A 412033-nucleotide genomic window follows, 5' to 3' on the forward strand; every position below is an offset into this window, starting at 1 on the left:
TCACGCGTGTGCCAAAAATTAAAACAGAAACAACAACCGATCTCCCTTTTTTACTGACCATAAATTCCGTCGCGTGAATTATTTTACCGTTATAAATACGTACAGTAATGTACAGTAATGTTCATTAATGTCTCGGGCTTCCGGCTAACTCGTTTTCTGTTCGAAAGAAAATGCGAGTTCGATTCTATTCGAATTATGTGACAATTACTCCAAATCTCTCACGTCGGCTGCATCGCCAGTATTTCTCACATAATTCGTGTAGAATTGAGCTCGCATTTTATTTCGGGCCGGAAAACAAGTAAGCCGGAAGCCTAAGGCATTGATGAACAATCTGTTCGTCGCGATTGTCGTAATATATAGTTATTATTATTTGCACCGGATAAACGGGACGAAAGCAATCGAAATTCTAGTGTTGAATTTTACCCACAAGATTAATGGCTGTCATGCATGTATTTATTATATGGATATGACTCGAACTCGAACGTGAGTCGTGACTCAATCATGACTGCGATTGTGGAGCCATCAGCTCTATTATATTCACCTCGTTGATTCACAATCCGCCTTCTCCCATTACGAATTGAACCCATAGTTATACACACAGCTTGGCAGACAATGCATTCCGGTTACTAAACTTGACATAGAGTTACCGTCAGTCAGTGGGATGGTGAAAGCATTTCTCTCCTCTATGATAATTATTTTTTTACTTCGTGGTATTCATACCATTTTCTGTAGCTATATCTGGTCCTGGCCCACATCTCTAACCTGGACTAGAAATCAAATGGAATAAGAAGCTGATACGATTCGCATGTCATGAGATAGAAAGACCATGTAATATAGGCAGTTTGCAGTATAGTCTTTCAGATTGTTTCATTTTTTGAAAAGAATTTATTTATACATGCTAAAACTTTGTAACATTTTTCACATTGTCGGGCAGATATTTCCTTCAAAACTTTAATGAAGTTGTAGCATTAAGATTTCGCAAGCTATCCTAAATCATTTCGGTGCTTAGACTGCCGCTCGTCAAGATCGCGAATTAAGACGCTCCTTCCTCACCGGTGTTCAAAATTAGTTTGACCTCGAAGGCACAATGAGATTATATCAGGCGACTCCTCGTTGTGTGTCGATCGAATATTCCTGCCAAATTATCGAACGATATTGATGTCTCACTACTCGCGAATTTCATAAGAATTTCGCATGTTTGTAATTAAATTTCCCCGAAATAATTGTAGATTCGTTCGTCCACAGTATCAAAGTTCCAAATTTGTGAATTGAAATGAAATGCTAAAAATGTGAAAGCACCGAATGTGGTTGTTTCAAGATCTCACGGAGCTTTGTAGAAAATCAGAAGTTGAAATCGCGAGAGGGCGTGTGCGACAAATGTACCTGGAAGGCATTCTGCAGGCTTATTATGCAAAATCATTGTGTCACCGCACCGTCGTAGCTGCGGTATTTTCACTGAATTTATTTGCAAGTCTGAAAAACGTACAATGGTCGTATGAAGATTAATATAACGAAATTAAAAGGCGCACGCGTGGGAATGTGTGGTACTTTCAAATAAGGACGCTCCCAATGCAACGTTGGAATAAATACTGAAATAATCTTTTTATTGTCCATTAAGAGTAATATATGAATGTCAATAATATGCAATTTAACATACCGAGAGACTGAAATGTTTACCATTCTCAAAAACGTTGAAGAATTTTGATAACGAATTTCGAAAGCACAGATAATCGTCATGTTTCATATTTCGAATGTTGAAGATTTTAAAGAAAACTTATCGTCTAGCAACTACAAAAAGCAGAAAAAATTTCTAATTAATCGTTCGAAGGGCAAAAGAAATGAGGCTTCACCACCTTTAGAAAATTTTTAGAATACCCCATAGATGAATATGTATTCGTTACTTTCATCTTTTCTTCCCCGAGGACACAGCGCAGCGCTTTCCCACTTCGACTCAGTCTTGGTTTGGTTGTTTTTATCCCGCCGTAATTGTCCGAGAGATGATCCACCGGAAGTTCAGTAATGACGAAAATCTACGAGGCACGTTACGATGCATAGGTCGTTATTTGGTCAGGATAGTAAAAGTTATATGCATTTGACACGCGTCTACTTGCAACAATATGTAAAACTTTAATAAATAAAACCCTAATAAGTACTATTTGTTATTAAAGTGAAGGAATACTCTGCAAACTGATGTTTATTATGTAGGTGCGGTTGAGAGTGGCAAACACGAGAAAGAACTGCCGATGTTTGTTACCTTATAGTTAGACCAAAAAATCTGACTTCTGATCACATTTTTATGACCAACTTTATCAAACTATGTGCGATGTACCAATTTCAAAACTTTATCACACACGGAGGGAAAGGATTATTTGAGTCAAGTGATATTCGTTTGATTCAACTAAGTGCTATTGTCGAATTCGGTGATAACAATACTTGCTTAAATCAACAAAATAGTTTCGTCGAATTTTTTTTTTGCTCGTCCGTCTGAAAACGGTCAATTTAATCCCGCGTAATTCCCTCCGTAGAGAATTAGATTAAATATTTTTGGACAGAGTCATGTATTTTTCTTTGCGTGGTCGCGATCAACTGGCCTAAGAGCCACGATCCCTGTTCTACAGCAGTAAAAAGAATCTTCAGGCACCGTATGTTTATGAATAATTATATGATCTGAATTTAAGCGTGTACTTACAAAGTAACATGAGCGAGTATGACTAAAAACAGAAGTCGACATAATTTATTAAGAAATATCGCGAGTATTTCTAGTATAAACTGTGTCGTTGAGTAATCCAATATATTGTTCCCTCTGATAATAAGTAATTCATAAGCTTTCAACAAAGTTACTCGCGTGATCTTTCTGATTACGTGTAAACAAGATTTTCACACGATTGTTGCCAAATGATGTATACATAACATATAAATATATAATGTAGGTACATAGGTGGTATGGTGTGAACCAACCTCACTGATCCCCTCGACTAAAATGATCTTGTTAATTCATAACCGCATCCTATCGCAACATTGCGTAAAAAATGTTGTTGTGCGAATATAATATGATAACCGTTTGATACAATCTACGTATGTGTGAAATAGCACGAGTTATACAGTATTTTCGATTTATACGTCGCGCGATTGGGTTGTCGAATGAATAGGACTAACTTTTTTTACTTATACGCACGGTTGAAGGTGCGATGTCTTTAATCTAGTAAGTCATTGTAATTAATTACATGATAATAAATTAATTACATCAGTTTTTTGTATATTAAAACCAATATCATAATTGGGTTGACGACTCTATATGTTTATATAGAGTCTATATATGTATATACATATATAGACGACGAATACGACTAACTGAAATATCTAATATCAATTAGACGAACACGCGATATGATTCGCGGATTGATTAATAGCGTATATCGACAAGTAATGAATAAATCAGTCATGTTTCACTCTGGATAAAGCAATGTACGATTTTTGATCGGTAAGGTTGTGCCAGCCTACGGGACCGATTTCACAGTCCGCGCAAATTAGATATTTGAGGTTTTCGACGGTATTTGAAAAGCCGATGTTTTCAAAGGTGAACATATCGTCTACCATCCAATAGTCCGATATTTCTTCTTCTTCTTCAACTTCTTCTTCGTCCTTTCGTTGCATACGATGCAATTTCACCGCTACCTGTCGCAAAACATATATTTGTTTTTCAGTTTCCGAATTGTAATCCATAGCTTTTCGAGGTAATATGCCCGTTTCAAATAATCTTAATATTATTTAAAATAAATTGTTTCCGTCATTACTTAAGTATCAAACGGTATGTAGAGTTAATCATTTTTCGAAAATCAGAATTAGGTAGGCGTTTCGGAGTTGGAGAGGGACATAAGAGGATACAATCAACGCCATTGGTTCGTTCTGTTAGATCTGGCCAATGGGATCGCGTCAAGGTATCTGTATAATGGAAATGATATTTTCTATGTTAATCTATTCCAGGAGCCACCGAGGGCCCATCAAAAAAATAAGCACAACTCTATTCGATGAGCAATAGACAAACGTCAGAAGTTGACGAGTTGAGAAATATTTATCCTTGTAAATTCCGTAGGTAGAAATCACTTTCACTCGCTGGCTAACATGCGACTCCTCGTATGTTTTTTACATTTACTTTGACAGCATTAGGTGATTAATTCATGCGTGTATTTGTTATGAATAATGAACCGAATGCTCAACTCGCATCGCGCATAACTTGTTTTGCATGCATGTATACACATACATGGAATTGTTGAGTTGATTAGTAGACGATTTAGAGCAGTAGTCGGGAGATTTAATCTCAGCCGACGGATGTCAAAGTGATGTACAATTACTTGCGTATTCTACGTGGTATGGCTGATTGTCTTACCTCGATATTCACGTAGGTTGAGCTTCCAGGATTTAATATTTTCGATGAGCAAAATGTGCATAATACCGTATATATATTTTTTCCGTTCTCATCCTTCAACGATTCAATCTCTACCGAAGACGACATACTTGAGTTAGCGGAAGTAACTTATCTGGCGATGATTATACACTTGTATTTGTATATTATTTACATACGAATGTCCAACTAGGATTGTTGTCATTGAGGTTATGGTGTTTCTTGATTCGCGCCGGCCACCGGGATCGGGTGGGCCTTCGGAAGTTCGTCTTTGTCCGAGATTTTCGGTTTCAGCTATCTTCACGCGACTCGATTATCGCGATATTTCATAGGCGGGTAAATTGAAATCATCTAGGTGAAAATTGGTTGCGAAAACCGCCTGTCATTCAATAGATTATCGTAAAATCTGCCTCTAACGGAAACAATACCAATACAGACTAATAAAAATATCGCGAATTATGAGTATTCTTGCATAGACGTTTTCAAACTACAGAAAAGATTCAAACCCAGGTAGGGAAAGTTCAGAGCTTGGGAGGCAATTTGCTTAATTTATTGTTTATTTTTTTCGCCTGTGCTGCTATGTGGATTTGAAGTTTATTACGAATTGTAAGAACAAATTTTTTTTTAAAATGTGTAACTTGTAATATAATTCAAACATATTCCCAAGTATCTCGTGTGGTACAATTCAAAGTATGTTAGAAACTTTGAAGAAAACTATTCAATATGTGTATAATATAATGTATATTTTTTGGTGTCTTCTGCCATCGAGATATTTTATCAACTGAAAAAATACTTCAATTATGAATTGAGAAACAAAATTATGATACATTACAGATACTTCTAGTTAATTAAGCCTAGCTTACACTCCGATCGAAAGGTACGCTATTTCGTTTCATGTTATACACTGCAGTGTAATGTGCTAAGTACATTACTTATAGCAAAAACTTTTGGCAAAGCAAACGTGTATCACAAATTTGCATTGATAATATTTGTTAATAATTGAATTCCTCCTTTGTTCATTAACAATTCGAAAACAGACTATAGATCTGGTGTGGAATGAAGTATTTTTTTTGTACCTATAAAATATGCACGTTTCATAAAATTGATTGATTCTTAATATCATACATTATACTTCTCAATGGTGTCAAGATTCGTGATTTATTCTGATATCAATGGATCTTTAATAAAATTTTAGCTCAATTCAAGCACTTCAATTTCTCAACTATTTCATACATAAAATCGTAAAAAATGATATGGCTAACAATTTGGAACATATAATTACGGTTCTAACGATTGCATTCATTTTAATTAATCTCATAAGTAATCATTGAAAATGAAACTCTGTCCATGTCAAGTTTAATTAGCACACAGAACGCCTGAGCACTTGATAATCAGGTAGGAATCTGTGGCTATTCTTGAGTCCTGATCACATTCTGTGCGTCTTTATCAGGGAACGAATGTTATTTTTACAAGCTCGATATCGTAAAGTCTTTAACTTTTTTCTTCAGTTTTAACGGGCTCTATTTTTCGGCCTAAAAGATCGTACTTAGTATGTTCAATTTCTTCATCTGTATCCGAACTGGCCTCACTGTCGCTAGAATGTTGGTAAGAACCAAGACCTGGCAAAATTCCAATGCACTTCATTCCTCCAGGCATCTTAGTCGCCTTTTCAAGTACTTCCTCAACATCTGTAAGAGTCTTTGTAGCAAATTTAGTTTCATTAACTTTCTCGCCTGAAGTTTCTGCAGTCTGTACAGCATGCATGGAGCATTCTTTCAATTTTGGCACTGTAACATCACCGTTTTCTTCTATTTCAGATAGTTTTCTTTTACTTCCTTTTGTCGTATCATCACTGCCTACAGTAACAAAACAAATGAGGAATTTATATTGCGTGGTGTTCTTCGATAATAGGTTAGAGGAAAGTTATAGTGACTTTCAGGAAAAAGAGCACGACAAAAAACCTGATTTCAGATTGATTGTATGCGATATTTATTTTCCAGCTTATTGAGTCATTGAATTAAATTTTATGAGTTAAAAATTGGAGAAAACTGGAGATATTGTTTCAATTGATGGCAAAATACTGTAAATCGGTCTAGTACAGTACTAAAAAGTCATGAAGAACAGAGCATTATCATATAATACAGCATGATCCCGACTATTGTCAATTTTTATTACAGTATTTTTATCACTGCTGATTTACTGGCATCACAAAAAATATGAGATTCCTCTTCGTTTACTTGAAATTCTGTTACAAAATCACAATATCAGCACTTGCAGAAAAACGATTATGAACATTTTCCTTGTGTGTTGACTGATTCTTATCACTCGATTTAGTGGCTATACAGAAAGGGTATATGTACCAAATTTATATTTCTTAAAGTCTACAAGACTTGATTTTTTTTTCAAATATTCCTTTCTCAATGTGACCCATCCTGTGGTTCAAAGTATTCACCATACGTAAGTTCAGAAATATACAGTTGAAAGATATTCACGCCAAAAAAAAAAACATCATTATGCAAGCAACATACCACTAGGTTGTTTTTCAGTTCTTTTGACAACAGCTCCAGCCAACAACCTTAGCTGGGAATTCCTTCCACTGAAATGTTATTCTTGATCAACATAATTCTTAGATTACAAATGGTAAATGTAGATATTTTTAATCAGCCTAGAGGCAAGAGTGAAACTATGAGAAGGAAGAATAATAATGCAAGTAGTACTTCACCTTCCACTAGACATATTTTTATTAGTTGTTTGTGGTTTCTTTAGTTCCTGCTTAAGCCTTTCATCTAAAGATTTTTCATGCAACGAAGCAACAGCTGCTTTAAAATCCCTCATTTCTTTTTCTTCTTCTAAATTTTTTTTACGTTCTTCTTCAAGTTTGGTACGGTCAACTAAGTCTAGAAATTCTACTTCATCATCATCAAGGCCTTTTATCATGTTTTCTATGAAACAGTAACGCATAGTTAACATAATTGAATCTTGAGACTCCGGGATCTTCTTTTCATCATTGAACCGCATTAACCTTAAATTTTTTGTCTCAAAAAAAGATGTATTAAGAAATCGTCACTTACTGAGCTTGTGCGCTTCTTCATATTCCATATCACGTTTGCCTTTTTGCTCCTGTAATCGTTCATACAACGATCTTGGATCGTAAGGCTCTTCTGGTGCCTCTGTTGAAAAATAGGTAAAGCATTAACAGGGCCAAAATCGTAAAGATTGGTGTGATTCGTAGAATAAACTTGTGTTACTAAATCTTCTACAAGTGTTTAGGGTTAACAATAATGTGAAGAATCCGATTCTGAATTATTCCAGGTTGAATTGTAGGTTACTGTCATTTTCACAACATGGTATGAAGAACAATATAACGACGAGGCATTATCTAGAGACTCTTTAGAAACTATCGAATTCTTCTACATATGCATGGATCTTTCGACGAGCTATTTCTACAATAATACTTTAATAAAAGCAGAAGTGAAAATGAATTAAAAAAATAGTAGTCCGATCAATGGTCATTTAACTAACCTAACGGTTGATCCGCTGATCTTACACGATCCCATTCCTCTTGTCGTGCTTTCCGTAATTCAGTTATTTCAGCTTCTGATATGAATCCAGAACTCATTGTAACAGTCGTTAATAAACCGGAATAAATTTTGGCAATTCCGTATTATTAAATGTATTTCCCAGATATTCTCTTCGAATAAAGTTACATATGTGAAGTTGTTCACAGAACACGGTTTGTGTCTGACGGCACGAAGCTCTACGAATAGAAAGGTATCTCGTATATGAATTTGTGTACTACTTTATGCAGCAAAACAACTGCTACCAAGGCCATGTTCGAAAATGGACTGACAGTACTGTCAGCAATCTTTTATCTCTTTTGCGTTTCCAAGTTTGTGAATAGCTCTGACTCTGTCCTAGTGAATTTTCAGTACTGTCAGTCAATTTACGAACACGGCCCAAGAGTAGGTTTATTTCTACTTCGAACGTCAATTTTCATGTATGTACAGCAAAATGGTAAAGAAAACACTAGAATCTTTGACCTATCAGAGCATTTTTGCTGCTACTGCATCAGCTTTGAAGTTGTGACTGAAGATACATAAAGACTGCTAGCTTTATGGGACTATGCGTAATCGAAAATAGCCGACATAAATTCATCGTCGAGCAGCGACCTCTGCGTCCTCCCCTGCACGCGCAACTCAATCCGGTAAGCAGTCGGTAAGTACAGGCGAGAAGAACTCATGTTACGTGTACCCAAATAATACAGAGTCGAATATTATTATGCATATGAAATGACGAACGGGAACAGACTGAAATTTTCATATAACCCCGTATGGACGCCGTATACTTTTCAACTACGCAAATTCATTTGGGTCAAATTCGGTAATGTGAATCTAATTCCATCGGATCGACAAAAATCATGTTATCTAAATAGATGCACTATAAATATGCACTTGGTTTACTGTTAACCGAGTTAGAAACCTTTTCTTGATACAAAGGATGGGAGACATAGTCGAAGAAGTTAATCAAAGGATGAAAATATATGGTTATTCCTATATGTACGTTATGTAATTTCTGTAAATATATTAATATGTTAAAACTCGTACTGTTAACTGTAGATAATAATATGTACCTTCAGTCGACGCCCATATCTTCATTCCGAAAGAAGATGCGGCTGATATATAAAAATAATTTCTTAACTGACGTTAGATTTCTGTGATTTTTAAAAAATGCAGTTTATTTGCAGAGAAAAATCGAGACTTTTGTACACAAAATTCTACTTGCATTTTTCGGAAATTGTATCCAGAGGATACAATTGTGTAATAATACTATATACGTATAGGATATCAGAAACTAACGATTGAAATCACCTAAAGATAAATTTTCCGGATTCTCTGTAATCAAATTCTCAGAAAGTATCTACGATATCTCTGTCAAAAAATACAGATGACAGGTTGTAAAACCTCTCGAAGCTTCGAGAGTGTTCTGTTTCCAATCATTCATTGGTCTTTTCTGAGACAAGATTCTGATCTATCGAAGTATTTCTATGGATTTCTGCGAACAGAATTTACAAATTTTACAGACTTAAGTAGAACAAGAATTTCACGAAGTGAAGAGGAGACGTTGTTAGAAAGTTAACGAGTTATAATATATATGTTGAAATTACAAGGAAATTGTTAGAAATTCATGTAATTGCTTCGTAATCATTCAAGAAATCTGCATCGTTGATGAGTTATTGGAACAGCGGATGGGAGTTTCTTACTGTAATCCTTCTTCTACAATGGGTCTTTTAGACAGTTCACCCGTATCTCGAACATCGTTCTTTTTGTCATTTTTAGTATTCAGTTTTGAATGAGCTTAATTTTTTCTGTTCTTCATCGTTTGACACGGAAAAAGAGTTGGAATAAATTCACTTATGCTCGTTTCCACACCACCGCAAGTGGTAGAGCACCCGGCGTGTTTTTTTTTTTTACGTGGTATCCCCAGTAGGCCTACTCCACGGAGAATAGTAGCATGATCGATCTTACGTTCTTCGAAAAATTGCAGATGACTGTTTTTAACATGTTAATTGAAGTAAATTGTTTTTCCCAATCAATTTTTACTCGCGTACATTGGCAGTTTGATTAAAAATGTTCAGTTTATATAACCCGCTGACTAGTTATTATCGATGAAAGATGACTGTTTCAATTATGGATGAACGATGGTTGTTTCAATTATGGATGAAGGGTGATTGTTTTTATCTTATAGGCAAACAGTGATTGGCTTTGGATGTTCGCGCACGGTTTTTTTATGAGGTATGAGATCATCACTCAAATAGAGAATCCGGAGAATACGCAAAACTGGAAATACGAATCGCTGTAAGACGTTGGCATTTGCCTACCGGAAGACGATGCAGAAGTCTTTGAAGAAACAGAAACAAATCGGAGTAGAATGAGCACAACCACCAAAATATGACAGACCTGTATAATTCTACAGTGAAATACAAACCGAACATGACCTATGAGCGACACGAGAGGAAAAACTGACACTAAAACGATCGCAATACAAGACTGTAAAACCATTAAAAGAAATTATAGCTGAATGAATTTTACCACACTTTGTCAACATCATGATTCTAAACTACATCGCTAAATCTATGTGTCGGTAAAAACAAGATGACTGACCTTGCACCAAACCTAAGCCTCAAAAATAAAGCGTCAATTTTACAGTATAATCAATATAACTCACTTAGCTGGAACGGATTAAATATAATTAACGAAAAAGAAACAAATTAATTACTTGAAATAGACAAAAGGTTTGATTAGCTGAAACAAAGAAAAAGATTGATTAGCTGAAACAGACAAAAATTTTGATGGGCTGAAACAGACAAAAGGTTTTATTAGCTGAAATAGACGAAGGTATAGTTAGCACAATCACATAAGTTCATACACTGACAAAAAATGGGTCGCATCCAACATGATATTCGTTGCTTCGATTATTAATTGTATCGATGAATAAAAAACATTCTAAATGTTTTGAATCGACATCTCTTTCTGCTTTGAGTCATTACAGTGAATATCTTTTTCGACCAAACATTCTATAGTTCTCAGTGCATTTGTTAAAAAATTGGATTTGTTGCCCTGAATCGGAAAATATTACGATCAGTTAAGGGCGTATTTCAGTACATTTCAGATGTATTTCATATATACTTATGTCAAGATTCTCCGCTATCAGTATACACTACCGCGATTTTTGTTCATGCGCGTTGAGCGCCGACTTCCAAATGCCGCGCTTTCTCTTATAACTGAAAAGTATCAAGTCCACGCGCAAAGGTGCTGTGGAACGTGAAAACTTTGTTATTCGTCAAAAATTGAACGAAGAGCTGAAAAATCAGCTCATCAAGAGTGCGTGACTCTTTTATATATAAACTGTATGCAAAATCAACGCGCAGAAAAACGTGTCAGATTCCCGTTATTAATTTACGCGCATAAAGCTGCGTTCAATTCTCGTGATTAATCTATGCACGATAAGGCGCCACAGATTAAACTGGCAAAAAATTTGTTGATTCCGGGACTTGTCCCAAAAATTCTGTAGAAACCCAATCCGCATCTGCATCTTTCTGAATTAGATACATTGCTATGCGGGTTGTTGTTCTCAGATTACAAATCGAGTCGAAATCGGGAAGGAGGTTGGAGGGCATGCATTATTGTGTGGCGTGACGGTCGGCGGTCCTCTTCGACGCGAAGTCTTCGAGCTCAGCATTTCTCCCCATCTAGCATACCACGGAACGCGATAGATGGTCCAGAGATGCATTTTGCCCATTCAGACGATCACAGAGATCAATCGAATGGAATAACGATCGGTGATGACTAAATAATCGAATTGCATAACGATTGAAAAATCGTTGCAAAGTGACAAGAAATGGGAAATTGAATCTCGTTAATACTCAAATGTTTACAAATGGTCGAGAGACTCGAACGTGGAGTTTTTTGGGAAAAAATGTCTGTGATCGTTTGACGCTGTGGATTAGAAAAGTTAGTAACATCACGGTACATCGCGACCTTCCTACCCTCGCCTGTTTCCCAACGAAGCCACCCAACGGAAAAGAGAGATTCACACACTCATGCATAAACCCCGCGACGGATCCCAAAACGTCCAACTACCTACCCGGTTACCTATATTCGACCTAAACGATTCTCCATTCTCTCCAACACACATCATTCTTCATCATTTGCGCCGTGGTCACTGACTTACATTTTCGTTGGTTACCTGTTGGGAGCAAAATGTTTTTGTATCGTAGTCTGCCTACTCAGAATACAGTATCGCGGTGGTATCCCGCCAACCCTAATATTGCATTTGTTATTTTAGTAAATGTTGGCAGACTATCGGTACATTAACCTTTTGTTAAAGTGATTAAAAACATCCTGTATGCCAATTAGCATTTTTCTAAGCGAGCTAAGCCTGCAGTTGATCAATACTTGTTGGATGTTAAAAGATTGAAAATGATATGTAATATAAGATACAAGTTGATTACGTTACGTTATACCAGACTTTGGAATTTCATAAATTTAACAATAACGTGAATAATTGAATATGTTCAAACCTCAGGTGAACCCACCACTTAAACGGCATCATCGGTAAATTCAAACGTAGATTATTACATCAGTTACGAAACACAATTCGATCTCGCGAGTGCCGAGTAAGCGATGGTTACCTGTCGCGATGCTCATTTCACTTTTAGCAACGTGTAAAACGTCTAACATTAAGTAAGCTACGGTAAATTGCATTGCGAAAAAAAAATTATTCGACTGAAAGTCAAGCACGTTGCGTTCGTGAATGAGCCTAACCATGCAGCTAAGAAATCGAAGATTTGTGTAACAATTGTTACCGCCACGCCACGTGACAGAGGAATCCCAGGGAAATACCCATAACCTAACACATGCAAACTCACCAACGTTGCCGAGAAATGGAGAAGTTACTCGGAAGTCTCTGCTTGAATCTGTAAAAAACATAACAAGACACTTGAATTAATTTAGCAAATTGGCTTTTCAGTTTTCAAATGAATTATTACTGTTGGCTAGTTTCGTATTTGTGCATTGCATATTATGCAAGAACAAAAGTTCGGCTTTAAATGACCACCGTGAATTATCAATCAATAATTAAAGTATTGTTACCTCGACTCTGGGTTGCTCCACACTTTTGCACGTAGTAGTTCTTGTAGCATCTCAGGTCTATAGGTCAAGCGACGCACTGTTCACACAATTCAGATCTTCACTAATTTCTTATAATCCATAAATCCGCACTGCAATAACATTCGATTTGACACTCACTTTTTGTGCTGTAGCTGTCTGAACCGACTGAATAAAGCTGCTAATAAAAAACAATAAAATTAACTATCGACGCACAGACACAAAAATAGACATCACTGAAATCTGAAGTTACACAAAGCACTGAAAACTCGGGACACGAAATTCACCTTCAACGTTCGCAGGAATTTTTTTATTTCAGTAACTCGGTATTTTTTCAGGCTACACGCGGCTTCTCGTGTATTATTTACAGATGAGTGAAAATGCACTAATCGAAAATGCACTGATCGAACGTCGTGACACAAACTGAAGAACGCGACTGGGCCTGAACGTTGAACCGGTACCGAGAACACGAGAACGCGTCACTTCACTCCAATTGCTCGGCAACGACTGAAGCCGCGCGGCGCTCACAAGGGAGTAAAATCAGTTGTCTGAAGGACGGAAGATAATAACCCCCCCTGACGTTTTTCTCAGGAGTGGGGGTAGCTGCACGCGACGAGAGGGCGGGAGAATTATTATCTTCCGTCCTTTAGAGAACCGATTCGAATCCGTTCACGGGACGCTTACGCCGTTGCTAGAGCATTACCGTAACATGCGACGTCAGGCGAAGTATGAATTCCACGACCAATTACGGATATTTTTTGAATGGGATTTTCGCAACTTTTCAATTTAACTATAACGACGTTATGTTACCAATATTTTGCACGCGATAGTTGTTGGTTGTGAAGAACTTCTTTTAGTGGCGTGGTCAGTGATATTACTAATACCAGAGAGAAACCTCTAAACCCTCAAACTCGACCAAACCCGTCAAACTGTTACGCGAAATAACCCAGATTTATTAATCTCTATATATCCTCAGTCAACGCTTGACTAACACCCGTATTCATAGTCCTTCTATGACTATGAATACGGGTATAACACTGAACCATCACTGACCAGTGACTTCCGATGTGATCGCTAGGGGCCGTGTTGGTATTAGGTTGGCAAACCTCGCCAGGGTTCCGGCAGTACGGCAATTTGTGTAACTGAGACATAGGACTGCAGACAGTACTTGCAGGGCAACAATTTAGATACTGAGTGGTATGACGATTGGAATAACAAAGTGTTGTTATGTATGTACGTAGCCGGTATACTTTGCAATTGGAAGTAAAAAATTCATCATCGATGATGATTTTCACGTGTAATGTCAGTACATAAATCGTAAACTCCAAGAAAAGTTGTGTGTTTTATAAATTTCCAGTCAGTCTTAACCTTAAAAAATGAGTACTAACAAAAAAGTGTCATACTTCTACAATCCCGACGTGGGTAACTTTCACTACGGACCTGGACATCCGATGAAACCACATAGACTCTCAGTTATTCACAGTTTAGTGCTCAATTACGGGCTGCATAAAAAAATGCAAATATATAGACCGTATCGTGCCAGTACCCATGACATGTGTCGGTTCCACTCGGATGAGTACGTTGAATTCTTGCAACGAGTTACCCCCCAAAATCTTCAAGGATTCACAAAATATTTGAGCCATTTCAACGTAGGCGACGACTGTCCCGTCTTCGAGGGATTATTCGACTTCTGTTCCATGTACACTGGCGCGTCACTGGAGGGAGCTATAAAGTTGAACAACAATTGTTGCGATATAGCAATCAATTGGTCAGGGGGTCTACATCATGCTAAGAAATTTGAGGCATCGGGGTTCTGTTACATCAATGACATCGTCATAGCAATTTTGGAGCTGCTCAAATATCACGCGCGGGTTTTATACATTGATATAGACGTGCACCACGGAGATGGAGTCCAAGAAGCATTTTATCTGACGGACAGAGTGATGACGGTATCATTTCACAAATATGGCAATTACTTTTTTCCTGGCACGGGAGATATGTATGAAATTGGAGCAGAGAGTGGCAGGTATTACTCAGTAAATGTGCCCTTAAAGGAAGGTATCGACGACACAAGTTATGTACAAGTCTTTAAACCGGTCATCTCCAATGTCATGGAGTTCTTTCAACCGACTGCGATAGTACTACAATGTGGAGCGGATTCTTTGGCTAATGACCGGCTTGGATGCTTCAGTTTGAGCACCAAGGGCCATGGAGAATGTGTCAAGTTTGTTAGGGATTTGAACGTGCCTCTTTTAACGGTCGGTGGAGGCGGATATACTCTGAGAAACGTTGCACGATGCTGGACTTATGAAACGTCTTTGTTGGTTGACGAGCAGATAAGCAACGAGCTGCCGTATACAGAATATTTGGAATACTTTGCACCTGACTTCACACTGCATCCAGAAGTTGTTACCAGACAAGATAACGCTAATAGCAAACAGTATTTGGAGGCAATAACAAGACATGTTTATGATAATCTTAAAATGGTACAGCATTCGCCTAGTGTTCAGATGCAAGATGTTCCTTGCGATGCTCTCCCTCCGGAGGAAGAGAGACAACCCGAACCTGATCCAGATTCAAGGCAAAATCAGCAAGATACAGATAAACAAGTTGAACCGGCAAATGAATATTACAGCGGTGATAAGGACCAGGACAAATCTGACACAACGGAAATATGATTAAAGCTTATTCATAGAAATTGTAAATAGTAGGAGATTGTAAGACTAAAATAAGTATACATAAGTATTGAGTATAAGTTAATAGTTCATGTATATGTATAATTGAATGACATTATGGGATAATGAAACAAGTTGACATGCCCTGCTTTTGATTTTGTTGTTTCAAACGAATGTTGCAAATTGCATTACTAGAAAAAAGTTCATCTTCTACATTATAAGGGTAAAAATGGAATACTTATTTCAAAAAACTTCTTTCTCTCAGTTTGAGGAAAATGGTACAATTTAAAATCCACAATGTGTTTCTTGAAAATGTATATTGTTCGAGTTACCTCATTATTGCGTGCTGCCATTCAACTGATTACCTACGTATGTATTTAATTTAAATTTTTACTATTAACTGTTTTTTTTTCTCACCATCTTGGTTTTTGGCATTTTTCGTACATCTTTCGCGTGTGTTAAAATTTATGACGCCGAGTAAAAATGCTACAAATAATATAGAGCTAACAAAATTCCACATTTTCTTGTTTCTATGCTTTTAATTACCTATTAATCAACTAGACAGTCGAACCTGAAGCACTTATTTGACAACTTTGATTTTATAATAAGTATTTCATTTATCATGCATTTTTGTACTGCCAAAATATTCACATAGGGATCAAAATATGTGTACCCCTACTATTGCTTAGGAATATCTAGTAGTAGTGTTTTGAGACTCATATAACATTTCTACTCGCATTTTTTAATTCATAATAATTAATTGCAGAGCTATAAGCATTTATAAAGTTCTACAAGTGTATTGATATAGGATGATTGCTTCTTTGCATCAAACAATTTCAATAGCCAGAATCATAATGTACAAAAATTTATAGAAAATGAATCATTCAGCCTGCACACAGAATAAAAAGTGCAATAGTTTCTGACTTTGGTGTTTTTCAGTCCTCTGGTATCTTTTCTCAAACAGTCACTGTGTATTATACAATGGTTTCACATTTTATAACTATAAAATTGTAACTAAGCAAATGAATTTTTGATGGCAAATTTGAAGCAAAACGATTATAATTTAGATGAAAGAACAATGTTTTTCAGGCTAATAATTTACATTTTCTGAAATAAAAGCCCAGTGTCTTCCTGTCATCAAATACGAGAAATAAACATTTGTATTCTTTTACTTACTGTACTTAAATTATACCCTACCATTCACTTGTGCTTTATATTACGCACAGCAGTGCACAATGAATCAAGAGACAATATGTGAGAGTGAACGATAATTCGGTGAACCAAATTAATGAAAACTTATGAAGTTTCAAGTAGCTTATTTCAAAATCGTGAAAGCTCAAATATACGGGCACATACCAAATCCTTTTCCTGCTAATCATGAAGTTGCAAGAGATCATACATTTTAATCTGAAAATATCTTTACCGAGCCTGTAGATTACTATTCCGATTACTATTTTTTTCAGCATTTTTTTCAGCATAATCATTTTGCAGCACGTGGGATAATTATTTCTGCACATTCAATGCATTCACGTACGGAAGTCAGAGACAATTATCTGTAAAATATTTACCTGTTTATATTTGCTATTTCAATTACTATCAATAAATAAAAACAGTTCTGATCCTCGTCAAGTAATTTTATTATCTATGTTTATTATCGTATTGTCAATATAATTCTCTCTGTTCAGGGGCTATGTTGCTATATCACAGAGAACTTAAAAATTACTAATCGAGTTATTTCTGTAGTTCTATGAAATAGAAGTGAGCTTGCTATTTAGACACGCACAACTTGACATGGTCAAACTTTGTGAATTACAATAAATTAGATATATTAACTTAGAATAATTGATTCATGTACAATGAACTTTACACAAAGTGACAGGTGAGGCTTACGTGGTAAATATCGTCTGAAAATAATTAATGATATATTATACTTATCGCTCTAAATTAACAATAGAAGATACAAAAATACTCAACGTGACAAGGAACACAAGATATACATACGCAAACTTGCACATAAGCACTTGAGGTTATTTGTTTAAATTATACTTCTCAACTTCACTTTTTTTTTTACAGTATTTTTATATGTTTGAGATAGTTCTTAAAATCTGCATTCAATTTTATATTATAATAATTATATAAAACTGGATAAAAAGCGACATTGAGTGGATGTATGTGTATTGTATATATATATATATTTTTTTTTCTTTACACGTAACAATCATAGTAATCGTCAGTATGAGGATCTATTATAATATAGTTATGTTATTTAGTTTATTTATATCGTTATGTTCTCAGTCTCATGTAAAAGCAATCCCTTTGGTGGGAAAGGGCTCCCTTAAATTATGTTTGCTTTTCTTCAATAATCGTCCTCCTAGTGCAATACATTACTTTGACAGTATCATTCAGATCAGCTTAAAGCAAAATCTAAAACATATATAAACTGTTCGATAGGATAGGATAACGCAAGTATTCCGGCGACAGATTATAGACAACTTAGTTTTAGTGTTTTACTTGTATGAAGAAAATATGATTATTCTAATTAATCACTGCTCGTTTCAATTTGTAAACGGGTTAGATAGTTGTTCAATTCCTTTATGGATAGATAATGTTTTTATTCCTTCAATATATTCGTAATGCATCTATCACGATCAAGATGATAAAATCTTTAATCTAGTCGGTCGTAATCGAAAAAGAATGTGAGATTGTACAATGACAAAAGTAGCTAATTTACATCCGGAAATATAAATATGTAAGAAGAAGCATACTTAACTCGTAAATTATATGTATCTATATACTGTATAAAGGTCGTGGAATTAAAAACGTGACCACGCTATATCGTAACATGTGCATGATTATATTTCTCTTACCTTTGAAATTAAAGGTTGACAGATTATACAACTGAACCCTATATACTTAGAGAAAGTATCACACAGGTGAAACCTAGTTTATGTCTATGTACACATAATGAATAATTATAAAAATTAAAGGCATTTTTACCAGAACGGCAGGAAGTTTTACCTAGGAGCGTAAGAAAAGAGCGCCAGCCTTGAATGCCAGCCTCTAGGTTGCATAGTTGAGTAAAAATAAAAAAATTCAAGTAAATAATCTTAAAAAAGCCATCGAGAATTCTGCACTTTGGAACAAGCTCTTCATTAGAAAAATCACAATGCTAAAATGTGAAACATACATTAACATAAATGTCGAATACTTTCAGTTAAAATTCATCAAATTTAGAATTTGATAAATATCATGAAATGAACAAAGGAACTATCTGAAGACGATTTAATTCCACAGCACTCTTTTCTGTGATTCACACTCTCAGGTTTTGTTGACTAGATGCTTGCATATAGCCTGCCGGTAGTCACTGCCTTGTGTTACTATTGGTCATATTATTTTTTCCCAAACCTTTGCGTTCCATGTGTTGACTGAACAAAGGTTGTATATGCTGCACATGCAGCTAAATAGGCATTGGCTGAGATAAACTGGGTATTTGCTTTTACTTCTTCAATTTTCTGATGCACTTTTCACGTTTCAAAGTGTTTGTAGATACTAGTCACGTACGACATCACCTGTTGCCAATCCGGTCGCTCCAGTTGACACATGTCTCCGATGTTCTAATGGAAAAAGTAATTTCTTCATATATACAAACTCAACGCACAGTAATTAAATAGTATTTGTGTTCGAATCATCCTGTCAAGGGTGCGCTATGTTCAACAAATTCCCAATTACATGAAAAGATTCTGAAAATCACTTACTAACGTGTATTCGAAATATCGAGAAACTGGATCATTCAGTGAAAATATAAATATAATAAATACTGTGATCATAAGTGATATTACTAGACACTACAGTACATGTGTAGATATGAAGAAATGTAAAGGACGTTCAGCTCACCAGAGTTGTGGGTATTCCAACGCTTTCAGCTGCAGAAAACGCAATAGAAAAATTTCGCCTCTTCTCATTTGGAGAAAGTGAATCATAAGGAACTCTGTCTGGTAGGTACGAATGCAGGACAGCACAAAGGGCTAGTCCATCATTCCACGAGCTGCTAAAGTTTGTAATATCGATGTTGCGGTAACCAACTGTTTTATTCTGGCACCACTTCAAAAGTGCATTTCTCTTGGAGCCACCATTTTTTACAAGCCCACACAACGGGTCTTTACGCTCGCTTAGATCTGTGACACTGTTGCGTCTAACAAAGTCAATCGCTTTAGCATTTAGAGCAGCTGAATCTAGTAGTTCTCCAGGACTCAGCACAACAGGTACGGATTTCGTTTCTGTATATGCAAAAGAGAATGACAATTATCTAAATTCTAAATCATCTATGCATATGACTTACAGCTAACAAACTTAATGTAAATATATTTAGAAAAAAGCGATTGATTGCACAAAGGTGTCTACATGAATTATTGTATAATTTTTGAAAAATTATAGAAAGGTTTCTACATGTGGTCAACTTTGTACGTTGATCACAACCGGTGTTTATCTCTAAATGTAAAACAGTACGAAAAATACTTTGTTATTATAGTGAATAATAACTAATCAACTTTTTTTTACTTGCACAAATCTCTTTCCAACTGAAATATGTCGAAATAATTTGTTACTACTTCAAGTAGAAACATTTTGCCAATCAAATCCTGAGCTACTGCATATGACAGGAATGATAAAAGTATATTAATCCTTACATTAGAGATGCAATTTTACCAATGATCAATTTTCAACTATTCACATATTGTGTCAGTAGTAAACATGCAGTGATTGTCAAATAAGTTTAGTAATACATACGAATATGAAACTTCTTGCAAAAAAGAGGAAGAAAGAATGTTCTCTAAACTGATAACCTTACCTTACAGGAATATATATATGTATATATATGTGAAAGGTTTAAAAAATAAGTAAATAAAAATTTGTATGAATATATACAAGAAAAACCATTTTATTGTTGTGCAGTGAGAAGGGCATGCAACTACACGAAGTGCTCATGAGCTGAAATGAGAAATTAATGATAAAGTAATATCAGAAAAGTATGGAATTACGTTAGTGCAATGGGATAGAAAAAAGCGTACAAAAGCTACTACCTGAAGCTTTTTAATGCGTCTCATTTAATGTCCAGATCAAGAGTTTGAATAAAGTACTGGAAATGTGAGAGTTGAAATAAGCAATGTGGATGATTTTAATATTTCTTCAACTGTCAATAAAATCTAGCATTTGTATATTATTTGTTCATTAGGAAAATAGCTGCAAAGGATTAGTTGTAAGAATAATAAACTGTAAACTGTAAACATTGAATTATTGACAGAAATCATGCCTATGCGCATACAATTGTGTAGGGTACACTACCAATCTGAAACGTGAAATAATGTTATAATGCGTGCAGTACCAAAAATATATGCAAACTGCAAACTTTGCGAGAATTTCTATAGCCGAATTTTGGGAATGCTTTATGAACATTTCAGTTTGGTCGTGTACAGACTACACAATTAAAAGCAGTCTATTAAAGGAGAGCAAATTTGTGATAATTGCGTATTGATGAATTACCTGAAAGGGCTTTTCTAGTATTTGTTGGTTGAGCCTTGTTGTTGTTATTTGTCTGATTTACAGGACAGATTAGATTGTTTGTTTGTTGTTGATCACGGAGTGGCGTTTTCATTGATATCACATCGTTTGTTCCTATTGAATTTAGAGATGATGTGGAGCTACTGCGACTTCCAGGACCTAAATCCATACCAGTGGAATTACATTGATTTAAAACAAAAATATCACAATGTTTCAATTTTTCAGGTACTGCATTGAAACGTTTCCAAGAAACATTGTATTTATTTGCTCACAAAAAAATAATACTCACCGCTATTGTCCGCAAGTCCAGCTATAGAAACATTTATGGATTTTGTTATTTTTAACAATTCAAATCACTTTAAAGGTAATAATCACTTTCTTAGCAGTAGTAAATTACGAGATAATTCATAGGTGGTGCAGCAATATTCAAAGAAGCATTTTAGTCCAATATATTTCTACTACTTGTTAGGTGTATCATCTTGAAATTGGCATAGATTGTGTTATACTTCCTTGACATACTAGCAATTGATTTTCAAAGTGTTTTTATGGAAAATGAAAGTGAGAAATATGTATAATAGACTTGAAGTAATAATCCGAGTATTATTCTAGTTTAAAATTATGAACACACAGAGAGAGCAAAATTATGAGCTTATTTTCAAAACAACTCACCAGCTTTAGCCTGTTTGGTAGCATTCTCAATACTCTCAATCAGACATTTTACACTGAGTCTTGAATCCTGTCGTGAAATATTAGCTTTACGACGGGCAGCCATTTCTTGTGTAACACTGGTTAGTACACTTTGCTGTGTCTCTGTAGGAGTTGTAGCTGGTCTGGGTGGTGGTGGCATCGCTTTTTGATTGGCTAGAAAAAAATCATAGCTTATTTCACTGGCAGTTGTCAATTATTCCTGTACAAGCCTGAAGCACATTAAATAAGTTCACTCAACACAGCACTTTATATCTACCAGGATATGCGGATAATGGTAATAAGAGTTCACCACTCATGATGAACCTATACAATCAAATTTAGTTTAGTTCTTTCGTCACAGCAGGCTAAATTTTTCCCAAATTTATTGTGATACGATTTCGTGAACAGTAGGGTTGGTTTATGAAACAAATCACAAGAAAATTTGTTAAATTGTTTCCGACGGTTTTTTCTGATACTTTCAACACTTATGATAAATTATACGAATGTACAGCTTGAACCAAATCGATTGAAAGAAATTAAATCTTTCTTAAACACTTCCATGATTAGATAATTAGACAAGCATATTGGATGAATAATAGCTTCAACTAATGAAAATGAAAACATAAGCGAGGTAAAATCAATGTAATGGCAAATCAAATCTTAGTAATATATTTTTAACCCTGCAACGGTACCTACATGTCTAAGAGACATAGTTCCTACTTGCATTTGTATGATTGATTATTTTAGGATTATCATAGGGTTAAAGCACCTGATGCAGTTTTGTCCCACACAAAGAAGCAAGTTCTTTAAAACATAAAGTAATTATTCTAAATGAAAAGTGGACAAAACAAATGAAATTAGATCATGGTAGCAAGAATTTACAGACACTAATATTCTGAAAGTATTCTGTTACGCCAACACAAAAAGAATATATCTAACTATAAGAGTGCCTCGGAAAGTGCAAATAATTGACTAAAAATAACCAATAGCTTCTATATTGGTTTCCTTGGATCCTAATAGAATTGAGAGTATCAATGGGAAACGGGTGTGAACTTGTCTTGGAATGTATGAGACAGTGAGAATGATCGATTTTGTGAGCTGGTGTTGTAACGTACGATTACATTAGTTACAATCATACCAAAATATATATTCCAATTGACAGAATCTTTGAATGAAAAATTCAAACGAGGAAGTAGTTTGACAAAGTGTTTGCTACGTAATTTCTTTAAGATTATTGCATGTATTTGAAAATTATTTTGCAATATTTTTCGCATTCAAGCCCATCGCACGTGATACTCTCAAATAAAGCTTAAACTAATTGGTAACTTGGGGATAGTAATAAACATAAAAAGAGAACGAGTCACTAAAAAAAAGCAAATGATAGTTTTAAAAATCCCAAAATGTAATTGAACTTGACACAGGGTACGGCATAAAACATCACGCAAGATCTCCTTCTAGCAGACATGTAAAGGTGCGAAGAAATATGTGAATATACGTGATGGTCCCACTACACAAGCCACAGTTATAAGCTTGGTCCTGGGACTTACTGTTAGATGTAATGGTCGACGTCCATGGACGAATATGCACCACTGGTGGGCTACGTTTAGTTCTAATTTCTACTTCTGGCTCCTTCACAACAGCTTCATATTTATCTTTCATTGTTGTTGTTGCGGATCCTTCTAACTTTGCACCTGATTCAATATTTTCTAGAGACGTTGAAGCAGGAATGTTACAGGCATAGCTATCCTGGGAGAGAAAGTTTTCCGCAGTATCCATTAGTTTTGATGGGGGAGGTGTTTCTGGCAGTTTTGGCACAATTTCTAAATTTTTTACACCCATTATTGAGTCTTTGTCAGTTTCCTTCGCATTGTAACCTTGGTTATTTCCCAAGGTAATTGTTTCCGAGTTGTGATGGTCGCTTTCTACGTCAACATTTTTAGTTGTATCGTCGATACTTTTTAGCTCTGTTTGAAGTACAGGTGATGGAGACCTAGTGTTAAGATCAATAATTTTGGCTTTAACAAGAGTAATTTGACTTTGTTTTGTCAAGTCTTCAAATTTCTTCTGAACTTCAGGAACAGACTTTGGCCGTGTAAATGCTCTTCCATAAACTCCTCTTGGAAGATCATAGAGCCTTGCGTTTACCAATGCATCTTTGGTATTTACAGCTTTAGCACTGGTTTCAAAAGATTTATTTGTAATTGGTGAACCAGAGTTTGATCCTTTGTTTGGATACTTATTGGATCTTTTGATAGAAGAAAGAGGCGATTCTGTTATTACAACTTTTAATGGTTTGTCAATGACATTTGTCAATTTTTGCACATCATTTAGTGATTGAATACGTCGTTGACGTGAGCGCAGAACAATGCCATCTTGATAAGAAGTTTCGTTTCTACTTAGAATGACATTTGTTAAGACATTACTTTTTGATGATGATTCTATGCTCTCATCAGCTTCCGGAACGGGATGCAGACCTAAACTGCTGTGCCTTGGTGAGTTGTATTTATCATTACGCACGGTAGGCAAACCGATTAAAGATCGTGGTCGATTTTGTTTATCAGTTTCCAACTTTCTACGACAAGTTACAGTATCTGTCGTTTTTGAAATATTCTTACGTGGCGATGGCAGCGGGTCTTTCCGTGGTATCTTACAATCATTCTTTGGTGTATAAATCCTTGGTGCAAATATTAGATCTGGGTTTGGATTTTCTATTGAGATGTTTTTGACAGCTGTCTTTTTTATAACTTCTATATTATCGTATACAGGACTCTCTAAATCTTCCGAACCACCAGATATACTAGGAACAACCTTTGCTGCATTTGTTACAACGAAATTCAGTTTGCATTCCTGTGAACTTTCTGCTGCTGCAACAGAACCATTTTTATGTTGAACACCAAGTTCAGAGGTGTTCTTAATCCCACTATAAAATTCGCTCAAATGTTGATAATCATCTTTACTGGATTCAACTCTTCTGAGTTCTTCTGTAGATGCAGAGTATTTTTTCCCATTCAATCCACGCTTGAAATTTCTCGGAATAGATCTATATGTGAGGTCGTCAATCAAAGAATCGATCATTTCACTCACTGGTTCAATATTTTTTGTTCCAGTAAGCAAATCTTTTTTTTTTCGATTATGTGCATTTTGATTTTTATCTGACGGAGTGCGGTAAATATCTCGTGATAAATCCAGCTTTGTTTGAATTTGTGGTTTATAATCGTCCATTTTTAAATTCTTCAATGGTCTTGAAAGATCCTGATCAACTCTGGGAAACGTTTCCGCGTTTGACAAATTAGTTTTTATTTGGAGCTCAGAACTGCTATTGGCTACGAGTTTCTCTTGTTTTGCCTTATTATTAGCTTCGTTTTCTATTGAAGTTTGAAGAATTAGTTTCTCAACTCTACTCGTGCTTTGATTATTGATAGCTCCTGAAAGGATTGTTATTCTTTTATTTGGATCTTGCAGTTCGATTGCTGTATCATCATGTTTTTCCAGGTTCCTTTTCTTGAAAAAATCAGTTTCGAAGGATTCACCGTCGTTCACATCTATCAGAGAAATACCTGGCTTGGTTGTGTCTTTTGTACTGTCAGGCTCATCAGCTATATGAGTGTTGGTTGATTCGTTCTTACTTTTTTTCAAGACATTTGTCATTTCTGGATCTACTTCAAATCTTAAATCGTCCATAGCATATTCTGCATCAGAAAAAACATAATCTTTTGGCACATAAAACTGACTATTGGAAATATTAATTTCATAGGAGTCTCCTTTGGTGTTTTGAATTGCCGTTATATCTTTGAGGATGGGATTTTCACTTAGTTTTGTGCTTTTCCACGATGGTGTTACTGGTTTATATAACTTTGGGTAATCAGCATCAAATGAAGGTATAGCTGCAAAATGAGAAGTGTCCAAGTCACTGCCAGACTTTGATATACTATTTATATAAATTGGCTCTTTCAACAGTTCTTGCTTCAACTCATTTAATTCGTCATCCTCTGTCTTATACGATTTGCCCAAAGTATCTGCTTTCTCTGACGGTGTGTACAAGAATTCCCAATCAAAAAAGTGTTCTCCCCCATCAACCTTTGATGCAGATAAATCTGGATAGGTTTTTCTATTGGGGCTGTACGATTTAGGTCCTGCATCAAGCATCGAAAGATTACTGATGTTCGATTCGGAAGTTGCTTTCCTTGGTTCTGGACGATTTTTTGGTAACGTACGACCACGTTTCAATAAAGTATTAACAGTACTTCTTTCAACGACAGAAACTGGGGTGCTCAATGTCTTGCTGTCTAATTGATCAGGTGATGGTTTCGTACTACGATCGGTGGCCCCTAATTCATAGTAGAACCATTGTAATATAAAACAAATTTTTTTTCCTCCAAATGCATTTAGTTAGACAAACCATTTTTCAAGTTTCAAAGCAATAATATTCATTTTTATTTTAATATTATACTGGTATGTGCGGAGATTAAATATTAAATCATAGAATACGTATGATTCAAAAAATATTCAAATCAAGGTACAAATATTGTAAATTTATATTTGAAATGAAGCTTGTTCATAAATTAATATTAGCAGATGTATCATAATCTATAATTCAAGAATATTAGTAGAACAAAAATCATGAGTTTATGGAAAAGTTACATCAACTCGTTGAACATGGTTAGATAAATAAGTAAAATTTGTGAGTGCACTTGCGACAAAAATTCTTATAATAGGTTTACGCAAACGTATTCAACAAAGATTTATCACATATAGTCAACTTTTAGTGATTATTACAATCAATTAGTACATAGTTAGAGAGGCTACTGTAATATCGATATGCATAAGCTTTAGTTTTGCATATTAATAAGCTAAAAAGTAATGAAATTTATAGAATGTATCGTCGAGTCTAGTGTTGTTAGATTGAACAGCCAACCCTATCATAATTGAATCAATTTTTCTGATTCCGACAATCTTACTGACAAAGGATGATCTGCATATAGGGGTGGGAAAAAATTTTATAATGCTATATTAAATAAATAGATGCAAAGATTTTTTTCTTAATCGAATACACGATGAAATAACCAATTATTCACAGGGTGAATCTAAAAATTTTTTTTGTAACTCCAAAGGGATCGTGCAATACAGGTGAATGTATCCTGGGAAACTTTAACTATCACTGACTTTCACATTGTATTCCTATGTCACCTTTCATAATATTCTAACTTGTACCAGTCAACATACTTTGAAGATAGTAGGAAAATACATGCTGACTTACCCTTATTTAGTTTGTCAAGCTGAGCTTCAAGGGCCCTCAGCTTATCTCTTTGGGTTTTGTTCTCCATAACAACCCTCTCAAGTTCACTTTGAGCCTCAGTTTTGAAATCATTTGCCACACGGACAGTCATTAAAAGATCAGTCTGGAATTGTTCCCACTCGGTGCTCTCCTCTTGCCTAAGTCGTTTCTCATCTTCTAACGCAGATTCTAAATCAGCTTTCTTTGACTCAGCGTCATTTGCTCGCCTCTGAGCTTCGCTCAATGCTGCTTTCAGTTCACGCTTGTCTTCCAAGTGCCGCTGGCACTGAGCTTGCAATTCAGCCAATGTATCCCTGACCAATTGCAATTCTGTGCTCAATGAATTTTTTTCTTCTTTCAACTGGGAAAGCTGATATTCTAAGTCACTAATTGCTGATTTGGCATTGTTACGAGTGACCTTACACTCTTCTTGTAGTTGAGAGTATTGGTCTTTCAATCTGTCGTGGTCACAGTGTGACCTGGCCAACTGTTCTTGTAAAGCTGCAGCCTGTGTTTCAAGCGTGTCTTTTTCTCTCCGTGCAGCATCTAGTAATTCATCTGCTTCACTCTTACTTTCAAACTGTCTTGTTTGTTCCAGTTCTTCAATTTTGGCTCTAGCATTTTCCAGTAAAGTAGCTAATCTGCTTATTTCAATTGTACGACTGGAACCTTCTTGGCGTGCTTCAACAAGTTCTGCATCTAGTTGTTTGCGTTCTGCATTAGTTGCATCAACAGTAGACTCTAAAAGGTGAACACGTTTTGTAAGCCGTTCTGCTTCTGTTGCAGATGCTTCAGCTGTGGATCGAAGACTTTTCAATTCCGAGGTCAGTTCCTCTTGCTTCTGAAGAAGAGATTCTCGCTCTTCTTGGGCACTCTGCAAACACAAAAATATTTTCGTCGTGGCAAAAGTGTCAAATTGTTCTTCATAAAGCTTCAAGTATTATCTCGAAAATTTGTTAAATATTTGCGAGATGTGTCAAACATGGTTTTCGTTGCTTCCAACACTTTATTCATATTAATTGACTGATTTACCTTTAGAAGATCAACAAGCTTCTGTTCTCGCTCTGTATTGTACCCATGAGGTGTCTCTTCCGGCTGTTCTTCTCGCAATAAAAGTCCTTGCAACGTATCTACTTTTGATCGGGAATCTTCTAATTTCTCTGTTTGTCTGCAAAGCGATTCCAGCAAGACACCTTTTTCTTCAGTTAGCCTTTCATTGTCAGTTTGAAGTTCCGACAACTGAGCCTACAAACATAAATAAATCATTGCTTAGTATTATTGGCTATGAGGCCTCTTTCCAGAATAGATAGAGAATTTTGTGTTATCCTTTTCTTATTGGTACATTTTTCTCGGTAGTATTACAGAATTCCACATGCTGGTTCCTGAGTAACGAAATTCCCGAACTATTCCTGGTTTTTCTGATTTATCACCGTCCTATACGCATAGAATTCGATGCGAAGGAACTTGTTTAAGAATATGCAAGCGGTACTTCACAGAAGACTTACTCGAACTATGGAAAATGTGCACAATATCAATGTGCATAACATTATTCAAGTAGCTGAACAGGATTTGTAAACAATCTTGAACCGAGAACGACATTTTATTAGTTGGCGATGGACTTCGTCACATCGCATTCCTTTCAAAAAAATACACTACAATATTGATTTACCAATCCGAGAATATTCTTGCAAAATTATATGTTGGGTAAAAAAACTACAAAAAAAATTTGACAATACATCTAACTCAATGATTTAAGTGTTAAGCTGTTACGATCACATGATATTTCTATCAATGATAATTGAAACCTTAATATGGATTCCTTGCATGAGATTCATGCTCGTAATAGAACTGATTGCAACAAGAAATATTATGAATGCGATCTATAATAACTTGTTTTATTATGCCAGATGCAAGATTGTGGCAAACTAGAGGGACTGTCTTTGTTTTCGTGCAAAGATGCTTCAAAGCCTCTGGTACATAAAATTTATAATTCAAAGTAAATTACAACTACACAGGATAGCCAATTCCTAATATCATTTTATAAGAAATACACTTGCTGCAGCATAATCACTTACAGAGCAAATTTTGCATTCTAACTCTACAGGAAACTTTTCCTCACATATGTACAGCATCTGTATAGGTGACGTTATAGCAAATGAGTTGAGACTGAATGAAAATACAATTATCAGGATGTAAATAAGTAGAATGCAAGTAGCTATATCCTACCATACCTGTAAATCGCTAAGTTCTTGGATAGTAGCCTGTAATTCCTCATTTGTACTATAATGGGTCTCTTCCATCTGCAATAGTTTGTCCTGCAGGCAAGCGACTGATACTTCAGACATTGAACTGGAACTGTGTTTGTCCCAATCAGGTGTCGAGCATGTGTTTTCAGTGTTACCAGCTGGAGAGCCATCATCATGAGTGATCGCAATTGACGCTGGTGCCGAATTATGAAGCCTGGAAGCGTCCAACAGAATTTGCTGCTTCTCAGTATCAGACAACGGAGAATGCGCCACGTCTCTAAGACGTGATCGAAGTGTGGTATTCTCTTCTGTTAGTCTTTCTAATTCTGCGCTGTGTTGTTCCTGCAAATATGTGAAAAAAAAAACTGCTTCATATTATTTCTTTAAATACATCGAACGTAAGTTGTAGAATCTTCCATTCGCATAATCTATGAATCAACAACCTGTTGGGAATTCCGCAATTTGAGTAATAAGTGCCGTTTTACATGGACAAGATAATTATAGGTGGTTGTATAATGAAAAGCATGAGAAATTAGCAATGGAAATGAATCTTGAATCAAAAAGTATCTTCAAAGGAATCTGAACGTAAAAAGTAGTCTTGGTCGAATTTTAGGTTCTCATTTATCATGACTTTTTTTTTCTTTCTTATTGCGTAATATACATATACTATAATTGTGACAAGAGTAGAATGAAAAAAAAAAAAAAAAATGGTACATTCTTGAATCGTAAAGGCTTTCGAAATGAATATACCGGGAAAAAAAAGGCAAAATTTGAGACAGCAGACGAAGGTTGCAGACAGCGACATCGTCGCGTGGGTATCAATAAGCAGGTAAACCGCAAAATCAAGACTGTGCAGTACGAGTCAAGGTATTGGCACCACAAGAAAATGACACACTTTTAATTAACGCTGATTAGATACGGCGTATTCTCTGAGCCTGTGGCCACGCCGAGAGCGAGTAAACTATATACCTGTCAAGCGTTTGAGGTTATAAGTATCTTTAGGTCGACGGCATCGGCATACGGTTACAAAAAAATATACGTTATGCTCGAATTTTTGGGGATGTTTTACAATTCAGTAGCATCTCGTAAATCCGAATAGATAGAATAGTCAGATATTAGATTCTGTAAGTAACATATGATACGACGGCGGGTAAACAGGCATCGGTGCGGCAAATCTTGGAAGGCTTCTCATGATTGTAACTTATTTACTACGATAGTTCGACTTTTATTTTTCCTTCAATTTTTATTTTAACCCGCGAATCCCTAGTCTTGAACAGAAGAGGTTCGACAATAATTATAGTTGATGTTTACCGTCAACAGCGGGAAATAACGTTTCTTCATCTCGTTTCCTTCACTTTTCCATTGGTGGTGATCTCTGTTTAGTAAACATTGCAGCGCCACCTGGTCCATACTTTTTTTTCACATCGCTTGTACTAAGGCAGGGGGCGGGAGGGGGGGGGGGGCGACGACGCCGACTCGACACGACGCGTGCGTCGACGCATCACGCAGGAGCGACCTGAAGGTGGCTGCGCGCGGTTCACATCCGACATTATTAAGTTTGAAATAATTCGGTTTCGTATTCGAAATCACGTTCAAGGGAGTGCCCTGGTCGATTTCAATGTTGACGTATACATATGTATATCCCCGAATATTACAGCCCACGAAACTCAAACGCAAAAAAACTTGACAGTCCCATTTTATACGCAATCTAAACAAAAAAAAAACACTCCAATCAATTTTCATTTAACGCAGAAATAAGGAAATGGCATGAGTCTTACGAAATCATAATGGTAAATTCGTAGAATTTCGACCCTGAATTACAAAGCAAAATAGCATGGACGGTGTCCGATTGAAACAGATTTTACGATACGGAAGCTACGTTTTCATTTCAACATTTCGAAATTTATTTTTTTCCTCTGGTCGCTATGTAAATGTACTAAGGTGATGTTTTTTGATCGCTATACTTCGTAAACGACCGAAATCAAGATTTAGCTGGTAACTGTAACGATCAGAATATTGATTACATGATAAGATGACATTTGTAGTTCTAACGAGTGAGATATTTTCGAAACAAATCAGAACTTATTATTATTAGAAGGTCACGTAGCCAGTTAATAATTTCGTCCAGGTCATAGAATTGTGGGCGGTCTCCTAATGGGAGGCAATTAATTCTAAAATAGAATTTAAAAATTTTTATAAACAAGTGTCGAGGTTGATATAATTCTTTTCAAAATGATGGAACGTGTATATCGTGTTACGTTTTCACACCGAATGTAAGACATTTTTGATAGTTTCAATTTTGCATGGCAAAAAATAAATCAAGGTGGTAATGTTCGCGGAAACTGGCTACTCGCGAATAAAATACAGCATAGGGGATGCATTGAATGCTGCGATGCTTACATGATAATAGCCCTAGTAGCCCTATGCCCTGTAAGGCGATATAAAACCAGGTTCAGGCAGCTTATTCAAGTCTCAAAGTAACGAATTTGTTACAGGGTCAACTGTAACATCATTTTGATATGTCACATCTATTTAGTGTTATATGAAAATAGCACATGAAGACGTACAACATAACGTAGCAAAACTGTAATGGCAGCTAAATTTATGAATGAAATAATGCAGTAATTAGCCCTTCTTATTGCCCCTAAAAATCTTGACGTAATAGTTCACATCGTTTCCACGCTATGATTTTATTCAATAATTTGTAATCAACTTTGCAAAATATATGGTACTAAAATATAACTTTTAACTCGTAAATTAATTGTTTGATACTTTACGGAGTGTTTACGTGCCAATTCTTGATGCATATCGTTAGAGTTTCTATTAAAGGTATGCATACGCGAGTCTCCACATGCCAGATTGCAAAATTGGAAACTACATCGCCGACAATCTGTGGTTATAACGGTTTCTTAAATTCCGAGACATCACTTGAAGTTCGATCTGTAGGTGTACAATATGTAGTTACAAGTCAGCAACAGTGGATTGAGACAAAGATTTTTACGAATCGCGCAAGATAGTATCGCTGAAACTTGTTTGAATCTTGCAGTGTGACCTGCAGAATTTAAACGAAAATGAACTTTACGTACAGTGAGTATAATTATTTCACTGACGTTATCGCAGCAATTTGTAAATATATTCCATATGATCCTAATTTGTAAAAAGAAAGTTAAGAATTTGACGAATTATCAAGGAAATCTTTTGACTGCATAATTTCGTGTTTTCTCCAAAAATAAACATTAATCCTAGTTAAACGTTATATGCAGGAGATTGCATGGACCCACTGTGCTCTTACAAGAGGGGAATCGAATTATTTCAGTTTGTATTTCAAAGTGTGGATCAACCGTGAGCATTGCTCGCACACACGCGTGTATGTATGTGTACATTATATATATGCTTGGCATACACGGCATAACCGCAGTTAATTTCGAATGCAATACCATACGCACAGTAATATGATCGCGTCATACGAATATAATTACTCGCTATTTTTTAAACACCCTCGTCAGCCAAATTCGCAAAAGTTTATATTTGCTCCACTGATTTGCATCGCTATACTCTTTCTGCTTCGCCAGTCGCGGCTACCGTAAGCCTACACTTAGGTACAGCAAGAAAATATTTAGCATTATGTTTTTGCCTTACGTATAAGCGCCTATTCTACTATAGATCGTAAGCAATCTACATGACCATCGAAGTAACGAATTTGGATTTGAAGATTTAGAAATTATACAAAACAACAAATTCTATTAAAAATCAATATTAATAAAATCTAATCGCGTATTGTCTAACTAAAATGCGTCACAGTTGTTCGTATGAAGTGTACTCGTATATCTCGACTCATTATATCGAGCACATTTTATTCATAGGCCAATATAATAAGTAGTGCACGAAATATGTAATATGTACATAGCATGTACACAGATACCGCATTTATACTTCTATTCAGGTTAATGAAGTTTGGTCATTGTTTAAGATATTCACAGGAATGGGCACTGAATATAATCCAACGTCTATCGAGCTGCATTTCCCCACATGGTGAAAGGTTACAATTTAGACGGTAGTGTTTGAGGAGGCATTCGTTCTAGAATTGTTGAAGCAAAATTATTTTCTCAGTATTCAATGCCACCGGTAATGACTGAGGAGAAAAGCGACCTAGGCTAAATAATTATACAATTTTAGCAGTAATTTATAATGAAAAAGAAATAATTAGAGCGACATTCGAAATTATGATCTGCACGAATTCTCAGTATGATTTGACAGTAATTGAATCAAATTGGATTCGAGTATTTACGATTACAGATGATTAATAGCCAGATCACGTGTTTCTTGAGCGAAATGATTTTCACTGATCGTGAGTCTAAATTCGGCCGATAATTTGAGTGAAACCCTGTTCCAAATGACCACATTTTTGAATAACTAAGTTCACTTTGTGTAGTGAACTTTTAAATATTCACGGTTAATTTCTCTCTCATTATTTACATCAATGCTGCACGTAATAATACAAAGATTTGGAAACAGTTTGACATCTTACGATTCTCAAGTTGAAAATCCCTTGAAATCGCTGCGAAGAAACAATTACGATATAAATTTGTAGGTAAAAATGTAATCGGCAACATGTTGCAGTCATAACAATTGCCGCCATATAACTTTGATACTCAAGTGTATTTTGGTAGGCAGTAAATTTCAGGCAATGTTAAATTATTTCTTATCCGTCAGAGAAACCAAAATTATAGATTTTTTCAGACAATTTGTTTACTATCGCGTATACTATAAGCGTCACATGCGTAGCTTATTCTATAGGCTGACGTTACCCCATATGTCGTTTAGATAATGTCACAGTATCTGATCAATCGTGCTTGCTCAGAATTTTATCAAAGTTGAAGCGTTTCTTATTGTATTTTATCTTCCAATATAATATTTTTGACTTTTATAAGCAGTTAAATTTAAGGAAAAAAAACAGCAGGGCGGCTTTTTATTGCAAATTTTTCTTTTGGAAATAACGTCTGTGCACAAAATTCTTACACGTATTATATTTCGATTGAAATTCTTCGCAGCTCCGAGTACCGAAATTGGCATCTACTTTCTGATACGTACTGTAGACAATACCGTGTAATATCCAGATTTTAAGCATATTCTGAAGTGAATTCGGAACTCGGGACGAAGCCACAAAATACGACTGGTTCCAATGACCCATATTTTGAGGAGAATCCCTAACCCAGACAATGGAGTGTTTTTGAGAAGAATCCGTAATTACAAGAAAACCTGTTTCACGTCGCCGAAGTAGTATTCACATCACGCTCTTCGCTCGCCGTGTAATGATGTACGAAAAGAAAAAACCACACTGCAAGCACATGTGGTTCAAGTTTAAAAATTCCAAGACGCTCTCAATTTTTAAATAGTAAAAAGTACACGATGTATACAAGAATGATAATAAGAAATCCTGCCTCGTCAATCTTCTCCGTCGCCGTAAAAACCACGCAATACGCAAGCGTTGGTGTATTGGGTAGCATTTTTTATTACCGTTAAGGCTAGACGAGATGTATTTACAGTAGCTTCTCAAAAGTATGCGTGCACTGCACGTATTGGACTGCTATATTTAAGAAAGTGCAGTAAAGTTTTTACGGAAATTCGGAAGCTCGATATCGACGATTATACATAGGACTATAATACCTAACGATGGTTGGCTGAACATTTGCGACGGTCTAGCACATAATCATTAAAGGACAGACATGCACACCTACATGACACGTCGCTGTTCCCTAGGCGACTACGAGTTGCCTCCTACAAGGTCGTAATTAACGTTCTGTGACGGGCTAAAAATTATCTGCACGTTGCTTGTACGCGGCTCGAAGAGGCATTGCTATACTTGTACGGGTAGAGGCATAATGTTCAATCACACGAAGCACGCAGGCTTCGAGAGGCGGCAGGCAGACACCTAATATTTCTCCGAGGAAGATACGTGCGTTAATAAAAGCGTTTTCAGAGTACAATTTTGATTTTCTGGTAGACGAACAAATGGCTTTGGCTGGTACAGAGAAACAAAAAAAAATACAAAAACAACAACAGAATAAAGTAAAAGGTAAAAAAAATTCTCCGCTTCATCAAGGCACGGCTGTCCGTGCATGAAAGCAAGAACGGCAGATCGAGAATAATCTATCCTGCTGCAGGCATCCGTCGAGAAGAACTTTCAAGCTGAATTATAAGTTCGGAGCATGCAGAGTGGAATTCCTGACGCGTTGACAGGTCTTATCGTTCAAGAGAGTAAGACAGGGAGGAGGAGAAAAAATTATCTGTACAAGTCGTGACCGTTAGATGTGTGCATGCGTTACATCGTGACGATAGACGAAGGCGGAGATGCGGAGAGGAAAGAAAGAAAATATTACGCCGATCGAGACGCAGAAGCTGAAAGATGCCGTTCCTGAAAAATCCACCAGACTTACATGCAGCTTTGGAGGTTCTTACAATCGTTCATTGTATATGCTTGCTTTATGGCTTCTCGTTACGACCAGTCTTATCGATCAAACAAAGAGTGCTTCTGACGATTCAACCACATCACGGTGACTGGCGTTACTTTTTCCCCACCCTGTATACAATGGGAGAAAATCTAAATTGGTGGAGCAGCTACAGACACTGAGACACCAAGTCGAATAGGAAACCTCGATGGAACCACCTGTTTCCGTTTTGTATCTCGTGTTTCAGCTGTTCCTTGTACCCACTTAATGGTCTTGGACTCGCCATTAAAGTAACTCAAAACTCAAACACGTTGCAGGGTATCGTCTGGAGACTCCGCAGGAGTGAATTATACGTAACACAGGCTTCGTGATAAATGAACAGCCAACCGAGCCGGCTACCTAGGATTTTGTTAATTGATAACGCATACTCGCAATCTGTGTCGTTCACTCACATCGTTCCTCTGCTCGATGTTTCTCAATATTTTCGATACAGTAACTGACAAACGTACCGACTGCATAACGACGATCGAACCATCGCAAATCTATCCAATTTATTCGTGAAACAAGATCCATGAAAATTGTTTTTCATTAGTTACTCTTAGTACGATAGTTTGAAAAGGTGATTTATTGTTCGTTAAGCGGGCCAATGTCAATTTCAATGTTTTTCCTCGTCTATTTTGTATTATTCTAGAAAATTTGATCGATGTAATAATGCTGTAACGTACTTCTGCGAAGCGATAAAAATTAAAGCACTTTTCCGACACTGCTGCGCCAAGCAGACGAAACAATGTTCAAGGTGATATTTTTTTCAGGGTGAGTAATCGTTTGCTTAATCTTGATTTTCACGTGTCTATGTGGTGGATGTAATTATCTCGAAACGTAGGCGCAGCGCGTCTCCTCGAAGTAAGCCCTACACGTCACGCACATAGGCGTTTACTTTTTCCAAGATATGTCTGAAACGCATTCGTGTGAAGCGTTTTGAAGGAATCTCAACAGAATGTAAAAGACCTCTGAAATTTTACATTTTAATACATATAATCTCGCATCATACCCTCTTTTCCAAACCGTGGGATAAATAGTTCCAAGGAAAATGTAGTTATGAGTACGATTGAAGTGCAAATAGGCGAAAAAATAACCGCATTCAAACCGCAACTATTCCTTACATCTTCCTTTATTTGAAACGAGAGTAATAATAAAGAAGAATCACAAGTCGAGCGGCGGTTCTAAGGTGACGTCATGAAACTTTCCCGCCGGTGATATTCTTCGGCAACTTTACGCTATATACCTACGCTGGATTTCTTTCGGGTGTGCCATGGGAAAACACAACAAGTTGCGATATTGGACCGCGTACGATTCTCGGAAAGATTATCAGCGTCGAGACTCGGAGATACGTGCAGAGGTATAGCTATAGGTGGGGCCGTTTTATGACCGGATAATATGTGATACGGCCTAATAATTGTAAACAACCGCGGATTCGAAGGCGCATGTTACACCTAAAAATTACAGTGCCGTACATCTCATCGCACGATGTACGAGAAATCGTATCAGAAAAGCCAGAGAGAGCTCCATGCTTGAAAAATCGTAGAGTGCAGAGACGATTATGAAAGGAGGTTAAAAAACGTTCGACTGTTCATCGCGTAATTACTGTATTGATATTCGGAACACGTAACACGCGTAACGCGTGACGTGACATTTCCGCGAGAATGTGTAACCTGCACTGTTACACCGAGATCAGAAGATTTCTACATAAAGTTACAACAACGAGCATCGAATGGATGAATTATCGCCGTAGAAAAATGTATTCCTGAATATAACTGCGTAATTATTCGAAAATACAATAATTCGAAAGAAAATTCTCACCGATACGAGTCTAAGATGAGCGTGGTATTGTTGTACAAAAACACACGCACCTCAGAAGTAGATGTACGTGCTCTTGTCCGAACTTTGCATTCACAGTCCGTATTGTTGGTATTACAAGTACGACACTTGTAGTCACATGCCGTCACACACTGTCGCATACCTAGATGTGACGCGTTACGTAAGTTGACTAGGTATTTTTTTAGCTCCCTGCACCGCGTTCGCGTGCGTCGTGCTTCTGGCTCGTGTCTTTCCTTCTGGAAGAGGTGCTGCTCCAAATTTAGGGTGGATAAAAACTGTAGGTAAGTATCCGTCTTGTATAAATATTTACCATTACCATATATATAAGGTGCAGGAGGCTCATATTCTGGATAATCTCAAGTTTAAGAAAAATTTTACATCGAACAGATTAACCCTCTGACAGTTTAACAATTTTCGAAAAATTTTTAGTCGACCATTGATTCGTACATTCGCCGATTCTCAATCGATTATCACCCCGTTTTACTACAAGTCTTATGATTTTTCATTCTGAATACTATCGTCTGCTGCCGTTTCTCAATTCGCACAAAGAACGAAACTTTGAATAGCGTGTCGCAGCGACTTGGCTGAATTAAACTGCCGTGCAAAAACTCGCTGATCGTGTAGGTATAAGGTATGCAATTCTCGCCTCTCGTAAAACAGAGACCAGAGTCTTATGTTTCGAAGGACTTTAGTCTGGATACCTGTACAGACGTGAATACCGGAGCTCGTAGATACGTGTGTATAAGGACTGTATACCCTTACATGCGCGAACCGGAAACCACTGATCAGTGTCGTGTAATGACAGCTTATCTGATTTCAAGCTGAGCAAAAGAAATGTTTTGAAAACGTGTGTCAGACATTCGTATTGCAGGAATTTCAATTATTATATCACGTCATTTACAAATTCAACCAAAATCGCTTACCTTAGTGAATCAGCTAATGGTTAATTGATTAGCATAAACTGCACAGTGAATTCACGACTTGATCATGGACTTTCTTTGATTCAACCATAAATTTGATACATTTTGATCACATAAATTTGATGGTCACTGGTGAATTTATCTATAAGTTTAGAAAAAATTAGTAACGACTTTGGGATTCAACCAGAACCTGATATAAACTTATACATATCTCTTTAACATAACGAAAAGTTCGTATGAACTCGGTTACTAAGGATTATATCGAAAGGAGATAATGCACGGTACATTAAAGTTTCAGGTGCGCAAAGTCTGACCGAAATCTCCTATCTGTCTCATAGGTATATGCATTTCTTAGCCACAGCAAAAAAGAGAGAAGATGGAAGAAAAGCTACGACTCAAAATTAATACGAGATACTTGTACGAGTATCTTGACATGAATTACAGTTTTTGTATCGGCCGATTATCGGTCGCTGTAATCAATCCGCATTTCAAATTAATCTACGTGTCATTTGACTTGATAAAGTTTAGTTTGATAGTTTGATTTTTGGTACTTTGTATAATCATGATACGATACATGCGTGTGTGATAAGTGAGTGATGATCCGTCTCGGTCACTAACAAGGTGAAACAAAGTGAAACAAGAAATGGAACAAGAGGAAGAAGCGACGACGTATATTATATTATTATACATGTATTTACTCCTACTCTTCGTGTCGATACGTGAAAAAGCGGTCGCGTCACTTGATTCATGCTAATTTTAAGCAAAGTTGCATAGTTATTCAATTCGCGCTGTACTAGTTTGCTGTGATCTGAGGTGATGCAATCCTTGTCTTACCTCTGCACCTACCTAGTATCATCAGGTATGCTTACACAGACTGTACCTATAAGCAAACCAATCTTTCCTTTATGCGCAGAATGAAATTTATCAAGTTTCAAAGTGTCGTAGGAAATATCTCGACAGTCATTCCAGTCTTATACAAATTCAACAAAATTCCAAAAGAAGACACACGGAAAACCATTAAAAAGATGGATCACTTTTTCCGAATATGTGCGAGACTTTTCTCAGCTATTTCAAAACGATGTCGCAGTACCTGAGAACTTGGGGGAAGCATGCGGGAACTTACACGGTTCGATTTCAAGAAATTCTAGACTTTTTCTTTCTTTTATTAAGAATTTACGTGACGATCTAGCTTTATACGAGTTTACTTATTGGGATTCATGGATATCCTCGGATGGATTTACAATTGAAACAGTTCTCAGACAAAATCTTGTCGAAAAAGATCATTTGAAATTATTCTCCAATTATATTGTAGAAAGTTTTTACCTCGCAACACGCTGGACGGCACGAGATAAAACAATGAGAGATATGACCAATGATAATTCACGTCAAACGTTATAATTGTGAAAGGAATTTGGAAAAAGACACTGCAGTGTCGGATGAACGTTTTTTGTCCATTTCTGAAAATTAATTGTCATAATTATACCCGTGAAACTTTAATGTTTCGTCATATTAACTGTTCGAAAGTAATTTGAAACAGCCAGCTTGTCAACCTGTTCGATTATTTGACAAAACCATTCAAAAAGACACCTCAGATCTTGAAACGAACGAATTTCCTGCACAACTTCTCGCTCCAGCTGCTGGTATGATGCAACCTGAATAAATACTGATAGACCGGTCGTTACAACATATCGTATCATCTGCGCGGAACGATTATAGAGAAAACCGATCGCGGTATCCTGCCGACGTAATTCAACTCTCCTGGAATAAATCCGCACATATAATACCTGCAGCATGCAATTCCGTGTTTATGTAAGAAAAATAAAAAATGCAATATTTATCTGAATATATATCAGAGAAAATCAAAATAAAACTGGGTCGAATTTTTCATTTTCGTCAAGAAAAGGTAATGGCGAATATTACGAGTAATTAAATTTAAGGAATTTATGATAAATTATGCACAAATGTATTTTAGCATGTATGAATATATATCGTTGCAATTTTTATGATCTGCTAGATTTGGTCCAATTTTTGTGATCAGGTGGACAAAAATGATACTTTTTATTAATTTTACTACGAAGTAGTCACAAACATTTTTATACATGTCTGATTATTACGTGCGCTTAAGCTACGAAGATCTCTGTGGAAATATAGCGAATGACAATACAGAAGTTTCAAACAAGAGTTTGGATCATTTGGATTCGTTTCAAATGCCTTAAAAATTTAAATATCCACTAGATGCTTACGATTTTACTCTACAGAAGCTCATCTCATTGAGAAGACCATGTTCTACAGTCACTCGAGTATAAAAATTTTTTTTTTTGTTCAACGTAATCATGTTAATATTGGCATTAGTTTTTCATAGTTAATATCGATGCATTGTTCGAAAATTGAATATTTAAAACTGCCCACACGTTTAATAACGGTGTTCAAGTGACTCTGACAAAAATAGTCTTTCAAATGAAACGATCCATCATCGTGAAATCAGACGAATCTAACAGATGTGAAACAATTTCGAATCGATTTGAAACGCAACATTGATAGGTATCTATAAATTTTTCCTTCATAATCCTAGTATTACCCATTTTTGCACTTTAAACTAGATGCTTCGTGGCTTACGAATAAAATAACTTGATAAATACCTGACGTACGATTATTTCGTAATAAAATGAATAAAATATAAAATATCGGTCTGTAATCGCAGTCGACTTCCTTACTCCATGGTTAGGAAAAAAAGGCAAAGTACGGAAGTTGTATACATAGATATGTAGAATTTCGTGACCTCTATTAATCTAAATGACGGGACAATTTATTGAGATGAGTCATTTTTGAGGAAAAATTTATTAGAACGACGTTTCGGCAGGGCTGCACCCTATCATCTTCAGGTTAAAATATTGGTGCTATTGATATCGCCATCATCCTATCGCATTGTATTATTTATATTTTATCCTGAATTTCTCCCCAAAAACGAACCATCTCGACGAATTGTCCAATCAGTTGTATACATAGGCAAACAAAAACTCGTTGATGCAAGGGCCGAATCGTCCTCGGAATAATATTGTATAGTATGAAGTTAGTAACGTTAGGTACGGCAACGATGCATGTTGGGGAAAAATCGTTACTCCGCACTTCGAGCAATATCCGAAATTTATAGTAAACCGCGATAAAGAAAATATACTCTTACCTCCAAAGTCATTCTAAATCTGATCTCCGTTACCTTAACGTTACTAATTTCAGTCGCACGAAACAACGGGAACTTATTTTAACAGGAGTTATTGTTAACTCGACGGACTCACCTTGACGGACGTCAGCTCCGATCGTAGCTGATGGAGCTGGTGCGCGGCGTTCGCTGCCTCCTGGAGGCTGGCCTCCAGAGTAGCCCGGTCCCTCTGGAGGGCCTCGACCTCTCTCTCGAGCTCCTGCATCTTCGCGGCCTTGTTTCCTCCCCCCGGGCCGCCCTTTGAGGCCCTCGAGACGGCAGCCGGCTTTCCCTCCAAGGAGGAGGCGCTCGAGGCCTGTCTCAGAGGGCCCTGGCCCTGGCCCCCGGGCCCGGCTCCAGGATGATTCGCCTGGTGTGTCTGCTGGCCTCTGCGGAACAGCGATTTGAACTTCATCATGGTCACTTTTACGATAGCCAAGAGTCAGTCAGTCAGCAGCAGCAGCAGCAGGGTTAATCGAGAGACTGCGGTCTTCGCTGGTCTTAATTCGCTCTCATTTTACATTCGCGTTCACGTTTCGTTACGACGTGTCTTAGGTCGAGCCGACGGACTTTCAAGGGTCGAAACTCTTTTCAGCTGCCATTGCCGTCTTATCCACTTCTCGATACGGATTTATGACCGAAGTTCGACCGAGGGTGTATTAATTCTTCGTTGCACCGACCACCGACCACCAAAGAAAGCGCAACATTCTTTTTAAACGAACGTCGAACAGTTATTACCGCGCCACCTTTGCTTTAAACTTCTCCTCGACCGGAGCTTCGATTATTCATTATCATTGTTTATTTTTATTTCACACTCTGTCAGCATTTTTGCACACCTGTGTCAACGATTCAATTTTACACTAAGGAATGGCCGATGGATCTACTTCCATGCATAAGAGAACAAGGAGGTTCCTGAACCGTCGGTAAAGTGAAAATTATGAATATTCATGACTGGATCAATCCATTTCCTCTATTCGTGGCTATTCTTCCCAAAAGTGACTTGAATATTGCTCAACTTTTGTCCCTACCAAACGCCTGTGTGATAAATCTTTTCCAATTACTGGGCATACGGAAATGATAAATTCGAATTATGGCAAAGCTTGTTTTTTTTTTTTTTACATCCATATCACGCGATCGAGGATTTTCAACACCTAGCCGTACATTCCAATGGTAATAATAATTACTATAACCAAGAGACATTGACGGATTTCATTGATGATATTATTCGAGTGATTAAATCAAATACTTTCGAGAGAGGTATAACAATAAGAGAAATCAGAGGGACGGGATATTATTTCATGGCAAAGAAAATCGTATATTCGTAGAGGAACAACTGTACAGTGTGCGTTAGCGAACAAGAAATTCGCTTGCATAACTTAATCTTGTACCGGCGGAAGTGCTTAGTTCCCACGCATCTGTACTTAACCGGCCGGCGTGATATTTACGTGTGTATACTACGTGTAAGAATGTATCTACTGTATCTAGGTATATCTACGACTAGATAATCGGTCAAACGTTAGATCGTACCTTTGTCGGGGTGCGTGGGCGAAACGAGAAACGCAAAACGTTATACATCACACGGTTGTTATAAAAATGAGAACGATTCCTCAATGGCGAATATAAAACTTGTCGGAAACCTCGGGCGACGCTGCGGTTCTTTGTACTTCCGAATAACTATCAAACGTGTACGATAACGCTATATAAGCATGAACTGTGATGGTAAAAAGTCACGCGTAGGTCTGCAGAATACGTGAAAAAAATTTCTTTCGGCGATAGCGCGATTAAGGACATTGACAGCCGTTACCTTAGTCAAATGAAGTGTAAAATTAAAATTCAGTCACGTGATGTTTTTGTTCGATGAAAAATTTGATTTTCCAGATCAACGGAATAAATCAGTAATTGAAATCGAAGCTCAGCTGACATTGTAAATTTAGTGCAGTTTATAGAGATCGTGAAATTCTCAGTTACGTATCAGCAAAATGAATTCGCTTCGTTACGGTTTCAATAGTCAAGCGTGTTGGTCTTGACCTGCATTTTTGGGAACCGATTAACAATTTAGATGGATTACGACAGCCAAAATGTTTTCCTGACCATGGTAGTCTTTCAACTCTTAATAAAGTAAAATGAGTCTCACTATCAGATAATCTTGAACCTTAATTCATGTCTCTGATTTTTGACAGTTCGTTTATTATATTTCGATTTGGCATTTCTTATACTTTTCAAAATTCCCTATAACTACTTGTGTTGAAAACAAACGACGAACCGACTTATTGTTGATTAGTTATTATTGACCAATTAAGGCATAGAAATTCCAAAAATCACCTAAAGTAGAGACAGAAAGAGAAAGAGAGCGAAGAAAAAGAGTGGAACGTGTAAGCACGCGAGGAAAATTAGATAAAATTTATCCATTAGCTATCATATTCGTTAAAAATAATAAGCAAAACTTCTGCATACGTGTCTGTCGAAACTGTATATTTCTGACAGTCGCGAACTACAGATTTGATTTGTAAAAGAACAATTATTTATTTTTCCATAGATAATTTTGAGACATAAAACACGGTTCGAAATGATATAAAGACGGTTTTTTCACGTCACTCGTTACGTGTATACATATATATATATATACATATACATGTATAATTACACGGGTATATTATCGTGTTCCATATCATATATACCGTGCCTAAATTAACTTATTTAAACCAAGAAGGCACTGTAACAACGTCGATAATATCAGCCGTCAGTATTATGTCGAAATTTATACTATCCCGCCCTCAATCTCTTCACGTACAGCCTGTGGGAAATTCCATAAAATAGTAGCCATTATTTTTGGCGGTCAGGAGTTTAAAAGCCCTTCGGTACGTAGAGACGAAAAAACGATGGAATTACGAAGTGAGCAACTATTAAAATAGAATGACTATTGCACCTATCGAGAAGCTGTGTTGCGTTCAACGTCTTGCAAACAATTAGCGATAACTTTCACAAATAATTTCATAACGGTAGATTTAACTCCTGTGCTCCAAAACGTCAAATGATCAAAAGCAGTTGTAGGATGTGAGAAAATTGTCAAATTCCCGCTGAAAATTTCGCTGCACACTGTTCGCTGATTAGAAAAATTACACCCTAAATTGATCGTAATAGAGACGATCGTTTAATCCATGCGTAATACTCGAGGAAATTAAAACCACTGCGGTGATTCAAAGAGTCGAGAAATGGAAGATATTCGAATGCACCTAACAGCGTTTAACAAAGAAGGACACGGACTACGCCTTGAAAACTGCACTATCACCGCTTGGTATATTATATCGAATCCTGGACCCAATTCGCAGAACAAGTAGTCTGACCATAAGGATAAAGATTAACTATAATAAAAGTCGGCAGAGGTAAAGCGCTGTTCGCAAGGATCGTATTAGTCGTATAAAAACGAGAAAATGGGCACCCCTCGAGCCGAGCTACCAACCACCACCTGTTGCTCAGGAATTTACGCCAAGGAATTATATTATGAACTTGGTATATTTACTGTATATACATATATATGTATACATGCATCCATAAGCCTGAATAACTTTTATTTCTGCACCGCACTCTCAAGATTTTACAACAACTAAGAACAAAGGTAAAAAAAAAAAAAAAAAAAAAACCACACTGTATGAAATTCTTCGCGTTATCGTTTAAAGTTATACAGAGTATTATAAAATTGGTATTAATCGAGTCAAGAATAATCGTAACAACAATTAAATCGCAGACGCACAAACGGTCACACACATCCGCGCGCTCATTTTTTACTTATTTTTTTTTTATTTTTTGTTCTTTTTTGAAAAAAACCGTAGAGTCGCGACAGAGACGTCGTACGTACATACGCCTCAGTATTGCATTCAAGACTGGAGTGCGCCGCCTGAACGGTTCAGAACCCTGCTGGCTCGATGGAGAAGTTTTACCGAAGGAGCGGGGAAGCGGGAAGAAAAAGAGGGGGAAGGCTAAGGGGGGGGGGGAGGGAGAGGGAGGAGGACGCGGGTCCAAACAGCTCGAGGAGGCTGCGGAATTTGCAGACACCGCCGACAAGTTTTTCTCTCCTATACTTATACGACGAGCATATGGTTTCTTGTCCAGTGTGCGTGCGTTGGACGTTGTATGACATACTGTAATGGGTAGGCCTGTAACAGTTGGAGGTGGTATACGTTATACAGGCTTACGTATGTACCTACACTGTCACGTGTGGATATTATAAACGATACACGTAAGCGGCGTAAGACGTAGGTGACATTTATTTTTTCAAGTTTTGATACGCCACGTTGAAAGGTTTGATCCTGAAATTTATATGCTCGTTTGACGAAAGCGCTGCGATATTTTTTTAAGCTTTAACGGATGAAAAATGCATCGCGAGTGTTGATTTTTATTTTATGTTTTTTTTTTTACTCTCAACTAATTGACAAAAATTCTGAGACGTGTCGTGAAGTTTTCTTCGACGGATCGTACGTGAGAGAGGATAATGGTTATTGAAAATGATGCAGGAACAACCGTGCTTATTTCGGATCATTGGCACAAATGAGTCATTTGTTGTAAAAGTGTAATTGGTATGATTTCATTTTCGATAGAATTTGCCAAAATACTGGAAAATTGTTTCGGACAATGAATAAATGACGTATTGAAAGTAGAAGCTGGAAAAGTACCTGGTAATATGTAAATCCCGAAAAGTCAACATGAATATGTAAGAAACAGTTGGCATGTACACGAATCGTTTTCGGCTACTTCGACTTTTCGTTCTTAAGAATTTCATGTTGTTCGTTAACCCGGTCATTCGTTTACGATGAATTGCGATTAAATACGATTGTGACATTTCGACTCTCGAAATTCTCCCTCGTCATTGAAGGTATGTGCTTCGGGAGAGAAAGGGAATATAAAAGATCAAAGAAAAAAAAAAAAAAAAAATAGCAAAAACGTAGTAAAAGTATAACACAATCAAGACTTCCGATTGTAACTCTGACTCCGATACCGAGTATACGTAGGTATTATAGAAGGACGTACATGCGGAGTTGGGTACGTCAAGTCGTATATTCCTTGGTATCTAACGTTGGTTGATTGTGAGATATGGTTGAAGGGAGGCGCATGAAGAATTATCCTGCAACTCAACGGGACTCTTCTAGCAACTCGGTTGTACTCCTCGACGTTTGTATTGAATGCCTACATTATAGGTGTGCAGCAACGTATTATTCTTTTCTTCTCGAGCAGGTATCTTTTTCTGTACTCAAGTTTTCTTTACGTAGCCCGTAATATCGACGTTCACTGTATCTTATACAGATATCCGGACGTGTGCTCAGGCTACGCGTACTTGACAGTCATCCCGAGCCTGAATGAATACCTGAAACTGGTTTACGTTCGATTTCTACTTCTGACCGAAAACTGTAACGAGCCCGACAAACGAGGAGGAAGACGGGAAAAATTGGGATGAAGTTGAGAATTTTAAACGTAAGACATCAAGAACTGCAACAAAATTGATTACTTCCTGTACAATTCGACCCGGTCGAATAGATTCTAATGAAAATACACAGAAGGATGTTTCCAACCGGAAATCAATCAGAGCAGAGACCGGACGTAACTTTTTCTCGTAGATCGCAATACCCAAGCAATTCTCAAGCCACTGAAATCGATGAGAAAGTGAATCTCAGTCAACTGGATTTATGCGAGTATTTGAGAACGACAGAAAATTTAAGATTAATATTAATCGTGATTGTGGTAGGTTGACGTACTAGGCACACAGCTGAGTCAAAAACCTGCAACAAGGATAAGTAACGCTGCTGTTCGAGATACTGCGAGAAGCATGAACTCTGAACACCGTGTGAAACTTCGAAAGGCAACGGTTCTCCGATAATCTTCGTTAATTATCTCGACGTCGATTGATGGGTGGACGCCGGATCGTTTGCTCCGTTTTGCGCTTACAGAGTATACCGTTTTACAATGATTTTCACAACGTTGAATACAGAGGAGTTCTCTGAGGCGCACGGTAAAAAACCTAGGTCGCAGTTCCAGACTCGCTTACATCGCAATGTCTCTACACCAATTCCCAGAATTTCTTTCCTTATTTTATATCAACTTTCGATTATATCTTTCCTTTCTAAAGTCGCACCTCATCGTTTGTGCAGTATGTATTATAAGCCGTGGTATGATGCGAGGCGTTTTGCAATACCCCAAGTAGTCCACAGGAGGCAAAAGTCAGCTGTTTTACAAACACTGTCAATTTGGAAGTAGGGCGTATGAAAAATTTCTTCCGAGTTCGTTTGCAAACGATCCGATCTTCTACGGGAGTTTTGAGAGAGCAGAGATGGAAAATTATAGAGTTAATATTGTAATTAACGTGAAATAATGAGATGGCGAAAAGATTTTCTGAAGAGATCAAGATTGAGACCCCCTAAAATTCCCTCGCGTAAAACGTCCGGTTACACATAATGTATGTAACACATGTTATCTTTTGCAACAATAGAAGAGTTGTTCTTGTTCCGTGTTCTCGTTCCTCGGGTTCTTCGAGCACGAAGAGAACTGGTTACGTGTCAAGATAATCCGATTGCTTTTCTCCTCGCTGTGTATTTATACACTCCAGAAACGATGAAAGGTTCATTTTTTAATGTCTGCTCGAGCTTGCAGAAACGTCGAGATGGAAATGTGCAGATACCGCGGAAGCTGCAGTTTTATATTAGTATCTACAGGGTGTATTGATTCTGTATCAATCCTTTAAATTGTCTCCGAAAACAAAAAGGATACAGAAAAGTGGTACCGATACTGATCGGAACAGACCCGTCGAACCATAAACCTTATGACGAATAGAATAACTCAACTTTGGCTCATGGTGAAAATGATTTTCGTTCAAGTTATATGTTTAACGTACTTTCAAGTTTTCAGATGCATATCGGTATGGATACCTGAGAGAAGGGTACGCCCTCAAGGTCGTGACCACTAACGCCAACGAATGATTCACGATTTACAGTGAACAAAACTCGCGACTGGAGAAAATTTAGAAATCGGCACATGCCGTTCAAAATTTTCAAAAGTTTTACGCGAGTCTCTAAACTTATGTGATAAATTCGCGTGGATCCTGGATTTTTGCTACACCCTGTAGGTATCGGTAAGTTTTCAAAGTCGATGCTTGTCGCAAAGTTCGCCTGTAACGTGTCACGTCATTTAATCAAGAAAGGTTTTTGCTATGCAGTAGGGGTTCATGGTTCTCGCTTGAGAGAACTGGAAGAATGACACCGGAGTTGCGGTAGCTCCCAGGGGCTCACAATCAGAATGGAAGAAGTAAGAATGCCCGGTGAAGTTCTCCTTCTTCTGCGCTCGTAAAGTCTTCACTCGTCGGGTTCTCCCTCTCTCTCTTTTTTTCTCTTTCTCTCTCCACCAAGTAGCGACGGATACGATTTACACGACGTTTATTGAATACACGGATGCCTAGGCTGCACGTGATACGCGAGTGTAAGAACGAATAAATTATTGGGATGAACGTAAGCCGTGATCGAATTATAGAACTCCTGATCACTCGAGAAACTCATCGCAAGCGATTTCCTTCACGTTTCGGCGGATGTCGTATCGCTACTTCAAAATTGTCCATCGTACCAATTTTTTAAAAAATATTTTTGTTCGCGTTCAAACGGCGTTCAATTACTTCGCTGCTGATAGACGAAGGGATTGGAAAGAGCCGAGAAATTATTACCTGCCGGAGACCATTGTCCCATAGACCCCACTGCCAACACATGCATCATTCCTTCCACCATTCCACAGTTCCATTACGGCATATTTCTTACGACTTTTCATATCCAGGTGAGGTGCACATGTGACTGGTGTATTGAAATCGAAGCGTTATCCGACTGTGCAGTGCTTTCGAGTATGTGGTCAAGGGGAGGCTTTCAATATATTTTACCCAGCAAGTGCTCGTTAAGGTTAATTTCTCGTCAGCCGGATGGAAATTAGTTTCAAGTCGATCCTACTGGTTTGAATCTTCAATTTTCCGAGATTCCGATGGCAAATTTTTTCGGATATTCGTTTCAGTCTTACGGGCGGATCACTTGACGATGTGGGCAATGTTTTTGCAACACTTGCACAATGTTTTTCACACGGTAGAAGACAGCGTCTACTTATATCAAACACCGAACGCAACTTCAAGTCGTATCATTACGTGTACCAACGATATTTTCTAGCATCGAGGTGTCAATTATACTCGGGAGAATATTACTGCAAATGCCATATGGTATACCACGCAATCATTGGTCTGCGAGAGAGTTTGCAGATGTTTGCAAGGTGCTGCGGCATCAGTATCAGCAGCAACGGTGCACATCTAGCGTGCAAATGCACGTCGAGTAGTTTTGCATTCGCATTCTCGTCTTTGATACGATTCGCGGAAAAGTGATACGCTCGCCTCGTAATCCCATCTATTTCACAAATCTTTGCGCAACCTTTCTAATTCAAGGCATATGACGAGTTATTGCACTAGAGTTTACCGCAATCCATTTTCATCGACAGTTTCTACTTCGTTATATATACGTATGTGTACGATATTAAAAACCAAGCGGTCAAGACATTTTGTAATTCAGGTCGTACGTAAGAGAACGCGTTTTATTATACCCAGGCGCATGCGGTATAAACTTCGAAGTAAAAACTAAACGGGCTTGCGCAATGTGCGCCATCGACTATAAATGCACAGTAATACTGGCGGTAGTATTCTGTAAAATTTTATTGGCACCAGGGGGTAATAAGTCTAAACGGTAATAACTGACGGATGTAAGGACTGCGTGAACATCTGGGATGAGACTAAGAGACGCGCAGGCAAACCCTGGCATTACGCATCTTGCGTGTATAATCTTGTACCTATAATTACACACACACGCTAGTAATGAACCAATTATTCGTTTTCACTCAAGTTGACTTTTTCACACGTTCACGTGCGGATTTCGCAATCAAATACAGCGGCATTCGACATCAATGTCTTACATCCTAGTGAAAAGCTGAGACTTTTCTGTCTGTTTCTAATACAGGGTTACAACAACAAATATAACGCGGTGTTGAAGAATAATATTTTTCCTAAACTGCCGTACGCTGTGCACAATCCAAGTTACTATGTCAGAGAAGAGCGTTGAAGAATTTGGGTTCGACTTCCTTTCGACTTGGGATGATTTTGACCTGAACATTGTAACTTGAAGATATCCACGCATGGGTCAACGTGAAGTCTGTTTTAAATCATCTTTTGTAATTACCTTCGGTTCGTCGAAGACGGTCAAAGACGTAGGGCATAAATTGTTCCACGAAAAAATAGTCCGAAGGAGAGAAAAAAGAACCAAAGTTTTCGTGCGGAATATCCATCGATGTATCTCGTCAAACAAGGATGAGAAAATAAGAAATTTCCTTTACTTTCTCAGGATAAAATATTATACATGCGGGCACTTACGAAAAATGTCAGGGGTAAATGTACAAAGAGGGCTTTGTGTATCTTTGAAACAAACTGCGGTTAGATAAAGGGCATACCTAAAGGACCGTGTGAATATACTCAAGAAAATAGATGTGACATGGTAAAAACACACAAAGACAGATATGGTGGAAAATGGGCAGGTATCCAGCTTTCATCAAAACCTACAACGTTTTATGACAATGTAAACTTCTAACTGTAAGCGCAGCATTTGGAAACGATTGTTAATTTGTATAATGTACATTACGTGAAGATTCCTTTACCTCGCGCACCTTATTCCTATTTCATTTCAGATCGTCGATCGTCGCAATTAGCTCTATTGCAAAATGAGACCTACCAATCAGTCTGTGTGAAAAAATGTTGAACGATACAAGAGAAAATCCTACTCATGTTTCACTATGGTTGTTGCGTTTCTTACACGTCTTATCGTTAGGTCCGTTCTAGAATAACCGCTGCTTTTGAAATAGAGTGTGCTGTTGTATAGTCCCCGGGTGAACACGAATGTATGCGTTACGTACACCGATTACGGGAACATAATACGCTTCCGGTATCTGATACTCGAGTGGCCCGCAGGGCGCAGCGCAAATCCTACTTACTTATGGCGCATATTTTAACCGCGATTCACTTCCGACGACGGAACTATGAAGTAGAGCCACGGAAGTGGTTCAGTTTCAAAACGTTAGTCTTACAGGCTAGCTATGCGAAACTATAAGATGACGACCTTTTCCGCTGTACGAACAGTGATGATCTAGGTAGGTGTAACATTAATTTTTATTACGAGAATTAATTGCCCATCCGACAAGTTCAGGGAATCGCCACCGCGAATAAAACAACGTTTGAAAACCTCAAGAAATGGGAATAAAAACAACAATATACGTGTACAGGATGTGGCAACAACAACCGTGGGTACCTGTAACCGTGATTTTTTTAACTACCAAAGTATGATCGTGGATCTCCTGTCGCCTGGGATGAGACAAGATTACGTCAAAATTGAAATTGAAAGCGGAAGCGTGGCCGGTTTCTCGAACCTAATAATTTATCGAACATACCTATAACGTGTTAGGTTCGACGCATGGATGTCGATGACATATATAATCCAAATGTAGGAGTCTTGCGTTATGGTTTCGTTACTCGAGCCCTTGAAGCCTGGAGGATTAGCCTATGACGAAGGGCGCGGTGTGATACAGGGTACAGCGGCCAAGATTTACTTCGATAAATATTACAGGGATGTTCGAAAGAATGTACTTACATGTTACATGTAAAAAGTGATACATACGTAACTAAACGTTGTGTAGAAATATTTATGAGATAATATCATGGGAGACGCGTCAGTTGTGAGAGTTACACATTACATATTATGTATACGCAATAAATTGTGAAGCTTGAAGTGGTATAGCCTATAAAACGGTGATTCAACTCGAGAAATCCGATTCATTCGTCAAATGTTACGTTACGTATGATAATTATATTAGTTATCCTATACTAGTTAAAAGTTTTTGTAACGTTGCTGCCACTAAATACCTTAAATAACCAAGTAAAAGACACTGATAGTCTTCTTGTCTTCGAAACATTTTACCGTTTACTTGATTTGTTCAATGGCATAAAACCTTTTGATGCCACTGTAGAAGACTGGATAGCCAGTTGAAAATTTTAGAAGTATAACGATGCTTGTCGTTCGTGACTATTGAACACTGCGAAGTTGTGCGTTCCATGTTACGTTCAATTCCCGGTTACCTTATTATTGTTATTTTACTCGTGAGATGTTACGAAACGAAAGTAATTTCAGGGTTTAATACCGAGTGCCGATGCATTTGGGTCCGAGTGATTTTGCGCGAGTTATAATCGATTCGTACGTCGTCCACGATTCGAGAATTTATTGCTGGAATTTTTCAAACATCTTTTTTTCGCAGTTAAAAATCCAGGATAGTCAGATTTTAATTGGATTTCAGAGCGATGCCTTACGGATTTTATTTGTACGATGTTGAAGGTTTTATTTCAAGTCGATAGCGTCAAATGACGTTGGGAACAGAATAGAACGTAATAGTGAATTTTTTGGAATTCCAAAAAGGAGTTTACCTTTCATCCCCCCCCCCCCACCCCTGTCGCATTACCGGGCGATAACCAAAATTTACGTGGGTGCAATCGAAGATATCTGTTCTACCTCGTCCGAAAGATTATGCCCACGTCATCCACGGTTTATGCATGAGGCATAATATGAATAAAATTAAGATAAGACGAGACGTCTAAGGTTAGCATCGGCTAAGGAAACCTGAAACCGAGTAGTTCTCAATACATTTCCACCGAAAAACTATTCGCGCGAAACTCGGAAGCAACAGTCTAATTTTTTCATACCAAACTTCTGCACCGCTGCGAAATGCGTGCACGTGAATGTTTGAACGGTCAGCGATTTAGCGAACTCGGTCCTTCGCGACGGATGACGGTTTGACTTTGATATTTCTTAATTAGCCTTAGCCCAAGAACTCCACGTAAGCGATACCGCGAATTATAAGCACGTTTGAAACGTACGCCTGTTTACAGATACGTATTTCGGGTGCGATCAGGTCTCAGCGTGCCAACCACATCACTGTAAATATGTATAACTTCGCGGAATACTATAACGACGCTTTTATCTTGCACGAGCAATTTCATTCTTATCGTAATTCAGCGCTCAAAAACAAGACACACCAAAAAAAAAACAAAAAAAACTTGCGTCATCGCATGTGGAGGAGAAAATTTTCTACAAAGCAGCTCACCGCTCCGGCAAGTCAACCGTCTCACCCTGATTGCCAGCAAATGCCCGAGAGATAACCTGCATAACTCAAAGGGACTAATACCATGGCGTACCGAATCTAATCGGTCCAAAGTCTTTTAGTTTTCGACTCTCTCAGTGTATTATTATCAACGCATCGTATACATTACCGGTACATGCATGTCAGCATGATAATTTTTCGCTCCAAGGAACCGGCAATATGCCAAGTGCAGAACGAAAAAGTAAAATGCAAAATCCATTTCCGTCGCGATATTATAAGTCCTGAGGTATTCTGTCACGCGTTATTTTCGGAATGGTAGAAGTGCGCCGCGACACAGTAGTCAGAATTATCTTTAATCGCAGCTTCGCGTAATCATCCTGGGACCGACTCGAATACCGTACGTAGATAAGTTGATCCTCCAATTTGACCGAAGAAGTTATTTTTTGAAAGAAGAGAAAAAAAAATAATTAAAAATAATACATCTGATAGACTAGAAAGTTTCAAACGATTCTGAATACTCGGGGCAAGCTTCTTTTTCTGTATAAATCTTTTATAGTGAGCAGCCGAAAATCTGTTACATACCTAACTTTGACGCTTATACTGTACGTACACACGTGGATCGACGGAGTGATGGAGATGGACAGATTATAGCTCGGTAGAATTTTTAAAGAATTCAAACATCTTCTACCTCAACACGGGTATACGGTGTAGACTGCTTTGATACTTGCAGTGTTCCCGAACGAAAGCGATCGGAATAATGCATTTAAGTATGCATACATTTACACACGTGTTTCTACTGACATTTTAACAAGGTTTGTGGACTATCATGTTCGACCGTTTCCAAAACGAAATCTCACAGGCCATTGTAAATGTGGTGGGTGAGGTCGATGTTTAGCTGACGAAATCTCTTGGAATTTTCATAATTTTTGTTGCTATTCGTTTCTTACTGTGATATTTTAACACAGCAGGTAGACGTTCCGGAGGATGTTTTACCGCACAAACTTGATACCGGAATCAGAATAAATGCGAAACTTCCAGAAGCCTGTTTTTGATTGAACCAAAAAAATCTGATTCGGAGCCTTGTGGGTATTAAGGCCGTACGAAATGATACACGGCCTTAGATTGTTCGCCTAGCGTTAATGTCCGTTCAATTATCTGTGACTCCGCAACAATTCAAGGATGCTAACGATAAGCTAACGTTAGCTGAAGTAATGACTTAACAGGGCCCAGCCGACGACGTGCCGGTTGAACCAAAATTAACGACAAGTACAAAAGAAAAGAGGCCCATTCGTCCGAACGACTTGGTTCAGTCGGTGCGAGTAGTTTTGTCAATTGACTCTTTGTGTCAACCAGGACTTAAGACGTTCGTAGGACTGGGGGCGGGAAGGGATAGGGTACACATGTATACAGTATGTAGAGTGAGACACGCGACGTATGACGTTGTCAGAAAAACCAAGAGACGGATAATACGCCAGGCGTTACGTATGCGGTGCACATTTCGAGGAGGATGCGACGCGGTTTAAAAGATGCATTTAGTCGACACGTTGATCAGGCCTGCATAAGAATCCTAGACAATTAGACGAAGTCGCGAATATTAATTAGATAATAACGAGGAACAGCATTATTATTCAGCGTTAGGTACACTCTTTCATCATTATACGAATAACTCTGATTAGATACAAATATTTTCAATAATGTTCAGATTGGTGACTTGTTCTAAGAACGGGGTTGTCATGGTACGAAACATCTCGAGACATCGTCGTAATGATATTCGGATATCAGGCAAACCGTTTCACATTTCGGTTTCTGAATTCCGAGGAATATTTATTCTTGTTTTATTACCGACTGAACATCGTACTTTTGACCACTTTGTCGTTGATCGTTTGCTCCTGACAAAGCGCGAGGAGTCAGATTCGTTCTTCACGATCGGTAAAATACAAGGAAGTGTTTCTGAGAGCAAGGTGCTTAGGAGACATCAGAACCGGTTACATTCTTTCCAGCATAGGGAGGTATAAAACGATTACCGCAATGGGAACGGTGCAGGTGGCTATATCAAACCTTATACCCACTACTACCCGGTAAATAATAATCCGAGCCTGGAGTAGAATTTACGCCAGTCTCGGCGGGCACTCGGCTAGTGAAACCTGCAGCTTTTCATCACATTTGCAGCATACCTGCCTCCTATATTAATGACAACGGGGTATTTTCCACAACGCTCGGAGCATCGTTAACGATTCGAAACAAAATTGGAACGAAAAAATGCATTGGATAAACTAGATTTGTACCTCATTTTGCGTAAAAAATGAATACAAATGGGTGGATAAAAATCAAAGCTTTACGAGTGGTCCGGGTATCGATTAATAATAATAAGGAAAAAAAAACAACCATAATTGCACATGCCTGACTTTATGTATGTGATCGAAATTACAACTAATAACGTATAACCACGACATTACGTTTTCAGGTTCAACGTCAGCAAAAAGTTCCATAATTTTCACCGTGACTAGACTCTACGGAATGATTGGTAATTACAGTAGGACGACACGCGAGCTTTTTGGCCTGACGTAACCCACGCGTATAATTCCGGGTAGCAAAAAGCCGTCCCTCGTTAGAATTAGAACTGCTGTGACGAGTTGGCGCAACTTTTGTTATATACTTGAGGTCAAGTTTTATGCTTCGTGTGTTTGTCGGGCCGCTGACCGAACCTCGCCTGCATACACGCACGCACCGATGCATACCCATCGTTGTCGCCTACATATATGAACGTGTCGTGCAGGAATATAAGTGTGGCAGAACGTGTGTTCACACTCTGTGAGCATCGAGCATACGCCTGGACTGTGAGAAAAATTAACAGTACGAGGTATCAGCTACCGTGTAGACTTTGGATTTTACTCGAGTTATGATTGGCGATTTAGGATTCAAGTTCTACATCGTGCGAAATTTTAACGGTCGATAAACAGATATGTAGTAGCTAATGCCGAATCGTCAGCACTCCACGTGCTATAATACACGACCAGATAATATGGACCATCATTCGATTCTTCGGTGTGCGTGAACGCACGATGATGAAATGTCAAATTCATAAGCATACCGAATTCGTTGTTCAAAATTTTCAACACGCATTGGATGAAAACAATTATATCGTGACATTGATCTCAAGAACATTTTATTCCAACCACGTTCTAACACCCGCAAGAATGTAATGTTTTCACGAAATTTATCATCACCCCAGTTTCGTCAACCTTAACTGTGAGACGCGATTATTCTTTCACTTCCTTTGACAAATTTGCAGATACGATCATCCTTTTTGGTCGTCGTCCAATAATGTCTGCGGCAACACTTTTACTGCAGGCGTAGCAGCGCGCGTCACGTTTTTGACGTGGCTGGGTTAATGTCGGGATTTTATAACTGAACAGCTCGATTCCGTGTGAAGTACGACGAAAATCCAACATGTTTACCAATTCCGCGTTTCACAAGATAGAGAATATAACAATAACGCTTCCAAGACGGTACTGCATTACTTTAAAAGATAAAAAAAACAACCGGCGTCAACAGTTGCCATACTGTGCTCACTATAATCATAGTCATCATCATCATTATCACTCTGATGACTACAGTTCAGAGTTGAGCCATTGAAGAAGACGGTTCCGCTCCTTAAATGCGTTACACATGGGTACCCGTTTTTATACAGCACATGGCGTGTAGTATGCTCGGTTCCCTGTGGCACAGTTACAATGGGCGCTCTGTTCTTGCACGAGAATGAAAAATCTAAGAAAAAGAAATTGACAGAAATGGATTCTGCGGTGAAACACGTTACAATATCACATTGGTCAGGCGTTCGTAACCGTTACAGTATTTTGGAGTCTGCAGATTAGCAAAAAATGAGAATGAGGAGGAAAAAAAAAAAAAATCGAAGACGCAAAGACGCAAACGCGATGAAACTGTCACGTTGACTTTGACGTAAGAATTGGTATCTAATCTTAACGGATCCAGTTAGACTTGTCGAGATGCGTTCGAAGACTGGTACGTGACCCAAGGAACAATGGCTTTGGTAAATAAGATTTGAACCGCGGATTTGCGATTACGCTGAAAGGCGAGACGGTGCAGCAGTCCGAGAGCATAGAGCAGCAAAGTACAATGACTGTGACCGGAACACGAGCGGTGGCGATATTGGTGGACGGTGAGTTTTATAGGGGAAAAAACGGGTGGCGAAACGGGGTCAAGAGATCGTGTAACTATACTACCGCTTCGTAAGAAGACTCTCCGTAAGCGGTTCTCTTTTATACGGTACATGCGTGTTTGCTTCCCAATTACGACTAACTGCACTTATACTGTAATAAATGCCAGCAAATGCCAGCAGAACGGTATGGTTTGCATAGAATATTTATAAAAGCACGTGTACGCGAGTGCATTTGTCAAACAAACATCGTGCCTAGTTCTTTTCTGAAATATTTACCGTTCACCTTGTCTTACTTATCCTACTTACTACCCTGGTCTGTTTTATTTCCGTCATCCGTTGCTCTAGCTCTCGTTATACGACGACCGGTGAATGACCTAGGTTGAGAGATTCAGGCTACAGGGTATCGGGATACCACGATATCGAAATTCGTGCGCGAAAAATATCGAAAAGTTCCATTGATCTCAAGGTTTTTAATCGTCGGATGCAAGAGTACGTATTTGCGCAAAGGTAAAACGTGAGACAATCATCGTTTGCAAACGAATACGGCTATTGATTCATAGGTTCGACTGACATTTACCCCTGCCGGGATCCGCTCGAGATATTTATTAGACACATAGCTGCAGAAGCACATCTGATCATTATTCACGAACCAAGATAAGCGAATCGAATGAAGCTGCAAGTGTCCGTGTAGTTGGAAGCTAGAATCAGCTGTAGAAGAAAATATCCACATCCTCTACATTCCGTATACCTCTACATTACTGAGATTATCACGGATCAGAAATCCATCGGGTGACGCGGCGATGAATAATTTCTATCGCATAATTTTACCCTCTCGGCTATTACAGATCGCTGTATTAGTAATTGATCGGCATATACAACTTGCGAATTGGAAAACGCTCGTGGATATACAATCACGCGATAATAATTCATATTAATGAATGATCGAAACATCACTCTCGGTCAGAACCGGAATGATTCTCTGACGTCTTGCTTCTGCTCGTGACGAGACGAAGCGAGGTTTTGTTTACTCGATGAAATTCTCAGCGGTATTATGAGAATCAGGTAGGTAGACGTATCGGGTAAAAGCTGTCGGTGAGGTCTTTGCGTTTTATGCATCTCTGAACACGAGACACTGTCGGTAGTGATTATTGATGCTCAATTAATAAGGAAGAGCCTAAGAAAGATGAGACGAAGCTGACTCGACGTTCGGTGGTGACCCAGACCAGAAGGAAATGACTTTCTAGTTTCTTCGACACTACGAATTTGTAACGGTATGTATCTATGACGATAACGCGCTAGCTGGGAACACCTGGTGCCCTTAAGGACCGCTTACTTCATCCACTCCGTGTGAGTATACTAGGTTGTTTTGTCCAGGATCACGAATATCATTGTCAGAATAGAAATTCGTTCTCTCCGAATAAACGATCTTCATCTTTCAAGACCGTAAACGTCGGTTTAACTTCACAATCAGGATGTTAGTTCTCTCACTACAATTTACAGGAACGTGAGGTATCAGTACCAGAACAGCTGGGCTCAAAATTCGTCGTCGCCTAATAAGGAACAAATACAATCGGTTTCAAGTTCAATTTCTCTAGTTGTTTTTCAGAAAAGTACCCACTTTTCATTAGTCATCAATCATTCGTTGTACGGAAAATCTTGATGCAATCGTACCAATAAGTGACATCCAAGAATGCTTTTCATTCGAAATGGAAAAAATATGTTTGAAGTTTCATTCGCGTCAATAATTTGAATTACAAGTAATAAAAAGAAAAAAAATCATTCAACTGATTGGATTCAGCACTACCGTGTGGCTTTCGAAGTGTAGAACACAACTGAAAGAAAGTTGAAAACAACCGTATGCGAGAGAGTATCAGGGCCAAAATACACGCGAGGCACAGAAAGGTCGACTGCAGCATCTCTTTATCGTCGGTTAACATGAGAGTTTGCTAATTAACAAACAATGTCTAGATTTTCGCAATTTTCTCCGCATCCTACGTAACCGAGATTATCCTTCGCACATTTGCATCGTGAAGAAGACTTTACATATTACATAAACTTCCCACGTAACTCGGCATCACGCAGTGCTTAATTTTATTGTGACACCGAGATTGAGCTGAAAATACTGCAGTAAGTAAATACAGCGTAGTGAACGAACTTTGTTTAACTTCGTTCGTCGTTCGAATTTCAGGGTCTTCGTTCCTTCGTTTTAAAGACGGTATTGCCAAGGCCTCTTTTGCCCATTGTCTGCTATAAACAGCGAAGTAGAATGCTGGGTTAATGCACGATGTATCATTCACTAGAACGCTACCTACGCGTTCGGCATCAAAGAATATTATCATATGGAAGAGATATTTATACGGTTCAGGATTGCAGCAGACCTTCAAAATTTGTTTCCACATATTCTACAGTTTGTTTGTTCAAATTTTTAGGATAATAAAAAGTTTCTCATTGTATCTAAGATGACCTTGTTTTCATACGGAATAAAAGGTAGAGTATGATATAATTAGTCAAAGAGTTTTGTCGATACTTACTTCGATATTTTTCACCAACAATTAAAAGAACAAAATTTAATAACGGATTTAAAGCAACTATAACGCGAACTGAGTCCATTGCCACGGTCCAAGAGAAACATCCGTCTCATCGTTTAGGAAATTCTTTCGTTCCTGCTCGAAATATTTCAGCAGTATTGAGATTGTTAGACCAAAGAGTAATACTTCTGAATAAACTATGAGCGCACCTCGGTGTTTCGCCCATCATTTTCACGAGCAGTACGTCAATGATCGTTCCGTTAATGTAAATGAAACGAATTTCAATACAATTACTTCTCCATTACGCGCACGATCCACAATTTACATCGCACACACACAGGTCTGCGAGTCGATTTGGCGATATATTCAAAGTTGCCTCTTATACTCGAGGCCTGCGACGACGTACAACGAAGAACAATTTGAATATACGATCTATCGGTGCGATCTGATAGCGGAGTCGAGCACACCGTACCATCATGCATACCCACTTATCACTAGATGATGGCGCAGAACCTGGCTCACGATTGATTCGATCGCATAGCCAAGACGATATCTGATTCAGGAAATTATTCTTCGAGATGACGCAGCAGAAAAGTGGTTAAGATACGTTTTATCTGTAAAGTTGACCGACGTATTAAGAGTGAAAATACTTCTCCGCGAAGCTATAATGCTAATTGGTTTCGTGATGTCAATTCCACAGATTGCGAGGCACCGTGCACGACGAACCTGAAACCTTACTTCTTCTGAAGCATTATGGACCGGCCAAGTGTCTGCGAAGTGACATTTAAATCCGGGATCAGGACGACTGTCTAAATGGAAAACAAAGACTACCAATTTGGCCCAACACGCTCTGGTAGTCACGTGATTGTCCAACGGGTATAATATAAGTGCAATGAACCAGACACTGATTAAACCTCACCGTGGCACTGCGAAGACAATGAGACAAAGGTAGGGTATCTTACGTAGGCAATGTAGGTAGCATTTGCATGTGTGAACGTGCATATTTAGACGTATGTCGGTACGCGAGTGAAAATAATGTGGGTCATACATGCTGTTTGGAATTTTAGTAGGTCGTCTGCTTGAAGCGTCCGGTTCAGAAATAGCGATTATAAAAATGTTTCCTGTTTTCTTTCATTTCCGGCGAGAGAATGTATTTATTCATTGAGCTGAGCGGAAGGAACTTACCGTCGGAAATGCCAAGGAGACCAGTATATAATGGAGTTTTTGTATTATACTATCCGTTCTTTTTCGAATGATTTGTTTCAATTTTACCACACGAAGAGAGTTTGATAAAAAAAAAAGTGTACAATGTGGATAATTTCTATCAATTTCCGATGATCCGTAACTCGGTCGTAACTTAATTTTCAGAATGCTATGAAGTTCCGTTAGATGGGAAAAGCATTTATAACGTAACTAAATCGTCGGAGTATTTTACAATTTTGCCAAATTCCACTCACACCGCAGAACACTATAAACGGCAATGGATAAATTATTGCTGTTACGTGAATAACTTATTTGTTGCACGTTATCGCAGTATCGACAAGACAGTCGACGTAAACCTATTCAATTTGCAGCCATGTCGAACGCGTGCTGGGTATCATGCATGCGGTTTATTGCAAACCTTGTGAAAGGAACCAGTTGCTTCTTGACGACACGTTTTAATAAGAAACGCCAACAATAAGTTGGCTGTAAGGCTCGTGTTGAATTATTTTGTGGGTAGAATACTGGGAAATTATCTGTAAACAGATTCCCGATGAGAAAAGAAAAACTCAACTTTGTCCCACACGCGAAATTAAGCATTTATTCCTCAATGTGTTTGTCATCGTTGAAATTGAGTGTCCATTTCAAGAAGTTTATATACCTTATTTTGGGTATACAGTGTCCATATGTTATATTGAAACTGGTTGAAACCATTTTATTCCTTCTCAAATCAATGCTTCAAGATTCGAAACTTTACTTACGGCAAGATGAAGAATTTTCTCTACGTATCCATGCACCAAAAAATTCAGATGAAAACATTTGTATATTTAAATCGTAAATGCCTCCAGCGTATATTTTCAATAAGTGTTACACCTATAATTTTACCTTCCTGGACCGTTTTGTATGCACTTTGTGTGACCGGGCACGGATCGATTAACGATTAATGAAATCAACGAACTTCACTTACACTTACATCATACCGCGAATCACCATCCATGCTCACGCGAATATGTACATTACCATAAATATAAGCTGAGAAATTATTTCGTTATTGACAAAAGTTACGCGACTTTAAGGAGCAGGTGAAATGAGCGGTAGCATATAACGCAAACATAATTAAGCTCGAACACATCGTTACGGTGAATGTTTGCTCGAACGTACTTTGAGAAGAATTTAAATTCTTACTTCAAGCAGTTGGGCGCCTTGTTCACAATTTTGTTGATTCGTTTAATTTTTCTAAATTTGGCAAACGATTTATAACCCACGTTATCTACCACCGTAGCTTCGTTCACAATTGATAAGTTGTACCGACGAGTTGTGTAAACATATACGTACGTAATCTAGACACATGCATATAACACGTATGCTTCGGCGGATATTCCAATAAATAAACGATCTACGATAAGACTTGAAACCGCGTGCACGCGGAATACGAATACGACACACCTTGACTCGCCTTACCTATAAATACGTGTTTTTGCGCAGGTGGAGAGTTGCTACGGCTGGTTTAACACCTTTATGGTTTAATTCGACGAGCTTGCGGACAAGGCAATCAACCTCGGCCAATATAACGAAACAATACGGCAATGGATACGTAGGTATCTACCGTGATAAAACAATCCTTGTACGAAGACGGATTTTTTCATACTTGTAAGATTTGGGAGAGAGTATATATTCGAGTAATAGAAATAAAACCGTCGCAAACTTCTGATAAGTTTATATGAATTAAGATCATGTTTCCTTGCCAGGGGAAATATTTAAATACAATTTAAAAGTCAGAAATTGAATCAGTGTAAATAAGAATTCGAATTCGATCGTGACTTTCTACTACAAGTTTCCCATAACATGAAAAGTAATTTTAGCGACGTGGGGTAGTTTTCGAAGATTCAACGCTACACGTACCATAAGAATTCTATACCCGTGTACTTATTTGTTCTGAGTAAACCGTGATAGACCTGACTGGAGTGAACGAAGTGATCCTTAATCAGTCTGAGTAGTTTGCCAAAGGTGTGACTTGAAAAAACAACCCCAGGTTCTTTGTTCTTCGTGTCTCATCTTCTCAACATCTTCGAATATCGACAAAGACACTAAGATATTTTCTCAATAAATCAGTCGTACATCTGTAGTGGAATTCTCGTCGATTTTCCACGTGGATCGAAGATAATATACAGAAGATAAATCAATGGTGAAAAATCACTTGAACCGTAGTGAAAAAAAAGTAACCAAGTTCAAAGTTCACAGTTCAAGCTATTAGAAAGCGTCGGCTAAAACGCAATCATCTTCTTCGTATCAAAGGTAGCGTCGAACGAGCGACGCCCAAGTTCGTCGCTTTAGGCTACGGTAGCGTGCTTCCCAGCACCCCGTGCAACAAATAACGTTACATCGAGGTCACCGTCCGTCGCGTATTCTCCTCATCTCGTCGCCCTCGTACCTGAGACGATGAGGAGGAACGTGCGTGAGCTTGTGCACCGTGTGACTCCTCTCCTCGAGTCCCTCGCAAATTCCCATTAGGATTGTCCCTGCTGCACTGTAGGCCCCTCTCGGATTCTCCCTAAGCGCCCCTTACTGTTAGACTCGGTGTACCTGAGCAGAGCAGCCTCGAGTCGCACTTTGCGTAGTACGTCGTGTATTGTCGCGAATAAAAAATTGCGAGGAACCTTCGTCGCGTCGATCCAGAGCTGATTACGTGGATCAAAGTCTGTGGAGAATACACGTTATGGGTGTCGTCGCTTCGTTTTATTTACCAACGGTTCCGATGCTTCGTCAGGTACTGATCGAAGCGCACAAATCTTCGGCCACGATTTTCGACTCGCGATTAGATCGAGTCTTGTCTATTCCGTACCGCGGGTCATTCGTATAGTCGCAAGCGTTGCGTGACAATAGCCGTAGGATGGTGTCTCACGGATTTTAGGACGTTTGTAAAGAAAATTCTTGGCTTCGAATCTATCTCCAGATTAAGACATTGTTGCGTAAATTAAGCGCAACCTTGAGGTAAGATGCGCGTGCCTTATCGACAATTAAACGATTGTGGTATCAAGTTACTGCAGTTATGTCCAATGCGTTGTATCGAATCTTAATTTCTAACAATAAGCTGAAGAGCCGTTCAAAGTCCTGAAAGAGAACGAAATAAAGCCGTAGAATGTGCGGCATTTTTTCCCATCGGCAGAGTCAATATTTAAAGGTTCTCGAAACGTGAACCGCATGTGACCAGGTATACATACGACTTGAAACGCGATGAAAAGACGCGTGCGCAACCTTCGCTGAAGAGCCATCGTTATCATTAGTAAACGCAAGGGAAGCCTTGTTTACGTATAGTTTTAAAAATGTCCTGTATAAAATACAAGACGTGTTTCAATTTTCTTCCGCACGTGTATAATATGTATATGTATATTGAAAAAGATTAGCTAACTATGCCGTACAGAACAAGGTAAAAAGAAGAAAAAAAACAAGAACTAGATGTGAAACTGTGCCGGGTCATTTGTGGATCGTTTATATGGAGAACATTTGTAGTCTTGAATGTTTTTGAGGTGTCGATTAGTGATTGGAAGAAGGTTGCGTCCCCGTGTAAAATGGACCCGGTTTTCTGTAGGATGAGAATATTAGCGGTGCCCATGGTGTTCAGTTGCAGACGGAGTCAAACCAGTTTCTTTTTTGCACAAACTGGATTTCTTTCCATGCAGCAGGCGACTGGATCGGATCGCCGAGAAGCAGACCGCCACAGCTCACAGCATACGGGGAGTAAAGAGGGCGAGGGAGAAGCGAGTCGAATGAAAGAGAAGAAAAGATGCGAAAAGAGAAGTAACGTAACCTAAGGATTGCACAAGAACCATTTCATATCACTCCGGACTGAAACAAGCCTGTCATTTTTCCTTATCTTTATGCGGTGTCTTTACCAGCTGACCTCTTTTCTCGTATTCCCCTGATCGTCGATAGCTGTAATAACAGCGTTTCCTTTGACGATGGAGGCGACGCGTATGCAGAAGCTTAGAATGACATAAGTCAGTCGATTATACACATACCTTCCACAAAAAAAGTTCAGTAACATGTAGCTCGTTACAGATTTTATGATTTCCAGCCCAAACTGATTCGCGGCGTTGCTTTTTCCCCTCTATCTTGTCGTTACGAAATCGGAGCTACGTGTTTCGTTTAAGTTTTAACCAAAATATGCAAAGGATTTACAGTTCGCCAACAATTAAGTATTAAGGTATTAAGGCTTGAGGTTTTCATAAGGCTTAAAGCATGTGATCCAGCAGGAAATATCGTATTCTCTCTTCTCTGCTGGAACCAGATTCGAGAGTACGAAAAGGACTCGTGGTTTTTTTTCCTCGAGCCCAGCCAAATCGGATTTATAAATGCCTGCGGAACTGGAAGAACCAGAAAGTCTGCACGACCTGGCTAGAAACGCGACCCTCCTACTTTTGGTCGACATCGCATTGTATGTAAAGTGATAGACATTACGATGAATGGTACATGTAATGAGGTGTAAGAACTGTTTAGCTTCTCTCTCACTGCCAAACCTTTCGGCAAGCAATGCTCTCGAACTGCTTGTTGCTTGTACGCTACGTGAAAAAATTTAGCTACGTCAGACCGATCAAACAATAATAATACGATATGCTTGAGCTTTATCAGCCTAGTATTCATTTTTTTCTGTGCAATATTATAATTAGAAATTAGATCAAAGAGATACAGGTATGAAAATGAAACACGCGGATATTAAAAGAATCCCTCAATAAACTGCAGCTGTCCTTGAAAGTATCCCTGCTCGAAGTGTATACGTATAACCCCTGAGGCCGTGATCTCGTTGCTTTAGCTTTCTCGGCCGTACGTCACTTCGAAATTAGGTTAGCACCGCATTTTCTTGCCAAGATTCAACGAAGGTTGGATCAAATTGGACGTGGACTGAAATGAGTTCGTCTGGTCAGGTTGCATTCTTTAAAAACTCTGCTGCGCTTACCAAGATTATGTATTATGTACTTGTAAGAGTTGCAAGTTAAGCTGGCGAATTGATATTTTCCACGGTTGTTAACCAACGGAACTTGCGACCATTCATGAAATACATTTCAAAACATATTTTATCACGTGCAATCACGCGATTGCGCAATCTTGCGATGATTAATAAAGAAAAAACAAATACATATATTACGGTACTTGCAAAAAGAGAAGTTAAAAACGGTTCATCTCTTTTTTCAAACACTGCAGCGAAAGACAAACATTTTTCGAATGCCCATAACGGCTGTGAATACAAACTTGTCGATAAAATGTTTTCATCTTTTTTGAGGCACATATTCTCCGAAGAAAACTACAACTCACGGGTTCCGTGTTACTTGATGAGCCTTCGTTTCTCAAGCATCGATGTCCGTACGGGTCTGGCGAACGTGTCCAGAATTAATAGACATCCCGGTAACGCGAAACGCTTGGATAGTCGAGACGTTAGAACCAAGAGGTCGAATGGTGTGTAGAGAAATAAAATTTTTATCTGCCTACAGGGAATATGAAATTTTACCAAGAGATGCACTTCATGCTGCGAAGCGTAGAACCGCAAACGTTCGGTTAATAGGATATTACCAATAGTCATTTCATTTTATAATTGAAAAACATTCATGATTCAACAAAAAGAAAATAACCCTTCTTCAGTAAACGGTATAAGCGTTTCGTTCAATTTTTAGTCCTAACATCGACGTCGTCTTATTACGCTGAAAAACATTGGTTCAAAAAAAAAAAAAAAAATCAGACATCACTCGAAAAGCGTCGTTATTCAGACGTCAAAAAGAAACGATTAGTAAGTTTGCGATATTTCGTTCTTCAAAGTATAATTGAACCTACCGTTTTGTCATTTTCAATTCCGATGCCAAATTCAGAATTTAGAATTTTACTTTTATTTTACGGAATTTGTTCGTTTGTACATCCTGTAAATTGGATCAGTAGCTCTGTAATTTCTTTCTTCATACCCCAGATTGAAAAACAGAGATCCGTAAAACTTCTAAATTCTCGTTTCACCCGACGTATCGAATCTCATAACTTGGGTATCAAAATCGAAATCAGCAGTCCCCGTTTTTTCGCGTAGAAACATCCCGATCTCGAGCCTTTTTTCGTGATTCGGTTTTGGATACGGAACATCCGACCAGAAACAATGGATTACATACGTCCGACAACGAGCAGAGAATTACCCAGAGTACCCCCAGTATCCACTGCAGCGAAGCAAACCGTACAGGGTGTACTATTTGTGCGTTGTAAACGTAATACGCGATGACGGTACAGAGTTTCTCTCCTGACTGGGGTCAAGTACTGCGCAACGCCCCGATGCAGCTGTCGCCAAACAAGCTGTCAATGGGTTGAACACTCATCGTCAGCTTCCCCGGGGTTCGAACAAGTTTGCTCACGGTCGATATCGCATTTACATACAGTATATATCTTACTTACACTTTGGCGCAACTTTACACAGCGGAGCTTCGAGCACGTGGGTACGTCGGTACACGATTTGCGCCAATTTTACGGGGTGTTCTTAATCACCAACGACCACCGTAAAAGGAAGTCGCGTGGGCGTGATTACGCCGCGACCGAGTCGCCCACGTATCTGAGGTCGTCTACAAGGTAGTCGCGGCCTGCAAACACCAGGCAGGAATATAGAGACCCAGCCTTCAAGAAGAGCTTTCAAACGCGCCAGATATTATACGCTGCACCCGTGGTTGCGGTAAGGGTTATCATACCCATGGTGCGTCATCGAGTCCGTGCAGTCAGGTGTGAAATTCCCTCGGTACGCTGGTCGCATTTTGCATCTTCTTATTTCGGGATTATGATTCGTTCCGAGTTAGGTACTCGGCTGAATCGTGTACCCGAGGTAGAGGTACCCATAAAGCGCACGCATGTTCGTGAACAATTTTATTCGTAAATTGTACATTATGGCGAAAGGAAGAAACGTATGGTAACTTCTGCGTAAGGAACATTTTAATTACGCGTACTGGCTGATTACAAACGCAGTTTACACACTGCAAATTGGTAGGATGTATTTTTTGAAACGTATAGTTAAAGATGATTTGGACATTGAGATAATTGTATTTATAGAGTTACGATTGAATTCCGTGATCTGTATTTAAGCACGTGAACAGTGGCGGAATGTGGCACAACGTAATTAACTTTACGTCGAGGTTATCTCAATTGCTCGAAGCATCCTTGCCTTATACGATGATTTCAAATACCGGGAAAACAGCCTCTAATCGTAGCCAATTGTGGTCACAGGAACCTGCCAATTGTTGGTAACCACCGTTAATGTTGCAGTTACGCAAATTCAAACAGCTCTGCTAATCGTCGGAAAATAATAAATGTGACAACGGCAAGTCGGCTTCGCAAATAGTTGCAGTCATTGGCACATCTAGGTTAAACGTTTGAACTTTGAACCGTTTTCCATGCATTATTTCAACAAGTTACGTAAAGTGAGAAGTGCTTTAGCGTGAGAGCACAAGTTTACCAGTTTCCTTTCCGGACGTTGCTTACCAAAACAAAAAGTGTCGATACAATTCATACGCCATGCAGAGTAAAGGAGGTAACTTTGACGCGAGTGTCAGTAATGGACCGTTGTAGTAGCAAAATGAAGATAGATTCGCGAGAAATGCGGTATGTCATGCAGGTATCGTTAGATCGACCACCCAAAGAGTGTGCATTGACGTTTGTATCCGCTCCATTCGGATACCCACGGTATTCGGATACAGACTTTCACTTGTACGTAAATGCGTTAGTAAGCAATGGTTACGGTTGCGTACTTGACATTTTTATACGGTTCAGCGAGTTTAGTGAACTTGGTGCGACTGACGATAAGTCGCAATCGAATGAAGGACCGACGATGCCTGGCCTTGCTCGCTTACACAATTAAACGGTTGCCCCGTGAATGGAATCTTCGTTACACTCTTGTGCCACTCTTTGATTGTTCACCGAGCAATTACAACCGCAGGAGTGAAGCGGATGCAGCGAGCAACGCGGCTGAAGTGTGTCGATAATCCAATGGGCGAGAAGAGGAGAAAAAAGTTTCTCCATGTCGCAGGGATTTTAACGAATCGGGTGTTGTCACTGCCACATGGCTGCCCTCGGACTTCTAATGAATTATTTACGCAAGGCAAAAGCTAACTGCGCGACTGTAATTAAGAGAGGGTCTTGATCCGCCGTTATTTGGCGAGACACGTGTCGACTCCAAGCGTTAGGAGATGATGAGAAAATACGTCGTTTCTTGACGAGAGAAGATCTCTCTTCGTCAATTCGTGACTCGCGTATATACGAGTACATGTATGTTTTTACGTATATGGTCAGCGACCCTAGGCTGCCCCCTTTCTTTTCTGCTGTGCATATTGCGACCTTGAACGAGAGGTTTCGTAGCAAAATGAAGAAGAGAACCTTCGGCATATATTCATCTTGTACAGCAGCCACAGCAGCAACCGAAGATCGGAGGAATGACAGTTATTCAAGAATGAAACCATCGGAAGACGATTTCTACCGTTTACGAATCTATTGAGCGAAATGACAACGAATGATCATCAATCATTCCCGAGTACGAAACATCAAAGTAAACGTTCCATGTCTTGAACACTGACGCGCTGTCCGCTGCACGGTAGTTTCCCAAATTGTCACGGATAGATTAGAACTATTCATCATTTGCTAAACAGGTTGCGAAAAAGCCAATAAGACTAACCATTGGTTCGTTCACCTCGCACATTATTCGCACGCTTCGCCATCTGCAGTGATGCAACTATATATACGGAGCATTCCGTGACATCTCGATCAAGATTCCACGTCGATGTCTCATCGTCGGATTGGCTTTATAATTTTTTTTTTATAAAAGTACATGACAAAAAACGCCATCTCAATTTTGATACCGAAATTTACGACCCAGCATATCTGAAACATGATTTAAAAACCTGAAACAAAAACCCTTACTTTCTAAAATTTGAAAACATTCTCAATAATCTTACGAAATACAACAAAATTTTTGACATCTGTTAGAAGATGGATATTTCATGATTTCAAAAGATAAATAAGAAAAATGAAAAAAAAAAATAATGATTAAGAACGAACATTTTTGTATACATTTCGATGCCAGAAATGCATTCGAATAATAACGATTGTTCATTTTTCTTATTTATCTTCCGAAGATATGAAATCTTCATCTTTTAATAGCTGTCAAAAATTTTGCTACATTCCATAAGATTTTTCTCAATATTTTCAGATGTTAGAGAGTGGGGGTTTTTCTTTCGAGTTTTTAAATCATACTTCAGATTCGTTGGGTCGAAAAATTCTGAAAAAAGTCGCAATTATGTTTTTCGTTCTGTAGAACCTTACTCGAGATACAGTGGAATGCCCCATATACCTGAGCATTTCTATTCATGAAAATATGTATTATGTATGACGTATCACCGGATTTTTTGACCGTCATTGATCAGATAATGTTCACCGTCGATTCCACGTACTCGCATCTTGCGCAACGAACGTTAGGTGTATAGTGATTGTAACAAAATAAAACAATGCGGATTTCAAAACTACCACCGGCAGCAAGATCATCCATCATTCAACCATCAGTATTACTGGGTCAGTTGGGAATTCGGATTGCTTTTCTAATGATCAAGTGACTGACGACTTTCTAACGACTTCTATCCGTGCGACTACAGCGTACAGGGTGGACCAGAAGACACGTACAACACTTTGAATAACAATCGAGGGGTGGTATTTTTTCCTGTTTCATATAGCAAGCAACAAAAACGCAGAAGAACAGCTGCAGTTACCACTGGAAATAGCGAACTGCAAGAATTAATGCGGGGTTTCTGCATTGTGGAAAGGAGTTGAAGTCGTGAGAGTTTACTTTTAAAGAGAGACTTACAACCTCATTCTCGACTTTGTTGAAGAGTAAAATTTTAAATGACGTAAGATAAACTTCAGTGATATCATTCAATTTACTCGAGAGCTCAACGTCTCATGATACGCGATGCTGTAACCGAGGTAAATACGCAGAATGCGTTCACCGCATGATTCTCTTTCCGATAGTAAGTCGTTTTCTGGGCTCACCAAGTAGGTAGGTACGTACATACGTACATAATGCCAAGTTGAACGCGTTAGGTACAGTTATCACCTCCGGAGCTTCAGACAATTCACATTGACTGATGGCTGTAATTTACGTTACGCAACATCCATGATATTATTCATTACTCTGTTTGTTTTTTTTTTTTTTTAATTTGCAAACTTATACGTCGTACGCGTCGCTGAGAATTTTTACAGCATATTGATGAGAAAGTGTTGGAGAAAAGGCCAGTGCGTTGACACTAGTCACCAGGGCTAACTATTTGTTATACACGCTTATTCTTCACCCTCTTCCTCTGTTATCTCATTTTTTCAGTACCGTATTCCATTCTTTGGCACACGTGCCCAACGACTAATATAATATTCTGCATATCTCAAAGTATTATATTCGGAACACAATAAATAATATTCTACAAAAGTTCGATATGAAAAAAAAGGAACACGTAAATCAGTAATCCATTCTACAACAGAAACAAAGTTCAATCCTCTACACGATATTAATTTCATAGAAAATGCGTGAGAGATCTAAAATTTCTCAAATATATCGCGTGTTTAATATCAGAGACTTAATTGCGTGTCATTGAAATACCGCGAAAAAGGTGCAGCCACAGCTTATTGGAAGGATTGTGAAGAAATTATCGTGTAAGCAATTATGTAAATTGATTGCCTAGATTACATTTGCGTGAATTTACATGACTGAAATTCTTTATAACAAACACACGGTGCGTTTAATTATACATGTATAACATACGTTTGTCGCCGAGGCATTTGCAACAAACGTTTCTCTACGAGATGAAATTGAGGCAGAAATGCTCGATGACATCAGACGAGGCGCCTAGCTTATCGTCAATGTGAGTTCCCGACCACGACCACGACCACGACCACGACCAAGACCAAGACCACACGATCGGTCGGATCATGAGGTCAATACTCCTCCAATCAAGTTCAGTGACGGGTATAAGCAAACGTTTACAAAAGAAAACAATAAATAAATAAAAATAATTGAAAATAACACCGACAATGAAATTTCCCTCGATAATTTCTCATGGCGCTAACGATAGCAACTCATTGTCAACTAATTATCTAATCGTAAGTGAAGTTGCCGATCGGTAGTTTCGTTAACAGGCAAAAGTTCATTAGTATTATCGTTTTACATTCCTATGTGCTACATGCATGTCCCTGTCAGCTGAAGCGAATAACATTTACTGATGTATTACATTTTCGCTCAATTATTTATGAAGTGAGAAATACATTGGAGTTGTTTTATTTCTATTGTTAGTTGTGCTCGGTGTTTATTCATTCTCTTTTTTATTCGCTCGAGAAAGACGTCAGTTGCTTTATTATAATCGTCCTCTTCGTTGTTACAGATAAGACAGAATTAATTCCAACAAATGTATATTAATATCGATCGACGGTCATAAATCTCTGTTATATACATACACCAACATGATGATGTTGTCTGGCTCCCTGTCTCGTCGAACTTTATGAAAGGTTCAATTCATTCTCTCGCCAAGTCATCCCGCAGAATCTTTTATAAAACGATTCGCAAACAGAATCGTAGAAATCGTGTATTTCGTCAGATAATTAGTATTCCGTTTGTTGATTTCTCTTTCAATTTCCAATACTTGTAACGTAATGTTTTAACAATCCGTGAAGTATCTGTGTAATTGCCGCGATGATTTTTTCGGATCTTTAAACAATTAAAACTTTAATTTAATCGGTGACTCGGTGTTGTAAGATCTGCCACGTGACCGAAAACACGGCTCTGTTTACGGGGGTTCAGTGCTTGTTGAATTATTGCTGCAGTCTCTCAATTACGCATCCGCTGCTGATGAATGAAACTTCGTGCCATTCCATTAATCGAACATTATAATTACTGCAGACACGAAGCTTATGCACAACGACTGAGTAGTAAAGATAGAGAAATTCGTAAGTCCAATAGATCTAGACCAATCACTAATTATCGGTAATCTGCAGTAATCAGTCTTCAACTGTTCAAAGCTTTCAAGCTCTTATATGACCCACGGATCGAAATCGATTTACATTTCAATGAGGCAGTCTCCGTATGGTGAATGAAAAAAAAAGAATTTGTCACGGACGTCGAAAGATTAAACATATCTCGAAATCGATCCAAGAGTACTGAAACGAATCAAATCGTATAGAAGGAACTTACCTATCTTTGCTTCTTGAACGTGTAACGTTATTGTTCTTGTTGTTGTTATTGTTGTTGTTATTGTTGTGGCCGATAACGTTTTTGTTAAGAGGTTTTCTGGGGGCAAAAAGTGGAAAGAGTGGCTCTTTTCGAGTACCAGACGGTAGTCCTGCTGCCGCAGTTCTTGGCGGAGGTCTCGTGCTCGGTTTTAATCTGTAAACAAGGGAAAACATGTTGAATGAAGATCATCCCTCACGAAAGAAACCCTCAACTTGGGTGTTAATTCGTACACCAAACTCATAGATAATCCTAAATTCCCATAAAAAAACAAGTTAAGGATACGAATTGACACCCAAGTTGAGGTTTGTTTCGGTGATTGTTACATAGCAAAGATGAAAAACGAAACGAATTCGTTGTTGATAGTCAAATGTTCAGATGTCTGTCTGATAGTCAACGGTGAACATTTTGAGGCCTGCGTTTGGCGCTACCTCGGTATATTTCTGATTTACGCGAAGATTCATGTCAGCATTACTAAAAGTTACCGTTTAGTTTACAATTTTTATCACCGATATTAGAGTCGTTGACCTCGATTGTAATGCGATCCCTCTATTTGCGACTACGGAAAACCGAATGACGAATCGATTCGGTTATATTGACGTCTACCTTATCTTTGGTATACATAAGTATTTCCGTATATACGATTTTACGTGCGACAGTCTGACGACGAGTGGAAAGAAACCTGAAATGATGATTTTTTGTAGATGCTTTGTTCTTCACAGATGAAGCGACAATAAGAAGCATTTTATTTTTCTTGCATCATTTGCATGTTTTACCATTTTATCACCGTTTTACAATCGCGTATACGTGTAAAGTACCAGGATAACATTGTGCCCGGCTGCGTGTGTTGCACTTTGGTCCTGCAACGGACCCAATTATTGTTTGTCACGTCTTTATGTTATACACCATGCTGGGAGGTTCAATAAAGACGTATTACCATTATTATTGCTGTTAATACGTACATACATGTCATAACTGTCGCCCGACTGATTGTAGAGAGCATGAGGTAATCCATTCTACTAACGCGATGAAGAGAAATTGAACTGTAATTCAATTTTCATTTGCAAATCATAGACTAGTCAATTTACAGCAAGAGTTGAATTCGTGTTGGAATTTGTTTTGGACAATCGTGGATGTTCGCTTGTTTGTGTTCTGAATTCAAGAACCTTATAATACAACGGTATAACAATTTTGATCACATGAATTGAACAAACCCAGACAGGACATGGCAGGATCGAGAGCAGAAAAAGTACGAAAAGATTTCATTGATTTTTGGCTTTACTTGCAATCGCTTTCTCTGGAAAAATTACATCGATATAACGTACGGAAGAAAAATAGATTCTAGCGTTTTTGAAGTTCGGTCAAGATTTCGGTAATAATGAACGAAAATGAAAAATAATCTCACTACGCGTTGTAAAAAGCAATTAAATAACAATTCCGACAAAAAAGCATAAGTTGAAGAGAAAAAAAAAACATTGAAAAGGTTTAATCTCTTGCTTGACTAGAATACAACTACAATATGAAGTGATGAATTTTTCTGAAAAATCAGTATTTTTATTTTCTGAAAAATTTCTGTAGTTATTCGAAATGCAACGTCAAAAAAACAAATGTCTAAGAACTTGAAAAAAAATATCGTATGAGGGGACACCCGGGTTTGAACCGGGGACCTCTCGATCTGCAGTCGAATGCTCTACCACTGAGCTATATCCCCAAGTGATAGATGATGTACATATTATGAGTCAGGTACTATTCATGCAACGAAATTAAGAATGAAAGAATCACACAAATATTAGAAATGGTTGTATTGGAGGATAAAGAATAACAATAGATATTTTGAATATTTTTTTGAGTAATTTCGTATTCTTTATAACATCGTACGTGGAAGCTTAAGGCGACGAGCTGCTCGTGAGTGCTGCGCTCTGGTGGCAGCGGTTAGTACCGACACGATTTAACCTCGCTGCCTGGAAAATTGTCTGGCAGTCAGCAAGGTAAATGTTTAGCACAACCGCCGTCGGTACAGCAGACTTCTACGTTGACGGTGTCCAAGTTCCGTCGATTACAGAGGCACTTGGTTCGTTCAAATTGGTTCAGAACGTATTCGTGCCGGCAAATGATCACACTGAATTTTACATTGTCTTTAATTAGAAGCGGTAAATAATCCGCCACTGAATTGCCACGTGGGTGGAATATACCTGTTCTTGAAAAGGTATAACAAGAACATTAGGAAATAAAGGTGACTGCAGTTAATCCGGTTAATTTAACTATTTTAACACATCTAAAATTGAAGCTCGATTTGAAAAAAAAAGATATTAATTTTCCGTAAATCAGCGATAAGACGAATTATGACGCCGTTCTCACATTTTCTAAACAATCGTAATCGGTTCATTACGTATATCCTCTAAGGATTTTATACAGGATTTGGTTCTCTATCCTGATTGAAGTGCTAAAGAAACAAACTTTCGTCGGTTATTTGTAGATTATTGATTTACGGTGTGAGTGAGATGCGATTTATCAAAATTGCCAGACAACGATCGTGCTATTATCATCAAAATAGTAAGAATAAAAGTAATGATAGCTAAACAATAAAAAAACAAATTAACATAATGGTAATACAATTTTGAGATCTTTCGTAAGCTGTTAACAACCAACTATTTTTCAGCACAGATTTGTTATCCGAAAACTTATCCATAACGTCAAGAAAATATGATTTTAACTATGAAATTTAGATTCAAGTTCAATCGCGTACTTTGAACTGTTGTGTCACAATTTTTTTGTTTCGAGACTTTTTGACGAGATTGATAATCTAAAATCGAATTGCTGCATAGCGGACTTAGAATATTTACGCATCGATTTTTTTAATCATCCTGACAAAGAAGTTTCCTACAAGTTATAAGTAATATACAATAAACGTGAAATCCCTGATGTAGTGAGAAAAGGAGAAAACTTTTCGTAAATGAATGGCAACGTGAAACGGGCCGATCGTGAGTTGAGTTCGACCGGCGAGGTAAGAAACGTGTAATAAAAAGAACTCAAAACGACGCCTCGGAATAGCGAGAGAGAATATAATTGTACGTTGTTGCCTCTTTTTTTTTCCACCGCTATTCCAGGCAACGTTTCCTGCTCCAAACGAGATCCAACGATCTCTCAACAGTTTTAAAAGTGAGCCGTCAATCTTGGGGAGAAATTATCCCTTCAGTTCACAAAAAACCTTCAATTACCATTTCAACCACGGTAGCAATTTATTGCCAGACTTTACAAGCCATAATAACATAGGGTACCAAATATAAAGAATCAGAGATTTTTCATTTGTTATGCGTTGTTTTTTCTTCAATTGTGCCAGAAATACGAATTTCCGTTGTTTTTTTTTTTTTTTGCTTTTCGTTCATTTATTCGACTCACAAGAATGTTGCAAATAATCAAAGACGTCAATTCGCTTCCGTGATTCGCCCGTTCGTTTTTATCACCCTGACTCACGGCCAGCAGAACCGTGAGTCTTGCTACTGTTCAGCCTTGTTATCTAACGAGTTTCCAACCACGCCATAAGCGTATCGTAATCGCTCGTTTAGTGCAACATCTGCAGCGCAGCAGCAGCAGCAGCAGCAGCACGAGGAGTACTTATGTTTATTGCAATCAGCAACGTCAGCTCAGACAAAGCAGCTCAACTGCAAGAGTCTCGACGGCTTATTGGAGCTTTCGCAAAGAAAACAGCAAAACTTGAGCATCGGATTACAGCGCGAAAGAAAGCTATAAATAATTATAACCCGATGCACGTACACTCGTAAGCGGGGATATTTCTAACGGTGCGAATCAACAAAACGTCCGCCGGCCACAACAATCACTCGTATTGACACCTCGGCCTTCTTGTGGTGCGTGTGGCTGGCCTCGACAGCCTGAACTGCACGTTGCTACGCGTTATCTAATACCCGCTTTTACCACGTACAGTTTGCTATACCTGTCCCAGCTTCTGGTCCTAGGTGTACACTTGGCCGCAGTGATTGTGAAACGGCTGATTTTTCGACGAGTCGGTTACGTTGGCAATGCAGTCCGCAGCGCCACCGACGGCCGGCCGCAAAGCAGGCACACAATCTTTTTAAGCGTGACATTGAATTTTGAATTTTTGAACTTCGTTTACAAGGGTTGAGTCTGTTTCTCGGCCGGCTGCCGCTGGCGCTTCGGACTGCATTGCCAACGTAAGAGACTCAACGAAAAATTAGCCATCTCAGAATCACTGTGGCCAAATGTACACGCATAGGTATGTAGGTATATTTTATACCATATGCGAATAAGCGGCTTGACACTGTAGAGCCTAGAGCATGACCGCCGGCTGGCCAATTGAGCATTGAACGTTTTCCGTATACAGGATTCGCACAGAAGTATGTACGAGTCGACACAACACTGTAGAATATAAGGTGCTTTTGGTCGGGGTAAAATAATTTCATCGTGAAAAATTGCAAAATATGTCAAGTGTCGCGTTTTTTTTATATAACATAATGCGCTTTAGAATCGCGTAATTGATCAAGTTTGCGTTCAGTTGAACATTTTTTACCCATATAGGTAAAAAATGGGTAAAAAAAAAAAAATCCAGACCAATTCTTGAAAGATTGATTATTCTAACGAGAATAATAAAAGGTGTAGTGTATCGGTACCGTAAATATACGATTTTTCATGGTAGAATTGGAAAAAAAAATTTTTCATCGGATTGTGTATAAGATTCGAAGTTGATATATAAATTATTGTACATTTTTTATAATAGATTAAGTTAGTGAAAAACGAGCCGTACAAAAATGAACCAGGTTTCTGGGATAAGGGTAGCGAAGAAACTTTTCAGGGTTGAAGGTTAATATTAATTTCTTTTATCTCACCAGCTACTTTTTCAAAACCAGTTTTTCAACAGCATGTATCTCGGCAAGGAACAAAGATTTTCCGCATCTTTGAAATGCGAAACGAGAGGTTTATTCTTCTAATTCGAATGGAAAAAAGTAATTGAAAATCGGTTAACGCGATCAGAGTTTATTCACCTTTTAAATTGGCCCAATTTTTCTTGGCCCACCCTGTATATGTGGGAGGAAGCGAGGGCAATTTTTCAGACATCTATCTTTCACAAAATTCCTTTGTGTTTTCTTGGAATAAAAGACCCAAGTAGATATCTAGCGTACCTTAACGTTCCCGCCTAAGGCGAGATTTGCCCACTTGTATACATGTATATTGCCTCGGACAATGAACCATTCTGCAGCCGACACCGAACACTGTTTTACGAAACTTATATCTATTTGCGTGAAGGCGAAGCAAGCACATATTATACGAACAGACATCAAACAATCGCGATTAGCCCGTTATAATCGGTACAACATAGTTGGCTTCGAGCAACAAAGGTCTGACGCAAATTCGTGGTTACTGGTGCACAAGATACCTATCTAAATAGTGTATAAACATATCACGTGTATTCCCGTATACCCGTAATACGCACGTGCGTGAAACAGGACGGGGAACAACAAGAAACGATAGACCCACTTTCGTTGAAGGCGAGTCTTATTATTAGAAAGCTCATTATAACATCTGAGATCGAGCAAAAAGAAAAAGGAAAAAAAAAAACCATTCTTGGGAGCGTCGATTGTTCATGTGTTGAAAAGAATCGCTTTGTAGATACCAACTATAATGCGATATGTCCTCGCTAGTTTGCTTGTCCGCTGCCTACGACGTATCAAACTTTTGTGCACCAACCCATTATGCAAGAATAATGCCGTCCTGTTCCTGTAAATGTTACGGGTGAGAATGATTCCGTCTTGTACGCAAAGCATTTTGTACCGTTTGGACACACTTTTGATATTAAGAACTTTACGTTGCGTTGTAGAATACAATTGTTGGGAAATTTGCACTCGAGTTTGAGACACATGTGTGAAAAAATAATTTTGTAGAATTGTTACGAAGAACGAAAAAAATACCCAGCGAACGTACACTTTGTACAAACTTCACTTTTTCGGGTTGTTAATGGAAAACGCGTTTTTCAAACAGTCCTCGGGTATTTCCATTACGTTAAAATTTTGATTCAGGTATACGTTAAAAGTAATATTTCCATATCACCGTAAATCAAATGATGCATCAATTTGATTCCGAAGCAAAAGTCTCATCGAATTACTTACGTCCTATTTTCAATCTTGTTCCATTACAGATGAATCTTTGCCTTTAAAATCAATTATTAGAGAGCGTTGATAGGCTAATAAATTAGCATGTGGCAATAAAATTCCATTCACGCTATAAATACTTAAAACAATGAATCAGAATTTCACCGTGACCTGTGACTCCCAATGTCCAAGAACCAGAGCATGATCCAGTGGACTCGTACACCGCAAGCCACTGTAGCTACTTGACGGCATATTTATTCACGTATATAACCAGGAGCAATATGAATTAACTGATTCGACCGAGGGTAGTAGCCTTGACATTGGTTTCAATCAAATTTAAAAGAGATTACCCGTAATCAACGAACCGACTTGACGTTCCTTCCTCCACACTCAACCGTGACTTCTTATCGCAGTATCTCACGATCGAGGACGAACCCTATACTTACATTCCTTCTACCAGCGCACCGCGTGTCTTCTACCAAAGTTTTAGTGCATGGGGGGATCGGTAGAAGTCAACTTTAACGAGTGGGGATAAATTACGAATGGAGTCTGCACGGCGTAATTCGACTCGAAGGAGCAGATCAGATACGTTCCTCTACACAGAAATGAAATCGGATTGGATCCTGATAAAGACAAAATTTTACAATAACTTGTGATTAATTTAACCAACTACAACGCGTAATTAGGGACTAATGAAATCTTAGTTCAAATTGTGAAATATATTATACTAGTTATGGCTATACCAAGCGCTTATAAATAATTTATAATCCTTTCATTTGTTACACACGTTTTATAAACCGTAACGATTTATGACCTACTCTTGTTTCATATTTCTCTCGTCTAGACCGTATTCTTTGCTTGCATGGTTTTTACGTTTCAAACGACATATCACGCGTTACAATACCGAGTCGATCACCCATTACTACCCAATAATTTTGTAAACAATAAAATTCATCGCATGTTCAACCATAAGTATCTAGTCCGAACTTGTCTTCCACGGATTGTATGCTAACTTACCGAAGTACAAGGAATAGAGTCTGTAAAACATATGTCGAACACGGGTAGCATTGAACAAAATTCAATCGTGATTACGATCATAAATATTAAGTCGGCAGACTTTGGTCACGGATGATATCAAATACTCCGTCATTAGGGGTTAACTGACCTACGGTCAATTCGGATACCTGTAAGAATGCGAAGAAAGAGCCAAACCTCAGAGAACAAGCGCGATGAAACATGAAACCGACTAAGAGACGTTATGGTATCTTCGATTTGAAATTTATCACCTCTTACTTACCACTTAATACTCACCATTTGTCACTTGGTCTCCACCACACGATCGACCTACTCACGTGCCTCTCAGCCTCTCAGACTCTGGCCTCTTTTTCGCTTCAGGCTACGAGGCTATATACCCCGATTAACTTTACACAATTTGGCTTTGTCGGCTCGAAGGCGCATTCGGTGAGTGATGGTGAGTGAGCGAATGTTTCGCGTACATACGTGCGCACACACTCCGCTCACACTCTCCTCTCTCACATATTTTATAACGTAACTCGTCCCCGCCTACGGCGCACGCACTCCGCCGTCGTGTTTGTGACTTATACATACCACTTTGCCATTTGTTCGTTTGTGTTGATTTTTTCCCCCAATTTTTCGTATTGCTTTTATCCGATGAAACCGACATCGCCACACTCGAGTAGACGTGGACAAAGGGTGTAAAGAAAGGTAAGAAAAGGTAGAAAAGATACGAAAGTTACATATAGTCTCCTCACTCGAACTCGGTGCAGTGATTTCATCAAATAATCAACCGTATCTGTTGTGCCGTCAAGTCGCTACTTCGATCAACTTCCCGAACCACCGTAATTACGAATTTCCTGCCAAATTCTGGACAACACATGATCGGCGAACTGTTCAATGTTTCACATTGATTGTTACATAATTTGATGTGTCATTCATATTTTTTCTGTACAATATTAAACGATTCTTGTGACGGTGATGAATACTGCAATTATTTATAAAATGAGGGTCTTAATGGAAAGAAAGATACGTACAATGTACACGGGTACAGTCGACTAAACCGTGTCGCATCTTTTTTTCGTTAACAAAAGTATCTTTTACAAAAGCAGGACCGATTCGTAAGTGTGTTTTCTCACAGACATTACATGCACGTTAAAATGGGATTTAAATCCACAGGTCCGTACTTACAACACAATTTCACGTCAACGCGGAACGCGTGGGAACTGCATCCAGCCTTTCAATGTATCTATCTGACCAATTATAGAAGTGGATTAAGTTCCCACGCGTGGAAGTTTAGATAAAATTGAATTCCGAATACCGACCAATATGTCTGTACTCTTTAACTGTCTAGTCGATAACAGTATACCTGATGCGGAAGATCATTCTACCTCAAATCATCGTTTGTTATCAGCTCTGGTAAAATATTCGAGTTCATACGAACTTCTTATTCATTCGGCACAACTATCGTTATTAATCCTGCTGACGATCCGTAAACTGATCTGAGTTGCACAGAAAGTCTGGATCTTCGTTCGAAGCACAGATTTAAAAATCATACCGCGAAACGAAACCTGTACTTTTCCCAATCATTAAAGATGTTGATTTTCTTTCAGCTTTTTACCGCAATCGCAATTTATTCAATTAGCTTGTTTAAGAGGATGGAAAACTTACGGAGGTCGAGAATTAGCTGAGGTTGTAGTTCCTTTCGTAACAGAGGACGATTTGACCCCCCGTTTAGGAAGCCCCTGAGCCCCTGGGACCCCCGACATGTCGTTTCGTGGCTGAAACAAAAAATTGACAGGTTAAAAAGACCGTGTATAAACCGAGGATCGGAGAGAACAGGGTTACATAATTATAGCTGCGAGGTGAAGCAGCCAAACGTCGGATTAATTTATGAGGTGCCAGTTTTACGGTTTGCAATATACTGCGCAATAGCTCGCCCAGCACAATTGCGAGCGTATTACATACCTATCCCGAGTGATGTATGACTATCAATATCGCAGCCGAAAACCTGTTGTTACATACAATGTTTTACTTCTCAACGTTGCAGGCTTATTCGATTTAAACAGTTTCGCATCGCGTGCGTTCCTCTCGTCTTTCAATAATTATCATTTCTGCCTTCAACTCAGAGCCGGACAAAGAAAACACGGAATAAACACTTCTATGCAAGTGAGTGTGTTAAATGAGAATTTACAACGCGAATATACTTTTCTTCGATTTACTATTGATAAAAGTTTCGACCTATAAGTTGAGATTAAAATCGTGCGACCTTTGACATTTGGCATGCATCTGGAATGGGATTTTACCTACTCTGCATAACACGCGGTATGAACAAATAAAAGATTTCTCGTTACACGTATTGCGATATTCTGAAACAATGGGCGAAAGTACTAGATACCTTACGTATGGTTGCACAGATAAAGCAATAGTTTATTATCGAAGGGATAATAATTGCGTTGCACAAATGCCGCAGTCTGCTGCAGCGGTAACACGAAGCTCAGCTTCACAATCAGACTGATTACTAATGCAATTGCACCAATTAGAACCGTCGAAGTTTGCTCGCAGCCTCAACCGTCCGCGTGTAATAACCTTTGACTTGCCGTTGAAGCATGCCATTATCCGTATCTCATTAGGTCATATAATTTCCTTCGGTAATATATTTATTGCAAACGTACGACGATGCGGTTCTACCGTTGATGATCTGTAGGTATAACAGCAGTACTGGCTACCTACAAATTTCGTTTCCATTTTCAAAGAAGGAAAATAAGAATTACGTGTATTTTCACAATTTTCGTTAATCACGGGTTCTGAATATTTGGAGAAAAGGTAACCCTCGACAGTCTACGGGTTACTACCACTTGTTACATTAAAGTTAGTAAGTGTATTCCGCGTATAATAATCATACATTTCACGGTTACAGACAATGTATGTATTACACACGGTACACATAATAATATTCAAGCCCGAGTAGCTGTACAAAAAGCCGGATTAAGTCATCGTTTGATAACTTGACCCACATCCAACGATCCAATCATCGGAAGCTGTTATAAAGCGAAATGAAATAAAATTCATGACAACTGTACGTGAAAGGTTAATGCGACAAATGATTACCGATTTTCTTCTTGAAAGTGCCTCCCACATCTGTTGCAGCATTATAATATCTGCGTTCGCCGAATCAGCGCGCAGTGGCCGATCTCTACACTCGCATGCCCAATCAGTTTTACTCGGTACGGTAAAAACCAATGGAAATGTTCCGAACAGCTGCAAGATTTATATTCACATTGTTAATCTAGACTCAACATTTTTCTGGTCGGTACATTCAAAAGTGACCCAACATCGTTAAGTCACTTACAATTGGTGCACGTTACTAGGCGTGCTGGCCAGTTTCTTTATACGCGGAAAGTGCCTGAATAACCGTTAGTAACCTTGAGACAATCGTTCGTATAACTCTTCAAAATTAAAGTTTATAATTAATGTGAGCCCCACCCATTTGAAGGTTGAAGAGTTGAACGATGTTACCAAAACAACGATTATCTTGGTTCGAAGGCCAATTTTTAATAACTGTAAAAATTTATCTGATAACGAGGTTACCGCGTGTTAGTTGAATGTGTCATCATGCCGATAGACAATTCACTATTAACGATTCTCCCACCCATTATAAAATGGAGTAACTCTCTTTACTCAAACATCCATCCATCCCTCCATCCATCTTTCCTCTATCGGTACAGTTACTAACATGTCATTGTCAAACTGAACCGATATGATGTTATAATATTGAACCATGCAAGTTAATAAGCTTTGAGGTACAAACGTTGGTTTATTATTAATTATGCGAGGTTGTTTGGCAGATGAATTTGGAAAACGAAATATTGATTAAGGTTCGGTGACGTTTCAAATTCTACTTTCCTGCGTGAACCCGATATTTTTAATACATAACCGGTGTGTTCCTATACAGGATAAAGATGATATCCCCGCGAAAGATGGATCGAAGGAATGGTTACTGCACGCTGCATTTAATATATAGACAGAATAATCCAGGCAAAAATCAAGAATAGCGAACGAGAATATCAAATGTTGGATTCGCGTTGAAAGGCTCTGCAATTACATTAGTCGAACACTCACACCTACACTTGTTATTTCGACTCTATTTTCGGAAAGGAACAAATTTATTTCCACACCGCCGAGCAGCCTGAATACCGAACTGACGGAATCGCGACCGAAGACTCCACCAGAGATAAGAGGAAAACTCGGATAAAGTTTGTTATCTATAAGCGATAACTGTGTCGGAGAAGCTGATACGAAGCTTGTTACGCCGTTTTTCTTACGGAGTAAACGATGCAGGGCCTGACACGTTTATTCCTTTCTTTACACTCCGCATAATCCATTATAGGTACGCGCGTTGCTTCGAAAGCTATAACAGTGTTTTCCTAACGACTGTTTCGAATAATTCCCTTTCCCAAAAGTTTGGTAGAACTTGCGTCTAAACATTCAGCGGAAATCTCTCACCTACTTACAACAAATCTGCGTACAAGAAATTCACCAAAGTGTGATATTTACCGATAAATTTGCCTATAAGAAAAAAAAAACAAATTAAGGTAGATACGAACGGTGGTGATTTTCATACGTTGAACGGTTGCTTGCATCGAGACACGGTGATCCGATTCGAAAATATCGAAATACCGAAAGCTCTGCGCGACCTTTTTTCCCACACAGATCGTGTTCAAATGCAGATAATACAAGTCTAGAGTACGTATACTCATTGTCGGTGGATATCGGGTAAGAAAACCCTATGCGATCCGCGCGTATACGAGTAGATATCGATGTAAGTTTGTTCCGAAACGAGGTCCAAGCAAAGTCACTCTCAGTCGAAGCCCACGTACACAGAGAAAAGTATCCGAGGTGAATGCAGGCGAAAATATCCATGCAGGGAAGTCGGTCGGTCGGTGGTTAGATATACCTGCATTACAGGAAGAGGATACGCACGGTGGTGCGTTAGTGCGTTCACGTGCGAGTCTTTATTTAGCAAGAGCGAAGGACCTGCAGCGATCCTCGAAAAAGTGCGGTACCACCCAATGCACACAGGGACGGCACATACGGTGCAAAGGCATAAGCATTACACGCGTACGTACAACAGGTAGGTACACATATGCGAACGAAACCTTTCGTCGAGTTCGACGAACTCGGGGCTATTACCTCTACGTTACAGAGGCGAATGCGCACAGGGAGAAGAGACGATGACGTGGAGCGGGACGGGGATTCGTACGTGCACCTTTCCTATATCGGTAAGCCCTCGCTACCCGAACCCTCGATCTTTCTCTCACGCGCATCGACTCCGGGGACGTGCGGACGCGGAATTGCGTACTCGTGTTAAATGCCCACGCACACAGGAGCAGCCGCGCCTTCGAGATCTGATATTACGACAGAGCTGGCGATGCTGGTGCTGGTGCACTTTCGATCGAGCTACTACCGATCACATATCGGGGAATGGTGGGCAAAATTGAAAATCACCCGAGTCGAGTCGAGTCGGAGGTCAGGGGGAGTTTCTCTCTCATGGGTTGTTCATCACCGGTTGTTACAGCGTGTCATGTGTTACGGCCATTATGGTTGGGACGCCTGCAGGTGTGACGAGTGAATTCCTATCCATTCAAAATCTGCGCATGGCTCTTATAACGGGAAATACTTCACCGACTATTCTGTTAGGAAGGCCGCTTCACTACTGTAATACAGTCTGTCCGCTACGATCCGAGTGTTAACTAGGATTACAATATCCCCGATGCAATTTGGCGTCTGTTTTTGTTCTTTTTTTACATCTCGAACGGCGAATGAATATCGACGGGAGCATCCGTACTATCATTCCCGAAATAACTACTTTTGAGTTGAACAACGAACGGAAATCATAAAACTTCCTTACATCTGCAAGATGTTTTAGGATATTTAAATCTGATTCGTCCTATTTTCAAGTATAAAATACGAGTTCGTATCGTTCATTTGTGGGTTAAGTGTAGAACACGTACTAGTATACTTGTATCTATTTACGGTATTGACAACCGAGAATCTGAGAGATTCTATACATGATGATAAATCGGGTCAGAATTGGATTATGAATCTACGCGCAACCGATGCTGCAAATTCCACTGCGAAGCGAGAACACATCTTATTGCAAGCGTTTCAATGAGACGCGTACAAGATCTAGATTTATTTAATTTAACTCTCTTTATCTGAACCGCCATCGGATCTTTTTTTATACGTCTAAAAAGCATATTATGACCTACTTACGGCATGGTTGACGGATTACTTGACTGCGGTATGACGTTGTTCGGTCAGATACACGTAATTTCAAACCTGCGGTGTAACGAGGTTGAATGCTTGTCAATAATTCAAGAAAATTTCAGGATTTTGCATTTGAAAAAGATAAAAATTGATAAATCATAAACACACGCGGCTTCTTTTTTGGCTATTTCTTAACGTTGACTCGATTTATGTACGCAACACAAAGTATCCTCAACTCAGTTTTTGAATGAATCTCAAGATAATATCCAAATACGTTCCCGCGCTCGAGCGAAACGTTGAATTATTCAATCTTCTTCTTTCTAATTCCAGCACATCGATAACTTGACATAAAATATTAAATCCTTCGACCGAAATCCAAACTTTTCGGAGATGGACGAGAGAAAAGAGAACTTTCTTCGCTACTCCAGGTTTCCTAGTTACTCCAAAAGTTATGCAAAAACAAACTGCCACGATCGCACACTACTTTCGCGTTGGAAAGAAATTACGTTCGAAAAAGGTAAAAACTTGTGGCTTAACTGGACTCGATGCTAGTCACGTCCCAACATAAGAACCAAAAATAGCGTGACACAAGCGTCACCCAAGTTGAGATTTAAAATTCCGACAAAGCGCCCGTTTTACCGTACCAAGTACCACGAGGGTTTTCTCGTGGCAATATTCTGACCAGCCAAAGATACACGCACTTTACACGCGTGTGTACAGCAGCTAGTTACCACAAACTTGTAACAGCTGCACTGTGTACACGTACGTGAATTTTATCCTTAACGAACTTTCCGAGGAAGAAAGACCGTGTACGGCCAAGAATTTCAGGCATTTTAAAATCGTTCCAATTCCCATTGTTCTAAAGATCGCATTCCGCCGCGCGCGAATAAATGATCGTGGCAAGGTGTGTGCGGATGCAGACTTGCGATGATCGCGGTTCGATTCTGCCCTCGAGGCAAAGCCTGGCTACGATACGATATATTTGTGCAGCATACATAGTTGAGCAAAATAACAACGTATTTCGTCAATATCTTTGCCAGAAGTAGAACAAACTCGGTGAATTTTTTTTTCTTTCCTTCTTTCGCTTCCCTTGTTGGACAATAATTGTGTGACACGCGGTGTAATACAAGTTACGAAACGGTCGAACAAGTATGTATACAGCGTGATATGTATCTGCCGGTGACGTCAGCAAGGCTCGATACAACCCAGACCTTATTAGAAAGTGACTTATTAATATACAACAACTCTTGGATGTAACGTATTACGTACTTCGGACACGTGTGAAGGAAGACGATGAACAACGGTAAATCAATTCAGCACGTGACGACAGCGCGAAACGATGGAACAAATTGTTCGTGCAGATTGCGCGGCTGCAAGATTTGTGAGTATCGATCTCTTTGGCGCAAATCGCGTCAGCTTTTACACGCGCGTGTGTCTGAAGTGGCTGGATTTGCCGCACTTGGGACAGTTTGTTTTTTTTTTTTTTTTTGCTAAAAAGTTACTGGATTATCAACTGTCGGCAATTATTCACGCGACGGGCACTTGATTGAAAAACATGATAATACGTCAGGACTCTGTGGTGCACAAGCGTACAGCTATGAAAAAAGTGTTCTGCGAATGATTATTTAGCTCGAGTATGATGAAACATGATCGTGATTTCTTCTGTGCACAGAAACAACGTTGTCGCATGGATAAAAAATCGAATTTAAAATTCCAATGGTGCCAACTATAGACGTAAGAAGCGTGCAAAGTCGCGGGGTGCAGCACTCGAGAACTGACGTCTGGAAGATAATGTTTAATGAAGATTAATTTCGTTGAACCTCAATAATACTCGACCGGTCGAATACAAATATCTCTACACAGTCTCGATCTCTATCACAAATCCAATCCCTGCGCCTCAAACTGTGGACTAGCAAATCAACCGGCACGACTAAAGTGAGACTGAAATATTTACCGATGGCAAACAATTAATTTACTGTTCCCACGCGGGAGCTTCCAGTCTTACAATCGTAGTTCACGACAGTTCAGAAATTCATTCCCACTTTCGACATACCGATCGTTATCTCGTGCCACGGATCGAGTTCTAATGAAAATTGATGGGATTTTCCCGAATACCGATGACTCAAAGAAGCGTCTGCGTCACCGCCATGAAGTAGAAAACCATTCGCAATCTCCGTTGAAACGTAACTCTGAAAAGCTTTGCACGAGAAGCTTATTCCTGTCAGCGATTCGCGATGAGCTTGCGGGTGTTTCGATAACTTCGAGGTTATTCACGATCCCACGAACGTCAAAACTACCACCGAGACATAGCATTTGTCGAGGTGCGGCAGTCGTCGTCCTGGATCTCGACGTCTCGTCGCGTTATCATCGTTATCACTGTTGTTACCGTGGTTATTATCGTCGTCGTCGTTGCACCGGGTCAGTTTGCACGCCATGGCGAACCTGGTCCCTCCTCCACCCAACCATAAACCATCGCACGCATGGTGCACGCGGACTTCGCGCCTTATACTCGATCGTGTCGTAGCTCGGTGATCGTGATCAGCTCGGCAGGTGCGCCGCCGGTCTGACGACAGAGTATTGCGTCTAGGTTGTCGACTAGTACGTTGATCACGAGGTCAACTCAAGTCGGGCGTTGCCGTCTTAGGAACGTGTCTTGCAGGTACCTGCTTCAAGCAGGAAGAAGGAACGGAGACAATGAGAGACGGGGGCTGGTCTCTTTCTTGGTGCTGTTACTCATCCTCCGAACCGGGGTGAGTTACTTGAAATTGACGAATATTTGAGTTACGAAAAAGACACCTCGGTTAACGATTCAAACATTTTTCTCAACGAAAATATTACACCGCATTAGTTATGATCCTCTTTTGCTTGCACGAAAACTGATTTAATAATTATTGTTCGCGCAGAAACGACGTTTTTTCTTTTTTTTTTTTTTTACCGTAACTGAAGATTGGAACACGAAAACAGGGTTCCATCGAATTTTTACAGTAGACACATGATGTTTGATAAGTATAACCGTTTGCTTGGACTGCAATCCATTCTTCGTACTTATTTGACAAATAACGTTGCTGTTATTTCTGTGACTAAAGACGTGTTGCGTTATATGGTGCTAAGTTTTTCTCGCGCGAGTAACGTGTTAACCCTTTTAAAACTACATTCAATTTGTTTAATATATTTTTCAAATGGATTGCGGATCATAAAATGTAAAATTTTTACCGCCGAGGTTTATTGCAGTGTATTCTCGAACTCGAGTATCTTTCTTACTATCGGAATTGACCGTAATAGCCAAGTTCAATCGTAGAAAACTCCGAGGAAACTCAGGATCAACCGCTCACGTATCCTATGCACGTACCCTACCATACCCTAACTTCTATTCGATTCATCCGATTCTGTAGTTTGACCCAAAAACCTACAGTAATCGATTTCATCAAGTACCATTTTTCGCTGAACACATACCTACGTATCTAAGTTACAAGTTAAACTAATTTATGCTGTATGTCGATGTCAGTACGCTTTTATTTTCTTCAACATTTGATTCATTTATTTTCATTGTTCAAAATCGCAACATCCAACGTCACTGACCATCTTCTCATTACCCAGACTCTCCCCCTGCATTATACAGATATTGTACGTGTGTGTTTCTTAATAAACGTCGTTTACAGTTGGCAACCCTCGGGCTGTCCATCGACAAATGGATCGTATAGAACTAAAGACCAATGTGGAGATCTATCCAACCGATATACCTATACGCATTAGCACCAGAGAGCCTGAGGCAACGACGTGGAAATACCTTTGCGTGGAATTGGACGATCACAAGATACGAATTGCGTTGCAAAGAATCTAGTGAAAATAATTTTCGTGTGCCTAGGACGTGGCTCATGTTTTAAAAGAAACCGATACTCTTGAAAACAATTGGATCATAATTTCACGAGTGTTCTGCAGTATCATAAAATGTGTCTGCAACGTTATTTTACTCCACGGTTCATTTTTGGTATAAAGAATCTTCGAAGCATGTGCAAATGAGATTATCAAGAGTTCAACGAGGAAAAATAACATTTTTTTTTTATATTCTTCGCTGCAGCGACACTTTGAGATCATACATAATTTATTTAACATAAATGAGAATGAATTTCAATAAGGTAAGATTTCCAATCCAGTTACGAGCGAATGTAAAACGTAGATATTGTTCGCGTAAAAAGCCACGTTCTCGATATTTTACAACAACATTCATCTACTCTAACCATAATTTTTTATATAACCGTTAACCAGACACGCCGTCCCTCTTCATACGTTATCGGTATCTTTTTATACCCATCAGAGAAGATTCCTAACGCGCTAAAAAACATACGTAACTGTACAACGCTCAGCGGTCCAGAATGCAGGAGAACGAGACACAGAGAAGATAAAAAAAAAAAAAAAAAGGAGGAGAAAGATAGCAAGAATATTTTGATACTCGGATTGCAAAGTGCCTTTAAGTATATTGTAATATACGAGCGAGTGAGTAGGTAGCGGCTAATTCAGTGTATTACACACATGTATACCTGTATAGTATAATATAATATTGTTGCAAGGTGTTCGCTGGCTTGCCTACTTAGCGAACGTTACATATACGTATCGGATTGCAGATTTTTCTGAATGAAAGTGGGCAGCAAAGACGCGGCGACATACATACGACCTATGTATACACACGTTACATCTATACGAATTTTATTCCCGCCTGTGACGTCACACGCGTGTCTATGCGACGTGTGGGTTGATCTGAATTAATTTCCCTGATGCATATTCACGCCCTCGATTCGTACACGTAAAGTGGGTATGTACAACTGCAAAGTTGGACCCTCTTACGACAAAAGGCCAGGAAGTCATTATCCCTCGTTACGCGAACGCGATACCTTTGTTAACTTTCAAAGTCAATCGTTTTTGTTGTTTTTTCTCACCTGTAATCTAATTTTTTGCAAATCAGAAGAGAGAAATTCGATGCCAATAATATACGCGTGAATAAGGAAAATCACGTTTTACGATCGGGTTTCCCTCAGAAAAGAAGAATGTCGTACCCTCTTTATCGCAGGTACATCACTGATCGTTATTGTCAAGAATTTTGGAAACCATTTTTCGACGCGGGGACGATGATCCAAATGTGGCGTGTTACTAAAAGTTTTACTGTAAAACGCTTACCGCATTAAGCTACGGGACCGAACGGTAGATGATCGTTTAGACAGATGCGAATGAAAATAGTCCAACCATCATGGATGTTTCCTGCAGGCCAAAGGGCAAGACGCGGACACGGCACCATTGCACCCGTCCGTGAGGCGTTTCTCTAAATATATTTCGGACCTCGAATACTAGCGGAGTATTTCTGTACCCCGAGAATCGTCATATTCCTTTTTCTTAAAACCTCGTCGCCGTCGGTTGCGGTTGCCCGTGGAATATGGTATACCTATAACGTAAAAACCTATCCGAGGCTTCGTGGCTATGATTCTCTTATACGATCCACAGACACGTACGCGAAGTATGAGTAAGAGGTAACCCAAGCACGTGTGTGTGTGGGGGGGTGTAACGAAAAGGACGAGAGGCAGAATTTTAAACAGCTGCCGGAAGTGAGCATTAATTTTAGTCCCATGAACATTGTTTTAGTCTTCATTCGTCTCCCCTCTAGATTGACGCTACACTGCACCCTGCAGTTGGACTGACAGATTTGTATACACGATTTTATACTTGAAGATCCCCAGCGGTAAATCGTACCTTAAGATTAATTAGTCGCTTCAGCAGCTGTTCTATGATTAGACGAACGGCCTTGATCATGGACTCACAAGGCGTAAGTTCGCTGATGAAAACGAACGTCTACAATCTTTTCAGCCGTAAAATTCAAAGAACATCAGCAACCAGCTTTGTTCGCAAACACAAATGCAAGAATTGCGTTCAATTAATTTTACCCGTCGTAGTCTCAAACGATGCAATTTGAATATCGTAGGAAATTCACTACGACCGAATGCAGAAACTGTGCTCTTCCTAAGGATAAGCACGATTTCAGTCTGTCACCATCAATTGGAATCGTCACCCTAGCCACTTGAATCAGGAAAGTATGTGGTTAACAAGAGGCATTTGCGATTGGATAGCTGCGAGCCTTGATAGCTCCTAATGCCTGTGTAAATAGGGGGAAAAAATAATACCGTACGTATTTACGTAAATAACGGTAAGGGTTTTACGCGGATGTCGTATACTTGGCGTACATGTCACGTGCTCGTTCGTAGGAATAATAAAACGATTACACGCACTTTGATACTGTGAGAACAGGCCCAACATGGGTATTCTCGAGTCGACAATTTCGAAGTCACAGTTTGTGCAACCTACCGCGGTCAGTGGAAGAAAGAGTGAGAAACACGGTCGCTCTGAAATTCAACGATACGGCGCTCACGAGTGTATGTTCATTTATCATGTCGTTTTTGAATCAAAATGAATTTGGATACGATTGAAAATATTCCGCCATAGTTTATTGCCATTAAGAATTTGTATACAGTATTGATTTGCGCGTTGAAATAAATGATTATACATCAATATTAATGTTATCAACTTCCAAACACACCGTAACCTTTCGGGTTCGTCCCCATAAGCGAATAGCTTGTGCGAGGTGAGAGAGGGATGGTACAGTATTCATTATTTTGGGTCTGCGGTATTCGGTAAATACAAATTGTTCACAATTCGAACCACAATTCCCAGAGAATTTTGGTCCATGTTACGAGTATCGCTTTTTACTTGATTTATTGCGTACAAATTTTACTCCTTAACCTCTCCAATCAAAGTGTCAACTTACTGAAATAGATGGGAAAAAATTAACCGATGAAGATGTTCACCAATTTAGATTCTGACATTCAGCTATTGATACCATGACAGATACTCACCGTACAGAATTAATGTTGCAGCTTCGTTCAGTACCATTCATATATACAACTTATATACTACGAGAGTTTTAAAAGATTTGAACATGCTCGGAAACCGATAATTAATATACTACAAGAACGTATAAATATGAACAGCAGCGATCCAGAATGAAAAAGACGGTTTATGGCGCTGCGCAGGAGTTAATCAGCAGAGCGTGTCAAATGATTTGGTTAAGCTGATTTAATTAATCCATTTCCGAGTACCGGTTCTAATTACTATTTACCGTATGGCGGTCCATCGTTTGCAGGCTCAAGGCTCAAACCACTGCAACAGCTGCTTTCAACAAAAATTTTACCCCGCGAGCAAATACTGCAGTGATTTAGACTGCATTATAACCGTTAAGTACGAAAGGAATTTACCCATTTAATAGTAGTAATAATAATTTAAAACATGATAATTAATTGCTTTACTTTTACCTGTGCAACTTCCACTGTCAGCTATATCCAAACACTAAACAGGGAAGCACGGTTGTAGCGAGAAATTGTTTAAAAACCGTCATGAAAGTTACTAAAAGTGAGCTTGGCCAAAAGAACTAGCTACTTTACTCCATTCAAGTTTCAAGGAATGATCTTCCTGTTAGAATCGGTTTCACACACAATTTCCTCGAACTGCCAAGCATTCGACAGCGACTAAACCTCACGAGTACGAAACGGGCCTGTCCCAATTGCCTGGGATTTTCCTGGCGTCAGCTTACATTGGATATTGCGAGAGTTTGGTCGTTCGGGATTTCAACAGCGGATAAAACGATCGGAGATAGAAATCGACGAGTCAATCGAGATTAAAATTGAAAAGAATACGATGGCAGTTGAAGAGAAAGTTGATAGTGAAAAAGAAAAACTGTTGCAAAAACTTACAGAATGATTGCAGACTTGAATCATTGCGCAGACGTTAAGGGCCATGTGATCGTTACGAAGCGACGGGCTGCACTACGCCAACAATAAGCAGATGCGCGATGCAGAGCCGGAGGTTTTTCCGGTTTCTTTCAGCAGCTCTGCGTCTTCCTCTTCGCGATAAAAGAAAATCGTATCAGAAGGTTTGTAACGCAGGACTCACGCCGGAGACAGCGAGAGATAATGTCCGTCGGCGAAGAGCCGCATCGCTATCTTTTATCTATTTCACCAAGGTCCGCTTAAGCACTCTCGACGTATGCTATATTATGTGACACTCTCTCGGTTTGTATCTCACTTCAGTTATGTCTCCGAAAGGACTTGCCTGAATAAGCAAGAGTCATACGATTTTGGCTGAAAGGATGCAGGAAAGTTTCCCTCGGTTCCACTATTGTTCACAGTCGTCTGCTTCGTTTAAAAATAACGTCCAAACAATTCTGAACTAAATTTAAATTTTTGGCTTTTCAATCGACTGTATAATCATTACAGAATGTAAGATTTAAATCTTCAAGCTGCGCTACGAAAAGATATTTCCGTTTCTCAGTGATAATAAGCATTTTATTGACTGTCCGAAAAGAATTTCTTATCGATATGTTTTCGATCACGTTATGCACGGATCAAAAGCAAATGTTTTCTTCTTCAAATCATCCGTTTACGATGTAGCAGTAAAGGAAAGAAAAGAAAAATCCGTGAACTTTGGAAACGGTAAAATCTATCAAATTTCAAAAGGGAACAATTTTATCTATGAAAGATAGAATAATTATGTTCGGAAAAAAAAAATCCGACAGTTTGACGATTTCACATTCATTTTTGAAATTATGACCCTCGTCGAATCTCAAACGGATGTAAAAGATTTCGTAAATCAAGTATCCGTCATTGATTCGTCACTCATCCGCACGATAAAGTACCGGTAGATTGAGTATCAAACATAATGTTGTATTTACATTTCGTTTTTTAATATCGTGCATCGTCAAAATATGGTATGTTTAGGAATTCACGTAACCCTCAAATTTGAAAACAGAATGATATTTAAATTATTTGATGAATTTGTAAACCCGCGTGACAAACACGTTCCTATACATTTTACACGATCAATGGGACAATTAAGTATGTAAAAAACAAACAACATCACTCGCTCCGAAGTACTAAAATTAATACATCATAATGAGGATACTAATAATGATAGCTGATAATCACACAAGTATCCAACTTACGATACCTCATTTTTTCAAACAATATTTACAACGATGGTACTCTGTACCGTTTTATCGCCCGTGATTCAATCTTGGCATTACTGATCTCAAATGCACACTCGATGCAAGAATAATTACAAGCGTCACAGCGCAGTACCTAGTTATGAAACAATATTTATCCGGCACTCCATTCGGCCTCTACGGTCTGGTATATGTGTATTATAAATATCGCATTGTCTCTCTATATTTTTCTTGACTCAAAGAGCGTCTCAATACCGATAGAAATCGAAGAAAAACACTTCAGCTACGATTAAAAAAAGCAATCAGCCTTAATTCCGCATTTAAAACCACCCCGAAGAACAGCTGACAATGAGAGGGTTGAAAACGTTTCGAAAAAGACTTCGTAATCCTCGATATTCGACACAGCGGCAGACAACCGATTCACTCGCTTTATCCGTATCCTCTGATCGAACGTTAACTTTACGATGCACTGAACAAAATATTTCCTCCGAAAGAGGTGAACACTTTCCCGAGAAAAACTGATGACTGCGGATAGGCGTCGGGGTAACGTCGGGGATGAAACTGACGGACGCGAGATGAATTACGAAGGGTGTCTCTTTGTGTGCGAGACGGAACGAAGGATAGACGGAGGAAGAGGAGAGAAAGAGACGAAGAGAGAGAGAGAGAGAGAGAGAGGAGAGGAGAGACGCACATCGGGTGGGTTTTACTCTGTGGATAGTTGCGCGCCGACTGACTAGAGTTGACTTGACTTCATCCTTTCGTTTCGTTCCGTTCCATTCCATACTCCAACTCCAACTCCGACTCCGGCTACATACTCTAACCGGAGTCGGTAGACTCGGAGCCAAACGTAACGCTCTCTGTGACCTCTCGGGGACCGTTTCTTCGCCGTCTCTTTCCATCCACGTATCTCTTTTCATCTCATTCTCTCCGGCTTCTCTTCTTACCCGGATTGCGCTCCTCCGAACGTTCTATATTGCCTGCACGCGAACGAAAGAAGAGTAATAATAGGCAGTGTTCATTCGGGGCTATTACGGGCCTCGGGAGTAAACCCGGCTAGCGCAACGCTCGAGGCGACGAAGAGGATCGTTCCTTGGGATGCGAGGGGGAGAAGCTTTGAAAAGGGCCCAGGAAGGAAGCTCCCTATAATTGTCTTGCTCGTTCTCTCTCTCTCTCTCTCTCTCTCTCTCTCTCTCTCTCTCTCTTTTTCCCGCTTTTTTTGAACCTAGGTATACCGGTTGCCATGTTGCGATTTGAGAGTATCGACCGAGGCCAAGGGCTATTCGCTAAATTGCACGGTTATGAATATCGAGGAGTCGACACCGATTATTACAGGTATGCGAACAACTTACGAGTAACAATAAATGAGATTTGTTTTTTTTGTAACTTACGACAATTTATCGTTACCCTGCACGCGTCGACGCCCGACGATAGAACCTTACAATTACGGACAGCTAATCGCGAAACTCATTTCAGCGAAAGTTTTTCCCAGACGATTCTACGAAGACGATATTAAAATACAAGTCTTCCGAGATTAAACGATCGTTTCGCGAAACGCCGCAAGCCGTTTAAAGATGCTAGACCGGTTATCACGCCACCGATTCAATAATCGGCCGCTACAAAAGTACAATCAATGTTTCACACCTTTGAAAAACTATCATTATGTTATTCGCTTCCGAGACGAACACCGCCGTGACGGTGTATGCGTACGAACCTTTTTTTATTTAACCAATCTGCAATTTTTATCACCACGTTGTGGCAAGTGTAGCCGTTATCTCGTACACGTGGTTCGAATCGTCATGCAGCGGATCGTCACCACATTAATAAACCTTATAACGCTGAGAACTCTATTACAATATTCCTTACATAAATTAAATTCTGGCAACATTTTTTTCCCAACAAGCTTCGACCAGTTTATCTACTTTCTTTATAGCCTTGCTCTACGGGATAATTTGAATGCGGTTTGATGTAACGGCCCGGATGATCGCGAAACCGTCTCCCAGATAAATGGCAATGGCACCGTGCTTACGTTGCGAATCGCTAAATGCCAAGCTTCATTAGTCACAGTTGAACGGCATTACTCTAGATACATCAGCATGCACCGTCCAATTACTGGTTCTAATAAACGGGTCAGCGTGGAATTGAGCCCGCAATTTTTTCGTCATTGCATGGCGTCTGTAATTTTTCACATTGTTATTCGTGCGCTTCTTCCTAGTCCTTATCATTGCCCGTTATGATACTGTTGTTATTATCTGACCCACTTTGCCTCTATCGTTTAACTCCGCCAATAACCTCTGAATGCCAACGACTCGAAGATCGTCGTGCATGCAACGCCCTCTTCGAAACTGATTGGCGGGTAAGAAATGGATCAAGATTTGATACGACCCGAAGGATAGGTATTAGGAAAAAAAATTCCAAAGATGCTTAACGAAACTTCATCACAGTTTCGAAAAATACAGCGTAAATTCTGCATCTGGTGTAGGTATTAATTTGAAGAACGCATTTATTCTGTTGAAAGAAACCGTTCTTTTTTATTTTACCGATAGCATCTTGTGTCGCATTCCAATGTTTGACTACTTAAAATCTTCAATTGCTCTTCAATTCCGTGTCACCGGGTTAAATTTTTTTTTTTTTCTTGCTTAAAAAAATAAAACCGTCATTCGAAAAGTAGAAAGCATTTTGAAACGTTTTCGGCAAAGTCCAGCTCTCGAAAAAAATACCCGAATACACATGATGGATAACTCTTGGGAATAAATTATGAAAACAGACGTTAGACGTTAATGGTTGTACACGGTTCGTGGAGACAAGGTCTAGGTACAGTACTGTTATCCGGAGTGGGTACCTGGATGCAAGGTGCAGCCATACGTACCTGAGGGCTAGATTTCTAGCTCGTGCACGCGACATTAGAAAGCTTCTTCGAACGAGGAGCGAGGAGCGAGGACAAGCTCGAGTAGTATTGAATGACAAAAAGCTGACGTTGACTTTTGACCGACTGGGTAATACCTCTTATTATACAATACATTCGCGGTATGATTTAACCGGGTCCAGCGACTAGTCGGATTAAAGTGTTTTTTCGTAACAGCGCGATACACTCGGCGAGGTCACCGTGGTCGGAATACCTGGTTATATGTACGTAGTAATGCCGACTGGGTCAGACGTGTCCGAGATGAATGAGCGTGAATGACGTTTTGGACACCTTTAATTGCGTTAATTATTAACCACGCACGAGATTATTAAATGGCCTCTGGCCAAACGCCTCGTTCCACACACACACACACGCGCGTCACGTGTCTGGCTGTCAGCTGTCCCATACGCTTGTTGTTAGATTGTGACAAAAGTACTTTGCCTATTTGGTTCTTTCTGTCTATCGTCAGTCGCGTTTACGGCGCTCTGCGACGCCCACAAACATTGTGATAATACACAGTATTTGAATCTCGAACGAACCGCGGGCTGATTGACAGAAATCAATCGAGGCTGACCGAATGTTTTTTTTTCTTTCCTTTTCTTTCAATTTTCATTCGACACAGATTTTAATGTGAGAAAATCAAAAACATGCATCTTCGCGAACGGGTAATCAGTCTCTAATGCTTATTAAAAAGAAACTTTATAAAGTGTAATTAAAAATTGGAACCACAGTTTGTTTGTTCAATTAAAATACCAGCTGACGATAAAGAAGAAAGCGAAGGAAACTGTTTTCCGCGTAATTCGCCGCTCGATGCTTCCATTTTTAACCCGTTAGCTGCAGCAGCAGTGCAGTTCACGAGTCTGACAAATCTTTATTTCTTGTTTTGTAATTTGCATGAATTTTCTTAATCTTACGTCGAATGATTTGACGTTGGATAGCAAAATTTTGGTAAACTGACGGACTACCCCATCTGCTTACTTGATAAAAAAACAAGTACAAAAGTACTCTGATTTCCCTCTAAAGCATCGGCATACATCCTCAAATATTCGTAAAGAAATTATTGAGGATTCCTCCTACATGGCAAAATAACTTGCTCAAACAGTTTTTGACCTCCAAAGTAGCTTTTTCATCGAATTACAGTAAGGTGAGTAACCAATCAATGTAACGAAATATGGAAACTGAAATCATTGTTCCGAAAGTTTGGAACCTCTGTAAAGGAGTTTAATTCCCGAAAAATGAATACACTGTGCTTGTTGAAAATTTATTACTCAATTCGAGACGATTCTATATTAGCGAAATAATGAATTTTCCAAAAAATAAATCGTTAAATTACCGCGTTACGAACTTCATTCTCTTTTGTATTTGCATTCTCCGAATATTTGACAGGCACGAACGACAAATTGTAAGACTTCCCTGGTAAAATTATAACAGGAGCGAAACGCGACGCGCTACTCTTGCAACGTTAAGTCTGCGAAGCGGCGGCGTCTAAAACGGCTTTTGAAGGGCTTCGAAGCAGAAACCGTCGCGGTTTGTCTGTTCGTCTCCGGGGAGGCTTTACGTAGTTTACGTAATGTCGCCTTGGTAATCCATACTCTCATGACTCATCGGGAGCCACCATCCGCCACGAATGAAGCTTCGCGTGCGATTCTGTACACACGAGCTTCGCGTATTCTCTCCGTGTCTTCTCGTATACTCTTGCAGTCGTACACATTCGTCGCTTATACCGCAAAACATGCAACGCTTCGCGAGCCGCGACACGCTATCTATCCATAGCTCATAACCCAACCCGACCTACCCCAACCTCATCTCCCCTATTTTTTTTACACCTCACCTCTCGACTCGTTGGTGTTGGTTTACAACGACGATTACTTGTCGTTGCGTTGCTTCGTAAGAAATTGCGACAAGTCGGGGCATTGCGTTTTTGCGTCAATATTTTTAGGAGAGTGCTACAGCCTCTCGGAGTGGGGTTCAAAGTTGTAAATCAACTGAAAATCAACAAGGCAGGTTGACGGCTTGTGGTTAACACTTGACGTTCATAGAGTGGCTCGACTAATTTACGATCGTTTAATTGTTAGTTACGAGTTAAGAAGGTTCTCAGCGCCTACGGGGACGTTTCAACGCACGACCAGTGAGCAGTACCTACGCAAACCAGAAACCGATTATCGATACCGCCGCCTGTGACGGTGTCTGAATTACATTTAGGTATTCCAATCAAGTCGAACCGAGCTTAAAATAATTGATAAACACCTGGCGTCTACGTTTCAGTAAATATAAATAAAAAAGAAACACTATCATTTGTCGGTATCTTATTTAGAGGTTCGGAATTTCTGATCGATCGGATCGAATGTCCAGTAGTACGATTGAAAACGATACCAGTTGTGTTACACTATACAAATACTCGGCTTACCGTTAAAATAATCAAATTTTAAGCATAAATGTTGACCGTTTTAAATTTGACAATGTCAGGTGATATTCCGTCGGCTGCGTGTAGAACTGCAGTTATAAAGTACCTTGTTCGTTTTGGACACTCGTGGGCTTTGCCGTTTTTTGCTGCTTATCTTCTTGAAAGATAGCATGTTACGTTCTGCTTCTGAATATCTACGGTGAAGGAATATCAAAAACTGTTAGTGCCCGTGCTTTGCAATTGATCGGAAAAGTGCTTTAAGTAGTGAAAACAATAAAAACACGATCGTTTAGTATTGACTCAAAACTTATTGTCAAATATTTCCAAATTTCTTAATTTATGTTCGTGTCTTAATTTCAGATTAATACATTATTTTCATTTTTTTTTAAATTCAATTGACGGTTTTTTCTCCAATTTTTTGAAATAGTTGTTCATGAATAAAATGACCCCTTGATACAGTCATAAATAAAATTTTATCGTATTTTAATTTTCAAAATCTCAAAGATTTTTAGCGTAGGAGGTTTATACATATATATACATACACACACGTCTTGCCGTTGAATGAAAGAATAGAATTCAATCGCATAAATTCCCAGACAATTTTTTTGACACATAAAAATTACCGAAGCTATAACACGTAATTATATCCCCATCGATATTTAAAGACAATCGCCTTTGATCGTAACCGATTTTTGCAAGAGATGTGGGAGAGCAGCGGTTACATGCAAATGCTTGGGCGTTGTGTATATCCTACATTTTATATTCCTACCCCACATTACACATAACTATAATATCTAATGTATGTACGTTGTACGTAATAATAAAAGACGGGATGCATTGGCGAGAGGCGAGCGTTTGGAATGCATGGATTATCTCGTGAATATATCATTGGCAAAGAAGCCTACGCGCACCTGTCACTCGGATCAGAATCCGAGAACGACGCCCATATTATACCTTATAGACTTATTTAAAATTATACACGCAGACATACTAAACGATCCGAAGCAGCTCCACCAACGCTTGATTTCAATCTCACGACACGACGGACCGATTTTAATCTCAGTTTCCAACGTCTCTAGGGTACCGATCGTTGCTTTATTTTGACTGCCTCTTCTACTCGACCCATATAGCTCCTTTCGAACGTCAAGGTATCGCACGAAATGATAGTGCAATTACCGCGGCTATACTCGTAAAGTTTGTGTGCAACAATATCGTTAAGTTTAAGAAATTTGCGCATATCGCCGGAACAAAACAATTTAATCTTCGCAAAATAGCTTCAAGGTAATCAAGTATGCGTAACTGTTACTGAAATTTCAACTTTCGATACAAATTTTTTTTTTTCCACGGAATAGCAAAGCTTTCATTCTACGAAACGGTTAATCGATCAATGCAAATGATGGACGGTTTCCAATCAGTTATTGACAATTGAACAAAGTTCGTACGAAGATGTGGAATCCGAGTGCCACGAATTAGATTGACAAAGGAAGGCCCTTGATTGACACAATTATCGTGGGAGAGGCGAAGGCATCGTATTTGTCCTGGAGTGACTCTCAACGAGACGATTAAAATTCGTCGCCAGGCTAATTTTCTTGCAAATATTATTCATTCGACCGTGAGGAGAACGAATCAAACATTCACGAGTATAGATTTTGATTACGCACGTCTGTCACTTTCGACCGCGTATGTAATTTCGTAAAAATTAACGAAACGTAGGCGATCGCCGGCCGCAATAAACTGAACAAACATTGAAGGTGCATGCAGGCGTCGTCATTGCCTGCCACCAGTAAGATCATTCGCTGTTGATTACTCGCAAGTGAGTAGTCGGACAGTCGAAGATCTACAAGCGGATAACTCCTTATACGCTCAAACGTCAAGATGAGAACACCAGATCTTGTGACTAATGGTCCGCTATTGTCATCGGGTGTATACCGATTTTTTCCTGCTACAACATTATTCGCGATACGGATATATACAGGGTGTTCCTAATTTCGTTTGTTTCATCGGCGAGATTTGTTCGATTTACTATTTGGCGCGTTTTCAATATCGAGAAAACGACAACACTTGGCAAAACTGATCGCTGTTGCGACGGGAACGAAATTACGTTGAAATCGTATCAATTTTCTGTTTGAAAACTTTCTTCACCGATGGTCAACAAGTTGTAGAGTTCTTCCTTGCCAACGGGCGTTTCGGCAAGTAATATCTTAGGATTAAAATTGACTTTTTTTCGTGTTTTGATCCAGACCATTACTTCACCACGGTTACACAGCAGAGCAACAGACGTTGTTGCGCCGGTGTCACATGCGGCGGCGACAATTACGAACAAGGAAATTTAATTGTCAGTAATTACGGTTAACAGCGAGTTACTCGCGACGAAAGTTGCGTGACGTTCCGTCCGCTGCAACGTTGCGGAAACTGAATCACCTAAGCAGCGGTTACAAATTGCATGGCAGGAAAATTGGCGAAGGGGTTCCATGCAGCCCTGACAATACCTCGCAGGTTTACGAACAGCAGACGGTTTCTCTGCAATATCACGTATCGAACGTTACGCGTTATTCTTTTCAACATTCAACCTTATGTTCTCCTTCTCAACTTGGCGTAATAATATTTCCGGTTCGTGAACGCCGTGTGAAATAACGTCGCCGTCTCTGCACGAGTTACAAAATGAATCATTCATTTTTCTAACGAGTGTTTACATAGGACCATTCTTATTTGGATCACGTCGCGCTCACCCCCAAAAAGTGATCATCTTATATGGATAAAAATCAGGCTAGATTTAAAAAATTCTCGAAAAGAAATTCCAAAGTAACCCAAACAAGAACCACCCTAGCGTTTATCCATTCTAGATGAAACTGATCAATTGATCGTTGCGATTCAATGCCACTTCACGGCCCTCGTGAATTCGCCAATTTGCTATCTCTTGCGCGCTCTATCCCGTTGCGACGATTCGGCGCAAGGCTAAAAGGGGGTCCGGATTCAAGTATCGACCGTCAAGAGCTTCGTCCCCGTTTTACTGCACCCTCCACTCGAATCGCCTCGAGGCGCTGGTAACACTCTGCCGTAATTCAGACTTACCAACCCCCTTGTGCATAGTCTAGTTTTTCGTCTAAGCTTACAATCAGCTGCGTCTTCGTTGCTATACTCCACACTCATTCCGATCCACCCTTTCATACTCCCCACGGAGCAATCGTTCGGAAATAGTCTCGCCCCGTTTGGATTTTTGCGATATTTTTCTGTCGGGTGTTTAAAAGTAGAACCTTCGAAGACCGACTGAATGTTTTATTATATACGTTCGTGGTTTATCTGTAATTCGTCTGAGGATGTTTTTTGTGATGATATAAGTGTTAGAATTGTTGAAGATTATTACATGAAACAGACGGATTTATAGAAATGTGAAATAATTTCATGGATACCACTGTACATAAATCACGGCGTAACTAATGAGCGAATGAATTTTGAATAGAAGCCCGAGGAAAACAATTTCACGGGACTCGGGTCGTTACTGTTGCAAGTAACAATGGAATCAAAGTAGGCGCCAGGGTAAAATCCCACGTGTGCAGCATGGAAGAAAGGAGCAAACTGACACCGAGTTAGCGAAGCGAGTGCTGGTTCAAAGGTAATCGAACCCTGATGCAAATCTCCGACCGAGTACACCGAGACGTTTTAGAATTCACTCCCGAAGATCCTTGCATCATCGATACCACTCGCGATTCGATTCACGCCGTCGTCGTCGCGGATCGCGCTTGATTTAATCCAGCTCGTAGTGTGAGAATCGAGGAGAGTTTCGTCGTCGACACACATTCGACGATCGGAATCGTGCGGATATTTCACGTCGAGTCTTCCTTCGTCAGAAATTCATCGATCCTAATTTTCAACGGCAATTTTCGTCAGTACACATTCAGAAGCGTGATTTCCTGAATTTCGAAGTATGTATGCGAAAAACGTGCCATTAAAATTCGTTGAACAAACGAAGAAGCCAAAAATTCCATACCGGTGAAGAACTTTCATCCCATGTATATCACTGTAGACCTGCATGCTTGTTTCGATAAAATAAAAAAACGATGGATAATATCAACCCTAAAATGGTACACATATTTAAAAAAAAATTTTTTTTGCCACCTAACTATATACTAAGGTATAAACGTATCCCGTACGTTCGATCACGATTATCATTGTTTATAAATGGGGGAATTTTATTTTTTTTATTGACATCGTTTTTTAATGTCAATGAGAAAATCGATGGTACCGTTTAAAATTTTTAGAAAAACTGAAAAGTGTATCGATTACGGTTCGGTTCCCGGCTCAATTCCGAACGATCCCTGCTTTGGCGGTAGATTTAAAACAAACGTACTCCGATGTACCATTCTAGTGCTAATTGTAGCGGAAGAATTTCCCAAAACTAAACAAGGATAATTCTGTCGCAACGGTCTCTCTCGTTTGCTAATAATTCGTTTGTGATTCGATCTTCGATAATTCTGGTGTTCGAAAGACCTCGATTGATCCTGGGACTGCATGAAATATACGAGCTGGTGTATAATTCGAGGGGCATAAAAGAGACGAAGAATTAAGATTGACCCGCGTAGCGTGCCGGGACGGCCAAGTCTATAACAGATGGATGAGCATAACGTGTCGTTGGGTATCGGGTTCGCGAGTGCGTTGACACTCTGGGACGAGTTGAACGAGTCGCTGTACGCCACGGGACTTGTACGTACGTATAGGTACGTGTTTGCGAACGTGCGTACGCAAGAAGTATGGTGCGAGAGCGTAAGCACGTAACACACGTAACCATCCGTCAATTTAAAAATACTTCCGCTCAAGTAACGCCGCGCCTCAAACGAGTATTGAAGTACACCTCGATGCTTCCTGCATGTGGGCATTCACTGGGCGCAAGGTACACGCGGCACTTCTACATTACGATTGTAATTAGATATTGAGTAGGAGTACAGGTGTTGGATGTAATTGGTATTGATGATTAGCGTGTTAAACGTCGTTGCTTGCTCGGCTATTTTTCGGTTTTACCCTAAAATTTACACGTGATTTGAAATTTATTCACAAGGTTTCGTACTTTTGTATTTGATTTTTTTCAATGCGCTAAATCGTACGAGATTTCACGTAGAAAATGGAAATTCACTAATTTCGTCACTGGCAAATATTCTTAAACAACGAAATTCCGAATATTTTCAATACTCGGAAACATCATACGCTGTATGAAAGAAATGAAAATGAAAATTATAATTTCTTTCCTCGCGTGAACTGAATTGAAGATCGTGATGCGTCGTTGTCAAAGTCCTTACAGAGTCCATTCGCAACAGGTCTTCGAAAGAACGATATTCTTGTCAAACCTCGTATACTATATTTGTAAATTGGTAATGCAATTAAAACGATGAAAGCGGCTTCGATTCCTATAAGTGTTTTTTTTTTTTTTTTGTTACCGATGCGATCGAAGCCTGCAGCAACAGAAGAGAAACGGTGTGTTGAAATAATTATTGAAACTCCATCGTGACGACGGTTAATCGTGATCACCGATCCTGAGTGAGGGTAATTGAGTGAACTGATTTATTAAAGATTTTTAATGACTGCGCGCATAAAATCCATTGAGGTATAAGGTAGTCGTTTGCGAGGACAACGAAGTGTACAGTGGTTATAAACAATACTTATACCATGATTTTTTGAAGTCACTACGTAAGCTATACCTCAGAAGCTGATACGGATTATTGTAGGAGAGAAAGATAGGTGGACAAGGAAGAAGACGAATAAGGATAAGGATAAGAAGAAGAACGAAGATGAGGAGAGGAATAATAGAAGGTGCGTTAAGACGTTAAGGATCGACTGTGTCCTCCGATCGTTTCGTCTTATCCTCCGTCCTTTTGCATGATATGCATTCGTCTTCGTACGGTGCACAGCGTAGCGATGGTAATGTATCGGTAACGCATGCATGCGGCATGCAGCATTATACGTGTACACCTTGGAACATCAGCGTTCCGGGTCGATACATTCACCGCAGATACAAGAACTTAAATGCGGGTGTAAGAAGAAACACGGCGCAAGGCAATTTTCTTCGCTTCTTCATATTTTCCCCAAGGAAAAAAGTCCAATTAGTTTCGCGTAGGTGATTACGGCCATGGTGCACTGTTGCTTCTCTCATGTACTCTGTCACCTTCCGATCTTACCCGTCTACATATCGGCATATACATATACTTGTACGTATAATCGGCGATGTTCAACATTCACGGTGAAATACGGCCGCCGTACGAGAGGTGTTCCGAACAAGAAGACCGTTCAAACCATGTGCAAAAAAACTCGAACATCATTATTCCGCGAGAGAGTTTTCAACTTGATTTCGATGGATCACGTCACGTGCCAAATAATGTAATTCCATCCCGTTTTGATTATCATCCTTGTTGAAGTCCTCTTTGAATTAGAATTCCATCGATCGATCGGTTGGTTGGTTACAACATGCATTTTCTACGAGAACGTAACCACCCGGAAACGACGTATGGAAAACTGTGCCAATGCTTATCTTTTGGCGTTAAATTCTTCGGTGCCAAAAAATGACACTCCATCTCCGTGAATAATCGAATGACCCGTGCGTAACACGTATTCGATTACAAGGTGTACGATTGGAAAAAGAATCGTCTATACATAGATACCTGAGGTCGCGCACTGAATCATAGGCGTTTGTCAGTACCTATATCTACACGGGACCTTCCGTTTGTTCCATTGTCCGAGGAAACCAGTTTCGAATCGCTTCGCTACGTGTATCGATAATTAAAATACACCCACACGACGTGTGGCGCAGAGGATCGCGCTTGTCTCTAGTGTATTTTTACAGGAATACCTTTAACTGACGTATGAAGTCGACTGCGATGTAAAATAGGAATACACCAACCACGTGTGTATTACAACGTTGTAGATGATTGTAATGCAGAAAGAAATTCAACGTAGCCGATTGTACAGCCTTGTATGCAAGCTTTGCCATCTCTGCTCCTTTGGGGCTTTAGCGAATATTTTCAATGCGGATCCCCGAATTAAGAACGATGCCGAAAACGGTATCAAGTTCGACGTCAGAAAATTTCACAAATTAATTCCCCGTCGTAAAACCTCGCGTATCGCATTATTCAACAATTAAAAGACCGCATTAGACCCTTAAAGCCGAGGCGTGCAGGTCGGAGTAACGATCGCTCAGCGAGCGTAATTGAAAGTACCTGTATTGGAATTGGAATTGAAATTGAAATTGAAATTGAAATTGAAATATAAATTATAGACCCGTACGTGGGACTATTCTCCAGAGCTCGAGTCTCACTTCACTCCTCCTTTTCTCGGCACAATGCCTGCACCGACCTATCGACAATGATGATGTATCGTTGATGCTGCTCGCCCTATCTGTACTTAATTGCACGACAAATTGCAGCACCATCTATACTGGGTACACAAACTGGCCACAGCCAGCCATTGTGTGCAGAGCACTGGACTCCGTCTCGTCGTTTCCACGCAAATACCTAGACCTCTGCGCATATTCCAATACACAGAGACACACGACACACAGCACCGTAGATTGTACAGAAAATCCCTTAGCGTGGTTAGATAAACTCACAAGGTTTTCCACTTTGCTCTTAGTGTTTTGTAATAGCTTCGACATAAGTAACTTCCAGAAAATGCGGAAGCAAGATTGTTTTTTGAGTTACATTATACGAAGGGCGTTCTTCTTCGCCAAGTAAATTAGTAATCTGGTCAGCGATGGATGCATTTTCGTACACGATATAATCTATTTTTTGGAAGACCAATGTTTCAGCGTTTCGATTCATCCCGTTCCGGACTGTCGATTTCTAAACCAACGACAAGAGAACTAAGACGATAGTAATTCGGCAGTTCGAGACCCCTCGAATAATGCACGATGATCAATAATTCATTACATAAATCATACCCAACGAGGACTCTAATGGTCTAAGAGTATCACCACGATTGCGTTCGTCATTCGATCGCTACTCTGCGATCACTGATCGGTATATGTTAATTCATAACATGATCGTTCGACTCATTCTTCAACTCTCGTTGTTTCTTATGATTTAATTCAAAACAATGTTTTATACAATATATCGAAACAAAGCCTCGACTGAACTATAGATGTAAATTCTTTTCTTTTCATGACGAATTCGTATTATATAATACTTAAATTAGTTTCTTCAACGCCGTAATTGAAATGTTCATACAGACATTGCGATTTCGAACTCAGGATGGAAAAAACACGAAACAAAACCCATCGTGCTAGAGATTTTTGTCGTGTGAGATCCGTATAATTTTTGTTCTGAAAATCTACAAGTCGGCAGCTCTATAGTTTCACTTGGATAGGTAATTTTTGTTTGTTTACTTGTGAAATCGAGACTTAAAAGCCATATCCATAGCGCATACAACAATATTCTGCGCTAAATCGCCTCACTCTCCTTAATTTCTTCTCTTATTTTTCTCCGCTAGTTTTTATCGTACGGGTGTGTGCCATTCGCCTTTTCGAAAGTAAAATGAATTGGCGCACGTAGTCAGGTTAATTCCGCCTACGCCAATACAAACGCAAAGAACTCTCTTATTTTCGGATAGCGAATGCTCGTGATGTATTCGTAATGGCGTGTTCGATAAAAATTCTTTGTTATCTCTTCATTCATAATGGCATTTTTATATCCTTTTTTCTTTTTTCTTTATCAATCCGGTTTTTTGTTTGTTTTTTCGTTTGTTACCCGTCAGGTTTATGTACACCTTTCACTACGCCATGCAATCGCGCGTAGGCTGCGACAAACATGTAACAAATACAGTAAATAATCCGTGTTTATACACACACGCATTTTACAAAATATATAATCAATTCCGTAGGAGGAATGATTGATAGATTGATATGCTCAATTATCAATCATGTCATATAAAGCCAATGGTGTAAAAAAGAAGAAAGGAATTCGCAAATACTCCTTCGACAATGGGATTATGTTGTCGTGTTTTGTACTTCCGTGTCTTTATACCGCAGGTATTGTATGCGATTCGCAAGCTGTATATGGATTTGTCTGCACCCATATATACATACATGCGGTGTTGAAATTGCGTGCGAATTTTTTGTTAACATCAAAAAATCGTTTCCAATATATGTTAAAGGATATCCCGTAAAGGAATTCTTTTCTTTAAACATGAATCAGTGGCAAATTGTTAGGATATAAGTAAATTTTCAACGATTCAAATATTTTTCCACCTGCATCCTAGCTCGGGACGAATCGACTATACGAATGAAGGTATAGAGAAACGATCAATGCAGTCAGAATGTGGCGGCTCTATAAGCATCAATAGCTCTGTGGCGACGTGTTCAAACACACGTCGAATGTATTTAATTATAGTCATATTGTCAACTAGTATATATTTATAAATCTATCGCGCAGTGAGTTTCCTGCATCGCAATTGCATGTTAACGTACGTATATTCAAAGAGGAAACTTGTATCTGCGGTATACGTTCATTTATAGGATTGCGGGAAACGGTTGCATATTTCGAAAGAAGATACTTGGGTAAGATTTTAGATAATCGAAAGATCTTTTCCTCGGTCATCGGCACTGCTCTCTTATGAAACTGAAAAAACTTTTACTTGTTCGCGATTGTAATTGTTTTATTATCACAAGACGAAAGAGATTTGAGGCAAAGAAGCGAGAAGCAGGAAAATCATTCTAATAATTATTTTTACGATCAAGTTCTACAACGCAGGATCAATGTTAACAAATCACGCGGATTGTAATTAATGACGTTAGATGGAATTAAATGAGAATAAATAGGAATTGGCGTAACAAGATTAGTTTTTTTTCTATAAACCACCGGCTCTGCAATGCCCGGCGTTGTTTACCGCGGAAGGCACAGCTCGACGTACGTGATGCATGTATTTCATCAATTTCATGTATCGTGCACAAAGTCAAGGACTGCGAAGGAGTCTGCGAAGAAAATACCCGTGACGATTGACTGACGACAAGCTGTTATACAAGTATAATGAGCAGCTGAGTAGGCATTAAAATCGTTATGCATTCGTTATTGTGATTTTTTATTTCCAGCATTCGCCGCGGTTTAAATTGCTTCTGAAATTGCGCTTCACAATGGTAATAGGTAATTCGTTTTTCAAAAATAATTTTACAGATACGTATAATCAGCTATGCATTAAAGAATGGTAAACAGCTGACGCTATTTTTTTAACTTCGGTGCGTAAGATGGTGTGAAAAAATGTGCTTTGCAAAATTGGAAACAAAAAATATTTCGGAGTGGCAATTTTTACAGACGAATCTAGTAAGAACAATGCAAGTTTCTGTAAAAATAAACGGACCTTAAATACGGAAGCTTGTTCACAAGTTAACTCGCAATTCTTTCTTCTGTGAAATTACACATTAAACCCTTGCAATAAATAAATAGAAATTCTTTTACCGGACATGCAGAATTTTTCTCAACCGATCGCTTTGCGATCGATGTGAAAATTCCCCAGCATACATCACCAACAAATAATCATCTTTAAAGCGACTGTTGGAATTTTCGTCACATCGCCTCGCGGAAGCTTAGCATCCATTTATATCTGACCTGTCGTTACAGAAGAATTCCGTAACTAATTTTCAAGATAATTCCGTTGCTCGTGAACTGTAAAATCTTCAGGCCGATCGGATAGCTCCGTTGAATGGAAATCCTTTGTTTCTTACGATTGTCAAGACCACTTTTGACAGCCCAATCGTAATTGCAAAATATTTATACAATTCTTCTTCAACGCTATCGGGTTAATTTTTATGAAAAATGCGGCTAGTTTGTAGCGACAACTTGGCGCACGGATCAAGCAACTGCAGCCCACAACCGCGTGAGGAAATCAATAAAGTTCGTCAAGCATGACAATAATTGTGCCTACAATATCCTCTACAAGTCTTAGAACACGCCTTGTTTACGTGGGATTTTCTTTCCGTCGCATGACGTATGTTTGTATAATACAATATCAATATCTACCGCGCACTGCATATCTCGACAAGATTAAATAGAATATTCAATACAAATGACCGGGCAAAGCAACTGAAATACGGAAAACTTGTACATAAACCGGACGAAACGGCGATACAGACGCTGTAAATTGTAATTTGCACGATTCATACGTCAAGGGGCGGGGGGGGGGGGGGGGGGGGGGGTAAACTAAGAAAACGTGCTTTTTCACACGAGTAGGTAATCCGAGGCGGAAATAAGAATTGGAGAATCATACGTATTTATTACGCATCCGATGAATAAAGTGTTACTGTGCTAACGGGGAAACAGAGACAAGCGCACTTATCTCACTTATTGTTAGATCACAGTCGCGTTGTATTGTGAATCGGAGAATTCAATTGAGACGAGCCGAGGCAGGAAGTAAAGGTGAAAAAACGGCAAGAAATTGCAATCCGCGAAGCGTATAATCAGCGCGTGGTCGATGCAGGCTTTCTAACGGCTTTTATCATCCGCAAGTTGGTGTATTGTACCTAATAATAATGATAATGATAATGATAATACAACACCGCGTAGGCGACAGACATAAAGATGAACGATTCGTAGCACTTCTTTCTTTATCTCTATCTCATTATCCTAGTTTTCGTTGGAGATGGCCAGGTGAAATACAACGTTGAATTACACAAGTTAATAAAAAAAACAAAAGCGTTACGTTATGCTTACCGAACATCGTTGCGGGCAGCCGAATCGGTAGTCCTGCAGGTAAACTAATAATTTCCAAAGAATCCATGGGAAGAGCGATCGGTGTAATTAACTGCACTTTGGGTTATAGCCGCAAATCGATAATTTTCACATCCGACTGTCTTTACAGTTTTCGAATTTTTTCACAACGATGAATCGGCAAGAGCTGCACGAGCTTCCGGTCTCCTCTACAAACGTAAACGAAAATACGTGATCGCGAGGCGAGAAATTCGAGCGACAAGACGTTACGTGGGGACATAACGCGAGTATAAAGTGCACGACGCACACTCAGGATGCAACTGCATGCAGGCAAAAGGTGGCAGACGAGACGGACGGACGGCGTCCGGGATTCTCGGCTCCTCATCGAGCGCTATTGATTCGGGAAGCGCGAGTTTGAAATTCTGCCCTACAACGCCGCGTATCGCCGCTCGATCCACGCATGCATGGCATTAACCGAGCAATTTAACCTCCGACCGTCGCAGGCACAACGCGCTCAGATATTATTTTCGATAAACTTTCGTCAATCTTTCGACGGCTCGATCGTCGAAAATTTCGCGATTTAACGAATTATTGCAGTAAGGTCGTCTCGCCGAATCGAGAGGCTGAAGAACGGAACAAAATTCAAAAATAACAACAAATATGCGTCTACAACTAGTTGCAAGTACAATATTAATTAACTACCTTGTTATACAAGTACGAAACTGTATATACGCATTATATACACATGCGCGTATATGGCATAGTTACAACTGCCCTGATAATAATTTAATAACAATTACTGTCTTGTAAGATTGCGGAGTATGTATATTCTCTTCACATCGATACCGCAGTACTAATATCACACGAGGAATAACAACATCGAGAAGATTTAAAATTTTTTATCATATCTACTTTTTTTCTTCGTCAAATCGTATCGAACGACAACCGTGATCACAACGATAAACCGAGGTACGAGCAAAGGTGCAGGGTGCAGAGGTATGCAATGTTTCGACAAGGACGCAGGGCGGGTTAGGTAAACTGTACGTAAATGGTAGGAAAAAACGTGTAGGTCTCGTAGGTATCAAGAAATCAGCGAGAGGAGGCTGCGTGCTGCGCGACGCGGCAATCCGTTCGGGAACCCGGTGCGGACTGAAGTGCCGAAGCCCCGAACGGATGGCGAATCAGAGAGCGGCCGGCGAGTTGGGAAGGTGTGTGGTATACACGTAGTGCGACAACGACGTAACACAACGCGACGCGACGCGACGCAACAACGGAGCGAAGGCGTCCTGGCGACCAGGCTCTGACATGCCGCACAGGACCTCGACGAATAAACGGATGAACCGAGCAGGGTCCTCCTATCGAGGAAGGGTGAAGGGTGAGCCGGTCGCGCAAAGGGTGGGGGGGTGAAAAGGGAATTGGCGCCCTGACGAAACGCGTTCACCCCTTGACGGAGGAATTTGTTTATACCTGTTTACTCGGAGCGTTGCGCAACGCGTACGTTTTATGCGCGAATTACATTATAGGTCGAATATTAGGGTGTTGCGAGGAAATATAATTTGCCGATTTCCATCGTGGTAGCTTCGGAAAAGTTTGTTGGGGTTGAGAGGAGGATTCTGGTCAAAGATGAGCGTTGTGTGTTAGGTTTGAGATGGCGCTTATTTTTTGAGAGAATCTTTCTTCCAACTCAAACACACTTCTGACAACCCGGTTGAATGATTGGAAATCACGAGACGAGTGACTTTTTGCGTCATTTTTATTCGTGTAGGAAAAGTTTGTACCAAGCGTCGAATATTGCGAGATGAACTATCGGATTTATCGATCATTCTATATTTATGTACAACGTTAGGTTGTTTGGGGAAAAAATAATTTGCGAATTTCTGCCGTGACACGAGCGTTGTACGTTACGTTTAAGATGACGCTTATTCGATTTGAGACTTTTTTCACAAAATTGAATAAATGCCATTTTAGACGTAACATAGAGCGCGAAGTAGAACATCCCCACTCTCGCCAATTTTATGGCGTCATGTTACTTAACGTTATTCTGACTTTGAATTGGATTATAAACTGAGATTAATACATCGATAGAAAACGTATGATTCGTATTGCAATGTTTAACCCCTTTTTGCGTACAGCAAACGATTCGAAACAGTTGTGAAGTAATTGTTTTTTACACGTAAGTTAAAAATTTGAAACTCATTCTTCGGAGTACGAAACAAGCAAAATAAACGGCTAAGATTGAGTCCGTTACGGTTTTTCATACTTTATGGGTACTCGAAATGAAACTGCGCGCGTTCTTTCATGCAGCGACGAAGACTGTTCTGTGAAAATAAGGTAAGGTCATTGCTTCGAGCCACTTAAAGCGAGGAATAAATACATAAAAATTCATAGCTACTTTTCCTGGCACGAATATCTCATAAAACGGTATTACGCAACATGACTTCACTCCGCGATGCACTTGGAATGGCGGCAATTTCCTTTTGCGCGAATATACTACTGCAGGTACAGGAGAAACAAGTGTAAGAAGTCAAGACGAGAAATGATATAGGAATATGCAATGGTAAACTGTCGTGAATCGTATGTTGTGATGACTTGCGATTCATCTCTAAAAAATTTTATTTTGCCAACCTTATTCAAGTGATATAAAATTCAAGGTGTTCAGAGCGAGGGGGTTATTAACTTGTGGATTGGCTGACGATCGATTGCAATGATTTCAATGATTTCAATTGATTTGAAGCAATTTCAAAAGATTTCATGCGATATCATGTGTTTGAATTCAAAGTGATTGAAAGTGATTTCAAGTCATTTCACACGGTTTTAAAGTGAGTGCTTTCCAAAGTGGTTTGCAATTTCGACAAGTGAATACCCCTTCGGTCCAGGGTATGTACAGTTGTACGCACATTGTACGCATTCAAACTGCGAGGGGTGGCTTTGAATACAATTTGCAAACATGAGATTTTGGCTCCCATCATGCGGCATGTTTATGTACTATACCATACATAAATGTTCGTACATCTATTTTTTGAAATTTTTCCACTATTTTGTAAAGTGCGATAACCCGAAATATCCTTTGCGAAAAATGGATATTTTCAAAACCAATCACTTTTTTTTTTTTGTAAAATCAGGGACTCGAAACCACATATTTTCGTTATGATTCGAAAACGGGATAAGAATGCTGACTATTTTTAATTTTTGTTTTCAAAGGAAAATTTTCTTTTGGGAATTTATTTTTAAGGATGGTTTCTTGCGGTAAAAGGACATTTCGGGTCACCACTCTTTTACGAAATAGCGGAAGAATTTTTAAAAATTACAGGTCTTATTTTTGACCCAAACGAACCAAAAAATTCATTGGTCATCAAAATCCGAGAGGGTCAGGCCGATGAAACGTTGGTTTGACGTGGAATGCCCCATATATATACCTCTATAATAAATATGAATTCAATTTTTTTTTCTCAAAAATTCGGAGCAGGCCTGCTTTTCGTTGCATTTAATAATACACCCGGCATATCGATGTCGTGCTTATCATGTTAGGGCGCTGCTTGTAACAGCTAATGCAAAACTTTCATCCCTTGACGCGTGAAAATATATATTGTTACAGACAACTGTTGCCCGATATAAAGGGTGTATTAAATGTTTCTCTACGACATTCAGAATTAATTTGAATTATACACCCACTCTTCGGGATGTGTGAGTGTTGCCATAATAACAAGAACAACAACGATAATAATAACAATAGTATTTGCCGGTCGATATATATGTATAATACGTTCTGCACGTAAAAGAAATACGCGATGTGGATATTCGTGGCCAATCCTCAGAGCGACGATTCGAATTTTGATGAGACGATCGTAGCAACGATATCATATTATACAGTAAATGTAATATATTCAGGAGGTTATACATCGGTACGTAAGCAAAGAAACGCTAGACTCACAGCTGCGAGTTGCGTGAATTTTCACAAGACTTCATTACATAAGTTATGTACAAGAGTTTCATTTCGAGTAATTAATAAGCTGAAACCCGAAAAATTTGAATTTTTCTAAAATAATGTTATAGAATGGCTTATATTATATGTAAATGTCCGAAAGATTGATCGTACCTTAAAACCTTTCGAATTTACTTGAATCGAGCAATATGCAAAATGTTTTCAATATTTTTGAATCACTCGAAGCTTTGATATGAATTTATGTGAGGTCATTTGCAGTTACATGGTTGTTTCAAGTACAAGACTCGTACAGTCGCCTCAAGACTTTTGAAGAGTCTTAAAGCTTTTCAAAGTCATTAAAGTTAGGGCGCCTTAATTTCAAATAATTAATAAGTTGATGATCATTGTCATGTTACTGACTAAATAATTTTCATTCATCCTGCAAACATTAATTTTAGTGCTTCATTCAAGTAAATCCCTTTGTTTTTTCAAGTCATATTTAGGCATACAAGGGTTAATTGACCAACTTTCGGTCAGGTTTTTTTCTAGTTTTCGATCTACCTGCAACTCGAACATGTTTTCATTTCAAAAAATTGGAATATTCAAATATTCAAGCCTTACGCCGTTCACAAGAAATACGTTAATCACTTTTATCGCGTTATCGAATCTCACTTTCGTCTTCAAATTTCCTACACTCCCTGTAATCGGTACAATTTTTTTACCCGCCATGTCGGTTGTTAAAAAAAAAAAAAAGCCTTGCCGAATTTTTTCAGCTTCCTTGGCTGCTTGCTTACGATTGTAATAGTTTTTACACATTTCCGCATTTGTTTTACCCATCTTGAAAACTGGAATAGAAATTGAATAAATAATTTATAAATAATAATACATACGGATAGTTAACCTCAATTATATTGGAGCACTTGAAAAAGTATATAAGCACAATTTTTTTCACTAATATTTACGAATAGTAAATAATATTAATCAAAATATTCAATTTAAATCACTACCGAATATAATTTATCAGCACATATACATAATTCGCAATTGTATGAAACTAAAACCCGTGTTGTAAATGTAGAAACTAGAAACATGTGGATAAATATTATAAATACGAAAACAGTGGTCAGAGGCGACAAGCGTGCCAACATGCGCGACTAACAGAAGTTCTATTTCTATTTTGTTGGTAGCTATGAGCGGTTTAGCGGGCAGCTTCAACCTGTTACTTTTGTGTTAGAGTGGTGCGCGCGCATCTTAAAATTTCACTCTTAACGCGCCTAAAGAAGTATAACTTCAAAAATCCGATCTTCGTAGAGACAGATGTAGAATGAATCGCGAGACGGATCCTGAATAAATGCGTAAAAAACGTGTTTTTCGAAGGAGCCTAACGCACACGTGTTGAAAATCTAACCGAGACCAGCTAGCCCAGTAATCACCGTGAACGCGGGCACAGACGCAGGCAAACTGATTCACATGTGTCTTTACACACGTATAGACATATATCGGACAACACCGATGCGTTTTGATTACACCTGCGATCAACGAACGGCCGTTACCCCCTCCGTCAATTTGCGTGTTTGCGACGAAGACGAAGAGGAGGACGAGAAGGACGAAGAACATCGTTCGACAAGAGGTAGCTGCCGTTCACCGTCGGGATGAACGGACGTAGGGACGATGCAATATGTAGTTAGCGTAATAGTAGAGGGAAGAGGAGGATATGCCGGGGTTCAGGGACTCTCGGGATTCTTATTATTCGAGATGTGGTCCTCGTTCCAGGGCGCGAGCTGCCCGGCTACCATGCCAGCCACTGGAGGCTGATCAAATTATACGCTTATCGGTAAACCGTCTGGTCGTATCTTCACCTATAATAATTCGTCATTTCTTACCGATGTATGTACGTTGTACGTACCTACTCGTGATCGCTTCACCTTCGCCGATCAGCTCAACCTGAACGATACGCAAGCTCGTCGAAGCCCTTCCAAAAACACCTTGTATCATGTATCGTTTCATATGTGAGTTCATACTCGTTCCTCTCGTTCAAAATTCGTAACTTTTTTACCCTGTCGCTTTTTTGTACAGTACAGTGTACGATCTCGTTTTCGGTGTTTACGATTTTCTCGAGATATACCGCATGTTGTACAATTGTCAAGTACAGGAAATCGGGGCGAAATTTTCTGATAAATCGATCGCCGTTATTTATTTTGTAAAATTACTCTCACGTTGCGAGAGAAACGCAAATATTGAGAAAAGAAATGATCTCTGAAACAGGTTCGAAACAGGTTGAAAATCGTCCAAAAAGTATTTCTTTAACTCAAATAAAGGTACTTTCAGTAAATATTTTCATTTTAAAGTGAACGGGTTAAGAAAGTATCGATAATTCCCTGTACCTGACTTTGTTACCTGTGCAATATCGTCGATTATACTTATTTGACTCGCGCCAAGTTGGTATCGATGCGTTAAAATTTACAATTAAGTTATACTGACGCAAGAACAAAAACGAAAATATGATTTCTAAAGTTGGACTCAATAAAGTTATCAAGTTGACGAGAACAAATCGATATTTCCTTGGCGTAGACAAAAAACTAATTAAAAACTGCGAATGTGCAATAAAACAATTTATGGTACTCGTAAAATTGATGACTTTACAGAGAGATCACTTTACCTTCTCACTTTAATATCTTGCAGTTTTTTTTTTTCACTTATGAATTACCCACAGGTCACTAGAGATTAATTTTTGATAACATTGATATACATTTTTCAATAATGCGTCATAAGTTTATTAGTTTTTATTATTATATTATAAAGAGTTATAACTTATAATGTTTTTGTATTCAATAATATTCTTGCTTTCCTGTATTAGTTTAGAAACTAAGGCGATAAATTTATATCAAATGATTCGCAGAGAATTACTTTGCGATAAATTCAGCAATAATTTACTCATCAAAATTTCATGAAAGACTACTACAATTTATGTATTAAAAAAATTTTATAACGTATTGTTACTTTGAAATTGTCAATATCAATCAATAATCTAGACTTTCTCGCAACAAATTTCAGGTTTAAAACTTGCTACCCTGTGATTAACTAAACCTTTCTTCAATTAAAATTCAAGTTTATTCACTTTAGTTAAAACTTTTCAAACTTCGGTTTGGATAATTTTATTTTTGTCCAACACCTTTCGTCACCCTCTTGCGAATTATATCATTTGTAAGCACAGAAATACAACCGACAAAGTTTTCATTTCATGTCGATATATTTAATCGAATATAACGCGATGTAAAAACTTTACACGTTCGATGAGAAACCTAAACCCATTTTATTCGAACTCTTTTGTAAGCGTAACGACTCTAGAGTATTTCTGTTCAAGTTCAAAATATCCGCGCATTCAAACGACCTTCTTTGTCATAACTTTTATACTGCGATTATTTCGAACGTCTTTCAACATTTCTCGCGGTTAGCTCAAATCTGTAAATAGTCAGCTAGCGAGCAAGGAGAAATCCTATCCGGGAACACGCTCTGATTGAAATGGAAAGCACCTAACTTTGATATAATACTTTCAGGCGTAAGTTGCAGTAATCGACTATAAATCCGTTGATGGTTTCAGCATTAATCGCCGATTATACAATCCAATTAAATCTTAATTAACGTTTGAATTTGTGAATCATGATAATAACCGTTGTTCGTTTCAATTATTTGTTCGCATTACATTCTTGATTGTCGATCTTATACGGCTTCATTAATTATGACTTTCGCGCTCGTAAATTGTCCATCGTTGACGACCGGATTGGAGATAAAAATTTAAAATAGAACAGGTACTGGATAAAGAAAATGTTGCTTGATCCAAAAATGCCTGTTTTTTTTCCAATTACGTTTAGGAAAGAAAAACAAAGTACGTGGATGTCTTCTGAAGTATAGAAAAGAAAATCGAGAGCTTTCCAGCCGATTACGCAAATAACAACGTTCACGCACAAATGTTCATCGTTTGTTCTTCAACTGCGAATTGCATTTTTTTGCCTTCATTTTAACTGATAGAGAAGCTCCTCTTGATTCAAGCGATTGCGTAATTCGTGTATTATTTTGAATTTGAATCGTATCCAAGAGTAACTGCAGCGAACTAGTCACTTCTTCAAAATTAGGACACTCTATGCACACTCATTGTCAGTAGAGGTACAGCATCACGCTCTAGTATATCTACACGATACACGTATAAATAAAACACAGTTTTTTCTGTTTTCTTCGCAATAAAAAAAACAAGAAACGAAGCCATCCGGCTATCGTTACAAGGTTCGTAAAAACGGTGGATTATAAAATAGTCTTTTTGCGAATATTAAGAAACATTTTTTTAAACAGAAAAAAATTAATTTGCAATACTAACGACACTCGTGGATAACGTTTGAGGTATGTACGAGAAATATACGAAAGTCGTACATAATCACGCTGCGACGGGTTGGGTATCGAGAAACCAGCGGTAATTCATTGGAATAACCTTACAGCACCGCATGCAGGCATTCCTCGGTTCTTCTTGTAGAGCACGTGCGGTAACTGCCCTAACAGTCTCGCTCTACACGTATACATATACGAAGAACAGGAAGTCTTTCCAGTCTGAATCACGTAAATTGCGAAAAAGATTGAAAACCACCGCTAGAATTGATATGGCGCGTTGTTTCAGAGCCTGTGCGAGGAATTTAAGTGGCTGAAATTGCGAGAGTTCCCTACGATTTATTTATTTCCGCTGGAAAAAGAAAAATTCATGCAGCAATTCTCTAGCGGAACTCATAGGCAATGACTCTATTATAGGAGGATACATATCAGGGTTTGGCAACAGGTAAAAGCAAATAATTCTACTGAAAATGCGACATTTTTTTTCTCACAATTACGTTATAGGAAAAAAGTGTTGTACTCCTACCTGTGCGTACGTATGTTTTATTTTTTCTTCGCAGAACCAGCAAGTTCACCCTTTCTTTGTGATCTTTTTATCCCTGCATGTTCTGGGATTTCATTTGTACCGATTCCACAATTTAGAAATAGTAAAATAAATAAATAAATAATACACTAATACTTTTTGAAGATAATAGTACTTATACCTCACACCCGACGAGTTTAAAAGAAAATTGATCGCTGCTTGTCTAAGAGTTCACGTGTGGATTATTTAGAATATCAAAAGAACCGCTAAATCATGCTCATGCGAATGTAATGAAAATTGTAAATCTTTTATAATCATCGATAGAAAACAAAAAAAAAAAAAACCATTGTAGAATATCACGAAGCATGTAGTACGTCATACCGGGAATCGTGCCAATGGAAAAAAGCTGAGATTTTCCACCGCAGCGCGCGACTGTAAATCAAAATATGAAAGCCAAAGAAACAGCAATCTCGAGACTAAGAATAAATAAATTAAACACAAATCTGATCTTCATATCGGCGATTAAACTCCCGGTGCTTAAATTGCTTCATAATGTTTAAATTATCAATCATGAAACTCTATTTTCTCAAGCTCGCAAAGAAATAAGTAAGAATTGTGGTTTAAAAACAAATCATACAGAGAAAAAAAGAATGTTTAAATTATTTGTAGTCAATTTACCGGAATTAAGCAGGCTGCTGAACGTTGGATCGGAATTACTGGTATCCGCTTCTTACAGGGTTTTTCGACAGTTCCGCCAACCTGGAAAAACAAATTTCGATTGAACTCAGATCATTCGCTGTGCACAAGTCAGGACTAGCCAATTACAGAGTGATTTTATAGTCGCTGAAACTGTACTGAAATAATACCAAAATTCGTAAAGATGTCTAACCGTTTTTCGAAAAACATAAATTGTAGAGAAAAAAAAAAACATTTCAAACAAATTTTAACGATCATTTGAAAGATAATATATTATTATTATAGATGTGGGAAACCGAATGATGTAACACAAAAATGGGCGTATATAAGACCGAATCCAAAGGCGATGCTCGCTGCGGTCTAACCTCGGTGTTATACCTATGCTGAAGAGAGATATTTTTAAATTGCCTAGAAATTCCAAACGGTCCAGTTTGGAAGTGAAGTTAACGCTGACTGGAGTAGCGCGTGAGTAGAGCTGGATAATCTGTGAAAGATAAATTTTCATGCGTTTTCGTCCCTACTAATCGTGATCGCAACGAGTTTGCACAGTTGCTACGAACCTCGGCTTAATGGTACGAACACCTTTTACACTTTACGCAAGTGCACCGTGTCTGACCTATTTTCGAGGGTGACTGTACGCAGTTAATTAATAGATAGGCACTCGAGGCGAGGTGTGATTGTAATTAGTGAGTCGAATGATCCGAATTTATTACCAGGTAGAGACACATAACGGTGAAGACGGAAATGAAACGAAATCGAAAATCTGCAGCACTGAAAAAAACTTGGAAGATTCGTTGATACGTTGGCCTACGTATGTTGAGTTTACGACGTAATTCTCGTTACCAGACAAGCTGTTACACCGAATTTGGAGCGTGAAAAACGATAAGCCGGAAATTAAAAGTCAAATCCTGAAATAACGACCTAACAAAGGGGTGTTATACGCAGGTATAATACAGCCGGTATCGATTGGTTTATAGGTCAGATATTTATAATCAAACGCCGTGTAGATGAGAGTTCAACATGAGACAAGGGAGTGGCAAAAGGGTGTGGCGGTGCGTCATTTCTTTCAGGGATTTAAATCAAGGACAATGTGCAAGTTTTGTTAGATAAATGAGGGTGGGTAAAATTGTGTAACAGCGAGTACATGTTGTAACTTTTCTGAGGGTTTGAACGATTTTCTCCAACGATAATCACAATTCTGTGATTAGGAGAAGTCCGATGGGATTCCCTTTGATTAACAGAGTGAAAAATTGTTCTCTGGTTAAATCCAGTTCTATTTTCAGCCACGGTATTCGTTATAATTATAGCGTGGCATTGGACGGTACATGTATATGCTATATCCGAAGACGTCAAGAGAAAATATCGTCTATTCTCGTCAAATGAAAAATCGTGACTGACCTCTATCGATTATAAAAATTATTGGATTTTCTCATCCAAATACCCTAATATTATTTGATGATATTTGTGAATCTCATCGTTTTTAACTTCTCTGATGCATTATGGGTTTCAAGAAAAATTCAATTCCAACTTCCAAGTCATTCGATCGATGTGATCAACGATCTAACCGTTTAAGGGCCTTCAGAACCGAATTAGGTCATGCCATACACGGATTTTCCATCTCAATTTTTTAGTTAATTTTTTTGTTACGATTCCGACGGATTATTTTAATAAAATAAATTATATTTTCTATAATTTGTGCAGATCATTACAATTTTCGCGTATTTTAATTCAATTTTTGTAACTTATACAGAGTGAAACTATCGGCAGATGTTGGAAGAATTTGTTGTTGTCCTACTTTTCCGGCGATTTCAGTATTGCCAAGAATTTTTCTTTCCCCATATTACCTATATGGAAAAACATGATGTCACGTGACGCACGTACGTTAATCGTTCTGTGATTCCTAGATGCGATATTTACGTCACGTTTGTACAGAGGCGTTTTAAACTTCAGATTAGATTTTCCCGTTTGAATGAAACGGAACTGCTGCATTGTATAACGAAGAGCCAAGATAACCAACCAATAGCATAGCAACTGGGAAGAGTTCCCAAATATCTGATATTCGTATAAGAAATCAGACCGACAATTAAATGATTACAGTCAACTTATTTCAATATTATGACGTACAGATATAAACGGTATGTAAAATAAATGTTAAAATATCGTGTTAATTCTAACGAATTTCACATTTGCACAAATTACTTCCAACGGTGCAGCAGGCATAAAGAAATTTGAATAACAAACTTTGTAGGATTTGAATTTATTTTATTGCGAGGGTTATACACGTATACGTATACAATCGGCAAAATCATTACAATCTTTATTTACCCACGCGAACATTATATATTGATGTTTAAACGATATATTCAATTTTTTTCCTAACTGTTTTGCCATATCGAACAGAGAAAAGTCAATTTCTCCTGCAAGCACCCGCTCTACGAGCCCGTGGATTACGTCATATCTAAATGCGGTTCATTGATCCACAACAAATGGACCATAAACCCATTTCGGTCTGGCTTCAAGTACGCCAGTAAACGTTTGGAGTCAAGTAATCGTCGGGACTGAGACGATGATCTCGAGTTATAATCGTGTGGAGCGGTGTGGAGACCCATTTAGGTAATACGCGGCTTATCTAGCCCACGCGACGGCAAATTAAGTTAAAGAGATAAACAGAAAAAAAAAAAGAAAAGAAAAATAAACCTGGAGAAGCGAAAAACCGACTATACGCGTAAAGGCCAACGCAGTTGAACATGCTAAGGTCACCTTCGCAAGGTGATCAGGATCATTTCGGTGCCGAGAACAGTCCCCTTTTCAACACCGGGAATACGAGCGGTGAGGAAATCGTTTTTATATATCGCGAACATGTTTTACACGTTTTCCCACGCGTGATTTCGGCACAAAAAATACACGTTTCTATGACGGTATTGCGAGTCTGCGAAAGCGCATGCTCGGAGTGTAGAAAATACCACTTTCAAGTCCCAGGATAAGAATGTGATCTTTTCTGTACTCCGCGCATGCGCCGTCGCCGGAGAATCTGACATTACGCGACTCTAACCGTAATTTCGTGCTTGGTGAAAAAACGCGTAACATATTCTTCTTGTTATACAAAAAATCGTGTCCAACAAGGAGGCAACGTTCTTTTCGCCTCGCGTATTTACAATATTCGGCTTCGGCTCACCCGCGACTCATGTTGCAAACTTACGCTCGGTCCGAAAAGACCAAGTTTGCCTCCTTTTTCCACAAAACATACTGTTCGGGAATCGATACACCGAAGCTATCACGGTTGGGTTACAGTATTATTCGGCGTATAGCGGCGTCCCACTAGCGATGCCACGCTACGACGATGAGTGGAGTGAGCTAGCGAGTGAGTCTCTCGCAAGTTTTCCCACGTCGCCGACGCCGCAGTCTCGTCGTTGACAGTCGCGAGTACGGATGAACCATCTCGGTTCCTCGTCAGCACGTGAATCACAACGTCGTAAGCGCTAATTTCTTCTTATTCCTCCTCCCCCTCCCCCCCACCGTATCTTCGTCGTTCACGTGAATCTCAATTTATTTTTTGGCCGAAGAGAGGATCAGGGTGGAGTGGGGTGGTGATGCGGGGGTGGGGCGCCAAAGTTTATCAGAGCCGACGCAACGAGCGATTCTATAAATAGTTGGCCTGGCATCGCGCAGTATAAGTCGACCTTGTCCTTTCGCTTATATAAAACCTTCGGCCGCGAATTGCAGCTTCATTTGATCCCGGTCTGTCAGTAGGCGCGTATAGACTCCCTCGCACTAATCCGAACGACAAATAAGAGACGAGGAATTAGGTGAGCAGTTACAAAAACGGATTCACCACGCGCTTTTTCATCCGTCAACAGTGAGTTTAACACGGTTCGGATTATCCCTGCGGTATTGAAAAAGGAAAAAAGTACGCGGACCGTTTTTAATTTTCAACTCACGACAAATTCGTTATACACAGTTTTTAAAATACAATGACTGAGGTTTCGCACTCGTAATCACTCTTGTTGCTGTTGTTATTGTTACTGTTATTATGTGACAGGTGAGCACTACTTCGGAACTGTGGACCTTGGCCAAAATACATTTGTTATACAAGATGGCCTGTTATTCATCAACGACAAAAAAAAACACCTTCCCTTGGATTTAATCGGCGAGTTTAACGAAACTCTCTCGGATCTGCAGGGCGGGGTGTTGGATGTGCGCCGTTCCTTATTCTTAACGAATTTTCCGACATCGATCACCTGTGGGCGGCACGCCATTGAACGTACGTGATTGTCACGTCGCTTCCTGTATAATTATGCGTACTTTTTGTTGCTTTTCAACCCAGCAAACAAAAGACATTAACAATGCAGCTGAATTATTACACGCACGAAATAAGAACCGACTCTGCCGATACACGGTGTAGTGTCTGCTTCTCTTTTCGTCTCTTTCTCCCACGCTTTCGCTCTTTCTATACCATTAAAAATGCTGATGCCGTAACGCTGAACAAGAATTTTTTTTTCTAGAAACTTCCCGTCGACTCACGTTTCGCCAGGCGACTAATTTTTTCACCAATTGTGTGAACCGATTGAAAAGAAAGGCTAGCTTTATTAATCGCATCGGTAATTTTTACTTAATCGTGGTCTAATATATCCCATTCGTACATAGATTTTTAGACGTTAAACTCAAATTAATTTGGAGAATCAGCCTAGGACAACTAGAAGTCCATGTTTACGGTGATCTGGAAACTGTAGAATTGAGCGTGATTTACTCTCTTGCACTTTAGAGTTAATGAAAAACGTAATGTGACAGAAGATTTATGCAAGCAAGTTCATATTGAAAATAAAAAAAAAACTGATAATAAATAATCATTGCATTTTTTAAAGTAAACAATGTGTCTAACAGAGTTGTAAATCAACTAAAAACCGATAAATCATAAACAAGTTTTTATCATTATCAATGTATTTTCTTCCCTGCTTGTGAGCACACTGCAAAGTAAGCATGATTTCTATGACTGGATTGTTCTCAGTAATAAAATGATGATCGTTAGGAAGGTTAAAAATCGTTCGCTGCCTAACTTGGTATCGGTGTGACGGCACCATAAAAGGTAGAGCTCTGGTGTTCTTAACGTTAATTGCATTGGCACGTATATGTACATGGAGAACTGCTAAACCGACCTCTTGCACAATTAGTCATAGCCTCTTGATTTAATTTAGAATTCATATTGAATTCGTGCTCAATTGAAGCTCCCTTTCGTCTACTTCAACTGCATGATTTCGAAATCCACCCCACGTTAAATTAGCTGCGATTAACTATACAAGACGGTAAATTGTTTCCCAATTGCTTTATAATCCCCATTGTAACAAAAAAATAATAACATGTACAAAAAAAATGTAATGTTTAATTTTAATGGGAGAACGAATTTTTAAGACAAATCATTTTTCAAAGATTGCAAAAACATAGTACAGCAGAATTTCATGCCGCGAAACTAACGGCATAATTGTGTAAGGAAAACCGTAACACTGATTAACGCTGGTCGCGTAAACAAGGTCAAATCTATGCAGTCACAGACGGACTCAAAAATAGCATGTGCAGTGATGACTGACTGTTTCTGATCTGTTTACATACGACCGTTATTAACACTTGTAATTAATGCGTCCTCGCAATCACGAACTTTAGCTTTTATACTTACCAGACTGAAATTTTTCTCATTGCAGACGATCAAGGTCCACGCATCCAGAAAGATTGAGCTTCCGCGTGAAGAATAATGAGAAGAACATGAATTCCTTGCAATGCATCGCAGTGTGGGACCAGCGGGAAATCGATTAGCATAAGTGACGATTTAAAGGCGTGTATACGATAACCCAGCGACGTTTTAAACTACCCAGCGTGACGCGTGGGTGGATCGATTGAATTGTAAAACGTACCCGTGGGTGATATAACCTTGACGAATTTATGGAGACGATGAAAAAGTGGTGTAGCTGAAAAAGCCGTCCAACAGTTTCAAGGAATAACAAGTCGAAGCACAAGTGTTGGCAGATAAGCAAACAACGTATGCTTGATTGACTTTCCGCGTATATCTCGTCTCTTCGCGTAAGGAAATCCCACTATCGCATGGATCTGGACTACCACATTGTTGGGGAATTCTAAAGCTGTTGACGTGATTGAATCTGACCGTTTGAGATGACGTCGAAGATGACGAAGAGTCACATTTTCACCTCATTTGTCCTCGCGTTCTTGGCGACGGTCTCCTCAGCCAACGCTGACGGCGGTAAATGCGAAATGCTACTGCCCCAGGATGGCAGATCTATCGTGTATTCGTGCGTCGAGGCGACCCTTGATCACCTCCAGAGTATTCCGAGTGAAGCCGAGTGGATACAATTCTCAGTTTCGAAATTACCAAACATTCCGAAAGGGGCGTTTTCCAGGTTCAACCTGCGCAGATTATCCTTCTACAACTGCGACGTGAGGCACATCGATCCAGAGGCCTTCGAAGGCCTCGTCAACCTCAGATGGCTGACCTTCTATGGATTGACCGTAAATGTTATCAGAGCGTCCTGGTTCAAAGGCTTGACGAGCCTCACCCACCTTTCGATGGAGAACAACCAAATCATGTACATCGAGCCAACCGTATTCCTGCGCATCCCCAATCTCGAATATTTGAACATTGAGAACAACGAGTTGAGCTGTTTACCGTACCACGCCCTGACGCCGTTGAGGAAACTCAGAAACATGCGAACCCGTAAGAACCCATGGCTTTGTCATTGCTACATGGAGCTCGTAGTTTGGATGGCGAATCGTCAGATAAACATGGGAGCAAAAGATGCGCTGTCGAAATTCAAATATGAGTGCATGGAAGATTTTGGCCCCAGATCAAGCATCTCGGAATTACACACGTACAAATGGACCGCATTGAGCAGCGAGGAGTACCAAAAAATGTACAAAAATGCATCGTCATCGCAAACGGAGTATGTTTCATTGAGCTCAACGGAGTTATCCAGGATCCCAGATAACACGGAATCGATAAATTTTGAAAGAACTAAGATAAGAATGATAGAAGACTTCGCCTTCTTCCGATTTGGGAACAGCTTGAGAAGCCTTAACTTCAGCAGCTGCAGTATAAATCAAATTGAGCCGGAAGCTTTTGTCGGGTTGTCAAAACTGGAGCAACTCGTTCTCTTCAATAACAGCATTAATGAGGTCAAGTCTGAATGGTTCAAAGATCTTTACGGATTGAAGGAACTCGTGTTGGATGGTAATTTGATAACACATATACCGCAAAGTCTGTTTCAATCACTTGGAAATATAGAAACTTTGAGTCTCAATGGCAACAAAATACAGTGCCTTTCCACCGATTCATTTTCGTTTCTAAAGAAACTCAAAAGAGTGAACATTGAGGACAATCCGTGGGTCTGTGACTGCCAGAAAGAGTTTAGAGCTTGGTTGGATAAGAAACAAATCGGGTACAAAATGTCTACTGGAAAATGTACGAATGAAAAGATCGAAAAAAATCTGCATCGATCTGAAACGGAATATGAGAGCGGTGTAAATAAGTCTGGAAGCGTGGTAACAGAAATTAAAAATCAAGAGGCCGAAACGACCCACGGCTCTGTGATTCAGTCCAACGAAGGCTTTCCTACACACTTTGGAAACTATCACGAAGAACAGAACGAAGAGATCGCAAAAAACGAAGCTCAACACGAACAAAATAAAAAAATCACCAGTTATGAACACTACCTCAATATAACAGAACGGCAACAGCAACAATCAGAATATAAAATGCAACAGCAGCATTCACAGAAAACCATGCAACAGCAACAATCAGAATATAAAATGCAACAGCAGCATTCACAGCAAACCATGCAACAGCAGCAGCAGCAGCAGCAGCAGCAGCGGCAGCAGGAGCTAATACAACCGCAATCACAACAAACGATACAAATGCAAGAACATCGCGAACAAAATTGGAAAACACACAATTGGGAATATAAACCACGTCCTCAGACTGGCTGCACTGCATTAGGGACAAATCTGGATAGTTTTACAGAGATATCGCGAAAAGACTTTGGACCTCCGGGAGATTGTCGAATAGTAAAATCGCGATGGTCTTTTGTTAGAAGATCGTACTTGTGTTCAGATGCAACACTATCGAATTTGAGTAGGATTCCTGAGCAGGCTGAATCAATAACAGTTCAGAACTCTGTGATACCCCACTTGCTCGATAATACATTTGCCCGCTTCGGAGGTAACCTCCGAGTTCTCGAGCTAATAAATTGCAGCATCCAGCACATAACACCTCGAGCTTTTGCGGGGCTGGTGAACTTGCAAGAACTTAATCTCAACCTGAATTACATCACGGAGGTACGAACTTCCTGGTTTGAGGCCATGCCTTCTTTAAGACGGCTCAGTTTGTCGTGCAATCATATCCAACGAGTCGAAAACGGTGTGTTTTTCTTATTGAAAAAACTCGAATATCTTGAGATAAGAAATAACCGACTGAATTCAATCGGAACCGAATCAGTCTCGTCCATGTCGAGCATGCGCGTAATGGCCATCGATAATAATCCGTGGTCCTGCCTCAACCTACATAAGCTGGTCGAATGGATGGATAGTCGTGACATATATTACGACAAGAATCGTTTGAAGCTAGGTTCACACTGGGATTGTATAGGAAGCAGTACTGTATACTCACGTGACGGGAGCAACGTTACAACAGGTGGAATCCCAGGAAGTACTTCCACGACTTCTCCAACACTTCCATCACTTCCACCACCACCGCCCCATCCGCTACGATCCTATCGATGCACCTTCGACCTAAATAGTCAGTACGGTATCAACAGCCGTGAATGCGTTGGTGGTGATCTGCATATTCTGGAGGAAATCCCGAGTAACGCTGAGAGAATCAAGATCACAAATGCCATGATTCCACAATTACCAGCTGACGCCTTTGCTCGATTCACAAACTTAAGGGAGTTGCTGTTCTACAACTGTAGCATTGAAGATATCGATCAGTTCGCGTTCCGTGGATTGCGTAAATTGCAGCTGCTAACTTTAGTTGATAACAGAATACCGATTGTCAGATCGGCATGGTTCTCTGAACTCAACGCACTGACTAAACTTCAACTGGCGAGAAACTCCGTGACGGAAATTGAGGCCGACACTTTCAGCCATCTGCAGAATCTGCAGGAACTTTCCCTGAAGGACAACAAAATCGATTGCATCTACACAGAATCGTTGAGTCCTTTGAAAAATCTTAAGGTAGCGTCGTTTGAAGAGAATCCGTGGAAATGGGGATGTCTGAAGGGATTGGAAGACTTCGTTCAAAGACGTAACGTCAGTGCTACAAAGTTCGATACTTATCACGGTAGAGTTATAAATTGCGGCATATGTTACACAAAAGAAGGCACGGCATCGCCTATCACGAATTCGAAAGGAACTACGAACACTTCGATCTCGGCGGTCAATGTGATATGCGTCTCCATAGCTATGCTTATTTTCACCAAGTTCTAACGTCAGTCGACCAAAATAAACCACCTTTTGCCGTGAGACTAATATTACACTTGCAAGCTATGCGTCAAGGATCGAAATTTACAAATTTAATGCTCTTCATCGTATAGTTTTGCACGCATACGTGATATATTTGATCTGATATGCGTAAAAATATCAACGTACGTGTTGTGAACGTAAGATACCTACGTCTGAAATTCCAGATGAAATAGCCTGGTAATGAAAGTGTTAGTTTTAGCTGCTTTGATACCGCAAAAATTTATAAGTGCTTCCTAGTTTTATACTGATTGAGGTTGTATACATTTTTTGAATCTATACTTCACATGGTATACCTACATATGTTTCGAGTAAGCAGCACTTGTCATTTTTAATATTGACAAATATGTCAATTGCGATGAACATGTTGTGACCAACGAATCTATCAGATGAATCGATAGCACGAGCAAATCAAGCGCGATGTCGATATCGGATCAAATTTTTTTTCAAATGCACTTGACGGATAGACAAGAATTATTAATTTTGTACTCCCATACAGTTTATTGGCAAACGGCCCATGTTATTTTTAGAAATTTCAACTCGATGAGTAAAACAGTGCCATAATAATTCGTTCATATTCCAATACTTGATAACGTTATATTAACCAATATTTAAATTTTATGTATTTAATTAGATGTATTTCATCCGATGCAACCGTAAATAATGATGCAACGTAATTTTATTAAGCTATTTACACACGATGCGTACAAATAAAAGACGTGACCACCTTGAACGATAAGTGCCTTAAAATAGCTGAACAGATTTTTCAATTTTTCATGACGTAAATCAAACATAAATCTACGTTATATACATACCTGTGTATATAACACGTGTATGAAAAACGAGTATGTATAATATACTTAAACGCTGGCTGTGTTCACACATTGACTTAATGATCCCGTACAAATAACTTTTTTCGTCAAAGTACGAAGCCAAAACATGAATCAAAATACTTATTTATTGCCGATAATGATTAATTGTAGAATTAAAATAAGTATAGTAACACGTTAGAAGGAATAGCTCCTGTTTTACAATTAGTAATACGTGTAACAAAGATGTATCTAATCCCAATGAAAAATTTTACTTGTCATCTATGTACGAAGCAATTTGGGGGTAAGACTATTAAAATTCGATTTTGCCCTTCTTAAGGACAGGTCTAATATATATATTGCTTCGAAAATGTTGTCTAAGAATATATTCATGTATAATATATATTTTTTCTAATTTATATAATTTTGCAAGTTATGTATTTTTAATAATAATTTTTCCCCGATTGTTAATATATTTTTGCTGCGCAGTGGAAGCACATAATATATCACTTCGACAAATATTTGCTCTTTAGAGCTTGAACTCGAAATATAATGATTGATGAATACTTATGCGTACAATTATTTCTTTAGTAATATAACATCTCGTAGAATGGAAAAATAAATACTTTTATCACTTTTTACTTTCAATACTATAATCACTTTTATAAAATTAGGTATCTGCATTCTCATCAAACTGTGTTCAGGACCGCCTCGATTCGAAACTACAGTATTACTGGAATACTTTTTTCCAGGTACATAGAGAACTCTGCTCGGGTTTCGACCTCACAGTTCATAAAATAGTGATGTCGACAATACCGAGATCTCCGTAAAGTTCAAGTTTTCAATTTCACGCCGCATATTTCAGTTCATCTTCCTGGCCTTGAACTTGTCGTATAAAAGCATCTCAACTCAACTATACGCGATGCAAATCCCTCCGTAATTTCCACATCGAATGACCCCGTTCCATTTCTCGCTTTGCTTTATTTTGTGTCGTCATCATAGGGGATCCGATTCATCATGCTCTAAATCTTTTTTAGAACTTATATATAACATTACGTTGCAGCGCGATGTGTGAGTATGTTTTCCAAACCATTAAAACCATACTATACTATGAGTTAGCCTGATAGGCATCTCTATCCGACCAACGTTGAGGAACGTTTGGACTCTACAGTGAGAAAATCGATATTTCACCTTGTGGTGAAGTTGTGGAATTTTTTGTCTGCTCTTCACTCGACTTTACACTTTATATGTTACGACTTCACGAATAAACCTAGTGCGAAGCTTCACGTGAGCCTTTTTCAATCTTTATGCAGGAAAAAAAATAATTTGAATCCGAACCAAGTTTTATTAACCATCAAAAATAAGAATCCATTCAATCCAGCATTGGTTCCAGTTCAAGTTTCTTTCACTTACGTGAATGGAATAATTATGAGAAATATCGAAAATTACATTGAGAGTAGGTATGAAAATATGCAACAGGTACACAGAGGAAATGAGATTCGTGTACATCAATTTTCCAATAAACAACGTGATTCTTTTCACCACATTGTCCGGATGTTATTGTAAATTACTTTGCACTCGGTTCATTTTGAAATATTCCGTAAAATTATTCGCTAATTCTCATATTAATACTGCTTCAAATCGCTGCAACGTTAAATATACAGTTTCAAAGATATGATACGATACGAAAAGAATCGAGTTAAAAGCTAATAAACAGACAACGGAAATGTGGTAAATAAAAAAAAAGCTCACTAGACTAAGAGTTCGTCTTTGTAGCAACTTCACAAGGTTTATTTGCGGCACAAAAACACATTAATTGAAAAATTGGCAATAACCTTCTCTCCGTTTAAATTAGCACGTCGTTGTCGAGTGTCTCTCTCTTTCTCTCTCTGTCTTTCCTCAAATTACTCACCTCCTCTTCGCAATACTGACTCGGCTAAGGGTGTCACGAATAGACCGATTATCTGTAGCGTTCGATAAAAATCCGCGCAGGATTACACCTGGGGCCCAACAAGCATAGGCAAGTTTTACCCTCATTGTCAAAGCTAGGATCATCGCGGATGCCAAACCATTGTAATACTGGTTCGTGATCGTCGGGTTATCCGGCTTGGGGATCGCGTGAAAAAACTAGGTTACAGTATATTAATTACTACCGAACACAATAATATATACGAGGTCATTTACTCATTGCTAAACACCAACGCTCTATCAATGTAGGAATGGATAGAGATTCGCGGTAGTTTAGCTTGCAAACGCGTCCCAGGATTGGCCGGCGCAGTTATCACATATGATATTGTTAATCAAATCACCAATGTATATTGAGACAAAAAAATAAAAAAGTTATCAAAGGTCTGGAAACAAACAGTTTTTTCCCACGTCTCCAACATTTAGTTCGTACAACAGTGGGACGTTCCATACAGCTGTTCTACATATGGAAAGAACATTAAGTATAATCCGCCTATGTGTAGGCAACATCTATGGCCGACATTTGTCCTGAAAGAACCGACAAATTAATGTCAATTGCAGAAAGTAGCGTCAGTTGCCTGCACACAGGCGCCCCGACGTCGCACACTGTCCGCGATAAGATTCAACAGACGTGCGACACTCCGATTTGAACCCAAGTTGTTCGTGCGTTGACGTTATTGTCGCAGCTTTCAAACGCGGGTAAATTTTAATGAAGCTTCTGTCTTATTACGTATAATTAGATTTCACTGATACACCTTTGCCGCGACTTCTTCATCGTACCTTGACTCGTGATCCTTGTGTATGCAAGAATCCAATCGTGACCTTAAAGTGTTATTCGTGCAACGGGAAGCGCGCAATTCGAAAATTGATAATTATCTTCTTCCCGTTTAACGTCACTTCACTCACTTGGTTATAGTCTCTATCAATCTGACCGAGCTCTTCAGTTTCACCGTTGACAGTGCATGATACGCAACAGCTTGCAATTTCTAACTGTTTAGATCGAGCATCGCTAACATCCCGGTGGAAAAGTTACATGATTCCTCGGTGGAATCGTTTACTGCGTTCATAATCAACGCAGCAAGTGATTTCAGTGGCAGCGTACCAGCAAATGCGCTTGATGCACGCAATTTGAAGTCGGCACTTGCAGTGGGATTTTTTCCAATAATCTGCTCAAAACCCTGACGTTTATGTGTCGAAAGAAACAATAAATATATCTCCTTTGTCATCAGTAAGTTTAAACTGAAAACTTCAATCTACGAGCAACTAAATTCTTTGGTTCTGAATCGAAGGTAAATACCTATTCTTACGAATGATCGATTAGTGAATAATTTTGTTCAGCAAGAATGGATAGCGTAAAGAGTTACCTGGGTTTCTTATCCATTCTTCTTGTGGCATTCTGAGTTTCAAACTTATGCGCCACCTTATTACGAAACAGTTTGAACAAATCAGTTAATTCCTATCAACGATAAATGAACCTACGGAATATTTTGGTAATGGTTATTTTCTCCTTAAATTTAAAAAGCGGTTGATTATTAGATGTTCGATGTATTAGCGGTCCAGCGCAAGCATACAGTATTTTCAAAAACAGACTACTGATACGAAATAACTTACTCATTTGTGAAAAGATAATTATTTTTTGAACCCTGGTGTTTTCAGAATTCAATATCACGTAATATAAATCTACGATTCTGATTTCATTGAAGTTATGTGCATAATTACAGGTAACTCTTTGCTCTATTTATTCGATTCTTTCACGTCGTTGCTTGTTTTACTCGACTTTTAAGCTTGCGACAAAGATTCGCCAGTTGACTGTATTTAGAACGATTGAAAACGATAATATCTTGGTCAATTTGTGAAATACCAATGTAACTATACCTACTAATGAAATTTCTTATGGTTTTAGAACTCAAATACATCAGCATCGTACTATGACTGGATTTGATTCGTGCTGAACGCAGTTACCGAAATTAATCGGATCCAGTAGGCATCGACCATGAAGACAATCGTTTCTACAATAACTTGGCTGCTTTTGGTCATCGCTTTTTGTACCGCGGTCAACAATAGGTGCAAAATCGTAACGACTGACGACAACAGAAACAGCGTATACTCTTGCGTCCAGGCTACTTTCGACGATGTACTTGACATTCCTGACGATGTAGAATGGATACAATTTTCCATTTCAAAGTTTCCTCAACTTCCGGATAAAGCGTTCTCCAGGTTAGCCCTTCGCGGGTTATCTTTCTACAACTGCGACATCGGACATATTCACCCCAATGCGTTCGAGGGTCTTCGAAGCCTGGAACAATTGACCTTTTACAGGTCGAATATTCGCATTCTCAAAGCTTCGTGGTTTGAAACATTGCACAACCTGACCCACCTTTTCTTGAACCGAAATGACATAGTGTACATTGAGCCAAATGTATTCACGTTAACCCCCAAACTCCGGTATTTGAACATCGAGGATAACAACGTGAACTGCATATCGAAGGAAGTTCTCGATTCTTTAGGAAGCCTGGAACATGTCCGACTGGGCAAAAATCCTTGGCTATGCAGTTGTTACGCGGAGCTCTTGGAGTGGGTGAACGACAGAGGCATCAATTACGGATTGAGAAACTCAATGGGAGAGAGATTGGCGTGTATGGTCGAAGATGTAGATTCAATTAGAGATTACTCACTACCGTTCTACAAGACATTTAGAAACATTTCCGTTTCACAGAATGGATACATCGAAATGAACATAGCGAAGTCTGTTCGTTGCGTTGGAAAGAACCTTGCAGCTCTACACGAGATGCCAGATAACGCGATAGCAATCAGCTTTACAGACTCGCAAATCTACAAATTACCACGATACGCCTTCTTCAGATTCGGAAACTCTTTGAGGAGTTTGTTTCTCAGGAATTGCAGCATTAGCGAAGTGGACCCAGAAGCATTCGTCGGTTTATCGAGATTGAAGGTGCTGTACATATTCAACAATAGTATCACCACGGTGAAGAGCGAGTGGTTCAAGGATCTTCATAACCTTGAGTACCTTATTTTGGCTAGAAATGCAATCAAGCATATCGAGCCGAACGCGTTTGTGCTCCTCAGTAAACTGAAATATCTGACCCTAATCAACAACAAGATACAGTGCATGTCCCCGTACGCTTTCGACCCACTGAAGCACCTCACGGAGGTCGTTTTATTGTACAATCCTTGGATGTGTAGCTGTCAGGAAGGACTTCGGAAGAGGTTACACGAGAAACGAGTTAGTTATACCGTATCGCGTGGGCCATGCATAGGCGGATACGTACAGGACAGCGATGACCTGTATGATCAGACGTTCGAAAGACGAGAGGTAAAAGTCAAAGGCCAGAAAACTGGACTGGCCAAAAGTTCGGAAGTAACTCTGAAAGTTGACGGTAGAAATTGGATAAACAAACAAAGACCAGAAGTTATGGAGGTAGAGGAGGTTGTTCACAATCGAAACATCGAAATTTCCAACTATGAATACTACCGTCTCCGAGCAGAAGAACAGCTAGACAATGCATTGGCGTTCGAACGAACAGAACTCAAATGGACAACGTCCCCGATTGAAATGACTACAGAGGTCGATGAAGGAGAAAATTGGCATGTAACAGTAATTCCATCAGAAAATTCGTACAGTTTTCGCTGGGGCACAATATGGGCTGTCTCATTAATTCCTGCGGATGCAGAGGTCATTAAATTTTATGCAAGTGATGTACAAACCGTATTCACTGGCATTTTTGCTCGTTTCGGTGAGAACTTGAGAGTACTTAAATTTGAAAGATGTCCTGTACAGGATATTGAGCCACAAGCCTTTGTCGGGCTCGTAAACCTGGAAACACTTGTCTTGACCTACAGTAAAATCCATGTGGTTAAATCTGCTTGGTTTGAAAATATTCCGAATTTGCGAAAATTAAATTTATCACACAGCCCGATTACTAAAATCAATGGAGGTATCTTTGAGATACTGAGAAATCTGGAAGAGCTTGACATTTCACACAACAAATTGAACTGCGTTAACATGAACGGACTCTCTCACCTTACAAAGTTAAATAAAATTCATATTCACGGTAATCCTTGGTCGTGTCTGTGTCTGAGAACGCTGAAGGAGTGGCTAGACGAGCAGCAGATCCAGTACGATACCGATTTCTCTGTCGAAGGAATACTTTGGAATTGCACCAAAGAATACTCAAGCTTAAAAACGGCCAGCGATCATGATACCAACTCCATCGACAGCATGAGTCCTTACGCCGAGGAAGAAATGGAGGAGACAAAGAGAGTCAACAATGTTCGAAGTTTTGAGAAGACCCGGGAAGAAACTTCGAGCTTGATGGGAAATTTTAAAATTATGCAAATTGATGATAACAGCGTAGACCTGACCGTAACAGGCCAAAGAATTGACGAAAATGTTTCAACACCTAGTACCGTAGAATCAGACACCGAAGTCCCTGAGGACCGATGCTCGCTCATTCAAATGTGGCGGCTCCCCTTAGAGGTTTGGGTGTGCAAGGGTGGCGATATTCAGATTTTGGAACAAATACCAAGCGGCGCAGAGAGAATTCAGATCACCACCTCCGATATATCCGTTATTCCAGCCAACGCCTTTGTGCGCTTTTCAAATTTAGTAGACTTGATTTTTTACAACATCAACGTTAGCGACGTGCACCCGTTGGCTTTTGCTGGCCTGAATAAACTGGAGAGGTTGATTTTCCGGGAAACAAACATAACGACGGTAAGATCGTCCTGGTTGCACAACCTCCCCAATCTTACACGGCTTGGACTAGCATGGAATTTGATCTCGGAAATCGAACCTGACGTATTTGATTACCTGCCCAACCTCGAGACACTCGCCATCCAGGGGAACAACCTTAGGTGCATTTACACCAGCTCTCTTTCGTCTTTAAAAGATCTGAGAGTTGTTACAATGCAAGCTAATCCCTGGAAATGGAGATGTCGTGAAGAATTAACGAATTTTCTTTACGCCCGTAACATCACCTACGAAATTTCTGGAACTACCGACGGACAACGCGTTATTCCTAACTAATTTCTTAGCGTCCAATAACTTTGCGTCGGAATAGTACCATCCTCACCATGTTCGGACGTGAAGAAGGGCATGTCAATCGTCTTAGTGCCTCGCCTGACAGTCTTTAGGAGAAGAATGGAATCAATATTCAAAAGTTGCATTGCTCGCAATTAGCCAGATTGTCACCTCAATGAAATCCTTAACTCCGCCGAAATATTGTATGTATTAGTAATGTGGCTGGGGTATTTATAAATATAAGAGTTTTGTGTTATCATCACTCATTGACTATAGTTTCAATTTGCAATATCCAGCTAGTGCCGTCCGTCAATTTCGCCGTCTCTCGACTTGAGCGATACTGATGTTATACCTGCTTATAACCGCGAGAAAAGTTTACATATTTACGTCTATTTTCTCTAATGCTTATAATTTAGGTCAAAAGCTGTGTATTAGGGCGGTGGAAAAAGTACGATTTTTAAAACGTCGATCCGACGTCTGTGCGGCGAGAAAACTCAGAAACCTCATAATAAAATAATAATATTTTACAGTAATCCAATTTTATAATATAAATTCTACAAATTTTCTTGCAAATATAAAATTATTATGAATGATATTTAAGTTGGATAAGGATGCTCAGATTGAATCAAGAATATCGCAAGGAAGACTTCGTTTCAACTTGAAATTTGAAGGATGATCTGCGCATTGAATGGAAGCTTGCCATTTATCGGTACTGAATAGCTTACGAGAGAATCTGATAACGTGACATAAATATCGATTATTATTCAATCGGTAATGTTACATTGATAAAAATAATAGGTTCGTCGTAAGCTGCAATCATTGAACGGGCGGGATATAAGGTATGACCCAAAAGCAATGCGTTATAAATGCTCGAAGAGCATTAAGCACTTGGCCGCAGGTATTTGAATTTTAAATCTCCACTGCACCAACAAACGTGCTACAATTATTGCACATCGTAAAGTACATCAAGTATGGAGGAGCACACGTACAATTAAACGTGAAATATAAGGATAATTTTTAGAATAATTCGCTCAATTAAACCGTCATTGAGCCGACATTTCTTACGTTTGCTCATGAGAAACGTATCGGTACACGATATACTGTAGCTTATTTTGCGCAGGTAATCTGAATCGCAAGTGATGCCTGCTCCGCTAATCGGAATAAACTGCATGACATCCTTAGGCTCAGGCATTTGCGCTCTCACATAATAGTACAGATATATCGCAGAATTTTCATTACGTTTTTAGCAATCCGTTAATATTCGCTCAGCGAGTTGAAAGAATTATAATTGGGATGTATGTACATATGACGGGGTTGCAGATACAATCGTAAACCATTCGTCTATCAATCCCATTGACACGGTATTAATTATGTATATTCCACTGGATAAATCAGTAATGTTCTGAGTGACCGGAATATAGGTATATTAACATATATGGTGGAATATTTCGCTGTGCTTATCTCATCAGATTATCCAAGTCTCGCGCAATATGCATATCGCAGGGTCTAGAATCTAGATATACCTGTGCATACATGCAAAGGATGAGTCAAAATTATATCATATTGTCTGAATAAGTATTAACGAACTAAACAATTCCCAGGATTCGAGAACACCGATTACAGGTAATCAGCGAAATCAGCACGCTTACTCGTGACATCGGACATTTACGGGTATTCCAACTTGCCAATTTAGCATTGAAGAAAAAAAATAACCTGGCCCATGAGGGGATCGAACCCGCGACCTTCGCGTTATTAGCACGACGCTCTAACCAACTGAGCTAATGGGCCGTGGTGACGTTGGAAACCGTGTCTAGTCATGAACCTTTCATTTATTCTTGATAAGATTATATTTCACGTAAAGGCAGGATATTAACTAAACGTACTAACATTTGTATGAAGTAGAACATGAGTATTCAACATCCATATTTCGCTCCGGTAACGAGCTTTGAATATTTTTATTCTGACTATTAATATCCTCTATCACACGTCGAGCAAAGTTCGTATTACGACCAGCTATAATAACCTGTAATTTCTTGGCAGGCTCAGACAAAACAAGGTATACAAGTGGATATAGGATAGCAGTTATTAAATATCACGATTGATGATCATCGCCGCAGAAAAGAAGAAAACGAAATAAAAACTTATGAGCACAGGTTTCTCGTCAAGCTGAACCAGTCTCAACGTGTTCTCATCGCATTGAACTTTTCTCTGTCACCAGTGAAAAGGAACAGTACCTTTAATAAGATAGTTGATTATAACAGATCAACAAGCTCATTAATCGAGTATAAGAAAAAGGTTTTCAGGAATTGCGGTGTGCTACAGACGGCGATATTCGGAAATCGAGTCGTCAACGGTGACATTAGGGGATTCAAGCTCATTTTCAGCGAGCAGCACGAGGTTTGATTGTCTCGTCGTTTTCATCGCTCATCGGGTTATAGATACGCGGACGGACGGAACATCGAGTCTCTCCTTGCTTAATTGCGTTGACTTTTTTCTACAGACATTAGATGCTAGCGTGGATAATATCCAGTCATAAAATTAGGAAAGAGAACAAAAGGGATCTAGAAGCATGGGGTACAGTCCCAGCGTACCATTTTCAGCCCTGCCGCTCACATCTTATCAACCACGCCATGCGCTTTGAGATATTTTCAATCACTTTCAGACTTAAATCCCTTCAGCAATTGACTATCCACTGTCACCATAAGTCCATTCACATCAAAGTAGGAACGCGTTCGAATCACTGGGGGAAATATACGAGAACACCGGTGAACGGACATGAGGATGCTATGATAAGCGTGTTGACATGGCCACATCAATTGCATTCAGATATGCTTCTCATGAACGGGTAATTAATATCAATTCAGATGAACGATTCCAAAGGCGGATTGTGCACTTATGTCATAGCAAAGTATTGACCAAAGTCGCTAGAGTACATTTTCCTTTGATTGAGAAACGATTGTCGGAAACGACGCTTTTTTGCGTGAGACATTTCGTAGAATCTATACACAGGTATACCTCTGGTCCAGATTCGGTTTGGTGCATTCTCATTTCGTGGGGTTCAGAATGTACATCGTAGCATCATTCAGACACAAAAAAAAAAGTTCATTATATGGTGCTCCACTCCACGAGCAGACGGATCCCATTCATAGCAATGCACAAGGAAGAAGAGTTCTTTGGTTACCTGCAATCGCTCTTTATACGTGTATAACTGAACAGCAATCGAAAGAACTTACGAGAATGTATCTATTCCTAATCTACACTTATCCCTATTCCCTAGCTGTTTAACCGGGAAATATTTTTGAGGTAAAAAATGATAACAGCTTCGTCATGTGTCTAAAAAGATGTATCAAAATCGTACTCATCGAAGCCTGCTATACTTTTTTGGAACAGATATTAGCTACCGGAAAACGCAGAGAGTCAGATTAAAATAATGGTAAAATTATTAGAAAAATCGAATGACAATTTGTCCAAATTGAGAAATAAATACCACCCGAATACTTTTAAAGAGAAATATGAACTCTTAATTTCGGCTTTTCCAATCTTTGATGCGCCAAATGAACTTTCGTACAAGCCAAATTCGAAAAATCTCCAAGTATCAATCAACCATTTCAGAATGATTGGGAAACTCTATTATAGACAGTGAAATTTTTACCATTCTTTATCCTTCATGTTTGTTATTTTCAAGTTGCAGCCCGGATGCAAGCAGGCACATGTTTGCTCAGAATTTATTACTATGAATTATTATCATGGACTCCGCAGGAATCACGGTATATCCAACGGGTAACGGCAATGAGCATACGCCCCAATGAGCGCACAACCTCAGGCTATTCACCTAACAACTAACAGTTAGCTCTCGTATTTTTGAATAGAAATATCAATAACGAAGTGCAGGCCGAAGCGTCCGTAAATACAGTAGCACTCGCGAAGCTAGTAGAGCGTAAACTGGATCAACGCCCTCATAGTATTTCCATGGTATACCTACATCTATACTTACGGAGAATCAGATACTTCCAACAGTTGTGCAGAAATGAAAAATTACAGTCAGATTTATTGAGCAAAAAATTATTCTACGTTGACTCGAAATTATTAAATTTACAGCGAGATTCATGAATTTGAAGTTTTCAAAGTAATAAGGAGATCACGGAACATAAATATTGTAATTAAAAACTGACAAAATTTCTGAAGACGTTGAAATTTAATTAAAACTTGAGGTGCAAGTTTGAATATGCAAAAAATTGAAACAAAAATTAACCGCCCAACGTGGGGCTCGAACCCACGACCCTGAGATTAAGAGTCTCATGCTCTACCGACTGAGCTAGCCGGGCTATGTGAACTCGGTGAAACTTATGGGTTATAGACAGTAAAAATGGCTGACTAGGTCTAAAAATTCTCTCACGTTCCAAGTTCTCTGATCTAATTTTAAATGTACCGTATGCTATTTGTTCGAGTTTGTAGGGAAAACATTTAATCGGGGTTATCGTAATTCCACGAATAGTTTATGAAAACGTAACACTTTTGCGTGCCAAAAATTGTTACTGGACGAATTTGTTTGATAGATAAGCTGGTAGATTTTTCAATTTAAATCAGGCATGTAAAGAATCACAATTGGTCAAGAAATCTCTACCGGAAGATGGTTAACTAAGCAGTATTTATACATACTGATATTAGTAAAAAAAGAGATTATCGATAGATACAATTGATACACACAAAACCACCGACCATGACAAAATAAATGAAAAAGATGTCAAAAATACTATCTTGACTAGCAGAGCGTGGTTTCGATCCACGGACCTCTGGGTTATGGGCCCAGCACGCTTCCACTGCGCCACTCTGCTCTTGTGGCAATCGTTACTTTAAAGTTGTACATAAGCATAATTTGCCAATCAGATGTCCATTGATTCAAATTATTCGTATTGAGCAACTGAACAACTGACTAAATGAAAATTACATCCTCTTAGTATACTTAACTGCTTGAATGAATATTACAAATATTTTAGATCGGCAATAATGGAATTGTTAGTAGAAAAAATCAGTGCTTTTCGACGGAAGACATCACAAAGGGTTGGAAAGTGTTTAAGAGTTTTAGACTCAATTAGGTGAGACATTGTGGGTATTTTGCACAAAAAAATCAAGGGAAAAGGGCATTTTATGGTAGTTTCAGAGTAGTTGATAACATTGAGATCTGAAGGTTGAGGACATGAACTTTATACAATTTAGAACACACCTATCCATGGAAACACGTTATCCTGCGTCCAAATCAACAGATTCTGTACCTACTGCGTCCCTTACAGGGTGTATGGGTGAGCTCGAAGGGTAAAAAGATAGCATTGTTACCGATATTCGGTGTGGCAAAGGTATGTACTTGATCATAATTTCTCTCGAGAGTGAAAAAAGTACATTTGATTGCTGCAGAAGTCTGACGCGATTGAAAAAGAAACCTCATGATTTTATAAAAAATTTCAATCCAACTGAAATTTGGCCTCACCAATTTCTTTAATCATTACGTATTTGCAGAAGTCCGCAGTGAACTAGATTTGTGTGCAACATATTTTCATACTCAGCAAAATTTGAAAAAAAAAAAATTAATTACCTATCGGAGCAACGATCTATGGAAACTCGTTGGAGTATTATAGTAAACTGATGTTCGGATACTAGAATTTTTTCACAAAACCAAATGATGCCAAGATATATTCAAGAAACACATCAGAGGTTCTCACAACATCAGGCCCAACATTTGATACATGAGATTTATTTTTAAATTTACTGTAACAATAACAGCGATGAGGTTTTTTTTTTATAGAAGTACACAGCAACCAATTTTATAGAATTTTAAGAGAAGTTTGAAAAATCTATTGATGTGGGGATGCACATAATCACCGACAAGTATACAGAATTATTCAAAGTATTGCATGGAACCTCAGAAAAAAAATGTTGGATTTATTTTCCAAGGAAATTTGAGATCTGTTTTCAAATATAATTATCGAAAGGATCGATATTTTGAAAAAAAAAGTGGCCCATGAGGGGATCGAACCCGCGACCTTCGCGTTATTAGCACGACGCTCTAACCAACTGAGCTAATGGGCCGTCGAGAATGAAACCACAATAAACAATTATCAATTCATAATCTAAAATAAATTCGAACAAACTCGGGTGTTGAGAAAAAGAAGAAAACTATCGGACTGATGACCAAAATTTGCAAAATAATTAGAAAGAACGACCGTTTTCCATTTCAACAATGACCCGGAAATCCACTGTCAACTTGTGAAACATTTTCCTGTTCTGCAACACGTTGTTACACATCTCACAATCAGTGTAAGATGAAGCGATGGACTGTGCTGCGGGTATCCGGACTCCGGACAAAGCGTGCAGGTCGACAAGCTGCAAGTCAGCTGGCCGAAGGCACGAACGAACTTGTCTGTGCCTGTTCAGCACGCGTCTCATCCTGATCGACCGCATCATCGTCGTGCCGCGATACGACTCGTTGAATTCACATTACCAGATAGTAGAGGAATTTTACTGATTAGCATAACAGCTTTCGATGGCCGGTATATGAGTTATCGCGTAATTTGACAATAAGCTGCTTATTGTGCATATCGAGCAGAAGATCCTCATTAGGGCCCTGATTCGGAAATTAGATGATCGTGAAGTTTAATCTTTCGTCTAAACCGAGTCAGGTCGTTATGCGAGAAATTAGATCCTGAACAACCCCTACGCTCAATTCTGAAATCATTACGCTGAGATATCTCAAAATTGATGTCAAATTACATGAATTATACTATCCGCGAAATGCCAACTTGAATATGTTAAAATCACTTGAATCAACCGTACCTAAAATTTTCTAAATGTTAGCAGCTCTGACTATAAGACGACTGATTTATAAGATAATGACTTCAATGAAATTTCACCGATGGACTACATGGCAACGAAATTCTCGAGTGAATCCAGCGTGTCAAGAAAAAATCCTAGCCGATTCTGTGCCTACCTAATATATGTATATTTAAGTAAATTTGCATTCAATCTGACCGTTCATCCTGGGGCTAAGGAGCCCTGGATACGTATGCATCCGAAATAATAGCATTCACTTACGCAACCCGAGATTAGATCTATCGTAAACTGCCGTTAGATCGGCACAATTTTTTAAGTTATATCGCCCACGCTAGTACAACCCATAGTCATCCGGACAATGGAGAAAATGTGGGCAGTGAAACGATATCAAATTAACAATCTTGTGTACCATCGACCCAGGTCACGTGAATCACACTTGCAAATCTTTTGAAGCATCGAATATTGATGAATTTGTAATGGCTTTAAAAACGGTTGCATATTTTAAACTCACCCAACAGAAGGGACGAAATGAATCAATCACTTATAAACATGAACGTATCTACGAATGTATAATACATGCCGAGAAATTGAGCAGATAGTGTGAGAAGAAAAAAGTTTATACAAAACGACACTAGGCTGCCTGCAAAAGTAATTGAATATTATAATTTTATTACCGGAAAAATTTCTCAATTACGGAGAAAGTGAATATTTTTCACTTCGTTTTCATGAGTATGTAATAAATCAACTCGTTTCGCTTGGAATTAGTGGCAAAGCGCCTGTTGGTTGATCACCTGTAGTAACGATACGCTTGCTACTCTTTCCCTTCTTCAGGCGCATGCAATGGGACATTTGTTATGTTTTTAAGAAAATTCCATGAAATAGATCGTTTATGCAAGGGATAAACTCATTACGACAGGAACTGTTTATTCGCTTCACTTGCATGAAAATTTAAAAAATGAGGCAGATGTTTGAAAATACAAGAAATGAAATGCGACAATGTTGTGTAACTCGAAAGGTTGTCTCAATTTTGTAGTGTGTTTCTTTCTGGCGATTTTTCAAAGTACTTTGACGATTATAATTATGATTTGAAATACTATTTATAATAAAAACGAACACACGAATGTCATCGACTTGACATTGACACGACGAAGTCTTATTCTGATTTTGAGTAAAGCCCTTCAGTAATTCGATCTAGTAGAAAGTGAGCGCGGAAAGTTTTAATTTTTATCATAAAAATTTGCATTCAGTAGAAAAATGTTGCAACTTTTCAACATAAGAGTTTGAACTTACCACGTTTCTATCGGCCCATTAGCTCAGTTGGTTAGAGCGTCGTGCTAATAACGCGAAGGTCGCGGGTTCGATCCCCTCATGGGCCAGATTAAATTTTTTTATCCCATTTGATCCTATATCTCCCTTGATGTGTAAATTCCTTCTAGATTTATAGATATGGACAAATAATGTGCCAAATGGACGTCATTAACCTGCGTATGTGTAAAAAAAAAAAATATTTCATGAAACTGAATAATTTAAATAGATTCACTGATAGTTATAGCTAATGGAGATAGTATTTTGCATTAAATGATTCTATGTGACCGAAATTATTTCAAAGTGATTATTCAACGAGGCACAAATATTGCTGGTAGCGCGTATTGATTCTATGTTTAACATATGAACAAATACATCGCATGTTATAGGCATAAAATATGTATAAAAGAGCCTTTGGTGATATGGTGATATTTGAATTAGCACGAGCAGAACGATATGTAGTTGAAAAAAATACTGATGTTCTAAAAAAATAATCATATTACTTTTCTGTACAGGATTGTCAGCAATCCGTTAAATTAAACTGAACTACTTGTTTGTTAAATGCAACAATAATGTGTCTAGCAATGATATGCCAAAATATATGATCGGATAATTATTTTTTATTTAACATTGACTGGAACAGACTCTCATGAATTCAAAGTAATCTCAAGTTTTCCAATTTTAAAGCTGACCGTACTAATTCTTCACCGTCTTCAGTTTACTTGGAAGATTTTAAATAAGCCGCCATGGATGATTAAACTTCTAGAAGTCTATGGTATGTATTTACACAATTAAATCAGAATTACTGAAAATGTAGAAACAGAAGAGTGCTAGCTTTACTGAGCGCGATACTGCGGCTAATTCTGTAACCATTTATCCAAGGCGCTAGAGTTAAAATTGAACAGAAAGGCGAACGAGAAGCTATAACGAGTCGGTTTCTATAAGCCTGCGCCTGCATTTTTTGAAAAAAATTTTGTCTAATTATTTGACAGTAAAGGCTCACGGTTCTCGAATGCAATATTTTCCGACCATAATCCATGTTTTATTCTGTGGGTTCCGCGTGACGTAGCGCTGCACGCATTAGGCACTGAAATAAATAAAACAATATAATTATTAAAACGCATAAGTGCCAATTTACTCATTATTCATTACTGGATTAGCCACAATCCGTCATGTATACATATAAAAGTACAGATAAGTCGGTTATCTGAGTTCTGTGTGTTTATAACATTACTGTAAGTGGACCTACAACGAGAATCATAAGTAGAAAGTAGGACCTCTTCATACGACTATTATTCATCAAAAGTTACATTTTCGATTACAGTCTGAGGAAACTTGAATTTGCGTCGCCATGTGTAAGGAAAGGTAGCTTCAAGATGTGCGAATAAATTCCACTATATGGTAACTACTTTGACTGGATCGGTAATGTTCAGTCGTGCTTATCGAAAATTTTCCACTACCACGCGGCACTGGCGCCATCTTATGTATGAGGTGATGCACGTATTTGCGTGTATATGGAAGCTAGGCAGAATAATTGTTGATATTTGAAGAACGACGAGACAGTTTGTTATAACTGTCTATTTAGCATTGAAATACGACATTAATTTCATTCAGGATTAATTATTATTTCGACAAATATCAGTGTGATACATTTCAATTGTGAAAGCTGCTCAGGCTGGTGTTATTTTAAATAGAAAACAGTGTTGCCAGATTTGGGGCGATGGAACACGAATTATGTAAAATCTAAATTCGAAAAATACACCATAATCGACGTTTTGTAACCCTACAAAGAACATTTCGCAATGTAAGATTGCCCACGAAGAGAAATAAAAAATTCTATGCCGCCAAACAAATTTTTTCACCGATCTGCCTGTCCCCCGAACTAGACAGGCTCTTTCTCGCTTAGGCCGTACAGTTTAATTTTCTTTTCTTGCAGCTGTCTTACCGCCCGCCAACTATCCATGTGCACAAAATAAGTATACATATTTGTCCATCCGCTAGCGCGCACTTATGGACAATAATCAATTTGTCCAATTTATACATGTAATATTTGGGTGATGAAAATTGCGTTGCTAGCATTGTTCTCTATGCTGATCTAAAAACACTTTCCACACTCTATGACATTGCGACGATCATATTTCGTACACACAGACATGCGAGTAAACACGTTTTTTTTATCAACGTGGCGATGCCCGTCGGTAGAAACGAATACCGTTCGATGATCGTTCCCTTCGTCAAAAATTGTAAAAATTAAAGTACATCGAAGTTTGATTTCTATGAAGGAGATAAACATATCGAATGATGTACCAGTTTTCTGATTATTTTATGTCATGAAACTGTTTGAACTAGCCCAAGTTTTTCTCTAAAGCCAAAATTGATGAGCAATATTGTTCAACTTCTCACGCTAATATAATGTTTCATGAATATGAACTTGCCAATTTCACCTCAAAGAGCGTAAACATAATCCTCTCGAAAGTTAAAGCAAATGTTTGATCAAGTCCATCAAATATAATCAAATTATTGGTATTGATCGTGCTGCATAGGTTGTAAAACTTTGTATCGGCTATACGATCATGATCATAGATGGATGACGATTTAATGTAAGGAAATAGAGTGATTAAAATAATTTGCGAATCCAACAGGCTTGAGAGAAGAAAGTTATGACATACTGAATGCGAATTATTTGGTATAGGTATATTTTACCTGTAATATCGTGAAGAATAACTGAGCCGAGGTGAAGAACGGTATACAAATTGAATTCCGCATTGAACACGATAAACAAACGACGGTCTACCGATCAACGTTAAACATAAAATGATGAGAGAGCGGTTACTCAAATTTCCCTATAAAGCGGGGAGTTACGTTGATACCGATGTAATTATTAATAACGGAAAAGAATTTGATGCAAGAAAGAGTAATGTAAAAGAAAATAGGACGAGTAAAAACCTGTCACGCCGTTTTGTTGACAGCCCACGGCGCGAAAGCGGGTTATACACACGCATACAAGCAGGCAGGCAGCATAACTTGAACACCAGTGTGATTCACGGCGCGCGGACAGGCTCGTGCGAGTTTGGCAACGCCGCCGGCAGGCAAGTCCCATCATGCACCGCGTTCGCGGAACGGTAGGTCGGCCGTCGAGTGAGTATCGGATCAGAGGGGCAGAGGGCGCCCCCACCCCACCGCATTTCGAGGCCCCCCCACTCCGATCAGCGGAGGTAAAGCAGTCTATGAAAAGAAGGCGAAGGCGTAGGGAGTGTGTGCATTCGTACTCTTCTTGCCCGATCATCGATGTGTTGTTTGTGGTCCGTAACCGTGCTAAATTACAATACCGTGTGTGAACTAACGGTAAATCAGTGAAAATGCCGCTGAGTATAGGAGTGAATCTCCGAGTAACAGGCCACTGCAATCAGGGAGGCCGAAAATACATGGAGGATATGTTTAGCGTAGCATACCAGCAAACCGCCGACGACAAAGACCTCGAGTACGCTTTTTTCGGTATATTTGACGGGCATGGCGGCGGTGAGGCGGCCACGTACGCCAAGGAACATCTCATGGACACTATCGTCAAACAGAAGAACTTCTGGTCTGATAAAGATGAGGATGTTTTAAGAGCCATACAGGATGGATACAACAACACCCATCAGGCTATGTGGCGACAGCTCGGTAAGTCGTCGTCAGGTTACCCTCCCGCGCTATTCCCAATGCCTATCCTCGCTCCTCTCCTCCCCCCACCGATCACGAGCCTTTGCCCGTCTCCCCCTCTCCGCCGCTCCCGTCCTGCCCTCCCGCTCTGTCTGCCTCCGCGCCTATACTTCCGAATGAGATTTAGGTTATGTAACCCCCAGGTAACCTCAATTTAATTCTCGGTTTCACTAAATTTGATACTGTCCAGCAAAGGGGACGTAATTACGCCGTAATTGTTACTACGACGCCTCCCTGCCCGCACGAAATTACCGAAACACATTTTCTGAGAATTAACACTGATCACAGTAAGATAGAGCCTCGCAAGAGGCTAGGTGTTCAGGGATTCCAAGGGTTCTAGATGTAACGCGAGATTTCTTTCCCTTCACAATAGTACAGACTTTTTATTGAATCACTTTCTCATTTTCGACATTTGACAGACTTTCTCATTGATCAATTTTGGAATTGACTAGATCTCCGTTGCTTACAGGATATTCGTTTCTTATTTGCTCTGTATAGATGTTTTCAGCATCGGTGTATCAACTTCACATCATATTCATTGTCAAAGTGTTTCTTTCGGTTGCAAACGTGTCGAATACAAATGGAAACAAATATGCATAGTCTGTTTTTATCGACTACTAGAAAACCAGCTATGTCAGTCATTTTAAATTCAAGTCGGTAAAAAAAAGTTCTTGATTCTATACTTGAAATGAATAACCAAATTTATTTTTCAACAGACAAATGGCCGAGAACAGCTTCGGGTCTTCCTAGTACAGCTGGTACAACGGCAAGTGTTGCTTTCATTCGAAAAGGAAAAATTTACATAGGTCATGTCGGAGACTCAGGAATTATTCTTGGGTACCAGGACGAAGGAGAACTTTATTGGAAAGCTAAAGCTCTCACCAAAGACCACAAACCAGAAAGTAAGCGTGAGATGACCAGAATCCAAGCTTGTGGCGGAAAAGTAGTCAGTAAATCCGGTGTGCCCAGGGTAGTTTGGAACAGACCAAGGATCGGACACAAGGGACCTGTTCGTAGATCGACTCATATTGATGAGATTCCGTTTCTTGCAGTTGCTAGGTCATTAGGTAAATAAACAAAGTTCGAAAATCACCAATAGACTAATGGAATTGATAATTCTGTGTCTGTAGCAACTGTTCTCACTTTGAGTCACTTTTTTAATTCAACTGTATGATATACTCTCAGTTTTACTCGTTATAATCGTTTTATAATTGGGATTGCAATTATTCCATGCTTTACACTGTATGAGTGCAATTGAATAATTTGCTAAAAGAAAATCACAAAACTTATTTCGTTGCATATTTACTCATGTTTTATGAAACAACATGCGAATAATGTAATCAGATATCAAGCATAATGTACAGAGACCTTCTTCACCTTGCTGCAAAAAGTTGTATTTCACCAGCTCTGTATCACTCAGTACAGTATATTAAACAGATGCTTGCGACATATGTTTAATGTTCGACGCAGGTGATCTTTGGAGCTACAACTCTGAACTTGATAAGTTCGTGGTATCACCTGAGCCTGATGTAGCTGTTGTAGCAGTGGATGTGAAGTCCCATCGTTGTCTTATCTTTGGAACAGATGGCTTGTGGAACATGCTATCCCCACAGTTAGCTGTATCAATTGTCCAAAATGCCGAAAGACACAATGAAAAACATCTTATTGCTTCTCAGCAAACTGGTAATGGGGTATGTTCACACAAATGTTATTAAGGTTGCGTTTATTGATAAATGGCTGTGTCATGAAAATTTTCCAGTCTTGCGACATTATAGGAACTAAAAATTAGGGTCTATTACACTACAGATATCAATGTAATAAAATATTAGATTGACTGAAGATATCACAAGTATGGAATATTTTCAAAATAATATGTAGAACATTAGACATTTCCTCGAAATTTTTCATTCATTGTCAGATTATGAAGCTTCATTGATTACAATTACCATTGCAGCATACAGATATACAAATGTGGATAAATCCATCCAAAAGTCTGGTAGATAGAGCCTTGGAAAGGTGGTCATCAACAAGACTTAGAGCAGACAACACCAGTGTTGTTACTCTAATGCTGGATCCACCTGGACCGTCACGAACTGAGGTTAGCTGAATTCTGTGACAAAATGACGAGTTTCTTGTGTTGCATTTTCAACTGTATTGCAAAGGAACAAATATAGCAAAAACTTATGCTGAATTGTAAGCTCTAGTCCACACTGATGCTAATTAATATTACATATCCTTTTCAGGTTTTGCTTGGTCAGAAGAGTTGCAAAGAAAAAGAACGCCCGATATCACCAAAAGGAATTCCTCAACGGGTAATACTTTCCCCAGTTCCCAGTACTTCTGAACAAGTTGAGTACGAGCCAAATTACTCCACAAAACCTGAAACCAATCCTGATTTGTACGCCGCCCAACCGCAACCACCAGTAACAAATTTCACGAAGACTGATGAAAGTGAAAATGAGTCTAAACAACCAGATTCATCGGATAATATTGTGGATGCTATGGGAAAAATTACAGAAGTAGCTAATATTTTACATAGAGAAAGGCTATCTGCAGTGTCAAAACCTTTAGTAGAGCAGCATAATCCGAATTTGAAAAATCAACCACTCAATGTTACAAAGCCTTTGACTAAATGTTCGCAACAATGTCATGAAAGTCCTCAAAGAGAACTACGTAGTAGAGAGAGTATACAAGTTGCGGAAGTATCATCAAGCGTTTGTTCCGACAATGTACAACGAACAGAAGGTTCAACAAAATCGGAAGACGTGTCTACAACAAAATTAGAGAAAAGCGATCAGCCTGTCCATTCCAAAAGGATACCTGATCACAAATCCATGGGAAGTCAAAATAATCATAACTTACAAAGTCTGAATAGACAAGTGCCAAAACCTAGCAGAATGTCTGATCATAAAACCAAAGAAGAATCAAATAATTTGCATCATATGGTTAGACAAAATGCATTTAACGGTTCTTGCGATGAATTGAAACCTGGCACAGCTGTTGGTACGAAACGAAGACACAGTACACTAGCACAGGCTGATGAGAGTTGTAGTTCGGAACCTAATCTGAAGAGGCGAACACGTTCCGAGGATCAGAGAATTCTGCCGATAGACGAAAATGACCCAGCAAATCAAGGTAAAGACAGTCACACTCGACTATCATGGCCGGATAAATGGGAGGTTACTGGAGAAGGACCTGAAAATACAAGGACCAACCAGAGAAGAAGTTTAGAGAAGAAGGCTACACCCGTGAAAACCATTAGGAGGCCTTCAATAAATGGTGGAAATCGAATACAGCTGAGAGGAAGTTTCACCGTTCAAAGAGAACGAGTAAATATAACAAGTACGCCTGACTTACCACCGCAGAGATGGTTACGATCTGATACAATCGCAGCAACCCCTATTAAAACTTTACGCTCAAGGAATGTTGATATCATGGGTCATACAGTACCGCCTCAAATGGCCAGTCAATATGATATCGTGAAAGCGAACAGGCTTTCATTACCCAGTAAATTGAAGCAAACGTCATCTTCATCTGGGCCACAAGCGAGTCCAAGCGGTTCAGGTATAGCGAAACGGGTAAAATCACCGTACAATCCCAGCGCCCGGTCACTATCGACCCGGTCTAGAATAAAACGCCTCAGTAAATAAAGGTAACATAATTAATAACAAAAGTTATGAGAAAATTTGAATTAAGGCCAGTGTATCTGCCTTAAATGCGATTGAAACGCAATTTATTATACTTGCATTCCTTGTTTAATTCAATTCAATCATTTCTCACTCTTAGGCACATTCGATAAGAAAATCGAAATCGCGTTTTATTGTGTAAAGTAGAAATGGCGCAAAATCGATTTCTTTATGCTTAGTTATGTATACTCCAATTTAACAGTGAAAGCTATTTTCAAAGTAATCCTGATGAATTTTCATTATCGAAAACGATGGGTAGTTAACCTTGCCCTAATATTATTTATACTAACTAACAAATTATCCAATCATTATGTTTGCCCTACCTGCGTTTCATCTATAATAATGCTTTTAGTTCAGAACTTCTAATTTTCTTCCACAGTTGTATCTTCATATTTCAAGAAGTATACTTCGCAAATATGCTCTGAACATTTGAGTACTTGAAGATGTCTATACCTTTGAGATATTTTTCTGAGGATATTCGATCATTTTTTCTCCCGAAATAACTATCATTTTATCGTATAACATTAGTCCATCACTTCACAATGATGAAATTATTAAATTTTCATAATCATACCAACAGTAATGCTTCGAATATTCGAATATTCCTAAATAATGCTTAAAGTAAATAACATAACAATAAATGTGTCATTTTTCTCGATTTCTTGTCTATTTCCTTCCTCTTCTTTTTGATAACTGCATTTTAAATATCTATTTCGCAAATCCAACAAAAGGAAGAAAAAAAAATTCACTTGCAAATATCTTTTAGTTTTACTACATTTTTGGCAATTTAGTGTTTGATGCATCATAATTTTAGAAACAGCTTGATAGGTAACATAAATATGGTGCAGGTGGTCAGGAGGCTACAGATCGATTTTGTTCAAACTACTTTTGTATTTGAAAAAAGAAATGTCCGGTTACAAACAACGATGATTTTGTACCAATTGATGGAATAAATAGAGTAGAACTGTATATGACGCATGTGTGCTTTAGTTACTGTTCTACTTTTCGTACTTCATTTATTTTTCATGTTGTATGGACATTTCAAAGTGTTGATGCATTATTTTTGTAAACAAAGCATTAGTATTTTGAACGGAACGGCCAAAATTTAGTGCACAGAGCTTAGTAGTGTTACTGCGTCAGGTTGAACGGACATTTTTTCTCTTCATTTATCAACGAACTTGAATTACCTTTTTCTTCATTCAAAAAAAAGAAAACTGATTTCATTGACAGTAACGCCTGTTTTATTTCTATTTCGAATATTTCTCAGTGAGTGCTTTATAGTCTATGCGAGCCAACGGTGATTTTAAGAGTGGAAAAACTTGTAGCGAGGATAAACTGTATGAAGTACAACACTATTCGTAATTCGAAATCTTTTCTTATTAGCAAATTAAAAGAAGAAATTACAGGGATTACAGTATCAGAGGATGCTGTGTACAATACTTTTATGAATCCATTTCTGGTGTCCACCAACCAATATTAATTTGGTTACAACTTTATTTAGCACAAAGGATGAAGATTTTTTTTCCCATTGTAATGAACAAAATTTATTTTCACTTGGTCTAACTTAATTATTTTTGTTGGTTGGTTGCTAACACTAAAATACAGTACATGCTACTAAATTTTCTACATTCACTGATTTGCCTTTGCTAGTAGTAGTAAAAATTCAGTAGGAGCTTTGTGACCAATATTAGTGAGTAAATATGTACAATTACAATAATTATATAGAGTTGTTGAAAGATCTATATTTATGAGAGAATGAAATGATTGTCTTCTGTGGAATAGCAAACCGACATCTGTTGTGCTTATTTACTGTAGGATTTTAATTTCAAACCGAATAATTTCCGTTCCGCATAACTGATGTATAATAAATGTTTAAATACATGTGCATTCAAATATGCCTGTATATTTGACTGCATTCCAATATTTTTCTATTCTCATATAAGTCATATATTTCCTAAATGATGCATTACACTTTGACGTAAAACTTAAGCAATATCTGTTATAAGTTTATCGATGTTTTTGTCAAGATATGTCGATGAATTTGATACCATGCACTGAATTTTGCTAATATACATAATTTTTTTTTTTAATTTTTTATAGATTCTGGAGAAGTAGAAAAACGATTACCTGTGTGAAGTATTTGAAGTTCTGAGTTCCGTCGGTTCTATTTATGTTGATCTGTGCATTAATCACATTAATGAGCTACTTAAAAATTTATGTTAGGTACATCACTTTCTTACAGGTCACCAATGCAAACGAAATGTTTTATAGGAATTACATGGAGAGTACAAAAAATTCTTGATACTATGCTTCATTTGAATTTTTACCATTTCAATTGAACATTGAATCTCTGAATTCTAGTACGATGGTATTTGAATTGAAACATGGATTACAATGCAATCATTTTGTCAATATCATTTCAACAACAGAAATGTACTTTGTATAAGTTGGATAAATGGTATGGACAAAATTCAAAAAAATTAATTTAATGCGGCAAAAACATGTGAAGACATGATTTCTAGATTTATTTTACATCACTTCAGTCTTGAGACACTTATTGCGTATGCACGGAAACATTACTTTGTGAACTTTATTTGTATTTAAACTACCCAAAATAGAATGTTTATTAACTCAAAATTAGTATTATCCACTCAAAATTTTATAAACTTGATACAGCACGATGGATGTCTGTGATTGCTATATAAGTCATTGTTGATAGGTAATAATTAAACTAAGAAAAACAATTTTAAACTTGCTATATACAAGAAAAGTATATACTTTGTGTATAAACAAATTTCAATCACAATGAAAATGAAAACGTGCCTATATGATAGTTACCAGCTGGATACAGAGATCTAAGTTTACAGCTTTTAAATTGTGAATCATACTGATTAATGGTATACTTATGTATGAAATATACCTATTCATAAATAGGTGACAATATGAAATATATAAGTATTTTGTAAGAATGTAATTTTACTGTAGCTGAACAATAGTATAAAAAGAGATAGCCTTATCGTTTATAAAAAAAAATTTGAACAAAAGTGTGATTACATTACGTTTTTAAACTGTATATTTCAATAAATAAAGTCGATTCTTCAGAAATATCTGTATTTCTATTTGTATGTACTTCACTATCACGTTCTAGAGACGTATTTTACGAAAAACATATAATTTGGTATATAACAGTGAATATCGTCTTATACCATGTTTGCACAATATCCGTTCATTCGACTAGTAACCACAACTAATTTTCAGAAAACTTTATTATACATGCAGTATCATCAATCTGAAGTGGTCAGGGATTTCAGCCGAAATCCGTTAACCATTGAAAGTCATAGGAGAAGATTCACGTGAAACTCAACGAGTTTACTCTTGAGGAACGTCAAAAATATTCGAACATACGTGGGTGGGATGGTAAGTGGTAAGTTTAGTAGTAATCCCACAAAAGTTTCTTGTTGTAACATATTTCCTCTAGGCACTACTAATGAGCTAACAGCATACAATTATTTATGATATTTTCTTTATTATTTTTGAGAATCTATAATATCGAACAAGTTTTGTGGCAGTTCCACAGAGTATATACATATAACAAGATTATTATATTGTTCAAGTGTTTGCATATCAAATGGTGTGAACGCTTGCATATTATTATTCAAAACCAAGCTACGTTAAAATAAATATTGTTAGATATAATGCTTTGTTTTATTCAAATATTGCACTTTTTTAAAATTAGATTGGTTCTAACATAATTTGGCACATGCAGAGATTCTGTTCGTTTTGTGCTTTTCTATCAATAGTCACACATAAATTTTGCACAGGCAACAGCAATTATACAGTGAAACGAATGACTTAATACAGAAATTGTTACCATTAAACTGTGCTGGCTATAAAGAAAAAAAAAACCGTTGAGCATTATCAGTGAAACTTTTGTTTACGTATCACGTTGATGAATAATCAAATTTCTCACCAAATGGAATAACAAAAATTGTTGGACATCCCAAATGCATCAAACCTATTCAATATCAATATTGAATATTGAATAAGTTAAACTTTCCACACTCAACACTGTCATTTGAGTATGATCATACATTACTAAGAATGCTCGTAAATAGAAAACAATCAATGATACATTAATTGATTAAAAATATATATACAAATAAATTTAATTACACCAACGTTAGATCAAGGTGCAGATTAGCTGTGTCAAATTCTTACATAACACACGTTCGCAAACACTTCAAGTGAATGAAAAAACTTTTAACCATACAATTTTCGCTAATTATGGTTTGCTTAATGAATACAAACTTATGTATACGATTTCAGTGATGCTTAAAAAAACCTGTCAACGCCATCATTTATACAGAGACAATGCTTTCTCGCTCAATATGTCTTGATGAATGTAACAATACATTAGAATTTCTGAATAGTAAAGATAAAACATTAAAGGACTACATCTGTTATTCAAAATTATTTTCTAAATATAGGTAATTAAGTACCTAATTAATAACTACGATATCATGTAACTTGAGAGAGGATAACCGTGAAATTTAGAAATTAGGATAACCTGAAACGGTAGTTACTTTTGACAGTGATAGGACCCGAATCTTCTTAAATTCACAATTAATAAACAAAATATTCTATTATTACGGTTGTGGAATGTTGAATTCTTGCGCAGATGTTTCAATAACTCGTACTAATTCGCGTGCTTAATATCTTAAGATTTCGTAAAACTAATTTCTGTTTTTACTAGCATTTACCAGCAAATCGTATTACAGCTCTTTATTATACAAAAGCTTGTAACATAGTACGATACTTGCTTCATATTTTTTTTATCCTAGAAATGACCATAAGTATTGTACGATTTGTGTCATTTCATCATTAATTCTAATTCTTCCACCGGGTTAAGTGTGACTAGATTTATTTGGAAAAAGTAAAAAACTATTCGAAATCACTACTAACTGCAATAAATAATAACGTACTTTACTGTGGTAATTTATTTTTTAATTTTCGTAAATGAACTCATCCTGCGAACGCTGCAAACTGACCAATATCACACTTATGCTTATCATCTTATTTGAGCAGATTATTGATTTGTTGAAGCCAATACAAGAACTTTGAGACATGCTTTTACTGGTCATTGTCAAGGGCAACAAGTATATTACTAACAATTAGCTGTCTGCTATTACTATACTATAAATTGAATATGACTAAATTGGTGACGAGATTTCAAAGACTTATCACGTAATAATCCATTCATGTGAAAAAAATTCAATAGTTGAAGCTGCTGGTGTCATCTTTTTTCTTGAGACACGCTAGCAGTCGTAATAAAAGTCATGCCAACTGTCAGTGAATTTTAAATCGATGATGTCGCTTCTTCTTATGGTTACATCGCCTGTAGCCTTGTCTATATTGCGGACACATCTTTAAATCAAAGTAGTAGTTCCCAATGAACAGTATCATGCGTGTTATCAAGATGAAATTCACTCGAAATAACTCCTAAAAATTAAAACATTTTTCACCATTTGTTTTCCATTTTATTTATATATAATATTTACCCATTTAACTTAATAACTCATTTATTCTCTTGTAAATACAAACCTGAAAACTGGAGGGCATGGGAGCTCTCCATACCTGACTGGAAGTCTGTCAGCAGTCACTGGAAAGACTAGCACTGGACATGTCCTGACACATTCGAGCCTCACTCTTTTCATCCGCCAATGCCTCTATAATATCCAGTAAAAGTTCTCGACTCAACTGCTTCAATTTTGGCAATCGTGCCACCTACAAATTAGGTACACCATTTATGTGATGCTAAAATATCGCTTCCACAGTTAATGGAAACCAAAAATGGTAAATATTTTGTGGTAAAAAATTGGATTAGAACTGATGGATTATTTTTCTAAATTTTAACGAGTACTTGGAAAACGATCCCAATCAACATTTTTCCTCAACTCAATTGTTCAACAGTATTCCACCTACATAAAAAAAAAAGCAATTCATTTATAATAAGGTCTCATTGATTTAGGTGAAGCACGAGTGCACGTATGTATAAATTTTTTTCCACAGAGTGTAAAAAAGTTAAGTATCACAACAAAGTTTGACATTCAGGAATCAAGGTGACTCAATTTACATAAGTATGCTCCACATATTATGCATTAAACTTTTCTTTTAAGAAATGTTGTTCTATACCTTGCTAAAATGATGGACGATCAGATTGAGAGCATATTTTTTCATGTCAATAGCCTGCATTCTATCCGCAGCTTCAAGAATTTGTATAACGTTTTCAAACGTAACATTCATTTCAAGATTTTGCTTGCAAAAGGCTTGCAGGCGATTATTTGTAAAGCCGTAAAATACTGGTGCAGTGAATAGGTATAGGGAGTCCTCAGGAGGCATTAAGACGTCTGCGTAATAAATATACCTGAGCAGGGAATCGAATGATTCTTTTGAAGGAATCATCTCTCCGATTTGGATCTGAAAATGGTATTTGTCACAAGTAAAGTACTACAATCAATAATAAGAGTGCCTAGTAATATACTTACGTTCACTATGTTGTCTTCAGGCATAAAAGATCGGAACATGCCTTCGAAATAACTGCATCTAGCGGCAAGGATAGCCTTGTGTGCTGGTATGGGTGTCCCATGCAACATCAGCATAATATCACAAAATTCGGTGCTCGCACTCTTTAAAAAGACCTCCATATCCTGCTCTAGAGTTGTTCCCAACACATGAATGTGTGCAAATTCTATTCAAGAAAAATAAAACTATCACCATACAAAATGTAAAAGTATCAAACAATAAGTAATGAATCTATCCTCTAAATAAGACACACTTTGTTATTGTTATTGTCTTTACTCCAAAGTATTCATTAAACGAGCCCTTCTAACACCAAAATTTGGCAATATTAAATAAAGTACCTGTCGATTCGTATGACTTTAGAAAGTTTTTAGCTTGCGGCATTTGCCTTCTTCTTATGATTTCTACCATTAAGGGTTGATCCAATGTTTCAAATTCCTGGCTCATCACTATTTGATTGTAGTTACTGTCCTTGACAACAAAACTCAAGCAGAATTCTTTAATAAAATACAACTTTAAAAGTGCTGCATTATGAAGTGCTTCAAGAACGTTTGCATGACTGATAGTAGCTTCAAGATATTGAACACAAAGTTGTTCTAATCTTTTCATGTGAAATTGAACAGCTAGTCGATAAACGTCCATCATTAGAAGTACGATTCTGTTGCTCAACGGATCTTCTATTTTTTTCGTAGGATCTATTCGATCAGTGTATATGTAGTTCAACACCATTTCAAAGGCTTCCGGCACAGCATCCTTCAATTTGACTTCTAGCAACGGTAAATCTTTGAGCGGTAGATCGGTAATGCCTAAAATTTTTTCAAGATGCTTTTCTCTCTGATCTTGGGCTTGTTTAATTCTAGCTCTTAACCACTGAGATCGTGCGGCTACCATAGCAATATGTGCTGGTATTTTCTCTTCGCTTTCTCCAACAATAAACTGGACGTCGCAGAACTGTTGACTGCTGAGCAATCTTCCAAAATCATCGTGCAGAGTACATTTAGGATAAGAAGAAAATTGAAACCTGTACATCTCACCAGATCTCACATTGTTGTCTACAGTGCCTCCAAATATAAACATAGCTTCCCCAATTACTGCTGCAGCATGAAATAATCGTCCAGATGGTACTTGGCTGTCTGCCGATGATAAAATTACACTCCATGTCTGTGTATCCAGGTCGTAACAATGCAAATCATTGGGTAGGGTTGAATCTGCCGTTCCACCAAAGACATAAAGATGCCTGTCAAAACTGACCATTGTGTGACCATAACGGCGAGCTGGAGGAGGTGGAGCACCTCTCAATATATGCTCTGTGGATATTCGAGTCCACCTATTGAACATAATTTATATCACGCATTATGTCAAAAAATCCGAGTGCTTCTTAATTAAAAAAGTCTTGTAATGAAAGTCTGCATTTTTGCATAATGAATCTGGATATTTGTTTGACTAAAAAACTTTATTGATGTTGGTATGCCAATTTCACCGACCTTTTGTCTTTGAAGTGGAACTGAAACAAGCTGTTTGTAATTTTGGCTCCACTCTGACCACTGAAAACGAACATAGATTCACGAGCAACAGCTACAGGGAAATTGCAACACGTTGGTGGACAATCTCCAGATTGCGCAACTTCTTCCCAAACTCTCATATCTCCTGGCTATAAACCACAATGCTTTTATTTAATGAACTCTTACTTTTACATAAAAAAATTTACTATCTATTAATTGTAATTTAGTGTGAATGTAATTGACTTACAAGCAGCGATATGGTCCACATATCATTTAATCTAGCATTCCCATCGTACCCAGCGAATATCCAAAGCTTATTATCATACACTGCAGCACCATGGGCTGATCTGGGTACAGGTGTTCTACAGATTTGAAAGAGATACTATGAAAATAAGTATTATACATAGTTCGTAGTTTAGCAATAATATCCCAATGCCAGGTGCAGACATATATATATTCACATATATATATTTATTAGATATGAACAGTCTTGCTCTGGCCAATTACTTCATATCACAACTAGATGCTTGGACATAAACTTTCTGCTCTTCGAATACTCTGCAATTTGTTTATGATTTCAATAGATTCAAATAATGAGAGGAGCAGGTACCATAATTATTATGGAAAGCTCCATATTTTTATCATCGTTGTAGGAATGTTGATAAAGGTCACAATCAACTTACTTTCCAATAAACCGCCACTCAATCCATTGACCAGTCTTGAATTTATACTCAAATAAATCATTCTTGTTGGTTAAATTAGAATTTGAATGAATGTCTCCAGTGTATCCACCAAAAACGAACATAGAAACGTCATAAACTACGGCTGAGTGGTGATATCTTGGTGCTGGCGGAATCCCAGTGGAGAACGCCCTACCCCAAGATTTTTCTTTAACGTCAAACCGTAGCAAATCATTCAACATTTTCTTTCCGTTATCTCCTCCAAATACGTAAATAGCATCTTTATATGCTACTACCGTGTGCTTGCTTCGTCTGTGTAGAAAAAATAATAGAGATGGATGTTGACTTATTTACCATTATAAGGGGATATTTTATTATGTTATCTGATGAAGATATCCAAATTTTGTAAATGACTTTCATAAAGTAACGAAACACCTGTTTCTGGCAAACTTTTAGCACAATACTTGGACAGTTGACATCAATATAAGAAGCTGCACAAATGATTGACTGATACTCTTCTACAGAGGATCTCATTTAACTTTATTCAGAATCTTAATATATTGAAACAAATTTTTTGTAGGTGTATCTGCTCCATCAAATGTCATGAAGTATAGCATGTGTGAATTGAAACATTATCTCTAATGCATCAGTAAGTGGTTCAATTGCTGGATTAAAATAGGAAAGCAAACGGTGAAGAGCGATGTTATAACTTGACATAAATTGACATAACCTATAATGGATGAAATGGATTGACGAAAATTTATCGCACCTGGCTCCAACAAATTCATCACATTCTGGCATTTGTTGCCAACGGTGAACCGTTTCGAAAGGCCCAAAATCCAGGGTGAGACACTCGGCTGTCGCTGTGTTGTCCATTTCGGTTATGTCGGTAAAATTTCACCCGATTCTAAAGGAGCTTTACAACCTCAAATTATTTACATTTCCAATTACGTTAATTGTCCGATCAATAGTTGCATAACAAAATAAGTACTCACTTATCTTGGTATCCGATGAAAGCAGCGTTATATTGTGATTTTGCGAAACGTTACTCTACATCATTATTATGCGTTTGTCACATTTGTATGTCGAGTGTCAAAATCAGGTGGATGACCCTCTGTAGCCAATCAGAAATTCGTATTTTTTCAACCGCGAAATTCTGGCCATTCGGGGTTCTTGTTTATCAAATCGATATTTCATTCGTTTCGAGCTTGCGTGTGATAGACAGAAGTGCGTGGGTTTCATTCATAATATTTCTATCCTCTCCCATTGGCAGGCGTTATTTTCTGCTATCACGATTTCTTTCAGTGCACACTGTCAGTAAGATAATATCCTATATATCATCTTAACTGTCAGTGATGAGATTATTGTAGTTATATTTGACAAATCAAAATCGAAATAGCCTCAGACCTATCTAAGTTTAGTCAATTCGGTATCCCTTAATTTTTTATCATTACTCTTGTGAATATTGGAAGAATTTGAATTGAAAATTATTTGGCAATGTTTCATTGAAATTCAACGTTTCAAGTACTTTTATATCATGATTAGAAAATCGCGCAATTAGACCAGCTCTAATTGTTACACACCTAGAATCTTTCAATAAAAACATCATCTCAATATTATGTTCATGTGCACAATTATATTTTTATTCATGACATCTTTGTAATAACATAAAGCGTATAATAAAAAATATGTATACCTATATATGCATTCACTAAAAAGTTATCTATGATATTTTGTTTCAATTCAGTCGTAGAGGTAATTAAATGATCAGAGATTTTAGTTGTAGACATGTTGAATTGATGAATTAAGAGAAAAAAGCTGGCAGGGAAAGTTCAAACTGCGTAACAAAATCCAACTGTCATAAGTAATTACTTCTTTTTATCAGAGTCATTGAAACTCTTAAAATATTACGAGATACCAACAAAATTATAACATTCTCTTAATAGGCTCGGTAACACCAAAAATAGTAAATTTCTTTGTGAAATTATACTGATCATTGGCACAACTAAATACGTATAACAATTCAATTTTGTATCAAAACTATATCAAATGTACAAGTTGTCTGTTGGGTAGAAAAAAGTATATTTTACATTGTTATGAAGCCAAATTTAAATCAATCAAGGACCATTTGCTAGTTTCATCACCTCAGAAAAAGTAGAAACATGCTTAAAAAGAATTAAAATAAAATTTTTCAGGGATGATTATTGACAATGTCATTAATATTCACATTGATAGTATTACACTATTTACCAGAAATATTCCGGAAGTAAGTGACTACATTATAAATGAATATACACAGGTATATAGTCAACTGAATACTATACAGGCTAATTATTAACATAAATTATCTACTAACGTTAACTTTATGTGAATACTAGACAATATATGTTACTAAAATATTAATAAGGCAGGCAGAGCCGACGTATTTGTATAACATCTAAGTCATTACTATATTTTAGTCCACCCATTTCAGAGTGAGATATTTTACTTGATCAAAGATAAATAAGGATAAACGAAGCACGGCTATTCATTAGTTTGTACAATTTAAATACAACAGGCAGTTATGTAGCTATTGAGTTAGAATTTAAATAACAAACGTTTGATTTTTAATCTTCAACGGGATCGCTTAAATAATAGTTAGTTATTCATCAAATCTGTGATAAGATAGTTGTAACTATTTATCCAAATTCTTCAAACTTTTTTAAACACTATGATGATTTACATTAACGTTTACTATCTTTTACCTCCCATCCGAACTTCTAGGCTTGTGCAGTTCTCGCCATAACTTTATAACTGTATATATTTCAATTTGTAATAAGAATTTTAACATAGCCCAAGTCTGTAATAGTCCAAGCCACTTAGGATAATCGTAACTGAATAATAAATATGTTTAAATAACTTTAGTTCATCACACTACGATCGGAATTGGATTTTATTCCCGCACTGTGCTCATTTTTTAATTAATCAAAACCAGTTGTCGTTGGACGCTAAGCGCCTTGAAATTTTTTATCAAAGGACAGTTTTGTTTGCTCCTGTATGGTGATACGATGTTAAACTAGCATTCTTATTTCTACACAATTGGCATAGTATTTTGAAAGAAACATTATTTATTCAACTTTTTCAACTGCTTCCACAGGATTTTCGTATAATGCATATAATAGTTCAATCGGCTATAATTATAGTGGTGTTTCAGATTTTTGCAATTTTATATAAATAGTATGTCATTTTTTTACTATTCATTGAACAGGGGTATTTATTATGCTATACCCATTGATAATTTCTATTCGAATTACTATTTGTTTTCTCTTTCATTTACTACTTATTTGCAATCCAGTGCAGTTCATCAGCTCTATTTTGTACTTTGCAAAAATATGTAGTAAGGACCATTGTTTTACATAGAATTTCGATTGCGAGAGATTTAAAAAATGTAGAAGTTTCTCGAGATGATGAAAAGAAATGTGAATATCACTAAGTATCATTTAAAAATCCTTATTGTAGATATATAGAAGAGCTAAATTTATTCATTAATATTTATTAAGAATGTGAGAATCATTGCATTGAAAAGGTTAATTAAATACTACAATCATAAATCACTGAATGATACTAATTGTCTGTTTCGAAAAATAACCTTTACAAAAATAATATCTTTAACGGTACCAAACCAATAAATATACATTAAAACTGATTAAATGAGTGTAAAATAGGTAATAATATTAAGAGTCAATCTGATCAGTTTCTCTTTGCAATACATTTATACGCGGATAAACGATGTTCGAGGGAAATATTCTTGGAAACGAACAGGTTTAAATTAAAAAGAAGAGTTAATTCTTCGGTAAAAATGTTTGACGTGAAATGGCATCTGAGGATTTCAGATTCACGTTACTGAGAAAAGTTTGTTTTTTATGATATTGAGGAGGAGATTTGAACGTAGGCATAAAGTTAAAATCACCGTTGTTATATGCACTTGTAATTTTTTTATTTCAGAGTTCGTTGGATATAAAATTTTATTTTTCATCAAACTTTTTTACCGAAGGAGTAATTTTTTTAATCACATATTTGACAGATACAATTTCATATTCAAGAATTTCGCGTTCGAACATCACTCAAAAGCGCGTAATGTATATTGTTAAACGCAACGGGTATCGTTGGCTCTTCAAGGAAGTTTTTCCACCATATGCAGGAGGTCCCTAATATTGCAGTACACAGCGATAATCTGTGCCTGCCATTCTCATGTGATGTTTACCATCACATTAAATTTGTAAATTTCTAGCAATTTTACAGAGTTGAATAAATTTTTCATTTATTGATTACATGGGCAATTACCAAGATATTAGTTAGTACAAAACCAGTGTTAGATTTATCGTAATCTCAGTCTCTGTAAACATTTTTACATAATTTAGGGGCACTTGCATTATTGTAACTAGCAACTCGAGGGACTGCAAATATGTGCACTGGTTAAAAATTATTTTATCTAATTATGACTAATTACCGGAGATGTAAGAATGATCCTACTTCTCGTTACAACGCTAACCATGGATGATTACGGATAGATTCTCGACTACGGTCTCCATAGTCATAAGTCACTTCAACACCACGTGGTACGTCATCTTTAGCCGTAAGGACTAAATGTGGTATAGATCCAACTTCTATCACACGTGCAATCAGATTACCATTACGAGAATGATTTACTAATCTGCCTAACTTATCTGATTCTGGTGTTGCATCCACACTGTAAACAGAAAATAATATGTTCGTTAGTTTCATACTTGTAAAAAAAAACGTCACCGTTTGATGATAGATCATAGTAGCATAGCACATAGCATGTGAAACTGTATAATGGGAGGACTCGAGTTCAAATCTCTAGTTTGTCAAGCAAGACCTGAGCTGTAACTCGCAAAAAATGTAAGTTGGGTGACTCCGTTCAGACGCCGAATAGGCAAGTTGGGGTTTGAACTCGGTCCGGCTACACTCGCACAAGGTTTTCGGCAGTTTTCCTTATCCCTTGTGCGAATGCGGGTATTTCTATCGAACATCTTAAGTTGGCTGCAGCCGCACAATAATGGTTATCGATCCATCCCCTGCCTTGCCCTACACAAGTCACAATGTGGCTTCTGGGGACATACTCTATTGGGTACGGCGAGTGTAGGGAGGAATTATTATTATTGTTATTAGTATGAAAATAGAAACTTTTTTAGTATAGAGAAGAAAATCTCAAAAATTATATGTAAATGGTCTTTTGGGTCTTTTCTACAACCAACTCACTTTGTTAATAATCAGAATGACGATATTATATACTTACCAATACTGTTGGTTACGGTGCTTGAAGTAGTACATGTAACATCCTGTACTGTGATCTCGAGCATATTCAGCTTCTCGTTTTTTAGCCATATTTTGATCAATCAGGTCACCGATATATTCTACCACAAAGTCACCTTTCCGAAATTCTCTCGTTGTAACAATTCCTCTGCCCTTACCAATGAACTCTTGTATTTTCAGTCCATCCTGCACCTGACATAGAACCTTATTTTCCATGTCCCTCTGTTGTTCTTCTAACACAGTTCTTTTACATTTACGAACACTTCTACGAACTGGGAAATAGTCTGTTAATTTGTGATTGGTTCTATTCGCAGTCATTTTTAGTAATCCTTGTCCATCGGTGTTGTTTGGATTGAGTTTTCTACGACCCTTTTTCAATGACTTTTTGGCAGGATTTTGTACATTGTCCAGCACAGTACTGGGAGACTCTCGATAGAATATCTTGCTCGTATTTGTATTATCACCAGCATTTGGTTTTTCAGAATCTTCAGAATCTGTTCTTGTCATATTGATCCGATGCGGAGTTGGAGGTCCATTGACTGGTACAGCAACTGGAGTTTCTATGGTAATATAAATTCAATAAGTCTTCCATTTATCAAACTTCAACACAGTTTTACTGTCAGATTAACAGTAGCACAAATCATGTATTACAAAGAAAAATTGACGACACACCATCTGTCTTGAACAGCTGCTGATCAAACCCATTTTGTCGCCTTGGTGAACTCCTAGTGCATGAAAATTGATCTTCTAAATTATTTAAAAACTGTTTCTGATTATCGGTGGTGTCAAGTTTTTTTTGCCTGTGTCCTGATCGAAGATGAATATCCATTTTGTACATATGTATTCGTTTTATAGCTTCACAAGAATGACCTTGAGACAACTGAAAATATAAGAATAATTGGAATGAAAGACTATATTTACAATATTTTTTAGTAGAGATACATTCTTTGTTATCACAAGGAAGCTAGCTAGAATAGCAGGTTGTATTTTCTTTTGTGAAAGCCCAGTAAACAAATCTCTGTTTTATATTATAAGTACTGCTTTTATTCCTACATAGTGACAATCTCATGGACATAATTTTTCTCTCAAGAGTTATAACTCAGCGGATATATGCATGAGTTAACTATATGTTGTTAAACCAGAACGTTTTCATAAAAACAATGCTAGATCTAACTAAAGGTAACTGCTTTAGGAATCATCGCCCATTTTAAAGACGCTCTGACGATGATTTGGAAACTTTAAAATATTGATGTATTAAATTGCAAGGATTTAGCCTCCGAACATAATCGTATGTTTTTTTATTCAACGAGTGATGAAACAATGGTAATAGAAATAATTGCCATTGGGGGATTGTGATTTTACATTGACCTAAGAACTCAGAGACTTAATACTAGATTCTGTGCAGTGAAGAACAAAATGACAAGTGTTTGATGAATCAACTATGTGTACATATTGTATATATATAGGTCCAATGTCTCTTTCCTCAGTATTATTAGTCTGTGTTATGTATGTATACGTAATACATTTTTGTGCACGAATTCTAGTTGCAGAGGTACAACTAAATCAGACAGACATTTTTTACAAAGAGAATAAGACATGAAAAAAAAAACAGTGCAATCACATGTAATAAAAACTGAATTTTCATTACATACAACAATGCAGTACAATGGGTTTATTATTAGCCATTTGTTTTCAGTGACTGACATAGTGTGAGAAGTTGAATGCACGTGCACTTGAAGCATAATTACGGTGCAAACATTGTCTTTAGACTAGCGTCCCATCAAAAATAAAAGAATAGTACAGTCAATTGTGAGAGGAGGAAGAACAGAGATATGGATAGTAAAAATATGTCCTATGCTTGACAGTTGATGGTTACATAAAAATCAAGGTCGATACACACTAATAAGTATTATTTATGATGTACCCAACTGATGCTGTCAGAATGAGATGGCTGTACACAAATTACCAAACAAATGTCATGCTTATATACAATGCAGGCTGCATATATGCTCGTAAAACGTACGCTTTGAATTCAAGTTACGGGTACAATCCACTTAGTAGGGTTCGAAAATTTCGCGGTAAGTGAGTAATTCTGTAAAACGGTTACAGTTTCCATTCTGTTAGCCGAACGTAAAAAAATTGAGATTACGTGAGACTCATCGAGTGGGAAAAAAAATGATGCTCGAATATGGTTCGAAAACATAACCAACAACGGTTTGCTTAGCAAACGTATAAATGCATAAGTGAAAAACATCATTTGGACGGAAGATAAACTCACCTTTGACAATGTCGACAATTGGTCTCGGTACTGATTAAAATATTGTTATAAATTTATAATTTATAAGCCACTAGAATACAAAATGTTTGTAACAATTGGTAGCGTTCACAACTGCTCGATCACCTGGCATGCTTTTTAAATTATTGCCAAGTTATCTAATCGCGGGCTATTATATTATATTATTATATCTTTCTTAGGAAAAATTCACCACTTAGCCTCCGTTGCACGGAGATGTTTAATTACAAGTTAACAATTAATCAAACCTAAAAACGTCAACGTAAATAACACAACACTAATGAAGCGAGGAAGTCACTGCAGACTGCTCGGTTTGCCATCTCGCCGTTTACTGTGGATCCAGAGAGATTGTTAGCCTGGTGAGACCTTTGGTTATGGAATGTGGGCGTTATAAATTCATTGTCAAGCAGCGCCCTCTGCATCCTGACATGCGCGAAAACCCAATCCGGTAAATGGTCGGTACGTAAAGTGGCAAAGACGACAAAAACTGACCTTACCATCGTTCACAGCGTGTATCCAGATTTTGCAGAGTCAAATGACGTATCCATCTATCTATCCATCTATCTACACTTTTCAACTATGCAAGTTCATTTGAGCCAAATTCAGTAATGTTAATGAAACTTCATCAGATCGACAAAAATAATGTTATCTAAATAGATGCACAATAAACGTACACCTGGTTTCCTGTTTACAGAGTTAGAAATCTTTTCTTGATGCAAACGATAGGAGAAATAGTCGAAGAAGTTAACCAAAGGATGAAGATATATAGTTGTTCTTTATGTAATTTGTTTACTGTGACGCTGATTTTTACTGCAACTCGGTCACCCGGAGAAGTGACCGAGAACTTGCAGCGCGCGTGCAAGACTCGACTAATTTCTCAACTTACGTTCGATTAACGTGGTTTTTTAAAAACACAGTTTATTTGCATCGGAAAACCCAGACCATTCTACACAAAAATAATACTTGTAAATATTTTTTGGAAATAAGGAACATGCAACCCAAATGAACATAAACAGAAAGTCACATCGACAAATAGTCTCCGAATAAGGGTTTGCCGATCTAAAGTAAATTAATAACAATTGAATGTAATTTAATGCACGTTAATCCCACGTTCCACTCACAAGACTTTTTTGAAGAACGATGTTAATTAATTACAGTTATAAATTGGATATAAGAAACTATAACGACTGACCTAAAGATGGATTTTCCGGATTAGTAATAATCAAATCCTTATCAATTATATACGGATGGTTTCATGCTGAACTGTTTTCTCGCTCGAATGAATGCGTCAAAGGTCTTGGCAAGAAGTTTGGACACGTGCAGGCTTTGAAGTACGATGAGAGGTATTACGTACAGCCGATAGGATAAAAATTGCCTTTACGGATAATGTTGCGTTGGTAACAGGATTTAATGATTTAAAAGCCATCGGATTATTCCCCTTGAAAATCAGTTATTGAAAAGTAAGCCATTGTTTTTTCAATAATGTTAATAATGTAATTCTGTACATTTCAAAATTCGCCCGGTGAGAAAGAGATTTTTCCCATGTTTTCTAGCGCTTCCAAAAATTACGAATTGACAATAATCAATATCTGCCATTTTAACAACTGAGAAAAAAAATATGGTTTGATAAATACGTCAATATTGTACAGAAGGTAAAATAATTTTTTGTACCTATTTCGTCACATTTTCAAAAAGTCGTATTACTGAAAGTCAATTTTAACAGCTTATCACAATTTGAAATAAATCCACAAGTCTTCTATTCTTCATTCCAGTTAATTTGCAACGAACCTCGTAATAGATTCATTTTTATATTTATTCAAGTACTTGCGTAATTTTTCTTAAGTAAGACCCAGTTACCGATTCCAGATTTTGGGAAAAACTCATAAAATAGGTTCATCGTTCTACATATTTTCAACGTGCTTCTTGCAAAGAGAAAAGTGTTTAAGAATTTTTCTTTCATTTTCAAAACTTGAGATATCGAATGTTTTCAATTCATAATTTTAAAAGTCCTCAACAAAGCAAGCGAAAATTCTTCATAGGAAAGTTCTTGAAATGCTTGGAACTAAAAGTAAAGTATTTCGAAATCATTCCAAAATAATTGCAGCTCAAAGTTGACTACGTAAAAACCTTTGAAAAAATAAATTGAGCGTTTTAGAGATGCTAGTGTCGCTTATAAAAGATTTGATATATTCGTTTGAATATAAACGATTTTCTCAAGTTTTCAATTTCATGATGACGACGGTATGTTCCAACGTTTTGCATGCGATAATTGTTGGTTATGGAGAACTTTTTTTACTGGCGTGATCAGATGCTTGGTTGATAATACGTGAAACTGCTAATACCCCCAAGCCCGGTCAGACTCGGCAAACTGTTACGAAAAGTAACCTAGGGTTATCAGTCTTTGTATATCCTCAGTCGACGGTATATACGTACATCTTCCATACATACACAATCATTGCCTTACTAGAGATGCGAAATTCGATACTCGGCCATATTGGATATTTCTCAGCATCAGTTAGTACATTAGACAAGAGATGGCGCTGTCAGCTAGGTGTAGTTTGGATCGATTAAACCCGGCTAAGGCTATTTTTCATATGAATTTCTTATTGTATTAGGGATATTTGAATGCCTGGAAGATTATTTAGTACGTAGTAAACGTTGAAATTTATCTTTCTACATACTTCATGATAATACATGAAAAATCTCTATACAACCTATCTGTGTAGGCCAGCGCACCGTGCGGTTCTTTTTCTTTTTAAGGCGGACATTTTAAATTACTGAAATCTACAGCAGCAGCAACCCCGTGCAACGAGGATACTAGATACTCGATGCCAGTGTTTTTGTATCTGAACCAGTGCATTGTGGGTATGGCAACCCAAGATGGCGGGAGCTGTGCGGGGTAAAAGAGTGTAGAATTTAACTATCTTCCTGATAAAATGCCCAGGCCGAAACGAACCGTAAGTACTACATAAGAATTAACCTGTGTTGACACATGATAAGGAGTGTGACAAGTTATTAAATCATTTATCTTGATCAGACGTGTGGATCGTGTTAAATACCGAGAGGTGCATAGCGAAATTTTTATATTTTGATAGACCGCGGTCAAAGAAGCCGCGCGAGGCTACTCGGATGCGTTTTTATCTCTATGTGGATGATTCAAGTATAAATATCCCGCATGTAATAAACATCCGCCGTTATAATGGTAGGATATCGAATAAGACGTTGTGATTATCATTGCATGTTCTTTGCTGAAGAGAATCCTTTGTTTCGTCATTTGTACGGACGGAGAAAAAAATAGATTTAAAAAAATAACCTTAGGTTGGCAGTCGTGTGACATAACCAATTCGACATGCTTTTTTTTGCAATATCATTCGATTTTTACTATGATTTGCTTGATAGTAATCAACAATAGTTTATTTACCCTAGCATAATTATCATCAGTATTCTCATTCCACATTCTGATTATTCTTTACAGTCGACAAAGAGGTATAAAGCTGAAGAAGTCAGCGAAGACAGCAGTGCAGGTAGTGGCAGTGATTTTGATGACGATGAGGATCCAGATAAAATAGAAGTACCAGGTGAGCTTGACAGCAAATGCAATTTTTTATCTTTCTAAGTGGACTAAGTTTTCTCGATTGGCTTACCCATGATCATGTGGTATTCAAATCAAGACAACTGTTTGAGAAAGTCGTCATAATGTTTTCGCCACATGGTTCTGTTTTATAGAAAAATGTTTGTCATACTTCTGCTCGATGCAATTGAAGCAATTGTTTGTACGTGCCCATACATATAATTTAAATTCGATAATGCTCATGGCCATGGAAATTCTTAATAGATTGCCATCATATGAGAAGAAATTGTCTATTCAAATAAAATTAAAATTCAAATGGTTAGAAAAAATAACAATGTAATACCTACTTTAAGAGTTGAGTAAAAATAAAAAGTTTCAAGTAAAATATTGCGGCAAATTCTGTGTATAGATAACAAGAATACCTGTAGTTAATGACTGTGATAGCTTGCGTTAGTTGAAGAGAAATAAGAATGAAGTATAATTTTAATAAAAAAAATGCAATTAACTAGGAAGTCAATATAGATCAATGATGGCAAATAAAAAACAAACAGATTATATTACATAGGAATACCGAATTACATATCATGTTGCAAGACAGAATGATTTGAAGTAGCATAGGACTATGTATACACAAACACATGGTCACAGTAATATTAATATTATCTGTAATACTAAATTATAAATTTAAAATACCAATTAAAAATAATGAATTGAAAGAAAGAGAAAGTTGGCAATGTACTCTGTTAATGAATGCCGGAAGCAAGGAGATGGTTAAATTGTTCCAGGGAAATCCCAAGTTAATAATACAAGGAAAGATCATGAGTTGGATTTTAGGAAAGTCCTTGAATAAATATAGTTCAAAAATACATGTAGTTTAAAATAGTGTTTTCACATTTTAAAATAATGGTTCGATCAAATTGTTGCATTTCCAAAAAATTGAAAAAGTAGGAGAATGTGATTGACAACCTGGAATTTCGAATGTATGGTATGTACATTTTTATTAAGTAATGGTTTTAACTATTATGATGATCAAGTTTTCTGACGATTATTGTGTACAGCGTTTTATTCGTCTCTTATATCGCAGATGATTTTGTAATGAACCAAAAATTGAAGCAGCATTGAGAACTGATTATCAATCTTAAGGGTGTATTACCTATGCTGCCCGCTCCAAAACGTATTGAAAGAAGAACATTACCAAAGAAAGATTTAATAAATAGTACTAAAGCTAATCGTTGAATCTCTTTTCAACAAACTTTCCCTTATACAGAAGAAATTTGGAAAACATGAATTGAATATGTAAAAAAAACCCTACCTTTTTCAATATTAAAAAATCACGTTTTTACACGATTCTTAATGTTCAAATTGTGCAGAATTCATAGTATTTACAAGCATAATGCGTTATTATTATGTACCTGAAGAATTGATTAATTAGACTGGATCAAACACTCAAGTTGTCACTAAACCCGAGTGTCGAGGATAAATTCCAAAGTAGTGAATGAAGTCTAATTAATTAGTTAAGAGTAGGATGGTGACATGGTGGTTAAATATGATACTAAACTATTTGTTTATATTGAAATGCTTTTCAATCAGGCCTTAACATTCCAAACTTCAGGCACACCTATTAGTCGTAAAAATTTCATCAACAAATACCTTTAGCATATTTAAAAAGTCATAGAACCATTTAATCTTGTTGATAACCAGGCTATTTTTCATTGAAATTTATAGTTTTGATTTTTTTTTGTTTATCAAATGGACATTGTGTAACCTGATCTCATCTCAGTTATACAGATGCACCTTTTATCTCTTTGTTTTATCATGATTTTGCTTCATTTAACAGTCTTTGAATTGGACTGTATATGTAATATATCCTCAATCACTTAGGATTGTTGATTCTAGTTGGGGCAGCATGTTTCATCGTACAGTACACAGAAATGTATATAATATATTTTAACAAACCTAAATTATTTATTGATTCGGAAAACCTGATTAAGTCTCTTTACACTTTAACATTGGCATATAGTAGCAATTGATCCATCATAACTTGCATACAATAGGTGGTGGAAAAGATCTGGCGACAGCTGCAGGCATTGGCGGAATTAAAGAGGAGAAACCATTGGTTCCAGCTCCCTTGCTCAAGGGACATGGTGGAGTTAGCAGTACGTAACGAGAATAAAACTATATATTTTCATCAAATATTATCCACAAATATCTTTCATCATTACTGTGGTATTGAAACGTTGGTTACAAAACCCGATTGAAATGTGATAATCTATCAACAGTCGAATGGGTCTCAACTTCACCAATAATAATGAAACAAAAATTTTTTTTTTAATTGATGTGTGCAGTGATTACTTGCTGAATTTTTTGTAGTTTTGCTTGACTTCTATTTTATATTGAACTTTTACTTTCGAGCGCTTGAGGTTTTTAGGTGATTGTAGTTCTCAGTATGTATGTAATGTAAATGATTTACTTTTACCGTCACTGTAAAGCAACATAAAACTTTACTGCTCTGTTACACTTAGCATTCGTGGAACCCTCGCCATGTGAGTATTAATTACTTCAGTACTTGTACCTGCTACCGTGATTTCCTCCTCCTTATAATATATCAATATTTTTTTTCCACCTGCATTATGAAAGAACTCATATTGCCTGATTACTGTACTCTGACTGTAATTTTCACAGCATAATCAAAATTCTTTTATTTTTGCTGTGCAAAACTATAAATACCATACACATGGAATCAGTTTTAAGGTCACATACTCATCACATCCAATTTCGGTGCATTCAAATTTACAAGTAAATTTGGTTGCTCCTTCAACAAATCTTCCTGGCAATGCTCATTCATGATGTAGTCAAATTTAACTCGAATGTAAGTTCTGTTTGTGGCTGATTGTCTATACATCATAAACTGAACAGCAAACTGATTCAAGCTACAAATTCCTGTTTACATACAATAGAAATATTGAATACAACGAGATGAAATGCATTCGGGCTAAACCCTTCCGACCAATTTGTCTTCAGAGTAAAAAATTCCGTGTTTCATTCCGGTTTCAAGCTGACCTTAGCAACTGTAACTTTTTTCAAAGTCAAACTATATGTTGCAAAAATTACTATCCATAATTATGCATTCTACATTTAAAGATATCTAACACGTACAGGTTGGAATATAGGCCCCTTTATCAAGTCTTACACTTCACAATGAGAATTACTTGTTATTTACACATGACGAATTCTTTTGCATTTTAGTACTCAACCAAAAATTTGCAAATAAACTACCGGGTGGTCTAGTTACAAAAAGCAACGCCGCTCCGGGCTACGAGATGCTTCGTGTCGGTGGGTCTCAGGGGACACCGGCCTTCATGGGTGTAGGTGGAATGGGGCCGGTTGGACAAATGGCTGCTAATAATCCCTATGCATTTCCACCGAGTCTTGCTAGTTTAGCAGGTTACAATCCCGCTGCCCTTTTTCAACATAGTAAGTCACCTTCTGGTATGTGATAATTTTTATTTAATCACTCATTTTTGAAATTGGAATTATTCGCACGGTGGAGGTAAATTGTGTCTGGACTTCTGCATTTTTTTTTTTATGCATGAAAAACTTATTTTATCATTGCATTTCTTGATGTAAAAACATGAAGAGACAAAATATCTTCTTCGCTTGTTCTATTCAAAGTCCTAGAAAGCTCTACCGATTTGTTATATTCAATGACATGAAAAATCATGTTGTAATGTTACTTCGAAACAGTATAATTGGGATTACCTACAGTGAGGCCTTCTTATAACACGGCTGTTCGGGAGTATGAGCTATAATGAGAGTATCACCAATCCTCCGAGACTTGTTATGGAGCGGAAGTGTCCGATCAATTTTACTATATGGTACACGAAGCAAAACACTTCCCCTATGGGTTGCGCGTAGTCTCAGGTCATAGAAGGTGAAGGAAGTTGACTCCTGAGGCTGAAAATCGCGTGAAAACGGGACGTCTTATGACAAGGCCCCACTGTAATAGAAATACTATTAAAGTTGCCAAAAACTGTTGTTATTAGTTTTATTCAATTTTTCGTATGAGTTTCTCTAGAATTCAGCTGTATATTCAAATATTTATAGAAATCAGCAATCATGATTTTTCTTAAAGTTATTAGATATTTTCAACAAAACTTTCACTATCGGATTGTACATTTACTAATCACCAACTTACCCATAAATTAGTTTGTGTCGAAATCCGAATCATACCATTTTCTCGTTTATCTAGCAATGGAAATGAGCAATATGATGGGAATGGGTAGTCTAATGGGCCTTGGATCTATGGCTGGTCTAAACCCATTTATGCTGCAACAATTCCTAACCCAAAACGGAATGCATCCAAATTGGTCTGGAGGATTGTCAGGTGATTATTTAAAAGAACTTCAAATAAGTTGCTATACGTTCAATCTCAAAACAACAACCTACCTATAACGTGTTTACTTATCATCTAATTAGGTAAAGCCGTATCTCAATTGTGGATGAATTCCGGTGATCCGGGAAAAATGAACATGCAGCCGACACTGCCAGAAGAAGAAGAAGTGGATGATGAAGATATGGGTGTTGCAGAAACCTACGCAGATTACATGCCAACAAAATGTAAGATATTGACAAAGATAGATACACTTAGATTTTTGTACAGTGTATTTTTACAAGTTTTTCGGTGTTCGATAATAATAGAAAATTATACAAATAAATCAAAAAGTGGTATTATCAATGACGAAAGATGTTGTGTTTAGCAAGAATCGTTTCAATATAAAATCAAATTTCGTTTTAGTAAAACTAGGCCGAAAGCATCCTGATCCTGTTGTGGAAACCGCTTCATTATCTAGCGTGGAGCCGACAGATGTGTGGTATAAAGTTGTCATCCCTGAAGAGATTATTCGGTCCGGCGCCTTGTCCGCGTTGCAATTAGAATCGATAACATATGCATCGCAGCAGCACGAGCACTTATTACCAGATGGTACAAGAGCTGGTTTTCTCATAGGAGATGGAGCTGGAGTAGGAAAAGGTCGAACAATAGCTGGAATAATATTTGAAAATTATTTAAGAGGTAGAAAACGGGCGATCTGGGTATCTGTTTCTAATGATTTGAAATATGATGCTGAACGAGACTTGAAAGACATAGGTGCAGGAAAAATTGAAGTGCATCCATTGAATAAATTTAAATATGCGAAGATATCGTCGGCCGTGAATTCAAACGTTAAGAAAGGTGTTATATTCAGTACTTACTCAGCCCTCATCGGCGAATCTTCTCAAAGTGGGGGTAAATACAAAAGCCGACTGAAGCAGCTATTACAGTGGTGTGGCGAAGACTTTGATGGGTTAATTGTGTTTGATGAGTGTCACAGAGCGAAAAATCTCTGTCCTACTGGTAGTTCAAAACCAACAAAAACTGGCCTTACGGTATTAGAACTTCAAAACAAATTGCCTAAGGCACGTGTTGTATACGCTTCCGCGACGGGTGCGTCGGAACCAAGGAATATGGCTTACATGGTGAGATGTGGTATGTGGGGGGAAGGGACACCTTTTCCGGAATTCACTGACTTCATCGCTGCTGTAGAAAAAAGAGGTGTTGGCGCTATGGAAATTGTAGCTATGGACATGAAGCTGAGAGGAATGTATATAGCCAGACAGCTCAGCTTTCACGGTGTGGCATTCAAAATTGAAGAAGTTCCTTTATCCAAAGAATTTACAAAAGTGTACGACACTTCTGTGAAACTGGTGAGTGTAAACTTTTTACCAATATTTTTTTCTCCAAAGCTGCGACACTTTTAGAAAACCAATAAACGTGAGGGCATCTGATTAGGTATGAAAAATTCCAGAAATTTCGGATACATGTACAGTTTTCATTAAATTCCCAGTCGTAAGTGTTTTTCAATCTCTGGTCACCCTTTTGTAGCAGCAAACTCATTCCTATTGTTAATAATACGGTTACATGATGTTTCAGTGGGTTGAAGCTATGCAGAAATTTCAAGAGGCTGCTGAACTTATTGATGCCGAAAACAGAATGAAAAAAACAATGTGGGGACAATTCTGGTCTTCGCATCAAAGATTTTTCAAGTATCTTTGTATAGCTGCTAAAGTTAAACATGCGGTAGCAGTTGCTCGTGAAGCAGTGAAATGTGGCAAATGTGTCGTGATAGGTCTACAATCTACTGGAGAAGCCCGTACCTTAGAACAACTAGAGAGAGATGATGGAGAACTCAGTGACTTTGTCTCAACAGCCAAGTAAGAATGAACGTATTCTTTGTATTGTTATTTTTTGTTCGTTTTGTTTGTAGATTATAATATTTCTATAATGATTTGAACGAAAACATTTTTGAAGGGTTAATCTATAATCAATGGCTTTATTATTTGAAGGGGAGTTCTTCAAACTCTGGTGGAAAAACACTTCCCAGCACCTGATCGAAATCGAATACATCGATTACTTGGTCTTGAGCCACCGAAATCCGGCAAATCTCATAATGGGGACTTTGAGGAAGCAGGAGGTTCAACAGGAAAACGCAAACCAGTGCGTCAAGCTGCACAGAGAGCATCGAAAAAGGTCAAGACATGGTCTACCGATGATGATGTGTCTGAGGATGACAGAAATGGCGGTGGTCGGAGTTCTGGATCGGAGTTTAAACTCTCTGGAACTGAAAGTGAAGATGATAATCGTAGCGACGATGAAAGTAACGCTAGTTCTGACTTTAATCCCTTCTACAGTGACAGTGATTCTGATGCAGGTAATCCTAGATACGTTTTATAAGTTTGGTGATTTTCCATGAGATACACAATATGTCGTGTACACGTATTAGTTTAATATACGTATAGTGTGTTGAAAAGCGATGGTGTTGTTTAAGGTTCTTTGTACATTTCCACACAGATCCGTGGGACCGGAGGAAAAAAAAGGGGAAGAAGCACAAAAAATCACCGAAAAAACGTCTAAGTACGCAAGATAAAATTCAGTCGATGCTTGCAAGTAAAACATCACATAACAAAAATAAACGGAACGGTGAGAGTGGTATGGGAATGCCTGGAATGGGCCTGTCAATGTCGCAAGCTCCACCACGTGATGCTATAGAGCGTGCTTGTTGCATTAAGGAAGAATTACTGGCTCAGATCGAATCTCTTGGTGACAAATTACCTCCAAATACACTAGATCAACTTATCGATGAATTAGGCGGACCTGAAAACGTTGCAGAAATGACAGGCAGAAAAGGTCGAGTTGTGCAGACTGAGGATGGTGCGATTCAGTATGAATCTCGGTCGGAAGTAGATGTTCCATTAGAAACTTTAAATTTAACAGAAAAACAAAGGTTTATGGATGGCGAAAAAACGGTAGCGATCATCTCCGAGGCCGCGAGCAGTGGTATTTCTTTGCAAAGCGATAGGCGGGCTAGAAATCAAATGCGAAGAGTACATATAACTCTAGAACTGCCATGGAGTGCCGACAGAGCTATCCAACAATTTGGAAGAACTCATAGATCCAATCAAGTCAATGCTCCAGAATACATTTTTCTAATATCCGACTTAGCTGGAGAACGAAGGTTCGCTTCAATCGTAGCAAAACGTTTAGAAAGCTTGGGGGCTTTAACACACGGTGATCGAAGAGCTACAGAAACAAGAGATTTGTCACAGTTCAATATTGATAACAAATATGGTAGGGCTGCATTAGAAGCCACTATGAAAACAATAATGGGTTATGAAAGCCCACTGGTTCCACCACCGCAAGATTACAAAGGAGACTTCTTTAAAGACGTTGCAGATGCCTTGGTTGGGGTTGGACTAATTTGTAACAGCGAGAGCATGCCAGGCGTCTTGACCTTAGACAAAGATTACAATAATATGTCCAAATTTCTGAACAGAATTTTAGGAATGCCCGTCGATTTACAAAATAGACTTTTTAAGTACTTCACCGACACGTTGAATGCGATAGTGACTCAGGCGAAGAAAACCGGTCGTTTTGATATGGGGATTCTCGATTTGGGTACATCTGGTGAAAATGTTAAGAGAGTAAAATTGTACCGATTTTTACGGAAACACGCAACCGGCATTGCGCCAACGGAGCTACACATCGTTCACGTTGAGAGAGGGATGAGCTGGGCAGAAGCTATGGATCGGTGGGAATCACTAACAGGATCCAAAGAAGGCTTTTACCTGAGTCATCAGGTCAGAAACGGAAAGCAGACAGCTATATTGGCTGTGGCAGTCGAAAGTGGCAAGAAAAAAGGTGAAAATAGAAAGGACCATCTTTACACAGTCTACAGGTGAGCATGAGTGGGAAAATTGTCAAGCAGTCAATTCGATTTTTATCCGTTTAATTAGACAAACGTAAAAACGCATTTCCTATATTGCTTGCTAAATTTATCTATGGCACTTTGTCTGTTGTGCTCAATGACTGTATGTATTGATTAAATTGCAATAAGAGTGAAATTTTGCTAGGCCTAATACGGGTCTGCAGTTGCGACAAGAGACGTTGGGTGAATTAGAGAAAAAGTACAAAAAGGTGGAAACTGAAGAAGCCGAACCACATTGGACTCAGCAGTATGACGCATCAGTAGACACATGTTCTCATGCGTACTGGCGGGGAAATTGCAAAAATACCACATTGGGACTGGATTGTGAAGTTGGATTGCGTAGGCGATCCTACAATGTACTTGCAGGATCGGTGCTGAGCGTGTGGAGTCGAGTAGAAAATGTACTAGCTACAAGATCTGGCCACAATTCAAAGATGCAGGTTGTGCGTTTGAGAACTGGTAAGAAGTTAGTCTGAGTTCAATTTTAAATCTAAATCTTGATTAATTTGACAAAAATACATCTAAATACCGTATTGTTCCGAATATAAGCCGAGGTTTTTTGTTGTTGACAGCATCCGCCAAAAACGTCTTCGTCTTATGTGTGGGTAATTAACAAAAATACCCCAAAATACTGTCTTAGAATTGGGGGTCGGTTTATACTTGGAACAATACGATGGTAATAGGCCGTCTGTTAAATTTGAATAGAAATAAAACCGTTTCTACACAATACTTTATAATTTTTAAATTATGTAAATGTTCTCTATTTTCTGTGCAGATGAGAGCTTAAAAATAGTGGGCACGTTAATCCCAAAATCTTGTATGGAAGCATTGCGCGAAGCTCTCTCATCAGATGCTGAAAAAACTGAGGAGCAAACATTCTGAGCAGACTGCCATGTGCTTGGTATGCTTACAATAATTGGTATACTTTGTGAATTCTAAACTTTCTTACACTTACATATACTTCTAATACAATTTACCGTCAATTTATGTGTAATATCAAGTTTTCTTTGGGTAAGAAGAAATGATTATCGTTGATCAATAAATACAGTTGAGCTTCTTAAGAATCGATGATCACTACGAAGAATGTCAAATAAGCCAGAAAAGTTTGACACAGTAATCTGGTTATATGAATCTAGTTAATGTAATTTATTGTAATTAAAGAACGATCGCAATGTATCTCCATGAAGTATCAATTTTTTTTTTTTTTTTTTTATAACTGAATATTCACGACACTTATTCGGAAAGTTCATTGAAAAATTTTCATTTCCAGGTATGGAAGGACCAAAAATATGTACGCATGTCATGAGTGTTGCTGTCCATGCACTGGATGCTGAGCTGATGTCAGAACAAATAAATACGTCATATTTGCTATTCCGTCAAGGTTATGGAAAAAAAAAACATGTATAGATCACAGAATCTAGCGGAATGCGAATTACAGAATGGTAATTTGCTACGTAGTTGTTTCCACCACGAATAGGAAGAAGTAACTCTTTAGATTCGAAAATAAATCTAATATCGCTGTGTGTGGATACGTTTAGTGTAATAGATGATGTGGACGATGGATATTTGTGACACTTTTTTGTTTCTTTTTCTTCTAGTTTCACATCTTCAGGATTAGTCAGAATCGAATAATCGGAAGGTAATCCTTATTTATTACTAAGTTTTTACCATGATAAAATAAATTAATTATCAGAATTATTACTATTAATATTATTATTACTGTCATTCAAAGATGCAAACGACTAAATTTTAAGAAATATTATAGGGTTAAAAGTGAAATCGAGAAAATGTAAACTTTTGCTAAACTTGAAAGGAAAGTTAGCTACCAAAATTGTTTTCCTATATATCCAACATTATTCGTCTTTTATATGTGTCGTTGGAGAAAACAATTTTGAAATCTTTTTTTCCGCTCTACAAGCCACAAGAAATTGGTCATTTGCAACAATCTCCAAAAAATGGATTTATAAGAATTTAGATAAGAAAGCAACTTATCCACCAACACCTGATAGCTTTTCTTTTTCTTGCGCCTTGCTGTAGGCGATAATTTTGTGAACGTAAGTCTATGGCGTTCTATTTTACCTTGGTCCAGTATGAAGTACAGATGAAACTCGGAATTTTATTCTTGCCGTTTTTATTCTCTAGCAAAAGTGTACAATGCGACGCATCTTCTCTAACAGTGTGACTGAAAGTGTGTTAGGTATTGAAACGTAAGAGAACGTGACTTTCAGTTTACTACATTCTTGTAGGTGCTGTAATTAGGACAAAAAAAACCGAGAATTCGTCACGTATTTCGATGTAAGGGTATTAAACATTCTCCAACTTGATTCGGAAATTCATTTCAACACAAAGTTTTTGACTGAGAAGTAACTTTCGGTGAAGCAATCCGCATCACCATTATCAAATATCTTGTTTGAACTATTCAATTATCAATATACATTATTTGTTTAGAGTTATCTATATCACAACCCCATATATCTTTCATATTCACATGTGTGATCCAAATCATTGGAGATTTTTTATAATCGACATTTTCAATAGAAGAAATTTCAATAAGTTCTTATGTTTTTCAAACATTGAGTGAACTTTAAAACAACTCTTGATTGACGAGGAACCCTAGGTAAGTCGACCTCTCTGATTTTGATCTTGCTCACATATCTTTTAGTGCATCGAAAACTAATAGACACATATTTCTTTTATCTGCTAATAAACGGTTTAAAGGGGTGAAAATAACATCCAAAGATGGACACCCAATGGGGTAGTTTCTCAGTTTCGTACTGAAGCACTTGATGTACTTGAATGAAACATTCAAATACATTAATTAAACTTGAACGAAACCAATGCTGAAATGTTCCATTCACCAGTAGACAGTTTCTGCTTTAGGTTGATTTAAATACATTAAGCGCTTCTGTTTGGAACTGAGAAACCTATCTTGCCGGGTGCTCATCTGTGGGGGCCATTATCACCCCTTTAAACCATTTACTAGTAGATAAAAAAAATATACGTCTGTCAGTTTTCATTACCCTACAACATATATGAACTAGATCAAAATTGAATGGGTCGACCAACCTGGGGTTTCTTGTGAGTGTCACTGACATGGTATTGTTTACTTCAAATATAATACAGATAAGTAGTTTTTTAACAGAGGTCTTAAATTAAGGAGTTGTAAAATTGTTTCTTTAATAGCTGATAGATTTAATCAGTGCGATAAAAAAAATTGGTAAAAAAGTTGGGAATGGAAACACCATTTTATACATTTTTCGCTTTGTTTAATTTTTTTCAGTTCAATCTGATTCTGGTCGATAGCCAGTACTTTTTCACTGTGTTCTTAGATTTCGTATATACATTGTATAGGACTCAAGGACGATTTGGCTGTGCATTTCGCCAGGTCTTGCCCCGTGGCTGGCATAAGTTAATGTTAACTTTTAATCTATCCAACTTTTATAAAAATTTGACCAAATTTCAGCTAACTTAACTTTGCTATGTGGAAACATGCCAAATCAACCAATACTGAAAATAATTATATTATTGAGTATAGAAAATTCGTTGACAAAATCAAACCTGTCTGATTGGCACTAAAGAAAAAAATCTCATAAACTTTCCTGGTGAATATAGATTCGTGCACTTGGGTATTTTCTGGTGTAGAACTAAAAGAACTCTAAAACAACGCAAACATGCCCCTAGCCATACAAAACAGCATAGTGCATGAGGGTCAAGCAACTACGATTATTTGTTTTATGCTGGTAATCTAAGTGACGTTATTAATTGGCTTAAGTTGTTACGAAATGGATTCATTGACAGTTTTGGTTGCTTTAATGTGTTGGTTTTTTTTTTTATTTTGAGAGTCATCTACAGAATTGAATTGCACCTGAATATACTTTCATGAACTCATATTCAAAAAAAATATTACAATACCAATTCTTTCAATATTATTATTAATTTATCTTTATTTAACAAACAAATGTTCACTCACGAAATGTTTCCAACATCTCTCGTAAAAAATCATGTTTTGTTACCTAATGTAATGTTTAACCAGTAAGTGTTTCAACGTAAAAAAACAAAAAACTTAAATTTTTAAAACTAACTAAACTTCACACTCTATAAAAAGGTTGAACGATAGTGGTATTATTTTGTCTTTTAAAATGTTATGTATTATTTTGTATCCTATGAAGTAATTATTTCATCAGTATTAGTTTTTGATTGGCGATTAAATTTTTCCACATATTTTACTTTACTATGGACTAAATGAAATTTATCATGCTTTTATTCTCAAATCATCTGAATAGCCTGAAAACTTGGCGCATATAATCGATAACTAAATGCGTTCACCCGAATGTCCGTTATTGTGAATATATTGTCAAAAGTTAATCGGTGGCTTATAATTGTTATTCCCTCACTGATGGTTTTAGATTAAAGGCTGGGCATAGTGTCGTGCATATTTTCATTGTTCTTACATTCAATATAGCACTTTAGCGCATTGAATGCTGTATGAAATACGAGCAATGCGAAATTTAAGGTACAGAATGCAAAGCGTATTGTATATGAACCACGCTAAAAGTTTAGCTGGGATAATGCTTGAGTTCAAGGTACCATATGTAGGTAATAGTAGGCAACAGTATGGTTTAGTATACTACTAAATAATATAAATATAATAATTCAATTAATGATTACTATTAATGTTAGACACGCTGAACATGATATATTTATATTCACAATAATACCCGTGGTGTATATTAGGTGTTTGTATGGATCGCAATGCAAGATGAGTGTCTACCAGATAACTCAATAAAAAAAAAAAATCTTACTTTTTTTTCAAACCTCAACAAACGTCTTCAAAGATGACACAATATGATTTACGTTTCTACATTCCTCTGTGTTTTCTGTAATTCACATCGAAATATTTAATTTTGTACCAAAGTATGCATCATTTTCTACCATCCCAATTTCGTGTGAAGATTGCTTAAAAAAAGACTAAGTCTCCTTACTCAACTCACACCTACACTTAGTTGTGAGATAAAATGAAGTACCACAGATAAGTGAGCAGTTTAGCACTTCTGCAGGCATATAACCGTATAAATCGACAATTGACTTACAGTTAAATAGCGTTATTCTTGTTTTTTCTGCCAGATATCGCATACAGTATTGAGAGCCGTAATTCAATCTATCTGAGTTACAATTACACAACAAATACATAATTTCAATATAGTTTTGATGGCGAAACAAGTTATGTGTACGATGCACAGTTTCCCTGTTTCAACTTTGCTTGAATACAATCGTTTTTAGAATTATTGTGGTTGTGTACTTCCCATCATTTTTGCACAAATATTCCCCTTTGAAGTAAAAACTGGGAAAGAGTTGTTATCACCATCCATAAGGCAAAAGGTGTTATGTTGTTACCATTCACGTTTCAATAACAGTGATCTGTAATTTTTACTGAAGGTGACATGTAGCATTCTTCCTTCAATTTCTTAGTTCTGAGATTCATTAGTAATAGCGCCCATGTGAACATGCATTTGAATTGAGAGATTGTGACGAGGAGGAATGTGACAATACACCACACACATTCACTATCCATGCTTTACCTTCCTATGGGCCAATTTTTATTTACTTTACGACACATCTGAGTATGATATAAAAGTTGTAGGGAATGTGGATTATATTATCGATTGTGGGAGGACGTAAAATTTGTGGAATTCTAATTTCTCAGCTATAACGGATGTACAAAGTGCAATTATTGCCGTAATGAGACCAGTGTTTCACATCCAAATAAATAAAAATCACATCCAAAAAAGTAACAGTATTTCGTTCTTGGTATTTTCAATTAGGAGTTAAAACTATTTCATCCATAATAATTTTTTACCAATTGTACGCTATATCCGTTAGCTTGGTATTAAAATTTCTCATTTAGGTTGTAAGAATTGTGGAGAACATTTTATCTTGTACCCGTACTTGTTGCAATCCATTGCATATCTCAATCTTGATATCAGATTTTCCAATTCGGTTTTTCGTAATTGTAAAGCACAGTTATTTACAATTTCCGTAAAAATGCAGAGGAATGTTGATCGATACTTGGTACATACGATGTTATTTTACGTTGTAACAATAAAGTTTCTGCACATGATTGGGCGTGCAATATAAGGTATTGTTATATGTTTATGCTTCTTTAATTGTAATTTCACCCTCATCTTTCAATATACCCATGTCATTGAATATAGGAATACACTTCATTTAGCTTATTGGCGACTCTAATTATCTGATATGGTAACTAATAGAAATACCCCTCGTTATTATAAGTATTGATTAATAATTATTATATGTTCTATATAACTATAGAAAATCAACAAGCGTTCATAAATTCACGAGAGAGAATTGGTAAAAGATCTGTACAGATATATTAGAAAAACCGTTCCTTAATAAAAGTATTTTAATTATTGCTCTCTGGTCATTCGTCTTGGCAGATTCATCATCGATTATTTTTCATTACTTGGCTTCGTGGTATTTGAAAAAAACAACTATCTGGAAAATGATGCGTATGTACGTCGTACTCTTTATTTCAGTCTGACATATTTACATATGATACATAATCACCAGCACATTAATGTACTAACCAAGCCATTTCAATAAAGTATTAACTTACAGAAATCTAGTAAAGGCTCATTACTGATATAATTATTGTAGTATAATGAGATTGTAATAAAAAAATAAGGAGACATTGGTAAACTTTAATATTACGGGGAAAACAAAAAAGTTAGAGTTAATGGTGAAATTTTCTAATGTGTATTTTACAGCAGTCATTGAACAAACTTCTAGGTAGAAAAATGCTGAATGCAGGTACGTGTAACTAGTGAGTGAGTACATATATGAACGACAGTTTTTTACACAGTCAGTCAGTAAAGTAAATTTGGTTAAGGATGATGGTCGATTGGACAGTAGGTATATATATTAAACCTGAATACTTTTTCCGCATGAAAGGTTTGAAATTCTGTAAGTTTACAATTATTAACTTTTGGCACTTATAATCAGGTAATCGCAGTTGTAATTCATTTTAGTGCTTCAGAAAGTCAAGATATAGTGTAAACTTGTTCTAGAGAGAAAAGATTTACCGATTACTTATAACTGAAACTACTTCGAATTTGTTAGTGTCTCGGCTGGCACGTTAATCTCGCCTTTTGCTTTATGTACTGTATTTATGTAATTTTTCGATAATGGTCGTAGGGTCAGAACGTCAATTCAAATCATTTGAACGTCTTAAGATGTTGAAAAATCATGCACGTAATAATATCGATGCTCAAAATATTCGTAATAAAAATTTCAATCATTACTCAACTTGAGTTATATTTTAATTTTACATGTCTATACGTTTGAATCTATTTACACCGAATATTTGGTACCAAGTCCTAGATTTTGTTTTTTTTTTAATGTCAACTCAATCCAACTTAATGAAATGCATAAAGTAGCATCAGAAATGTACAAAATCCGATAATCAGTCCTAAAATAATAGAGTCACGGCGTTTTCGAATATTTATTCTTTGCAGTAAACTGTTCACAGCTGGAAATCGATTAGAGATGTCGTTGAAACGGGTTTGAATCCGTTTGAACGTGTGGCGTTGAGATACCAAGTGCTCTCGTGTTTCAACTGCTATACTTATTTGGTCATTGACCAATCGATCAGAGCTGAAATAGAATCAATGTCATTTCATCATTTTAAGATTAACTAAGGAATACACGGACTTACTGTTAGCATGTAAGGTTTTGTTCATGATATTTCTTTACTTCCGAAGCTTCAGTGAATCCTCACTATTCTATAAACTCATCAGATTAAATGTTAGCTGCTTGCAAATAATACTCACTTGTGTATGTGCTGACTTTCTTTCAAGTATTGGTCTCTCCTATTGAGACCACTGCCACTTTTATAGTTACTGAAATTTAACAACATCTGGTTAGATTAATAAAAAATCATTTCTGCAGCAAATGCCATTACTCATGGCTACTTGAATACAACTGCAACTCCAGATTGTATATTAACATGCTTGAAAGAGGAAGTAGTTTAATTTTATTAACCTGACTTGACTTAAATCTGTTATTTACACTCCAATTTTGAATCACACAAAATTTGAATGGGGTAACAATTTATAATCCATATTTCGATCTCTATTTTTCCTAAGAATTAGTCATGATAATTTTTCATTGGTATCACACAACTTTGCAATGAAAATTTTGCCTTCTTGTTCTATTTAAACTTTTGCAAATCCTGCCAATATCTGCCAGAATCCAGATTTTGAGGTATATTCAAATAGTAAATAACACATTTTATGAGTACTGTGAAAAAAAAATATAAGTCAGATATTTTTGGAACGTCTATCGCAGATATAATACTGTAAGAGGTGCATACTCGATTTCTTTCCGCACACTGCTAAGGAGATCTTCTCTATCACGTCTGGCGATGAAGTTATTTTGAGTTTTATTGAATTCCAACTTATAATCCTTTAAAATTTCTCTGTGACGTTGTATCCTATGCAACATATGCCCTCCATCAGGTTTTATTTCACTCATTTTGTCATTTACTGCAGATAACTGGAATCAATAATAAAAGCAATCCCACAAGCACTATTTCGTTATTTGACTTGTTTTTTTAATTGAAATTAGCAAAGTTAAAAGCCTAGGGGGAAGTCCCCCAGTGCCAGACGCGTAAGGATATTCGTAAACGAAATCGTAACCTACGTGAAAACATAATGGTTTTTATTGTTATGTTCGTCTTTGGAGTATTTTCAATGATATAGTAACTTTGTGAATTATTATATAACGTTAAACTAAGTAAAAAATATTATTGTATTTAGTAGTAAATACCAGTAAGTTAGAAAAGCGGCACCTAGTACCGGACGCTGATAGTACGAATGGAAAGAAATCATTAATAAATCTTGCAATGATCACAAATATATTGCTCAGAGAACTCAGGAATATCTGCGTACACCTCGTGCACCAGTTCTTTAAAATTTGAGCCCTGCATGATACTTTTTTGTAGTTTATATTTCAGCGCAGCTTCTCTACCGGTCATATTTCCACCCAAGATCATTTGAACTGCCTTTTTCATGTTTTCTTCGGACCATCTTCCTTTTTTGAGTATTTTCGATTGGTTAGTTATGGTAAAATATTATTAAAATAAGTAGGTGCAAGTTTTGTATAAATAACAAAAATATGAGAAAAAAATGGATGTCCGGTACTGGCGGACAAATCGAGTGTCCGGTATTAGGGACCCGTAATGCACGCGTGAATGACAAAATATGTGCTCGTTCGCAACATATCAACTTCCATTGGACATTGTTTGAAAGAATACATACCAACAAATATACCAGCGGAAAAACAAAACAACAGAACCACTAATTTTTGAAAATATAAGCATGTGAAAATTAGGTGCGACGAAAATTTATGCAGACTCAAACGTGAACTGACTCTCAGCAACGCACGAATGCACGCTGCTGCATGCGGTATATACCCGCATCATTACATCCATTGCACATGTCGAATCACGCAAGAAAACTGTAGATACTGCTTTGACTGTGGGATATACTATGTGTGTCTGGTACTAGTTTCTGTCCGGCGTTACAGGACTTCCCTCTACATGAAGATTAGAGTAAACTAATTGGCTGCTTGCTAATGAAGCTAGAGCCATATTTAAAAAATGTCATGTTTTAGGCTAAGTGAAATTAATTTATTTACCTTGGCGAATAGCGATTCTATCTCTGTAGCCATATTTTCAAATACATGCTCCTCATCGAGCAGAGGAACAGTATCGCTACTAGAATGAGCAGATCCTGCTTTGACACCCAATTTATTGAAGGCATCAAGTTTCGCATCAATTTCATTTTCAAGATGCTGAGCTTGTTTTCTTAGTTCTGAAAGTAATTTAAAAGTGCAATAACTTATCACTGATTTATATTAAAATATTTTTTTCATTCACACAGCAAAGTATGAACTTTCTGTAGAGCATGACCGTTATTAAGATGAATCTATTGTTTTGTTATGCTGTTCATGATATGTTTATATTTTATTGTGTGACTGTACAAGGTTGACTATTCAATGTTTATGTGTAGCTCAGGAAAGGGAGCGATAATAACAAATAAAAGCATGATCTTCATGCAGGGTATGCCACTTAGAGCATTGTTAAATTCATGTAAATTGGAATGTATTTACTTCTGGTTATTTGACACGATACGCTATGTGAGATCTGTCAAAAGTCAAACTGAACGATAGCATCGAACGGGAGTGAAGAATTATAAGGTTTCCTTTCGGAATATCATACAAAGAAAGAATGTTAATTTCATTTTATAATTTAACGTTATTGCGTTACGATATTTTATTGAACACGTAATTTATATTCCCAATAAATACCTTCCCATCCGATAGCACCTGCAACAGTTGCCATTTTCTACGATTTAACTACTCCACGTATAGAGGCAAGTGTGATGATCACAGTGCTCGTTACACCGTAGAGCTGACAGTACGTATAGAGTGGGCCTTTACCTACCGTTGACTTACCACTGGCCAACACAAAAAGTTTCATAAAAAATTTTAAATACACATGTGCCGCAAGTCCGTGTATTGTATTAGATGAAATGACTGTATAGATTAAATAATTCTCCTGTTGGAAGAACGTCATTTCATATAGAAGATTTCTTTTATATCCGTGATCCCGTCGTCAGCATAAAATATCTTTAACCAACGCATTGAAGCAGATTAAAGTAATTTTTCCCGGTTTGAATTTGAGTCACATACCATAGAACAGCCAGAGTGGATTGCATCTTATTCCTTAATCAGAAATGTATGGACAAGTGTCGTCACCTGCATTAAATTCTATAAAATCGTAGGTCAGTAGGCGCTTGTAGTACCGGTATATCTACCGTTTACGTTAGCAACAAATGCTTTGCTGTATTATACAACGTGAAAGCCGTAGATAATGCAGTGCATATTCACCATAGCAAGGTGTTACAGTCGTGGTCGAAACCGAACAAATCACAAACATTAAGAAATGATACCATTGCGACATATACCAATAAATAATGAACTTTGTAAACTCAAAATTTACTCCAAAATTTTTACTGTTATTTATTAGTATGTACAATCTCCATTGAAGGGTTGAAATTGGGTTTTCGCAGAGGATTAATCAATCGTTACAGGTGACAGTGTTACACGAGATGAACCAATGCTAAATATCTATCTAGAAATCTACATCATCGGTAACATTATCTTTTTAGTTTCAATCCTGTGTTCGTATTTTGGAAAAAAAACAGGGTTTGCGATTCTTCTCTGTTTCATCCATTTTTACGTATCGCCTGACTGTGCATTCGTCGCACGCAGCTAGATCATCATCTTCAGTTTGCCGGTCCAGACTTGCTTTTGCACAGCCGAATCGCTCGTCGTCATCGGGCATTCGCTATTCGTCAATTTGCCGCTATTTCCTTTCAAGTAACCGAAGCAGAGCCACGTGTGTCAACTATACCTGTAGGTTCGTAGCGGCATCAGTTCAAAATATAGATCGCCGTGTTCAGTTTGTGTAACATGATTTGGTAAACAAGCTTAAATTTGATAATTGATGGAATCCCGGCGCCCTCGCGAGATATAGCCATACAGAGCAAGAAGAAGAAGAAAAGGATAATTAATATAATAATCGTAAACGCGTGGCTCGACGTAAAAATTGCTTATTGAAGTAACAGCAGCCGGTGAATATCGAAGGTGAGTTTCATGTCTCGAGTGTTCATTCAATTTTCTCGTTTGTCAGCGTTGTGTTGTTGTTTTAATGTTTGTTCGCTGTTTTTTGGATAGTGCGTAGTTACGTCGTCCGCAAGTTTATTCAGTCGGTTCAGGCAGCCAGTTACAGTACAAAAAGTACGAGTGAGCTTGGATTTGAGTGTTATTACTGTATGCAGATTCGTTGCTGAATTTATTTGGCTTTCTAAAGTTTGCTAAATACATTATCGATAGATTGAGAGTCAAATTACTCTCGAACGGATTTTCGACTCAAAGTCACACGCGTTTTACGACGTGAATATGCCGAGATCGTCTTTTGTCACGGTTTCCTGTCTTACTTACTGATAAAACGGACTTTGCGAAACGTGACTTTCGTTCGAGTTCACGTCTCGAAATTCGGATCGCGGATCGATGTCGAATGTGGATGCAACCCTTTAGTATTATTCCTTGTGTATAAAAAATCAACCTTATTGGAACATTAGCCGAAAAGAAGACTCGACCGTTGCAAGTTCAAGAGTGCTTTGTTTTTATGTGTAGCTGCGTTCATAGGATGCGTAAAACGTAACGTTCGAAAGCATGTTTTGGTTCGAGTTTATCACTGGTGAGTATTTCTTCGAATTTCGAGTCATTGACTTCATCTCTTCCGAATATCTTACCGGGGACCGATACTATAACCCTTATTTCGTAGCGTACTGTAACAGAAATTCATACATTACAACGTTACGTATTTGAAAATTTCAAGTGGTTTGACCTCCGTAAATTTTCCGTACATCTTACGGATGACGAAGTGATCGTAAATAAAGAACACAAACGGATGTAAATCGTTCATTTGTTTTTATTCCTTATATGACATTTTTTAATAATTGTATTAAGTTCTGAATGCTACTTGTGTGGATTTGCAAGTCACATTGTTAACAACATATTGTCTTGTCTTACCTGATTACAGAAACCAACTTCAACAACGTTGATAGACGTGGTTTACTGGATTGAAAGACCCGGTCACTAAATCTAAAAAAACATTATGTGGTAGGTGTCCAGATTAATTTATTGCAGAAATGTGACAAGTCCCAAGCAATCCAGATCATTTTTCACTCGATTATGTCATTTACAACATATTTAGATAATACACTAAAATTGCATGTATTTGGTCTCAAGTACAATATGGATTTTGAACATGAAATAGTAAAAAAATGTGCTGTTTCACCTGATTACAGGAACAGACTACGGCTAGATTGATTGACATTACAAGTGAATATCTATATTAAGTCGTTCTAGCGATCAATGCTGGAAAACAAAATGCAGATGCTGAGCACGTCAGAATCTTGAAGAAGAACGAAAAATAGATACTTTTGAAATCATTCCTGATTATACTATGATCCTACTTTCACTTTGAGGTATTTATCTTTTATTGTTAGTTGAAATTTATTGCTATACACGCCTTGATTATATTATGGAAGAATATTGTAAACTTTCTATGGGGGATGGATTCATATGGAAAATAAGAAACTTATAAAATATTGTTATTTCTTACTCGATTACAGGGACAGACTACATCGCAGCACTATTGACCGCTTCGAGCAATGATCTGAACTAAGTAACCCGATCAATCGATGTTCGAGAACAAAGTGAAGAGTAAACCAACTGTTACAGTGAAGACAATTGAAAGGTATGTAACAACGATTTTTAATTACATTGTCGCTTTTGATCGGAAATGATAGCATACATTTTGAATGCTGCCCACTGACTTTATACATTCCTTCAATAATTGTGCTTATTTTATTAGCCATTTATTATTTATTGGCCCAGTTCATTTATTAATACGTCACAAAAGACTGAAATAGGGAAAAAAAATAAAAAATATTCTTACACGGTTAGTCTGTAGTGAGGTGAAATCTGATCCAAGTATATTGTGTGAGTAATATTCTGTTATATTATTATTGCACTGTGAAAAGTGTGTAATTTTACTATTCCTATTCAATCGGAGATGGTACGAGTACTATATTAGCAGAATGTGGTTCGATTCTACAGAAATCAGTTCTACAGAGTACATTTTTTATAGAACTACAAACTCCTTTCTACAGAATATTTTTCTACAGAATGTTTATCCAAACAATATTTTCCTACAGAATAGTTTACACTTACGACACACATTAGAGTCATCGGAAAACTACCGAATTTTACTGAAAAAGATTAAATCGGTAGTGTTCTCATGATGATAACTATGCTTTGTTATAAATGTTTGAAAAGTTTGAAGAACCAGCTTCAAGGATCTATGCATCAATTTGAACAATATTGAACAGTTTATGAGTATTTTAACATTTAACGAATTTTCCCATGTCAAATGAATGGGAAATTAAAATTAAAATAGAGACCTGTTAGACTTGAGCTAAAGAGCTCTTTTCTTCTATTAAACACCAACATTTGAGGGGGTAAGAACGAAAAAAAAACTTTTTGAACCACCCAAATGTGTATGTAGCATTTTATATGACTATACTAACAATACAACTAATAGTTGGCAGATCCGCTTCTGACGCAAAATATTACACATTTTTCTCATTGCTGGATGGACAATTGACGAACATTGCTGTAAAAATTTATTGAATTTGTCTAAAGGAAGGGCTGATAATGAGTTAATAAGCGAGGTACTAGAAATTGAATTCTCAAATTAAGGAAGATGGGTTATTTTAGATTAATATTTATTAAAAATTAGAAAACAATTAATTTTTTTGATCCAATAAAACTAATAATTTGCACTTTTCTAAATTACAATTTTATTGTTCCGTAAATGAAACTAATTGCAAAATTGTTGCCTCAATATTGTGTAGTGCGTATGGAATCGTGATAAACTCGGATTTTCCTAGTCTACTCAGAGCGAATTCCTGTAAATGGCTGTTTCCTTCGAAACTTTATCTAGTACATGAAAAACAAGTTGTTATCCGCTCAGCGTCTTCAGAATTATGTGTCAACGAGCAATGCTTGCCATAAATTTAAAGCCCATAACGTTTGTTAATTACTTATTTATGCTGCGATAACATTATTCGTTCAGGTTTGTGATTTGTTCAGTTTCGACCACTACAGTGGCACTTCGCTATAGTGAACATCTCTCTGTATTACCGACTAGTTTTGTGACGCACACGGTACGGTGTAGATTGGTAACCGATCCGGACTTACCGTCCAGGACATCTTGAAAGTTAGTTTCAAAAACCTATTTCGTATGAGAGGGCGCCAACAAATTAGGCACACTGCTCTCTGAAGCTCCTCTCTTGCAGACGTCAGTGTTGACCCTCTACGTCGAGATTGGGAATAGCGAAAGATACATTATAGGCATTTTTAAGAGTTGGCAATGGCTCCGGCAGCTTGTGCCCATCGATTGATCTTTCGTAGACTGATTTTTGGCAACAATGAAGTCAGGAGAAGCCTCAGTTTTCGGAAAGTTAGGCAAGTTTATCAAACGTTATTAGGCAGAGATACGGTGCAGCCTCCATATCACCATATCTGTCAAGCTGGCGACCCTGTCTTGAGGGCGTGCGCGTCGCCGGTCGACCCAGAAATCACCACGGAAAAAGTATTTCAAAAGGTACAAATAAGTTGTAGAAATTTCTCAGAGTTTACAATTAGTCAATAAAGATATTACATGGTAGATTATTACCATATTTCTCCAGATTTACCAGGCTAAAATTAAGAGTTTCAATTGGTTCTTATGAGAATTTCCGTCTTTCGCATGTTAGGCAGTTTTGTAAAACTTACATTTCAGTAAAAGTTCTGAAAACTACAATTCTCGAGTGCCGGTTTGTTTATAAAGAACATGGTCACATGATGCAATAGTATTTTCAGATCTGTCGAAAGTACTTTTCACGTACTGGAACAATTATTTCTTTTCTTGGATGAAATTTTATTCGAAATTATGTCAATTTGCTTAAAATATCAAAATATCCGGTTTGAAGAACTTTTAAATATTGAATTAATATTTACAATACAAGTACGCGTCAAAGTTTGCCTAGTGCTTTAAAAACAAATGCGCTGGTAGTTCGTATCTGCTGAATATTTGATGAACAGCAATACTTACATATACGTATCTATAAAACTGGATTCAGAATATGTATTTGAAGACATATATTTCCATAATAACAATGGTATATCCCACTTTTGCTGGATCGTTTAAAAACTTAGGAATATCGTCTCAAATTTCAGTTGCTGGATCATATGAAAGCTGTAATGAGACATTACAACGCTGTTGGCTTGGCAGCGCCTCAAGTAGGAGTTTCTTTGCAAATTTTTATGGCTGAGTTGACGGAAAAGCAACTAAAATATTACGATTCCGATACCATAAGAGTACGGGAAATGAAACCCTTTCCACTTCAAGTGTTTATCAACCCAACTTTGAAAGTCCGTGATTATTCGGTACTGAAGTTTCCGGAAGGGTGTGAAAGTATTCGCGGTTTTGACGCGGAGGTTTCAAGATCCAGAGCTGTTACAGTTTCGGGTCTCGATGCCAATGGCAAACCCGTTACCTGGGAAGCGGTGGGATGGGCTGCTAGGATCGCCCAACACGAGATGGACCACTTACGAGTACGCGGCACATTTATTCTGTCACAATTCGTTACGAGAATGATGTACTCAGTCTTTACTGACCGCGTTAAATATCACTTTGTTTTCTTTTATACTGGAGTAAGCTAGCAATTGCAGGAATCCACTTTGCTAGCATTACTCTAGCATGAAAGAAAAATTTTTTTCACTATTTTTGTCCGGCATTATGCAAGTAGGATTGCGCTTATGCACAACTTTTACATCATAATGTTGCCTAGGTTTTGATAATGGTTGAAATAATCGACATTTTACTCAGTCGGTAAAAATTGATTATTATCATGCTCTTGACCTTTCGTTTTCAAGCCAGAGATCAATTTTTTAATTTCAATTTTCACATTTCCCACCATCCAAGCACTCTGATTGGTTTGCAATGTTTAGTCAACCAATTAGAATGCTTGGATGGTGACTAATGTGAAAAGTGAAATTACAGAATCGATCCCCAAGTCAAATTTTTCTTTGAGATTATTCATTCTTTTAACCTTCAGTCTTGTTTTATTGTTCCTAACAATAAGAATTGTGGCTCTCAGGTAAATCATGCGTTATATATTTTTTCCAGGGTGCGTTATATGTAGAAAAAATGGATCCATCTACTTTTACTTGTACCGCATGGCAGAAAATAAATGAAAATCACGGTAGAATGGAATTGCGATACTACAATCGAAAAGTGTAGAAGCATCGTATTATTTGACTAGTTGTTGAAAGAACGCGATTATGAGTCCCACTTGAAAGTTCACTTTGGTACGATCAAATTGAATTAAAGTTGAGCTAATTCAAGCCTGAGAAGTAGAAGTGTAAAAAATCATAGTTTTTTTTTTTAAGTCATCTACCGATGTAATTCCAAAGTAATTGACGAATAAAGTATTTTAATTTGCGCAGGTATTGAACAGTCGATTGTTTCCGTCGACATTGTTGTTTTTCTATCGATTAAATTATTGCGACGAAACTTAAATATAAATATATTACATTACTTGGTGGAATTAAAAAATAAGATATTTTATTGATGCATCTTCCAGGATACAGTCATACAGTACACGATATATGATTAAAATGCGATGTACAACTTACACTAGATAGTCAGGTTTATACAAATTCAAATCATACCGTGGTATTAATAGATTTCGGAAGGGTAAGAAATTATTGTTGTGCTGAAATTTCAATCTTTCAATTTTCTTACGAATACTTATTTTTTGTTTTCGCAGTCTTACGAGACTAATTTCAATTTTCGGGTTATATATTTTTTCATTAGGTTTTTTTCTTTTTTTTTTACAATTCTACGAGGAATACGATACCAGATAGTGATCAATTCACGTAACAAATATATATACTTACACGTGTACGGACTTAATTCAACCCTTTACTTATACCCTTAAAAAAGGATGTTGTTTTAGATGTCGCGTCGGTAAATTGTTTACTGATACACTTATGTACTAATAATTGTGAGTATACAATTCATTATACGCTAAAATTTATAATAAAGTAGGTTTGACATATGTAATTACCGAATGCCAGCAGTCGGTTCATTCTGTATCATCCATTCGAGATTTACGTTTATTATTCGGTACAACTGGATTGAAGTAATCGACCCGTTCCTTTAATCCGTTATATCATTGGTTTTTATTCTTTCCTTTTTGTTTTTCCCCAACTCATTAGGCTCTCCTTATAAATCCTTAGATAGACGTACCTGTAGATCTATTAAGAAATAATAAGTTCGTATAAAAAACCGTTTGGTTGCGGTGACTGTATAGAATTACAAACTATGGTTTACTTTATTTGATTGAGTAATTGTGGTTATCGAATGGATGATATGCTATATGAAAATTCGATTGATCATTCTTTGAAACGATCACGTACTGTATCCTGCGTATGTTATATCTACCACTTAATTGTCTTGTATCATAGTTTAATCTTACGCTTACAATTTTATCTTTGAATTCATTTACTACAGATTAGCAACATTTTATTTATTTATTTATTTTTTTGTAATTTCATTTACACACTGAATTATTTATTAAAAAGCGTTTGGTTTTCCCAGAGTATTTTTGCTCCGCAGTAATCGCTGAGAATTTGTATTGAAAATTTTACCAAATTCACTTGTGTTATAGCCGTATACGTATTCCATTGTACATGAAATTCTTTTATAACGTTTACGTAATATTTTTTAGACGATAAAAAATAAATGGACGTTATATGTTATTTGTTGAAATGATTTTGGGTGCAAGTCAAAATTTATTACGCATGGGCCTTGGTTTCGCACACTATACACGTAGGGAAAGGATTATTTGAGTCAAGTGACATTCGTTTGATCCAATTAAATGCTATAGTCAAATGCGGCGAACGCAATACTTACTTTATTCAACAAAATATTTTTGTCGGACGAAATACTTGTGACAACTTAATACAGAATTGAATCAATCCTTTTAATGTTCATGCTGACTGTTAATTTATTGAAGATAATACGGCGTGAGTTCCTTGCGATAATGTGAATCTCGTGTCAAGAAAATGTGTAATTGAAGTGACTGTTTGATTGAACGCACTTCTATCGTTTTGTCTTGAAAATATGAAATTGCTGTATTAAAACAAATTAAGCTTGTTCTAATACATATTTTTTCGAGTTGAGAGTTCAATGGTTGAGGTCGAAGGTAGTTATTCAAGCGCGCAAAACGTATTCTTCGAATGATATCATTAATAATTCTTTTGACTCAAAATTTTTGTGGGATTTACTCGATATTAATCGGTAAAACTCGAAACCTTGTTGCTGTATACTTTGAAGTAAAAATTGACCACGTGTCAATAGCTTCTGTTTACTTGTCGTCAACATTGATTTCGATGACTCTAAACTTGGTATTGTTCTTCTTTCGTCTTTTCACAGGTCTGATGACAATTTTATCTTTATCCGTATCTGATTTCCTAGCCGACTACCCAGTTTTATAACAATCCCTGAAGATACTTCCGCAGTGAAAAAGTTCACCGCCGTTTATAATACTAGCATACTGATATTTACGATGAATATTTTCTCTACTTGTTTCAAAGCATGTGGTGTTTCTTTTACCTCGTAAACAAATTAGTGTAACTGATTCAACCAGTTACGCCAAACAAGCTTGGGTTAGATCAGTAAAATATGGCATTCGATCGCCGTAAATTTTTCCTCCGTTAGATTCATGTATTTAGTTTATTTGAAGTACCTAATTGTTTCTGTCAGTGAACATGCGACTTGAAGCAAAAATACGTAAACTTCAAATGAAATGATATTCAGTTGACTCAATTTCGGAAAAACATCAAAAGATACCCGAACGAATACTTCGCTCGATCGCGACAAGAAAGGCTTTTGACGAATCAAGGAATTCGTTTGACTAAACTATTTTGACAAACTAACTAAATTGAAATTGTCGAATCGGAGTCATCGTATTTGTAACAAATAAGGGATACCAGATACTAGACAACGGACTCGCAACGAAATCTATTTCGTTGGTTCAAGAATTCCTTTCCCTACGTATAATAATATATAATACTGATCAAAGCATTACTATACGTAAATTGTTGGTACTGTATTTTACAGTTCTTTCTTCCGCGTATTACACGCATTATAATTATATTAACTACACCGATATGATGCTATGGCGTTTGGTAAAAGGTCTAAACTAAATCGGAGTGGTATGAAATTAGACAATAGTCGACGTCGACCTATGATATGTACAGTATTTTACAGTAGGTACGATTACAGCAAGTTTTTTTGGTTTTTATATCGTTTTACAATTTCATGAATTTATCTCTGCACTCGGTAAAAGCCAAGTTGATTCAAAGTAATCGTATTACAGCTCAGTCGATGCCGCCATCTAGATTCGTGTTGAAAGCGGCCTCGGCTTTGAATTTAGCTGTCGATACTAGTAGAATATAACAACAGTGATTCCTCTTTATCAATTATCTTGCAAATGTATTATACACAGATTACAACTTAACAGGTACCATACAATAATTGTTGAAAGGTATACTAGTACATATTCCTATATCCTAACGGCAATCTTATTTTATTTTCTCTCTTTAAAAATCAATTGAAAAACAGATGCTCGATTTTCTATTCAAAATTACTACAATGTAGTATGTAATATATACATATACATACATCTACGTAAATCATTGGTCCAATAGGCTTTTTGTATGGAATAATCATCATCATTATTATTATTATTAACATAAATATTCTCTTCGTCATAATTATACCTAAGATTTTGAAGAATTTTGTTTCATTTTATAATAACTTTTGCTAGTCATGAAAGTCTCCAATACACAAGATATACATTCATAATTTGTGAAGATCTCGGTTATTCAGCTTTCAATGTAATTCAAAGTATGTCATCGCGTCTATTCATACATGGAAGTTCTGAATGCTTTTGTCGCAAAATTCGATTGTGCAAATTCGTCGCGCATAACTAACTAAGATTATGAGATTAGTCACAGGAATTGCCTGAACTCTTTAAGCATTTATGATCTGTATAGTCGTACATTATACCTATGCATATACGAGTATTTTAGAATCATTGGATGCACTCGAGTACAGACGAAACGTATAATTTCGGCAACCTCTCTATTTCGCTAATATCGAAAATCTATAATCATTCGTTTCAAATTGCCTGGGGTATACATCTGCGCATATCAGCGTGGTTTTCGTAATAATTATCCGTTAATTATATAAAACTTTTTTTTTCCCGATCGCAATTCTCGTAGCTCAATTCCGTTCGTTCTCAACTTTGCGGATCATTTCATATTCAAATGAATTCCAAAGCAGTGCCGTATTCACTTTATTGATGCAATGATCCGAACGAGGTATGTTAAGTTCTGCAGAACAATTAAATTTATTGAAATCCGTTAATAAGTGATGATTAAACTTTGTATACAGCATAGTTTCGGGATTGAAAATTTTTCATCCGATAAGTAGAGGAATTTTAATTTGTATAATGCTTTAAGACACCAGCAATTTTTTTTTTTCCTTCTCTACCATTTTCCTTTTAAAATTGGCATCGATCCGTGCGCGATTGAAAATTTCAACCGCGCGCAAAGTTTTACTTTCAAATCCAAGTGTGAACTCGGTTTTGCTGAAGTTGTTGGGAAGTGTCTTGCTCTTGTCAGGATACGTGTCCTCGGCTCTGCGAGGTTCTCCACCTCTTTCCGTGACCCCGATGATGAACGGGAAATCTCGTCCCGGCACCGTTTCCACCGGCAATGCATCGGCTCGACTGTAGATGGAGGGGAATTCGCACTGTACCTGATTTTTTGTTCAATTAAAAAAAGACATAATCAGATTACACAATCATGCGTAAGTAAGTCCACTGATGTGTATAGAAGTTTTCATGAAATTGCGTTAATCAGTGACGGAAGGATCAGAGTATTTATTATGCGGGATTATGCGTCGGTAAATTAAAATCTTCTCTCGTTTCTCGCGTGTCACATTTTACAGAGCAAATACTTTATATAGACCATCTTGGTTTTCGAAAATTGATTATTTTTCACCGAGTTATTCGTCAGCTTCATAACCGAGAGCAAAGAAGTTATTCTTCTACTTCTTTCAAGCAGCAAATAGCTTTTTTATATTGATTTCTTTGAAATATCACAGCCTATGTTACTCCTGCAGACATAATGCAAACATTTGTGCAAATCGGTCGGCTGGTTTTTCAGTTTATCAATAACAAATACGAAAACAATCAAAGTAACGTAAAAATTGAAAACGACGTGGTATAGATCGTGTGAATCGAGGTTTCAATGTTGTTTACTAACCTACCTCTTTGGAAACATTGAATGCAAGTATTGCATAAGACGAATCAAACAGTTCTCAATTTTAAGTAATCATGTATCGTACCTACAAGAGAAGTAATAAAAATTGCATTGAGTTAAGTAAGGATTTTTCTCAGAGCCGTAACGCGAACTTGGCCACTTGCCGCTTCAAGTTGCGTTGTGAAAAATAAATCATACATATCGGTATGGGTGTGTTTGTGCATAATTTCACTTGGAAAACTTTTGAGGGGGAAAAACTTTGGCGGAAAAGTGTCTGAAAGGCCAAGAAGCAGGGTTTTAATGAACTGCGTGTAAAAGTTTTAGATCCATCGGGCGGAGGCACGTTATGTGATCGGAAATACGAATGTGTTCAATTTTATTCCGTTTTCGCTAACTCGCCATAAATCGAAGGGCAATTTTGCAGTAAAATGATCAATAATGTCCACAAATTACAGTCAAGATCATACACATTATAAAATTTGATTCAACAGAACACTCGTTCGAATATCTCGGACAGTTATGTGACGTAAATTTTTCGAACGTTCGATTTTTTGTTGCAATAGTATTGAATTGCTCTGGGTGGGTGCTAAAAGATTAAATCACGGGAGGTAAAAAAAACCTATCAAACTAAGCTACCGTCTACCGTGCACGATCACTTTTCTTCGAACGCAGTTCATCTTTTCACCCCCAATAAACGAACAAATAATTTTCTTGCTACGTTCGTTCGTTATTGAATTATCCAGAATTTATTACTACTTTTTTTCTTTCCAAGTTTGGTGTTTTCCCTTCACTAGAGAGTCCAAGTTGTCTTGTACGTCCGCGTATCAATTAAGTCTAGAATAGTCCGGGAACAACTGATTTATATGAGCCGAATAAACATATATTAAGAATTTCTTGGGATTTGTAATTTCGAAAGAGGCGAAGGAGAATATTGTCAAAATTCATTCCGTCAATAATTGCAGTTCATTTATAATACCTGTGATTAGACTTGTTGTTCTAAACGCGTCTTCGAAAATTAGGGGAGTGCATTTATGGGAGTGATTATACGACACTAAGAAAATATATGCGTAAAAGGGATACGTGATACACATGACACGAAATAATGACGAAAGTAACACGATTATACAATCACGCGTAAATTGAGATGTTTGTTGCCGAATTAGCTTACACCAGCAAAGCTTGAATACTTCTGCAAAAAACGCTTTGTCTAGACTGTAAAAGAATGAAGATAAACGGTAATAAAATATCGTTTATAATTGTTACCTGTAAAGTGGACAAATTGTCGTTAAAAGTTAAACCCGCAGGTAGGTAATCGCTCTTCGGGTTACGCGGGCAACGGCAAGCGGATAGCGAATTTAACAATTGGTGAATGGTGCAGTTATACAGCGAAACGTGTTTTCCCGTAAAACAAACAGTGTTTATACTCACCTATGTATAGGTGTATGTGCGCTTTACTGCTGGAAAAACAGTTTCGCTGTATGAACGTTCTAGCAGTTTTTGTACCGATAAAGAGAGAAATCTACACCGAAGCTGACACAGCGACATCCATTTGGGAACCGGTGTAAATGTTATTTTTCACCGGTTTATTTCACATACGTTTACGAGAAGCTATATTGTTGATAAAAAAATTTCATTACTCGTTAAAGCTATAAATTAATCATTTATTACGGTGTCGTAAACACGTGTCCGTTAACATCACCCGGTGATTCCAATCAAAATTGTTTAGGAGATGTTGCGTAATTATAGATATTTATTTGCCCATGGAAATAATTATATCGATTGTCAATTTTCTAATAATACACAAAAAAAAAAAAACATGTGTTGAAATAGATGTTCATTTTGAGCGGAAATAGCAGTGAAGCTGTCTCAAAATTTGTGACGTTGAACCTAATAAACTCTTAGTGTTTTCCAAGTTTACAATATTTCCCAATTTTCGGATTGCACCAGTTTAAACGGCCCAGTGGAACTTATAACTATTTATAGTGTGACTTTACAGAGAATGTATATTTGAAGTCACTCGCTTCCGGTTGCCAAAATAATAACAATAATATAAACAATTATCATAATACGTGTTGTATAACCTCACAATTTTAGGCACATCATCGAACTCAAATCATTCTAGTGTCCCAATTACTAATTAGCAGCAAAATAAATATAATCATTTATACTTATATAGCTTCTAGTAGTTTTTTTTTTAAATTTAATTTGAGTGAAAACTAAATTATAACATTAGGAGAAATGAATATTTTTGACAACGTTAGGTACACAGAAACGATCTGCTCAACTATTTTGTATTAAAAAAAAGTATAACTCGTAATTTTACTGAAAATTTCTGGCATAGGTTTTTTGCCATGAATTGTACGTTACCCAAAACTTTCTTTATGGATTTTGTAAGTTAGGATCGTTTATACTGGATCAGAAAATTGCAGAAAAATTTATTAGTTATAGTTACAATTATCTTCAGAGTTTTTCTGGGAGACTCTTTTCACTGAATTATTTCCCGTAGGATGAAATAGAAATTTTCCTAGAATGGATTTCAGTTAATTTGTGATAAGTAAATTTAAATAAGCACAGAGCTGACGGATTCGACTATACAGTGGAAAAGGATTAACAGGGTGTAAGGTGGAAGCAGGCGAGGGGTGATAACAAAAAATAATGGGAAAACACGGTGGTAAAACCGGCGTATCTACAAACCTGTGTGAAACAATAAGAAAATCCAAAATCGACGAACAGAAAAACGAAATCTAGGTGACTGTGAACTGATTGGGAATTGGATTGCGAAGGCGAAGGGCGGCTTCTTCCGCCGCGTTTTCATTTGCGACATCGAAGTTGAATTCAAGGTTGAAATCGAGACGGGACTCGCTTGGAGTACTCGACGAAGTGCAAAGTCGCTCGCACGTTGAAGACGTACCGTTCCGTGAAATTCTTGCATTACCGTCCGGACTTCCGGTACAGCTGTAGCGTGACGTCACTGCTTCAGATCGCGACAGGTTCGGCTCGGGGGTGATTCGCACCCACGGGCACCATGAGAAAAACTGGGCGAAACCTCGGCGAAATCTGCAATTCGAACATATCTCTCAGTCAGAGTCTCAGGGTGCGATTTGTAGTTTCAACTTCTCGTTTCTCCGTTTTCGGAGAAAAAAAGGCAGGTGTTGCGATTACCCCGAAAGTGAAAAGTTGAGTTTTCACTAGATCTCGACGTTTCGAGGTCTAGAGAATCACCTCCGACCATTTTCGGACGGATGTCTGCGTGTGTGTGTGTGATCAATTTTTTCGTTCGACGATATCTCGAGAACGAGTCAACAGATTTCACTGATTTTGGTCTCAGTGGACGCGGCTTTTCTAAACTTGGAACTGATTAGATTTTGACTTTGATCCGTTCGGTACTTTTTCAATTATTTTGATAACAAAATTCCAGAGAATCAAACAATAATCATATGTTGAGAATGGATTTGAATGAAAATTGGTAACGTGAAGTTTTTTGGGTCACTCATCACAAATCTGAAGTTAGCTTGCGAAATTCGAAATGGCTATTCGACATGGTGGAAATTTTTTTTTAAATATTTCGATATTGGTAGAGATTGGTAGGCGGAGGTTTTTTGGGTCATCGATAACGAACCCAAGGTCAGACTTCCAACATTTGTAATGGTGGATCCATTATAGTGGTTGAAATAAAAAAAACCTTACATCTCCATGTAATATGGTATCCAAGGGCTTTAAAAGCGTTAATCACAAATTTGAATTTTGTAGTTCGAGATTCGAAATGGATATAATTTGTTTTTTCTCTCAATAAACTTGGAACGTGCAGTGCGAGAACGGGAAATTCGAGGCCTGGCTCACGGCCAGTCTGAAGCCACTTGTTTCTTTTTCTTTTTTTGCTCAATAATTTCATTGTTTACGGTTGCCCAATAAAAAAATTTCTAGTACAATGGGAGTTGTAACAATAACGGTTCATATTTTTGGAATTGTCAGAAAATGTGATACAAATACCTATTCGGTGTAAGTGTAGTTGTAAATACAACATTTTTTGTTTATTGCAACACTTATATGTTTGTTCAGTCTATTGCATTTTTTCAGTTGAATAAATTCTGAACTTCAATTTATGGTTGCGTCAACATCAGATTAACGCAATAGTTACAAGAAAATATAGAACCATTGACCATTATCAAAAAGTAGTGTAAAAATTGAACAGCATATATCTTGCATAGATTTTCTGGTTGTAGCTAAAAAAGTCTATTTTGACCCAGAACTAAGTTTTTCGGTTACGGTGAAAAATGAAAACAGCTATAAAGTACAGTAACCACAACTAAAAGCCTTAAAATGAGAATAAAATTGCAGCTAATTTTGATGACAAGCTTCGATATATCATCCAGAAACAAAAACAAATTGCAAAAAGTGTTGGATTTTGATATTTTGCATGAAAAAGTAATCTTCCTCCATTTTGCCGTTGTCGAAAAAAAAAATTCTTATCTATGCAAACTGGGTAATTGGTAACACCTTTTTTAATTGTTCATGCTTGGTATCGTTGTGAGCTGAGATATTTTGTTTATAAATTACTGAGGAAAAAAAAAAAATTTTCCTCTGATAAAAAAAATTCAAGCATAATTAAAAACTAACAGCCAAGAGTACGACTAACTTATCTCATAATTGTGAACATGATTATTTTCGTTTTATACCTCATCCAAAACTTTCAGAACAAATGAATAATTGGTACAAAAATCTTTCAGGTAACAAAATCGATCACTTGAGTAGTTCACTAATCATTTGATTAATTACTATGCATCGGTGGCTGTTTTTAAGTATAAACGTGTGTTTAAAACTCTCTACAACATGTAAAGACTGAAATTTTTATAACAATCCTGATTAACAACCGCCAAAACGAAGGATTCTGAGTGAAAGAAATTGTGTTTATCCCAATGAAATCAAAAACCGCAACAGCGGCCATTTTAGGCAGTCTTAGTTGAGCCGCGCAGCTTGACACGTAATTTTGTACGTAACATAAGGAAATTTTTTTTTTTCGTGATATTATGGTACCTACTCTATATGATGGAAATAAAGTACTTTTTTCAATCTGTTGGGCAGTAAAACTGAATGTTCTCTAAACCTCTTTAAATTTCGTCGTAAATGTGGCTCGGGAAATCAATGGAGCCTAATATTGGGGAGGGTTTACATTTTATCGGTTCGCTAAGCCCGTTGGGTTTTGGTTAACTGTAGAGAAGAAGCTGCGGAGGGCAGAGGATCCACGATAAATTGAAAAGATTTAAGCATCGCTCGATAGTTCGTTAAAATATGGCAAATCTTCTTGGTGAATTACTATACTATACGTATACGGCGCTTTCACCGTTTGAAAATTGGCTCACGTTTTTTCTCCATCATTCTTGTATCAAAATTTTGCCTTTCACATTATCCAAGATTTGGAAGACAACTCATCAAAATTCTATAACGTTCTATTATAATAGAGACCGCCTTTCTTTGGAGTCATTTGTGAGCATAAAATTTATTTTTCCTCTATACTGTTACTGACGATTTGGAGAAATGGTATTCAATAAAGTTACGATGTGGCACTTGAACGGATTGCATGATTTTTTAATTATGGACGCATATCTAACGATACACCGAATTATTCAGACACTTTGTGTACTCCTCAGAATCTAAATTTTCTTAAGATTATAGAGAATCATTAAATTTGATAACAATATTGGTTAATTTTATAACTTCGATAATTATATTAAAAAAGTTTGAGCCTGTTAAATGTCAGTTCAATCATTGTTGAACGTCACATCAATATATATATATATATATATATATATATATATATTTATATGCATAAAAATATTCACTGGGTTGCCCCTCAGATCTGTTCCAGATCATTTAAGAAAACTTCTTGTAACGTTTCAAGCCGTGACGTCAACTGGAATACGTGCCTCGAGGCTTCGACAGTTTGAAAATGAAAATACACGTAGTTTTTATAACCACTTACTTCGTTTTTTTTTACGACTTTGGTACAAATGAAAACAAAGTTTTAAAACTTGGCAGAGTCGTTGCTTGTAATGATAGTAACAAATCCTGAAAAAAATTAAGCAAGTGGTTATAAAATCTAGATACATTTTCCTTTTAAGACTTTCGTGGCTTTGAGGCACGTGTTCCAGTTGACGTAGCGTCCTGAAACTGGACACAGATTTTTTTGAATGATTTGGAATAGATCTGGGGGGTGGGGGGATGGTCCAATCAAAAATTTTCCTGCCTTCAAACAAGGACTACTCTAATGTATACATATATTATACCCACCGCGAATTCATCCAGCAATATATAATGGGGTTGTACATGCTGTTCGACATGGCTAGCCAGTAGATCGCTAAAAAGACCTCCTGAATGTAGGGCTCGTTTGTGATGTCCGGTAAATAGGAAGTAACTATGAAATAAACGTGGAAAGGCAGCCAACAGACGGCGAATATCACCACGACCACGATCATCATTTTGACCACCTGAAACAATCGGGGAATTTTCATTTAGATAGGGATAGATTCGTTACGGATATGCGAATTGAAAGGATGCGATTCATTAAGGTGAAGACGTACAGATTTAGCGCTGTTTTGTATTTTTGCGTCAGGCGAACCGAGGCCGGAAGCTGCTGAGAATTTATCAGCGGCAGAAAAATTTTTCGGGCAAGAGACTAATAAATTTCGCATACGTATTGAACGGAAAAATGAAAATATAATCGGGTGTCGTTTTCTCTTTTTTTTGATTCAACAAAAATTGACTAAAATACAGCAGGTTTAAAACTACAACAATATGACGTCACTCGTGGTGAAGTATATCTAATGCATTAAGAAATCAGTGAAATTCAATTGCTCGTAACATCAGAAATTATCTTTTTCGACCAAAGAGAAAAATACATACAATTTAATTATTTTGTGTCTATCCGTGCAAGTGCGTATAATTTTTTTTCATTAACGCAAAGATGCAATTCGATCGCCGAGACGTTGGAGCCTGCGAGCATCATGCAGTCTCGTCAAAATGATGAATTTTGTGAAAATTTATGTAGTCGGTAGTAAGACACTCGCCTTCGGGCGACGTCTGAAACATTTTCTACCACCAACTCGAGTAAACGATTCATATAAATTTCAATTTAAATTTTGGCAGGTGCCTCGCTTTCATCGCTCAAAGATTCGCTTATGTGCTGTCACCTCGGGCTTCTTCTACGTATAGCGTCGAAGCGCAACCGGGTGGAAAAATGACTGTAACATCTTAGATCACGTTCGTAAATCAATGTGTTGGAGCTTTCACTAACCAACTCGCAATCGTCCCATAAACCAATTTTCAACTACGAAGACAAATCGCCAGGTACGTTGTATTTGATGGTTGAAAAAAGATTTCATGACCATACTTTTTATCAATTACATCACGAGATTGTCGTACATTCGGTATTTATGAAATTATTATTATTGTATTGAGATACGGAGATTGAGGAAAAAAGGTGAAGCTTCGATATCGATGCTTCGTTTCATATTGCTTAAAAATGGTTGAAAATCTAGCGAATTCTTTCGGTGCTACTCTGCGACGGTTCATTTAATTCCGAAGACTGTTTTTTACAAACTCAATGTATGACGATTTCGTAATAAAATTAATAAAAAGTATTAATTTTTGGCTAATCAATCTTCTTGGGAAATAAGTTAACCCGCTGAATAATTGAGTCACTTGAAATTTTTACCGCTATTCTCTTCTCGAAAATTCGAGGACCTGCCGACTTACTGAAGGGTAATTTCAAGCCTGAAAGATCTTTTGAATCGCCGATGTATTGTACATAAGGGGTTTGTTTGATCCGTTTTCACGATATAGCAATAAGAATCCCTCCTATAAAAGCTTCTTATATTGAAAAGCGCGATATTTATTTTGATATAATCATAATTTTACATCAGTTTTCGTAATGTTATTGGTCGACGGGCTCGCTGGCGAAACGATTTGACTTTGAAAAATATTTTCTTTACCTCAGAGGTCCGTGTCATTGTTTCCATTTTTATATAATTTTTGTCTTAATGATACAATCCATTGTACTCGGTACATCGAAATGGCGAATATTCCTCGGTGAGAGATTCATCAAAGGAGAACATCTATATTGCAATGCCGAAGTTTCGGACAGTGAGAAAAGATTTGAAAAGGAATACAATCTTACTCCACAGATTATCAAGAGAGATTAATTAATGAAAAAATTCTGGATTCAAAAGAAAGCGGCACTTCAAAAACGGTAAAAGCACAATGGGCTTACATGTTATACCGGATGACTCATAATTCGATGGTTACGATTATCAGATCGTTCTCTTATTACAAACTGCTAATTATAATTGATTATTCGAGAACTATGGACTAGATAATATAAAAATTATCCCTCGAGGGCAAATGAAAAATCACGTGACGTTTAATGGAGATAATTAAATGCCGAAAGTACGCCAGAAGCCTGTCGGAGCTTGCGGAAATGTTTCTACCCGGAAGTAGCCAATCCTGACCTGCACAAATTCTCGCTCGCGAATCTCGTTCCCGTTTCCGGTGTCGGATGTCGTGGGTAACGACCCTGCTTTAACGCGAGATTACGTATACAGGATTTCAACTGCCTGCTAGCTTATCTGACCAGATTTCAATCTGTAGAAAAGGAAAAAGAAAAATAAATAAACAAAAAAAAAAAAAAAAACGAGGAGAAACAGTTTCCGACAAGTTGACATGTTTGATGGACTGAAAGCTTCGGAAGTGAATTTACGTACTTTGAGACGACTGATCGGCACGATGTTATTACGAAATTACTCGGAAGGGAAGGAAAACAGCAGCCCTCGAGTAGGAGCAATATAGAATATAATAATATGTACATTGAAGAGAACAAAACGGATCCGGCTAAACCGCAGAGCCGTGGTCGAGATCCTCGTGTGGTACTCGTCTGTTTTTGCCCCTAATGATTAACGGCATCCACTTGATTCGAGTGTTCAATCTATCCGCTAGTTGCCTCGACAAGACAAACCTTTTGAGCGTCTGATCAAGCAAGCCTTTTTCGTTTGGAAATTACGCTTTGCTGTAAAAGAAGTAGACTCGTCGTAGCGAGACTGTTTCGGTCAGAATTCAGGAGCCTAATCGTCCGAAGTTGAAGTGCGTCCACGTTTAAACCGATCGTTACGCAATGACGATATTTTTCGCGGCAGAAAAAAAAAAAACGTTGCTAATATTTCGTCCTTTTCTTTTCCTTTTGCTCCTATTCGCATTATGCAACATATCGTATAACAATGAAACGAAAGAAAATAAATTCACGCCGGTAGACGTAACGACAACTCTGTCCGTCTCTCGCTGCGCCTGCCATTAGGACCTGATAAAAAAGTGAAATCCTAGAATTTGGGGAGGTATTTTTACGCCGCGTCGTCGAATGCAAAAAATCGTTATAGCGTCATCATTGTGCGGGTATCGAGACAATTTCACGTTGCGTATCAGACGCAGGATCGAAATCACCAGACAGATGGTAACCGCAAACTCCATAGAGACGTCCGTTATCTGTGGGTAACGTTTTGATGTGGAATTGCGGCAAACCCTTATCCTCGTTTTTGCTCCGAGCAACGAGGACCGGTTCGATCTTCTTGTGCGGTAAAGCTGCACTGTCCTGTCACTTGTGGTGAGTATTAATATAAACCCCGAGACAAGAAGCTTCGAAAGCTGCGTTTTGCGGGCTGTAACGTATACTGGTCAACCTTTGCCACGCGTATTATAATTCTGTTCACAACTGGTACGATTTTTTTTTTGCTTCTCCCACATTCGATGAAATTGTTTTACGAACAGACCCGGGCATCCATTCGGATTAGCGTTTTTTGCAACATCAACGTAGTCGGCGGAGTAATCGCTGAAAAACGTTGGTCAGAATTGTCAGAAACCAAACTATATACAGTATTCAAGTTTTCGATCGTCTAAAATGACATATTCACTACAGACACTCTTAAACTCTTGTCATGACCACCAATCACTGCTTTATCTTACCGTTTTTAGGGACTTTCTAGACCAAATGTTTCATCCTACCATTAGTCTTGCATTTTATTCACACATTCTTTGCGCTCCGCTTTCCTTCGCCGATTTTATTTGTTATATCTTAACAAGAAGCTTTTAACTTGATTTAACCTAACCTAACCTAATCATTCACCAATTAATTTATTTTTACTTGTAACTGCATGCGCACGCTGTTAAATACCTTGCGTGTGAAAGGGACCTGCCTCAGTGTCGCAAGTAATTGAGACCGGGTATATTGCAGTGTAATTCGGTACGGGTCTTCCGTCATTACGTACAGCGAATCGAGGCATTCTGGGATAAATTCAAGAAACAACCTTATCCCTGGTATAATAACTGGGTTGTGGGGGATCGGACGTGGCTGTGTGCACCACGAAGCGAATATTGAAAAGTAGACAAAGCGAGCGTGCATGTGACCCACGACTTGTAGGTATAACACCAGTGGTCAGACCGCTCTTGCCCCGTTATACCCTTTGTCGTTGCTTTTACGACGTACGAGGGGAGGTACGATATAAATTACGTGCTTTCCTGGACACCCTTAAGCAATAACAGCAAAGAATGAACAAAAGCCTTCCAACAGTCACTGCTTCAGAGGTGCTTTGTGAAAGCTGCACTATCGCGCGCGATACGCGTATAATAGAATGCTTAATGCGCGTGTACAGTGTACACATAGGAAGCTTTCGTTTGAGGGGGAAAAATCATCGAAACGTATGTCGATGGATATCAAACTTACGATTAAGGAAAATCTGATCGAAAGCGTGAGTTTTACCGCAGGTTTGATCGATTCGATCTTCAATTGTGTCAAATATTGTTTTGTCTCAATTCATGGTGACAATTCAAACACATAATTTTCTTGAATCAAGGATCTTTCGTTGCTCTTCACAAACTGATAGGAATTTTGGAAGTTTTGGCCGAGTGTAATGGGTTTCAAGAATCGAGGGAAGTTTGTAACGGAGTGAAATAATATTTCCGATAATGACAAGGGGTTCGTATTAATTGCCCATTACTGCGTTCTAATTGCTGGCTTCGTTTTAACTCCAGCAGTCGCGCGTTGCCGCCGCGTTTCGTTAAGAATGGTTTGAATATATCCTACAAATTGGCCGACCAATTATCTCAACGTTTGATTAACCTTGACTTTGATCATGAGGTTTAAAATCATTTGTGTAACGTGGCAGTTCAGTTTACGTGAGCAGAAACCGTGAATAACAAGATCGCGTGCATTCTAGAATTATACATGTATAAAAGTTCGACTTTTCGTTTAGATGGTAAAGAAATAATCCTGTCACATATCCAAAGTTGTTGAGTCAAGTCAACGCTGAAGCCCAACTTCCAACTTGAAATCTAATAAACGTGAACAGAATGCTGCGGGAACATTCAATGCCAAGTCACCGCCGAAGTTTCATCGCGCACTCTTTATCGGGATTCAATCGAAAGACCTGCAAGCTCCAAGTTTTCGCAGCTGAACCAAGATCTATGAAACAAACTACAAAGTGATTTTATTGTCCCAGAAGTGTCCCGTTTGTGCTCTTACATTTTTCTCGGTGGAAAAAACCTGCTCGTTGTCTGAAGTTTACACCTGACGTGACCTAGTCGTCCGTTATACTTACAACGTGGGAATCTCTCTTGATAGAACATTTAATCAATTTATGATTCTCTTTAAATTAATATATATATTATGATAAACTTGCAAATCACGCATTACAAATCTTGGAGCACCTCTTTCACGTGTATATATATATATATATATATAGGTCGTTCCACGGGCGGTTGAAGCTTGACGTGGAAAAAGCGACGAAATTAACTTGACAAGTATCGTTTCGTGAGAAATACGAGCATGCAACTTTCTGCACATTAAACAGACAAAATACCGACTTTGAACACTTGTATATGTAACTACAGGTTTTGCATTATTTCTTTACGTTTATGCTCACTTTTAGCCATCGATAATACGGATCAAAAATGTTCAGTCTGTTATTTTCAACGTGACAATTTGTCATCGCGAGAGAATAGTTGGCGGGCTTTGTGCTCGGAAGGATCGTCTCCTATATAAAGCGGGCGATGAGAAATACGGAAAATTGTTGGAACCCGTTCAGCTAAAGCGATAAGGTTTCACCGGCTTTTTCGAACGCTCTAATTACGGCCACCCTTACATGGAATCGGCGATAGTTATAACAGGGGTAAGAGTCGTGATATAGACTTGTCAAGATAGACTTAACTCCGGGATCCTTACAATTTTGTACAAAGGGTTGGTTAATCTCCACTCTCTTATCCACTTTCTCATCTTACACTAAATGCGTAGGGATGCTTGGTAATTCTTCGAGATTGAAATTTTACCGAGATGACGGTGAAACGCGCAACTTACGCGAATAAACTGAAATGACTTTTTAAATTGAAATTTTGAACATTGTTCGTAGTCTTATTTCACAAGTGCGGGAGCAATTTTTATTATCGATCAATTTGTATCCCTTCATGTCTTTCCCAGAAAATCGACGAAGAAATTAACTGAGAAATAGGAACGATTTAGTTGAACAGTTCGGAAATCTGAGTGCTTATAATATAGCGGAACGTAGGCTATATCTTGCCATTATAATGGAAATACATTGTTTCTGCTTCATTAAAATGTCAAAAGTTTGAGAGTATAACTACGCTTGGAATATCTTTTTATGTACATCATGTAACGGAAAAAATCCTCTGACATGACGTGAAAAACGTGATTGAATACTCTCGTGAAATTTTTGTGGCTTGTTCAACTTGTAGAAAAACCGTTATCGTGGCTTTCTCATCTCATAGGTACATTTTACATTTTCTCATAAAATGTTATTTTCGTCTTCGATGCACTAAATACACGGTTATAGAAAAAAGAATGTTCCAGTAGGGCCATTAAAATTGTTGGATTAATTTGACAGTTTTTTAATGTATCACTAATTACAAATGTTACTAGTACTTATTTGTTTTTTTACTCAATTATACATATCGTGTATACGAATTAGTTGTTGGTAGTCGCCCGGAATGCGAAATCTCTGGAGGCGTTAAAGTCGGTGATCCGCAAGTGGAGAAAAGTGCTTCGCATATATAATAGCGGAATTCTGTCTTGTGTAATACATTGCACAAATATGTCATTGTCAAGATTATACACGTACGAAGGGTGCGACGCGTTTTCCCCGATACGAGTAAAGCCGTTTATTATTGAACTTCCGCTTTTCCGTGTTAAATCGACTCGTGAGGGTTACGGCTTATCGCGCTTGTCGATATATTTGCCAAAAATCACTCGCTAAGATAGGGGCAATAGCGATTTGATAGCGTGGAAAATTTCACCGTAAATATCTCGCGTGCAGCGTCGAATGTCGTAAAGAGCACTCGTTTGATTTCAAATGCAAATTTTCGAAATAAAACCGGGGGTAAAAATGTAGAAACATGAAAACCAATGTATCGCACTATCAAATTTTCAAAGACGTGAAAATTTATTTTTCGAAACACTGAAAATATATAATGTTGAAATGTAGAAAAGTCAAGATGTAGAAACGTGAAGTATATGCGGAGCCATAACATGAAATTGTCGGAACGAATGAAGATATATCAGAATTTTGACAATTTTACGTTTTTCACATTTTTACCCCAACGTGAAATCACTGGCTATAGGATTTCGCGTGTAACTGTAAGAATTTATAAAATATTTTCCGCGTTTTTAGCCATAAATAATCAGTTCGTCACGCCGTTAAGTGAAAGCTAGATTGAGTTGCGGAGTAAGTAGGAAATGGTAAATCTCATATGTGTCTCGCTGCAAGTATCCTCTCGTTACACATTCCTCACTACCCTTACGAAATATTAGATTTCAAGAGCATGTAGACGTCCCGTAAGGCGTGAGCCGCACGTAGGCGGCAAAGAATCCTGCTTCCTTTTATTCAGTGTTGGATTGCGTTTTAAACGGAGACACTGTGAAATGCGGGAAAACTATTCTTTCTTTCGCAATTTTCGCGAGGGATGAATAAGAAATAAAAGTTGAACAACGTTACAAACGAATCAGGCTTTTTAGACGAACGCGCGCTTTGGGTATAGGCATTCAGTTGTTTGCCGAATCCTGGCGGGTACCTGTTCGGTACAAAAAAAGGTCGAATATAGAATTGAACGAATTGGAAAAAAGAAGAGAAAAAGGAAAAGGACGACGGGACGAAGATGAAATATCAGTATGCAAGCAAGCGTCTTTACTACTTTTTTTTTACGAGCTTCTTACGCTTTTATTGAATCTTTTGGTCTGGAAAAAGGTTGTATATCAATATTATAAGGTATAATACCGAAAGCTTGTTATTATATTTGTGCAGTACGCGGGAAAATATCGTATATAAACCGGTGCGCAAATGGGCTTTCGTTTTATAATTAAATCGGAGAGTTTCTGACTGATTTAAAAAGTTCTGATTTGTATTTGATTCTCACAACAGTTCCGTCGACTCGTTTATACTCCAATATATTGGAAAATACACTCGCGTATTATATCCGCGTTCTGAATATTAAAATTCAAAACCGTGCGACGAAAGTAGAAAGACTCTCAACACCCGACCAGTCCATGAAATTGTCCGCGTTATCTCTGCTCTCCAAATCGAAAATATATCAACGCAGAAGCTTATTCCTTCACCAATCCTACACAATTATTCAATACGTGTTTGAAAGAATTTCTCCGCGTTCTCTGAATGTATGCTTTTGAAAATTTTGTCGATCTTTCCTCTTTGCGTGCCCCCATAATTAACGAGGTTCAAATCCGAAATCGAAATACATCGTTCACAATACATAGCTTCGCTTGGTCTTCCTCAGCCGATTAGCCGTACATACCTATAAATATTTTCAATGAAATCTCGCGTTCAAAGCAAAACTGGCTCGTCTGAAGGTCTCGCGGGCAAGGTCCTAATCGAAATGCGTCGGAAAGCCTCGGCGAAATTAAATCACACCTAATCTCACCGCGAATCGTTTGGGCACGGCCGAAGCCGCAGCCGCGTAACGTGATTGCACCAGAAACGCTGTGGAGCGAGTGGAAAAAGTCAACGGTAAGTCAGACAGGCGACACGGCAAACGGCCGGCAGTCGCGTTCCGGGCGTAAAAACTTAATCACACTTGCGGACGTGATAAGGTCCTCAAAGGGACCAGCCGATTCAATTGCTCTCGAAGCTTTCACCCCTTCGCGACAAGCTGTGCGAATCAAGGTATCAGATTTCACACATTTCTCACAAACTCGCAGTGTGGGTACAACGCGTTTGCCGGTAGCTGAGAAAGAGAGGAATTTGTAGTTCTGGTTACTTTGCGTTACTTGACTATTCTCACTTTTCAACTATTGCAATAAGTTCATGTTGGTTCGAGAATAAATTCACGTCGAGGAGTTATTTAAGCGAAAGAATTTCATCCGGTGTGAAAACGAATTTGACGACTGCAGGGATTACAAAATTTTATCATTTTGGACAATGTTTTCGGGCTAAAAGGGATGAGGGATTTTCAAGTTGGCTGATTCTGGATAATCCGAGTCATAATTATTTAATCTGCCGACGTATTTTTTTCTACTTCAATTATAATATGCCTGAGGAATTCTTATTACTCTCGCAAAGTGGAAAAATAATTACGCCGTGGATGTAGCATATTTCTATACATGGGCGTGGAATTTTAACGGAGGCCCAAAAGATACGCGTGAAGATTATGTTGTACTTAATTTTTAAGAGCTGGGGCAGAAAGCTGACACCGAACAGGTCTGGGATACGAGATAAAACTGTATCGTTGCATGGAAATTGGTTGAGAATTCGTATCGATTACAGAAAATATTAATAAGTGTGCGAGATAGTCAAGAAACTCGTACAAAAAATATTAACTTCACAAATACCTTTGGAATCATCAAATTTTTCAACTTTTGGTGAATAGCTAGTTGATATGGAAATCCCGCGGTGAGAGAATTGATTGAAACGAATTGTGGTTCGATTGTTACCCAAAATTTTTTATCTTGTTTTTTTTTTTTTACTGAAAATTACTCAACGTGATCTGATTTCACTGTATTCGAGATATATCGAGAGACAACGTGGCTGTAACCTGGGCTTTTCGCAGACACGTAATATCATGGGTGAGTGAAATCTCTCTGCGGTAAAATGTGATTCGATGTAATAAATAGACTCCACGTGGCGCGAGGCGAAAGCGCGACAGATAATGTGACGCAATAAATTTCACTATACAAATAATTATACATGCGCTATTGTTTTACCTCTAAAACGACAGAGTATGTTTCTAAGGTGGATGAACGAGCCAACTTATCGCCTTGGACATTACTATTAATTAACACAAGACACCTAATATTTTTACAGTGTCATATTATAATGTATTTACGTAACTACGTAGACTACGAACTATGGGAAGATACGGAGTGAAATTGAAATTACGCCAGGAATTTGAAATGAGGAAAAACAGTCAGGCAACAAGTATAAATAAATGAATGATGAACGAATGAACGAATGAACGAATGAATGAATGAATGAATGAATGAATGAATAAAGAAATAATTTCTTTCTTCAATCCAGTCATTGACGTAAAAACTTTTTCATTCGCAGTTACATCACTCGTCAACTTTATTTGCAGGAAAAATAAATGAACGAATTGAAAAAAAGAAGGAAAAGAAAAAAGAAAGAAATCAGTGGACCGTCTGAAATTTGCATGTATTACAATATGTGTATACGCGACTCGCTCGACTGTTGTATTCGTAATCGATTTAGCAAGAGAGTGGTCGACGAAAAGGATCGAACGCTCCGTAAACTATGTGCTTCACGGGATGCAGGGCACTTCGGTTATAACGTATTTACGTTGGGATAGATAGTCGAAGCGTTACATAAATGCCGAGTACTGTGCAGCCGTGGGCACGCGTGTTATTCATTGCGATTCCGCGCGGCGCATTATCTCTGATTTGCATATTGTAAAGTTTCACCTCGAACAAATGATATCGCTGCGTTGTACGGTGGGTACTTAGGTAACTGCCGTTCTCTGCAATTCTGTATTATAATCGTGAAATCGCGAAAGGCCGCCATTATATTCCTTGCTGTCGCACGTTATAATTACAAGCAAACTTAGGAACGAATGCTATTAGCTGTGAATAGTTTTAATTTATATCGGGAGGTTTTTAGACGCAGCTTCATGTACGTATATTACGTACGAATAGTGAAGATCAAATCCGGAAGTGAAAACTATTTTTTTTATATTTGTTGACTAATTGCAAAAAATTGAGAAAAAAAAATTCTAAATTTACTCAATTTCGTATTTTTATTGGCAATTGTTGTATTTATACGTGTAGGTATACATTATCCGCTTGGCGCGTAAAAATGAAGAATTACCAATAAAAATATCAAAAACTAATTGTAAGTTAATTTAAGAATTTGTTTCCTGCATTTATTCGAGTCAATATACAAAACCATTGCGAAATCAAAAAATGTGAAATAATTCAGGAGTGCTATTTAGAACGAGGAAAGTCATACAAAAAATTATGAACGAAATGAAAAATGGTGAGGGAGAATCATTTTTCCAGTTGGCGTAGAATACCTTATATGCAAGTCTGTAAGCAGTTTAGAGGGACAAAAATATGCGAGGGTTAGTCGAAATGGGGTGTGTTAATCTTCTTAGGGTGCAGAAACTCCAACACCGTTGTATAGTTATGATACATCGACGAATTAACTTCGACAAGGTCTACCACGGTGCTTACAATTAGTTACAGAAATTCTGGGATGGGCGTGTGCGTTTCGCGTCTGCAAATTTAAACACGCACACACCCGTCATCATCATAATCATCCATTACGGTAATTACTCGTCATGTAGAATAGTAGTAATTCATTCGAGTTTGTCATTCGACGTGACGTTGACAACGAGAAAAATTTTGTTTTATACATTCGCTAGAAAATTCTATTAAAATGGGTATCGTTACGATAAAGGTTGAAATATTCTTGTAATCACGAAAATATGATACAAACAATTATTTAGTGTGCTTATACTTGGCAATACTATATTTTATGGTTGTAGCAACATTGACTTCGGTCGCTTATTGTTAGTCCGCTACGTTTTTCCAACTAAATAAAGCCTTGATGTAATTTTATTCTTACACCAACATCAGATAATCGCCGTAGTTACAAGAAAAAATATTACCACAGATTGAACATAATCAAGATGAACAGTAACACGCACCAGATTTTCCTATTACAGTGTCAAAATTCAGTTTTATTTTGTATCCAGAACTGCGTACATTCTTCGGTTATGGTTAAAAAAATGTATGTGCTATAACTCTTTGTTACAAGAAAAATAAACGGGTTCTCCGATAATAAAGCAAACGCCACAGTGAAGCACAGAAAATATAGGGAAAAATCTTATATTCAAGAAATTGTTTGCTCTCAAGTTATCGTCCAGAGAAAAACTGTTTTTACAATAATAGTGGTTGACGCAGCAACCAAATAATTCGTCTATTCGTAACATGCTTTTATCTTAAAGGGCTAAGACTTCCTTGTTTAATTATACAGGGTAAGAAGGATATATAATTAAAAATATACATACATATATGCATGCATGTGTACATATATATATATACATGTATGTAACCGCGACTAGGAATTTCTCCCGATGGCAGCTTCGCTAATAGGGTGGGTGCCATTTATTGTTAGACAAGATTCCTTGGCTGATAGTGTCCGTGGTAAAATGCAAAATGGGAGTGACACAACTTATCAACGTATAGTGAGGCTAGGAACGGATGGCAGGGAAGCTTCGGTTCGCGGGTCCACGAGAGAATCACCTAATTACGTAAGTTATAATGGAGTTTAACGTTTGCCCTGCGCTTTCTGGCCACGTGTCTGCGGCCGTCTGTACAAAGTGAGAATTTCACTGTACAGCCCTGTACAAGCAGGTAAATCTAAAGCACGACGGAGCTCTCAGGCGCGAATCGTGCCCAGCGGGGAGAGAAATTTTAACAGCAGTATCGATTGCTGTCGAGGTGAAGGGAGGCTGCAGCAGGGCGACGGGGAAATTCCTCGATCCTCTTGCAGATCGTGTTTCCACCTTATCGGTACTTACGGTGGTGATGTTGGACAGGCGAGAACCGCCGCGCCTTCAGTCAGGCCAAACGGAACCTCTCATCCCTTCGGAAAAACTCTCTCCCTCCCCCCCCACCCCAGTCCTAATCGCTGGTTTAATTAACGTTAAACCGGCGGTTTAATTACCCGTCATCAACGGCTGTGTGAAATTAATTTTTGATTGAACGTGAAATTTCAAGTGAGAAACTTTTTACCAACGTCGAAGAAAAATACGACACGTCAATTGGGATACCGGAATAAATTGATGGGGCTGTTTCAGTCCGAAGCGTTCGAGGGGCGAATCTCTCCTGATCAACGTTACACACGCCTCCATTAAATCGAGCGATCAAAACTTTTTTCAAACTCTGCCTCAGATTCCGACCCGGCATTGATACTTACCCAGATTGCAATCGCATAAATTCTCTTATCAACTTGCATTTCGTTTTATTTTCATCGAAAATTTTCACCCTCGTGAATATCGGCGTCTAATATTTTTTAATTTGTAATTTAAACTCCAACGATGCTATACGGAAGCGACAAGTATTTGTATATTTGCGAAGGAAACATATTTCATTTAAGTTTATGTTTTTTTTACAACTTGTCACTTCACCAAAGGGATTTCAATTTCGTTGGAAAGTTGAAACGACATCGATGATTTGCTTTCGGCAATATAAATTGAAGTCGATAGTGCAAAGATTTGCATGGAAATGGTTTTGTTTTACAGGAAAATTGAAAACGTGCGTATTGAAAAGATTTTCTTTCTTATTTGCCCTATGCTCTCTCTCTCTCTCCTCTGCTTGTTCCCTTTGTTCGTACGTTCAATCAGCTGCTCCAGACTCGCCGGGTCGACGTGTCGGCGTTTTCGATAAACGGAGGCCCAACTTGCCGCTGAGCTTAGCCCACCACTATTCAGGTATACCTGATGGAAAGGAAATGATTTTCATCCACTAACTTCCTGCCAATCGAAACGACGAGAAGCGTCAGAAACGCCGTAAACTCGCGCTAACTTCTTTCCGATGGTGTTGGCCGTTGGTGGCCGTAAATTGAGTAACTGCCGAAACGCCGAATCTCGCGGACGTAATAAAATAATAATATGATAACTCGGCTTTACGAGTTCGGATTATCCAGATATTGTGGGGTCGGAGGCAACGCCCGACACTCTTCACCGGCTACCTTGGCCGCCAGATCTTTACGTTATTACGCCTCTGTTAACCTTAGATATAGAAGGTCCGCCTTCGAGCTGGGGGTTCCTTTCTATCGAGGTTACAGCCTCGCAAATATTCGCTATCAACCAAATCTGAGAAAAAGAAGGCCAATTTTTAGCAAAATTAGTTGTAAGGTTGAAGGTACAAGTTAATTCGTTAATCTGTGCCTTTTGTTGCTTTTTGATGCTTATAGAGCACTTCTGAAAAAATTAATATTTACGTCGTAGAGTGATCAGTTTTTGCGACATTACTGGCCCCCTCATTGCTCAATTGTAACATGAAGTGCAAATGTGATGTGTCTTTGTATAGTTTTTTTTTCCGCTAAAAAAAAGAAGAATACCAGTTTCTTATAGTTGCAATTCCTTCCACTCCACTAGTTTTTACTTTATCGGTTAAGCTTCATCTTCCGAAGCTAACATGAATCTCATCGTAAAAACACGTTAAACCTCACGCTAAAAGGTCGGTGAAGGTTTGTAAGACGAACCTAGCATTGTCAGGCATTTTTTATTTTTAATTCCAATCTTTGAATATCCTAGAAAATCCGCGGTGTACGTTTTTCCCCTGTTACCGGGTTATATTTTGACTGTACGAGCGTAGAGTTGTAGCATATAATTTACAGGCGGCTGGGCGCTTCGTCTGCTCAGCGGTGCATTAATATTCGGTACAACATGGTATAACTGCAGCGGTAATTGAAAATAATTACGTTAATTAAAAGCGGCCGAACATCCCTGCGCCGCATAATGATCTGTTTCATCTTCATAAAATACCATAGACGTACAGGTGAACGAATGCATACCGTACGCATCACTTTGTGAGAAATGGAGAGCACGTCCCGTGCAATGTACAATTGGAGACAATGAATCTGAGACGGCTAATTTTTTACACTAGACCGTTATGTTGGCAACACAGAAACCTACAGCGCCACAGTCGGCCGAGCGCGAAACAAACTCAATCTCAACAAACATAACATAATGACTTGTTGGATTGACACGTATTCTAAGGTTAGATTCGATGATCGTGGGTTATGTTATGTTTATCGAGATTGAGTTTGTTTCGCGCTCGGCCGACTATGGCGCTGTAAGTTTCTCAGTGTTGCCAACATAACTGTCTAGTGTAGAAAATTAGCCGTCTCAGACTCATTGTCCCCGAATGTACATCCCGGATCGAAAGATAAAGCGGCTACACGTAACGTACGCCGTAAGTTTATTCGGCGAAACGTACGTTGGCTAAACTAATAATATTTCAATCTAACACTCACTCTTCGCTTGCTGCGAATGTTATCCAACTGGCGCTGGGTTGCTTCTCCTATGCTCTGGGAACCCCATAATTCAAGACCAACTCTGGCGTACGTAAACGTCATTGATCCAATCGGCAGGAAGTACGTGAGTATCATGAATATCACGTTGTATCTGTAACAGAGGGAGAATAAACAAGGTAGAGTATCGGATGGACGTATTTTTTCCACGAAGGACGTCCTCGAGTTTACACCCATGAACGGTATTACGTTTTTCTTCGAAATCGAGATCAAGTCCGCCGGATTTCCCACGCGTTCACGCTTATTTGCGTTCTGCGTTCTCTCTTATGTCAACTTGAGCCTAAGTTGACAGGAAAGTGAGGACGTGCCTCGGGCACAGTTCGGAATCGAGTTTCCCGAATCGCTTCGGTCAGTCCTTGTACGCGTCTTGGATGACAGTCGTTCGGACCAATCAGGGTACTGCTTCAAACTCTCGGCTGTCGTCGGCCAAGACGCGATGATTTGGCTATTCAGGATGTTTCTATTGTCATTGAACATCCACGGCATGTCTAGCTTCAAGGCAAGATACGAGTGTAACAGCGTGCACGACCGGGAGTCGAAATTGAATTGACATTGATTACCATCCAGAATCAAACGCGTTAATTATGCGTCATCTGTTTTGCTGAGTTGAAAATTGTGAAACAATTCGTGACAAAATCGTTTCCTGAACAAAGTTCCATGTTCGTTTTGCGGTTCACCGGGTCCGGAATTAACTCGAATATTTTAGATTTCGTCACAATTGGCATTATTACTTATTCCAGCCGTTATTGTGTTGTTGCAATTTTCGGACAATACGACATGCGGAGGAACTTTGTATAATACCTACGTCTATAGTAACAATAAAATTGACCCTCTATATGGATAACTACATTTGTATTATACACGCCGGCACCGAATGTAATTTTCATCCGAATCACAAACTAATATGGGTAGTTGTTGCGTGTTAATAATAGGTATGGCCGAATAGCTGTGTAGCTGAATTCGCTCGCGAATGACTACAAATTAGTTACACATTGTGTATAATACAATACAGCGTAACGCTTTGTTCCTACTCGTTATGTTCACTTTATGGCGTGTGAGATTAATAAATTCCGCCAGCTTGGATGTATCAAGAAAAGTAATTTCTTACCCTCGACACAGTGTTTTTTTTTTTTTTTTTTTCCTTTTATGATTATCTTACGACGATTCAGGTAATTTTTGGTCATTTTAACCCTCCATTACGTAATCTTCATCACAAAAGGGGCGTCGGTGTAAAAAATCGTTCCTTTATTCTTCTTCTTCACACTTCCGTGAAATTCTTAATTGGCATTCTAGATGTGCGGAACGCGACGCCAGCTTTGTACTTGAAACGTCTTGAAGTGTCTTAATTGAAACCCGAATAGCGTGAATTCTCTCCGAAAGGTTATATAATACATTCAAGAAGTTTGAATAGTATGAAAATTGTTAATAAGTTATACAATATGTACAATATTGGGCTTAAATTTAAAAATTCGGTATCCGTAATCATCCGTGAATTTGATTAGGGTGAAATTTCTCTAAAACTTTGTGGAACAATTAAAGTTCTCGCTTGGAGAACGTGAGATTTGAAGTTTTTAACGACCCATCGGGCAAGAGCGCTGATAGTGAAATTACACATGTCTCGGGAAGATGTAACGTCGTCATTTATGCGTAGGCATGCGAGAGCTTGCGGAATGGTAGGAACCCCGAGGAAATCTTCAGCCCCGATACAGTAATACGTTATAAATTCCACAAGATTGACGGCGGTGGATTAGGCCGCGGTTTAACGTCTCGAGAGCATAATTAATTGAACGAAAGATTCGTTCATTAGCAGCGGGATTTCGAAAGCGAGTGTTATTCCGCGAAATGCGTTGCTTACCGGGTCCTCTCCTCTTTCCGTCAATTTCCTTAATTTAACCGGATTATTAATCATTATCGCCATTGTTTATCTTAAAATTATACCCACCAATATTATTATACACGTGTCGTTGAGCTGTGCGCTCTGTAACATCGGTTGCTCTAGGAGAGGAAATTTCTAATATGTTACAGGTCTAATGTATTATAAATGTAACAATGCCTACTGACAATCGTATTCTTATTTAACGATGTCAACTTGATTGCTCGGTTATCCAGGGTTCCGGAACAATTGAAAACAAAATGTAATTTGAAGATTATTTAATATTTTGAGTCACGCGTTATTGTACTGAGTCAACTTTTGTAACAAGATGGTGATCAAAGGTTTTTCAGGTCGCTGAATACAAATCGGATATCAAATTTCAAATATTTAACTCGACGGATCCAATATGGCGGACGAAAATTAAAAATTTTCTCGAATCCGGTCAAAACAATGCTGTGCAGGGGTTTTCGGGGTCGTTGATTACAAATCTGAAACCCGATAATTAGTGACTCGAAAAACTTATGTTTTATCTAAAACACGTATTATGTGTAGAGGGGTAACTTTCTCGGAAATGAATTCTGCCTTCAATTTTAACAAACTTTCAATTAATTTGTTAATATTTTACATTGTATCGCAACAATTACTCTCGAGTATTGAAAACCAATTAGTATACTGTCAGAAGTAGCAAAAAACCGCAAAGAAATATGTTGAAAAAAGAAAAAGTTCGCTGAATATACAAAAAATGGATATAAAATAGGTGTTGAGAATATTTACCACCGTGACTCAAAGGGTTAAGCCGTTGTTGTGACGATAACCATGGCGCTAGAACATTTTTAGTAACTTATGAAAAATAAAATTATTATCAGTCTACGTACTTGTCAAAGTAAACAAATCCCCTGTCTCTGCTGACTTCTTTGCCGTTTCCACGAGCCCTTCTTTGTCGATTATTGTTTTTTATGGGTTTGCTCCGGCGTCAGATTGATATACGAGCTATGGAAACCAGGTACCTAAATACATGCCTGCCTATGTGCTGCGCGTTATATGCGCGTGTAGACGCTGTATAATTTATGACTGTATGGATCACGCGTGTATAATTTTCGCATTTAGAGCGATACGGAGGGGACTAGACCGTTTTCAACTAGCATCGTTAACCTTTCAGTTTTCACGATGCGTTACGGTTTTCTTTAGAAATCCTGAGCGATGCTCTTCTATGCAACCAATGAAAAAACTCGTCTTCTTATCGTTGCAATTCATGCGGTCTGCTGTACGTGTCAGCTTTGTACCGAGGTAAAATTACGCCTTTCGGTACATATACCTGCAACGTAATCCTCGTGATTCGAAGAATGTTGTCCTCGGTTCGAATTGTCATCTCGAATCGTTCGTGAATGGGATCAATTTACTTAATGTATGATTTGTCGTATGAATTTATTTGTAAAGTTAATACAAAAGCGCCAGACAATAATGTTCTTCTCACGCTTTAGCATTCATCTTCCAAAATCAAGACTCGACACCGCGAACAGATATTCCAAAGCATTTCAATTTTTCCTTTATCGCACTGTTATTGCGTAGGCTCACGAATTTACTCATCCAACGATGAGAACAACGATTTTTAAGCTGGTACCCTGTTCGATTTCGACGTTAACGTATACATATATCTCCAAACATCGAGGTCCACCTATGAAATCTCAATAACAAATTCGTAGAATTCATGCTTTCTCTTTATTTATGCGTAAAATGCAAAATGCATCGAAGTGGTTTTGTTCAGAATTGTGTATAGAATAGGACTGTCATGCCTTTTTTATTTTTGGGTTTGATATACGTGTACCTTGATATTTGGAGATATATTATGGAAATAAATGTCTCTAAATCTGGCTCGGTTTTTATGAATAATTCATCGTTGAAATGAAATTGGTCGTACAGAATGAGTGTTTGGGAAAATTAAAAGAAGATTCTTCACTGCATTGCAAAGCTTTGTGTAATTATAACAGTTACAACGGTCAACTTGTACGTGGCCGACATATGTACATATACAAACGTATATAATTGTGGCGTGCATTAGCGCCGAACCGGGATCAAATCCCGGGGATTTTGCGAAAGCTTGCTTCGCATGTAATTTTCATTTGGTCCATATTCCGATGAGCAGGATGCTGCAGGTCCGAGTGGGTGTACCAAGTTTGAGCCACAACGTGCGGCGAGGGGACGTCTTTAATCTAGATACATATATAAACACAAATACATACCGATACATACGCATCTGCTTGCCCGGAGACCGCTTAGGCATGTACCAAAGTATGCGATAAAACTAGCCCGAGGGTACGTACGCGGTATATTAAAAGCGCAAAGCCACCGCGGTCGTTGAAATATCGACGAGTAGACGCGAGGAAAGGAGCAAAAAATTTGGCGAGCCCGGGGATATTTTTATGGCATTATCGTTATCTCGGGCGAACTTTCCGGACTTTGTCTGAGTCCTGATAAAAGTGTTGATATATGTTGTTGGAGTTTTTTTTTCATCTCACGGTTAGTCCTCAAAATATTTACAGGGTGAAACTATGAATTCTAGAGAGTCTGAATTGGATTAAAATTCATATGTACTTCGAAACGAATGACAAAGTACAACATTATTTTACGACTCATAGCCGTAGGGAATAAAGTGCATTTTGAACTTGCGAAAAGAAGATTTTTTGCTCAGGAATAATCGGTTTAATCGAATCTTAAAATTTCTACGGACTTATGAGACAAAAATTAAATTCTCTCGCAGCAATTCAACGAGGCTACACGTTATACGTATAATTAATGTAATGTATTTGTGATTTTTTTTCTCTCGCAATTAACGACTACATAGGCAAGGATTCATTCTTCGGCAAAGGAACATACATTCTATCACCGGTGACGACAAAGAGGGGAAAAAAAATTCGGCATATCTCGTTCGGGATGAAAACGTTTCGTCCTGAGTTATACGATCCGTTCCATAAATCATATGCAGGCTGCGGTTTCATTCCGCTTCGTTCGGCACTCCCGAGTCGCCGAACCTTTTTCTCGAGCAAGATTATCTCTAAATTTTTTTAGCTTGGCTAAAATCTGGTATAATCAAGTGGCGTGATAATATTTCATTATAAAAATCGGCTCAAGGATATTATTATTACTATTATTATTATATCGATATTAATTTCCAGTTTGAGGGCGAATGCCGTTCGGGACATGGATGAATAAAGAATTCCTCGATCCTTGAATACCTACATGACTTTTTAATTTTCATTCAAGGATAATGGTTATCGACCTCGCTCGAATCGATCCATCCTAACGGGGATCGAGAGGCAAAGGGTTGCGCCAGAGGGGGAAGCAGGGTTGACCCTGGAATTGCGGCCTCCTCGAGATGGAATTCAGGAATTCCATCGCATTTCAAACACTCGAAGAATGTCGGGTGAGACGTGAATGCACAGTTGTGACCCGCGGCGAACGTATCCCGAGGGTGCGTCCATGCCCGAGGATGCCACGCGAAGAATGAACGAGGCGGGCTTTACTTCTGACGCCAAAACAGAACAAGTTTCTAAGTTATACACGAGCTACTCCTCAAAGGATAACTTTGGCCGTCAGACCGTGTTGATGCATCTACGAGAGTATGATAAACGGCATACTCCGGTGTTTACCTAAATCTTCTAGCCTAAGACTAAACTTGTTTCGTATTAGTTGAAAAAATTGTCGCGAGTACTTCGCTATCGGCGATTCTGCTGAAAGGTTTTTTTGGTTGAAAATAAAAGAAAATTCTTATATTCTTTCTCTTGTCCAGAGATGAATGTTTGAACAAGATTTACCCGTCTGCTTGAAAAAGTTCCGATTTACCTCGTTTCAACTTCGCTGTAGTTTCCGAGAGGTTCGCATGTTCAGTGTTCACTGTTGTCTTATCGATACACTTTGTGCTTTTTCTTTTTGCTTTTGCACAAATGAACCCTACATTTCGTTCTTATCCCTAATCTAACAACTTGAAAACACTTCCTTTCGCATGTAGTTCGGAGGGCGAAGGAGAGAGACAGGGTGAGATTTGCAGGTGCTACATGGCTTCGCAACTTTTGAGAGGGTTAAAGATTTGCTAGGATTAAAGTCGCGGGCTTCCACAACATCTACCGATGCAGCAATGGAACTGGCGAATACCTTTGTACGTAGTTTGACACGATTGTCGCAGCTCTGTGTTCGCCTCGAGGAGAGTGCAGGTAAGACGGATTCTTAAATCCTCCGAGAGTCGGCGAGGAACGCGGGTTTCTTGGAAAATACAACGTTGTTGATTTCGCGATAGAGCGAAATAGGAGTTGCGAACTTTGCTTTAGATTGAGCAAGTAGATGGCTGCGAGTCTGGAATTGTTATTGCATAGCGTCCCTGAATATTTGAAATAACCTGATCCGTTTGCGTAACCTTCACCTCTGCAGGACTCCGTTTCTTTGCTTTTCTTCCTTTATGCTTATCCAATATCTTCATTCGCTCAACCGCTCCAGGTGAATCGAAAGTGCAGAAATTAGTATTCGAATCGCGTAAGCGACGGCATATTCCGGCCATAGACAAACTTACGACGGAAATAGTTTTCGACATTATATTCAAGATTTTATCGTCAGAGTTACAAATATTATTCCCATTCCATGATCGAATGTCGGTAATATCGTCTCGGATTTCAGAGAATTTTCAGCACCGAACTCCCATCAACCCCTTGTGACTTGCTGAACAAGCAATTTTCTCCTTCAAAGTTTCTCACAGATATCTCATCCCTCTGTCGGAAAAATCTTTGCTTTTTCACCGCCACAAAGGCGGCTCGTAATTGCAGTACGGCGTAAAACTTTACGTTTCGATTAAACCAAACTTCATCACTAAGAAAAAGATAAAAGTAAATAAATAAATAAATTCATCACTCAACGTCTGTTATAAATTAGTTTCAGCATTCAAGTCCAAAAGCGACGTCGAGCAAAGAATAATAAATTTAAACACCGCGCGAAAGGCAAGAAGACTGTTGGTTTTCTTTTATTTCTTTGACACCGTGACTGATAGCGCTGAAGAAATTATAAGAAACGCAAAATGCTTCCATGCACAATTCTGAGTTGGAGAATTTTTTTTGCCGCTATTCACGAATGAGCTTCCAGCCTATTTGATGCTTCACCTCAAATTACGCCGCGACTTAAAACGAGCCAGATGAGTTTCATTTTTATTCGGTGTAAAAAGCGTCGCCTAACCGTGCGAAATTTTTCCGACTCTTAGCCTGTTGTCGACACCTCTCTCGCTCATATTTACACCCCTGCAGGCCACTGAGAGGGTGCGATTCCATTTCAAAACCGAGGGATTGACGAGCTTTTACCGTAAAGGCGAGCACCAGCCTTTATGTAAATTCTTTATTAACTTTATCTCATAGTCCTCTCTAAACAATTAATCTTCCGCACAATGGTAATATTATAATTCTTATAATGATCGTTCTTACGTCATTGTCGCGGTATACATTGCGGTAAGTTTAATCAACACCAGTCGACGAATCAGTTTTCGTCTGTTTGCAATGGAAGGTTACTGTGTACAACGGAGCTGTTTTTTGCTGTAAAACAATTCAAATCGGATTTCATTTACTCCGTTTGTGCTGATCAACGTCGCCCCATTTTGTCTCATCTTACAGCTTATTGCGTTTATTAGCTCAAAACCTGATATTCAACTTAATCGCCTTCAACCTCGGTGTCTAAAAAAAAATACTACATCCTTGTTCACATTGTTGTTTCTCAAGTCTCCGCAAGAAAACATACTCGAGTAGCTACGATGTGATTATGATTTATGATCGGTTCAAATCAAGTCTATCGAAAAACACCGAGTCAGTATTTAAAAAATAACTGTCTCGCAGTTGAAAAATTTATTAGTCAAACGAAGAAGCAGCTCGCGGATCGATAGTCTGATCGATTGATGGATCAAGGATCACATTCTGTCAGCAAATATTGTACGCGACGCTGTCGAAGCGTTTGCGAATGCGAAATGAGACCGAGTTTGATGCTGTCGTTAAGCTTATTACCTCGCGATAAAGTGGCTTATTTGGGAAAATTCGAAATGGTTTATGCATGAAGCAAAGAGAGGAGCGACTACCTTTTTCGCGTGCATCCTTGCGACACTTTGATAAATTACCCAACAAAATGGATCATTACGATTCGTCGCAGAAATCGTAACGTTTTATAAACCGAAGAGCGTCACGAGGTTTGAAATGCTTTTAGTGAGTGCCCGGCCACAGAGGGTGCGAATTTATGGAGGTATTACTGTTTTCATAAAGCTCTTTGAAAACACGCCCTTTGCACTCGGGGAAATCGTTTAGAACCGCAAGAAAACGGACTGTGACAGAGCAGTCTGCTATCGTAGAATCTGCTCTTCTGGCGTTAAATTCATAATATAAAATGCTACCCGAGACCGCGTCTCACTCTGCCTTCATGCCTCGGTTGGTGGAAACCTGCACGTGACAGCTGCTCGAAACAGAGATATTTTACGTACCTATACCTGTACATTACACGTGACATGGGGGGGAATTTCTTATATACAATGTTGTACTACACACCCACCTGATTTAATTTTCATTCTACTAATGTATTTCCGCGCCATTATTAACGATGGAGAAACGTTGGCAACCATTCGGCGACAGGGTTTGAACCCGCGGACTTAAAATTTATGGTGGCGAGCGTTCATTTTATTAAGGGAAACGGCGCGTTCCAATTTTTATAATTATCCGCACAGACCTGTCAGTGTTATCATACTTGGCTTCCGAATCAAGCATTCCAAGAGGTTTAATCGAAGTTTTTACACTCGCGTAAATTTTGATTAAAAAATTTCTGAAACGATCGTTAACGAAATCTTACCAAATTGAGAATACGATCGAAATTTCATTTTTCCTATACATGGCCAACTCCGCCCGAAATTAAGGTCAGGTTAAAGTGCGTAGAACGAGTTCGCATTCGTCAACGTTTGCACATCAAAGTGCCAAGGCTAGACGTGACTACATTACAGTTTGCTTAAGGCTATCATATTCTCTCAAACTTGGTTATGACTCGCGGCAAGAGAATACAAAGCAAATGCGCACGTACTACGCGTCTGTGAAGTACAACTCGCTATGCCTTTCGAAAACGATTTTCTAGCTACTTGATTTACTTCGCTGTAAAATTTAACGCTACGTTCTTCAGTACCTGCCTATCTGACTTTGACGTACGTATCAAGGTTCTTTTGTTTTTCTCGCCCTTTTTACCCCAAGTTCTACTCATCACGTGCTAGGTGCATTTTCATAAAACAGTTTCTAGGCTTTCACCCAGACCGTGCAAAGGTTGAATTTTACGGCATCAAGCCCGGACGGTTATAAACTTATACATACATGTATATGTACATTGTAAATATACACAGCGATAACTTACTTTTGATTAAAGCAATATTTCCCCGCCCCGGGTACTTTATTAGCGCGGAATGTGCGCATGTGGATAATATAATATAAGCTGTCTATGCGAACGCGTCGCAACGGATGAGAATTCACCCGAGTCGATTGGGGTTGGTACCGGCATTATCGGGAACGTGATCAGAATTCATTGCGTAGGTAAATTGGTACGTATTCGCAAAGCGCGGGGAAGGTGACGCGTAGGTACGCCCAAGGTACCCACCGGAGGTTCTAATTCGTCGGATCGGTACTTACAGATATTCCCCGTAGCTGAGGCCGTCGTCATTGCTGTTCGGCCAATCGCTGTAGCAAATTACTCGGACCTCGCCGTTGTCGAACTTCTGCGTGAAGGTAGTGTAGAACAGGAGCATCGGAAGGGACAAAATAGCGCCGACCATCCATATGGCGACCGCAATGCACAAGGTGGCTCGTCGTCCCATTCGCGGTCTCAAGGGATTCATTATCGCCATATACCTGCAATCAGAGTTAATCACGCGGTTAGCGCTACGTCGAAAACTGTGCCTGAATCATATTTCACACGGGTATGCAAAATTGACCGTACGAGTTATCTCGGAAATTCGTAAGATTTGATAACAATAATTTACCTAGTCTTGACACGGGAGACTAGTCACCACTTATATAGGGTTTCAAACATGTTCATGATATGCATATAACGAGGAATACAATACAATTTTCATCCATGCAGTAACCCTTGCAGGGAAAACTTTTCACTGAAGATCATGGCCAAGCGATGATGGTACATGGGGTTCGGTTACATTTTTGTGATTAATAACTCAAAAATCAATCGAATCATTTCAATTAAAGTTTGGTTGACAAACGGCTCTGCAGATGTTTCGGATCTCATCGGAATAGTTTATTGTTTTCTTTTTGCTATCATTCGTATCGCTCCAGCTTTCAGTCCAATTCACGTAAAATGCACCTGCAGTTCGCATCTGTAATGAATAATATCCCCAGCTGTTTCGAAACGGGATCTATCATGTAGAAATTTTTCGGGTAGTTTAATTGTTTATCTCACAATCAACAATGATTACGAGGCTTCTATGTACTAAAATTTGTTAATTATATTTTGGTAATCATTCTCAAAAATATTCATGTATAGCGATCCAGAATGCAGTTTTCAGAAACAATCGATTGTACTACCATTTTTTCTCCACCGTCCATATCAACCGCACCATAAATTACGTAATTCATTAAACTTTTCGGTTCAATTTCCGATTTGGAGCTTACGGGGATGCCTCGCCACCAAATCCATCGGTTCGTTTCGGATCATCGAGCAGTGAGTCTTAAGGCTTTGTCTTCGATGGGGTTTAATCGGTGAACCAATTGTTCACTTCGTTGGAAAGAATGATGACAGTTGACAATGAAACAGTGAATGATGACAGGTAGAGTGAAATGGAGGAACCGTGTGAAACGATTTCGCCACTTGTTTCGTGTACCTGCAAGTACCAAGACTTGAAATCAGAACCACGGTGAAAAATCATTAGCTTACCGTTTCGGATAAGTCTTATAATGAGTGAGTAGTGAATTATATGCGTTCGAATTTTCGATAGTGCTCGTGTTCAGCCTGTATGGGACTTGTGCTTTTGAATCATGGTTTATCCTCATACATGACGGCAGATGGCACGGGAGTAAAGTTGGATCGTACGTTTTGACAGGATATTGGCTCTCACTGTGCGAAACTCCAAAGGGTCTCAAGGTCGACACAAAGAGGCAGTAAATATTGCCAACGGATGGGTCATGGAGCCTCCTGGCACCTATGAACCGATCCCTTTGGAAGCCTGAGATTTCGGTATCATTTTATTCGGACGATCGTGTACACACAATGCGTACCTAAATCAGGTGAAGCTTTGTCTGAGGTGTTTCATTCGTCAAGGTGACAAGGGTGACGACGGTTATTGCTTTTCCACAATCATAGGTATTTTGAGTATTTTATTTTTGTCAAGCTGGTATGTTTTATTGTTAGGAGGAGTTTGACACTCGCTTTCAGTTAGGGTCAAGGTAACCGCCCGCACCGTCACGATTCTGGTTATAAAACCGCAACTAATGCGGATAGGAATTCAGACGCAAACTGCAAATTTTGGTGGTATAACTCAACTTTTCTCCATGTATTATATAAATTTATTGGGAGCGAAATGTAATTCAATCGTAGTAACATACGTGCGATGGTGACATATTGACGTTAAAAATTAGTTACAAGGAGGGATGAGTCTTCGGAACTATAAAAATATTCACAAACCTGCTTAATCATTGCGAAGCTCGAACGTACCATCTTCCGTCTTTACAATCGGATTAGCTTGAGGAAAGTTTCGTGGGTCGTTCCTTGAAATTACTCGATTAAGTTATTTTGACACCGGGGCGTCTGCCCTGTCAGCATGACTCAGCTTTACACGAATATTCACGAGGAAAACGAGGAATCGAAACAGATGCTCTGAATGATGGCAGAGGGGATGAGAATGAGAAGTAACAAAGAAGAATTAAGACGGAAGAACCTGAAGGGAAGACGATAATCTTACTAATTTAACACCGCGCGTCCAATGGTCCTGTTATACTTTTTTCGAAAATAGACATGGACTCATCTTGAAATATATTAGGGCGCCGACGTCTCGATAGATACAGAAGACAGGGACTAATTCCGGCCATTATGAAAATAATGTTATCAATTACAATTAACTCTGTTTCGAACTCAAGTGGCGTGCATGTAACGTGTGCCTAACTAATTATTATACATTTGCAATCATATTCAGCGCATTTGCAACATGTGTCGTATGTATCTGACCGTTTAGTATTGTAGTATAGTATAAGTAGCGTTACTTACGGTCGTTCAACTGTCTGTATCAGAGGTGTAACTCTGAGATTGTGAGTTTCTGTTTCGTAAATTACGTCCCTGTTCGAGGATGAGTCGAAAACTGTGGAATCATACCCGTGATATAAATTCATCAAGGGCTGAACGTTCTGTCGATATAAATGTCACTTGAGAAATTACTCAATTTTTTGAAAGCCTATTTTCCGTTATTATCAATATGAAAAATGATCGACTAAATTTTCTGTAATATCTATGGGGATGCTGAACTCATATCTCACCATCGATTAATTATCCCATCAACTATGAATATAACATCTCGTCTGTTTATCCAGAATGATCTAATTCCCGGTATATTTCAATTTAAGTTTATATTGCATTCTGGGCGTTCATATTTCGCTTATCCAATTAAACCCACCACGTGTGAAAATTATAATTAGTCGGGGCACTTCATTTTCATTTCAATCGCGAGTTTGCTGCATTATACATATCGGCAATACGGGTTTCGCGTGGGATAATTAAATCAGCTGATTGAAAATGTGAAATTTGAGCTTAACCGATTCTCGTCAATTTTTCAAACACGGAAATGATAACCAGGAATTTTATACTGAGAACTTTGAAATTTAGCTTGCGAGTTTCTGCCTTTGCAGGCTTGCAAAGATCGACCATTCCGAAGACATCGGAATAAATTCACTGGATATGTGGGACTCTAGAATTGAAAGCACTGACTGGAATAGATATATGTAGAGCTCCGAAACCCATCAGTGACATTCAGTTCCAGTTTGAGCTACTCTATTTCCACTTGGGATCGCGCCGTGAACGCAAAAGTAAATCCACAATATTAGGTGGTGAAATTGCATGTTCGTTCTACTACTCAACGCTATTTACGTCCACCGATATTTTCGCTTCGTCATATCGGCAGTCGTTGTTTTTTATTTTATTTTTATTTTACACAATTTATGATTTTTCCTAGAGTTACTGTACCTTCGCGATATTGATCGCAAGAGAAGGGATTGAAACACCTGCCGTTCGTTGTGTTGACAGCTCAATTATCCGAACAATTTGTTGTTAAGATGTTAATAATTTTACAGTGAATGGGATTAATTGAAATAAATCTGTCGAGTTCATTTTGTATATTATGTATTGTATACATAGTATTCAGTTAAATTTCCATTCCCGTTCTCTCCGACAGATTAAAACGTTACGGTACTCGTATTTGTTTGAACTAAAGTAATTAGACACAACGTTATGAAATATGATAACTTTACTTTGTTCGTAGAAATTCGCACGAAGGTGCATTTCTCTTTGGCGATGGCATATTGTGTAACAAGAAAGCAGACTCGGTATTTTCGGGCCGAGCGTAAGTTCGCAATATGAGTCGTAGGTGAGTCGAAGACGAATATTGCAAATACGCGAGGTGAAAAGAACGTTGCCTCCTTGTTGGACACGATACTTTACATAACATTTACGCTAAATGGAAAAAAAATGGGATTTACAGGGTGTGCAATTCGTAGCAGTAATGCCCACTAAAACCTCGAAGTTACGGATTTTTTTGAACATTATTACTCTTACAATAAAATATATAGGTACTGAGAATGTGTTCGAAACCCGTGTATTTTAAATGGGGAATGAAACGGTACGTGTTTTTTTTATTATTTGAATTTGATTTGGGGGGTGAGACGGAAAAAATTCGTCAACACTCTAAATATCGGACACCCTTTTATATAAGTATAATATACGTATGTATTATGTGGTACGCATGAATTCTGCAGTAACTTCTTACGGTGACTAGTTTGCTGGTTGTACAATTAGTCAATCTAGCCAAGTCGCGCATGCGAAACGTGCTCCAAGATTAGTGGAATCCCAAAACGTCGAATATTTAGCGTGTGGTCGTCTTTGTGTATCCGAAATTCTAAGGATCAGTTCAGGATTGGTGTCGATAAATTCCGAAGTAAGAAGCTCAGCCCAAATCCGTCTTCCCTTTCGGGTGATTGCACTCAATGCCGGTCTGTACATTCGCAGAACATCGAATTGATGTTGAAAAACGTGAATCTTCTTCGTCTGCTTTCTTGATTTCTATCAATGTAGCGGCTCAGAGTAAATAATTTAATTTAAATAGAATCGCCTGACTTTCTAATAGTCTTATGCGATTTGTTCACCGTTGATTTTTCTCCTGTAGATTTGCTCCATATAATTAAAAATTTACTACGGTAGCTGAAACAATTAGAGAACCCAGGCGGAAGTATGATTAAGAAATACCTGAGTAAAGACTACACGTCGAACGCACTCGCGTATACCTATGTATACTATATGTATAAGTGTTTCGTGAATCCGGGACCGGCCAGTAAAGAGAAGGTAAATTGAAAACACACGTACTGCAATGGGTGAAAACGTCTCTGTGAAAAAGAGAAGTCAACGAGAAGTGGAGGCCAGACAAGGCTCGAGGTGCAGTGGGACTTGAAAAAATAAGCCTCGTAAAGGAGAGAAAATATGGAAGGGAAAAGCCGAGAACGAGAATAAGGGCAATTTGACGAGATTCTATAAGCCCGGTACACCCACGCAATCACCACAAAAGGTAGGAATGGAGCTTTTGTGATTCAGAGTAACGCGATATTCGCGACACAAATGGCTTTACTGGACAGGGAAAATTTGTCGCAGCGCGTTTTCGTATATTTCTTACGACGGAAATGATTGTGTGACGCATAAAAGACGTGCATCCATGCAAAAGTTTATTTTTTATCGTACGAAAAGAGAAGAGCGAAGACCTGGAGTTTGAACAGCGTGAGTAGGCGAAAAGAACAGTTGTTTTCTTACCTTAAGGTAAAGTCTAATGTTTCCAAGTTAATGCACTCCGCTATTTGCGGCTTTGTCCTTAAAACTCTGGGTGGACTTTGAGTCGAGCTTTCTTTGTCCTCGACAGGCGAACTTCCAACGGCGAAACGCCTTTCGAAGTTTTTCATCGATATACGCCAACGTGGGTTGTAGAAATTTGCATGAAAATGTGGTTCGCGAAAACCGGACACCCTTCGAGGAGCTCTGTCTCTATCATACGGAAATAAGCTCAAATCAAGCTAACGACGTTTCGCTAATCACGGCTGTAAATCTTGTAAAGCGTCAGCTTTAAGTGCTGACCAAGAAATGTGCTCCGTGACCATTTGTTCGAGGTTTGAGGTCACGAGATAATGTCCGCGGTGTAAATCGGCCCGAGTCGCAAGAAAATCTGGAACGGACTTAATTGCCGGTTGCATTTACCAGACGTTGAACGGCGCCACCATATTGAGCGTTTCATGACAGCCGCGTTCCGAAAGTTCGTAAAATTTTTAGATGTCAATCATTGTCAGTTCGATTTTTTAATTTCATACTCCTCTTCGTTTCAGAGAGAAACGAGAATGAAGAAAACTATTATAATCACCCCAAGAATAAAAACTTGGGTTTTCGCTAGATCTCGGCGTCTTGAAGTCTAGAAAATAACTCGATCATCACCCAATAGACATCTGGATGTGCGCGTGTGTATGTGTGTGTGATCGACTTTTCGCCCAACGATATTTTATTAACAAAGAAATGGGTATGGATGACTTTGGTTTCAATTCATGGGGTTTTTCTTAACTTGAACCTGATAAGATTTTCGACTCAATCAGTCATCTAGTTTTTCAATCAATCAAGTAACAAGATAAAAAATAAATTTCATTTGTTAATTTCTCGAGCGGGAAGTCTTTAGGCTGGTCAATCAAGGTTAGCCAAATTACCCTCTTGTTGGTGTAATTACCACACCGTTTTTCGACGAGCAAATGAATGACCCTCTTTAGGATACATTTCAGACAGACACCACATGGAGTACGAGGTTATTTGTCCTTTGAAACGGAGGTCCGAGAATCCATCGACCCTAATTGGTAGGTGTATAATAGACAATTAAAATATTTGTCCAAACACCCGTGTCCCTGCAGAATGAATTGTTTGAACTCAGGAGCGGACGTTTGGGGGAACAGATTCTAATTGTTCCCTTTAATTTTCGCATTGTCCCACTCATTTTATCTTATTCCGTGAACGATCGTGATGCAGAACAAGGTCCCGTAGGTTTCTTGAAATCATCTTGAAACGATTGTTCGACAATATCGACGATTTTTCATTTATCCGCGATTCATGATCACACTCTCCTAAACGCATGTAGTGACTCGGAGGCCATTTTTTTTATATTCATGAGAAAATACACCAGTTCACGAATCAGAAGAACTTTATTATTATCAGTAGTAGCTGATCGAGTCTGATTAGCTTCTTACGTAAACCGTTCAACTCTCAGTCTGAAAGTGAACATTCCTCTCACGTCCATTTCTATATTAAAGTCTCGTCGAGCGTCCGGCGGTACTCTGTAGGTATAACTTTAACTTAAAAAATTGTCGGAGATAAGTTCACGTAGGAGGAATTTAATTTTCTTTAGCTCGTGCAGCTGGAACGTTACTGTTTTATGATTAATTCACACCAGGCCAACGTGATTCAGTGGGTAGATAGCCGCGCGGGTCTTAGACTCAGCTGCTCCATCCACCTTCTTGTACCAATGCCTGTGATTACGACGCAAGTTTTTAAGTGCGGCGTTACACCGAGTAAAAAGTGCGCGACATTAGACGAGCAATTTCGATGGGGAATTTTTATTGATACTGATAAGGCTACGTTCTTGTGAACATCGGGCGATCGTTCTGTAACAAGAATTTGCAAATTTCTCGTTTTAAATGCAAACATGTTTTCACCAACCAGTGACGTATCATATCGGATAAACGCTGAGGCTGTTATTTTTTTTACGGAGATTCAGGAATCTCGATAGTCTGATCATTGAATGATCGATGATTGACATTCCTGGGATGTGCTTTCTGTCAAAAAATAGCCTGAATCCCAAATTTGAGTATTTCGGGAAGCTGCGACGAGCTGTAGGTCAAGAATTCTCGCCATCAGACGCGGTCTTTGAAATGGCTCGACCCTTTCGCTCGAGGAAATTTGATGCGTTGGTGAGTGTATCGGTGACCATTATACGTATACATACTAAACATATGTGCATACATATAAATATGCTGAATGCCGCTACTTTTGAACTTTATATCCACACTCTGGAAGAACGAAAATATTGAAATATCGAGCGTACGCAGTGTGTAGTCGCCTCAGGGACAAGTCAGCTTTATACTTTTTCACACCCGACCAACTTTGAGTACAAGTTATATCTACTAGCTATATTCTATTGTGTGTAGCATGTGTTGTCGCATTGGCATAAAGTGCATCGTTGTTCGTGCAAGTCGAAGGTTTTCGATCTGCAGGTACATTGAATGTAACGTAATTTTCTCCCTTGCACCTAACTTTCGCTAATATTCACCTTATACGTACCTCATTTTAATTTATTCGGAGACTGAAGTGATCCAGATTTGTTTAATTTGATGCAGATTTTATTTTGGAGTCCTCATTGGAATATGTATTTGGTTTTACATTTATATTGAAAAATAATTTGCACATGTTCTGCATGAACGATTAGCTAAGTTCTGATTGAATGACTCAACATCAGTCGCATCTGCGATTGTATCGTCGAGCAATAATACGGAAGATTTTCATTTTTACAATAAATCACCTAAAAATGAGCTGTCTGAATTCCGTAACGTTTGATTGATCGATGGGTTGTCCGGTAGATTTTACTGCCGTGCTTGAGCAGCTGTTCAAGCGTTAAATTGATCCAAAGCGGTGCTAACTAACTTGAGAAACCCGGACAAAGTTTTTTTTAAATGAACGGTAAATTTCTCGTTGACAGTTTAGAGTCGATGGTTGGGAGGCCTGTATTGGGTCTGCAATTATGATTTGTTCTGTCACAATTTCTGTATATATTACTGGCTCGCGCACCGAAGGGAATAAGCAAACTAAATCCAGCCACTAAAACCAGACAACATAATTCCGCGCTCTGCGTGGGCAGATGGAGTTTATCTGGAGGGAAAGTTAAGCTGGTAACAAGGATAAAGTATCTACTGGAATATCGTTAAGAAATGTGGTACAGGAAGCTGAAAGTTTGCCGGGACTGGCGGAGAACTCGCAAATATCTCTACTTGAGCCTACTCAGCATCGGGTTCCAATTCCAGAACTAGGTGTGTGTTATATTTCAACCTCGTACGTGGTGGTTACAAGAGAGAAATTTCCAAGGCTATAATTTCACACTGTTCCAATTCCGTAGTGAGGTTTCGCCCTTCATTCCAGAACTCTATAACACTTTCCCAAGTGTGAAATCGAGGAAGTTAATGAAGGATAACATCTTGCCTGGTAGTACAATTCTGCATCGATCAACTTCGAATGATATTCGACTTGCAGACACCAGACGGGTACTGGATCAGTATGGACTTTAAGTGGTGACCAGTTCAATTTTAGCAATTTGCAGGATGCATAAAACAATTTTTTTGAAAGCACCGCAATTCAACGGTAATTTAGTGCGAGCTCAGAATTCAGCTAAAGGCTATTATGCCGGATCAAAGGTTGATAGCTCGCCGTGAACAATTCGTTCCCACATCCTTGTTCATTCCTCGCGACGTACATACGTTCGTCAGTTCGAAGCGTTGTAGAGGCAGCCATTCTGGCAATTTCGCTGCTATAAATTATTGTAAACGTGATCCGAGTTTTCGGGTATATCGGGGTAAATAGTGAAATTTTAGCAGCAGATGTCGTTGGGGGGTGAAACTAGTAGTTGGAAATTGCTGAAACAACCCCCCGTGCGCTCATGTAATATAGCGAGTAATCCAACGGTTCAGAGAGTTTCAACTCGGAGCGGTGTTATTGTCAAAGGTTAAACTCACAGGTCACTGCATCATGAGGACATGGGATATTGCTGTGTGATTAAAATACGCGGTAAGAAAAGTTGGGGCATAAATCACTCGGCGGTCTTTTTGGCTGGCGAATCTATCTTACTTCCGCTTTACCATACAGCCGTGCATGTACATTACAAGTATATGATGTGGGTGGAATAGCTTGTGGAAATGCAGCGGCGGACTCGTCCGACTATGGCGGTTGGCGATCCTGCTGCAGAATTTGAACTAACTAAGTTTACGCTGGCTTCGAGTTTCCATCCTCAACTTGGGGTTGAGATGTTCAAGCGAGAAAGCGTTTGCGCCAGATATGTCGCCGCAGGTTCGCCAGTGACTGATATCGGTGTCCTAGCGTGCATTTAACAAGGAGAACAACATCCGTGGTACTTACGAGTATATCAAAGTTATTTTCAGATAAGGGTGTGGGTATTGCCTTTCTTTATTTCTTGATTTCTTTCTTTCTTTCTTTCTTTCTCTCCCGTGCCGGAGTATCAAATTCCTCTATTCACGCACTGCCGCCTCCGTCGTTTAATGGATTTGTACCCCAAAGAGACAAGCAATGTCGCAATATCGGGTGTCGCTTTTGTTTAGACCTTAGTTGTGATATTTCTGAAGGAAAAACACGAATGCGACGGCTGCCGGTGTAATCATAATAAATTTTACACATACTTTTCAGATCACGTCGATCGGTGGTTTTATTTATTCCTTTTTTTCTTTTTCATTTCAACTTGTTTTTCTCGAAAGAAGGAGATTGAATATCCGTGCAAAGCATCGGTGATTTTTAGGATGAATTGACCGGACTGTCTCAAATAAAAGTTGGGAAAAGAGAAAAAACCGTTTAAAAAATATCCATCAATATGTTATTTACGCCGATGATGACTGAGGACGAATCGAACAATGTTTCTGCTAAGTGATTAAAATGAATCTGGCCAAATCTTGAGACGATCAATCAATGAAATTGTTCACAGTAAAAGAACCTTCGAAATAATTGAACTCTGGTGTTTTTGATTCTGGTTAAAAAACAGTTTTTGAGATTGTTGATATCTTAGCTCGTGTTATTCGAATTTACCCAAAGATGTTTCGATCTTGTTCATTATTTACCGGTGCAAATGTTATTGCTGGAAATTTCTCGAACCGTTTATTTTTGTTTGCTAACTTTTGGTTCAGACAGGCTGAATAATCCTTAAGGACTAAGCGAGACTTGGAGGAATCTCCGTCGCAAATGAATAACGAAAAAAACTTTAATGTGTCGATCATCTGAGCCCACCACGCGGTCTTTCCATCGAGCAGAAAATCGGGATACCTATAAAATTGAACGTAAATACTGATGAAGTGATATGTAACGTATATTATGGTTATCGTGTGTGCGCAACGAGCGTCGAAGGAATTGCATATGGCCGATGCTGAGAGTTTCGTTTATGGGCTAGAACGTACCGCGTATATAATTTCATGACAGGGAGAAGCTGAAAAATATTTCGACCGAAACTGGCTGCCGTAACTTGAAGCTCGAAGTAAAAGGAAACATGAGCTCTTATGTTGCAAATATATAAGAATTATGGTAAGCCTGAAGCACTACCCGTATGGGTCTTTCCTTATAAATATTCAAAGCCAGTTTTGGCCAGCCCCTTTGGTACTTTCACCACGGATACTCAACGTGCCCTCGTAATATCAAAGAAAAATAATGATAAAAAACAAAAAGAACTGCAAATGTCGTGTCATTAATTTTTGATCGATATTTATTTAGATACGCAACAATTCTATCACAATATGCGGGGAGAAGTAGTACGAATCCGTTTGAGTTTTCTCCATTGAAAATTTCTATACAATTATGTTGACTACATGTACTTACAATTATACAATTTTTTCAAAATACACTTTTAGATAAAGTAAAACATTTTACAACATACTTGTATTAAAACTTCGTTTCATCATACATTAACGGCATTTGAGTAATTGTATGAACGTAGATTATAACAAGTTACGTAAGTTCGTGGTGCACTGTGTTCCAAAATATCCGTCATCTTTGCCATTCTAGAAAATCAATTTCTCAAAACTCACGACTGAGATCTTTATTTCGGTATATTTATCAGTATTTGTTAAAACATACAAGTCACTTGATGCGTTGGTTCGGTAAATGTTTATTTCTGGGTACTACTATATTTATCATTATTACCGTTCACGTAACTTGAGTTATGAAACTTGAATAATCCGAATATGTTTTGTAAGCTCATACCGCATTGAGTTGTATTTAATATACTACAGCGTTTCTGCCATGCGGTAATTAATCCTGCAGGGAATGGTTGACCCTTGACCTTTTGCGTGTCGGAAAATTTGTTCTTATTTATATACGAGTACGCCAAATGTAATGAGAATCATAAGATTCCAATTTGCATCGAAAACAGGGGTCGGAAAATGAATGATTCATTGTCTCTTCGGCCATGTCCGTACCATTAATTCGATTTGGCTGCTAATAGCGAATAATACTTCTTCTAAAGAAAAGCACGGATAGAACTGTTCAATGAATTGCACAAAATCCGGGTGTATTTACGAGCATGGATTCTGGGGGTGGTACAACTTGCCGCAGGCTACAAATTATATTTAATTGTTATGCTTAGATTAAACTGTCCGCAATAATGGGGCAAAACTAAATCGTAATTAAAACACGTTTAACCTGATTACACAAATCTGAAAATCCGAACTAAAAATAAAATCATAGTCAGACTAGGCAAGCCAAGTGAGGTATTTCCGTCGCAAGTTCATTTGAATTTGGATTTACTGCTTGAAGAGGAAATTCAAAACTGTAATTGTGCGACCGGTAGCTCGGCGAGTGAACAATCGATTAAATTACTCGACGCGCTTATCCGTCCAAATCCACTATCATAGATCGCAGATTATCCACTTTAATCGAAATACGAAACTTCGTCTGGCCCCTCTTTCCTCACCAATTCGAATCGTGAGACTCCTAGTTTGGAAAGAAATAGACCGAAGAAAGACCCTGCCATCAGCGCGGATTCGTCCTTCGTAGCTGGTGTATCCAGCTAGGCAAGAAAGTAAGTCTCCTGACGGTGATTTCGAAAACTTTAACGCACTTCGCGAGGCTTGGGTTGAGGCCGCAAGAATTTATAGGCGGCGAGGGAAAAGTGATTTGTGTCTTTCCGAGAGTCGGGTCGCATCCACGTAATCCGGCACACACTGGAATTCGCCCGATGGTTCAACTAGAGGAATCTACCTTGGTATAGTTCCTCTCCATTAAATCATGGATCCAACTTTTTATCGCCTATACGCAGGCCGCTTGCCGTGTCACCTTTCGTTTTCTCAATTCGTGCGAAACCAATGTTGATCGATTTGACCCTTTGAGCTTTTGCCCGGTTTACGACTTGCGATTACTTCTTCTTGTCATTTGGGTGTCGTTTGGTCTGCAAGTTCACTTTGCGGCATTTTGATATGCCTGATTTTCACCTGAGACAATTTTTGTCACCTTCCATTTCTTCTGTAACGATGCATAAAGGCTGTTTTCTGAAAACGTATCACTTTCCTTTTAACTGATAATGCTTTTGCAGGAGAATATTTGCCGAAAATCTTGTTAACTCTGCGAACGTCGCGAAGAGGGATGGAAACCTGTCACGCGTCGAAACAAAGGTGGGTATTTTACTTCCGACAGCAAGTAGTTGGAATACCCTTAAGATTTATTGCGACTACGTGCCGAACTCTTATCGATCGCCAAAGTATCTCAAAGAGCAATTGCTCGAGAATTACTTCGGCTTTTCGTGCGGTTGAAAGCTTTTACAAAGAAAGAAAGAAAGAAAGAACGAATTTGGAGCAAAGCGACTTATACAAATCGTCGTGTGCCAGATGGTTCGCGTTGAATTTCACCGAATTGCAAACTCTGACTGGGAATGGCTGGTGAAGGTGAAATTGTTGCTTTATAATTATTCATACCTGCACAGAATGCTTCAGCTTCTACTGCAGATCGACAGTGTTGCAGGCCGCGTCTGCGGGGAAAAATTGTCCAAAATCTCATTGGCGAGAGTTTTACACTGTAAAGCGAGGTATCCGTGATAAATTTCAGACTTAAAGCGTCTCGGTCTTCTTGGAGAGGCAATTCGTTGCCGTAAGTGGAGCTATTAGCAGCTTTTACCTCTCACCTATTTCTCCTCGAGTTACTCGAGAGACTGAGTCCGCGGGGTGGATTTTGCGCTTTTACTTTTTCCCGCAGCTCCAAAACTAGAAGCACGCGAGGTGATGATTTGCGGAAAAGAGGCTTAAGCCAGAGTTATTCCCATCGTTTCACCCGGGCCGCGATCTGGAAATGGCAAAACGACATTATGTGGTAATTTCCACAATCTTGTGTTCCCTGGGATATATACGCCACGCGCAAATCGATTATACCGTGGGTTCTCCATCCCCGCAGCGACTGTCGTTCGTAAATTAATATTTATTGGTATCCGGTTTGCAGTCTCACTCGCTTGTGTCTGCCAAGAGGGTTAGGCAAAGCGAGGCAATTCCTGACACAGTCTAAACACGGAGGGTCGTCGCCATGTTGGCATCAATCAGTAACAATTCGAAAGTCGTCTCTAAAGAGCTGTGCAAATGCTTGTTTGTACTGCGAACGGTTTGACAAATATTCAGGGAATTCCACCGTCAGCTTTTAATTTCCCTGCGAATCGAAGGGCTTCTTTGACGCGCCTCGTCTTTCGGCCGGCAGTCGATCCACCGGACCAATTTTGCTACCCTTTGAGTCCCATTCATATGGAGATCAAATGCCAGTGGCATGTACAGCATTCGGCTCGACCCTCTACAAACGGCCGATTGTTCCGCGATCCAGGTCGCCGATCGCCTGTCATCGAGATTCCGCGTCATCTCCAGAACACCTTGCGAGGATTCCACTATCTCGTCAACTCGACGCCAAAAAAGTTCGAATCGATGTTTACCGCGGTCGCAGAATATACAACCTATCACTTTTTAACTGTGTTGACATTGATTGATATTTAAATGATGGATCGTCGTTGGACGAATGTTCGTTTTCCGGCTCCGTAATCATGAGTAATGCCTCGTGACTACATCCAAATTTTAATCAGTCATCGGTTTGTTAACGGTGTTTATCGAATCCAGCAAACGAACTTGGTCGACCTAATTCAATCGTGATCAAGTTAACGAACGAATTCAGTCTGGCTTTTAAAGGGATTCTAGATTTACTGTAAAAGCAATTGCAGCTTGATATTCTTGTCGGTATAAGCCACTGGTTAGGGTTGGTAATTTTTGCGCTTGCCTGTGCATACTTGTTAATATTCACGTTTGAAAACTCGCTTTTCCATAGCCGGATAAATTTAACTAACAAAATCACAATTCTCTTCTGATTGATTTTGCTAAAGTGAAGTGGATAGATCTGAAAAATTTTAACATGTGCACGAGAATTTGATAAGCTTCGTGTATTTATTCCAAAGATCATATTACACTGATTTGTACATATTCGTACGGCTAATTTATATCAATCACACTATAATCTTGCGAATTCAGTAACATTTAAGATAGTGTTACTCGATATATTATATTCCGGTGAAATCAATAATGTACAAATGTTTCCGAGCGTGAAGTGCGAGTTGACATCTGTCAATTTCTGGAATGCATAGGTGCGTGTGTCGTGTAAGTATATCGGGAAAATCTGTTTCGTGTATTTCTATGTATTTTAAGCTTTCCCGGCACGTGTTTGTAAATATATTGTCTAATATCTGTGACTTGTGTAACATTGAGTGAACGTGAGAGTGAGTGTATTTAATTCGCCACGTCTCTGAGTTGGTACAATTTATAAACCCATAATCTCGCATTTCACATTTTTCTTATGCTTATCCTTGGTCCGATTAAGTAATTTTTATTTTTACCAAACGACAAGGTAGCATATTAAATGTACAATCTTGCTTCTCCCGACCCTGAAAGGACCTTTTCAGCGACTTAATACCGAACTCTTAGATTCTTATCGCGGAACCGTGAAAGCTTGGGCTTGAGCTTCCACCTGTACCTGAGCCTGCCTTTCCCCTTGCCGCCTCATTTCTTTGAGCTTTTATTCCAACAATCTCTTAAACTTCTTGTTGTTCCAAATTTCCTGCCACCCGTTTTTCTCGTCTTCGTTATTGCCCCACAACTCGTACCGTTCTTCTTTCTTTGAACTCCTCTGCTCCTCCTCCAAAAGCTCAGCATTATCTGAGTGAGCGTTGTGATTATGTTTGACCTTATAATTATCCTCGGCGTTCATACTTATCTGCTAGTTGTAAGTAATGATCGGGGCGGGACCAAGCAGAAATTCCGGCAAAAAGGTGACTCGATGTCTCCGGGATGTTGTGACGACGGACGTTCGTGATCGCGACCAGAATTCTGGGGGACTCTTGAGCAAGATTCAACTTCTACCCAACATCTCCGCTCAGAGTTAACTTGGCGTTAGCGTTTGCGTGGTAATATGGTGCAGAAATACTATTGTTGAAAAGCTCATTAAACTCTGGAACTGAATTTGGCTCACGAGGCTGCAACGCAGTGTTGGGGTTGCCATTTAAATGGACATTCTGATTTACATTTGCGTTTAAATTTTGGTTCGCACTTACTTCAGAGACATGAATTACGTTGGAACCAGAACTTGGCAACCTTCTATGTTCCGAGTTTGGTCGACCGATCCAAGCTAGTGAAGCTAACGTCGAAAAAAAATTGGTGTTTGGTTCCTCGTTTGACTGTTTTCGTAAAAGTTTGAATTCAAGCTTAGATTTGCATTAGCTTGCAAGCTGGCGACATAATTTACATTCGATTTAGAACTTTGGAGCTTTTGGAGGAATTGCCGTTCCAATCGCGATCCTTTGAGCGAAATGACATTATGCGATTGACTTCGTAGCAGAATCGCTTTTTGCATGAAAATTGATTCAAGTTCTGCCATTGGCAGAGGAAATGGACGCTGATATCCAACGTCGGGATTTTTATCCCAATTCCAATTATGATTCACATTTGCGTCTGAGTCATCATTGGGATTGACGTTCGTGTTATGATTTATGTCCAATTCTGCATTAACATTTGCTTTTGAGATTCTTTTTTCACCGATATTCCATACGTTGCTGTTATCGTTCACTTCAAGTCTCCTTTCCTTCGACGAGAGAATTGCGTTTGATATCGCTCTTCACATTCAAATTAGTATGAACCTTGATGTTTCTATTTGTATCGGCATTCCTCCTTAATTCTTGACGTTTGTCCGTCTCGGCCGGAGATGAAAGTGCTGGTATTTCCGGGCGTTGAGAAGGTATTGCAACAGGTTGAGATTCAACAGGTTTAATAACTTGAGAAGCATGCTGCTCAAACCCTCATGCAACAAGGTGATCTGCATTATTGTTCACTTCTAAATTGTCGTCAATATTGCTGTTGATATTATGATTTTGTGAACCTCGAGATGACGCGGGCGTCGTCGACAGAATTTCTTTGGATACGGGTTTTGGCAGCGTTGCGTCTGTTTTATGTTCTTGGATTAGTACATCTAAACTTGGACCTGATTTTTGAAGCGTATTTAAATGTTCGTTGCGATTGATGTTACCATTGCTATTTCAATTGACATACTCTGTTATAAAAAGAGTAATAATTTCTAGGTGAATTCGCGTTCTGATCAATCCTTCTGTCGCTATCAACGTTTACAATGCTGTTAACATTTTGATTGGCGTTTTTGTTCACGTTTATAATTTTCATATCATCTACAACGTCATTCGTTTCGGGAACCAGAATAATTAGCTTCGGTATTCCTTTAGTCGGTTCAAACGGAGATGCGAATTGATTGGTCGGTATTTTCGAAACCTCATTTTTCATGTTATTCTTCGTGTCGTTACCAATGCTTAGGTTTCGCTTGTTATTCAGGTTTTTCTTCACGTTGGAATCGACGTGCAAAAGCGACGGTGAAGCGGATGGTCATGGCTTCCCGTACATCGGCGTCACGACTGTTAGAGGTTCGATTATCTGTCCGAATTCTGGAATTAGAGTCGGTACCCTTGATATTGTGGTCTCTCTCATATACATTCCATTTTCGATTGTATTAGTACTTGTATTCTGATTCAGGTTAGAGTTCACATTAGCGTTTGGATTCCTCTGATTTTCGGATGTTATCTCACGACACCTCGTAACATCATGGGCCTTGTGTCAACAATGACGGCATCTCGTCGTCAGGTTTTAGGGCTCTAGAGATTGGGGTTGACGTTACTATCAATGTTTACGTTCATGTTTTGCTAAAAGCGTTCGATGGCTTGCTCCCGCGTTGTTTCCCAACTTGGCTGCATAATAGTAGGCTCGTCGACTTGAAGGGTAGTTCCCTCGACTTGGGGCGCACTCGTCTTCGTCAATTCATCAGTTTCCAGTTACTTTCTCGATTGTATCGGTAATCGCGTATTGCGGTCAACGTCATTATTATGATTTTCGTTGATATTTGAAACTGCATTCACCTTTGTATCCGTATTTATATTTTCGTTAGCATTACTCATGTCCGGCTGCCCTGCAAACTTTGACATTGGTAATGTAACATGTTGTTGAACATTCGGAAGCAGCGTTGTTCAAGTTACAGTTTCGCCGTTAAAATTGACATTTTTATTTAAATTCATGTCACTATATATTCACTATGTGATGAACATTGCTGCTTCGAAAATTGTTCAATGTTTTTAATATTTCCTTTCCGCATTCTTCATTTTCATTAACCAGTTTTGACTGCATCTCAACTATATGATTTGATCAATTGCGATTAACAAAGGCGGCGGACGTTTTTTCGACACTCACATCAGGCTTTGTTGTCGATAGTTCTGAAAGTGATGCGCATTGTTGCACAGCATTAGGCTCAGGATCTTCTATGGATTCTGGAGCTAAGATTTCTGGGGCTTCGTTGATTGCTTTGCGAATTGCTTCTTCGGATACTTATTCCGAGCTGTCTGGAACCTCTTCCTCTCCTTTTTCTTCTTCAAGAACTATGTACTTAGTCAACTCAGGGTCAAGGTTTGATATTTGTTCAATCTGGGTCCGAGTGGGGTGGTAAAATTTCAGGTCCAAGCATATCGCGATAATATTCATCAAAGTCTGAAACTGACAAAGTACTTTCTGATGTCTCGAGAAAATCAGCATCACCACCCAAGACCTTATAACCCGGAGTGACATAATTTTCGGGTGAATAAATCACTCTGTACAACAAAAAAGGTTCACAATTACGTTTGCAGACTAGCTTTACTTTGAGCTCTTGCGAAGGGTTTTCCCTACAATTCACCCTGCCAGGTATGCATATTTGCTTACAGCCACTCCAAGGGGCGTGACAAATCCGTCGTTCTCTTTTGCATATCAGTTACGGTCTCCTGAAAATTCTGTGACATCTACGCGTCGATCTCATGAGTTTTTGTAGGCCTTGGATCATTACGCCACCTTCGATGCTAACGATCGGATTAAGCTATGTTCGAAGTAGTTCAGGACGACAAGCGACTCGTCAAATTGATCAGGACTCCGTCAACTGCGTTCTTCAACGTTATCGTAATCGATGTAGGAATGCCACCACTCGATTTCAAACTCCGGATCTCCTTCGGGTACGTCCAATAGGCACTCCAGGAAGTGATATGGACATGGAAACGGGAGACGACAGCCAGGAGGGATAGGGATACAAATTGGGTGACAAAGGTGGAACAGAATTGGGGCAAGGTATAGTCGGGCCATTATTCATAACGTTGTGATTCACCTTAGACTTGTTCTCTATGCTTTGTATAGATTCCATCAGTTTGCCGTTGAAGTGTGGCCGGGTTTTTTTTTTGATTGGGTACAATCGAACGCAGACCGGACGCACAGTTCTCAGTTATACCCTAGTTTGAATTCTCACCAATTGCATCTTCTTCTATTTCTTCGAGTGCTCCGATATCGCTAACTTCGTAATTATTACCCAGAGTATTTCTCATCAAATTTCGAAATTTAAGCCTCGAGTCGTTAGTGCTAAGTCATATAAATTTATTATCGATGTAACATTTTTATTTACATGCATATTATTGACACTAAGATTGTGAAAATCAAAATCCGAGGTATCGTGGTAGAAAAAAAATTTGGTAAATTTATTGCTCTAAATGTCATTCCCTCACCTTGTCCCTTAGTCCGAGAACAATAATGAAAAAGCTGTTCATCTCAAATAAAAAAAATATTCTTATTGATTAAATATTGCTAAAATATTCGAATATGAGTGTTAATTGTATGTAAAAACTTTTATTTCACCAAGCCAAATACATAAAACGGATAATCAATTTTAAACATATGGCCCGCAAAATAAAATCATTCCCTCACCGTGTTACTAATATTCGATTTATGATCGCATAGGATGAGATTTGTGAACACAGCCTTAAGTGTTTAAAACTTGGCAACACTCCTAACATGTATGTGTGGTGGTTTTTTTTAATACTAAAATGAGTTTGTGCAAAAAAAAGTATTTGGTTGAAATTATTTAAAAGTTACATTTTTCTTTGTCATTACATCACTCTACGTATATAAAGGTAAATCAGTATATATGCATATGTTTTAAGTTTTTTTTTTATTACGTTTTGGGAAGTGAAATGCATACACAAAATGCTAAATGGTTTCTGTAACTTTTGTTCGAGTTCGTCATTCCTTCACGGTTATTTCAGCATTATATTTAAGAGCGAGGGGGATGACGATTGTATGAGGGCATGATTTATGCAATATTGTATATTGATAACTTTATATAAAATTGTCGTCTGGACTTCTTTATTGTTTTTCTTCAGCTTAGATAACATGTTTTTTAATTTTCAACAGATATATAGGGGAAAAAATGGCAAGACGAAAGAAGTTTTCCCTAATTTTATAATCATGTTAAACCTATTTTTCTATATGTTATAAACAAAAATATGGAAGAACATTACTTTTAAATAGACCTTATTTAGTCAAACTTTGGATTCCTGCGATAAAAAATTTTTTGCAAAAAGTTTTGATAAAATTTCGGAATTGATGAGAAATATCCTTCTATCTATTGAGCAGTCGTGGCTTGTGTTAACCATCTTTTGATCAATCTCTGCACCTGTCAACTTCGAAGGTGTCGCTTTTCGCAATTTGAAATCAGACTCCATCGCCTTCTCGGGGAACTCGATTCGTCGGTTGTCCTTGAAACAAAATCACGCTTTGTCGATTCCTTGAAAACGAAAAATTGCTTCATAAAAATCGGTTCTATTGTACTTTGAACATTAGATCCAATTTCACTAGCCTCAGATTCGGCTTCGCCCCTTAATTGAGGCTCTGGTGATGACGGCGGCAGTTCATCGTCAAGAACGACGGTTTCCTCTCCTCCGGGAAAAGAGTCGTTAGCCTTCAGTACCGCTTCCAAGTCCACTCGTTTTTGCTGATCTTGCTTAGCGTTCGAGGGTTTCTCAGTCCCGGGGGAGAATTCAGTCCTTGGCCTGTTTCCGGTCGGCTTCGTCGAAGCATTTCGAATATTGTTACAGGTATCTTCACTCCACTGCTTCATTCTTGCTCCATCAATATTATCCATTCGTCCGGTTGTCAGAGAACCATTGTCGTTCGAAATTTGATCAAACATATTCTCGTTAAGGGGAGATGTCAGCAATGGCTGATCATAGTCGTCGTTCCAATCGATCGAACGGTCGTGAATTTAGATCTTAACGGCGCGCTAGGCAAATATCACATCATATCATACATACACAGTATTGTTAAGATACCCACACACGCAGAGCGTGTAACACCACAGGCATACAGGATTATCCCCTCTCCCGGCCATCTCATTATCCACATATATACTTGAGCTCTATGAATTGTATTCATTCGTACTCAGTCTACTGAAGCGTCCAGTCCGGAATAAACCTTGTTCTCCATAAGATTGCCTCTTCCGAGTTTCATTTTCCTAACAGTATTAAAGTTCGAAACCAAATTTTGGATTTTCGGATGTCGGATGTTCAGTAAGTGACGTCACCCAAATTTTTTTTCTCTCTGACGTCATCGATCTATGGCACCTAATCAGCTAGCCGAATTCCTCAGTTTGGAAACAACCGCGCAGTAGAACGGACGGATGAGAATCGCGCTCCGCAAATTTCGAGTACCGGGCATTCTCTACCTCCTGGATCCTGCGCTCCGGGTCCGCTTCCTCGTGCACCTCGAGTTCCAGGACAAGCGCTCCGTAGTTTTCGCTTTTCGCGCTCCGGGTCCACTACTTGCTGAAACTCGGCTTCTAGGGCAAGCGCTCCGTATTTTCTGCGCTCCAGGTCCGCTACCTGGTAACTTTTGACCTTCAAGACTAATTTTCCGTAGTTCTAGCTGTCCAGGTCCTCCACCTGGTGGATCTCGACCTCCAGGATTTGCGCCCCGTAGTTTTGGCTGTCCAGGTCCTTGACTTGGTGACGTTAGACCTTTACAAGTAATTTTCTGTGGGTCCTGCGCTCCAGGTCCGCTATTCTTCACTGATAGTACACTACGTAAAAATTATGAATTTGATTAATTGCTGTGAATTTTTTATATTCAAAGCTTTTATGTGACACATCGTAATCGGTACAATCTGATACTCAATTCGCGATACGAGATTGGTGACGTAAGTTTCTCGCGTAGAATCGATTTTGTTTTCGTTACGTAACGACCTAACACGCGTTTGTCTCACAACCAGTAATATATATTTCTTCAAGGCGAAAAAGCAATCACCGCGTTATTGGTCCGGTGATAATCCGGTCAGTCGTAGCTATCTTGCTTCATCGACTCGGACGGTGAGTGTAATTGAAATTTAGACGCGGCAATCAGCAGCAGATCCAGAGTGGGCATAGACACAAGTTTCTGTGAATTTAATCCTCCTTTCAATTATCGTTGAATCTTAGCGTGAAGATAAAGAGTTCGCGAAAGTGATCGAGTCGATGATTATATTATCAGCGCACTAGCCGATGTAACCGAAAACAATTCAAGGGATCATTTCACTAAAGCTTCGGAATAACGAAGCATAAATAATCAGAGAAAATTTTGAAAAAACAGATCCGCGTATTTACCAAGGCGAGAGTAGCCAAAGTGAGAAAACTCAAATCTATCAAATTCTACTTACCGCAAGTCAATTCGAGTCGAAGGCGCGAGTGTTGCTAACGATATAAGTGCCGCTTTTATTGATACATTCACGGGGTTATTAGCCATGCCGCATTCCGGCCCCTTAATCGACTCGCTTATCGCCCCTTCAGACTCTTTCTCTCTTTTCGATACCCCTTTGTGCAGTGTTAATTTCGAAGAGTGCGGACTGCTGACGTGCCGCTTCCTCTTACGCGAAAAGTCATTCTTATAAAAATTAGGATTTCTATTACGGATCGATATTGTTCACCTGAGTCGCGGTACCGATCGTAGCTTTTATTTATTTTCCTCGCCAGCTGCTTCTTATTTTGTCTTTTATTTCTCCGGCGTTTTCAGCCGAGAGTCGTCAGGATTCCAAACAAATCAGCAGCCAGCTCTTATCTTCATTCGTCCTCGCACTAAAAATAATGAAACGGCACGTCTCCATCTTATACACGATGTCCTTCGCTACGGGTCTTTGTGTTCATCTGGCCTTTAATACGAGGACAGAATTTTACTCCATAGATTATTTACATATTTAGATTAATTGAAATACAAAATATTAACACGAAATTGATTAACATTTCAAAATTTTTTTCAATCAGTCAATTGAGTTATTTTTCATTCCCCCTGTAGAGGTGTGAAAGTGTAAAAGAACCTTGGCCGCGCGTAGGTATATCGGGATGAAAATAACGTTCCTAAGACCATTTGTTCCTTCCGTTTATACACGTCAAGTTATATGAAGACTCTGAAAAGGAGGGGAACGGTATTGCCTTTCGTTCGCGTCGGGAAAAATAAGATTTAGAGTTTTCACGGTTGATATACGTAGGGTGTAAACCCCATATGTATACCTCGTGCGTATCTCTTTAATACTAAAAGCTTTTTTAAAAACGAAATGTGAGTCCGAATAGCAGTATTTCATCCCCGACCATCACACGAGGAAGGTTATTTTCCAGCGGTTGAAAAGTTTTGCTGACATTTCAGCGGACGTAAGAGAGTCACGGGACTGCTCAACTTTGCATTTGTCATTATCTCGTGTACCGTAGATAATTCGAATCAAATTGTATGTTTCCAATGTTTGATTTAAGATTCGTATAATATTGATATTACTCGCCGTTCATCTCCGCCAAATTGGTTGTAATGAATGTAAAAATTGAATATTCGCGAAGGCGACTCATCAACGTACGACAGCATACGTTGGTAACATTGAAAACTTTTTAGAAAGCTTTGGCTCTAGTCAGAAGTAAACCATTACAGTCTAGTTTTAAGTGACACTTAAAAGTAGCAGCATAGTCGACAATTCCTTACACTGAATGAATACGTATGTTTTCACCATAATTCTCTCGCGATTGATCGTTAATGCGTTTCTAAATTTTGGAAACATTAAAGACCGTCAGAGCATTGCCTTACTTCAATAGTTACTTCATATCAGCAACTATACAGCTTGAGAGATGGTTTCTAGGTGGATGAAGCCCAGGAATTGAGGATCCAGTCCCTATAGTCTAAATTTTTCATGACGCGATTGGTCGTTTTCGGTTCATATATCCTGGATCGAGAACATATAATGGGTCGAATATATTTGTATTACTTACTAACAAACTGTATGGCAATATCGCCATAGAGGCCCGGGTTAATAGTCGGGACCACGACACTCGATGAGCTTCGCATCGTGGTAGGTAATCAACGGTAATCAGTGTGTCTAAAATTTGTTGCAATATCGTTCGAAAAACTTTGTTGAAATTGTCGGTACATATATTCACTGCCCGTGAGTGTAATTCTTTATTTTTCTCCTTCTTGGCCTTCTTTCTGTACAATCAGTGGAACTTTTGACGGTGAAATAGGGGATGGTCTAAGCGCGTGAGCGAATAATAAGAGGGTTCGCATTCGAGTAGAAATGTGATTGAAGAGGGGAGGGAAAGGGACGAAAGCGTAAACGTCATAATCTGTAGTCAGACGCGACTTGAATAACGCTGGCTTTCGATTCTCCCCGCAAGTATTGCTCTGCTACTCCCAGGACTCTTTCAGGTTACGAGGTGCGAGGATAATTCAACCCCTAGGCGACCGACTCAGCGATAGAAGTGCCGAGAAGCGTCGGGTAAAGGTGAAAACCGAAAATTGATCGAACCCATTTTCACGGTTGAAAGCCGGGAAATGCGGAGGCACCGCCAAGCATTGCGACATTGTATCATTTGTTTGTTGATTCGGTGATACTTTCCATTTAAACGCAGCGTTCTTCACACTCGAGACAACTAAGTTTCCCTATTTATTGCTAAGTTTCAGTGATGCTAAACGAAATGACATCCAAATTTGTTTAGTTTGGCTTCATCCTATTCTGGAAAATCAATTTGTAAACAATTTTTCGACACAGTTTTTCAACCACCCATCGTAATTATACTCAATGAATTGTAGGTACTATTTTTCATAGAAGGTATGTAATTTAAATCTTTCTTGTTCACTTTCGCATTTAAAACGGTCAGATCGGACAGATATTGATGGGTGGTTCGACTCCGCGCTGTCTGTCTCTTAAACGGAGAGCGAAGTAGTTAAAAAAGCCTGGAAGCTCCCGGTACGGGCAATCAATGTTCCATGCAATCAACTGACTCACTCCCATTCGCCGGCACGTACGAAAATTTCTTTTTACATATCCGAACCCGACTGGTTGTAATTTCATGCGGATATCAATAATCGAAGATTGACGATTGAATAGCACTTTCGTGTCTGTCGCATCAGCACGCACGCAAAGTTATCATCTATCTTCGAAATTATTCCAAATCGTTGGATCTTTTTCACATGGAAAATGCTCGAGGTATACCTCAACGATTTTCTTCATTCTTTCATTTCTTTCCGTATCAATTTTCCCTCGTAACGTATTTCTTGATTACTAGTTCTTTTCTGGTTATACAAGGCACGAATCTCAAGAAATTTCTATCTCTGTCGTTTTCACGGATAACCATGAATATTAGCACAAGGGAAACAGCTGGAACATGAATCTAGACGTCAGACGCGTGGGAAGATGTATTGCTCACTTTTACTGCACGACGTGTACCAGTTAAACTCCTGGAAGTCGTATAAATATTTACATGCCCGATAATATCGCGAGTGATGCCGATGCGCCGTGTAACATGAAAAATTCTTGAACATTATATTCCGATGAAAATGATTTAGGCGAAAATTGTTTACGATTAGCTGGCGGAATAATTCACATATTTTTTTGTAGTTGGATAAAATTTTCTCTGCATTAAACAGTTTCGTTGTGGCATTTAAAAGTTGGCAATTAACAGAATCGATTTTTCAACATCTTCTTTCCCCCAACGCAACTTTCGTAGTCGAAATATAAACCGATTTCAACAAATAAATGTATGTACGAATTTCCTACTAACTTTTATTCTCCTCACATACCTACGTAGAATTAATTTTTCTTATCTTGACCAATTTTTTTATTTTTGCGGGATGGTCGTAAAGTTTTCGAACAACAAACATAACGCGCAAGAAGGGTACCCAAAAAGTGTGTAAAATTAGAAGGTGTCCCTAGTCATGTTTGGGACAAGGTTTATTATCAGGCACTACATACTTTCTCTCCTTTCGCGGGTTGAATGCATAAGTTGATGTAGATAAAGCGTATCCGCCATGGGGTGAATTTTTTGTCATCTTTGTACGGTTGAGGAAAAATTTCACATATATTTTACGTCCGATGGACAAGCCGTGTAGCCGAAGGGTTTTTTGTCCGTCTTCTTCTTCTTTTTTTATTGTTTGTTGTTTTTTGATTAACAGAACGTTTTTTCTTCTTTTTCCCCAGACTGACATCCCTATGGTATAAAAATCTCTGGTAATTACTCAGTTGACTGCTCTTGCGTGAATGAAAATGTCTTGCCCTGCCCAGGGACGGCGGACAACCTTCGAAATAACCTTTTCCGAACGATGTCAGCAGTCAGGAACTTGAGAGCAAAACACGCGAACCAGTAACCATCAATCTTAAGGAGAATTTGGCGACTTATACAGGTGAGTGTGTACTTATTTTGATGATCTTTCGATACTTTGACGATTCTTGAATCTGACAAAGCCACTCTATAATTATGTAAATTGTATTTTACACGTGATGAGCGGCGTTGACGCGATTTGATTTACTAATGCGGTAAAATCTGTCTTAGGTTAATTACAAGACCGCAAAGTTTATGAGCGAGTAAAATAAAAATGACAGCAAGTGTCAAGTTCCTTTTTCTCGGTTCTCTAATTTTCCTACCACTGAAATTTCGTCGATGCAAATTCGGCATGACAACCGCCACCGGAAATATAACCCATACGGTTTCCCCCGCGGTTAGCGTACAGCAAATAGCATTTATATTTACCATGTAATACACGTGACTGGGTCCTCCTGAGGAAAAATCAACTCGAAGGAGTCGTGTATTTGCTGAGATGGATTGCGGAACAGAATTTTTGTCGGTGACGAGGTCAACCGATAATTGCCTATATTGTGTAACACACGTGGGAATACCTTGCCCTTTGCACTGTGAATGCGTGACGTTTACTTCCACCCTATACTTCATTACTGTTGCGAAATCCCTCAGGCTTGTCAGCGGTGACCGTGAACTTTGACGTACGTATTTTCAATACCCTGAAAACCCGGTCAAAGCCTATACACTGATAATTGAGTCCTGGCCGATTGTTTTAGATTGAACAGGTAATTCGTAAGCTTCGATGTTCACTAGCAAATAAGTCGAAGTGCGGTAATAACACGAGGCGTAGTCGTTGTCGCGAGTGTTTACGTAATGCTCTGCTTTCGTTATTTTGCGTCTCTGGTTTCACCGAGATAAGTTGACCATGTACAGAGAAAAGCGAAGCTCTCTGTGCTATTGGAGAACCTTTGCCAACATCCAATCCGACCCAACGGGTGGAAATATCGGAGAAAAGGTATGGCGGAGAGGTAGATTCACAGAAATAAAGGTCGGAGCGAGATAGAGAAACAGGTCAAGTACGGAATAGATGGAAGTAACAGGAGACAGAATTGGAATTCGGCCGTGTCAAGATCCATCCGTAATTCTATACACCGCAAATAAATATATATATATATGTATTATACTATATATACATGGGCAACCCCTTTAATTCAACCAGACTGATTGTTTCCTCGATCGATTATCTCATTCCGATCAATATGTTTTCCAAATGCGACACAAATTTCTTCAACAAGTGGCTTGAACGTGCCTCGAACAGTACAATGTTCAAATTTGCAGAGCCTGCAAGTGGAGCGAATCATCGCCAACAATCGATAAACGATCATGAGAAGGCTCCGACAAAAAAAGAAAAAGATCGTGGAGGTGATGCTTACCGATCTATGGAAATGGCCATTAGCGTGAACACGCTGGCGCAAATGGTCAGGACAGCAATGAACTGGCTGATCTTGCAGTACAAGTTTCCGAAAGGCCAGTGACTGTTGAGCATGTAGGTGTAGTTGAATATAACGTTCAGGGTTGAGACCATGGCGTCCGCGATGCTCAGGTTGACCAGGAAGTAGTTCGTGACGGTGCGCATTCTTTTGTGGGCCAGAACGATCCATATGACGATTAGATTTCCACCGGTAGCGACGACTATCATGCCGGCGAAGAGAACGGTCCAGATCATTTGTCGCCACCAGGGCAGGATAAACTGATTACCACCGGAACTTGGATCGGTGACGTTGGTGTTGTTGTAGGTCAGGTTGTCGAACAGTGTGGAACTGTAATTCAACGGCCACGAAGTCGAGTACATCATTTCCTCGAGCGAAAGCATTTCGAACGATTTATTTTACAGGACGATTCGGAAGTTGTTTCAATTTTCACTCCGCAAATGGAGAATCGAGATAGAACCCCACGGGCAATTGTTTTATTCTAGGTATACTCCCACTCGCTGTTTGCCCGATATAGAGTTTTCATCCCGTACGCTTTCCACGTTCGATTCAATTCCCCCAGAACTTTGTTTACGCATGTTGTTCCTGATTTATTTACCTTTTCTTTAAACAATTCCTTTGTTTTATTTATCATGCGAAATTAGACATGCACGCAAATGTCAGTAAGGGTCATTTTTTTTCAAGAGTTAACCTGATCGAGTTATAATATGAATGCCCCAAATTTAGTTAGTAATCTCTCGAAATTCACTAGGATTAATTATTTACAACGACATCGATAAACTGTAAAAATATGATTAACGATATTTACATTCATCCGACTTGGCAGTTTATTCATGCAAGCTGTCACGAATAGCCGGAACAATTTTCTCAACCGTGGCTTTTTCGATTGGCAGCAAATATTTGAAGAGAAACAAATCTTCCAACAAATTGAAATAAAATAGAAGCTCTTACGTTTGGGGGAAATCCCCCCAAATTCATTTTCTATTCACATATTAATGAAAGAATATTTTTGCACCCTTAATCGTTTCTCTGATTGATGTCGTCAAACTTATCACCGTCTCTCCCAATCACCATCATATTTATAATTCAAATATTTTATCTGTTTGTCTTCGTGTTTCATCATTTTTCTTTTCTATTTTCTATGTTCCCCAGAATGAATTGAATTTTCTATGTTAACGTCAACTGGTACTTTTTGTCACCAGCGTTGATTCTCGTCTTCTAAGAGGACAGTGACACGTCTGATCAATAAATCAATGTTACGGTATTGAATTTATTCAGCCCGGAACATGGGATTCGTCCAATCTTTCTGCACACCATTAATTTTTCTTCATCGCGAATTTAACTGTGACTTATGCATTGCCGATGTACTCAGGTATCACGATTTCACAAATTTGGCACGTTGGTTCAACTTAATTCACTGCTGGGCTCAATCCAAAATACAGAAACGGCCGCGCGGAGTGAACGTCACTTTAAACCCATCGGTGTTGAAGCTGCTTCCGTTTCACGGGTCGAGGATCTTGACTGGCCGAGGCTTTCTCCCTCTCGCTGACACTCTCGCACCGCTAACTATACACACGCTCGTTTCACCACCACCGTACGAAACCGCCGCTCCATATCACATTTATAGGTTATTCACCATAGAAATGGCCTGCAATATCGGATATTGGCGAGGTGTGATTTTTTTAAACCACAGCAAACCTCGCTTCAGTTTCGTTGAGTAGGTAAAATTTACGATTCAGTGTTAAATCGAAATTTGAATCTTCAAGCGACTTATGCTTTCCACTTTCTCCGCGGCCAATCCAGTCCATTGCAAGAAGAAAATTGGTTTTTCTTCTCAGCGATGAACTTCGGATCCGGGTACCGTGTGTATAACACAGACGTTAATCTTCTTTAACTTCGATAAGCAATGTGGTTTAGTGTTTGTTTTTTTTTCTACCTTTTTATTACTTTTTATATTTTCGTTAAGCACACGGGGAAGAGAAAAATTAATTTACGTACTGAAACGCGATGAACTGTTTAGTACACTCTTGCAATTAGAGTAAACGCGTTCCGAGCTTTTTTAAGTCTCACGTACGTTCCATTTGTATACCTTTCACCATTCCGGCAACTCGACTATTTTTAACTTTTAAATTATTAAAACACTTGCCCGCTCGCTCCACTATGTTTATCATATTTCTCGAATGTATTTCACTGGGATAAATTATCCTTCATATTTTGACGTCAGTCCGTTGCCCTGAACTGGTAGAAATTTTTCGTAGCCTCTTTCTTACGTTTTGATTAGTTGTTGAAATTAATTAGATCGTTACTATTTTTGCTGTTATAAATAGGGATATCAGATCTCGTAATCCTTACTTCTAAACTCGCATGAATCAGCATACCAATGGTCCAAAAATAATTCGCAATTTAAAAAATTTCCCGATTAGAGATTGTTTGTTCTTTTTTTTTTTTTTTTATTGATTTTGGTTATTGATTGATCGGGCCATTATTCACGTATCACGTGTCTTCGGGATTATATGCTGCAGATTGTTCAGGGTCGATCCTTGAGTACCTGAAACATGAAATAACAACGAAGTGTTAATAGTTAATACGAACTACGCCAACAGGGCTTACAACCGCGTGATTTTTATAGATCAGTCGTATCAAGCCGTGCATTCGCATTACGATCTGGTTCAACGAAAAAACTGTATCGCGATGCTTTGCTGTTAGCCAATAAATAGTGTAACGTATATAATCCTGTTTCTCCGAAGGTTATTTTTATCACAAGTAAACTTATGGACTTTATACTCGCGGGAGTCGAATACGGAGTTTTGACTCAAAACTTCCGGTTCTAAAGTGGGATGTGAAGTCGGAACTTCAGTTACTACTACACTCTGCTTTGTCCGACTACATTACGAGTTACTCCACTGAGGCTGTTGGCTCAACCCGTGGGTATCCTTAATACTTTTCAACGAGGTGCATTAAACATCGCCTCGGTTGTTTAAACAGTAAATGCAGTATACGGGATCCTGTGAACCCGTAGCTGCTCCCCACTTTCCAAATCTGACAGTTTCAGAAAAAACTCAAAGGGGTTCTTTAGGATAAAAAATCTTTGCTTCGTAAAATTTATGATATAACGACGATTATCGATGGTGTGTACATAGTCTATGTTTTCGGAATATATCTATATCGCTGTGTGATAAATTTACGGTTCGTCGAGCTTGACCAGCGATAACGGATAAAAAAAATTAAACCATTAATCGAACCCCATGCCAGTCTATAACGTCGCGTGGTAACTGAAATTGGTGCATTATAAATTTTTCACAAAAAATAGAGTCGAGTTTTCCTATAAATAACGGTGTAGATTACGATACATCTGTCAGGAACTACCGCAAAATTTGGTACTCGTAAGAAACTTTTGCGGGTCTCAGCAACGGCGAAATTTATTTCGTATAGCTCCGATTAAAATTCGTCGTTGTGTCACATTAAGCTAAACGGCATAATTTAAAAGCACTTCTACCGTGGCTGAAACCCTCGTGCAACGAGTTGCCCATTGCAAAGTCAAATTCATGGGTGATTCAGAACGAGTGCAGGGAAGAGGATGAGAGAATTATACATATCATTCCGACAATTGCAGTGGAAGAATTTACAATTCAGATTTAAAAATTATACCGAGGGCTATAAGCGCGTCTGGGGACACCTGCTTGACGTTATTTTTTGTTCCTTGCATAGATTTCCATAAATAGTTTCCACCCATGAGAAGGAGTAAAATGTATAACAATTATCACGCAGCAGGCGCGAATGTATGCTAAGAGTTCGTGGTCTGGTTGATTTTCAGATAAGCTTTATGCGTTCTGGTATGTAAATCACTTTTCTTCATCTTGCTTCTGGAGATTTTGATCCCTTCCATACATTATCTCGTGTCCAACTGTTCACCATTTCGCACCCTACAATGCGGCTGATACAGAAACACATAAGAAGTTTACGTGACGTGGTACGAAACGCGTTGTCCAGGCTTTTCATCCAGAGAACAAAATAACCATGAGCGGGAAAGTACTAAAGTTTCCAGTGTGCTTTTCCACTTCCTGCCACTTAACCTTAACACAGCCGTCACGTTTTAGATACTTTTATTTCTATTCAAACACGACTTGGAGTTTTTTCTTCTTTCTTTTTTATTCTCATTTTCTTGGGCACTGCTGCGTTTGTTGCAAACTTGGAACGAGATTAGCCAGGGAAACTCGATGGTGAATACTTTTTTTCTTCTAATGTCTCCGACGCAGGCTTGGAGATAACATTTACGATACTCGAAAATTTTTTCATCCTTCAGTTGCGTAAAAAATATCGACAAAATTCTACAGCAATAATATGGTAATTAATTTTCGATTTTTCAACTCCGGACTCACACTTCACATAATTACCGATGGGGAATTCAATTCTTAGCGTATTTTTCCGATCAACATTTGAAACGAAATATCCAAATTATGTTTTGATCAAATCTTTCGCAATGTTTAAAAGTAGAAAAAAATAAGGTGTCGAAGGCCAAAGATAACTATAAAACTATAATCCTGCTAGCCCAGGACTCCCTTGCAATTTTACGTCGCCGCGGAGGTTCCCCAAGTCGAAACTGATCCCACAATTCATTCTAGTCTAAGGGAACACGGTAATTTCTCACTCGGTTCTCGAGCATCGATCTTACGTCCGCGCTTCTATTCATCTTAAATTTCGCATGGCTCATCAAACTTGACAAAGGATCGGACCGCATACCGGCAAAGCCGTTTACGTACAACAGAATCGGTTAAGCTCACCGTTAGTACCGACGTGACTTACGCGTGCACGGTTCCGTGACGAACCCGAACGAATTGCGTGTCGAAGTGAACCGGTCATCATAATTAGGCTGCATCGATAAATCTGACTCACTTATCCCGCATGCGGAAATTGATACTTGCGCTCCAAATGTATCGCACAGACATAATGCGCGCCCTCGAATGTTTCGAAACGCTAACGATGTTGTTTCGCAATTAAAACAAACGATTTTGAACCGGGTAATGGCATCACTATTATACGAACAGGCGCCTCGCCTGGAACGACGCTGTCACGGTATTGACTAGCTCGTAATATTTGCCTGGAGAAGCACTCAGTGTGTCTGGTTGAAATACTGTATGCATCAAGCCTGCCGGCTTGCATCGACCCGAGCACTTACCTTCTCGTCGAACGTCTCGGCGTCTCCGTAATACGATAGCTGCTTCGCGAACCTGGGCTATACTTCCACTACGGGGGTGGCTGCGAGGTCTGATAGAAAGTGACTGGTGCTACTCGACGAGTCTTGGCTCGTCTGGAAAATTTTTGCCGTTATGCAGATTTTCCAAAGTCTACGGATTTCCGTTGGAGATATAAATTTGACAAACTGGTTATTTCGAAAAATTAACGACGGAGCCAGGAATCGAACCTGGCATCTAGAGATGCTTGACCGGAGCCTTACTCCACTAGACCACCTAGCCGCATACATTCTTACATCAGGTGCTCCAGAGACGAAAACTTTCTACTCTAAGGATTTCCGTCGGAAACTCGCGTTGAACCTGAAATTAGGTAGCCACGTTCGTGCTCGCGTAATTTCGAGACAAACAGATCTAATTGGTCGTTCGTTTAATTGCATTTTGCCGGTGGAAACGCAAAGTGGTTGCGGGGTAAACGAATCTGTGCTCGGCGAATTACTTCGGCGGCTGGTCGCGTTTTTCTCTAAATTGGTATTCACCTATCTTTTAGCGACACGTCGTCGCGAGGCGAAGGGTGAATCGATCTACCGGCACTTTATACGCGGAAATTTCACTCGACTCTCTACGTATCGTTGCGAGACCCTGTTTAGCCGTTGGGGCATTCCCTTCTGCTCTTTTTTCTTCCTAAATACATATATGCAACTCCTCCGGGGGATATTTTTCAAGCTTAGTTCAGGCTCGCTACAACGACGATGGTGTCGCACCATCACCATTCTTTAAGCTTATAGGATAAAACTTGGGATGACATGCGCGGTCCACGTCGCGAGCTTTCGGTTGCGCCCTCGGACCCGGCGAGTGTTTCGCTGTATCGATATCTATTATTCATCGCATTCAAGCCACTTTACGATGTGGGCGATAGGCGCGTGTTAACCACCGCTAAGAAGTGAAGAAGGCGGGTTAAAGTCGAGCTGACGTAAGATCGAAAATAATACACGTAGCGGTAGAAAGAATCATACGTATATGTATATGGATATCGTTCGTTAAACTATAACGAAATCTCGTGGATTTTGATGCTGACATTTGTGCCTCTACCTCCTTTTATATCGATCAAATAAATGAGCTGGCCTGAGGTAAATCTATCGGCTGATGATGCGTGATTGATCTTACTCCATTCGTTTTATCTCGCAATATTCATACAAATTGTCGTGTACGATAGTCTGTAGATCAATCGTGAGGAAAATGTAAATATTAGGCTGTATTGGGGTGCACGCGTAAGCTATCAGCTCGTTTATCGTACTTAAGGGAACTTCAAGTTTGGTTTACACGTAAGCTTCCCGATGTGTAAAGTAAAAAAATTCTTGAAACAGAGTAAATTGTACCACATGTTTATCAACAGAATAAAAACTTACACATCGTTGTATCCCGCATCGTTTGTTTACAGAGAAAATCATGAGCTTGGTTTGGTACTAAACAAAGCAATTTTTTCTTGCATTCCTCATTTCAGGATGAAAATATGTAAACTAAGTTCCGCCTCTGAGGTGCAGATCGGTATAACACGTCTCCTCAGTATGCATATTGCACGTTTCCCTTCCATACGTGTATTGCCTTTGTTATTAGTGGACCCAATTTTCTTGCCCCAGATCGCGTGTATTATTTGCCATTTTAGCATATAAATTGGCCGGTTCAAACTCGACAATAGAGATATGTTCGTCAGAGCCGGTTCGAGAATTGATTGATCGGTAATTACTGCGCATGCCGCGATCGAGTTGTATTTTCTCAGCTCACTATTCTCGAGATTATTATATTATATATAACTGCGGAATCGTAGCCCTCCGTGTCGTGTATAGGCTCTCTGACGTCAGCCGTCTTGTCAATTCATGCAACTGGATCGTCGCGTCGTCAGGCTTGTGGCGGGAGAAAAATTTCCAACAAAGACGAACCGTTAATTAATGTTACTCCGAGAGAAGGAAAAGAGCAGATTTTACTCAAAACTGCAGCAAAAGAAAGACACATCAATCTTTGGTAAAAAAAAAAAAAAATATCCAGGTCAACTATACTCTTTACTATAAATGTAGCAGATTTTAGTCTGCACACAGTGGTTTTCACATTTTCATCGTTATTCAGTGGCGAGCAGGAGTCAGCAAAATTCGTTTCTTCGTGTATATGAAACGACGGCTGCAGTTGGTGGGACAAATCTGGAATATTTGTAGGTTAAGCCCTTGTTGCACGCGGGCGGAATAGTGCCGAGTAATTAATAACGGCGGAGTGTAACGAAAACATGGCCTGTGACACGGGGCACTAGAAACCTTTGCTGGGGAAATTCGCGACAAAGGTTTCGCTTGTGCAAACAACCTGTAGTATAATTTACGTCCCCTTCGTTCCTTCGCTCTTTGGACTTCGCCACTTCGCTCCTCCTCCCGAAACGAAAGCTTCATTTGTCTATTTCCTTGACTGTCTAGTAGAGTATGCACAACGCCGGATTGAACAGCGCGAGGCGGCAATCAAGAAGCGCTGAAAACGGCAGGATTATACGTAACGAGGGACGTCTGCCGACAATTACTTCGTTTTTCACGTTTCAATGGCCCGTATAACTCAAGTGACGAGTTTTCAAGTAATTTTAGGAGAATCTCTCTCAGGGACTCCGTTGAAAATCTAAAATCGATGAGTGTAGTAGGAGTAGACACTCGGCGAAGAGCTATTCAAACGAAGGAAACAATTGATGAATTTCAATTTAATGGACCCAATAGCAGTTCCAAATATTTTGTCGAAATACCAAATTCTCTACCAAAGTCGAGTCAAATTCTATCGCGGAGAGGTTTACGCGCCAGGTAAAAGCCGGAAATGGCTTCTTGCAAAGCCACATGCGACGCGCAAGCTTTGCGAGCTTGCGGAAGATGCGGAAAGATCAGGTGTATTCAATTCTTGTGAATCCAGATCCGCAAAAGCCATTGTGATGTTCAGCTGCGGGCGGTTTGGCTCTAGTTAAACTCGTCCGATCCGCTGAAAATAAAACCCCGCTAGCAACAAAGGTTTCAATTGTTCCAACCCAAAAGAAACTTACTCCGCGAATGCACCCGAGACGATCCTGCAACTGAGTCCGACCGCGAGTTAAAGGGATATATTTATCAAAGTCTTCACTTTGCCGGGGATTCGAGTGGATTCTCATTTCGATTTATCGTCAGACACCGATGACGTAGCCAAAGTCATCTCAAAGATTGTTATTTGAAAGAATATGTGGAAATCTGTCGTTCGTAATTTCCCGACTTTTTTTTTTTCTCATCCCAATTCCATTTAATCCGCTGACGGAGCAAAACTCGCAACTTTAATTTATTCATAACTTGCAGTTTTTTTCGCTTTCAGTACGGCTGTTTGATACTACGTGTTACTAAAAATAAACCAATTAACTCTCGGATCTGTCCCACCCAGCTGAAAACGTACGACGATCGATCAGCACGTCATGCGAGAAGCTCCGGTGACGTCAGCCGTAGGTTAAATCGAGCCCACGGTAAAGCCGCAAGCTACGTCGCGAACTTTTACCTCGGTTTTTTTAAATTCAGTTTTGGATTACAAAAGCGGAAGCCGATTGACGGTTCATCGAACTGTGAAATAATGTTTCACAATTCTTCGCCTCATTTCCATGAACTGTTCGGAAACAGCCGGATTTCCGGGCTGAGAAATTATGCCATCTTCGGTCTTGCGTAATGTCAGTTACTTGCAACGTTTATTCCACAAAGTTACGTGGATATTTTTTAAAGAAAAAAACGAGAGTTCGAATTACCTTGTTACGGAGGATATGAGTTATTTCACAATTAGGCGCTAGTGATAATCCCTAATGGATGTGTGTAAAAAATGAAGCACGTTATTTTTTCCACGAGTTCGGAGGTACGTGTCAAAAGTACATAAAAGTACAGGTCAAAATAAAGACGTGTCCCGGGAATAAAGTGTTTTGCTCACGTTTGACTGTATTTTTTCACAAGGGTTGGGAAATGAAATAAAGAAGAGAGGGTTCAACTAAATATTTGAAGAAAGGGTAAACTGCACGGTTCGCCTGTCAGACCTTCTTACCAATCACCGAGAACCGTCAGAATGCTCGTGTGAAGGAGCTGAACAACTCAATCTAGACTCGTCATAAAAATATCGGTTCTACTTCTTTGGTGAAAATAGTTATTTGTCCCTTCTTTCGTTTAAGGATGTACAGGCGTGTTGATCGAAATTATGCCAGGTTAATGAAAATTATACAAGTTATTCTCATTTTTATTTCAAAAACCTGGCACGATTTCGACCTATACACCTGTACATTCTTGATGCGCTGTAGCCTTTTTTCATGCATTTCAACAACGTACACGCGATGAAGCTTAAGCAAGCGAGAGAGTAAAGAGCTAATCGAACGGTGATCCGAAATGGAAAGCAGCCTGCGATAAGATCTTTTCATGCCGATGGAATCGTGGGCATATGACATCCGGAGATATTGCCCCATATATTCGAAAGACTAATCGTTTACGGCAGAGACCGGGAACCGATGTAAGCCATTGACGGGTATAACGGGGATGGCCAATAAATATAAGGTGCGCACCCACAAAGCGATTTGTGACATCATTAATCACTTGCAACCCAGGTCAGGGTCATTTGCCGGTTGGCCTCGACTCACCAATCGTAAAAGCCATTGCAGATACGTCTAAATCAGACCAACGCTAGTGCCTCCAGACTGACACGCACATGTGGAACGAGCTTGGCGCATACATGCGCGTAACAATACCACGCATACGCACCAATACTCGTAATGTCAGGGAAATTGCGGCCGCGGGAAGGGCGATGCGATCTCGGAGGGTTTGGGAAATTGGGGGCGAGGTGACAGTCGAGACATCCGTCGAAGCCATTTGCGACAAATGTCCGTGATGTCGAAATTGATTCTACAGATAATCTTCAAAACGTCTACTTTCGGATGGTCAAATGTGAGAGTCCATTTCGCAAAACGGTGTCATATCCATTCACCTGTTTTATTATCTGCGATTGTTTCTCCAAAGAAGTATGTATTGCGATTTTGAGGATAGGATTCGGTACCGTATATGTTGAGCGAAATTTTCCATTATCCGAAGGAAACAAGACGCCGAATGTTACGGACTGTTGAATCAGTCCGTGGTACGTGCATGCGGCTCAACCCACAAGTGGATTTGCCGAAGGTTTGCAGCGCTGTTAAAAGCCCAGCTGCAAACTAGCGACCGTACTCTCTTTCGCAAGGTCTGGAGTCCGCAGGATCGTAAATGCACATGAGGCACGTACGCACATATACGCGTGCATATTACCGGTACCCGTGGAAACGAGGAAGATCAGCTTTCCACTTACTTCCCACGTTTCGTCGCATCGAAACCTTGGATCTGGCCATTCTCAAAGTGGCTCTTATCCTCTGATCGTCGGAAAATCCCACTGTTGAGTTCAGCATTCTCAGAAAGATATAATTCCACGAGTAAGCTTTCGAGAATGACATCAACGGGTATTTTCACATCCTCGACTTTAGCCCACGCAGCCCCTTTCCTGTTATTCCGTCAAACAATTGAATTCGTTGCTTACGAGGATTATTCTAACGCCATTTTCTTTCCGGTATCCGAAGATGATCAGTTCGCTTGGCTGGGCAGAGACTAAACTGACGTTGCACGTTTCCTCTCGCCTTAACGAGGCTCTTATCACTGGTTCTAGATCGTTACATTTTTCGGATAAATTTATTCCCGACGATTTTGAGGAAAGAGTGGTGAAATTGACCGAGAAAGGGATGCGGTCACGGGTGACGGGAGTCGGGCTACAATTTCCTGCCAAAAGAGGGGAACAGGTCTTCCGACAAGCGGGATAATGCGCTTCTTATACAGTCCCGGTGGCGTTCCACTCTTCCCTGGCTTTATGCCCCCCTTCTTTGTATCTGACGAGGGTTTTGACGACTGACTATCTCGTCAGGCGGACAATCACCATTTCACTTTTTCACCTCGATATACCTTCGAACTAGGCGGATCTTCTTTACGTACAAAAATACGGTGAGAAAGTAGAATATCGGGCATCGAATTCATCCGATTCGCTTTCTCACAGCCCGAAGTGAGTAAGTTTTCATAAACACTAACAAAATGCGTCAACTCACATAGTGCCATTATTACTGTATTTTCGATTCAAGTGCGCTATAACAAACAATAACTTCTCTCCGCATAGTCGATATCACTTTCCCTCGCGGGTAGAAATTGAGTTCAAATTTCTATCTGGGAAGAATCGTGCATTCGTGGCAGCACTAAACTGTAATCCGAACCAGCCTTGAGTAACGAATTTTATCTCGTGTTGATAAATCACACTATCAACACCACCCAGGCTTTTGAATATAAATTTGCACAAATTTTTCATAAAGTAAATAACAGCCGAGGCGCCAGAAAGGTAATTTTGATTTATAATATTGATATTTCAACGAGTTTCTAGGCTGTCGTTGAACAAAAGTCAACACCATTATTTACTTGCGTGGAAGACATTGTCAAGTTAGAATTATTGCTTTTGAAGGCCTCGCGACAATTAATTGAAAAGACGACGTATTTAATCATGGAAGGACATTTTCTCACCAAAACATCCGTAAAGAACACCTCTATAGTGTTGTAACCAATTATCGTTAAAAAAATGTTCAAATCCTTTCTGATCAATTGGCCAGCTCATAAATAATATATCTCGTAAAATCTCAGAGTTAAATTATCGGGTGAAATATTTATAGAAATTCGCGTGCAGCGCACATAATACATGCATAATAATATCGAGCAATGCATAGCCTTTGATTATTTACATTTGTACACAAGACGATCATCCCCTGAAACTATAAATGGTATCTCTTTTCACCATGACATAACTTAATTTGCCCCGAACCAGTGAGTACGCGACCAAACGGTAAAGCACGTTCGGATTTGGCCCAACGAAGATAAATGAGCTCTGAACTTTCGGCAAGTGAAAAGTTACAACAAAGGAAAGTAATAATCGAACAATTTCAACATTTCCAAACTCGATATTCATCACTATTCCTAATGCATATAATTTGGCTCCAATTTTTCAACGTCGGCACTTTATTTCGGAACGAGAAAGTTAATTTAGACGTAAAATGTGGTTTTGGTGGTTTCACTTCAGTTGTTACATTCCCGATTCTTCATCGTCCCACTTGGATCTGTTTTTATCCTGAACCGAAATCGCGGATACTTTTTTCGTCGATTGTTGTTATTCGCTTCATTATTGACGATTGTCGTTGATCGAATATATTTCTCGCGTGTGCACATGTTCTCCGTTTTCCGGTTTGACCGCCTCTTTCTAAATTGCCTGCCAACATCGGCAACAAAGTAGTAACTTGTCTCTCCTCTATTGAGTCATACCGGATATATCCGTGGTGTTAAAACCGTAGGCATTTTTTTGTTTGCCACCAATAAGTTCAAGACTACGTTCTTCCTGGAGTCGTAAAAGTATAAGCGAAAAACTGAAATACAAGACTGCATTGGCTCGGAGGTCATACGGACGGAGCAGTGGCAGAGCTATAAACCCACGTTTTACGAGCATGGTTTGCAGTCTTCTGGATACTTGAGCCACTGTGCTGTCGGAGTTCGGAGCCACCTCGAAATTCGACGTTTCGACTTGAGCTACCGTGACTTAAATTCACTCACCAAGCGATTAAGCTCATTGTCAATCAATCCGACAGCAGCGCATACCTGCAGTAAAGTTCATTCGACAATCTCGAGTGGAAGTTTCTCACGCACAATTGTTATCAAATGTTTGGGCATTGTTTCCCGTAACTTCGGGGTCTGGAGAAGAGACGATGGCGCTTCGTTCGCCAATTTATTACTCCGTCGAACAATGGGGTATTATTATTGGATGAGAAGCCCCGCGATAGCTTGAAATCCCGGAAGAGTGAAGTTGCGAGGTAATCGAACGACTTTGAAATAATTTCTTCAGTATGTGTATATACCATATGTACATGTATAGTTTGCCAAAGTTCAAAATTCAAGATAAGTGCTGAAAATATTTGCTACTCTCTTACCGGTCGGGAAATGAAGACGATGAATAACGGACGAAAGTTTTCGGAGTAATTAAAGCCTGCGGGGCCGAAGGGAGACCAGAGTTATTTCACAGGAAGGGCCGAGTTTTCGCGCGAGTTATCTTCCCTCACGTTTTGGAAACTGAACGTTCGGCTACAACCGCGACACACTTTGCCAGGCTCGCGAATAGGTCGCGGATGAAAAGCTTTCAACAGAATGATGGTGTTTCGCACTTTTTGAGTGAATTTCTCTTCTTTGGAAAATTGTTCAATTTAAATCATCCCCCGACGACATTGCTCTCGGGATGTATCTCATGAATACGACATGCCTCTGTCGCTTCAAATTGTTTTCAAGTTTTCCGGTTGTGGAAATATTGAAATTAGCATATGATGGAAGCTGACGCGCTCAAAATATCCGAAATATCATACTGCAGAGTGAATCGTTCCAGTGGCAGTTTCTTTTACTCAAAGGTATCTGGTATTCGCTGGTTGTGGGTAAGGAACCGTTGAACCGTCTGTGTCCGGCTGTAAAAAGGTCGAAAACAACACCACAGGATATCGTTGGCGAACAATTCCAGCGATCTCTCTTCGAGCTTGAACCTTATACTACTATTCGGTCAAGATTGAACTCGACGTGTAAGTAAGGGATCGCCTTCGGCATCTACCGGAAATTGCCTGTCCGAGCGGAGATGGCGCAATTTTTAGCGTGCCTTCGATGGTTCACGGAAGAAATTCATCCAGGCACCACCAAATCTCCACCTCTTGAATAAACTCCACGGTGTTTAATTAACGCGCATAATCGATTTTGGCAAAAGCTTCATCCTTTCTTTGACTCAAGAACGTCTGTCCGGGACGGAGTTGGAATTAATAAAACCCCACGAATCTCGTGTCTGGTTTTTCACCCTTCCAACTTGTCAGTTTAAGTCAAAATTTCTGTTCACCACGCGTGTCCTGCAGGGAATCCGGAAGTGAGACGAAAATGGCGGTTGATTAATGCCGAATCCCGCATGCGGTCTGCTCGTGATAAACAACACACCGTCATTGTTTTTCATATTCTCGGAAATTAAGATTGATGGGCGGCGAACTCGCGTTAGGCTTATAAAATTTCACCCTGGCATGTTCGAGGCTTATAATTCGAGTTACGATCACGAATGAATTCGCGTGCCTGCGCACGGCTCGCCGGGCTTCTCGATGAAAAGCACCGACCCTGGATCGCGATTCTTACCGAATCAATTCGCGGCTGACTCCAAGTTTCCACGGATCACAGCATCGAGAACGAGCCGGCTTATCCTGCCACTTGGATTCGAATGAGATCGTTCCTGCGGCAAAGGGACGTTTCATTCTCCGTCTCTATCCGTGAAAAGCTCTGGAATCGGTGCACGTGCCTTGTTCTCAGCTTCGCCTCTTTATCAGCGTCCCGTGCCTATAAGTATGATACACAGGGTTTTACCGATTTCTATCGTCGGCCGGTTTTTGCACCCCTGACGTAACATTTTGACGTATCTTCATCTGCGGCCGAAAAACTTTTACTTTAAGTCATTTTACGGGAGCGAATATCGCCGCGTCAAGTTTTCGCGCCCGGCTCAGGTAATTTCAATATGGTGATAAAATTCACAACAACAATATTGGGGGAAACATCTGCACGAAAGGTATTGAACGATTTACGCACGGCTCAAATCCCCTTCGAGGTGATTGTGCCTGCCCGAATAAACGTGCAGGATATATATTATATACCTTATACCTATTTCCACCACTTCCCAAAGGGGGAAAAGTTTGATCTCATTCACCCCTTCGGAACTCTCCAAGGCACAGCCGGCTCGACGCATGTAACGGGATTCAATTTCAAATTTTCTCAAAATATTTTCACGCAATTTCTTGCGTTCAATTTACAATTTATTTGAAAAATTTTTACTCTCGTGTATAAATATACGTATAAAATATGCAAATTGTACTATTCGCACAGCACAATACGAGCGAAGAAGGCTCGATCATTTCATATCTAATCGTGACTTTCATCGAGCCAACTTTTTTCATGCCTAATCATAAATATTTACCGTTTACACTTGCGTGTTTCATACAATAAAAATATAATCGGATTATAACGAATTACTTTACTAAAAGCGATTTTAAATGAAAAATTTCGAACGAATCAGGACGCGGATTAGAATTGTTGTTCACTCCGGCGGTGATTACAATAATATTATTGACGTAATATATTCTTTCGATGGAAGGGAGATACAAGATACGTGCGTGAATTTTTAATCCTGTATGATACGAGCCTTCGTACGGACAAAGATCATCGTCGACACGGGACCAATTTACCCTTTCTATCGCCAATTTACCTTCTACCACTGATAATGAACGATACGCGGCTCTCCCTTCACGCTTTGGATTTTATTTTACAATTGATTCGAATTCTTTCAAGCAATTTTATGACAACGAGTAGATTTTAATTCATGGTTGGAGATTTATTAACTGGCTAAACTGATATTTTCAAACTCAATTATATTATGATTGTGCATCACGGTACAGAATTTTACCGACAATATTTCACCAACTTTTATGACATGTGGATCATTAGCTACATTATATTTAAAATCGGATTACTCGGAGTATAATTAATTACTGCTTGAACATATTTAACAATTTGTTGGTATTATAAATCTGTACCACTTTGATCGGAGTGAGAAATTTGAATCGACGTTGAACGATGTTGATTCGTCTGCCCGTTCATTAATTCATTGACGTTGATGACATCACTCTCGTCGACGAATTAAAATCATATTGAACGATTAATTTTTGGTGCTGCCGCGAGAATCGATAGACAATATTCCATTCGGAATTTCAGTTAATCCAATTTACTATTGAAGTGTAAAATACCGAATGCTGCGCGAAAAAGGTAGAAAAAAACTGGATCATATCCACACCGTCTATCTAGAAAATGAGCAAGTTTCATAGCACCGGCGTTTGAATATTTATAGATTCATTCAAAGCCCCGTATCAAGTACTGAAGAATCAAAACTTATCACTTTAATCCGGACAATACATAATATATATACATGTATGAATATATTGCTGTACGGCCATTGCTTGAAATTCTTTTGTCCCTCTGCGCTTTGATGAATCTCAATTCGTGTCTGCAAATTTCGCGATGAGAGGTAGACGTTTGTCGCTTAAGTGAAACGAATAGCTGTTAAATGTTTGGATTCGAAAGTAATCCCACGTACCGAGTACGAAATCTATAATGTAACATCATCGATTCAGGTGTTTTGATTTGCGTTATCTGTGTGATTCAATTCCGAAAATTTTTAATCCGATCAAGCCCAACGCAGGTAATTTATTTCTCCTTGTTATTCCGTTGAAGAAAAAGAAGGGAAAGCAAATACCATTGTACAAAACCAAAACTGTACTTTAAAATTCACAAATAACGAAATTATCATGATATCAATCCAGGAATTACAGCGATCTGTAGTTGAAATTTTCCAAAACTTGATCTGACCTGTAATATCGGTTTAGAATAGAAAACGATCCATTCCCATAGGTTCCGTAATTCGTAGATTGTGTATAATAAATTGCATTATCAATTATTGACACAGCTCTTTCCTATCTATCGTGTGATTTGATTGCATATCACGTACGGTCACGCGCGTTTAATTATCTCAAGCAAACACGACAGATTGAAAGCGATAGAGAGAAAGAGATGATTTTCACCTCAATTTTACCATCGATTTTCATGGTTTCGATTGATTCTGGAATTACCTGGTGATTGGGATCGTTGATTAAAAGTGTCATACTTCGAAAAGGAAGCTACACATAAAAGAATCCAATATAACGATCCCGATATGAGTCCGACTGATTGCTTCGATACCGCAAAACCACGTACAACAGCCGCTGTATATCCAGTAGCTCAGATTCGGCGGGGATTGAAATTTAACAGACGGACGCCGGTGCTGATTTTTTTTAATCCCCAACGGCTCCCCTCGGGACTTTTTTAGACGCCCGAGATATAAGACGAAAATGACGGATGGACGGTCACGTCCAGAGGCGTGTCGGCGATCAAAAGAAAAATTATCAGGAAGCCATTTCTTCTTATTTCTTTTTCCATCTTCCTCTCTTTTTAGCTTCCCAACCAGCTTTGTACTTTTTCCTTCGGTCGGTCCTTTCCTTTAATCAATAATTGCCGATCCATTAATTACCCAAATTATTCACCACCGGACTGAAATACCAATTTATTCATTCTCCTCGAGGGTGATGACTTTGTCTTCGTCCTCGAAATTCCACTGATATCGACGAGACAGAATTCACGATGTCTATCAGTGCGTCTGATATGTGAAAATCTGTCCTGATACGCGTTGACGGGACTGTAGAAAGTATCCTTGAAGGCGAACATTGAAGGGGTACGTGCCGTGGAAATTGGGCCAACGGGTCAAACTAATCTTCGCAGCGTCTCCGACTCGAGAGACTCCGAATGTTTGCAAATAATGTTGAATTCTCCGGGGAAAGCTTTTTGGAAGGCTTTTTCTGTTATAGTCCTTTATTTATTTATTCTTCGTTGCCTGAAAGGAAACCTCCATCGAAGAGCAAACACTCGTTTGACAACGTACGTTCATCACGACTCGACGTAATGTCGTTCCATATAGGCATATAGTAAATGAAGAACGGTCGTTTGGTAAGATTTGAGTGTCGATAAAAATTCCAAAGTTGTAAAGGTGGTAAAAGAAGCGTAGTTGACTATATTGAAGTGGCGCTAAAACTTGAGGTATGTTTCTGAGAGAGGCGGTATTCCAGACAGAATATACTTCTCGATATTCATTCGACCGGTGACACCGGCTGGTCGAGCCTTCATTGAGATAAAGAACACCTTGCGTTGGTTTACCCAAGTTTCATCCATTATACAAGGATAACTCGATACCTATGTTGTTGTCGGTACCCGTTTCACTCAATTAATCGAGAAGAAATGTCACGGACGTGTTGATTTCCGACTTATCTAAGAACTAGCGTCGCTTTTGTTGCGTAGAAGGTAGGTACGATGAGTAACGAGGACGTCTTGCCTAGTACCTTGTATTTACTATGCAGCTCTGCGGCAAGTCTTTCCATTGTTGCATTCATGGCTGATTGCCCGCCAGAAGATAAAGTCACTTTGTTTCTTCGTTGAAGAATACGTAACGTCTCTGCGGTGTAATATAATTCAGGAGATCACGTAGCTCCGGGAATACGAATGGACGACGTTGAATTCTGCAGGTACACTACGACACCGCGTCTCAGGTTGCATGCGCTGTGATGCTTTACCTGTTTGCGACATTTAACGGGTGATAATTTTCGGCCAACGTTTAAACGTTTGGAGGATATTGATGAAGAGTTCTTTGGCAGCCTGAGATAGTGGACGTAATTGAATTTGATCTATAAACTCATCGACGAAGCTACCGCACGAGGATCAAGTGTTTCATCCGAGGTTGTCTCTGGTGTCAAGATCGACCCAAGCTTTCAGGAATTACGGCTGTAATATTATCAATGTTATTGTCACGTAGATGGACAAGCCTGGCCAAGATCGAAGGTCTCCTTGAAAATTGGTTTAAAATATATAGGTTCACCTTAAGTGCAGAGGTGATACGTTCGTCGTCACAGTGTCGATATTAAAACTGAGTAGAAAGAACGATGTCTATACTTTGAGAGTTCCGTTGTGGAAACACCGGGGAAGTCTCTTGCCGGTCGTTCGAGTGGTCGAGGATCGTCAAACTGCAGTAAAATGGCATGACTCCGGTGCCAGAAAACGAAGCGAAGCCCCGTACCAACCCTTGAAAATTCAATGAAACGACCGCACAGTGTCGCGAGACTATCTTTGCACCAGTATTTCTTGCTTTCGCAGCAACAAGTAAGTAGACTAAACATGCCCGAGGATAAACGGGCATTGAATCTCTGTGTATAATGCTTGCTCGGGTATAAGGGTAAATACGGGGAAAACACTGGATGCAATTAAGCACGTCAGAGCGAGTAGGCGTGTCGTATTTCTATAAATTGAAGGGTGGAAAACAGGCTAACAGATCTTCCTCGGAACGACACGCGATACTGTTTAAACGCAACGAGTAGGTAGAGCATGACTAATGCCACGGTACGCGTTCATTTATTTATGGAGGAATGAAAACTGCACGGTGAAATGATTCGATAATATTATACTCGGATATAACGTTGACCGCGAAGAAATTTTTTGTTATTACAAAACTACGGGCGAGACTTTCTCAATGCTTTGATCAAATTTATGGATCGGTGATCAGTTCGCGGGGTAAAGTATATTACAGTATAGAGCATAGCCCGATATTTGCACAGAAATCATTTTTTCTTTTCAATTATTTCGAAGAATAACGACTACGCGAAGGGGTATACGGTGAACGTGATGATAAGCGAAATAAAAATTGAGAAATATAGGTGAATTATAATGTCTTTGTCGACAATATTTGCAGTAAAATATCGTCAACCATAAAGAAACGATTACGGCGCTGCCAGGTTAGGATTCTTAGCATTTCTACATTCGTGTAGTTTCAGAGTATTTTTTGTAACTTAGAATTTATACAACACTTCTTTTCACAATCTCGCGAAGATTGTTAAAATGATTTATCCCACCCACCCAGGTTGTTCGTTTTGGCGGACCTCCGTTCTTTCGCACACTTTTTTCCGCGATCTCCGCAGGGGTCGTAGCTTCGGATTGTGTGCAGCCTGCAAGACCGGGAATTCAGGCAGCACGCTGCGTGTACGAGAGTATTTTTTATCAATTGAAGATCGCGTGAGATATCTCGCAGGATATATGATTCGTTTCTAATTTGGTTGTACGTATATGATATATGAGATTACTTTTATTGCGTGTCGTAGTCTCGACTAAAATAAAATATTTAAACAAACTAAAAATGTTGCGTGCAGATTGCGTAGTATTGACTTATTCGAAACTAGGTATACAAACTTTTGAAATCAGTAATTTTTTTGACGTTTGAATTAAAGTGGCACCACTGTCTTCGTCCCAAACAAATATCTGTACAAGTCCACTGCGCAGATAAATTATGACGTCGATCCGAACCGGCGTCTCCATTTATCACAACTAAATTTTCTCCTTGAGTTTAGACACGCTTGGGGCTGACCTCCAGGCGTTTCTTTCTGTATTAAGTAAATTGGCTTGAGGGTCGAGCGGTAGTGAATACGGATAGAAACCAGAAGTAGATAACGGATCAAAGAGTAAAAACGGAAAGCGTATTTTAGTCAAAGCGTCCGGTTCGCGGTAGGGATACACTTCGAGTAATCTATTTATCTTGACAACTTGCCGTGACCCTAACTCTGGAAAGTAGTCTTGCACGGTTTGACGATAAGTTTGAGACCACGGAGCGAGCAGATAGTGCAGCGCAATCAAAAGATTAAAGGCGAGGTATTCGGTCGAGGGTCTCCACGCCTTGAAAGCTGGGCGATTCGTTGAAATCGCTCTTTCGCATCGACGGTGCATTCAATTGGCTGAAAAATTCAACGGCAAAGAACGCTCCGTTTTATGCTCTCGTCTCTACCAGGAGCAGCGGCGTTTTTCACCCTGGAAATCAGAAGTATATAAAAAAAAATTCCCGTTTTTTTGAAAATTAGTTTAGAAATTATGATTCTTCTAAAATCTTTATTTTCGGAAGTTAGTTATTTACCTCACATAAAATCTGTCGATTAGTGGATGATCATTCAAAAAATAAATAATGCATGACAATTTTCCATAACCAACGACAACGGGCCAAAATTGGGTTTGAGAGATTATCGTTATTGCTATTTATAACCATACCGTGATAAAATTTTCTGAAATTATTACGAAAGATCCTGCGTAAACATAAAAGGATCCTAAAACTTTAAGAAAGTTGGTCCGAGATCGAGTCTTAGAGTTGAAATCATTTCAGACTCTCAAAAGAACTGAAAAATGTTCGTCTTCTCTATTATAATTACAACTTTTTGGATTTGCTGTAGCTTGCGTCGAAATCAATCTGCGCACTTTGAACCTACACGGACGCTGCGGATAAAAAAGATTCGCAATCGAAGCCAACTCGACCGAACCTAGGTCTTGAGAATTTTGGAATTCCTGGATCTATACCCAGCATAGCGAGGGCAAACTAACAGACATACATTTCCGTGTCTCGTATCGTTAAATCCTGATAGCGTTTGGCTCGGAGAGTGTTTTCAGTGCGATCGAGAAACGCGAAGGCAGAAATCGTCTTAACGTATCGTTTCGGGATGCGAATCTTATTGATAGGCAATTCACTCGCGTACTAAATCACTGTCTCCTGTTTGAACCCCGTCCAAATTGCTCAGCTGTTTTCCAACCCGCGCTTTATCTCTTTCGCGGTCCGATTCATGTTCGACGAAACTCTTCCGAATCCAAACTTGGATATGTGTTTACTCGCAGCGAGTATTTACCCTCGGTGAATTCGCCACTTTTACATGAAATATGACCAGGCTTTGAATTCCGAATGGCTCGAAATTTTCGGAAGTCTCTTTCGTTCCATGAATATGTAAAAATTTTCAGTTTTAAAACAACGCGCCGTGAATGATGAAGTGAGAACAGACCCACCAGATTTCAGTTATCGTCCATCTCCGATGTACGTTATACGTCAATATTCGCAATTCTAACAGCCAGCAATTGGCGAAGTATTAAAAAATTTGCAGTAATGCGTGAAACGGTAAATCGAAGAGAAACAATCGTTGTGGAAGGATAAATGTTCCGCTATCTCCTACAATTTCTCGATAACGCTGCTTTCGGTAAATAACGCGACGCTCATTTCAGTTTTTTACTTATTTCTTTTCACAACAGACCTGAAAGGAAGAATAATGTCCAACACTGAATTTTCCGATATCATCAGAGAGAGATGGTTTTGCCGCGCTTACCCGACTTTGATACCCTTGCTGAGAAGCATCGATCCGAGATTGCGTTCAATAAAGCAGTTCCGCCGACTCTTGGTTATTTTTTTTTTTATCCTCGTAACTGAAAGTGAAAAGGGGCGAAAAATAGACTCGAGGTAATCACAGGCTGCCCTTCTTCACGCGATTAGAGTATACCTGATCGTAACTTTCTAAATTCCGTGGTTGCAGTTCTCATAAAATATCTCTGAACGCGATGCTTGTCTCGCAAGTTTATCACTCAGTTTCCTCGATTTAGCTGGTAATTTGTCTTCTCTTGGAACAAGGGACGCCTACGCTAACGTCTCGTACATTCATTTTTATTGACGGCGCTTCGCATGCAAAAGAATTCCTGTTTCTACTTTTATATTTAATTCTTCGGAACAGAAATAGAATGCAGGTTAACGGTATCAGAGACCGTTCCGTTCCTAAATCAACGAAGGCATCGGTGTGTGCATGATGAATGTCGTATATAAACTCTACAAGGATAAAGTACAACGCGGGGATTTAGATTCTCTCTTCCTTCGCGACCCCCAAAAGTAATTTTTCTCCTCGTTTGGAGAGTCTGACGTAGCATCGCGCTCTTTACTTCCTTTCACGGGAAGATGATCGTAAATTTTGCACTTTTTTGCAAATTTTGTACCGAGATATATTGGGCGCACGTAAACTTCTGCATACCTCTCGACGATATTCGCTGATTGAGGAAAAATACCAAGCCGCCGGAAAGGTAGACTCTTTTCCTTGTTTCGCGTCGTTGTGTGTTATTGTTGAATTATTAAAACCCACTCTTCGTAAAATATTTTTTCAGTAAACTCCTTATTCTCTGACCCCCGTTTAAACATTGTTGTGCATTTTTCAGGATTCACCCAGTTCTACCGAAGCGATGTGTAAATACTCCAAGATAAAGTTAGTCCCAGGTACTTAAAAGGATCGTCTTTACCCTTCGGTTGAGGTAATTAGTGAAATTAATTCTACTGAAGTTGACGAGAATCGATTTTTAACTACTTCTTCAAGATAACGAACTCTGCTCAACGAGGGACATTCCTATAGTATCGATGGTGTCAAATCCGAACCCTCCTCCTCCGGGCTTGGACGACCAGAGAACCTTCTTCAGAAAAAAAAAACAGACAAAGCCATCGCAACAGAGACGGACCGGAGGCAGTATCATCTTCATCGTTTCGGGCTCGACGCGACAAGGACTGAGGTAACTAGTTGGGAACAATAAAGGCCCGAGCATACTTGACGTCGACCCTGACGGTCGTTGGGAAAATACCGGACAAAGGGATTTTCCCATGGAACCTATTTCAGCTTACCCGATTACTGCGATATGTGTTTCCTCTTGGAAATCGAGTCTAATTGAAAAAGTTCCATGATTTCCGCTTCCAATTAACGATCCATCCGAGAATTGTGTCCCACCTTCCAAACTCGTTTCCCGCTTCGTTAAAACTTGCAGACTGTCAAAAGGTGAGATCTGAAAATTCAACTGAGCGAAGTGACCAAGAAACATTGCGGAACTTGCGTCAGGGGGGGTGAAAGCGAATCCTAGTAAACTTTTCTTCTCATTTAAGAGGCTTAATTCAAAGAAATATAATACCCTCCCTCAAAAGGAGAGATTTACTCCTGTGTAGATATAACTTACCAGTTATAACTTTGTCCAGTTGAATTATACGTAAGAACTACGTAACATAGTCGTGAAACTTTTACCGTGCTTCAGATTCGGGAAAAGTTTTACTCCGCGTTCGGTTATATTTTGAGGAAAGCTACAACCAAACTTCGCGTTTTTCGGAGCGTAACCTTTTTTGCTGATCCGGTTACGTCTTGAGCTGAAAAATTCAGCGATTTAAATTGACTCCGGATTTGATAATTGGCAGTTTTTTATTATGATGAAAAGTTTTTAGCAACGTCGAGTATTTCACCGTACAACGTTGAATATTTTCGCAGGAATAATACGTCGCTATCCGCATTGAAATTCGGTCGGATTCTAATTCATCCCGTACTTTTACTTCGTCGATTTCACAGAGGCGAGAGTAAAATTCCTGCGAAATACTGACGCTATATTTTCGTACAAGAATTTTTAGATCACTAGTAAATTCTGGGCCTCAATATCACCGTGATGCCGGGAAATATTCGAGTGTGCAACCGGATTCCGGGTCAAATGTTTTTTCCCCGTAAACCATCCTTGGAATTCTAATTCTCCTTTATCTGAAAATATTTACGTTTTTCCAGTGCAATTTCACGAAATATATGTGTAGAATCTGCTCCCTGTGCTTACGTATGTACCGAAGTGACGTAACGCTACTGCCAACTTCCTCCACCATGTTCTAAAAATATTCACCCGATTCACAGCGTGGAATATACTTCATTGATCAGAAAAATTCTTACGTCGAGTGAATTTAAAAAATTTTTAAAAGTATCGAAAGCCTTGCGCAGAGTACGGCTGAAATGGTATTCGTAATAACGAAGAGCCCGCACTGTAATAATTGTTCAACGGGTCGTTCAACTGTGCGGGGAAAATGCGAGATACAGAAGTTCTGAAAACAAGCTGGGTATAATCCTTGCGTGTCGCTGTTGTGTAAAATGATTATATTACGCCTCTGCGTAAGTCTCTCGATTGATGTACCGATACTGTATAATATTACCGAAAAAGCGACGAGACGTTTCGGTGGAAAATTTTAAAAGGGAAGATTGAAAGCCTTCGATCTTACGATAAGAGGTGGAAGGAATTGAACGTGTTGATTTATACTCTTTAGAAAAATGATCGAAATTTATTGTGACACTATTTTTCCGCTGACGACAAATCTGGCTTCGCGGTGACACGTGCTTGTCATTCATCCGTGGGCTGTGATTTCACACGGAAAACACTCTGAAACAAGGGTATAGCTGGTAGGTGAGAGAATCTCAAAATCCTGATGTAGTGTCTACCCACTTTCACGCGGCTCACCGTATTGCTTAGGCCTGCCTGAGGATGGGAAAGATAGAAGAGAAGAGACTGCCGTCACGGAATCAGGAATTCCTTATAAATATGACATTTTCCATCCCGTTTGACTCGCTCGGAGATTGTATTTGAAAATTTTTTGAATTCGCCACGATGCCGCGCCGACTTTCTAGCCTTTATCGCGTCTACAGTTCTCTGCAATTTTATCTCTGTCCAAAGGTCCTATGTATGCAAATGCGTCTGAATGTAGTCACAGAAACGTTGGAATTTTTCACGGCATAACATTTCGCGATTTCTACCCCAGTCTCGAAATCCATTCCGTGATTCTTTTCTACTCTTTTCAACTCACGTTCGTTTTCGTCTCGTTAAAAGCGATTTTGAAATATCGTAAGTCGGTAACTGTCAACACGAAAACCAGGCAAAACACCTTCGAAGGGGAGGGAAGAACACGGTTTCAGTTTGATATAGCGATGCGCCGCGTCTTCGCCGTGGCCGTTTATAATTGATGCGTTATGTTATTAAGCCAACACGTCGAGTGTCAGGGTGTGTCTTGATTAAATCTTTCACAGAAATTGCCTCGCCCTGCAGGATCTTCGAGAATCGCGGCGCGCCGATCTTCGTCAAAATTACGTCAATTAGAATGAATGTTTCTCAAGATCCGCTCCGGTTTTCAGGATTTATTATAGACCATGTCACCCATACTACGGACGAATCGCGATTTCCTGACGGATGGTTCTGTTTTTACGAATCCCTGCAGGGGCTCTTAGATCTCGCGACGAATGGCTAGGATGAGGCGTAAGTCAGCGGGAGAAATTTAATGGGGAATTAAGCTCGTTTTCCGATCGGAACCTACTCCGATTCAGAGTAGCTGGTATTATTTTCAATCGATCGCACAAACATAACGAAGAATTAGTGAAGAGCCATCCTTGGGCGGGGCTGTAATTTATCAAAGTGAAGTACTGTGTACATTGTGATGCACTGACCAACGAGAGGATAAACAACGTGTTACACTCGATACTTCCGTACATCGTAGGCATGTACACTATGTACAGTCTTATCCGTTAACGATCACCCCAAATATAGTCGTCCCAATTTTGCAGGGATCCGTTAACGCGTCACAGCCATGCGATCAAGGCAACTGCACCTACCCTCATATTTACCCAGGTTTTTGTGCGTCGTTGGTACGGAAGTGAAATTGGTGTATTTCCCAGAGTTGTGCAGATGATGGTTGTACGAACAGGCGGAATCAACCGGGACTAGTTAAATTCAGTTCTGTTTATTCAAGGATTACGCCGGGTTAGATTTCTCTCGATATCAATGTTTACCTTTGTTTGATTAATATTTACCTTAGCGACTTACTTCAGACTATTTAATCTACTTTGCAAAGATTATACACGAGTAATTTTTATTCGTAGACTGTGGTTAATCAGCCAGGTTTGATGCACGTTTGATGAAGAATCCTATTTTTATTTTTTTTTTTTTCCAAAATACCGAGCACTTCAGATCAGACTTTCCTTCTGTTTTCAATCTTCTTTTTCATAATTCTCCTCTACTAGGTTAACTTCCCAGTTCAGCAGACCGAGCTTTCATTCCGACCTCACTGCGAAAAACTTCCAACATCCGAGACCCCGCCTTGAGATTTCAGCCGCGTCTTTGCATCTCTGTGATTATTCTATGTAATCGCTTCGCAGTGCTGCCTTCCATTGTCATCAGACTCCTGTCTTTTCCTTCAACCTCGAGAAGCTGAATTTCAGATACATTGAGCTCCTTGCTTTAGCTACTTGTTTGTTTTGCGGTTTATGTTGTTAGATTAACGTGTATGAGGTTACGTTGTAAACATACAATGTGCTTCTGACGATAATGGCCTAAATTTACATGATTTCACCGTATTACGAAACTTGCCAAATCTTGCCGAAAGCTTTCCGTGTTATTCGGAATACGGGGAAAAAAATAAGAGAAAAACTTTCCCCTGGAATTGGCGTAGAATTCCCGGGAACCCGAGCGTTGAGTTTGATGTGAAATTTTCTCGAGTACCTAATCCTACCAGAACCAGAATGGAAAGTAAAATTGAACCATTACAAGAGAACGAAAAAAGTAACCGCCTACTGCACCCAATCTTGCTTGGGTTACGGCCAATGGATTATCGAATTTGATTTACAGAACTCAATTCCTCAGACGCTTAATACTCTGCTCGTGATGAGTTTTCAATTAGGCGCTCAAACGCTTCGTGGGTGGTATATTAATTGGTGATATAATTTTCAAAATCGAAAAATAACTGGGCAGCCTTTCTCCCATCCGATGAAAGTATAATATTCAATTACAAAAATTGTGTGTCGCCTTCTTTGACTAGCGAATTTTGATTGAGTACTGAAATGCTAATAAATTTGGATAATCTTATCAAAATCAGTCGAAGCATGTCTCAGAGCCTACTCTTAGAGCTTTTGGACTCGCGTGAAAATTTTACTTTTATATATTCACCGGAGTCCTCGAATCGTCGCGTAACAATCGGCGGTGAATTTTTCATGAAATCATTCCAGAGCCTAAGAATACTTGAAAATGATTCTTGCGCGTTTTCGTAGCACCAATGAAAGTTTCATAAAATCTAAAATCATGATATAGAAAAAAAAAACAACATCGTCCCGAACTTATTTTCAATTCCAATAACTGGTCAATACTTTGCAAATTTATTTCTTGTTTCATCGACAAACGCAGTTGTACTTGAATTTAACGTCTGAATCTAAGATAAGATCTTATTCGGCGGAATCGTGCATTTAACGATTAATATAATGCTAATTAGTTCATTCGGCATTATCGGTTCACGCAAATCTGAACGTCACGTACTGTTGACCTCGTGAGATTAATTATTCCCAACGGGCGTAAACTCCGTAATTTCCGTGAACAATCGACGCAGTGTATATCGTTACGCGAATCAACTGTTTCCTACTCCCTCGAAGGCACGTATTGTGTGTTTATTGGTATAAGCATTTACAGTTCAGACTACGTGAAAAGCTGAGAAATTTTCATTAGCGCATTCATCTCACTGTACGGTAAAGTCAGTTGTAAACTTCACTGGGCCTCGGACACTTGGCCCGTAAAAAAAGCAAACCGCACTTGTCGATATTGCAAATGATGCGAGTACGGACGTTATTCACCAAGCACTCACCATCGTTAGCCTCCATGCGTCATCCATCTGAAACAGATGAAAAGCACCGTGAAATAAAAAATAAATAACCATTCGAGTTGAAATACCGGTCGACACAGTTACTGATCGGTAAAAGTCTCATCAAAAATTTCACACTCATCGAGCCGCCTGCTTGTCAGTATTAGATAACATGAATTTTACACGGTAAGAGCAGGGAAATCTGATTTGCAGTGCTTCTATTCCCTGCACTTCTCGTCCAATGTCATCTAAACTGAAATTCATGTTCCGACACTTCGGACGAGGGTTGCTTTTTTTTAACCTACAGAGACGCGTGGACAGCCGATATTTGTAAAAAAGTGGCGAATGCTAGCGAAGTTTGAAATTGAATCAAGTCCCCGTGTCGCGTAAATTACATCGTGAAAATTCCTCCATGTGCAGACGTCTTTTCGTGGTCCGTTTTGTGGCAATCGGTTCTTGTCGCGATTTTCCAACAGCAACGACTATCGAATTTGACGTGACAACTCTTCAGAGTCGATGTCATCAACCGTCGTCGATTCGATCAGACACCTCTACCTCGAAAACGGAAATAAAAGTCCAGTGTTCTTTACCGGCAAGAGGTGGGTAGACTGTGGAATTATACGAAGACAACAGTAACAATCCGAATCAAAGTGGCACGGCATCAATCTGAGATAATCAGATCTCACGGGTACTGATCCTCTGTTCAGTGAACCATGCTGAGGTGAAATGAATTGAATCTCAGTATGGTTCGACCTCTTGACCGAGGGATATCGCATTTTCTATCGATAACAGCTCAATCCTTAACACACCTTAACATTTTCAACAACAGTCCACGTCAATTTCCATCCAGTTCTATACGTGAGGCGCGCTCAACTTCCTTCCACTTGATGTATTGATCAGTTTCTAGGCAACATAATAAATCATGAATGCGCTACTAACGTCGATTTAATTAACCTCTGCACGGTTGTTAAACCGCCACCGTATTCTCAGGTGTCCTCTACGTACACTCAGTTCGGTATTGAAATTACTCTGCTTCCCCGCGCCAGATCCAGACAGTTAAGTTGTATTCGTAAGCTGTGTTGCCTTCGTGCTGAGGCAGTAAAGGGAGAACCGTCGCGTGTGCAGTACTTTTAATTATCGTACAAGCTGAACGGTTTACCATGTAGTCAAGTACGCTAATCGTGACTCAGGAATCGTCGTCAAGGCCGCTGAAATGGAATTCCATGCACGTGGATCCATTTTCCTCATTTTTCCAGCTTTGCAGGGAAAGGGAAATATTTTCGTGAGTCAAATGTAATCAGTCGAGGATTGTGCCGCACTTCCGTAAATTGACTCGGGAGTTAAATCAACGTTTGACGAAAAGAGTTTTCGCAGCCAAACGTAACGAGTAGTTCAGGGAAAATTCGCTGACGCTGCGGACTTGTTACCATCGTCTCGGATAAAAATTGCAGATGCAAGATTTTTCCGTACTTATGCTTAAGGATAAGACGATGACGTAGATAGTCTTTGTCTATCGCGTTAAGTGACACTTATTTTGACTATTATCAAAGCTTACGTATCACTGACGTGGAAACACCGCATAAACCGAAATTTGTTTTTTATCTTACTCAATAACAGTGTCGAAAAATTTATTCCTGTAATCGAATTAATACTCATTCGAATTACACATTTTCCGTAGTTATTTTTACACTAAACAAAAAAGCGTAGTTTGGGATTGCATCCAAAATGATCGCGCTAACTGCGGTATTTTTGCGTCAATACCGCGTAGACTTTGATAATAGTTGAAATAAGTAAGATTTTTTCCTCGGTTGGTGAGGACCGACAATACAATTCTCTTAAAACTACGCATAACTGCAGCGGTAAATTTCACTGTGCAGAAAATTTCACAATGTGCTCTGCTTATTTCACTCTCTGTAGACATTATGACATTATAACACTGGGTGCGCTAACGACACGTGTCAGAGATATGTTCTCATAAAAACTGAAAAATGTTGCCGCATATGAAAAATAACCAGAAATCTTTCGACGTACGACAATGTAGCGATATGCAGGTGCAATGTGAAAATGGCTAAGGAGATTTACGTTTGACGAATAATATATGCGCGATGCGTAGAACGGACCGTAGAACAGGGAACGGCTCAAAGTCAAACTCGTAAAATCGCCGAAAGACTATGAAACCTTGATGGTGAAATTTATCCCCTGTTTTTGCATGGATGTATAAATTTAATAGATCGCCATTGTCGTAAAAATTCATTTCTCGCTAAAATGTTTGCACCTCGGTATATGTGCGTACGTGTAATACGTATACCTATGTTTACATATTTATACGTTTAACTGGAATACGCCTTCTGCCGCAACTGTCACGAGCTGAAGTTGTATTGGAACAGTCGCATTCTGCAATTATGTCACCCTTGTTTCATACGAGAGAGAAGTCGCGATATTAATCCAAACTTCGTTGGGTGCCAGAATTAAAGTGGTTTATCAAGTAACAGGCCACGATATCACCGCGTTTCATTAAACAAGCTCTGTAAACTTCGATTTACGGTGTTTGGTACGCAAATATCATTCGAGGCTATTGACCGAAACTTGGCTGGATTATCATCGTTTTTCAATACGAGACGGTGAATTCACTCTGAAAGCCCGAAGGATTTATTATGCAAATATTACCTACAAAGCACCTTCGTATATAGACTTTGAAAATCCGAAATTATGATATCTACGAATTTGCAGAGCGTGATCATACCTATCCAGTTGTTATACCTATAAATTATCGAAGTTACCTGATCAGCAAATAATTTCCCTACTCAAGGGGCGCACAACTCGTAAATTTCCATGCGGTCTGGCGTCCCTTGGATATAACTACCCGGAACACTCCGACCCAAATCATTCGTGTAACAGATCCCAATATCGTTGTGAATTATTGTCTCGTTTGAAACAAGGTCGCCGACTGATTTGGTTTTTGGATTTGGTGAATAATCGGGAAAAATTTTCGTCATGTTAAATACGCATGTAACGGCTGGTGAAAGCTGCTGGAGGAAAGTATGAATTATATTGAGGGAATTCGCACGAAACGCTTTACCGGCATTAAAGCCATTCAAATATCGTTGAAACTGAAAACCGTCTTGACGGTCAGGTGATCAGTTTCATCCCGGGAAACATTCTACATCCATTATAATATGTTTGTAGCAGCGGGTCGAAACTATTTTCAAGATCCAACGAATTGTACTGAGCGGTATGTACAATTTGACTGTGAGCCTCACTTAAAATGACTTTGCGACCTGAGGAGACTTCGAAATACTCGAGAAAATTCAACTGGCGGATCCGTATTACACGCTTTACACGTGGCTGCGAGACTTCAAATGAATTTAAATAACTTTGAGTAATTTCGGATGATTGTACGGAATTCGAAAAGCCTTTGTTCCAAGTTCGCGCCTCAAGGGTGGATAATTCTCGAAGATTCAAAGCAAGTACTACACACAAAAAATACATTCTAGGATTCGTAGAGACGTGCAAACGGCAAGACGTGAAACTTTGTCGGTTACTTTTTCACCCAGTTTTGTGTAACTTCAAATTCAGTCAGAATGTACGGCATTAATATCGAGGAATCGAAATGGCTCGTGGAAATTTTCGCCCGGAAATAATCCTATAAATAGCTCCTTGAGCGCATTAGACGGAGCGGTACATTTCTTGCCGCTCTTTCGTCGGAGATAAATCGCGATAAACGAAATAGGCCGTGTTTGTTTCCCTAAAAATTTAACGCAATAACTTCTTGAAGAATGTAAAATGCGGAATGACGTATTAATTTTTCAGTGTCGTGAGTTTTGCATCGCAACGCGACTCTAACGTCGCGCTAATATCGTACGTTCGTTGTTCTACTTGTGTGCGAGTGCGTGCGCGTGTAAGAAAAATAACATATGCCTTGCATATCGCAGGAGGAGAACTTGACAGCTTGATTTTACGCGTCCTTAACTATCCAACTAAGTTGTGACTAAACACCTCTATACGTATAATGTACACGTGTATTATATACGAATACATATTACGTGGGTGGAAGAGGATCCGCGCGCATAAAATTGAATCCCCAGAGGCGTGTAAAGCACCGCCGGCATCTTAACGGATTTTATACGTCTGTTTATCCATCATTTTACCCTGCTTAGTGTAGCGCATACCTACTTTTGAAACTCCGCGTATAAGCGGATGGAACCTCGAGTGCAGTTTTCAAAGATTGATAAAAAAGCTGCTGCTTGGCCGTGTCTATCCCAGGATCAAATTTCCCCTATGCGCTTTAAAGTCTCCGCAAGCTCTTCGCTAAAGCTCGTTGTTCAAATGCTCGGACGATCAATCGTGAGCCTGTGAGATTACGACCCTCCATGTTTCCTTGTAAACTGTTTCGGCATAACGCGCGTTGATCCCGGTGTTCTCAGCTACACGCTCAGGTGGCGAAAACATGGTGGATTTGCGGGCTTTCGTAGATAACGTGGCTGGCTAGATTACCGCGATAAAGGGGGTAGCACACCTTTTCGCGTGTCTTGCGACAGAGGTTATAAGGCGAGATTCTTACCGGCGTTATATGTACCACGGATAGGGCGATCCCTGCTCTCCGAGTCGTTGACAGGCTCTGTGACGTGACGTGGGGATGAAGCCTGAAGGGAGTTGCCGCCGAGGAAACAGGGGAAGTGCATTAGTATGAACAAACAAACACACCGCATGCCGGAGAAATTTTTTATGAATCTTGTTATGTATACGAATCCTCCTTGCAGCCGTCTAAATTTCTCCCTTTCTCTCAGATCATTATACTCCACATAATATATGCATGTATAATGCATTAGGGTGTCTATTGATCAACGAAATTTCTACACCCTTACGGAATTTCCCTTTTTTCATTCGCGTACGGATGTAAACCATGCGGGTGGATGAATGTCAGGAGATTTCAGATTGAATCTAACGTTTTACAGACTCATTTTTTCATCCTGCGTTATCTTTGCGAAATGTCTATTTTAACCCGCAGGAATGCCTACTTGAGCAAAAAAAGTAAAACAGACACGTCGCGCTGGAATATCTTTCTTGGATTTGGGCGCTTGAACTGTTCGAAACTGCCGCCTGTTACCACAAATAAAATAGACAGCTGTCTATTGCTGAGTAAAAGGCACGCGGAAGCGGATAATTCAATAGAGATTCTCCCGTGGGACGAGATACTTTTTTCTATTTCCGACGTCTGCGCTCCTCTTTGAAAATGCTGGAGTATCCACGGCAATGTAACCGTGGCCAATTAAAATATTTCAGAATGAAAAAACATCCGAATGCGATCCATCTGGTGGAATGATTATTCAGGCCAACGGGGTGTAGCAAGTTATCTTAGTTATTATATGAAAAAAAATTTACGTGTAATAACGGTAGTCGAGGTGAATCGAAACATCTGGCTCTTTGGCGAGCCGTGAGTATAGCCGACGTGACCGGTTTACGTGTATTTCTTTTTCAGCCGTTAATCTTTATGGTAAAATATATATATATATATATATATATATATATATATATATATATAATTATATGTATACGTTGTATATGTTATAAAGTGTAAAATTTGAATTTACGAGACATTAAATATCAAATTATATCGCGTTATCTGTCCTGATTCGCCGCACCGGGCCACGCTTTATCATTCTCCTAAATACGAACGCGATTTAATGCCTACGTTATGAACATAAATTAGTTTCATTATTACTTTTTTTTCATCTTTATCACTCGACCGCTGTCCGTGTAATTAAATCGCCAAAAATAATTCATCTCTCGGTTTCATTTAGTCAGTTCATGGATTGAAAAGTGCGTGTCGAACATCCATAAAAACCTACCGAAAATAAAAATTATCCCTACCTACTTGAAACGATCAATTTTTCATTGCATCAATTTGTTCTTTCGCCCATTTTATCATTCCGCGACTAGGCAAGTGCCAAATATTTTAAATTAACATCGAAGCTCTGAGGCTCTCAGCACTCAGCTGCGTAATTTACCTGCATGAACTAATTCGATAAAGTTGGTACAGTAATAGATTTATAATGGCAAGCGTATGCTAATCATGAAGGTACATATTATATATATATATATATATTATATGCATGTATATATATTATATATACATGCATAGTATACAGGTGCGTACACATTTACCGCATGAAGGCTCCATTACATCTAAGTAAACCCGGTTGTGTGAGTAAACTTTGAAGTGCAGGAAACTCGACTGCGGTTCATCTGTGAGTTTTATGTGGTCATATAGGTATACACAGTATAGTTTCGTTAGCTATTACCGACTTCGATATTGATTGAGAGTGACAACTGGTAATAAAACCCGATCTAGTCGAATTACAGTGTCTCGTCAGTCGAAAGAACAAGATTCAGGTAAGTGCAGATCCATATAAGCAACGGATCAGTAGCCTTATTTACTTAAATCAGTGATGAATTTATTTTCCGTAAAATGACTTTTAGTAAAATAACAATCAGGAGTCATTGTAAACATTCGGCAAATTGAGGGATACGGCAGAATTTACGAAGTTACGTAACTTTTAAAAATACTGCAAACTTGTCTAAAATTTTCTACCGTAGCTTCTTGTTTTTGAACTGTTTGTAAAAATTTTTTTCACATTGACAACACGTGCATCGAAGAGCCTGAACCTCGTTATCTACGTATAAAATTATTCGTACCTCTTTCACCGAGCATGAAACAGAGCTGCGAATCTTACCCTTCGAATATAACCGTCTCATCTTCGGTTCGAACGCGAACACCTTTAACGATCGACCGCGTCTCAAAGGTGTTTCTGAAAATCGGTAGGATTCACGGAGCAATCAGGCCCCGGTATGACTCCCTTAATAAGGGCGAGACTCGGCAGAGGGTTTTTTTTATCGCTGTTCTCCAATGCTTCTCTGGGAGGTGAAGTTGGCCGGAGAACCTTGGAGTGGTGAGATTCATTCAGTCACCTCCATCTCCGCCAAAGTGGTCGTCAGGGATGGGGGACTGCGAAGTTTGAGTCGAAGTCACGCTTCCTTAGGAGAAGACTAGCTTCTCCACTTTCCCGGAAGGGTTGCAGGCACTGGCGGTATCTGAACTTATCGGGTGGTTTGTTGAAGAAGAAGTTACTGCCCGGCTTAGCCACGTGGCACAGCGCGGTTCGTAATGAATCGATACACTTTCACAGAACCCTAATTTATTTGCTATCAATTTGTGACAGGGTGAAAAGGGACCTGGCGATGAATTCTAGCGAACTTGATGGGAACGCGATGTTTCGCTAAAAAGATTTGGCGGGACGGTTAATGGTTAGTGATTATACGGTACCCGAGCTGGGTGATGGGCCTCAAGGACTGGAGCTAATGATGATGATATTGATGACGATGAATGGACAAGCAGAGGATGGTTACGAGGTGAAAGATTGACTGCGGAAGGCTTCGATCTTTTGTGATCGATTGCACTGATTCGAATAGTGACCTACAAAGGAAGTAGAAAGAGTTGAGGTGTAATTCTGTGATATGCTGTAGCCCATCGAACGTTCGAGGGGTGAAGCGATACGTGAAGTTTGCATTTAAAATCTTGTTTTTCCACTTAGGATTTCTCGGTGATAAAGTAAACGTTTCGACAACACCAAATGGACATTATTCACTGTCAACCGACGGTACTGTACGCGTAGTGTTTTACTCTCGGAAGAGCGATTGCTCAAAGTATCCAAGACTGGACATTTGCCTTTCCACATTATAAATTGCTTTCTCGGTGTACGGCGAACGGGGGAAAACAATTCTACCTTAGTCTGAAATCAGACAAAGGTATAACGCAAACTCGTGAAGTGTGCCAGGAAAATCTCTCAATAAAAATGCTAACAACATCCCAGAATCGGGTATTGAAAGGAGATTTGAACCATTCAAAATTACGCCTCTGAACTTGCACTTATCACGGATGGATGTAATCAAGCTGGGTTGAATTACGTTCTGCTTTGCTCAATAACGGCATTGATTGTTGCGGTGACGGGGGTTCTGAATTCTTTGCAAACCGCGGATTGAACCGACCGAATTCGGCACCCTTTTTATTGCGATGCGATCGTCCCGCAATCGAACCAAATTTCCCAAGTGTCTGTGCGGCTGGCACCTTGTCTCATTAGTGATTCCAGGGACGCAGGGGTCGGAGCCCCGAACTTCACACCATGGCGACGGGTGTTTCAATTGATGAGAGTTCGCCGATGACAACTACCGAATCACTGTCACGAATCGTCAAAGAGTCTGTTACAGCATCTGGCGTCAAGGGCCGCGTTTACACGTAACGTATTATATACTCGGTGAGATCATTCGTCCTGTCATCGAACGGATCATGTATTCGCGTTCTCTCTTCACATCTCGTCTTCGTTGACTCTGCAGAATCATTAACGACGACGGATCATGAACGACAATTTACTCATTTAGATAGCGTGGAGTGAGGAGGCTCGGTAATTAAATTAATCGTTGCTTTAAATGTGCCGGAAAAGTACGTAACATATTTACTTGAAAACAAGGAATCAACGACTGAAATTACTTGTTCAAGAGGCTTTATTTCCGGGGCTAGAACTGTCGATATTTATTATGAACGAAGGAGAATATCGATGAAAAGTTTCCGCTGCTGCAACATCGCCGGTCAAAGAAGGCGTTGAGCAAGACCTCATTATCGGGTCGTGTGGTTTTTACGTGGGATATTTTTGACCGTTTATATTAGATTAAATTACGCGGTGAGACTGCTTACGTCATGCAGTCGATAAAAGGTGTACCGGTACCGCAGCGCATGCAGGAGCACGCAAGCTTGTTACTCATTAAAATTGTAAAGGCGAGTAAAAAAGCGCGTGCCGTAAGCGCGGAAACGTGCCGGACTTACGGTATACGGTTTACAAAGCGCGAAATGTTGTCGCCAAATTTAGCCATTAACGAAATACCTCAGAACACGCTATTCAACGTCACCGTGACGTCGGACTCTTGTAATCGAATTACGCGAAGCTCGGAATAATTCCGAATTCGGAGTAAAATATTCTTCATATTGTACGGAACGAAACAAAAGGAAAAATGCCGGAGAATTCGTGTTTGTCAACTTTATTTACTCTGTACAGCCGGTGGCGCGATTCGGTGAGGGACGTTAGGCGGATTTACGCTCGCTGATCGATCCGAGGATGACGGAAAAGCGAAATTGTGTCTACTTTACATCTCGGACCATTGTTACAGCCTCAATTCCCAACAAAGACAAGTAACTCGTCAGACAAGGAATTACGTCTGCAGACTCGTGTTTGGAAATTTTTTCTTGCGACACGAAGCGGCTGAGACCAGGAGATTTTGTCGTAGAATTCGCACGCCGTGACTTAACATGTAACGGAATGTCCTTTACGTAACGTAATACATATATGGATATTCCGGAGTTTCCCTTTGATGGAATATCAATTTTCCAGCAGCTGTACAGGCGTGGGTTACCTGATTATTCGGCGGTTGAGCAATTCGGGTGAAGTGTGTTTCCCCGATAAGTTACGGGGGTCCAACGTCACCCGCGAAAACCAAATCTCGGCTTCGAGGCATATCCGAAAAGTGTCAGTAATCCGTAGCGTTACCATACGACTGACATGGCGCTGATAAAAATGTCATCATGGTCTTGTAAAATTACAGTGCGACTTCGTTGAAGCCCTTTCGATCTAGCCTTTACCCAACCTGTGCCTAAATATAGGCTGCGACTCTCGTACGATTAGCCGTAGATGCCGACCGATGTCAGGAAACGATGAACATAATTGCTAATGCGACAATTTGTTTTCAGTTAGATTTGATAGAAATCCGGCTACGAATAACAATTATCAACAAGTTTGACAATTTTCGGATGAGTTTAATACTCTAGTTTTTCACCTTTAAACCTTGTTCCAGAGCTTTACGGGGGGTTACGACGTTGGTGAAAATTTTGACCACCAGCCCAGGGTTCCTTCGTCTCGCGTAACAAAGTCGATAATTTTTTCTCACTTCGTTCCGAAGCTGCCACCCTTCATTGTACAGTCCTGAGCTCAGACGTCAGATTCGATCGAAGTCGCCTCGAACCTTTTAATCCCCAGCATCAGAAGCAGTTGTACGCAGATGCCGGGCAAAGTCGACGAACCACGGCTGCACGAAACGGAATTCGGACTCGCACCGAGGCTCTCGAATTCATCTCCTCATCGCTTTAATGGAAACACAAACTCCTTTCAACTCCTATATTTCTTTTCCATCGATCCTTCTCAGAGCTCCTCTTTCAGCCTTCGCGGTTATTCAAAGGCGCAACAAAACTCCAAGGACTCGGAATGAAACGGTTTCGAAGGGATCAGCGAGGATTCAGACAGCCCGCGATTAGACGCTTCGATTTTATTTCCAACCAATGGTCCTGACCCTGTCGTTACTCGCTCGGGCTGCACCGACGGCTTCGGTGTATCTGCGGATCGGCGAGAAAAAGTCCGCGGATATATGTATACCCGGTGCAGGAATGCCGGATATAGAAAATTGGATTTCGCGAGATTCCAGAGGCGAGATGACCTCGCGCTCTGCGGCAGCCGGAAGACCACGTCGAAGCTTTAGAGGCTCCCACGACCCTGAGAATATTAGTATTCACCTGGCAGGTAACGCAAATCATTCATATCCTTCGGGTATGAGGCGTAAGTGAAAGCGGCAAAAAAAAAAAAAAAACTAACAGACGTGACTGACGCAGATTGTACTGCAAGCAAATACGTCATCCCCCCCCCCCCCTGATACATTTTCCACAACGATCTTTGAATTTTAGGTTCCGCAGAACGTTGTTTGATAGCGAAGGCCTTAAAAAGCGTTGGGCAAATCCGATTCAGGACTGATCCGATTAAAATCGTTTATTACGCTGTGCTCGATGTTACGTCGCGAGTCTATATCCGTATTGGGTTGCGTTTGATGATAATCTCTTCTTTCAAGGAAAGCAGAACCTTCCGGAGAATGGGCCGAGATCACCGTCGGTCAAATAAAGCGCTTGCTTCACGTGCATTCGAGCATCTGGTGTCGGACAAACAGTCCGGGCGTTTTTCGCATGGCGAAAGAGCTTACCAAGAAACATCTTTTTCGCATAAATACAAGGAATAATATACGGCCTTGGATTTTCAGGAGAAATCCGTTGGTGAAATGTTTATTTTATAAAATTTAAGACACGTTAACGTTTCTGGCTATATTCAATCCTTATACAGCTGGGATTGTAATTAATTATTCTTATTATAAATTGATCATAATTAGCGAATCACTATATTTTTCCTCAGCTGTATAAAGCTCTTTGAAAATCCGCAATAGACTTGTATTTACCAGCTGTGTAATTTTGTGGGAATTTTTTTCGCAAAAATTCTGTGTTCTTCTCACGAATTTATACGCGAAAACATAATGCCAGCTTTTTAATACGTTTACGCGTCTACATATACAGTCCGCATATCAGCTTCTGCGCTTTTCAGGCAGGAAACCTTTTCCCTTTGATATTCAAATCAACCGGGAGAGTCCCGCATGAAAAACGTTTCAGATTGTGGCTTGTCGGGACGGGAAAGGATCGGTCGAGGCAAACAACGCAGTCTTTTTACCGCATTAAATTCACTCAAGCCTCAGCAATGCTTCTCGCACAAACGAACCCTTATATGGCTCAGCAGAAATTTCATTTGTGTACTGATTTTGCCAGCGTGCGCGACGCTGGGATCCCGTTTTCCAAATCAAAGTACGTACAGTTTATATCGATGTCCCGTGCAGTGAAGTCGATGGTAACGATATCACACACACATCCGTCTTCTTTCAAGATCTATTTCCCTGATTCATTCGTCACCTCAACAATAATTGTCGCAATTAAGTATGACGCTGAAATTAGCTGGTAATAAGTCCGGAAGATTCTCGGGGAGTGAGGAAACGATAAAATATTAAGCAGGAAATTCGAAAGAGTTCCCTGAATAATCCTGTTCAGTTCCATTGCTTCGTCATCCCCTGGAACCTTTTCACCTGCGTTGGCTGCTGACTATTACATGCTAGTTTCAGCGTTGTCAATTAAGTATCCGATCGAACGGCATTTTCGGATCATTTCTATCCACCATAAATTTCACCACCTGAAATACGATGCAAAATTAATATCACAAGCCCTTTTGATCGTGATGATAGAAAGCGAGTGATTTGTCAACGTGCCTTTTTCATTAATATACGTAAGGAAGGAAGCTTATGTTTCGACACGGTCTGCAATCGACGGATGAAACTTTGCTCAAGAATTGCTCAAAGAGGTACAATTGTCGAAATACCAAGTCAAATGTTTAATTCTAATGGAATCAATTATTCCGATTGAGAAAATCGAGGAATCCAGCCATGAGCTTCTTCCGGTCCGCCGTAATCACTTTCGAAGCGTACCTACCGGGGATTTGATTAAATCCAAATAGTCGAATGACGGCTGATTTCCAGAAAGGTATTTATACCACGATTGCCCAGCAAATTGATCGGAAATTCGTCGGGTCCATTCACCGACGATTCTTCATATTTTTATTCATTATACCCGGCGACTAAAGAATTTTCAGGCGTTCGTAATTTCCAACCCCGATCTCTCGCCGTTCGCCGTCAATCTGTGAGAGGCACTGAGTGCCGGAAGTGAAGGATCGACGCGAACGTTGGTTCGGGACAAATGAAACCAAAGACTTGATGAGATTATGGGATCCGTGTCTCTTTCCGAATCAGCATCCCTTGTCCGCTCTTTCTTTCTCACTTTCTTGCCGTTTTTCTCATTTTTCTCGCTGTAACGGCTGGTACCAATTTTGGTATCTGGACACCCCGGGGAAAACCCCGCGACTGAATCTGAACGGATTGACGTTGCGTACCCGAGTTTCAAGTCCGTTGTTTTCGATGGTCGGAGGAGATCAATGGGCTCGTTACTCTTTCCGTGCTCTCTAAACCCACCCGAGATATTTCCACAGCGTACGGATTTCGCCCAGATATACCGACGGCTGACTATGAGTGAGGTATTTCTTAGCATACTCCGACGCCGAATCGTATCGCCTTTGACATTTAATCACGGACGAGGCAGCTCCCGAGGGACGCCGTTATTGCTCCATACCTATACGCAGCTTGACTGACTTTAGCTTGTTCGTGTAATTACCGTCTCTTGATCCACGGTGACTTCGAATCCCCTGTCACAAAACTTTCCATAGTATATCAGAATCTCACTACAGTACAGTGGAACAAATATTGGGGCTCGATGTCGGCTTGGGATTTGCGTGATAACTCGAGACAATATTATAGGATGCTTAATACATACATCTGAGAGTTGGTGGAGCGAATTATTATTATTAAATCGAATCAACACCTTCTCTGCCTGCACTTTTTCAGGCGACGAATACGCCCGAAGAGGCAGAATTTTTACTTCGAGGAAAGTTTGTGTAGAAAAGCAGTGAACGTTTTTTATCCTCCCGAAACGGGGCGTCGAATCACGCTGGCTCCTCGACATTTTCGCAATTCCGAGAGACTTGAGAGGGGTCCGGTTTTCGTCAGAGTAAACGGAAATTTGTTATTTATACACTTTGACAAAGCTGTGAGGGTAAACATGAGAATGCAAAGAGAAATTCACCAGGCGTTGATCGAATAATTACAGTTTAGCGAACGTTAATCGTCTTTCGCCGTCGTGACGAGACAACTGCGATGCTTCGTCACTCGTCTGACGTAGGTAGGCATTGCGTCATCTCTTGGGGAATCACGACAAATTATCTATGCATTCCGTACCCTCGGAGAGAAGTTATCTTCTCATCATTTTGACGCTTTAATCTTGGATCAGAAACGTCCAACCGTCCTGGATTTTCTGATCGAGACTTAGCTCGCTGACCTCCGTTCCGGTGACGCCAAACCTAATTTGAGCTTTCACAGGTGAAATACGATGGCGTCGATTCCTCATACGTGGTCGTTTGATCGATCGGAGCCAAAGATTTTTCCACATATATCATTTACCTTTAGCAATTTTCTCAGCTGCTGTGATGTTACATTTTTTTTTCTTTCCTTATCAAGCTCTCGCTCAGTGTTTGCGCTTCGAAATTCTGCCACGGGCACAATAACGGTGCCAGGGTTGTAAGGTCGCGCAGATTTGAATACGAGGATCCAGAGTGGAGAAACGTGGTCTCCGGCTCCCCGACAACCGGCACCGTATTTCTTATGACATTTGCCTAGCTGAGGGAAAACTCGTACAGAAACTGCGCTATCTTTGTTTCAGGAAATGCACAAGGGTTATTAACGAGACCGTGTCAAAAGGCTCGCAGCAGCTTGCAAAGAGAGGCAGAGAAAGTGTAACCGTCCATTAATTTTCAGTGTGCTACCGTGTATGAAATTAATATTTTAGCAAGAGTTATATTCCAGCAGTGACAAAATTTTTTTAGAGGATGGGGGTCCTTGTTTGCGTCTTTACACGCTCACTGTTAACTCGCACGCCGATTCTTTTATTTCTGCGATATGTTGTAGTACGGAAATAGAATTGAACATGTTTTTAACATACTGATTCAGACGTTTGAGTGGTGAAAAATACGCCAAAAGTTTAACCCCAAAAAAATAAAGGATCCAACCCTTGAGACTAAAACGACTGCGCATACACGGAGAGAAGAAAATGAGCAGATTTTACTGAAAACTATAGAAAAAGAGGGACACATCGAGGTTTTTTATAAGAAATACCGATGTCAACTATAGTTTTTACTATAAATGTGGCAGGTTTTACTCTGTACACAGTGGTTTTCGCTGATTATACAGTAGAATCTACATTTTACGAAGTATATTTTACCAAAAAACGTGATGTGTCCCTTTTTTCCTGCAGTTTTGAGTAAAACCTCCTCTTTGAGATATTCCTTGAGCAGAGGGCAGTATTTTGTGCGGGGTATAAGTACAGCCGCTTCTCAATCATTCGTAAGTTATAACGAATCATTACACCTAATGACAAGATAGAATCGAAAATTTCTCATGAATTATATTACCAAACATAACCCCTAAAAAGTCACGGTTACAAAAATTCTTCTGCTTGTAACATTTTTCCAAGTCTTATCATTCCTATTTTAAATCGGTGTATAAATTATTCGATCGAACTGTGGCTAGCATTTCATCTTCATAAAGCGCCGTATAAATTGAACGGTTTTTAAAGTCGTAATTTTTAGATAAATATTCGTTAGCTTGGCTTGAACTTTTTCTAGTTCATAGAGATCTATTTGTACTTTGTTGTAGACAAAAATCAGTAAATTGTAAAATATTCGCGTTCGTGGAAGGAATACCTTAACTTTATTTACCTACGAGTCTGCGCCATTTGCGCAAATTGATACCGAGTATAAAAGTACAGATACTTACTCTTATACCTCCGTCTTTCAGCCCGCGATATTTCCGCTACGTTATGGGTATAGTGATGCGCCATTCGCTTGTCCCAATCGTCATATTTCTCCTCTCCGGTCAACCATTGGAGACTCGAAAGTCCTATTCAGCTCGAGAGCGCGATAAACAAAACAACAATAGTCCGCCATTGTTGTTCGCCGGCCGTATTTCTTTCTCGATACCCGACTGCCGAATGCTCAGATTGAGCTCTGCAGCTTTCGCTGGTCCGATAAGCGAAAGATTTGTTATTGTGACCGAAGAAGTCACCGATATCGGAGAGCCGACTGGCGAAATGCGCCGTGAAATATGACCCCAATATTTTGTTTCCGTAAAATTTTCTCGTCGTCAACCGCAATGATTGATCGTCGAAACGGGGAAGCGATCGTCGAGATCAGTTTTTAATTCAATTTACGCGATTTCGTATTTTTAAAACGATTGTAAATGTGATTGAAACGTGAGTTGGCCGATAAGAAGAAATAACAAATAACAAATATTCAATTACGAGCACGGCTATGGATTTTTAAGTTACGCCCAACATTTTACCCATAAAATATCATATCTGTCGATGGCAAGAATCGTCGTTTTACGAACCAGCCGCTGCTGTGCGATCCGTTTTAATTATAAAAGTTGAAATTTCTCTTCTTCCCTTCGGAACTGCCTTATAGCGGATTTGGTAGTTCTTTTTTTTAACATCACTTTTTTGCACAGTGAAACAATCAAGACTCGTTATTATCAGGAAAAACTTGACTAATTGCTTTGCAAACGTCTAAAATCACGTGAAAAAAATGGTTGCCTGTAAAGTCGGTTTTACGGGCGAAGATTTTACGTGACAACGTCTTTTTCTCGGTAGAATATTTATTGATATGAATATAATTAAATTGCACAATAGGAACAAGGAATTGAATGAAAATAAGAATTGCGCCGATTCAATGCGCCTAATTCTCTAGTGCTGCGCGCGCGGCAGACCGATCATAGTTGAGTGGGAGAGAGACGCAAGGCATTCGGCGGGCCTCTCTCTCGTTCGGTGACTCATCGTAACGTTACCGGGCGTTACACTTTTTCATAAGTGACTCCCAGCCCCAACCTAATTTAAGACGTTGTCACGTCAAAACACGCAAATTGGCTACAAACGTTTAATAACATTCGCGAAATCAGCAATTGCAAGCACAGAGTTCCGTTACTCAAGCTTTCACAATTCCCACTCTTGTGGCTCGTAATTTTACATTATAGATATGTTTACGATCTCTTGCTGTCGCTGTTCTTCTTATTGTAATAAATTTCTGACAAACAAAACGGTAGCAGCTTTGCATGTAAAAACATAGGCTACTTGAATAGATACGCGCATTGGAAGACTTGTTTAAAAGATTGACGAAGTGCTGTAAGATTTTTTTTTCTCACATAAATTCGAGTCCAGACAAATTTTTTCCTCGGAGCAGAATTCGAATTCAAATTATTATTGTCTCAAGACTGCACTTGAAGATATCCGAACGTTATTGTCATTACAAAAGTGATGTTAATAAATATTTTTCCGGTCACCGATTTATTTATCAGATTTGGTCCATTCAATGTGATAAAAAGATGCTCGACCTCACGTCAAAGAACATTCGAGAAATATCGAAGAATTTATAATTTATTCCATCATTCTATTTGTCATCATTTGTTGTAAAATTTATTTTTTGTTGTACATTTGACGAAAATCGCCGTGTTTCTACGATCTGACAATGAGAACGAATGTACTCTTTGCTCTCGCCGTTTCCGTAGAATATCGATTACAGCTAATCCTACGAATTCTAAAGTCTACCGGTTTTCCATCTCTGAGGATTGTTTACATCGTCGAACTGTTATTCGCCCTCTCTGAAGCTTCGGCTTCAGTGTCACAGCGTCGCCAGACCGGGTTACACGTCGGTTCCCAACGATTTTGTATCACACGGTACGTGCAGAATGGGGGCGTTGAAAACTGAGCAAGGTGTATTGTTCCGTCTAATAAATATCACTCCCTCGAGCTGACAGCATTGCGCAGTGTACCATGCTTTTAATTAAGTGCATTATAAAACGTGCTTTGTGATCGACGATGACACTGATAAGAAAGACGACCGGGACGACAGACTAGTTATACAAGAAAGTCGAAGACTGGTGAGTTTGTTACATGATTTTATTTTCCTCATTTACTGAGCGGTAGCACGTTGTGAACCTTGTTTTTTTCTTCTTCTTCTGCAGTTTTACATAAATATATATTTTTCAACGATATACGAGTGACTTGACACGATGAATTTCCTCGTAAAGAGGTTCGTAGATTCGATCCGGTTTACGATAGCAATATTTTTATCGTAAATAGCAAGAGAAATAGCTTTTCTTATCAACTACACCAGACTCGCGCCTTACTTTTCAAGTTTACAAACCATTGAATAAGCTGATATTCTTCCTTGTATTGTAACTGTATTATAAATATTTAGGATATAGCTGTGAAAGTTTCTTTTCAAGAACCTAGGTCTAGGTACAGGGTATAAAACTATATTGGAACTCGTAAAATTTTGCAGAAGGGTCGTTTGGTTTTGAAAAAAAAACACGTATACATTACCACTTGATATTTGTTTTTCTCGTAACACGAGCGTATCTATCCTCAATCTCAAATTCGTCTATCCACTCGTTTCCTTGACGCGAAATAATCGAGACCAATTTCCTTACCGGATGAAACTTGTAAAGATGTAGTCTGAAGAAGTTTAAGTAAAATTGAAATAATATTCTCGCCGTTAAGGGTTCCCTTTCCGTTGAACTTCTTGCGTTACGTCGTGGAGAAAGTAAGGAAACTCGAAAAGCACAGGGGGGGGGGAAGGGGACCACCCCTGGGCTAGATCCCGACTACAGAGGAACGCCCTTATTTATACATCGCTCTTGAAAATGGGATGTTCATCAGTCTTGGGTGCGGTCTGACAATTAGATGCTTTTGAAGTCGTCGCATGACGGCAACCGTTCCCTTAGTTGGAGGTTTAGCTCTTCATATACGCATTATTAAAGAACTTGAGGTATTCTCTCCGAGTTAACCGGGGAAGCGCCATTTTGGTTGAGAATTTGTGAAAACCGGTCTTTATCCTCGTTACTGTTCACGGTAACTTGAACGATGAAAAGATAAATAATACATTCTCGATTAGACACGGACTGCAGTGGTAAATAAATATTTTTTATTAATTTTATTACGGGACAGGTTCAATATATTCTTAAGCTGCAAAGATCTCTTCAATAATACGAAAATTGAAAATATATGAATTGTATGGAAAAGTTGAGTTTCAAATCGCTTCGTGGTTAAACATTCTAGTAGCTTCCTTCCATTTTATTCTACTACGCCTAATTTTATTGGGAAGGCTATATATTTATTCTCTGTGTATTCAGTGAAATACTTTTTTTGTTTCATTGCGTTGGTATCGTTTACATTTGATTTCAGAACATACATCGATATTGATTACGATCGACAAATAGCAATGTTGAATTGACTACTGAATAAAAAACAAACAAAAAATAAAAATCTGTTTATGCTTTGTATCATATGCAATATGCTCGAATTCAGACAGTAGGAATAAATATGTTTCTGTACCTACGCCGTACTCACGAATGCGATTTCATAATTTTTTCCGCCAACGACAATATCGTACTCAAACAACTGCTGCTTTATCTGTACAGTATTTCTTTACTTACTGTTAACCTCAGGGGTTTTCACAAAGTTAAACACTCGATTCTTTCTGAGCAGCTGCAGTTTCTGCAAGTTGGCAAAGTTTTATGAAATTTCAAAACAATAATCGATCAATGAACCTTCTTTCTATCTCATCGTCAGATGTACGGTCTGCGTCTGAAGTCCCAGCGCGTACAAGCTGAATCGCTTTTATCGTTAGTAATATCCCAACCGAATTAAAGCTGTCTAGAAGTATCTAAGCTTATACCCTCCAAATAAACGCGCGATTTTCTTGGCGAGGCTTTCGAAGATTACTCGAAAGTTATTCGAAAAAATTTCACACCTGATTCCCACACCCCGAGACGAATTAATAAATAAAAGTACCATCTTTTACAAAGAAGGTATCCCAGGTCAATTTCTTGGAATCGATTTCTTTTCCAACATGTTATAGTAGACCGAAAACTAAGCCACTTTTTTTTTTTTTTTGCTTTTTCTATTTGCCCTTAAACACTTTGAGGAGGCAAGTCAAAGAGCGATCTGGCAGTTTCACCCACAAGAAAGTAATATTTCTCGTCCGATCCAACTCGCAAAGTTTTCTCATAACGAGAAATGAAAAGTATAATTTTCTCAATTAATCGACAAAAACAACAAAAATTGCCAAATGACCCCTTGACATTGCTTACTTTGGAGGGTGGTTTGACTCCCTTAAAGTGTTTAATAGCAGATAAAAATCAATACGTATCCTTTACGATTAGTTTTCAATCTGCCATAACGTACTACAAAAAAAAATCAAATCTGACAGATCGACCTGGCATACCTTCCTCGTCATTTCTCCCTGTATTCGTCCGAAAGCTTCATCGCGAGATTATTTCACTTTTTTTCTGGGTAAACGACCCATTGAATACCCAAGATGAAAATGTTTTGAAAACCGATTTGCGACAGCGCAGACCAGATAGTCGCTGTGATAACCGACACGGAAAATCTGCGACGCCTTTAGCGCTGCGCTTCGACCCACGGTTAGACCCGGTTTACCCAAGACGTGGATATTATACCCGAGAGTGAGTGGGTGCTGGTGATAAACCTTATTATCCAAGCAAAACGAGGCTAATACTTGAGCGACGACGCCTTCGGCGAAGCGCATCTTGCGCCTCCAGATATTTGCCCAGAAATGGATTTTCGTCCGCATGTGTGTTTGCGTGTGTTTGCGCGTATGCGTACCGCGGTGAGTCTACAAGCTGGTTAGCATCAGGTGAATTCGAAGCGGTGGCGAGCTTCAACCAGACCGGTTAAAGGTATTAGCGAGCTATCGTTGGATGACTTTGATGAACGGGGAGCATGCAGATTCGGTCGAGGTTTTATTATCGACAGTGAACGTGGTTCTTTTGACGTATAAATCGAATTTCAGGATTCAGGCTTTCGGTATGTGGGGTATAAAAATTTTCCCGAATACTCGTTTACGGTACCATGTAAGACAGTTCAGAGATCGGAATACGTACACTGTTGAAAATTTCTGTATGAAACTTCTTACACTGCATTAGAAGTTTCATTAGGATGCGGAACAATGAATTCACCATACATTTACTGTGCATTCGATTTACGAACACAATAAATTTACTACAAAATATAGTGAAATGAAATTACTTTTTTTTGTGTTTTTTCTACAAATTTTAGTAAAATGAAAAATTTTCATTGTAAATTTCAGACATATGCATAGTAATTTATGTTGCTGGACTGAATTTGTAAATTTACACCTCTTTTGTAAAGTAAATGTGTAGTAAATTCACAATCATTTTTCTTCTCAATTTTGTCTTGTAACAAAAATTGTCATCGTGTCTTCAATGTTGTTGTTGATGATTGGAATAAGAAACTTTATTCGTATCGCTGACTTGTTACCATGTATTAAAAGTCGTTTAATTTTTAATCGCATACGGCGAAAAGGATGCGGATTTCGGAAGAATTTCATTAACACGATTACTGTGTATATACGTCACCTTTAGCCGCCAGCGATACAAATCGATTGGTCTACTGTGCAATGCTAACATAGGATTCCGTTTGAGTAACACAAACACACACACACACAGGCAAACTGAGTTTCCTTCCCAGCGATCGCTCCTGCTTCCTCAATATTTGTTCCCAATGATTAGCACACTCCGGTCAACGTTATATGCTGCACAACATTCGGTCATTGAAACAGAGACTCTATATTTGGCGAATGATCAAGAGTGACGTTGATCGAGGGATTTAGGCATTTGTTGAAAATCATTAGAACAACGAGTAATTAAAATTCTACCGAATTCGAATTTAATTTAAACAGAGACACTGAGATCTATTTATATTCCATACAGCCGTGAACATCAAATTTCGAAACGTTCTTTGCCCTAGAAACGAGGAATATAAGACAGTTTGAGGCAAAAACTTGAGGTGATTTATCGAAAATTTTTACCCCAAATCGTCACTGGACTGAAGGTGTCTTTCTCATCAAGTTTCAGGAACGTCTATTGAGTCCTGTACTGTTTCCGAATACTGATTACCTAATTAAAATATGTAGTTCTCTGCCTTTACACTGAAATCGTTTTACGTCATTGCGATGAATCTTTAATCTGCAATGGCAGTAAATACGGAGTTCTTGCGTCGATGTGAATATTTAAGGAAACAAAATTCGGCGCACGTCTGCTGCTGGTATAAGAAAATTATATGAAAATCACCCTCCCCGTCACGCTCTAATCTACCGCAAATGATTCCGTTATCTCCTTCTGGTGCTTAGGCTTTCCGCAGAGTTTCCTAGCTTTAACCACGTTACGATATGGCTCGCTGTAATTCGGCAACGCTATATATAAAACGGGAAATTTACTACCCGGTTCGAAAATAACCCACCGGGAAATTCATGCTAATCGACGACAACTTCGACGTTTCAACGATCGATTTATGAACGACGTCACTCGGTGTCAGGACACGCGAAATATACTTGTGTACTTGATATTTATTTCCGTCGCTGTTTCCATCAGTCGCAGAAAAGACAATTTTTTATTGCGGATCTGAACACTGCTTCAAATTTCAGCAAGTCATTGAAACGAAGTACATAATAAAATTTTAATATCTGAATTGAACTACCTTCAAATTCACTTCTCGGTTCTGCTGTGGTTTTTTTATTTACTTGTTGCCACGATTTTATTTTTCCATTCGCCGGATTGAAGGTTCCCAATATCGCGTCAAGTCCGATTTTAGGAGCTCCCCAAAGTTCATCGGGAAACTCGTGAGTCAGTGTAAATCGTAAGAACCAACCACCTCGTTATGTATTCCGTCCATATAGGACGAATCGCGCGTCTCGATGGAGATGAGGGGCTTTTGTGCCGCTCTCAGCATTATGTCACCTTAATTTTGACGATAAATTTGACAATCGCACAATCGTGTCTGGGGTTTATTATCACTGCTCGTATCGATCGTTCGTAATCAGATCGATTTTTTTAAGCATAAATTCTGCGAATGGTAGCTTACAGCCTTTTATAGTTTAACAATAAATATCGTCGTAACCATCGCATGATTTCTCTCCTTGTTAAAAATACCAACCCCTGTGCCGTCAATTTGTATTTTTATCGTTCGACTACCTTAATGTGGATACATAAAAAAATTCTGCTCGCGGGAAAAATACCCGGTGTGAAATCCATTAAAGATGCAGTATTCGTTAATTACGGATGCCAAAACGATCGCGAAATTCCTGTAAAGCTCGATCGTCAAAATTAAAGCTTGACGGTTTGACGCTTGATGAGTGCGAGCGAAAATGTAGAAAGAGAAAAAATATAAGGATTATCGTATCGAATTTTCGGGGACCCGATAATCTATATATTAGAATTTAAGAAGCGTAAAAATTCTATGCCATGACCTTTTTACATTTCAACGTTTTTTGCATATTACAACTTATCGCACTTTTAAATTCGCGGTTACGAAAATTTGATATTGCCACCGTTTTATTTTCCGGTCTTGCTAAATTTTTACCCGGCCCCCCGAACATTGGCCTTCAACTATAATATATAAAAACAATATATCAACGACCAATTTTCGTTGTTTCCGGGCATAATCGTTCGATAATTATACGCTCACCGCGTTATGCGAAGGGGATGCGTGCCTGCGGTTACGATCGTAGATTTATTTGTATAATCGAGGCGAATTGCGGGTGGAAATGCAGACGCCGCTAATATCCGGAGTAGGTATCTAGCTTCCGTTGTTATTCATTGCTTTGGCTGAATCGAAACTCGGTATCGTCTGGAAATTCTCTGTACCAGTAATATTGAATCCCTGATTGTTCGCAGAAATTCCTCGATCAGGGCCGAATTTCGCTACAACTGTCCCCGACCGATTGTTGGTGCAACGGGTGGGAGACAATCGAATATGAAAATTTTCTTCTCCCGCTAGTCTTTCTTATTCTTCCTTTCTTTATTTATGAGAAGACGGCCCGCGCGCCAAATCTTTGCCGCCATTTCATCGATCCATATTCATGAACGATACTCGCGAATGACTGTAATCTAGAATTCCTATCGCCGCTTATTATTAGATTCGGCCGAATTTTTCCCGCCGATTGGATTGCTCGAGTTTTCAATCAACCCGGCATACAAAGTCCAGCTGGGTTCATCGCGGCTCCGGAGTGTGCTTTGTCTTGCTACTTGTCAGCCTCGGGGATAAGTTTCAGTACGGAGAATGTCGTTCACACTTTCCTTGCGGCGTTTGTCATGGCGTTGAGATTAATGGCCACCCGTGCAACTTCTTGTTTCCGTTCGGACGGCAACTTCAACGCAACCGGACACTTTTACTGGCTGAAAGGAGGAAAAGTTTGTTGGAAGCTTTTTTTTTATGCCTCGCCTACGTGCGGCTTGTATTAAATTTCCTAAAATATCTCCCGATTTCATTTTTATCGAGAATACGCGCTCCCGGGTATCAGCCTCCGAGTTGCAAATTCGATTCGATTCGATATTATCCAAACTCAGCGATAAGCGTTTAGCTACTAATTGAGAATGCCTGGTGCTAATCGTCGGGTTATACGGATTTCGAACAGACGTTCAGCCCGAAGGTATCAAGTTTTGTAGAAGTTGGGACGGGATCCGGCCAGAAGCTTAAGCAGTTAATTAAGGGTTGGATTTTGCCAACTAAAACGATGTGTACAGAGTAACCTACGTAGAAAAACTGCTAACCTCGGATTCCTACAGAGAGGGTCGTTATTTTCAGAAGAGATTGTTAAGGTCACGGTAGACTTAACGAATCAGTTCTGCCCGCTTTAACAACGTCGAACTAAATTGATTAATTTCAAGTTGAAATCCATCGCGAATTCCTAACTATAGCCAGAAAAGACTTACGCGTCGGCCAAGCGCTTTGTCTGCACTGAAGGTAATGTTTTATGGAAGGGAAAAAAAAAAAGAAAGAAATTCAAGATTTATGAATAATCGGTACGTCGCTCGCTTGAACAAATTTACTCTGTGCTTGGATGAATAATTTTTCTACTCGCGCACAAATAATTTCTGAATGACTGTTTATACTTTGTATACATAACGAGAAATTATCTGTTAATTTAATACCTGTACATGTGGCAAGACGATGCAAGAGATTAGACATGATTTTGTACGTATAATTTCCATGTGTTTACTGCATACAAATATTTCAACCTCTCCTGAAGAAATTATACTTATGTACGTAGTACCGCTTATCCGACCAAAAAAGTTTCGACTTCCTTCAAGTAGGGTGAAGTTTTACCTCATCTTCCATCTCGGCAACTAACATAAATTATAAGCCAACATTCAACCAGGGTTAAGATGAACAGTGTACTTTGGGAATTGTGAATGTTTGCTAAACGCGTATAAGCGAATGGAAAATGTATTTTGGTTTTTCTAAGTAAAGAGATCCCTCGGTGTTCAACCCTCACGAAGCGCACGGACCATTTCCTTCGTCATAAATAATCGACGGTCCGGGGTAAAAAATCGGAAAAACGCGTGTGCTTTTTGGGCGAAAGATAATGCTACGCAAAATGAAAAATTCGGGTCAAAAGCTTGTGGCGATAACAGCGTGACGTGGAGGTACTATTATGACGGAACTTCGCTTGCCAAGTTCGTTTAGTCATTCAAATGTTTGCCAAATTATCACGCGCTGCTTCGTCATTGGACACGAGCAGAACATCGCTGGTTCAAACAGACTCACTTTTTTTTCATGCGAGAAAAGCAAAATAATTTCATAATTTCAAAATTTTCCATCTGGGTGGTCGGTCAGGGACGTTTTGAAACGGTTTACACGTGAGAATTATGGTCGGAAAGGTTATTAATGGGATTTGTATCCAGTCCCCCTGATAATTTGCCAGGCTTTTTCGAATTGACCTGTGCTACGCGCCCTTCTCGGCTGTACGGGAGGTGGATAACTCCCTGATGAAAACACAGCTCATCCGGGAGATGGGAAAGCGAACAGTAGGCAGAGGTAAAAGAACGACATTGCGATTATATCTCTGAGAGAACCTCGAAAACATTCGTGGAGTTCGATTTCTGTGGGCGTTACTGAGGCTTGTGGATCGGATCGTCCTGAATCCAGAGCTTTGGCTGATAATATAACCCTTAAGCCCGCGCTTTTCTCTCCGGAGCAATTCTTTAGGTCATCAATAGACGCCTCGGCCAAACGGTGGATTCTGTTCCCCTCATATTTTTTTTTTTTTTTCTTCTTTGTCGACAGATATCCCGCCAAACATCTGTCTTCCGGCTTTGTTCACGCCCCCCTCTATTTCCATGCGACTTTATTTTTCTCTTCTTAAAGGAATTTGCATACGAGGTAGACGGTTGAAAAGGTTTGTCAGTTTTGGGAATTTATACCCCGATAATCAATTGTTCAATTAGATCGAGATTTACTTTCAATTAAATATACGTAGATCGTCCTAGCTTCGTTTGCATATTTTTTTCAATAATATATAGGCAGTATTTTTCATATTCATAACTACGTCATTTATTATGATCAGTGACATCTTTGCGGATGTCCGTAATATTGCTCAGAAACTGCACAAGCGATTTACTTAAAATTTGGAACCAGTATTCTTGGATAATTTATTCTGTTCTCCGCGATCCGAATATTTTTTTCTTCCAAACGAGGACCTTTTGAAGTTGAAAATTTATTTTCGTCCTGAAATTAATGTAAAAAAGAAAAAAATTCAATCATTAAAAAAATGTGACAGTTAAAAGAAACGGGTGAACTGTGACCAACAGGGTGAACCATCCAAGATTGCTGTCTCAAAAGTTTTATTAATACAGTCGTGATCAAGGAGTCGAAAGATCGAAATCCCGAAACCTGCCAAAAGCAGAATGGCCAAAATGCCGAAATGTTGGATGACGTCAAAAACACTTACATTCTCTGCAGTACGATCTGGTGTAAGTCTACATAACTGTGACAACCTTACTGCAGGCTTTCGTCTTTTTGGCCCTTCTGAATTTTGCGGATCGTAATTTTGCTCCTTCTGAACTTTGATCGTCGATATCTAATTTCTTCGGTTTTGCGGCCGCTCTTAATTTTTAATTTCGTTACTTCAATTCTTCTGTATCTCCACATTCTGTGCTTTGGTCATTCGAAATGCCGACTATTCTGAAAATACTACAAAATTCGTATCTCAAAAATGTCAAGTTCTCGACCAGTCGACTTTTTGATCTTTCGGGATTTTGAGCCCCACCCTCGATCCATATAATTTTGAATAAAACAAATTCCAATCGAATCGAATAATCTGGTCGCCGATTCATAAGTCTCCGTAATTGACCGAATTTTTTAGCCGTCTGCTCGTATTTAGCACTTCGACTTCTCCGCCTCGGTGTCTCTATTCGCAAGAGTTCCCTTCAGGATCGGCGGTATCTGACATCTCGGCCCTCGGCCATCTTCATCCTGGTTTATACGGCACCTAAGGGAAGGAAGTAGCCGCGAAGGAGAAATCGAATCAACGGTGTGGGGCGGGTGGATGGATGGGCCATTTTCACGCCAAGATCCTCGTCACATTAACTCTAGGTAGATAATAAAAGCAGGGATATGGGGGATCTTGATGAGCCTGTGTATATAGTATTCCAAGTGTCACGATGGCGGGATGCTTCGACACTCGAGAAAAATACTTGTATCTTCATCCCGGGTCAGATCGGTGACGTCCAGGGCGCTTCATTGTCCGTCGACAAACATCCTTAATGTTCGTTTCCGGTCCGAAAGTTTTCTCTCTTCTTTTTTCTTACGATAATCCGTTATTTCTTTTTTTACGGAAAATTTTTCTCACGGTTTCGACGAACTACGATACAATACGTGAAGCTTTTCTACACTCAAAGAAAGACTCTAATTCACTTCCGAAAAATGGAAAGTGAAACGAGACGACGGTTTTCACGCGACAAAACCTTTTATTTATGTTCGGTAAATTTTTGGTAATGACGTAGGCGGAGATTTGAGCACAACTGCACGCAACTTTGCAGGCTGTTTGTTACAATCAAATTAACTTCTGCGAGTATGACAAAACATTTGTGTGTAGGTATCGTAGAGGCTCGCAGACAAAGGTCTGTGTATTTACGTATTCGCAAAACCACCGCGGTCTGCAGGCGAGGTAAATTCGGCGTGATATTGCCTCGGGGAAAGGATATTTTGTGCCTATAGTTAAAACCCGGTAAATTATAGCTTAATTAAAAGCAACTGTTCACTCCGAGCGAATGTGAATCTCGATGAATTTTTCAGCGTGTATACGCACCGTAGAAATTTCGAGTGTCTTCATTGGTTAGGCAAATGAATGCGAGCCGGGTCGCGGATACCTTTTTTTTTTTTGTCAAGCTTTGCGTGACCGGATATAAAAAATTCACTCGAATGTTTGTAGAATTTATACGGTCGCAGGGACGAATTTTACCTTCGGGTTTTGTTGACCTCTTCACGCGGGGTTAGTTGTGAGTCGGAACTATTATGAAATCAAGAAGTTCTATCTCAACTCCTCAAATTCAGTGTTTTTTATTTTTTTATTTTTTTTTTTTCACCGAGAATAGTTTTACTTTCATTATGGAATTATCATTCAAAATTAGTTAGCATTTAATTCAAATCTTGATGAACTTTTACAAAAATTTCCAAGACTTGAAAATTGTGATTCCATGATGCAATCTATATTTATTCCATTCGACAAATTTACCTCATTTTAAGACATTTTCCATTAGGCACAATTTTATCAAGCAGCATTTTATAGAATAATATCAATGTTGCTGAATAATCTATTTCTTTGGTAAACGTTGAATTTAAGTATTTCACATTTGGACTAATCAAACCGATCTAAATTTGAAAAAAAATTTTTCTGGGAAATGGAGGTAATGAAGAATTTCTTGGAGAGAATTTTTTTCAAATCAAGTAAGCGCAAATTGTTTCACTAAATGGACGAATCACGGTTTAAGAATTACTGCAAATTTCACTTGGAACAAGAGAGCAATAGTCACACGCACGAGCTGGTGTAAGATTCGCGAGTATTTCGGTTGTTCGTTGAATACGCTTCACATTTTTTAATCCCCATACGAAGTAACGAAAACAAGCTTTTTCCCCCTACGTTAGTCAAACAACCGTGAATAAATTCTTGCGAAAACTACGTCACCGACGAAGAGTTATTTTTCGCTAAAATGTGCCCGATTATCGTTGCTACCGATATGAATAACGCAGCCTTGATGAACCATAGCAAAGCTCGTTATCGCTACTTGGTTTATAGCTGCGTAATTCAACGATCCGCAACGCGTTTAGGAGATACAACATGCCCTTAATCATGTATCGATACAAAACTAGATTGTAAAGATATTCAAAATTCGCAAGTAAATGCCTAAAGAGCTGCTTGATTGACCGAAATTCGATTATTTTTATTAGTTTAATACCGATATAGTCATACGCTGAGTTTTTATCAAATTATTATGTTCGTAAGCTTGGAAGGCGTCTTTAAAAATACAGAAATAGAAAATAGTCAAATTGTAATCGCAAGCTTGGATACGGATGCCTTATTTCATTCTCATTCTTTACCGAAAAACTTTTCTTTTATCAAATTCGCTCTGTTAAGTATTCAATTTTACAACATTGTACCGATATTGATTCTGATCAACGACTAATGACATTGTTCAATCTATTTCGGTAATTGTGTAGTAAATAGTTTCCTCAATAAGATGAACGATTATCGAGTGGAGTCGATCAAATCCATTTGACTTCTATACAACCATTTTGAAGTGACTTTCAATCAAGCATCGGTACGCGAACTTTGGTTCGTAATTCCGGTATTTTATATTTTTGTATTTTTGAAGAGATCTTTGTATATAATTATACGAACATAATAAATTGACAAATAGTCAAGTAATAAAACGGATGACAAGTATCGATTTTTGGTCAACCAACCTCTTGAAAATCATTCGAATATTTCACCACTGATGCAATGTAACTAGCGAATCGAGAAGGTCAAAGTCAAATTTTCACATACACTGTTATGAACGATGTTTCCCTATTCTTTTACGCCACTTACTCCAAGCCGAAGAATTATTTGCCATGATTGCGTGAAAACCAGTTACAATTTCACGCGATGCTCGCGTGCATTTTTAATTGAACACTTGCATCGTGTTTCTCTCGATACACGTAGTAAAACCTGATTTTTTTTTTATACAAGCCAATTTTTGATGACTTTTTTCACGAATGGTTTGAAGAGCCGGGTGCAATTACTGCGCCCTTTTTTGCGAGTGATTCTTCGTTTTAAAAGGATGCTTCGTTGTCATGGGCCATGATTGGAGTCGCAGCTACAGACCCTTTACAAACACCCACCAAAGTACCAACGAGACTATTGTCGATGAGATTTCCTCGTCTACAACCGAGGATCGTTAATTTTTTGCTTTAAAACCACATTCGAGGGATCCGAATTGAACGGCTGTATACACGGCTAAATTTGAGCCGTACCGGAATCCAGGTGCGGATAATGGACGCGATCAATTAACTTCTTCAACAACCCGATTCGTGTGTGCTTGAGAACACGTGCTGATTAATCAGCTGGCGCAGACCGCGAAGCTTCGTTTTGGATAACCGTCTCCGAAACTTTTTTCTATCATATTATTTACGAGGAAATTATTCCAAATTATTCACAGCTGATATACAAGGTACGGCTGAAACTTGGAACGCTCATCAACGCCACTTTGCACAAATTTTCTTAATCTTAATCTCGCTGACGATAGGACAAAAGCGAATTGGCCAATTTTATTCGCACGGTTACACCTCGCTCCGTAATGTAATGTACGATGTTGTTGTGAGATCATAATTATTTCAGAACGAGGCAAGGCACGAATAGAAAAAGTCGAGTAGTGCTTTGGCTTGCGTTAGAAACGATTTTCACGAGAATTCATTTTGAGTGAAATTCCAAAAATAGGTTTACATGCGTATTTTTTGACGATAATTTTTATTGGTTGATTGAAAAATGATCATTCGGATGAAAACTTATACACGATGTGCGTAAAAAAGTTTCAAGGTTATATAGATACCAAACATAGAATCGCGCCTGTCTGCGTTGTTCAGCAGATATCATCGTAAATATTCTATATTCCAAACAGTCAAATTTTCACACGTTGCGAGAAGAGCTTCGCATTATACACACCCATGCTTCTTATCGTACCGTTATTTTTTCTCAGACGGAAATTGTTAAAGCGATGATCATCGCGTGCAAACTCTCTCGCCTACGGATTTTTTTTCCTTTGGATAAGACAAATTTTTTATTTTTTTTTTATTTTTTTTTTCTACATTATTCGGGTTTTTCAGATAGCTAGAAAAGTATTTTTACATTCGAGAGTTTGTACAACGATCGCTTCCGAATGAGAGAAAAAATAACCCAAGAAAATTAATTTTACAAGGTTTCTTGACGATCAGTCGAAGAGGAAAGACGAGCTTTTAATCATGTCGTCTGCACGGAATCGCGGGTAATGAAACGCTAGAAGATTGGAAGAAAAATGAGGCGGTAAAATTTATTAACTCGTCGTGTTGAGGTATGATCTGTATACGCTGATATTCGCCAAATGATTGCAGATACCAAATTCCGTTCCCCCGGGCGATTCGGTTAAACTTGCGAAGGTTTAGCGAGGAATGAATTAGATGGAAGTTTATTAGAGTTTCGTATCGTTCGGCGGGTTCCCTTCATCCGCTCACGGGGCGAGCATAAATCTGGTCTCCGATTCGGGAGAGTAAAACTGATTTATATGCGTCCACAGCGCGAAAATTTAAACGAAATTTGAATCCGAACCTGTTTATCCGGTGTCATACGGTGTTTTCAGCTGGCTTATGATGGTCGCAGACGGGCGGTGTTGAAAATAATTCATTCAGCTGTTTAACGCGTTACGCAAACATTAATAAAGATCTGAGCTCAACCCTCGATACCCTAACAAAATTAGAATTTCCACCCCCTTAACATTCCGGCGTTAAATTATTAATTAACATACACCGTTACACTGCGTCAAGGCGGAATTTATAGGCGGTCCAGATTTCGATCAGCGGAACAAATTGTCCCGCAATTCTCCAGGCAATTCTATTCTCTGGATTTCTATACTTTACTTTCCTACGTTTCGATTATCAACATTTCGATATCGTCTGACAGAGATTTTCGCGTCTCTGAAAATCCGACATTGTTACCCATATTTGCATTTTTGTTCCTATTCTTTGCTGCAAATACCAGCAGTAATCTCTATAGATACTTTTTTATTAGGGTTAAAATGCACGTATCGTAATGTAGATGAACATGTGACGTACTGCCATAATTAACCGTCGTATACTTATTATAATGCACCTGGAGGTAGAGCGACGTTACTCTTGCGTGGACCTTGTCTGATATTGAATTACGCATGCCGTGTATATAAACTGCCAGGCTGGGCTTGCACATCGATATCGATCGATAATGTAACGTATGCCATTGTATTTTTTGACGAATATCCGTGTAATTAAAGTTTGCAAAACGGCATCTATTCGGCTGGCCCTCTGTTTTTATCTGCGAATTCGTAGAAAATTTTTAACAATAGTACGATGCGTTTTAGCTGGGAAGTGAAAATTATGGCGTGACGACGCAACTTGGGCCTTTATTCGCCTGCCAAATTACACCTCCTCACCAGCGGATTGTTATTTGCGAAAAATAAAATCCATCGGTGACCGTGAATATGAGCGCGTCTGTAGCGTGGTAAAAAATCGATGATTAATTGCCATCAATTTTCACGCGAATACTTTACAAGCTCATGCACCATCAGCTATTCCGCAATTTGATTACGTTCGAGTTTCATCTTCGCGTATAAAAGTAATTGACCCAGTTTCGCAGACGCAACCGCTCAAATCATTCAGTCTTGCATATTTTCAGCTCTTGTGAAATGACTAATTCAACGAAGGCAAATGATGTGTTGTTTCACTGTCAATTGCGAGTTGATCGCGTAGTTCGTACTCTTCTCAGGTTATTTAATTAGAAAACTACGACAACGGATGAAGAAAAATCGACAAGTTGATTGAAAATTATACGCCTGAAATGTGCAGGACCTCTGAAACGGCCAACGAATAGGTAATCGGCTGATTAGTGAAAATCGCGAGTAAAAGCTCTACGATAAATAACCTCAGCGCAAATCGATTCAATCGAATCAGTCGTGCTTCGCCAAGTTTTTTTTTTTTCTTATCCAAATGGAAGGGATCTCGAAGTTGGAGGTCGTCGAGTTCGCCAATTTACCGTGATTGGCTCTGTTATTAGGGTAAGAGTTAGTCAATTTGTAACGATTAGTTGGGCTGCTTACAAGGGCAGAAAGCGTACTTCGTTTCTGCGTCAGAAGCACGCCAGGCGCTGCAACAAACATTTGTTAGCAAAGCATACATCCCGGCGTATCGGCCAAGTGAAATGAAACAAACGACTTGTGAATTTTTTCGCGTCTTTTTTTTTTTATTATTGCAAAACCGATTCACGTGCGTTTTTTACTTCAAGAAAAGGTTCTGAATCGAATTTCGAAAGTAATCCTGGCGGTGAGAACAAGGATCGCATGTTTTTTGCTAAAGTTACAGCTCATAATTTGATCTGAACTATGTCTGTTAGACCGTGTTTAATAACGTCTTGTACGAATCTGAGTTTGAAAGAATGTCGCGAGTAATTAATCTGCGAATTTCTTCGATAGCTGAATTTAACGAGCAATCGGACATTCTTCGTGAAATCACAAGACTTGGAGGTGGTATATATATATATATATACATATATATTCAAATCACCCGACGTGACTCGAAGTAATTTCAAATCACTCGAACTGATTTAAAACTCGTTCACATCCAACTCCGAAGTTGATCATTAAAATGGCACTGTACGTGACTTTAAGTGACTTCTCACTAAGTGCACGCCTGACTTGAACAGTAGTTAACCTCTCGGAAAGCTATCTGTAGGACAAGCAATAAATCCAACTAGAAATCCTATAAGAGAATCAGCGACCGGCGAAGAAACGCGTGTGAATCTTAACTTAACGAGCTAGTAAATGTCTTTTCTATCATGCAGTGAAAGGATAAATCATGGCAAAAGATACATTTGCACGTGTATGATTTGAATCTACAAGTTCCGGCCGGTAAATATAGCATCCTTGACGTCACTGCTCGGCTATACGTATCTAAATAAAGTTTTCTATATTTATGTGTGTTCCTTTGAAAAAGGAAGAAAGAAGAAAAAAAAAAAAATCGCAGCAATAAACAAAATCAGTAAAAAAATACATCGTTTTACGACGCTCGTTTCAAGTTTCACGATTATTATATACACATACCTACGCATATTACGTGCCATCTTCGATTGATAATCGAAGCGATACGAAACAGAGCTTCGCTTGTGTTCAACAAACGTTCACCGTAGCAGGGAAGCTGCGGAAGCGGTGGAAATTCCGATTGACACGAATCAATGAGCAGGAAGCGCGAATACCGGTCTTAGGAGGTGGGTATTTCACGTCGAAGTTGGAAAACCGCGATACCGGAATCGACGCCGACACTGAGACTGATACAATTCCCACCTGTTCGAAACAAAGTTGGCGCTCCGCGCGCCGCAACAACCCCTGAGCTTTCGCACGGGGGAAACGAAAGCTGACCGCATCCCTCTTGTCCTTTCGTTGCATCGCCCTCCCGTTGGAAATCGAATTTTCCCGACGGTCCTCAAATTTCTAATATCCCGGAAAACAATCATCCACTTTCTACCTTTCCGTCAAGATAGTCCGCCAAAGATCTTCAACTGTGCGAAGAAATTGTGGATGGGTTTGCCGTTTTGGACCGATGACGCCTGACTGATTACTTTTTTCACTCTAGTATCACATCACCGCCTTTGCTCTAGATAAATGTCACTGCCCTGTTGACGGGTCAGCGAAGAATGACTGATAAAATGCGTATCTTGCCCCTTGACCTAGGACATGAAAGCTAGACTAGGATTAGTTTTGCAGTATCAAAATTATACCGTGAGTGAAATATTAAACTTTTCACATCTCTTTTTATTTATATGCAAAGCATTTTATTCGACACTCTTTTTTTTTAACTCGTATATTTTTTATCTTTGAAATCTATGAAAAAAACTCCTTTGCGTCTTATAAGGCTTGGAAAATACACACTAGCAAATTCTTCGATGCGTAACAGTAGAAGTTCTTAAAACTATTTCTTTTTTCGAATTTGACAGATCTTGTTGCCCCAAAACCACGTGGAAAAATTTTCTAAATTTCTAGTGTGTGTAATTTAAAAGTGAGGATGTATCCAAAATTGAACAAAACACTTGATTGTATCTATATATCGATGCGTTAAAAAAAAAAAAAAAACTAAGAAAATTTTTTTTCTTCTCCAAACAGGTCCAGAAGTTCCATTCAGGTAAAATAATAGGCGCGTTAAAATGTGAGCTCTCAATTTTAACATTAAGAGGTCGCGCATCGCGCTTTTCTATTTTCCATAAGAATAACATAGTGTTTATATATAATATTATTATATGATAAATGGTATTTGCTCCTTCTGATTTTTATAACTAGCTAACGATGCTTCATACAAAAAATTTATAGACACATGTTTGTAGAGAGTTGAACATTGACCTTAGATAACTTTTGAACGATTGGAATTCATCACAAAATAGTAACAGATCTTTTTTGAGGGGCGTTCAATTCTCTACAAAAATATGTCTGAGAATATTCTGTAAAAGTATCGGTAGCTAGTTAACAAAATCAGAAGGACCAAAAACCATGTTATTCTTATAGAAAATAGGAAAGTGCGATGCGCAACCTTTTAATGTTAATATTTAGAGATCAAATTTTAATAACGGGCGTATTTTCATACCTAGATGGTAAGTTTGAACCTGTTTGGAAGGAAAAAAAAAGAGTTGTTTCAAACACCCTAGTATAGACAGATATGTATATCTCATAGCGAAGGCTGCACCCTGAACATTCCAATTACATTAGAAACATCACCCTTTGTTACCCCTATAATTGAAACAAACATTACATTCGGGATAGATTAACGATGCTTTACCCCTGACATCGGATATCCGCACCGTTCGGCGAAGCAGAAGCGAAAATTAGACCCCTTCACTCATTGCCAAGGCTCATCAGCGGCAAATTGAATCACAAAAAGGAATGAAGGTGTACATAGATAAGGCGAGTCATTAGTTGATCCATTTTCTTTAACGATCTTTTTGCCAAGTGTGTATATACCCCGTATATATACATATACCCCCCGTATGTATATATATGTATATATGAGGTCGGGTTCGGCACCGCAGCGATTTCGTTCCCACAATTAAATCGGCTAATTGCCATCCCGCGTGTTTCACCCGTCGAGGAAGATGATATTCGGAAAACCGCGATCCCTAATTTACCCCACCTACATATATCGCGATTCAAAATATCCTCTCAAATGCAATCAGAGTTCGAAGCGGATGACGGTAACAGTCTACGGCTGTTCCATAACACCGATCGAAAAACTGAAATTGTTTTTTTTTTTGTACGCATGGGTTACGATTTTTACGCTTCAAAAAAAAAGGCAAAGGTACTCGATGTTCACTTAAACTTTGTTACTGATACCAATAAGTATCATAGTATAATATAATCGTAAGACGAAAAATAGAAAAGGAAAAAACTATGCTTTCAACTGTCTACGCAGGGTGCTTGGTTTTTTGTACATTTTTGTAAAAAGAAATCTATCTTACGGTCAACAAGTTTTTTCGTACATCATTCAAACTATCACAGACAGTTGGTTTATATCTTGAAAATATAACTAATATATATACAACTATTTGATATATATTGCTGTTCCGATCACTAAAGCAAACTGTTCGGCAAGTATAATAACGATTTTGTTCATTTTTGAGGCGAAGGAAATGAAATCAAACTGTGCCTTACTCGGGCACAAAAATCGTATCGACTGGCGTTACCCTGCGCTTCGTTAACTGTCAAGTGGTTGGATTTACCCAGCTCAATGAAACACCATCTCCGATCCATGTTGAGGCGATAGGCTCACGGGGCAGGAAAAAACCTACGTTGAGTTTCGGTTTCGAGGCGTGATACGAGGGTATATTTTATGCTCCGAGAGCCAGGGGAATTCATTGCGTTTATTACGTAGAGTTACGTTAAAAGCATATGTACGTGGGTAATGCTCCTCTCTTTGCGTGATCGTTGTATCGCGGGTTCGTTTCGACAAACATTGTCCACATTTTTTTGTTTCATTATTCTCCCTACTCTTTTAAACCGCACTTTTCACCTTTCAACCTGCACGAACAATAAGTGAGTTGAAAAATTGCTTCAACACACGAGTGATTCTCATTCGGCGAACAGTCGTCAGGCTCCGAGACTGAAAATATCTTCCCTCGGAATACGATTGGCGATTTTGAACGGCGACGATACGTTTTTGAACGTAATTTAAGCCTCCGTGTAACGTACGTACAGAGAGGCCGCATTGTGCGATGAATAAGAGGATAGATTTGCTCAATAACGGGCAGATACGCGGCTCAAGTTGCGAAATAATTGCCTTCATTTTCACCTAATGTCTCATTTCCTCCCGTTTCTTTGTCGGGTTGATATAAATTTATGCCAACGAGTTGACAAATTCTTTTCATGCCGCAGCCTCCAACAGTAGCGAGATAAGATTGACCCGATAAACTGACCCGCGGGTTACGTTCGGAAATACTTGAACGTGCCGACAACGTGATCCGCTGAGCTGAGAAAAATGTATGATCATTTGGTGAAATTTTTGCTCATATTTTATGTTTTTCTTAACGTATATTCTTTTTATCGTTCACCGCTGGGTCGTATGAATATATTTTCACAGAATTTAGGTGGCACCGTCAACTATTGAGAAAAGTTGGACTATATCCATTAGCCACTTGACAGCTCTTTTAAATTCTTCTCGTAGCTTTTATTACCCTCACTGTGTATTCGTACGTATAGAGTATAAGAAGATAAGAGTTTCGTAAACTCGTGCTTACGAATCCTCAGATAAAAGTTGCAAAACTCGGTTGCCGGAGAAACATACAAATACGAGCTATTAGCGATTCGATATCTTATACAATAAAATGGCCCAAGGGCTTGTCTTCTTTTCCTCCATCGATTGGAAACTTTGGAAAATTGGATTCCCTACCGATTCTCAGGTCAGCTAAACTTCCCTCTAAGCGCAAACAGTCTATAAAACTTTTTTTTCATTACCCCAATTTTCACGTTCTAAATATTCTTGTTTTCAGTTGATCTAACTAAAATCAGAATAGTCGAAAAAATTTTGTAAAAATGGTTAAGGTTCTTGGTTCTAATTGCTTATATTCTTCTATACAGACGCACTTTCAAATTTTTTTCGCGCCTTTCGAATTCGATAAACTACGTAGGCATATAATTTAAGCGAATTAAAATCTAAAGTCAGAGACTCACCGTAATGGGATGACTTGAGTCTGACTTTTCCAATCTGTTTTCCTTAACTTTGAGGCGCCGGTACAAAGCTACAGAAGCAAAGGTGAGCCGAAGGAAAGGTTTATTACGGAGGACGCGTGGACGGGACGCCCGTCTCGACGGTACTGCCGGAGGTTCGAATTCCGCGTCGCGACGCCGAACGCGCCGCGGTGCTACGACGCATGGCAGTGTGAACGTCGTGACATCCGCGGCTTCTGAAAGAAAGTATTCAGACCGCCTTGGTACAAGATTCGCGGATCAAGATAAGCAAAGGCCTGTTTATTCGGCCAGCGCTTGTGTGTCTAATGTCCATTCACAACTCGCGCCAAAGAGTGATATTATATTTGGATTTCCGGTGAAGAGAACAAAATTTTCAATAGCTGTTCAAGTTCGCAACACGAAATTTCGTAGAAAAATATAACCGGCTCAATTCTTTTCCTGGTATGTATGACTCTCTGAATTTGATGTAATCAACTCGATACTTCGTAGCGCGGATTGAAAAGCTCAAAGGCTGTGTTCAACGAATGTGATGAAAACGAAACTTTGAAGTTAGTATTGAACTTTATTTTTCGGTAGATAATTGTGTCTCCCGATATAATCTCAATTCACGCTATGAATGCATGAGTTGAAAATTGAGCCTCTGGTCTTTTTAACCGCGAAAGTCCCACGTCTTTAATTCGTCCAGCAAAAGACAGACGATTATATCTAACTTCTGTGTAACGAATTCATTCATAAAAATGGATTACTGGAATTTCTTTCAATTCTCTTCCCTCTTTTATCATATTAATAACCTTACGTTGAATATCTTGCAAGGGTAAATTCTTTGGCTTCAGGTACAATAAATCCAAAAGGTATCGGCATTCTGTACTTTCTTTCAAATTCATGATTCAGAATGTATTATTGAAAGAATTAAATACGAGTACACGTGACAAAAAAATTATTAACAATTTATATTTTATATTCTATTAGCTATCGTATTTCGACGAGCGGCTTATCGATCTGAAATGTACATCCTGCGTCGATCAATGTCGGGTACACATAAAAATAGGGAAAAATTAAGCTAACCGGGAAAGCTTAAGCTAAAGGTAAAGCTTTCTATTACACCGAGCATTAGACTATTTGACTCCTGGAAAAATGATACCTTATACAACTATCGCGTGCACACGCAAACGTGAAACCGACACCTTGTCTCGACGCCCGCAAAGACACGAATTTTAGCAGTCACGCATCGTAACGTGTATATATGTATGTGTGTATACATACATTCATTGCGAATGCCTTGCAAATTAAATTCTTATTCCGCGTAAAAATTTGATGATAAGCATTCTCAAGATATTGACTAAGGGAATTGAAATTCTTTAGCGTCAGAATTTAATTTTGAAATCTTTTGCTTGCCGTAACGGTTGTAATAACAATAGTAATTATAGATTTCGTATTTCGCATGACGAGGTTTCCTGACCACAAATCCATGCTTTTCAATAACTTTGTTACAATATAGTCGTGGATTGTATATTTGACAAATTATTGTATCCGTAAACTGCGAATATCTCTTTAAAAAAAATACAGAAGTAGAAAATACTGTAAGTATAAACAAAAGCTTGGATGTCGATGCTTTACATTGAATAGCTCGAAGATTATGAAAAATCTAGCGAATCCGTTAGGCTTCACTCTACGATAGCTCATTTTATTCGGAAGATTATTTTCGACAAATTCACTGAAACACATCGTGTTTTTTGTTGTGTTCTATTATTAATTCTATTATATTGTGTCCTGTTATTTAAACCTTTGTTTGTAATTCGCGTATTGTCTACATTTATATTATCACAGAGATCTTAGTAGCGCATTAAGCATCATAGGTGTATGTAATAAGGTACTCAACGCAGGACTGTCTAGTATTAAAATTCATTAGTTATCTCGAAGTATTTCTAATTGTTTGACACGACTTTTAGCCGGTTAAAAAGTCCGGTGTGGTAGCTGCGTCACGACGAGGTGAGCGTCGCTTGTAAACTATTCTGTGGAAAGTTGAAGGAATTTTAATGAGAAAATAGCGAGGTTACAAGATTGTGATATAATGCGGAATTGTTTCAAGAATTAAAATTACCGTAGCGCAGTCGTAATTTCATCAACTGCATAATTCGGTTAACGTCGACGCTTATGAATCGCACAGTGTTACTAACTGGGAATGAATTGCATTAAACTTGCATCGAGGCTATCATTCAATAAATCTAATAGACGCGACAATGCCGCCGGCTGCAGGACAATTTCTCCATTATTCTTCTTCACTGCCAATTCGTACGTTCGTCTTCACAAGGCGAAGCTCATCGTCAGTTTCACTCATTTCTTTTTGGCATTTTTGAATTTCTTTCGACAATCTAATACCGTGAAAACACCGTCATTTTTTCCGATTCATAAACTTCACCACATGTCGAGAATCTGACTTTTGTTAAACTTTTTTACGTGGTTCTGATTTATTCTTCTTTTATGACGGTGTTGAAACTCGTTTCAAGCAAGAATTGTTTTCAAAAATTTTGCCGTTAGATTTATCGACATTATTATCTGATATCAAACAGACTCAAATTTCACGGGTACAGCATCCTTACGGTGTATAAATTTTGAACATTGTACAGATCGAGAACGGATATTATAATCCTGTCATCTGCACTTTTTATCAAATTCAAATTCTAACGCTCCGTATTGCATTATCTTTTTTCGCGAAAAGTACATCGTCAGCATTTCATATAGTCATGCTGAGAATTACTCAAATATCGGTGAAAAAACCGCAACAGGTTGTACGACCTGATTCAACGATCTGTTGAATACGAGCAAAAAAAAAAAAAAAGACATTTAAATGCATATTCATTTCATGATGGAATTTATGAACCCGCGTTCGATCTCACAAATTTTACCGAGGCGCGTTGCGTGCGGGAAAATTCGTCCTGATATATATCTCAGAGCTGTTATCAGTTTGGTATCTGCAACCAAAAAATCAATTAATTCGCGACTAAGGGAAAAAAATCTTTAATTCAATATAAATGATCGTACACAATGCGCCAATGGTTTATAGAATTCACTTTTCGGCCATTCTCCAGGCACAATACGAACGCGACATATTCGGAGAACGGTCAGAGCGACGGATTTCCTTTGATTTGATTCGGAATCTTGGAACTGAAACCTCAACTTCTCTTCGATTATTGGAAATTCAGGGTTCACCACCCACTCTCATCCGGTTCCTGAGCCGCGTGGGCGTAGGTATTAGCCATGAGGTGAAAACGACCACTAGAATCAAGTGGAACGGGGTTTCATTCGCTGTTATTAAAACGACGACGGATAAGCCGATTCGGAAAAGGTTCAAGTTCGGTATTATAAACTATTCAAATTGAGCTTTACCACCAATTTGTTCTTCGCACAAATTCTACCTTTCACGAGTACTTTCTTTGCATGTGGATTAGCATAAAATTCAGGTTTGGACCAAGGCTAAATGGCATCCAAGGCCCAAAATACATCATATTAGAAAAAAATTTATTCCTTATATTTCTCACTTTCAAACTCACTTACCTGTGATACTTGTGACATCGAAATTTATCAACGTAAACTGAAAATATACTCAGTCATCGAAGCTAAATTTATATACTTGGCGAATGAAATTTTTCTGTAAGATCGATTTGAAATTCTAAGAAATTTGATGGGTATAATGCAGACTTTTCCGAGTTATTCAGATGATTCAGGGACAACGTAACAAATGCTGAAACAAAGTCTCGACAGAAACGAATAACCATTATCTTATCATCTTTAAACACGATTTGATCATGGATTGTCTTCTTCGAAACAGCGTATCTTCGAAAATATTAATTGTACGAAATTTGAAAATTCAGAGTATTCAGAGAAATGATTGAGTTGAAAAAAAAAAAAAAATCGTGTAATTAGTCTGAAGTTCGGAACAATTTCAGTTAATAAAAATCGATCTTTATTCGCACAGCATATTCTGTTAGTGGCAGATAAATCTCTTGAGAAATTTCGAAGAAAGATTGAAATAAATTTATAGGTAGGTATTGGATTATATCACGACACGAGACGTTCGCGAGTGTTCACGCGTTGCATTGATTTACGGCATATGGCATATATTCTACCCATGTATGTACAAACCTACGCGTTACTGAAAACCGATACTCTGTTAGTTTATAGAATATTGAATCAAGTTCCGCGCATATGTACGTCGCCGATACGTTTCGGAGGTGTGATACAACCGGCGTAATTTCCGCGCGGAAGAAAATTTTCCTCACGGAAGATGTTCAAAGACTGTCTGCAGAACGTAAAAAATAAAAATATAAAACTTAATATTATCAAGCCCAGACATTTTTCGAGCCCTTTGCGCGTGTCGGTGTATATATATATAAAATATATATATATAAAAGTATATAGGTATGTGTATCAGTATACGGATGATTTATTATTTCTCAACGGAAGTATATTACTCGGTAGGAGTTCTACAACGAAAATAATCAAAAAACGTATCTTACGGTCGACGAAGAAACTCCAGCGCAGCTCTGATACACAACGTGATAATATTATTCTTCGTTTATCACCACGAAACCTCCCGTAAATTGAGCTTTTGTCGGTAAATGAATTACATTCACCCTTAATGTGTACACCTTGAATCGGCGGTAAGTAAACGAAATGTCAAAAGTGCCTTTCTTGAAAGAAAGAGGGAGAAAAAAAGGACGAATTGCCAGTAACGTAAACTCTAATATTGTTACATCGGTTGTAATAACAAGACCGAGAGCGATTTTTTTTTTTCACAAAATGAACACTCAGAGTCGCTTTTTACGTATACAATTGTCCGATGTGCTTTAACCATTGGTTCGCACTTCAATCTCTCAAGAAGATTGACGAAAGCTGCGTACTGCCGTTACTCGATGGCCGTATCGTCGGAAACAAGTCTGAAACAGTAGACACGCTACTTGGGAATGCTGTTCGGTAAAACCGACAGCCTTGCGCATATATATATAACGGCATATTTTTCGCTCAGAGTTAATTAATCTGAAAGTCACGTGTTTCATATTTTAAAAAGAAAACGTAATTTTAGTTTGAAACCTTGAGCTGTAGTGAAGATTGGGTCGTGCCCTAATTGGCGTGGACGGTAATTAAAGCGGGGCAGGTGGAAGGGTTGATTGCAGAGCTTTGCGATTCTTCGTTAAACTGTACTGAGGACTTTTGAGGAAGGCGGCGTGTCGCATCGTAAAAATATTTCAGTGGCCAAGGTTCGTGCGCGTGCAATGCCGATGATTATCCGAGACAGAGAACAACCATTAATCGCGGGAGCTTAGAGCAATTGGGAAAGTAAATTGGCATCCCGGAAACGGGAGACCCTCGCCCACTTGATATTCCGTACGTTAATTAATCTGTTAATTAGACTCGACTTTGCAGGGCTGTTGAAACCAAAATTACGACTTGGGTAGTTAACTCAACCGGCGAATGAATAATCGCAGTAAAATTGCCACGCGCTCCGCCCAGCAAGTGCACACGCTGAAAACAAAAACCCCTTTTATCGATCACCAGCGATAACTTTTTACATACCAACCTATACTTACTTTCTTCCCATTTGTCTGCCGAGGAGTAAAAAGTTTGAAGTATGAAGAATCGCCCAGTCGGGCAGTTTTCAAATTAGAAACACGCTGCAGTGGGGATTTCAAGGCTTTAGTGTCTTATTTAATTCATCTCTTACGAAACTAATACCTTACAGTCCAGACATATCCTATTTCTTGGCTATTATATATTCGTGGCGGGTGTTTTTCTCACGTAATATCATCGCTGAAATTATTTATACAAATTAAATCACCCTAAGCTTATGGAGGGTAAATTTTAAGGCGAGACGACCGCCTGATCTGATGTAATCTGGCTTTGCTCCATAGATTTTCAAACTGATTATTCAATTCAACAAGGTGAATATTCAATTGATTGATATAGTTGGTTGTTACTTTATTTCAATTGTACACAGCGAGATTAATATTTATAATCAAATTCTAATTATACACATCTACGAGATTAACTCCGAACGGTGTGAACGAATTTGTGTAAACGTAGTGGGAAAATTACGGCGGAAAAATCAGTGGAACCTTGATAAAGATCTTACGTGGATCTTCTACAGATTTCGTAAAAGAAAATTTATCTTTTTCTTCATTCTACGGAACACATCGTTTCATCCATATTGCACGAGATGTTGGAACAAAATGATTCCTGTTCAAATTCTTAGCACTGTGTTAATGAATTACATATCATTTTTCAAAATGTAAGAAAATTCGTTTTTCTAACGATAATTATGCGTGAACATGACTTGCAATTACCTTCAATTAGATTGAAAACTTCACATTTCCGACGTCGTGATAGAACAAAGAAAAATTAATATTTCCCAGTATTTAAAAGTCCTTTGACACTTCGATTATTGTGCTAGAGTTTAAAAATATTTTCAAAATTTGCCAGAACTCATAACGCTAAATTTCGGAGAATTGACGTCAACACAATATGGCATGAAAAATCTGACTTTGAAAATCCTGTCGAGTTTGACACCAACATGTCGGTGGAGTCGACAACTTCAACATTTGGGTGCACAAATTATTTCCGACAGTTCACCTGTATATTTACTCCGAGTAGAGAGGTTTGCTGTCAGGGATGTTTTAGTATTCACCCGTTGCGAATTTGGGTGAAATTTACCATTTTTTCCCCGAGAGATTTCACTTACTACGCATCCCTCGTACAACGAAGGAATTTACTAGGCGCAATTAGTATTTGGGAGTGAGGATTAATCTGATGAAGAATCAGGCAAATCTGATCGTGACCATCTGTATACATATATGGACGTTTTAAAAATTCCAATCTCTCCAATGAGATGTGGTTCTTTCGCTGCAAGCTGACGGCGACAGAAAACATCCATCGAAGAATCCAGAATACAAGAAAAGAGAAACGACTTGTTTGAAAAATATAACTGAAACAATACAAATAAAATTGGAATTCGGAGTCTCGTACAGACGTACGCATCCGCTTCATTCTTCTGCTCCAAGTCGGTCGGTCTAAAAGTACAGACGCGGTCTTTCTCTTAATTAAAGAGTTACTCACAAATGGAGAACACTTTACGCACACGGATACGGCGACGACAACTCCCAGAAAGTATTTCAATTCTAAATTCCAGGGTTGTAGCTAAAAGTTGGAATGCCGATGATGGAATTAGTTGCTGTAAGTAAAATACCGTCGATTTGATGCGTACAATAAAAAAAAAAACATTTCTAACTTAAGTCGTAAATTTCACGGATAGTTTGAGAATAAAATAATAATAATAATAATAATAATAGACTGAATAAGCTTAGTATATTAAAACTTGGAGTTGCGGATTTATTGATAGTGTAGAATAGTGACGAAGAGCGGCTCGTTTTCATTCGCCGAAGCATTATGCAGGTATTATTAAAATGCCGTGATGTGCAGCGCGTGAATTCTTTCTCGGATACTTGAAATCTTACCTCCGTAAAAAGTTCTAAAACATTTCCGCCAGTCGCGTACGGTTTGTTTTTGTGGAATGTCGAGCATTCGTCTCGTTATTACGTGACCTAAGGCAACGTATTTACACAGAAATAAGTGAACAAACAGTCGGAGCAGACTTAGGGAAGAAATGAAAAGTGGAAGCGGAAAAGAGAACAATGAAAAAGCTGACTTTGTCCCTTGCCTAATTTGTTGCTTTCATTTCTGTGATACTTTTACATTCTCTCTGAAGTTTACAAATATTCTATTTATGGATTATGCATTCCCGCATCTATATAGCCCACGGGAAATATATCTCGAGAGCGTGTTTTTTCAAATGAATATGATACATTTAAAAAATTGGCTCCAGTTCCAATGGTTTTTTCGTAAAAAGTTACTATTCATTTTACGTCAGTTTATGGGTGTAGAGTTATTTTGTAAAAAGATTTAATTGCCCGAGAGTAAAACCGTTAATGTATGTACAGTTTTGTTCGCATTGTCGTAGATGGGCAAAATGAACAAAATCTCGTTAAAAAATCGAATACCGAATCTTCGTTAGAATTAGAAACTTTCATCAAAGTTCTTGGCTCCAGATATTGTGAAGTTCTACGATAGTATGCAGGAGGCATAGTTGTTCATCGGAATATGTATTGAAATATTCCAAGAATACCCCCTATAAATTATTACTATATTATACATATTTACTGGTGAACGTGAAGCTCGTCCCAAGTGTAAAAACGCGCCGGTATTTGCACCATAGCATCGCTTCCCGTATTATATCGATCGTACGCTTACTTGAGATTATTAATGGCATTAAAGTATTCCAGCGATTGGGAATGATCTCGGAATTCCATTGGTTTTACAAACTCTTAGTTCAAAGTTCAATCGTGAACATCGGGAACGGCTGGTGCCTTCGAATATTCTTATGAAAAACTTTCTTTTTTTTGTAGAATACAAAGATGACTGTGTGGGTTCTTAAACAAGAGAATCATTTTCTCGTTGACACGAGTTCTTATTTGAAATATGATTGAAATTACGATCGTACAGAAATTGAAAAAAAATATATATATATCGACGTTTTATTTTACCAAAATATTTCTACAGCAATATCAAAGTGCGGCAAATTTTTCTTCCAGCTCACTTGCTGACATGTGTCGACATTATTCTAGGATATGTAACTAAATAACAAATATTTTTCTCGTCTCTCATTGGTTATTTATGATCATAACTTTTTCTATGAGTTTGATGGTGGTTCGGTTTTCTTTTATCAGGGAATGAAGATCTGAATAACCGAATGATTGAAATAATTGATTTTGCCAACAGAGCAGAGATACACTTTTGTTCCAATAATCGTGCATAAAGCTCCCTCTAGCTCTCAACTTGAACACGTTGCGTTGGTAGAAACAATTTCGTCGGTAAATGTTAAACCAAGTGTCGACGAAGGTACAAAATTCGTCGTGAAAACTGATCAATAATTTTTCGCTATTTTTTGAAGCTGAAACTTCGAATCGAACATGTTTGTTCGTTATAATCTCATTTTTGCAAGAAACAATTCGAGGGTCATGAAAAACCAGACGACAGAGGCATTATTTAAAATTGAACAAAGTTTAATTTATGTTACATACAAAAAGTAACACTATGTACAATATTGTAGTTTGAGAATATTTTCTATTGTAAAATAATACACGGAAGAATTTGAGGAATAGCAAATATGAGCTCAAACCGCTGATAATTACATAATAATGTATATTCTTGCTATTGAAACTTATAGGTAACGCGTTCGCATGTTTTATACACACGCGTGATTGTAAGTTTATTTAAATGTGCCATTGCTTGTACTGGATTCTTAAGTTTTCACCGTTGGGATAGAGTAAAAAAAAGTTCGGTAAGCTAAAACTGACGGATTCGTAAAAAAAAAAAAAAATAATTCTATCACGCCGTCACACAACGATAATCTTTGTATTCGCAGCATCGTAACGTATTTCGATTTTCATCTTCTCCTTACGATCCCGGAGGCTTTCCGTTAGCTTTGATCTCGACTTCGTCACTCGGTATGTAGTACATTGAGTCCAAGAAAAATCGGGTGAATTCACCGATGACGCTTCGGTCCGGGATACTCTGGCTCATGCCGTACATGGCGAGCTGAAAATAAACGACGAAACGTTCAGTTTTCATACATTTTCAGTGACGTGATAACGAGTAAATGGTAAACCGGTTAAGGTAAATTACCTTTCCTTCGACGGGGGCTTCAGGCGTCTGCATAATGACGGCCAATTCCGTTCTTACGTCTTCCAAAAATTTATCGGCAAAACCCGGCTCGGTGTGAAGATGAGTCACGCATATGTGAATACCGCTGGGAAATTGTAACGGATTAAGATTCCAGCCTTTAGCACCGAGCGCATCCGAGAGCCTGTAGATGTGAAACTGTTGCGAACCGATTGCAATCACGGACGTGGCAGGCAGTCCGAATATGAAAATTCCGTCCATCTTCCTCAACCTGCAGGTTAAACGGTAGTTAATCCTTTCCTTAAATGCTAGTTCGTAACGAACTGGGTCACGCTAATAATTCATCTCTTCAATCTCTAAGCTTCGAAGCTGAACGTAATAACGAATAGCGGTTTTCTCAAGGCTACAATCCCGATCAACAAAGTCACGCAAAATCGGAAACCTACTCCTGCTCGATGTACTTCGTCGTCTCGATCACTTTCTTGGTGGACTTGACGTAACCGTCCATTCCAAAGTACATCATTGTTGCCCAGCACGCCGCGATTATGCCTCCTGCTCTGGAACCGTTCACCGTTGGTGAACCGTAAATGCCACCCGGCCAATCAGTCGTTACCGTGTATTGATAGTGTCTGTACTTCTTTTCTCTGTACAAAACTATCGATGAACCCTTGGGCGCGTATCCGTACTGAAACAGTGAAAACCAATTCTCATTTCACGGCTGTCCCTCGGTCTTAAAACCACTCGTTCGTTAAACTCTGACAATGGTTAATTCCGGCGTTTATTGAGATGAAATCTCGATTTTCCGTTATCCTGAAGTGATTATAAAAGTAAGAGCAATCCCTTGAACCGGCTCACCTTGTGGGTATCGGCCGATATGCTGACGACACCAGGCAAAGCGAAGTCAAACGGTGGCATTGAGAATCCGGCAGCTTCCATAAAGCAGATCAAAAATCCTCCGAGACACGCGTCGACGTGAACCGGAATGTTGTACGCAACGCCGAGCTTTGATATCGCTTCGATATTATCCATTGTACCGTAAGGGAAATTCGGGGCTGAGCCGACTAGCTGAAATGAGGGTATAAAACCGCGGCTCAACCAATCGTCGTCAAATTAAACCTAGCAGTAATGAAAATGAACTTCCTTACCATGATTGTATTTTTGGTAATAGCTTTTCTCATTGACTCAATGCTGACGGTGAAACTGTTCGGATTTACCGGAACCGTGATTGTCTTGATCTTCAAATATTGTGCGGCTTTATCAAAAGCGGAATGGGCTGTAGTCGGCACAACCATTTCCGGTTTATTTATACCTTTGACATCCTTGGCGTAATCTCGCAGTGCCTTGCACGCCATTAATATAGACTCCGTACCTCCGGTGGTCATCTAAGCAAAGCATCATTCAAGAAATAAACGGTTTGTCTTCAAAGTTTTATCGATCACCCTACATTATTCGTTTCGTTTTCACGTCTGCTGCCGATGGCGTTGCTGTCTCTTTTTTTTTTTTATTTAATTTTTTTTATTTTTGTTTTTCTCTTTTATTTTAATACGTATTAAGTATCGATGTTTCAGCGACGGCGGGAAAATTTTCCACCTACCGTTCCGCATGACTCCGATCCACCGTGAAACAAATTGCACGCCGCTTTTACAACTTCTGCTTCCATTTTGCAAATCCCGGGAAACACGTCAGCGTGCAAGGGATTCGTGTAAGAGGCAACCCCATAAACAGACGTCACAAGGTCGATCAATTCCTCATCATTTCGATACACAGTTCCGGAAACCTTGCCCGATTTCCAGTCGTAATTTCCTGAATAGAGTGGATGGAAGAAATATTTTTTGTCAATGGCGCAAGTTGAGCCTCCGTCGTTTTATACGTTTGGCATTCGACGTATAGACATATAACGTGGCTTCTTACCGAGATTCACGCATTTGTTAACCATGGCGAGGACTTCCTCTTGACGCCATCCCTTTTCCGGTAGCTTCGTAAAACATTGAACGCCGGTCAACCGGTGCGCAGCATCTTTCTCGAAATTCGAATTGATCTCTGCCAATTCGGTATCAATTTTATCGCGGATAGACGGTACATACCGAGCTAATTTGAAAAATTTCTTTTTTCCCCGATCGTACAGACCTGGAATTGAATTGGACACTGATTACATCTATTCGAAATTTCGGGATATTTAGTATTTAGAGATAGAATACGGTCGAGAAATGTTTTTTCTTATTGTTTGCAATGTCACCCAAGCAATGACGATGCATCTGTGACAAGTGGAAACTTTTATCAGTATATATCTCGTGAACAAGGTCGACTACGAGCTTATTTGCAGAATTATAAAGTGATCTTGCCGCAAATAAGGTTTCTTAATCATCCTTAAATAACTTTCACCCGATATTGTCAAGTTTTCTCCATTTGCGGCAATCAAGGAGTGGAGCTATTTACTTCATACATTCAACTTTATGCTCTATGGTTATGGTGAAAATTTCTTACTCTCGTCATCGTCGAAACAATATTCCCAAAGCCAGACCGTCGCGAGAACTGTCGTTGTTGTAATTGTGACGATTTGCCACGGCTCTTTGTCTTTGAAGCTGCTGTTTAGCAAGTCTCTGAAGAGTTCAAAGGGGGGAAAGCCAGTCATTCCGTACCTGAATAATTAGGACACTTTGGGTAATTACCGTTGAAGTAAATGGACTAGGTCAAGCGACCTCGATTTTCTGTAACTATCAGAAAGTCGTTAATTACTTCGGAAGTGATAGATATTATTTGCGATTACAGTCGTATAGTGACTATGTAGCTACCCTGATTAAAAAAAAAAAAAAAAAAATAAAAATTCAAACTGATCGATATTTTTTAAATGATTTCTGTCTCATATATTTCCTATTGAATGGCTATCCGAATGAGCCCATTGAATTAGTCAATTTTTATCGTATTCTATCGTTTTTTGCGCAGAAATATTATAATAAGTCGATTAGATCCCATTCAATCCGATAAAAATGAAGATCTCGTCGTTGAAAACTATCAATTCCTATTAATTTTCCATTGGCAGCCATAAGATTAGCATGCAAGTTTTACCGATTGACCCAATTGAATTCGATTCAACTGTAATCGGTTTTAGTCGATTCCTTTTTTATCGGATTTTTTAAAACTATTTTTCAACTCTAATTGCCGTAAAACGCGATGACGAGATGATTAGATTGTAATAAATTCCGGAATAATCAACGTGGTTTTTCGTATCAAAACTTACCGTGTTTTTCACGACCTCGTTATATTGATGTGAAAAGTGCGTACAGTATCATCTTAGAAATTTCAGAAACAAGTTCTATTATAAGAACGGTGAATATAGTCAATTCTTCTACGTAATGCCTAGTGATGAATTGGCAACTGTTGCAAGTAGCAACTATGGAATTATAATAAATTTGCATTAAACTTGATGCGATTTGGTTACTTGGACGAAAAATCTGAAGATAGAGACCGTACATTTTTATATTATTTGCCTTTCCCTTTAATATTAATATAGCTTATCAAGTATGAAGTCAAAAACTTTGGGAAGATAAAAAAAACAGTTCAACCTTGTACTGATAATGCTAGCGACAATGCAGTATAATACCTGAGTAATGCATAGTTTGATCTCATTTCGTTTACCTCAAAAGTGAAGAAAATCGTTAACAACTATAAAAAACTTTATTTCTGTGAACAGGCGAGCAAAATTCTGAACTTTAATAAGAGGTAAGTGTAATGAAATTAAAGTTAGGCAAAAATTTCCAACTGTAAGACAGGTTTATTTTTTACAAATTTGTTCATATTAAGTAACGTCAAGTTGACGGTTAGAAATATGCATTTTTGTTTTTTTTATTTTCGATTTTTTTGTTTTTGTTTTAGGATGATAGACTAAATTTATACTTTTCCTCGTAAATATGCTATCCAATTTCTGATTATAATAACGAAATCTGAGGAAAGTACAATTGATACATATTTTCGTATTTTTATACGTACGTATAAAATCAATACGATTCTTAACCAAGGGTTTAAAAAAAAACAAAAAACAAACTATTATTCATTTGCTAACCGTTATAATTAATAAAAATTTAGACTCGTTTTTGCTACAAAGTAAATAGATAATACGAAATGAAAAGTGTCAGCTGAAATTTGGAGTAGTTACGTTTTAATGTACTAGACAAATTGACCGAATAATTGTTATTTCGAAGCCACGCCTATTAGACTATTCATTTTTGTTTCGTCCTTTTAACCTACAATTCAAATTACTGTGCCGATAATACTCCAGATGTCTCGATTTTATCAAACAAAGAAATAAATATGTTGGAAACGAAATTGCAACATTATTTTACGTATATAAATAAAAGGACGGAAATGCTCAATTTTTCACGAATCATTCCATCGGGTCGTTAGTTTATGAAATTTTTTTTCCTCCTCATTGATATTTCCTTACCTTGGAATTAATGTCCCCGGTGTTTCGGAGCTCGCCAACTATACTTGGCACTTACCACAGCTGATTGTACGCGTCGACCGCTAACAGCTCACAAGAAAAACGTCGGCTGCACCGACAATAAAAGAACGACTTTTGCCGAACCGGCTGTCCGTGTATACTCGTATCAATTAAGGCGAACGCACTTTGTTCCTTGTCGCGCAAGTCGCTCTTTGTTCTTCCCTGAGTGAAATTCCTGCCTACACGGTTAGACTAGACCGCAAAGTGGTTTGGAGCATAGACAGGGAAAAAATTAAAACATAGACTTGACGCACTTAGCGCGACTATTGAACAGACTTAAGAGAGTTCGGATCGGGCAGCTTTAGCTTTTGACCGGTAGAGGCATGTGAGGAGGCATTTTCAAGGCTTGTGATTGGGCCAATTCGAAAGATGATATAATCAGTCTTTACCGACAGCGTTGAATCTCCCTTGTTTTGGCTGTTATCGCAACATTGCGTGCATCTTTTGGCCGAAAAAGTCACAGCTAACGCGGTTTTTAATCTAATAAAAAACACAAAAATCGTCGGAGACAATTATTCTTTTACGCAATGATAAGAATATTATACGCATGTCTGTCATTCAATTACTTTTAATTGCAGGTATAAATTTTCTTGCATTATTCTTTCATATAGCAAAAACGTTTTTGGACATTTTTGTTCCGTGTTGCATGTAAAATCGTGCTATCTGCGGCATTTTCATCTCAGTGATGCATAGGCTGTGATAAAAGTTAATCTAAATGATTTTTGACTCAGTCGGTAAAGCCTGACTAAAATTATCATCATCTCAAACACGTCTGACGCATGCATCGGTGTTAGTGATTTTTAACAATATTTATTAATTATTATGTAAACTTTGGATCTTTCAAGAGTTTCAAATTTTTTGGCGAAATTATAAGATTTTCCGAAACTGAATTTCAAATTGCCTTATCGATGAACCACAAAACTTAACTCTGTGTATCACTCAGAATGATATACTTTTTTGATTTATAAAAAAGACAGAAATTGATGAACGTATCAAATCATTGGTGATCAATGAACTGCATATTGCAGACGCGTTCAGAGTTTGAAATTCTATAAACTGGATTGTTCATCGCTTCAAGTTTTTTCATTCCCCCTTTTTTACTACTGATTGCGAGTCTCACAGCTCTGTAATTAAGAAGACAATAAAAAATTCTAACGAATACTAGGAGAAGTACACGAGGAATTGATTAAAAATATTCCAGGTACCCACAATGATATTATCATTCGTCATTGAGTCTGTTTTTTTTTTTTTTTTTTTTATTTACAAATATTTTATATTCATTAAATGTATCTTGTATAACAAAATTGCATTGCACATATACAGAATAATTATACACCTGGCGAAAAATAGTAAATCAACAATAATATATGCCGCACAATATATAATGAACAAAAACAATACCGTCATTATTCAATTACATAATGATAATGATAATAATAATAATAATAATAATAATAATAATAATGATAATATTCTTTCTCATATCGTATTCAGTCATTTTGTTTATGTATATTTATATGCACGTATACATATACATATATAATATAACCGCGAAGTATTAAGCATAATGTATAATGTATGTCTTACAATTACGTTTATAAAATACGAAAAATTCAACCAAAGCTTGATTACAACAAATCAATATATACATGTAAAGCTAACTTGAGCTAACGCCGAGCAAAAAGGATCCAAGCCTCCGATATATATTCATGAAATTTTGAAAATTAATCTGCATTTTTTTTTTTCACGACGAGAAGCAGCTTCTTTCCTTCTTTCCCCGCTGACTATGAGTCCGTCTATGAATCGTTTGTATAACAATGAAAAATCTATATCACAATAAAGGCGCAAACTCACGATAGACTCCGTCTTAATTCACAAGCATTACGCAGGCTCGTCTGCAACTTATCAATGTGACCTGAATTTGATCGCATACGTATAGATGGAAAACTTGATTGCGTGAATTAGAACTTGTTTATGATTTCTACTTAGAAGTGTACGTGTTCGCATTTTATCGATGTAAATAATTCCAACGATTCGACGTGTTATCCACTCGTCGAAAACTATTTCATCTGCACGCAATTCTTATGCGTATCGTATCAATTTATGATATCATAGAGATAAAGATAATCAAAATACACGTAGATTTAGTGGGAATAATATTGAATAAGTTACCCTGCTCTTCGTGAAATTTACATTTGAATACGTTACATTATAGGATAGAACAGATGCGAAATACGTGAGAACGGAAATGATTATGGCTATGTTAAGATTGATATTTAAATTATTTAAAGTATTGATATTGCACGTTAACAGTAGTTGCAAACTTGATTGAATTTTTTTCTTCATTTTCATAAAATTCAATCCTGTGCTGTTATAATTACTATTGTATTCTCGCAGTTTTGTGATAGGGCCACACGTGAATTTGCGGCTTAAGGCTTTACAGTCATGCAACTCAATTCTATGACACAATTTAATAAGTATTTACGCTGATACGCATTACAAATATAGGCTTCAAACAAATGCCAATCGTTTTACAGATCTACGTATATATAACTTTAATAACGCACAATCTATGTATAAGTGTTTATTTATTTCTTTATTTATTTATTTATTTATTTATTTATTTATTTCTTCATTTACTTATACGATCGTTTATTTTTATATTAAAATCTGATTTATGTTTTTATACATTAAACTTATATTAATATAGGGTGGCCTATGGCTCATATCCAGTGTCTTGTGATCAAAACTCGCCGGTATTTTTTGCGTCGATCAATATTTAAGTAAATTCCGTAGGCCCTGTAACACTGATCTAATCATTTTAGGCTTTTTTTTTTAAACTTGTTTAGTGACTTATTTATTAGTTTTGTTATTATTGTTATTTTTATTTATTAAGAATACGGAGAATATTTAACAATCATCTTCTTTAGGGTTTTATTTACTTCTTTGGTATGGGTGGCGTCCTTTTATTTTCATCTTAGACAAAATTCAGGCCGGACATTTATGTATTATATTCTTGAGATGGTAAATTCCTGCTGAAGCAAAACTAGAGTAATCATAACAATGCCGATTATCGAAGGAAGTAATCAATATGTTTCATCAACCGTGTGGAAAAATCGAAGATTACAACATATCCCATTGTTCTGTGAAAATAACAAAACGTAGTGTTGGATACGCATCGAATTTTCCGAATCATTATCGTTCACTATTCGAACAGCAGTAATAATTTGTTGATAAAAAAAACTTTATATGCCCATCGAATCTTAGTTTCTTTAATTTTAAATACAGAACCAGTGACACTAACGAGGCCAAATTTCCCGGCGGTTACATCGTAGTTAAAATAATGATGAAGAAATGATAGATAAACGTTCTGGACGGTACGATTAAAGCAATACTCATATAGCATAAAGAAATCTACTGCTGCAGCTTGCTTTCAATTTTTATACATCACTTCTGTTATTATGATATGATGGTACAAAATTCTACAAAACATAGGTGAAAATCCACGCAAAGCAATACTAAGAATGAGAAAATTACGCGAAGTTTGTCTCGGAGTTTGCAACAAAATACGTTTTCTAAATGTCGGATTATCACCTCATGCTTGAAAACACGGTATTCTAAAAAAATTACAAGGGACAAGGGGAATAAAGCTTGATATTAGTATTTTGTAATTTTTCGCACAACCTCTCACTTCTCTCGTCTACTTGTTTAGCGAGAAATATTCTTCGCGTAGAAAATAACGGGGTTCAACAATTTAAGAGTCACTTATTTTAACTAACCGATGCCTAGAACTAGCCTGTCATCCGATTTTGTCTATTTCCATACGTTTCATACGTTTCGTTGAAATACGGTTCTAACATTTCAGTTACACGACAGATAACGTTTATTTCTCAATACAGCCTATTTTTGTTACTAAGGTCAATGAATTATACTTTCAGTAGTAATGATCGTTTTTTCCGTTGAACTGCGATATTTTGCACCGGTAGCCGACGCGGACCTATCGATATAGTTATTATCCTCTTAAATTAAAAAACAGAACAAAATATAAAAACAAATAATTGCGCTACGATCGAACTTTAGTAGAGTTGTTATTATTATTTATATTAATACTCGTATTCCAAATTTCGCACAGACCTGTAAACAGCAAATATTTGTTAAACAATACTCTAAACTCGCAACATTTAATTACAACAAGTAGATATACATTCACATCGACACTATTGCAAATGCGTAAACAAAAACACACAGTACTCGGCCATTCGTTCAAAACGTATTGCTAAGAAATTCTGCGTCTTATGTTGAGGAAATTAAGAGAAAAGAACAATCATTTTCCATACACTCATGAAAATAATAATCACTGCTAATATCACTGTGCAATCAGCATTTAAAAATTTGCCGATACTGCTCGTGGATCATCTTGATCTAAATAATGACGACGATCGACTAGAAATGACGACATTCCTTTAAAATGTTATTTATTTACAGCGTACGTTTGTCTATAGATATATTCTATATGTAAGTCTCATGTGATGTTATTTGAAAAATAATGCGACTACGAAAATGCATGGTCTCCGAGCAGCGAATAAATTTTTCGAGTTTCTAGCAATAAAGAAGCGTGTGACTTATTGTTAGTCGAATTTTACTTTTTTTACTGAAAATTCATGCGAGGCCAATCGTAACCGGATCCGTACATATATCGAATGAAGTACTGGAGAGTGAAGGTTACTTGAGCCGCTGTGTAACATTTGCAAGTGCCACGGCGAAGGCCTGCAATGCACTGAAGGGGTATTGGAAGTCCAGAGTGTAGGCTTTACCGTCTATCCTACCGAACTGCATCACCTAAGCAAACGATAAATATTGTTATTTTTTCTGCACGCGATTTCGAAATCATGTCAAACAATTTTTGCAGAAGATTGGTTTTCACCTACATTTCACGCTAACGAAATTAGTTTATTTAATTAGCCTGACTTCAGCGAAAAGATGCGCAAATTTTCGCGTACCTGCTTGCCCCTAAATTCGATTTGAAAATTTTTTGCACTCTCTTGAGTGACTCTGCCGCCAAAGTCGAGTTGGTACACCTGACTCGACTCGTTCCACATCGGAGCCTTGTTGTGCATCCGCAGTTCCTCTCGTTTGTTGAAAATGTCTGATTTATGCCCCGAGGATCCGGCGCCTCGCTGTTTCAACTGAAACGTTAAGAGATTCAGATTCGTGAAAAGACAAGTAACAAGCGTGAGAAACCAGCTACGCCAAACCGATCGACACGTCAACGCTTGACGAGAATGCGAAAACCAATCACCTTTTGGCGAAGTTGGGCCTTCTGGAAGGTCTCCAAGTTGCGATAATTCCTTGGCGATTCCTCCTGGGGCAACCCTTCGTCGTCTGAACTTTCCCCCCGACTTTTTCTGGGTCGTCTGCTCAGCAGAGGACTGGACAAAAGCCTTCGTCTGATTGGGGAAGCGGACGCCGGTCGTTTCCCTTTCTTTGACGGTGCTGGGCTGCTAGGTGAACTTCTGGGCAACCTGAAAAACGGAGTGTAATTGACGTGGTCGTCTTTAATTGCAGTTACACGATCGGGGAACGCTTACCTTGAAGTCAGACGTGGAGACGGTGGTGGCAGGGAGTGACTCTCGTCGAAATCTCTCAGCCTAGCTGCGAGTCCGTCCAGCGAAGAAGCGATCGAGCCACTTGGACTGGACCCTCTGTGAGATGTGAAAGGTCAGTAAGAGTCGAGTAGAACATCGAGTGAATAAGGACACTCAATCTAGGAATAAGCTGAAACAATTTTGAGTGTAACGTTTCGGTCGGCTTACCTTCATTATGTCAACACAAAAAACTTATGATCATGGTTCAAGACTAGAGGACGACTATGTAAGATTCGGATTTCTACACTTCATAGAGCTGCCCAAATACCTCTTGCGACCTTTGCGGGTTCCTTCATAGCGTGCAAAATAGTGAATTATTGGTTTTATTTTTAACATGACATCCTTCAATGTGACAGGTATACATTGTCAATCTAGACGAGGACACAGCTCAGCGTTCCTCAAACATTAATTGCCACTCGTCTTCTATTTCAATCATAAATTCTTTGTGTTGATAGTGTAAAAGACTCGGGAGGACTTCAGTTTGGGTCGAAACGTTACACTCGGAAACGATTGATCTTGTTCCACGATCTCACTCTCATCCTGTACGATGATCAAGACTGTTCCTTCTTTCGACAATGTCTTACCTGACCGGAGACGGACAAGCCTCTAATCTGGCGGGCTTTTCAGGTATGACTTCGGGCGTTTCTTGGAGCTCAGTATCCGCCTTTTCGCGTTTAGAATTGGCCTCAGTAGGAGGAGTGGTCTCGACGAGATCCGCGACGGCCTCAACGTGTTTGCTTTCCGGAGATTCGGGGTTCGAAGCCTCTTCTAGGTGTTCGGGCAGCTGAGGCACTGTGGCGATCTGTTCGGTACTCGGAAATATGTCGCTGGAGTCTAAGCTGCGCGATTTACCGCAGTTTTTCAACCTCGGAGGTTTTCTGTTCGGCTGTGAGATCTCGGTCTGCGGTTTGTTCTTCCGTCTCTTTTTGGTCTTCCGAGAAACGAGCACCAGTCTCTTGTTCGGCGCTTCTTTCCGTAGCATCCTGAGCGCCACCTCGCAAGGCACCAACTGTGCGTCGACCAAGTCCAGATAGCCGACGCTGCAGCTTCTCACTATCGGGTCAGCGAGACAAAGTGGTCCGATGCTAACCACCGTCGGAGTTCTATGGACGGTCCGAAACTGAACAGTGCCCAACTCGAGGGAATTCTCCTCGTCGATATACCGAAGCTCTTCGGATTTTCCCGGCGCTATTCCCACCTGGTTTCCTCCAGGGCTCGACTTTCCGCAGCAACCCTGCGGCTTCGCGTCTTTTCTCTTGGAACTCTGCTGGCCGCCGTTCGGTTGACTAGTTGTCAATGGACACTGACTCTGGGCCACATGCACTTGGCCTGAACAAGTCGGTGAACCCGGCCCGTTGCACCGACCATTCGCACTCCCAGCACTCTTCGAATTCGTCGGCATGCCGTTCAAATTTCCGCTCGAGCAACCGAGCCCAGTGGAGCCGTTCACGCTACCCGCTAAGTTCAGACTGTTCTTAGAATGCACCGACATCTGACTCATCTGAATCCCGGAATTTTGGATGTTAGAAGCTGCCTGCAGAACTGCGCCACTTGAACCTCCGATGCCGCTTAAACCGTTCAGGAATATTGACTGTCCCGGGGGACAGTTAACGGGGTTGCTTAAGCCGTTGATTATTGTACTCGGTGAGCAAGAACCCGAGCCCAAATTACCTCCACCCTGGATCGAGAGGGGGATGACGCTACCGGGGTTCGAGGTCAGGCTCGACTTCTCGTCTGATATTTGATTCATTTTGTTGTTCTCGATATCCTTTTTCGTCGCCATGTTCGTCTGTTGGTCAGCCAGCGCTGTTTTTACCCTTTGAATGTTACCCGTGTAGTCCGTGTTCGGGTTTGAGGTTGCTATCAAGGTCTGCGTCGGCGCTACCGCGTTTTTCGGAGACTGTAACGTCGGGACGTCGCAGCATCTCGGCGAGTTGTGTCGCGGCGGTGTTCTGTACGTGTTACCAGACGTGGCTCTGAGGTTCTCGCAGAAGCTCACCATGTCCTGCAAATCGACGTACGAAAATTCGTCCTCGTAACTCTCGGCCCGCGCGAGCGCCGGCGAAAGAGCTTCCGACGTTATGAATTGGTTGGAAATCTGCGATTTTGGACGATTCGCGTTCAGTCGGGAATTCCTCGGGGTCATTGGGGCGATTGGCGGCGGTTGGGCCTCCAAACTACCGCGTGAGCTTCCCTGCGGCTCCTGGAACACTTCTTCTTCATCCTCGGAGAAAAGGTTCGGATTGAAAGTCGGGTCTGGACCTGTAAACGGATGTCACATCCATTTTTGGTCGTCACAGAGACTGACAGCAGAGGTAAAATTAAGGCGACCAGTATATAGCGGAAACTAATTACCATAGGGTGCAAATATCGATTTTCCTTTCTAGGCACTATGAATTCTGACAATTTCAACAAATTCATAGATGATGTATGCTGTTTAAATATCAAAAACCAAATTTCACGCGATGAATTCATCGGCGGTAGGTAGTTGCACAAGTTGGCACATTACAGATCCATTTTTCAGCAAACCGGTTGATTGTCGTAAGGGTGAAGCTTGGTCCAATTTCACTTCAAAAGCCACTTTTTTCTTCAGAAAACATGCCATTTCCGCTTGAGTATGGGAACTTGAGAAAGAAAATGTGTCGTTACTTTGCACATGTTATCAAAAATGAACAACAAGAATATCCCCGTACTCAAACGAAGATGTCATGTTTTCTCAGGAGAACAGCGCATTACTAAGTCAAATCGAACAAACTGTGTGCCTTCAGCCTTACGATATAAACCAATTGGTTTGGTTGAACCATGAAACTATATGTTGACCTATGTCATACTGCCCATGTGTTAATTATCTGAAATGTGGTTTTTAACGGTCAATCGGTAAACATTAACTACGATTTTTCCTCCAACTACTAACAGAAAGGAAATTGATATTCATATTCCGTAGTAATAAATTTCCGCGACATTTCTAGTCCCCTTGACTAAAATCGACTCCCTTACCCGCCGGTACATCATCTCTCAACTCAGTCATGACCAGTGTCATCTGTCTTGGCTGCAGATGCAAGAGAGACGTTCGATATGTAACTTGACCCAAGTTAGCGGGAACGGAGTCGGTCAGTCCGTGAATCTTGAACTTGGTCCCCCAAATGTTTGACGTAACTTCCACCAATCTCGCGTGCTGAAATCAGAGAAGGTCGTCGCGAATATTTGACAAAAAGAATACGAATCTCTATAGATATTCAAACGATTTGGACGTCACAGGATTTCAATGACTCCCCCGAATTTCATTGCGGCTTTATATGCATGAACATGAATATCGAGGGTGGTTGAAAAATCGAACCCCGTGGATTCACATTTTACTGTACAGTTATAGAAGGTTATCCCTCACCTCAGGCAGAGTGTCGACGTACGCGAGGTCGTCGGTTTCTTCTACGGGTTTTTCCTCCCGCCTCCTTCTGTTCTTTCTTCTGTTCCTCGGCGATCCGCACAAATCCGCAGTGTCTCTTTCGGTGTCAGAGCCGTCGCTGTAAGCCTGATACTGCGTGGAAAAATCTGTCGTCTGTAGCGTCTCTTGACTTTGCGGATCGAATATCACAAACTCTGGACGAATTTTGCTCGTCCTTCTACCCTTGAGCAGTGGTACTAAGCCTCCGAGATACTCCAAGTACAGTGTGTAACACGGCGCTGGCTCACCCGCGTGCCGAAGCATCGTACAGTGAAGCCGGCCACCCCCGGGAGGCGGACGCGATACGAAACGCCGCAATTCTCTCGGCTCGGGTACGCAGCATCTGCGGATCATGCCCAATTTTTCTATCAAGATATTTGTTTTTAATTTTTTTCCATTTAAGGTGGCCTTAAAAGTATCATTTTTTTAAATTTACCAACGTTACGGAATGGCGAATTTCATTCTTAATAGCCATTCTATGGTTTATGCTGCGACAAATAAAAATTATTATATCGTCAGTTGAGGGCGAAATCCCATACCTACTAAAAATTAATTAGTTTACGTTTTAAATTACAATCATCAACATCACTGAATCCGAATCTGATATCGTAAAACCGTGCAGTCAAAATGTATGTGATGCCAAAATTTAAAATTCTCATCAGTTTTTCTCAAGATAACGAGTACATCAAGAAACTAAAAATTATAAAATAATGTTTGCGTTCAACCAGAAAGTTTTCTTGTAAAAAACCTTCAAGTCTGTTAGGGTCTGAAAATTGTACGAAATCCAATAACTCATCGTTGTTAGATTTTTATTCTAATAACTTACTTAAATTTCACACTCGTGCAATTGTTCAAGTTAAATCACATATTCATAATACTCGATTTATGCGCATACTAATGCGAAATGTAATACAAACTCCGCGTTCATTCTCGTATGAAAGTTACCAGCGCACAACTTTGAAACAAACATTTAACTTTACACCCCACTGTTTCGAATTTGACGACAAACATCACGGATCGCGAAAGCTGAGGTTAGAAATTCTTTGTATGAATTTTAATTCGTCCAAAAATGTAGTTACAACTTTTTAGAATCCACTTTGTTCCGGTTCGGACTACTGTGGTAATTTTCACTTATTGTTAGCAAGAAAATTCGCCGTACATCAAACCGCGCTAACACTCCACTGGCGGGTAATTGTCGTTGAATCCTGGGGGGGGTAACAGCGACTGTTTCATATCCCGAACCCGAGGCTGAGACCAGTGTATACGTCGTGCCATACTCGATGTTTACATTAAATATTTACACGCGATTTTATTCTTATTTTGCTCTGTATAAATTGTTGCTCTGTACAAGGTTCACGCGTGATTTCGTAGGACCAATATCACCGCTGCGGATTTTACTATGAAACAGTATCCCTCCTGTTTGCTGTGTGCATTAGTGATCATTAGGTGTTACACTGGAGCGAGGGTGTTACGCCCCTCCAGAAGCAAATAATACAGTGATACATCAGTGACAATGACCCGGCGCGCGTCTCTCATCACGACCTGAAATTATCCTTCGTTAAATATTCCTCTCACAAACTGTGTCAAAATTACACAGTGCTTCAGAAATTACCATGGTAATATGTCAAAAAATTCACTTTTCGCTTTACGGTGAAATTATATTCTCGCTCATGTTCAGTGGGTACTCACGAAGAGTCCCTTTTACTTGCGATATAGTTGACAAATGCTATGAGTTTTATGTTGTCACGATGTTTCAACATAAATCTCATGTCGTATCATTTCAGACAGTCTCAATGACTACGTCTGCTTGATTTCGTGGGATCACGAATCCGATTTTAAACAGTGTCAACTGTTACGATTGAATTGCGAATGACACCTTTTTTCAAAAGCTGTATATTTGTAATTTCAACAAGTGACTTCTCCATTGTCGACACGTACCTTATGGTGCTTGCGAAAAGGGCAGCGACTAAGGCTCTCAGTCTTGGAGGCAAAGGTAGCTGCTGCACGCTGGATTCTCTGGAGAGAGCAGCGCGGACAGCAAGCCTTGAGAGTAACTGGAGAGAACCAACCCGTCTGCAAGCATGCATTAGAGGTTAAGCAAATTAGACTAGACCAGATTAGAGAGTACATGTGCGCCACAGTGCGCCACATTGCGTCAAAGCCGTACCTAGATACCCAAGCTGCGTGGACTCGCGCTCCTGTTGCAACGAACAATCTTCTGTCGTTATGACCCCAGGTCAACGCCGATACCGGACACTAGAATACAAAAACACATTAGGTGCTTTTTCCATCGGGCCGTGTTCCAGATCGAATTGCGATCCGGAACCTCTCTGGCGAATCTGTATATAAGAACGCGAATTTATCGGAAATTTTGCGAGAACGTCGGACGCGACATTCTGTGTAACTTTCAGTGCAGATAGTGAAGGATATAGTTTTTCCTTTCCACTTGAGTGAGCAAGGTTTGATACGTCCACGGTATCAAAGAACGAGCGAATTGAGTTTTCGACCGTACCGAGTATTCTTCAAGCTCCAGCAATGAAAAATGCCGGAGAGTATTACCCTCGACCCCGTTCTGTACTAAACATTTTTATATCGGAATCAAAGTCGTATATCCTGCATTTTAGACTTTCTTTATCGTTAAATGAAGCGGTAAATTCACCCGTTTTGAACCCACTCCCGCTACATTTGTCGTGTACAATGTATTTATTACACACGATGCGGTCTGATTTATCGATACGATAACTTCTGCCGTGAGAATCCATCGGCGCAAATGCATCGCTCGATACTCCGACACAGTGCAGCCTTAATCTTTTAAGCGGACAGGATACCTTCAAGTCGAACCTAACGCTACACGCTCATTGAAAAGTAGAAACGAATCGTTCATACTTTGACGGGGATGATATCAATTCGAATCCTGCGATCTCTGGGACTTACTTGCGTGTACGGTATCGCCGTCGTGTAGACCAGAACGCCGGTATCGGAGTAGAACTGTAATAAATTCGTGAACTCCTGGGGATTGGGTTGAAAAACATGGTCGGAATCCTTGATACCAGCGACTGCCAAAAGCTTCTTGGAATTGCTCCACTCGGCAAGCAGAGGTGACCTCAACCCTGTTCGTATCGTCACGGGTGAAACGTCGTCGAAGGAACGCAGCAGGATGATATTTCCGTCGGCGAGACAAACCGCCAACACGTAGCTCCGTTCGTCTGTAATTATAGGACCGGCTTGTAAGCTTATACATTTGGAGGGTTAATCGATTTCTTCTACCTGTACTTTGGTTCTATTTCTGATTACAATGGTATCCGTCAAATTTGTGTGATGAATTATTAATGAGCCAACCAGCCAATTATACCTCATTTCAATGTTTTACCAGCCGCAATAAATCGCTTTGAAATCCAGTTATTTTCTGCAGATGCATATAATAACATTAGCAATTAATACCGAATCCCGCTCGAGCCACGTATCGGCAGAGAGAGGCGTAATTGGAATTGGTATATTTCACCATCCGGATTTCGACGATCTGACAGCGGAGTATCGATTTATTAGCTAACGATAAGTGGTAAAGTGAATGCTCAAAAACTTGATTGGACGTTCGACACATGTGTTATTGGGAGTGAACTGGCTTGGTCAATCCGGCGTAACGGGATGAAATTGTATCAGTGAAAATCGGCTACGGTAGGATGGTTTTTTCCTCTCGTTTTTTCAAACATCCATGTGATCCCCCGCTAGCCGTTTTCCCCCCATTCTCTCTGTATCGGGTTAGCTTTTTCGTTCCCGAATGGAACGCAATAAAACAAGTATTGCAATAAAGAAGCGAAAGAATGTGAGATAGTGAATAGACGATATACAACCGCGACCACTGCAATGAGTGTATCAAAATGCCGGGAGCCTAAATTCTGACAGAATATTCTGAGTCTCAAAGCGTCATCGATGACTCGTAAAAAAATTCATCCTCTGCGTACTCGTCGAGCTTTGAGCGCGTGTTTAGCAATCTTTCCCCTACGCAGCGCGAAGTTACATGTAGTTATAGACAAATTTTGAGATCAAGGTTACGTCTTGCCTTGCGAACACTGGCTACCGGTTACGTCGTCGTCCCCTTCTTCCATTTTGAATTTCTCTGCACTCCAAGCCATCGATGTCACCGCCGCTGCCAATTGAACCTCCGACACCATTGCTCCGTGAACATCCATCACTATCAGCTGACCCGCCGTCGTTCCGAAGTAGACCTGCAAATGCAACAACACATGTCTCGGTTGTCAGTTTTGATAAAACAAAGTGTCATCGGTTTGCTTATTGCCGTCTGTAATCGGTGCAGTCAAGAATGTGCTCAATGACACATGACACGCGAGGAATGACAATTTTGCCTCCAAAGGATGCGGACTCAAAAGCACCACAACGTCAAAAAGGTGATTCAACTTCCATGAATTCTTCCGGACATCATCTTCTTCGATTATCGGCGTGGCACATGACGGCCCTTGAAACCTGTCGTATTAAAGGTGACCTATGGCAGTAGTATGTGCCGGCTAGACTGACGCAGGATAATAGTCCATTATTACCAGAGTTACGAGGATCTGCCAAGGCTGCATTGCAGTGTCAGACCGTGGCCGTGGTTATCGATTGCGTTATGGCGACCTCGTCCCGTATTGTAATTTTTAGCCCCGAAACGGCGAGTTTCATCGGTGACCAAATCTAGATGGCATCAATTACTCCCCCGGCAATTTCTCTTCTCCCGATGTATGTACCCATACATGTTATTTCCTTCTATTTTTCCTGGCACAATACCAATACTCCCGTTAACCCGTTGAGCTTTGACCTTCGCGTCTGCATCTCTCCACTGAGCTTGAACCTAATTTTGTCATCACTCCAGCCAGTGGCAGCGCGACGCGACACTAGACCAAAGCGTTTCCGTGACCCAGTTCAAACCGAATCTCTGTTTCACCTGACGTTAACGACGCTAACAATACCGCGCACGAACCTGCATCAATCACAAACTGGGATTATGTGTTTGAGATTGGAATGTACGATGGCTTGTTGCCTAATGAACTGAACTTTCCGCGTTATGACTTTGCCACTACCTTTGAAGTCAGTGTCCAGATCTATATAAAAACGGCTCGATGATATCAGCGTTAAATAATTCTTGTATACTTTATGAATGATTGCAGTAATTTTACGTCACCTGCTGATCGTCTGGAGTCCAAATTCCACACGTGATGGTTGCCTGGTCATTGAGCATCGATGACCAATATCTCTGGCCAGCAACGCTGCCCACTAAGACAAAGCCATCCTGCGAAAAGGTAACGTGAACATGTACAACGAAGATGCTTCAATCGACTAGTGAAAGAACGTATTTGAAACTCATCTATCATTGGTTACGTGTTCATTTAACATCGTCAGACGACCCCTGAAAACTTCCATCGACCCCGCTAAGAGTTCGAGGTATAGTGTCGAAGTGAAATTTGTCTCCCCCCGGCGAAACTTGAGATCGCTTGGAAAACGTGACGCATGTAACTTGAGCCGTGCCAAATGACTATAGGGCAGAGTACCCAAGGTGGACAACACGCGTGGGATAAAGGTTAATTAACAATTTAGGGAGAACTTTTTGCCATGCTACAACGTTTAACGACAAACGGGAACTGGCGTTGCTGATTACGTGTGATTATGCATACCACCGTAACTTTTGCGAAACGATACTATACAAGGCGAAAACTCGTTGGCTTTATATTCATCGCCAAAGGTAAGAAAGGCTTTATCGGCTTTACCGAGCTCGGAATCATTAATAACGAAGCGTACAATAATATGGTAGCAAATTTACAGATGACCGTTCGTATATTTGCATGTTATATTCGCAGAAATTTCGAAGATGGGTTTTACGAGAGTTGAATTTTACGATCGTGGGTAATAAGGCCAGGATATTAGATTTTATTTGAAAGGTTTATGATCAGCGTGCAGGGAATAAGCTTCAGGCGAATATACGGAGGGAATGTATTAGTGAGGATTTAATGTCAATTTTTAACATGTGTAGTCTGCATGCGGGTGCATTTTTCCATGCAAGGTATAGCATTTTCACGACAGCGCGGTTTCTTGCATGCGACTCGTTATACTGCGTCAAAGGTTGCGCGTTTAATCAAAACCCGTTATTATTAATCACGTATAATTATGAGTTGCTTGCTACACGAAAGCGCAAAAGTTCCAACGAATATTTCAACTCCCTCTTCTACCGAATCATTAATATTAATATGGTGCCCAACAATGGCTTGGATTCGGGGAAACGGTATATTACCGAACTTTGACTCCCTTAAATCGTCTCGTTCGTATTTTTTCCCCCTTATAACAAATTCCTCGAAATTGGTAATTCGTTCAATTATACGACCTTATCAAAAATGTCCGACACAAAGTGATTGACGTACTTTTGACGAAATACAACGAATACATTATTATTGGTTCGACCAATGAAATGATACTGTAAAATATTCAACCGTTTAAACTTATCAGCAGTCATAAATTGTTATAACACCGTTTAGTGTAATTTGGAATGTCAATAATAATATATATATAAACATATGCTGTGAGTTAATAATTATCGATTGCTCGTGTTTCTCTTATGTAATAATGACACCGCTCAACACACATTAAATCACACGCCCGCAGTAAGCATCAACTATCGGTATAATATATTATTTTTCCACTCAGGTTCCAAGTTGAGCGATAAATCAAGGCGCGGGTGAAAGAATAAGGTGGTAGCAAATTGAAGATTATAATTGAAGGCATAGAAGAGCTTGTGCAGAATCACCAACCGAGCGTAGGTCTTAAAAGTATCCGACCCTTATTCACGGTGTGTTACAAATCCGTATAATAATTTATGCAGCTAACTTTCTACTGAAATTTGTTGACCGCGTGGGCTGTGATTTTGTACAAATGTAAAAAAGTACAGATTAAATTTATAATTAGCCTGCCGTCCGTTATAGAAACTGATTTTACGTTCAAATACAAACATATTCAATTTTGGTAATAAATTACGACTGGAAAATTGGATTTGTGAATTACGTATTCCGCTATGCTCAATGTAGCATGTCGAAAAGATATGGGAGTACCTACAAAAACATACATGTTAATGTCGGCAGACTGAGAAAAACATTAGTTTTTATGGTTACTAGAAAATTCTATAGTACAATGGCCATCGTTACAAGAATCGTTTGAAAATTGTTGAAATCACAAGAAAATGCGATACAAGTAACTATTTACTGTAATTACAGTTACCAGTAGCTACATACTACGTTTCTGGTAATTACTCCATTGGATTCGTTCGATGAGGCTTTTTAATATAAATCTATCGTTGCATCAACATCAAATTGCTGCAAGAAAATATGATAAAAAAGAATAGTAACTTTTACCACAGATTTTCTAGTTACAGTTGGAAAAATAATTTTCGGTTTGTACCTCGAACTATATTTCTCTGTTACACTGACAAGTAAAGCGAAATAGTTAAAGACTGTATAGTAAACCCAACAAGAGATTTGTCTCGGTGTAAGAATAGGTTGTTACCTGATAACATATTAGGGCCATTCGACCGTCGTGAGACCAGGAGAAATAGGTGACCGGTGTACTTCGGTCATTTATCAGCTCGATGCTCCACTTTCCTTCGTACTTTATCCACACGAAAATCACCCCCGAGCTATCACAAGACGCCAATTTCTGATAGGGTTCGTTCCACTTGACCATGATCACCTGTAAATACGTGTAAAAATTTTCGTACGTCAGATTTTGCATCTTCGTAATAGCAGAATAATCAGGAAGACAGGGAATTTCTGGATTACTGAATAATATTAATTAATTGAATTAGTGTTATCAAACGCCCACCCAGAGGTGACGGCAATGCCTGGAATTAGAATAAATTTCACTCACTTCGGTATAACACTTAGATGACGAGACCAGAGGGACGCTGCTACTTAGATTATAATTAAATTCTCGTTAGCGTAATCCCGCTAATTCGGATCAACGAGCTAACTTTGACTAGGTCTAGGCACTCGATGTACTCCAAGGGCCATGTACAGGGTCTATTAGCGAATTTGTGAAAAGAACAGCTTTGAATCTATAAGCCCTATGAGGCCTGAAATTCCTGCCAGACAAAGCGCAGTTTTAACCATTGATTAGACGATCAAACTCGAACTTTTTGCGTTCCTTTTTCACTCTGTTACGTTGCGCATAAGTTTTCGAAAATGACATTTTAAAACAGCAGATCCTGTTGTTCTTTTGAAGTCAAAGCCCTTTAGTTCGCTGAAAGATAATCAGGATCAAAACTTTCAGCTATGACGAATACCGGAATTTCTTATTGGCTTGCCGCTGACAAAAACCTGTTTAGAATGTATGAGACAAAAGTTTCGTCGAAATTGGACAAAGAAGATTCGCTGGCGCAGAAGATTGTTCGCCTCGCCTGAAATCACCGAAAAAACTTACGAACTCGGAAACGGAAATCAGGGAATTTTAATGAGCTGATCGACCCGATCGGGAGTCAAAAAACGTGCATTTGATCATTGCAGAAAATGACAAACGTGTTTTGCACGAGATTTGTATTCGCTTCTTCAAATTGACTGAATTCTTTGGTCTATCATGCTATCATACATTTTGACTTGCTTCGTCGCCACTTCATTATCTGAATTCGTATAAAAGATAGAGATTGAAGTCACGCCGCAACGAATCTGTGGAAATTTGGTTTCATCAGCATAATTGTACAGCGCACAAAATTTTCTCAGCTCCGCTCGGATTCTCTGAAATTTAAAACATTGTGTAAAGTTGCTGATATTTATTAAAGACTGGGCCAAAAAAACGAAGAATTTTTTTTTTTTTGATGGTACTGTAAAAACATTTTTCATGCCGACAAATAAAAATTATCCTGAAAGTTGGAGCTCTTAACATTAATATTAAGGGGTGTATCGTTACAGCTATTGATTTTTTAACAGTTACCGCATTTTTTTACCCAAAATCCGTCAATTATCAATCTGAAAAAATTTATCAATCCATATTTTTGAAGGAAATTAAATTTCCTACAAAAAAGTTCTCTTACTAAATTGACGTAGATCGAGCCGTTTCCTTGTAATCGTGCCTTAAACATTGATTTGCTTTTTCAAATTTTTGTTTGAACTTTTGATTTTTGTAATTACCAGAAAAATCAATATTTTCATAGATCAAACCATTATTTTTGTGGGAAATTTGATGCTCTACAAAAAAGGTCTCTTAACATTTTTCATGAAATTCACTCTTTTAAAAGTTATTCGACATTGAAATTGTATTCGAACAAAAAAAATTGTCGAACTGTTAAAAAATCAATAGCTGTAACGATACACCCCTTAATATTAATATTAAGGGCTCAAACTTTCAGGATAATTTTTATTTGTCGTCATGAACAATGTTTTTACAGTACCATTAAAAAAAAAATTCCTCGTTTTTTTTTGGCCCACTCTTCTAATATTTATATTTCCTGCCTAAGCGAGTACTGAAATGCATAATAAATTGACACCACATACCAATAGAGTGAATTTCAAAACCCGAATTACGAATACTTCTTTCTAAAATTTTGCCATTTGTAAATATCTAGTTATAAATATGAAGACAATATTTGACAGTTAAATTGTTCAACTCCTCATCAAGGATACAAATGTGCAAAATCAACAATGAATTTATTCGAAATGACATTCAGCGTAATGAGATTTGCAGTGCGATTCAGGATGACATTCAAATGTCGTAAATATTTCATCGGATAATCTTCACGAGCCAAATTGCCGACGAACAATATTTACCAACCGATTGGCAAAACTTGTATTTAAACAACCCCCAGTTTGTACCTCGCTCAGATTAAGGTTGAGCTACCCTGAATTACTTCGTTATATTTCGGTATTGCTTGCAGAAGACTCGAATAATAACTTAAGTCTGTGCAAAATATTCTGTCACTCGAGTTCATCACGGAAATTGTACAAAGGTGAGCTAGATCATATCAATCGACGTCTCTATCAAGTCTAGAGTAACGAAAATCATACTAAGTATACTTTTTATTGTTTTCAAATCAGAGAGACTAAGTTGAGTCAGCAGAAGTTCTCCAGCTTCTCGATTTCCCATTAAAAGTTAAGGTAAATTCGTAAAGTCCCTACTCCACAGATTTCATCGTGAAGCCTGAGATCCGTTGGAACTATAGTAGAAACTAGTTTTAGCACTGTGCGCTGGTCACAATTAGTTTCAATTAATTAATACCCGAGTTCCCTACCCGGACTTCTAGTTAAAACGCAAAATCATATTAAATATACCGAAAAATCCTGTTTTAACGAACCAAGTTGCAGTCGAACCTGGAATTCGAAAGTATACACCGTGTTATCTATACGTTTATGTTCAAAGTGAATTCCCCCATCTCCTAGTTTAAACTTCGCCCATGGAGGCACTTCGATAAATTTGAAGGCACCATTTGGAAATAGACAGTCAGAAAGAGCATACATTAATACCTTACGCAAAATCATACCATATTTAATTTGTGAATAGAAAGTATGTATAGTAATCGTAGACAATTCGTGTGATAATTATTTTTAACCAGTGTATGGCCATCACGTATACCCTTAAGCGCAAAACAAGACATTCAATTTTACTTCTTTCTTCAATACATTCATAAAATAATAAATTTTGCACCTCAAAACGTATAATTTTCGGTTAATGATTATCAATTTCGACTTACTGTACGTGGCTTTAATTTCACCGTGATGCAGCAAAATTAGTTTTAGTGGCATGTACATATAAAGCAGAGAAGTTCTGCGGTTGTAACGAGCCTGATATGAAGACCAGTGGGATAAATGTTGGAGTAATTCGATTCGGCAAGTGAAGGGAAATCGCGCGAGTGGTGTATAAACTCTGCATTGCAGTTGGTAAGTGTTCTCAGAAAACATAAAGCAGGAAACACGAGATATTTTACGACCGAAAAGCTTTCGGGAGAAAATCGCTAAAATATGACATCCTCGTGCAATCCGACTCGCCGTTCGCAATTACGAATTGTAGAGTGAATTATTATTCACCGGCACGCAAATTCCATGCAACGAACCATCCCCCTCATTTGGATACAATTATTATTATCATCATTATAACGTACCTAATTAGCCTGTTTCGTACCAAAAACGCCGCGTGCCAAACTTAAGTAAATTCCAAACGAAAATGTCAAGGAAACGAAGGAACGTGATCGAAAGTCATCCAATGTGCGTGATTGGCACTCACGATCGGGAAGATAATGAGCCGGAAAGTTGACTGTGGAAAATCCATGCAATGCAGGCTGCGGTAAAATTGCAGAAGCTGCAACGTCGGCTTATAAGCCTCCGTGTAAATCAATGATGTTAAACCAAGTCTTCTAGTCTGCAGCTCCTGCACCTCTGTGGTATTATACTTGCCGCTGCAGCACTGCGGAGGTGCATTCAACAACCGCGATGCAGCAACGTGCCAGCTCAGCAATATTTGGCGGGCTCGTCATTCAAGGCCAGCCAGTTACCGTACTGCAGAACATTCAATTGTAACTGTTATACGACTTACGGAACGGCAATCGAATTTTCAACTTCGAGCGGTCGGGATTTTGATTAAAATAAAAAAAAAAAAAAATAAGAAAAAAAATGAAAAATAACAATGTTGGATCGTGGAAAAGAGGGTGAAATATCAAAAAATACTGTTTCCAACTTTGAAGTGAATCGATGGAGCCGATTTTAAGATATCACTGACTGGGCACCGCGAAATACGTCACCGAACCAAGTGGTCGACGTTTTTGTCAATAACAATGCTTCTTTTCAATTTGTTTTAATAAAAATGAAAATAAAACATGAGGTATACGAATCTCAATCTCTGGAATTAATCAAATCATAATCTACTTGATTAATTGGCTGTCGATGTAAAAACTCCTAAACGTTCGTTCATGTTTTCAGCCGTCTGCTCAAATCTGTGCATAATTATGCAATGTTTGAAGAACTACGACAGGTGTGTAATGTAATTAATGCAGGCCCCCCAATGCGGCAGTGGCTTTAGTCGGCTACTCGGTGGGCTTTCAGATTTATTTGCACGTCCAGCGTTAGCGCTGTGACGCCTTTTAACTCCGTGAAAGCCGGATACTGTTGGAAGGAAACGACGGCGAGGAAGGAGCGTTTTATCAACCGGGTCATCTCGCTCGATTCCTGAGTGGAGTACGCGATGAATACATGCACAAACCACCATCCTGCAGCAGGATTATATTGGAGACTTGATTACAGGCGGTGGGAGGGCGAGGTTAAACCTCCCCGCCGCTAAAATTCCCAAAGGAGGGCCAAAGGCGTATGAATTACCGGATTAAAATATATTCCGAAACTTAATTTACCATTGATCATCATTATCTCAGGCCTCGGGCGTTCGCGGATTGGATTTTCCCTGCCGTACATGGAATAAGCTCGATCGTAGCGAAGAGAAAGTCCCCCAGTCAACCCAGGATGTGAAAAAAGCCGTCCGCACCAGCAGCAGCAGCAACGGCAAAGTGATTGACGGGTGAAAACCGATAATGATTGCTCTGATCTGAAGGAGCCGGCAAAAGAGCGCCTCCCCAACGAACTTTGACCAGATTTTTCCGGCTACTCGCTGCGGGACGATAATAGACCAGCACTGTGCGGACGCCTTTTCCGAACCTTAAATTTCCCACGTTGACTCTCGCGTAATTCTTGCAGCATGTACAACCCAGAGGGTGATATGTTTTCGTTTTCGTGTAGTCCAACCTAAATGTCTGCGGGGAAATAGCTGCGCGCTCGTACGTCTTATTTTCCTCGGAGTTTTCTCAATCACCGTCGCAATCGCTTTGAGAATCGCTCACTTGGTCACAATAGTGAAACCGGATGAAATGTACGGAGTAAATGGTATTCTCAAAACGCGCAAGAGATTCTAGAATCTACCGTGCATCTTTCCGGTGCCCTTGTCGTTTCCTTCCGACCTCGAAGGCCATTCGAGTAAAGCCGATCAGCTTACCTCATTCATCCGCGCGTGCACTGCAATAAGTGTATTGATTTTCAGCACTGCACCGCTGCTTCTGAAGACTAGGAGAAGGTGTGTCGTTAAAATTCTCTACCAGAATGGAGAACTGATCAGGAGCTATGAAAGTGAATGTCGTTATTTGGACGAGAATAACTTCGATATCAATTTTCAGAGTTCATGGAAAGGGGCTAAAAGTTTGAGACGTTCAAATTCACTGAACAAGAAAAGTTTCTTCTGTCACTGAATATTCCACGACGTTGGAGATCGATTTTTCGGCTTCAAATTATCAGTTCAGGAAACAGCAAATTTTGTGTTCACGATGAACCCAACTCGAATTTCTTGTCTTACTTGAAACCTCGGATATTAATTTTTTGTTTTACCAATTTGCAAAACGCCATGTAGACGAAGGTTTCTTCCAAAAGAACACAAATCCTTCACTCAAAATCCGATTTTCGAGTTCCACTCTGAGAAGACAACGTTCCGAATCTGCGGACAATTATATTTGTTTGTACATGCTGCAGGAAGTTCGCGATATGTATACGATTTACGAGCATGTAAATACATCCCTTGTTCGCGTCTTTTGTATACCAGGTGAACATGCATGGCTACAGGCATTGCGGACGTTGCCTACGTACGTAAATGCACGTATATGCACATAACTGACCGATTCGAGGCGGGTTATTCCGGCTGTATGGAAATTTACAACTACCGGAGGCAATTTTACTCTCATGCTTGGTTAACCCTGCAACGTATTACGAACCGAATATTACAGGTATATGGGTGTGGCCGCATACCGCCGGTCTGATTGCTATCTTTTAGGTATTGAAGTATCTAACTACAGAATTTACACGATTACGTTGCATAATTCTAGAGAGACGTGTAGGTAAGTCTAGTGCGTGTACGACTTTCGGTTCAGACTCCTTGTCTCAATCGAAAATTACGAAAAAAAAAAAATCATTCCAAAATCTACAGCAATATTACTAGTAACAGTGAGCACGAATGAAACTGCATCCTTGATATTTAATAGAGTAATAAATCTGAGTAAAATACGTGTAAACGAAGCTAATTGCAAGATACCAACAATTTTACAATTAGATGGTTCAAAATGATTAAGCTCTATGTTTTCGATCCGATTTTAGTGTTCTTATTCTCATTTTTCTCGCTGATTAGGTCCCTACAAATCGTTTAAAAAACATTCAAGAAGTCTCGCTACATCATAGTGTGGTTGTACAGTGGAAATGTAATTGTTGACGGACATCCGTTGTACCGTACTTATTGTTAGAGAAATCTATTTTTGTTTTTTAAAAATAACTGTTCGTGAAATTTTCTTCATGTAATCTCTGCATAAATAATCTATCCTAGACAAGATAAGCCGAGAAACTTTAGAATCGGATGAAAAACACCGGAGTTTAATTACACTGAACGTTCTAACGATGAAACCTTTTCTAAAATTGTCGATATTTTTAAACTTGCATTACGAGAATTTCCTCATATTCATTTCTACAACTTACTCCGGGCGGATTTCTATGTTGAAAAATTTTTTCCTGCTGCGATTCAATTCACCTCGAGCTATGTGTTGTCCTGCAGGTCTGTTGATTCGGTACGTTCTGAATTTTGATTTAGGATATGGGTCTTGTATCCGGCGTATTCAGCCCTGTAGATCATGTATAATTTAACCCTTTGTTTTTGTAACGGCAACCCTAAATTCGACGTTGCGGGTTGTTGCTGCACTCCCTTCCGTTTCCTTCTTGAGGCAACCCCTCCCGGCTCGAAGTCTCGCATCCCTGTCCCGAGGCGAGAGCTCCTCTGACTGTTTAATTACACAAAGCAATATCAGCACGCGTTTTGCCCAGGTGGTGGGGAACCCGTATAACCGCGAAAACTCTTAAGCGAAATTGAAACCCAAATTTTTCGTTCGAGAATTGAATATAAACGACTTTTCAACTTCAAGCGTCTATCTATACGCTCGATAAAAGCTAATTTAATCTCCTTTGACGCGCTGTGGTGCATTCGATATATCCGCGGCTTTTCTCAACATGAAAGTGAAATTGAACAGGGTGAGAAAGAGTATCTTTGACCGAAAAGCAAAAACGTCTCTGTGATGCATGCCAATGATATATACTCAGACATAAAACGAATTGATGATTTATTTTTCCAAATAGTTGAAGCTTAGTTTCATTCAATATTCAATCAACAAGCGTCTATTTCAATCAAATGAATTTGAAATTAGTGAAAAGACCGACTAGATTTTTATCCAATGATTCTCGTTACATAACCGATTGCTCATTGTCGGTAACGTGAGAATACAATTTTCGAAATCCAATTTTATTGCAGTCCCGATCATAGCCTCATAACACGAGGTGATTGTAAATGTATATTTTAGGATCGAATACATCGAATCGTTGGAATAAACGCGAGAAATATACGTTCTGTAGCGTTACGGATGTAATAAAAAGGATTACTTGATAAATAGTTAACAATCGCTCCTATATATTACATATGTCCCGATGCCACAAATATCATCGGTCATCACGTGCAATGTGATCCATGAAATGCGCTTACAGTTAGTCATCGATAGAGTCCGCCGCATTCGGAAGTTATTCCCTCACTGTTTTATACTGTAGCCATGTACCTCTGTAAAGGCTGGAGAAACTTTCGAGCACCCTTGCAGGTCGATACTCTATTTATTTCGTTTCTAAAATCACCAGCCATTTATCCTATTGTTACCTACTTCTTCTCATCCATACCATTGTTTGCCTTTTAGCAATATTATCGATGAATTTAAAACAGATCATGAAAAGACTGATTGATTTGTGGTCCCGAACACACTAATTTCATCCGAGATTCAGCGCACGAAATAAATTGCACGTATCTTCTTGATTTAATAGGAAATGAATTGCGGCAAATGAAATAAGTAAAAAAATTCAATCGTGGAATAAGGAATGCTTGACCTTACCGAACGAGGCTAAAACGGACGAGGTAAAAATACCAGAAAAGCAACTTTACGTAATTCATGAACGTCCTGCAACCACGGCACACGAATCTAATCGCACCTGTATTGGTATAACGTATATCTTACAGTACCTTAAATTTTCACTCTCAGCAACTACGGAAAATCTTGGGACATGTTTTACCATTGATTGTGAATGCAATCGCGACGATCTGCATTCCCTTTAATAGAAGTTCATGCTAACTGTGTAAAATGGAAGATTTCCTCGCTCACCTCGTCTGCATCAGTAATATACCGATATCGATTTCTGCGATGAACGTATAAGCAAATTGGCAATGAAAAAATCACATCCGAGTATCGGCCGCTTCTCCTTGTCGTAAAATCATCTCGGCAAATATTAACAAAACATCCGACCGCAGACCCTTTGACCGCAAACTAAGCCAACAACTTGCCCGAAAGTAAAGGGGGAAAGACGATCCCCTGCTGTTCCAGGGACGTCGTAGGTCGGGTGGAGCGGTGAGAACCACTGGGTTAAAACAGCACTGCGTAGCAGATCGATACCCACCACCTTCAAACTGGAAGTCGAACTCGAATCCGACGCACAGCGGAGGGCTGGGAGCTGCTTTTACCCTGATTCGCACCGTAACAGACGTTCCATGAAATCCTCGTCCTTCCGCAGGGTGGTCGACAAACACCGGACGGAAGTTCTCTGCTGGTATTTTTTGAGTTGTAGTTTGCCAACGGATTATGCCACGCGCGAGATCCTTCGTCGCGACTTGGTGCTTCAAGAAGTTTCTAATTGGTCGTTAACTTTTCCAAGCTGGCAGTGCTGATGCACTCACTGGCTTTGCGGACCGAACAACGACACGTGTCGAAAACTATGAAACTGCGGAATCGGTGATGCAATATTGCCCTGAAAGGGCAGAGACTACAAAATGTCGGTTTAAAAAGTTGCCGGATGCACGACGACAGCCAAGTTTCCATCAAATCAAATGAAACGAGTCTAGTCGTGAATCAGGGATATAGAGGAAGCGCTTACCGAAGCAGTTTTGGTTAAAGTACCTCGAACGTACACTTTTTTCTCCTACTTCACATGCCGGCATTATCATATTGACTGACGAACCGCTCAAAGGAATACATTACAGGTCTGAAGTGAACCAGAGGAGATCGGTCCCGATCAGAACTAAAGACTTTTTTGGCCTTCTGGTATACGTGCATAAACGGCGATAAACTGTGAACGAGTAGAGAGAAGTTGTTTCCTGCGCTTGTACCATTCGGTTCATTTGCCGTACGAATATTATATGAGAGGTATAAAATTTGACGCTTTTTGGCCAGTCAGGTAAGCTCGACTTCGCTGTCGACGTACTTTTGCAAGCTCACCCTACCGGCTAACTAAGTTAGGTTTGTCGCTCCGCGAGCTGTTTGCGTAATATTTCCATAAAGTTAGGTGTGCTCGCTCGGAGACAAGCGATATTTTCATACCGCAATGCCGCGCTTGGTAGATGGCCGACTCTTGACGCGTTCCTTAGCATTTCATAAAATTTACCAGAACGTAGAGGTCCCCTGGAAATTCCAGAAAATATATCTCACAATCAATATCGCTTAGAGCCACCGTCGCAGTTTACAGTTTCGTCTGAATTGATAAATTATCTTCATCTTTGTTTTTGTTTTTTAAATTTACACGGAGAAAACTTTCTATTTATGGTTACTGTAGGGTCCTCGACTACTTTTCAACTTTACCCTGACCGATAAATATGATTCTGCTGGTGTGTGGAAAATTTTTACATCTACCTTTTTTTTCTCGATGCAATTCCTAGACACCTTGTGTCGTATGAACGAAAAGTATTAGTCTCAGTTTTTACTAATGATTCTCGTCCGAGTATTCATTTCAAAAATAGGGTCAAAGCCTGAGCTGGTTTATATTCCGACTTCACTTAGAGTCCCACAGTCCTTGTCGCCAGTACCTAATTTGGTTGCAAACTCGTCGACTAATTCTGAGAATGAAACGTGATCTTGTGTTTTATGGCTAGACAGCCGTGAGGCTCCGTGAAACGCTTGTTACTTTCGCATTCCATAACAAGGATAAAATTGACAACGAGAATACGACAGCGGTATGTCATGCCGAGAAAAAAAATGTCAACTTGAGCTGAACAAGAGAGTGAAAACGGGGGAAATCCGAGAACCCTTTTTTTTTGACGTTCTTCAATTAATCTATGAACGTCATAAATTGTCTCACGAAAGGACGCATCTCTGTCTCTGGTGGAAAAAACTTACAAGTTTAGCCTTGAAATATACATATTACCAGGCGAGTATCCGGCATCTGGGTTATTCATCATCAGCGGAAATTTCGCGAAGACAAGAAGAGAAAGAGAGTGAAAGAAAGAGAGAAGGTAACTTTTCCTGCTCTGCGTCGATGAAACCCCCCTCCCAGTTTCCAGATCTTATCTCCTCGGATATAAGAGAAGCTCCTAATCCTACCTTCGGCACAAAACGTCGAGGACTGCTAACAAGGCGTCGCACACCCCGAGCATCGGAATCCCACGGGAAATCCGTCAGCGATGCTTCGCGCGCTCCTGAGCAATTACCGGACAAAGTGCTCTGCTTTTCCTGCGTTGATGGAACGCCACATCCAAGATTCAACCCGTTGTCCCGCTTGCCCTTTCGATTTTCTTGCCACTTTGGGGGCGCAGGTATATTTCACCCTCCGCGATTTCGTTTCTTTTCTCAAGTTTTATCCTCCCCTTTATATTTTCCATACTAAATATGGATCAATTGTACAACCAGTTCGGGGACCTGAGTGTGTATTCGTTTCTTATATACTCGAGGGTGGAAAAATGTCGGAAAAAACTGGTTCGTTTGAATTGGGCCAGAAACCTTAATTACACTGGAAGATTCGAGATGTGTGGTCTCGATTTGAAATGAAATTCAGAAAGTAATCATGCGGCAAAATCTGGTAATTATTTTACAAAGCTTTTACAGTCTCTGTATAAAACCAGTTCACCCGTTTCGCAACAACTCCTCATTACTTGTATTATCTTCATTAAACTTCACTCCTTTGGATAGTATTCGTACTAATATTTAGTAAACTTTGCAAGCACCTTTGAGATCGCGAGAATACTCCGAACAAATGAGTTAACTGCAACACAAATGAACTGCTAAAAGCTTCATCCGGGATTATCCACCTTTACTTTGTCCTCACATGGCATCATTGGCGAAGTTGGGGTGAAAATACGATAGCTACTCCTCGCCTAATTAACAATTGAACCACCGTCTATTTGCAGAGTCATAAATATCAGATTCCATCCACCTACCTACCCGGTTCATGAACAGCGAAGTACATATATGACGAGGTATAAGTTTTTAATAGCCATGCGGTTGATCTATCAAACAGGAATATTATAAAAACGTGCAGCACACGCTCCGATCGCGTGGCTTCTACCGATTTTATAACCGGTCTGGTTTAAATGACATGCATGGTCTGAAGTCGTACAAGAAATATATTCCTATGCGGTAAGAAGAAAGATCAAGTATTCAGTTTGCCGTACGTTTCGTCACTTTCCTCGATTGAACAAGTACGAATATCACAGTATGCGCCAATCTCTCTAATTCTCAGTGTAGTCGAAGTAACGGTGACAATTTTTACCACTACAATGAGATTTTGAAAAGCTCCAAGATTTGGCGTATAATTAGTACGATTTTCTAAATCGTGTATCCTAATACACTCCGTAAAAAGTATTTTGCAATATGTAAATTTCCAATCGTCGAATATGCCACCTTACCTCCATTAAACATATTTTCCAGAACGCATGCGCACCGCGTGTTGTTATTCTGCAGTCTCCACTAAATCGTACCGTTTTTAAACTCGAAACGATTACTTGGCTCTCAGTACACAAACCATACGCACACATCACTTCGGAGTACATGTGCTGGTTGTTAGCTGGTGTCTCGGCCCGACCGTCTTTGTCTCGTAATCTCTCCCTTAAGCAGCTTATCGGTACCTACCCTTAATCCGATAACACATGGAAATACTACTACCCAGTAAACATGAGCCGGTTAAAATGTGGTTGAAGAAACGTTAAGGTCGTATAATTATGGTATAGGTAGAAAATATTACCGTGTTCGATATACGGTAATTTTTCAGTAAAATATTAATCGTTGTCTCTCCACAAATATTATACGATTTTCATTACACGTACATTTAAACAACGGTTTCTAGACTAATAATCAACGTTTTGTTTACTTGTTCAATTGCTAATTTAAATTCGTTAAAAACCGGTATATTTATAGATATTAAAATACAAATTTTCTACGTTTCATCGTCAACGTTTTGTTGTGGTAAGCGAGATTCGTAGTATAAACGTGTGGTAAAACCGTTTATATTTCTAGTCTTATGAACAGTTAATATACATGTTTTATTCCTTCACCGGTAACACAAGTTTAACGTTTCATTCACTGCTTTTCTACAACATTTAAACAACGGTTTCTAGACTAATAATCAACGTTTTGTTTACTAGCTCAATTGTCAATTTAAATTCGTTAAAAATCGGTATATTTGTAGGTATTAAAATACAAAATTTCTGCGTTCCATCATCAACGTTTTATTGTGGTAAGCGAGATCCGTAGTATAAACGTGTGGTAAAATCCATTATATTTCTAGTCTCATGAACAGCTAATATACATATTTTATTCCTTCACCAGTAACACAAGTTTAACGTTTCGTATAGTTACCATACCTTGCCAATATGTTCTCATTAATTGTTTAAAAATTAAGTCAATACACTTTTGATCTACTGATCACATGTAATACGTGAAAATTACGTCGTACATAGACTTGTCATATCGATACACAGAATTATATACCTACTCGGGCCGAAACGTAAACAAGATTTGTTTCGTACCTTTCTGACCTTCATATCCAAGAATACTACCCTTTTCAACATAGTGAGGGCAGGAATCAACTTTTACATCATTTACTTACATATTGCGATGTTTGAATTTGGAACTATAATCATTATATTCAAGTTTTTCTCATGTTAGCAGTGACTAAAATTCAACGTTTTGTTATCCTCCTCAGCACGTTTTTCTGATTACCTTAAATTTTGTAAACAACTGGTCATTCGATTTCCAATCTTTTTTTTCATTCGATAAACTAGTAAGTATCATCAAAAATATGAAAAAATTCAGGTGACATAACACTAGAAGTGATAATTTTATTCTACGTAATATTGTAAAGTAGAACAATATGTTACCTCCATTTTTTCAAATTCTTTTCCTTGTGTTATTGTTAATTCCCCAACATAGGAAAAAAAGTTGAAAAATCGATGAACAGATTTTTTTACAAAGGTCACCAAGAAATTACGTAGTTGAGCATATAAGTGCATCCCTTCGCGGCGTCTTTATTAATTGTAAAACATACGTTTTCCTATACCATAATGTATATATTGGAATAACCCGTGCTAGGAAAGCGAGTGGCCGTAGATGAAGCTCGTGTACCATGGATGTTATATATACGTATAATGAGCGCATGTATCAAACGACAAGCGGTCGCGAAGAATCGAGAATGTCCTAGCGTGAAATACTCGCGCCTCTTCTTCTGCCTCTGATTGGCTCGCTAGGTCAGCGTGTTGTAACTCGTACGGTTCCTGCACGCTGAGAGCCGAGGACGACGCGCCAGAATGCCCCCCCCCCACCACCGTTCGCGAAGGCTCTCAGCTCACGCGATCAGTGAATCAGTCTAATTTGACCAACTTCCGAGGTCAGTGCACGTCCGTGTTTATGTGAGCCTTCATAAGCTGGTAAGTACAAATGTATTTTCTATTTGGAAAAATTTATCACGATGATTCAATACAGACGAAAATGACAATACAGGCGTAAATAACCTGACAATAAAAAGAAGAAACAAATACTTTGTGATTGCGTCGTACTTGCTTTTGAACGTCGCCGAAAGGATGTAGGCACAATAGAATTGCTTGTAGATAATGCTATAAGAAGCATGTCTATGGTATGGAATATATACTGATTGCAAATAGAAGCCGCAGATATTTATTGTTAGCTTCATTCTTACTTGTGCAGGCATCGTTTTTCTTTTATAAGGTTATCCAGTGAAATAGATCGCTAACACATACGTATCATGTACGAATGAACGATCATTTAGTGGCTGCATCTTTTCCCAATAAACACACAGTGGTTGAAATGATATATAATAGACCTGTCAAGACACGTTGAGAGAACGTTGAAATGGCACATAAAGATTATTCTACCTAGAATACAGGTGTTAAATACTATGTATTTTCAGGTATTTGACGGATTAGCAGTGATATCGAGGAAGTGAATGCTCCAGCTGCGGTCGAATAATAATTAAAACTTATGCGTACTGCGTACCTAGACAACGCTTTCTATAGCGTCTGTGTTCTTTTTTGAAATAATGTGCCAATACTTTTTATTATTTTACTTTGTCAGGATTGTGATTTTTTACCTAGTCCCGAGATGAAAGTTAACAATTTTCCTCGTTAGGGTATAATCATTGTATGATTATTTTGTTTCATGTTTTATTTGTTATCAAACCTCTTGTATCGGATATAAGTTTTTGTTTGTTCATGTTTACTTAATTTTACTATTTGCTATACTTCTATACTCTTGTGAGTACATCTGTACAATTGAGGTATGCGTATATGTAAAAGACTGTATGTTTATTTATACATCCCAGTCAACATTCACACAGTTACATCGTTGGCATAATAAAATGTCCGCATCAACGATACAGACAAACTGGTATATAAAAAACTACTGTTATGTTTCGGATACATTGTTAAAGCGGATATTTCGATACGTGTGCAATGTAACTATTGTCATTGTTGCCTTGGATGAAAGTACCTTATAATAAATATATATCATGTTTCGCAAAGGTGTGTGCTTTATCTCATTTAGTTGTCCTGTATTTCTCATAAGAATACATAGGTGTGGATGTAAAATAATTAATATCATTTAATTGGTGCAATGTACCATTACTGAAATAGCTAAGAATGTGAGCGTTGCTGTATCATCTAACCCCTGAGATAAGTCCATATTGACCATACAAGAAGCTTTTAACAGCTTGTGTATTAATATAGTACATGAAAAATTATACCGAAAACATATTCTCAAGTTGGTTGTTACACGTTTATCGGAACCGCGTGATATTCGATGAAGTGTATTCAATTAAACGTATAATAATTGTTTACGGATATCGTTTTTACGTTAAATCAACACACATTAAGTACGTGTATTATTATAAAAAAAATTTTCCAATGAACACGCTTATTAAACGTGTTTGAACCACGAAAAATGGTGGCTATAACAGGTATATATTAAACGTCTACGTTAACATTTAAATTGCGTTCTTTCATACTTGTTTCATTACGTTTCCGAAAACCGTAATTTCGACGTTTACTTCAACCGTGGAATATCCGGATCATAATCACTAACAGAAAACGTTGATGAGCGCAGTCGAAAAAACCTATATCAGGGCGGACATTTTTCACGAGAAAAAACGTATGTGCTGAACGATTATTCAACTATATACAACGTTATTTTTCGACGAATTTCTTACGATTTATTTACCAGCAATGTTTATTGGGTACGTTCTGTCGTGAACGACGCTGCCGCGTAAGACCTGCCAACCAGAGAGATAAGTAAATTCGAAACGTATAAAACCACCCTGCAGGGGGTTTATCGACGGGGGGGGGGGGGGGGGGGGGGGAAGTTTTTAAGAATCTACATGATTCGTGCAGCATTTTACTACAGTAAACACAGAATTAGAAATAACACATGGGTGTAAATAAATTGTTGAGGTCAGAATATGCGTTATCCGCGAGTTTAATTCACACGCCCAATACCACCCTGCGTTCATGCATTGCTAATGAATGATCAAACGGGCATCGATGTACCACCACCCCGGCGACGTTATCGATCAGCCTGTAAGGTATTATACGTATACGAAGCAGCGTCGCGTCGTTACGTGGTTCAATTTGAATTTTAATAGCCTCTAAACGAGTAGCTTTCGTGCATCGAGTTCGTGCGAAAAAGCTTTGCCAGTGCCGCGTCTAAATCGATGAGTCTCGAAATATGGGGTGGTCTTACCCGTATATTAATAACACCGGCTTAAGGCCGGAAGACTACTGCCGATGTGCCGTCTCTTTCCGTCCGTTATTGCTGTATTCCTGTTTCGCTTACGCCCGAAAGCGTAAAGCCTTTCATCTCGACAACACTGGCTTGACACCGTCTTAATATATACCTCCGCTAACCCTTGTCGTCTTCACGCGATGACGAACTGCGGTCGCAAAGAAATCCGAAATCCATTCATTTTTGACGCTTCATTCTCGCGCAGTTCTGCAGGTTTATTAACAGATGATGTGAGATGCTGCGAATACACCTTGTTTTATTGTTAGTGGTAGTTTTCTATGAAACTCGCTGCACAGCCGTGACAAAAGAAATTTTCATGGTTTCCGCGTCACATTACGCTCAATGCAAATTGCAATTTTGGCGGGTACAGAATTTATTCGTAATTTTAGGGACAGGATATAATTGGTGGTTCATTACAATTTCTAAAGAAGCGTTCTAATGGAATGCTCAACCATGAAAATTATAAATTATCTTCATGCTTCTCATAAATATTTGCATGCGCGCATGCAATTTATCACCCGGATATTTCGAGGCATTATAACGTATGTTCGAATTTTATTGCACAAAAAATATTATACTTCTACATTCCTCGATTAATTTTGCGCAGCGTTGAACGATTTTTTACAAATAACTGCGCGTTTGATGTATTAAAAGAGTGTCCGGGACAAATCGCAACTCCGACATTGACTGCATGTATCGGAGGGAAATTACAATGTATCTGAATAAACATTTGAAAGCATAAAAAAAAAAAACCAGAATACTGTTCGTGAATCAAGAGAAATACGATTTCAGAATGAATCATATATTGTGGATTAAACGAAACGGTGCCTGAAGCAGAAACCCCGTTTCGAATCGCTTTGAACTCCGTCATCGTGTTATTGTTTCTATGCGTCGATACTATCGTGAGCCAATGGCAACGCGTCCATCAATATCCCTGAGACGATGAAGCCTGCAGTAATGCATTTTTCCTCATATTTTCCGTGTAGGCGAAAGCAGTGGTGTATATAACGGGAATGAATGTCTGCATCTAGCAGCCAACCCTCCATAAAGACCGTACCAAAATTGGCTCCGGCGTCACGTAACTGGAAAACTACCCTTGCACGAGAAAATTGACTCGCCTTAGTATTTTCTTATTGCATCAGCCAGAATCCCATATATATATATACTCAAGGAATTCACGGATCACCGTAAGTATACATCAAAGTACTAGCGCGCTAGCTGCAATGTGAAGTTAAGGTTGAACCAGACTATGACCAAATTAAACCCTGCTGTCTGCGAGATTGCGATATAACTTTTATCCACCGAACAGATAGCTGGCGTTCGATAATCCGATTTCAAGTAGAATTCCTTTTTCTTTTATCCTCGCTGTTCAGTCTGTTTACTTTCAGATAATCCGAATCTTTTGAATTCATGTTTTCGCTCAGTTTTAGGAATTTGTCACCTTGTTTGGCTTCTTTCCTTCTCAATAACCTTCCGAAATCAAACTTCCGGAGGGGTAGAGTTCGAATATAACTTCGCATATATTACCCACTTGTAGTGCATGTTCAATCTTGAGAGTGACAATTGGTTGGAATTTTTCAATTCCATTTGCACTTTTCTGTTCCCAGGATAATCTATCTAAGGACTTAAAATTGAAGAGTTATTTGACGAAATAAGAGCAGAGTACTTACTTGAAAATGGAATTCAGACCCAGTGAGGGAGTGGAATGAAATTACATTTCATATTCGGAGTTGTTCATGGTGAAACTCAATGAAGGGGGAACGATACGAGGCTCTATAGGACGGGACAAAAGATACCTGTAACCCGAATCCAAACAGACTGGCCTTATTTTTTCAAGAAAATTGCGGGGAGCGAGTGCGAGAACTATAACCGACTTGGGTGAGGCCTCTTGAATAATTCAAATTTTGTTGGTCTTCTTTCGCATATTCTAGCTAATCTGAATAAAATTTCCTACGCGCTTGGTCGTAAAGCAACGTCTGCTCGCGTTTCGTTTCGCATGTATGCGGCAAGCTTCGCTGAACGTTTGTTATATAATTTCGACGTAGCTAAGGAACGTGCATACATAGGTGAAATTAATTTTCCCTGCACGCTGGCTTCGTCGCCAAAAAAGACGTGGAAGGTTCGAACGCCACGGAGATTGCCGTCTCAAACTTTCACGTTTATCGTGCAGGAAATTAAAAAGCTCATTTTTTCCCCCAAATGCGGCAAAATGATTTTGAAACTTTCAGCTATGTATTTAATTATCAAACTGCCAATTGATTCCTGTGAAAACACGTAATCAGGTTGAATCGAAAAAAAATTAGTTTGAGTAGAGCTTGGAAATGGTGAATCAACTTTGGGAAAGCACTGTGAAGACACTTGTCGGCTGAAAATTTTGTTAAATCACTGAAAAATTACCCTCCGAATCGTATTTTCATATCCTGTGCTTGAAGATGTATCAGGTGTACGGACGACCGGTTAAAAAATGCAGAAATAGAAAAAGGCAGCATCATTCTTTACTCACTAAAGGCATTTTGAGTCAATGTTTTCATTTTAAAGTAAACGGGTTCATAATCTGAGCGAGTTACATTATCTAGCACCATTTTGAAGTATCGAAGTCTACTAGTTTCTTCAATTTTAACGAACAGCAGTTCATCGACACAAATTACTTGACCTCGATTTTTCATAACATAAATATATCACGAAACAAAGCGTACTCGGTTTATTAAATCATAGAACGCGTATTGATTTTACGTAACTTGTTTTTTCGTTCAATTAAATACCTCAACAATAATTCGAATCGGAGTATTTACAAATTAAATGAGCTATGATATGTTGGGATATAACGTGTGGTAAATAATTGATTGAAATAATGCAGAATGGTAACATATTTCGAAAGCTGTTCCATATAACTGAGCTTTTTCCGCCCATATCCGTAAGTTTATTTTTTTTTATCTTTTTTTTTTTAAGTACAGAATAGAAAGCGTTCTTACGTAAGGGATGATTAGAATTATCCAATGCACACGTATAACGGGTAGCTAATAATGGCCGATATTGGAAAGGTGGAATCTCAGCAGGCGATGGATATATGAAAGTTTCGGAATGGTTCGCCAGGGGCAAGTTGACGCGGGGTTAAATTGGCAGTGTTCCGAAGCTTCGGTAATTAATCGAGGGTCTCGCAATTTGGCCCGGCCCTACACGTCTCTCCCTTCCGTTTCGTACGCCCCTCGACCATCCGGCAATCGGCCGTGCCGGACGGAGCGCAGGGGTGGGAAACGATAACGGAGACTGGGCCGCGAATCAATCTCCAGAGAGATTTGTCCGCTTGTTACCGCGGCTCGATGTGTAAAATATAGTCACTGCTAATCTCGTCCTGTAACTGGAATCCGCGGCTTGGCGACCTTCGTCGTGTATTTGCGAAGCGGGTGAAACGGAAAAATTGGATGAAACCGCGCGACGGAATTCACCGGTTCAAATTTCACTCCCTTGTGAATTTCGGCGAAATATTTTAACGAGTCTTGTTCGCGTTTAAATTTTGGCAATTCTCTACATACCTCGCTTCTGTGACCCCTGAGGTTATAGTTCGTTCGAAGAGGTAGCTCGGCGGCTCTGGTTCTGCAATGCGAAGTGGTAAAAGTCACCCCCACCAGTCCCCTCGCGTTTCCCGTAGCCAGCCAACCTTCTTGGTAATAATTTGTTCTGTTCAGCTTCCATCCTTCGTCCTGCAATAATTAAAAGCAAAGAAAATAAACTACTGCAGTTGTACGCCGCGGTGCCGTTACAAATGTGATAATTAACTTTGCCAATCTTGTTTTCCTTGTCAACTCCACTTTTTTCCTTATTCTTTATGGCAAAAACCACAAAGATGCAAGAAATCAAATGACAATAAATTATAAACAAACCGCGCACCGTATTTTGTCTCCTCTCGTTTACAGAGTGCAATACTAACGGAGGATCGATTTGTTTACTCAATGTCAGTCGGGAGTTACTAGCTAAAGTGCATCGCGTATCGTATGACTTTACTGACAGCGTTAATTGAGGTTCGTATTGTAGTTACACATCGGCGTTATGTTTCGTTTGTTATACGGTGAGGTACATTAGTAGGGTACTATTGTCCTTGAATAACGAACCCTTAGTTATCACCCTTGTAATTAAATCACTCTGCAGTACCCGAGCAGCTTGTACTTTTTTTTTCACAACTTTCTCATCGCCGCTCAACTCCGCTTCATTTTAATCCAATTATTTCGTCACATTATTATTCCAATCACGTTGTATGTCGCTAACGAGGCAAATAGAACGACGTAACGCGGGCGTTGAGAACGGGAGGAAATGAGGGAGCGAAAAATAGAGACTTTACGAGGCACTAAAGACACTGAGCAAAAATTCTTCCTCCGAACCGTGCGGATTATATTACACTGCAAAAAATATTGCTTTTCATCTTTATAACAACCGATACTTTCTCGCATAAAAAAAGTTCCGTCAACACCTCCGTTCGAGTGTTAATTTCAATCGAACAATCCCAACGATGAAAACTACATTCGTTGACTAAGTTTTTAGTTTTGTCAGCATTCAGATTGAAGGAAACATTTTTATCCTAAAATTACGGAGACAAATTCCTAAATGTCTTGAATACGAGAATGAAAAAAAAAAAACAACAAGACTCTGCTAGTCGACTCTCACCTTCAACGTGACATTTTTATTTCTACCGACATTATTTGTCTCGCTCTTTTCAAATTTCACGATCAGAGGATTTAGAATGAGAGCCAACGTGGTATCTCAACAATTTCATTACGTTTCTCTTCTCGTCTTCTTTTCTCATGGGTTGAAGGAAATGTAGCCGTGTGTGTGTTACGATAAAATCGGAATATGTAAGGTCTTATCATATCTTCACCGCGGGTACCAGTCGGGATGGATTCCAAATTCATGCGAATAATATTTGCCGAACATACCGCTTCCGTCGGATCCCTTATTATTAACTGTACTTTCGGACACTCAAAGGTATCTCGATTAAACCTGGAAATCCTCGGTTCTTGTAGTGCTTCGAAGACTAATACATAATTTCACCGTAAAAGTGAATTTTTCGTGCAGTTGAACGTGAATGATTGATTTTTCAAGCCTTAGGCGAAAATCGCGTTTAAAACTATTTTCACAATTGATAATTTGTGGCTTCTTTTCACCTTCTCTTACTTGACTGGACGTTCGAATCCACGATACGATGTTCCACTTCTGGATAGAATTAAATTTCAACCCCATTTCTTCGGAGCCTGATATTGAATATAGTCGTAATAGAAAAGAAAAAGTAAATTAACGCTACACGTTACAAGGTAATCAGCTAATACTGTTTCTTGAGGGTAATTTATTACCAGTTCAAGGTACTCCTTTTGCAACTTTTCATCCCTGAAGAATATGAAGATCCACACTTTTCACAACACATACTTCGAAAGCGAATAAGAAGGTGGAAACTGCGAAGAGCAGTTCAGGATCAGGAGATGTCCAACGTGCAATAGCATCATTGATCCCATGAATGTCTACAATTTCTTCAGAATTAAATCTAATTATCAAAATCAATCGAAATCAGGAACATAGGTATAATTTATGAATTTCATTAATATTTTCATATGTGTTGTCTGTGTAAAACGAGTCATCCACTTCGTCATCTGTACCAATATTATCCCGCGGCAATAATATCAAGCTTTAATGGAATAGAATAGTCTCAAATATTAAAGTTTTTAAAATTTTTTTCTCATCATTCAATTATTATTCTTGTATTGTAACTATTCTTCTCTTAATCGAGACGTGAAAACCATTAGCGCGTATCATCATCGAAACTGTGAATTGCGAATTATCATTCCGATACCCAGAAGGACGGAAAGAGTCTGGGAATCGATGTCTGGCACGTCGAGAACGTAGCCAATTTCACGCTAATTAGGCAGAAACCGTCAGTCGCACGACACAAAGTATAACATATCGCAAAGGGACCCTGTAGCTTTCGCCTCACTTGGTTTGCATTAGGTACAACCACGCCTGATATACCTCTGATAAAATAATTATACGATGGTGAACGCGGTCGTTTTGAATGTGCTGAAGAGTACAGCAGCCGGTGTGGTGAAGGCGTTTATGCTCTCTCATTGCCCGTTTCAATTCTGGATGGGCTCTCCAATTTCTGCAGACGGGTTAATTTCATTATAGGTACTCACTTAATAATCATTTCACACACATTACTCGGGTTGGGCTCAACTCGGCATTCTCGCTGGCTCCCTATCAACACTGGCGACAGATTCAACGGAAATTGAAGTAGACTCAAGTACCCGTATTCCGAGGGTTGAGGATCTGGCGCGAATATCGCACGGATGCAGACGGAACGGTTGGAGAGATGAACGTGAACCTGAACTTGAGGATTCGCGGAGGTCTTTTACGACCGGAATAAAGAAAATAGAATAGAAAAAATATGTGTCTCCTCGAGAATCGGGTAAAAATATTACTAGACGTGCGAAATATCAGGATTTGCAGATTAACCGGCGTAATTACAATTACTCAAATTTGTGATCTTCGAAGTTATGCATCTAATTTTTCACAGATATTACAGTATTCGGTTAATCTGACCAAACACCTTGATGATATCGTAAACAAGTCTTTTCTCTGTAGAATGATCCATATGCCAAAGTGCAATTTCAAGAATTGAACATCCACCGTCGGAAGTACGCCCATTTTCATATTCCGCTATGCGCGGTGACAATGCACCAGAATTATAGGGCAACCTGAGCACAAATACAAGTAGAGTTGTGTGCCTCGGATGCAATGCACATGCAGGCATGGTGTGTACGTGGAACTCTAGCGAGTCGTTGAACCCTCATAAAGGTTGAATCCGACAGTGAGGGTGCCGCCATCCTCGAAAGCACTACACGCAAGAAATATCAGAAAATTGCACCCTCTGTTCCCGAGTTTATTCCGGTGCATAGGTAAAATGCCCTGCAAAGTTAATGAGCAAATTTCAAGTACGATCGCAAGTTATAAGTTAACGGAAACGAACTCATGGAACATTCGAATATTTTCATACAGACTTCTCTAGTGTCTATAACAATAACTTCATATGAAAGTGGCGAATGAGACGATACGCGTCTGGAATGAGGAAATAACGAACAGAAAACCTGTAAAAATCACGGAGGGTTTTTAATTCACAATCAGTGTAAATTCGTAAACTGATAAGAAGGCATCGCGGTAACTCGAGTAAGGGATAATGCGAAAAGTGTGTCACACTACGAACCGTTGAGTTGAAGCGACTGAATACTTATCGTTAATCAAAAGCAACGGCGTAAAAATTTCGCACCCCGCAAAAAGCCTCTTCTCCACTTCTAACAGGATCAGCAAATGAGACTACCTCTTGCGTGAGCAAAGTGGTCACGTGGCTCAGCTTGGATCTCCCCTCGAATAGCAGCGCGATACTCTCGTCCGGCCAACACCGTACCGTACCTCGTGTGTTGACGTCTCGTGCATACGCGTGCTTGTAATTACTGCTTCTACTCAACCTTTAGAGAAAAACCTACCTAGTAGCATGAACCTCGGGCAGTGACCTGTGAAAGGGAGACACTCTCTACTGGAATATCTGCAGGTGAATCGAGGGATAAAAAAGATCATAGTGAACGTGATCACCAGAAGCGTTTCAAAGAGCAGGGAATTTGTTTGACGTAAAATGTGAAATCAGTCGGAAAAATTCACACGCCTCGGGTGGTGTTCGTAAACTTCGATTATTTAAATGCATGTGTAATCATTATATCTATGCAATGAACCTTTGTTAAACAAACTAGCTGTACAAGTTACTGGACAACGGAGTCTGCAGTTTGTTATTCACTTCTGCTCGTGCTGACTGAAATTCTCTTCCTACGTGGACTGCAGTAGTGAGTTACTGGGTTGAGAAACAAGCGTAAAGTAATGAGCAAAATTGTTTGAACATTGTGTTTATCTCACTTCCGCTTGAACCTCGCACTTCGGGTACATTCAAGAAACTTCAACGCCGACGTCCAGGGACAAGTTTAGACTGTGTCTATAAAATGTTTAATTCACGACACAATTTTGGAAGGTATGTATGGTTACTTTTTATCTGAGTGAAACCATTGTATACTCTCAAAAATCCGCTGACCGAGTTTTCGCTCACAATCAGTCAATTCGTTGACTTCAAGCGATGGCCGGGTTGGGTTCGATTTAGTTCAGAAAAGACTCTGCGGTATTTGTTCATCGTCGTACACAGAGCACATGATTTGCGACCCAGAGTCTGATCGGTTATATTGCTGGTCACCTCGGTGTAGGCGTACTTGTTGTAGACGTAGGTATTATGCTTTTATGTTTGTGTGCACAAAGCTCTCGGATACTCCTCGATATATACAGAAATTCGTATACAGGTAGACATTCACCTCAATTGGCTATAAACCACCCTCGCATTTTATTACTCGTCAAACACACAGACCGTTGATCGTATGCTGCGATATTCGACAAGGGTTTATTTCCAGCATTAACCTCACAATCAGGTGTGTGGTTCCAATCGGATTTCTGTTGATCCGACGAAATAAATACTTGTGCTCGTGGTCTTATCGCGATATTTAAATTTTAAATCGCGATAATTTTTCGTCACAGAATTCACAATGAGTACTGCCATTGTTTATTTATTTGTATTACTATCGGAAGGTTGCATTGACAATTTGAAAATATCACCGCGGTCGTCCGTTACAACTAAAAGAAAAGTGATACAGGTATACCGACTGACAACTATGTATGTGTATTTTATTTACGAGTCCACACGCACTTGAATCGTGACCAAAGTATTATTCCGATAAAGAATTTCGCGGAAAAGCCGCACATTCCAGCTGTGGTGAAGGTGAACACCTTTATAGTTAGGCAAGTTCCTTTCCCAACGATCCCAGACTCGTTTCAAACTCCCAACTTCAATATGAGCCTCTTATACGATGTATAGACAGAGATCAAGTCGCGTGAAAAACTTCTCACGCCATTCTACACTCCATTCACACTTCCAATGGATCTTCGGATTGTAGGATCACTCACGGTAGAAAATTGTTGTGCGAAACTTCTTTTCAAGTGTCTACCATAGGCAGAAATTGTTGCTTACTTGGTTTGCGATTGCGTCGTATAAAATGGGTCGAGCTATATATACTTCAATTTTAATTACAGATTATTGCGATTCTCAATGAAATTGTGACTGTAAAGAAGTCGTGTCGGTAAATAATGAAAATGTTATTCTCTAAGTGCGTCAGCCACTTTTCAATTTCGTTTCCAGTATGTTGGATAAATTTTCTTATGCAACGGAGTTAATTGAAGCTTTTCGTTCTTTGTAAGAATAAATTTTATTTCTCCAGCCCCTGTATAGCAGTTGCTAACGAGTTCTCATATATTTCTGAAATAATTTACCACTGTTCTGTAACAAAACAAAACAGCCGCGCCTTGAGGCAAGTTATTATACTCTAACGCGTGACCAAAAGAAAAATCTTCATAACGAGACCACCGTTAGTTATTGACGGTTGAGAAGAACCGCAACTCATGCGCAAACTTATACAATCAGAAAATATTTTTATGATTACAAACTGTACAGTACACTCAATTTCATACAATCTCTTGACGATTTCGGCATGTGAAAAAAGTGACGCAGCGTTCGAACACCATCTTATGTGATAAAGCATGATCGTGAAGCATGCACTTGGATTGACTTTGGAAGGGGAAACTTGAGTCGGCGTGGGTATAATCGAGAATCGGGATATCAACGAGTATTGAATTTATCGACTTGCGTGACGTTCAGGGAATCTGATTCTTGGCTTTAATCGTCCGCAGTGCGTGATCTCCAAAGGGAGCTGCAGTGCTCCTGGTTACGGTGAGATAAATTTTATACGGGTTCTCGGGCTATGCTTGGATGCACCACAATGCTCCGTGATACCTATCTATGCACACTGAAAACGCCATGCATTTCAGTGAACATACACAAGTGGCGGATTTGACGTGATATGGAAGGAGCAGAATACAATGGTTGTAGACTAACACTGTGGCTACAAATACGGCTTGTTATTAATACTCAAAATTCGGCCGCCCGATACTCGCGTATGACGACCATTGGGGCTTATACGATTCGCGGTAAATCTACCTTCACTACCGTATCAAGCTGTGGCAAGTAGTAATGTTACGATGCGGTCAGTCACTTGAATAGACTGCCGAACAAAGTGTGCTTTCACATACACACAAGTCGATCAGTGCTGCAGATGAAATTACCTCCTCCAGTAACTTGAAATTTCTAGTATATATCTAGGATTCAATCTGTCACTTCCTTAAAGGCTAGCATTAGTTTCAAGTACTTCGTTTAGATCAGAGGGTAGCACCTCATTGTTGGCTGACTTTTCCCGATCTGCATCTTGATGCGTATATCGTAATATATTATATTTTCGAGGCATTTTCAGTACGCAAATATGTCTTCAAACTGGAGCAAACATACAAAGTACACGTTCATGTCTACGATACGTACAACTGTGTTTATTATATCGCTTATAGCGTGGAGAATGTTTCGTGCCTCTTGTACCAGCTACCATAGCTCAATATTTCGTACCTGTCAACAGTCATGCAAGCAATCACTTCCCATAGTACCGTATACATGTATATTTGTATCCAATAGCTCAAGTTTAGATAGTTCGAATAGCTGGCAGCATGACTTCAATCGATTTGTTCCGACCTCCGCCGCTGTTACAACTTGTTCGACGAGTCGATGTGTGAACAAATACTCAAGCTACGGTCTGATTTTGTCAAAGTGAAGAAAATCACCAGCGAAAGACTGGTTCAAGTCAATAAAATGACCTCTCTGGCAGGTAATCATAAGCAGCGCAATTTTCTATCTGCAATGAAATTTACAAACATTTCAGAACTTGAGAACAAAAGCTGTGAAAGCTGTGCAATGGCTTTGAACTGGGAAGAACGGAGTTTGTCTCAATAAAACTCTCCGTACGGATTGGTTTTTCGAACTGATACCGTATATTGCATCCCTAAATTACTTAGTTCCCAATTTACCGAATTCCCAGACTACAATGGCACTGTCACCTCATCTGTGAAATAGTTTTCCAAACCTGTTTCTTATTTTTATATGAATATAGTACATTAAAAATTACTTCTCTTCTCCAGGTAAAATGTGACGCCTGTTTACTCCAACAAACATCAGGCTATACCGACGACTTGAGTCGATGCTAGTTGTGGCTGCAAGCACTTTACCTCCGTCGTCTTATTGTTTTATTCATTTCCTTTTTACGGCTCTCTTTTAACGAGGCGCATGAAAGAAAAAAAAGCTCAAGTGAACCATTTCTTTCCGCGATAGAGATATCGATTGCCAGTCAAGCTGGGAGTGTCAAGTAACAATGAGCTTCCGTCTTTCTGAGTGCTGTCTGGTGAGCCAAAGAGAGTGAAATAGTTGGACTGGATATTCCAATACCACGTTTCAAAGCGAGCGGGCTCAAAGGGCGGTATATTACAGCGAAATAGTTCACTATGTATATTCCCCTTACCGTAGTCTGAAACTATCAAGCATCGCCGCCACGATTTGTATCCTTCTACTAAGTGCTGCAGGTATAAGTACTTGGAAAGATATCAACGAATTAGCATACTGCGCCTAGATAGCAGTCTTGGTAGAAAGCGATAGAATAATTATCTGGATCCAAATCGATGTCACGTGACTTTATACTATTTACCAGGCACCTTTTGTTCGGCTGAATGCCTTATATTCAGTGATAAACTGTGTTGCTCAAAGACTATAAATGTGAGCGGAACTATATTTCATGATGAGCATCTGACAAAGTCATTGCACGTTTGAGTTCAAATCCTATCGAGATGTACACTTGAGCAAAATTAATACGAACCGCTCTGTATCCGTACCTTCGACTCGCCGTATCTTTATCTTACTTTCCTGTGGAACTAATCCCACGGTAGAATAACAGAGATGAAGGATACCACAAATCTGACTTCGTAACACGCAGCTGTTTCCGTAAATGGCGGTTGCTGAGCTGGTATCGCCTGATCAACGAGTTCTAATTACTCTGTAAAGGTTCGAACATCTGATTCAGCTGTTATTAATTGTTCTCATGTACGGATAGAAACTCAGTAATAATAACTCCGGTACAGATTGCAAGAATGATCTCAAGTCTGTAGAGTAACTTTAGATATGGCGTGTTTTCGGATGGTCACGATACAGAATTTTTTGTAAATGAAGCTTGACACCGTCTCAAGTAGGTAAATTTATTGCAAGATACAGTGCCACCAAACTGCTGTCAACCTAGCCGCCTACAGCTATAGTGATTACTTTACTAACTTGTGAATTTGTGCTTCCAGGCACACAGTTTAAATTCTATGAATTTGTTAGATTGATTAATGAAACTTGAACTGCACTTCATCATCCACAAAACTATTTCAGTCGACAATTCCCTGAAACATACATCAACAGCGACGAAATACAGATGAACACAATACATGATGGGCTTCGAAGGGCTTGTTTTACAATTTCCAAGTATAAATCTGCTCACGCGAATTCAACACCGAACACTTTTCTCACGATAGTGAATTATTTGAAAAGAAACTAAATTCATGGTGTTCATGACAAGTTCTAATTATCTTGAGCTAACTTTGCCGGAGGCCAGTCACGGCTGAAGTTATTCAAACTCTTTCGCTCGAATTTCCCGACGTCTGTATCCCTTTCAAACCCATTGAAACCGTGCAGCCTCGTAGAATGCAATGATGTAGCTACTGCTTCACAAAATACAGCCATACAGGACAAATAGAGGGTTGAAACAGTACAACGGCCTCAGGTCATAAGTGCGCTACAGTGGCAGAATTTGGGGTGGAGAGAAAGATGCCGTCAATTACAAACGCATTGCGATGATTACTCTCTTTCGCATGGCTTTATCATGGTTATATTGTGTATACTTACAGCAACAAATATTAAAATTAGTACGTATGTCACGCACTAAAAACAAAATTATAAAAGGTGAATAAAAAACCCTTCGAATTTTCGAGCAATGGCATAGTAATACTTTCAACTTGCAAAGCGAATATTTAACGTTCCCTTGCAGTCTGGAACTCGGCACCAACCAAAAACATTTCAAAGTAAAATACTTGATGAATGGATGAACATTCAGATAAACTTTATATCATTCAGAAGGTGTCGTGCAGATTCCCGGCAAGGAAATAATGGACAGGTAATTCGTGTGCACGTAGGTATATTCAATGTGTGTACCACGGGCAATTCCTCACGTATTCAAGGAACATAAAATTATTGGCTGTTCGACAAAGGCCGTCTATTGAGACTTTAATCAAACAGGTTTAGCCTACGGTATGTTTCCCTCGAAATATGGAATTAAACGAATAACCAAAAATAATCTCAAATTACCTTTTCCAGACACAGTGTAAATATACCGCATTTCATTCTCCCAATGTTCAGAGAAACCTGACTATTATGGCAATCTATATGGATCGCAGTAGATATCCAACCAACATAATATGGAAACAGTGAGCGACTCATGGTTATAGAGATCGAAAAATACATTTGACAAGAACGTGTCAGGTTCGGATCCACAGCATCCAAAATTTGTTTTCGGCTTCTTATTTTCCACACGGATTTCACACGTTTCTATACGTACATTGTGGCATTTTCAGTGGTTACAGAATACGTAGGGACGAAGCTTTGCTCACGTTTGTTTGTCACGTGTCAAGAACTGTCGACCTGTTCCGCCCTCCACCCACTGTAATCCGGAAGCTCAAGGATTTTCCACCGCAGTCTACAAATGGAAACCACCGTCACCAAAGGGTTCGTAGTTTTCCACGGTTCTCTGTTACCAGTAGTGGTCGGGGGAGGTTGTAGGGGGGTGAAGGGTCAAGGCGAGGCCTGCTAATGGGCGAACATTTACCTCTGGCGCCCCTCTAACTATGCCACCAAATCCAACATTTATGTCGGGCGTATGGAAGGCTCAAGAGGATATTCATATGCCTCTGGTGACTGGAAACACGTGTAAGATGCTTATATCTATTATAATTCCTAGTATCCTCGACTCCAAACGTAGATCAAACAACCTACAAGATTCGTCGAAAATCCCGATTCTCGGTACTTCGTTAAATCCTTGTTCTCCGAGGAGCTACTTTGCGAAGATCTAAAGGTGCTTTCGTTCTTGAAATATCTAATTCAATACGACTGCAGGACTCCACTTTCTTACGTTTTTGATGTTGCATTGGGGCGAAGCACAGCTGAATGCTACGATTATTGGAGTTAACCGCAACCACTCGTCACAATTCGCCAAGTCACACGCCAAATATAAAATCAATCCTTCCTCTGATGTCATTCTTGTCCACCGTCATACGCTTCGCTTGCAGAGCTGTATATTTGACGGTTTATGTGTCTACGCAGTGGCGCGGAACAATAGAGTTTGAATTCTCGGATTCAATGTGCGTGCTCGTTCGCAAGCGGAAAGACGTAATGGGACTCGCTTCATTAAAGTTGGTTTTGTCTTTTGTCCGGCTCGTTTACATTATTTGGGTACCCGTCGATTCTTACAAGTGCACAATAAAACTGCGTATATCGACTCCTGGAACACATTCTGCCCGTATACTTATTGGAAACGCTGATGGAGGAGTTAATGAGAGCATCGTTTATGCGTCAAATTGTAACAAATGAAAAAGAGAATAGAAAGTACCAATCGATTACGTAACAATGTCTGACGGTAAGTTGGGTTGATCAATGCTCGTTGAAAATAAAATGTTGATGTTAACGCCCTGAAGTTGTATGCTTGTTGCAAAACCATTACCCTGTAGCTACACTTGACATTCATTTTCCGGAGTACTACTTCTAAATCCAGCCATTGACTGGAGTTTAAAAAGTTTCCTAGTCTCTTTGCGTTCTTTAATAGTTTACGTGTGTTCTTCAGTGACATTTTTTCACTTAAACAACTAGGAATCGTCACTATAGAAGTTAGCTTGTGCATGGTGTATAGAAATGAAAAGACCCACTCGAGACGCGAGGCACGATTCTCATCTCGAGCCGGTGCAGTGCACCTGTCCCTCTTCTTCTTCCTCGCTGGATTCTAAATCCAATCCCTTATTAAATTGCGATCTTCAAGCCCTTGAAGCACTAAGTATCTTTGCCGTTGTTCTTACCCTTCTTCGGTGAATTAACTCAATTTCAATGAACCGCAGAACTACGAGACATCGTCTATGTTCACCCGACGTTCACTCTTGATACTGAAAATATAATCCCGTACAGAAATGTGTGCTCTCTAATTATCACTTGGACATTCCAAGACAAGTGTCACGTTTTCCCTAACTTTTGCTACACGCATCTGAACTTCCTTTCAGATCAATCGTAAATCGTGCTCAGCTAGTCTTTGACCGCTAGTGAACTGTGACTGATTCTAATTACCGAAGCGAAAATTTTGCCGTCAAAAGATTGCCAACGGTGGAAGATTGACTTTGGAACTAGCTTCGACTCATTTTTCTACCGCAAAAGTGGTATGTATCTTTTCCGATGGTGGTGGAAAAAAAATGATAATTCCATTTTCAGATCCGTTGAAACACTCGGTAAGCATCATCAACCAAAGAATTCATCAGAAATATAGTTTGCTAATTCCGTACGAATTCCCTGGTGACAGAGATCCGACAGAGGCGAATGGAGAAACACAGGTTGGATTAGGGCGGGGCATGAGAAACGCTAACAATTAATCAAGTCTTTTGAGCTAAACTTGCCTTCACAGAAGCCGGCTGCAAATACAGGGTTGACGTTTAATCATCTCCCTTTTATACTAGCAAGCACTCGCGCCGACCGTATAAAATGTAATCCTTCAAATTACTCACCTCTTCTTCTATCTTCGGTAAGCAACAAATTACATTCACCGATTTCCTTTACGCTCATGCAACTTTTGTGCGTTCGATTTCTTTTCAAATAACTTCCAGAATAATTACGATACGAGCTTGTCTGTAATTGCCGTATTGTATTATACTTGTATTTTGTTGGGAGATTATCCAGACGTTGAATGAAAGGACACAGTATTTTTCTGGGAAATGTGGTGTAATATTTAATTTTCTAACCGTTGAAGATTACGGGTTCTTCGCGAAGCATTTCAATTCGGGTTGACAAAACGCGGAGAAAAATCAAACCCTAGAGAAATCGTGATATTGGGTGAAAGGGAACGTCCACTCGAACCGGTATTCGTCTTCAATAACAACTCTGATTGTGAGTGGGTATTCCCGACGGTATTCTCAGGTTAGATGAGACACCACTGTTATATGTGAGTTGCAATAAGCTTGAAGAGTAAATTTCAAATAGCAAATTGAATTTATGGTGGCTAAATAATAGAAACACCGACGATTGTGACAAAAATACAAAACCGAAGTTTGCCCTTGTTAGCAATGCTGCTGCAGTCACGCCAATTTTTCATGAAAGCTGTACTACTTTAAAAGCTAAGCTAAGAGCAAAAGCTACTCGCCTCGTCTCCAGGCGAAGCCTCTGCATACGTCAAAGTTGCTCGCGACTTTTCCCCGGATATGAATCGCTGAAAGCTGGAGTGAAAGTAGCAAGTCTCCCCTCGCAATGCAGCCGACCATCGGGGTTGACAACTGGCTTATAGCGTGGTAAGATGTTCTTTGCACTCTATGGAACCTCAATCATCTGGTTCGTATCTAAGTTCCGTGTCAAAGAGCTCTCTGTGACACAGTATTTTATACGATTTTTGCAGTGAGTACGGTAAGGTAACTTTACGTTCGCGCACGTGACTTTTTGCCATCAAATTATCTCAACGGCACGCGATACTGTAAAAAGTAAAGTGTTTGGAGAAGCACGCGATGCTCTGCACCGAGAATGTTGAAGTTTTTTCATCATCCGTCTAAGATACGGGAGGATCTGCCAGTATACGTGTGTTGGGAAAGATCAAGGCACATTAACTTTCTGCAAGTAGCACAAATGCTTTCTGCGATGATGAAGAAAGCATGCTTTTCATTCTACATTGCATGCTATTTTCAATTAGAATGCAGAAAATATAATTAAACTGACATTCGCCCCCCAAGAACTACACTTACAGTTTTGTTAAGCCTTTTAAAACATTTCTTATTCTCATCTTTACTCGAGTCGAGTCTTGTCATAGTCAATAATTAGACTACGGAATTGTTTTTATTTTCATTACTTTTTCCACTTTCACATAATATTTCAACCTTATTTACAATTCCACAAAACGTGGCATCCTGCATTACTCATCCGAATTCTTCCAATCAAAGCCTTGAAGATCCCTTTGAAAATCTCTGATGTCGAAATACTCTCTGGCCAAAATCTATGCGCAAGATGAAAATAAAATCAGAGAGTCAGATATACTACGGCATAAGAAGGCCAAACGACTGTTGTAATGTTTTTCTAGGCATTATAATTTTTTTAACCGTACATCTATAATAAAATTATGACTACTCTATTCCAACGCAATTGTTCTATTGTTAAAACTGCACACATGGCGAAATTTATATTTAAGAGATGAAACGAGATCGTAAAATGTGCTGAATACTTTGATCCATTCATGTTTGGAAAATGTCCAACTACTGTAATGCGACAGAAGCTATTCCCCTGCGTAGCACTCGAGTAATGTCGAACGATTTCACGTTACGCATCATCTGCAATAATCCTATAATGTCAAACCAATATAAGTTCGAGCATTAATAAACCAGAGAATTGTATACTTGAATATTTGAATGTACATACGGTTAAGCATTCGGAAAACATACGGTTAACCTTTTACGCATGCCGTAATAGTGCTAAAAATTTCAACCCCTCCTCGCCGGACTATTTTGAAATCTGCAGTGTTGGAACCTTGAAAGACGCGAGAGGGTGGAAATTCATGAGGACGTGGATCCTGACTTTTTTCTCGGCGCGCACTGTCGGGGGATGGTAAATATTTTATTACAGCAATACATCCGGCTGTCGTCTCTTTTAGAACCAAAGTTTGCATTTGCATATACAAGTTTGCGTGGCTATTCACGGTTGGTAGGTATATGTATAAGTATATTAGTCTTCTTCCCTGGAATTGATCGTAGTCGAGGTTGACACTCGGTAAAGAGACACTCAGATTATCCAATGTTTTGCGGGTGGTGACGGGTACCTAACTTTATCCCGTGTATTATGTTGGGAACTTGCAAAAGGTGCAAAACAAAAACGGTTGTCCCGGCTTTTTCTAACAACAGCGCTGGGTGAAATTACTATTAAAAAGGCAAAGGTGTTGATTATGAAACTCGGAAACTGTATGCATAGGGATATTAGGAGTTCTCGGTTACGACGTATAACACAACAACGAAAATGCGTACCTCAGGAAGCTCGTCTGGCACTTTTCCCATCCAACTGAGCGACAGGATGTTGCAGTCACACTTAGCGTTGTTATTTTTCTCAAAATGCAAATGCATTTTTGATTCATTTGTTTCGTAATCCCATGTAACTTGTAATTGAGAATTGTCCAATGTTTCAAAGATTTCCCAACATTTTTAGCAATTTCTATGTATAGTATTTACGCTTCAATGATACGAGGCGCATACATCATCAGGTGTTGGAGTAACGGTTTCACCCTATAGAGAGAATCATCTCCCTGAATGAGAGCTTGTAACGCACCTCCGCGAGTGCCGGGTTCATTGTTAAAGGATCCAAGTTCGCTAAGTTTGATATCACTTACAATAGTTCGTTTCTTAAAAGCTTAATGAAGCCGTTCGTTTGCCGCTGATAAAATGTATTATTTTATTCTCAAGTTATCTAATGAAATTGTTCTTACGATATAACTTTAGGTACGCGCCCTTCGGGAATTGAGAAAGTAAAAAATGTATTTTTTATTATTTTCGGTTGTTCGAAACTACTAAATATTCTCGTAGAAATTTAACAATCGGGCAATTTCGCGGGTCCTTGTTAAAGCTTGCAAGCTCACAAAATCCGCGCTGTCATTTGTTTCGCACTGTGGCCGCCATTTTGCCGCCGCGTATCGCCTCCGCCTCGCTCGACACTTTTCACTGATATTTCGCAAAGTTCGTGAGCTTTACACGCGGCCGAGTGTCAAACTGAAAGCTCGCTGTAAAGCAAGCTCTCCGGTGATTCTACGGAGTTGCGCCTGTATTGATTGTCGGAACGGCTTTCGGCCGTCTGGCGAACAAAATGCGAACTATTATCACTTCTGATACGGCGAGTGCCGCTACCTCGATATAAAGCCAACTGCCAACAAACCTGCGGCATTTCTAAACGCTAGGCCTTCCGTTTCGTTGCGACCTCATTAAATTCTTTCGAATGTGTAATATATCCATGTATGAAGCTTCCATTGGATGAGAAGAAAAAATTACCAGGGAGAAATTCCGATTTTTTCACTGTTAATCTGTCGCAAGCAAAAAAAAGATAGAATGCTGGACATTATCGTATTTATTTATATAAATATTTTTTTATTACTTATACTTGCTCCCTACCGATCCAATGTTACAAAATAAAAGTTCAATAGATGACACGGAGTTGTTTGTGGTTTGATACTCATCAAATTTTCTTACTGTTATGGGTCAATTACCCTGCACACCCACAAGTTGGATTCCGATACACTGTGGGAGAGAAAACGGGAACGTTTATTTAAATAAAACGAAATTCACACTCGTATCTGATGTTAAAAAAATTCTGAAAACTTTAATTTGATCAGTCTAACACGATCTGTCGATGAAGCTCTTATTCAATAACAGATTTGAACTCTAGGACGGTTTTTTTCTGGGTAACAAAGCATATATGAAGTCTACGAAATTGCTACATTGTTATTACGTTCTTACTTCAAACTATTATGATAAATAGGTGAAATAAGAGTACAATACAAAGTATCTCAAGTACCGGTAAACTAAGCTTTGTTAACATAAAATATCCAGCTATTTACAATTGTTACAAAACACTTCAACGGTATTAGGCATATGAGTGCATTTGGTGGTCCATGCTTCTTGCATTCGTTCATTACGAGTTTAAATTCCTCGTTGCTGATGACTCCAGGAGCCTCTGTCAGTCAGTCAGAATAGCTCACTCGCTACCATCAACATTGTTAGGCACTGTCATCAGACAAATTATTTGGGTCAAAATCCAGATCATCCGGATCATCGTCCAAATCAAGATCTTCCAAGTTTTGAAACAGACTTTCATCCACCTTGACTGCATCTCCTTTAAAAGAAAAATAAACTATGGAGGTCGATCGGATCGACAAATATAAATATGACGAAGCTCATATTATGAATACTTCAAGTTCGCGATAGCAGATAATTTGAAAATTAGTGAATGAGGACTGAAAATACATACCGTCTTCCAAGAACTTCAAATCAGATTGATCTAATGTTTTATCTGTCATAAAGAGCTCTCTTCCAGTCAATTTTTTCCCTTCACGCTCTGCAATTTCACGTCGTTTTGTAATTCCCATTTCATCATCAAACTTCTCTTTCCAGGTTAGAAACGTCTCGACAGTAACTCTTGTTCCCTCAAATCTTTTCTGCAATTTTAAAAACATTAAAGTTGACCAGCGCTGTTGATATGCAATTGTAGAAATCGGAACAACAGAAGTGCAGCATGGTGAAACAACTTAGATTTAAAATGTATGATACTAATATATAATAAATTATTGTTTTTACTCTTTCTGCCTCTTCTTCCTCTTTCAGTTTCAAGGCAGCACTTTCTTCCCTATGCATTTTTATTTTGTCCCACTGAACATTGAGCCATTCTTGCGCAGCACTAACGAGGGTGAAAACCATAACCATGCCTAAATTTTCATTCATTTGCTCCGCTAAGTGGTCTTTGAGTATCTGTTCGTCACCATCCTCAAAGTTTTCTTGATCCTCAATATCTACGACTAGTGGCTCATCAGGATATTTAGCTGTGTAAGTAAATTCTAGTCGACAAGCTAAACCATTGCTTGTCTCTAGTTCATGTTCTTCAGATTTAATTGGGATTGAAAATTTGTAGAAGGGCTGCTTTGCTATAACTGAAACCAAACCAAAAGCATGTTTTACTTCACATTTCAAATGTTATTCATACCAAATGTTACGACACCGTACAGTAATTTCAGACGAGTTACAACAGTCACGCGAGAGTCGATCAGAAAACTTGTGCAGCTCCGGCATGGCTCCGGTGAAATCGTACGAGTGAGAATAAATAATTCAAATTATTTAATATGAAACGTTTACTATTACAGAATATATTTCTCTAATTGAAAATCTTCAACATTCTACATATGAAGTGATTAAAAAAAAATAATGAATGAGTTTCAATTATTTCACAAATTCTCACATCGTCAAAGCGCATTGATAAATAACTGTTTAATCAATATTACAGCCGGCAGAGTTGGAAATTTAACTTCATCATCATTAAATTTTATAGATAAGATATAAATAGTGTGCCATAAATTTATTTGTCAGTGTATGCGAAAAAAATTTCGTGTTTACATGCCGTTCCAGGAGCCCTTGTATACGACAAACTTGAAGCTATATTAATTTGATAAATCTAAGTACATATCCATTGTTTGTTATTTTGTGTCTGCTAATTATCGTGCGTACAGTGATTATTCTGTGATTCAATAAATAATAGGTTATGTTAATAATGCCGCAAAAAGTGACGAGTATAGGTTATGTTTTTAACGTCGAGGTATGAACTTACTTTCCATATCGCCACAGTATATGGAATCGAGCGCCTCAATTTCATTAACCTGCTCGTCTCTATAATCCATTTTTTAATCCCGTTGTCTCCCTCTCACAAATCAGCCAGAGCGTAAATATTTTTTATATGAAAACCAGATTTTAACCTAAACCCATAGTGACAATTACCGGACGATACAGAAGATAGGGGATAACAGATGGGATATTATTACGGCTATTAGAGCACTGGAGAGTGGAGCTGTTGGAGTAAGAAAACCGTAAGGGAAATTTGAAGCATAAAAATTACAGTGTCCACCAGCGGGCGCTGCTAGTAAATATTTTTCCACGGTTTATTTCACATTACGGAAAGACTACATTTTTCATTGCAACACAGATTCATTTTTGTATTTCATATAATATAATATGTCTCATTCATTTTGCAGCACGCAATCATTGTCAATAATTGATTTACATCATTTTTACAACTAACTATCGTTTGATTATTCATTAAAATTTATTCACTTTTCCAATATATTTAGCATCTCTAGGATGCTGAATTTATTTTTTCAGATTTTTACAACGTCAACTTTCAGCTACAAATATTTCGGAAAAATTTTAAAGTACGTCGTATTTAGTTCCAATTGTTTCAAAAATGTTTTTATAGATATAAGTTAATACAAGGACCCAAAGTCACTAAAATTAAGTTCCGCAGCAGTCCTTTACATACTGCAATTAAATTTTTCAATCTGTTGCCAAACGAAATAAAGAATTTACCTATATTGACCAAGTCAATTACATATAAATTGAAAAAATGGTTAATCGGCCACCCTGAGCATCTATCAACGCTTTAGTAGAATATATCCGTCTTTCACTTTATTTTTAAGATTTAATACTCGAATTATTTAAAAATCTTATAAAACATGAACTAATGGCACTTCCATGCTTTTCGCACAATTAAATGTACAAACTGTATGATTTTTCTTAATTTTAAAATTAAATTTAAAATTGTTGAACTGGCATTGTTAGATTATATGCCTTTTCACTCTTCCCGAGCCTATGCACAGGAAACTTTAAGTTACCTCTATAGGACTATAAATGTACTTTTGTATATTACTTCTGTATATTATGTATATTTATATTTTCTTGGGAATAAATAAATAAATAAATAAATAAATAAATAAATATTTTATTTAATTTTTTTGCTTTGCTGAGCACTTTTAAAATTATGAGGTAACAAACGAAAATCGTCGTGCATTTGCGCTCCTGAAATGTTCCAACGGTAGAGTTGAGAACTTATTGCAGAACATCAGAGAATTACCGATTTCGACGCGATGCTGGCTGCATTCACCTATACTTAACCCGTGTGTACTTACCGACTTGTCGGCGATACAAGACATTAATAATGAGAATAAATTTCTGACAAAATTCGTAGCAAAACAGTGATTTAATTAAAGTATAAGTACCCGAGAGAAGAGTGTACACATAGATTATGAATAATAATAGATCAGATATGATAATGATGTAAAGATCCAAAAGTACATATGTATATGCGGTCCATGTACGATATTAATATATATGATCCATTTACGATTAATACGTGATGCATGCTATAAATTTTATAATTTTCCAGGAGACTAACTAGATGATCTACAATAATATGGCTGTAATATGAAAATAGAAGAATTATTCATTTTGAAATGGAATTCTATTCGACACGCGCTCGATGTATTCCATGACATTGGTATTCGTGATTATTCCAACAACTGTTCATTTGCTCTCTCGATCTTGAATTTTCGTAGGCATAGAATCGAAACGCTGTTTGAGCTAGTTGCAAGTGAAGTATTACGTTGGGTATAGAAGCAGAATTGTTTTCGAGAAGTAAGTAAGGAAAAAAATTTAGAGTAACTATAATACATGACGAAAGCGCTAATTGTGGTCAAGATGAAATGGATGCTCCGTATATAAGACAGTATTTAACGCAGTGTACTGATATACAGACCTAAAAAGATGATTGTCGGCGATTTTTTTTTTGACAGGGAGAAATAGAAATGAGCTTCGTGAAACTACGAGTGTATTTTAACTAGCACTTGAAAGGTACGAGCAAAAATTGTTTTCATTCAATTGTCGCAGAACGGCAGCGTTATTAGCTGACCCGTTAACTGAAGAATATATCTTTAGTCAAAGGCTGACAATCGAAAGGCAGAGCCGCTTAAATCGGCAGGAAAGATAACGTGCGTATTTCTTGTCTGTAATGTGAAAACTAAAATCATTATAAGTCTTGTCATATCATACATCATACATCATGTAAAGTATTAATGAAACGTATATAATTTTTGAAAAATTATATACGTTTCACAAAATGAAAATTACCTCGTGATTAATATTAATATTGATGATGCATATCCGCATTTCAATATTAGACGATCCGCATTTTAATATAAGACGGTCATTGACTGTCTTACGAGCTTCGCACCAAGAAGCGTAAGTTTCCAAAATGTAAACACACTTACAGACATTCTTACAACTGTGCTCGAAGAGGAAGAACACTTTCTATATTCACGTAAAGTATTAATGTTCGATACTAGAGTTTGGATGTTTGGATGTTCAGAAAGTGACGTCAGCCAAAATTTTTTTTTCTCTTTACATCATCGATCTATCGTAATCAGCTAGCCGAATTCCTCAGTTTGGAAACAACCGCGCAGTAGAGCGGACGTAAGAAAATCGAGCTCCGCAGATTTCGAGTACCGGGTTCTCTACCTCCTGGATTCTGGGCTCCGGGTCCGCTTCCTCGTGCACCTCGAGTTCCAGGATACGCGCTGCTTAGTTTCTACGCTCCAGGTCCGCTACCTGGTGGAACGTGATTTCTATGACGAGCGCTCCGTAGTTTCCGGGCTCCGGGTCCGCTTCCTGGTGGACCTGAAGTTCCAGGACAAGCGCTCCTCGGTTTCTACGCTCCAGATCCGCTACCTGGTGAAACGCGACTTCTAGGACGACCGCTTCGTAGTTTCGGCGCTCCGGATCCGCTTCCTGGTGGACCTGACGTTCCAGGACAAGCGCTCCTCAGTTTCTACGCTTCAGGTCCGCTACCTGGTGGAACGCGACTTCAGGGACAAAAGGTGGATGAGGAGGAGGAGGACGAGGAAGACTAGGAGAATAAGGTGAACGAGGAGGACGAGGATTTATGCTTGGTGAGTTTAACAGTTTCATAATATTTAATGGCAATTGTAATTATATTTCATCTAAAATGTTTTCAACTTGTCAGGTTTACAATAAATTATTTCAATTCATTTTTGGCGGAAGCCCAGATTCAATAGCTATCGATGCGCTGATAAAATTTCTAGAATTTTTTCTAATTCTCTCATAATCTTCTTGGTAAGCTGTGTCAATAAAAAAATTATATTAATACTTACACGATATTTTTGAAGTGTACTAATACTTGAAATATTTATTAGTATTCGAGGTATAACCCGAGGTGGTCAGCAGTGGTCGTTGCAGGTGGTTGGTGGTGGTTGTGGGTGATCGAGGTTGACGAGGAGAAGGACGAGGATCTGTGCACAGTGAGTACAACATGTTTATAATATTTAATGGCAATTGTAATTATATTTTATCCAAAATTTTTTGAACTTCTCATGTTTACAACAAATTATTTCAATTCATTTTTCGTGCAAGCCAAAATTCAGTGGCTATCAATGCGTTAATAAAATTTCTACAATTTTTTTATAATTTTCTCATAATCTTCTTGGTCAAATCTGTGAATGAAAAAATTACATTAATCCTTACACAATATTTTTGATGTGTTCTAATACTATAAATATTTATTAGTATTCGCGGTGGTTGGCTGTGGTTGCGGGTGATCGAGGTGGACAAGGAGGAAGACGAGGAAGACGAGGAGAACAAGGTGGACGAGAAGGACAAGGATTTGTGCACTGAGAGTATAACATGTTTGTGATATTTCATGGCAATTGTTATTATATTTTATCTTTAATTTTTCAAACTTGTCACGATCACAACAAATCATTTCAATTCATTTTTCGCGCGAGCTCAAATTGAGCAGCTATCCATGCGCTAATAAAATTCCAATAATTATTTATAATTTTCTCATAAACTTCTTGGTAAAATGTGAATATCAAGAACTTATATTAATCCTTATACAAGATTTTTCATGAAATATTGTATATATTATATATATTGTTGTATATATATTGTATAGTATTATATATACTTGAAATATTTATTAGTATTCGAGGTATAACCCGAGGTGGTCAGCAGTGGTCGTTGCAGGTGGTTGACGGTGGTTGTGGGTGATCAAGGTGGACGAGGAGGAGGAGGATTTGTGCATTGTCTAAAGTATTGAATAAAGTAGGAGTAGGAGTAGGAGTAGGAGTAGGAATAGGAATGGAAGTAGGATCAGAAGTAGGATCAGGAGTAGGAGTAGGAGTAAAATCAGGAGTAGGAGTAAGAATACGAGTACGATCAAGAGTAGAAGTAGGAGTAGAATCAGGAGTAGGAGTAGAATTGGGAGTAGGATCAGGAATAGGAGTAGGATCAAGCGTAGGAGTAGGAGTAGAATCCGGAGTAGGACTAGGAGAAGGAGATTACCATACCCTACCCTACCCTTTCCGCCCCTACCTTCCTCCTATACTCCTACTTCTACTCCTACTCCTACTTCTACTTCAATCTTACTCCTACTTCTACTACGATCTTACTCCAACTCCAGATCTTACTCCTATTCCTACTCGCACTCTTGAACCTACCCCTGATCCCACCCCTATTTCTAATGCTAATTCTGAACATTAATGTTACGGAATATGTAGATTACGTGTGAAATTGAATCCCATATCGAAACGAACAATTCTTTTATTGTCATATTATAGCCGATTATAGTAGATAATTTAGTATGTTTCCTAGCGAATTATAAAATTTATAGTTTGCATCACATATTGATCATAAATTAACTATATATATCAATGTCGTACACGGACCGCATGTACCTACATTTATACTTTTTGGTCTCTGCATCATTATTACATCTGATCTATTTTTATCCATAATCTATGTATACATTTTTCTCTCGGGTACCTATACTTGAATTAAATCACTGTTTCGCTACGAATTTTGAAAGATATTTATTCTCATTATTAATTTCTTGTATCGCCGACAAGTCGGTGAGTACACACGGGTTAACTATAGGTGAATGCAGCCAGCATGATGTCGAAATCGGAAACTCTCTGATGTTCTGCAATAAGTTCTCAACTATACCGTTGGAATATCTCACGCACCAATTTTCGGTTGTCACATCTAAGCCCATTAGGGCAACTGTCTTTATATTCTGCATCCAATGGTAAGGCTAGCCCCTTTGAATTTTTGGCGAAAATTTTCGCCACTTTGGAGAGAGCTGAAATTAATTCTTTCATGAACTATTCCGACGTAATTTTGCGAAAGAATTCGAATGGGCGCAGTCTCAACACGCTGCCATCAACGCATCTGAAGTTGCAGCCACAAAACGAGAACCTGTGTTTTCGACATTTTTCAGCAGGTGCTTTTTCGCTCGCCGTTTCTCTCCTGTTGGTCTTACGCTCTTTTCGCTGCGTTTTCTGTGTTCCTTGGGGTCCAATTGGTCGGGAAAGAGTCATACGAATCAATTCTGAGACGAAAAATTTTTTAGTAAAAAAAAAAAGGAAGGTTAACCCTTTGTATTTTTGGCGAAAATTTTCGCGATTTTGGAAAGTGCTGGAATCAATTCTTTCAGGCACTATTCCGGCGTAATTTTGCGAGAGAAATCGATTGGGCGCAGTCCCAATCTGCTGCGATCAACGCATCGAAAGTTACAGCCAAAAAACGAAAACCTGTGATTATATGAATCCTTACGTAATGTTTTTGATGTGTTTTCATACTGAAAATATTTATCGCTATTCCAGGTACAACCCGAGGTGGTTATCGGTGGTTGTTCGAGGTGGTTGGCGATTGTTGGAGGTGGTCGGAGGTGGACGTGGAGGAGGACGAACTGAACTGAGTCTCAAAGCCCTGTTGACATAAAAGCAGCCGTTCGATAGACATTATAGTTTATAGTTTACACAGCCCATTGCATGATATTTCATTATAAATACATATGTTTCAATGTATTTAGGAATAATTTATCAAATGTACAGAGGTCATGTGCAAATAATAAATGAATTGATTCGACCGCAGTTTGATGTATTCATTAGAGCTTCGACAATAAAATTAAGCTTTGTTACTTCTTTTATCTTATTATGGATAATCAAAAACATTTCCGACTATTCGTGCTGTGGAAGCATGGGGATTCAACCAAATGTAGCAAAAGATTAGAAACAGTGTATGTAGAGTACGGGTATTTTTCTAATAATGCAAATAGAATAGAATACCACGCCTTGCGAATTAGCTTTCCAGACAGAGATGAATGATGAATTTTAAGGACTGCATTATCGTTGTTGAATACTTTATGGCTCATGGGAAAAGAAAATCTGTAACGATAAAATTGATGCACCGGATCATCGTCGACTTTAACTTTTAAAATGTCCTACCATTTTCGAACGCCTCCTACCTCCCCCTGCCACCTCCGACCATCAATGGCCACTTTCGACCACCCCCTATCACCTTCCGCCAGCGCCGACCACCTCCTACCATTTCCGAACACCTCCAACCATCCTATTTACCTATATTACTAGATTAGCTATGATATGAGAAGAGAAGAATTATTCATTTCGAAATGGGATTCTATTCGACGCGCGCTCGATGTATTCCATAACATCAGTATTCATAATTATTCCAACAACTTTTCATTTGCTCTCTCGATCTTGAATTTTCATAGGCATAGAATCGAAACGCTGTTTTAGCTGGTCGCAAGTGAAGCATCTGCGTTGGGTGGAGGAGCAGAATTGTTTTTCGAAAAGTATTCTGATGGAACAAAATTCAGAGTAACTGCAACACATAACGGATGCGCTAATTCTGAACGAGATGAAATTGATGCTTCGTATATGAGACAGTATTTAACACTGCGTAGTGATTTAAAGACCTAGAAAGGTGATAGGGAGAGAAAGAACGACGCTTCTCAACACTTCGAGTGTATTTTAACACACATTTGAAAGATACGAGCGAAATTTTTCATCATCCAACTGTCGCAGAACGGCAGCGTTATTAGCCGACCCGTTTACTGAAGAAAATATCTCCAGTCAACGACTGACCATCGAAGGGCCTGGCCGCTTGAGTCTGGAATCGGCAGGAGAGATAAAGTGTGTATTTCTTGTATGAAATGTGAAACCTAAACTCATTATACATCATATCATATCATCATACATCATACATCATACATCATACATCGTACATCATACATCGTACATCATACATCATCATACATAGTATCAAAGTTCGAAACCATAGTTTGGATGTCGGACGTTCAGAAAGTGACGTCACCAATTCAAAATCAGCTAGCCGAATTCCTCAGTCGGGAAACAACCGCGCAGTAGAGCGGACGGATGAGAGTCGCGCTCCGCAAATTTCGAGTACCGGGTTCTCAACCTCCCGGATCCCGCGCTTCGGGTCCGCTACGTATTTCGAGTACCGGGTTCTCAACCTCCCAGATCTCGCGCTTCGGGCCCCGCTACGCGGTGAAACTCGACTTCCAGGATAAGCGCTCCGTGGTTCCTGGTTCATGTTTACAATAAATTATTTCAATTCGTTTTTCGCGCAAGCCCATATTCAGTAGCTGTCGGTCCGCTAATAAAATTTCTCGACTTCCAGGATAAACGCTCCGTGGTTCCTGGTTCATGTTTACAATAAATTATTTCAATTCGTTTTTCGCGCATATTCAGTAGCTATCGGTCCGCTAATAAAATTTCTCGACTTCCAGGATAAACGCTCCGTGGTTCCTGGTTCATGTTTACAATAAATTATTTCAATTCGTTTTTCGCGCATATTCAGTAGCTATCGGTCCGCTAATAAAATTTCTCGACTTCCAGGATAAACGCTCCGTGGTTCCTGGTTCATGTTTACAATAAATTATTTCAATTCGTTTTTCGCGCATATTCAGTAGCTATCGGTCCGCTAATAAAATTTCTCGACTTCCAGGATAAACGCTCCGTGGTTCCTGGTTCATGTTTACAATAAATTATTTCAATTCGTTTTTCGCGCATATTCAGTAGCTATCGGTCCGCTAATAAAATTTCTCGACTTCCAGGATAAACGCTCCGTGGTTCCTGGTTCATGTTTACAATAAATTATTTCAATTCGTTTTTCGCGCATATTCAGTAGCTGTCGGTCCGCTGATGAAATTTCTCGACTTCCAGGATAAACGCTCCGTGGTTCCTGGTTCATGTTTACAATAAATTATTTCAATTCGTTTTTCGCGCAAGCCCATATTCAGTAGCTGTCGGTCCGCTAATAAAATTTCTCGACTTCCAGGATAAACGCTCCGTGGTTCCTGGTTCATGTTTACAATAAATTATTTCAATTCGTTTTTCGCGCAAGCCCATATTCAGTAGCTGTCGGTCCGCTAATAAAATTTCTCGACTTCCAGGATAAACGCTCCGTGGTTCCTGGTTCATGTTTACAATAAATTATTTCAATTCGTTTTTTGCGCATATTCAGTAGCTGTCGGTCCGCTAATAAAATTCCTCGACTTCCAGGATAAACGCTCCGTGGTTCCTGGTTCATGTTTACAATAAATTATTTCAATTCGTTTTTCGCGCATATTCAGTAGCTATCGGTCCGCTAATAAAATTTCTCGACTTCCAGGATAAACGCTCCGTGGTTCCTGGTTCATGTTTACAATAAATTATTTTAATTCGTTTTTCGCGCATATTCAGTAGCTGTCGGTCCGCTAATAAAATTCCTCGACTTCCAGGATAAACGCTCCGTGGTTCCTGGTTCATGTTTACAATAAATTATTTCAATTCGTTTTTCGCGCAAGCCCATATTCAGTAGCTGTCGGTCCGCTAATAAAATTTCTCGACTTCCAGGATAAACGCTCCGTGGTTCCTGGTTCATGTTTACAATAAATTATTTCAATTCGTTTTTCGCGCATATTCAGTAGCTATCGGTCCGCTAATAAAATTTCTCGACTTCCAGGATAAACGCTCCGTGGTTCCTGGTTCATGTTTACAATAAATTATTTCAATTCGTTTTTCGCGCATATTCAGTAGCTATCGGTCCGCTAATAAAATTTCTCGACTTCCAGGATAAACGCTCCGTGGTTCCTGGTTCATGTTTACAATAAATTATTTCAATTCGTTTTTCGCGCATATTCAGTAGCTATCGGTCCGCTAATAAAATTTCTCGACTTCCAGGATAAACGCTCCGTGGTTCCTGGTTCATGTTTACAATAAATTATTTCAATTCGTTTTTCGCGCATATTCAGTAGCTGTCGGTCCGCTGATGAAATTTCTCGACTTCCAGGATAAACGCTCCGTGGTTCCTGGTTCATGTTTACAATAAATTATTTCAATTCGTTTTTCGCGCAAGCCCATATTCAGTAGCTGTCGGTCCGCTAATAAAATTTCTCGACTTCCAGGATAAACGCTCCGTGGTTCCTGGTTCATGTTTACAATAAATTATTTCAATTCGTTTTTCGCGCAAGCCCATATTCAGTAGCTGTCGGTCCGCTAATAAAATTTCTCGACTTCCAGGATAAACGCTCCGTGGTTCCTGGTTCATGTTTACAATAAATTATTTCAATTCGTTTTTTGCGCATATTCAGTAGCTGTCGGTCCGCTAATAAAATTCCTCGACTTCCAGGATAAACGCTCCGTGGTTCCTGGTTCATGTTTACAATAAATTATTTCAATTCGTTTTTCGCGCATATTCAGTAGCTATCGGTCCGCTAATAAAATTTCTCGACTTCCAGGATAAACGCTCCGTGGTTCCTGGTTCATGTTTACAATAAATTATTTTAATTCGTTTTTCGCGCATATTCAGTAGCTGTCGGTCCGCTAATAAAATTCCTCGACTTCCAGGATAAACGCTCCGTGGTTCCTGGTTCATGTTTACAATAAATTATTTCAATTCGTTTTTCGCGCATATTCAGTAGCTGTCGGTCCGCTAATAAAATTTCTCGACTTCCAGGATAAACGCTCCGTGGTTCCTGGTTCATGTTTACAATAAATTATTTCAATTCGTTTTTCGCGCATATTCAGTAGCTATCGGTCCGCTAATAAAATTTCTCGACTTCCAGGATAAACGCTCCGTGGTTCCTGGTTCATGTTTACAATAAATTATTTCAATTCGTTTTTCGCGCATATTCAGTAGCTGTCGGTCCGCTAATAAAATTCCTCGACTTCCAGGATAAACGCTCCGTGGTTCCTGGTTCATGTTTACAATAAATTATTTCAATTCGTTTTTCGCGCATATTCAGTAGCTGTCGGTCCGCTAATAAAATTTCTCGACTTCCAGGATAAACGCTCCGTGGTTCCTGGTTCATGTTTACAATAAATTATTTCAATTCGTTTTTCGCGCATATTCAGTAGCTGTCGGTCCGCTAATAAAATTTCTCGACTTCCAGGATAAACGCTCCGTGGTTCCTGGTTCATGTTTACAATAAATTATTTCAATTCGTTTTTCGCGCAAGCCCATATTCAGTAGCTGTCGGTCCGCTAATAAAATTTCTCAACTTCCAGGATAAACGCTCCGTGGTTCCTGGTTCATGTTTACAATAAATTATTTCAATTCGTTTTTCGCGCAAGCCCATATTCAGTAGCTGTCGGTCCGCTAATAAAATTTCTATTACTTTACAATCTTCTCATAATCTTTTCGGTAAAATATATCGATAAAAAAATTATATTAAACCTCACACAGTATTTTTGATTTGTTCTCATGCTGAGAATATTTATTACTATTCAAGGTATGACCTGAGGTGGTTGAAGGTGGTCGGAGGTGGACGAGGAGGAGGACGAGGAGGACGAGGATTTGTGCTGGGTGAGTAAAACACTTTCATAATATTTGATGGCAATTGTAATTATATTTCATCTGAAATATTACAAACTTGTCACGTTTACAATAAATTATTTCAATTCATTTTTCGTGCAAGCACATATTCAGTAGCTATGAATAATCTTATACAATATATTATATTATTAATTAATTGATTGATTACATTAATCCTTACACAATATTTTTGATGTGTTCCTATACTAAAAATATTCATTACTATTCCAGGTATCACCCGAGGTGGTCGGAGGTGGACGAGGAGGAGGACGAGCTGGACGAGGAGGAGGACCAGGCGGACGAGGAGGAGGCGGGGTGGGTCGTGGGAGAGGACCTCTCCTCTCCTCAGAGGAGGGGAGGGGGAGGGGCAGGGAAGGGGGAGAGGTGGGCGGGGAGGGGGAAGGGAAGGGAAGGGAGGGGGAGGGGAGGGGAGGGCGGCGGGGAGGGGGA

The 412033-nt window shown here is 38.9% G+C and overlaps 15 protein-coding genes, 3 long non-coding RNA genes and 6 other non-coding genes across 52 annotated transcripts; 9 read left to right on the forward strand and 15 right to left on the reverse strand.

The window, feature by feature from the left end:
• Nucleotides 1-345: 345 nt before the first annotated feature.
• LOC124299731 (guanine nucleotide exchange factor MSS4 homolog) lies at nucleotides 346-4664 on the reverse strand. The gene is made up of 2 exons (XM_046753038.1): nucleotides 4388-4664; nucleotides 346-3675 (listed from the first exon to the last, which is right to left on the reverse strand). Exons 1-2 carry the CDS (start codon nucleotides 4511-4513, stop codon nucleotides 3436-3438), a joined length of 366 nt encoding a protein of 121 aa, XP_046608994.1. The 5' UTR covers nucleotides 4514-4664; the 3' UTR covers nucleotides 346-3435.
• Nucleotides 4665-4941: 277 nt separating this feature from the next.
• Nucleotides 4942-8215, reverse strand: LOC124299727 (PSME3-interacting protein). Of its 2 annotated transcripts, XM_046753033.1 has the most exons (6): nucleotides 7925-8215; nucleotides 7474-7572; nucleotides 7125-7344; nucleotides 6931-6998; nucleotides 5949-6258; nucleotides 4942-5183 (listed from the first exon to the last, which is right to left on the reverse strand). In XM_046753033.1, the coding sequence occupies exons 1-6, from the start codon at nucleotides 8019-8021 to the stop codon at nucleotides 5180-5182; spliced, it is 798 nt and encodes a 265-aa protein (XP_046608989.1). In that variant the 5' UTR covers nucleotides 8022-8215; the 3' UTR covers nucleotides 4942-5179. The 2 variants fall into 2 exon arrangements, with proteins under 2 accessions (XP_046608989.1, XP_046608988.1); XM_046753032.1 differs by having other exon boundaries at nucleotides 4942-6258; nucleotides 7925-8212.
• Nucleotides 8216-14196: 5981 nt separating this feature from the next.
• LOC124300620 (histone deacetylase 3) lies at nucleotides 14197-18420 on the forward strand. Its single transcript, XM_046754910.1, has one exon. The coding sequence runs from the start codon at nucleotides 14445-14447 to the stop codon at nucleotides 15744-15746; it is 1302 nt and encodes a 433-aa protein (XP_046610866.1). The 5' UTR covers nucleotides 14197-14444; the 3' UTR covers nucleotides 15747-18420.
• LOC124300617 (uncharacterized) lies at nucleotides 17374-114900 on the reverse strand. Of its 8 annotated transcripts, XM_046754900.1 has the most exons (16): nucleotides 114658-114900; nucleotides 113749-113954; nucleotides 95515-95663; nucleotides 84566-84715; nucleotides 83126-83235; nucleotides 74283-74474; nucleotides 42048-42339; nucleotides 29493-29849; nucleotides 28294-28506; nucleotides 27244-28135; nucleotides 23534-26314; nucleotides 21969-22160; nucleotides 21589-21609; nucleotides 21282-21458; nucleotides 19638-20020; nucleotides 17374-19357 (listed from the first exon to the last, which is right to left on the reverse strand). In XM_046754900.1, exons 3-16 carry the CDS (start codon nucleotides 95557-95559, stop codon nucleotides 19268-19270), a joined length of 5895 nt encoding a protein of 1964 aa, XP_046610856.1. In that variant the 5' UTR covers nucleotides 95560-95663; nucleotides 113749-113954; nucleotides 114658-114900; the 3' UTR covers nucleotides 17374-19267. The 8 variants fall into 8 exon arrangements, with proteins under 8 accessions (XP_046610856.1, XP_046610857.1, XP_046610858.1 ...); XM_046754901.1 differs by lacking the exons at nucleotides 84566-84715; nucleotides 114658-114900 and having other exon boundaries at nucleotides 113749-114436; XM_046754902.1 differs by lacking the exons at nucleotides 95515-95663; nucleotides 113749-113954; nucleotides 114658-114900 and adding an exon at nucleotides 84807-84964.
• On the reverse strand, nucleotides 75958-76029 carry Trnac-gca (transfer RNA cysteine (anticodon GCA)). Its single transcript has one exon. It is a non-coding gene; the product is annotated as a tRNA-Cys (tRNA).
• An 11994-nt stretch (nucleotides 114901-126894) lies between the features above and the next one.
• Nucleotides 126895-141125, forward strand: LOC124299619 (uncharacterized). The gene is made up of 4 exons (XM_046752885.1): nucleotides 126895-127170; nucleotides 127303-127524; nucleotides 128957-132743; nucleotides 137538-141125. Exons 3-4 carry the CDS (start codon nucleotides 129423-129425, stop codon nucleotides 140598-140600), a joined length of 6384 nt encoding a protein of 2127 aa, XP_046608841.1. The 5' UTR covers nucleotides 126895-127170; nucleotides 127303-127524; nucleotides 128957-129422; the 3' UTR covers nucleotides 140601-141125.
• A 1183-nt stretch (nucleotides 141126-142308) lies between these two features.
• On the reverse strand, nucleotides 142309-142382 carry Trnai-aau (transfer RNA isoleucine (anticodon AAU)). The gene has a single exon. It is a non-coding gene; the product is annotated as a tRNA-Ile (tRNA).
• A 2464-nt stretch (nucleotides 142383-144846) lies between these two features.
• Trnak-cuu (transfer RNA lysine (anticodon CUU)) lies at nucleotides 144847-144919 on the reverse strand. The gene has a single exon. It is a non-coding gene; the product is annotated as a tRNA-Lys (tRNA).
• Nucleotides 144920-145357: 438 nt separating this feature from the next.
• Nucleotides 145358-145429, reverse strand: Trnam-cau (transfer RNA methionine (anticodon CAU)). Its single transcript has one exon. It is a non-coding gene; the product is annotated as a tRNA-Met (tRNA).
• A 1175-nt stretch (nucleotides 145430-146604) lies between these two features.
• On the reverse strand, nucleotides 146605-146678 carry Trnai-aau (transfer RNA isoleucine (anticodon AAU)). The gene has a single exon. It is a non-coding gene; the product is annotated as a tRNA-Ile (tRNA).
• A 2043-nt stretch (nucleotides 146679-148721) lies between these two features.
• Trnai-aau (transfer RNA isoleucine (anticodon AAU)) lies at nucleotides 148722-148795 on the forward strand. Its single transcript has one exon. It is a non-coding gene; the product is annotated as a tRNA-Ile (tRNA).
• A 3173-nt stretch (nucleotides 148796-151968) lies between these two features.
• On the forward strand, nucleotides 151969-158197 carry LOC124300619 (uncharacterized). The gene is made up of 5 exons (XM_046754909.1): nucleotides 151969-152387; nucleotides 153143-153493; nucleotides 153897-154117; nucleotides 154381-154524; nucleotides 154670-158197. The coding sequence occupies exons 1-5, from the start codon at nucleotides 152084-152086 to the stop codon at nucleotides 156074-156076; spliced, it is 2427 nt and encodes an 808-aa protein (XP_046610865.1). The 5' UTR covers nucleotides 151969-152083; the 3' UTR covers nucleotides 156077-158197.
• A 1424-nt stretch (nucleotides 158198-159621) lies between these two features.
• Nucleotides 159622-166144, reverse strand: LOC124300325 (leucine-zipper-like transcriptional regulator 1). 4 transcript variants are annotated; one of them, XM_046754286.1, is made up of 10 exons: nucleotides 165869-166136; nucleotides 165643-165780; nucleotides 164877-165185; nucleotides 164441-164555; nucleotides 164176-164342; nucleotides 163033-164018; nucleotides 162658-162860; nucleotides 162305-162589; nucleotides 161714-161896; nucleotides 159622-161611 (listed from the first exon to the last, which is right to left on the reverse strand). In XM_046754286.1, the coding sequence occupies exons 2-9, from the start codon at nucleotides 165747-165749 to the stop codon at nucleotides 161762-161764; spliced, it is 2307 nt and encodes a 768-aa protein (XP_046610242.1). In that variant the 5' UTR covers nucleotides 165750-165780; nucleotides 165869-166136; the 3' UTR covers nucleotides 159622-161611; nucleotides 161714-161761. The 4 variants fall into 4 exon arrangements, with proteins under 4 accessions (XP_046610242.1, XP_046610241.1, XP_046610240.1 ...); XM_046754285.1 differs by having other exon boundaries at nucleotides 165643-165798; XM_046754284.1 differs by having other exon boundaries at nucleotides 165643-165789; nucleotides 165869-166135.
• A 350-nt stretch (nucleotides 166145-166494) lies between these two features.
• On the reverse strand, nucleotides 166495-172795 carry LOC124300327 (histone-lysine N-methyltransferase PR-Set7). The gene is made up of 4 exons (XM_046754288.1): nucleotides 172468-172795; nucleotides 170862-171069; nucleotides 170173-170749; nucleotides 166495-169602 (listed from the first exon to the last, which is right to left on the reverse strand). The coding sequence occupies exons 2-4, from the start codon at nucleotides 171025-171027 to the stop codon at nucleotides 169392-169394; spliced, it is 954 nt and encodes a 317-aa protein (XP_046610244.1). The 5' UTR covers nucleotides 171028-171069; nucleotides 172468-172795; the 3' UTR covers nucleotides 166495-169391.
• Nucleotides 172796-175336: 2541 nt separating this feature from the next.
• On the forward strand, nucleotides 175337-189173 carry LOC124300893 (protein strawberry notch). Of its 9 annotated transcripts, XR_006907354.1 has the most exons (15): nucleotides 175337-175439; nucleotides 175958-176060; nucleotides 178108-178209; nucleotides 178576-178596; nucleotides 179300-179542; nucleotides 180303-180437; nucleotides 180530-180670; nucleotides 180849-181795; nucleotides 182022-182302; nucleotides 182435-182799; nucleotides 182940-184323; nucleotides 184499-184812; nucleotides 185129-185254; nucleotides 185624-185795; nucleotides 185952-189173. XR_006907354.1 is itself a non-coding variant. In XM_046755371.1 (14 exons), exons 1-13 carry the CDS (start codon nucleotides 175419-175421, stop codon nucleotides 185233-185235), a joined length of 4164 nt encoding a protein of 1387 aa, XP_046611327.1. In that variant the 5' UTR covers nucleotides 175337-175418; the 3' UTR covers nucleotides 185236-185272; nucleotides 185624-189173. The 9 variants fall into 9 exon arrangements, 8 of the variants coding, with proteins under 8 accessions (XP_046611327.1, XP_046611326.1, XP_046611328.1 ...); XM_046755371.1 differs by having other exon boundaries at nucleotides 185129-185272; nucleotides 185624-189173; XM_046755370.1 differs by having other exon boundaries at nucleotides 185624-189173.
• Nucleotides 189174-190874: 1701 nt separating this feature from the next.
• Nucleotides 190875-194861, reverse strand: LOC124300899 (Golgi SNAP receptor complex member 1). The gene is made up of 5 exons (XM_046755390.1): nucleotides 194740-194861; nucleotides 194068-194243; nucleotides 192743-192924; nucleotides 192201-192269; nucleotides 190875-192024 (listed from the first exon to the last, which is right to left on the reverse strand). Exons 1-5 carry the CDS (start codon nucleotides 194771-194773, stop codon nucleotides 191787-191789), a joined length of 699 nt encoding a protein of 232 aa, XP_046611346.1. The 5' UTR covers nucleotides 194774-194861; the 3' UTR covers nucleotides 190875-191786.
• A 2176-nt stretch (nucleotides 194862-197037) lies between these two features.
• On the forward strand, nucleotides 197038-197755 carry LOC124300901 (uncharacterized). Its single transcript, XR_006907360.1, has 3 exons — nucleotides 197038-197121; nucleotides 197310-197489; nucleotides 197637-197755. It is a non-coding gene; the product is annotated as an uncharacterized LOC124300901 (long non-coding RNA).
• A 1589-nt stretch (nucleotides 197756-199344) lies between these two features.
• LOC124300897 (peptide deformylase, mitochondrial-like) lies at nucleotides 199345-203628 on the forward strand. Its single transcript, XM_046755388.1, has 3 exons — nucleotides 199345-199672; nucleotides 200287-200664; nucleotides 201239-203628. Exons 1-3 carry the CDS (start codon nucleotides 199439-199441, stop codon nucleotides 201350-201352), a joined length of 726 nt encoding a protein of 241 aa, XP_046611344.1. The 5' UTR covers nucleotides 199345-199438; the 3' UTR covers nucleotides 201353-203628.
• On the reverse strand, nucleotides 202733-331691 carry LOC124300896 (tachykinin-like peptides receptor 99D). 3 transcript variants are annotated; one of them, XM_046755387.1, is made up of 8 exons: nucleotides 331560-331691; nucleotides 293661-293687; nucleotides 265381-267985; nucleotides 237606-237824; nucleotides 228003-228153; nucleotides 212737-212933; nucleotides 209360-209505; nucleotides 202733-205942 (listed from the first exon to the last, which is right to left on the reverse strand). In XM_046755387.1, exons 3-8 carry the CDS (start codon nucleotides 265818-265820, stop codon nucleotides 205803-205805), a joined length of 1293 nt encoding a protein of 430 aa, XP_046611343.1. In that variant the 5' UTR covers nucleotides 265821-267985; nucleotides 293661-293687; nucleotides 331560-331691; the 3' UTR covers nucleotides 202733-205802. The 3 variants fall into 3 exon arrangements, 1 of the variants encoding a protein (XP_046611343.1); XR_006907356.1 differs by having other exon boundaries at nucleotides 205807-205942; nucleotides 209143-209505; XR_006907357.1 differs by lacking the exon at nucleotides 293661-293687 and having other exon boundaries at nucleotides 205807-205942; nucleotides 209143-209505; nucleotides 331560-331685.
• Nucleotides 263857-360121, forward strand: LOC124300902 (uncharacterized). Its single transcript, XR_006907361.1, has 5 exons — nucleotides 263857-264053; nucleotides 288422-288514; nucleotides 288577-288766; nucleotides 351373-351525; nucleotides 360057-360121. It is a non-coding gene; the product is annotated as an uncharacterized LOC124300902 (long non-coding RNA).
• Nucleotides 340147-346031, reverse strand: LOC124300895 (sphingosine-1-phosphate lyase). The gene is made up of 9 exons (XM_046755386.1): nucleotides 345751-346031; nucleotides 343794-343948; nucleotides 343221-343436; nucleotides 342904-343112; nucleotides 342455-342691; nucleotides 342165-342374; nucleotides 341756-341994; nucleotides 341313-341580; nucleotides 340147-341225 (listed from the first exon to the last, which is right to left on the reverse strand). The coding sequence occupies exons 2-9, from the start codon at nucleotides 343939-343941 to the stop codon at nucleotides 341085-341087; spliced, it is 1668 nt and encodes a 555-aa protein (XP_046611342.1). The 5' UTR covers nucleotides 343942-343948; nucleotides 345751-346031; the 3' UTR covers nucleotides 340147-341084.
• On the reverse strand, nucleotides 349075-398080 carry LOC124300894 (tubby-related protein 4). 7 transcript variants are annotated; one of them, XR_006907355.1, is made up of 16 exons: nucleotides 397337-398080; nucleotides 382540-382707; nucleotides 362437-362619; nucleotides 360071-360178; nucleotides 358955-359120; nucleotides 357829-358100; nucleotides 357062-357150; nucleotides 356833-356967; nucleotides 354838-355237; nucleotides 354450-354627; nucleotides 352037-353714; nucleotides 351396-351509; nucleotides 351107-351329; nucleotides 350808-350993; nucleotides 350451-350646; nucleotides 349075-349941 (listed from the first exon to the last, which is right to left on the reverse strand). XR_006907355.1 is itself a non-coding variant. In XM_046755380.1 (16 exons), the coding sequence occupies exons 1-15, from the start codon at nucleotides 397430-397432 to the stop codon at nucleotides 350530-350532; spliced, it is 4113 nt and encodes a 1370-aa protein (XP_046611336.1). In that variant the 5' UTR covers nucleotides 397433-398080; the 3' UTR covers nucleotides 349075-349941; nucleotides 350499-350529. The 7 variants fall into 7 exon arrangements, 6 of the variants coding, with proteins under 6 accessions (XP_046611336.1, XP_046611337.1, XP_046611335.1 ...); XM_046755380.1 differs by having other exon boundaries at nucleotides 350499-350646; XM_046755381.1 differs by having other exon boundaries at nucleotides 349075-350646; nucleotides 350808-350984.
• LOC124300900 (uncharacterized) lies at nucleotides 376379-377750 on the forward strand. The gene is made up of 2 exons (XR_006907359.1): nucleotides 376379-376641; nucleotides 377142-377750. It is a non-coding gene; the product is annotated as an uncharacterized LOC124300900 (long non-coding RNA).
• A 328-nt stretch (nucleotides 398081-398408) lies between the features above and the next one.
• On the reverse strand, nucleotides 398409-400882 carry LOC124300898 (RWD domain-containing protein 1). 2 transcript variants are annotated; one of them, XR_006907358.1, is made up of 5 exons: nucleotides 400671-400882; nucleotides 399650-399999; nucleotides 399324-399510; nucleotides 398914-399188; nucleotides 398409-398593 (listed from the first exon to the last, which is right to left on the reverse strand). XR_006907358.1 is itself a non-coding variant. In XM_046755389.1 (4 exons), the coding sequence occupies exons 1-4, from the start codon at nucleotides 400738-400740 to the stop codon at nucleotides 399073-399075; spliced, it is 723 nt and encodes a 240-aa protein (XP_046611345.1). In that variant the 5' UTR covers nucleotides 400741-400882; the 3' UTR covers nucleotides 398409-399072. The 2 variants fall into 2 exon arrangements, 1 of the variants encoding a protein (XP_046611345.1); XM_046755389.1 differs by having other exon boundaries at nucleotides 398409-399188.
• Nucleotides 400883-412033: the final 11151 nt, after the last annotated feature.

Source organism: Neodiprion virginianus, chromosome 3 (genome assembly GCF_021901495.1).
Source record: "Neodiprion virginianus isolate iyNeoVirg1 chromosome 3, iyNeoVirg1.1, whole genome shotgun sequence".
NCBI classification, from domain to species: Eukaryota; Metazoa; Arthropoda; class Insecta; order Hymenoptera; family Diprionidae; genus Neodiprion; species Neodiprion virginianus.

Bases quoted from the DNA above. Each gene is read 5' to 3' on its own strand.
- LOC124300619 (XM_046754909.1), top strand. From the start codon at position 152,084: ATGCCGCTGAGTATAGGAGTGAATCTCCGAGTAACAGGCCACTGCAAT. The intron at 152,388-153,142 runs GTAAGTCGTCGT...ATTTTTCAACAG, and splicing joins GGCTATGTGGCGACAGCTCG to ACAAATGGCCGAGAACAGCT. The intron at 154,118-154,380 runs GTATGTTCACAC...TTACCATTGCAG, and splicing joins CTCAGCAAACTGGTAATGGG to CATACAGATATACAAATGTG.
- LOC124300325 (XM_046754286.1), bottom strand. From the start codon at position 165,749: ATGGACAACACAGCGACAGCCGAGTGTCTCACCCTGGATTTTGGGCCT. The intron at 165,186-165,642 runs GTGCGATAAATT...TTTTCTACACAG, and splicing joins GATGAATTTGTTGGAGCCAG to ACGAAGCAAGCACACGGTAG. The intron at 164,343-164,440 runs GTAAGTCAATTA...TGTGGTTTATAG, and splicing joins TGTGGACCATATCGCTGCTT to CCAGGAGATATGAGAGTTTG.
- LOC124300894 (XM_046755380.1), bottom strand. From the start codon at position 397,432: ATGCATTTGCATTTTGAGAAAAATAACAACGCTAAGTGTGACTGCAAC. The intron at 355,238-356,832 runs GTACGTGTCGAC...CATGATCCGCAG, and splicing joins CTTTTCGCAAGCACCATAAG to ATGCTGCGTACCCGAGCCGA. The intron at 353,715-354,449 runs GTAAGGGAGTCG...ATCCGTTTACAG, and splicing joins GAGAGATGATGTACCGGCGG to GTCCAGACCCGACTTTCAAT.
- LOC124300617 (XM_046754900.1), bottom strand. From the start codon at position 95,559: ATGGCCCTTAACGTCTGCGCAATGATTCAAGTCTGCAATCATTCT. The intron at 21,610-21,968 runs GTGAGTTGTTTT...ATGTTTCTATAG, and splicing joins TACCAAACAGGCTAAAGCTG to CTGGACTTGCGGACAATAGC. The intron at 19,358-19,637 runs GTGAGCTGAACG...TTTTTCCATTAG, and splicing joins TTGGAATACCCACAACTCTG to AACATCGGAGACATGTGTCA.
- LOC124300327 (XM_046754288.1), bottom strand. From the start codon at position 171,027: ATGTACAAAATGGATATTCATCTTCGATCAGGACACAGGCAAAAAAAA. The intron at 170,750-170,861 runs GTGTGTCGTCAA...ATATTACCATAG, and splicing joins GCAGCTGTTCAAGACAGATG to AAACTCCAGTTGCTGTACCA. The intron at 169,603-170,172 runs GTAAGTATATAA...TTCTGTTTACAG, and splicing joins CACCGTAACCAACAGTATTG to TGTGGATGCAACACCAGAAT.
- LOC124300620 (XM_046754910.1), top strand. From the start codon at position 14,445: ATGAGTACTAACAAAAAAGTGTCATACTTCTACAATCCCGACGTGGGT.
- LOC124300895 (XM_046755386.1), bottom strand. From the start codon at position 343,941: ATGACTGGCTTTCCCCCCTTTGAACTCTTCAGAGACTTGCTAAACAGC. The intron at 342,692-342,903 runs GTAGGTGGAAAA...TGCTTTGCTTAG, and splicing joins GATCGGAGTCATGCGGAACG to ATGACCACCGGAGGTACGGA. The intron at 341,581-341,755 runs GTAGGTTTCCGA...TTTAACCTGCAG, and splicing joins ACGAAGTACATCGAGCAGGA to GTTGAGGAAGATGGACGGAA.
- LOC124300897 (XM_046755388.1), top strand. From the start codon at position 199,439: ATGGCTCCGGCAGCTTGTGCCCATCGATTGATCTTTCGTAGACTGATT. The intron at 199,673-200,286 runs GTACAAATAAGT...CTCAAATTTCAG, and splicing joins CGGAAAAAGTATTTCAAAAG to TTGCTGGATCATATGAAAGC. The intron at 200,665-201,238 runs GTACGCGGCACA...TATTTTTTCCAG, and splicing joins ACGAGATGGACCACTTACGA to GGTGCGTTATATGTAGAAAA.
- LOC124299731 (XM_046753038.1), bottom strand. From the start codon at position 4,513: ATGTCGTCTTCGGTAGAGATTGAATCGTTGAAGGATGAGAACGGAAAA. The intron at 3,676-4,387 runs GTAAGACAATCA...GTTTTGCGACAG, and splicing joins CAACCTACGTGAATATCGAG to GTAGCGGTGAAATTGCATCG.
- LOC124300898 (XM_046755389.1), bottom strand. From the start codon at position 400,740: ATGGATTATAGAGACGAGCAGGTTAATGAAATTGAGGCGCTCGATTCC. The intron at 400,000-400,670 runs GTAAGTTCATAC...GTTTGGTTTCAG, and splicing joins ATACTGTGGCGATATGGAAA to TTATAGCAAAGCAGCCCTTC. The intron at 399,511-399,649 runs GTAAAAACAATA...TTAAAATTGCAG, and splicing joins AGGAAGAAGAGGCAGAAAGA to AAAAGATTTGAGGGAACAAG.
- LOC124300899 (XM_046755390.1), bottom strand. From the start codon at position 194,773: ATGGCAACTGTTGCAGGTGCTATCGGATGGGAAG. The intron at 192,925-194,067 runs GTAAATAAATTA...TATTGATTCCAG, and splicing joins TAGAATCGCTATTCGCCAAG to TTATCTGCAGTAAATGACAA. The intron at 192,270-192,742 runs GTATGCACCTCT...GTTAAATTTCAG, and splicing joins AGTGTGCGGAAAGAAATCGA to TAACTATAAAAGTGGCAGTG.
- LOC124299727 (XM_046753032.1), bottom strand. From the start codon at position 8,021: ATGAGTTCTGGATTCATATCAGAAGCTGAAATAACTGAATTACGGAAA. The intron at 7,345-7,473 runs GTAAGTGACGAT...ACTGTTTCATAG, and splicing joins TGAAGAAGCGCACAAGCTCA to AAAACATGATAAAAGGCCTT. The intron at 6,999-7,124 runs GTGAAGTACTAC...ATAACATTTCAG, and splicing joins AAAAATATGTCTAGTGGAAG to TGGAAGGAATTCCCAGCTAA.
- LOC124300896 (XM_046755387.1), bottom strand. From the start codon at position 265,820: ATGCTTTCGCTCGAGGAAATGATGTACTCGACTTCGTGGCCGTTGAAT. The intron at 212,934-228,002 runs GTGAGTGTTAGA...CGATTGTTTCAG, and splicing joins ACATTCGCAGCAAGCGAAGA to GTGGTCAAAATGATGATCGT. The intron at 205,943-209,359 runs GTACGTCTTCAA...ACAAAAAATCAG, and splicing joins TGCAAGAATTTCACGGAACG to GTACAGTGCGAATTCCCCTC.
- LOC124300893 (XM_046755371.1), top strand. From the start codon at position 175,419: ATGCCCAGGCCGAAACGAACC. The intron at 178,210-178,575 runs GTACGTAACGAG...TGTTACACTTAG, and splicing joins GGGACATGGTGGAGTTAGCA to CATTCGTGGAACCCTCGCCA. The intron at 184,813-185,128 runs GTAAGAAGTTAG...TTTTCTGTGCAG, and splicing joins GGTTGTGCGTTTGAGAACTG to ATGAGAGCTTAAAAATAGTG.
- LOC124299619 (XM_046752885.1), top strand. From the start codon at position 129,423: ATGACGTCGAAGATGACGAAGAGTCACATTTTCACCTCATTTGTCCTC. The intron at 132,744-137,537 runs TAACGTCAGTCG...CGGATCCAGTAG, and splicing joins TGCTTATTTTCACCAAGTTC to GCATCGACCATGAAGACAAT.